The sequence below is a fragment of the Pleurodeles waltl genome, chromosome 8 (genome assembly GCF_031143425.1).
Source record: "Pleurodeles waltl isolate 20211129_DDA chromosome 8, aPleWal1.hap1.20221129, whole genome shotgun sequence".
In the NCBI taxonomy this organism is placed as follows: domain Eukaryota; kingdom Metazoa; phylum Chordata; class Amphibia; order Caudata; family Salamandridae; genus Pleurodeles; species Pleurodeles waltl.
Genome location: NC_090447.1, coordinates 13,143,930 through 13,720,645, shown reverse-complemented (window position 1 = coordinate 13,720,645; position 576,716 = coordinate 13,143,930). Strand labels below are relative to the sequence as shown.

Genomic DNA, 576,716 nt, shown 5'->3' with positions numbered 1-576,716 from the left:
TCTTAAAGTAATAGGAACAAGGTCAGACATGGAAGGGGAGTATGTCTTTTTAAGACTGTTGGGCATATTTATACTTGTTTTATGCAGAATTTGCATCATTTTTTGTATGCAAATTCAGTGCAAAACTAACTCCATATTTATACTTTGGCGCTAGACCCGTCTAGCCCCAAAGTTATGGAGTTAAAGTAACGTTTTTGGACGTGGAAACCTACCTAGCGACAATGTGAAGCAAGGCATTCCAGTGCAAAAAATGACGCTATGGCATTAGCACCATATTTATCCCCCTGTGCTAAAATCACACACGGGGGAGGAGGGGTCAACTATTGGTGTAAAGCTTAGGCCTAGGTCAGGGCAGGTGTTAGGGGAACTGTGGACCTGTTTCCATGGTGGAACACCAAGGAATAAGCCACAGGTGCCCTCCCCAGGCAGCAGGGACACCCACACCCACACCAGAGGGACAGCGGAGGATGGAGGACCCCATCCCAGGTAAGTATAGGTAAGTACAGTTAAGTATTTATTTTTTTAAGTGTTATTGGGGGCCCTGAAATGGGCACCCCTATATGGCACTGGGTGCAATGGCCATGCCCAGGGGGCCCTGGTCCCCTGTGCTGGCCATTGGTGTGGTGAGCATGACTCCTGTCTTTCCTAAGACAGGAGTCATATGGTATGGATGGTTTTGCATCAGAAAATTACGCTAGGCTGGTTAGAGTCATTTGTTTTACTCTAACCTGACTAACATAATTTTTTGGTGCAAAATCCTCTTCTCCCATACCGCCATCCCCACCCGGCTGACATAATTTGGTTTTACGCTAGCCTACCCTTTGCGCCGGCTTGCACCATCCCATAAATATGGTGCCCGGCTGATGCTCAAGAATGGTGGAAGCCAGTGCAAAACATTTTGATGCAAAACTGCGTTAGTGCAGTTTGGCACCAAAAAGTATAAATATTTCCTTATGTATACATGATGGGTACATAATTATGGCCTCCATATATGCCCCCACAGATGACAAATCTAGGTTTCTCCATAATTTAATGTGCCTACTTTCCCCATTTGGTAACACATGTGTTTTTTTAGGCGTAGATTAACAGATTGGGTAAACCTGACACATGCATGTTCTATTAGTTATTGTAAAAGACAATGCCCTTCAAGAACCTTGGAGACTGTTCTATCCTTGAGAGAAGAATTACACTTTTATCTCACAATGTTCATGCAAGAATTGACTACTTACTGATGACACCTGACCTCCTACAGCAAGTGATAACCACTTCAATTATACTACATGGAGTATGAGATTATGACCTTGTTGACATACAAATGGATTTAGATCTAAAAGCACCCCTAAGGAGTCCATTCTAGAAGAGTATTTCTAAATGTAGGGACTCATGCAATGAGTCGTGTTTATGTTCCCAAGTGAAAAAGTTCCTCCAAGAGAATGATCTAGATTTACTACTATTTTGCATCAGGGATGCATCCCTTGTGTGGCACAGCCCCAATTCAAATAATTGTTTTGGCACTTACTGAGCTGCACAAATCGACTTTGCTTGGTTTTGAGCAAGTTAATATTTACAAAATAATGCAACGCAGCGCATAGTGCTGCCTTGAATTAATTTTCATTGGGGAGGAGGTACATGTTCCTATGCATTTGCGCATGTATTATGAGAAAAATACAGATTTACAAAGACTTGTAAACCTGGGTTAGCGCCAAAATGGTGCACCTGCCGGATAGAGGCCTAATGAGGGGAAATATTTATGTTTGTCCTTCCTACTTCCTCTTTCTATGAGTGCTGCTTTTTGTTGTATGCTTCTGATACACAGACACAAGGGTAGATTTTTGTTTTCAAGGGTTTCAGGGGATATAAACTGTTTCCTTTAAAAAATGTACATAGAGGTACATTTTTAATCATCACTTACAATGATAACGTATACATCAATTTGTAATATTGGTCCTTGGAAATTAGATTCCCATCACAAACATTACCATTTAATTGTCCATTTGAAAACTTATATATATATATATATATATATATATATATATACATATATATATATATATTCACACTCGAAGTGGCGTGCTCAGCTGCACCTTCATTTGATTAATCTTCCAAAAATGTTCCAAAAACACAACCGTGGTCATTTCAGCTGCTGTCTGGAAATTTTTGTGGTGATCCGTCAAGGGGGAGCCAAGAAAAAGGGAGGGAAGTCCCAAAACTCATTTTCCCCATTCATTTTTTCATGGGGATTTTGAAAAGAGATTGCACCAAAACCACTGAACGCAATGACACCAAATTTAGCATAAAGGTAGCTTTGTTATTTGGTGTAAATCCATTCAGCAGTTTTCTAGGTATGTAATTAAAAGCAAATTTGTATATATAGTGACGCAGATCCTCTTTGGATCTTCCGTGAATTCTCTGCCGATTCTGATGAAAAGCAAGATCCTGATTGGCTGGACGCAACCTAACAGAAAAGTTGCGGCCGCCATTTTGTTTCTTGCATTGCATGGGGGTGAGGGAACAATGTAAATCATATAAGGGGTCAGGATACATGGAGAGGGGACCCCTAATGAGCAAAACAAAGTGCCCTTTTCTTCGGCCGATCCGCAGATTTGAGGATCCTCTTCAGATTCTTCTTGGATCCTCCACAGATCTTTTTCCGATCCGATAGTTAGGTTGACATTTGTCCCAAACAAAACCATAGAAATGTAGCAGTTATAGTTATACTTATAGTTATACTTATCTGAAGAAACTTTAACTTGTGCCGTAAAGTAACTTTAGGCAATGAGTTAAAGTTTCTTAACATAAGCCTAAGTGTAACTATGAATGCTGAATTTCCATGGTTTTGTATAGGTAAAACGTCAACCTAACTATAACATCCCTGTAACCTTTCATTTTTTTTCAGTGAATATTTATATATATATATATATATATGTATATATATATATATATATACTGAAAAAAGAAAAGGTTACAGGGACGTTATAGCTAGCAGATACAATTTTTAAAAAACACAGACATTCACCCCAAGAATAATTTTACAAGAAATGTTACAGTGATATTATCAATGTTGTTATAAAGGATGTCATGAGCGCTGTAATATATGGGGTAATTAGCAGTGCATGGCGAAGGCGCAAGTTGTAGTTACCTTAGGACACGAGTTATAGTCACTTCAAATAGCTCTAACTGTAACAGGTGCATTTCTGTGGCTTTGTACGGAGATGCCTCTCAGGATTGTATTTGAGCAGGGGCATTCCTGCCCTTCCCCTATCACGCAGCACAGTGCAGCAAGGTGGCGTGTTGCGCTGGGGATACCTTAACAAGTATGCCCCTCCTTTTATATGATGAAAACTCACAAAGAGAAATTGTTCTGGTTTACTATTGAATAAGGTATTTTAAACACTGGGCCCAACCTAACCCTTTGCTATAGGGATCAACCTCGAGCAACCTTCCTTACTAATCCTGTCATATTCATCTTCCAGCACACATAGTGTGAGGCCCATAAGCTACAGAAAGTCTCAGAACACAAACGCTCAAAATCGCCCTTGTGGTGTAATGCAGAATTTACAGCACCAGGGAATGAAATTAACTGGTACATTTGAGAAACACATACAAATAAGATATCTTGATAAAATCTTCAAAAATGGGTCCCTGAAAACTTTTTCTGAGTTATTAGTTTAGCCAAGATTGTGGAATCTCAAGCATACAGAAATGGAGATAGTTCCTGTAGGCCTATACGCATAATGATAAATGTGGTGGTCACTTAGTACTCCTGAAAGACTGTCCATTGGACAATACTTACCCACAACGGAATACTACAGAGGGACAATGTTAGACCTGACTTTTTGCCTGCCTCCCCCCATTTTTCTTACATCATTTTTTCTGGTTTTAGGTATTTGCGCACTTTACCACTGCTGACCAGTGCTTCTGTGCTGCTGCTCTCCCCATAAACAAAGTTTACCGAATTGGCATATTTAATTTAATTGAAAGTCCCTAGTAAAGTGCACTACATGTGCCCAGGGTCTGTAAATTAAGGGCCATATTTATACTTTTTGACGCAAAACTGCGCTAACGCAGTTTTGCGTCAAAAAAATTTGCGCCGGCTAACGCCATTCTGAAGCGCCATGCGGGCGCCGTATTTATTCAATGACGTTAGCCGGCGTTAGCCGGCGGCGCTGCCTGGTGTGCGTGAAAAAAAATGACGTACACCAGGCAGCGCCGGCGTAGGCGAATATGGAGCTTGGGCGTCAAAAAATGGGGCAAGTCAGGCTAAGGCAAATTTTTCGCCTCAACCCGATTTGCGCCATTTTTTTCGACTCCCAACCCCCATTGAAATGACTCCTGTCTTAGCAAAGACAGGAGTCATGCCCCCTTGCCCAATGGCCATGCCCAGGGGACTTATGTCCCCTGGGCATGGTCATTGGGCATAGTGGCATGTAGAGGGGCACAAATCAGGCCCCCCTATGCCACAACATTTTGTAAAAAAAAATACTTACCTGAACTTACCTTAATGTCCCTGGGGTGGGTCCCTCCATCCTTGGGCGTCCTCCTGGGGTGGGCAAGGGTGGCAGGGGGTGTCCCTGGGGGCATGGGAGGGCACCTGTGGGCTCATTCCGAGCCCACAGGTCCCTTAACGCCTGCCTTGACCAGGCGGTAAAAAATGACGCTAACGCGGGTAGACGTCATTTTTTTTGACCCGCCCACTCCCGGGCGCCGTTTTTGCACGGGAGTGTAAATACGGCGCACAGGCCTGGGAGTAATTTTTTTGGACGGGAACGCCTACCTTGCATATAATTAACGCAAGGTAGGTGTCCACGCAAAAAAATGACGCTAACTCCATGAACTTTGGCACTAGACGCGTCTAACGCCAAAGTATAAATATGGAGTTAGTTTTGCGTCGAATTTGCGTCGAAAAAAACGACGCAAATTCGGCACAAACGGAGTATAAATATGCCCCTAAATGCTACTAGTGGGTCTGCAGCAATGATTGTTCCACCCACATAAGTAGCCCCTTAACCATGTCTCAGGCCTGCCATTGCAAGGCCTGTGGGTACAGTTCACTGCCACTTTGACTTAACTACTTGCCAAGCCTTAAACCCTCCTTTTATTACATAAGAGGCACCCCTAATATAGCCCCTAGGTACCCCATAGAGCAGAGTTCTATGCAAGTAAAAGGCAAGACATGTACTTAAGTTTGACCTTTCCTGGACTCCTAAAGTCGTTTTTCACTACTGTGAAGCCTGCTCCCCCAATAGGCCAGTATTGGAAAGTCCTTTATATAATTTTAACTGGTAATTTCTGACCTGAAAGGAGTGACACTGTCATGTTTGGTATGGTTGGAATGGTAGTGAGAAATCCTGCTTACTGGTAAAATTGGATTTAACATTACTATTTTAGAAATGCCACTTTTAGAAAGTAGGTGTTTCTCTACACTTACTGCTCTCAGTGCCTTACGGCCTGTCTCTATCCATGTCTGGTCTGTGCTGGTTGACAGCTTCCCTTGTGCATCCCATCTAGACAGCTAGAAACACAGGACACTCAGCTACATCTGCATTCATCTGCATACTGATGGGTTTTCTTGGGCAGGAAGGGTGCAGGGGTCCTCGCACTTCAAAGGGAAGTAGCTGGACCCCACACAAAAGAATAATGAGCACCCACAGATCTCCTGGCAGACAGGGCTGGGTTGAAAGGAAAACTGGTGCACTTCAAAATCACTCTTTGAAGTCTCCCCAACTTTAAAGGCACATTTGAGGATATATATTCTGGGTCTGTGAACCCCTAAACATCAGACACTTCTGGACCTATAACTGGATTCTGTCAGAATGACTGCAGTGATGCCTAAAGGACTCATCTGGACTGCTTTTCCAGAAGTACTGTTCTACTGCTTGTTGCCCTGCTGCTCCCTGACTGTGCTGGAAGGACTTTGCCTTGTCACCTCAAGTGACCTCCAAGGAATTGTCAGCTTGCCTCCTGTTGAGAAGTCTCATGGCCATCAAAGACTTCACCTAAAACAGAAAGCCCACACCTCAACCCTCCGCAGCAGAAAAAAATCTATGCAACAGCTGTCCTATGGGTAATATATCGATGCTGCGACTGCAAAATCGATGCAGCACCTGTTTCACCGCAGTTCCATAATCACAGCATGTCTGGATTTTCCATGCATCTTGTCATCAAACCCCCACACCACAGTAGGGAACCAAGGGTGCGTGTCTGGAAATCAACACATTGCTCTTCTTGCCACGCTGGACAAATTGACGCATCGTTTTGCTTTCCGGCACCTCACTTCCTCTGGCCCGCAGTGTCTGTATTTTTTACGCATCCCGGGTGCTTTGTGCCAAAGAGATACATCCATTGATTCCTATGGATTAAAACTTACTTAACCCTCTAGAAAGTGATAGCTTGGCTTGTGCATATTGGATTTTTGTTGTTTTGGTCTTGTTGTGTTCAGATAAATATGATCTATTCTTCTAAACTGGTGTGGAATACTTTTTGTGGTGTTTTCACTGTGTTACTGTATGAGTTATTGCACAAATTCTTTACACATTGCTTTCTAAGTTAAGCCTGCCTGTTCTGTGCAAGCTACCGGAGGGTGAGCACAGGATAATTTAGGTTTTGTTGTGACTTACCCTGACTAGGATTGTGGTCCCTACTTGGACAGGTTGGATACCTCTACCAGCTATAGACCAAATTTGTAATAGACAATATTGGGGTTATGTGCTGTAGGAAAGTGCCCCTTTCTGTATGGTCATCTCCCACTTTTGCCCACAACACTGACAGTAATGACCGTGCACTGGAGCCTACTAACTAGGTCCCAGTGCTCATGCTTACTCCCTAAATGGATTTGTTGACATGGTAATTATCTGATTGGCAAACGGTTTATTCCCTCATTATCCCTAGTAAATGGTACACAGGGTACCCAGGACATAGGTTGTAAAGGGGTCCCCACTGCTGCAGCAAGAGGTTATGCCTCCCGAAGTTACACATGCAAACTACTGAAAGCAGACCTGCAATTGCAGATACTAAGAACAATATATGGTCAAAAAAGGGGAAAATGTATGCCTTGACTTACACAGCAAAATTGATTTCTCAAACAAAGGAACCCCATTTACTCAATCCAGTGTCCTTAAATTAATTCATATTTTATTTCTTTACTAAATCATTCACTATAATTCTGGGTTCAATCACAAATTTCTTATGGTTTTTGATAAGTACTAGGTGCTCCTAAAAATAAAATCACAGTGAAAGTGAATATTGTGATGCATAAAAGTGCCATTGTTATATAGAATATATACCGAAATGTGGTTTAAAATGAACAGTGAACTTCCAAAAGGCTCCTTCAGTCCAGGAGTCTTGAAGTCACTAAATTATTTAACATCAATTCACATTAAAAAAAATTTGTCGATTTTCGCCCCCTTGTACATCGGGTCATCATCAGGACTGGAAATCTCTCTATTTTGGTAGCATGTAGAAACAAATAATATTTCTGTTGTAGTTTGTTAAGAAATGTTTTCTTATATATTTGTTTAAAGTAGAATATCACTCACCTATTAATTCAGATTTGTCTAATTTATTCCTTACATTTATTTCTTGGTCGTGATTGCCAAAATTATTGATCGTCTTCCTCATAGGAAAATAAATAGGTTTTATGAATATTTTATTCCTTAATTTTATCGAGCTACCTATGCTGCAATAATCATCAGTCACAGTAGTAAAAGGAATAAATAATGCTGTTAAAAATTATTCTGTGTTTAAAATTACTTACAGCGGTAAGTGACATCAGTCACAATGCCTTACAAGTGCAATCCTGTTAAAGAAGGAGCGCCGCATCTTTAAAGTCTCCACCATGAGTTAGAGACTCCCTGTCAGCTCAGCACTCTGTCTGTTTTGATTTGCAGCAACAGTAGTGACACATTTTTAGTCCTAGACCCTGAAAGAACACATAGGGTGATGATCGTAAAATCTATTCCTAAAAAATATAGTCAGCGAATCATAGCGCTTACTCTGACTTACTTCCTAAATTCTCGTCGCCGGAAGACGCCAAACTGCATTCTTCTGTCTGCGGCCTCGCGACCACTTAAATAGGATATGCTCGGGCGTAACATCTACGCCGAGCGGTGCCCTCTCTGGTCCGCCCGGACGGATGTCACCTTGTTTACTCAAACGCTAAATAAGAGTCCTTTCCTAGCGCCTTGATGTAACGGTGCCCTCTCTGGACCGCCCGGACGGATGTCACCTTGTTTACATCAAACGCTAAATAAGAGTCCTGTACCTAGCGACTTGATGTAGCGGTGCCCTATCTGGCCCGACTGATGGTAAAACCCCGCTCTTTCAGGGCGCTGGTCATGTACTGATGCATCTCACGGGTTATTCTAAGATTTACCATATTTATATTCGACCATAAGCTGGTCTATTGTAAGAGTATTTATACCGCGAGTACTTTCCTACATGATGTTTACAACGAGCTGTACCTCCTCCACCCCCCAAGAGGACTGTTTCTATATTAAGGGGGTCATTCCGACCCTGGCGGTCATAGACCGCCAGGGCCGGGGACGGAGGATGCACCGCCAACAGGCTGGCGGTGCATCCAGGCCAATTCTGACCACGGCGGTAAAGCTGCGTTCAGAAAAGGGAAACCAGCGGTTTCCCGCCGGTTTTCCCCTGGCCTGAAGAATCCTCCATGGCGGCGCTGCAGGCAGCGCCGCCAAGGGGATTCCGACCCCCTTCCCGCCAGCCTGGTTCTGGCGGTTTTGACCGCCAGAACCAGGCTGGCGGGAACAGGTGTCGTGGGGCCCCTAACAGGGCCCCACATTGATTTTCAGTGTCTGCATAGCAGACACTGAAAATCGCGACGGGTGCAACTGCACCCATCGCACAAAAGCAACTCCGCCGGCTCCATTCGGAGCCGGCTTCATCGTTGCTGTGGCTTTCCCGCTGGGCGGGCGGGCGGGCGGCCTTTTGGTGGTCACCCGCCCGCCCAGCGGGAAAGTCATAATGACCGCCGCGGGCGGGTCATTATGACTTTCCCGCTGGGCGGGCGGCCGACCGCCAAAAGGCCGCCCGCCCGCCCGCCCAGTGGGAAAGCCACAGCAACGATGAAGCCGGCTCCGAATGGAGCCGGCGGAGTTGCTTTTGTGCGACGGGTGCAGTTGCACCCGTCGCGATTTTCAGTGTCTGCTATGCAGACACTGAAAATCAATGTGGGGCCCTGTGGGCCCCACGACACCCGTTCCCGCCAGCCTGGTTCTGGCGGTCAAAACCGCCAGAATCAGGCTGGTGGGAAGGGGGTCGGAATCCCCATGGCGGCGCTGCCTGCAGCGCCGCCATGGAGGATTCTTCAGGCCAGGGGAAAACCGGCGGGAAACCGCCGGTTTCCCTTTTCTGACCGCGGCTTTACCGCGGTGGTCAGAATTGGCCTGGATGCACCGCCAGCCTGTTGGCGGTGCATCCTCCGTCCCCGGCCCTGGCGGTCTATGACCGCCAGAGTCGAAATGACCCCCATAATGCCCAAATGATGTAACACGTCAGTCATATGCTTATTACCACTCGGGATCTTATGTTCACAGGTCCTAAGAATCTGATACAGGGAGTACGAAAATTATATATACATATACACATACATACATTTCTGTTGAACATGACACCTATTTTCTTATAGACACAGGTGTGTCAAATAGATAACAATTAGTCAGTAGGAAGATAATACAGTTAAATTGTCGAAGCTTGTCTCCAGTCCTCTAAAGTATTGAGTCCATTGTTTATAGTTTTACATTTTTGCATCCAATACAGTTTACGTTTAGAGAGGAGATTATTTTTATCCCCTCCTCTTGGACCCAAGGTAATTTGTTCAATAATTTGCCTTCTCAACTCATCACTGTTATGTTGGAGCCTTTGATAATGTTCCACTAGGGGCGCCCCTATAGTTTTACATGTCATTCTGCTTTTATGTTGTAAAATCCTACATTTCACTTTCTGTGTCATTTTGCCAATATACATAAGATTACACGGACACCAGATCACATAAATAACATCATGTGTATTACAATTTGTGAATGAAACCAAAGTAAATGTATTGTCCCTATAGCAGAAATCTGTTGTATTGAAACTAAATTTGCATGCCGCACAGTGTAACATTTATAATGTCCCAATACGGCTGGAAGACCCCTTAGTGTGTTGTTTGGCGTTTTTGGTATTTGTGGTAAGAGTGCCCTTGCCAACGTGTCTTTTAGGTTCTTCCCCTTCTTGAAAGAAAAAAGGGGGGGTCTTATATATGAAGGTGTTCCCTAACCAGTTCCCAATGGTGCATGATAATCTTTTTAATGTAATTACTGGCCCAAGGGTAGGTCGCTCCCCCTGCCGCTGCAGCTCCTCCAAGTTCCCGAGTTCCTGTGTTCCTGAGACCCACCTAACTGTAAGTACCCCCCCTCCTCCCAGCCCCTCGCCCTGCCCCGCGCCACTCACCTTCTCTCCTGCTCCTGCTTCTTTTCCTCCTCTCTGTCTCTTCCTCCTCGCTCCCCCTCTGCAATCTTCTTCTGTGTTCTTCTGTTCTTCTCTTCTGTTCTTCTGTTCTTCCCTTCTGTTCTTCTGTGTTCTTCCGGTCTTCTGTGTTCTTCTTCTCTGTTCTTCTCGGTGCTTCTGTGTTCTTCTTCTCGGTTCTTCTGTGTTCTTCTGTGTTCTTCTGTGTTCTTCTCTGTTCTTCTGCTCTTCCGATCTTCTGTTCTTCTGTCTTCTGTTCTTCTGTTCTTCTGTCTTCTGCTCTTCCGGTCTTCTGTTCTTCTGTCTTCTGTTCTTCTGTCTTCTGTTCTTCTGTCTTCTGTTCTCCTGTCTTCGGCTCTTCTACCTCCTCCGTCTTCTTCCCCCGAGCCTGCCCTCCTGCTCCTTCCTCATCCCCCTCCCTCACTCGCCTCCCCCTCTCTCACCCCTAGCTAACCCGTTCGCTATCTACCTCCCTCACTCCTCCTATCTTCCTATCTCTCTAGCTCCCTATCTCACTATCTAACTCCCCCACTCTCCACCTCCTCCTACCTACCTATCTGTCTATCTATGTATTTCCCTATCTATCGACTTCTCTATCTATTTTCTCTATCTATTTCTCTATCTCTCCCCCCTCCCGCCACCCCCTCTACTACCTATCTCCCTATCCTCTCACTCTACCTCTCTCCCTCACCCACCTCTACAACCCCCCCTCCCCTATCTTCACAACCCTCCTCCTATCTCTCTCCCTAATCTCCAAACCTCCTAACACACACCCTCCTCCACCCTAAACCCCCTCCCCCAGCTCCTCTCACTCTACCTGTGCCCCCCTCCCTCGCGCTTTCCCGCCGCGACCTCCTGCACGCCCCCGCCCCCCAGCTCCCATTCGCCCCCAGCTGACCCCTCCCCCCCCCTCCTACCTCTTATGGCGGCCGCTGCGCGACAGTGGTAGCGACCCTTGACCCAAGGGTAGGTCGCTCCCCCTGCCGCTGCAGCTCCTCCAAGTTCCCGAGTTCCTGTGTTCCTGAGACCCACCTAACTGTAAGTACCCCCCTCCTCCCAGCCCCTCACCCTGCCCCGCGCCACTCACCTTCTCTCCTGCTCCTGCTTCTTTTCCTCCTCTCTGTCTCTTCCTCCTCGCTCCCCCTCTGCAATCTTCTTCTGTGTTCTTCTGTTCTTCTCTTCTGTTCTTCTGTTCTTCCCTTCTGTTCTTCTGTGTTCTTCCGGTCTTCTGTGTTCTTCTTCTCTGTTCTTCTCGGTGCTTCTGTGTTCTTCTTCTCGGTTCTTCTGTGTTCTTCTGTGTTCTTCTCTGTTCTTCTCTGTTCTTCTGCTCTTCCGATCTTCTGTTCTTCTGTCTTCTGTTCTTCTGTTCTTCTGTCTTCTGCTCTTCCGGTCTTCTGTTCTTCTGTCTTCTGTTCTTCTGTCTTCTGTTCTTCTGTCTTCTGTTCTCCTGTCTTCGGCTCTTCTACCTCCTCCGTCTTCTTCCCCCGAGCCTGCCCTCCTGCTCCTTCCTCATCCCCCTCCCTCACTCGCCTCCCCCTCTCTCACCCCTAGCTAACCCGTTCGCTATCTACCTCCCTCACTCCTCCTATCTTCCTATCTCTCTAGCTCCCTATCTCACTATCTAACTCCCCCACTCTCCACCTCCTCCTACCTACCTATCTGTCTATCTATCTATTTCCCTATCTATCGACTTCTCTATCTATTTTCTCTATCTATTTCTCTATCTCTCCCCCCCCTCCCGCCACCCCCTCTACTACCTATCTCCCTATCCTCTCACTCTACCTCTCTCCCTCACCCACCTCTACAACCCCCCCTCCCCTATCTTCACAACCCTCCTCCTATCTCTCTCCCTAATCTCCAAACCTCCTAACACTCACCCTCCTCCACCCTAAACCCCCTCCCAGCTCCTCTCACTCTACCTGTCCCCCCCCTCCCTCGCGCTTTCCCGCCGCGACCTCCTGCACGCCCCCGCCCCCCAGCTCCCATTCGCCCCCAGCTGACCCCTCCCCCCCTCCTACCTCTTATGGCGGCCGCTGCGCGACTGCGCAGCGGGCGCGCGCAGCGAGCACGCCGCTGGCGCGCCGGAGGCGCGCCAGAGGCAAGCCCGTCTGCGCCCGTCCGCGCCTGGCCCACGCCCAGCGCCACGACCCCTGGTCCCCAGCTCCCCCAAGCCCCGCTGATCCGCTACGACCCCACCACCCTCCACGCCCTCAACCCAGGGCGCTCCAAAACCTGCTTCCTAGCTCACCCCAAACGCACCCATGGACCCTTCGCCTGCAACTCCTGCAAACGCATCTTCCACCACGCAACTACCACGACCACAAGCCCACGCGCCATCAACCACCTCAAGTGCATCCTGATCAACGCTCGTTCCGTCCACAAGCACGCCGTTGAACTTTGGGACCTCCTGGACTCCACAGCCCCGGACGTCGCCTTCATCACGGAGACATGGATGAACGCCTCCTCTGCTCCAGACATCGCTACCGCCATCCCCGAAGGCTACAAGATCTCCAGAAAAGACCGCACCAACCAAGTAGGAGGAGGTGTCGCCATCATCTTCAAAGACTCCATCAGCGTCACCACCTCCACCGAAGACCCCCCCCTCGCCGCTGAACACCTGCATTTTCAGATTCGCACCGACCCAAGGACCACCCTCAGAGGATCCCTCGTCTACCGTCCTCCCGGACCTCGCGCCTCTTTCAGCGACGCCATCGCCGACTTCATCTCCCCGCACGCCCTCGCCTCACCGGACTACATCCTCCTAGGCGACCTCAACTTCCATCTGGAACAAAACAACGACCCCAACACCACCACCCTGCTCGACAACCTCGCCAACCTCGGCCTCAAACAACTGGTGAACACCGCCACCCACATCGCCGGGCACACGCTCGACCCTATCTTCTCCGCCAGCAAACACGTCTTCTTCAGCCACACCTCTGCCCTACACTGGACCGACCACAGCTGCGTCCACTTCACATTCCGACGCGAGACCTCCCACCTCCGCACTCAACCCATCCCTCATCGACAGTGGAACAAGATCCCTGAAGAGCAACTCTTCTCCGCTCTCGCCGCCAACCAACCCACCCTCACCACCGACCCCAACGACGCAGCTCTCAACCTCACAAACTGGATCTCCAACTGCGCTGACAACCTTGCTCCCCTCAAACGCACGCATCGACAGACCAACACCAAAAAACCTCTCTGGTTCTCTGACACCCTCAAAGAATCAAAGAAAACTTGTCGTGCCCTTGAGAAGGCCTGGCGCAAGGACCACACCGCTGACAACATGACCGCCCTCAAGAACGCTACACGCGAACACCACCACCTGATCCGCACTGCCAAAAGGAACTTTTTCACCGACAGACTAGACAAAAACAGCCACAACAGCAGAGAACTCTTCAGCATCGTCAAAGAGTTCTCCAACCCCAGCGCCAGCGCCAACGCCGTCACGCCCTCACAGGATTTGTGCGAATCCCTCGCCACTTTCTTCCATCGCAAGATCAGCGACCTCCACGACAGCTTCGGACACCAGACCCAACCATACACCACTGAACCCGCTTCCCCGGACACCACCCTCAACAACTGGACCCACATCAACACGGAAGAAACCAAATCCATCATGAACTCTATCCACTCCGGCGCCCCTTCGGACCCCTGCCCGCACTTCATCTTTAACAAAGCCGACGACATCATCGCCCCGCACCTCCAGACCGTCATCAACTCTTCTTTTTCTTCTGCTACCTTCCCCGAATGCTGGAAGCACGCTGAAGTCAACGCCCTACTAAAGAAACCTACGGCTGACCCAAGCGACCTGAAAAACTTCCGCCCCATCTCTCTTCTACCTTTCCCAGCCAAGGTAATAGAAAAGACCGTCAACAAACAGCTGACCACCTTCCTGGAAGACAACAACCTGCTCGACCCTTCACAAACCGGATTCCGAACCAACCACAGCACGGAAACCGCCCTCATCTCAGTCACAGACGACATCAGAACCCTGATGGACAACGGTGAAACAGTCGCCCTCATTCTCCTCGACCTCTCGGCTGCCTTTGACACCGTCTGTCACCGCACCCTAATCACCCGCCTACGCTCCACCGGGATCCAAGGCCAGGCCCTGGACTGGATCGCCTCCTTCCTCGCTAACCGCTCCCAAAGAGTTTACCTCCCTCCGTTTTGCTCAGAACCCACCAAGATCATCTGCGGCGTACCTCAAGGCTCATCGCTCAGCCCGACACTCTTCAATGTCTACATGAGCCCCCTCGCCAACATCGTACGCAAGCACGACATCATCATCACCTCCTACGCCGACGACACCCAACTTGTACTCTCCCTCACCAAGGACCCCGCCAGCGCCAAGACCAACCTACAAGAGGGTATGAAGGACGTCGCAGATTGGATGAGGCTCAGCCGCCTAAAGCTGAACTCTGAAAAAACGGAAGTCCTCATCCTCGGCAACACCCCGTCCGCCTGGGACGACTCCTGGTGGCCCACGGCCCTCGGCACCGCACCGACCCCCGCAGACCACGCCCGCAACCTCGGCTTCATCTTGGACCCTCTTCTCACCATGACCAAGCAAGTCAATGCCGTGTCCTCCGCCTGCTTCCTCACTCTCCGCATGCTCCGCAAGATCTTCCGCTGGATCCCCGCCGACACCAGAAAAACCGTGACCCACGCCCTTGTCACGAGTCGCCTGGACTACGGCAACACCCTCTACGCCGGGACCACCGCCAAACTCCAAAACCACCTGCAACGCATCCAAAACGCCTCGGCCCGCCTCATCCTCGACGTACCCCGCAACAGCCACATCTCCGCACACCTGAGACACCTGCATTGGCTCCCAGTCAGCAAAAGGATCACCTTCCGTCTTCTCACCCACGCACACAAAGCCCTCCACAACAAGGGACCGGAATACCTCAACAGACGCCTCAGCTTCTACGTCCCCACCCGCCCCCTCCGCTCCGCTGGCCTCGCACTTGCTGCCGTCCCTAGCACCCGCCGCTCCACGGCGGGTGGGAGATCTTTCTCCTTCCTGGCGGCCAAGACCTGGAACTCCCTCCCCACCAGCCTCAGGACCACCCAGGACCACTCCGCCTTCCGGAGACTCCTAAAGACTTGGCTGTTCGAGCAGCGATAATCCCCCCTTTCCCCCCTAGCGCCTTGAGACCCGCACGGGTGAGTAGCGCGCTTTATAAATGTTAATGATTTGATTTGATTTGACTGGCCGGGTTGAATGTAGTAACACAAGCTAGTCTGTTGTTACTCTCTTTTATTGGTTTGGTCTCTAGAAGGCATTCTCTATGATTGTACCATGCTCTCTTTCTTGCTCTCTTGACCAATATTTTGGGATAACCCCTCTCAATAAGTCTTTCTATAAGGGTATCAGATTCTTTGAAATAATCTAACTTTTTTGAACAGTTTCTCCGAATCCGGAGAAACTGCCCAAATGGAAGATTGTCCATCAGACTTCTTGGGTGATTGCTGTTATAAGGTAGTAAAGTTTTCCTCTCTGTCGGTTTCCGGTATAGAGAGACAGATAGCTTGTCTTCCTCTACTCCTATTTTTAGATCTAGAAAGGGGATGTTTTCTTTGTTATAGTCCATAGTGAACTGTATGTCAGTTGACCTTTTATTTTGCCAAGTATGAAACTCTTGTAATTCTGTATTTGAACCTCACCAGATCAGAAGAACATCATTGATATCTGGACCATTTCCTTATATTTCATAAAAAAGGATTTGTCTGATAAAAAATATTCCGGGTCTTGTAGTCAGCCATGAAAAGGTGCCATTGTAGACAGCAGTAGCATTGAAAACTGCTTGAGTTTGACTGTTCCATCAACATGAGTTGCACAGCCCAATGCACTGCCTTACATATACGTCAGACACCCCTAAGGAAGGCCTCTTCAGCCAAAGAAACAGTACACATATAAGTATGTGCTTATATTTCTCAAGAAGTGTCTTTTCCATTAAAGTGCACTATAAGTGCGGGCCAGTCCAAAGGATAACATGGGACTTACACCTGGGCAGACCCAGGTTGCTAGCTCCATTATGGTATCGCCTAGATACGTCATGTTTAGTGTCAAACAACATGCCTTCTCTTCCTTGACATGAATAGGGTGTCGAGGGACGACTGGCAAATACCCAGGTGGCAATCTAAAGGGTACCCATCTGTTTGCCCCCACTTCTTTGTGATCTGGATAGTCAGCCCACGCATTTCCTACGTCAGATGCTGCTGGGCAGTGACCTTCAAATGGTTTACTGACCCTGATAGCTATCTGTGCTGTCCCCCAGAAGGGGAAACAGCCCTCCCCCTGCCCCTAGACACATTTGCTCGTGGCCAGGTGAGAAATTAGATATGCATGACAGTGCACACTGCCAACAGGCTGACCACATCTCTAAGGTGAGCAGCCTGGTCTGTGCACTTAATTTTGATTTCTGCCATCTTAGAAGTGGAAAAACAGATGGTCCTGGGTAGCAAAAGGTGACTCATCCCACTAGCAGATTAGATGCAGGAGCTAGCTGCCCATTGGACATTAGCCACCACATCCCTAACTCCCCTTAATTCAGGATTTAAGGGACACCTCTGACACTAGAACCTCAGATCTGATTGACCAACTACGAAAAAGGACCAATAGGAGTCCTGTGTCACTGACAACCGGACTTTGCCACTGCAACAAAGCAAAAGAGGGATAAAGCAAAAGAGGGATACTGTCCCTGAGACAACAGACTAGGAACTGCGTGAATAACCCTCGTTCTTGGTAAAAACTTGGCACTCCAAACCAGAGGGACCCCTGTGGTTGCCGGAAGTACCATTAGTCTCCCTTGGATTAGTGGCACTAGTCCCCTGCAAACTGCAGATAAAAAGGCTTGCAGGATCCGAAGATACACCCCCCATTGGGCCCTCAATGGGATTGCCCAAATCCATGTGGTCCAGTGTCTTCTGGGAGTTGTAGTCTCACCTGATGCAAAGTTTCAGGCTGCTGCATCACTTCCATAGACCCTTTGACGTTCCCAAAGCTTTTCGCACCTTTGCTGCTAAGACTAGTTGAATGCATGTCTGGTGACAGACCCCCACACTCAACCCTGCAACTGCAGGGCACACTTTGCAGCCCAAGGCTGCAACTGCAGGGCACACTGTGCAGCGTGAATCTGACACCGCCAACCCAGCCAAGTTTTTGCATCTTCTTCATTGCATCGTCATGTAAGTGGTAAAATCAGCACCAGCGTGAGTCCCGCTCAGCACCCCGGACAGCCAGAATAACTGTACCCAGACACAATAGGACAGGTAATGTTGAACTGACTACCGTGGCCTGGTCCTAGAACCCGTGCAAACTTAACCCTGCAAGGGTTCCACGTAACTCGACCAAGAAATGGTCTTTTGTCACAAGTGGTTTTTCCCCATTGACTTCAATGCAATGTTTAAATGCCATTTTTGCTGTGATTTAATTTTGCTTCAAAAATCTACAACTCTGGAATCCACCACAAGGCCCTGGACTGGATCACATCCTTCTTCTCTGGAAGAACTCAGAGTCCGCCTCCCTCCGTTCCTGTCAAAAGCCACCAGGACCATCTGCAGAGTACCACAAGGATCCTCTCTCAGCCCCACCCTTTTCAATGTCTACATGGCGCCGCTCGCAAACATCGTCCGATCCCATGGCGGTAACAACGTCTCCTACGCGGATGACACACAACTGATCCTCTCACTCACGAAGAGCCGCACCACCGCCAAGACCAACCTCCACAACGGACTTCACACCATTGCCAACTGGATGGAGGTAAGCCGCCTCAAACTGAACTTGGATGAGAACGAGATGGTATTCTTTGGTTCCAACAAATCAGCATGGGATGACTCCTGGTGGCCTGCTACTCTAGGAGACGCTCCAACTCCCACCACCCACACACGCAACCTTGGCTTCATACTGGACTCATCACTCACTATGACCCAGCAAGTCAAAGCCATCTCATCCTCATGCTTCAGCACCCTCCGCATGCTTCGCAAGACCTTCAGATGGATCCCCATTGAAACCAGAAGAACGGTCGCCCAGGCCCTCGTTAGCAGTAGACTGGACTACGGCAACGCACTCTACGCGGGAACAACGGCCAAGCTCCAGAAAAAACTTCAGTGCATTCAGAACACCTCAGCACAACTCATCCTCAACGTCCCTCGCCACGAACACATCTCAGCCCACCTTAGAGACCTCCACTGGCTCCCCGTCAACAAAGGATCATCTTCAGACTCCTGATCCACACTCACAAGGCTCTCCACCACGCCGGCCCTGCCTACCTCAACAAGCGTCTCAACTTCCATGTCCCGACACGCCAGCTCCTCTCTGCCAACCTCGCCACCATCCCCCGCATCCACCATACCACGACCAGCAGCAGATTGTTCTCCCACTTCGCCGCCAAGACCTGGAACTCCCTCCTCGTCAACCTCGGTCTGACCCAGGACCTTCTGACCTTCAGTAAGCATCTCAAGACCTGGCTATTTGAGCAGTAGCACCCCCACCAGCACCTTGAGACCCTACCGGGTGAGTAGCGCGCTTAACAAATGATTGATTGATTGAACTCCGGTTATACATCTTTGGAGTATTGCCAGAGCATTACATGGTGAAGACTAACCCCAACAGGACATAACACTCCACTTTCCTACATATACCACGCTGTTTGATTAATGTTTTTTTTCACAAGTGATCTCTTCCATATTATGTACATGAGTTAATACCCCACCCCAGGAAGGGGAGTCCTTGCTGACTGGTTTACTATGCTTGGTAAAACTAGGAATGCACATAAAAGCATGGGTGGATACATGGGAACACCCACTCTCCACCCATGTAGCACCTTTACTGTACAGGGTAACAGAACTTTGGGCTGCCGTGCATTTATCCAGATTTACCAAGCAACGCTGGGCAGCACATGGTGATCTTGCGTGGCTTAGTAAATCTGACTTAAGGATTGCGTTGACTTGCACAAAATTCAGCTGTTCTGAAAATGCTAAAGTCCTCATGGGCCAAACCAGTCAAACAAATGAGTAACACATACATTTAGATTGGTAGCAAAAAAGTGTTTTCCGCGTTATAATCAATTTCCCTTACCACTTTACACCAGACCACGGATATTTTAAGGAAAACAAAAATACAAGACATTTAGACTGACAAACATTAAAATGAGGTTCCTTCTAGTATTTTTAAGAAGCCCACTTGTTGAAGGACATGTCAATGCTTACAATGTGAAGCTGACAGGGAAACAGAGAGATTCACATTAGGTAAAGCTATTTGTTAGTTAATACAAACTGATGATGCTTAAAATGATCATTGTGTAGTGTTCTGTGTGGAACAGGAGAGGCTAAATAACCAACATTATTATAAATGCACAGAGCACACAGCTTGAGTTGCTAATTTCAGAATGGATGGAATCAGGTCATCTTTTACAGAAAAGGGGCCATTGTTGGGAAATTGACACTGAAGCATCATTTTTTATTTTCTTATTTCAATATTTTGTGTGGAGGAATTGTCCTAAGGATGCTAAAATAGAGCCTGATACTTGTGTAAAGTACATGCAGTAGATTACTGTTGTGTTGTTTCTTTCTTAAAGGCATAGCGACCTCTGGAGGTGGCATCTGGGGCATTCAAGGAGTGTCTTTCAGAACATGGAGTGGCATCAGGGCACCTTGAGATCAATAAAGAGGGGAGTTATGATAGAGAGGTACAGAACACTTGGAGGGCGCATCTAGGGGAGCAAAGGGGAAGGGGCAGGTCTTAAGTGAAAAGAGGTGCAATACAGCAGCTTAAAGGGCATAATGGCAGTGTCTAAGGGATTCCAGCTAGTGGGAAAGAATACCTGTGACACTTAGCTGGGGAAGGATGACATCAAAGGAACGTTACATTTGTGATAACGGAGGGCCACGGAGAGGAAGAAGTGGGGGCGGTGGGGTACTGAGGCATATGGCAGCTGTAGATAAACAAGACAATTGATCGGGAGAGATTGAGACAGTTGAGCTAAGGCATGAGAATACTGCAAGAGTTGACTGTTGTGTTTAGGGCTGGAAGGCAGGAGAAGTATGCACTGGGACATCAGAGAACACATAGCTGCTGTCTGGTGCACCTATAGATGCAACAAGGTGAATTTGAGATCAGAATTGGTCTAGTTGACATGGATCTGTTGTCATAATGGGTTAAAGCGCCTAGTGAGCAATATCTGGACTATTAACAGGCTGGAGACTTCGTTGACCACTTTCATTTCCAGGAAGTTAACCATTAGACACTTCTAGATAGTTTGGGGTTTAAGTGTATCTTTAGCTGGTGGATCTTGGGATGAGAGTTTTATATTGCTTGTGGCTCCCATGTTGGCCTGTTGTCTACCTCCAGGGCTATACTTGTCAACTGTTCCACTTGAGCACATATTAATCCTGAGAATCAGGTGACGGCCATACTTATCATTGCAAGGTTAGTTACATTGTGTCAGGAATCCCTGCACAAACGACTGAGAGTAGAAAACAGGAGCCTAGAGAAAAAGGATGGTCAAAAACTTAAAGTTGGTCATTTGACTCCAGAAATTGTGTACTGTTCTTACAGAGCAAGCAGAAACATGGATGGGCTCATGAACCAAGTACAGTCTAGTTTTATGTGTATTTTGTATTTCTAACTGCCCTGTTTTGTTTACGAGTAATAAGTAAAGATCTATTTATTTTCCAAGCAATTTCTCCGACGGGTTCTTCTGTTAGTGTGTGGTATTCAAGTGTGTTGCACTATACACAAGTTTCTAACCTCTTCCACCTTTTTTAGATTAACCATATCTGATTATCCTTACTACTTGAGTCTTGTGTGTTAGTGGAGGAAGGTGATTATTGGATTTCAATGGTAGCTACAATGCACCAGTGGTTAAACATGTACCTCTCCAAGGGTATTGATTCATGGCTTTCCCTGGGCCCTCTACCATTTGGGAGTCAACGATCAGTAGACCGCTAGTTATCACCAACCAAGGAGAAAGGCCCACGTCACTCCTTAAATAGGAGACTGACCTGTTCATAGATTTTCAACTGTGCTTACACTAGTACTGTTTCAGACTATATTTTCAGAGCCAGTGTACAACAGTTTCTTCATGTTTAACCGTGTATAGGCCTGCTTGCGCAAATCCACAATATCACTGCTGGAAATCTGCAGTCAACAATTGTGAACATCCTCTTTAAACAAGCTTTGATCTAATGGTCTTTGTGCAACCTTTATACAAGAGGCAAAGATTGTGTAGCAGAAAGTTCCCAAGGAGCAGAAGAATAGCAATGACCTTGCAGCGGCTCCTACCACAAGGAACCACGGGGCATAATTATGAGAGGGTTCCACCTCTGAACCATCACTTTTTTTGATGCTCCTGTGGTGCAAGCCTCTCAACCATATCTATGAGGCCACACAAAGCCACTTTGCAAGGCTTTGAATGACCTCATAGATATGGAGTAAGATAAAGAGCGAAATTTGCGGCTTGGCCTTACTCTGTGCCAGGGAGGTATTCCATCGGTGTTGCAGTGGGTTTTTCCACCCAGCACCCATGGATTTCGATGATGTGCCAGATTTACTTAACCCCTTCGCTGACGGGCCCTTAGGCCCTCATAACTTTATGTTCACATAAGCTATCCACGACAAATTTGCGTCCTTTTTTTCCACAATCCTAGAGATTAGAGAGGTACCCAGACTTTGTGGGTTCTCCAGAAGGAGACCAAGAAATTAGCCAAAATACTGTGAACATTTTTTTTTTTTTTTCAAAAGATAGAAAAAAAGGGCTGCAGAAGGTAGCTCGTGGTTATTTCCCTGAAAATGGCATCAACAAAGGGTTTGCAGTGGTAAGATCTTCCCAGCTTTCAGGAACAGGCAGACTTGAACTGGAAAACCCCATTTATCAATACAAGTTTGACATTTTACTGGGACATACCCCATTTTTACTATTTTTTGTGCTTTCACTCTCCTTCCAGTTAGTGACCAAAATGGATGTGAAACCAATGCTGGATCCCAGAAAGCTAAACATTTCTGAAAAGTAGACAAAATTCTGAATTCAGCAAGGGGTGATTTGTGTAGATCCTACAAGGGTTTTCTACAGAAAATAACACCTGAAATAAAAAAATATTGTAATTGAGGTGAAAAAAACAGCCATTGTTCTCCACGTTTTACTCTGTAACTTTATCCTGCGATGTCAGATCTTTGAAAGCAATATTCCGTTGCGTCAGCTGGACTCTTCTGGTTGCGGGGATATATAGGGCTTGTAGGTTCATCTAGGTACCCAGAGCCAATAAATGAGCTGCACCTTGCAATGGGTTTTTATTCTATACCGGGTATACAGCAATTCATTTGCTGAAATATAAAAAGTAAAAATAGGTATCAAGAAAACCTTTGTATTTCCAAAATGGCCACAAGATAAGGTGGAGAGAAGCAGTGGTTATTTGCACTTATCTGAATTCCGGGGTGCCCATACTAGCATGTGAAATACAGGGCATTTCTCAAATAGACGTCTTTTTTACACACTGCCTGACATTTGGTAGGACAAAATGTAGAGAAAGACAAGGGGCAATAACACTTGTTTTGCTATTCTGTGTTACCCCACGTCTCCTGATAAAAAATGGCACCTCACTTGCGTGGGTAGGCCTAGCGCCCACGAAAGGAACTGGCCCAAAACACAACATGGACACATCACATTTTTTCACAGAAAACAGAGGTGTTTTTTTACAAAGTGCCTACCTGTGGATTTTGGCCTCTAGCTCAGCCGGCACCTGGGGAAACCTAGCAAACCAGTACATTTTTGAAAACTAGACACCTAGGGGAATCCAAGATGGGGTGACTTGTGGGGCTCTGACCAGGTTCTGTTACCCAGAATCCTTTGCAAACCTCATAATTTGGCCAAAAAACACTTTTTTCTCATATTTCGGTGACAGAAACTTATGGAATCTGACAGGAGCCACGAATTTCCTTCCATCTAGCGTTCCCCCAAGTCTCCTGATATAAATGGTGCCTCACTGGTGTGGGTAGGCCTAGCGTCCATGAAAGGAAATGGCCCAAAACACAACGTGGACATATCCCATTTTTTCAAGGGAAAACAGAGGTGTTTTTTACAAAGTGCCTACCTGTGGATTTTGGCCTCTAGATCAGCTGACACCTAGGGAACCTAGCAAACCTGCGCAGTTTTGAAAACTAGACACCTAGGGGAATCCTGGATGTGGTGACTTGTGGGGCTCTGACCAGGTTCTGTTACCAGAATCCTTTGCAAACCTCAAAATTTGGCCAAAAAAACACTTTTTCCTCACATTTCGGTGACAGAAAGTTCTGGAATCTGACAGAAGCCACAAATTTTCTTCCACCCAGCGTTCCCCCAAGTCTCCCGATAAAAATGGTACCTCACTTGTGTGGGTAGGCCTAGCGCCCATGAAAGGAAATGGCCCAAAACACAACGTGGACACATCACATTTTTTCACAGAAAACAGAGGTGTTTTTTGCAAAGTGCCTAGCTGTGGATTTTGGCCTCTAGCTCAGCATGCACCTAGGGAAACCTAGCAAACCTGCACAGTGTTGAAAACTAGACACCTAGGGGAATCCAGGATGGGGTGACTTGTGGGGCTCTGATCAGGTTCTGTTACCCAGAATCCTTTGCAAACCTCAAAATGTGGCCAAAAAAAACACTTTTTCCTCAAATTTCGGTGACAGAAAGTTCTGGAATCTGGGAGGAGCCACAAATTTCCTTCCACCCAGCATTCCCCCAAGTCTGCCGATAACGATGGTACCTCACTTGTGTAGGTAGGCCTAGCGCCCACGTAAGGAAATGGCCCAAAACACAACGTGGAAACATCACATTTTTTTCACAGAAAACAGAGGTGTTTTTTACAAAGTGCCTAGCTGTGGATTTTGGCCTCCAGCTCAGCCGGCACCTGGGGAAACCTGGCAAACCAGCGCATTTTTGAAAACTAGGCACCTAGGGAAATCCAAGATGGGGTGACTTGCATGGTTCTGACCAGGTTCTGTTACCCAGAATCCTTTGCAAACCTCATAATTTGGCCAAAAAACACTTTTTCCTCAAATTTCGGTGACAGAAAGTTCTGGAATCTGAGAGGAGCCACAAATTTCCTTCCACCCAGCGCTCCCCAAGTCTGCCAATAAAAATGGTACCGCACTTGTGTGGGTAGGCCTAGCGCCCACAAAAGGAAATGCCCCAAAACACAACGTGGACACATCACATTTTCACAAAGAAAACAGAGCTGTTTTTTGCAAAGTGCCTAGCTGTGGATTTTGGCCTCTAGATCTGCCGACACCCAGGGAAACCTAGCAAACCTGCACAGTTTCGAAAACTAGACACCTAGGGTAATCCAAAATGGGGTGGCTTGTGGGGCTCTGACCAGGTTCTGTTGCCCAGAATCCTTTCCAAACCTCAAAATGTGTCCAAAAAAACACTTTTTCCTCTTATTCCGGTGACAGAAAGTTCTGGAATCTGAGAGGAGCCACAAATTTCCTTTCACCCAGCGTTCCCCCAAGTCCCCCGATCAAAATGGTACCTCACTTGCGTGGATAGGCCTAGCACCCGTGACAGGAAATGCCCCAAAACACAACGTAGACACATCACATTTTCACAAAGAAAACAGAGCTGTTTTTTGCAAAGTGCCTAGCTGTGGATTTGGGCCTCTAGATCTGCCGACACCTAGGGAAACCTAGCAAACCAGCGCATTTTTGAAAACTAGACACCTAGGGGAATCCAAGATGGGGTGACCTGTGGGGCTCTGATCAGGTTCTGTTACCCAGAGTCCTTTGCAAACCTCAAAATGTGGCCAAAAAACACTTTTTCCTCAAATTTCGGTGACAGAAAGTTCTGGAATCTGAGAGGAGCCACAAATTTCCTTCCACCCAGCGCTCCCCCAAGTCTGCCGATAAAAATGGTATCGCACTTGTGTGGGTAGGCCTAGCGCCCACAAAAGAAAAAGCCTCAAAACACAACGTGGACACATCACATTTTCACAAAGAAAACAGAGCTGTTTTTTGCAAAGTACCTATCTGTGGATTTTGGCCTCTAGATCTGCCGACACCTAGGGAAACCTAGCAAACCTGCACAGTTTCGAAAACTAGATACCTAGGGTAATCCAAGATGGGGTGGCTTGTGGGGCTCTGACCAGGTTCTGTTACCCAGAATCCTTTGCAAACCTCTAAATGTGTCCAAAAAAACACTTTTTCCTCACATTTCGGTGACAGAAAGTTCTGGAATCTGACAGGAGCCACAAATTGTCTTCCACCCAGCGTTCCCCCAAGTCTCCCGATAAAAATGGTACCTCACTTGTGTGGGTAGGCCTAGCGCCCATGAAAGGAAATGCCCCAAAACACAACGTGGACACATCACATTTTCACAGAGAAAACAGAGCGTTTTTTGCAAAGTGCCTAGCTGTGGTTTTTGGCCTCTAGATCAGCTGACACCTAGGGAACCTAGCAAACCTGCGCAGTTTTGAAAACTAGACACCTAGGGGAATCCAAGACGGGGTGACTTGTGGGGCTCTGACCAGGTTCTATTACCCGGAATCCTTTGCAAACCTCAAAATGTGGCCAAAAAACACTTTTTCCTTTCATTCCGGTGACAAAAAGTTCTGGAACCTGAGAGGAGCCACAAATTTCCTTTCACCCAGCATTCCCCTAAGTCTCCCAATCAAAATGGTACCTCATTTGCGTGAATAGGCCTAGCACCTGTGACAGGAACTGCCCCAAAACACAACGTAGACACATCACATTTTCACAAAGAAAACAGAGCTGTTTTTTGCAAAGTGCTTAGCTGTGGATTTTGGCCTCTAGCTCAGCCGGCACCTGGGGAAATCTAGCAAACCAGCGCATTTTTGAAAACTAGACACCTAGGGGAATCCAAGATGGGGTGATTTGTGGGGCTCTGACCAGGTTCTGTTACCCACAATCCTTTGCAAACCTCAAAATGTGGCTAAAAAAACACTTTTTCCTCTCATTCCGGTGACAGAAAGTTCTGGAATCTGTGAGGAGCCATAAATTTCCTTCCACCCAGCGTTTCCCCAAGTCTCCTGATAAAAATGGTACCTCACTTGTGGGGGTAGGCCTAGCACCTGCGAAAGGAAATGCCCCAAAACAGAACGTGGACACATCAAATTTTTCCACAGAAAACAGAGGTGTTTTTTACAAACTGCCTACCTGTAGATTTTGGCCTCTAGCTCAGCCGGCACCTGAGGAAACCTAGCAAACCAGCAAATTTTTTAAAACTAGACACCTAGGGGAATCCAAGATGGGGTGACTTGTGGAGCTCTGACCAGGTTCTGTTACCCAGAATCCTTTGCAAACCTCAAAATTTGGCCAAAAAACACTTTTTCCTCTCATTTCAATGACAGAAAGTTCTGGAATCTGAGAGGAGCCACAAAGTTCCTTACACCCAGCGTTCCCCCAAGTCTGCCGATAACAATGGTACCTCACTTGTGTAGGTAGGCCTAGCGCCCACGTAAGGAAATGGCCCAAAACACAACGTGGACACATCACATTTTTTTCACAGAAAACAGAGGTGTTTTTTACAAAGTGCCTACCTGTGGATTTTGGCCTCTAGCTCAGCCGGCACCTGGGGAAACCTAGCAAACCAGCATATTTTTGAAAACTAGACACCTAGGGGAATCCAAGATGGGGTGACTTGTGGAGATCTGACCAGGTTCTGTTACCCAGAATCCTTTGCAAACCTCAGAATTTGGCCAAAAAAACACTTTTTCCTCTCATTTCAATGACAGAAAGTTCTGGAATCTGGGAGGAGCCACAAATTTCCTTCTACGTTCCCCCATGTCTCCCGATAAAAATGGTACCTCACTTGTGGGGGTAGGCCTAGCGCCCGCGACAGGAAAAGCCCCAAAACACAAGGTTGACACATCACATCTTCACAAAGAAAACAGAGCTGTTTTTTGCAAAGTGCCTAGCTGTGGATTGTGGCCTCTAGCTCAGCCAGCACCTAGGGAAACCTAGCAAACCTGCGCAGTTTTGAAAACTAGACACCTAGGGGAATCCAAGATGGGGTGACTTGCATGGTTCTGACCAGGTTCTGTTACCCAGAATCCTTTGCAAACCTCAAAATCTGGCCAAAAAAACACTTTTTCCTATAATTTCGGTGACTGAAAGTTCTGGAATCAAAGAAGAGCCACAAATGTCCTTCCACTCAGCGCTCCCCCATGTCTCCTGATAAAAACGGTACCTCACTTGTGGGGGTAGGCCTAGCGCCCGCGACAGGAAAAGCCCCAAAATACAACGTGGACACATCAAATTTTCACAAAGAAAACAGAGCTGTTTTTTGCAAAGCACCTAGCTTTGGATTTTGGCCTCTAGCTAAGCTGGCACTTAGGGAAACCTAGCAAACCTGCACAGTTTTGAAAGCTAAACACCTAGGGGAATCCGAGGTGGAGTGACTTGTGGGGCTCTGACCAGGTTCTGTTACCCAGAATTCTTTGCAAACCTCAAAATTTGGCAGAAAAAACACCTTTTCCTTTCATTTCGGTGACAGAAAGTTCTGGAATCACAGAGCAGCCACAAATTTCCTTCTACCCAGCGTTCCCCCAAGTCTCCCGATAAAAATGATACCTCACTTTTGTGGGTGGGCCTACTGCCTGCCAAAGGAAATGCCCCAAAATAATACCTGGACACATCAAAATTATCAATTACAAAGCTACCTGTTTTTGCGGGAGGGTACCTGCGTTTTTGGTCCTGGGCTCAGCAGCCTTCTAGGGAAACCTACCAAACCCAGACATTTCTGAAAACTAGACACCCAAGGGAATCCAGTGAGGTGTGACTTGCATGGATCCCCCAATGTTTTTCTTACCCAGAATCCTCAGCAAACCTCAAATTTAGCTAAAAAATCTAATTTTTCCCACATTTCTGTGTGGGATCACCGCACTGGGACACATTTCATACCACCCAATGTTCCCCTCAGTGTCCCGGTAAAAATGATACCTCATTTGTGTAGGTGGGCCAAGTGCTTGTGAAAGCGAAGCGCCAAAAACATGTCGATATTTAGGGGGAACCAAAGGGGGTCCAAAAGGGCAGTTTGCAAAAAAAACATTTTTAGGCTGACAAGTGCAGCACAATTTTTATCGGTATAGATGAGACAATGCTAGGTGGTAGGAATTGTGTGGATTCCTGCAGATTCCGCAAGGTTCCATCACAAAAACGTGGGAAAATGTGTGATTTCCAGCAAAGTTGAAGGTTTGCAGGGGATTATGGGTACAAAAATGGTGCGGGGTGCATGTGAAACACACCACCCTGGATCACCCAGATGTTTAGTTTTCAGATGTGTCTAGGTCTTGTGGATTTTTCTACATGGCAGCGTCCCAAAGTCCATAAAGTGCAGCCCTCACCATTCCAAGTGGGACGATTTTGAGAGTAAGCCAAGCTCTCATGGCCCAAATGTAAAATTAAAACCCAAAATATTCAAATGTCTTCTTGCTTGCTGTGGGATAAGATGTTTTAGAGTGTGGGGGAGAGCTGAAAGACTGTTACCCCCTTTAGTTGAGGTGGGGGCGTAACCAGGCCCATACTGGTTGGTAGCCACCACCCCAATATTTTTTGTTTTTTTAAAATTCCCTGGCATTTAATAGACTTTCTGCCCCCCAAGGTGTGGATCAGGGGTAATTGCCCCATCTGCCCACTGGTGGGCAGAACAACTTTGGCCCCATTTATTTGGGGTGGGGATGTGGCCATACCCCCAACCTCTTATTTTTTAAAAGAAACTTCCCTGGCCTCCAGTGGGATTTCTGTTTCCCCTTGGGGGCAGATTGGCCTTCCAAAAATAGGCCCATCTGCCCCAAATGGGGGGCAGATATGGCCAAAGGTAATGTGCCCCCATGGGGAGCAACCCTTACTCAAGGGGATGCCCCCCTAAAGAAAACACACGCATACACACACACCAATCCCTGGTACTTAAGTGGGTTATGCCCCCATGGGGGCAGATTGGCCTAACAAAAATCAGCTGATCTGTCCTCAAGGGGGCAGATATGGTCTAAATACAATTAGCCATCCAGGGGAGCGACCCTTGACTAAGGGGTCGCTCCCCACCTATAAAAAAACAAAACAGAAAAAAAACATTTTTTTTTATCCCTGGCGCCTAGAGGTTTCTGCCACACCTGGGGGCAGATCGGCCTAATAACAATAGAAAAGGCCTAAAAATAAATTTGCCCCCGGGTAGCGACCCTTCTCTAAGGGGTCGCTCCCCATCTCTAAAAAACAAAACAAAAAAAAAAAATCCCCAAAAAATGCATCCCTGGCGCCTAGAGGCTTCTGCCCCCCTGGGGGCAGATCGGCCCAATAACAATAGGCTAATCTGCCCCCAGGGGAGCAGAAAAGGCCTAAAATAAATGTCCCCCCCAGCCCCCCGAGGAGCGACCCTTTGCTAAGGGGTCACTCCCCACCTCTAAAAAACAAAAACAAAAACAAATGTGTCCCTGGCGCCTAGAGGCTTCTGTAACCCTAAAAGGAATTTGCCCCCCACACCCCCTGGGGAGCGACCCTTGCCTAGGGGGTCGCTCCTCTTGCGTGACATTGGCGCAAAAAAAAAGATCCCCAGTGCCAAGTGGTTTCTGCCCCTCTTGGGAGCAGATTGACCTAACAAAAATCAGCAGATCTGCCCCCAAGGGGGGCAGAAATAGTCCAAATACAATGTGCCCCCCAGGGGAGCGACCCTTGGCTAAGGGGTCGCTCCCCACCTCTAAAAAACAAAAAAAACTAAATTAGCCCTAGCGCCTAGAGGCTTCTGCCCCCCCGGGGGGCCGATCGGCCTAATAACAATAGGCCGATCTGCCCTCAGGGGACAGAAATAGCCTAAAATACATTTCCCCCCGGGAGCAACCGGTGGCTAAGGGGTCACTCCCCACCTCTAAAAATCAAAACAAAAAAAACATTTATTTTTATCCCTGGCGCCTAGAGGCTTCTGCCCCCCCCCCCCCCCGGGGGCAGATCGGCCTCATAACAATAGGCTGATCTGCCCTCGGGGGAGGCAGAAATGGTCTAAAATAAATTTGCCCCCCCCCGTACCCCCCCATCCTTTTGGGGAGCGACCCTTGCCGAAGGTGTTGCTCCCCTTGCGTGACATTGGTGCAAAAAAAAACATCCCCAGTGCCTAGTGGTTTCTGCCCCCTTGGGGGCAGATTGACCTAAAATCGGCTGATCTGCCCCCATGGGGGGCAGAAATGGTCTAAATACAATTTGCCCCCCAGGGAAGCGACCCTTGCCTAATGGGTCGCTCCCCATCTCTAAAAAAACAAACAAACAAAAAAAAACACAAAAGAAAAATTAGCCCTGGTGCATAGAGGTTTCTGCCCCCCCGGGGGCAGATCAGCCTAATAACAATAGGTCGATCTGCCCCCAGGGGGGGTCAAAAATGGCCTAAATATAATTTGCCCCACTGGGAGCGACCCTTGCCTAAGGGGTAGCGCCCCAACTAAAAAAAAATAAAACTAAAAAAAGCAAACAAAAAAATGATCCCTGGCGCCTACTGGATTCTGCCCCCCGGGGGCAGATCAGCCTAATAATAGGCCGATCAGCCCCCAGGGGGTGCAGAAAAGGCCTTTTAAAATCTTGCCCCCCTGGGGAGCGACCCTTGCCCAAGGGGTCGCTCCCCTCATGCCAGTTTCATCCACAAATAAATCCCTGGTGTCTAATAAATTTGCCCCCCCCTCTAACCCCCCATCCATTTGGGGAGCGACCCTTGCCGAAGGTGTTGCTCCCCTTGCGTGACATTGGTGCAAAAAAAAAAGATCCCCGGTGCCTAGTGGTTTCTGCCCCCTTGGGGGCAGATTGACCTAAAATCAGCTGATCTGCCCCCATGGGGGGCAGAAATGGTCTAAATACAATTTGCCCCCCAGGGAAGCGACCCTTGCCTAATGGATCGCTCCCCATCTCTAAAAAAACAAACAAACAAAAAAAAACACAAAAGAAAAATTAGCCCTGGCGCATAGAGGTTTCTGCCCCCCCCCGGGGGCAGATCGGCCTAATAACAATAGGTCGATCTGCCCCCAGGGGGGGTCAGAAATGGCCAAAATATAATTTGCCCCCTAGGGAGCGACCCTTGCCTAAGGGGTCGCGCCCCAACAAAAAAACAAAAAACAACTAAAAATAACAAACAAAAAAATGATCCCTGGCGCCTACTGGATTCTGCCCCCGGGGGCAGATCAGCCTAATAATAGGCCGATCTGCCCCCAGGGGGTGCAGAAAAGGCCTTTTAAAATATTGCCCCCCTGGGGAGCGACCCTTGCCCAAGGGGTCGCTCCCCTCATGCCAGTGTCATCCACAAATAAATCCCTGGTGTCTAGTGGGCATTTCAAAAGCTGGATTGCTTTACAATCTGGCTTTTGAAATGCTCTGAGAGACTTCAAAGAGAAGGAAATTCCTTTCCTTCCCTTTGAAGCCTCTCAGACCCCCATCACATGATCAGAAGAGAAATGCTTTGCATTTCTCTTCCGATCGCGCGGGAAGCTGAGCTTCCACTACAATGGGGAAGTGGCCTCTGATGAGGTCAGCGCGCAAATGTGCGCTGACGTCATCAGACGTCACTGGGGGGGGTTAGGTGGGGTCTGGGTGGAAGGGGAAGGGTTTCCCCTTCCATCCCTGCCTTTGGGGGGTGGGAGGGAAGACAATAGAGTGAGCGCTAGCGCTCCATCTGAGCTCTCTGCCCAGGAAGTAATGGTTACGTCCTGGGCACACAAGCACTGTGCCGCACGACGTAACCATTACGTGCGCAGCACAGAACCGGTTAAATAAATTATATGATGAAGATAAAACCATATTCAAACATTTCACATCATGAACATTATGTTAAGAAAGAAACAATGTAGTCATTTTTAGTTAACTGGCAGAGACGGAAAGGAGCTAAAACAAGATAAGGGTATTGAAGATATATATCTATAATGGATAAAATCCTTACAACCTATAAACTATAAACATACAATTTCATAAAATAAATAAACAATAAATCAATATATATCCATACTCAATACTGAGGCAAAGGACAGAGAGGCAAAGGTTCATGCTGGTTACAAGAAACCTCATTGGTATTAGCACAAATTAAGGTAGTCAATGGTAAGCATAGAGCAACCCTAATATGCAGATAAATACAAGAAGTTGCATAGGTATTGCACAACTTATAATGATGACAAACAGAGTCCTACCAAGTCTTGTATGAAATTTTGGATGATCATTTCTAATTGATAGCTGTTTGTTGAAACACTACTGCCAAAATATTTCAATTAACTTGGTGTTAGGATAATAGGGGGAAACCTCATTAGTTAAAGTCCCTAAAAAAAATGAGGTATATCAAAAGTTTGAAAGAAATAAAATATATGGGTAATTTGAACCCAAACCCTGTGTCAAAATGATAATGTATTGGGGCACCAAAATAACATATTAATTATATCGCTATCAGGAAAGTCACAAAACCAACATTTTGATGATTTATCTGCAGAGAACTTAGTAAGTCCTGCTCCCAACAGAGTTTAATGTTGCACTTGGTTCCAGCAGATCTAAGAGGTAAAAGAAGCTAATAAATTATGAAAGCTTTGGGACAAAAATGAAAAATACTAGAAAAATCCGAATTGCAAGTAATGGAAGGAGAATTATTCTGTAAGGTAAAAAAAAAACGCATAGGTGAGCATGAATTGGAAAAGCAAGGGATGTGTCAATTCTTTACTCGGAAATGAGGCCATGCGTCGATTCTTGTTCCACAGGGATAGCGATGCATCGATTCCCAGACAAGAAGCCTCGGGTCCGTGCGTGATGTTGAAGATTTTTACACCTCAGGGATGATTCGTGGAAAATCCGGAAGCATGTCAGCGATGAATCTGTGCTGAGCTGGCGATTCGTCGACTTCACTGGCGCTGCATCCTTTTTTTCAGCCGTGGTGCAGGCGCTGCATCAGCTTGTCTGCCACTTAGCTCCGGTGCGTGGATTTCCACTCAGGTTCTGCCTTCTTCTTTGAGGGGCCCAGTGGCTGGATGTGGTACCACTTGGTAAGTTAGGGGATCTCAGCAAGCAAGCCCAGGTGCTGGCACATGAAGTCTTTGATGTCGCTGAGACTTCTTAACAGGAGGCAAGCTCAGTCCAAGCCCTTGGAGAATTTTCACAAATAGGTTACAAGCAAAGTCCAGTCTTTTCACTCCCAGGGCAGAAGTAGCAGCAGCAGCAGGCCAGCACAGCAAGGCAACAGGCAGGGTGGCAGGTCCTCCTCAAGCATTCAGCTCTTCTCCCTGGTGTTCTAAAATTGTGAGGTCGGCAGTCTAATACTTATACTCATGTCTGCCTTTGAAAGAGGCAAACTTCAAAGGAAAGTCTTTGTAGTGCACAAACCCTGTGTCTCCCTTGCCATGCCCCAGACACACTCTAGAAGGTTGGAGACGGTGTTGTGTGAGGGCAGGCACAGCCCTTTCAAGTGCAGGTGTCAGCTCCTCCCTCCCGCTCTAGCCCAGGAAGACTCATCAGAATATGGAGGACACATCTCAGCTCCCTTTGTGTCACTGTCTAGAGGGAATTCACAAACAACCCAACTGTCAGTATGACCCAGACCTGTGTTCCACAGCCAGACAGAGGCACAAAATGGTTAAGCAGGAAAATGCCCACTTTCCAAAAGTGGCCTTTTCAAACTCACAATCTAATAACCAACTTCACAAAAATATGTATTTTTAAATGGAGAGTTCTGAGTCCCCAAACTCCGAATCTCTATCTGCTCCCAATGGAAAACTGAACTTAAAAGATATCCCAAGGCCTTAAAATAATGAAAATCAAATGTGTCAGTATTTCACAATCAAGACATGTAAACACACCAGTACATTTCCTACCTTTTAAATACATTGCACCCTGCCCATGGGGCTGCCTTGGGCCTACCTTCAGGATGACGTATATGTTGTAAAATGGAAGGTTTGGGCCTGGCAAGTGTGTAAACTTGCCAGGTCGAACTGACAGTTTAAAACTGCACACACAGACACTGCGGTGGCAGGTCTGAGCTATGTTTACAGGGCCACTCATGCGGGTGGCTTAATCAGTGCTGCAGGCCCACTAGTAGCATTTGACTTACAGGCCCTGGGCACCTCTAGTGCACTTTACTAGGGACTTACTAGTAAATTGGATATGCCAGTCAGGGATAATCAATCATTATCACAATTTACACATGGAACACTGTCACTTTAGCACTGGTCAGCAGTGTTAAAGTGCCCAGAGTCCTAAAGCCAGCAAAAACAAAGTATAGCACAGGATCATAACAGGAGGTCAGAAGCCAAAAAACAGGGGAAACCACACAAAGAACTGACAGGTCTAACATTTCCTATATTCACCCAAATAGGGAGAGAGAGAGAGACAGAGAGAGAGAGAGCGAGAGAGAGAGAGCGAGAGAGAGAGAGAGAGAGAGAGACTCAGTATTTTTTATTGCCCCATGATAATTTTGACAGCATAGAGTCAATCTTTTTAAAGAAAGATTTAGGAATATTCACTGGCATCATGTAACTGAAAAAGAGGACGTTCAGAGAAAGCATCATTTTAATGGAATCTAAACAAACCCACTATGACAAAAATAATGGGTTCCAAGATGTGATTAATTTGACAAGATGCGTAAGGCAACCCTTGGAGTTTAGAATAACAGAATCCTGAATAGAGGGTGAAAACCAAATTCATACAAATTTTATTTTGGAAGGAGCCCATTGAAAGAAAGAAGTTTTAAAAGATTGTTTAGTCATACATTTATTTAGAGGCAGCATTTCAGTCTTATCTCTATTAACTGTGTATCCTAAGACCTTAGAAAAGAATGTGTTCGTTAGGCAGGAAGCGATACTTCAGGGTGGGATATAAGAAGGAGAATATCATCAGCATATGTTGCTAATTTTAAACATTGGTCACAGTATTGAAAACCTGTTATAGACGAGTTCTGTTGAACGAGAGATAGGAAGGGTTCAAGTGCCAAAACTAATAACAGTTGGAAAAGAGGACAATCCTGGTGAACTCCACGGAAAAGAAGGAAATACGAGGAGGTCAATCCATTACATCATACTGAAGCTTTCAGAGACGATATAAGAGAGAAATTAGGGCAATAATCTTAGGACCAAAGTCATGCCAAGATAAAGTTTTAAGCATAAGCCTTTTAAGCATCAATAGGTATTGCTGCTAGTGGAAAATTAATATGAGCGGCTTTGTTTAAAAAAGAATAAGAAATAATCGGTGGACACTAATCTTCCATTTATAAATCCTGGCTACTCTTTACCAAGTCAGATGTGGAAGAAAAGCCTCAATATGGGAAGCAAGAATTTTTGCAAACATTTTATAATCAACATTTACAAGAGACATAGGTCTATAGTTTTTACAGTAAGCAGGACTTTTATGAATAAAACATGTTGTTTCTCATTGAAAATTCCCTAAAGTATAGCCGACTGTCCTAAAAAACTGTAAATGAGGTATAAGAATGTCCAAAAAGTGAAGAAAAAATATCTGCAGTGAAACCATATGCACCGGGTGGCTTTCCCTTACTTAGGTGCACATGTGCATGAGGGATTTCTAATTTGGCTATGTCTGTTTCTATAGAATTAAATCCGTACGTTGGAGATGGAAGTCAATGTGAACAGAATGTACTTGAGATTTAGGAGCATTGAAAGTTTTATAAAATGTAGTAAATTTCTCCAAAGTATCTTTATGTTTAAAGTAGAGTAGTTCCCTTTGAATTACTCAAGGAGTTTATTTTGAATCATTAGTTATTAGCCTTCAGGTAATTAGCTAATAACTTACCAGCTTTATTTTGGCCACCGTATAATCAGGTACCACATTTTAACAGTATTTAAGAGGTCACCTTAGTTGAAATTTCATTGACATGTTAAGAAGGTTTTGAAGATCACTATTTGTCTAAATGTATCTAAATGAAATGTATTTAAATTATTGAAATAGTATTTTGTTCTAAAGCTTTAATGGAGTTCAATAAGTATTTGAAGGTATTTGAAGTCTTTAGTGAGAGTTTTATTCTTATTTTTTTTGTTATCCATAAACAGTAATAAAACCCAGAGTAGCATCTTTAAAAGTATCCCATCAAACTTGGAGTGAAGTATCCGGAGAATCATTAAGGGAAATGAATTCAGAGGTAAAATCCAAGAAAGATGAGAAAAATATATTCTTGTTTAATTAAGAGGTATTGAATAGTAGGCTAGATAATATTTAGGGCTAAAGATTGGGAAATGAAAATGTGATCTAATCTGTCATGGGATCTGGGTTTATTAGAGTAAAATGTTTAGTCTTTTGTGGTGGGATTACAAAGTCGCCAAGAATTAATTAATGCGCTTTGCGAACAGTGGAATTAAACTGTTTGTGCATCTTGTGTGGGAGAAACCTGACTGAGGATTGCCTGTCCAAAAAAGGGTCCATAATTTGGTTGCAATCACCTCCAAAAATAAAATAAATATCCTTACACTGCAGACATTTATGTAAAATTGTGGGCCACAAATTAAAATCAATTTGGGTTGGGGCATTAACATTAAAAACTGCAATGGAAAGTGTGCAAATTAGTAGTTTAACAATAAGCCATCTACCATCAGTGTCAGTTTCCTGCTATATAACAATTAGGGCCGTATTTATACTCCGTTTGCGCCGAATTTGCGTCGTTTTTTTCGACGCAAATTCGACGCTAAACTAACGCCAACTAACGCCATATTTATACTATGGCGTTAGAGGCGTCTAGCGCCAAAGTTCCCGGAATGTGCGTCATTTTTTAGCGTGAACCCCTTCCTTGCGTTAATGATATGCAAGGGAGGCGTTCCCGTCTAAAAAATGACTCCCAGGCCTTTACGTGGTATTTATACTCCCGGGCAAAAGAGACGCCCGGGAGTGGGCGTGGCTAAAAACGGCGCATTTGCGCCGCTTTTTAACGCCTGGGTCAGGCATGGCGTTAAGGGACAAGTGGGCTCAAAATGAGCCCAGAGTGCCCTCCCCTGCCCCCAGGGACCCCCCCTGCCACCCTTGCCCACCCCAGGAGGACACCCAAGGACGGAGGGACCCATCCCATGGACATTAAGGTAAGTTCAGGTAAGTATTTTTTTTTTTTTTTTTTGTGGCATAGGGGGGCCTGATTTGTGCCCCCCTACATGCCACTATGCCCAATGACCATGCCCAGGGGACAGAAGTCCCCTGGGCATGGCCATTGGGCAAGGGGGCATGACTCCTATCTTTACAATGATAGGAGTCATGTTGATGGGGGATGGGCGTCGTTAAAAAATGGCGCAAGTCGGGTTAAGATGATTTTTTCGACGTAACCTGACTTGCCCCATTTTAAGACGCCCATGCGCCATTTTCCCCCTACGCCGGCGCTGCCTGGTGTACGTTGTTTTTCTCGCGCACACCAGGCAGCGCCGGTCTGCTTGCGCCGGCTAACGCCATTCAATAAATACGGCGCCCGCATGGCGCTTCAGAATGGCGTTAGCCGGCGCAAAACTTTTTGACGCTAAACTGCGTTAGCGCAGTTTAGCGTCAAAAAGTATAAATATGGGCCTTAATATCTAAACTCTTTTTACATAGGATTATAACTACATTATTTTTATTAGAAGTAGGAAACACCCACACAGAGCCCACCCAACCACATTAAAGTTTTAATGCTTCATGGGATATTTTGGTGAGTTTCTTGTAATAAAACCAGATCTGGATTAGCTTCAGCTAAATGAGATAATACTGTTTTTACAGTTTTAGTAAATCCTTTAAAAATTAATCCGTGAAATTATTGTGAATGTGACTTTGTTCAAACAAGTATAAATTAATCAGGAGGACAATCAAGGCTGTAAAATAATTACAGAATCGAAACATCATGAGATAAAGAACAAAAAACATGTTACATAGGGATAAAACTTATGATATTCGAGATAAGGGATCAGAAAAAAAGAGGAAAAGAACAAGAAGAAAGGAAACATGACATAGCTCACTTTCATCCAAATGTTGTATTCTCTTGTTGGCTTCTTCCACAGATGGGGGAAGAGCTCTTATTTCATACAGTAAAATTTCCATTGAAATAGGAGAGGGCATTTTTTCAGGAGATGGAAGATCCTGTTTATGTTGTTTATGAAACCGTGGCCCAGATTTAAGAAAAGTGGCACTTCACATAGTTTTCTTCATATCTTTTCTTGCACCCCCTGCACCCCACTAATGCCACCACGTGTGCCCCATATTAAAGATATGGCACACCATGGCGGTATTAGGAACAATAGCATCAACATTTTTTTACGCTATTGTGATGCTGTGCTCGACTAGAGTAACTAATTCTGAAGCTGGTGGAGCAATGTGCAAGGAGGCCCATTGATCCCAATGAGTGGGTCCTTTCAATGTCTGCTTTCGACGGGTATTACAAATGACACCAAAAATGGCGCAATAAAATCTTGTAGATTTCATTGCACCATTTTTGCAGGCCTCCTTGTGCCAGAATGCATAATGTGGGGCAAAGGGTCGCAAGTGGCGCAATGCATGCACTTTGTAGATATGGTGCCGCGTTTTTGGCAATCTAACGCCACATGAGCGTCAGAAAAATGATGCTAATGTAGTGTTAGATGACAGAAGGCCATCTTTAAAATTGGGCCTGTATGTTTCATGGTGGTATAAGACTCATGTAAGGAATGAGAATACCAGCCTGTGCCATTCCGTCAGAAGGAGCAGGGTTGTCCTCCGAATGCCCTTTGGCAGGAAAATAGAATATCTTTATTCTGCCCACAGAACAGCTGCAAAACAAATTGAGGACAAGCTAGCTGTTAATCACTCGATGCGTATGAGTAAAATGAGCTTCATGCAAGTATTTCTTACAGTCCAAATGAGCGATGAAGTAAGTTGCACCCAGTAAAATTATAAAAGTCACCCAGCACTCCATACCTTAAAAAACATCTGCGTATCAATTGAACAACTATAGTATGATAAGACAGTCTGTGATGCTCTCTTAAACAAGGAAGAGTGTGATATATTGCTTATATTGCAGTAATACAGAAAAGCTGAAAAGGACACTTTTTGAATCAGGAGCCTCACAAAGAAGAAAGCATGGCCTTATCTGCTCCAAATGACTTCAATTGAGAGTAGCAGAATTACATGGAGAGGCAAGGCAGTCTTTAATTTTGTGAGAAGGCAGTGTCCTCAGTAAGCAGGCAAACCACAAAATGGCGACCTCAGTTGAGGTGCAGCATAATTGGCAATAAAAAAGCAAAATAAATATCCCTAGAGTACTTGCCCATAGGCTGCGCTCATCCTGGCAGCTTTAGAAGCACATGGAACCAATTTCCACAACTTGGAGCGTGGTACGGTGGCACTTGAAAAATAAGTTATTCCGCCGAGGTGCGAAGCCCTCCCACTAGACGGCCATTTTCGGGGGTGTCAAAGCCACAAGTCTCAATTTTTTCTTTACTCTTAATACAATTTTTCGGAGTGGATCAGGACTGTCTGAAATCCAGAAGACTCTTGGCAGTCCTACCATTGTACAGATGCACCACTCGACCTGTCACTACAGTATGACCACCATGTTAAGGTCACCCTCTTCAAAGATACCTCTAAATTACCGCTTAGCAGGACAAACCCTCTCTCAGTGATGGCAACTTCCATAACCAAGCTCTTCTTCTAATGCAGCTGATCCCACTGGTGAAGCCTATTGTCATAAGGATTTCAGCAGCATTGTAGACTAGTTACTGCAATGTTAGCTTCAACATTAAAAAAGTAACACCAACGAGCTCATATTACCACTTCATGGCCCTTAACTCCTTCCTTCTAGCTCCAGAAGTTGGAGCAGGATGCAAGACGTGTAGATCAAACTAATGTACAACATCTTGCATTATTTTATTCAACCTGTAAAAAGCTGCTTTCATGTGCTTATCTTGCATCCATATCCTCACTGTTCAAGATATGTACGAGATAGGGAACTCTCAACCCTACATTATGGGGATACTTCAAGTCACCAAATAGTTCCTTGACCATAAATATGTAAGATGCAGCAAGTGACTGCATTTATAAGGTCATGGAAGTCAAAGGGGAATTCATTATCCTTTTCAGGCATGAATGGGGTGCTTTATTCTACATAATGTATGACCTCACTGTTTCAATAGCTCTCCAGTTGTCCTATGTCATATTTTACTCCTTCAGGTAGTCAAAGATTTGATGTCAAGGGCAATTTGCATCCTGAATTATGAAAACCTAAGTTTAAAATTTTCAAATGTAAAGTACCACTCCAGGAATGCCATATGTCAATGGATAAAGAGCATGGCATGGCGAAAATGTCACAATCCAGAAGAATCCACTTGGCAGCTATGGATCGGCGATTTCTAACCCCAACAATAAAACGGCATTGTCAACTGATACAAATAGTTTGTCTTAGTTAGGTCAGCATTTTCACAGGAAATGCCTTTTTGTTCTGAACCTTTTAAAAAGGTTTCTCTTTTTGCCTCGTTTGTGCATGGAACGTTTTGGGGTGATCCTTCTAGGGGGAGCTGTACTTTTTCTATAGTCTTTTTCAAGAAGCCCTACAGCAAAAACTACTGGACAGAATAATGCTATATTTGGCAGGAAGCTAGATGTTAGTGCAGAAGGTGTGCTTTTTGTGATTTGGTGTAAGCTATTCAGTAGTTTTAGAGATATTAAAGATCAAAAATGTTTGTATATCTGGAGGGTTGGAAGAAAGTCCTGCCAACCCAGTTTTACAAATGCACAGGCAAAGCCAATAGGTCTCACCCATACAAGAGCTGTTGGCTTTGTCAATGTGTTTTGCCAAGTTGTAAACCAGTGTGGCTCCTGTTCAGCATGGCCAAAAGTCAGTGGCGTAGAATGTCAGAGTGGAGTGGGGTAGTAGAGTGGATTTGTTTGAATGTCATAGAGTGGAGTAGGAGGATCTCAATGTTGCAGAATTGAGTAGAGGGGAGTAGGGTTCAGTGGCAGACAGTGTCATAGATTAGAGTAGAGTGGGGTGGAATAGGGTGGAGTGGGTTGGAGTGGATTGAGGTAGTGGGATGGATTGGATTGGAGTAGGATGGGGTGGATTGGAATGGGGTGGGTTGAGTGGAGTAGGGTGGATTGGTGTGGGGTGGATTGAATTGGAGTGGGGTGGATTCAAATGGGGTGAGGTGAATGGGATTGGGGTGGATTGGAGTGGGGTGGATTAGATTGGATTGGGTGGGTGGTTTGGATCGGAACGATAGGCGTGGGGTGGATTAGATTGGGTTGGGGTGGATCGGAGTGGGGTGTCCTTGATTATATTGGACTGGAGTGGGGTGGATTAGATTGGACTAAAGTGGGATGCATAAGATTGTATTGGGGTGTATTGGACTGGAGTGGGGTGTATAGGATTAGAGAGGGCGGATTACATTGTAGTAGATGGATGTGGGGTGGGCTAGGTTGGTTTGGAGTATGCTGGATTGATTTGGGGTGGGATGGACTGGATTGGGTTGGGTGGGTTGTGCTCACTTAGATTGTGGGAGATCAGATAGGGGTGGATTTGAGTGCACTGGACTGATCTGGGATGGACAGGGGTTGAGTGGGGTGGATTGGAATGAAGTGAGGTGGATTGAATTGGAGTGGAGTGGATTGAAAAGGGGTGGGGTAGATTGGATTAGGGTGGGCTGGGGTGGACTGGGGAGGTGGATTGGATTAGGTGGGTGGATTAGATTGGGTTGGGGTGGATTGTGGTGGAGTGGATTGTGGTGGATTGGACTACATTGGGGTGGATTGGATTCGGGTGGGTGGATTTGATTGGGTGTGGTGGATTGGAGTGGAGTGGAGTGGATTGTGGTGGATTGGACTAAATGGGATGGATTGGATTGAGGTGGGTGGATTAGGTTGGGGTAGACTGGAGTGGAGTGGATTGTGGTGGATTGGAATGGAGTGGGGTGGATGTGATTGTAGTGGGGAAGGTTTGATGGGAGTGGGGTGGATTGTATTGGTGTGTGGTATATGGGACAGGTGTGCAGTGGAGTAAGGTGGATTTGACTAGAGTGGGATAGATTAATGTGGACAGGATTGGACTGAGTGGAATGGATTAAAGTAGATTGTATTGGAGTGAGATGGACTGGGTAGTGGTGGAATTGATTAGACTGGGGTGGATTGGATTGTAGTGGGGTAAGTTAGAGTGTGGTGTGTTGGGTTGATGTGGGGCAGGGTGATTGGAGTGGGTGGGATGATTGGAGTGGGGTGGGTTAGATTGGAGTGGAATGGGTTGGATTGGATTAGGGTGGGTTGGATTTGAGTAGGGTTGATCAGACTGGAGTGGGTGGATTTGACTGGAGTGGGGTGGACTGGGGTGTGGTGGACTGGACTGGACTGGAGTGGATTAGGGTGTGGTGGATTGGATTGGAATGGGGTAGATTGAACTAGGCTGGATTGTGGTGGATTGGATTGGTGTGAGGTGGATTGGATTGGTGTGGAGTGGGGTGAATTGGGATGGAGTGGGTTGGATAGAGGTGAGGTGGATTGGATTGGAGTTGGACCGATTGTTTTGGACCAGAGTGGGTTGGTTGGGCTTCTAGTGAGGCAAGTTGGAGTGGGACAGACTGCCGTGGGGAAGATTGGAGTGGGGCAGATTAAAACGGATTGTAGTGGGGCAGGTTATTTTGTATTGATGTGGGCCAGAAAGTGGGGCAAATTGAAGTGGGGCAGTTTGTTTCGGATTTCAGTGGAGCAGATTGGAGTGGGGCAGATTGTTTTGGATTTGAAAGTGGGTGGGTTGGAGTGGGGGATATTGTTTTAGACTGCAGTGGGGCTGATTGTTTTGGTTTGCAGAGGGGCAAATTTGAGTGGGGCAAATTGTTTTGGATTGAAGTGCAGCAGATTGCAGTAGGGCAGATTGCTTTGGATTGGGGCAGACTGGAGTCAGGCATATTGCTTTGGGTGGAGTGGGGCAGAATGTTTTGATTGGAGCAGGGCAGATTTTTTGGAGTGGTGCAGATTGTTTTTGTTTAGAGTGGTGCGAATTAGAGTGGGGTCAATTAGATTGAGATGGGCTGGGAGGATTGAAGTCTGGTGGGTTGGAGTAGACTGGATTGGAGTGGGGTGGATTGGCGTGGGGTAAAGTAGTACAAATTGGACTGGGCCCAATTAGACTAGGATGAGCTGGGGGATTGAAGTCTGGTGGGTTGGAGTAGACTGGATTGAAGTGGGATGGATTGGCGTGGGGTAAAGTGAGTGGGTTTGGGGTAGATTGCAGTGGGGCGGATTTCAGTGGGGTGGATTGGGTGTACTGCATGATTATGTGTTAAAGCATCATTTCAGAGATTACACATAATAAAGAAACACTGTTGACTTGCAATATTTTGAACAAGTAAATTGACATATTTTGAGAAGAGTGCCCACAAGCAAAAACGAAAGAAAACATGAGTGGAAAGTGAGAAAAGACTACTTGGCAAAATAAAAGAAAGTAAGCTTTGAAAAATAAAACTTTGCAATTTTGTTTGATCTGCTGGGCACATTCTTACCAGTCACAAGCCTTCTGTTTGCTGTGCACTAGAAGTTAAAAAGAAAAAAACAGTTGCTTGATCCCATTCGGAGCAGGGGACGGGCACTAATTAAGTTGAATCAGTTAGTGTTTGGTCCTTGCTCCAAACAGAGGAAAATAAATGATGCCAGGCATGCCTTGATGAATTACGAAGCTGTAAAGAAGAATGTCACACAACCCAAAAAATGGTGAGCGACAGGCGGGCTCCAAGCCTTTTACTGTACACAACAGAGTTTTGCAAAGCAACTTGCATGTGCGAGCGCATGCACTCACAGGTTCAACCCTAAAAATGGAGTGTTCTCATTGGTCCAGGGGACTTTTTCATTGAACCAATTAACTCCTGTGGGAGAGTGCCTCTGATTGGCTGGCTGCAACATGAAGAAAATATTACAGACAGCCATTACAGGGCTTGGAAACTTATAGCCTCATTTATGAGACCCGTGGCACTGGGCGGCACTGCAAATGCCTTGCTGTGCCGCCCCGTGCCACTGGTACTGCACTGTCCTGTGCTACTGGGAAAGGGCAGACATGTGCTGTATCTACAAGATAAGGTGCATTTCTGTCCTCTCCCCCAGTGTTGGCACTCAAATTGCTGCCATGCGCCAAGACAGGCACCCTTGCACCATGGTGCAAGGGTGCATGCATTGTGAGGATGATTGTTTTTGTGCAGGAAGGGACAACTTCCTGTACTAAAACAATCACAAGAGGTGTGTTCCTCTTTCGGTGTGTGCTGCAGATGCTGCACACATAGAAAGAGGATAAAATATCATTATTTCTCCCCCTTGTATCACTCTTATTTCGCCCCCTGAGGTGTCTTGGAATCTGATGCATTCCCAGACTTGTAAATCTGGGAATGCATCAGATTTCTTCGGGTTCCATGGGTGTTGCTTAGGAAAACCCACAGCAACACCCATGGAATGCTCCTTTCATGCAGTGTTATGCGTGAATGGGGTCCGTATTTACAAGGCCATAAAAAGCCACACAGGGTGGCTTTGCTTGGCCTTGGAAATATGGGCTGGCACACTGTACCACCAGAGCATTAATTAAATGACAGTCCAGTGGCACAGTATACTTGAAAATGAGGCCTTTAGTCCCTTGTCCTATGATTAGATTGAAGAAAACATAAGGGACAAGTGCCTTGTGAGTCTGTTCATGACCAGGTCCACATGCCTTGTGTCAGAACCTTGGTGTGAAAAATACACAAAATTATTTTACTCTCAAGTCAAATAATCTCTGTTGAGTACAAATCAAAGAGATTACACTTGCTTCCCCTCCACCCCACCAAGGGCAATCACAGGTGTCTGTGGTTATGCAAGAGATAGAAGTATGTGAACCTTCCAGCCTTGCAGTCAATCACATCTTAGCTTTTTTTTAAAATCATGTAGTGGGAATATCAACTATTGGTTGACCTTTATATTACCTCAGTCTTGCATATTGTTTTGTGGTTGATTTATACATGTTGGCACTTGTACTATCATGTTTCATATTTCTTCTAGTTTTCCTGGTTCTCTTCAAATGATCTCACAGGACACTTGCAGGATCATAAAAGACCTCATGGTAGGGTCACTACATCTTCATGTGACTCTTGTGAGAGTCTTGTGGGATTGTACGGAGCCCACACAGCAAGCTAACTTGTAGAAGCTTGTAACCCACTCTTGTGAATCTCTTGCAGGGGTGTAGCAGAATTTCAAAACCGTCCAATAGCATACTCCATTAGAAAATTCACACTCTTTAACTAATTACTTTACACCATAGAAAGAACTGTTCTTCACAGCCTAGCATACTTTTTAACTCCACCAATATCATGTGTATTTTTTCCACCCTCCCATTTTTCCATCTTATCTAATGCTATGTTCCTCCTGAAGATAGTCACTCTGCTGCACACTCCTGTTGTGACTGGCATCCCCATATTACATCATGGTTTGCATCTGACTTTGGGGACACAGCTTTAGCCACTGGACTAGAAAATATGTTATGATTTATGAGATTGACAAAGATCTTGCATTTCCCCAGTTAGACGTCACTTGGTTTGGCCAAAACGTTATGAAGTAGCATCAATTGTTGAGAGCATTTTGGATTGTGAGCACCCAGACCTCCTGATGGTGCGCTGTGGTGGAAATGACCTCGACATGATCGCTGGAGTTGGACTTGAAATCCAAATCAATGAGACCTCTTATCAGTTAATGTCTCATACCACATTTGTATATTCCTACATATGTCAAAGGCAAAAATAGCAATGGTCAAAACAATTTTGTACTAAGATAGAGAAAGTGAACTTGGCAATCTAAGTCAATTATGAACACAGTTATTCTTATGGCATAATGTATGATTCAAAAGGGGATACAAAAGTTAATGTGGAATATTGAGAAATTTGGAACAGATGAAGAATAAAGCTCACGTTTTAAAGCATGGATGACATGTGGACTGAATATTTTTTATAAAGGGACTCATTTGTGGAATAAATGAATTGGAATCATATATTGTATGATAAGAACAGGTGTGTTTATAACTGACATATTACTAGTGCACATGTTTTGTGATGCCATTTTGAACGACTGGCTTTTGACAGATAGAGAAGGGGTCTATAGCATCTAATCCACAAATTATTGCACCGGTAACCAACTATTATTTCTGTCTCAATATTTAAACGTTGGGTATGGAAAAGGCATTCAGGTTATGAAAACATTTGCTGATATTACAAATAATTTGAAATCCCGGAGACATGTTAATGAAATAATTTCAACATTTATCCGTGAACGTGGCATGGGCATTCATAATGACAATATACATTTTGACATGCCAGGTCTCTACAGGTGAGAAAAAGCACACTTCACTGCAGAAGGAAACATAATCCTTCTTAATAACATCAAGATATGCATCCAATTGTACATCTGTCTATACACTACAAGACAGCTGAAACACCTACCTCCACCCCTATATTTGCCACATTTCTACAAGTGTTTTGCAAGCACATGCACCACATCTATAAAAACTGTCTCTGAACTGTTAAGTCTACAGTACGCTAAGGCACTGGTCTCTAGGCAGAGACCTCTCTCTTGGGTATCAGGCTTAAATAGCAGAGGCCTGGGGAGGGACTGTCGTCTCCACTGAGACTTTTTCCCAGGGTAAGAGGTTTGTGTAGTAGGGTGTGAAAAGGAATGCCGTCTCCATCCACAGCTCTGTCTTGGTGAAGGGTGTGCATACAAGGGTGAGGACTGGCCTCTCTGCTAAGATCTCTGTCTTGAACAATGCGTGTGCATTCTACTTTGCAGGTAGGGTCTTGCCTCTCCACTAAGACCTGTCTTTTGGAAGATGGATGTGTGTAGGAAGGTGTGGAGAGGGGCTGCCTTCTCTCTGAGATCTCTCTCTTGGACAACAATGTGCATAGAAGAGAATGTTAAGGGACTGGCATCTCCACTGAGACCTCTGTCCTTTGAACAAGGGGTGTGAGGTAGGATGTGGGGAGAGACTGGCCTCTGCACTGAGGACACTGACTGGAAATGCATAGTAGAGTGTATGAACAGACTGATCTTTCCACTCACACCCCTGTCTTGGAAGATGAATGTGCATAAAATGGAGAGGGGAGGGACTGGCCTTTCTGCTGACACTTTTCTCTTGGATGACAGGTGCCCATGCTAGGGTGTGGGGAGTTACTTGCATTTTTGCTGTGACCTCTGTCTCTTGGATGACTGGTGTGGATGGTAGGGTGTGGGGAGGAACTAGCCTCTTCACTGAGACCTCTCTCTTTTGGACAACAGGTGTGCATTGTAGGGTGTGTTGAGAGAATGCCTTATCTGCTGATACCTCTGGATTAGGTTTGCGTATAGTGTCTCTCGGCATTTGGGCTATTTCTAGCCCACATGTAAGCGGCGCGCAACGGACGCGTGCAGCGGGCGTGCCGATGGCGCAAAAGGCAAGCCCGTCTGCACCAGTACGGACACAGGGCCCAGTTTTTCTGCCCAAACTTCAAATAAAATCTGTAGGGATTAAGTATGACTCGAAAGTCCTTCATTCGTTAAGGACCACCACCCATAATATGTGTATTAGTACTATAGACCCCAGGAGCTCGGAACATTTATGTTTATTTTGTCAATGGTCCCCACAACTGACCTTGATTAAAGCAGTCAAGCAAGAAACTAATAAATGTTTAATCTTTTTGTTCAATTGTCGTTCTTTAATAGCTCATAAACTTGATATATATCTATTATTAGAACAGACTAAACCCACGCTGACGGAAACCTGGTTACATGAAGTGTTAGAAGTGGGGTCTTTGGTTGACAGTCAGGTTACCCCCTGTTCAAGCAAGGACCCTCACTCTAGTTAGGATAAAAGAGAATCACCCTCAGCTAACCCCTGCTTACCCCCTTGGTAGCTTGGCAGAGCAGTAGGCTTAACCTCAGAGTGCTGGGCGTAAAGTATCTGTACCAACACACACAGTAACTTAATGAAAACACTACAAAATGACACAACACCAGTTTAGAAAAATAGGAAATATTTATCTAGACAAAACAAGACCAAAACGACAAAAATCCAACATACACAAGTCAAGTTATGATTTTTTAAAGGTTTAAAATAAAAAGAGTCTTTAGGTAGTTGTAACAACACACTAGCGCTGCTAGCGTGAAAATGTACCTGGTTTGCGGCAAAAATAACCCCGCACGGGCGGTGTGCGTCGAAAATAACCCTGCACGGGTATATGCGTCGAAAACAGCTCGGCACGGCGAGGCGCGTCGAAAAAGCCAGCCACGCGACGGTCCGAAAGTCCCGCGGCGCTGGTTGCGATCTCTCAGCCTTCGTCAGCGATGCTGCGTGTCGTTTCTCCTGCTCCGGGCGTCGATTCTCCGGTCGCGTTTCCTGCGGCGTCGTTTCTTAGCTGCGGAGCCGGCGTCGCGTCGTTTTCTCAGCCGCGATCGGATTCGCGTCGATCTTTTCTCCGCACGGTGCTCGGTGCGTGTATTTTTGTCCTTAGGCTGCCAGCCTCTCCTTTCAGGGTCCCAGGAACTGGAAGGGCACCACAGAGCAGAGTAGGGGTCTCTCCAGAGACTCCAGGTGCTGGCAGGAAGAAGTCTTTGCTATCCCTGAGACTTCAACAACAGGAGGCAAGCTCTACATCAAGCCATTGGAGATTTCTTCTTCAAGATGGAAGGCACACAAAGTCCAGTCTTTGCCCTCTTACTCAGGCAGAAGCAGCACTGCAGGAAAGCTCCACAAAGCACAGTCACAGGCAGGGCAGCACTTGTTCCTCAGCGATCAGCTCTTCTCCAGGCAGAGGTTCCTCTTGATTCCAGAAGTGTTTCTAAAGTTTGTAAGTTTGGGTGCCCTTCTTATACCCATTTTAGTCTTTGAAGTCACCTTTCTTCAAAGGGGACTCACACCTTCTTGTGAAATCCTGCCTTGCCCAGGCAAGGCCTCAGACACACACCAGGGGGCTGGAGACAGCATTGTCAGAGGCAGGCACAGTCCTTTCAGATGAGAGTGACCACTCCACCCCTCCCTCCTAGCAGAGATGGCTAATCAGGAAATGCAGATCACACCCCAGCTCCCTTTGTGTCACTGTCTGGTGTGAGGTGAAAAACAACCCAACTGTCAAACTGACCCAGACAGGGAATCCACAAACAAGGCAGAGTCACAGAATGGTTTAAGCAGAAAATGCTCACTTTCTAAAAGTGGCATTTCCAAACGCACAATCTTAAAATCAACTTTACTAAAAGATGTATTTTTAAATTGTGAGTTCAGGGGTCCCAAACTCCACATGTCCATCTACTCTCTAGGCGAATCTACACTTTAATCATATTTAAAGGTAGCCCCCATATTATCCTATGAGAGAGAGACAGACCTTGCAACAGTGAAAACGAAATTGGCAGTATTTCACTGTCAGGACATATAAACCACACTACTATATGTCCTACCTTATCCATACACTGCACCCTGCCCTTGGGGCTACCTAGGGCCTACCTTAGGGGTGCCTTACATGTAAGTAAAGGGAAGGTTTAGGCCTGGCAAGTGGGTACACTTGCCAAGTCGAATTTACAGTGTAAAAATACACATACAGACACTGCAGGGGCAGGTCTGAGACATGATTACAGAGCTACTTATGTGGGTGGCACAACCAGTGCTGCAGGCCCACTAGTAGCATTTGATTTACAGGCCCTGGCACCTCTAGTGCACATTACTAGGGACTTACTAGTAATTCAAATATGCCAATCATGGATGAACCACTTATATACAATTTAAACAGGAGCACTTGCACTTTAGCACTGGTTAGCAGTGGTAAAGTGCCCAGAGCAACAAAAACAGCAAAATCAGAGTCCAGCACACATCAACAACCTGGGGAACAGAGGCAAAAAGTTAAGGGAGACCACGCCAAGGATGAAAAGTCTAACACGTGTCCCCCCCAGCTAAAAGTGGGGAGAAACTACCCAACCTCATGGGAGTTCTCATCACTAAGGCGGAAGAACCTGGACAGACCATCAGCATTGGCGTGCTCTGTACCGGGTCTGGGTCTTGGGAGGCTCCCAAGCCAGAATTGTGTCAATCTTAGGCTGTAGGGGTGCCACCTGGCCACTCCCCACCTGGTGTCCTAAGTACACAACAGAACCCTGCCCTATTTGGCACTTGCTCGCCTTAATAGTGAGGCCTGCCTTCTGCAGGGCCTCTAACACTCTCCAGAGGTGTTGCAGGTGTTCCTCCCATGTGGAACTAAACACAGCAATGTCATCCAGGTAGGCGGCACTGAACTCATCCAGTCCTGCCACCACCTGGTTGACCAACCTCTGAAAGGTGGCAGGGGCATTCTTCATCCCAAAGGGCATCACATTGAAGTGGAAGTGCCCATCGGGGGTAGAGAATGCTGACCTCTCCTTTGCCCCTTCAGTTAAGGCAATCTGCCAGTACCCAGATGTTAAATCAAACGTACTGAGGTACTTGGCAGCTCCTAACCGATCAATGAGCTCATCAGCTCGGGGGATGGGGTGTGCGTCAGTCTTGCTGACCGCATTGAGACCCCGGTAGTCCACACAGAACCTAAGTTCTGGAGTGGCACCAGGAGCAGTAGCCTTTGGGACCAAGACCACTGGGCTGGCCCAAGGACTGCTGGAGTGCTCAATAACCCTTAGGGTTAACATTTTGGAGACTTCCTCCTTAATGCAAGCCCTCACCCTGTCAGTCACCCTGTAAACCTTATGTTTAACAGGTGTACTGTCCCCAGTGTCCACATCATGTGTGCACAGGTGTGTGATTCCTGGGATCAGGGAAAACAGTGAGGCGAACTGTCCCAGCACGTGGCGACAGTCCCTCTGCTGTTCCTCAGTCAGGGAGGGGGAGAGGATCACTCCCTCCACAGACCCATCTTTCTCTCCTGCAGACAGGAGGTCAGGAAGAGGCTCACTCTCTTCCTCCACCCCGTCATCTGTCGCTAGGAGCATGGATAGCTCAGTTCGCTCAAAGTGTGGTTTGAGGCGGTTGACATGTAGGACCCTCAAGGGGTTCCTGGGGGATTGCAAGTCTACCAGATAGGTGACCTCGCTCTTTCTTTCCACCACCTCAAAAGGCCCAGTCCACTTATCTTGGAGAGCCCTAGGCTCCACTGGTGCCATGACCCACACTTTTTGTCCAGGCTGAAACTCAACCAGAGTGGCATTCTGGTCGTACCACCGTTTCATGTCCTCCTGGCTTGCTTCCAGGTTCTCCTGAGCGAGACTCCTGAAGCGGGCAGTCTGGTTTCTTAGTGCCAGCATGTAGCTAAATACATCCTGGGGTGGTTTACTAGGAGCTTTCTCCAAAGCCTCCTTCACCAGACTGAGTGGTCCCCTCACAGGGTGGCCATAGATGAGCTCAAAGGGGCTAAAGCCAAGTCCCTTTTGAGGCACCTCCCTGTAAGCGAACAGAAGGCATGGCAAGAGGACGTCCCACTTACGCCTCAAGGGCTCTGACAGGCCCTGAATCATGCCTTTCAAGGTGCGGTTGAATCTCTCAACCAGACCATTACTTTGGGGGTGGTAAGGGGTGGTGAACTTGTAGGTTACCCCACACACCTTCCACAGAGACTTCATATAAGTGGATATGAAGTTTGTACCCCTATCAGATACTACCTCCTTGGGGAACCCCATGCGGGTAAAAACCCCCATCAAGGCACGTCCCACCACGGGGGCGGTGACCGTCCTTAGAGGAATAGCTTCTGGGTACCGTGTGGCATGGTCCACCAAGACCAGGATGAACCTGTTGCCCATGGCTGTCTTGGGATCCAGAGGCCCCACAATGTCAATTCCTACCCTTTCAAAGGGAGTACTGACTACCGGTAAAGGTTGGAGGGGAGCTTTGCATTTCCCCCCACTCTTGCCACTTGCCTGACAAGTCTGACAAGATCTACAATAAGCAGCTGACTGCTTGTTCATCAAGGGCCAGTAAAAGTGGGAGACAAGCCTCTTATAGGTCTTGTCCTGCCCTAGATGTCCTGCCAAAGGCACATCATGAGCCAAACCCAGTAGGAAGGTCCTGAAGCCCTGGGGTACCACCAGCATACGAGCTGACCCCGGCTCAGGAACCTTAGGCTCACTATACAGGAGGCCATCCTCCCAATAAATCAGGTGAGTACCTGGCGCTCCGCCAGCCGCCTGGGCTGCAGCCTGCTGCCGCAGTCCCTCAAGAGTAGGGCACTCCTTCTGCGCTGTGCAGAATACTTCCCTGGTGGGTCCCCCTTCCTGCTGCCACTGCGACAGCTCAGGGACCTCCCCCAGTTCAGCCACCTGTTCCCCTGTAGGTTCCGGGGCATCACCCTCAGGCTCTGCCTCCTCCCGGACCGTGGGAACTTCTGGGGCGGGTTTCCCGCGCCTCCTGCCTTTCCTCTTCTTGGCGGTCCCCTGGGCCACTGTTTCAGGCTCCAGGGGCTCTTGACTACCCTGATTGGCTGCCATAGACCGGGTGGATACGCATACCCACCCAGGCAGACCCAACATCTCCAAGTGAGACCTGTGTTCCACCTCCTTCCAAGGGGAATCTTCCAGGTCGTTGCCTAGCAAACAATCAACAGGCATGGTTGGACTCACAGCTACTTTCCAGGAACCTGAGACCCCCCCCCATTCAAAGGGAACCTGCGCCACTCTGCAGAGGCGCTCAGAATTGTCTACTGCAACTACTTGGTGAAGTACCCGGGGATCAATCTGCTCTTCAGACACCAGGTGACTCCTCACTGTAGTCACACTGGCTCCTGTGTCTCTTAGAGCCTCCACCCTCTGTCCATTGATGGTCACCCATTGCCTGTACTTCTTAGTGTTATCAGGCACTAGGTTTCTCTGGACCATCTCACTGTCCCCTAGTGAGACAAGGGTCATTTCTGCTGGTTCCCACCCACCTGAAACCAACTCCTCCCCAAGCGCTACACTGGCCAAACCCTGGGACGGTGCACCAGTGGGTGCCGGTGTACTTTTGGGGCATTTGGGGTCCCCCCTCACATGACCCACCTGGTCACATGAATAGCACTTACGTAGGGGACCACCTGCCATTGGCTTCCCTTTGGAGAACCATGGCTTCTTTTTACTGGGGGGTTGGGAATCCTTACCCTGGGAATCAGTTTGGGGCCTTTTAGAGAACTCATCCTGTTTGCCCTTACCCCCCCCTTTCGTCTGAGAGGGACCCTGCCCACCCTTGGCGTGGTCTCCCCCATACCTCTTCTGGACCCTGGTGCTCTCCCAGCGGTCCGCTTCCTGTGCAAGCTTCCTGGGGTCAGTCAGCTTGCTGTCAATGAGGTGCTGGCGCAGCTCTGGAAAACATAAACTGTACAAGTGCTCCCAAGCAATTAAATTGTAAAGCCCCTCATACGTGTTTACCTTACTGCCCTTCACCCAACCATCCAGTGACCTGCAACAAGAATCAACACATTCCAACCATGTTTGGGATTCCTTTCTTTTGTAGGATCTAAACTTCTCCTTGTACTGCTCAGGGGTGAGACCATACCTGGTAAGTAAGGCCTCCTTCATGGCAGGGTAGGTGAGACTCTGAGCATCCCCTAAGGCCGACAGTGTGTCCCTCCCCTCTGCCTCAAAATGCTTCCACAGGGCTGCCCCCCAATGAGCTTCAGGGACCAGGTTCATGTGGAGAGCTGACTCATAACCCTTGAACCACAAGTAGATATCATCCTCCCTCTTATAATCCCTCACAAGGTCTTTTGGGATGTGTACCCTTCTCTCAGGCTGCACTGTAGAATTGCTGCCACCATCCCTACTGGGCTGACTCCTCTGATCTATCTCTTTTAAACTGAGCTCATGAGCCATGTTTATCTTCCTTTCCTCAAGACTGAGCTTTTTCAGCTCCAACTGGTACTCCCTCTCTGCCTGTCTGTCCTGTAACTCTCCAGGTGTCAGACTCTTGGAGGACACACTGCTACCTGCCCTGGAGATTCTCCCCTGAGACATAGCAGGCCCACCCACTACATCAGTGTGAGTGACTTGCAACTCCTCTTCCCCCTCTGGCTCCTCATCTGTGTGCCCCTCAGCTGCTTTGGCTGTCACCCAGGCCCTCAGCGCCTTTTGCAGCTCATCCTTCTTGGATGAGCTCTTAATGGGACAGCCAACATTACTACAAAACTGCTTCAACTGAGCCACTTTGTAGCTCTCCAATTTCTCCAAGTCAAAAGCAGCTTCAGCTAGGGCATCTCCAGACTGAGACATGATGAGAGGTTAAAAAAAAATATGCACAGTTCCAAAAACAGAAAAGCAAGTTCTCAAATGAAGTTTCAGCAAAGTCAATCACGGGATCAGCGAAAAAAAAGAAACTGAATGCAGAGAAAAACAGTCCAAGTAAAAAAACAAAAATCACAAGACTAGTAGTATGTGGTCACGTAGTGGTCTGAGATCAAAACAGTAGTGTACACTTAATTACTGTATGTCAAGTACAAATACAAGTCCAAATCCCGACCGCTGGTCACCAATGTTAGAAATGGGGTCTTTGGTTGACAGTCAGGTTACCCCCTGTTCAAGCAAGGACCCTCACTCTAGTTAGGATAAAAGAGAATCACCCTCAGCTAACCCCTGCTTACCCCCTTGGTAGCTTGGCAGAGCAGTAGGCTTAACCTCAGAGTGCTGGGCGTAAAGTATCTGTACCAACACACACAGTAACTTAATGAAAACACTACAAAATGACACAACACCAGTTTAGAAAAATAGGAAATATTTATCTAGACAAAACAAGACCAAAACGACAAAAATCCAACATACACAAGTCAAGTTATGATTTTTTAAAGGTTTAAAATAAAAAGAGTCTTTAGGTAGTTGTAACAACACACTAGCGCTGCTAGCGTGAAAATGTACCTGGTTTGCGGCAAAAATAACCCCGCACGGGCGGTGTGCGTCGAAAATAACCCTGCACGGGTATATGCGTCGAAAACAGCTCGGCACGGCGAGGCGCGTCGAAAAAGCCAGCCACGCGACGGTCCGAAAGTCCCGCGGCGCTGGTTGCGATCTCTCAGCCTTCGTCAGCGATGCTGCGCGTCGTTTCTCCTGCTCCGGGCGTCGATTCTCCGGTCGCGTTTCCTGCGGCGTCGTTTCTTAGCTGCGGAGCCGGCGTCGCGTCGTTTTCTCAGCCGCGATCGGATTCGCGTCGATCTTTTCTCCGCACGGTGCTCGGTGCGTGTATTTTTGTCCTTAGGCTGCCAGCCTCTCCTTTCAGGGTCCCAGGAACTGGAAGGGCACCACAGAGCAGAGTAGGGGTCTCTCCAGAGACTCCAGGTGCTGGCAGGAAGAAGTCTTTGCTATCCCTGAGACTTCAACAACAGGAGGCAAGCTCTACATCAAGCCCTTGGAGATTTCTTCTTCAAGATGGAAGGCACACAAAGTCCAGTCTTTGCCCTCTTACTCAGGCAGAAGCAGCACTGCAGGAAAGCTCCACAAAGCACAGTCACAGGCAGGGCAGCACTTGTTCCTCAGCGATCAGCTCTTCTCCAGGCAGAGGTTCCTCTTGATTCCAGAAGTGTTTCTAAAGTTTGTAAGTTTGGGTGCCCTTCTTATACCCATTTTAGTCTTTGAAGTCACCTTTCTTCAAAGGGGACTCACACCTTCTTGTGAAATCCTGCCTTGCCCAGGCAAGGCCTCAGACACACACCAGGGGGCTGGAGACAGCATTGTCAGAGGCAGGCACAGTCCTTTCAGATGAGAGTGACCACTCCACCCCTCCCTCCTAGCAGAGATGGCTAATCAGGAAATGCAGATCACACCCCAGCTCCCTTTGTGTCACTGTCTGGTGTGAGGTGAAAAACAACCCAACTGTCAAACTGACCCAGACAGGGAATCCACAAACAAGGCAGAGTCACAGAATGGTTTAAGCAGAAAATGCTCACTTTCTAAAAGTGGCATTTCCAAACGCACAATCTTAAAATCAACTTTACTAAAAGATGTATTTTTAAATTGTGAGTTCAGGGGTCCCAAACTCCACATGTCCATCTACTCTCTAGGGGAATCTACACTTTAATCATATTTAAAGGTAGCCCCCATATTATCCTATGAGAGAGAGACAGACCTTGCAACAGTGAAAACGAAATTGGCAGTATTTCACTGTCAGGACATATAAACCACACTACTATATGTCCTACCTTATCCATACACTGCACCCTGCCCTTGGGGCTACCTAGGGCCTACCTTAGGGGTGCCTTACATGTAAGTAAAGGGAAGGTTTAGGCCTGGCAAGTGGGTACACTTGCCAAGTCGAATTTACAGTGTAAAAATACACATACAGACACTGCAGGGGCAGGTCTGAGACATGATTACAGAGCTACTTATGTGGGTGGCACAACCAGTGCTGCAGGCCCACTAGTAGCATTTGATTTACAGGCCCTGGCACCTCTAGTGCACATTACTAGGGACTTACTAGTAATTCAAATATGCCAATCATGGATGAACCACTTATATACAATTTAAACAGGAGCACTTGCACTTTAGCACTGGTTAGCAGTGGTAAAGTGCCCAGAGCAACAAAAACAGCAAAATCAGAGTCCAGCACACATCAACAACCTGGGGAACAGAGGCAAAAAGTTAAGGGAGACCACGCCAAGGATGAAAAGTCTAACATGAAGGATCAGCCTTTGATGTAGCATTAGCATTACCAAAAGGACACAAAAAATGCAGACTCGTCAGAGTCGCTAACAGACGTGGAGGTATTGCTTTAATCTACAAGGAACCCTGAATCCTCAATTTACCCTTTCAGGTGCCTTGGTTTATCGTCCTCCGGGTTCCATTGAAAATTTCCTGCCATCTCTGGCAGAGAATATAGCAGAGTTGATCTGTACAAAACCTAATTTTATGCTATTAGGTGATTTTAATATCCATGTTGAGGAGACAGACAGTTCGACAACTAAATCTCTGATCGTAGACATGATGGCACTGGGTTTAATGCAATTGATTAAGGGTCCCACACATAATAAGGGGCATACTATTGACTTGGTTTTTTCAAACATTAAAGAGTTAATACCTATGGCTTCATATCCTTTGGCCTGGTCTGACCATTTACTGATAAGATTGGAATTAACTATACCAAGACATAAGAAATTGGTGCATAACATGAGCCTAACCTCTAGGTGCAGGCATAAGCTTAATGCTGATGCCTGGATTCACACCCTTGAAAGGAATCAACCATCTAGCCAAAATAATGTCATGGATCTATCAAAATCCTTTGACACCTGGATTGTGAACAGTTTACATGCACTTTTGCCACTATCCATCAGGGGAAGGGGATGTGATAGAAGGAATTCTCCCTGGTTTACTGCACATTTGCTGCATCTCGAAAGAGAATGCAGGAAATGGGAAAGGAGATGGAGGAAGTCACATACTGAATCCTTAAAGTATGAATTCAAAAAAGCCATTCAGATTTATCACACTGATATTAAATCAGCTCAAACCAGATACTACACAGAAAAGATAGAACAGGCAGCTAATTCACCTAAACAGATCTTTCGCGTTCTCAATGAGATCACTCAGCCCCAAGAGAACAAGATACTTTTGGATGCATCCAAGGAACATGTCAATAATCTTGCATCATATTTCCATCAAAAGTGCTAGATATATACCTAACCTTTCCTGACGTCATAAAGCAAGGACAGAAGGTTTCTAAACAAAAATCAGGGTACACTACTTATTTATCAGTTTTTCCTTCTGTTTTTCTGGAAGCCAGTAACATTCTACATGCCACTCAGATGAGCTTCAGACCATTACATGGGACAGAGACTGCGTTAATTGCTGTTACTGAAGAAGTGAAAAAACGACTAGATAGGGGCATAGAAGCAGCTATTATTCTTCTAGACCTCAGTGCCGCTTTTGATACAGTAGACTTGGATCAATTCATTTGTTAAAGATAGGTCTTTTCAGGTCCTAGATAGGTCATATTTCTCAGATCATATTGAGAGCAGATGCAGAATTCCACAGGGGTCTTCTCTTAGCCCCACTCTATTCAATATTTACATGTTACCATTGGCAGAAATAATCCAGCCCTTTGGACTAACGTTGGTGTCTTATGCAGATGACACACAACTAGTTATATCTCTTTCACGGGATTCCTGTTCTATAGAGTCACAATTTGGTCCATGTCTCCAAGCGGTGGCAGCATGGATGACTGGAAGTAAACTCAAATTGAATGACAATAAAACAGAGGTGAATGATTTTTGGACAACCAGTAAAGCCCATTGTGAATCCCTCCTTGTGTGAAGAAATGGGTTTTTTAACCCCACCTAAAGATTTTATTAAACGTCTGGGGGCCTGGCTCGATCCACAACTGTCAATGGCGCATCAAGCAAATGAAATATCGGCTTCCTCCTTTGGCTTTCTTAGATTATTGAGGAGGGTCTTTATCATCCTACCGCTCATAGCCAGAAGAATAATTGCACAGACATTAATTGGTTCCCGAATTGACTATGGGAATGCGCTGGTTATGGGCTCCCCTGGTTATGTCATTAAAAGATTGCAGAGAGTCAAAAATGCCACAGCATGCCTGGTACTGAATATTCCTAAACAGGAACCCATTAAAGATGGAATTTCATCATCGCACTGGCTGCCAGTAGATAAGAGGATACAGTTTAAAACAGTATGCCATATGCATAGAGCTTTGCATAATCGAGGTCCTGAAATGCTGAGGTCATTAGCAACCTTTTATATCCCCAATAGATCACTTCGATCTTCATCAGCATACCTGGCCGTTATTCCTAAAGTGAAGAAAGCCAGATGGGGGGCGGGGGACTCTCTGGCATATAAGGGGGAAAGGTTGTGGAATACACTGCCGAGTAGTATATGAGCAATGAACCATGAACTGTCTTTCTGCAAGGCCCTCAAGACATGGCTATTCAGGGTCTGAACTTCAATTTATTTTTGCTGTATGCTTTTGCTTCAAGTTTGAGCGCTGCAAAGCCTTTGGGCTGTTCTGCGCTATATAAATCCAAATAACATAACATAATATAACATAACATTAGACAACAGGTATGTATAGTAGGGTGTGGGGAAGGACTGGCCTTTCCGCTGAGGTCTCTGTCTTTTGGATGACGGGTGTGCATAGTAGGGTGTAGGGAGAGACAAGCATCTTCTCTGTGAGCTCTCTACTGGACAACGGGTGTGCTTTATATAGTGTGTGGAGTGACTGCCTTCGCTGACACCTCTCTCTTGGGCAACAGGTGTGCATAGTGAGGTATGGAGAAGGTGTGGGCTTCTACACTGAGCCTTCTGCCTCTTGGACGATGGGTGTGTGTAGCATGCTGTGGCAGGGGAACATCTCTGCTGAGACTTTTATTTGTGGATGACAGGTGTGCATAGGAGGTGTGGTGAGGGACTGGCTTTTCCGCTGAGAATTCTCTCTTGAATGACAGGCGTGAATGCTAGCATGTGAAGTGTGAAGAGGGACTGGCCTGTTCACTGGCACCTCTGTCTGCTGGATGACTGGTATTTGTAGTAGGATGTGGGGAGGGATTGGTCTCTCCACTGAGACCTCTCTCTTGGACAACAAGTGTGCATAGTAGGGTGTGTGGAGGGACTGCCTTCTTCGCGGACACTTCTCTCTTGGACACCGTGTGTGCATAGAAGGGTATGGGGAGAGAGTAGCCTCTCTAGTGAGACCACTCTCTTAGATAGCCCATGTGTATAGTAGGTGTGGGGATTGACTGGTCTTGCTGCTGAGACCTCTCCCTTGGACAATGAGTGTGTGTAGGAGGGTGTGGAGAGGGACTGGCTTCTACACTGAGACCTCTGTCTTGGCTGATGGTTGTGCATAGAAGGGTGCAGGGATGGACAGGACCTCTATGTTGAGATCTCTGTCTCTTCGACAATGGGTGTACATAGTAGGTTGTGTAGAGGGACTGCCTTCCCTACTGACACCTCTCTCTAGGGCAATGATTGTGCATAGTGAGGTGTTGGGAAGAACTGGCTTCTCCACTGAGACTTCTACCTTTTGTTTGACGGGTGTGAGCAGTATTGTGTGGAGACAAACTAGCCTCTCCACTAAGACTTCTTTCTTTTGGATGACAACTGTGCGTAGTAGGGTGTGGTAGGACTAGGCTCTTCACTGACACATCTGTTATGGATGATGGGTGTGTGTAGGTATGTGTGGGGAGGGACTGGCCTCTCCCCTGAGACCGCTCTCTTGGATTATGGGTGTGCATGCTAGAATTTGGAGAGGGACTGCCCTCGTCATTGGGTGTGCGTAGTTGGGTGTGGGGAAGGACTGGCATTTCTGTTAAGACCTCTCTCTTGGACAGAGGGTGTGCATAGTAGGGAATGGAAGGTACTCGCCTCTCCACTGAGAACTCTCTTGGATGACAAGTGTGCATAGTAGGGAGTGTGGAGGGACTGGCCCCTCCACTGAAACCTCTGTCTTTGATGTGAGGATTTACTTGCCTCCCCACTGAGACCTCTCTGTCGGATAAGGGGTGGGCATAGTAGGGTGTGTAGAAGGACCATCTACTCTGCTAAGACCACCCCACAGCATGACAGCTGTGCTTAGTACAATGTGTATAGAGATTGCTACCCCTTCCTCTTACTATTCTGTGAGAGTCCAGCGGGATTGTCATTGTTTGTTTTAAAGTATTTACAGATTTCTTTATCACACTACTTATGCTGTATAGATCCCCTCTCAATTATTACGGGAACAGGATGCCTTTTACCTGCCTCATTATATAGATTTCAATAATCTATATAATGATATATTTCATTTCTGTTTCCCCAACAGTCAGCTAATTACATTGCTGGCTCCTGTGAAACTCGCAGGAGTCTACAGCTCCTACAGGAAAGAGACGAATGACTGGAAAAAATCCCCCTTGACAAATTATATGCCTCTATTTTTTTTTATTGTGCAACCAGCTGGGCTCTTGCGGGTCTCTTGTGAACCCAACTGTCCACATATACAGTTATTTTTGAACCCTGGTTTCTCAAAATCTACTAAACAGAATTACACTAAATCACAAAAGAACACTTTCTGTACTGAGATCTAGCTTCTTACCAAATTTGTTATAGCTCAATTCACCAGTTTCTGTGGTAGAGCTTCTTAAAAAAGTCTATGGAAAAGTTATGGATTGCATTTTGGGAACCTCTTTTTATCAATTCCCTGCTTAATGGATCACTCTGAAACATTCCACGCACAAGCTAGGCAAAATAAAGAAACTTTTTTGAAAAGTTCTAGAAGATTTGTCAAATGGTGCAAAGGTTATTAGCAAAACAAACAAGCATTTGCAATGCAATAGGTCTCACATTTGCTTGGGTTAGAGCTATTAGCATTGTAAATTCATAATTGGACTTTTCTTGCCAATGTTCAACCCTGCCTAATAATTTCATCATTCCAGGCATATAACTGCAGTAACTATGCATATAACTAAAGCACTTCTATTTACCTTTTTTCTCTATCTGCAGCAAAAAATGAACATTGCTTTTTAACTCTCTAATTTAAATTTCCATGCCAATTCTAATAGAATACCACTTTAACCACCCCACCATCAGATATTACAAACAAGGCCCACAAAAACACAACTTCTCCCAGCTACAAAACAAAAGTTCCAACCATAGGAAAACTTAACTAGATAATGAATGATGGTAATGGTTATTATTTTGGAGTCCCCGCTAACATAGTGTGGGGACCCAGAGATTATGTAAACAGAAAGAACACATTGTGGTCAGTGTTTTGAAGGTGGACCCATTGTCCTAGGACCACCACATGCTGAGTTAGGAGCAAAAATGTTTTGTAAAAGTAATGCCCTGCAAAGCATTATGGGACACGTTTCCATGCCACAAATACATTATTATGTTGCTATGACTTTAATGCTTAGAACAGCCCTTAGAGGACATCGCAATGAAAAAAAGCATTTGTAAGAAACATGGTAAAGTAACAATATAGGTAGCCTCGGAGGGCATACTCACACAAAAAGAAAAGGGCATTAGAAAATGCCATGTAACCATATATTTAGCCCCTAGAGGACATGGGCCCTCATTCTGACCCTGGCGGTCGGCGGAGAGGCGGCGGTCGGACCGCGAACAGACCGGCGGTATTAAAAATGGCATTCTGACCCTGGCGGGAACCGCCAACACAGCCCGCCAACTTAACACTCCGACCGCCACAGCGGTACAAACAAACAGCGCGGCGGTTCCCGCCAACAGCCCGGCGGCAGACAAAGTACCGCCCACCCTATTACGACCCACCAATCTGCCACCTTTTCCGGGGCGGGAGCACCGCCGATAAGAACACGGCGGAAACAGACTACGAACGGGAAAACGCTCACCTCTACGCACTCCACGGGAGATTCCGGCAGTATGGAGCCAGAGTTGCAGGTCATCCCCGCACTCCTATTCCTCCTCATATACCAGGAGCACGCCCGGCGGCGCGGAAGACATCGGTGAGTACTGCACCTACGACACAGGGGAGGGAAAAGATTACCGGCACACACCCACCCACCCACACCCACTACAACACACACATCAATGCATTCCCACAGATCACTGTCACAACCCACAAACCACCCCCCTCCGAAATAATGCAAAGACCAAAAGAAGAGATCATAAACGGCCAGATATATTGAAATAAACTATGTACAAAATATATACAGCTACTAAATGTAGTCCAACCACTGTCCGTGGATCACAGGGGTCCTGTGCAAAGGGGCAAGGCCCAGTCCCACGACAAGAACTCCACGGAGAGAACACTGCAGGGGCATCAGAAAGAAAATAGGACAGGCACCTCAGGGGGAAGGGAAGGGGGGGCACCTCAGCCACTTGAGTACACGACGCCAGATCCACGAGGGGACTCCATGACCACTGGGCCATCCTGGGGAGAGCAAAGCCACAGTCCATACAGTCCATACAGTGGGTGGCCTGCCCACTGGGCCATCCTGGGGAGAGCAAAGCCACAGTCCATACAGTCCATACAGTGGGTGGCCTGCCCACTGGGCCATCCTGGGGAGAGCAAAGCCACAGTCCATACAGTCCATACAGTGGGTGGCCTGCCCACTGGGCCATCCTGGGGAGAGCAAAGCCACAGTCCAAACAGTCCATACAGTGGGTGGCCTGCCCACTGGGCCATCCTGGGGAGAGCAAAGCCACAGTCCATACAGTCCATACAGTGGGTGGCCTGCCCACTGGGCCATCCTGGGGAGAGCAAAGCCACAGTCCATACAGTCCATACAGTGGGTGGCCTGCCCACTGGGCCATCCTGGGGAGAGCAAAGCCACAGTCCATACAGTCCATACAGTGGGTGGCCTGCCCACTGGGCCATCCTGGGGAGAGCAAAGCCACAGTCCATACAGTCCATACAGTGGGTGGCCTGCCCACTGGGCCATCCTGGGGAGAGCAAAGCCACAGTCCAAACAGTCCATAACAGACCCCACTGCCACTGGAGGAGGCAAGTTGGCCAGAGGACATCCTGCAGCCCTGCCCGAGATAGATCCTGCCCTGCCACGTCTGCCAAAGGGCCAGCGGTTCTTGCCTTGAAGGGCCCAGTTCAGCGGTTCTTGAGACGGCGGGGCCCAGTTCAGCGGTTCTTGCCTTGAAGGGCCCAGTTCAGCGGTTCTTGAGACGGCGGGGCCCAGTTCAGCGGTTCTTGAGACGGCGGGGCCCAGTTCAGCGGTTCTTGAGACGGCGGGGCCCAGTTCAGCGGTTCTTGCCTTGAAGGGCCCAGTCCAGCGGTTCTTGAGACGGCGGGGCCCAGTTCAGCGGTTCTTGCCTTGAAGGGCCCAGTTCAGCGGTTCTTGAGACGGCGGGGCCCAGTTCAGCGGTTCTTGAGACGGCGGGGCCCAGTTCAGCGGTTCTTGCCTTGAAGGGCCCAGTTCAGCGGTTCTTGAGACGGCGGGGCCCAGTTCAGCGGTTCTTGAGACGGCGGGGCCCAGTTCAGCGGTTCTTGAGACGGCGGGGCCCAGTTCAGCGGTTCTTGCCTTGAAGGGCCCAGTTCAGCGGTTCTTGAGACGGCGGGGCCCAGTTCAGCGGTTCTTGCCTTGAAGGGCCCAGTTCAGCGGTTCTTGAGACGGCGGGGCCCAGTTCAGCGGTTCTTGAGACGGCGGGGCCCAGTTCAGCGGTTCTTGCCTTGAAGGGCCCAGTTCAGCGGTTCTTGAGACGGCGGGGCCCAGTTCAGCGGTTCTTGAGACGGCGGGGCCCAGTTCAGCGGTTCTTGAGACGGCGGGGCCCAGTTCAGCGGTTCTTGCCTTGAAGGGCCCAGTTCAGCGGTTCTTGAGACGGCGGGGCCCAGTTCAGCGGTTCTTGAGACGGCGGGGCCCAGTTCAGCGGTTCTTGAGACGGCGGGGCCCAGTTCAGCGGTTCTTGCCTTGAAGGGCCCAGTTCAGCGGTTCTTGAGACGGCGGGGCCCAGTTCAGCGGTTCTTGCCTTGAATGGCCCAGTTCAGCGGTTCTTGAGACGGCGGGGCCCAGTTCAGCGGTTCTTGAGACGGCGGGGCCCAGTTCAGCGGTTCTTGAGACGGCGGGGCCCAGTTCAGCGGTTCTTGAGACGGCGGGGCCCAGTTCAGCGGTTCTTGAGACGGCGGACGGTCTATGGCCAACTGCTAATTGCATGGTGGTGCCCTCCTGGGCAGCGGGGATGGTGCTCCTTCACTGCCCACCTGGGCTGTGGGTGGTGGGGCCCTCCTGGCCAGCTGGGCTGGGTCCTCCCTGGGCAGCGGCTATGGGGGTGGTGGGCTCTCCCGGGGCAGCGGCTATGGGGGTTGTGGGCTCCTCCTGGGCAGCAGGCCTGCTGCCTGACCTCTCCAACTTGCTGCCCTTGCCCTCCTTAGTCGTCGGCCTGTGGCCCTTGCCTCCCTTTGGAGCTGTGGCTGGTGACTGTCTCTGGGTGGTGTCCGGGGGGGATGTAGAAGGCGGGCTCCTGCGGCGCCCCTTCCGCCTTCTGCTCCTCTTCCCAGGGGGTGGGCTGGCTGTCCCCTTGCTGCTGGGTGAAGATCCAGACATGCGGGCTGGCGGGCTCCAATACCCCTGCACCCTTGTCAAGGGGGCTGCAGGGCTGGTGGTGGCTGAGGTGCTCTTCTTACCCCGACGAGAAGGAGGGGGGGGCTCAGGGTCAGGAAAGAAGTTAGTAGTGGCGAGGAAGAGCTTCTTGGGACAATGGAGAGTGGTAGGTACAGTGGGAATGGGAGTGGAGGGAGAGGATGTGGTTGTAGGTGAGTCACGTTTGCTGTCTTTGGGTGCAGGTGCAGGAGGGATAGGCTGTCGTGAGGTGGATGGCTGTTGGGTGGGTGGGTGGCTGCGTTTGTGTGGTGTGGAAGAGGGGGTGACAGACACAGTGGGAGAGGACACAGGGGACGTGTAAATGGCAGTGGGGGTGGTGACTGCACGTGTGCGGACTGGAGTGGAGGGTGTGCTGGTGATGGAAACACTGGCTGATGGTGAGTTGAATGGAGGTGTGAGTGTAGACGTCACAGGGAGGGAGGAGGGAGACGAGGAGGTGGGGGTCACAGGGGTGGTAGTGACTGTTGGCATGTCTGCATCGGAATGTTGCGTGTGTGAATGTCTGGGTGATCTGTGGTGCTTATGTTTGGATGAGCTTCTCTTGGGTGTTGAGGTGTGTGCAGGCTGGTCTGATGGTGTGGGTGGGACAGGCAGAGGAACAGGAGACTGGGAGGAGGGAGTTAGTAGAGGCAGGCAGGAGACAGGGACAATGGCTGCCGTCAGTGCTGAGGCCAGAGCCTGGAACGATCGCTGATGGGCAGCCTGACCCGAATGAATGCCCTCCAGGTACGCATTGCTGCGATGAACCTCCCTCTCCACCCCCTGGATGGCATTCAAAAGGGTAGTCTGCCCAACAATGAGCGTTCGGAGGAGGTCAATGACCTCCTCACTGAGGGCAGCGGGGGTAACAGGGGCAGGGCCTGAGGTGCCTGGGGCGAAGGAGATGCCCGGCTTCCTGGCAGAGCGGGCACGGGGCGAACGCGGAGGGGCTGCTGGGAGGGCGGAGATGGTGCGCTGGGTGGCGGCTGTACCTGTAATGGCGGGGGGCACGGATGGTGCCACCCCCGCAAGGGAGCCCCCTTCCGAGGACGTGTCCGTGTCGCTGCAGGCTCCAGTCGTCCCCGTCGTGGAGCTCCCCTCGCCCTCCGTCTCACTGGTCCAGTCTGACTCTGTGGCATGGCCCTCCTGGGCCATGTGAGATGCAGCTCCCTCCTGCCCCGATGCCACTTCTCCTCCGCCTGATGATGCTGATGCACACAAGCACAGAAAGACAAACAAAAAGGGGGGGGAGAGAGAAATAAAGGGATATTGAGTACATGGATCTCCGGTACAGTTAGCGGACATGACAGACACAGATGCCCCCTGCACTAAGTTGCGCACTTGGGGTCCGCTACGCATTCCGTGGAACATGCCCTACACGCCTAGAGTTGTCAACTGCACCCATGGATGACACGGCCCAGGGATGGCTGTACTGACACACTACTGAGGGTGGTGGCTGGGGACACAGGGGCTTACGGGGGTGCCCAGCCTACAGATATCGCCCTGGCCTAGGGGGACCCACAGCCCTCCTCCCCCACCCAGACACCTCCACTGCACGACAACAGAGTAGATGATGCTTCTACTCACCCCCTTGTGTCTGCTGTGCTGCCCTCACGCGCCCATCCAAATCAGGGTAGGCCACCGCCAGGATCCGGAACATCAGGGGGCTCAGTTGACGGCAGGCACCCCGCCTACGTTGGGAGGCCATCCCCAGCAGAGACTCGGCGGTCTTCTTGGTCCCGCGGCGGATGTCCTCCCACCTCTTGCGGCAGTGGGTGCCCCGTCGATGGTGGACCCCCAGGCCCCGGACTTCCTTGGCGATGGCACGCCAAATCCCAATCTTCTCATGGGCGCGGACCTATGTGACACGTACAGGGAGGGAGAAATACCACGTTCAAGTTACTCAGCATTTTCCTTTCCAGTGGCCCAACGCCCCCCATCCCCGCCAGGCCCCCCGCCAGGCCCCCCGCCATGCCCAACATGCCCCCCATCCCCGCCAGGCCCCCCGCCAGCCCCAACATGCCCCCCATCCCCGCCAGGCCCCCGCCAGGCCCCCCGCCATGCCCAACATGCACCCCATCCCCGCCAGGCCCCCCGCCAGGCCCCCCGCCATGCCCAACATGCCCCCCATCCCCGCCAGGCCCCCCGCCAGGCCCCCCGCCAGCCCCAACATGCACCCCATCCCCGCCAGGCCCCCCGCCAGCCCCAACATGCCCCCCATCCCCGCCAGGCCCCCGCCAGGCCCCCCGCCATGCCCAACATGCCCCCCATCCCCGCCAGGCCCCCGCCAGGCCCCCCGCCATGCCCAACATGCCCCCCATCCCCGCCAGGCCCCCGCCAGGCCCCCCCGCCATGCCCAACATGCACCCCATCCCCGCCAGGCCCCCCGCCAGGCCCCCCCGCCATGCCCAACATGCCCCCCATCCCCGCCAGGCCCCCCGCCAGGCCCCCCGCCATGCCCAACATGCCCCCCATCCCCGCCAGGCCCCCCGCCAGGCCCCCCGCCATGCCCAACATGCCCCCCATCCCCGCCAGGCCCCCCGCCATGCCCAACATGCCCCCCATCCCCGCCAGGCCCCCGCCAGGCCCCCCCGCCATGCCCAACATGCCCCCCATCCCCGCCAGGCCCCCGCCAGGCCCCCCGCCATGCCCAACATGCACCCCATCCCCGCCAGGCCCCCCGCCAGGCCCCCCGCCATGCCCAACATGCCCCCCATCCCCGCCAGGCCCCCCGCCAGGCCCCCCGCCAGCCCCAACATGCACCCCATCCCCGCCAGGCCCCCCGCCAGCCCCAACATGCCCCCCATCCCCGCCAGGCCCCCGCCAGGCCCCCCGCCATGCCCAACATGCCCCCCATCCCCGCCAGGCCCCCGCCAGGCCCCCCGCCATGCCCAACATGCCCCCCATCCCCGCCAGGCCCCCGCCAGGCCCCCCGCCATGCCCAACATGCACCCCATCCCCGCCAGGCCCCCCGCCAGGCCCCCCGCCATGCCCAACATGCCCCCCATCCCCGCCAGGCCCCCCGCCAGGCCCCCCCGCCAGCCCCAACATGCACCCCATCCCCGCCAGGCCCCCCGCCAGCCCCAACATGCCCCCCATCCCCGCCAGGCCCCCCTCCAGCCCCAACATGCACCCCATCCCCGCCAGGCCCCCCGCCAGCCCCAACATGCACCCCATCCCCGCCAGGCCCCCAAGCCAGCCAGTGGCCCCAAATCCAGATAGAATTAAACTCACTTGTTGGTCTGGAGGACCGTAGAGTTGCGCATACTGGGGGAGGACCCCATCCACAAGTTTCTCCAACTCCTCTCCAGTGAAGGCAGGGGCCCTTTCCCCAGTCGCAGCAGCCATTGTCCCTTCCAGACCGAGGTCACAGCAACACTTGCAGTATAGGTCCTCTCCTGTGAAAGTTCAAGTCGCAAGTGGATAAGTAGATAGAAAATGGCGGTCACGTCCGCGGCGGTGCGTACCGCGGCGGTGCGTCCCGCCACCGCCGGCGCCCTTCGCCATTGGCTCCTGAAACCCATAGGCTTCAATGTTAACCAATGCGGCTTCGCGCCGCGGTCTTCGCCCGCCGCCCGCCGCGGTGTGCCACGCCAGCGCATTGACCTCACATCCCATTGTCACACTTCACAGGTCAGGCAGCCGCCATTTCCAGGGCCCACATGGCTCAATTTCAACTGCGTCACACAGGCCTAGGCCTTGCATAGCCACTCATACACGCCATTCACTGCATAGAGAATCGTATACTGTGCTAGCTGTGAGTACGTACCTGTGGGTTGCCTGACTGTGTGCTCCATGTTGTCCTTCCTAGGCACCGTCCGCTGGGTTGGGCGAGGAGACGGATGAATCCTCCCGTGTACCGACCGCTGGTGGACCTGTCGACAATGGAAGAACGCCACATTATCCTGACCTACCGTCTTAACCGTGCCACTATCCATGAACTGTGTGCCCGGCTGGAGCCCGACCTGATGTCCCCCATCCGCCAACCCACAGGGATTCCCCCTCTGGTGCAGGTCATGTCAGTACTCCATTTCTTGGCAAGTGGGTCATTTCAGACAACCGTGGGAATTGCTTCTGGGATGTCTCAGCCCATGTTTTCAAAGGTGTTATCCAGAGTGTTGTCTGCCCTGATGAAATCCGTGAGGAACTACATCATTTTCCCTGAGGTGGGCGAACTGGCTACAGTGAAGGGTGATTTCTACGCCCTTGGACATATTCCCAACGTAATTGGTGCCATTGATGGGACCCATGTGGCTTTGGTTCCCCCAAGAGACAGGGAGCAGGTGTACAGGAACAGAAAAAGTTACCATTCAATGAACATCCAGGTGGTGTGTTTGGCTGACCAGTACATCTCGCATGTAAATGCCAAATTCCCAGGGTCAGTGCATGACGCCTACATCATGCGGAATAGCAGCATCCCTTACGTGATGGAACAGCTACAGAGACACCGTGTATGGCTAGTGGGGGACTCTGGGTACCCCAACCTGTCGTGGCTACTGACCCCAGTAAGGAATCCCCGGACCAGGGCAGAGGAACGGTACAATGAGGCCCATGGGCGTACTAGGAGGGTGATCGAACGCACCTTTGGCCTCCTAAAGGCCAGGTTTCGCTGCCTGCATATGACCGGTGGATCCCTAATGTACTCACCTAAGAAGGTGTGTCACATCATCGTGGCCTGCTGCATGCTTCACAACCTGGCTTTGCGCCGCCAGGTGCCTTTCCTGCAGGAGGATGGTCGAGACGGTGGTGTTGTGGCAGCGGTGGAACCTGAGGAGAGTGACGAGGAGGAAGACGACGGGGCTGAAACAGACAACAGGGACAGAATCATTGAACAGTACTTCCAATAGGACACAGGTAACATTTCAAAGATAATTTAGTAAAAGTTAACTACTCTGCAGCATCTCTGCTGCCTGTCTATTTGCCCCAGTGTATGATGACTGAGTTTTGGCTTTTCCCTCCCTATTTCAGATCTGGGGTCCCAACTACGAGTCCTGTGCTTCGTTTCCCCATGGACTACAGCTTTGTGGCAGCTGTTTGTTGACTTCACCATGTACAAGGACATATTTGCACTGTCATGTCAATTACAATCTATTGAAATCACAGCCAGACTCCTGATATTTTGGTGCAAAATAGGTGTTTATTGAAGTGCTCAAAATGGGATGGGTGGTTTCAAGTGGGTGGGGGCTATGGTGAAGGAATGTCCATGGCAGAGTCCAGAGTAACAGTCACACAGGTGCATTGTCCAGAGGCCTGTGGAGAGATGGAGCATGGGCAGTTCGAGGATGGACAGGGTGACAATGTGGGACAGTGGGATGACATCAGGTGGTATCCATTGCTGGCGGGGGTCTTGACATCCTACTCTGTCTTGCGAGATCTCAGGGCCCTCTTGCGGGGTGGTTCTTCTCCTGCAGGAGGTGGGGGTCTGGTGGGCTGCTGCTGTGCGGGGGCCTCCTGTCCACTAGCGCCGGCGGAGGTGGATGGCTGTTCTTGGTCCCGGCTAGTGGCAGGGGCCCTTGGGTGTTGTTCAGTGTCCGCCCTGCTGTTTACGAGGTCCTGCAGCAGCCCTACCATGGTAACCAGGGTGGTGTTGATGGCTCGGATGTCCTCCCTGTACCCCCGATAGTGTTCCTCCTGCAGCACCTGGATCTCCTGGAACCGGGCCAGTACCGTCGCCATCGTCTCCTGGGAGCGGTTGTATGCTCCCATGATGGTGGTGAGGACCTCGTGGAGAGTGGGTTCCCTGGGCCTCTCCTCCCCCCCCTGTCGCACAGCTGCCCGCCGAGTTGCCCTGTTTCCCTGGGCCTCTGCCCCCTGGCCGGTGTGCCCACTACCACTGCCCCCAGGTCCCTGTTGTTGTTGGGGTGGTGGGTTATCCTGGGTGCCCTGTAGTGGTAGACACACCGCAGATTGACGCGCCCTGGAGACAGAGGCATGGGCCCGCTGGGTGGGAGCTGTGCTGGTGTTCCCAGAGGGGTTAGGGTCTATAGTGGCCTGTGCCTGTGTGAGGGGAACCGACTGTCCAGAGGTCCCCGATGGTCCGGGCTGGTCATCGGTGTCCAGATCGACAGAGCTGCTGTCATCGCTGACGGCCTCTTGGGTGGGGGGTGTGGATAATTCTGGCCCCTCCGCCGCGGTGTGTTGACGGTCGGGTCCTGCAGGGGTATAGAGGTATGGTTATAGTTTCAATGTGTGGCATATGGGTGTATCTGTGGGTTCCCGTGTCCCCAAGTGCTGGCATTCGTGTGTGGGGGCTTTGGTGAGGGTGGCTTGTGGGGGGGATGTGTATATGCATTGGGCATGCTTTGGTGATGGGTGTCCATGCTTAGTGGACGCATGCAGGCCTAGGTTTTGGGATGTGTGGGTTGTGATGGTGAGACATTGGCGGGGAATAGGTGTGCTGGGGGTGGGGGTGAGGATGGTGGTGGGGGTGAGGATGGTGGTGGGGGTGAGGGTGGGGGTGAGGATGGTGGTGGGGGTGAGGGTGGGGGTGAGGATGGGGGTGGGGGTGAGGGTGGGGTTCGATTTGGCATGCAGGTGGGGGGGAAGCAGTATTGAAGCTTCAACTTACCAGTATCCATTCCTCCGCCGACTCCTGCGAGGCCGTCAGGATGCAGGATGTTCAAGACTTCCTCCTCCCATGATGTGAATTGTGGGGGTTGAGGTGGGGGTCCTCCGCCAGTCTTCTGCACGGCGATGTTGTGCCTGGATACCATGGAACGCACCTTCCCCCGTAGGTCGTTCCATCGCTTCCTGATGTCTTCCCGATTTCTGGGGTGCTGTCCCACTGTGTTCACCCTGTCGACAATCCTCTGCCATAGCTCCGTCCTCCGGGCAATGCTGGTGTATTGGACCTGTGTGCCGAACAGCTGGGGCTCTACACGAACGATTTCCTCCACCATAACCCTGAGTTCTTCGTCTGTGAAGCGGGGTTGTCTTTGGGGTGCCATGGGGTGGTGTGTATGATGTGTGGGGTGGAGTATGTGTATTTAAGTGAGTTGAGTGTGGTGGTGTGTGTTGTTTTGTGTGTGGATAGTGTGTGGGTGATGGTGTTGAGTGGCTGTGGCTGTTATGTTTTGGATGCTGGTGTCTCTCTCTTGCCTTCTTTACGATTTTGTAAGCGTAGGGGTTTGTGGGTGATGTGGGTGGGTGTTTTATATTGTATTGTGTGTGTGGGAGTGGTGTGTGTATGTGTATCAGGTGTGTGGGATTCAAATCGTCCAATGTGGGTGAGTTTTGTTCGTTGGTGGGTATTCTGACCGCGCCGGTGTGTCCCGCCAATGGAATACCGCGTTTGAATGACCGCCGCGTGGATTCGTGGGTCGTAATGGGATGGGCGTATTTCTGTTGGCGTGGCGGTGGAGGTTTGGTCACCTCCACCTTTCCGCCGACCGCTGGTCTGGCGGTCTGTTGTGGCGGTCGGATTTTCGGAGGTTTGCCTTCTGCGGGTCAGAATGACCGTGGCGGGTTTCCGCGACCGCGGCGGGATTATGGAGGATTTCTGACCGGCGGTAGGCGCCTTTTACCGCCGAGGTCAGAATGACCCCCATAGAGTATTATATATATATTCAGGAGTGGCATGCCTATAACAATGTTATTACAAACAAGACCCTTAAAACACAAGCTATTCCCAGCTTTAAAACAAAAGTTCCAGCCATGAGGAAGCTTAAACAGACACTGAATGGTGGGAGGGTTTATTATTTTGGGGTCCCCACTAATCGAGTGTGGGAACCCAAAGATGATGTAGCCAGAAAGAGCACATTGTCGTGAACTTTTTAGTGGTGGTCCCATTATCGTAGGACCACAACAGTCTGGATTATGAGCAAAACATTTTGTAAAAGTAATGCCCTGAAAATCATTATGGGCCGAGTTTTCCCGAGTGCAGTCAATATTGTAGTATTGGCTCTCCTGCTGTGCTGGGAGAGCCGCTTTTGCTTTGAGGATTTCTGTTTTACGTAGAGCATTCACCAATTTCAAGTGTTTTAAGGGGAGAGCCACAAGAAATTACTCTGATTAGGTAACTGTGAACAATGTGGCCTTTGCTCCAATACTGTTGATCGAGTTCATGCTGTTGTGCCTGTTTGCTCTGTGAACACCATAGCACCCATGCAGTACGAAAGGGAGAGACAAAAAAAATAATTCGCCTATGCTGAAGTATGTCAGCAATTGTGCAATAATCCATGTAACAGGGGCGGTCTGCAAGGCGTGACAAAAAAAGCCTCAAGGCAGGACAAACATAAAGCATTACTAATGACATCAAGTGATTTTTGAAAGGTAAGCCCACGAACAGGTAAAAGTAATGGGCATGGTTAAAAGCCCACAGTACTTACGTTTGCATGCTCGACCTAAAAAGTGCTCTGTTTGGCAAATTTGGTGTAATTTCATTCAGAGGTTCAGGCTGCAGTCATGCTCACAATCCCTAGGAATTAAAATGGGAGGCACATTTTTTTTGCCCCCCCTTGATTTTCCTGGCTCCCTCTTGACGAATCACCCCAAAACTTACCATGCACAATAAGACGTAGCAGGGCACTTTTTTTTTGGTACATTTTGTAAAGATTCATCAAACAGCACCAAAGTTATATGCAAGTCGAAACACTATGGGCCTGATTCTAACTTTGGAGGACGGTGTTAAACCGTCCCAAAAGTGGCGGATATACCACCTACCGTATTACGAGTCCATTATATCCTATGGAACTCGTAATACGGTAGGTGGTATATCCGCCACTTTTGGGACGGTTTAACACCGTCCTCCAAAGTTAGAATCAGGCCCCAAATATATATTGCTTCACAAGGAATATGCGTCACACTCTGTGAACTGATGAAAAATCTTTATTCAAAGAAAAGAACACAACTGCACCATTTATTTAATAAAGGGGTTCTAGATCTCAATCGTTTTTTAATCTGCCTTGTATTGCATCCCAAGCGTCGTCAATTTCTTTGATCCCTTTTTATTAGACATAGGAGGTCATTCTGACCTTGGCGGGCGGCGGAGGCCGCCCGCCAAAGTCCCGCCGTCAGGTTACCGTTCCGCGGTCGAAAGACCGCGGCGGTAATTCTGACTTTCCCGCTGGGCTGGCGGGCGGTCGCCTTCAGACCGCCCGCCAGCCCCGCGGGAAAGAGGCTTCCACGATGAAGCCGGCTCGGAATCGAGCCGGCGGAGTGGAAGCTGTGCGACGGGTGCAGTTGCACCCGTCGCGTATTTCACTGTCTGCGCAGCAGACAGTGAAATACATGTAGGGGCCCTCTTACGGGGGCCCCTGCAATGCCCATGCCAGTGGCATGGGCACTGCAGGGGCCCCCAGGGGCCCCGCGACCCCCCCTACCGCCATCCGGATCCCGGCGGTCGGACCGCCGGGATCTGGATGGCGGTAGGGGGGGGTCGGAATCCCCGCGGCGGTGCAGCAAGCTGCGCCGCCGTGGAGGATTCAATGGGGCGGCGGTACACTGGCGGGAGCCCGCCAGTGGTGCCGGTCCGACCGCGGCTTTACCGCCGCGGTCGGAATCCCCATTGGAGAACCGCCGGCCTGTCGGCGGTGCTCCCGCGGTCCTCCGCCCTGGCGGTCTTTGACCGCCAGGGTCAGAATGACCGCCATAGTTGGTCATTCTGACCTCGGCGGTAAAAGGCAGTTACCGCCGGCCAGAAGACCGCCATAACACCGCCGCGGCCGCGGTAAACCGCCACGGTCATTCTGACCCACAACTGCCAAACCGCCAAAAACCCGACCTCCACTGAAGGCCGCCACATCAGCGGTCAGCGATAAACTGGAGATGACCAAACCTCCACCGTCATGCCAACAGAAATACGCCCATGCCATTACAACCCACGAATCCACGCGTCAGTCATTCAAACGCGGTATTCCATTGGCGGTAAACACCGCCGCGGTCAAAATACACACCCAGCACCAAAACACAGCCACATTGGACAATTTGAAATACACACACCTGAAACACATACATACACCACTCCCACACAATCAATACGATATAAAACACACACCCACATCACCCACAAACCCCCACAAATCGAAATTCAGAGACAAGGCGCAATACACAGAGAGAGAGCACAGGGAACGCAAACCACAACACACACAGGAACCCAACATCATCACCCACACCACATCTACGCACAAAACACCACACACCACCACACTCATCACCACAAACACCACCCCACACCTCATCCACACCACCCCATTGCACCCCAAAGACACCCCAGGTTCTCGGACCAAGAACTCAGGGTCATGGTGGAGGAAATAATTAGGGTAGAGCCCCAGCTCTTCGGCACACAGGTGCAGCACACCACAATAGCCAGGAAGGCGGAGCTATGGCAAAGGATCGTCGACAGGGTCAAAGCTGTGGGACAGCATCTCAGAAATCGGGAAGACATCCGAAAGCGCTGGAACGAGCTACGGGGGAAGGTGCGGTCGATGGTGTCAAGACACAACACCGCTGTGCAGAAGACTGGCGGCGGACCCCCACCCACTCCACCCGAATTCACAGCATGGGAGCAAGAGGTCTTGAACATCCTGCATCCTGAGGGCCTCGCTGGAGTAGGCGGAGGAATGGACTCTGGTAAGTCTAATCTCAACTACTTCATCCCCCCCAACCACCAGCATGCCAACCCACACCCCCACCCTCACCCCCAACCCCCCATCACACATCCTCCCTGCTAATGTCTCACCAGCACAACCCACCCAACCCAACCCCAACCCCTGAATGCCAACACAAACCATGGACACCCATCACCTAAGCATGACCACTGCACATACCCATCCCCCCCCCACAAACCACCCTCACAACTCCTCCCACAAGGGAATGCCAGCACTGGGGGACAAGGGCACACACAAATCGCACGCCATGGCACACACAGAAGCAATAACCATACTCTTTTACCCCTGCAGGACCCGAACGCCAACACACCGGCCAGGAGGGTCCAGAAATGTCCATCCCACCCCCAGAACAGGCCCCCAGTGATGACAGCAGCTCTGTCGACCTAGAACCTGATGACCAGCCCGGACCATCGGGGACCTCTGGACAGTCGGTTCCCCTCAGGCAGCCACAGGCCACAGCAGACCTACCCCCCTCTGGAAACACCAGCACAGCACCCACCCAGCGGGCCCATGCCTCTGTCTCCAGGACAGGTCAAGCAGCGGTGTGTCTACAACTATAGGGCACCCAGGGTAACCCACCACCCCAACAACAACAGGGACCTGGGGGCAGTGGTAGTGGGCACACCGTCCAGGGGACAGAGGCCCAGGAACAAAGGGGAACTGGGAGGGCTGCTGTGCGACAGAGGGAGGACAGGCCTAGGGAACCCACTGTCCAAGAGGCCCTCACCACCATCATGGGAGCGTACCGCCACTCCCAAGAGACGATGGCGACGGTCCTGGCCAGGTTCCAGGAGATCCAGGCCATGCAGGAGGAACAGTACATGGGGTTCCGGGAAGAACTGTGCAGCATCAGTTCCGCAATGGGTACAATCGTGGTGGCACTCAACCAGATTGTCACCAGATTGCGGGACCATGTGGCCCCCCAAAGGGCCCCTGCCACTAGCATGGAGGAAGAACAGCCCACCACCTCCGCCGGCGCTAGTGGTCAGGAGGCCCCGACACAACAGCAACGGCCACCCGGACCCCATCCCCTGCAGAACAAGAACCACCCCGCAAGAAAGGCCTGAGATCTAGGAAGAAGACAGAGTAGGATGTCAAGACCCCCGCCATGCACGGATCCCCCCGGATGTCATCCCACTGTCCCACTTGTTCACCCTGTCCAACCTTGAACTGCCCCTGCTCCACCTTCCACAGGCATATGGACAATGCACCTGTGCGAACGAGAGTCTGGACTCTGCCATGGACATGCCTCCACCATCACCCATCACCCTTTTTGAACTATTCACCAATTTTTTCACTTCAATAAACACAATTATTGCACAAAAACCATCTGGAGTCTACTATTTATTTTATTTAAACCAAATGTATTCGATATAACCAACCAAAAATGTCCAATTACATTGTGATGACAACATACTAGTGTCACACAGCGGTAGTCCATGGGGAAATAAACCAGAGGCCACTCCGTGGGGACCAGATCACTGAAATAGGAAGGGAAATTTACAACTAAGTTACCATACATTGAGGGGAAAGGTCAGACAGTAGAGAGCCAGTACTGTTACAGATAAAATAAAATGCTGGAGTAGATTCTTACCTGTGTGTTACTGGAAATACTGCAGTATCACTCTGTCCCTGTTGTCTGTGTCGTCCTATTCGTCTTCCTTCTCTTCACTCTCCGCAGGCTCCACAGCGGCCACAACACCACCATCTGGACCATCCTCCCGCAATAAAGGCACCTGGCGTCGCAAAGCCAGGTTGTGAAGCATGCAGCAGGCCACGATGATATGACACACCTTCTTTGGTGAGTACATTAGGGATCCACCTGTCATATGCAGGCACCTAAACCTGGCCTTCAGGAGGCCGAAGGTCCGCTCGATCACCCTCCTAGTACGCCCATGGGCCTCATTGTACCGTTCCTCTGCCCTTGTCCTGGGATTCCTCACTGGGGTCAATAGCCAAGGCAGGTTGGGGTAACCAGAGTCACCAATTACCACACACGCTGTCTCTGTAGCTGTTCCATCACATAAGGGATGCTGCTATTTCGCATGACGTACGCGTCATGCGCTGACCCTGGGAACTTGGCATTTAAATGGGAGATGTACTGGTCAGCCAAACAGACCACCTGGACATTCATCGAATGATAATTTTTTCGGTTCCTGTACACCTGTTCATTGTCTTTTGGGGGGACCAAAGCCACATGGGTACCATCAATGGCACCAATGATATTGGGAATGTGTCCAAGGGCATAGAATTCACCCTTCACTGTAGGCAAGTCACCCACCTCAGGGAAAATGATGTAGCTCCGCATGTATTTCATCAGTGCAGACAACACTCTGGACAATACCTTTGAAAACATAGGCTGAGACATCCCAGATGATATGGCCACTGTAGTTTGAAATGATCCACTAGCCAAAAAATGGAGTACTGACAGCACCTGCACTAGAGGCGGAATCCCTGTGGGTTGGCGGATGGGTGACATCAGGTCTGGCTCCAGCTGGGCACACAGTTCCTGTATAGTAGCACGGTTGAGTCTGTAGGTGAGTATGACATGTCGTTCTTCCATTGTCGACAGGTCCACCAGCGGTCTGTACACTGGAACATTCCTCCGTCTCCTCGCAAGTCCCAGCGGACGGTGCCTAGGAAGGACAACATGGAGCACAGAGTCAATCAACCCACAGGTAAGTTCCCACAACTTGCACAGTACACGAATATCTCTGGATTGAATGGCTTGTATGAGTGTCGATGCAAGGCCTAGCCATGTGTGACGCAGTAGGAATTAAGCCATGTGGGGCCTTGAAATGGCTACTGCCTGACCTGTGAAGTGTGACAATGTGAAGTGAGGTCATTGCGCTGGCGTGGCACACCGTGGTGGTAGGCGGTCTAAGACCGCGGCGCAAAGCCGCATTGGATAACATTGAACCCTATGGGTTTCAGGAGCCAATGGCGATGTGCGCCGGCGGTCGCGGTACGCACCGCCGCGGTACGCACTGCCGCGGCCGTAACCGCCTTTTTCTCTCTGCTTAATCACTCGAGACCTGAGCATCCACAGGAGAGGACCTATACTGCAAGTGCTGCTGTGACCTCGGTCTGGAAGTGACAATGGCTGCTGCGACTGGGGAAAGGGTCCCCGCCTTCAGTTCTGCAGAGTTGGAGAAGCTCGAGAACGGGGTCCTCCCCCAGTATGCGCTATTCTACGGTCCTCCAGACCAACAGGTGAGTACACGGGGCCAATGCATAGTGGGCAATGCCTGTGATGAGTGGGGTGGATGTACGATGGAGGGGAGGGGAGCGAATGACGAATGCATGGCACAACAGATGAGAGCATGTGCCACATGGCAAGTTTGGGGAGGGGGGCCACTCACATCAAGCATGCAGAAAAGTGATGATGTTTCTTTTCCCCCCCTGTACATGTCACATAGGTCAGCGCCCATCAGAAGATCGAGATTTGGCGTGCCATCGCCAAGGACGTCCGGGCCCTGGGGGTCCACAACAGACGGGGCACCCACTGCCGCAAGAGGTGGGAGGACATCCGCCGCAGGAGCAGGAAGACCGCGAGGCTCTGCTGGGGATGGCCTCCCAACCTAGGAGGGGTGCCAGTCGTACCTTGACCCCCCTGATGTCCCGGATCCTGGCGGTGGCCTACCCCGATTTAGATGGGCGCTTGAGGACATCCCAGCAGACACAAGGGGGTGAGTACCAGCACATTCAGCTATATTTGCGCGCAGTGGAGGTGCCTGGGTGGGGGAGGAGGGCTGTGGGTATCCCTAGGCCAGGGCGATTTCTGTAGGCTAGGCCCCTCCGTGAGCTATGGTCCTGTGCCCCCGCCCCCCACCTCTGTAGGGTGCCTAGTAACGCTATTCATGGACCTGTGTATTCTGTGTGGGCAGTTGTCGCCCATAGGCTTGTAGGGCATGTCCCAGTGAATGAGTAGTATACCCCAAGTGCGCAGCGTAGTGCAGGGGGCTTCTGTGTCTGTCCTCTCCGCCAACGGTGTCCCCAATGCATGCACTCAACTTGTCTTTATTTCTCCACCCCCCCCCCCCCATTTTCTTTGTTTTTCTGTGAATGTGTGCATTAGCATCATCAGGCGGAGGAGAAGTGGCATCGGCGCGAGAGGGAGCTGCATCTCACATGGCCCCGGAGGGCCATGCAACGGACTCCGACTTGACCAGTGAGACGGAGGGCGAGGGGGGCTCCACCACGGGACCCGTGCAGACGTCAGTGACACCGACACGTCCTCGGATGGGAGCTCCCTTGCGGTGGCGGCAACATCCGTGCCCACCGATACTACAGGTACAGCCGCCACCCAGCGCACCAGCACCGCCCTCCCAGCAGCCCCTCGGCCTTCGGCCCGTGCCCGCACGGCCAGGAAGGCGGCCATCTCCTTCGCCCCAGGCACCTCAGGCCCTGCCCCAGTCACCCCTGCTGCCCTCAGTGAGGAGGTCATTGACCTCCTGAGGACCATCATTGTTGGGCAGTCTACCCTTTTGAATGCCATCCAGGGTGTGGAGAGGGAGGTGCATCAAAGCAATGCATACCTGGAGGGCCTTCATTCGGGTCAGGCTGCCCAGCAGCGATCGTTCAACGCTCTGGCCTCAGCACTGACGGCAGCCATTGTCCCTGTCTCCAGCCTCCCTCTTCTAACTCCCTCCACCCAGTCCCACTCCCCTGTTCCTCTGCCTATCCCATCCACACCTACAGACCAGCCTGCACACACCTCAACACCCAAGGGAAGCTCATCCAGACATAAGCACCACAGAACACACAAGCATTCACCCAAGCAACATCCAGATGCAGGCATGCCAACAGCCAATACCTCTTCTGTGTCCCCCACCTCCTCGTCTCCCTCCTCCCTCCCTGTGACGTCTCCACTCACACCTGCATGCACACCACCATCAGCCAGTACACCCATCACCAGCACACCCTCCAGACCAGTCCGCACATGTGCAGTCACCACCCCCACTGCCATGTACACGTCCCCTGTGTCCTCTCCCAGTGTGTCTGTCACCCCCGCTTCCAAACCACACAAACGCAGGCAGGCACCCACTCAACAGCCATCCACCTCACGACAGCCTCCAGCCCAAGCACCTGCACCCAAAGACACCAGACTTGACTCTCCTACAACCACATCCTCTTCCTCCACTCCCATACCCACTCCAGCTACCCTTCCCATTGCTCCTAAAAAACTATTCCTCTCTAAACTGAACCTCTTTTCCTCACCTGACCCACCCCCTCCATCTCGTAAGAGTTCCAAAAACACCTCAGCCACCACCAGCCCAGCAACTCCCAAGAACGTCGAGCCTGGCTTCTGGAGTCCGCCCTTTCCTTGGGCAGGGACATCGGCCAGCAGCAAAGGCACAGCCAGCCCCACCCCCCCCGGGAAGAGGGCCAAAAAACTGAAGGGCAGGCGCGACAGGCCTGATACGCCTGCCCCCAAGGAGAGTAGCCTTGCACCGTCACCTGCCACATCAGGTAAGGGAGCCAAGGGCCACGGAGAGTCTGCCAAGGAGGGCAAGGGCAGCAAAGTGCAAAAGGCAGGGAGCAGCCGACCTGGCCATAAGGGCCCCACCAGCCCCATTCCGGGGGTATCGGAGGAGACCCAGGGCCCCAGGACTCCATCACAGGAGGGCCCCGCAACGGAAAGGTCCGATGCTGACTGAGCGGGAAGTATTGGCCAGGTGTGGTTCACTCAAAACACAAGACAGGCACCGCTGAACAGGGGCCGCCAAGACAAGCACAGCTGAACAGGGCCCTTCAAGACAAGCACCGCTGAACAGGGCCCCGCCGTGAGGAGCACCGCTGAACAGGGGCCGCCAAGGCAAGCACCGCTGAACAGGGCCCTTCAAGACAAGCACCGCTGAACAGGGCCCCGCCGTGAGGAGCACCGCTGAACAGGGCCCCGCCGTGAGGAGCACCGCTGAACAGGGCCCTTCAAGACAAGCACCGCTAAACAGGGCCGCGCCGTGAGGAGCACCGCTGAACAGGGGCCGCCAAGACAAGCACCGCTGAACAGGGCCCCGCCGTGAGGAGCACCTCTGAACAGGGCCCGCCGTGAGGAGCACCGCTGAACAGGGGCCGTCAAGACAAGCACCGCTGAACAGGGCCCTTCAAGACAAGCACCGCTGAACAGGGCCCCGCCGTGAGGAGCACCGCTGAACAGGGGCCGCCAAGACAAGCACCGCTGAACAGGGCCCTTCAAGACAAGCACCGCTGAATAGGGCCCCGCCGTGAGGAGCACCGCTGAACAGGGCCCCTACTGTCAAGCACCGCTCCGCTGGGCCCTCCTGTCAAGCACCGCTCCGCTGGGCCCTCATCTCAAGCACCGCTCCGCTGGGCCCTCCTGTGAAGCACCGCTCCGCTGGGCCCTCCTGTCAAGCACCGCTCCGCTGGGCCCTCATCTCAAGCACCGCTCCGCTGGGCCCTCCTGTCAAGCACCGCTCCGCTGGGCCCTCATCTCAAGCACCGCTCCGCTGGGCCCTCATCTCAAGCACCGCTCCGCTGGGCCCTCCTGTCAAGCACCACTCCGCTGGGCCCTCATCTCAAGCACCGCTCCGCTGGGCCCTCATCTCAAGCACCGCTCCGCTGGGCCCTCCTGTCAAGCACCGCTCCACTGGGCCCTCATCTCAAGCACCGCTCCGCTGGGCCCTCATCTCAAGCACCGCTCTGCTGGGCCCTCCTGTCAAGCACCACTCCGCTGGGCCCTCATCTCAAGCACCGCTCTGCTGGGCCCTCATCTCAGGCACCGCTACGCTGGGCCCTCCTGTCAAGCACCGCTCCGCTGGGCCCTCATCTCAAGCACCGCTCTGCTGGGCCCTCATCTCAAGCACCGCTCCGCTGGGCCCTCATCTCAAGCACCGCTCCGCTGGGCCCTCCTGTCAAGCACCGCTCCGCTGGGCCCTCATCTCAAGCACCGCTCCGCTGGGCCCTCATCTCAAGCACCGCTCCGCTGGGCCCTCCTGTCAAGCACCGCTCCGCTGGGCCCTCCTGTCAAGCACCGCTCCGCTGGGCCCTCATCTCAAGCACCGCTCCGCTGGGCCCTCATCTCAGGCACCGCTCCGCTGGGCCCTCCTGTCAAGCACCGCTCCGCTGGGCCCTCCTGTCAAGCACCGCTGGCCCATTGGCAGGCCCGGATCTGTGTCGGGCAGGGCTTCATGAGGCACTCTGCCCACCATGCCTCCTCCATGACCAGTGGACTCTGTAATCCGCTTGATGGACTGTGGCTTTGCACCCCCCAGGATGGCACAGTGGGCAACCCACCCACTGTTATCCACTTGAGAGACTGTGGCTTTGCACTCCCCAGGATGGCACAGTGGGCAACCCACCCACTGTAGAGACTTGAGAGACTGTGGCTTTGCACTCCCCAGGATGGCACAGTGGGCAACCCACCCACTGTAGAGACTTGAGAGACTGTGGCTTTGCACTCCCCATGATGGCACAGTGGGCAACCCACCCACTGTAGAGACTTGAGAGACTGTGGCTTTGCACTCCCCATGATGGCACAGTGGGCAAGCCACCCACTGTAGAGACTTGAGAGACTGTGGCTTTGCACCCCCCAGGATGGCACAGTGGGCAACCCACCCACTGTAGAGACTTGAGAGACTGTGGCTTTGCACTCCCCAGGATTGCACAGTGGGCATGGAGGCCCTTCGTGGATCTGGCGTCGTGGACTCATGTGGCTGAGGTGCCCCCCCTTCCCTTCCCCCTGAGGTGCCTGTATTTTATTTTTGTGATGCCCCAGCAGTGTTCTCTCCAATGGACTCGATCTCGTGTGTGGGCTTAGCCCATGTGTTGCTGCACATTGGCCCACGGACATTTGAACTTTGCAAAACTGTGCCGGACTTTTGCTACCTGTATATATATAGTTCAAGATGTGTAATAATGTTTTAATATATTGCTAAGTTCACTATACTTAATTATTGCTATAATATAGTTCTATTTTTACAATCATTGCCTTTTGTCTTTGCATTTTTGTTTTGGGGGTTTGGGGGTGTCACTCTGACTTTTTAATCTGCATTGGTGTGTAGGTATTTTGGTGGGGGTGAGGGTGGGGGTGGGTGTGTCGCGTATGTGTGTGCCCGTAATCTTTCCTCCTCCCCCCTCACCTGTGTCATAGGTGCAGTACTCACCGTTGTCGTCTGCGGCGACGTTCGTGATCCTGGTAGAAGAGCAGGAAGGCAATGGCTGGGAGGATGTGGAGTTCCGGTTCCATGCTGTCCCGATTCCGCGTGGAGTGTCTCGAGGTGAGCGTTTTCCATTGGAAATGTCTGTTTCCGCCGTGTTTTTATCGGCGGTGCTCCCGCCACGGAAAAGGTGGCGGATTGGTGAGTCGTGATAGGGTGGGCGGTACATTGTCTGCCGCCTGGCTGTTGGCGGTGACCACCAGGGTCAGAATTCCATTTTTTGGACCGCCAGCCTGTTGGCGGGTTGGCTGCCGCTTTATCACTGACCGCCAGGGTCAGAATGACCCCCATAATGTATTATCAGTAGAAAAGGCACACCAATTCATAATGTCTCCTGCAGATAGAATGTCTTATTGAAAAATGTAAAAATGTTTTAATGTTTTCTGGTAAAGAGTGTTATGTAGTATGAGAGAGAAAAGATGATACAATTTAAAAAGTCTTATCTCAGCAATCTCAAAAATTATAGTGCTGTGCAATGCATTTTCGTCCCCCTCTTTCTCCACTATGCACCTCACTTTCGGTTCAAGGTGCCCAGGAGTCAACCTACATAAGCCACCCAACAGTGTTTTTTGTTGTTTTCTACCTGCCAAAGTAAATTTATTGCAGTGTATCCCAAAGGATACACGAGTCTCATCAGACATCTGATGTATTTCACATCTGGCGAATCATTCCTGCTATTAATATCATGCGCAGAAGAAGTTCTCCCACATTGCAGGAAATAAACATTTGCACACTTGCAAACAATAACTTGTGCGTGCGGACAAACTTTTTACAGAAACAACTCATATTGGGCAGCCGTGGGGTTTACTAAGACTTGGTTAGAGCACTTTGGGAACACCATTCATAGAATAGTCTAAACTAACCATATCAATGTACCCTAAGTCAGCCTTCCAGACAGGCGCTCACACCTTCATCTAATTTATTCTTGTAGCCATATTTGTCGCTGCCGCTGTCTTTGCTGTGAGGGCCGCTGGCAGATGCTAATTAGCATAAACAAGAAGCACTCGGTTGCTGGGGATGTGTGTGTGTGTGCGCCTCTCCCTGTAACTAAGCAGAGCGGAGCTGAATGTTAACATGTGAAAGCTTCGTCAGTCTTGGTCCATAACCTAATTCTGACCTTTAAAAAAAACACGGCTGTGTTGTTTCGAACAGATGGCCGAGTGTAACATAGTAAAGCAGCTGTAATGTCATTTTTTTGTCTCATGCCAGAATGATGGTTTCACCAGCGCAGGGCTCAGAAGAAACTGCAGTAAGCTTTCTGAAAAGTGTTGCACGTGAAATTAATTTTTGCCTCGTGTTTAGTGCTGTAAAAAACAAGGTTGTGTCTTTGTAATGGAAAACAAGCATTTGGAATTGAATAGTCTTGTGTTTGCTCGAGTTAGAGCTCACAGTGTTGTAAATTACTGACTGCACTTTTATTGCCACACAAAGTGAAAATAACAAAAGGAAGAGAGCGAGGGAGAGCTGGCCCTGGAAAAGCCCCCTCTGCTGTTCATTTATGTTTACAGAGGGAGCTGGTGGGAGGAGGGACTGAACAAGCACCCACACTCTTGAGGTGAAACAGGAAAATGCCAAAAAAAAGTCCCTTACAGAAGAGATAAACAGGACACAGATTAATTACACAGTACTTTGTGCTGTTCCCAAAGTGAAAAAGGCAGGACAAAGAGGCAAACTGACCACTAGCAAGGGCACTGCAACTAACATATCAGAACGCTGGAACTCACTCTATTGTATACTTTAGTATACAGCAGGCCGAACGCTACCGCTCGACCTAAAAAAGGCATTTCCTATGGAAACGTTGACCTACCAATAACTATTGGTAATGCTCATATAGAGGGCTTAAACACATGGTTACTCAAGTAGTGGGAGCCTTCAAGATCTTTTGTAAACTGACCCAGAGAACAACCTGTGTACAGTGGGTTGTGTAACCCCTTCCCTCTGGGTCTGTCTCCAGTCCTGAGCTTGTCACTTTCAAACCACTGATTTCAGGTGTGTTAGTGCTTATCCTAATTATAGGAGTCCCAAAGGGAGCAGAAGGCACACACTCTGAACAGTTCCAGACACTGTAATGTGTTTAAGCCCTCAGACCATGATCTCCAGGTCAGATGTTGCATGCTCTGCATATTATTCCTGACAAGCTTGAGGAGGTCTTAGCACAGCAGTGCAATGTTTGTTAAACCACTCCAATCTTAATATCCAAGATAAATCAGATCTTACATCTTTTGTGGACTGTGACTTCTCTGGTGGATATTAAGGCAACTTATTCATTTGTTAAATAATTTGACTGGGTTTAATATTCAGCACTCAGGCAAATCAGTGGAGACAGGGCAAGCATTGCCGACTCCTGATGTGACAGTCCAATGCTACAGGTGATGTTTATTTTGTTGAAGGTAGCAGACAATGTAGACTTTCTCCATAGGTGGTAGGTGCCGCGTGTCTCTTGTTTATGCTCAAGCCAGTCAGAGCTTGACCTTTGAGTGGGCACCAACTGTTTGTTTGTGGCCAGGAAGCTAGTGCCCCAGTCTACCACTGATGAAGAAAAGAGGCACCTTGGCAAGTGGAGCTTTTCTGGAGATCCTAAACATCTGGGTTTTTGGACTTAGTCCTTTTTGCAGAGCCATCCCCAAACCTTTTGCCTTCTTCCTCCTATTTTCTCTGACCAGTTTTCATTGGCTTTAGGACTCTGGGCACTTCACCACTGCTAACTAGTGATAAAGTGCATATGTGTTCTGTCTAAATTGTATTGGTGATTGATTTCTCCATGATTGGCATATTTGATTTACTAGTAAGTCCCTAGTAAAGTGCACTATGTGAGCCCAGGGCCTGTGAATCAACTGCTACTAGTGGGCCTACAGAACTAATTGTGCCACTCACATGAGTAGCCCTGTAAACATGTCTTAGAACTGCCACTGCAGTGTCTGTGTTTGCAGTTTTAAACTGCCATTTTGTCCTGGCAAGTAAGTCACCCCTCCGATAGGCCCAAAGCAGCTCCATGGGCAGGGTGCAGTGAATGTAAAAGGTGGGACATGTGCTGTAGTGTTTTACATTTCCTGATAAGGAAAAACTGCTAAATTTGTTTTTCATTATTGCATTGCCTAGCTTTCCCATAGGGTAAGATGGGGATGGCCTTGAAATATCTTTTAAAGTGTAATTTCCCATTGGGAGCAGATACAGATATGGAGGTTCCGGTCTCCAAACTCACAATTTTAAAATCATCTTTTGATGGTTTTTGAATTGCAAGTTTGAAAATTACACTTTTAGAAAGTGGGGATTTTCTTGCTTAACCATTCTGTGCCTCTGCCTGTCTCCTGAATACATGTTTGGGTCAGGATAATAGTTGGGCTGTTTGTGTCTTAGCTCTAGACAGTCACAGAAAAGGAGTTTAGGTGTGCCCTGCATATCCTGATGGGTCTTCTTGAGCTAGAGTGGTGGGAGGAGCTGAAACATACAGCTGCATAGGGCTGCGCCTATCCTCACACAAAGCAGTCTCCAACTCCCCAGAATGTGTATGGGGCCCAGGCAAGGAAGTGCAGGGTCTTGTGTGCTACAAAGACTTCTCTTGAAAGTTTGCCTACTTCAAAGACAAGAATGGGTATAAGTACTGGACCTCTGAAACCACATAGTTAGAATCCTTCTGGACTGAGGACATTCTGCCAGGAAGAAGAGCAGGATGCTGTAGGAGGGACTGCCACTCTGTCTGTCTCTTTGCTGCACTGGCCTGCTGCTTGCTGCTTCTATCCCGGGAGCGAAAGGACTGGACTTTGCTTTCTAAATCCTGCTTCCAAACGTTTTCCAAGGGCTTGGACTGAGCTTGCCTCTTATTAAGAAGTCTCAGGGACAGCAAAGATGTCACTTGCCAGTGCCCAGGCTCTCTTACTCAGAGTCCTGACTTGCCAACTGGTGCCAAATCTGGTTCCTGGGCCTTTGGAAGTGAGTTCTGGTGTAACCAAGAAGAAACAAGTACATCGACTCCAGAGCGACTTCAGAACTGTTGCCGCAGACCAACTCCACCCAGTTGCCTGCACTGGAGACATGGCCTCCGCTGAGCACAACGACTGCGACTGGCGCCCCAGTCTTGACTCCACTGCACCACCACGATGTCCATGGCACCCAACTCTGACCCCACTGCAGCACCTATGGCACCATAGTTTGATTACGATACTCCAAAGTAGACGCCTCGCATCTTAACCTGCTGGATTCATCGACCGTGCCTTGCCATAAGGAACTGATGCCAGGCCGTCAATGCCGCATCACCTCCACTGTACCTATAAGGAACCAACACCTCACCTCCCCTGCCTAGCAGTAAGGAACTTATGCCTCACCCCCATGGTGGCAGTATGGAACCGATGCTGCACTGGCTCCAGTGATGCTTCACCTCCCCAACTCCGTGCAACATCTTTGTTTCCTTCTCATTTGCAAAGGTACTGTATGTGAAGGTCCGTGTGACTCCGTGTCCGGCCCACACTCTCTTGATTGCGGTGTCGGACTGTTGAAAAGACTCAGTCAAGATGTTCTGATAGCCCCATTCGGAGCTATTGTGTTTCTAAGCACTATACTAAGCTATAATCTTTAAAAATTTGTATCTTTGCTTGTGTATGTTTGATTTGTTGTTTTGGTCTTGTTTTACTCAGATAAATATTGGCTATTGTTCTAAACTAATGTGGAGTCCTATTGTAGTGTTTTCACTGTGTCACTGTGTGTGTGTCTTTGTGTACAAATACTTTACACATTGTGTCTAGGTTAAGCCTAGCTGTTTGAACCAAGCTACTAAGGGGGTGAGCAGGGGTTATCTTAGCTGTGTGACTTCCTTACCCTGACTAGATTGAGGGTCCCCACTTAGAGAGGCTGCAATTCACTGTCAGTTAGAGACCCCATTTCTAACAGTGGTGGTAAATTAGATTTTGTTCTGTAATTGCTTATTATCTTTTTAAGGAAGGTGAGTGTAGATGCACGGTAAGTGGCGAGGTCACTGGAGTCTAGGTTGGATTTTCTCAGTAGATATTTGTCCAGTTTTCAGTGAACTTGGGAAATGCCCCACGCTAAGAAGGCATGTTGTCTCAGAGCATTTTGAGTAAGGCATTTCTCTACGATCAGCTGCGTAGTGCAAAGTGATTGGGTTCCACTACATAATAAGAAGAGAAGCACCGGAATCTACCATATATTACAGATATTTATTTGACTTAGGCTGAATTTAGCCCGCTGATGGATTGGGGGCCTTTGGAGGGTCCTGAGTTGCAAGTGCTGGAGAGGCCTGCATTACAACTCCGACTAAGATATCAAGTCCAAAGTCACCTTGATAAGCAGTGGTTTTGGTCTGAAGTAGATGATGCTCTCGGTGGGATGGGTGTGTATGTGAGTATCATGAAGGAGCCCTTTCAGAGTGCCACAAGGAGGGCTGCAAGGAATATTTTGTTGATGTAGAAGTGATAAATTGTGCGATTCTAGTCTGTTTACGTAGCTGTTGACGTTAAAATAACAAGTTTATATCTGCGTTCATAGAAATGAAAAGGACTGTGCTTCTGTTGGGTGCCTCCTCAATTATTTACCACACTTTGTGGCTGAAGTGATTAAGGAAACATACAAAAAGTAATGGAAGGAACGCTCACAGTAAGTTTAACCACTGACAACTGGTCGAGATAGTATTCCAAACCTTTGTTTTTTTTGCCTGCCATGCCACCTCAGTTTGGACCCAGTCATATGTAAATCACTTGTGACCCTGCTCCAAATACAAGCAGACCCTCATGAACAGCTAGGCAAGGGCCTCCCTAAGCTGGACCACAGTTTGGCTAGGTCCAAACGGCATGGCATGTTGAGAATAACAGCATGAGTTGGATTGCAAGCCTGAGTGATTGCCAATGGGTAGACAAGTTGCAAACACTCCTCTCATCACTTTGTCTGTTTGAAGTCATAAAGCTCCTGCATGCAGGGTGTAGAACACTCAGATTTGCTGAGTCATTGTTTGTTGTATCTTGAACTGTTTTCTTTTTTTGAGAGGACTCACTTCCATTGGCTAGGTAGGCCATGGCTGCCTGATGAAGATTGCACTTAGCTGATGTTGCAGCCATACTTGTAGTGTAATGCACCTCAAGGTGCACCGTAATGGCCAAGAGTTGTCCTGTCAACCATGTGTGAGGTGTGACTGGGTGATGTGTACAAGGTGAGTGAGGTGGCCCAACCTGCTGAGCACATCTCTGTGGTTCTGGCTCTTATGCCTTTCCATGCCTCAATTGGGCTGAACTGAAATTACCTTTGTATTTCTTCACCACTGTACTCTGCAGTGCTGGGTAAGTACCACTTAAAGGTTCTGATTTATTGGAGTAGCATGATGTCAGGTGGAGGATCAGATGTCACATGGCCATTCTAGTGCTGATATCAGTTGTGCTGATGAGTGTGCAAGATGCCTGAGATGGCCCATTTCAACAACCATGGGAGGATGATGGCAAGCATGCATTGGGTCATAGAGTCCTGTAACAAGTTTGCTGCTTGCTAACCCAATGCTACTAGGATGTGGTGGGGGCTAGAAGTGGCCATTTTTAAAGGCCCTAGTTAGCATAAATATTGTGCCTGGTCTTGGTATAAAATCGCTGATCGATCAAGGGGCAGGGGCATGCTACCAGCCTTGTAGTGTTTCTTTGGGGTGTGGACAACAACTGGTTCTCTTCAATGTTCTTCAGTGTTAGGAAGGCTGTTTCTAGGCAGGGCCACAGAAGTGTGTCCTATACATGGCAAAGCACATCACCGGATTACCACATACGTCCTCCATGGTGCTGTTGTAATGCATGCAGAAGCAGAGGTACCTACATATATCCTTTACTATGCATCTAAATACATTTTTAACTATTGAATCACAGTAGTACAAGGTGAAATGAAAAGAAAAATATAAACATGCACCAGCAGCTAATCAGTTCATTCCATTTCAGTTCTATATTTGTACAACAATATTAAGCAACAATAGCTCCTCTTGGATTGTTTATATACAAAATTACCATGGACTCTTTGAGGAGAAAATATCAAAATATATCAAATACTGAGCCTTAAAAATGAACAAAGTTTCAAACAGTTGTTACAATAACAATAAGACAAGGTCCTCAATGAGAATATAAAACACAATAGTATTATTATAATTTTAATCATAAATGACTGTAAGGTGATGCAAACAAAGGTGATATGGCACGGTGCTCAAGCAATAAAACATGGTAGAAAAGTGCCAAATTATAAACACACATAAAAGTAAATAACTCAGTGGCTACACAGTGCTTATAGCGAGAGACACATTGTATAATTTGTCACTAAAGACTGAAATAATAGTCCCATCAAGAGATCAAAAGGCAGCTGTCCATAGAGCATAGAGTGTCGACATTTCAACCCCCAAAGGAGAGGTAAACTACAGAGAGCCTTCATCAGGACAGAGTCAAAAGACATTCAATATCCAGCAGCCTTAAGGCCTTAAGAGAAGAAGAATTTATTCTTGTTCAATAAATGAAGATACCGATTTCAAAGCAATCAAGGCAGGGCACCCCCCATCATGAGAGAAAGCAACCCAAAACAGTCAATTTCAACAACAAAACAGTAGTACACCCAATTTCAGTAGGAAGCTAACACACATCATTGTCCTGTAGAGAAAGTCCACATCTTGGTAATGCATTAAAGGGGGTCATTTTCCATGTTAGTAGCTCTTGAGTCAGTTGAAGTAACACAGAGAGAAACATCACTTTTTTATCCCTAAACGCATGCAGAGCCACAATGCTGCTAGGTGTACTTACATGTAAGAGATAATACTCTATGTTTAGAAAGAAACATATGCAGCCAGGCAAAGGGGGGGTTGCCCTCAGTATGGAAATTTATAGAAATGCTATATTTGTTCCTCTGGTGTTTGACCTCTCTACCAGAGGTTAAAAGCAGAATTTGTCTGTGCGTCTGTCAGCCTGTCCGTCCACCTACCTATCCATCTCTTGTATTTTAACAACAGCTAAATAACATTTAGATCAGAAATGTGCTGGATAGCTTCTGGCACAGGTACAGAAAGATTAGATTTTTTTTGCATACATGGCAATGGCGGACTGCTCATGATAAATTCCACACTTACCTGTGCATGCTGGACAAGGGCACCATGGAGTTCTAGCTAAGGATGGATTGCTGTTCAAAACAGAGTGCTCCAGGCAGGTCTGCAGAAGAGCAGCTGATTGTAAACCTCCTATCACTTGTAATAGGTGGTCTTCCAGCTCAGTTTTAAACTCCATGAGTGAGTCTGCGGGCCAATAACAGATGCCAAGATGTTTGAAAGGCCCACAGGGTGGAAGGCATAAAAAGTGTAAAAGGCACAAATTGGCTCAGGCGTAGTCAGAAGTTTGAGATTAGAAGATCCAAAGGTTACATGACAGTGAGTATTGTAATAGTGTCAGCAGCATATCTAGGCAACAGGTTGTTAATTGCTTTGTATAGTAGTGTTTGTATTTTAAATACTGCTTTCTACTTGGTGGTGTACCTAAGAACGTTGAAAAGGGTTAGAAGCATAGTTAGGGAGACCATCAGGAAGACTATTAGAGGAAATTTATAAGTGAAATTCCTCTGTTAAAATAAATTAGGGAGTCTATTGTAATTATGTTAATTATTGGAATTGTGCTTCTGTTACTGTGTTGGTAATGAATGCCAAATTTAGTAGTTGGTAAAGCAAGTTGCATTGAGTACACTGGGACCACATCCAAGGGTCCATAACCTTGAGGACAGTACTTGGTGGTCAGGACTCACTTCTACAGCAGCCAGCAGAGGGGAGCAGGTTAGGTCTAGTTGGGGAAAGGCTTCAGAAGCTTGTTGAAGCCCTGCAGCTCAGTTAGGAGGTAAGCCAACTGACCCTTGGAGTCACTTCTGGGGTTCTGTGTTCAAGGCAAGTAGGTCCAGTCTTCCTTGTGGTACTTCAAACTGCAGGACAGTCATTCTTCTGATTCTTCTCAGGTCTAGGAGTGCTCTCTAGAGGGTACACATGATGCCACCTTTTTGTCCACACCGAGTCTGTACCCCTAACCAATGGGACAAAAGATACTAGGAGTGACTCTACCCAATTGTGCAGCAGTTCCTTTGCCTTTTATTGTAACCCATCCCACAGTATCCCTCTCTTCATAAATCCAACATGGCAAAACCTTTCTTCCCATGGTCAGAACTCCGTGTGCCCACATAGATGTGTGGCTTTGGAAATGGCAACCCTTTACCTGTGGTTACACCAAACAAGTTCTGGGGCAGCTCCCTCTTCCTCTGGGTATTAGTGCCATCCTGACTGAGAGGATAATAGAGGGGGAAGGCACTGATATAAGCTATATCAACCTGTGACAGGGAAGGACCCATTGAAGCTTATCAAATCACTGGGCAGGGCCCCCAAGCCATCCTGTCAAGGTAAGGACAACACCTCCACATACCTAATGCCCTTTGTTGCTGTCATGAGAGCAGTTCATACCTTACCACAGATGAGCCATTATCTGTCAGGTGACAGTGGGAACACTTACAGGAAGGCCTTTTAAGGCTTTAGGCAGCAAAGTGGCAGCTTTTTAAAAACCCATTTGCTAGACAAAATCCGAATTTACTATTTAAGTGAGTTTTGTTTAACTATAAAACGAGATTCATTTAAATATTTTTTTAGCTGCCACCAACCTCAATCTAGCATTACAGGGTGTAATAATGTGAATACATGTTTTTCTATGGAAGCAGCAGCTCTCCTGCAGTGAAAATAGCTCTTAGGAATTTTCACTCGAAGGACACGTGAAACACTACATTTTTTATATGCTCTACTTCTAAATACCATGGACTCTACCCTATGAGCAATAAGGCCCACCTTAAGGGTGACTTAATACATTTTAAAAGGAACATTTAGGACTGTCAAAAGGTTTTACTTTGACAGGTTGAACTGGCAGTTAAAAGGTTTTACTTTGACAGGTTGAACTGGCAGTTTTAAAGTGCACTGACAGGCTACAGTTGTAGGCCTGGGGTTGGGTTTGCTGTGTCATTGCAGTGAGGGGCACATCTGGGTTCTGCTGCCGAAAAATGACATTTAAATTACAGGCTCTGGGTGCTATATATTAGGGACCTATAGGTATGCTAAAGGTGCAAATCAGGTGGATACTAATTTCACCATGTTTAAAGGGGGAACACAGGCACTTACCAAATATTAGCAGAGATAATGTTTACAGGATTCTAAGGCCAATAGAAACAGTTGAGGCAAAAAATCTCTGGTAATGCTATGCAAAACATGTTCATTTTCAAAATTTGGCCGAATTGAGATGGAGTCAGCTAGCTGACGTAGAACAAATAGAGCTACTGTTTTGGAAGACTACTGCATCAGTGACCGTAGACATAACCAGTGAGTTGAGGCTGTGAGGCAGTCAGAGATGTACTCATGCATGTTAGGTTTGAACTATCAAAACAGAACAAGCTCCACTAACACCAGAATAAACATGATGTGAGAAAGAAAAAGACTAGACGATGTGCAGGCACTGCCCCTTGTGTGACACTCAAAGGGAGAGGAGTGGATATAGACTTCTATTGGGTCCAAGTAGCTGCAAAGGAGTGTTTGAGAGTGATAGAAACTCATCCAGGTGTGCTCTAGCGACTGTAAAGGAGTGGCTCAAGAAATAATGGGTGTTCCACGCATGCACTGAGCAGATGGTGTGAAATGAGTGAAGGGAGGATAGACATGTGAGGCGGTTGACAGCATGAAAACAGAATCTTTAAAGCTAGAGGAAGGTATTTAATATTGCTAGTTCTAACAGACTCATGTAACCTCATTATTTATATGAGAGTTATTATGTGGCATACACCTTTTAGTCAGTTACCTTTCATACATCTCATATATACATCTTATAACTGATATGCATAAGAGGAAATGTATCTTTCTATCTATGGAAGTCTATATTCTGTATTGTCTAATCTAAATGCCCAACTGCAATAAATACTGATATTTCCACAGATCTCAAACATGATTTTAAAAAGAATTGGTTAAATTTCTGCTCTTCATGCTACTTCTTCATAAAACTAAACCTCAAAGACCACAGCAGGATCCGTTGTGGATTTCAACTTATTTGTTTGCTACTCAAAGTTGATTGTTTGCTACTATAACTTGTTTTACCAACTAGATATTCTCTGGTATTCACCTCTGGCCTTAGCAGCATAATATAACACTTGGGTATGAATATACAGCCGAGCAGTCCTGCGCTGGAGCACAGGATGGCAAACACCTCCACGGCCACCATGTACTTCCCGCGTGTGCTCAAGTACGCTGGGATGAAGGAGATCCACACACTGACAAACACCAGCATACTGAAGGTGATCAACTTGGCCTCATTGAAGCTTCCAGGCAGATTTCTTGAGAGAAAGGCCACTATGAAGCTGACTGTGGCCAGGAGGCCCATGTATCCCAGCATGCAGTAGAAGAAGATTGTGTCTCCTTCATTGCACTCAAAAATGATCTTCTGAGTGTATGAAGAAAAATTCAGTTCTGGAAAAGGGGGGGATGTCAACATCCAAACAGCACAAATAAGAACTTGAACCATAGAACCTGAGAAGATTATATAACTTGGTGTCTTTGATCCCAGCCATTTCCTTGCTGAGCTGTTTGGATTTGTTGCCCTGAACGCAATGACAACAACTATTGTTTTTGCTAAAACCGCAGAAATACTAAGGGTAAAAATGACCCCAAATACAGTTTGCTGTAACATGCAGGTGAGTTTTCTAGGACTGCCGATGAATATGAAGGAGCAGAGGAAGCAGAGTATCAGTGCAACGAGGAGCAGGTAACTGAGACCACGGTTGTTGGCTTTGGCGATGGGAGTGCCTCCGAACTTGATGAAAACACAAAGGACAGCAGCAGTGACAAAGGTTAACAAACTAGCAGTGACAGCAAGTGTTAGACCCAGGGGCTCCTCATATGAGAGGAACTCAACTTTCTTTTTAATGCATTGATCGTGTTTCTCATTTGACCACTGGTCAGCAGGGCATTTTATACATTCATCTGCGCCTTAATGAGAAAAGAAAGTTAATTATCTCAATAGATGTACAATCTTTTGAAAATAGAATTAACTCATTCATTGAAATTACTAAGATGCTATTGGTAGAAAACATCAACTAATCTTATTTATAAAGAATTATTAGTATTTTGTTTTTCTTTTCTCCAATGATTTAGGAGTCTTTTATTTATAGTGCAAGTGTCTATCAATTACTCTACAGTTCGTAGGTTCTCCTTCCTTTAACAGGGAAAATTCCTGGGTATATGCTTCTATGCCTAACACTCAAAGCATTGAGGGCCTCAGGAAGAGTACTTGCTATTTTATTTCTCCTCCCTGTTTCCCATTCTTTTCTATTATTAGTTTTGTATAATTATCTCTATAGATCCATTTTTCTTTCTAGGAATTACTGCCTCAAGATTCCCCTTTCAGTCTTGAGCCCTGTGGAAGGAACAACCTTAATGATTGCTCCAGGTAAAGTCACCTTATGATGTTGACAAATTCACTTCTAAATGATTAGAGGAAATGAACTTAGAAGTTGTTCTACATACATCACATTCACTATTTCCTCCATAGCGGAGTTTTCTGGATTTAACTACTCATCAACAAAGTCTCAAAGTCTGTAAAACAGGACCTCGGCTGCTTCTTTCATTAACCTTTTAAATCTAAATTTAATTCTACAATCCTGTGCTGCTTATATGTTCCCTGAGCAATTACAATGATTTCATCTCTCAGGGGGCCAAGCAGCACTTTAAATAATTCTTTCAAGATTTGTGAAGAAGTCATTTGGGTCTTCACCTGGATTCAATCACTCATTCATCGGACTTGTAAAGTGCAGCACTGTCATCCAGACACTGAGGGGGCGGAGTCTCCATCGAAAAAGCCACTTTTTGAGTCTCCTTCTGAAGTCCGCCAGAGAGGGAGCTATTCAGAGGTGGAGGACTGTGATGCGATTTAGATTTAACCATCATTTGATCACGTTGTGTGAGTGACTCCATTTTGTGCCCTGCTGCAGCTGCAGAGCAGCAGAGGAGTTTTTCAATACAAAACATGTTTTTTTCTTCAGGAGCAAAGAGTAAGACAGTGCGGGAACATATAATGTGGGATGCAGACTTGTTAACAGTTGACAAGGCTGAGACTGTTTTTACCAGAGGAATGTGCAAATCTCTTCTCAGAACAAAATTTGGCAGCCTAGTCAGCTTCTATGGCTGTTTTTGACACAGATGAAGTACAGCCAGCGTTTAATTTCATAACAGAGGGCAGGGGTTTGCTAGAACCTTCTGCTTGAGGTGTTTCAAGGTAGAAATGACGGGGAGGCTTGGCGTCAGTTATAAACTCTTCTGTCCATCAAACACTTGTAAACTCCTCTGTCCATCAACAACTTGCAAACTCCTCTGTCCATCAGCCACATGCTGAATTAAGACTTTTAAATCAGAGAAGGTATTCTACTTGGTCAGGCATTTAGTAGGTTAGAAAATGGTGGTTCTAAATTTGGTAATCGCCTTAAAATAGTTTGTTTTTATTATCTTCTATTTTCTCATTTAAAAAAAAATTCTTTATGCATGCACAACTAGAATCCCACATTCCTTTTGCTTTTCCAGTGAGCTGATCTAGTTCAACTGCAGGAGTTCTTCAGCTACGAGGCGTTTGTTCGCAAAAGAGAACAAAGGTGAGTAGAAATGAAAAATAATAAAATGAAAAAAAAGAAGAAATGCAAAAGAAATCTCTATTTTAGAAAACACCATATTGTCATTTACTTTTTTCTTTCTTTTTCAACAAACCTTCCCTCTTATCTTCTTCTCATCCTATTCCAGTTCTTTCCTTAATGCCTCTTTCTTTTTAATGAGGCCTTAGTTAAATTGCTTTTTCAAAACAACCAATGTGATTTTGTTATGAAAACATACATTTATGGGTGTATTTATTGATCACGTTTTAGATATGTCATCATTTATAAACCACCCTGACAACCCTGTACCATTCCTGAAGGCTTGTATGCCCACGGCTCATCTGGCGGCCTCTCCAGCTGGAGGAAAATGGTACCATCAGTTGTCTTTTTCTGGATCCTCCTCAATGTCTGAGTCCTTCAGGATTACTCCCTTTCTTGTCGCAGAATTTGGTCTTCCTTTGAGATTTTTTAGGGCTGGGGTCATGACTCGTTGCTCTGTTGCACCAGTCCTGCTGAACCATACAGGTGACGTCCAGTTCTTCAATAGTTCTTCCATCCTCTCCGGGTTCTCTAGTTTTCCAGGTTGGGGCTGGGACTCTTGGTCTTTGGCTTCATTGGCTTTTCAATGTGAAGTCCTTTGTGGCCAAAGAAAATTCTGCTTTTACTTTCTTCCTTTTCAAAACCATATTAAATTCTACCCCCTTCATCTTTCTAGTCTTTTTTCACTTTTCATACCCTCGGTTTTCCTTTCCAGGTTCTACCCTTGTCATCTGAGCTCATAGTCCTGGTCCTGTCTGCATCACCTGTGTGAGATAATCATCTCAGATGTCTCTCCTCATTACAGAAACCCCAAATTATGGACACATGAACACAACAGATCAACAGCTGGCAGTGCATTTTTCTAAAACGTATAATATCGGCTCCTCAGCTCTTTCCATTAGGAAGAAACCCATAAGTATTCAAATGTGTGTCCCAGAAAAACCTCCATTAAGTTTTTGTCAGATTTTGTGAAATTCCTTGAAAATATCACAAAATTACACTTCTGTGCTAAAACTTGAATTGCTGGTAATTTACATATTTTTTTGGGGGGGGAAAGATGCGTACTGGACAGGGGTTCACATAGAAATAATTCACAAAGGCCCATTTTCTACTCAAGCTAGTATCCTGCTGGCACAAGACTTTTTATTGAAAGTCATGCACTTGGGTAAACAAAGTGACATGAGATACCAACAGTTCACAATACACCACAAAACGTGATCTCATGACACAAAATTGCCATCAAGCCCTAACTTTGGGGGTTGGGGTTGATCCACTTTGGGTGTAAGCAAGTTTGACTGTAATAAATGGAATTTTGTAACTTCGAGCCAAGTCATGAACATTTTGTGCACCTACACCATGATGTACAATGAAGATATGAATCAATTTGTTCCACAATCACACTATTTACAGCGTAGGTACTCACTCAGAAATAAGAAGGCCTGATTTACAAAACTTTAGCGTGGGGCCTTCTCCATGGTAAGTGACACAAATACAAATTTGAATTAACTTTCATGAACAATGGTTTTTTTGTGCTGAAAGTTGACAATATCACAAGACAAAATGCCATTGACCTACATAGTGCCAAACCTCTGATAATCTATATGTTTACAGAAACAGTAAAAACATCTCTAGGATTCCATGCTGAGCCAAATCTGCATGACTTTGGCATGACAGGCCTTTGTACGGAATCTTCACACCGAAAGAAACCAGGTGCAAACAGTGGGCAAGTAGAATATGGCATGAAAGTTTCAGAATTTCATGAAAATCCTATGTTGGTTGAGTAGACGGAGAATGTGTTCATTATCAAGCCGATGATGCTCAGGGGATCCAGAGGATGATGTGATAAAGGTTTGAACTTTTATATCCAGCCTGAAAGCTGGCGCCACCCACCTTCTGTGGTGCCATCCCTGTTTATTATACTGTATTTACTGAGTGGTCCTTTGGCATCACTACTGCTACAGTAGGATATAAGACCTCATTGGAAATTAGATGACGTATATCTGAGCAGTGCTCTGTCATATATCTATTATTTACTACCATGGAATCATTTACGCAACCTTGCTTCACTCAGCTCATGGAAATAACTCTCATTTGAGAAAATGTAGGTGTTGTATATGTATTTACTATGTGGCCTTTTGGGCCACTCACACTTGCATCTTTACCATATGCATGCAGTATGCCACCTTGCCCTCACTCAACTCATTGTCATGCATCTCTGCACCCTGACACTGGGCTGTGCATCACGTCATAAATAAAAGTGGTCTGAGTGCACAGACTCAGACCACAGTGGCACACCATTCTCACCTCTATGCCATCCTTAGTTGTTCCACATGCGTGGAGCACACTGGAGATAAGCACTGCCAGACTGATCTCCTCCCCTATTTCCACATTACTGCTGCTGGGGTAGGTCCTCATCTACAGGCCTTCAGAGTGAGAGACATGAATTTCTCCAACCCTGACAGAGTTCTCCTTGAATCATATGCGGCAACAAGGCAATAAGCAGCAGTTTCCTGCTTGCACCAATAGGATACAGCAATGCCTGTTATGTGCGTAAGAGGCAGTGCTTAAATTTACACATTGTCTGCTGCAAGAACACAATGAATAGGCATGATAGCATTAGCCATAGATTGACCAAGTCTAGCCACAGTGTTTTCTGAGTTAGGGATGCATAAAATAGGTGACACTATCTGAAGACGACTAAATCATATCATCACCAATATGAGCTTGGGAGATAATGACCATGGCAGGGCAGCTAATAACCTTGCCCTGACATCCTCAAACAGTTGCAAAGCAAACACCTTTGCAAAGGTTTGCAGGGATGGAAGTTGATCTAAGATATTCAAAATACAGTCTCTGATCAGCTGCTGGGTACACACTGTGTCAAATGCAAGCGATGATCAAGCACTCTATTCCAGTTTACCTCAGGAGGGCATCTTTTTGATGATGATGTTGAAGAGGAGCTTGTTTCCCCCTTTTTCTTGCAGACAATGCAGCCGATACGAGAAGTTACTAACCTAATGTGCAAGTCAGACACAGGCTGACTATGACAGCACTAATCAACACAGGATTGTTGCTCAACATTATGAGTCTGAGTCAATATGGTAAACTTAAAGCTTGACCCAAACTAATGTCTACCATAACACGATCTGTGGGTACAAGGGTCTTTCACCCCCTCCCTTGACAGGAACATTTACCACACACATAAAACTTGGCAGCATCGCAAAACCAGCAAAGATTGTGTGCTCAAAGCAGGAACTGGCATGCTTATTAGTAGCACTGCAGCTGAAGAGTTGTATCTAATCATCTTCACCCAGAGTGTCACCTAGAGTGCCACTGAATAACTGTTGAATGAATGTAACCACTTGATCTGTTACGTCTGGTGCCTGAAAGCACTGGTGTTGAATATTGATGTTGAAAAGAAGATGAAACCAATATCCCTAAGGCACAGAAGAATACCATTTTACTTAAGACAGTGAGAGGACTTAGGGGTTATAAAGAAGTCTATCTGGCCCGACCTCTTGTTTATCACCAATGTTGTAACAATGAAGAAGAAGCAAACAGGAGTATAAGACTCTGCATTGATATGAAATTCCCAAACAAACTCCTTAAAAAGGAGAAAGACACTTGACAACTATAGCTAACTTTGCCATAGATCTACATGCATCACATGCATCACAGTAGTTCTTGAGCCAAAATCTGGCTACCACCTTCCACAACATGATGAATGAAAAAAATCAATATATATCAAACTTATTGACAGATGTAGGGCTGCAGATGTACAAAATAATAAACCTTGTCAGCTTCTCAATTTCTGAAGTATTTGAGAATGCTTTTAAGGAAGCGTTTTATAAACAGAAGTGTGTTGAAAAGAGATGCGATGCCAGCAATATCACCGAACATCAACCACATCTGAAGGCCACCCTTCAACGAATATCAGACAGTGGCCTCTGTCTGGACTAAAAGAACTGCAGTTTGAGAAAATGTATTGAGAAAGGAAATCCAATTGTATGTGTATGCATGAGTGAGTATCAGTCCACCGAAAGCAGCTGACATCAAGAACATCCCACAAAATGTATCTGAAGTTGGGAGATTTTTGGGAGTGGCAAACTACTCAGCAGACTTACCCCAAACCAAGAAACAATATCTGAGTTCCTAAGAGCAGTAAACAAAGTGGAGGAGGGTGACAGTAAAATGCATTTCAACTCTTAAAGTATGTTTTTTTAAAATTACTATGAAAGTTTTCAACCCTAATCGAAACACTAAAATCATCATATTTAGCAGCCCACTCCTCATATAAGAAAAAGCATGAGCATATGGAGTCCCATTGCATTTTCGAACAGAGCAGAGCCCTATCAGAGGCAGTAAAGACATACATTGAAAAAGAGCCACCCATTCTACATAGACAGTACATCAAGGGGGTTGCGGACCACAAACACCTGATATTCCTCTTAATATGACCTGCTGCACCCCATCACCCCAGGACCAAGAAATGGGTACTCCAGCTAAAACAATGCAGATTCTCCCTGATATACTAACCAGGGGCCCTATTATACACTGGGTACACTTTCTCCGTTTGTGCCATGGCAAACCTTCAAAATGGTATGCCCTGCACAAACAGGGAAAGTTCCCCATACTATGTTGAATGCCCTGCCCTCAGGGCAGCCGAAAACTGCCTGGGGGCAGAACTTTCCATTGAAATACAGAGTGGCTTTCAAGTAACTGCTTGGTGTCTCACTGATGAGGTGGCACCCACCTGCACTTTTAAGAGGGGTGAGAGATCCCCTTGCAGGCAAGTGCAGTGAGTGACTGCACCTGACTGCAAGGGTTGTCTGGAGGTCCATGGGACACCCTCAAAACCCTTCAGAGGGTTGCAATCAGTGGAGGCACTGAAGTGCACCAACTGATTGTGGCGTACTGTGAGTGTGCCTCTTGACTGATTCTTTGCGTCCATAATATATTGTGTGCACAGAGTTAAGAAGATTCCTTCATTTGCATGGGGCTATGCCCCCATGCAAATGAGAGAATGCCCCCCCCCGAGATGGCGCTGGTGCGACATTTGCACCTGTGCTGTCTGTATTACAGAAGGGGCCACACAAGCGCCTGAGTCCCCTTCTGTAATGTCAAAGTGCCCAGGGGACGCACAAAAGCTGCCACAAATGCCTCTTGTACTCCCGGGCACTTCTGTAATACGGCCCAAGGATGCAACAATCCTGCAGATTATTTGTCAAAGCACCTCACTCAGAACAAACTGCCCTGCCTCTTCGCAAGTGATGATGAACAACAGTAAACACAATGATTTCCGCATGCAGACAGCCTACTCCAAGGTCATTCTCCAGAAGGGATTAGAAGCAGCCACAACAAACCCATGGAAGCAATTCCTTGCAGATACACAGAACTGGGAAAATGACATTCAGAACCCACTTCAAGCACTATGGAAGATACTAAAGAAAATGTGCATCACTAAAGGCATTGCTTTATGAAGATGCAAGATCGTCCTCCCCTATCACAGAAGACACCGGATTGTACTTTTGCCACATTAAAGCATTAGGGAATGCATAGGATGAAGGCTAAGGTCAAAGAGAAGATATGTTTCCCTTACATGGATGTCTGGGTAGAGCAGGCTGTGACTAATTGCCAACAGTGCTAAGCTATGGGAGGGGCAGAGTGCCCCCCCCTTCTGCTCACTGAAGGAAAGAGCACCAAACTCAGGAAGGAAGTCATTATGGACTTTCTCCTGTTGCCAGATGGGAAATACTGCCTCATCCTCATTGATGCATGTACCATATTTTCTGTCATAGAAAGAGTGCTATCATCAGCTTTTGAACATCTACATCTGAAGAACTGAAGATCAACAAAGGGCCGAAGGACAGAATTTCAAGAATATTTGGACTCTGTGGAGGCTCGGCACCAGACAACCACTTATCATCAGCTGCATGCTGACAAGGATTTCAATAGGTTTATGAGAACACTAAACAGAACACAATACTACAAACCAAAGGGAAAGATCATAAATTTGAAGATTAGGCCCACTTGGGATTGAGTTACATATGCTAGTACCTCTTGCACCTTAACTCCACTTCTATAGTCATCTCTTGCTCTCCGGATTACAAAACAAAAACCCTAATGAAACAAACTGAGCTGGTGAACAAAAAAAAGAACATGGTCTAGTATCTGTCATAGTTCACAAGGTTGAGGTTAAATGATGGGATACTGCATCTGATATTTGTCTGCAGACAGCTTGTAGTAGAAAAAGACCTGTTGTGTAGTTGTTTCAAGAGACCCCCACTACTTGGTTTCTAAACTTAACAGAATGATATGATTACCTTCTATCTCTCATCGCTATGAATTAGGCCAATATTTCAATTAAAGCAAATTGTAACGACTTGATGTGCTGCAACTTTGTGAATCATTGTCAAGCAATTGGATCTGTCTTGAGAGGGACATCTAGTAGCGAGTAAAATAGGTAACAATGCATCACAAGACTAATGCAAAATTACTGAATTATTCCACTTATACCGGTGTAATTAAAATTAGGCCCATGCCTAGTAATCACTTGAAGTATTGTAACCTTGTGGAGGCCATTTTAGGCTATTGCATCTGTCTTTAGAGGGCCATTTTGTAAGAATTTAGGGACACTCCAACTTTGTGTATGACGTGTCAAACAGCTGGCTCTGACTGCAACGGTGTGGGCTACTTTTGAAGCTTCTCAATTGAGGGGGCTCTCTAGTAATGTCTGCGGGGAATTCAGCCTTGTTATTGACTTCAGGTTGCTGCTTGTGATTCAGGAGCAATAACAAGCTATTTCTTGAAGTATGCAGTCATGCAAGAACCCAGACCTATTGGCTTTGCCACCAATGCTTGTTTCAGAATCTGGCCTATCTTGAGTATCTGCTATAATCTAGCTTACCATTTCTCTCTTTAATGATGGCTCACCACCTGAACAAAGTGAACCATTTATCCTCACCTGGAAAAGAGAGGAGACACGCCACTCCCCCTCTACTACCTTAGATAACTGATCCATTTTCTTTTTTCTTTCTAGTGAAATCACTTACGCTGGTTCTGCACCTGCAGATAGAGGAGGCAGGAGTCACTGCCTCTATTCCACCTTTTATGCCTGCTTGACAGCTCTCTCTCCTTCAGTGATTATATAATATTGCAGGGGGCTACAGGTGGATTTAAATGATTCTCACCTTCCTTATCTATTTTTGCCAGGAGTTCCCCTGATTTCCCAGGATTTCATTTATGTTCCTATAGTTTTATAACCTAGTAATCTATCCCATTAATACCTCCTTTAAACCATAGCCCTGGCCTTCTGTCCTCACGTCCTCAGACCATGAGAAATAAATATTTCTTCTATCTCTGGTAATTTTTCTCACATTCCCGTTTTACTCGCTGAGGTTTTGTCGATAGAGCACCCCCACCCTCCAACCTCTCTACACTCCCCCACTGGCTGCCTTTCCTCTAACTACAGTCAATATCCACCTACGGAAGTCAACCATGAGTCTCCATCTCCCATAAGAAGTGCCATTTGACTCCGACAGTCACCTATTTATTTTCTACTGTGCTAATGAGTTTATTGTGTCTGCCTCTAATTCCCCAGCTTGTTCTTTGACTATCCTTGTCTCTGATATTATTGGACCCTGCTCACAGGATTGGGATAACACCCTGGGTGAGTGTGCATGCGTTAGCAAAGCCCTGTGAAAATCATGCATTACAGTCTCTTTGTTTGTTGGGATGCTGTGACTCTAAGGCAAGGATTTACTAACCTTACTAGCAACGCAATGCAGTAAGGCACTTTGGTGTACTGCTTTGTTTGTAAGGTAGAGCTAAGATATGATGCACTTCTGCTCTCTCTCTGCTCTGGTGCACCTTAGGTAGCCTAGTGCCAAAGCAGGCATCCTTGTGCCATGGTGGAAGGGAAGCTGTGTTGAAGGCAGGATAGTTTTAGAGACAAGGCAATATTACTGCTCCCCTTCCCATCCAAAGTCATTGAGAAGGCCATCCACGCCCAACTCACCAAATTCATTGAAACAAACCACACCCCGGACCCCTCCCAATCAGACTTCAGAAGCAACCACAGCACTGAGACTGCACTTCTTGCTGTAACAGACGACATCCGCACTCTACTTGACCAAGGCAAAACCACAGCCCTCATCCTCCTGGACCGCTCTGCCTCCTTCGACACTGTCCCCCACCACACCCTATGCGCAATACTCCATGATTCCAGCATCCATTACAAAGCCTTATAGTGGAGCCTCTCCATCCTCACTGGCTGAACCCAGAGAGTCAAGCTCCCACGTTCTCCTCAGAACCTATAGAGATCAGCTGCAGAGTTCCTCAGGGCTCCTCTCTGAGACCTACACTCAAACATCTACATGGCCCCGTTTGCATACATCGTCAGATGCCAAAGACTCAAATTGTCTCCTATGACACCCAGCTGATTCTCTCCCTCATCAACCAACCTCCAGCCACTAAGAGCAACTTTCACAACAGGATGAAGGCAGTCGCCACCAGGATGAAGGACAGCTGCCTCAAACTAAACTCCAATTAAATGGAAGACCTCATCCTGGGCACCACCCCATTGTGGTGACTCCTGGTGGCCCGGCAGTGCTCGGAACCCCCCACTTCCACTGACCATGCATGTAACCTCAGCATCATCCTCGATGCCTCAATCTCTATGAACTGCCAAATAAATGCAGTCTCATCCTCCTGCTTATATATGCTCCACCTGCTTAGGAAGATTTTCAAGTGGATCTCCACTGAATCCAAGAGAACGGTCACCCAGGCGCTCATCAGCAGCAAGCTTGAGTATGGCAATTGCACTCTGTGCCAGCACCACCCAAAAACTCCAAAAGAAATTACAGAGAATCCAGAACACCTCGGCCAGACTTATCCTGAACATTCCACCTTGCAGCCTCATCTCCGGTCACCTGGGAGACCTTCACTATCTCCCGATCAACTAAAGAGTCACCTTCAAGCTCCTCATGTGTGCCTACAAGGCCCTCCACAACATCGGACCTGCATACCTCAACTACCGCCTTTCCTTCTGCACCCCCCCCAGACATCTCCGCTCCGCCCACCTTACCCTGGCCACTGTCCCAAAGACCTGCAAGATATCAGCCGGAGGAAGATTCTTCTCCTACCTTTCTTTGCAGACCTGGAGCTCTGTACCGCTACATCTCAGCCAATCACCCTCACTGCCTCAATGCAGGAAGGACCTCAACAAATGGGTCTTTGACTGAACTGTACAACCCCCCTTCAGCACCTTGAGACCCTAACAGGTGATTAGCCATACTTTACAAGAGCCATTGATTGATTGATAGAGGCAGATTCCTCTTTTTATATGTGCTGCAGAATGGAAAGAAGAAGTAATAAGGAGAAAGTAAGATATTTCTCTTTGTCACAACTGTCTCAGGGAGGCTCATTATTCTGGAGCAAAGCCCATGTTTACTGTGTTTAGTAAATCTGGGTTTGCATCAAAATGCATGGGTGGATGCATGTGAATGTCATGCTTAATCATGTAATGCCTACCTGATACAGGGTAATGCAAGGTAGGGCAATGCTTTGGATTTATCACACAGTGAACGATTGTGGGCAAAAGATCCTCTGCCCTTTTTTGTACTTTGTTGGATCTTTGATGTATGATGGGGACAGCACTGACCATGTCAAAGATGACATTTCACAAGTCATGCTTCTAGCCTCCTTCAATGGAGTAGAACATGTGCTCCTTCTCAAACACCCACAGAAGGTAAATCCATAGGTGACAATCTCCATCCACATAGGTGTATTCCTACACCTAGGCATCTCTACCTAATTGTAATTCCGTATTCAAGAGATGTACACCTAGTAGTAGGAATATCTGTCCAGCCACTCCCCTCTGTAAGGAGGTGTGGACAGATGCAATTCAAAATACAACCATATAGTTACTACTAGAAACAGTACAGGCTTTCTATGTTGAACTACACATCTAAAAGAAAGGTGCAATAGACATCATCTGGTAAAAGAATAAAACCTGAAAAACATCACTACTTGAAATATATAAATAGAGGTGAAACCCTATGCTCTGCTGTCTTGCCTTTGAACTATAAGAGGTTGTGGATCCAGGCACCTCCTACAATTGTGTTGTATGCATGTCTTAAAATTAGATGTGAAATGATTATGTTTTTATAGTTTGTGAGCAATTTTCAGTTTTGTAATTATCTACATCTGTGCAACCGTTAAGGTTATGTTTTTAAATGTGATTTGCATTGGTGTCTATACACAAGCCAACATACCATGCAGAGACCATACTCATGGTAGGGACAAGGAAATGTGATCATATAACCCTTTTGCTGACTACAGTAAAGTAGCTACAGTTTGAAGAAAGTAAAATATTCAAGCATACATGTAGCACATTCAAAATTATTTATAAAGGTTACCCAAACTATCTAGCCCACAGACATAAGACATCAGGTGGCCATCACACTCTCAGACACTCAAATACACTGCAACTGGAGACCCCTACTTATTTCTCCATTTGAGACTTTGACCCAGACCAAGAGAAAAAAAGTAGAAAAGGGGGAAACAGGGGGAGGAGAAAGGCAGAGAAAGAGTGACAAAAGGAGAAAGGAGGGTGAAAGAGAACCTACAAGAGTGAGATGAAGAGGCACTGAGTGTCTAGTGGTGGATTTAGGTGGTATGAAGTGGACTTAAGGGAGGAGTGGGCATATGAGAATAGGTTTGGGCCCTGATACTTAGCACTATTTTGTGTACTTTCAAGAAAGGAAACACTATGAAGCAATCATTCTCTGGAAGGTCGCTGAAGATCTGGCACTCATTCTTACCCTTACTCAGTCCTTTGACTTTCTTAAAGCCCTTCAAAAAGTAGTTAAGCTGTTTATGTTCCAATATTACTCTCCTATATAACTGGACCTCACTTCCTATCATTTCCTAATGTTGTGTAGCCATTTTAGTTATAGCTTCATGCACATTATTTTAACATACTAGGCCTGCCGCTGTGCACTTCAACCTCAATATATTTTATTCAGCTTCATTTTATTATGGTTACAATAGCCACTTTAACGGTCTTGTTTTATTTTCTCTATCTAGCTGTTTTTGCCTGGGCCAGCACTCTGTTCTCAAACAAGACATTCTTGCTCACTCTGTGCTTCTTCCAAGGCTGCAGTAAGATAGGTTGCTGAAGAACGTGGTATAAAGTTTTGTTTCCGACATTCATAGAAAACACATCCTTATGTAGGGACAGCTGTTTTGTTATAAAAACACTTCCCTGTCCCTTACACATTAGAGGGAGATTCCAGCCAGAGAACCACGACTGTATGCTGATTGCTGAATGCTACGCTACAGATGCTAAAGGCAAACTTCAGGCCTTTGCTCAGGTATGGGGGATGATGCCTTCCCAGGGGAACCTGAAGGGCAAAATTAGAGTTTAACACGTGCTCTATTATAGTCTAGATAGGAATTAGCCTATTAAAGGCAGTGACAACATGGTAGCGTTATTCTTATCCCTCACTCTCCTTGGCAGAATTTTAATCTTGTCATGCTGTGTCGTCCTGGTTATTGCAGCTCACGCTTTGCTATCTAAGATGCAGTTACTTCATTAAAATCATGATTGAAACATATACTGCCTCTGTTTGTCATTGTATATATGAGACTAATGTAACTGAGAGAAACGGATGAGACCTGAGAGACCACGGCTTCCCTGAGAAACCAATTATGTCATGAGCTCGGCTGCCCAGTCATCCCTGCCCTTGGGTAGAGATGAGGCACTGCTAGTTAGCTGGAGCAAAACCTGGATTGGAGCGACAGGTGTCACCTGCAGTGGGTCAGACTTAGGCCCTCATTACAACCCTGGCGTTCGGTGATAAAGTGACGGTAATACCACTAACAAGCTGGCGGTTAAAAAAATGGAATCACGACCATGGAGGAAACCGCCAACACAGACAGCCACTTTAGCACTCTGACCACCATGGCGGTAGCAACAAATACCGCGGTGGTCACCGCCAACAGACAGGCGGAACACAATGTACCGCCCACACTATTACAAGGCACCAATCTGCCAGCTTTTCCGGGGCAGTACCAACGCCATCAAAAGCACAGCGGAAACAGTACACAGAAGGGAAACCACTCACCTGTCGACACTCAATGAAGAACCAGGACGCCATGGAGCCCTAGTTACAGGTCCTGCCCATGTTGCTGTATCTATCAATACACCACGGAGTGGAAAGAAGGTGGCGGTGGCGATGATGACAGTGAGTACTGCACCTAGCACACAGGGGAGGGGAGGAGAGAAAAGAGAGAAACATGCAGCACCCCCACCCCCCACCAACAACAACACGCACACACACATATGCAAAAACATCACAGATACACCCTGTCACCCCCTGGAAGAACGCAACGACAAAACAAAATGAGTTTAACTAGTGTAATATTCAAACAATCAGATAGACCAACAGAACAGCAAATAATCAGTATACACAAATATACTTTCCCAAAAAGCATGGGCGAAGCCCACACATGACACCAGCCTCAAAGCGGAGAGAACACTGCTGGGGCATCAGGTCGAGAAGAAAAACAGGCACCTCAGGAGGAAGGGGAGGGGGCACCTCAGACGGATGATGGTACGACGCCACTGCTCCTTGAGGGGGCTCCATAACCACTGCTTTCTCCTGGGGAGTGCAAAGCCACAGTCTCTCAACTCTCTCAAGTCGGTGGGTTGCCCACTGCTTGGTCCTGGGGATTTCAAAGCCACAGTCTCTCAAATCTCTCAAGTAGGTAATTTGCCCACTGCTTGGTCCTGGGGAGTGCAAAGCCGCAGTCTCTCAAGTCTCTCAAGTGGGTGGTTTGCCCACTGCTTGCTCCTGGGGAGTGCAAAGCCACAGTCTCTCAAGTCTCTCAAGTCGGTGGGTTGCCCACTGCTTGGTCCTGGGGATTTCAAAGCCACAGTCTCTCAAGTCTCTCAAGTGGGTGATTTGCCCACTGCTTGGTCCTGGGGAGTGCAAAGCCACAGTCTCTCAAGTCTCTCAAGTGGGTGGTTTGCCCACTGCTTGGTCATGGGGAGTACAAAGCCACAGTCTCTCAAGTCTCTCAAGTGGGTGGTTTGCCACTGCTTGGTCCTGGGGAGTGCAAAGCCACAGTCTTTCAAGTCTCTCAAGTGGGTGGTTTGCCCACTGCTTGGTCCTGGGGAATGCAAAGCCACAGTCTCTCAAGTCTCTCAAGTGGGTGGGTTGCCCACTGCTTGGTCCTGGGGAGTGCAAAGCCACAGTCTCTCAAGTCGGTGACATGTTCCACTGGTTCTGGAAGGGGCTTTGTGCCCAGAGTGCTTTAGCCTGTCAAGGGCTGTTAGTGGATGCCTTTCTCCACTGGTTCTGGAGGGGGCTTTGTGCCTAAAGCGCTTCATCCTGCCAAGGACTGTGTTAGTGGATGCTTTTCTCCACTGGTTCTGGAGGGGGCTTTGTGCCCACTGATGCTGCACCTGGGGTGTGGCAGTTGACTTCGTCTCACCTGGGTGTCTCAGCCACACAATGTACCTGGACCAGGTAGCATGATAATCCATGGAGGCAGACCCACACTCCATCCTGCGGCGACTTAGGCTGCCAATTGCTGGTTCGTGTCAGTGCCGGTGGTGATGTCTCAAGCGGCGTGTCCAGGGTCCAGGATGTCACCTGCAGACTCTGAGGGCTGCACACTGGGGATGGGGCTGATGTCCGACAGAGTGACATCGGCTGTGCACTTGCAGGTGCTGATGGTGGTGCAGGCCACGGTGGTTGCGGCGGCGGAGATGCTGCCAGTGCTGGCCGTGGTGCAAGTGACTGTTGCAGTGGATGGAGACACCATGCCGTCTCCGGCAGCCTCGGATGGCTGATCTTTGAGGAGCAAGCTGTAGACTGAAGTTGTGGCAGCGGCGGTGCAGGTGGCCGGGGGAGGTGGCGGTGCGGGTGGCTGTCGGAGCGGCGGTGGTGACTGTGGTACATGTGGCTGCCATCCAAGATGATTACCAGGTAACATCATGCACCGAGGTGATGTGCCCTTTGGCTTGTGACCCTTCCCCATCTTGACAGTCATTGCAGGGACCTTGGCACTGTCCACTCAGTTTTTGTGCGAGGCCTTGCTGGGTGGGTGGTGTAACTTTCCCCTGCTGGAAGCCATCCCTTTTTGAGCTTTGCATGTGGTGGAATAGGGTGGTCCTTCTTTTCTGTCGGTGGCACACTGGTAGCTCTGACGGGTGCCCCTTTGACCGTACTGGAGTAGCAGGGACCACAGTTGATGCAGATTTGGTGGCTAAGGTGCTGGGGTGGGATTTAGACATCCTGGCCCTAGGGGAAGGACGGTGGGGAGAGATGTAGGGAAGAGGTTCAAGTTAGCTAGGAAAAGTTTTTTTGACACACTGGGTCGGGAAGATGGACGGGGTTTGGGAGTGGAGGAGGAGGTAGTGGTTGTAGAAGGTGTACATCTGACGAGTTTGGGTGAAGGTGCATGGGTTGCAGGCTGTTGTGAGGTGGATGGCTGTTGAATGGGTGTGTGCCTGCGTTTGTGTACTTTGGGAGGAGGGCTCACAGATACACTGGAAGAGGACAGAGGGGACGTGTGAATGGTAGTGGGGGTGGTGATTGCACGTGAGCGGTGTGTAGTGATGGGCATGCTGGTGATGGAGGTGGTGGCTGAGGATGTAGTGCATGCAGGTGTGAGTGGAGATGAGACTGGGAGGGAGGTGGAGGACATGGAGGAGGGGGACACAGTGGAGGCAGTGGATGTTGGTGTGTCTGCATGGGTATGGTGCTTGTGTGAGTGCCTGTGAGATGTGTGGTGCTTATGCTTTCCTGAGCCACATTTGTGTGTTGATGTGTGTGCATGCTGGTATGATGGTGTGCTTAGGATAGGCTGAGGTAGAGGGGATTGCGTCTGGGTAGTGGAAGTTGGAAGGGGAGGCTGGAGACAGGGACAATAGCTGCCATCAGTGCTGAGGCCAGACCCTGAAATGCTCTCAGTTGGACCGCCAAGCCACAATGAATGCCCTCCAGGTATGCATTTGTTTGTTGCAAATGCCTCTCGACACCTGGATAGCATTCAGAATTGTTGACTGCCCAACAGTGAGGGATCTCAGGAGGTCAATAGCCTCCTCACTGAGGGCAGCAGGGCTGACTGGGGCAGGGCCTGAGGTGCCTGGGGCGAAGGAGATGCCCACCCTCCTGGGTGAGCGGGCACCGGAAACACGCTGAGGGGCTGCTGGGAGGGTTGTGCTGGTAGGGGGGGTGGCAGCTGGACCTGTTGTTGTGGTGGGCACAGAGGAGCTCCCATCAGAGGAGGAGTCCCTGTCGCTGGTCTCCCCTCCTGTCCCCGTCATGGAGCTTCCCTCGCCCTTCGTCCCACTGGTGCCTTCAGACTCCGTAGATTCACCCTCATGGGCTATGTGGGATGCAGCTCACTCTGTCTCCGGTGCTTCTGCTCCTCTACCAGAAGATGCTAATGCACACAAGGACAGGGTGACCAAACAAGAAGGGGGGAAGACAGAAGAGACACATGGTCAATACCAGCAACACCACTACCGTTGGCGGACACAACACACAGGGAGCAGCCCTATGCAGTAGGCCATGCACTGGCAGTTAGTAGGAAAATCACCTGACCATGGGTGACTATGCCTAACACCATTTGCCGCACACCTGGAACCCACAGGAGCCTGACTAGTTGTAGATGCCCACTAACACTATTGGGGTTGGAGTGTCAGAGCCTGCCTAACAAGGGACCCATCCTACCAAGTTCGCCCTGGCCTAGGGGAACCCACAGCACACATCCCCCACCCAGACACTTAATAAAGCGTGCAGAGTCAGCTGAATGACACTGTACTCACCCCCTTGTGATGTCCTCAATTGCCCAACCAACTCCGGATATGCCACTGCCAGGATCTGGAACATCAGGGGGGGCATAGTGCGACGGGCACCCCTTCCACGTTGGGAGGCCATTCCCAGCTGTGCCTCCGCCGTCTTCTTGCTCCAGGGGCGCAGGTCCTCCCATCTCTTGAGGCAGTGGGTGCTCGTCTATGATAGACCCCCAGGGTCCGCACTTCCTTGGCGATGGCACGCCAAATACCCTTCTTCTGGTGGGCTCTGACCTAGAGGAAAGGTACAGGATGACAGGAAATTACTCTCCCGTCCCGGCCGTCATATTCATTGCCCACCAGTTCCCACCCATGCCCTGATGTACATACACTCACCATCCTCACTTGCAGGCTTCAGCCCCCCCACATGTATCTTCCATCCACACTACTCCAAACAGGCATTGCCCACGCATCATGCTCACAGTGTACTCACCTGTTTGTCTAGAGGACCGTAGAGTAGTGTGTACTGGGGAAGGACCCCATCCACCAGTTTGTTCAGCTCCTCTGCGGTGAAGGCAGGGGCCCGTTCCCCAGACGCATGAGCCATTGTCGCTTCCAGACTGAGGTCAAAGCAGCACTTGCAGTGTAGGTCCTCTCCTGTTGAAGGTCAGGTATCAAGTGAGTGAACAGATAGAAAATGGCGGTCCATCCGCGGCGGTGCATACCGTCACCACCAGCGTACATCGTCATTGGCTCCTGGAACCCAGAGGGCCCAATGATAACCAATGCCAAATTGCGCGGTGGTCTTCGACCACCTACCGCAACGCTGCACAACGCCAGCACAGTTACCTCATTTCCCCTTGTCCCTCCTTAGAGGTCAGGCAGCCGCCATTTCAGGGGGGGCACATGGCATGGCACCTAACTGTGTAACAGCACATTTTGACAGAAATACGGACAAACAACGCCACACACAGATTTACTCACATTGCTGCATAAACACTTGTGCAACCTATGTGGTACATGACCCTCTGCTCACCATTGTCCTCCATAGGGCACATCCGCTGGGGCAGATGATGAGATGGGGTCATCCTCTGGTGTACAGACGCCTGGTGGACCTGTCGACAATGGAAGACAGAAACATCATTATCACCTACAGACTTGATCGTTCCACAATCCAAGAACTGTGTGCCCAATTGGAGCCAGACCTGATGTCAACTATCCGCCATACCACAGGAATACCCCCTCTAGTGCAGGTCCTGTCAGTGCTTAATTTCCTGGCAAGTGGCTCCTTTCAAACTACAGTGGCCATGGCATCAGGGATGTCTCAGCCAATGTTTTTTAATGTGTTGACAAGAGTGTTGTCAGCCCTGCTGAAACACATGCGCAGCTACATCGTTTTCCCCCAGGTGGAGGATTTGCCCACAGTGAAAGCTGACTTTTATGCCCTGGGACATATCCCCAACATAATTGGTGCCATTGATGGTACACATGTGGCATTTGTCCCCCTCCCGCAGAAATGAACAGGTGTACAGAAATCAAAAAAGCAACCATTCGATGAATGTGCAGATGGTGTGTTTGGCAGAGCAGTACATCTCTCATGTGAATGCCAAGTATCCTGGCTCTGTGCATGACTCTTACATTCTGAGGAATAGCAGTATCCTGCATGTGCTGGGCCAACTCCACAGGCACCGGGTGTGGCTAATACGTGAGCCCAAGGTCCCCACACAGTATGAATAGGTGTCTAGGTATGGGGTAGTCACTAAGGATTAGTGTGTGTCTAACAGATATCCCTCCACATTTGCAGGTGACTCTGGTTACCCAGGCCTCCCATGGCTACTGACCCCTGTAAGGAATGCCAGGACAAGGGCAGAGGAACGCTACAATGAGGCACATGGGCGAACTAGGGGTATTATTGTGAGGACACTCGGCCTACTGAAGGCCAGATTCCGGTACCTCCATCTGACAGGTGGCTCCCTATACTACTCACCGAAGAAGGTGTGCCAGATAATCGTGGCATGCTGCATGTTTCATATCCTGGCTTTTTGACGCCAGGTGCCTTTTCTGCAGGAGGATGGGCCTCATGATGGTTTTGTGGCAGCTGTGAAGCCTATGGACAGTGAGGAAGAGGAGGCAGAGGAAGAAGATATTGACAACTGAACCAACATCATCATGCAGTACTTCCAGTGACACACAGGTAAGAGGCTGGCACTGCTTATCTCATATCTGACTACTGAAGGACATTGTATAAGTCAGCCTCTTAACCTCTGTCTATGAACACCGACAGTTCACTTTGGCTTTCCATTTCACAGATCTGGATACTTCATTCTGCCTTCTGCTATATTTACAGCTGCCCAACAACTGTCATACATTGGTATGAGCAAATGAACACTTACATTGAGATTTGTGGATGATGTTTAATTATACATTTGTGAAAGTACAGACTGACTCCAGATTGGCTGTGATTCAAGGGTTTTATTTATGGGCTAATGTGTATAGGGGTGTGTGGAAGGGGCTGGGGTGATGGTGGAGGAAGGTCCATAGTAGAGTCCAGTCTCTTGGTATCACAGGTGCATTGTCCAATGGGGCATTTGGAAGGGGAGTAATGGCAGTTCAAGGTGAACAGGGTGACAGAGTGGGACAGAAGGGTTGACAATCAGAAGAGTCTTATTTCCTGGAGGGGGTATTGGCAATGTTCTCTGTCTTCTGCCTGGATTGCAGGGACCGTTTGCGGGGTGGTTCTCCTTCTGCAGGGGGTGAGGTGCTGGTGGCCTGTTGGTCCTGTGGCGGGATCTCCTGTCCACTAGCGCCAGCAGATGTGGAAGGCTGTTCATCGTTTGGGCTGGTGTCAGGGGCCCGGTGGTATGCCACTGTCTCACTTATGGTCTTGGCCATGTCTGCCAGCACCCCTGCAATGGTGACCAGGGTGGTGTTAATGGACTTCAAGTCCTCCCTGATCCCCAGGTACTGTCTCTCATGCAGCCAGTACCGTGCCCATAGTCTCCTGGCAATGATGGTATGCTCCCATGATGTTTGAGAGTGCCTCGTGGAGAGTGGGTTCCCTGGGCCTGTCCTCTCCCTGTTGCACCACAGTCCTCCCAGCTTCCCTGTTGTCCTGTGCCTCTGTCCCCTGAACCGTGTGCCCACTGCCACCTACCCCAGGTCCCTGATTTGCTTGGGTTAGTGCATTTGCCTGGGGTCCCTGTAGTGGTGGACACACTGCTGATTGACGTGTCCTGGGCACAGTGGCATGGGCCCGCTGGGTGGGTGCTGGGGTGTGTTTCCTGAGGGGGGAGGTTCTGTAGTGGACTGGGACTGTGGCAGGGGAACCGACTGTCCAGAGGTCCCTGATGGGCCGGGCTGGTCATCTTGATCCAGGCGTGCAGAGCTGCTGTTGTCACTGTGGGCCTCTTCTTTTGGGAGACTGGATATGGCTGGCACCTCCTGTCCGGTGATGTTGGTAGGGGTCCTGTTGGGGTGTAAATGCATTGTTATTGTTTCTGTGTGTGCCATCTTGTGCAATGGCTGTGTTTCCCTTGATTACTGTGCTTGCAATATCGCCTTGGCCCTTGTGTGAGTGGTGATTGTGTACCCTGGGTGAGTCTCTCCCTTGGACATGCTTTGGTGATGGGTGTCCATGGAGGTTTGTGATGGGTGTCCATGCATTGGTGTAACATGCAGGGCTTGGTATTGGGATGGGTGGGTTGTAATATTGGGGTATATGTGAGGTGGTGGAGTAATGGGTGTGAGGGTAGGGATAGGAGTTTGTGGTGGCATGCAGGTAGGGTGGGGCATATATTAGTAAAGTTTTGACTTACCAGAGTCCAGTCCTTCTGCTGCTCCTGCAAGGCCCTAAGGATGCATAATTTCCAAGACTTGCTCCTCCCATGTTGTTAATTGTTGGGGAGGAGGTGGGGGTCCACCGCTAGTCCTCTGTATGTCTACCTGGTGTCTGGATACCACAGAACTTACCTTCCCCCGTAGGTCGTTCCACCTCTTCCTGATGTCATCCCATGTTCTTGGATGCTGTCCCACTGTGTTGACCCTGTTGACAATTTTCCGCTATAGCTCCATCTTCCTGGCAATGGATGTCTGCTGCACCTGTGATCTGAATAGCTGTGGCTCTACCTGGACAATTTCCTCCACCATGACCCTGAGCTCCTCCTAGAAAACCTGGGGTGTGTTTAAGGTGCCATGATGTTGTGTGAGTGATGTGTGAGGTGATGTGTGATGTGATATGTGGGGTGATGTTTTGGGGTGTGTGGTGTTTTGTGCATGGATGGTGTATGAATGATGGTGTTGCGTGCCTCTGGATGCTAGTGTCGGCTTTGCTTTTCTGTCTCTCTGCTTCTTCAAAAATGTCCATTGTAAGGGGTTGTGGGTAATGTGGGTGTGTGTTTTATATTGGATTGGGTGTGTGTGTGTGGTGTGTGTATGTGTGTCAGGTGTGTGTATTTTGAATTGTCCAATGTGGTGTAGTTTTGTAAGTGTGTGTGAATTTTGAGTGCAGCGATGTGCACCGCCAATGGTTTACCATGGTTGAATGACTGACACGTTGATTCATGGGTCATGATAGTGTGGGTGTATTCCTGTTTGCGTGGCAGTGTGGGTTTTGGTACCGCCAGTTAATCACTGACCTTTGGTGTAGTGGACTCTTGTGGGTGTCTGTAATGTGGAGGATTTCTCAATGTGGGTCATAATACCCGTAGCGGATTGCCGCCGCAGACACGGCGGTCAGCGGACTTTACCGACAGGGTTGTAATGAGGGCCATAGGCTCCCACACCGCAAGTGATTCTGCCGCTTGAAATCCAGTAGTCTTATTAGAATAATGAGAGCCTACGCGACACTTTGGTATCATCAGTAATTGCATTTTTGTTCCATTATAAATATACCATTTTCTTCTCTCCTCCTCTTCTCTCCACTGGTTTATATGCATATTTTCCTTTCAAGAAACATCTAGTTAGGTCAGTTCACAACATTTGAAACTGCTAAATGAAAGAAACAGTTTTAGTGCCACACATTTAAACAAGAAAGTATTATGACTTAGAACCGTCTTTGTGATAGCATATTACTTATACTTGAAGATTGTTTTCAAAAGTGTAGTGTCTGAGAAGTCTCACCATGGTCAGTGACCTCTCCCTCAGAGCAGAGAAGGCACTCGAAGCAGCACACAGGCTTCCCTTCCTTCACTGCCTTCCTATACCCAGGAAGACACTTCTCACTGCACACAGAACGTGGAACCTGCACAAGGAACACAAAGAGAATGCTGTTGTAGAGGCCCACAATTAAGTTGTGAGATCTGAAGGTGTCACAGGGAGAGCACTAACAGGAAACCTTAGACCTTATGCCTAAGGGACTCAAGGAGAACTGGGGAATTCTTGTGACATATATTTTGTGTCTCTGGAACCACAATTTGCTGCGGTCCATTGAACCGCTGAACATCTACATTTAAGGATGAACGTTCCAAACAAAGTTTACTCTTGGAGAGTGGAGTGGGGTATAAAATCACTCAATTAAATTGCACACAATCAGTGATTTGCTCTGATGGAGCTACTACTTTAGAAAGTGTAAGACATGTATTTTCTGAACTGTAAAACAAGATAATATCACTGCAGTTAAATGTTTTTACATTGAATGCGCACTCTGCATCAGGTTTAAATTATGAGTTTTCTGTATTTGCTCATGCAGAGTTTTCCATTAAGTGCTCTTTTTTCTGCTGCTCAGATGCATCACTTCCTTTGCTGAACCTCGTAGTGGCTTGTATTCAGCTAATGGTTAGCCCACTATGTCTGGTATTGATAGGGAGAGGCATATGAATGATGTTGGACTTGGCCCTTTCTGCAGGTTCATCCCCAAACTTTTTGCCTTCACAGCTCCCATTTTTGCTGAATGTGTTTTTCTTGGCCTTAGGACTCTGTGCACTTTATCACTTCCGACCCATGCTAAAGTGCTTGTGCTCTCTCCTTAAAACATGGTAACATTGGCGTAAACCCAATAGGCATATTTAACCTACTTGTAGGTCCCTAGAAAAGTGGCACTGCATGTGCCCAGGGTGTATAAATTAAGGCCCATATTTATGAAAAATGGCGCACAACTGTGCTATGTTGTGTGTCATTTTATAAAATGACACACAATGGCGCTTAAGAATGGCTAGCATCTAAAAACAAATACTAGGCGTGACGGATGACGTTAGGGGAAATGGTGCTAGTCAGTCAAAAATGACGTTAAGTCTGATCAGCAGGGCAAAATATATGCAGCTAGTCAGCTAAGCATTATATTTTGATGCACACGTAGCCAAAAAATGACCAAGTGTGGATAGGAGTCATTACCACTCCCCTGATGACCACCACAGGGGACCTGTGTCCCCAGGGCAAGCCGAACATACCCAGTAACAGCCAGGGGGCCACATGTAAAGGGCCCACAGTGGCACACCACACACATACACTTACCTGCAATTACCTGGGATGGACTCCCCCATCAGTGGTGTCCCTGTGGTGAGGTGGAGATGATGATAGGATTTGGGGTGGGCATCTTTGTGCCCATTCCATGGTGTTTCCTACCCGCTGTAGGAAAGTACCCTTTTTCTTGGCATGGTTACCCCCTTTTCCTGCCTGATGCCAGTGTGTTTGACTGTGTTCACTGGGATCCTGCTAACCAGGACCCCAGTAATTATGCTTTCTCTCCCAAAAGCTCTGTATTTCACCCACAATTGGCACACTGGTGCCCCATTAAAAGTCCCTAGTATATGGGACCTAGGTATCCAGGGCATTGGGTACCAGGGGGTCCCTATGGGCTGCAGCATATATTTTGCCACCCATAGAAAGCCCAAGCAAAGAGTTCTTCAGGACTGCCATTGAAACCTGCGTGAAAAGGTGCAAGCGCCCTTTCACTGCCACTTTTCACTGCACCAGGTCACTTATAAGTCACCCCTATGGCAGGACTTCCAGCCCAAGGGCAGGGTGCAAAGTACCTGTGTGTGAGGACACCCCTGCACTAGCAGAGGTGCCCCCATGAACTCCAGGACCCTTTTTCCCGGTCTTTGTGAGTGCAGGGACACCATTTTACGCATTTACTGGACTTAGGTCAATACCTATGTCCAGCTACATAATGGTAAGTCTGAACATAGGCATGTTTAATATCAAGCATGTTGGAATCATACCCCAATGCTTTTGCAAGCATTGGTTGTATGATTCCATGCACTCTGGGTGCTCCATAGAGGTTCTCCCAGTATTGTCATTAAAGCCTTCTGAGTGTTTCCAGGCAGCTCAAGCTGCTGCCACCTCCCAGACATGTTTCTGCCCTCCTGTTGCTTGAGAAGCTCAAGTCCAGGAAGGAAGAACCAAGGATTTCCTTTGGGAGAGAGATGTTACACCCTCTCCCTTTGGAAATAGGTGTTACAGGCCTGGGAGGGGTAGCCTCCCCAAGCCACTGGCAATGCTATGAAGGGCACATGTGGTACCCTCCTTGCCAAAACCAGTCTACATCGGTTCAGGCACTGACAGTCCCTGCTCTGGCACGGAACTGGACAAAGGAAAGGGGAGTGACCACTCCCCTCTCCATCCCCACCCCAGAGGTGGTGCTCAGAGCTCCTCCAGAGGGTCCCTAGGTTTTGCCATCTTGGATTCAAGGTTGGCAGGGAACTCTGGGACCGTCTGAGTGGCCAGTGCCAGCAGGTGACGCGAGAGCCTCCTCCTGATAGGTGGTCATCCAGCTAGGTGACCAATCCCCCTTTCAGGGCTATTAAGGGTCTCTCTCTTGGGTGGTTCCTCAGATTAGGATTGGAAGACTCCATCAGGAATCATCTGCAACCTCCAGTTTGACTTCTAACTGAAGAAACTTCATATGGACTCTTCAGGACCCTACAAGGTGCAATAACGAAGCAAGACACCTCCTGCAACATTGAATGTCTGGCTCCTACCAGCAACTGCATCATTTCCCCAGTCGAGCATCTTCTGAGGACAGCTCCTCTTTAGCCTGCATCAGAAGGAAGAAGGATTCTCCCTTGGAGTGAAGGGTTGCAGGCACCAACTGCGATGATGACCGGCTGCTTACCCTTCTCCTGCTGAGCTCTGTGGATCCTGCATCACAGGTGATGGACTAAAGTTGTCCCAACGGTCCTTTCTTCCAGCTGTCCAACTCGGGTGGAGGTAAGTCCTTGCCTGTCTACGCAGGACAGTACCCCCATGTACTGTGTCCTTTGCAGTTGCCAAGGCTTTTTGGCATCCTTTGGAAAAGATCTTCAGGCATCTTGTAGCTCCAGCCCCCAGCACTCCTTCCTGTGACACACAGCTCCCTGAGTCAATCAATCATTCAATCAGAGTATTTGTAAAGCACACTACTCAACCGGGAGGGTCTCAAGGCGCTGGGAAGGTTGCTACTGCTCGAACAGCCATGTCTTGAGATGTCTCCTGAAGGTAAGTAGGTCCTGTGTCTGACACAGGTGGGTGGGAAGAGTGTTCCACATCTTGGCAGCGAGGTGGGAGAACGATCTGCCACCGGTGGTCGTTCTGTGGATTCATGGGACGGTGGCAAGGTCGGCGGAGCGAAGCTGTCGGGTAGGGGTGTAGAAGGAGAGCCATCTGTTGAGGTATTCTAGTCCGGTGTTGTGCAGTGCCTTGTGAGCGTGGGTGAAGAGAACGTGATTCTCTTGTTGACAGGGAGCCAGTGTAGGTCTCTCAGGTGGACTGTGATGTGGCAGTGGCTGAGGATGTCCAGGATGAGGCGTTAAGAGGCGTTCTGTATTCGTTGCAGTCTTTTCTGGTGCTTGGCCATGGTTCCTGCATAGAGGGCATTGCCATAGTCCAATTTGCTGCTTACGAGGGCTTGTGTTACTGGTTTCAGTGGGGATCCATTTGTAGATCTTCCGAAGCATGCGGAGGGTGTTGAAGGAGGAGGAGGAGATGGCGTTGAGTTGTTGGGTCATTGATAGTGATGAGTCCAGGATGAATTCCAGATTGCGTGTGTGGCCCGTGGGTGTCGGTGCAGTTTCCAGTGTGGCAGGCCACCAGGAGTCGTCCCATGCAAAGGGGGTGGAGCTGAAGAGGAGGACCTCAGTCTTGTCGAAATTCAGTTTCAGGCAGCTGTTCTTCATCCATTCGGTGATGGCCTTCATTCCTTTGTAGAAGTTGGTCTTGGCGATGGCGGGGTCCTAAGGTGCTGACTCTTCTTCTTCATTGGTGGTTCATCTCTTGCACCTTCATCCTGGTGGGTAGGGGTTCCTGCGCTCGCTGGACTCTGCTGTGCCACTTGGACTTGGTCACCTTCTTCCACAGATCTTCTTGTCCAGGAATCCACTGTTGGTGTCTTGCAGTCTTTTCTGGGCTTTGCATAATTCTTCTTCTCTTCTCTGTGTGTGATCATGGGATTTTACAGTGATTTACTCCTGCTTTCCTGGTCGCTGTGGTGGTTTGTGGTTCTTACCTTTGGCCTTTGCTAATACTCACAGCTCCCCCCTACACAATACACTTACCTAATGTCAGGGAGACCAGATCCTCGGGGCCTGCGCATGTTCCCAACATGTCCACCACTAGACAGCTCCAAAGCTCCGATAGATATACCACAGAGCCTGAGAGAGTCCAAGTGGGGGAAAAGGGGATTAGGTAGGGAACAGCTGGGAAGGAGACCTGTAGGAAGCAAGAGGTTAAACAACACAATGTCAAGATATAATCACATTGACTTTCAATAGACTATGGTTCTAAGAGTTCTTATACTGTAATCATGGATAACCTAAGAAATGACTATAACTAGACCTCAAGAAATCTAGGTACCTGGAAAAATCAAGAATGGATTAATACAATGTTTCATATAAGCTTTTCAGGAAATATCACATACTGTCTAGAATACAAGAACCTTCATCAATAATATTTCAGAATAAACATTGCATTTTTACATGAGGACAAAGGCTATCTGAACATTCCCTGGAGACAACAGGAACTGTATTAGGAACTTAATATGCAAAAAGAATGTCGCACTTTGAATTAAGCGTTTCAATGAAATCCAAAAGCTCTGGATAAATGTGTGCACCTCAACAAACACGCCACACCAACGTTTTCAATGTCATGAAATGATCACGCACACTGCCGATCTAAAAGCCAAGTGTTTTATGTCAGGGTTGAATCGCGCACTCTGCCGATTCGACCAAGAATATGCAAATGGCATGAAATTATCGTGCACACTGTTGCGGATCTGAATGCCAAGGTTTACATGTTAGAAATGAATTGCTCACTCTGCCGATTCGAACAGGAATATGCAAATGCCATGAAATGATCGCGCACACTGTTGCCGGTCTGAATGCCAAGGTTTACATGTTAGAAATTAATTTACTCACTCTGCCGATTCGAACAAGAATATGCAAATACCATGAAATGATTGCACGCACTGTTGCCGATCCGAATGCCAAGGTTTACATGTTAGAAATGAATCGCGCACTCTGCCGATTCGAACAAGAATATGCAAATGCCATGTAATGACACTCAAGCACACAGAGAGTTTCACAATTAGGCCCAAAACTCGAATGTCTTTGAGAACAGGGGTCGGGGGCCCAGCCCGACCTCCGCCTTACCACCCTGCTTAAGGATCACCAATATAATGAGGGCAGGCCTTGAATATCAAGGTAGGCCTCCGGAACAGGAGCTCAGGAAGTTGCTGCAGCTCTGCTTCGGGACCTCTGAATAGTGAGCAGGTGGAGCTGGGCTGGCTCCCTTATATAGAGTCAAGCCCAGCCCACCACACTCAGTCATGCTGCAGGGAAAGCTTATAGAAGGTCCTAGAAAGGGACCACACCCTAACACACTCAGTAAGCCTGCAGCAATACCTTGCAAATGAACAGTTATTGCAAACATCATTAACTGTGCTGTCAAGGTTAAACTTTGCAATGCAAAAGGTCAACATACTGAATATAAACACAATGCATGAATTATGCTCTTGCAGAAAGACTGGGTTTTTGCATTATTGTCGCCCGTAGAGCACACACTGTCCTAATGTTGACACCTAGGTGGGTGACTGACTTTCGCATTCCATTTTTTTATTATATGGTTTGTGCTCCCCCGAGGCCTATTTCTCCCTATTGCGATTTTCACTAATTGCTAACTGTTTTTTTTACAGTTTGTATGCCTATTTCTGCATACTAGTATATATAATTTTGTGTATTACCTACCTCCTAAGGGAGTATAGCCTCTATGGTATTTTTGGTATTTGTGTCACCAAAATAAAGTACCTTTATTTTTGTAACACTTAGTGTATTCTTTCATGTGTTTGAGTACTAAGTGTGACTACAGTGGTATTGCATGAGCTTAGCATTTCTCCTAGATAAGCCTTGGCTGCTCATCCACAGCTACCTCTAGAGAGCCTGGCATCTAGACACTAACTAAACTACGCTAATAAGGGATACCTGGAGCTTGTATAAGGTGAAGGTACCCACCACACACCAGGCCAGCCTCCTACACCTGCACATTAACGTCTGGTCTGACCAGGCATTACATAATGGCGCTAAGAGTGCTTAGTGCCATTATTTGGATTTTCCTCCTACTTGCGTGTCCTTTCAGAGTCAGGAGTTAAATTTGACACGGGGCTAGGGTCTTTTTTAGGAAGGGAAAGCCTACCTTGCAACTTATTGATGCAGGGTGGGTAGGCACTTCCTAGAAATAGCGCTAACTCCAATATTTTGACGCTAGACGAGTATAGCATAAAAACATAAATATGGAGTTAAGTAAGCGCCGCTTTAACATCAAAATTCATGACGCTAAGGCGACGCTAACCTTCCATAAATATGGGCCTAAATGTTACTAGTGAGCCTGCAGCACTATTTTTGCCACACTCTTAAGGAGTCTCATGCCTGCCATTGGAGAGCCGGTGTGTGCAGATTTGAGCTGCCATTGAGACATGACAGGGAAAACCTTTTGACAAGCCCAAACCTTCTTTTTTAATACATACGAGTCACTCATAGGAAAGGCCCAGGACAGCCTGGTAGTGAAAAACCATCAAATTGTTTTTCACTACTGCGAGGCCTATCTCTTTCATAGGATAACATTGGAGTTGCCTTATTACATTTTGTAAGTGCAATTTTCAAATGACAGAGATGACAAATCCATGTTTGGTATCTCTGAAATCACAATTTAAAATCCTAACTCATAATGAAGTTGAGTTTTAAATTGCAATTCCCAAAAATGCCACTTTTAGAAAGTTTGAAACAAAACCAAACAAGTGCCAATGTTGACACTATTTAATCAAAAACAACATTTCAAATATGATCACACAACATAATTATCATGATCACCATTTTAATTTAATATCTCATGAACAAATTACACTATTAAACTGTTCTGCAAGTGGCTATCAGTGTCAGGGGAACACTGGCTTTACATCACTAATGCATATCTTGGAAAACATCAACATTAACACACATATAACAAACACTCACAAATGCATATCATAGAAAATTCCACATACAATAAACATGACTACATTAAGACAAAGAAAAGATACAGACATATATGCAATTCAGCATAACAGTTCTGAACCTGTCAACAACCAAAGGGGTACGGGGACAAATTCCCTCAATAGGCCCCTGCTTAACGGGTGTGAAACCTAGGAGTGTGTACAATGCCATTTGATTAATGAAAGACTTCTAATAGGAATCAAATTAATTAATTAGTTTAGATTGACTATTCCCCGCAGGTCTATATAAGTCTCTTCAACACTGGCACACTTCATAGGAAGAAAGTTGTTGACATGTTTTGAACCCAATGCTGATTATGGGGTTCTCTTTAGGACCCAGAACTGAAAAATGAAGTTCAAAGACATCCCATGGCAGGAGAAAGTTGAATGGGTAGGTTTTTGTACTTTTAGACAGCTGGCATTTTCCTGCCTTAGCCATTTAGGGGCATATTTATACTTCGTTTGCGCCGAAATTGCGTCAAAAAATTTGACGCACTTTCAGCGCAAACGTTGCCCCATATTTAAACCTTGACGCCCGATCCGGCGCACAAGGAAAATGGCGCTATGTGCGCCAGTTCTTGGAATCGGCACCCCGCCCTGCGTTAATGACATGCAGGGTATGCGCTCCCGTCCAAAAACTGACGCACACAGCGGTGCGTGGGATTTATGCTTCCGGGCAAAAATCACTCCCGCGCGGCAGGCAGCGCAAAAAAATCACGCAAAACACGAATATCGTGAAATTTTAACGCCTGGGTCAGGGCAGGCGTTAAAATGGTGCAAACACACCTATACTTAATCAGAACACACAGAACAAACAGCAGAGCAGCAGAGCAGCAACAGGGAGACATGGAGGTGATTTTTCTTCAGCGTGCACGTAGACGCAGAGCCCTGCAGCAACAACAGCAGCTACAACAACAACAGCAGGGACCCCAAAGACAGCGCAGAAGGCAGGAGAGGATATTCCGCACAAGAACAACCCTGCATGGCCTCAGGGAACGGGACATCATCCAGAGGTACCGGTTGAACTGGCAGGCCATTCAGCAGCTGCTCAGAAATATTGAACAGCAATTGGCCCCCACTTATGTGACTCCACGTACTATCCCAACAGAAACAAAGCTGCTTGCCGTACTTCACATGCTGGCAAGTGGCTCCTTTCAGACAACTGGTGCCCTGGTTGGGGGAATATCACAACCATCTTTTTCCGCATTCCTGCCGAAAGTACTGGATGCCATCATTGGACTGACACCCCGCCACATCTGCTTCCCTAACACACCGCAGAAGCAGCAAGAAACCAAACAGGGGTTCTACGCCATCAGTGGCTTCCCGCATGTCCTTGGTGCAATCGACTGCACACACGTACGCCTTGTGCCACCTGCTGCGACGGAACACCTCTACCGCAACAGGAAGCACACACATTCCATCAACGTGCAGGCCATAGTCGATCACCAAGGATTGATCAGCAACATTGTGGCTAAATATCCTGGAAGTGTACATGACGCATTCATCTTCCGTCACAGCACCATCAACCAACACTTCCAGGATGGACGGTATGGCAATGGACTACTTGTTGGTAAGGACAAAATTCTACTTATATACTCACTGCACAGAAACCCTCTAGGACAAACAACCCATACACCACAATAGCAACAACTAGACAGGAACACACTGAGGTACTCACATCACTAGCCATGTCTCACAAGTCACCATTGAACCTCTCACACATTGGAATGTACTCTACAGCTTAGTGTGAAGACATTAATGACTGTGCTTGCCTAAAAGGCACCTTGCAAATTTGAAGGCTCACAATAACCTGTACACTAATAAAATGCATACTTTTTAAGGGATGGGATGGCCTGGGTATGTACATATGAACGTTTCTAATACACTTACATGTTTCAACTCTGCATGGAACTATCATCACACCCCCAGTGAGGACACACGGACACCTGTGTCACAAGTCACAATGCAAGGGAGGGCACACTGTACTTGAGAAACCAATACATCCTGCTGACAAACAGTTAGCCAACAAACACTTGCTCAGCCAAGGAAAAAAAAAAAAAGCCAAAGTTTTCACCAACAACCATAGGTTGACACATTAGTACACAAAAGAGTCACAGACAACACAACACAACTACTGCCATCCAAGATACGTACAACACTTCTTCCTACATCTAATTGATACCATTCTGTGTTTCTCTTTCAGCTGATCAGGGTTATGGCATCCAGCCTTGGATAATGACACCATATGGGAAACCAAATACTGCTGCCGAGCGGGCATACAATGACGCACACAAGAGGACACGCAGCATTGTGGAGCGGACCTTTGGGATCCTAAAGTCAAGGTTCCGCTGCCTTGACATCACTGGCGGTAGCCTACTCTATTCCCCAGAGATGGTCTGCAAGATCATACTCACTTGTGCCATATTACACAATATTTGTGTGAAAAGGAACATTCCCCTCCTTGAACCGGACCCAGACATGCCTGAGGATGATGATGAGGAGGATGCTGGCCTGCAACAGGAGGGGGAACAACTTAACACGGCAGCAGGAGTGCGTAGGCGCCAACAGCCTGTCAACAATTTTTTTACATAAGTTATAATATTCACTTGTATTCCACATTTGTAAATAAACACAGATAACAAACACCACATCATGCTGTAGCCTATTCATTTCTGACCATCTTTACTTTGAAATTGCTGAAGATGAATGTCGTCTCATTGAGCAAGAATGCTATAACATTCATCACAACAAAAATAAACATTAAAAATGTATGCACAGAGGGCAGGATGTGACATGATACATTACCATACACAGAGCCCGACAAGAGTACACATGTGACAAGTACAGATGCCGGATACAAACAACTGAAACAGTCTCTCATCCAGACCAAAATTGGAGATCTTTGGAAAGTCACATCACACGTGTTCAGAGACAGGGTGGAACCATCCATGTGTACGTGACCATGTCATCAATGGCTTCTCTCAAGTGTGTGATATGACCAATACACAATTGGTACAACATCAGCTGCCAGTAACTCAGGAGGAGACCTTGAAGTTACAGTGACAACATACACCCAGACAGGTGATAGTGGATCCACATTCCCACACACATGTACACATATGTCATACAATCAACCTAATATTTGAAAGTAGACCATCACAGTTGTGTCCCAGTATGAACCTAGCAGGAAAACTGAAACATGACACTAAACCAGTTTATGCAGAAAGGGACACAGACAACAAATAAATAATTCTCATTATCACATTGGGAACGCTGAGAGTCTTGCAAACATAGTCATAGGGAAATGGAATGCAAGTTAGCTCCAATTCATCATTACTGCAAATGTCAAATGGGCTAATGAGATGAATGAATGGTCAACAGTCATTCATACCATATGGCCTTACATTAGCCTGCTGCTGCAGGTTTGCCATGAGATAATAAATATACTCCATGGATACAGTAGCTATTCTGGATGGTCAAATCCTAGGGTGCTGGGGGCCTAAGTCCACCTCTACCGCCCCCAAAACATAAAAGAATCATGTACTTGTGAACTAAACACATGCATAAGGCACATGTGTGGCCTCCATGTCATAAGTCCAACCCAAATCGGAAACACAAAATCATGATGGAACATGGTTAGCCCCATCAAAACTGTAAGTGACTCTTCCACTCCCTGTTAGGACTACAGATAAAAGCATCACCCTCATAAATGTGGACACAATTTGGAGAAGGAATACATCATGATATCCCATCCATCATTTCAAAATAGCCATCCGCAATTACACCAAATAAATAGTCAAATATGGTCAATACATTAATTTACGTATTCCAAACATTACAGTGTGAATGCCTTCCATACATAAAACAACGGACATGTGTCATATCCAAACACAAATGTGTATCACATCGCACCGTTTGACCATGACAAGTCACCTTTCCAAAGGTAAAAACATGAAGACATAAGGATAAATGTGCGCCAAATTCTATGCATACAGCATGGGCGTCTTAATTTGTACACGTACATGAGTGCACACAATGCAGAGTCAAATACAAATGTATCCAAAACTGTGTTAATATTTTGCCTTCAAAGTATAATTTACATCCACAATATTTTAGAGTCCGCATCATGTGCACTACAGTACGTGTCAATAACATGACGCCCATGATGTATGCGTGGTAAAAATGACGCTACATGGACAATATGTTTGTCATGTCATGTACATTTAAAATTATTAATATTCATATCATTTTTTTTCACTCCTCATCATGTGCACTACTGTACGTGTAAAAAAAAACACGCCCATGATGTATGCGTGGTAAAAATGACGCTACATGGACAATATGTTGGTCATGTCATGTACATTTAAAATTATTAATATTCATATCATTTTTTTTCACTCCTCATCATGTGCACTACTGTACGTGTAAAAAAAATGACGCCCATGATGTATGCGTGGTAAAAATGACGCTACATGGACAATATGTTGGTCATGTCATGTACATTTAAAATTATTAATATTCATATCATTTTTTTTCACTCCTCATCATGTGCACTACTGTACGTGTAAAAAAAATGACGCCCATGATGTATGCGTGGTAAAAATGACGCTACATGGACAATATGTTGGTCATCTCATGTACAATTTGAAATATTAATATTCATATCATATTTTTACACTCCGCATCATGTGCACTGTAATACGTCAAAATAATATGACGCACATCTGTGTATGCGTGAAAATATGACGCATTACGCGAAAATAAAAACGGCGGCCATTTTATGCAGGAAGTGATGTAATAGGATATCCTGTTTAACAAATCTGTACTGGGAGTTGACTTTCACTTTCACTTTGCAGTCTCAGAGTTATCTAGACTGTGTGGTTGTGTGAAAGGTGTTGTCCTGTGTTTTACTGCTTTAGTGTCCTGTGTGCCTTGTATTTTGTCTTTGTGTCAATCTTTTATTGTTGTCTAACATTGTCTCAGTCTGTTTAGTGTTATTTTGTCTATACCTGTGATAGTTTGTATTGTCTGTGGGAGTCTGTTGTGGGTAGCATAGTTTGGGGGGTTAGTTGGGCTATTTTTCTCCTTCTTCATTTTCTTTCACACCTCTACCTTTCCCCATTTCCCACTTTTTCTTTCATTTTTCTTTTGTACTTTTTTACACCTCTCATCATGTCAGGTAGGCCTCGCCTGTCCAGGATGGGTGAGGACGAATTGGGGGGCTTCATATGGCTCGTAAGCCATTTCCTCCCACTGATGCTGGAGGCTGGGGGCCATGTGATACAGGGGTATCACACGGAGGCGAGGAAAATCCGTTGGGAGAAGGTGCGCCATCACCTGGTCCGGGTCTACGGGAGTCTGAGGAATATACATCAACTCAAGCACCGCTGGGCAGATCTGATCAGCAGGGAACAGGACATGCTGGACCACCTGGGACTCCGGATTGGTGGCTATGTTGGTGAGTACTAATCAATTACATGGGAATAATAGGAATGTGTGTGTGAACATGTGATGATTGGTAGCCAATCTGCAAAATAAGTAGCTGACTGCGTGTTATGCTAGGGAAACCTAGGCCCATGGGTATACACATAAATCCCCATTTTTGCTACACATGTACACCCAATAACAGCAGTAAAATGCAACATCTATTTGTATTTTGCTAAGTAGCCCCCTCTCTGCGTCACAAAATGATGCAAATGCTGCGCTACAAAGGTATACATATGTGTCCAAATGTGTATTTGTTGCAGGATGTGTATGAAGACCTATGCTACCAGGCCGATGCCTCATTTTTGCAACACATACCAGATGGCTGTAGCTGCATGGAATGTACTGTTGCATTTGTGTCTGAAAAGCAACACGTGAACTGCTCTATTTGTACTCTACTGGTCATAATGGCCAGTGAGTACGTCATGTAGAAACAACATACCTACATATGTAGACGCCATAGCTAGACAGAAAATTGCAAACTCATGATGATGCTACACATGTGTGTTGCCTTCACGTCACATGAAGTTAGTCATGTTGTCCACACATATGTCACATGTGTGTCTGGTTGCTGTGTGTTGAACCTGTCCACATAGCCTGTTTGATTGTGAGTGGTCATGCAGTCCTCATGGAACCAGTTGTGGAATGTTTCTCTCTGGGATGCACATGCTGAGATGTATGGATCACATGATTGTTGGGGCCTACTAATGGAGGATTAACTTGGATGACACATGACTGTCCTGGCCACTGTATGAGTGTAGTAGGGTGTGTCACTGGAGCAGGAGACTCATCCAATGATAATCTTGAATACAAAGTCAGCCAGGCAGGATGAGCATGTGTGAAAGTGTATCATTACCATGTAATATTCACACAGTGTCATTGTAACAGAAATTATTTGTCTGTTCACCCAGTCTGAGTATAATCTTCCTTTCATGCTTTACAGGTGGACCAGCCCCGTACACCGTTGGTGAGGTGGCCCATTTTGACGACCCCGATACCTACAGTGAGTGTTGCCTAAGTGCTATTTTCATTGTTTGGAAATGAAGCATGATGGATTACTGTGTGTTCAGGATAATTCATGATTTGATGTGCTGGCCGTTCATTGGCTTTGTTGTTTTGGTGTGATATCAAATTGGAATAATGTTTCTGTAAAGCAATACCTAGTCATCTCTCAGATTGAGGGGCAGTAGGTCATTCAATTAGTGCGACAATTGGGAATGGCATGACTCATTTTGAATACACTGGTCAATGTTAGATTTGGTCAGGAACTTGCCATTAACTGAGACAGCATATCAGACTGACAGTCTCCCAGATAGCTTAGGCACATGGCTTCGATGACAAGTGCTTCTTCCTAGTTGAGGATGGACTGTGTACACTGTAGGTCGGATCTTCCGGGGGCATGTACTTCCACAAGGTGACCTCGAAGTGTGTGTGACTTGAGTGCAATGGCCTAGGTGTTCTGTTCAATCATGTGAATGGGTGTTCTACCTCCTCTGTGTGTGTTGTAAAACATGCCTCCCTAATAGTATGTTATGTTGGGCTAAGTCATATCATTTTGACATGTGTGGACCTGGGATGTGACAAGGTTGGGGTGACTCCAACGTGTTGCTAGCCCTTCATAGGTGTTGTGTGTGAAGGCACATGCTTGTTGAACTTTCTGTACACTCCTGGTTGTGCATTGATCATGGGATTGTTGGTTGTTCTTCCCACACCACCCACAAAGACTGGGATGTTACTGTGAAACAGGGTACCTAGGACTGTAGCAACCAGTATGTTACACGTACTTAACACCTTTTGTGACTTGAGTTTGTACCTAGGTCCAGATGTAGCAAAATGTCTACACATTGCAAATAGCATAATTTGATGTTAGTGAGTTGCAAACGTCTGTTTCCTAATCCTAAATGTTTTTGGTGGTCATGTACATATTAGCAAAATGCTTTTCTAAATGAAAAAAATAAAGGAGTTTACCAGCCCTACTTGCAAATGACAGTGGTAGGCAATCCCATTTGCTAACGAGTACGTGGTTGCAAAGTGAGTAGCTGTTATCATCCACTTGAAGTGGATGCTAACCAACTTGCTGACTGGAAGGGGTCCTCATTGTGAACCTTCACCTTTGTGAGTGGACCAAAATACTCCTGCACAAAACAGCCAGTGGTCTAAGGGAGCAATAATTATTGTGTAAATTACGAAAAATCAATTGTTGTGAATTTAAACAAATAGCAGCTCATTTTCCTTTCAGATAAAGGGCCTACACTTGGTGAAAAATAACTTGCTTCATTTAAAAGCAGTCACGTCTATGGAGTTCTGCTGTTCCCAGCAGGCCTCCATCCCCGTGAGTGCCCATAGTTGCTAAGGTGGTGCAAGTTGGAACCCACATCATTGATGTTCATGAGGTGGGATTTAGGGACCCCATAGTGACTCGCAGACGGTGTCAGAGACACCGTTCAGCTTTGCAATTTGCTAGTTGATTTCCCATCAATTCCTACATCTGGCCCATAGTGTTGACATATGATTCATGGCCAGGGGTTCAATCTTAGCACACAACTATTTCGAAATGCCATTGAGTGAGGAGTGTGGTTGTTATCACATAGAATGACATATGTAGTGAAGTCAGTATGCGGACGAGCTGGTGCCATAATGTCTAATGCCTTAGGTATGATTTGTATGAGTAGTTTAGGGTGATGTCATCCATCATGTAGAGACATGGATATGCTATATGTGATATGCCCTTCAGTATGCATGATTCACATGTACTTCCTCTGAGCCTTCCCGTGAACTATGTTGTAACAATTGCTGCAACCAATACATTGCTAGTAATGGACAAATTACACATTGTGGTATTCAACCCACTGTAAATTCTATGCTCAATATTTGCCTTTTCTCTTCACAGCTGCAAACCTGAGTGCCGCAGCTCGCAACCAGTTTGAGCGCCGGGCAATGAGGTACAGCCACATCCTGCAGGTGCAGTGTGGGTATCGGAGGATGGCCCGCAGATACAATTCGGAACGGGCCTCCGGGGCGTGGTATGCCACACCACAGGCTCCCCCAACGGTGCCCCCAACAACCCCCGCCACTACATCCACCAGGTCTGGCCAAGTGGACCCAGCAACGGACCAGGCATCCTCATCTAGACCTGGACCCAGCCGTGTGGTGGGAGCAGGGCAGTCCCGTGCCCACACCACTCCACCAACACAATCCACCTCCACCGGCACCCAGACCTGCACTGACCCTCCTATCAACCCAGCGGACTTCCACGCATTGTCAAGGAAATTGGACAGGTTGATTGGTAAAGTTGACACCCTGACGGAGGACATGGCTGAGGTGAAGAAGAAGGTCCGCTCCATCCGGCGAACACTACGGAGGGCAAATCTGTAGACATTTTGCCCTCCAGAACTTTTACCCCTCCCCTCTCACCTCTTTCCTATTTCATACTGTTAATTGGGTTTGGGGGGTTAGTTATAGGATAAGTGTAGGAAATTAGCTTAGTTAGTGTTAGGTAAGAGGGTGGGGGGTCCTTCTTCTTTATATCTTATCTTTTTGTGTGGGTGGGTGGGTGGGGGGCAATGTTGGGATTCCTGTTTTAAAAAAAAAAAATATATATATATATATTTAAAAAAAATATATATATATATATATGTTTGTTTAGGATAGTGTAGTATGTGTGTAGGTTAGTAAGTGTTGTCCTGCATGTGTCTTGTCTCATAATGGTGGGTGGGGGGTTGATGTTTAGATCGTTTCGTTACATGTGTAGAGTAAGTTTAGCTTAGGTTAGTTAGGGACAGTTGTGGGTTAGTAGTAGTCAGGTTAGATTAGTGTAGGTTTATCTTTCCCTTAGTTGCCTCTTTTATTACTACTTGGAAATAAAAATTTGGTTAACCCTTTACCTGATGCGTTAGGTGCTACCTTTTCATGGCCTTGACATCAGTGTAGCAGAAAGTTTTAGTATGACATTTGTGTCCTATGCTCGCTATCCCCAGGCTATTGAGGTTTAACATGCCAGCTACCCGTGTGCTAACTTGGTAAGTATCCACCATGTGGGAGAGCCACCATTGGTAGTGTGCATTGATCATCAAGATTTGGGGTTGGTATGTATCCTACTTCACAAAGAGTGCTTCCAGAGTTGATTTTGTAGGTAAATAGATAGGTCGGACAGCATTGTGAAGTTCAGGGAGAGCTTTGTAGATGAGTATTTGTTCACACTCTTGTCTTGTTGCTGTCATTGCTGACCTACATCATGTGTGTACTGCTTGAGCATGACTTTACAACATGGTAGTATACGCTGTAAGGGTGATTGATGCAGTGTAATTTGGTTATCATTCCTTTCATTTTACAGCTTAATTTCTTGTTTTAGTATTGCAAGGTGCCTACATTTCTCAGCCACCATTAGTTGTCTAGAATAGCTATGGATGGGGCATCATTCTGTCCAACACAGCATGATTGTGTGTGCTTAGTCCCTACATCAGTTATTTTCCTCAGTCTAGTAAAGCTGTGATGCAATCCTGGCCACTGCACAGATGTTTCAGTATACATGAAATCAGGACAGTAGTATAGAGAATCGACATGGTTGCCACACAGCCACTTTGGAGTTATGTACTGCACAGTTGAAGTGTGAAATGACACAGAGACACAATAGGTGTGCAAGTGATATTTATTTTTAGGTGGAGTAGTGCAAAAAGTCCATTAACAATGTTAGGTGAGTCCGTTCTGGTGCATTCTTAAATGGTGATCCTATTTACAGGGTGTGGATGATGCTCCTGACATGGGGTGATGTCACAGACGGTGCAGAGGAACAGGAATTGCCAAATGGTAGGAGAGAAACATTTACAGCCAATGTGGACAAGTTAAACAGTGGATTGCCGAACAGTCATTGAGGGTAGTTGGAGTGAGGCTGGCATGTGTCAAAACGTAGGACCTTGGTCAGAGTAGGCCATGGTGCAGGGACTAGGGCTTCCGGGTACTCTTGCGAGTGAATGTTATCTGTTCCATGTCTTCTTCGTCTGATGTGTGTGTTGCCTGGTGTGTCCTTGTTGTTGTTGGTTGTGAAGGGGCAACACACACCTCAGTGTCAGAAGACATGGAGGCAGACATCCCGGGGGCTGATCCCTGTCCAGTTATGAAGGGCAGTACTGCAGCAAGGAGGGCCTGCTGGTTTTTCAGAATGGCAGCCACATCCCGATGGTAGGCAGCCAGGTCGGCCCTGAGGGGTTCGATGTTGCATTCGTGCACACGCTGACTGGCTTGCTGTTGGAGTTGTTTCGTCAACTGGATGACAGCTGTGCAGATTGCCTTCTGTGTTACTAAAAGTTCCTCCAACAGCGATGTTCTGGCTTGCATTGCAGCTGCCTGATCAGCAGTTGACAACATGCACGAACGCACCCCCTCAAGGCTGGATGCCATAGTTTGCATCCCCACCCGCACCTCCTTGGCCAGCTCCCGCTGGACCCCAACGACTGTTCTTTCGAAGCTGGTGCCAGTGTCGTCAGAGTCCTCAGCTGTGTTGGAGCTGGCAGGTCTTACAATTGGGGTGGCGGGTGGTTCTACTGTGGTGGCTGCTTCTTCTTGGCTCCTCCTTGTTACTGAAGGGGGGGTTTGGAGGCTTTCGAGGACCATGTCAATGGTCTCTTGTGTGAGGTTGATGGTCTCGTCATCCATGTCATCAGGGAACTCATGGACAGGCATATCGGCAGGAGATCCGTGTTCCTCTGCAAAGAAACAGGGTACAATTAGTGTGTCTGTGTTGAGATCATTTTGCACTAAGATACAAGCCTTTGGATGCCTTAACTTTGTACTCTGTTTTTGTCTTGGTATCTGCTGTCCGTCATAGGGCATTGTTGCAGGCCTATGGCCCACCTGTGTGTCACATGTATGATATGGAGCTATCATACATGCCTGCCAGGTCATCTCTAGGTGTTGATTTGTAATTATTTAGGAATATGCATTTTTTTGTCCTACTCCTCCCTCAGTGTTTCACTATTGTTATGGAGGGACATTTGTTTGGGTGGGCTCTCATTATCCTATATGTGATTCTTGGCTTTCTAGGCAGCAGGATAGCTAATGGTGTGGGGGACTAAGTTTGACCCACTTGTAAATAACTCTGTCACCCAGATATTCCATTTAGCTCAGACAGACTAGCAGTGCCTCTGGTCTCCCACAACAGAGGAATGTTTAGAAGTCCAAGCCCATGACATCTTTGGAACTTCTCAGGGAAGTGGTGGTCACTCAGGTCCTACACATTTCTATCTTTTCCGGTATGTTCCCATACACAAATGACACAGACAGTATTTGTTTGATATGAAGTTTCATTGTACAACTGACTTGTAGGAATTTAGGTGTGAGCCCTAATAACCAAAACAATACACACAGTTAGAACAGAAATAGTCCGCAGGAGAGTAATACATTAGTACACAGCTATCATGGTGCCTAACAGTTTCTACTCTCCCTCTGCTTGTTCTATGTATAGCACAGCATGTTAAGTTTGGAGCTTGGCTGTCTGAATCACAGGGGAGACATCATCCTTCATATCAGAGGAATGGGCTGGGATCTGGTTGTGCATCAGCAGCAAGGCAGGCAGCATCTAGTTGTGATTTTCTGTTTGTAAACTCCCCCATGCGTGTCTTGGGACGAGGAAGTGAATTTAAAAGACATATGTCATTGTGATGACAAAGTTTCCCTACGCAGGAATGGCAAACCTTAACTCCTACCACATCTATCATCAACGTACCAGACGGTATCCTTGACTGGGGCACAGAGTGAATATGTTCTGGCAAACTCCAGTGCAGAAGTAGGCTAAACAGTGTGATTTGACTAATTGCCAACACCTTAGGACTGACTATTTGCTACATTAACTGATAGGAAGGGTAATGAGATTCATTTAGTGCAAAGTGCTCTGAGGCACTTAGAAGTGAGCAAATGAGTATAAGTACATTCAGGGTAAGATGCACAAAGGCCTCCAGCCTGAGGCTATTGCGCAAAGTATACGTTTCACTTGCCACGCTACACTTTGACTGACTGTGGGTGTTGTGACTGCCCTGCCAGCACACTTGCCTCTCAGGCCCTGCACCATACACTTTTTATTCACATTGCATGATCTGTACATGTTAGGTGGCATTACCTATGTATGTCAATGTTAGGATGTGGTATGGATGTAAACATTGTTGATGTTTGTATCTGATGGGGTCTCATGTGTGTCTTACTGGATTGGCCTGTTTATCGTATGAATGTCCTATTTTTTGGTTAGACTGTGCAGATGTGTTTCATTGACCAGTTGCCTGTGTCCCCTCGTCAATGTTGTTGTCTGAGCAGTATGACATTTGTGATGTAGCATTGTTAGGCAGGCACGTGAGGGACCCTGACGTATGCAGCATGTGTGTGTCGTTAGTGCTGTGTGGCTCCTATTGCTGTTTACTTAGGCTTATGTATGTGTCAGTTATGGACATTCGGCATTTAAGTGTACTGGTACCTTTGTCTTATTTCTAGGAGTAGTTGCAGATGTCATCCTCACCCCCTAATTTAGGTATGTATGTTCCAGGGTGGGGTTCCTGCCATTTGGTACTATAGCTGCCCAGAGATGAGAGGTGTTATTGTCAACTGTGGTGGCAGTTAAGTTGCAGTTGTTGTATTTGCTACTGCATTACAGGTAGGGACCTAGTTGATGGGGAATAGTTTGTGCAAAACAAGTGCCTGGATGTGGATTCGGGGTAGTGTCCTTCCCACCTGTCACTGGTTTCCCTTGGCTCTCTTGTTGTAATTACAGGATGTCCCTGTGGGACTGTAGTTGTGGCAGTATTTTGTCGTGCCCCGGCTATGGTCAGTACTGGGCATTCCCCCCTGCCGTGCCCCTTTCCCCATGCCACTTCATATATGTGCTAAGTTACATGCATTGTGTAGTAGGTATCCCCCCCCTGCTTACAGTCCCCATTATTGCATTGTAATTCCCCATGCGACTTACCCTGCATGTGCGTAGTGTGGTGGTAGTCTGCGCTGTCCAGTCCTTGTATCCCTGTGACGATCTCCTCCGGGATGACGGCTGCGACCATCTCCTCCATGTGGTCCAGGGCCTCCTGTTGTGCTGGACTCCCCCCTCCAGTCTGCATTGCTGCCTTCCTGTTCCTGGCCATTTTCTCTTTGGTCCTACGTTTACAGTCATGCCAGCATTTCTTACACTCGGTGACTGTCCGGCGTTCTTCAGCCACACTGTTTATCTTGTCCACAATTTCTTTCCAGATGGCCTCTCTCCTACTGAGTGGCAATTTTGAGGATATGAAAAGTTGGTGCTGGTGTTCCGTCACCTCTTTCACCAGGATTTCCTGCTCCTCTGCACTGAAGCGACACTTTCTTTTTTTCTTTAACATGTCCTGGTTCCTGTATGCTTCCTCCTGGCTGGTTCCTGGTCTGCTCTCATCCTCCTGGGGTCTGTTGGGGCATCTAGGATCCATTTTGGGTCTCCTCTCCTGAAAGTGCAGTTTTCGCGCACAAATGTCACGCAATAGCGTGAAAAAAAACGGCGTTTTCACGATTGTGCTGTCGTAAATCGACCCACAGTGATTTGCGTCACTTTTACGTTGGTTTCCCTTCCGACAGACCGACGCTGTGTGCGTCACGAAATAATGACTCCCACCTGTTGGTTGCGCCGCCGTACGTCAAAGTATAAATTTGACGCCCGAATGGCGCATCCAAATGGCGTTAGACGGCGCAAATTTTTTTGACGCTAAACTGCGTTAGCGCAGTTTAGCGTCAAAAAGTATAAATATGGGCCTTGGTACCTTTCGACTGTCTCTGGTCACATGACTGATTGTAGGGCTTTGTGAATTCCTCCTCAACAGTCAATCACACCCCTGCCATGCACAGTTTTATTCTCAATAATTTTACTGAAAATGTTACATTGATATTATCAATGAGGTTATTAAAGTTGTCATGAGTGATATAATATGTAGGGTAATTAGCGGTGGATGGTGCGGGCGCAAGGTATAGTGCCCTCACCATGCACTATAGGCATGAGTTATAGTTACTTGAGCTAACCACAACTATAACTGCTGAATTTCTATGGTTTTGTGTGAGTAAATTCAGATCCTAATTATAACATCCCTGTAACCTTTGGTTTCCTTAAGTGAATTTCTACGTTTTTAAACATTCTATTTCCTAAATATAACATAGCTGTAACCTTTGTTTTTTTCTGTGATTCTATATGGTGATTTTAACGTAAAGTAATTTTAATTACTACACATTAATCCAACCATCACTACACACGGCCTTTGGCTGTGCATGTTGGGGGTTGGCAGCAGGGCCTGGCCTGCATCCAGGCCTTCCCGCCAACCCGTTATAACTAACTAATCCTGTGCCATGCACAACTTTTGGTTGTGCATAGAGGGGGTTGGCCACAGAGCCTAGCCTGCGGCCAACCCACTATAACTACCCAACCCTGTGTCATGCACAGCTTTAGGCTTTGTATGACAGGGGTTGGCTGCAGGGCCTGTCCTGTGGCTAGGCTCTACAACCAACCCCAAATAACCACCAAAATCCATGCCACATATGGCCTTTGCCCGTGCACAGCGGGGTTTTCGACAGGGCCCTGACCACTGCCAGACCCTGCGGCTAACCCCCTATAACCACCCAATCCCACATTTATAAGTCTCTGAGAGTGTCTGTGAGTGTGTCCATGACTGCCTCAGTGGGTTTGTCAGTGGGTGCATGGGTCTTTGAGTGGGTTCAAGAGTCTCTGAGTGAATGTGTGAGTGGATGCATGACTCTTTGGGTAGGTCTAAGAGTGGATGCATGACAGTCTGAGTGAGTCTCTCAGTTGGTACGTGATTGTCAGAGTGAGTCTATGATTGCATGCATGTGTGTCTGAGTGGGTCAGTGAATGGGTGAGTGAGGGTCAGAATGGGTCTGTGAGTGGGTATTGGTGTGTCTGAGTGGGTATATGAGTGGGTGCATGAGTTTATGAATGGGTCTCTGAGCGAGTGCATGAGTCTCTGAGTGGGTCTGTGAGAGGGTACATCCATGAGCCAGAATGGATCTGTGAGGGGGTGCATGAGTGTCTAAGTGGATCTGGGAGTGGGTGCACCAGTGTCTGAGTGGGTATGTGAGCGAGTACATGAGTCTCTGATTGGGTCTGTGAGTGGGTGCATGAGTGTCTGAATGCATCTGTGAGTGGGTGTGAGTGTCTGTGTGGGTGTCAGTAGCTGTGTGAGTAACTTGGCATAAATGAACCTCACCTGCCCTTTTATCTAACAAGAGTGCGCAGCTTTGCACAAAATATCAACAGAAGTGGAGTTATTTCTGTCTCCGTGGGTAAATGTCCAGTATGTATTCTACACTACAGCTGTGTAATGGAGCACAAGGAAATTACACCAGTGATCTTGTGTGAGTTTTGGCAACATGATTGTTCCAGGTGCGTCTTTCTCTAGAATTCTGTGATTACATGAATCCTCCAATAGAGAGGTCAACAAGACTATCAAGACATATATCTCCACCAAACCAGGGTTCTTCCTCTTATCTATATGATGTAAGTGCTTCTTTGTTTTGTGGAGATTTCCTCATATTTCTCAGCATCAAGAACAAGATATCAAAATAGGCAGGAAATGCACTGGCAGATGCCTTTGGTGAGCTGTACATCATCCTGGCAAAAGGACAGAAAGACATATGCATACTACTAAGGTGGACAGTGCGGAGCAAAGCGGGAGCAGCTTCAAAGTAATTTACACATTTGCAATGTCATACCAATTTAAAGGGAGAACCATGAACTCTGCTCCCATCATGAGAGTACAAAAAAGAACCCACTTGTCACTGTCACATAGAGGTTGTGCTCCAATAGATCAGCAATGCATTCATCTCCATAAAGGATTTCAGATTGTTTTTCAATATGGAATCACTGAGTTAAAACAATTAGAGAAGGAGGGCTGAGCAGTTCTCCTCACCGGGCAGATCTTGGCCCCAGGGACCACATCCCCCAGGGCCTGGCTTTCATCAAGTAGGGGAGAGGGCCCACCCTCCCTGCTCCGATTTGGGACCCAGGACTCCACTCCCAGGGCCCAACCTTCATTCCACAGGGAAAGAGGGGCCCACAGCACCACTCCCTGGGCCAGTTTTGGCCCCAGGGACCACATCCCCTGGGGCCCAGCCATGTCTCCTTGGTGTCTCCTAGGGCACCCATTGTGGAATGGAACTGCAGGGCAAGCATTAAGGTCACCACAGTCCCAACTGGCTCCCTGCGTCCTGCAGGGGCGGCATTGCTCTTGCACATAGGGAGCTGCTAAACATGCAGCTCCCTCTGTGTAAGAGCAATCATTTGGTCTCTTCCCCTGCCTCCATCTTTGTGGCAGGGAAAGAGATGACACCTCCACTTCCAGCAGATGAGAACAACAGCCCTCACCCACTGGAAGCTGTCAAAGCTCATGCCAAGGCAAAGCAAACAGCAATGTCCCTCTGGGACATAGTAGGAGCTGGGCCTGGGGGGTAGCAGTCACCAAGGCCATTATTGGCTCCATGATGAGGGCCGCACGGCCCCCCCATTGTTTCTATTCAGCCCCATGGAGGTGGTGGTTCCTGGAGCCAAGGGTCACTGATGGACCCCATATCTTATTTTATTTCAGCCCCAGGGAGGTGGTGGTACCTGGGGATGCGGGTACTCAGGGTTGTGGGGGGCCACATGGACCCGCTTATTTTGAATGAATCGCCCCAGGGAGGTGGTGGCTCCAGGGGTTGTGGGAGGGGCCAGCGGACCCACCTGCTTAAGTATATTAAGTAGCCCGGGGAGGTGGTGGCCCCTGGGGCTGTAGCAAGGGCACTCCTGCATGAATTTACTATAATGTACCCCGGAACGTGGTGTCCCTGGGGCTGTGGGTTGCCATGCAGAGCCATGCAGGCCCACTTGCTACAATAAGACCTGCGGGGGGCCCGTGCACCCCATCCTTCTTTTTTTAGCCCCCGAATGGCCCCAGGACCTTGCCCACCTGGGGCATAAAAGGAAAAGCGCAGGAGACTGCGCTTTAAAAAAATAAAATCTCTGAAAAATCTGCAGATCCAGCCACAGATTTTTCAGAGATTTTCTTTTTTTAAAACATGCCTTTAAGCCCTGCTGAGGCCCCTTGGGAACCCCTGCAACAAGGCTACGGGCTCAGGGTGTCCGTACCCTAGGCCCTTTTCTTTTTTTATCTTTTTGTGGGACTTGGCTGAAACAGAGTCCTAAAATGGCTGCCATCACTTCCTTGCTGAAGTCTTGTCAGTCAATCAGATATTATCCAGGGGAAAGTTAGATCCGCTGAGGATCCACGTCACTAGATATCTATATTTTTTAAACTTTAATATCTCAAAAACGACTAAATGGACTTACACTAAATCACAAAAAGCACTTTCTGAAACAAGCTAGCTTTCTACCAAATTTGATGCAATTCCGTCCAGCGGTTCAGGCTGGAGTTGTGTTCACAATCCCTATGGGAAAATGCATGGGGAAAACGCATTTTGGGACAATCCCCGGTTTTTCAGTCCACGCTTGACAGATCACCCTAAAACTTTCAAGACAGCAGATGACACAACTAATGTATACGTTTTGACATTTTTGTGAAGGTTCATCAAGCGGAGCCAGAGTTTATGGCAAAACAAAAAATGTTCTTCCAATGCAAACAGCCTCTAGTAGGCAATACCTATTCAGAAAGGTTGATATAGGAAGCTATAGTTAGGACCTAGTTTCCATATGAAAAGTGTTTTTTCATTTTGCTAGTACCTTTGACGCTGTTTGACGAACCTTCAAAAAATGTTCAAAATCAGTAGGACAGACAATTCAGCTGCTGTGTTGAGACTTTTGGGGTGATACATCCAGCTGGGGGGGTCCCAAAATGGTTTTTCACCCATGCAATTTCCCTTAGCAGAAAGGTATCTCTTGGTACAGAATGTACCTTTTTTGTGATTTGGTGTAAATTTGTTCCTTAGTTTTTAAATTGTAAATCTAGGGATGCAGAGTCTCCTTAGTTCCCAGAGATCTCATTCTGTGATCTAATTGGCTGCCAATACTTCAACCAGGAACTGTTGACAGCCATTTTGGGACTTGGAATCAGCTGGGTCCCAAAACAAAGCATAAAAAAGAAAGGAGCGCAGAGTAGGAATACCCTGAACCCCCAAGCTCTGGTATTGGGGTCCCACAAACACACCACCAAGGCAATAAAGCATTAAAAAAAATTGCTGAAATTTGCAGTGGATGTGCAAGTCCAGTGAAAAGAAAATAAAGAAACAAGTGCAGTCTCCTGCGCTTGTTCACATCTTAACTCCCGGGTGGGCCAGGTCCTGCAAGCATGCAGCTTTTAAAACAAGAGGAGGGGCATGCATTGGGCCCCCCTCCCAATGCTCTTATGAGGACCACCACCTCCCTGGGGCTTTTTGTAAAATATTAGAAGGGGTCTGCGCTGACCTCCCTCCATTGGGTTCTTTGAGCCCTGGGGGCCACCACCTCTCCTGGACTTGATTACTAAAATGGAGGGGGCCATGTGAACCCCCCTCGTGTGGCTCTTTCAAGCTCCAGGGACCACCACCTCCACTGGGCTAAATTTAAATGTGTGCAGGGGGGCCACATAGACCCCTGGGCCCCAGAGACCACCACCTCCCCAGGCTTTTCATATAATTAAAATTGGGAGGGGTGTATCCTTTGCGGGCCATACACAGCACCAGGGACCACCACCTCCCTGGGGCTGGTCTGAGCAAATTAAAGGAGAGGGACCATACTGCCTGCCTCCTGAAGTCATTAATGGCCCTAGGCCAGCTCCAGTTATCTCCTGCAGTGCCCATCCTTGGGAGATAGCAGTTTGCTTTCACTTGGCAGGAACTGTGAAGGCTCCCACCAAGCAAGAGCAACTCTGCTTCTGCTCACTGGGAATTAAGTTTTCATATGTTTCCCTGCCGGCTCACATGCAGGCAGGGAAACCGATGAAAGGATTGATCTGGCACACAGGGAACTGAATTTCTTGCAGCACTCTGCATGGAGGAGCTATGCTGGCTCCCGCAGGAAGCTGGCACCACGGGGGCATTCAAACCCCCCTTCAACCTCCATCAATTCATACTGGGTGCCCTGGGTGGGGCCAGGGCACTCAGGTACAAGGGTCATGGGGTTCCTAGGGCTAAAATCATTCCAAGGAGGGGGGAGACTTGGCCCCGTCCCCTTTTAATCAATTGCAGGGCACTGGGAAATGCGGTCCCCGGGGCCAAATTCCACCCTGGGGGCACACGTTCCCAGTCTAATAATTAGCTAGACCCAAGGGTATGTTGTCCCCAGACCAAAATTGGCCCTCCGGGTGGCCCCCTCTTCCTTAGAATAATTGGGAATGCCCCAAGGATTGAGATCCCTGGGGCCAAAATCAGCCAGGGAGGGACGGAACCATGTGACCCGCTCCCTCCTTTAATAATTAATAGGGCCCTGGTAGATGAGGCCCTCAGGCCCAAATCAGGCAGGGATGGTGGCCGTATAAGGTGTTGGCCTTAGGGCTTGCCCATAGGCCAGGCCTAGTCCAACTCCCACTACACACAGCCAAAGGCCGTGCATGGCACAGTGTTGGGTACTTGTAGGTGAAGCCCCTATAATCATCCAACCCAATGGATGGCCATGCAGGGTCTGTGGCCGGGGTTGGGTGCAGAGCCTGATCCCTATAAGCACCCATCCCTGCGCCATGGCAGGCTAAAGACCATGCGTGGCTGTGGTTGGATTAATGTCAAGTAATTAAATGTAATTACATTTTACTTAACATTTAAAAAAACATAGAAATTCACTGAAAAAAACAGAGGTTACAGGGATGTTATAGTTGGAAAATAGAATAAAAAAAATAGAAATTCAGTATAAAAAAACAAAGGTTACAAGGATATTATAGTTAGAAAATAGAATTAAAAAATAGAAATTCAGTATAAAAAAACAAAGGTTACAGGGTTGTTATAGTTATAGTTAGGGTCATATTTTATTCCCACAAAACCAAAGAAATTTTACAGCTACATTTATCTCAAGTAACTATAACTCGTGCCCTAAGGTAACTAAAACTTGCACCCTCACCATGCACTGCTAATTACCCCACATATTACATCACTGATAACATGTTCTATGACATAATTGATGATATCACGGCAATATTATGACGAGAAAACTGTACATGGCAGGGGTGTGAGTTATAGTTACCTTAGGGCATGAGTTATAGTTACTTCAGATAACCATAACTATAACTTCTATATATTCTTTTTATATCTATATAAACTCTCTAAATAGGTCAGACAGGGCAGTTACCACTTTTTGCAGATGTCCCACATTCTCAACAAAATTCATTTAGTCTTCCTGTTACTGAAAAGGAACAAGGGCATTGCTTTCTGACATCCCAAGGGAGTGGGAGGAGGAATCGCCATCATCCACAAAGACTCCATCAAAATCTCAACGAACACCGATGACACCCTCACCACCGCCGAGCACATGCACTTCCAGATCCACACCGACCCCAACACCACCCTCAGAGGAACTCTCATCTACGGACCTCTCGGACCCCACCCACAGTTCAGTGACACCGTCGCCGACCTCATCAGCACCCACGCCCTCGCTTCCACGGACTACATCCTCCTCGGGACCTGAACTTCCACCTCGAGAACAACAACAACACCAACTCCACCGCCCTGATCGACAACCTCGCCAACCTCGGACTCAAACAGCTCTTAACGACACCTACTCATGCTGCTGGACACACGCTCAACCCCATCTTCTCCGCAAGCCCCTACGTCTCCTTCAACCACACCACCGAACCACACTGGACCGACCACAGATGCGTCCACTTCACCTTCAGAAAACCCACCACACACCACCGCACCCAACAGCTACCACGCCGCTGCTGGGGCAAGGTCACCGAGGACCAACTGACTACCGCCCTCACCCTGAGACCACCCACCGACCCAGACACCGCCGCGACCAACCTCACACAGTGGATCAACGACTGCGCCAACACCCTCGCCCCTCTCAAGACCCCTACAACCAACCACACCAACAAGAAAGCCGCCTGGTTCACCGAGGACCTCCGGATCTCCAAGCACACCTGTCGGAAGCTGGAGAAGAAATGGCTCCACGACCGAACACCAGACAACCACACAGCCCTCAAGATTGCCACCCGCAGACACCACCAACTCATCAGGACCGCGAAGAAGACCGCCTTCAAGGACTGCCTAGACAACAACGCACACAGCACCAAAGAGCTCTTCAGCATCGTGAAAGAACTTTCCAACCCCAGCTCCAACACCAACGACATCCCACCATCTCAAGACCTGTGCAACTCCCTGGTCACCTTCTTCCACCGCAAGATCACCGACATCCACAACAGCTTCAACTCCGACCCCCCCGCACCCACCACCGAGTCCACCACCCCTGCGACTACCACTCGCACCAGTCGCCTGACCGTCTGGCCCAGCGTCAGCGACGAAGACACCATCAAAACCATGAACTCCATCCACTCCGGATCCCCATCGGACCCCTGCCCTCACCACGTCTTCAACAAAGCCAGCGTAACCATTGCGCCCTTCGAGACAGCAACCTTCCCAGAAAGCTGGAAGCACGCCGAGATCAACGCCCTTCTGAAGAAGCCCAAGGTGGACCCCAAGGACCTCAAGAACTTCCGGCCCATCTCCCTGCTCCCTTTCCCGGCAAAAGTGACCGAGAAGATTGTCAACAAACAGCTGACCCGCTACCTCGAAGTTAACAACATCCTGGACCCTTCCCAATCCGGTTTTCGCAGTAACCACAGCACTGAGACCTCTCTCATCGCCGCCACTGACGACATCCGGACCCTGATGGACAAATCAGAAACAGCCGCCCTCATCCTCCTGGACCTATCAGCAGCCTTTGACACGGTCTGCCACCGCACCCTATCAGCGCGCCTCCATGACGATGGTATCCAAGAGAAGGCCCTCGCCTGGACCACATCCTTCCTCTCCGGCAGAGCCCAGAGGGTCCGCCTCCCACCCTTCTGCTCCAAAACCACCAAGATCATCTGCGGCGTCCCACAGGGATCCTCCTTCAGCCCGACACTGTTCAATATCTAAATTGACCCCCTCACTCACGTCGCACGACAACACAACCTCAACATCATCTCCTACGCCGACGACACCCAGCAGATCATATCCCTCACCGAAGATCCCCACACCGCCAAAGCTAACCTCCACCGAGCAATGAAGGCCATAGAAGACTGGATGAAGGACAGCAGACTGAAGCTGAACTCAGACAAGACGGAGGTCCTCATTCTCGGATCCACCCCATCAGCCTGGGACGACTCTTGGTGGCCCACATCACTAGGCACAGCCCCGGAACCCACAGACCACGCAAGCAACCTGGGGGTCATTCTTGACTCCACTCTCTCCATGACCAGGCAAGTCAACGCCGTCTCCGCGTCCTGCTTCAACACCCTCCGTATGCTCCGCAGGATCTTCAAATGGATCCCCCTCGACACGAGAAAAAACTTTACCCATGCCCTCATCACCAACAGACTCAACTACGGGAACGCCCTCTACTCAGGAACTACAAACAAGCTCCTGAGATGACTCGAATGCATCCAGAACGCCTCGGCCCGACTCATCCTCGATGTCCCCCGCCGCAGCCACATCACACTCCACCTGAGAGGCCTGCACTGGCTCCCCGTCAACAAAAGGATCACCATCAAGCTCCTGATCCATGCACACAAAGCACTGCACAACACCGGACCCACCTACCTCAGCAACCGACTCAGCTTCCACACCCCCACCCGAAGCCTCCGCTCAGCCAACCTCGCCCTCGCCACAGTCCCCTGCATCTGAAAAACCACTGCCGGTGGCAGATCCTTCTCCTACCTCGCCGCCAAGACCTGGAACACTCTCCCCACCATCCTACGACAGACCCAGGACCTGCTGGCCTTCAGAAGACTCCTCAAGGCCTGTCTCTTCGACCAGTAGCACCCCCCCTCCCCAGCGCCTTGAGACCCTTGCGGATATGTAGCGCGCTTTACAAATGCAGTGATTGATTGATTGATAGTTTGATAGCACTTCTACAAGTTGTCCATACTGCACATCTGAGTTGTGAATATTTTATAGGTAAAGATATATACACTAGACTCGACTTTAGTAACATGCTCCCTACTCACCTGAGAATTATCAGCCCATAAAATTAGGTCTGTGTTGATATTGACCTCTTCGCCTTGTTGGGAGTCAAAGCTGCCCACATTTATGAGCCGAATATCGTCATTGTTGAATATCTGAACATTAAAGATGTCATAAGCAAGCAGGGCATCTCCGTTCCTATCAAAGTATAACTCATCACCATTTGGCATTGAGACATTGACAGCTCTCACATAGTGGAGTACCTATGGGACAAACACAGAATTTGTCTTGTTAAAGGTGGTGGTAATATTTGAAAAGTGATGACAATTATAAAAAAATTAGGAGTTTTTTTTTTTAATGCTTTTTCTTGCCAGCAGTAGAGGGTTATCTATTGTCCTCCCATAGTCACAACCAGACAGATGTAGGTCATTACTTCTGTTCTTACAAATATCTTTGTCATTACTGCAACTGTTTCACCTTAACATACTAATAGGTTGAGAACAGAAACTGAAAGTATCAATGTTGGGCACTTCAAAACCATGATCTAACGATAGCTTTATCTTAATGGAAGTTTTAGGAAATAAGACAAAACTGCCCAAACTACCATAAACACCACTCTAAATTGCCTCAAAATACACAGAGAAGCAAAGAAAGAAACACTTCTGAGGCAACAAAACAATAACCCATAGCAGCTACACACAGGTTTAATTTTTGATAGAACTGTAATTTTGAAACTATTTACTTTTTTAGAAGCTGTAGATTTTCATCCAGGTTCTGCATCAGCACATTATTGTGATGGGTTACAGATTGTGGAGAAAAAAACACTTCTATCTGTTTTTTCCCAAATGTGTTATTATGAAGATAATTGTGATCTGTTTTACCTACAGTTTCTTTTGCTGTTTTGGAAATATGTTCCTCCATGGAGTAGCTGGAATTAGTAACTGACAAGGGTTATGTTAATAACTAGGGAAACTACCCGTCTTTGCAGGTTGTGACATTTCAATAGCATAGACATGTCTATCAACTCCCAGATCTACTCCCATCTTTTTCTCTCTTGCTGGTCACTTGGCGCTGGCAAACTCCTACGGAGTAGCTGTGCACTCTATAAATCCTGCAATTCATTCATTAACTCACTCATATGATACATATTTCTTGATCACTGACTCCACCACAGAATGCACCTTTCATCACTCATTATCAAAGAAATATGGGCTGACGACCCATTTCTATTCTGTTTTATGGTGTCTAATGCAGTTTTATATCTTGTTAAAACATGTGCTTTCATTGCATTGTTGTCAACCCTTCAGTCCAATCTGTGCAATAGTTTTATACTGCATCTCTTTGGAGGTGTGCTGACTTCTAAACACCATTCTACATCCCACATGCTCCCCACATTATAGAACTGTAAGTCTGAATGTTAAAATATGAAGCTTTGGAGCTCCATCTGTATGTAAAGAGACCTCAAATAACAAACTTAGGGATGACCATGAATAGATACAGAAGCTCCGGCACTCTGTTACAAATTTCAGTGGGTGCTTCTTGTTGCTAGGACGCATATTCCCAAATGTGTACAAAGGCTATAATTCTTGTTTAATGTTAACATTTTTCATTTTGCAGATCATATCTCTTGTGCTACATTAACTGCTGAGCAGTGTTATTGTGATATCTAGTAAGAGGGATTACAGTTTTTACCTGCCATGGTTGAATGTCATTGGCATCAGCGCAGGCTCCATCAACGAATGGCCCTCGTCCTGGTATACAAGACATCAAAGAAGTCAAAGCATGAGCTATGGCATAGACTGCAAGATATGTGTGGTACGTGTAGCTCAGGTCAAAGAGCTCAAACACAAAGATATCATGTTTGTCAAAGGTTTGGTTCTCTGAGCAAGATGTGGAGATGATATCTGTGGCTACACCACTCTTTGATTCGGTCTTCATGGATTGTGGCCACTTGCAGTTAAACACTTTCTCCCAGAGTAGTTTAATAAATATATCATTGGGATCTTTTAAGGGATGAAGGTGAGCAATAAATTCTTCAAAACCTGGAATCTTGGCATAATGGGGGGCTAGCCCTAGCGATCCGTTAAATAATCTCCAAGTCTGCTTAGGGAAGAGTCCAAGAGTCATTGTGAATGATGCTGTGAAGACAAAGACCTTATCCGTCACATTCTGTGCAGCGAAGAACCCTATGAGATTCTTGAAATGAACCTCACAGCTATGAACCACAATTACTTTCACAGCATGCCTCTGAGCCATGTTAATGATGTGGAGTAGCTTATCTCTGCCATAGCTCAGGTGGACTCTTTCAATAAAAGCCACACAGCCTCCATTTTCTTCAATCACCCTTTTCAAGTCTTGTCCACCCTGCCATCCAACATCATCATCAGAGATGATCATTCCAAGCCATGTCCATCCAAAGTGTCCTGTTAGCCGTGCCAGGGCAATGTTCTGCAAGGTGATGCTCGGTAATGTGCGTAGGAAAGATGGGAACTGAAGCTTGTCACTTAGAGCAGGGAGCACTGATCCATAGCTGATCTGTTTTGGAAGGACTCAAAGAGGAGTTAGCTTGCATATCACATTTTATGTGTGACTATAGTATAAGGCAATACATGAAGATAAATGGCTATTCATGATTTTGAGTCACTGCAATACCAAAATACTGTACTGACTCCATGCTAATGAATACCTATCGGGGTATATCTTTGCCAGAATCTGAAACAAACATGGTCACAAACTCAACACACACATTAATATGTCTTTCTTGTATAGTCCTGGCACTGCAGATTTGAGAGATTTCCTCACGTCCAGTAGATAGGTCAATAACACTGACTGTCACTTTACCCTTTGGTCTGGCCTTTGAGGCAGCAGTGTTTACCCATTGGTTTGTTGGTTCATTTGTCATTCACCCTTTGCCTCCACTCACTACAGCAAAGAGCATACAGCTGTGGGTCGGCCCACTTCGGCCAATGGATCCTCTCACTGTGAGTAACAGCGTTTTGCTTGTGCAGAATGTGAACTTTCACCATAAAAGTAGTCTACTTTTGTGCTAACGCTGGCTGAAAAGTGTATGCTTTTGTATATTTAGTCTGGTGGCCAAAAATAGCCTTACTCTGGCCACAGAACTGTCTTTGTTCTGATGTAGCAGTCAGTCCACAGAAGCATCTGGGATATCTTTCAAATGCTCTGGGTTTTTGTCTTCAGGGACCTTCACAGGGCTCGAAGGCAAGGCAGGCAAGAAAGTCAAGCTGCAAAGAAAGCAGATGTGATGTGAGCCACTCTTTCTATCTCCCCTCACTTTCTCATTCACACACACCATACACATATGTATGCTTGCTCTCTTCATCTTCATCTTTCTCTTCTTCTGCCTCATTTTCTCCTTTCACACTATTTCTCATTTGTCTCTCCTCATTCTCTCTGTCTCCCTGGCACTCTTTCTTGGGCTCTGGCTCTTTCTCCACCTCCACCTACCTCTCTCACACACACCTTCTAGCTATGAATATTTTTTAAATTGTTCTTTATTGACTTTTCCTAAATTCTCAGCCATGACCGATATATCAAAAGCCAACCTATATAAATAACACATGCATATCCTCTCAGAACTGTCAGTTGTTTACCTGGTAATGTATCCAATTTATAAATAACAATAGCAGATGTGATGTTGTGCTGAAACAATGGAGCCTCTAACTATGAAAATCCCTTGTCCCCTCCCCTATACCCCATCCCATATCAGCATGCATCACTTGACCAATTCAATATGTGAATAAGTCTCTGCAAGCGCTATATCTTTAACTACTAGATTAGTAATTCAGTCAAATGTCTGTTTCTTTCTTGGAGACTGTTCTACTATCTTATCCTCCAGGGCTAATGAAAGTATGTCCCAAGAGTCTGCAGGTTGTCCTTTCATATTACTCCTCTGTAGGACCATCAACGTGGCCAGCTCAGCAGGTGACCATTTCAAAACATTGTGCAATCATTTCTGGACATCCATGGCCTTTTCTGCACCTAGCCTACTGATAGTGCCAGTTCATCAAATTTACATACTGCCTTGTCAATTCAGACCATCAAATTATACTCAATAGACACAGCAGTGGCTCTTATCAAATCTCTAAATCAGAAGTCTCTTTTATTATCATGAAAAGTTTTGTCCATCATGTCTGAATATGCCACACTCCCACTCCATATAGTAAAAATGTGCCTGCACCTGTAGGCACCAGGGCACGTGTCCTCTGTTCCGGGTGCATCTTTGCAATCCTGTAAAGCGATAAATAAATTAGGTGTTGTTAGAGTGTTTTTATTAATTTTAATGCCTAATTCAGATAAGCTTAAGTTAGCATGAATAGGCCGATGGCAGCTTCCACCGACATCTATTCCTATTTGCAGAAATTAAAGTGCACTTTTAATTTATGTGAGCTAGCCTTCTCCACGTTTAAGTGTTTTGTCTGTTTGCTTTTCTATTTTAGAAAATAAGCAAAATTGAAGACTATTCCATGGTCTTCACATTAATAAATTACATTGATTTGTGTTCCTCTCGAGGAACCTTCAAGATTCCTTTACATAAGCTTTTCCTACAGAGCATTCATTAGACAAAATGTCTATTGTATTTCTTCATAATACAATTGATGTGTAGTTTCCACATTTTGTATGCTAACCTCATGCATTCATATGTTGTACAAGTAGATATTTCTATATGTGTCTTATTTAATATATCCTGTGTATTAGTATGTGCATCAGCCTACTAGGATGATACATTGATAAATTTGTACTTCATCCCTCTTATGCCAAAACTGAAGTGTGTGGTTTTGCTGCATTAAGCCTTATTAAATATAATATTTTAGGGATATGTGCTAGACTTTATTTGCCTTTGCCTTCTAACAAAGCAGACTCCATTTCAGTCTGTTCATTTGATTTATGATTGATTCCGGCTATCAGCTTGCTTCAGAGATGTACCTTATTTTAGTATTTTCACAGATCATGACTTTTACTATTTCATTTGAACTGATTCAAAATTGATTAACTAACCACGTTCTGCCTTCTGTAATGATCTCAATTTAGAATATGTGTAAGTTTATTTTATTGGCTTGAACTTGAACTCAGGTTTATGAAGACTTCGATAGTCCCAACTTATGCATTTCAACCGTCATAAGTATTTTTATTAAAGCGTCAACAGTGTATATAATTGATCTGAATGAATTTAAAATGGGCATTCTTTGTTAGTCATTTATATATCCTAATATCTTTTTCCAGTTTTCGTCAGTAACCTCCCCTCCCGTGGACCTTTCCCAGGCATGTTTTGCCTGTGTATTGTCTGTTTGGAATGCAGGGGACAGTATGGTGCGTAGAATGATCCCTGCATAAGTGCAGTTACTTAAAGTGAGGACACTTGAGAGTGTATTCAGCTTCACGGGTACATTAATCTCATTAGGCCAGGTTGACTTAGCTGCTTTAAGTAATACATAAAGCACCATTATTTATCCTGCACTCAAGTCAAAATAGTCTCTAATCACCGGAAATGTTCTATAAGTCTCTGCATAAAATAGCTCGCCCATGACGAGAAACTCAGCATCCAACCAGGTCTTCCTATCATAGCATCAGACAAGGGCTCTGAAGTTTGGTAGGCTTCATAGAGAAATCACAGGAGCATACATCGTTTTACCTTCAGTTCTGAGTGTATATCTTTGCCAACAATGCTTAGCAAGCATAAGTCACCTTGGGTGAGCTTTCCTGAGTGCCTTAGGCTTCAAGTCCATCTCATTTGCCAAATGAGTTGAGCCACCAAGAAATATAATCCTGAATTTAGCACCCTCATCCCACATTTACGTAGCAGTAGCATTGCTTTCTTTGTTACTACTCTCTTCTACTTGCCTCCCTATATTAGGTCTGACAGTAGGTCATTCGGATCACTGAAGAAAATGTTTCCCAATTAATTATAGAAATGTATAATTATAGAAATGAATAATTATAGAAATGAATAACCAGCATATAGCGAGATGATAAAGAGTTCCGGGGTTCAATCCACCCATATAATGTCCCTTTTTCATTCAATTGACAGTGGCTAGAATGGGCATCCCTTGTGTGTTCCTCTGTGAATGTATTTCCTCTGGTGAATACACCCCTAGTCCTGACTCTTGGGATAGGGTCTTCAGAAAGTAGTCTGAATCATCTTAAGTTCCTCCCATTAATCACCACCATAAACAAAACCTCAGACAGAAATGGCCAAAGAAAAGTGTTAAGATACTTTGCAATATTTAAACAGATCACCATTAGGTGTTGTCTGTAACCTTGATGTTGTGTCTAAAGAATTAAAGAGTGGGTTCAATGTTATATTCACGTATCTACCTGGCATGAACCTGTTCTCATCTGAGTGACCTAGGTCATGAGCTAATGGCTCCAATCTATGGGCCAGTATCTTGTACTCAGGAGGGGCAATTATCTATATTATCTCGTATCTAATTGGTCCCAACCTCATTTAGGCAGCACTGATATTGTTACAACCCTGGTAGCTTCCAGAATAACCCAACCTTCTACCAACTCATTATACATCGTTAGCAATTCAGGAGTAAATGTAGGCCCAGATTCAGGAGGGCCTAGCACCATTCCAACGACACTTTAGTGTCTTTTTTTACGCTAATGTGGCATTGGAAGGCCAAAAACACTGCGTCATATTTGCAAAGTAGCGCAATGCATGCACTGCACCACTTTATAACCATTTGCCCTACATTATGCCTGTGCCAGGCCTAATGTATGCAAGGATGTATTCAAGGCGCTGGGGGGGTGAAAAAATGGCACAAAGAAATCTAAAAGATTTGTTTGCGCCATTTTTTCCAAGATTGTTAATGTCTGCTCAGAGCAGGTGTTAAAAGGAGGCTCCCATTGGTTTCAAAGTGCCTCTGGGTGCTTTGCAGGACTAACATCAACATTTTTGATGTTAGTCCTGCAAAGTGCCGAGCTAGCATAAAAAATTATACAGCTAGTTCTCTAACTACTGCCATGGTGAGCCGTATTTTAAATACGGCGCACATATGGTGGCAATAGGAGGCGCTAAGGGGCGCAAGAAAAGTGGCGCTGCATAAAGTGCAGTGCCACTTTTCAGAAATCTGCCCCCTAGTCATCTAAATTGTATTTCACTCCATTGGCAAACCATCCGTGCCAGGTGTTTTCCCTTTAGCCATTAGTTCAATGGTCCTGTTAATTTATTGTACGGTTTTCAGTAGCCCTGGGTGAAATTTTAATTACACTGGAGTAATTGCAATAATTTTGGTTTACTCTTTTGACACAAAATTACCAAAAACTATGGGATTATGCCCATTTGCATAATTATAAGCAATCTGACACAAAAATACTATTGCAGGAGCACATGAACTACAAACTTAGCAAGAGGTTGCGGGCTGCTGTTGTTCATGTTCTGTTGCATTTAGTGCTAAATGCAGCATTACACTCCTGGTGTTATTGGGGCCGATTCATGAAGGTAAACTTAGACGTCTGGTCTAAATTTAGACCAAACATGTAAGATTGCGACATTGGGAATTCGCAAAGAGCATTTACGAATAGTATCTTTAGGTCCAGCTTTCTGCCCCAACTGCAGACCTAAAGATACTACTCGTAAATGTCCTGTGTGAATTCCCATAGTCGTAAACGTAGACGTTTGGCCTAAGTTTAGACCAAACGTCTAAGTTTACCTCTGTGAATCGGGCCCATTGAGTGTAATCTCGTATAGTTTTACTGAAATTTCACATAATTACGCTACAGCAAATTATGTGAGTTACTTCCAGCCATAGTTAGTGGCTCATCCAATGCTGTTGATTTCTTAGCATTTGGGGTGGTTAGTGTTATGTTTTGCAGGTAGATTCTTACTCCCTGTCCTTTCTGCTCTATTTGAGCAGAGTGCAATTACTCATAATAAACAACAAGTGTTTAATTTATCTTCTGCTGCATTAGCTCTAGGATTTCCTTTCTGATCAGACATCACATATTTGTTGACAATCCACATTACTGCATACCAGCCATGACAGTATATGTCCAGCCTTTTCTCAGACTAAGGGTTCCTTATAATGGACCCCACTCAATCTACCCACAGGACCAGCATGCTCTTTCATAACTTGTAGTTTGACATTAAAGTTAGTGGGTTATATTGCCTCAAGTTATGCATCTTTCTAGTGACTTAGGTCATGCAGCCAGAGAAACTGGCATTGGAGTTTGGCATTTTGTCAGAGAGGGAGAGTATGAGTTGGATGTCATCAGTGTAGGACATGGCATTGATTCAGTGGAGGGGATGATGCTGCTAGTGGCACCATGAAGGGTTTTAACAGGAATGTAGTAGTGCAGGGATCCTTGTGGAAATCTACAGAAGAGGTTGAGGCATCTGAGGTGAAGGGGGCCAGACAGGCTAGCTTGATGTGGTCTGTCAGGAAGTGGCAAATCCAGGGAAGTTTGGGTCCTTGGGTGCTGGTTTCATGCATGCACAGACATGACATCCATTCCACCCTGCTGTTTCCAAATAGACTGACGGTGATGGCCAAGGGGTAAGACTCAGATTTTTCACTTTTGCGAAGAGGCATGCTAGAGAATGCAGGACTGGTTACAGATAGACTTGTACATAGGAGTGCGCCAACAGCTTCTGGCCAGACAATGCAGGCGGAGAGCAGGAGAGGTTGCAGAGGGACAATCTGCTAAGGAATAAGCTGCTGATGAAATAGCCCGACATGTGGAGGGTGTATGTTCACCGGAACTCAGCAGGCTTTGGCTATGGAGTCACTACACGGTGAGTCATGTGAGGATGTTGATAGAAATAATGCTTCAGTTTTGGATGCTTTGGTTTGGGGCCTGTGACTGGCTCCAGTGACTGCTGACCTTATGCCTTATAAAGGTCTGCTTAGACACAGCTTGGAGGTCATGGCTAGAAAGGAGGGGTCAAATGGCCCAGGTGGCTATGTCTACCTTTACATTCTCAAGTGTAAAGGAGTCGGTTGTAGGCACATAAGGATTTGGGTAACCAGAAATCCTTCCTTGGGGAAGCATGTTGTCTTGCAATAGTTGCCTTCTGCGCTTGGCATTCCCAGTATATTAGCAACAATCAATCAATCAATCAGTTTTCTTAAAGTGTGGCTACATACCAGTGAGAGTCTCAAGTTGCTGGGGGGGAGGGGACTATCTATGGGAATGGGAGTATCTATGAGGTCAAAAGAGATAGAGTCAACATATCCCCTTGTCGTCGCCATCGCAATAGCTACATTTTCCCAACTAATTTTCACCAAGGTTGCTATGGACCCATCAATTAATCTGAGCTCTTCTACTTCCTTTTGTTTCTTATTCAAGGGAATCAGGGTTCGATAATGAAAAACACGATCCATCAAACATGCTGTTGCTCCTCAATCCAGTAGGACCAATAGTTTTGATGGACCTACTGACATTGCCAATCCAATAGAAAGACGAAAATGAGTCTTGTCTCTAGGAAACACTTTGCATTCACAATAGCTCAACCTATGTTTGCTTTAAACATTTGAGCTTTCAGGTTTTCTGTGTATTGTCTGGCAACCTTTCCTGACTTTCCACAATATAAAAAGGCCCTTTGGTTAGCCTTCACAGCTCTATTATTTTGGTAAAGAGCACCTAATGTTGCAACTTTTCTTTGGTTCTAGTCTCTGTTGTTATCATTACCCCATTGCCTGTGATTCTCATTCCAGTTCTTGACCCTTGAGGTGCCCCACCCCTCTGGCTTTACTTACGAAAGAGAAATACAGGGGCGTGGTCTGGCCATGATTGAAGATGGCTGCCTACCGAGGGTGCTCTGCACAGCGGCGGGCCTTGGACCAGGTGGGGAGGCGTTCTGGATACAATGCGCCCCCATACATAGTTGCCCTGGGTCCGCGGAGAGTAGCTGAGGCGGGGGAGCACCTCGGCGAAGAGAATGAGTGCTCTCATCCACGTTGTCCGGGCACTGCAATAGCGGAGGCCTACTCCCTGGCGTCAGACCCCGGCCTCCCGCACGCCATCGGCCCAATGCGACGCACTAGAGCCGAGGGAGTGGCTCAGGCCGAACTGCTATAATGTACGCGCCGGAGCGATACCCCGCCGAGGGATAGCACCCGATATCTGCGAGGTCCCCCCCTCAAATACCTCAAGCACCACAGTGCTCCCTCTATATGCCACCCGCCTCAGACGGAGCCTCTTTGAAGGACGGAGGCGTCCCATACTCTCTGGGATTACAGCCGCGGGGCGGAATACTCAGCTAAGGGGCAACAAGGGGAGAGAAGAAAAAAGAAAAAAATTAAGCACGAACCTCTCACATGAAAAAGGAGCATAAAAAGGAAACTATATAATACCCACAAGGAAGAATGATAGCACAGCTGCCTGATTTCACCATATAGAGGACAGCTTGAAGCCATATGCGGAATACCCTGTGACGACCTGAAGCACTACTTGATCCCACGCCCCCACACCACCACCCCTTTTATGGCAGAGGACTGCACCCTGAAGAGATAAGGGGTACCAGAAGAGGACCACTTTGGACGGCATTGGTGGGGAGCGCGCCTCAACAGAAGCCTTTCTGACATCTAAGGTCAGTCACCGGGACTTTAATATCTGCCCTAGCACCTCCATGTTGGGCAGTTTTATTTAAGAGGGGAACTAGAGGTGTAATTAGGTGATACTGCACACCTCCGTACTCTTGGGGAGGCAGAGTCCAGCGCTCTCGTGGTCCATCCTCCCCTCTCTTGGCTGAGTGCGGTTGTCGGACCACGAAGGAAAGTAGGCTGAGACCTATCACTAGTGAGATGAGCACACAGCAGGTGCCTTGACCCTCAGATCTGCGGGAGGGAGGCTCTCTCTTCCCCCCCTCCTGACGTGCTCACCACCGAGGAGCGGGACAATCAGCTGGTTATACTGAATTGCAAAGAGAGGATCACATCTCGCCTGGAGCCTTTACCACGTGCTACCTAAGCCCAAAACCCTGCGATGCCAGGTGGCAGATCGTCGAATAAGCACTCAGGCAAACCGACAAGACAACTGCTCTTCTCTGAAGGCCTACAGCATTCCCGGACCTCGTCTTCTGCACCTAAAGTGCATCCGCCCGGACAGCCCTGCATTATGACAGGGCACACGCAGGGCGCAAGCATGGACCCCATCCTGCAGGAGATATTGGTGGTGGGCCGCTAACTGGAAGGGATGGACAGCAAGATGGCCTCTCTGACGGAGGAAACAAAGTTGATGCATCTGGATATTGCCGGCTATGAAGCACGGGTGACAAGTCTAGAGCGAGGGTGACGACAGTAGAGGCACAAGCCGTCCTTGCTCCAGACAGGGACCAAGAGCTCCTGTATCTCTGCAGTAAGATTATTGACCTGGAAGACAGGAGTCGCAGGGACAATGTCCGCTTTCTTGGATTCCCGGAGAACATACAAGGAGCAGACATCCAGTCCTTCCTGAAGCTGACCTTACCCAAGCTTACATGTCTGACTTTTGATCGCCTCTTGGAGTTTCAAAGAGTGCATAGACTTGGTCCAAAACGCCGAGACGGAGACAACCACCACGACCAATCATAGCCTGCTTTATACGACACACGCAGGCTTGATAACTCCTGCAGACAGCCCACACACATGGCCCATTCCAGATGAACAACCAAACGGTCCAGATGACCGCTGACTTCTCCAAAGAAACCAGCGAACGTGGGAAACCATTCTTGGCCCTCCGATTCGTCTATGTCAGTTAGAGGTGAAATTTGGTCTATTTGTAACAGCAAGGATGTGGATCACTAAAAACAATGTATCCAAGGACTTCTATGATCCAATGGACCTGCGTCTCTTCCTCGACAGTTTACAAGCCTGTTCCATGGATACGGCCACAACACCCCAACCCCAGAATCTACCTGTGGCAGACAAGACCCAATTGCCACTGGAGCCTACCCCCGAGAGACCGGACTGCTGGCCTCCAGATTTCCTAGCCCCGGGTAGAGACCTAGAAAGACTCTCGCAGAACTATGATATCAGGGGGCAGGTGTTGCACACGGTGGCAATGCACACTCAAGTGACAGACAGAGACAAATCTCGCTCCCCCCTCAAGCCCTCCCTGGCTCCCACCTGAGAACGGGGACGATTGGTGCGTGATGTTAACACTACCGCAGGCAGCACCGGTACCCTACAGGTGGCACAACAAACTATCCACTACGCCACCGGTCAGCTGTGTACTGTTCCTCCCTGTGTTCTGCCTATATTGAATCAGGGTCACGTCATGCTCTCACAGTGCTACAGGTCATGACAAATGGATAATCTTGTGGTCCGCCCCATGGCCTGAGTATGCAACCCGGCGCCCTGTACCCAAGTTGACCCTATGAGCCCTCCATGATTCATCCGCACTATGGACTCAGACAGTTACTACGAGTTGCTGCTGTTTGTTTGATGTTTCTTCAAGCACCACTATTGTAGGATATGAGCGGCTGTTGGAAAATGGGTTATTGGTAAGGGCAGGTAGGTACCTACACCTAGCAACAAGCCACTAACCTCCACTTAGGTCCAGTTAGGTCTCAGTAAATTAATCCCAGCTCAACCCTTGGTAGCTTGGCAACGAGCGTCAAGGCTTAACTTAGGAGACAGTGTGTAAAGCATTCAAATATCACAAAACAGTAATTAAATAAAACACAGGAAACAGTTTAAAAATCCAAAAACAATTTATAAAAATAGTTTATATTTTTATCTTTTACATGACACAAAAACGAATAAAATTGGTTTAGGGGAACCGGAGATATGAATTTTTAAAGTATTATTATTTTTCTAGCGCTTAGAAACAAAAAGCGCCAATCGGGTCATCTGGTTGCACCTCGACCGGGGCAAAGTCAAAGTTTCAGGCCGACCGCGATGGAGCCCTGCTCGGCTATAAGTCGCGGGAGGCCTCGGTTAAAAAGTTACCTTCTGACTTAGTCTTTATTTTGAAGTTTTTCTTCACCGGGACGAACCTGCCAGTTGAATCCGACCTCCTGGAGCCCTTGTCCGGATACGCAAAGTGGGTTTCCTTGGTGGAGATTTTTACCTTCGGACTTAGTAGTTTTTTCGAGATGAAAATCCTTCGACCGGGGTAAACCTGGATCTTGATCCGACGTCCGTGGAGCCCTTCTCGGATACGATGGCTGGGAGGTCCCGGTCAACTTTTTACCTTCGGACTTAGTCTCTTTTTTGGAGGTTTTTCTTTACCGGGACGAACCACGAAGTCAGGCTGGGTCGCGGTTGAGGCAAGCCGGCTAGAATTTCCGCGGCGGGTCGGTCCCTCTCTGGAGCTTTTTAAAAAAAATTCTCAAATCTTTTCCAAACTTCTGGGGCTTCACGCAGATGTTCTTTTAAGGTTCTTTTGGGGTCCACAGCTCACCCCAAGGGTCCAGAAGTTCTGTGATGGTCCTTGGGGGGTGCGGACTTCAACTCCCAGAATGCACCTGGTGCAAACTCCTTTTTGGCCACTGGGCAGTGGTCACTGGTCTCTTTTTTCAGGAGTTGGTGCAGGGGACTCTGGATAGCAATTTTTCACCTGTAGCAAACAGGGAGTCCCTCCTTGATCCAGTTGAAGCCAGGCAAAGTCCTTCTTGTGGTGAAGCCCAAGTGTGCAGCTGGTGCAGTCCTTCTGAGTGCAGGTTCCAGGTGCAGGCCAGGGGTCCAGCAGGGCAGTCCTTCTTCTCCTTTAGTTCCTTCTTCTTGAAATTTGGTGGGGATCTGAGGTGTGGGTGCAGGTCTGCCAGTTTTATCCTTGCTCCTGGGTGAAAAGCAGGGGGGTCCTGGTTCTCCAATCAGGGACAGGGTCGTCCCCCTGTGATGACCACTTCCTGGGAAGTGTGGCAAAAATCCATCCCAGAAGGCAACAGTCTCTAAAAATCCAACATGGATGAATCTGATTTTTGGAGGTTACATCTGGCTGAGCCCACCCACTGGTGTGGCTAAAAATCATAAACACACCCCTCTCCTGCCCTCTCCTAATCTAATCAAGGGGGCACCTAATTGTCTGGGGTTGCAGGATGTGGGGGTGTTGCTGGGTGCTCCAAATGTCCTTCTCTGCCTTTGAAGACCAATTTGGCTGCCCTCCCCCTTCCTGCCTCACCATCTGCTGAGGGGAGATTCTCTCCCCCAAGCACATTCCTTTGTGTGAAGCCTGGCCACTTCACACCTCATCAAGGCAGCCTGGCAGAAGCTGCTGCAGGCTGGCCAATCAGAGCACAGCAGCAAAAACAATGCAGAGCTGAAATTGGCAACTTTTTAGGTAAAGTCTAAACTTTTTACCTGAACAAGTTATATTAAATCCCACAACTGGAAGTTGTAGGATTTATTACAACAATTAATTTGATACCAAATTCTTGGTATGTAACATTTAAGGAGACTTTAAAATTTAAAATAAAGTCTGCCCATTCTAGCCTATGAAGGCCATTTACTTCAATGAGGGAAAAACGAATTTGGCTGTTTTTACCTCACCAGGGCTTATAAATCTATTTTTATAAAGTCCCTGCTTATAGTTACATGGCACCCAGCCCTAGGGGCACATAGGGCACACCTTAGGGGTGACTTATATGTAAAAATAAGGTAGTTTAAGACTTTGGAAGTACCTTTAATTCCAAAGTCGAATTTGCATATAACTTTAATTTAAAAGCAGCCAGCAAGGCAGGCTTGCTTTTAAAATGACACTGGGCACCTCAGCAGTGCACCTAGGTGTGCACCACCTATGCTGTGGTCCCTAAACCTACATGCCCTACCATATACTAGGGACTTATAGGTAGGTTAACTTAGCCAATTATAATTAGCCTAATTTGCATATCCATTTTACACAGAGCACAGGCCCTGGGACTGGTTAGCAGTACCCAGGGCACCATCAGAGTCAGGAAAACACCAGCATAAAGTGGAAAATGGGGGCAAAAAGTTAGGGGGCCTCTGGAATCAGCCCTGTTTTCTCACAGCGGCCCTTCCTTACTCTCTCCCTATTTCCCCCTCCCCATACTTTTGTGCGGCCGCAGCGTACTCCTCTTGGACCCCATTGCCACTTCAGAGTATTGAGACCTCCACCCAGCCCTCAGGACCTGCCAGACCCCTAGGAGAGGGGGACTACGATAGCTGGGATATTTAGGTACACTCCATTCCGCCTCCTCTTCTCCTTGCCAGCGTCTCACCCCCCCACCCTTCATCATATTACTCCGGCGTCACTACATTCATGTGTCCTTCCTAACATTCCTACAGCACTGACCGGCTACCATATGCTCCACATGCAGTAACCGCGCTCTAGCTCGTGCCGTGGGCTCTGTCGCCGGACACTATTACAGATACATCGCTGAATAAAGGGGGCGACGACTCCCCTAGACCGTTCTATGCACCCTCCCCGATCTGGGGAGCCACTGACCAAGGCCAGGGGCTCTGTAGCCTTAGTTTTATACCCGCAGACTACAGTCACTGGAGAGCAGGGCTATTGTGCTCTGCCCAGTACCTCCCTCCCCACCTCCACCACCTTCGTTATTTGTTCTTTCTCCTGACACCTTTCGGCTTCTCCCCCTTAGCTCCTCTCCTCTTCCTCTCTTCCTCTCCCCCCACCTACTTTCCTACTTGTTTCTTCCTCTCTCAGTCTTCCTTTTTGTATTCCCCCCTTTTTTTAAATTCTTTTTTCACCTTCTGACTTCTCCCCCTTTGCTTCACCTTCTCCCTCAAACCGTGGCCCCCTCCTGCCGTCTCACCTTCTGTGTTGGTTCACCCCTTCAGTTATTGACATCCCCCGTCATGCCCCCACACTCTCTCTCTGACCTCCTTGTCCCATATTCCTTGTACCCACGCCTTCCTAATTGCTCTGGTATTGACCATCACCCTTCCTCACATACACTCACCGCCCCCGCTGCCCAGCTTTACTTCCAGCATCTAACCTATCATGGCTGGATCCCTCTGGCCCTGCATGCCCCACTGCGGATCCTATTCTGGAACGTCAACGGACTGACCCACTTTATCAAGTGCAAGAAGATCCTCTCATACCTCCACTCGAAAAGGGCGGACGTAGCTCTGCTGTAAGAGACCCATCTTAACAAAGCAGAATACGCTAAACTACACAGTGATTGGGTAGGAACAGCGCTATACAGCTGCAGCCCCACCCCGGGAACAGGACGGAGGCGTCACAAGGAAGTGTGCCGTTGCAATACTCCTACAGAAAAATATCCCCTTCGCTGCCGGAGAGTCACTATGTGTTTGCCAAACTATGACTCACTGACTCCTCCCTATGCGTGGGATCCATCTATGCCCTTACAGGCTCTAAGCGCCTGTTTTTTTTTGCAAATCATTTGACTCCTATTGGAATAGGGGCCACTCGATACGTCAAATAAGGAGAATGGAACCTGGCTAGAGATGCATATGTTCAGGAAAATTTAGGCTCCTCCGACTCCAAGAGGATCCTGTGGGCAGCAGCCAAAGCAACCATATGTGGATAGATGATGAGAGACGCTGCGCTATCAAAGAAAGATAGGAAAGCAAAGCAAGCAACTCTAGAAGCTGATATACGGTAACTGACGAGGCAATATACAGATCACCCATCCCTCCCCGTGCTTAGGCGATTGGAACGTGCTTGCATGGCCATAAATTACCTATATTCCTCACAGGCTGAGTATGACACTCACGCGCCCTCAGGACATAGTCAATTAATTTGCATCCTATTACCAGCAACTGTAGACTCCAGAGTCGACACCCACGCCCGACCAAATTGATACCGTCCTAGTCGGCATAACGCTAACCTCTCTCTCTGAAGAGGGATGCACCCTCTTGGAAGTAGATATTAGCCGGCTGGAGATAGTGCAGGTCATTTCTGACCTCCTCTACCATAAATCGCCCGATGAGGATGGATTCCCTGCGGAATTTTATAAATGGGCAGGAGACGAGATAGTCATTGTCCTCCACGGTGCATTGGATGAAGCCTGCCGGAAAGGGTCCCTGGGCGCGATCTGTAACTCTGCCACGATCGCAGTTCTACCGAAACGGGACGCGGCCCCCTCCTTTGCAGTAGCTATAGGCCCATCCCCCTTTCATCAAGATATTGGCCAGCGTTTTAGCAAACCGACTGAGCAAAGTTATACCCTCCCAATCCATCATACCCAAGTAGGGTTTGTGCCCGGCCGCACCTCCAGAAACCACTTGCGTACCCTCTGCCACACCCAATGGGAATCTGGAAATACACCGGAAGCTCCTCTGGGCCTGTCTCTGGATGCTGAGAAAGCGTTTGACTGCATAGAGTGGCCCTACTTGTTTGCGACGCTGTGGAAATTTGGCTTGCGGGAGCAGTTCATCTCCAAAGTCCGCCTCCTCTGCGATCATCCCACAGCGCGGGTTAATTGTGAGGGCTTTCTTTCGGACCCCTTCCCTGTTCGCAGGGGGACCGGGCAGGGATGCCCCCTCTCACCCCTTATGTTCTTACTCGCTATAGAACCGCTCGCAGCTTCTATCCGCGCATCCCCCTTGATTAGGGGCCTCACCCTGTCGGCTGGGGTCTCCAAAATCTACCTTTATGCTGACAATATACCCCTCACCATGACTGATCTGGAAGGCTCCCTGACGACTCTACTGGGGATCATTGAGGACTTTGCACCTATATCCGGTTATCGTGTGAACTGGAAGAAAGGTGAGGCCCTCCCTCTCTCGCAGGTAACAACAAAGGTTGATATCCATGGTTTTCCATTCCGATGGACTCCAAAGCACCTTAAATATCTAGGTATACTGGTCAACAGAGGCCTGGACCATATGGTGGCGGACAACCTTACCCCCCTTCTTACACGAATGAGACTGGACTTTGATAAATGGACCCACCTGGGCCTTTCCATGTGGGGCAGGGTGCAGGTGGTGAGAATGGTTACGCTGCCACGTTTCAGCTGTTTTAGGCCTATTGCTCATCCAAGTGCCTCTTTCTATGCTGCGATCCAGAGGTGCAGCAATAAGAACCTTTGTGTGGGGCACAATGTGTCCACGTCTAGCACCTGCTAAACTCATGGCGCGCCGCTCCTACGGGGGGAACGGGACTCCCCTTGGTGGAACATTACGTCCTGGCTTTGCATTTGTCCCAATTGGCCACCCTACTGTCCGAACCGATCGAGCTACCTCAGTGGGTAACAGTGGAGAAAGCACTGCTCTCACATGGTGGAGGCCTCAATGGACTTTACTGCACTACCTCCCCCCCACAACCATGAATCCAATTTTGAAGGCGGCACATGCAGCATGGAGGGGCCACCACCTACTTGGAGTTCTCCCCAACCTGCACGCCCAGGCTTGCGTATAGGAGGGAAGGTTTTTAATTGGCCACATTGGAAAGACGCCAGCATCGTCCATTTGGGCCAGATCATGCACAACGGAGTGATTAGACCCTTTGCCACGTTGCAGGAGGACTTTAATCTACACCCACACCAGGAATGGCATTATTTACAACTTAAAAACTGCTTGCAGCATAATACGGACACCGTTCAACGGGGACTCCAATCTTCACTCGTGGTCTTTTACCTTTGGACATGAGGGGAAGCACAAAGGAGTCCTGGAAGGGCTCTATGAGGTCATCATGCAACATAAGTATTTGCAGTCCCTCCTGGAGAACCTACGCCTGTAATGGCAAAGCTGCTTGAGACGCTCCTTTGATGCAGAGGATGGGATAGACCTAATGGAAGCACTCGACAGGGGTACCCGTGACGCTCACTTGAAATTCTGCCTCTACAATATCATCCACGATTGGTACTGGACTCCGGTGAGGTTACATAGGGCAGGGATTCTCCCACACGTGACATGCTGGCGCTGTCCGGAGACACATTGTGATCTACTCCATCTCCTAGTTGGCTGCCTGTCGGTCTAGCCCCTGTGGGGTGCTGTAGGACTCACTTTGTCTACCTCAATATGCTCCCCACATCGCTGCCTCCCTCCCGTGACATACTGCATGATATGGATACCCTCCCGGCTTTATCACAACCTTTCCAGAGACTGCTGCATACAGTGCTAGCTACTGCAAAAATAAGTATCCTCCGCCACTGGAGATCGGTAGACCTTCCCACCCCGGATGAGTGGATAGCGACAATGACCTGCATAGCCGCACGAGAGGATCATCTATAACTTAGAGGATCAGGCTGCTCTGTTTCATCAGGTGTGGGCTCCCTTTCTCACAGACCCCACTATCACCGTTGGTCCGTTGATAATCCCCGGCTATCTGTCCTCCACGACCTTCTGCCAACGACCTCATAACAGCCTATTCCCTGCCCTCACCCTCCCTTCGCTAACACACACATATCTACTCACTGTGTTCCCCTCCCCTGCCACACGCTCCTTCTGTCTCCCCCTCATAAACACCTTTCCCTCCCCCCCATTAACATGCCCCCTCCTTTTTCCCCCACCTTCTATCCCCTCCCCTTTTTTGTCCATGTCTTCGCTCCCTTGGACACCAGCCTCTAGCTACTGATTTCTAGTTCCTAACTCCTAGTCTCTTGCCGTTATCTTTTCCCACCCCTCTTCCCCTTACCCTTCCCTGCTTATTTTATCATTGTCTCTCTTCTTCTCCCTAGCTGCTCGGTTGCCGAAACATTTAAAAGATTTACCACACACTTCCCCGATACCCTTATTCAGGTACACTGCTGCTCCACTTCTATATTCATTAACATCTGCATTGCCCTACAGACTTGCCACCCAACATGCGTCCCTTACCCCCTTCTACCCTCCCCCCTTTCTCTATACCCACCCCCTCCCCTTCCCCTCTCTATCTTTCTACTCTGTTTCCTTACTGCTCTTCCTTTCCAGCTCTTCCGCTCCTTAGTTATTACCATCCTTTAGGGTGTATGGGACTACGATGGACGGTGTTTGACTCAACCTGTCCACCATACACTGGTGTTCGTTCGTTTTACAAATTGATACGGGGACTCTGTCCTCTCCTCTTGTTAAGTGCCTTTTGCATTTCTGTTAAAAAAAATAATTGCAACACAAAAAAGAAAAAGAAATACATCCTGTAGTTTTTGTACCATTTGCTTGGTAACGCCAGCAGCAGTAGACAGCCATTTTCTTATACTTCCAAGATCGCCATCACATCCAAGAAGATGCAATGTGACAGCCATCTTGAAATGGTATATGTAGAAGGCTGGCCTTGTGTGTGGTGGGTAGCTAAGGTACATACACCTTATACCAGGTCAAGGTATCCTTATTAGTGTAGTGTAGGCAGTGTCTAGAAGCCAAGCTCTCTAGAGGTAGCTGTGGATGAGCAGCCTAGGCTTATCTAGGAGACATGCAAAGCTCATGCAATACCACTGTAGTCATACTTAGTACTCACACACATGAAAGAATACACTCAGTGTTACAAAAATAAAGGTAATTTATTTTGGTGACACAAATACCAAAACTATCGCAGAGGCTATACTCCCTTAGTAGGTATCGAGCTATGTCCAGTACACGTGTAAAATGGCATTATTGACACTCACGAAGTCTGGGAAAATGGGCCTGGAGTTTGTGGGGGCACCTCTGCTAATGGCGGTGTGCCCTCACATACAGGTACTTTGCACGCTGCCCTCGGAGCTGGAAGGCCTGCCATAGGGGTGACTTATAAGTGGCCTGGTGCAGTGTAAAGTGGTAGTGAAAGGGTGCTTGCATCTTTTCACGCAGGCTGCAATAGCAGTCCTGCAGAACCCTTTGCTTGGGCTCCCTATGGGTGGCAAATATATGCTGCAGCCCATAGGGATCCCCTGGAACCTCAATTCCGTGGGTACCAAGGTACCATAAAGTAGGGACTTATAATGGGGCACCAGTGTGCCAATTGTGGGTGAAATACAGAGTTTTGGGAGAGAGAACATAATCACTGGGGTCCTGGTTAGCAGGATCTCAGTGAACACAGTCAAATACATTTACATCAGGCAGAAAAAGGGGGTAACTATGCCAAGAGAGAGGGTAGGTTTCTACGGTAATAACAGTATTTTGTATCCTTATTGTTAATTGTTAGATGTTTCCACAATGACAGTTACATTGTGTTTGATATGTGCAAACTACATGGAGTTGGCCAATTGATTTGAACTACTTACTCTAAAGTAGTAGACTTTATTAACTTGTGGATTAAGGTAGTATTGATTATGAAGTACATAGGAGAATCTAGGTCCTGGGTAATAGTCATCTTTTGGATGATGGAATGGTAGTAAAATGTGTTGCAGGAAGTTCATGGATGATTTACTTAAGTTGTTAGTTATGCATGGTTAAGGAATGGAACATTATGTTGGTTCTTAGGGTATGCTATCTGTTTCACATAATAACCATTCAAGTGAAAAGAAATTCATTGGCATGTTTGTGTGGAAACCTGATTTGAATTGAACAGTACTGATCATTTGTAAAGTGCATTGGCTACCTCCAAAGACTTGTGGCAATGCTCTACAGGAGGAAACTCATAGGATCATGGTTTATAAACATGCTAGAAGTACTGGACTAAAATATAAATGTATTATTACACCTGTGGCATGCCTGCATGCTAACCTGAATCACAGGGCGGTGGCTGAGATATAATGAACAATATTTTGCAGAATTATTGAATTGCTATAGTAAAGTGTCCAAATGTGACCCATCAGTTTGTAAACATCATGGGGATACTTGCTGTGGCTATCCCCATCACATGGTGTATCAAGGTGTATCAAGGAAGATGTATCACTTTTAATTTGCATACTATGTGTATGAATATAGGTGTTTTTACATTATGTGGCTAAGGATGTGCAGCACTATGCTAGGGTTCCTCAGACTATGTAGATCGGGCTGTGTCTTTCAGTGGTCTTAGCTAGTACATGTGGAGTAGCATTACGTTGCCAGCTTTTGTTCAATTTTGAAGAATAGTTTCACAAGACTGGCACACTATAAGTGGTGGGCAACTAATGGGTACTACTGTGCTGCATGTCATCATATACATAGAACTTCCAAGGGCCTTGTGTTGGACCTACATTGTTCTATTCATGTGCAATGCATTGTGTAATATTGTTTACTGTATGGATGGCTTTATGCAATGCATTAGCATTTACCAATGTTTGATGGTTTGTTTTTTAAGCACATTTTGTGTATACTGCTACCGGACTTTACTTTTCCTACTGACCTCCCTCCATAACACTACCAGAGTAGAAGATACAAGTATGTATGACTGGGTTTAAGAACTGGTAGGAGATTGTTTTATTTTTAATCTCATTTTTCATCCTATTTACATTTTATGGCAATTTTGGCCTATCGTACTTGTAAAATTCAAATTTGAGCAGTATTGCTTCTTTTTCATACACCATAAATGGAGGCTTATTGGACCATCTTTCAAAAAGCAAATCTTTGTACAGTATTTGCTGAACTGGTACATTTTGTTCTAGTAGCGTTTTTTGGTACCACAATGGAAGGAAGTTAGCATAATCTTAATTATTTGGTATCACTACCACCTCAAAGTGCTACTGGCATGATTGGTGTTTAACAAGATGTTTTTGCATGCACATGGGTCATTCAACCAATCTTGGTGCAGGTCGTTAGGTGCCAAATGAATAAAAAAGTGATGCACTGGTCACAGTACATATTTAGGTGTGAGAAGGCCATTCACAAGAAGGCATGGTGCAATCCCTCAATCCGCATCCTCCCTGTCCATAGAAGAAATTGCTTTTATCCAGATTGTGTGGTCACAAAATTACACAATGGCTCTTATTCCATCATCTCCGTGTCTTCATGATTGTTTAAGTCAGTTAGCATGCATCCCAGGACATGGCAACACCATGCAGATATTTGTTCTGTTCAGAGACATGCTTGTAGAGCTGATGAGACAGATAATTGGTTGTTTATCAATGTTACTTTGCAAATGCAAATGTATGTATGCTTGTATGTGGGATTAATATAGTCTGAGGCTACCAATAGACAGCAGAATTCTGTATCCGGTCAAAGGTAAAGACACAGTCATTATATAATAGAAGATAAAGCTAGTTTATGAACTCTTTTGATGTATTGTTGTTAAAGAAATTACAAATTGCTTGTTACCCTAATTTGAGAAGGATTGGGGTGGTTGACGTGGATATTGGGACATTGCTCCACATTCTAAGTCCAAAATTGGAGAAGGAGTCTTGGTTTGTTTTGTTCTTATTTGCACTCATTCATCTCCAGTAAGATGACGCCCTGGTTTTAGGTATGATCAGAACCACCAGAGATGGTGAGCGCATAACATGAATTTGCAGATAATGTAGCTGGTTCTGAAGGTGGTACGGGCCTGCAAAGGAGCCAGTGGAGTATAATCAGGGTGGGAGTGATGTGGCCATATTAATTCAGGTTGTTACAAAGGGCCGGATTTAGAGTTTGGCGGATGGGTTACTCTGCTTCAGCGGTGCCGGATATCCAGACCACAGGAATATATATCCCATAGGATATAATGGGATTTATATTTCGGTGGACGGGATATCCGGCACCAATGTGATGGAGTAACACCTCTGCCAAACTCTAAATCAGTCCCTAAGTTTTGAATAAGCATGTAGACCTTAATGTGGCATTTGGAAGGCCATGATATCAGAGCGTTACCACCATATCAACATTTACATGGATTGCTTGTGTCAGGAATTAATGAAAGACTCTGGGGAATTGAACAGTCACTCAACCTAAGAAAAGAAACTAAGGGCTCAATTTATATGTTGGCGGGAAAGGAACTCTATTGTAACAGTAATGTAGTTCCGTCTTCGCCAACATAGTGGTCTGCCTGCCAGATTTATATGTGGGCAGATCTTAAGTTTGGCAACGGCAGACACTACTGTGTCTCCAACATGGCCACACTACTTCGAAGGCCCTACGGGGTAGACGCTGTCAAGCTGACTTGTCATTCCGCCCACCTATTAAAGATGGGAGGAATAACAGGTCAGTTTTCACTGCCCGTCACTGCAAGTAAAATCCCAACAGAAAGGGGCAGTGCAAACTGCTAAATGCCCCCTTCCTCATGGGAGAGGACTCCCCTGGCAAGGAGAGCATCATATTTTTCATACTTTCAAAAAGAGAATCAGTTTTGGGATTTTCTTTTTGAAAATAAAGACAGAAAACTAATTAGTACAGGGCTCTGTCCCACTTACAAAAGCCTGTACTAAACACTAAATGTATTGACAGGAGCCACTGTGACAGTGGCTCCTGCCAGTGCCTTATAAATGAACGCTAGCTTGGTGGTCAATTGTAAATCTGGTGTGTGGTCCTGTTCCCAGGGTGACAGAGTAATTTACTCCACCACCCTGGCAGAACAAGGAGCCATCCTCCCAAATATAAAAGATTCTTAGACCCATATTTATACTTTTTTAGCTCTGCATTTGTGCCACTTTTTGACACAAAAACGGCACAAACTTACAAAATACAATTGTATTTTGGAAGTTTGTGCCGCTTTTGCATCAAAAAATTAAGCAAATGCGGCGCTAAAAAAGTATAAATATGGCCCGTAGTGAGCCAACAATGACTAATCATGCATACAAACATACATCACTGGGGCTCACACACACACACACACACACACACCCACACACACACACACACACACACACACTAGTCTGGAAATATTAGAAAACTAGGAAGTGAATATTAGGGAAGACTTTGCTGCTGGACCTGACGGGCCTTAGTTTCTCTGGATCATAGGACAAAAGTCCTCTCACAGACAGTTACGGATTTTTTGTCAAAGGAGGCAGGATATGTTACAAGGGCATCAGATATAATATTCAGTGGTCAGCAACAACAACTAATGGGCTTCCACCATTTCGATCTAGATACACCCATTTTGGGGTTGCTGCACTTTTACTGTTATGAAAAGGGAGAGTGTACTTTCTCTAATCTTGTGAAACTAGAAGAACTCTTGAGTTCTGACAGGATGCATATTTTCGAGCTTATTCTTGGGGCAAGCCACTCTTTCCCAGATAACTCTACTGTCACACTGAACAAGACTTATTGCAAACACTCTACTCACAAAATACCTTCTGTTTCATTAACTGAGGCATTTCGTGTTCAAAAAAGATAAAATTGAGGATTCAGTCAGCCACATATTTGACAAAATTGCGTAAAAGCGTCTTGCGTGTCCTGAAATCAGAACAAAAATACAATGAGAAACAGATAATCGACTAAAATAGTTTTTTAAAGAAAAAACCTTCAACATGTACCTATTTGTGAATGTACTTTCTAGAAAAATAATGGGTATGTCAATGGGATGTTTTTCACCTACTGTACTGAAAAACACCTGTAAATCAGCTTTTCTGGGAGAACCTTCCAATAGAAATGTTTGTAAATAATTTTAGCAACATTGAAAACAATGTTATTTCACAAATAAGTTGGGGGTCAAATTTGTGATTCTCTCTCCTCTGAATGTTATAACATTTTCAAAGATATCGAAGCTTTCAAACGTTAGAAAACGTTTGAAGATTCCTGGCCAAAAATGTCAGTTTCAGGGACTCTTGTTGGACAAAAATCAGCCAGATCATTTTGGGCTGCAGTACCTTGCCTGGAGGACAAAATTATAGTTCCACCCCCACTGTTGTTATATGGCTACAAAACAATATCTAATCTTCTGATACATTCAGTGTTACTAATATATATGATGTGCAAACTATTCTAAGGATATAAACTATAATAAAGACACTATAAATGCTTGAAAAGTAAGTTTGATCAAACCCAAATGTATATCATTCTTCAAACAATGTATCCATTCCATTTTCAGTTCAATACACACGCTTGTGAGCCCTCAACATAGTTTATGCAAATCATCGCATGTAGTTTGCTTACCTGAGGGAACCGATAGAGGCCTAAAATCCTGGCTTGTGGGACAGATATGGATGACAGAATTTCTCCAACGAGACCTGCAGGCATTGGGCCAGAACGGCATGTGTACCCAGGGACAGAGAACTGTTTCCCTGAGAGCAGTTGCAAGAGTGCTCCAATGGCTTTGATCTGGGAAGTGCAGGAATCATAGATCTGGAAGCCCAAGGTAATGTTTGGCAATAAGTCAGGATTCTGGTTTATTTCTTCTATGGCAAAAACCATGGCCAGCACATCCCGGTAATACCGGACATGGAACCTACAGGTTAATGGAAATGGATGTTGATGTACATATAATGTATGGCTTGATAATACATTAACCCATTCAACTGTTAGGACAAATCAATCACAGCAAAATGAGCAGTGGCATTATGAGAAATAAACATTATATTTTGGTAAAGAATGACAATGACTTCATGCCAGGTTTTATTATAAATAGATGGGACAGTTGTACTGTTTCAACAAATCAGCAGACGCACCAAAGAGTTAACAATATTTCTGTGTGCACAACATAACAAAATATTTTCTTTTTCAACAACCTTTGCTTACGCTTGTCTCCACAGCTCTTCTTTCTTCATTTTTATGTGACAATAACTCTTACTGTGGTTGACTCTCACCCTCATGATAAGTGTGAATCTAGATCTATTTATTGCAAAAGAAGATCAAGATCACCCATCCATTCAAGGCTGTTGGACCAGATCACATACTCATCCCCTTCCCTTTCAACTCCTTGAAAGTCTGCACTACCCCCTCTGGATATCTTCCATTGTGGGGAAACGGCATGAGATATTTGGTCACTCTCAAGTTTTCTCAAAAGTAGCACAAGTGCTACAAAATGTTCCCTTGCTACATGATTTCAATAACCATGTAGTCAAATACAATGAAAGTCTTGAAGGCGGTGACCCCAAAATCACTCAAACAACAGAAAATCAGATATCAGTAACATTAGTTTTCATAAGAACTAAAGAAAAGCAAGAGAACATTTAGATCTTACAGATTAATTTGGTGACAAAGTGACTCACCTTTGAGTAAACAGGAACAAATATTAAAAAACGGTTTCAAAATTAAATCTATCCCCATTATAAAGGAGATATACAAGCTAAAACCGTGGGGAAAGAAAATTCACTTTTCCTAAAACATTATGGTATGTCAACAATTCTACTTTAATATCGGAGTGATTTATCATGTATAGAGAAAGTATACACATATGGACTGTTTCCTTGAGCAAGAGAAAAGTAAGCAGATCACCTGCTCCTTGGAGAAGAGCAAAAAGACTGAATTGTCCTTCTCTATGTTTGTGAAATCACAGTGACCTCACTAAAGGCTACAATCTATTGGTCCAGCTTTGGACCTATTTCTTCAGTAGACCTGTGATGTTATGTTAGAATGTTTGTATAGCGCCATGCTACCCGGAGGCTTCGTAGCGCTAAGCGGACCTAATATTAAAACAAGCTGGAGAAATAATGCAACATCTACAAATATATTAGGCTAAATGCTAAATTAGGAATAAAATAGCCATGTTTTGATGGCCTTCCGTAATTCCAACTCCTGTCTCATCACACGGATATTGAGCGGAAGTGAATTCCACAGTTTGGCTCCCTGATATTTCAAAGATCTGCCTCCCCAACTTGCTCTTTTTACTTTAGAGAGCACAACTAAGGCTTTGGAAGAGGATCTTAAAGCTCTCGTAGGAGCGTAGAATGAAGCTAAAGTTTTTAGTTGATGAGGACCTCTTATATAAAGCTCTTCCCCACTGGAAGCCAATGCAAAGCGATCAGAGCTTTCTTAGCCGATAACCTGGCCTAAATAATTGCTAAAATAAAACATTTCTCCCTCTTTTCTGAACCTACTCATATGGCTCAAGGACATTTGCACCTACACCACTTCATATTTGGATAACTTAATCAGTTCCTTTCTACTCCAAAGAATATTCACCAACTTCCCGAAAATAGGTCACAGCTCTCCTGTGATACAAATCAAGAGCTGACCCACCTGTTACGATCAAGTTGTAACCAGTATCTAACCATTCATCCTGGTCAAAGTCCTAAAGATTGTTTTGAGTCACAACGCAAACACTTTATTAAACATAATAACCTTTTTATGATATCCAGTCAAGCTGTTGGCTAGGATGCAGCATAAAGACAGCAATCATAAAAATAGTTGATGCTTTCCATACACTATATCAAGGTGACTCATGCTTCCGTATTCTCAAACACTAATCAGTCAGCTTTGATACAGTGAATCACAGACCCTTCCTTAAGATTCTCAATGAGAAAATGGGTTTAAATGCTCAGTCCTAAATTGCTTCTTATATATGGACAATTGCAAACTGAGTAAAAAATAAGCTACATTTCCAATCCTGTGATAAATCCTCATGGTATTTTCCAGGGACCCATTTTCTTGGGCAACTCCAAATTTTCAGATGCCACCCATCTTTTTCTCAGCCTATACTTTTTGAAAAACACAGGGCCATTGTTTTTGGTGAGATTCAAACCTGGATGCTTCATCCCCATCTGAAACTGAAGCCTCTGAAAACATAGTTTGCCCTGCTCTCCCAACCAATTCAAACCTGGCTGACCTCACTGTCAATTCTGAACAGAGCACTTTAGTAGTGGAATCTGCTAATTCACTAAGCTATCACTCAGGTAAGACCTCAGTATTCAAGTGAACAAAGGGACACAATTTCAACCTAACCTCCTAGGTTGAACTAAACCTTTTCTCTCTGACTTAGATTTTAATCTAATAATACAATTGCTTCTGCTAATGAGACTTGAATAAAGAAAGACCCTGGTAATGGGAATTCGAAATTAAAACCAGCTCCTCAAGGTAGCCATCCATGACTGCTTGGGTCGCTATTCCTGCCAGAAGGTTTGACCACATCTCACCAAACATTATCTCACTGCAATGGTTACCCTTTAAAGCAAGAAGCATCATTCAGTGTGTATGCATTATACATAAAACAATATTACTGTAAATACCTGACTAACCAAGAGCTAACCATTTTAGGTGGGAAGCAGAGACTATATGCATCTTAAAACACTAGGATTTAAGAAAACAAACACCGTGAGCCAGTCTTTCTGCACCTCTATGCTCTAGAACTCTATTCCATCAGCCATCAGGACAAACCTGTCCTATGACACATTTCCAAATGTTCCTAATTGTAGTAAGTTTAATGTTTGTAAATATCTCCATTACAATTAATAGTGTCTCCTTTTCTACTCAACATATTTATTTTTTAGCTTCTTTTAGATACGCCATTCTATAACCATGCAGTACTCTTCCATTGTGTGCATGCACCCAGTTGTTATTTTCTGCATCACAAGTTACAAACTGTGGTCCTCATTTACAAGAGTCCTGCACAGTCAAAGCGTTACATTTTGCGATGCTTTTTTTGGCACAGGCCTCTTAATCATATCTATGAGGCCACACAAAGCCACCCAGCAGCACACACAGAAAGAGGAAATTGCCTCCATTGATTGTTTTTTGTGAAGAAAGGTGTCCCTTTCTACACAAAAAGAATTATACCAACAACTCAGACACCTTTGCACGGTGCAAAGGTGCCTGCGTTGGCACTAGGCACCAATTTGTGCACCCTCGCAGGCAGAAGGTACAGCAGTGTAACTGCATTCCCTAATTTCTCCCTGTGGAGATGCCCCCATCCTCAACCGCTCCACCGGTTTTGGTGATGCTACCATCACGTTAACACTCTTGAAACAAATGAGTACCGGCCCAGCGGAAATGTATGAATGGCCGCCGCGGTCTTTTGACCGCGGTGCGGTCATTTGTCGGCGGTACCTTGGCGGACGGCCTCCGCCGTCCGCCAAGGTCTGAATGACCACCTATATCTGCTAAAGCTGAGGCATTTATAGTCGTCATACGGCCAAAAACTGAGACATTTTAGTTAAGTCAAAAATGATGTAAAGTTAAAGGAACTGAGTTAAATCCTTTCTTGGCATGGGATGAATTAACTATAAACTTAGACTAAGTAGATCCAGAGTTTGATCTAGGATAAATTGTTGTGTGATATTCACATATTTATTTATTTATTTGTTTTTTATTAGCAATATTTCTATAGTGCTGACCTAATCTCAACGGCAGTGCAGCACCTTACACACAACTAAGCGTGAATAATATATAACTTACACTGTTAGGGTAGTCTGTAAACATGTTGGCTTCAGGCAGATCCCTCCAGGCCAGAAGGAATGGTTGTCAAGGCCACTTGTCAATGCTGCTCATACTTACTACTGCGCTACAAGCATGATTCATTTTTACATACTGGTAATGCACCAAAATCTATGAGTGGGTGCATGGGAACACCAATGCTCCACCCATGGAGCACGGTCCTAAAACAAAGTAATGGAAGGCAGCCAGACATGAAGGAATGGCTTCCTGTTTCCTCTTCTTCTTTAAGTGTTTTATAGTGGTCATTCTTATGATGCACTCCATTGTTCATGTGTCCTTCTCTCAGGACGCAGGATGACCTGTTGGAACTAGCTTTATCCAGACAAAGAAAGGGAAGAGAAATAATTATTGCTGCTCCAGTCAAGTGGATAAGAATTCAGAACCAGACACACAACAGCTGTCTCGCTGGTTGATGCATTGAATAGCTGAGAGTAGAGAGCAGTACAGGGGACATGCAGCAAATGGAGGAGGAGACACAATACTTCCTGACCACTAATACCCTTAAAAAGCACATTTTAAACTAGAGTTTACATCAACACCAGGAGCTCACTAACCTTGTTCAATATTTGCAGAAGGAATGGTGACTCCCAGTGCCCCTGTAGATTTGTAGCCAGCCAGAGACAATTTATGCTCTTCACTAGCTCCACCTCCACGGGGAAAGGGGAAAGGGGAGGGAGGTCTCCAGAGAAATTGATGTATCTGAGTAAAGAGTTTACCCAGAGATGCCCATCTGCTCAACTTTGTGCCCGGCACGTCATCACATACCATAATCTTCGAAAACACATGAGTATTTTTAGTAAGGATTAGACACTTTGATATAGGGGTACAAATGTTTCTATGGCATTCAACTTGACATTGTCACTGTAATGAGCTAGCTCTTTTCTGACCTACCTGGCCAAATAAATATAGAAATATTGGTAAACACACAACTTACTCTTTGACGATTACTCCTAACACCTCTGTAGCACAGAGTTTAGCATAGAACCCAATACTCTCAGATACTCTAGAATCTGTGTTTACTGTATCCAGGGGTTTATTAGTGAGTCTTGCACTTGAACTGTGTCTAGAGGTGGGCCTGTCTTCATTACATCTGTGATATCAGGTGACAACTGGTGTTGTGAAAAGCTACTGGCCTGCCTCCCACTGTCAATGTACTGCTTCATAATGTGTTACTGGTGGGACATCTTGGAACCAGAAGGGTGGGATGGAAGCAGCATTTTTCCATAATCAATGGTAAGAGCTGCAGAGGGGTGCTCTGGGGGGTGAGGGTGTTCAGCCATTATGAGTTACCATGAAGTGAGTATGGAAAGATTACCTAGAGCAGTGTGATTGTAACACATGAAGTCATGCTTCTGGAGACCCTTGGGTGCTTTGAGCATTGTACAGAGAGACAGGCTGGTGAGGAAAGTGTGTGCGGGGATGTTCAGAGAAGAGAGTGGGGTGTAGAGCTCCTGAGCTGCACTTGTAACACCATTACTTTAACCACCCTCTAGAGGAATTGTGAATAGTTTCCCATTGAGGATGCCCTGATTTGTTTGCAAAAGAGCATCACATTTTGCAAAGCTCCTAAGGTTTAAGTTAATTTACATCAGGATCTCTCGGTTATAGCCCTAACTATGTCACTAAGCTTTTTTCAATCTTTCTGCCAAAATGAGTCCCTTGTTTAGTTCCATTATTTGTTTTCTCTTTTTAGTTCCTGAACACCCCAATGAACAAAAGCGATTTTAATGTAAAAAATATAAATTAACTACCTAACTCCTTCTATTATGGATTTAATTTTCCATGAAAATGTTATTAGCGTACCTGATGTTCCCCTTCACAGCTAGAAATACCTCTAAATTTCTGTCCACTCTCCTTAACACAGACTATTAGGGACAACAATGACAAACAGTTTTCAAGGTGAAACTGCCCGCACTGGTGGATCTGAAAGCCTCTCTTCTATGAATGTATGGTACCTAGAAGGCTAACACAGAAAGGGTTTCTCACCCAGAGCATTCTAAGATGCTCAGCCTGCCATTCTGCTGCTAGGAGAAGCAGGGACAAATATGGCAAGGAATCACAGGAGGGAGAGTGTGTTGTGTTTTGATGCTTGACTGTGGGCAGGGCTGGGATGGTCAGTTCTAGAGTTCAGGCTGTGTTTGTGCTAGGTTACAATCTCATGAGAGGAACATATGCTGGATAGCTCTACCCCTGTGTTCTCAAGCTCTCTGTTCACAAACCTCTTACACTAAGGGATTGTAAGCTTCTGATCATGATACTCTACACAGATTTTACCAGGGACTGCTCTATGTCCCAAAAGTAAGCAGCCACCAACCCTTAGTCATGTCTGAGCCTGGTCCATATGACTATTGTTACCCTGGTAAAGCTAGCTCCTGTATAGTTGGGACCCTATTGGTATAGCAGAATTTAGATATCTTCTAGGGGTCAGTGCATACAGCAGGCATAGCATCTGTTGAAGCATCTGTTGGAGGGATCAATAACATGACTATTCAGTGCCTGAAGATATTCAGGGGGTCATTCTGACCCTGACGGGCGGCGGAGGCCGCCCGCCAGAGTTCCCCCCTCCGAAATACCGCTCCGCGGTCGAAAGACCGCAGAGGGTATTCTAAGTTTTTCCCTGGGCTGGCGGGCGGTCGCCAAAAGACCGCCCGCCAGCCCAGGGAAAAACTCCCTTCCCACGAGGATGCCGGCTCGTAATCGAGCCGGCGGAGTGGGAAGGTGCGACGGGTGCTGTTGCACCCGTCGCGTATTTCACTGTCTGCCAAGCAGACAGTGAAATACTCGTAGGGGCCCTCCTACGGGGGCCCCAGACTGCCGGGAACTGGATGGCGGTAGCGGGGGTCGGAATCCCCTCGGCGGCGCAGCTAGCTGCGCCGCCTTGGAGGATTCAAAAGGGCGGCGGTACACTGGCGGGAGACCGCCAGTGTTGCCGGTCTGACCGCGGCTTTACCGCCGCGGTCAGAATGCCCTGCGGGGCACCGCCGGCCTGTCGGCGGTGCTCCCGCCGACCCTGGCCCCGGCGGTCTAAGACCGCCGGGGTCAGAATGACCCCCTCAGTCTTTGTCACAATGATGAAATGATGAGTGTGACAACACATAGCTGGGGGATGCCCAACCAATCTGATTTCTCATTTAATTCTGCCACTGTTGAGGCTAAAACCCCAAAAGTGTTCTTACTACAGCTCCTTATTATAAATATCAAACACTCCACACTTGGGTTTTACTACCTGGATAACCCTGAACAAAAAGCGAAAGATGGGAAAGTTTACAGAGAAGTTATCTCCACTGTTGCTGACTGTAGGTAAATCAGTACTACACTGCATCTTCACCACTGGCAAGTTCTTTTGTGAGAAGATATGTAGGATGTATAATATTCTGAAAGCATATAAGGTCATACAAATCAATAATTGTGTTGAATGTGGCATATGTCTTTGTTAAATGCTCTGTACAAACACACACACATACACACACACACACAGCCACATCAATGAGATTAAGACACAGTTTGAGAGCTATGCCAACAATATATATTTTAATGAGTACAGATAAATGTGATTCCTTGTCCCTATATTTTTGAATTCGTAATTAAAGAAATGTGCAGATAGAGTCAATATCTATCTATCTATATCTATATATATACATAAATATATATATATAGTTGCTACATATATATATGTTGAATAAATGGTGTTTACTTATGTTATTTCTGATGTGCTGGATTTTGAGGTATCGTTCCTTGAATAAGCTTAATGGTGACAAATAGAAACGTTTGAAAGTCTGGACGAAAACTAATCATAAAAGAGATCAATGGGGCCACTGCTATACATAGTGAATTAAATACATGTTAGCTCTCACGGAATAACAACTATTACACTTGTGCATATATTGAAATAAAAGGTTATTTCTTCCTTGTTTCATCGTCAGTGGTGGCTTGCATATACATAGTGTAATCAACTTTCTTACTCCTCATATATCAGCTGTGACAATTCTATACATGCTGTTATACACTGTTCTTGCACTCACAGTACCACAGCTGTGCAATTTCACTGTGTACCGTAATAAACCTGTGTTACCCCTCACAGGATATCAACAATGACTCCTTTGTAATAATAGTTCTTACCAATCACAGGATTTCAGCTGTGACATGGCTATACATACTGCAATAGACTGTCCTTACTCTTCCCAGGACATCACTTTTATGCATAGTGTAGTCTCTCAAGGAATATCAGTGGTCACACTTTCATATATACAGTTATAGCTGATATTACTCCTTAGAGGACTGACTTGTATTCACACCGTAATCAACTGTTCTTTACTTCACAGTAAATGAACTGTGACACTTCTGTAATAAACTATTCTTGCTTCCACAGGACATAAATTGTAAGACTTCTGTACATATTGTAATACTCTGTCTTCATCCTTCACATGATATCAGCTGTAACAATCATTTACATATTGTAGTGATTTGCTCCTATTCCATGCAGGATATATCAGCTGTGACTCTGCCATGCATACATTAATAAACTATTCTTACACTTTACAGGATATCCGCTTTGACTTTTCTCTGTGTACTGAAGTAAACTATTTCTAACCCTTACAGGAAATCACATGTGACACTTCAAGCATACTGTAATAAACTGATTTTATTGTCACAAGATTCCAGATGTGACTTTTCTATACATACTGTAATAAGCTGTTACTATTGATGCAGGACATCTGCTCTGACACTTCTATACGTACTGTAATAAACCGTTCTTGTCACAGGACATACGCAGTTGTACTTCTTTATATACAGTAGTATACTACCCCCCTAGGCGATCATTCGTGCCTAGGCTGCAGGTGCACACACCATTGGCTACTCAGTTTCACAGCCTCTTTTCCATGTACCCCACCCTCACCCTACACTCATGCTACATGACCTAAGTTCTCGACTGTTAAACCAGTGACCAGTCCACCCCTGTTAAAGTCACAGCTGTCCACTATGGCTTACCTTAGCTGGTCTTCCCCTCTACAATCTCTGAGTTTGCTCCGCACTCCGCACTCTCACCTATTCACCACCAGCAACCACAAGGTGAAACAGCAAAACCATCAACCTCCCAAATATCAGAGTGCTTCAGGTGCTGTTGTGCACCATGGGCAAGGATGTATCTTCTGCCAGTAACATGTGGTCTCCTCGCTTTTACGTGGCATGAGTAGAATGCTCCATTAGTAAGGAATAATGCCCCATGCTCCTGCTGCCTCCTTGGAAAGAAAAGGTTTGTGAATGGACAGTATGGAAGCCCAGCCCAGTACAGCCCAGCAATGCTACTGCAAGAGTTGAGTCATGGTGGCTGTTGTCATTACAAAGGGTTCTTGATGATGTGTCCCTTCTGCACTTTCTCCTTAGTGTGAAAGACTCTTGTTGTGCTCCGTAGCCTGTTTTAGACATGTCATTAGGCAAGACCGTAGCAATTTATTAAAATTATATGAATAATATATTTTATAAATAGGGCCAGTCAGACAACCCTCTCCTTCTTCAGCAATGTTATTGTGACATTCACACTTTTCTCACACCCACTAAAGAATGCAGCATGGAGCAGTGGTTTAGTCCACCTCAGCTGCTGGGTACCTGAGCAAATCCACTCAGTAGCAGGCACTACTATGGGAAAGTGTGCTTTTTGATGTCAAGAATATTTTAGCTTCTAACACGTGTTTTTTGTGTTTCCTTTTTCAGTTTCTCAAACAATAAAATTTTTGTAAAAAACAAAACAAAACAAGCATTGTGCATGCTTGTTATTACTAAGTAATGAGAAGTGCTTCAGTGCTTCCAGAAGCTGCAATTATGCTCCTGTTCTATTGAAGGAGTATTTGCAGGTTGTTCTCCTCTTGCTGCATCTGTTCATTGAGATGGGCGTGGCCGCTGGTGCTGGTGGTGACTGTGGTGGTACACTCAGAGACTGGAGAGCCCCCTCTTCACAGCGCCACTCCGGTGAATCAGAGAGCCTACTGGTTGGGGTAAATATTTCAGTAGCCCCAAACCTTTAACCGTGGAACCAACTAAGAAGCAATGCAATAACATTTAGATGGATTTTCATAGGACATGCAATCTTTTATACCACGATGTGTACTCCAACCACCACTTGCACTTTCCAGGGGGCTTAGTGCCTCTTAGAATTCCGTTGATTGTAGGTCTTAGTCCCTCTTCAGAGCTAATCTCCACTTTCTGCAATGCGGCTATTTCCACAGCAGTTGACCACTTCCAACAAATGAGATTCAGCTTTTCCAGCCAGGTTGGGACCAAATCTCCATACCTTGCTCCTTAGTTGAAAGACAGCTGACATAATGATTATAGGAGAAAGGCTTTTTCTCTGCCGGATGCAGTCCACATACTCTTTCTCCATTAGGCGGCTCCTTCTATTCTCCTAGCAGAATATCATGGTTTTTACACAGGCCGCCCCATTCTGGTAGGAGGTAATCACAGAAACTGGCTCTGTGGATTCAACAAAACGTATCTCTTGAGCTGGTTTCAAGGGGTTCCAGCATTTTCGTCTATTCCTCTAAGACTGGTCAAGTCACACTCTTTGTCCTCTCTATTGGCAGCAAGAAAGAGTGGCAGGGCTGGGAGCTCCATGTCAGGGAGACACAAAATAAAGGCACAGAGGGAGAGATTTCCTCACTCAGCTATCTTTCGGCTTGTTAAAGGTAGCTCTTCTGGGAAAGAATGAAGTACAAAGGGGAGAGTCATGACCCCTACACTTCAAAGGGGCATCTTTCTCTCTCCTTCTGTTCCAGACTTCACTAACATGTAGCTTGTGAGCTATTGGTAACTCTCCAGCTACTTGTGCGTAGATCTCCTGTGTGCAGCCCAGTCTTATAAACTTGAAGCTTTTGCTTGGTTGAATTAATATATAGAAACCAAAATCAGAAAGTGTGTATTTGAGGTGAAAATATGTGTAACTCATAAGCTGATATTTAGAGAAAAATGGTTGTTTCCCCATATATATATATATATATATATATATATATATATATATATATATATATATATATATAAAGCTGATATTTGAGTGATAAATCATGTGGTGATTTGGCGACTTATTACTGATTGCATTACCCTAATGCTCTGGCATTGCACCTATGGCTTTTATGTATCATGTGTCACAGAGTCCTTCCATGGGAAAAAGGGGGAGGAACATTGTTCACCTCAGATATGAAAGTATCAGGCCAGTCAGGGAGCTATTGTGAAAGCGGTGCATTATTTATTGATATCTTATTGTATCCGAATGAGTACAGTTTGACTGTTGTTGTCTTCTTCTTTCGTGGTGTTGACTCTTGTGGTGCTTTCCTTTCCTGGAGTTCTCGGCTTCTCTCCACTGTCACCGATCCGCAGGATCTGGGAGCAAAGAAAACAAGAAGAATGGGGTCAGGTATTTGCTTCTTAGCTTTACCGCTATCTTAGTTATTAATATTTGCATGCAGAGTGGAAACAAGGGAAGGGGTGTGAGGTAATAGTGCTTTGGTGTCACCCGGTTTGTGGTGATGCTTCAAAATGGTGACCCACAATACACCACCGTGATATGGTTTGTTTTGTGCTTTGCTGTGGTTCCAGATTGGGTTTACCCCTCGGGCCTAGCCATGTGTGTTTTGCCCTTCTCCATCCTGTTCTCCATTCTCTGTGTTCGCGTCCAAGTCTCTCTCCGTGTTTGAATCCGCGTGCCCCCTTGTCTCTCCGGCAATGTCTTTTCTTCTTCCAGCAACCTCGACACGCCCCCTATGCGACTCAAGTTTGTCCACTGGGGCACTGGAAAGATGGCTCAGGGCTCTTCCACCCACTTCCATTCCCTTTGCCCAGCGACTCCCTGTCACACCATTTAAATGTATTCCAAATTGACGAAGCCTCTTTAACTTTACTGGTGGCAACCTTCCTGAGTCACAGAGGTGCTCACTGTTAGTAATCTTGCAGAGGGTGGCCACTAAGGTAATCCAGTCTGATGTGGGCTGTGCTGCGCAACTCATAATAGCAGATCACAATGATTTTCAGTGAACAATAGTGGCTCTTCGTATAGAAAAGGTTGGAGGCGCCTGTTCTATTCAAAGAAGCCTGGTTCAGTTCAAAGTACTCAGGAATGTTCATACATCACTGCCTGGCAGGCTGCTTCCATCCGCAATCTGGTTTACAGTCTACACAGGGTGGATTTCAAAGTGGCTTACTGTCGCCATACAGTAAAGCATTGCAGAAACACTCCATAATCACATAATCCATGGCAAACAAACAACATGTAAAGCGCACATTCATACTCATAGATGTGCCCTGCACACTATCAAAAGTCCTGTAACCTGGATGTCCACATGAGTTTAGTCTTTAATTAAAAAGTGGGAACCACTGGTTGCAGCCTATCATCCAAACAAAAACAAAGTTTACACTGTCTGAAACTCCATTAGGGAGGCTTGCCAGACAAAATTGGTCCAAATAACAGAGGTCAGAAAGGAAAAAACTGGCCATTTGCACAGATTGAAAATGCTGGCGGAGAACGGTTGTAGGGTACCCTGCACTGCCCATGCACTTGGCATGGGCAGTGCAGGGGCCCTCCTGGCCAGCACCATCGCAATGTTCACGGTCTGCTTTGCAGACCGTGAACATTGAGAGGATGCTGGTGCACTCTACAGAATTGCCACCGGCTCGATTACAAGCCAAAGACAATGCTGCAGGCTGTTTCCCGCTAGGCCAGCGGGCAGAAACTCAGGTTTCCACTCATTGGCCTAGCGGGAAACTCTTAAGGGGCCGGCAGGGAGGTAGTTCGGAAGTTCGGTGGACGGTGTAAACCATCTGCCATACTCATAATCAGCCCTTATATGTTTAGATATTGTTCCCCTCTAACCTCACTTCTCTTTTACCTTTTTTCAGCTTATTTACACTCATAGATTTTATTTTTAAATATACTTATGTATAGTACAATTAACATACCTGGTCATAGTTGTGTGTTTTGAGTAATAAAGTGTGCTAAAAAGAGTGGCATTATCAGGGACCTAAGTTTACCTTTTGTATACATTACTTGGTTTGGTCAGAGAGGGTTCAACTGGCATCAGTCACTGCTTTTGGTTGAAAGCATTGCTGATGGCCATCTCCAGACCTCAAGATCGTGCACTGTGGTTGCAATGACCCAGGCACAATTACTGGGATAGACTAAAAATCCTAATGAAGGACTTTGCTAAATAATATCACTTTTCCTACATACCGCCTTGGTGTTCTCGAACATTTGCCAAGGACAAAAGTGGCAGTGGTCATCCTAATTGTGTCCCCAGACAGAGAAATCCAGGAAACATGTCAGTAAAGCTGTTTTGGCATTTCTCCGAGACCATAACATGGGTTTCATATACCAGAACAATTACGCTTTGCTATGAAGGGAATATATTGAAAAGATGGAGCCCATTTCACAGATGAAGGCAACAGGGTGTTCCTCAACAACTTAAAAGATTGCATCCTGATCTATGTGTAATTATTATCTGCACATCACAAACACAAAGGCCAACCCTTTTCCCAAACACTGTTTCTTTTTCTTTTCAAATCCTTTTTTAATGTCTCTCCCAGATCCGCCACTGATCCCCAGCCAAATAACTTGTCTGATGGTTAGATTGTGGGCAGATCAACTATAGATCTGTGAATCCATTCCCAACCAAAAGCACACATTCAGTACTAAACAACAGCACATTTAATACAAACATATCCTATTGTAATTTATATAACTGTATCACTGCGTGTGTGAGTTTTTTATTAGCTATGTAAGTGACTATGTAGGCACGTGAGGAGCTGTCTAGTGTGTTTATGGGTGTTTGAGTAGTTTAGTTTTCTAGAACTATTTGGGGTGTGTAAGTGGCTCTACAGGTGTGTGAGTGGTTGTGTAAGTGATTCTGTGAGTCTGTGTGTGGGTGTGTTAGCGGCTGTGCGGACCTATATATTACAGGCAGACAAAGATTAATTTGGCCTCTGTTTTCCCAATATGGAATCCTAGTATTGGGCAGACAAGCTTCCATAGCTGGTTGAACTGTGCTTCCATTATATCATACTGCCCCCTCTGGGTTTACCTAGGAAGGGAATTAGTATATATCTTACAGGCATGTGACTTGCCGATTTTTTCAAAATCCATTTATTGTTATGAATTACTAAATTGTCTAGTGTACCCTCAAGGCTTAGAAAACAACCCGAAAAGGGTTTAAATTGGACCCCTTTATACATGATGGTGCTCTCAAATGGTGAAAGGCTCCTGTCTGTTTAGGTGGGATAGGCTTAAATTGGGATGCATGGGAAAAGCTTACTGTAGATATACTTGGGCAGTTATTCACATTTGGCACAAATATTTCTTTTACAGCTTTCAGAGAAGAATGTGGCCTAGATAAAACCATATCTGGGAATACAACCAAATCTGACCCTGCCTCAGAGGGGTGCTATCTAATACTGTCACTGATCTACTGGGGAGTGGTGTTGAGCCTACAAAGTGTTCTTAGAGCTTGCACCTTGTTGAGATCTTTAGAGGACTCACTATGCTAGACAGGTCAGGTTACAATATAACACACATATATGAAGGAAGACTGGTCAGAACTTTTAAAATTCCACAAAATCATGTTTAAGAGAGGCAGATCTAAAATGTAGTTAATTGAAAATGATTAAATACTGGCACAAGATACCAGCTCTTCTTAAAAAGGCAGCTATTGATAAAGATTCCTTATGGTGGCAAAGTTCCCAGACTACAGTGATATTCTGTTTGTACTCAGGTCCTGTCCCAGGATGCACACATGGTGGACTGAGATATGGAGAATGCTATGTTAAAATTGTGATCTTATACTCATCCCTTTCCCCAGCTAGTAATGCTACATGATACAACAGGCCTTCAGGGATCTCCTGTCACCTGAAGAGATGGCAGTCAACCTTTTCAAGCTATTGTGACATGCAGTGTTGTCGTAAGGATTTTGGGAGCCCCAGGCAAGACATACTTTGGGGGCCAGTTTATGACATATATTTGAATTGTATTTCCTGTTAATTCAAGAAAGAATGATGCCAAAGACCTTTGAATTATATGATAAACTTTTAAAGGCTCACAAAAACAGCCGAAATATGTTCTTTAAAATGACATTGAGCAGATAAAGCCTGATATAGCTGGATACAGAAAGGTAGAGAGGTTCAAATAGAAAAATAGAACAGTCAGAAGTAAAATAGAGGGAAAGCTTACTTTCCCAGGGGCCCCTTCGAAGGTGGGAGCTGTAGGCAATTGCCAATTTTGCCCATGCCTTAAAGCATCTCAGCATACATAAACACTGGTAATGTGCCTGTAGCATACTTCACAATAAAAGGTTAACTAAAAAATGTGAATGGCCTCCTATAAAATTATACTTTATAAAAGAAAGAGACAACTAGAAGTGCTCCTACAAAATTGGTTGCCCTTCCTACACAATGATGATCAATGGATTCTTCCCCCTTCTCACACCTCCTTCCTTTGAGTACCAGCCTAAACACTTAACCTGTACACTTGCAGGTGTGGAGTGGACCCTAATTAGGGAACGTTACTCCTTGGATCCTTTCCTAGTACTGGAAAGATGATTATAGCATTCCTCTTCAGAGTTTGGATGCATCAGAAAGATCCTTGAGGGGATGTCTACACAGGACAGTCTAGAGGTGAGTAATGAAGGAATAAAGGGACAGCAAATAGAGTTTGGGCCGATAACTCAAAGGTGCAAATACATTGTGATGGAAACTTCTATACAAATGATCATAAGGAACTTCATGTAGATAAAGTTTACTATTTTGCAATTATAGTTATCTCAACGTACTTTCAGACTTATTGAGGAATAATAGATAATACACTGAATGATATGTGTCAAGAGCTTCTCCTGGGAATATGACATAAACGCCTTTTTAAATAATATCAAATGATATCTAGTGGTCCTCAAAATCTTTGAGGATGATAATACGTATGTTTATTAGGAATATTTTCTTTCTTCTTCCATTTCAATTTTATAGACAAGTCATTGTTATAATTTTGGTACTTGTGAAAGATAATGTTCTGATGTCACTTTCACTCTGCAAAATTTTTCAGAAAGAAGGGCCATATATAAAAAAACATTCACGTCCATAATCATTCGCCAACTGATTACCGGTCATAGAAACAGCAATTTGCTATGTAAGAAATACAGTCGCAGATGTAAATTTAGCATTGTGAATGAATTGCAAATTGTTATTTTACTCACTCTAAATAGGGAAATGGTATTAGGAAATTGCAAGTAGTGATTCTTTGTTCCTATGTTCACCACAATCGCAAATAGAGATTAATTCACCATTTTGCACATGAAGGTGCGGGTTACAGTTACCTTAGGGTGCAAGTTAAAGTTATTTAAAATAACTCTAACTTTACCTGCTGAATTTCAATGGTTTTATACAAGTAAATTCAAAACCTAACTATAACGCCCCTGTAACATTTGTTTTTTTTTCAGTGACTTCCTATGTTTTTTTAAGGTAAAGCAATTTTAATTACTATGGGCCTCATTACAAGTCTGGTGGTCACAAGAACGCCAGACTTGTGGTGGACGTCAGACCGCCAAATTACAACCCTGGCAGTTGGGCCTCCAGGGAATCTCCAGCTCTGCCAGAATCACAGATCTCAGCAGTCTGGAGGTTGGTGGCGGTCGTAATCCACGAGGCAGAGCTGCAAGCAGCACTGCCCTGGGGATTATGTCCTTGTTCTCTGCCAGCCTTTTCATGGCAGTAGCACCCCCATGAAAAGGCTGACAAAGAACGGGTGCAGGGGGCCCCTGCACTACCCATGCACTTGACTTCGAAGTGCCCCCTGACCAGCACTATTGCAATGTTCACTGTCTGCAGACAGTGAACATTGCAAGGCTGTTGATGCACCCTGCAGGCTACAGCATTGCCGTCTTCTCAACTACAAGCCGGAGACAATGCTGTAGTCTGTTTCCCGCTAGGCCAGCGGGCAGAAACTCAGGTTTCCTTCCGCTGACTTACCAGGAAACTCTTAATAACACATTTTGGTACTTGTGAAATGTAATGTTCTGATGTAATTTTTTCATAAAGAAGGACCGTATGTACAAAGAGATGGGGCACTGCTAGTTAGCCGGAGAACCAGTATTAGGCCGACAGGTGTCACCAGGTGTGGAACTGTACTCAGAACACACTACCTAGGCGATCCTACCACCCGAATCAAGTAGCCTCATTACCCTAATGAGAACCTACGTGGTAGCAAATAGCGATTGGTTGCAAAATTACAGTTACCTTAGGGTGCGAGTTATAGTTACTTGAAATAACTTTAACTTTAACTGCTGAATTTCAATGGTTTTATACAAGTAAATTCAGAACCTAACTATAACGCCCCTGTAACTTTTGTTTTATTCAGTGAATTTCTATGTTTTTTTAACGTAAAGCTATTTTAATTACTATGGGCCTCATTACAAGTCTGGCGGTCACAAGACCGCCAGACTTGCAGTGGTGGTCGGACCGCCACATTACAACCCTGGCAGTCGGGCTTCCTCAAGGATCACTGATCCCGGCGGTCTGGAGATTGATGGTGGTCCTAATCCACCAGGGCAGAGCTGTAAGCGGCTCTGCCTTGGGGATTAAGTCCTTGTTCTCTGCCAGCATTTTCATGGAGGTAGCACACCCTGCAGGCTACAGCATTGCCGCTTCCTCAATTACAAGCCGGAGACAATGCTGTAGCCTGTTTCCGCTAGGCCAGTGGGCAGAAACTCAGGTTTCCGTCAGCTGACCTAGCAGGAAACTCTTAACAACACCAGCGGAGAGGTCGCCGCATAGGCGGCGGCCACCCTGTCGGGAGTTTGGTGGATGGGCTTTCCTGTCCGCCAAACTCGAAATAGCAACCTCTATGTTAATCTAACCACGGCAGCGCACAGCTGCATCCTAGCACTTGTAACCACCCAAACCAGTGTCGCTCATGACCTTTGGCCGTACGTAGCGGGGTTGGCCACAGGGCCTGTCTCTGTCAGAGGATCTGTGAGTGGGTGCATGAGTGTCTGAGTGGGTCTGAAAGTGGGTGTGTGAGTCTATGAGTGGGTCGGAGTGGGAGCATGAGTGTCTGAGTGGGGACATGAGTCTCTGAGTACATGCATGAGTGAATGAATTAGTGTATGGATGAGTCTGTAAATGTTTTTTTTATTTTTTTAAATATCCTCCAATATTATCAAATATCCTCAAATATTCGAGGATATTTGAGAATATTTGAGGAAATTCTCAAAGGTTTATGAATATTCATGAATATTATGGAATATTCATGAATATCGAGTGCGGTGAAGAAAAATAATTTCAAACCTATAATTTGACTGTCAAACCCCCCTATATCAAATCCCTGGGGTCAGGATATCGCCACCTTGAACCCTTATGTCACGTTTAATGTTATTTTTCAGCCCCAGGGACTGTGTCCTGTTACTCCAAATGGCAGCCACAAATTTCTGGTCAGATTGTGGGCAGCCAATCACAGCATTTCTGCAGTTACGTGCATTTGTGAATTTGCGGCGATAATTGTGAAAATGTTGTGATGGATCCGCATCGCTAGATGTACAAGTTTATTTCCCCTTAATATCTAAAAAACACTAAAAAGATTTACACCAGATATGCAAAAGCATAATCTGCGTTCCTAAAGCTAGCTTTCTACCAAATTTAGTGTAATTCCATCCAGTGGATCAGGCTGTTGTCATGTTCAAAGGTCCTTTGGGAATTATTATAGAAAGTACATGTATTTTACCCCCCTTTTTTTCAGCTCCAACTTGACGGATCACCCCAAAACTTTTCATGCACAACAACACACTTGTTTTGGAACATTTTGTGAAGATGAGCCAAAGATATAGGCAAGTCAAAAAATTATATATATATATCTATATATATATATATATATAGATATATATATATGTATATATTGCAAAAACAGTCCCTGCATTCCCTCCTGACCTTCGCCTGATGGGATCGCTGCAGGCGCAGGGCCCGCCAATATTCAACACCGTTTCAAACACAGAAAGCTGGCACTCCAAACAGCTGTCATCTCCAAAGTTTATTATGTATCCATTGCTGGCAACATAGTATCGGCTTGTATCGGCTGACACATTTCAACCATTGTTGAACAATCTTATACAATTTAGTTAGAAATAGAGTCTCTAGTTGACAGTCATTTTACACCCTGTCCAAGCAGGGACCTTCATTCAACTCAGGGTAAGGGAGATACACAGCTCAGTTAACCCCTGCTCACCCCCTTGGTAGCTTAGCACAAGCAGTCAGGCTTATCTCAGAGGCAATGTGTAAAGTATTTGTACAAACACACACAGTACCACAGCGCAAAATGCCACAAAAGGACTCCATACTAGTTTAGAAAAAAAGCCAATATTTATCTAAATCAAACAAGACCGAGACCACAAAGATCCAACATGCACAAGCAAACATGACATTTTAAAGTAAAAAGAGTCTTAATCTATAGAAATCAATGGATACGTTTTTTTAGTACAAAGTACCTAGTATGCCTCAAAAATAAAGCTGTACCGGCGAGCGTGCATCGGAAAAACAAGCAATGGATCAATTTCTTGCTCGCAAGTGAGGCCGTGCATTGATTCTTTCGCCACCGGGTAAGCGATGCGTCAGTTTCCAGATGAGCATCCTCAGTTCCGTGCGGTGATGTGGAAGATTTTGATGCCCAGGGATGATGCGTTAAAAATGCAGACACACAGCAGTGTTGAATCCGTGCTGAGCTGATGATGCATCAATTTTACTGGTGCTGTGACGATTTTTCAAGCGCGGTGCAGCTGCGCCTATTTTTCTGCTGCTTGGCTCCGGTGCATGGATTTTCACTTTGGGTTCACCAGCTTCTCCTTTCATGGGGCTTGGGACTGGATGTGGCACCACTTGACAGGGTTGGGATCTCAACAAGAGAGCCCAGGTGCTGACAGATGAAGTCTTTGTTTGCCTTGACACTTCAGGACAGGGGGCAAGCTCAGTCCAAGCCCTTGGAGAATCTTCACAAGCAGGATACACAGCAAGGTCCAGTATTTGTCCTCTTTAAGGCAGAAGCAGCAACTGCAGGCCAACCCAGCAAAGCACACACAGCAAAGGGGCAGTACTCCTCCACCAGCTCTTCAGCTCTTCTCCTTGGCAGACGTGTCTCTTGATCCAGAGGTATTTTCAAAATCTGGGATTTTTGGTCCACTACCTATATTCATGTTTGCCTTTGAAATAGGCAAACTTCAAAGGAAAGTCTCTGTTGTTCACAAGATCCTGCCTTGCCCAGGGCTGGCCCCAGACACACACCAGGGGGTTGGAAACTGCATTGTGTGAGGACAAGCACAGCGAATTCAGGTGCAGGTGATAGTTCCTTCCTCCCACTCTAGCTCAGGAAAATTCATCAGGATGCAAGACACACCTCAGCTCCCTTTGTATCAATGTCTGGAGGGAATTCACAAATAGCCCAACTGTCAGTCTGTCCCAGATGTGGATTTCACAGACAGGAAGAGGCACAGAATGGTTAAGCAAGAACATGTCCACTTTTTAAAAGTGGCATTTTCAACCTGACAAACTTAAAAAATGTATTTTTTTATGTGAGTTCAGAGACCCCAAACTCCATATCTCTTTATGCTCCCAATAGGAACTGCAATGAAAAGGTATTTAGAGGCAGTCCCCAGGTTAACCTATGGGAGAGATAGACCTTGCAATAGTGAAAACTGAATCTGGTAGTATTTTACTGTCAGGATATGTAAAACACATCAGTACATGTCCTACCTTTAACATACACTACAGCCTCCCAATGGGGTTACCTAGGCCCTACCTTAGGGATGACTTACATGTAGTAGAAGGGAAGGTTTGGATCTGGCAAGAGGGTACACTTACCAGGTCAAATTGGCAGTGCACACACAGACACTGCAGTGGCAGGTCTGAGACATGTTTACAGGGCTACTCGAGTGGGTGGCACAATCAGTGCTGCAGCCCATGGGTAGCATTTGATTTACAGCCCTTGGACACCTCTTGTGCACTTTACTAGGGACTTACTAGTAAATCAAATATGCCAATCAAGGATAACCAATCATAATTACAATTTATACAAGGAGCACTTGCACTTTAGTACTGGTCAGGAGTGGTAAAGTGCCCAGAGTACCAAAAATCAGCAGAAACAAAGTCTAGCACACAGTCATAAATACAGGAAGCAGAGGCAAAAAGACTGGGGTAACCACACCAAGTATGCCATATATATATATATATATATATATATATATATATATATATATATATATGTATATATATATATATATATATATATATACACACAATAGCACTGTAGCACTGTTGTCCTGGATCTTAGGAGCTCATAGTTGATTTCAAACCTCAGTTTGACAAAAACAACATGGTCTGAAAGTCCATTCAAACGTATGCTCGGTGTTATGTAGTAGTTTGCATCTGTTAGCCTCTGGTAGCTGCCAAGGTTTCATTGCAGCACCTTGTGATGTGTCACAGAGTTCCCTTTCTCATTTTTGTCTGTGCATTTATAGATGCCCTTTTAATGCGCATGAAGGCCTATAAACATATATATTTACCCAGAAATTCACAGGAATTACACATAACCAAAATAGAATTCTATAGGATGGCCAACCTTCTGCGTGTCTTAGACTGCATAGATAGTACATGTGCCTTTATATGCCCACCATCAGACTTTGAGTTTTTATTCAGGCATCGAAAAAATACTCTTTCTTTGAACATTCTAATGGTATTTGATGCTAAAAACCTCTTAAAATATATGGTATCTCTGTTTCTAGGGAGCACTCATGAATCTTTCATATTCATCATAGTATAATTTACCAAAGCCTACAAAGATGAGATTTTGACGGTAGTAAATATATATAGAATTACATAACATGCAGCTTAAATTAGATTTTGTGTATGTTATGTACGTTTGTAGATGATAATGGGTATGTCTTACAGCCATGGCTACTACCTCCAGTGAATGCCGGTACAATTAGGCACACCATAGAACACCATAGAACCAGAGGTCTCATAGAAAACACATTAACTATTCTGCAGAATAGTTCTACAAATAACTGAATATGACTCAAATGAGGATGGAGATACAATCCTACCACCTCCCACAGGAAAATATACCTGCACTATAGAAGAGAGCTCGAGACATGCCAACCTAATCAATCAATATTTTTCAAGGTAAGCTTGTACATGCATTTAATCTTACAAACAGAATCATAAATATATTTAGTATGACTAAAGATATCTATAGTTTCAGTTAAGAAATGATATATTTCAAAATATGATTCTCTTTCCAGATGGTTTCTGGAGAAACAGTATAAGAAGAGAGTGGAGTGCTAGATTAGGATGTCGGTGCATGCCCTTTCTAAGTTTTGTGTGTGTTGCTAGCGGTTGTTTTAGCTACAACAATGTCAACAGCACCACGGTGACTCCTGGTTCTTTGCAGGTTTAAACTGTCTGTTGCTGAGATACTGCTGGCACTTGATTTAGCCCTCACTTTCCCCTGCTCCAACATGTGTGCCATTTGCAATGCTAGATGCTTGCATTGTCTCCACTGCATTTCAAGCCTGTTTTAGGCTTTTTGCCACATCTGCGCTGTAGTGTCTCATTTTCACCTGTAAACTAACAGTATGACGAGATAAGGTGGTTGTGGCATGTGTCAGGTGATTGATGGCACAATAGCCCATCAATGCAGCATAATGTGTGGCCTCCCTACGCCTTTGCTGGATGCTTTCATGATGAAGTTCCTGACATAAGGACTTCATGGTATCTGTAGGATTAGAGAACTTGTCATTCATTGACATCTGATCGAAAGCTAGGGTAGTTGTGACATTTACAAAACGAGTTAGTATGTTTTATCTAGGGTTACCTGTTTGGATTGATCATTTGATCTGCTTCTGTTGCAGGCGCTGAACCTTGAACATGGAGCTTTCTGAACCCCCAAAGAGTTGTTAATCATGACATTTGGAACAGGAGACTGTGGTTTAGTGTTTTAAGCATGACAAGTGCTAAGATGGTATCTTCCTGCAGTTGTTGTGACCTCGCTGCAGTTTTCTGTGCAACAGTTAGTGTGATGACCTCACTCCCTTCTTCTGCTGCATTTCTATTCTCTATAACTGCATGATTTATGCTTGTAGCATTTGTTGACCTGCCCTAAATACCACTCTCATTAAGATCAGCTACATGCATATCTATACCTTCTGGACATTCCCCTTCATAGTGGCTACTTTCTGAAGGTGGCTTTCTGTGAAGAAAAATGGATTGACAAGACCTTAATCATTTGTTCTTGGTTTCATGTTGTTTACATTCGACAATAATAATTAATGTTTTTGTCCTTCTATTTGTTGTAGTTTGTTTTGTTTGCACTACATATCCTACATTGCACTTTGAAAGTACATTAACTACTACTATTGTATATCTAACATTTGGACTTTAGCCTTTTGATTACAATATATTACTACGGGATAGCAATTTGTTTATTGGTCTTAATGTCACCCTTCAAACATAATATGTAGTATTAAAAGTCAATATTTAACTTAACATGTGAGGTTCTTGGAAGGTCTGAGGTGTCAATTGCATCAAAACTACTGATGTCTTCTGACTCCAGGGTGCTTTGCACAAGCTCCTCAATGGTGGGGGTAAGGTAGGCGAGGGGCTCCTCCTTTTCCTCAGGACTCAGGCAGACAGCTTGCCACCTCTTCCTTTGAATGAGATCTGAGACTGTACCTCTTCCTTCTGTCATCTACTGATCTCTGGATGACTCCAACTACATTGATCCTCCCTCGCAACCATTTTCATATTTATTCTTCTGGGCCTCAGGCACTGTCTGGGATGATTTGCCAAAAATTTGCTCATGATGGCCAATATAAGCCTCTGTGAGGATTTCAAGTTTTTTTGGGAAAACTTAGGCCCTGATTTAAGAAAAGTGGCGCTGCACTAAGTGCAGCGCCACTTTTCTTGCACCGTTTAGCATCCCCCTAATGCCACCATATGTGCGCCATAGCTAAGATGCGGTGCACCAAGGCGGTAGTTAGGGAACTAGCGTCAAAGTTTTTGACACTGGTTCAGAGCTGTGCAGGATTAGCATTAAAAATGTTGATGCTAATCCTGCAAAGCCCATTGAGGCCCATTGTAAACAATGGTGTGCCTCCTTCTAATGCTTGCTCTGAGCAGGTGTTAAAAGTGCCGAACAAAATGACACAAAGAAATGTCTTAGATTTCTGTGTGCCATTTTTTCGGCCCCCCCTAAAGGGCGAAACCTCCCTTGCATACTTTATACCTGGTAAAGGCATAATGTAGCACAAAGGGTTACAAAGTAGCACAATGCATGCATTGTGCCACTTTGATTTTGGCCTCATTGGGCCACATTAGCGTAAACAAATGACACTAATGTGGTGCAAGGAGGCTCTAGGGGCTCTTAAACCGGCCCCTTAAAGGTTTCTCTTCCTGCTGCCATCATTCTTCTCACTCTCCTTAAGTGACATATTGATTGCCTAAACGGCTGGATGGCTAACTCACACTAGGATACAAAGTGGATTCTCCTAAGAAGTTCCCCCCAGCTTTAAACTGAGACCTACTTCCTAGGTTTGCTGTCATCAGTGTGTGCCTAAAAGTCTGGTTGCTATTTGCAAATGCATTAGCTTTTTAGAAAATCGCTAAATTTAATTTCCAAAATACCGAACTGACTGCATAATGAATCACTATTTATTTAGTACTTGGTATATAGCAATTAAAGATCACCACATAGCGATTCACCAGGATTTACTTTTAGGTAATCACTATTTGGTATTTGTATCCATATGACTGAAAAATGCTTCAGAAAAGAAAATGAAAGCCTGCGTGTTTTTGAACATACATGTGTCCCAAGTCTGAAGAAGATCCAAGAATAACATTTTCATAAAATCCTGCCTGGGCTCTCCTTCTGTTACCCACATGGAGGGGACCAGACTCCTGGGCTATTGGCATGAAGTGGTAGAAGCAAGATGTTATACTTCAAATGAACTGGGCAAGACATGGGATTACAGAATCGCAGCTGATTCTTTGGGAGTCAATATGGTACTCATGTAAAATGGATGCCAGTGGTTTGACAGGGCAGTAAACATGATGTAAGATTGATTTGACTGCATGAGAAACATGTAAAGCCATTAAAGTGGCTAAGACACACTTCAGGTACCACGGTCTAGTCTAGAAGGAGTCTGAATGGAGCACTGATAGATTTATTAAATCCTTATGATTAAAGAAAGACTTTTCTAAGAAACCCATCTTCCTGAATGATCTTAAACCCAAACACCATCCTATGTGTTTTTCAACTTCTTTGTAAATCATCTTCATAATTCAGCTCAACATGATGACACAGGTCAACGCAGTATGCTCTGCTTGCTTCCATACCCTAGGAATTCCACAGACAATCTTCAAGTGGTTCCTACAGAACACAAGGCGTACCATCATGCAAGCACTCATCACAAGCCAACTCAACTGCAGAAGTGCACTGAACTCCGGCATCTCCAAACATTTCCTGAACAAACCGTCAAGATCCAACTGCAAGTCTCATACTCAGCCTCTCTCACTGCACCCACATCTTACATCACCTCCAGAAACTTAACTGGCTCCCCATGCAGAAACGCAACCAATTTGAACTCCTGAACACCCACAGAGGATTGTATAACCCATTCACTACACTACACATACATTTTCACCACCCTTTGAGACAGCTACGCTCAGCCTCACATTTGCTCTCACTCCCACCCCAGATTTACCAATGAAGATCAGGAGGGTGCTCAATCTCTTACATAGGACCTAAAACATGGAACGACCTCCAGGAACACATCAGAGCCTGATTCTAACTGCTTGAGTTTTGCAAGAAGCTGAAGACCTTACTATTCAAATAATGCAGCTGGGAAGCATGCCTGCACCCCTGCTCAAGTGCCTGGATACCCTTGTGGGTTATTCGTGCACTATACAAATCAACATAACGTAACATTTACTCCCATTTTTCCAAAGGTTTGCTTTGAGTTAAAGATCCCTAAAGGTGTATGAATTAGCTTGCCTTGCTGTTCCCACTGTCAGTGATTCTTTAGATTGAAATAAAAGATTGTAAATGACCACAGCCGCTATCAGGAGAGACCGTGCTGTATGGATATCGGGAGGGACACTTCTACACATATGATAAATAACTCTTTGTACCTCTCACAGGATGTCAGTTGTGTCCAATACATAAGCTATTCTTAGAAGATATCATTCAAGACCACTGTATACAGACTGTAATAGATATTCCCACCCTCACAGGATGTGATCTGTGACATTTCTACATAGTACAATAGACTGTTCTTCAGCCTCACAGGATATGCGCTATGATACCCCTATAAAGAGTACAATAGAATGTGCTTATCTCTCACAGGTAACACACTCTGATACATGTATACAAACTGCAACAGAAAGTCCTTACCCTTCACAGGATATCAGCTGCGGCTCTTCTCTAAATGTGGCCTCGGTGGATGAATATTCAGAATGAACAATGAACGCTCCTCCTAAAATCATATCTCCTTCTTTGGAATAAGCATTCTGCTTCCAGGCCTGTAGCCTGCAGGCTGGTTGCAGAGCCTTGTTTCTGACAAAGGCAAGAAGAAGGAACATTGAACGCAAGCACAGACCCATTGATGTGATGACCGATTTTGTCCCTGCGATATTCACAAAGGAGAAGCAGATCAGAAGACCAATTCTCTTGAGTAGAAATTGTTAGGAGTGGGGATTGACATGGAACTCTTTTACAGAGTTTTTAAGCACACACTGCTGAAGTAAAAACTCACTAAAGTTGTGGCAGACCTCAGTATCACAGTGACAGTTGCACATGCATTAAACTATCGGTGCTGCATTTCCTGGTAACCAACACTTGGCAATGACTCTGAAAGTCAGGATACCGACTTTTTATAGAAAGTGAACAAGAGGATCTGAACTCCAGTCCCACAGGGAAATGATGAAATCTATCATTTCAATCCTATTATTTGGAAAGCCTCTAGCCTGACAATTATCAATTTTCCATCACAAGGGAATGGTAGCATTTTTAATAATACACAGCTGTATTAAGGTATAATGATACAACTGGCTTACTGAAATTGGTTTCTGGAGGCTGCCGCACATTGTTCCCTGGGCATGCTTGAAAATTTTCTACTCAGATAAACACCTGTCATGCCACATTTCTAAAATATGAGGAAAAGAAAACATTTGATTATGAGCATTTGTCTGCACAATGACCATAGTTACTTTGCTGTGTTGCATGAAAGGGAATCTGCACGCCAGCACCCTAACAGTGCAGCTGTTGACAGACATAATATGGTCAACCTAAATAAAACTTTTATGAGGCACTGCCAGGAGAGGGAATTTACCTCTGTCCACATGTTGGGAGCCGGGGGTACTTGTTTTGATTGGACAGTTGTTGTGTGCTTCCACAAAAAAAGTGCTTGCCATCCAGACAGCTGTGATCATTTTGTTTATTTAGCCAGCTGTCTGCTCCAGCAGCATTATGTCTCAGTTAGAACTGTCAAGGGCATGCACATAACATAGTGACATGGCATGCAAATAAAGCGTCCGAATAACTAGACAATATACTGTTTGCTTGTTTCTGGTGGCAGCACAAATGGGATGAAAATTCCTTAGCTTTGGACTACAGAATGGAGTTTTGTGTTTGAGAGATCAGGGCTCCATAAATGTCCATGGATTTTAGGTGGGGCTTTACAGGACAACTGCCACCTGACCTTATGTGATTAACAAAATATAACTTTTGTAGTCCTAATGACAGAAGGACTCAGGCTACAACCCTATGTTGGATTCCCTGAGTGCAGAATTTCATTGGAGCAAATGTGTGTTCTGCCACTAAAAAGTCTGCTTGTATTGCACTTTTTGACTGTGGAAACGTTTGTACTTGATGCAGTTGGAGTGAGCTAATTATGGTAGAAAGCCAATGATCATGGCTACAGGCCTAATCTGTTTATTATTAGAAATATTATGATAAAGGCAGAAGGCCTGGCTTATTTATTGCGAAAATAATATATTAAAGTCAATAGGCATTTAAGTGTGGATTGTTATTACCCTGTGCTAAAGCCCACAGATATGCATTTTGTTACAAGGGATTTCCTAGGTTATAGTAGTAGGTAATGGTTTAGGAGTTTGTCATCCAATGTGACAAACTCTGGATATTGGTGTTTTGTTCTATAAGAATCCTTGGTAGGCCATTTTAGGAGAGATAGGCCCATATTTATAATTCTTTTACGCAGCAAGCCACTTTTCTGCACTGCATGAAAGGGCAGGAATGTGCCATATTCAAAATTATACAGCGCATTCCAGTTCTTTCCTTATGCTAGCTGCTAGCTGCCCAGTGCCAACACAGGTGCCCTTGTGTCATGGTGCAAGTGTGTCTGCATTGCAGGCAGTATTGTTTTTGTGCAGGAAGGAACACCTTCCTGCACAAAAACAATCCTCAGAGGCATTTAACACTTTCTACATGTGCTGCATTGTGTGTGAGGAAAAAATGAGGTGAAAGGAACATATTTCTCCTCCTTACGCCTGCCTGGCAAGGCACAGCATTTAGATGCATTCCCAGATCTACTACTAATGGTACATCTGGGAGTGTGCCAAAATCCATGAGTAGATGGGTGGGGCACCCACGCTCCACCTATGACACATCTCCTTGGGGAAGAGGAACGTAAGGCAGAGATTTGCGTTATCCTGTGTTACTCTAGATTAATTAACCCATGCAGGGCCACACAAGGTGGCTTTGCATGGTTTGATAAATCTGACTTTAGTGCTGCATTGTTTTTACACCCCCTTGTGTTGTGCAAGGGCGACACAAAACTGTGACAAATGTGGCTCTTAGGCCCTGAACTATACTTTTCTTGCATTGCCTTACCGTCATGTATTGTTGCAAAAGCAGTACAAACTTACAAAGTACAATTGTATTTTGTAAGTTTGGGCCTTTTTTGCGTCAAACAATGACGGTAATGCGGCGCAAAAAAAGTATAAATCAGATCCTTAGTATTTTACTTAGCCAAATGTAATTCTGTATGCCTTTCTAAATTTATGGCTCTGTCTGATGGTTGTTTTGTGGAAAAAACTTAATTTACAACCATTGGTCTAACTTGGTTATGGTGACAAGATATAGGCTAGTTTGGTGGATAGAAAACACTATGGCGGTCATTCTGACCGTGGCGGGCGGCGGTCGCCGCCCGTCATGCGGTCACCGCGAATGACCGCACCCGCGGCTGCTATTCTGGCTTTCCCACTGGGCCGGCGGGCGACCGCCAAAAGGCCGCCCGCTGGCCCAGCGGGAAAGACCCAGCAACGATGAAGCCGGCTCCGAATGGAGCCGGCGGAGTTGCTGGGGTGCGACGGGTGCAGTGGCACCCGTCGCGATTTTCAGTGTCTGCAAAGCAGACACTGAAAATCTTTATGGGGCCTGTTAGGGGGCCCCACGACACCCGTTCCCGCCATCCTGTTCCTGGTCATAAAAACCGCCAGGAACAGGCTGGCGAGAAGGGGGTCGGAATCCCCATGGCGGCGCTGCAAGCAGCCCAGCCATGGAGGATTCCCTGGGCCAGGGGTAAACCGGCGGGAAACCGCCGGTTCCCCTTTTCTGACCGCGGCTTTACCGCCGCGGTCAGAAGAGACCAGGAAGCACCGCCAGCCTGTTGGCGGTGCTTCCGCGTCACTCCCCTATGTATACATTTCCACTTTTTTGACTCTATGCCGCATGGCTCCTTTGTGGAAAGCTTACACTCAGAATAACGGGCTTGAATTAGATTTGATGACAAGCAAATGTTAATGGCTGTATGCCTGATTTTTTATTATAGAAAGTTTTGATAAAGACAGTAGGCCTGACATATTGTTTGGAGCAGCATAATATGATGCCCAACCAATCATATGAAACATATATACTTGTGATTAACTGCATTAATCTGCCAGCACTTTATTAGTAAATTGTAGTAAGTGGCTGCATATTATTTTTCTGAGAGCCACCTGTAAGCTTAGATGAAATAAAATAAATGTATTCATCATAAAAGAAAATATAAACTTAAAATTGCATTTGATATAATCATTCGGACTAACTGTATTTGTGTGGAACCTGTCTGAATCTAGTGTTGGCTTGACATGTAACCAGGCCTTAGTGCATATGTGCGGTTTTATAAAATGTTTTGCAAGGGTCTTGTTTTGCTCTTATTTGCAGGTGTCTTGTTGTATACATAGTTCAGAATAGGTTCATTGTGCTTTTTGTTAGATTACCAGAATACTGAACTTTTTTATTACATTTTGGCCTGGATATAGAGACTGTGGGAGAGACCATCCTGTACCAGGCAGACCAGACAGATGTGACATATAAGGTCTTCTAGATGATTGATTATTTGATGGAAGCTGGGAAATTACGCAAGCTACCTGCTCGTTGAGAACACAATTTCCTAATTGTTTTGTTTGGTAGAAGATGATATATAGAAGTCTTCTAGAAATGTATTTCATGCTTTAATTGTGTATTCTTTCAAATAGTACATCAGAACCTATCCTAACTTTGCTGGAAGAAGGCCTATTCCCACATCTGCTGATTTACCCTGTCCAGAGTGTTAGACGTCATGCTTGAATATTCAGACACTTTCCATTGAACCTTAAATATGATTCATCTAAAGCTGACCCCTTCCTCATAGAATTACCCCCTTTCAACTTTCAATATTTTATTTAGAAAAGAGAAGTTCTTTATGGACAGTTTTTGGGTCATGCTTAGCTCCCTGTATGTTATCTTATCTTGCATATTATTTCTGATAATATACAAATTTAGACTGTGTGAATATTTAAACATAGTTGGTCTTGTCATATTTTTCTATCAGTTTTGCTGACTGATTTAACTTGTAACCTGAACTAAACTTGTTAATAAAACCCTTGTTTGGACATCATACTCTTTGTTGTTCTTTTGGAGCCATGTTGGTTTTTGATGTTAGCTCCTTTCTCACACTTCAGGTTGACAATCAGAGTTCATGAGACCAGTGGGGGATTTTATTTGATGGCTGGCCAAGAACTTCTGATTTTAAGACCCCTGCTCTATCATGATTGGTAACAGCGTATATTGTAGCTAGTACACATTTAAATGTAGATTATCATGACTCTTAATTAAAACCTACAAATAGTTTTCGTTTTTTTGTTACAGTGAATTGAATGGATTATTATGAAAGGCAAGGGGTTGAGTGTAGGCTACCATCTCTGTCAAACTGTTAGACCTGTCAGCCTTAGGGTGGCCTTTACCCAAAATGTTTGCCTTCATGGTCTCATTTTTCTGATCTAATTTTTGTTGGCCTTAGGACTCTGTACACTTTACCACTGCTGACCAGTGTTGAAGTGCGTGTCCACTCTTCTGTGGACAAGGTAAAATTGACTTACACCCAATTGGTGCCTGTATTTCACTTGCAAGTCCTTAGCAAAGTTGTACCACAGGTACCCACGGTCTTGAAATTAAAGGCTACTAGTAAGTCTGCAACAGTCCTTCTGCTGCCCACTTATGTATCCCTTTAAATATGTCTCATGCCTGCATGTGTGTGCAGTTTTAAATGACCATTTCAACCTGCCAAAATTAACCCTTTGCCTGACCAAAACATTCCTTTTTAATACATATATGTGTCCACCCCTGAGTAGGCCCTACAAAGTCCAGAAGGTAGGGTTCGGTGTGTCTAAGAAGTTGGAGATACATTTGTAAGTTTTACATGTCTTGGTAGTGAAAAATCCTACATTCAGGTTTTCACTACTGCAAGGCCTACATCTCCCACAGGTTAACAATGGGCTGCCTTATCACATTTAATAAGTGATCCTTTCCAGTTGGGAGCAGATAGGTGTCTAATTTGGGTGTGTAAAGAATTGTAATTTAAAACTCTCTTTTATGGTAAAGTCAGATTTCAAATCCCGATTCAGAAATGCCATGTTTAAAATTTTTAAAAGTTGCCATTTTCTTGTCCCAACCATTTGGTGCCTGCAACCTGTTCCTAGGTCACACGATTAGGTGTAGTTTGCAGTTGGCCTTTGTGTATTCCTCCCAGACAGCATCACATTAGAGGGTCTGGGAGTTGGCAGAATGGGCCATCTCTGATTTGACAGGAGGGCAGAGCTGTCACCTACCAAATTTGCATTTCAAAGGCACTAGCTTAGGTCACACACAAAGGCCTTCACTCTAGCCAGACAGACTGGGGCCAGGGCAGGAAAGAAAGAAATTCCAGACACCTCTGAGAGGGGAAATCTCTAGACGCATCTCCCACTTTAAAGCTGGCAACAGGTATAAGTAGTGGACTCTCAGACCAACCTCTTTGGGTCACTCCTGGAACCATGGAAGACTCAGAAGAATGACTGCTGTGCTGCAAGAAGAACTGCTCTGATGCTATGCTGCCCACCTACTATGCTGCCGGAGCGAGGAGGACTGGACATGCACCTTGAACCCAGGGCCACCAAAGTGACTTCAAGGGCTAGTTGTCTGACCTTCTGATCAGAGCCTCAGGGACAAAAAAGGCTCCAACCATCCTGTACCTGCACCTTCATCAGGACTCTGCCTACTGTGAGTCCTAATCTCCTCAAGTGGTCACCCTCCAGCCCTGGAGACATGGCAGTGAGTCTAAAGGAGCTCTGCTAGCCCAGCTGTGGAATTCACCAAAACAAATGCAGCACAATGCAAATCTGATGCAGCCTCTCAGCTGCTCATCAGAACCGACACAGAGCGACACAGCCTCAGAGCAAGCCCATATCACAGCCCTCGCAGGTCCTAGACGCGGACCTCACAATGCTCCATGGTAGTTGCCACTGTGCAGTGCAATGCTCTGCATCCCTGAATTAATGTACAATCATCCACGGGTCTAACCTGGTTCTTGTATCTTGCTCGTGCTTCATCGTGGGGTCCCGCGCTTGTGACTTTGCCCTGGTCCAGTGCGACAAGATACCAAAGATGGTGCTTTGTGCTTTTCAGCCCTAATTTTACCTAAACCTTTAAAATTGCATATCACTGGTTCTACTAATTGGTTTTTGTCATTTTGGCGTCAAATAATTTATTAAAATGTACTCTGTTTTTCTAGATTTCTGTGGAGGTGTTCTTATGTTGTGTCTTCACTTCATTGCTGTCTGTGTGCTTTACACATTTCCTCTAAGTTAAGACTACTTTTGTTGCAAACTACTAGAGGCTTAAGCCCAGGTTAATTTAGTTACTTTAGCCGGTCATCTTCACAGGAATTGTGGCTGTTGTCTAAGAAGAACTCACACCCTCCTCAACCAAAATTCCAATTGGTCACACAAACCATGAAAATAGGTTTCCACTGTGAGAATCCATGTCAAACCCTATTAGGAGAGACTCTAACTTGCTTTGCTGACTGTAATTTTGTATACATTTGCAATTCTTTATTTTGTGATTATTTATTTTGTGAAATACATATGGTAAACCATTAGGCCTCTAACAGTGAGCTGCTATTCCATTTTCATGCTACAGGCAGTTGAAAGGAAATTGGTGACATGTAATCTCACATATTACCATAGTAGGCATGGGCTTTGGTGTTAATCACCCTCTCTGACAGAACCTGGGAGAAGAATTTCACTGTGATGATTCTTGTTAGGCCTCAGTGATAAGGGTTGTATATTATTTTGACAAGTGTACATCTGTACATTTTGTAATTTGTGGAAAGCATGCTTGATGTTTCCAGCTAATTGCACTTCAAAAGGCCTGGGTTGTATACAGTGTCAAGTCATTGGTAAAGTCTGGAGCCCTTATCGGTTCCCTGGGAAAAGTTATGTCATATTCAATATGTGAAACCTTCTTATATTGTGATGATAGGCCTTACTTACTGTTGTGAAAAGAACATGTGTTGAAGGAAATATTATTTAACCCATTCGCTACCAGGCCTTTTCCCCGTCAGGTGGCAAGCATTTTTTTGGCTGTTTGGGGCAATTTGCGCTTCGGCCCTCATAACATTTTGTCAACATAAGCTACCCACGCCAAATGTGCGTCCTTTTTTCCAACATCCTAGGGATTCTAGAGGTACCCAGACATCGTGGGTTCCCCTGAAGCAGAACATCATATTAGCCAAAATGCTGCGCAAATTTTGTTTTTTTCAGAAAAATGGGAAAATAGGGCTGCAGAAGAAGGCTTTTTTCCCTGAAAATGGCATCAACAAAGGGTTTACAGGGCTAAAATCACCATCTTCCCAGCTTTCAGGAACAGGCAGACTTGAATCAGAAAACCCAATTTCTCAATACAATTTTGGCAGTTTACTGGGACATACTCCATTTTTACTATTTTTTGTGCTTTCAGTCTCCTTCCACTTAGTGACAGAAATGGGTGTGAAACCAATGCTGGATCCCAGAAAGCTAAACGTTTCTGAAAAGTAGACAGAATTCTGAATTCAGCAAGGGTTAATTTGGGTAGATCCTACAAGTTTTTTCTACACAAAATTACAGCTGAAATAAAAAGATATTGAAATTGAGGTAAAACAAAACATTTTTCTTCACGTTTTACTCTGTAACGCTTTCCTGCGATGTCAGATTTTTTAAAGCAATATACTGTTACGTCTGCTGGACTCTTCTGGTTGCGGGGATATATAGGGCTTGTAGGTTCATCAAGAACCCTAGGTACCCAGAGCCAATAAATGAGCTGCACCTTGCAACGGGTTTTTATTCTATACCGGGTATACAGCAATTCATTTACTGAAATATAAAAAGTGAAAAATGTGTATCAAGAAAACCTTTGTATTTCCAAAATGGGCACAAGATAGGGTGATGAGAAGTGGTGGTTATTTGCACATCTCTGAATTCCGGGGTGCCAATACTAGCATGTGAATTACAGGGCATTTCTCAAATAGACGTCTTTTTTACACACTGTCTTAAATTTGGAAGGAAAAAATGTAGAGAAAGACAAGGGGTAGTAACACTTGTTTTGCTATTGTATGTTCCCCCAAGTCTCCCGATAAAAATGGAACCTCACTTGTGTGGGTAGGCCTGCGCCGCAATAGGAAATGCCCCAAAACACAACGTGGACACATCACATTTTCCCAAAGTAAACAGGCTGTTTTTTGCAAAGTGCCTAGCTGTGGATTTTGGTCTCTATCTCAGCCGGCACCTTGGGAAACCTAGCAAACTTGCACATTTTTGAAAACTAGGCACCTAGGGGAATCCACGATGGGGTGACTTGTGGGGCTCACTCCAGGTTCTGTTACTCAGAATCCTTTGCAAACCTCAACATGTGGCCAAAAACACTTTTTCCTCTCATTTTGGTGACAGAAAGTTCTGGAATCTGGGAGGAGCCACACATTTCCTTCTACCCAGCATTCCCCCAAGTCTCCCGATAAAAATGGTACCTCACTTGTGTGGGTAGGCCTAGCGCCCGCGACAGGAAATACCCCAAAACACAATGTGGACACATCACATTTTCCCAAAGAAAACAGAGCTGTTTTTTGTAAAATGCCTAGCTGTGGATTTTGGCATCTAGCTCAGCCGGCACCTAGGGAAACCTAGCAAACCTGCACATTTTTGTAAGCCAGACACGTAGGGGAATCCAAGATGGGGTGACTTGTGGGGCTCTGACCAGTTTCTGTTAACCAGAATCCTTTGCAAACCTCAAAATTTGGCCAAAAAACACTTTTTCCTTTCATTTCGGTGACAGAAAGTTCTGGAATCTGAGAGGAGCCACAAATTTCCTTCCACCCAGTGTTCCCCCAATCCTCCCAATAAAAAATGGTACCTCACTTGTGTCGATAGGGCTAGCGCCCACGATAGGAGGTGCCCCAAAACACTATCTGGGCACATCAAAATGATCAAATACAAAACTACCTGTTTTTGGGGGGGGGCTGCATTTTTGGTCCTGGGCACAGCAGCCATCTAGGAAAACCTATCAAACCTAGACATTTCTGAAAACTAGACACTTGAGGGAGCCCAGGGAGGTGTGACTTGTGTGGATCCCCCAATGATTTCTTACCCAGAATCCTCAGCAAACCTTAAATTTAGCTAAAAAATCACTTTTTGCCACCTTTTCTGCGTGGGATCACCACACCAGGACAAATTTCCCACCACCCAACGTTCCCCTCAGTCTCCAGGTAAAAATGATACTTCACTTGTGTAGGTGGGCCAAGTGCATGTGACTGAGAAGAGCAATAAACATGTCAAAATTGATGGGGAACTAAAGCAGGTCCAAAAGGGCAGTTTGAAAAAAAACATTTTTAGGCTGACAAATGCAGCAGAGTTTTTATTGGTATAGATGAGACAATGCTGGGTGGTAGGAATTTTGTGGATTTCTGCAGATTCCAGCAGGTTCCATCACAAAAATGTAGGGAAAATGTGTGATTTCCAGCAAAGTTGGAGGTTTGCAGAGCATTGTTGGTAAGAAAATGGTGCGGTGGCATGTGAAGCACACCACCCTGGAATCAACCAGATGTTTAGTTTTCAGATGTGTCTGGGTCTTGTGGATGTTTCTAAATGGCAGAGTCCCAAAGTCAAAAGAGTGCAGCCCTCACCTTTCCAAGTGGGACAATTTTAAGGGTTACCAAGCTCTCAAGGCCCAAATGTAAAACCAAAACCCAAAATAATCAAATGCCTTCCTGCTTGCCGTGGGATAAGATGTTTTAGTGTGTGGGGGTAGAGCTGAAAGACTGTTACCCCCGTCAGTCGGGGTGGGGGCATAACCAGGCCCATACTGGTTGGTAGTCACCACCCCACTTTTTTTTTTATTCCATGCTATCTAGTAGACTTTCTGCCCCCCCTGGGTTGTGGATCGGGGGTAATTGCCCCATCTGCCCACTGGTGAGCAGAACAACTTTGGCCCCATTTATTTGGGTGGGGGTATGGCCATAACCCCACCCTCTTATTTTGAAAAAGTAAAATCTTCCCTGGTCTATGGTGGCCTGGTGGGCTTTCTGCCGCCCTTGAGGGCAGATATGGCCAACAGTAATGTGCCCCCATGGGGCGCGACCCTCGCCCAGGGGGCAGTCCCCCCAAACAAAACACACATTCACACACCAATCCCTGGTGTCTAGTGGTTTCTGCCCCCCTTGGGGGCAGATTGGCCTAGCAAAAGTAGAAATGGCCTAAATACAATTTGCCCCCTAGGGGAGCGACCATTGCCTACAGGGTTGCTCCCCATACATAAAAACATAAAGTAAATACAAATATATATATATCACTGCTGTCTTGAGGTTTCTGCCCCCCCGAGGCAGATCGGCCTAATTATATGAGGCCGATCTGCCTCCTGGGGGGCTGAAAAGGCCTAAAAATATTTTGTCCCCCCCTGGGGAGCTGCCCTTGCCCAAAGGGCCGCTCCCCTTATGGGTTTGTATAAAAAAAAAAATTCTGTGGTGTCTAGTGGCTTCTGTCCCCCTGGGGGGCTGATATGTCCTAAAAACAATTTGGCCCCCAGGGAGCAACCCTTGCCTAGGGGGTCGCTCCCCACACATAAATGGAAAAAATAAACAACAAAAAATATATCCCTGGTGTCTATGGTTTTTCTGCCCCCCTGGGCAGATCGGCCTAAATATCTTAGGCCGATCTGCCCCCAGAGGGGGCAGAAATGTCCTAAAAACTATTTGGCCCCCAGGGAGCAACCCTTGCATAAGGGGTCGTTCCCCACACATAAATGGAAAAAATAAACAAAAAAAAGTTATCCCTGGTGTCTATGGGTTTTCTGCCCCCGGGTGGGCAGAACATGCCTAAAAATGATTTGCCCCCCTGGGGAGCTTCCCTTACCCAAGATGCCGCTCCCCTCATGTCCATTTCACCTAAAAAAAAATCCCTGGTGTCTAGTGGGCATTTCTGCTGCCCAGTCACATCACGATCAGGCAGCAGAAGTGCTTGCAAAGACATGAAAGGAAAAGCCTTTTCTTTCCTTTCATGTCTCTGCTGGCCCCCTCCTCCCGAGCAGAAGAGAAAAATTTCTCTTCTGCGATCCCACTGGAAGCATGCTTCCAGCACGTTGGGAGGTGACCTCTGATGAGGTCAGCACGCTCTTGTGGGCTGACGTCATCAGACGTCACAGGGGGGCCAGGGGGGTCGGGCGTGGAAGTGGAAGCGATTTCTCTTCCAGCCCTGACCTGGGTGGGCGGGATGGCCTTTGGGGGGAGCGCTAGCTCTTCCCCCAAGGGCGGGTAAATGGACGTAATGGTTACGTCCATGGCGCCTGAGAGAAGCAGCCATGGACGTTACCATTACGTCCATGGCCCTCAAGGGGTTAAAGAGTGGATTGTTATTACAATGAGCTGAAGCTTGTAGGCAGCCATTTTGGTACATAGAACCTTGCAGATTAGTGTGGTCAGTAAGGGTTTTGGTGTTGGTGACACACTGGAACAAACCACAAGATTCTCTAAGGATTTTATATTGTTTCAACAACTGTATTTTGTACATATTTATCATTTTATTGCTGCCTACTTAATGGTTGTCTTGTGCGGAGGCTTATGAACCAACACAGTAGGTCTGATGTAGTTATGGACGTAAACCAATTCCAAACATTATAGGCCTGATTGTTTGTAAGGAAAATTTATGATGGCCTGAGCCACAGTTTCTGATAAAGTCAATAGGCTTTTAAGGGTGGTTATTTCCCCATAATAAAGCTTACAGATAGGTATTTTGTTACATGAAATGTCACAGATTAATGTTTTAAAGTATGACAGGGCTCAAGCAGGGCCTCCATTTTAGATGGCATATTTCAACTTAGCCCTTCTTTTGGATGGTGACTTTTACATGTTTTTCACGCAGCAAACAAAAGAGGAAAATGGCTGCTGCTGTGGGACTTTATAGATTGTGTTTTGGTTCTATGTTATTGTTACATCATTTGATTCTAAGGCCCATATTTATACTTTTTGACGCAAACCAGTGCCGCCGCTGGTTTGTGTCAAAAACTTTAACGCCGGCTAACAACATTCCTATGCGCCATGCAGGCGCCTTATTAAGGATTGATGTTAGCCAGCGCTGCCGGCTGGTCAGAGTAAAAAAAAGAAATTACTCAAACCAGGCAGCGCCGGCGTAGGGGAAAATGGGGGTTGTGCATAAAAAAATGGTGCAAGTCAGGTTTGAGTAAAAAATCATGGCGCAAACCGGACTTGCGCCATTTACTGACGCACAACCCCCATTGAAATGACAGCAAAGACAGGAGTCATGCCCCCTTGCCCAATGGCCATGCCCAGGGGACCTCTGTCCCCTGGGCATGGCCACTGGGCACAATGGCATGTAGGGGGGCCCAAATTAGACCCCTCTATGCCACTTTAAAAAATAGAAAAATAATACTTACCTCAACTTACCTGTACTTACCTGGGATGGGTCCTCCAATCCATGGGTGTCCTCCTGGGATGGACGAGGGTGGCAGGTGGTGTCTCTGGGGTCGGGAAGGGCACCTCTGGACTGCTTCCACGGTCTAAGACCATGGAAGTGTGCCCACAGGTCCCTTAATGCCTGCCCTCACCCAGGCGTTAAAAAACGGCACACATCAGGCTGTGCGCCATTTTTTAAGGCCCGCCCCCTCCTGTGCACCAAAATGACGCAGGAGTATGAATAAGGCGCACAGGCCTTAAAGGAATTTTTGGGACGGGAACGCCTACCTTGCATGTTATTAACAAAGGCGGTTTCCCGAATCCAAAAAATGACGCACACAGAGGTTTTTTGACGTCTGCGGGGTCGGGCGTCATAGTTTAAATATGGGGCAAGGTTTGCGCTGAATGTGGGTCAAAATTTTTGACGCACATTCGGTGCAAACAGAGTATAAATATGCCCCTAAGTCTTTAAAGGAGCTGCACAGAAGTGGTGAATAAAAGGCTTATGCATAATGCTAGCCTCTTGTCTTGACATAAAATCACTGTACATGCGACTTATTTCTACTAAGTGTAGCTGCCTTGAATTCTCAACACTCCGTCCAAGACTAAGCACAGAATGTAATGCCCTAGTATTAGATTGTCCATGGAGACAGCTTCTCATCTACAGACATATAATTGAATCGGCTCTGCACCTCTGACAACAGTGTGATACAGTCAATGGTTGTATTATAAAAATGGCCTCTGTATAACATTTGGCAGAGAAGCACTTCTGCTAGGATATCCTGGAAAGCAGTTCACTGTGGAAGACTTTGACCTCTATCCTACAAGGGACGATAACCTATACAATAGAAGACCAGCTGCCTTGCTTCCCAGTATTTCTAACGCAGGTATTGGTGGTGGGGGGGATTAAGATGTCTCAATTGATCCAGCAGAGGGTTCTCCCACTAGGCTTTCTATAGCGAAGGTCCTAAAGGATAGGAGTGTACAAACATAATAACATCATGTTTGAACTGTTTATCTTTCTCACCATTTTCACAATGATTTTTTCACAAGAATACAATCGTTGTAATTGTTTCTTGTGTCTCAACTTGGGTACACAGTGTGACAACAGAAGGGGGGATCTGATTTCATGATTTCCTTGGGAGTAGTCATGTTCTAGGTTTTAAACACCATTCCATACCCTGGTATTTTTAGGGGTGTGGATGGGGCACTAGGAGCTTGCTAGGGTGGTGTAGGCGGACTGAGTCCCTACACACTGATATTTATGTTTACCAGATACACCGACCTACCTAATTCATAGGAACCAAATAACATTACCCTTGTAGGGAGAGGCTTTGGTGTTGGTTACTGCCTCTGACAAGTCCTATTGTGAGAAGATTTTCACTGTAATAATTCTTGCTAGAACTACATCTCTGCTGTCTGTCAGAATCTGCAGATAAAAAAATTAAAAACAATTAAATAATATATACTTCCATATACATGAATATATATAACTGATTAGATACATAAAGGGCTTTTAGTTCAGCTCTGGTCTGCCTTCGGTCCGTCTGAGTGGCATTACTAAATGGCGTTCTTGCCCTGCATTTTCTGATCAAATGTGTAAATCTACCTGAAAATGTCAAGTCCTTTGGTTTTGAATTTTCTCCTTTTGTAATTCCCCTTTCAATACTTTTCTTCTCTTTTTATCTTATTTTAATATTTCTTGAAAAGGTGCTACAGCTTCCCAGACAGAGGTAAAGGGTCACTTGCCACTCATTTCATCTGCAGTGTTCCACATCCACATGGCCACTTCCAGGTAGCCTTTTTAGAATGCTGCTGTCCGCTGTTTGTCATTGTTTTACTGTCACAAGATGGCCAACACTTTGGTTCTAAATGTGTTGAACATGCTTGATCTTTAAAACAGTGTTACATTATTTACAATCCCTTTGTAAGACTGATCCACTCAGCTATGCTTGTGTTGTTATTTCAAGTATATTCCTGTTGTGTTTAGATGACAGAGCATGTTTTCATTTTTGTACATATATTCCTTTACTTTATTTTGCAAATGTTGTTGAGTGTGTTGTTTTATTGTAATAAATATAATATATTATAGTTTGTGACTGAAGCAACACCTAACCACAATCTCCTACTGCTACATGATAACTAAAAAAACACAAAGTAACCATAGAATTTGAAACGAAGTGAACAAGTATGGGAAAACAGTTACTATAAACCCTCTAACGGAAAGTGAATTCCAGTTTATCAAAATCAATAAAAATGACTTCTACCCAACACTCAACTCAATCACAGGGCTGTACGTCTGTATAGCTGATTAGAGTCCATTCAATGTCATATCACAGACAACATCAAGTCCTTATTTGTGAAGAGAGCAAGGCAGTCCAAATAATGAAACATGATCCATTATTTATTTTTCAATCTTCCCATCAATGTTGAAATCCAATTGTAGCCAAAACCAATGTGTATTGTCCAGCAGGGGCTTCTTCAGTGCTCATATGTGTGTAACATCATATATTGTAAGTGAGAAAATTGTCATGTTTCTTGGGTTATTGAATACTTTATCTTTATAGCTGAGCCTCCTCCACTCAGTCTGTTATTTTCTGTGATACACAATCCATCCAGTGAAACAGTGAAGTAGAGAAAACGTTGCATCAAAATCCCGTGGTGGTTGCAGTGAAACACAAATGAACCACCCAAAAGATGCCCCATGACACAAAGTAGTGAAAAGCAGTGTGTTACTTCAGTGCTACGTTTCAATGCAAATCAGGATTTGAGCTGAAAAGTAAATCCTAACTAAAGACTTTGAACTTTTTTTTTAAATGATTAGTTTCACTACTACTTTCCTTTGACAAACCCTAAAACCTCGATGATTTGGTAAATCGACTTTTCACATTTTGTCAAAACTGGTAGGTTAGGTTTATCTATGGGCAGAAGTGTGATTGTGGAGTGTAGACATGGACCAAGGGGTCCTTTTGAAATATAGAGTTTGAGGTTTTGAGACAGACACCAGAACAATATTTCTTAATGATTTCTCAAACAGCATTAGGTAATCCCTAGGGACATTTCTACACTAGCATTCATATAGGACAGGCTTAAGGTACTCGTGAAAAAAAATTGCTTTACAAAGGTAGCAAAGCCTATCTGACAGCACACTTGCCCTTTGGCATCAGTCTTCAGTGTAGTAAACTCTCTGATTACAGGTCTGAAGGGACCTGAACTACTTTAACCATAAGAGAGTTGCAGAAGCTTCACTGTCAGTGATCCATCCCTTTTAAGGTTTGCTGCATCATCTTCATGGCAGCTACTCTCAAGAAGCAAAGCCACAGGGTCAATAAACACATCATTGCAGAACCACCAAATGCCCGATCATGTCTTTTAAACTAGAAATGTAAATAAAATACTTCAAATAAGCCTGCAAAGTGTTACACCCCAAACTCCCTTTTTATGGAATTCTAATCTCGGTATTCCCTTCTTAGTTACAGGGTAGACCTTCACCTCAAAAGTAATTAATGGGATTAAGGAGAAGCTTGTAGAAGTAATCCAATACCTATCACAGTCAGAAATTATTATTATTTTTTGAAGCCTACATAACATTTTGTTGAAAAATATAGTTGATCAACATTTAGGGCCTGATTACGACCTTGGCGGATGGGACACTCCGTCACCAACATGACGGATTTCCTATCCGCTGTATTACAAGTTTCATTATATCCTATGGAACTTGTAAAAAGGCAGGTGGGATATCGGTCACGTTTGTGACATAGTATCCCATCCACCAAGGTCGTAATCAAGCCATTAATGTCAGGTATCCTAGTGATTCAGGCTAACAGCAGTTTCTCGGCCCATGTTTTCAATCCCTTAATAGCAGAGGAACATTTTATGCCACATTACATATCACTTTATTTAAATGTCTCTCACTTTGAATTGGAATCCTAATCATTTCCAGACACCTATTCAGAGTCCACCATTCCAAGTGGACAGCTATCCACAGATCTTGGGTGGGTTTCTTCTCAAATATGCATAGACATTTTTTTAAACTGTAGGTAAACAAATAAAAGCATTTACCACTGTAAGAATGTAAATTAATAATTGGGATGAATGATAGTCCACCACAAGGAATAAAGACACTAACCTGTTAGATCGATATATGAATTTTGAAAGAATTTTAGGAAAAATATTACAAATAGCGCTAAGCACAAGTAATAGTCATGATAGACCAGGGCCTAAGTGTGATTTCAGGCCACTGTGATGGAGCATCTGTAGCTTATACCACCTAGGTTTGTCCCAGTCACAGATTTGATCTTGGGGTTTAGTCCCTATCTCGGAACTCAGTATCCTCCAATGAGGCAAGGTTACAGGCAGTATGCAACCATAATTTCCACAAACCTAAATACCTTTTAGCTGAGATCCTGCAGAAATAGATTTGCTGCTGTGGAGAACCACCAAGAAGGGGAAAACTATTTCTTCAGCCCAGCAACATTGCACCTTGGGTGGATTGGCTTGGGTGGTTGGTCATGGTCCATTACATATGAGGAAGTCCAATCATTTTCTAAGGCCCAACATTTTGGAGTTGTTACGAAAAGTCCAGTTAGACACAGACAAAGGTTGCAGGACACCAGAGTCCATTCCAGGTCATGTTGCTATGAGTCAGCTGGGAACTTCAAGGAAAAGGTATTTTGCACGTTTTTCTGTCCCAGTACCCATACAGAAAGTTGATCAACTGAACCTTAGAGCTGGTGAAGAGATGGATGTGCCAACCCAGAGATGTTCCTGGGCCCAACCTTACATGGTCTTCCTACAAGGGGAAGAATATTACCACTCAGTCAATTGTTTGCTCACTGAGAGTCGCTTTCATACCTCATTATGGTCAAGTATTGGTAGAGCAGGGGATGGAAAGCTAGCAGCATTTAGCCTCCAAGGTGTTCAGGCAGGGAAAACGTAACCTTCTAAAAGATACTCTTCCTAAATGTTTATTAAGAATCCAACTTCACCAATAACTTGGGTGTTTAATACATTTTAAAAATAGTGTTCAACTATTTTTCTAGCTGGGCATTATCCTGTGAGATCAAAATTAATATTTTTACCTGTATTCTAGTTTTCATCATAGCCAGTCAGAGCCTTCTACAGTGAGCATAGCTTTTGATGGATCTTGTCCCTGTGTGACAGGGTAACATTCAATTTCCCACTATTATAGGCCAAGCATGCTAGCTTATCGGTGGCAAGACCTACCTAGGAGTGACATTCATTTTTAAAAGTGAGGTTTTTTTTCTTTCAAAATGGTTATTTCGACAGGTTGGATTGCTGCTTTAGCTCCATCTCACTTTTTGTGAGTTTTCCTCATGTTTATGGATTGTTTTGAAGTTTTCATCTAATGCCCTGGATAAAATGTTTTTCTGGTCTACGGGGCTGAGTTGGGACATCTCACCCTCAAGAGGGCTGGGACCCCACCGGGGTGAAACTAACATCTTTCCCTCGAAAATAAGGCTGCATTTAGCAACAATGATCTTTATTACCTTTCAAAGCAAATTTAGGGTAACATGATAGTAATTTTATGCCTCTATACAACCCAAACTCTAACCTTAATGCAAACTCTGCAATGCTACCAGAGGGTACAGGAAATGTACAGTGCTTAATTTGTGAAAGAATGAGTGCCGGTGCCCAAAGCTCAGCTCAGAAGGGGCAGCAGTGCAGTTACAGCTGAGCAGTCCTAGATGCACTTCATGCCACTTTCATCAATACCAGACACTCGCTGCCCCTTTCCTTCACTCCTGCTAATTCCTGATGTATCTCTTTTCAACAGTTTTCCAGCCTTTCTATTACTTTGTTCGACTTTGTGAGTTTTTCTGCCATTGCACTCAATAGATATCAAATGCAGAAAAATAAATGCAATCACAGGCTCAAATTAACCACTGGCTACATGACCCTACACTGGCTGCTGTACTAGGTTAGTACTGATGCATTCTGGTATTGAGCGCACTGAATGAAGAAGTCTGTCTTGTGGTCAGAATGGTTTTTGCGCAGGAAAGGATAGCTTACTGCACAAACATTATTCCTAGGGGCTTATTCCTCCATGTATGTGTGCAGCAACAAGGAGAAATAGGCTAGCTGTGGGTAGGAACACCATTTTGGCCTTACTAAATATGAGTTTTATCAAAATAAATGCCTGTAGGCTCAGGAAAGTCCATGGTTCAGCCATGCAAGACCACCCCAACACAAGGTAATGCAAGGCAGAGTTATTTCCGGCCTTGTGTTACTTCTAAGATAAAATCCCATGCAAAGCAACACAAATCTTGTGTGGATTGGTAAATCTCAATATTGGATTTTGCGTCATGGCTGTGTCACAAAAGTGGTGCAATCCGACACAAAACCTTTGTAAAACTGGGCCTGTTTGTGTTTGCCCCTGTTATTCATTAATATTGCTATTAGGACTAAAGTCACAACTCCATCTCTCAGCGTCCCCCTCCAGCATCTGCTCCATGGGTCATATTTATAAGAAAGTGGTGCATCAGCTTTGGTGCGCCACTTTTCTAGCGCCCCCCCCTGTGCCCATCCTAACAACACCTTCTGTGCATCCTATTCATATTACGGTGATCCATGGCACACGTTAGGACAATAAGGTCATAATTATGATGCTGAAGTGGTATTTTGCAAGATTAGCACCATAAATTGTGGCGCTAATCCTGCAAAGTAAAGGGAGGCCCTTTGAAAGTAATGGGCATGTAATTTTAATCCCTGACTTGGGCAGGCGATACAAGTGACACAAAAATTAGCACAGTGAATTGTTGTAAATTTCACTGTGCCATTTTTACTGGCCTCCTTGCGTGTGAACGCACCCCTTGTCTACATTATGCCCGGTGCAGGCATTATGTGGCACAAGGGGTTACAAAGTGGCACACTGCATGTACTGCACCACTATGTAAATTTAGCGAAGGAGAGTGGCCTCCGTAACGCCACATGAGTGCCATAAAAATTACACTAGTGTGGCACTAAGAGGCGCTAGGGCCTTGTAAATCTGGCCCTATATGTCTTACTACGTCTTGCACGGGTACCTCGTGTATGGAGTGAGGTGGAGTCAACTCATGCTGCCCTCCTGCATTTGTAAAGTAGAACAATAGTACACTGCTTTAACTGCACAAGTAGAGTTTAGGGGCTTCTTCTATTTCCCCCCTTCCTTCCCTAGATGGACCTCTGTAAGGTCATCTCTTCTTGCAGGCTACTATATCCCTCAGAGAGCCTGCTCCAGAGAATAAACATTTTCCTTCTCTGTGTTGCTAGTGAGATTGGTTCCAACAGTTCAAACCATGGAATTAAAAAAATAAAGCATCATGGTGACAAAGTCCATGTTCTGAACATAACTATAGAAGTGATACTCCTGTTCTCTGGGTTCTATATGTAACATACTCTCTCTGGTGTGTTAAGAGCACAGAAACAGTAGTAGTGTTAACGGACTATCAGAGATGTCCTTTATTTAAAATTCAAATTATTTATTACACAAAATCCCAGTCACACATGGCAGAATGATAGACACTGGGAAGGGCTTTCACAGTCAGTCCTGGGAATGAACTATGTGGTGCTGAGTGTGTCTGAAGACCACATCTACATCTCATCTTAAGTATTTTGTAGATAATACCTTGATGGTTATAATTTACTGGCACCATACAGAAGGTGGATAATTTATCCAGTGCCAGACTGTGGGCTGGATTAGAGTTTGGCAGATAGTTTACACAGTCGCAATCATGAAGGATACCCCTTCTTATTACGTACTACAGGTGTCATGGGCTACAATGCACTTGTGATGAAGTAAACGGGATATTTTCAAAACTAGCAACGGGTGTTATCATACTTTCTGTTCCTTAAACTACCTTAGAACTTAGAAAGTGATTTATAAAACATGCAAAAAGGTTTTTGTACCCTTTGCTTTCAAAGTGCTGACCAAATATGACTTAACGTATAGGTGTGTATTACTTTCTAGAATCCTCATAGTTTCTAGCAGCTAATGAATCATGCACAATTGCATCATCACGAACAGTATGGTTTCACCGATATCTCAATTTATGATTCCAGAATTCAATTTTGCATTTTGAGAACAAGTCAATGTGTAATTTTGTAAGATCACAATGTTTGTATACGATGAATACCGCTTTATATAGTCTGAATGAATTAAATGTTCTTGGGTCTTAACCAGCCCTTACAAGATTTTGCAAAAAAAATAACAAAAAATAAAGTCTAACACTACCAACCCCAAATCTGCTTAATCTTATGTAATAAAACTCTGGCTGGTGGGGAGGTTTGTGTTGCATTAAGCGGCTTCTTAATCCACATATAAATAATACATAGGCCCATGCTATGAGGTTCGCATACCCAATAAGGGATCAAATTAAGGGAATTTAAGGTCCCGTAATAGCAAAGACTGTTCCTGAGGTGGTGCACTCCTGCTACCGCCACCCTGCGACCACGGGTGAGTAGTAGTTCCTGGAGAAACGTCTTGTCTTGATTGTCATCTATATTCAAAGTAATGTGAGTTTTCTGTGCATACCATGAAAATGTTTTGTAGGCAAAACACATGTCGGGTGCTGTTTCGTAGATGTGATGTACATAATAGGAAGACTTGGAGACAAACACCGTGAAGAACAAAAGCACTCCTTTACTGCTGATACATCTTTGGACTACGTGATGTGTGCTTCTGTACCTTTGCTCTTGAGCTCCCTAATACATGTAGCAGCAATCACATCAAACGTATCATTCAGAAAATTGAAGAAGGCAGCTTATTCATATCCTAATAATGGACAGATCTTACTTTTTCATTACTGATAGAGCTTTACTCATTAATGTCTTCACATTAGGCTGTACAGTAAATTCCAATGTGTGACAGGTTCAATGGTGACTTATGAAACATGGCTAGTGATGTCAGGACCTCAGTATGTTCCTGTTCACATGTTGCTGTTGTGGTGTATGTGTTGTGTGTCCTAGAGGGTTGCTGTGCAGTGTGTATATAAGTAGGTTTTTGTACTTACCAACAAGTAGTCCATTGCCATACCGTCCATCCTGGAAGTGTTGGTTGATGGTGCAGTGACGGAAGATGAATGAGTCATGTACACTCCCAGGATATTTAGCCACGATGTTGCTAATCAATCCCTGGTGATCGACTATGGCCTGCACGTTGATTGAATCTGTGTGTTTCCTGTTGCGGTAGAGGTGTTCTTTTGCAGCAGGTGGCACAAGGCGTACGTGTGTGCAGTCGATTGCACCAAGGACGTGTGGGAAGCCACTGATGGCGTAGAACCCCTGTTTTGTTTCCTGCTGCTTCTGCAGTGTGTTAGGGAAGCAGATGTGGAGGGGTGTCAGGCGAATGATGGCATCCAGTACTTTTGGCAGAAATGCGGAGAATGATGGTTGTGATATTCCGCCAACCAGGGCACCAGTTGTTTGAAACGAGCCACTTGCCAGCAGGTGAAGTACGGCAAGCAGCTTTGTTTCTGTTGGGATGGTGCGGGGTGTCACTAAAGTGGGGGCCAACTGCGGTTCAATGTTGCGCAGCAGCTGCTGAATGGCCTGCCAGTTCAACCGGTACCTCTGTATGATGTTGTGTTCCCGTAGGCTATGCAGGGTTGTTCTGGTGCGGAATATCCTCTCCTCCTTCTGCGCTGCCTTTGGGGCCCCTGCTGGTGTTGTTGTAGCTGCTGTTGTTGCTGCAGGGCTCTGCGTCGACGTGCACGCTGTTGCTGCTCTGCTGCTCTGCTGTTTGTTCTGTGTGTTCTGATTAAATAAAGGTGTGTTTGCCCCATTTTAACGCCTACCCTGACCCAGGCGTAAATTTTTTACGCAAATCGGGCTGTGCGTCATTTTTTTGCTCCGCCTCCCGGCGAGAGTCATTTTTGCCCGGAAGCATAAATACGACGCACGGCCTTTTGCGTTGTTTTTTGGACGGGAACGCCTACCCTGCATATCATTAACGCAGGGTGGGTTGCCGCATCCAAGAAATGACGCACACGGCGGATTTTTGTCGTCCGCGGGCTCGGGCGTCAGAGTTTAAATATGGGGCAACTTTTGCACTGATTGTGCGTCAAACTTTTTGACGCACAATCGGTGCAAACGGAGTATAAATATGCCCCTAAGTGTTCTACGTAGAAATTCAACTATGAAAAACTTCTTGGGTCTAGAGTTAGGAAATGTGAGACTGCAACCTACAAATCTGAAACATTGTCTCTACAATCACGTTTCCGCCTCCAATACAATCTCCATCCAGAGCTTTGAAAGGATTGAACACCAGCAATGTGCTGGGCTTTGCATTGAAGATGAAACTGGGCACTCCCCATGGATGGTGCTCTGCCACTTGTTTCAGGCAAATTATCCCTCCTCCAAATACATTGAGCATGATAAATGAAGCGAACTATTGGCTTCTTTCCGAACTCCATCTCCATAGGAAGATTGTGTAATGTACATGAAGAGCCAAACACAATAGCATATGAAAGTTAACTACCTCCTCAACAACAATCAGTGTGAATTAAGGCCAGCAAAAGATACAAGGAAAAGCTTTGAGGTGAGGACAGGAAAACAGCACACTTCCTCCTCAACCTGTCCACTGCTTATGAATCTGGTGACCACCCAATACTGCAGAAAAATCCAAAGAAAATGTGCTGGTGTCTTCAGACTGCTCGCTGATGGATTCTATAATTTGTCACAACTGACCGCAGACTAAAAAGTAAGAATAGGACCAGTCCTCATCACACCCAGGAGTTTTGGCTTTCCCAAAAGTTCATTACTCTCATGTTTATTGCTAAAATGTAGAATTGTCCCAAGGCCCATCTCCTACACTACCATTCTAACGTACAAATGTATGCAGGAGAGACAAAAATCTACCTCCTTTCGAACAATAGACCCGATTGACCCATCGGCATCGCATGACTGAACCTTGTATTCCACTAGCTGATGGATAACTTCCTCACAATGAATGGTACAAAATAGTATTTGGAGAAACGGTTCCTGCAGTTCTACCTTTGAACTGCCCTTCTTAACTTGGGACCCCCTACCTCTGTGATGAGGGTACTGAGACCCCCATTTAAAAGAGCTTTGTGCCACCGGAACGCCACTTTTACCAAGTTTCCAGTGGTGGAATGCCCTGCCCATATTTACAAAGTGGCGTTAAGCCACGTTTTGTGGCTTAATGCTGCTTTGTAAACACAGCGCCTTTACATGTTTCGCTTTGAATGAAAGGAACGTGCAATGGGGTTTGCTGTGGATGTTCCACTGCAGCACCTATTGCATTTTGACGCTCCCAAGATTTACGAGGATTCATAAACCTGAGGCAGCGCCACAAACGAATGCCAACTCAGGGGTGGCGTTAGCATGGTGTAATCGGGAGAAATACTTTTCTGCAGCACACATAGGAAGAGCAAAAGGCCATTATTGAGTGTTTATGTGCAGGAATGGACACCTCCCTGCACATAAACAATCATTCCCTCCAATGCAGGCACCGCTGCTCTATGGTGGAAGGGTGTCTGCGTTCATGCTAGGCAGCTGATTTTAGCCCCAGTGCTAGGGGAAACACAGGGGTGCACTGTATTTTCACACAAATCGCCAATTTTTAGTGCAGCACTACTTTCTTGCAAATGAGGCCCTGAGTTTGTAAATAATGTTTTCCTCAAATATCTGACTTCCTGTAAGATCAACACAGTTAGAAAAGATGTCAATCTTCTTGTCTATCTATTATGAAAAAAACAACCCCTATCTATTAGCTCTAAAAGGTACTTTATGCCTTGACTATTGGACCATTGTGTAAAAGGCCTTCCTAAGAAACTCAGCACTAGCCACGACGACTACAGACACAGGCAGTCAGAGTGTGGTCAAATGTCCACAAGTGGATCCACCGCATGCCTCCCCTAAGTGCCCTGCACTGTTTCCCCGATTCAAGGCTCTGAGGACATTTCATAAAGCACAGTCAGGTCACAGTCCTCACAAAATTGTCTCCTCATTACACACCCACTGAAAACCTCAAGGGGTGTCTGCCCAAAGGGTCAGCAACATTCCTGCAGGAGGCTTGAATGCAGAGGAAGGTTCCTGGGAGTGTAAGGCAGCATTCTACCATTATTCCATAACACTGTCATAAGGTCTCAACATGATCCTTTGTTTCTGACTCATAAAACTGCTCAAACAGAATCTGTTGAGACTCATCTTCAAATTAACCTATTTCCGTTCATACTTGACTTCCGATAAACCTATATGCATATATATATATATATATATATATATATATATATATATATATATATATATATTTTTACATACACAAGAACTTGGTCATTTCCAGCGACGTGCCTTCCTGCCGGTGCAAGCGTTAGGGTATAATGACCAAAACCCTCAAAATGAACCATCAAAATAAGCGACGCTGCACTCCCGGAGGCTGTAAATTATTTCATCATTTATTCACTTAATGAAAGCTTTCAAACAGACACCACAACGCGTTTCGACAGTATGTCTTCTTCCAGGTGGTTTAGTCTGCTCTCTCAATTCCTCTTCTGCCATCCAGTTTTAAACTCAGCACTCTGAGATGGTAAGTCCCCGTATTTCTCACACCTGGAAACACTTGTAGCGCTCCTCCTCCCTTTATGCACAGCGTTTGTTTCAATTAGTAATGCATGTTTGTGCTTCCTGGTATCCCGAATAATTTACAGCCTCCGGGAGTGCAGCATCACTTATCTTTGATGGTTCATATACTGTATATTTACATATATATATATATATATATATATATATATATATATATATATATATATATATATATTTATATATATATATATATATATATATATATATATATATATATATATATTTATATATATATATATATATATATTTATATATATATATATATATATATTTATATATATATATATAGAGAGAGAGAGAGAAACAAAGACAGAGAGAGAGAAATGGATGGATAGATAGATAGATAGATAGATAGATAGATAGATAGATAGATAGATAGATAGATAGATAGATAGATAGATAGATAGATAGATATTAACTGAAAAAAGGTTACAGGGACGTTATAGAGTTAAAGTAAGGTTTACATTTCACTCGTACAAAACCAGAGAAATTCAGCAGTTATAGTTACCTGAGTTAAGTATAACTTATGCCCCAGCATTACACTGCTTATGACCTCACATATTACATCACTCATGATATGGTATAATCTACAGAACCACTCACACACCATATCATACCTCCATATAGCCTCTCACACACCCACTCACATGACCTTTCACTGACCCATAGAACTACTCACACACCCACTCACTCATCCATAGTACATCACTCTTGATATGGCCAGTAACATGACTAATGACATGACTGATGACGTCTCAGATGACATCACTTATGACATCACAAATGACATAATATTAGAACCACCCACACCCCCATACAGCATTCATACACCCACTGACACATCCACACAATCACTCACATACCCATTTACAGACCCATACAACTAGTCACACACCAACTCACTCATCCATAGAACCACTCACTCACCCACTCACTGTTGTACAGCCACTCAAATAACCCCTTTCTCATCCATGCAGCTACTCGCACAGTCACTCACACACCCACACAGCCATTCACACAGACACTCGCTCTCCAGTACAGCCACTCACACACCCAAACAATTAAACAAACACCTACTCATACAGCCTATCAACAGAGCTGCTCACTTACTCATACAGCCACTCACCCACCCATACCGCCACTCATACAGCCACTTACTCACCAATAAAGCAAATCCCATAGCCATTCACACACCCAATTATTCACCCATACTCCTACTCACGCACCCACTCATTTAGCCATACAGCCCCTCACACACCCACTCACACATACACACAGCCACTCACACACCTACTGACACACAGATACATCCATATACACACAAACTCATATAATATATGTTAGAAATAGTATCACTCATTAGTGGTTCACAAAGTAAACTATTTTAACTTTCTTATTACCTTAGTATATATGTTTAACACTCATAATCTATTAGAAAACACTCACAATGACTGGATGATGTAATCAATGATGTCCATCAGTGATGCCATTTGAGATGTCATCAGTGATGTCACTGACCATATCATGAGTGATGTAATATGTCATAAGCAGTGTAATGCTGAGGCATACGTTATAGTTAGCTAAGGTAACTATAAATGCTGAATTTCTCTGGTTTTGTACGAGTGAAATGTGAACCTTACTTTAACTCTATGTATAACATCCCTGTAACCTTTGGATTTTTCAGTTAAATTCTAAGGTTTAAAAAAAAAGTTTTTTCCTAACTTTAACCACTAAACCTTGAGAGTGGGTGGTTGATTGGGTGTATAAGTCGTGATTAGGTATATGAGCAGCTGTATGGGTGTATGAGTGGGTGTGTGGGTGGTTTTGTGGGTGTGTGAGTGGCTGTATGGGTCTCGGAGTGGGTGCATGAGTGTCTGTTTGGGTCTGTGAGTGGGTGGGTGTGTGAGTGGCTGTCTGGGCTTGAGAGTGGGTGTGTGGGTGTCGGTATGGGTGTATGAGTGGGTGTGTTAGTGGTTTTGTGGGTGTATGAGTGGCTGTATGGGTCTCTGAGTGGGTGAGTGGCTGTGTGGGTCTGTGAGTGGGTGTTAGCTCTATGGGCCTATGAGTGGGTGAGTGAGTGGTTCTATTGGTCAGTGAGGGCTATATGCATCTCTAAGTGGTGTGTTATCGTCTGTATGGGTATATGGGTTGGTGTTTGAGTAGTTTTGAGGGTGTATGAGTGAGTGGATTTGTGAGTTGGTGAGTCACTATGACCAATGCACAAAACTGCTGAATGATGCTGCTGTCTATTGCCCATACAAAACATCCTATATACATTACTCCCGTGTTATACCTATGTACCATACCAATGCATAATACCCTGTGCACAACAGCTATATAAATTACCCATACATGTCAAACTTGTATAGTGCCATTCTGCATAACACAGCCCTGTACGATACCCGGCACATCAATCCTCCCTGCAATGGTTTTATACAGATTTGCATCAACAAAATCCCTTGTACAGTGCCTCAGCAATGCCCATATGCAGAAACCATGCAGCATGCCCTCTCACGAAAAGTGCTCTCACATTACCCCCTGCAAGAATTCCTTTCCACCGCCTCTACAGAGAGCTTTCTGCATGGATCTCCAGTTTGGGAATACTTAGGGGCATATTTTAGTAAGGTGGCATGGCACAAATGTGATGTGTCCACGTTGCATTTTGGGGCGTTTCCTGTCGCGGGCGCTAGGTCTACCCACACAAGTTAGGTATCATTTTTATCAGGAGACTTGGGGGAACGCTGGGTAGAAGGAAATTTGTGGCTCCTTTCTGATTCCAGAACTTTCTGTCACCAAAATGTGAGGAAAATGTGTTTTTTTAGCCAAATTTTGAGGTTGGCAAAGGATTCTGGGTAACAGAACCTGGTCAGAGCCCCACAAGTCACCCCATCTTGGATTCCCCTAGGTCTCTTGTTTTCAGAAATGCATAAGTTTGGTACGTTTCCCTAGGTGCCGGCTGAGCTAGAGGCCAAAACCTACAGGTAGGCACTTTGCAAAAAACACCTCTGTTTTCTTTCAAAAAATGTGATGTGTCCACATTGCGTTTTGGGGCATTTCCTGTCGCGGGCACTAGGCCTACCCACACAAGTGAGGTATCATTTTTATCGGGAGACTTTGGGGAATGCTGGGTGGAAGGAAATTTGTGGCTCCTCTCTGATTCCAGAACTTTCTGTCACCAAAATGTGAGGACAATGTGTTTTTTAGCCAAATTCTGAGGTTTGCAAAGGATTCTGGGTAACAGAACATGGTCAGAGCCCCACAAGTCACCCCATCTTGGATTCCCCTAGGTCTCTAGTTTTCAGAAATGCACAGGTTTTGGTAGGTTTCCCTAGGTGCCGGCTGAGCTAGAGGCCAAAATCTACAGGTAGGCACTTTGCCAAAAACACCTCTGTTTTCTTTGAAAAAATGTGATGTGTCCACGTTGCGTTTTGGGGCATTTCCTGTCGCAGGTGCTAGGCCTACCCCCACAACTGAGGTATCATTTTTATCGGGAGACTTGGGGGAACGCTGGGTGGAAGGAAATTTGTGGCTCCTCTCTGATTCCAGAACTTATTTCACCAAAATGTGAGGAAACTGTGTTTTTTTAGCCAAATTGTGAGGTTTGCAAAGGATTCTGGGTAACAGAACCTGGTCAGAGCCCCACAAGTCACCCGATCTTGGATTCCCCTAGCTCTCTAGTTTTTAAAAATGCACAGGTTTGGTAGGTTTCCCTAGGTGCCGGCTGAGCTAGAGGCCAAAATCTACAGGTAGGCACTTTGCAAAAAACACCTCAGTTTTCTTTCAAAAAATGTGATGTGTGCACGTTGCGTTTTGGGGCATTTCCTGTCACGGGCGCTAGGCCTACCCACACAAGTGAGGTATCATTTTAATTGGGAGACTTGGGGGAACGCTGGGTGGAAGGAAATTTGTGGCTCCTCTCTGATTCCAGAACTTTCGTTCACCAAAATGTGAGGAAAATTTGTTTTTTTAGCCAAATTTTAGGTTTGCAAAGGATTCTGGTTAACAAAACCTGGTCAGAGCCCCACAAGTCACCCCATCCTGGATTCCCCTAGGTCTCTAGTTTACAAAAATGCACAGGTTTGGTAGGTTTCCCTAGGTGCCGGCTGAGCTAGAGGTCAAAATCTAAAGGTAGGCACTTTGCAAAAAACCCATCTGTTTTCTTTCAAAAAATTTGATGGTTCCACGTTGCGTTTTGGGGCGTTTCCTGTCGCGGGCGCTAGGCCTACCCACACAAGTAAGGTATCATTTTTATCGGGAGATTTGGGGGAACATAGATTAGTAAAACAAGTGTTATTGCCTCTTGTCTTTCTCTACATCTTTTCCTTCCAAATATAAGAGAGTGTGTAAAAAAGACATCTATTTGAGAAATGCTCTGTAATTCACATGCTAGTATGTTCACCCCGGAATTCAGAGATGTGCAAATAACCACTGCTCCTGAACACCTTATCTTGTGCCCATTTTGGAAGTACAAAGGTTTTCTTGATAGCTATTTTTCACTCTTTATATTTCAGCAAATGAATTGCTGTATACCCGGTATAGTATGAAAACGCACTGCAGGGTGCAGCTCGTTTATTGGCTCTGGGTACCTAGGGTTCTTGATGAACCTACAAGCCCGATATATACCCGCAACCAGAGGAGTCCAGCAGACGTAACAGTATATTGCTTTCGAAAATATGACATTGCAGGAAAAAGTTACAGAGTAAAACGTAGAGAAAAATTGCTGTTTTTTTCATCTCAATTTCAATATTTTTCTTTTTCAGTTGTTATTTTCTGTAGGAAACCCTTGTAGGATCTACACAAATGACCCCTTGCTAAATTCAGAATTTTGTCTACTTTTTAGAAATGTTTAGGTTTCTGGGATCCAGCATTGGTTTCACGCCCATTTCTGTCACTGACTGGAAGGAGGCTGAAAGCACTAAAAATTGTAAAAAATGGGGTATGGCCCAGTAAAATGCCAAATTTGTGTTGAAAAATTGGGTTTTCTGATTCAAGTCTGCCTGTTCCTGAAAGCTGGGAAGCTGGTGATTTTAGCACCTCAAACCCTTTGTTGATGCCATTTTCAGGGAAAAAAACACAAGCCTTCTTCTGCAGCCACTTTTTCCAATTTTTTTGAAAAAAACAAAATTTTCACTGTATTTTGGCTAATTTCTTGGCCTCCTTCAGGGGAACCCACAAAGTCTGGGTACCTCTAGAATCCCTAGGATGTTGGAAAAAAAGGACGCGAATTTGGCTTGGCTAGCTTATGTGGACAAAAAGTTATGAGGGCCTAAACGCGAACTGCCCCAAATAGCCAAAAAAAGGCCTGGTACAGGAGGGGGAAAAGGCCTGGCAGCGAAGGGGTTAAATCCCTTTGATTGCACCGGCTTAAGTTCCGACCACAGACTGCAGGGCCCTGTTTGATGTGACAAGACAAGGCCGGTTCCTCCTCCCCACCCCAATCAATAAACTAAGTGTTTCCTAAAAACCACAGCTTGTGGACGACCTCCATGAGGGATGGAAGAGATCTGGGAGTATCACCCGACCCCACCTCTATCCACACTGCTCTCGTCAGAATGCAATAAAACCAGGGGACTCTAGGAGTAGGGGTGCTAAGGCCTATGCATGTCCCCCCGGTTTAGGGTCGTAGCTACAATCAGTGTGGAGCACCAAGGGTAGGAAGGCTCCTTCCAGACAACTGGAGACATTTTTCCGACGTCATGGTAACTATGTTGGCTTTTAACCACGCCAATCTCACGCCCATGACATTCACTCGTTCGGGGGCTTGCCTTTCAAAAATCCTTTGTAATCATTGGTAAATGCTTTATGTTTGTCCCTCCTCGGGGCGGTTTTGTTACCTCCTTGGGGATCGACTCTGTTAAATGTTTACCGATATCTTTGACTGCAAGCAAACTTCTTTTTCCTTTTGTGTGTCTCCTTCGCGCTCATTGCGGCGGTGGCACTTTGAATAAGCTCGCTTATGGGGGGGACCGTGGAGAGAGAGACTCGTTCTAGTCTCTCTGCTGGCCTGTTCGGGAGGACAGGAAGTGGCTCGGGCACGGCGGATTGGTTTTCAGCTAAGTGGGGGTGGGATTAGGAGAAGGGTTATAAGGGGGTAGAAGGGTGGGGTCGGCCTCTTTTCTGAGCCGACCTAGAGGGGAAAGGGTGATTTGAGGCAGGAGTTTTCCGGAGGAGAGGCAAGTGCGAGCGTTGCAGGCAGGTAGAGCCAGGGCCAGGGGAGACCTGAGTACACTTAGCTGCAGGGCCCAGGGCGGGCAGGCAGGCCGAGTTGCGTGCAGGAGGGCGGGTGGGCGTGGCGGGACCCGAGAGGCCCGGAGGCCTCACCGTGCCCCTGGGGAGCGGCCCCGGCGGCTTTCAAAGGCGTGCAGGGTTTTTCCAGCCCCGGCGCGCATGGTGCCACAAACCATACAGGCGCGCGGAGGCTTCAAAGCCCCCGGCGCCCAGCGACAACACGGAGGCTAGCGTGAGGCCGAGCGGCCTAACCGCAAAAGATACAACAGGGGCAGGGCGCCCCCAGGAAAACAATATAGCACGTTAAGTGGGACAGGCAGAGCATTTCAAGCGCCAGTACCGCGATCCAAGTTAGTCATTAAGAGGCTAGGCCTCGGGGGCCCCATAGAGCACGGCGCCTGGGCGGTCCCTGCATTCTGGGGTGCAGCCACTGCAAACAGCGAGGGGTCACTGCAAAGGGGTGGGCTACAATCAAGTGGCACATCACACCGGGGCACACTGCGGCAGAGAGGCACGCCCATAAGGGGCGGGCCAGGAGACACGGGCAGGCACAGACAACCCAAGATTTAAGGGGGGCAATATATTGAGACAGGCCACACGGGGGAGCCGGTTGAGGTCAGGGCAGCGCCATGTCAGCAGGCCATGACGCAGAGTCTGTCAGAGCCGCGCTCCACTTTTTAGGTGAGGCCGGCCGGGCAGATTTGCTCCGGCCCGGGGTTCTGGAACAGGCCTGGATTGGAATGACCAGGCCAACAAGGGCTGCATCAAGCGGGATGGCGGCGGCATGCGAGTCACAGGATTCAGAGGGGGACAAGGATGAAATCCCGGCCAGGCAGGAACAGTTACCAGAAGGGCGGAGTGGGACCCCAAACGCGCTCAGTCCTTTAATTTTCAGTGGGGAAACGTGGGCACACAGGACCCGGGCCCAGGGAACAGAGGAGCAGGAGGCGCAGGCACCCCACTGGGTAGTTCCCACGGCGGTGCAGATGACAGGACATCAGGGCAGGCCCCCGGGTTGCAAGGGAACGGGAACGACAACCCCGCGCTGGGGCCCAGTGGTGTGCAGACCCCGCTGGACCTGTCCTGCCCCAGGGATGGGTTTAACCAACCAAGAGGTCACGAGGCCCCAGCCAGAAAGCAAGGAAAATACGCAGGGAAAACCAGGGGGGGGGCAGGCAGACCCAAGCCCCCGCCGAGACAGGCGAGACTAGCAAAACTCAAGACAACGGAGGAGGCCGTTCCCAGACCCAGCCGCGCAAGGAACATGGGACCAGACAGATGTATGGGACTTGGAAGCTAGAATTCGCGAGCAACGCAGGGCGGTGGCAGAAACCGAGGCCAGGTGGGCCCAGTTGTGTAAGGACAGGGAGGAAGTGGGCACCCGGCGTGATGACAACAAAAGGGGTAGGGAAGCCGCAGATATGACGGGTACCCAGCCGGAAGGGTCAGGTGCAGGAAGCTGGGTTCGGACACCGCAGACGGACGGGGGTAGGGGACAGGAGGCTCATGCGGCCGAAAGGGCAGGTCGGCACGGGAAGCCCCAGTGGCGCATACGGCCACATGGGGAGAGGCTACGCGATGCAAGCATTGGAGGTTGGCAAGAGAAGGGGGATGCCAAGTGGGCGCAACACGGCCCAAACACGTTGGTCCGAAGCACTAGAGGGGTCTGCGGCGGCCTTCTCTACTTCGTGGGAACGTGGGTACCACAAAGATGGTGTGCGCCATGCGGGTCAAGGGTCAACAGAAACACTGGCAACAAAATCACAGGGACATGTTGAAAATAAGGGTGAGTGGGTAGGTGAGGAGGAATTGATTCTGGACTATGAGGAAGATGGGGACGACCCGCCGCTGTCTTTGTTTTTCAGGACAATGTCATGGCTGAAGGGCCAGCAGGATTGCGGCAAACAAGGACACGTGGCAGAGCCATGAGGAGAACACCGCGTAACTTGGGGGAGACGGTCGGAGGTAAGGGGAGATGGTGGTCAGTGTGGGGTGATGGGGGGGAGGTTCCAAAGGCTGCATGCACCAGTAAATCCATAGGCGTAGGCGAGGGGTCAGTGTGGGAGACTCCAAGTGTGGTTCCAGTACAGAAGGGGGACGTGACCACGGGCAAGGAAGCGGCATCCATCACGGTCACAACGTTAAGTAGTCAGGCGGCGGGGGGAGAAGCGAACACGGAAGATAAGGAAGGGGGAGCCCAGAAGAAGCATCTCCCGTATATGGGTTTGGCTATGCCCCTGGGGTCCCACGTCGCGAAAAAGACTAAGATAAGGATATGGAAACATGAATACGTAGATGTTTTTAGGCTACTGCACAGGGACATACAGGCCAAAGAGGGATCTAAAGAGGAAGAATGGGAGTTAGCGCGCAGGCCCAGGGTTCCTATCACTATGGACAATTGGACGTCCGCATTCCTGATTTTTGTCAGTATATATTGTGAAAAATATCCAGACAGGGCCATTGCCCTTTTCAAATATATGGACATCATTAGGAAGGCCCAGATGCACTTTGGGGGTTTCGCATGGCTGAGCTATGACGAGGAGTTTAGGGCACGGGTGAGCGTAAATCCTGAAATGCCATGGGGAGACGTAGACCCGGAGTTATGGTTGCAATGGATGGCATCAGCACAGGCATCGGCGTCCACTCATACGGCGAGTGGCCTGCCAGTAACATATAAGCCTTTTCAGGCACGCCCCGCCTCGGGGGGGCGGGCATTGCTACAAAGACGCCAGTGTCCAACACAGGGGCTGGTCGGAATTTCAACAAAGGTTTTTGCTCACGGGCACAGTGCAGGTTTAAACATGATTGCTCCAAGTGCGGGGGCCGTCATCCAGTCATTCAGTGTTTCTCCCTTAACAGTCCTGCAGAACAATGGAGGGCGGCAGGAGGTAGAGGCTCACAAGGAGCTCCTGCTCCGAAAGGGGTCTACACCAGTTAGATTAGAAGCCTTGCTATCTTGGTTACACAGGTACCCAGATGCGGATAAGGCTCGACAATTGGAATGGGGTTTTAAGGAAGGTTTTAGGGTAGGTTACCAAGGTCCTTGGCAGAGGAGGTGGGCAGACAATTTATGGTCTGCAAAAGAACAGCCCCAGGTAGTGCGGGACAAGTTGGAGAAGGAGGTAGCACTCGGGAGAATAGTGGGTCCATTTCTCGATTGGCCAACTGATCAATTGATGATATCTCCTTTAGGGGTGGTACCCAAAAAAGCGCTGGGCGAGTTTCGTTTGATACATCATCTGTCATGGCCTGAAGGGGCGTCAGGAAACGATTTTATTGCACAAGAGGACACTAAGGTAATTTACCCCTCGGTGGATGATGCAGTGAAGTTAGTTTTGAGGTGCAGGATAAAAGCGGAAATGGCTAAATGTGACATACAATCAGCCTTTCGGTTGTTACCCATTCATCCAGCAGATTTTGACCTCTTAGGCATGCAGTTGGATGGTGCTTTATACGTGGACAGAGTTCTACCCATGGTTTGCGCGATATCATGTGCATTATTCGAAACGTTTAGCACCTTTTTACAATGGGTTTTTGTTAAGATGAGTGGCCACAGGACGGTGACGCACTATCTAGATGATTTCCTATTTGTAGGAGCAGCCGCAACCGGAGCATGTGGGCGGGCTCTGGCAGCCTTTCAGAGGCTAGCGATCCAGGCGGGAGTACCATTGGCCCTTTATCAATTTTGACATTTTTGGGCATCGAATTGGATGCGGAAACAATGGTGGCTAGATTGCCAGCGTCAAAAGTGACGGAAATATTGGAATGTCTAGCGTTTGTGCGGACACTACACAAAATGGACTTACGGACTTCACAAAAACTCCTATGTTACCTCAATTTTGCGTGTAGGGTAGTGAGAGGAGGCCGGACATTCTGTAGACGATTGGGCCTGTCCATGTCGGGGGCAGTTTTGCCGCATCATAGAATAAGAGTTTCCTTGTCTCTGAGAGAGGACATCAAAGTATGGGAGATTTTCCTGAAACAATGTAATGGGGTACCAATGTCTTGGGGTGACGCGGACACGGTCTGGTAGGTTCAAATATTTTTGGATGCGGCAGGGGCGTCTGGCTTCGGCATCTACTGGGACGGGAGGTGGTGTGTTGAACCATGGCCCTGTCAATGGCTACAGCAGGGGAGGAGCATTGCCTTCCTCGAATTCTTTCCACTACTAGTGGCACTGACGGTCTGGGGACGGGAACTAGCTAACAGGACGGTTGTTTTTCAGGTAGACAACATGACAGTAGTGGAACTGGTTAACAGACAGAGGGCTAGGGATCTCAGAGTTTTGCGTTTATTGCGTCAGTTTATGTTACAATGTTTATCTCTCAATGTTATCTTTAAAGCTGCTCACATACTGGGGGTTTACAACGAGATTGCAGACTCCCTATCTTGTTTACAGTGGCGGAGTTTTCGCGAGTTAATGCCAGGAGCGGAACGGAACAAGACTACGGTCCCGGCAGATATTTGATGATCTCGGGGCTGGTGGAGATGTCTTTAGCGGTATCTACGCGGCGAAGTTACAGGCTGGCATGGTTGGAGTTTCAATCTTTTGAGGTTTTTGGGGGCAATTTTTGGGCACAAGGATCGCAGGCTTTGGAGGCACGGGCTTTACGCTTTGTGCTGTTTTTGATCAATGGGGGCCTATCCCCGGCCACAATAGGAGGGAAGTTAGCAGGTGTATCATTCTATGGGAAACTTTTTTTTGGCACGGACCCGGCTTGCAACGATTTATTAGGTAGAATGTTGAAAGGTTGGGGCAGGGTCAGAGCCCAGACGACAAGTAGGGCGAGGGAACCTATTACTTTTGAGATACTGCGAGAGCTTTTGCACATTTTGCCGGTATGTTGTGTAGACGAGTATGAAGTAGGCCTTTTTAGGGGCTGTGCATGGTTTGGATGTTTTTCGGCGCTTTTAGGGTATCAGAATTGTTGGGCGTAGGAAACCAAGTTGGAGTGAAAATGAAGGAGTTTTGCATGCACCAGGAAAGGTTGGGGATATGGCTCAGGCGGTCCAAGATGGACCAGTTAGGTAAAGGGAAATGGGTATGGTTGGAACTAGGTGGAGACGATCTAGCATGCCCGGTGAAAGAGTGGTTGGTTTTCAAGCAGAAGTTGAGAGTGGCCGGGGAAAAAGGGGTTTTCGTGCATGCTTCAGGCAAGAAACTTACTAGCTACCAGTTGCTGCAAGTTCTGAGGATGACACTCGGACGAACGGGGAGGCCGAGCAGGGGATTTCGGTACGCATACCTTCAGGATTGGGGCAGCTACAGCAGCAACTCATTTGGGTTGGGACTGGGCCAAGATCAAAGCGATAGGTAGATGGAAATCTAGATGCTGTGAACGTTACGTTAGGCCTTGAAGAAATATAGGTGGGGGGGGTTAGTAGTCCACCACGGTTGTTACAGTGTTTTTTCTTTGCAGGGTGTGTGGCCGGGCCGCAGAAGGATAAGACGGTGACATGGCTGGTCGGTCACTCATTTGTTCACTGGGCGGCAAAATTTGCAGAAAAGCAAATTTATGGCAGATCATTGGGACTGCCCAGCAGACACCACGAAGTGCGTTGGTGTGGAAAGAGTGGCATGAGGTAGGGGAGTTTACTTCCATTTGTCACGGCGAACTTACCGCAGTGGGGATGTCCGGACTTACTACTTATACATTTGGAGGAAAATGATTTAGTGAAGCAATCGGGGCTTACATTGATGCAATTCATGCAGAAGGATTTGGAGCTACTAAAGCAAAAGTTATGCGGGACATGCATGGTATGAACAGAATTTGTACCCAGACGGGTATGGAGAGGGGCAATGAATCACGCGGCCATTGAGCGGGCTTGGAAAAAGCTGAACAGAGCAATGAGGGTATTCTGCTGGGCACAGGGGATCAAGGTATTGACTTGAATATAGGTACACTGTTCCAATAAAAATAATTAAGCCAGGAGACCTGCGATCTCAGGAGCTAGAACCCTCAAGCATCACATTGGACGGCTGGTTTCATCATTGGGAAAAGCTCCTCACCAGGCTGGCGCTGCAATGCCTAGTGGGCGCCCCAGTAAGGGGGGCTCTCAGCCAAATTGACGTGGTAGCGACTGGTACGTTCAGCTATCCGATCGTGATGCTCAAAGTCACCACCAAAAAAGTGATCGAAAAGATTAAAATTGGTTATTCATCAACTAAACACCATCATTTAATCAGTCTGAAATTAGGATGAAGACCAAGGTTAAAAAATAGGAAGGTTTGAAAGAGGAAATGAGGATTATGCTCAAGTCTTTCAAAGGTGAAAAATCTAGTGGAGAGTCCTTAACAATGAAAGGGCCTCTCTTCACTGGTCGACATGTTTCGCGTCTGTTGGTCCAGCCGGATCCATTGACGCTTCATCAGGACCTATACAATTCAATAGTGGGAATAAGTATCGCACACAGGGATACATAAATATCCGTCACTTACATTAAAGTTAACTGGTTAACACAGGTAACCTGGAAAACAAAAGAACATAGAACATATGTCGAAATTTCAAATGTGTTATATTGAAAAACGAGGCATGGGACACCACACATCAAATCATGCTTACCGACCCCCAGTCGAGATCAGGTTCCTTGGGTGGTGCGTTTCAGTGACACAAGGGGACACTAAATATAGTTAATGACAGCGAAATACATAGTTAATAAAGTGAACCCTAGTATTCTTAAAAATGACAATCAGATAAAAAACATAGTCGCTGTAGGGTTAACGCTACATATTACAAAAATGGTTAGTAACGTGACTGGTTGAATATGCTGGTTAAGTACCAGGGTTTGACCCGTATACGTAGTCATTGATACTATTCTGAAAGAATTTTAAAAAATATATATTATTTCTATTCTTTTTATCTTGCAAGAACAACGATCGTATGACAGCAAACATTAAGGAGAGTCTAATCGCTCAAAGGGAATCAGTTAATCATGCTCGAGATCGTCGGTATAATAGGAAGGGGTTCGTGCAAATGGAATATGGCGAGTGACTAATTCCGTTCTGCAATAAACAATCCCCTTCGATATGTCTGTGCAAAAGTCAGTACTTACAATTTCATCCTTGGTCCAAATTGTTGGACCTATCCTCGGAAACGTGCGACCCGGAAACAACCGGATCGTACTTTGTCTGAGCTATAAATAGACGCTGCGGAGCCCTTGCCCGAGCGCGTCTCTTCATGGAAACAAACGACGGACTGAACGGAGTCTCAATCGTCTCAGAGATAGACGATGGGCTCCGGGTTCGGAATCACACTAATGATTCCCGTTGTTCTTAAAAGAATGAATCAAGCTCCAAATCAACTTGTTTGAGGGCAACCAGACCAGAATGTGGATAGTACATTCCACAAAAATGTAATAGGTGAAGCAAATGCCGGTAAAAAGTATAAAAAGGGGTGTGCCATGGGAAAAAAAAGATATATATATAGATACAAATAGTCTCCAGATCCAGGACAGTGGTGCATCTAAAAAATAATAAGAGTGCTGTGCCATCTTGGACAGGATATCTTATTGACAAATGTGGATGATATCTAAAAAGAAAACTGGAATGTCATCAGAATGGTGAGAGGGGTAGGAAATTGAGTAAGATTATATTCATGGATAATGAATAATCTGTGACGTATATTCATGGTGATAGGGAGGTCCAGGGGATATCATCATTCAGTCCCCGTAGATGGGTCCCTAATTTGAATACCCATTTCTGTTCAATCTTAAACAATGTCCTAAAATCATCAGGGCGGATTGTGGGTGCTTCAATGACAACCCACCACAGGTCGTTGGGGGAGTGTTGGACCTCCAAAAAATGAGCACTAAGTTTAGTAGTGATCTTTTTACATCTGATGTTGCTCCTGTGCTCATTAATACGTATTTTAGCCGGTCTAGACGTCATCCCGATATAACGTAGATCACAAGGGGACGATATCATGTAGATGCAGTTCTTGGTATTACAGTTGGTATGTTTTTTAAGGTACCAAGAACCAATAGTATCAAAATCCAGTTTTGTAAGGTGCTTAGTCAAGCCACATACGTTACAGTTCCCGCAGGGATGGTGGCCCACCACTGGGGGTAGACCCCAAAGTGTCTTCTGATCGGCAGGGTGAGTTTGAATACGTGGACGAGTATGAACCACTAGATCTTTTATATTGGCTGTCCTTTTGAAAGCAAAGTGAGGTTTAGATAAGTTGTAACCACTACTCGTTGGGAGATTGTACACTGGACCAGAACACTCCCGGTCCCTCTTTCCTTTGTTGTGTGGATCAAGGTATTGAGACATGAAGACATTAAGGAACAGAAGGGGTCATTGTTCAGAGAGGATGGCGTGCACTTATCGCAATTGGGAAATGCGTATTACCTGACAGAGTTGAGGTTGTTGCTAGAGAATTTATGGGGAGAGAATCTGTGGATCAGGAAATAAAGGAAAAGACGTTACATAAACAAGAGGTTTACGGGGTGGGGCAGCAAAACACCACGTGGGTTTTGCTGGTTGGCAGGAAATGGGGGAGGGGGGAGAGCCAGATGCGGGCTTGTCCCCCTTCCAGGGGGAAAAACAAGGTGAAGGATCAGAATGGGGGGGGGGTGGGATGTTACAAACAAGGAGGCCATGAAAGGAATAGGGGAGTGCCTAGGGGAGGAGATCTGAAGAGAGCCATAGGAAGAGAGAGTGAAGGGCATAGGGAAGCTCTAAGGTTAAAGTTGGGCAAAAGGGAGTTATACAGTTAAAAGTTATTTGATGTTTATGTTTAAATCCTGTGCTAAATAAATGACCTTTTACACCAGCTACGAGTGTTGCTGTATGTGTGTCCCGATGTCAAATGTTTTACTTTTTATTTTTCCTTTTGTGTGTCTCCTTCACACTCATGCTATCAATCAGCTCGATTCTCTTTTGCATTGTCACCCCAGAAATATTTTTGGCCCAGTCAAGTAAATAACCACTATCAAGTCTTTGTGATTCCAGCTCATTTGTCCGATCTGAAAAGGTTGAACTTCTGTGCACGAAAATCTCTGAGCCTGGTCCTGGAAACTCCCCAGAGTCGCCCATGTAGCAACGTCTGAGAGTCCCCAACAAGCAGCCAGGGTTGCGTTGATGTGTGTGAGTGGGCAGGGACACTGGAGGGCTGAGGTGTGCATGCTTTGTCAGGGAGGGGCGGGGAGGACTTTGGTCTCAGAAGCCATGACAAAAAAATGGGAGCTGAAAAGAGGTGGGACAGAGAACATGTGTATTCCAATATCTTTCAGGGCTCTTTACTGTTCCCTTATAATTTATGACGGTTCCTTGGGTTCTCTTTACAGATGCCACCTTGCTCTCCGATATCTTTGGGCAGCACAGATTTTCAAATAATTTTACAAAGATGAGCGCTGCCTCTTCCTATGAGACGTTTGGTGCAATGTCGCAAGGGTTGTTTTCTCAAGCGGCCCTTGCTCTCCAGAGGTCACGCAACAGGATGCGACAGATCTTGAGGTTAATGCGTTCGAATCAGAGCTCACGTGTTGGGGTTAAATTCGTGGTCGACTAGCTGGGTATGGATGTACCACGTGTTTGTGCTGATGTTACAATACACATATATGGTTAAAAAAACTCATGATGGCAAATAAGTAACAGGAATGCCTGACCGGTGGAACTGGAAGGGCTGCTTAAATTGAAGGACTACAAAATTACAGCAAACATGAAGCCATTATTTTGCTCTATGTACAGCTTTGACATTTTCAAATCAAATTAATATGATTTAGTAAAAAAAATGTTATTATGCAAAGTTAATAAAAGCCATAGGATGCGTTAAAATATTTTTACATATATAATAGTTTTACATATATTATTGTCTCCACGTGTTACATAAATCCCACTAAAACCAGAGCATATATTTAAATGGCATTGCCTATGTAGCTGGCACAGCGGATTATATAAGAAACATAAAAACCAAGGCCCGTATTTATACTCCGTTTGCGCCGAATTAGCGTCGTTTTTTTCGACGCAAATTTGGCGCAAAACTAACGCCATATTTATACTTTGGCGTTAGACGCGTCTAGCGCCAAAGTATGGGCAAATAGCGTCATTTTTTTGCGTGAACGCCTTCCTTGCGTTAATGAGATGCAAGGAAGGCGTTCCCGTCTAAAAAAATGACGGCGACGCAAATGCGTCGTATTTATACTCCCGGGCAAAAGTCACGCCCGGGAGGTGGCGGGTCAAAAAACCCCGCATTTGCGCCACTATTTAACGCCTGGGTCAGGGTAGGCGTTAAGGGGCCTGTGGCTCAAAATGAGCCCACAGGTGCCCTCCCCTGCCCCCAGGGACCCCCCCTGCCACCCCTGCCCACCCCAGGAGGACACCCAAGGATGGAGGGACCCACCCCAGGGACATTCAGGTAAGTTCAGGTAAGTATAATTTTTTATATTTTTTAATTTTTTTTGGGTGGCATAGGGGGGCCTTATTTGTGCCCCCCTACATGCCACTATGCCCAATGACCATGCCCAGGGGACATAAGTCCCCTGGGCATGGCCATTGGGCAAGGGGGCATGACTCCTGTCTTTACTAAGACAGGAGTCATTTAAATGGCGTCTGGGCGTCGAAAATAATGGCGCAAATCGGGTTGAGGCGATTTTTTTGCCTCAACCTGACTTGCCCCATTTTAAGACGCCCTAACGCCATTTTCCCCCTACGCCGGCGCTGCCTGGTCTACGTGGTTTTTTTCCACGCACACCAGGCAGCGCCGGTCTGCTAGCGCCGGCTAACGCCATTCCATAAATACGGCGCCCGCATGGCGCTTCAGAATGGCGTTAGACGGCGCTAAATTTTTTGACGCTAAACTGCGTTAGTGCAGTTTAGCGTCAAAAAGTATAAATATGGGCCCAAGTGTTATTTCTATATTCAGTGTATGTGACCACAGCTCGTACTTCTTCAGTTTTTGTGCATCTTGAATTAAAAGTGTAGTAAAACGACAATTGAGTATAGTGTCCGTTGGATTAAAACTACAATAACAGCCCGTCCGCCGGATTGAACACTGTCGATTCCAGAGCGCGCCCACTGCATGGAGGACCCTCTTTCCTTCAGTCCAGGCAGATACAGAGTACATGGGCAGCACTCAGGGGCGTAGGAGATAATACATTTCTGGGGGGGACAGGGACAGCCTTGGGGTCTTTCAAACAACCCTATACAAATCGCTCGTTGTTTACGAACTGCAGGCTCCGATAAATATACACAATCATATATATTGGAAGTGAACTAGGGAGAAAGGAAGGCATGTTTTCACAGTCTGAAAGTATCTTTAATTGTTATTTACATTCACAAAGTAATTAGCTCAAATGTCAAAATAACATGTTGATTAACCTTGCATCTTCATGCACCAAGCAAATCAAGGTAGGAGGGGAAAAAGGAAGAACATACCCTTTGCGCCCCACACCCACCATGCCCTTCACCTCATGCCAATTGGAACAGCACTGGAGAGATCAAAAGCGATCAGGTACAAGAGTTGTAAACTGTGCTCGGAAACCATAGTTTTAATAACACTTCTACTCCTGTGTGTGATCTTGGGCAGCTCAGCTCCACATCAGTCATAACTAGAAGCATTTCAACTGAAGAAGCTCTTGCAGTTACAGGCTATATAAACATGGATTCTCTAATCTCTGTATAAACTGCAGTCACTAATTTCTTTAGAAACGGCTGTTTGTGATGCACCAAGTCACTGCGTATAAAGAAAAGGCATTCACTGATTATAAAGAAAAGACATCAGAAAATGACTATGATAGGGTTATTACAGTCGAGTTCTGACATTACAATGCCTTCTGCCAGAGTTAGCATAGCAGCCAAGGTGAAAGGCAGATCAGGTCACAGAGCATAATTAATGCAGCTGTTTAAAGAAAAAATTGAATGTTGCTTTTCTTCCTTCTGCTCTACTTTAATAGCTTGGAATGACAGAAGCTATGCACTAAGGTTTTAAGTGGTTTGTGGGAAAGTTGGTGGTGTGACCATGTATTATATGGGGTAAAATACCCCTGGTGTACATGACGATATTGAAAGTCACCTTGAAGTTCATACCTTATAAACAAGCATTGGCAAAGCCAATAGGTCTCGCCTATGCAAGTTCTATTGCCTTTGCCAATCTGTTTTAGCCATGCTGTACACTAGTGAGACTACTATTCAGCATGGCTCAAAGTTAATGGCATAAATAAGAATGATGTGCCATCGACTGGTGTGGCGTAGTGTCATGGAGTAAGTAGAGTGTCCTAGAGTGGAGCAGTAAACTAACTTTAAAGGAAGAGGGGTCCCTTGAATAAAATGCAACACCACTCCCATAAACAATTATATTAAAGTAGTATGCAAATAGAATGTTTCATGCATTTATTCAATCAAAATATAAAAGATCAAATGTAGTGGGAAAACATCAACATGGAAAATCGAGAAAGACTGGTATTCGGGCATTACACAAGTTATCTGGATGAACCAATGTCACCAATTACAAGAAAAATGTAAAAAGTAACCTATATAGTACAGTGGTTTGGAGGAGGCTGCCCTGGTTTGTAGTGGGCACCTATGGTAGTTACACCTTATACCAGGTCCAGTTATCCTGTATTAGTGAAATGTAGGCAGTGTCTAGAAGCCAGGCTCTCTAGGGGTAGTGTGGATGAGCGGCCAAGGCCTAACTAGGAGACATGCAAAGCTCATACAATACCACTGTAGTCACACAGTACTCACACACATGAAAGAAAATACTCAGTGTTACAAAAATAAAGCTACTTTATTTTAGTGACACAAATGCCAAAAATACCATAGAGACTATACTCCCTTAGGAGGCAAGTAATACACAAATTATATACACTAGTATGCGAAAATAGGCATAAAAACAGTTAGAAAACAGTGCAATTAGTGAAAATCACAATAGTTGGAAATGGGTCTAGGGGGAAACACAAACTATATACTAAGAAAGTGGAATGCGAATGTCGGTTTCCCACCTAGGCAAATGTGGTGTGTAGAGGGGCTCTGGGAGTATTAGAAAACGCCAAAGGTAAGCAATAGAACCCACCTCAGAGCCCAGGAAAGCAGGAGTAAATCACAGTAACTTTCCCAGAACACGAGAAAGAAGATAATGAAAGAACCCGAAGACACAAGAAGACACAAGACACAAAGGGTGGATTCCTAGACCTAAAGACCTGTGGAAGAATGGGACTAAGTCCAAGAGGTACAGAAGAGTACAGGGAGGACAGGAGCCCCTGCTAACCCAAATCAAGGTGCAAAAGAAGAACCACTGGTAAAGAACAACAGTCGGTACTGCACCCAAGAAAATGGATGTGGATTCCTGTTTGGTGCAGATGATATCCCACACCGGATGGATGATTGCCATCTGGTTTGCATCGCTGGATTCTGCCAACAAGCCTTGGCACATGGAAAGCTCACGGTTAGCGGAAAATGACACTGCCCGGGACCAGGAGGGACCTGGTGGACTCTACCCAGAAGGAGGAGTCAGAGGGGGCTCTCAGCAACTCAGACAGCCCACAGAAGACCAGCCAGTGCACACAGGAGTCCCCCAGCACGGGGACAAAGGAGTTGCAAAAGAAGGCCCACGCAGCACAAAAACAAAGGATCCCACGCCGCCAGAGAACCACTAAGGAAGCTGTGCATCACAGGAAGGAGTGCTGGGGGCCGGAGCTACATTGTACACAAAGAATTTCATAGAAGGATGCCAACAAGCCTTGGCAACTGAAAAATCTGTGGTACAGTGGGGTACTGTCTTATGTGGGAAGGCAAGCTCTTACCTCCACCAAAGTTGGACAGTAAGACGTCAGGACCATAGGGACCACTTCAGTCCACCACCCGTGATGCAGGATCCATGCAACTCGTCAGGAGAGGAGACCCACGCAGATGGCAGTCGTTGCAGAGAGGTGCCTGCTGAAGCAGGGGTGTGACTCCTTCAATCCAAGGGAGATTCGTTCATTCTTCTGGTGCAGGCTGAAGAGAGGCTGTCCTCTGAGGATGCACAACCGGGAAACAGTTGCATTTGCTGGCAAGAGCTGAAGATACAATGTTGCAGAAGTCGTCTTTGCTTTGTTGTTGCAGTTTGTGGAGTTCCTGGAGGGTCTAGATGCAGTTTCTTCAGTGAGAAGGTGAAGTAAAGGATGTAGAGGATTCCTGCTGGAGTCTTGCAATCTGAATCTGAGGAACCTCCCAAAGGAGAGACCCTAAATAGCCATGAAAGGGGTTTTGGTCAGCTAAACAGGTATGCACCTATCAGGGGACGGCTCTGACACCACCTGCTGGCACTGGCCACTCAGATGCTCCCAGAGTCCACTGCCAACTTGGAATCCAAGATGGCAAAACCCAGGGACCCTCTGGAGGAGCTCTGAGCACCACACCTAGGGTGGTAATGGACAGGGGAGTGGTCACTCCTCTTTCCTTTGTCCAGTTTCATGCCAGAGCAGGGACTGGGGGTACCTGAACCGGCGTAGACTGGATTATGCAAGAAGGGCACAAAATGTGCCCTTCAAAGCATTTCCAGTGGCCTGGGAAAGGAAGCTACCCCTCCCAAGCCTGTAACACCTATTTCCAAAGGGGGAGGGTGTAACACCCCTCTCCCAAAGGAAATCCTTTGTTCTGCCTTCCTGGGCTTGAGTTGCTCAAACAACAGGAGGGCAGAAACCTGTCTGAGAGGTGGCAGCAGCTGGGGCTGCCTGGAAAACCTCAGAAGGCTAGAATGGCAATACTGGGGGTCCTCTAAAGAGCCCCCAGAGTGCATGAAATCATACAACCATTGCTTGCAAAAGCCTTGGGGTATGATTCCAACATGTTTAATACCAAACATACCTATGTTTGTAGTTACCATTATGTAGCTGGGAATTGGGAGTGACCTATTTCCAGTACACGTGTAAAATGGCATCCCCGTACTCATGAAGTCTGGAAAAATGGTTGTGGAGGTCGTCGGGGCACCTCTGCTAGTGCAGGGGTGCCCTCACACACTGGTACTCTGTACCCTGCCCTCAGGGCAGGGTGGCCTGCCATGGGGGTGACTTATAAGTGACCTAGTGCAGTGTAACTGGCGGTGAAAGGGTGCATGCACCTTTCCACACAGGCTGCAATGGCAGTCTTGCAGAAGCGTTTGCATGGACTCCCTATGGGTGGCAAAAGAAATGCTCCAGTTGAGCGGTGCAGAGTAGAGTGTTGTGGTACAGAGTAGAGAGGAGTATAGTTCAGTTGCAGAGTGCAGTGTTGCAGAGTAGAGTGTCATAAAGGGCAGTGGTGTAGAGTAGAGTGTCAAAGAATGCATTGGTGTAGAGTGCAGTGATGTAGAGTGATGCAGAATAGAGAAGAGTGGCTTAGAGTACAGTAGTGCAGAGTAGATTAGAGTTGCATAGAATGCTGTGGCATAGAGTAGATTGCTGCAGAGTACAGTATAGTGGTGAAGAGTAGATTGTTGCAGAGTGGAACATAGTGATGTAGAGTGCAGTAGCATAGAGCGGTGCAGAACAGATTGGAGTGGCGCAGGGTACATTGGAGTGGTGCAGGGTAGATTAGACTGTCATAGCATAGAGTGGAGTTGGGTAGATTGCAGTGGCATAGAGGAGATGATTTCAAAGTAGAGTGAAGTGTCCTACAGTAGAGTGGTGTAGAGTAGATTAGAGTGCAGTAATGCAGAAGAGAGTGCAGTGGGACAGAGTACAGTGGCATTGAGTGCTGTAGTGCAGAGTAGAGTGGCGTGGAGTTCAGTGGCAGAGAGTGCAATGTTGCAGATTAGAGGGTCGCAGATTACAGTGGTGTAATGAAGAGTGGCATAGAGTGCAGTGGCATAGAGTGCTGTGGCGCAGAGTACAGTGGCATTGAAGGCAGTGGAATAGTGCTGTGGTGCAGAGTAGATTGGCATAGAGTGCAGTGGCATAGAGTGCATTGGTTTTGAGTAAAGTGGTGAAGAGTGCAGTGGCAGAGTGCAGCTGTGTAGTGTACAATTGTTAGAGTAGAAAAGCATAGATTGCAGTGGCGTAGTGTAGAGTGCTGCAGAGTAGAGTGGTGTAGAGTGGAGTGGTACAGCATAGATTGCAGAGGCGTAGAGTAGCACAGAGTGGAGAAAAGTGGTATAGGGTGCAGTGGCATAGGGTAGATTGTTTCAGAGTAGAGTGAAGAAAAGATAGAGAAAAGATAATATACTTCAATATGCTTAAGTATGTAACAATAACAACAACATAAATAATAACGCTAGGCATAACAGCCCAAAATGAAATATGGCTTCTCCCTGTTAGCCACGCTGTAATCAAGCCCTTCATTACCTAAATAACAAAACATTAAACATAAATGTTAGAAAAATATAGCCTTCTAATAGCTAAATTGTTGTGTGAAAAGGTAAAATCAGGGCTCAATCTCGACTTCACTGTTTCACCAACTGGTGTGATCTTAGGCAAATACAAATATTGTGTTTCACAGAGTCTCCTTTCTAGCCTGCAGGCATCAGGGTGAGTGGGACTCAGTTTCCTCTTTAGATCTTCCTCATTGTCTTGCAGCTCCTCTTGAAGGCGGCAGGTGATGCAGACAGTAATCATCCAAAACTCTTTTCTCCTCCTCGTGCCTTTTGTTCTTATGAGCACCCTTAATGCCCACAGCTATGAACAGGACAAACAAAAGGGCAGAGGAAAGGTCGCAGGGGGCCTCTGGACTCACCTTCATTCTGTTCCCATCAGATTGGAGGATGGTCCGTACAAGGCTATTATAAGTAGCGCTTTTGTGCGCTAATGGCCCTCTGAATAATAGATGTGAGAGGGGAAATTATTTTGTCCCCTTGTCCCCCTCACCTTCGTCCCCCGTGTCGCCCACCCTCCAACATCTGGGGGGGATACATTCCCTCCGTCCCCCACACTTTCTATGCCCATGGCAGCACTCTCCCCTGATGCATGACACCGTCTGCACATGAGTGGTTCTTCACCCCGTAGCCAGGGCACGACGTGGGCGTATCCAGAGGGGAGGCCTAAGCCGTACCTGATACAGGACTCCTTTGGCCGCTTGAACCATCCAACGTCTAGATATGGTTGAGGTTTAAGGGCTTTATATTCATGTATTACTGTCCAGGCACGTGAGCTGGTGTATAGGGATTCTTTGTCATTGACCACCGAGAACTTCTAATTTATCTCATTTAGGGGGTTATTACAACTTTGGAGGAGGTGTTAATCCGTCCCAAAAGTGACGGTAAAGTGACGGATATACCACCAGCCGTATTACGAGTCCATTATATCCTATGGAACTCGTAATACGGCTGGTGGTATATCCGTCACTTTTGGGACAGATTAACACCTCCTCCAAAGTTGTAATAACCCCCTTAGTCTTTTTCAGGTCAAGCGAGCAAGCTCTCTGACATGTTGTAATCTGTCTGTGGGCTTTTAACCACGCCCACCGCATGCCCATCACTATCACACGTTCAGGGGCTCGCCTTTCAAAAATCCTTTGTTATCATTGGTAAATGCTTTATGTTTGTCCCTCGTACGGGTTACCACGCTGGACATCGACCCTGTCACATGGATAATTGCACGATTGCCAAGATGTTTGACTGCAAGCAAACTTCTTTTTCCTTTTGTGTCTCTCCTTCGTGCTCATGGCTGCTGTGACGCTTTGAATCGGCTCGAATATGTCAACAGTTTTACTTTTAATCTTCAATTTATGTGGCAAGAAAAGTCCAGTGAGGAATTTACAATGCTAATAGCTCTAACTCGAGCAAACACAAGACCCATTGCATTGCAAATGCTCGTTTTCACTTTTGGTTTATTAATGAGTGGCCTTGTTTAGAGGTACGGTCCAACCAATTTTTGCATTGATTATTAACACTATGCCGATTACCAGTTGAATGTTAATTGCATTCCTTAGGATTTGTGCATGATTTCACCATCTTTTCAGGTTGAGCACACCAGCGCTTTGACCTGTTGTAAGTATTGTGGGCTTTTAGCCACGCCCACCACATGCCTATCGTTTTTACATTATATGCACTCTGGTCTGCTAAGTAAACGTTCTTTGCAGCTGGCAGATTCACCCTGTGTACTACCTTAAAATGACCCCAAGCTTCCACTAGACAAAAGTCAGTTTTCTTGGTTGCCATGGCGCTCACAGCGGTCAGAGCGCAAACCCGATCAACTGTATCGTTTTTACATTATATGCACTCTCATCTGCTTAGTACACATTCTTTGCAGCAGGCATATTACCCTGTGTACTACCTTAAAATGACCTCAAGCTTCCACTAGACAAAAGTATGTTCCCTCTTCAGAAAGAACATATATTGTCAAAGATATATTGACATTGTTTAATTACATGCACTTTGTGATTTGCCTGGTACACGTTCTATGCTGCAGGCACATTAACTCTGTGCTATCTTATGATGACTTCAAGCTTCCACTAGACAAAAGTATGTTCTCGTGGCTGCCAGGCACTCACAGTGCTCACTAGATCGGCGGTATCGTTTTTACATTATATGCACTTTGATCTGCTTAGTACATGTTCTTTGCAGCAGCCATATTAACCCTGTGCGCCACCTTATGATGACTCCAAGCTTCCACTAGACAAAAGTACGTTCTCTCCAGAAAGAACATAAATCAGCAGTTATTTTGACATTTGTACATGACATGCACTTTGTGATTTGCCTAGTACATGTTCTTTGCCGCAAGCACATTAACCCTGTGTGCCACCTTATGATGACTCCAAGTTTCCATTAGACAAAAGTATTTTCTCCCTTCAGATAGAAAATAAATCGCCAGAGTTATTTTGACATTACAAGCACTGGATGAGAGGCAGCCGGCTGAAACTGAACTCGGACAAAACGGAGGTCCTCCTCCTTGGGCCCACCCCTTCTGTCTGGGACGACTCGTGGTGGCCAGCCTCTCTGGGAACCCCACCAACACCAACTGACCACGCACGCAACCATGGCTTCATCCTCGACTCATCCCTCTCCATGTCAAAGCAGGTCAACGCCATCTCCTCCTCCTGCTACAACACGCTCCGCATGCTTCACAGGATCTACAAATGGATCCCAACCGAAACAAGAAAAACGGTAACACAGGCCCTCGTCAGCAGCAGGCTTGACTACGGCAACGTACTCTATGCAGGCATCCCGTCCACACACATGCAACGCCTCCTACGCATCCAAAACACCTCCGCCCGACTCATCCTCAACATTCCCTGCCGCAGCAACATCACCCCACACCTGAGAGACCTGCACTGGCTCCCCGTCGACAAGAGGATCACCTTCAAACTCCTCACCCACGCACACAAAGCACTCCACAACACCAGACCAGCCTACCTTAACAACAGACTCAGCTTCTACACCCCCACCCGACAACTCCGCTCTTCCAACCTCGCCCTCGCCTCCATCCCCCGGATCTGACGCAAATCCTCCTGCGGCAGATCTTTTTCCTACCTCGCCCCCAAGACCTGGAATACCCTCCCGTCTGACCTAAGACAGATCCAGGACCTGCTCACCTTCAGAAGACACCTCAAGACCTGGCTCTTCGAGCAGTAGCAGCACCCCCCCTTTTTTTCCCCAGCGCCTTGAGACCTTCACAGTATGTAGTGCGCTTTATAAATGTATTGATTGATTGATTAATTGTGAGTTGCCTAGTACACGTTCTTTGCAGCAGGCACATTAACCTTGTGCGCTACCTTATGTTGACTCCAAGCTTCCACTAGACAAAAGTACATTCTCTTGGCTGTCATGGTGCTCACAGTGCTCACAGCGTGAACTCGATTGGCGGTATTGTTTTTACATTATATGCACTCCGATCTGCTTAGCACACGTTCTTTGCAGCAAGCATATTAACCCTGTACGCCACCTTATGTTGACTCCAAGCTTCCACTAGACAAAAGTATGTTCTGTCTCCAAAAGGAACATTAATTGCTAGAGTTATTTTGACACGTTTACATTATATGCACTCTGTGATCTGCCTAGGACACGTTCTTTGCAGCACACATATTCATATCTGCTGCTCGTAGTTATATTTTAATAATGTGATACAAGCTGGAAACCAGCCCTTGGAGTAGTATTTGTAGAGTTGTCCAGCTCCCTAGTTCGATGGATGATTCCCTCATTAAGTTTATGTTTGAGCTTTGCATTATGAGATGTGTAGTTAATTTTCATAACGTGATACAAGCTGTGAATATAAAGCAGAAACTTGAATAGATGAACTACACACGTTTGAATCTGTAAAACTTGTCCTGTGTGTGCTTGTATTTATAAAACTAACCTCGAGGAGAGCTTACAGTTGATTATGCTGCACAGTGGTCAATATTTTATAACTAATATTTCAGTTCGAGACTGACTGAGGATCATTATTATCATGTGAGATGGCTCTCTTCAAGCGTGTGAAAAATCAAGGGTGTTTTGTTCCACTCCCCAGACTGCTGTAAAGGTATAGTGCTCCAATAAGCAGGCATTCTGGAAGTACAATTATTTATTCATTGACCCACAGGCAATGTTGCCTGTACCAACTGCCAAGTAAATATGACTTGCAACTGGGAGTAGTTTGTGTTTTAAGGGCCTGGGTTAGAAAATATTCTAGTAGGCCTACTAGCCCTTTAGTTCCATGCATTGCCACTGGAATTATTTGGCAGAAAGGACCAAAATATGCAAGAGTTGACCAATTAATGTGGCAAAAAAGTCCAGTTATGCATTTACAATGCCAATAGCTCCAACTCAAGTGTAGTGAGACATTTTGCATTGCAAACTTTTTTTTTTTAGTACCAAGCAGGGTATTTTTTTTGGGGGGTGGGCATAGTTTATTTCCTTACATTTGTCCCTTGGTAATCTTCCCATGGCACTGCCTGCTGTGCAATGTTAGAGTTAAACAGTTGTGTATGTACTGCGCTGCCACAATTACTGTTCTCTAATGTGTGTAGAGATAGATTTCCTAAGTCCAGGTTGTCAAGTGTTTCCACCATGAACTTATGGGACAACAGAGGAGCTAGGAGGCTGAAATAGAGGCCAGTTTTTCAATGGTGCAGTGTGCAGGCTGCGGAAATCCCTTTGTGAATATGGGGGTTAAGGGGTGCCCCAGCCCAGCACCTTAAGGTCACAGCCAGGTCTGGTCCCTTGCTGCATTCTATGAACATGCAACAGTGTAGGTGTTCTCTGCACAATCCATTCTGCACAGCCTGTGGAGCACTGCTCTCCAATACACTCTTTTAACAAAGTGCTACATACAGCAAGGACAGATCCCTTGCTGCCTTCTATGAACACAGAACAGTGCAGGTTTTCTCCCACAATCCATTTGGCAGAGCCTGAGGTACAGGGCTCCCCACTGCACCCTTTTAACAAAATGCTATGTACTGCCTGGATCCTAGGAAGGCATGCCCATCCCAGTGGACTTCCCCGTCTGGTGCAGGACAACCATTTAATGAGGTGCCTTCAGAATCACGACCATCCTGGCTTACATTCAGACGCCAGTGCTCTGCTGCACCCTTGCGGTGGCTCCCCACCCCTGGGACACACTACTGCACGAACACCATACACTTGAATGGTGGTCCTTCGTGCTCTCGGATATCACACAAAAATGGGAGTAGGGGCTTTGAAGAAACTGAAGAAATCTGAAAATGCATGCCTTGCATTGAGGGAGACAATCAAAGCGGTTATCCTGAATACTGTCCAGTAGGAATGAGATGCTAGTGTAGTGTTTACTGAAGTCATACACTAAAGAACCCCGCACCCCTTCTTCCTGGGGGCTGTATGCTCATATGTCAAACATATACAAGAGACTGTGACTGTAAAAATTTATTTTTGAATAGCATGCAAAAAAGCATTACTTTTTTGTGTTGTCTGTACCATCTGGGGTTTATTTAATGTTACATGGGTCCACAGCTAGAAACCGTGAACCCAGGTGCTTCCTCACTCACCTCCCAGGTTCGGGGGGCCCTTGTTGTGTGGGGGTCACAGGGCTATGTACATTTCATGCTTGTGGAGTACTCTCCTCCTCTAGCCTGCTGTTTCCGCTGCTCATGCTGCTACTCCATGCTTCCTTCACAGTCCGCAGTGTAGCGAGAGGTGCAGTAGTGGAGAGGGCGGCATGCGCACCCTACTGAGGGATGTGTGCGTGCTCCACTCTTTTGGGAGTATGTACCATAGAGTAGCTGTCTCTATCCCCTTAAGAGCTGACCAAAGCTACAGTGACATCACACTAGTGACTAGAAATATCCAAGTGCGTTAGAGGGGCTCGGCCTCTATGCTTGAGAGAGATAGTAAGGTGTCCTTGATCTAAAACTAGCACCAACATCTATGCTTCGGCAATACGGGCTAGGGTTGAACTATAGGGCAGTACCTGAGGGCTTCTCTGACAACCAGGGTCTCGAACCGTTTCTAGAGTGTTTGTGGACGGTTTTACGGTCCGTTAAGCCGGATTCTACTCTTAGGCCCAGATTTAAGAGGGCCTGGCGCCTCTTTCCACTACATTAGCGTCATTTTTTATGACGCTAATGTGGCCCAACGAGGTCAAAATCGCAGCTCTAGATTTACAAAGTGAAAAATTCACAAACTTACCAGACAGCACCTCATCTGAGTCGCACATTTATTTGGAAAATGTTGTTAAGATTTGTCAACCGCCGCCAAAGATATAGGCAAGTAAAAAAAAGCTTTTTCCATAGAAATTAGGTCCTAACTATAATTATCTAGTTGCGAGTGCCACTAGGTCATATATATAATGAACATAGTGTCTGACCTGCCTCTACTGCTAATTTTCCATGTGCTTCTTCACAATAGCACTCTGAAGTAACCAAAAGGCGACATGTAGCATTGTACAAAGACCCTAAAGAATTAAGGGCTGATTATGAGTTTGGCGGACAGTAATATCCGTCCTTCAAACTCCCAACAGGGAGGTCGCAAGCACCGCCAGCCCCATTACGGCTTTCCCACTCGGATGACCAGCGGAAACCAAGGTTTCCACTGGTCAGCCCAGTGGGAAAGGTGTGGCAGCATTGCCGCACGCAGGGGGCATGAACATAACAGACAGTGTGCATGTCAAGGGTGCTGGGCATGGGGACCCTACACTTCCCATGCCATTAGCATGGGCAGTGCAGTGGTCCCTCGGTGCCCCCCTGCACTTGTTCTCCACTAGCTTTTTCATGATGGTGGAACCACCATCAAAAGACTGGAGGAGAACAAGGTTTTTAATCAGCAGGGCAGCACTGAGTTCAGCAACAAACTGGCTGATTACAGCCAGCTCCGCCATCAGCCGTTGGGATCTAGGATCTGGGCGGGGATGGCGGTAGGCTGGCGAGTCTGCCTGCCAAACTTGTAATGTGGTGGTCGACCGCCACAGTGGTCTGACCGCCACTGCGAGTCTGGTGATCCTCGGACCGCCACAGTCATAATTGTGGCCTAAGTGAATAAAACAATTATACTAATTTCTATCACCATCCTCCTCCTATGTCACACTTCTTCTGTTGCATATGTTTTCATTGTTTATTTATACAGCCTATGGGGCTGATTAAGAGGATGGAAACACCAAACTGCCGACGTGGAGGTCGCCGCCATGTGGTTGACCTCCCCGCTGGCCTCATTACAATTTTCCCACTGGGCTGACCAAGCCAGCCCAGTGGGAAAGGGGCAGCAACATTGTCACGGGCTCATAATATAGCTGGCAGCACTACTGCCACACTCATGGGGTACCAGCACCCTCAAAATGCACACTGTCTGCACAGCAGACAGTGTGCATTTCAAAGGTGCTGGGCAGGGGGACCCCTGCACTTGTTCTTCGCCACCCTTCTCATGGCAGTTCAACTACCATGAAAAGGCTGGTGGGGAACAAGGTTGTAATCAGTAGGGTGGTGCTGAGTTCAGCGCCGCCTGAGCTGATTGCAACTTGCACCTCCATCAGCCTGTTGAGATCTGAGAACCTGGTGAGGATGGCGGGAAATTGGCGGGTCTGCCCACCAATCTTGTAATGTGGTAGACGGATGCCACAGCGGTGGCGGTCAGACAGCCACCGCAAAACTGGCGGTCTTCAGTCCGCCAGCCTCATAATCTGGCCCTATATACTTACCTGCCATTTGTCATCCCAGACTATCTTGAAATGGCTTTTGGGCGAATAAGCATCAGAAAAAAATGATCCATAAAACTTTAAAATATTTAATAGTTAAAAACATCTAATTGAATTAGTTGAATTTGGATGCGGTGTCTGTTACTGAAAGCATTTCAGGTTATTTTTATGCATAATAGTTATTATAGGTTTTATTGTATCTGTGTTAGTATTAAAACACAGCTATGGGTCAGTATGTAAGTTAACTTCCTTACTCAGATGTAAAGGAGAGTCATTATATAACGTATTGGTAAAAATCAATAATCTTTGTTTCCGAACCATAATTTATTAATATGATTTCTCAGTATGTGCCATGTAAACTTGATGTTTATGAACAATTCCTATTAATAAATGCTGAATCAATAAGGTGGACTCCCAAAATGTCCACAAAAAGAGTGAAGAAAACTTTGCTGCCATGATCTTTCAACAGTCCTGCAAAGAGGGAGTATTCTCAAAGACCGGAGGGGGCTTGGCATTGTCGGACAGATACATCTGGTCTGCCTCCTCAATCTTCTTTAGCAGACTCATAGTGTCTTTATTCATGTTTCAATGAGGAGTGAAGTCATTAGTTCAGAAAGGCTGATGTATCTGTGCAGGGTTTACTTTCTCCCAGGCAAACTCACTGGTAAATGGTGTTTAATGCTTTCTATCAATCTTGTCAGGACTTCTATATTTTTGACTACTCTAGAGATAGCAGTTCCACATTGTATAACAGTCTTGAACAGTTTGCGTTAAAAAGTCTCTGCTAACCATGACAAATGGTGGTCTACAACCCATATATCTTTTATATTTGTATAATAAAAGGTAGCTCAACTTCACCTCTTAATTTTAACACCTTCATTTCAGCCTCTATGTGTCTCTCAGTGACAAGGCTTGCTTTCATTCCTTAGTACAGCTTTTTTTCAATTATACATGCTAATTTCTAACTAGATGTTTTCTGGTGTTCCTCTCAGGCTTTATGAGAATAATATAACATTTGGGAAAGAATATACACCCCAGCAGTCCAGCACTGGAGCACAAGATGGCAAACACCTCCACGGCCACCATGTACTTCCCGCGTGTGCTCAGGTGCGCTGGGATGAAGGAGATCCACACACTGACAAACACCAGCATACTGAAGGTGATCAGCTTGGCCTCATTGAAGCTTCCAGGCAGATTCCTTGAGAGAAAGGCCACTATAAAGCTGACCATGGCCAGGACAGCCATGTATCCCAGCATGCAGTAGAAGAAAGTGGTGTCCCCTTCATTGCATTCAAAGGTAATTTTCTCATTATAAGACTTCAGGTTGAGCTCTGGAAATGGAGGTGAGTCTACCAGCCAAACAACACAGATGATGACCTGAATCATAGAACAGAAGAAAACTATACAATTTGGCATCTTTGACCCCAGCCACTTCCTGGCAGAGCTCGTTGGATTGGTTGCCTTGAAGGCAATGACAACAATTATAGTTTTTGCCAAAACAGCAGAGACACTGATTGAAAAAATGACCCCGAAGACAGTCTGTCGAAGCATGCAGGTGAGTTTCCCAGGACGGCCAATGAATATGAATGAGCAGAGGAAGCAACACATGAGGGCAACGAGGAGCAGGTAGCTTAGACCACGGTTGTTGGCTTTTACAATGGGAGTGTCTCGATATTTGATAAAAAGGAACAGCACACATGCAGTGATGAAAAACAGGAAGGCTCCGCAGGTAAGAAGAATTGTACCCAGGGGCTCTTCAAATGAAAGGAACTCAGTCACTTTTTGTATGCACTGATCTTGTTTTAGATTGGACCATTGATCATCAGGGCATTTCTTGCAATCATCAGTATCTGCAAAAGAATGTACATGAAGCTATATTTTGTGTTAAACTGTAAATCATAACACACTGCTGCATAACTGAAATTAGTTTAATCCAACCAAGTTATGTTTAATTCCAAAGTCACTTAGAAGTTCAATCCATTGGTAACACATTCATGTATTCTGTAATTCAGGAGACAGCATGTTAAAGTGGAAGTCTCAGTTTTACAGGGGAAAGGATGTCCTTCATATTAAATAAAATGAACAGATGAGTACACATTTGGGGCTTGTAGGAAGCTGGCCTGGGATGTGATGTGTATGTACCTAAAGTACTTACACCTTTTACCAGGTCCAGGTATTCCCTCCTAGTGAAGTGTAGGCAGTGTCTAGAAGCCAGCCTTCTAGAGATAGCTGTGGATGCGTAGCCACGGCTTATCTAGGAGACATGCAAAGCTCATGCAATAACACTGTAGTCACACAGCACTAATACATATGTAAGACAACTCTCAGTTGTATTACACAATACCACAAAATACTAGAAAGGCAACCCTCCTCTAGGAGTTAAGTAATACGCCAATTATATACACTAGTAAACAGTAATAGGCATAGAAAAGGTTAGAAAACAGTGTAAATACCAATAAGCAATAGCGACCCTAGGGGGAGCCCAAACCATATACTAATAAAATGGAATGCGAACACAGGACCCCCACCTAGATAAGTGGAATGTGTAGAGGGGAACTGGAAGTACTAGAAAACCACAGAGGTAAGTAGCACAGTACCTCCCAGCGACCAGGAAAGCAGGAGTAAATCACTGTAATTTCCCCAAACAATCCAAAAGGAAGAAAAGAAAAGAAGACACCCAGACAAGACTGCAAGAAACCAGCAGTGGATTCCTGGAGAGGAAGACCTGTGGAGGGAGGGGACCAAGTCCAGGCTTCACAGTGGAGTCCAGGAGGAGTGGGAGCTACTACCCATCCAGCTGTACTTGCAGGAGTTGGTCGACGGTGATTAAGTTTAGGTCAGTACTGCAGCCCTGGAGCAGGAGGAGAGTTCCTATAGGATGCAGAAGATGTGCCATGCTGGAGTGAGGATTGCAGGCGGGTGTCGGTGCAGGAATTCTACCAACAAGCCTTGGCAAAGGAAAACTTGCGGATAGTAGAAAAGTGGTGCTGCCGGGGAACAGCAAGGCCCAGGGGGACTCAATCCAGGAGGGGGAGTCAGAGGGGACCCTCAGCAACACAGAGAACCCACAGAAGAAGAGGCAGCACCCACAGGAGTCCCGCAGGACAGGGACACAGAAGTCGCACAAGGAGCCCCTGCAGCACTACAGAAAGGGATCCCACACTGCAGGAGAACCACGCAGAGGGCTGTGCATCACAAAAAGGAGTGCTGGGGGCTGGAGCTACACGTCGTCTGAAGATCCCTTGGAGGAGATGCAAACAAGCTTTGGCGGCTGCAAGAGATGCTGTGCAAGGGGGATGTCCTGCATGGGAAGGCAAGGGCTTACCTCCACCAAAGTTGGACAGCTGGCAGAAAAGACCAAGAGGACTACTCTGGACCACCACCCATGATGCAAAATCTCCGCAGCTCAAGATGAGGGGAGATCCACGCAGCTGGTCATCATTGCAGCAGGTGCCTGCAGATTTAGGGGAGTGACTACTTCACTTCAAGGGAGATTTCTTCTTTCTTCTAGTGCAGACTGAAGACATATCACCCTTAGTGGATGCACAGCTACTGGAAATGTTGCAGTTGCTGGAAGGAGCCCTGGAAACAATGTTGCAGAAGAGTTCTTCATGTTGGAGGGAGATTGTTGGGTTTTGGAGGGTCCAGTCGCAGTTCCGGAGGTCAGAAGTCAAAATGAAGGTTGCAGAGGCATCCTGCTGGACTCTTGCAAGCTAAATCTGGAAATCCACCCTGACAGAGACCCTAAATAGCCCTGAAAGGGGGATTGGTCACCTAGCCAGGTAAGTACCTATCAGGAGGGGGTCTGACATCACCTGCCTGGCCTCTCAGATGCTCCCACATACTTGCAACAGTATTGAGGTATGATTCCGACATGTTTGATGCCAAACATGCCTAGGTTCGGAGTTACCATTATGTAGCTGGACATAGGTAGTGACCTATGTCCAGTACACACGTAAAATTGCATTCCTGCACTCACAAAGTCCAGGTAAATGGACCTGGAGTTTGTTCAGGCACCTCTGCTACTGCAGGGGTGCCCTCACACACAGGTACCTGCACCCTGCCCTCTGGGCTAGGAGGGCCTGCCATAGGTTTGACTTATAGTGACCTGGTGCAGTGATCTATGGTGAAAAAGGGTGCATGCACCCTTTCACGCAAGCTGCGATGGCAGGCTTGCATAACAATTTGCATGGGCTCCCCATGGGTGGCATAATACATGCTGCAGCCCATTGTGATCCCCTGGTACCCCAATGCCCTGGGTACCTGTGTACCATGTACTAGGGACTTACATGGGAGCACCAGTATGCCAAATGTAGTGTGAAAATGGTACAAGCTACCAAGTTAGAAGAGAGAGAGCATTATCACTGTTGTCCTGGTTAGCAGTATCCCAGTGAACACAGTCAAACACACTGACAAACCGGCAAAAAATGGTGGTAACCATGGTAGAAAGAGGCTAGTTTCCTACAGGGCCACAATAGCTGGCACAAAAATCTTGAATCCCCAGTAGTGCCAATTAGATAGGACCACTAAACCTTTTTCTTCCTGGAGTTACAGCTACAGAAAGAAAGCTAGGGGCATATTTATACTCTGGTTAAGCTGAAATAGCGTATTTTTTTTACGCTATTTCAGCGCAAACTTAACTCCATATTTATATTTTGACGCTAGTCCAGTCTAGCGTCAAAATATTGGAGTTAAAGTCATTTTTTGCTAGTAGGAAACTACCTTGCATCAATGAGATACAAAGTAGGCGTTCCCGGGCAAACAATTACTCTAAGGCCCAGGCGCCTTATTTATCCTCCCATGCAAAAATGGTGCATGGGAGGGAGGCGGGCCTAAATAATGGCGTTAAGCCTGCTTAGTGCATTCTTTAACACCTTGGTCAGGGCAGGCATTAGGGGACCTGTGGGTCTATTTCCATGGTGGTACACCATGGAAAGAGCCCACAGGTGCCCTCCTCAAGGCCCAGTGACACCCCACCCCCACCAGAGGGACAGCGGAGGATGTGGAACCCCATCCCAGGTAAGTATAGGTAACTACAGGTAAGTATTTTGTTAATTTTTTTAAAGTGCCATTTGGGGTCCTGATATGGCCTCCCCTTCATGGCTCTGGGTGCAATGGCCATGCCAGGGGACCCTTGTCCCCTGTGCTGGCAATTGGGGTGGTGGGCCTGACCTCTGTCTTTTATAAGACAGGAGTCATGTGGTATGGTAGGTTTAGCGCCAAGAAATGACGCTAATCTGGTTAGAGTCATCTTTTTTTACTTTTTTCAGTCTAACGTCATTTTCTAGTGCTAAACCTCTTTCTCCTATACAGCAACCCCCACCCGGCTAACGTCATTTTCTTTGAAGTTAGCCCACACTTTGAACCGGATTGTGGCATTCCATAAATAAAACACCCGGCCGATGTCTTGGAATGGCGCTAGCCAGTGGTAAACTTTTTCATGCAAAACTGCGCTAGCTCAGTTTTTGCGTGAAAAAGTATAAATATGGGCCACAGTGTGCACTCTGATGGTGCTGGGCAGGAGGGGCCCTTCACTGCCCATGCCATGTGCATAGGCAGTACAGGGGCTTCCATCTGGCCCCCGGCACTGGCAAGGCTGGCAGAAAGTTGGGTTCTATTAAGCCACGCAGTGCTGAGTTCAGTGCCACCATGGCTGATTACAAGACTGACCGCCGTCACCCCATGAGGATCTGTGACACTGGTGGGGATGGCTTTCTTTAGGTGGGTCCCCCTGCCTAAGTCGTTATTGGGCAGTCGGACCACCCAGAGAACGATGGACCGACTGTTAACACGAGTGTGGCGGTCCTTGGACTGCCGCACTCATAAAGAGTTTCAAAGTTATTTTCCACCTCAGTAGTAACAAAATACAATATTTATATTAAAAATAAAAAGGGCCGATGGTCCAGATGATCCCCCAGTAATTGTGAGTTTAAAACTAAGATAGGGCCTCATTATGAGTTTGGCAGTCGTAAGAGCCAACCGTAAAACTTGCGGGATGAGACCGCCGTCAACCCAGCGGCCTCACCCCATTCATTTTATGATGTTTCTAATGGGCTGCCCGGCGGGAACATCTTATTACGGGTTCCTGCACATCTGCCCTCTGGGAACAGGCCAATACCATAGCACAACAGCAAAGCAGACAGTGCACATTCTGAGGGTGCTGTGCAAGGGGTTCCCTGCACTGCCAACAACATGGTCATGGTCGTGGGCAGTGCACTTTCTTTCCACCAGCCTTTTCATGGTAGTTAAACCGCCATGAAAAGGCTGGAGGAAAGGGGACTCATGATCAGGGGGCAACGCTGAACTCAGCGAAACCGTGGCTGAGCATGACTCCGACCACTGTCAGCCGATTCGGGAACCATGTTCCTGGCGGGGATGGTGGTCCCCTGGTGGTCCGACCGTCACCATGAGACTAGCAGTCTCAAGATCGCCAGCCTCATAATGAGGCACATAGATTGCTGGGCTAGGCTACTGGGGACAATAATCCAACAGATACTTGTGACAGGAAATTTCTCGAACTGCAGGAAGGGAGGCATTATGGGCCAGATGTAGGAAGGCATTAGCGCCTCGTAAACGGTGAAAAATGCCATTTGCAAGGCGCAAATGCCCTCACGCGATGCAGAAACACATATTGCGAGTCGGTACCGACTCGCAAAATGTGTTTCAGACTCGCAAGTAGGAAGGGGTGTTCCCTTCCTATTTGCGAGTCACACCGTGATGTAGAGTTAATTTGTGACCGCGAAAGTGGTCGCAAATCAACTCGCAGTTACCATCCACTTGAAGTGGAGGGTAACTCATTCGCAAACGGGAAGGGGTCCCCATGGGACCCCTTCCCCTTTGTGAATGCTCACAATAATATTTTTTCAGAGCAGGCAGTGGTCCTATGGACTACTGCCTACTCTGAAAAAAAAAATGAAAAAAAGGTTTCGGTATTTTTTCTATTTGCAGCTCGTTTTCCTTTAAGGAAAACGGGCTGCAAAGAGAAAAAAAAAAAACTGCTTTATTTCAAACCAGTCTCGGACATGGTGGTCTGCTGTCCCCAGCAGGCCACCATCCCCGTGAGTGCCTAGACTCGCTATGGGGTCGCAAACTGCGACCCACCTCATTAATATTCATGAGGTGGGTCTTTGCGACCCCATAGCGAGTCGCAGAAAGTGTCGGAGACACCTTTCTGCATAACATTTTGCGAGGTGCAAATTGCGAGTCGCTAGTACTCGCAATTTGCACCTCACAAAATGTTTTCTTCCTACATCTGGCCCATAGTTACGGATCCTCAAAATGGAAGACCCCTTACAAACAAAAAAACTACAGTTTAAAAAATCTCAAAGGTGTAGGTGCCAACGGCCACCATAATGAATTTGACAGAGTGGAAAGCCCGTCCGTCAAACTCCTGACAGGGTGGCTACTGCCATTGTGGCAACCACCCCATCGGACCTATTAGGGGTTTCCCACTATCCTGGCAGGCAGAAACCTCAGTTTCCCGCCGTAAACAAGGCGTGTCTCCAGCTCGTAATTGAGCGAGTGCCAATGCTGTCCTCTGCAGGGTGCACCAGCACCCTCGCAATGTTCTCTGTCTGAACAGTAGCCAGTGAACATTGTGATGGTGTTGGGCAAGGGGACCCCTGCACTGCTCATGCCAAGTGCATGGGCAGTGCAGGGGCCCCCCTGTTGCCCCCTCCACCTGTTTTCTGCCAGCATTTTCATAGTGGTGAAACTGCCAGGAAAAGGCTGGTGGAGAACGAGGTCATATATAAGCAGCGCTGCCCTGGTGGATTACAACCTCTTTCTGCCATCACCGTCGGGGGTCACCATTCGTGGCGTAGAAGGCGGAACCCTGGTGGTCTGACCGCCAGGGGCTTTATGTGGAGGTCGGACCGCCAAAGCAGCAGCGGTCCTGACTGCCAGAGTGGGGCTGGCGGTCTGAAAACCGACAACCTTGTAATTAGGCCCAAAGTGTTTTCGAAAATACTGCTCTGTAAATTGAAGTAATGATTGGAAGAGACCAATTTATTACTGAGGGAGCAAGAAGGGTTTAGAGAGCGAGATTTGACTCCCAACCACTGTTTTAGCTTATGGTTACTTGCTTGGAAGTCAAGAGAGATAAGAGGTCATTTGTTATGTTGTTTTATTGTCTTCTGAGCAAAGTTTGACCTGGTAAATTGTAATACGTTGTGGGGGATGCTGGTTATATCATAAATCTCTATAGGGCTGGTCTCCATGTTTCAAAAACAACACAGAGATAATTGAGCAAGAGTAGAACTCAGTAAAGAAAGGACGCATTCAAGGAATGTTTTTATTAGAAATGACCTGAAGCAGGACTGTTTGTTAGCACCACTGCCAATAACTCTTTTTCTAACACCTACCTGGAGCCCTTATCAATACCTCCCTCAAACTGACAATGGTCAGAATCCAAATTTTATTCCTGTTGAATGCATTAATAGATATGAACCAGGTTCATCTACAAGGACACTTGTCAAGTTTTTTAATCATTGCAGAGATAAGGAAATTATAGTTTTACTGGTTTATGTGCCCTACCAAATTAGAAGGGAAGTGGACTCGGACAAATACTTTGGCATGTGGTTCCATAAAGGTTTAAGTTGGTCTTATCATATTACATCATTAAAGAAAAACGTATCAATTGCAATGACAGGATTAAAGAAGTTTAACAAACATTATGCTGGCCTGTCAAGGAGCACAATATTAAAAAGCATATTCAGCGATGATCCAACCCAGATTTTATATGGAGTCGAGATTAAGGGGGCCATTAGGAGTTTGGCGGATGGGAACATCCATCCACCAAACTCTGGATAAAGAGACCGCCTCAGTGCTAGTGGTTTTCCCACCAGCCCACACTGGGCTGACGGGCTAGCCCAGTGGGAAAGGTTCAGCAGCATTGTTCCTGGCTCATAACTGAGCTGGAGGAAATGCTGCTGCATGCAGGGTGCACCAGGACCCTTGAAATGCACTCTGTCTATATAGTAGACAGTGCACATTTCAAGGGTGCTGGGCAGGGGGACCCCTGCATTGCCTTCCTGACTTATTCTCCGCTAGCCTTTTCATGGTGGTGAAACCGCAATGAAAGGGCTGGCGGAGAACATGGTTTTAATAAGCAGGGTGGCACTGAGTTCAGTGCCTCCCTGGATGATCACAACCTTGACCACAATTAGCCCATCAGTATCTTGGATCCTGGTGAGAATGGCAGTAGGTTGGTGGGTCTGCCCGTCAACCTCGTAATGTGGCAGTGGGACTGCCACAGCCGCATCAGTGCGACTGGCAGACTTGTAATCCCCTATATGTCTAGATTCTGGGGAGAATTAGGATAATATATAGAGTTTATGTTTGAACAATTATTTAGCTTGCCAAAGAATTGTACAGTGTAAGCAAAAAGAAGTGAAGCAAATTTAACAAAGTAGGGTTACTTATCAGAATCACATATGGACTCATTACAAGTTTGGTGGTCCGACTTTCAGGCCGCCAAACCTCCAGGGGGGAGGTTGTCATCACACCAGCAGCCTCACCACCATCAGGTTATGACGTTTCCACCAGGCTGACCGACTGAAACATCATATTATGACCTTAAGGGAGCCGAATCCAATGCCATTGGAAAACAGCACCCTTGGAATGCGCACTGTCTACAGAGCAGCCTCGGAATGCGCACTGTCCGCACAGCAGACTGTGCACATTCCGAGGGTGTCGGCAGAGGGGGTCCCTGCACTGCCCTTGCCATGGGCAGTGCAGTGGCTCCCCCTGTGGCCCCCAATACTGGCTTACCGCCAGCCTTTCCATGGCAGTAAAACCACCATGGAAAGGCTGTAGGAAAGTGGACACGTGATCAGCCATGGCAGTGCTGTCGTGGGCACGGCTGTGGCTGGCCACGACTCCGACCGCGCCACCCAGTCCTGATCCGTGATCCTTGCAATGATTGAGGTCCGACCGCTGGAGTTGACTGCCACGTCGAGTTTGGCGGTCTTAAGACCGCCAAACTTGGATTGAGGCCCATGGAATGTTCGTTTGGTAAAAACGGAAAGATGAACAACTTGGATACAAAGGGCTCAAAGGGTAAAGGAGTACATTTTACAGAAAAATGGTTAGCTTGGATTGGAGTTGTCTATACCAGTCTTCCCTGTGTTTCTAACATAAAAATAGTTACAACTCAAAACAACCTTCGAGGCAACAAGAAGTGATTTATGTAACTTGAGTCATAAAACATTAGTTGAATGTCTTAAGAACTCAAGACCAATAGATTTGTGAATTCTATAAATTAATCAATGTATGAATTTTTAGATTGCTTCCCAAGTATGAAAATGAGACAATTGCTTTTAAGTTTAAATCCCCTTTTCATTCATGATAATGTAGTAAAATGCTTATGTGGGATTGGTTTTAAATGCAATATTTCCTGTGTCTTACTGAATTGTTTATGAAAACAATGAATACAGTTTTTAAAACTTATTTATTTAAGCATGAAATAGGAGACCAAAAAGATGGCGGTAAATTATTGCTTAAGATGCAATTGCTGGATATCTGTACAGTGGGAAGGTTTTTAAATTGCCAATAATGAAATAAAGTTTTTAATATTTATGTGTAGACTGCTTACACACTTGCACATTTTAAATCATAACTTTTTCTCACACAGTACAAGTACTATCCTGTTTAGTGGGCCACAGTTTAAATAAACTAATTAATGATGATGATGAAACACCTACTGAAAATTTGAAATAAACTTAAAGAAAAACGAAATCGTGCATAATGTCAATTCCATGAATATAACAATATTCCATGAATATAAACAATTTGGTCCACCTTCACAAAAGTTGAAATTTGGGTTAAAAGAATTTAGTCATCTCTTCACTTGATCTTTCATCATGTCATACACCATGATTGGCAGGGAAAAGTAACTGGGCGGATGTCAAAGGAAGCACAGGGAAGCAGCAAGTTCCGGATGTGGCAAGCGATGCAGCAACACTTGGAGACTCAGCGGGGAGCAGATTAGCTTTGTGATGTCATCACTGATCACATCACTGATGATATCTTAAATGACATCACTAATGACATCACTGATGACATTATCCAGTTAACATAAGTGGTTGTATGGATGTGTGAGTAGGAGTGTTAGTAGCTGTACAAGTGAGTGTGTGTGTCTGTGGTTGTATGTGTGAGTGACAGAGTGTGTTTTTGACTGTTTCTGTGAGTGTACAGGTAAGTGAGTAGAGGTATCATTTGGTTCATGCATAAGTGTTTGATGTGTCAGTGACTTTATTGGAGAATGAGTGGATGTGTGAGTAACTGTATAGGTTAGTCAATTGGTATGTCAGTGTCTGCATTGATGAGTGAGTAGGTGTTTGAGTTGCTGCATGGGTAACTGAATGGGTGAGTGAGTGTCCAAAAAAAGCCTGAAAAACTCTTTATATCTCATCCTATGACTCTCTTTCCCTCCCTCTCTCTCAATTTCTCTCTTTCAAACTTTTTCTCCCACTCACACACTCACTCAGACCCTTGTGCACCCACTCACAGACCCACTCACACCCTTGTGCACCCACCCACAGACACACTCAGACTCTGACACACCCACTCACAGACTTACTCAGACGCTGATACACCTACTCACAGACCCACTCAGACACTAACATACTCACAGACCCATTAAGACATCACACATCCAGTCTCAGACCCACTCAGACCCTCATGCACCCATTCAAAGACCCACTCAGACACTCATGCACCCACTCACAGACCCACGCAGACTCTCAAGCACCCAGTCACAGACTCACTCAGACACTGACACACCCCATCACAGACCGACTCAGGCCCTGATGCATCCACTTACAGACCCATTCAGACATCACACATGCACTCAAAGACCCTCACATACTCTCATGCACCCACTCACAGCCCAACTCAGACACTCATGCACCCATTCACAGACCCTCTCAGACCCTCAAACACTCTGGCCCTCATTACAACATTGGCGGTAAAAGCTGCTTACCGCCGTGCAGAAGACCGCCAACACACCACCGTGGCCGTGGAATACCGCCACAGCTATTATGACCCACAGTTCGGAATCCGCCAAAATCTAGACACCGACACAAGTCGCCACACAAAAAGATCAATGATAAACTGGCAAAAACAAAACCTCCACCGTCACGCCAACAGAAATACGCCCAAACTATAACGACAAACGAATCCACGCGGCGGTCTCTCAACCGCGGTATTCCATTGGCGGTAAACAACACTGCGCTCAAAATACACACACTTTTACAAAACACAGCCACATTGGAAAATTCGAAATACACACACCTGATACACATACACACACCACTCCCACATACCCATTAGAATATAAAACACACACCCACATCACCCACAAACCCCTACTACCAAAAATTCCGGAAGAAGGCCAGAGGGAGACAGCACCAGCAAGAACAACAGCATCCACAGGCACACAACACCATCACCCACAGAACTTCCACGCACCTCACACAACACCCCACTACATATCAGCACACTTATCACCACACACTCCACCCCACACATCACCTACACCACCCCATGGCACGGCAAAGACACCCCAGGTTCTCGGAGGAGGAGCTCAGGGTCATGGTGGAGGAAATTGTCCGGGTAGAGCCACAGCTATTCGGATCACAGTTGCAGCACACCTCCATTGCAAGGAAGATGGAGCTATGGCTAAGAATAGTGGACAGGGTCAACGCAGTGGGACAGCACCCAAGAAATCGGGAGGACATCAGGAAGAGGTGGAACGACCTACGGGGGAAGGTGTGTTCCGTGGTCTCAAGACACCACCTGGCGGTTCAGCGGACTGGCGGCGGACCCCCACCTCCTCACCCACAACTAACAACATGGGAGGAGCAGGTCTTGGCGATTCTGCATCCTGAGGGCCTCGCAGGAGTAGGTGGAGGAATGGACTCTAGTAAGTCAAATCTTAACTATTACATCCCCCACCCTACCTGTATGCCAGCACATACCCCTACCCTCACCCTCACCCGAGCACTCCAACTCCTCACATATGTCCCAACATCACAAACTACCCATCCCAAAACCAAGCACTGAATGCAACAACAAAGCATGGACACCCATCACTAAAGAATGCCCACTGCACATACCCATACAACCCCCTAAACCATCCTCAAACAAGGTCCCACACAGGAATGCAAGCACTGGGGTACACGGTCACCCACCCATTGCACACCATGACACACACAGATGTAATAACCATCCTTTTATACCCCTGCAGGATCCCTACCCAACGTCACCGGACAGGAGGGTCCACACATGTCCACACCACCAACAGAAGAGGCCCACAGTGATGACAGCAGCTCTGTCCAACTGGATCTAGATGACCAGCCCAGCCCATCGGGTACCTCTGGACAGTCGGTTCCCCTCACGCAGTCACAGGCCACCACAGACCTTCCCCCCTCTGGAAAAACCAGCACAGCACCCACCCAGCGGGCCCATACCTCCGTCCCCAGGACACCTCAATCAGCTGTGTATCCACCACTACAGGGTACCCAGGCTAACCCACCACCCCAACAACAGCAGGGACCTTGGGGCAGTGGCAGGGGGCACACGGTCCAGGGGACGGAGGCCCAAGAACACAGGGGAACTGGGAGGGCTGCTGTGCGACAGGGGGCAGACAGGCCAAGGGAACCCCCTCTCCACGAGGCCCTCTCCTCCATCATGGGAGCCTACCACCTACCACTCCCAGGAGACGATGGCAACGGTACTGGCTAGTTTCAGGAGACCCAGCACCTGCAGGAGGAACAGTATATGGGCTTCAGGGAGGAACTCAGAACCATCAGCTCCACCCTGGGCACCATCGTAGGGGTGCTGAAGGAACTTGTGAACACCAGGAGGGACACTGTGGCACTACAAGGGGCCCCTGACACTAGCATGGACGATGAACTGCCCACCACCTCCGCCGGCGCTAGTGGACAGGACGCCCTGCCACAGGACCACCACACCAGCACCCCACCCCCTGCAGAGGGAGAACCACCCCGCAAACGGTCCCTGAGAACAAGACAGAGCACGATGCCAAGACCCCTGCCAAGAAATTAGACCACCCTGATGGTCATCCTACTGTCCCACTTTGTCACCTTGTCCATACTTAAACTGCCCCAGCTCCACTTCCTATGCCCATATAGGCAATGCACCTGTGAGACTAATAGACTGGACTCTGCCATGGACATTCCTCCGCCATCACCCCTCACCATTTCACTACCCCCTCCAATATTGAGCACTTAAATAAACACACTTAAAGCACAAAACAATCTGGAGTCTGTCTGTGATTTCGAAATAGTGTATTAGCAATTACAGTGACAAAATGCTCTTTCAATTGTAATGTCAGCATACCTATGTCACACAGCTCTAGTCCATGAGGAATTTAAGCAGATGTCACACAGTGGGACCCACATCTGGGAAATTGTAAGGGAAAGTGACAACTCAGTGACCATACACTGGGTAAAAACGAAAGACAGTAGAGAGATAGTAGTGTTAAAGTACATGTACTAGGCAGGTCTGTACTCTTACCTGTGTCTCACTGGAAATATTGCTGGATCACTGAGTCCCTGCTGTTCATGTCTTCTTCCTCTGCTTCCTCATCTTCACTGTCCACAGGTTCCACAGCTGCCACAACACCACCATCTGGACCATCCTCCTGCAGAAAAGGCACCTGTTGTCGCAAAGCCAAGTTGTGAAGCATACAGCAGGCCACGATGATCTGGCACACCTTCTTTGGTGAGAAGAATAGGTATCCACCTGTCATATGGAGGCACCGGAACCTGGCCTTCAGGAGGCCGAAGGTCCGCTCGATCACCCTCCTAGCTCGCCCATGGGCCTCATTGTAGCATTCCTCTGCCCTTGTCCTGGGATTCCTCAATGGGGTCAGTAGCCATGACAGGTTGGGGTAACCAGAGTCACCTGCAAATGGCGAGGGACAACTGTTAGACACGCACTAACCTGCAGAGATATCCCCAGACCCAGACAACCATTCCCACTGTCTTGCTTCCAGGTGCTCACCTAATAGCCACACACGGTGCCTCTGGAGCTTACCCATCACATAAGGGATGCTGCTATTCCGCAGGATGTAGGCGTCATGCACTGAGCCAGGGAACATGGCATTCACATGGGAGATGTACTGGTCTGCCAAACATACCATCTGTACATTCATTGAATGATAACTCTTCCAGTTTCTGTACACCTGTTCACTCCTGTGGGGGGGGGACCAAAGCCACATGGGCCCCATCAATGGCACCTATGATGTTGGGGATGTGTCCAAGGGCATAGAAATCCCCTTTCACTGTTGGCAAATCCTCCACCTGAGGAAAAACGATGTAGCTCCGCATGTGTTTCAGAAGGGCAGACAACACTCTGGACAATACATTGGAAAACATAGGCTGAGACATCCCTGATGCTATGGCCACAGTTGTTTGAAAAGACCCACTTGCAAGGAAATGGAGCACTGACAGCACCTGCACTTGAGGGGGGATTCCTGTGGGATGGCGGATTGCTGACATCAGGTCTGGCTCCAACTGGGTACACAGTTCCTGGATTGTGGCACGGTCAAGCCTGTATGTGATAATCACATGTCGCTCCTCCATTGTCGACAGGTCCACCAACGGTCGGTACACCGGAGGATGCCGCCATCTCTTCACATATCCCAGCGGACGGTGCCTATGAAGGACAACAGCGAGCACAGAGTCAAACAACTCAGGGGTACGTACCCACAGTTTACCCAGAACACCATTCATACACAAAAGGTGGCCTGTATGTGTGTTGAGTCTAGGCCTAGGCCTAGTTGAAAATGAAGCCATGGCCTAGTTGAAAATGAAGCCATGTGGGCCCCTGAAATGGCAGCTGCCTGACCTTTAAAGTGGGACAACGGGATGTGAGGTAACTGCGCTGGCGTTGTACACTGTTGCGGTAGGCGGTCGAAGACCATGGCGCAATGCTGCATTGGTTAACATTGGACCCTATGGGTCCCAGGAGCCAATGAAGATGTACGCTGGCGGTGACGGTACGCACCGCCGTGAACGTGACCACCATTTTCTATCTGTTCAATCACTCGATACCTGATCTTCGACAGGAGAGGACCTACACTGCAAGTGTTGCTGTGACCTCGGTCTGGAAGAGACAATGGCTCGAGTGCCAGGGGAAAGGGCCCCTGCCTTCACATCGGAGGAGTTGGAGAAACTCTTGGATGGGGTCCTCCCCCAGTACACGCTACTCTACGGTCCTCCAGACAAACAGGTAAGTACACAGGGAGCATGTTGTATGGGCTATGCCTGTGTGGAGAGGGCTGGATGTGAGAAGGAAGGGGGGAGAGTGCTGCGTGCATGAAAGACGGTGAATGCATGTGCCACATGGCAAGGGTAGGGATGGGGGCCAATCAGCTTGACGGTGCAGTTGATAATTACTTACTCTTCCCCCTGTACATTTCATGTAGGTGAGCGCCCAGTAGAAAAAAGATATTTGCCGTGCCATTGCCAAGGACGTCCGGACCCTGGGGGTCTACCACAGACAGAGCACCCACTGCCGGAAAAGATGGGAGGACATTCACTGCTGGAGCAAGAAGACGGCGGAGGCTCAGCTGGGGATGGCCTCCCAACGTGGGAGGGGTGCCCGTCGCACCATGACCCCCCTGATATTCAGGATCCTGGCGGGGGCCTACCCGGAGTCTGATGTGCGCTTGAGGGCATCACAGCAGCCACAAGCCTCTGTAGAGTGCCAAGTACACCTAGTCATGCCCCTGTGTCATCTATGTGTGCAGATGTCATCCATAGCTTTGTAGGCCATTTCCCAGGAATTGAACAGTGGAGCCCAAGAGCGCGATGTAGTGCAGGGGGCTTCTGTGTCTATCGTGTCCGCCAACGGTAGCGGTAATGCATGCACTCAACATGACTTTCTTCTGTCGTCGTCCCCCTTTTTGTGGTCTCCCTGTTCTTGTGTGCATTAGCATCATCAGGCGGAAGAGCAGTGGCACCTGAGCACCAGGGGGCTGCATCCCACATGGCCATGGACGGTCACACCACGGACTCGGACTTCACCAGTGGGACGGAGGGCGAGGGGAGCTTCACGGCGGGGACAGGAGCTGACACCAGTGACATGGACTCGTCCTCTGATGGGAGCTTCCTTGTGGTGGCGGCAACATCTGTGCCTCCCCCATCTACAGGTACAGCCGCCACCCCCACTTCCAGCACCGCCCTCCCAGCAGCCCCTCAGCCTTTGCCCTGTGCCCGCTCACCCGGGAGGGTGGGCATTCACCTTCGCCCCGGGCACCTCAGGCTCTGCCCCAGTCACCCCTGCTGCCCTCAGTGAGGAGGCCATTGACCTCCTGAGGTCCCTCACGGTTGGGCAGTCTACCATTTTGAATGCCATCCAGGGTGTAGAAAGGCAGTTGCAACAAACAAATGCATTCCTGGAGGGCATTCATTCTGGTCAGGCGGCCCTTCAGCGAGCTTTTCAGACTCTAGCCTCAGCACTGCTGGCAGCCATTGTCCCTGTGTCTAGCCTCCCCCTCCAACTTCCTCCACCCCGACCCAATCCCCTGTACCTCAGCCTATCCCAAGCACACCTACAGACCAGCATGCACACACGTCAACACACAAGGGAAGCTCAGGCAAACATAAGCACCACACATCCCACAGGCACTCACGCAAGCATCAGACACATGCAGACACACCAACATCCACTGCCTTCACTGTGTCCCCCTCCTCCTCGTCTCCCTCCTCCCTCCCAGTCTAGTCTACACTCACACCTGCATGCGCTACCTTTACAGCCACTACATCCCTTTCCAGCACACCTACCACCACACCCCGCTCACGTTAAGTCACCAACTCCACTACCATTCACACGTCCCCTGTGTCCTCTCCCAGTGTGTCTGTGACGCCCCCTCCCAAGATACACAAACGCAGGCACACACCCACCCAGCAGCCATCCACCTCACGACAGCCTCCAGCGCATGCACCTTCACCCAAAGTCAGCAAACGAACACCTCCTACAACCACCACCTCTTCCTCCACTCCCAAACCCCCTCCAGCTACCCGTCCCAGGGTGTCCAAAAAACTTTTCCTGTCCAACCTTGACCTCTTTCCCACACCTCCCCCACCCCGTCCGTTTCCTAGGTCCCGAACTAGCACCTCAGCCACAACATCTCTGGGACCTGTGGTGCCTGTAGTCACCGGAATCTGGAGTGCACTGGCCACCAGGGCAGCCAGTGTGGCACGGAGCCACAGCGCAGACAGTCCCCCACCTGTGAAGCATCAGAAGTTGGCCAGTGCCCGGCGGGAGAGGGGGAAGACTCCAGCCACCAAAGCCGCTCCCAGGGGTCCCAGTGGGAGTTTGGAGTCAGCTGTGACACCATCCAAGGTGGGGAAGGGCCACAAGAAACCTGGCAAGTCTGGGAAAAGCAGCACAGCAGAGAAGACTGCCATCATCCCCGCTGCCCAGGAGGCCACCTCCAGCACCAGCCCAGCTGCCCAGGACAGACCCGCCAGCACAAGCCCAGCTGCCCAGGACAGGACCGCCAGCACAAGCCCCGCTGCCCAGGACAGGCCCGCCAGCACAAGCCCAGCTGCCCAGGACATGCCAGCCAGCACAAGCCCAGCTGCCCAGGACAAGCCCGCCAGCACAAGCCCACCTGCCCAGGAGGGGCCCGCCAACACAAGCCCAGATGCACAGGACAGGCCCGCCAGCACAATCCCACCTGCCCAGGAGGTGCCTACCAGCACAAGCCCAGCTTCCCAGGACAGGCCCGCCAGCACCAGCCCAGCTGCCCAGGACAGGCCTGCCAGCACAAGCCCAGCTCCCAGGAAAGGCCCGCCAGCACAAGCCAACCTGCCCAGGAGGGGCCCACCAACACAAGCCCAGCTGCCCAGGACAGGCCCGCCAGCACCAGCCTACCTGCCCAGGAGGCTACCGCCAGCACATGCCCCGCTGGGCCATGAAGGACCGCCAGCAAAAGCCCCACTGGGCCATGAAGGACCACCAGCAGCTGAGTCCCTGCAATGGAGACTGCCGCCTCAAGCACCGCTGAACAGGGCACCGCCATCTCAAGCACCACTGAACAGGGCACCGCCATCTCAAGCACTGCTGCACAGGGCACCGCCGTCTCAAGCACCGCTGAACAGGGGGCCGCCGTCTCAAGCACTGCTGAACAGGGCACCGCCATCTCAAGCACCGCTGCACAGGGCACCGCCATCTCAAGCACCGCTGAACAGGGCACTGCCATCTCAAACACCGCTGAACAGGGCACCACCGTCTCAAGCACCGCTGCACAGGGCACCGCCGTCTCAAGCACCGCTGAATGATGCACTCTGGGCACCATGCCCCTTCCAGAACCAGTGGGGACTGTCATCCACTACCTCTGTCCTCAGCAGGATGAAGCACTCTGGGCACCATGCCCCCTTCAGAACCAGTGGAGAGATCCTTCCACTACCTCTGTCCTTGGCAGGATGAAGCACTCTGGGCACCATGCCCCCTCCAGAACCAGTGGAGAGATCCATCCACTACCTCTGTCCTTGGCAGGATGAAGCACTCTGGGCACCATGCCCCCTCCAGAACCAGTGGAGACTGTTATCCACTTGAGAGACTGTGGCTTTGCCCTCCCCATGGTTGCACAGTAGGCAAACCACCCACTTGGGAGACTTGAGAGACTGTGGCTTTGCACTCCCCAGGATTGAACAGTGGGCAAACCACCCACTTGGGAGACTTGAGAGACTGTGGCTTTGCACTCCCAGGATTGAACAGTGGGCAAACCACCCACTTGGGAGACTTGAGAGACTGTGGCTTTGCACTCCCCAGGATTAAACAGTGGGCAACCCACCAACTGTGGAGACTTGTGAGACTGTGGATTTGCACTCCCCAGGATTGAACAGTGGGCAAACCACCCACTTGGGAGATTGAGAGACTGTGGCTTTGCACTCCCCAGGATTGAACAGTGGGCAAACCACCCACTTGGGAGACTTGAGAGACTGTGACTTTGCACTCCCCAGGATTGAACAGTGGGCAACCCACCCACTGTAGAGACTTGATAGACTGTGGCTTTGCACTCCCCAGGATTGAACAGTGGGCAACCCACCCACTGTAGAGACTTGAGAGACTGTTGCTTTGCACTCCCCAGGATGGAACAGTGGGCATGTGGCCCCCTCGTGGATTTGGCGTTGTGCACTCAACCGGCTGAGGTGCCCCCCCTTTCCCTCCCCCTGAGGTGCCTGTTTAGTTGCTCTCTGATGCCCCTGCAGTGTTCTCTCCGTCATGGTCGGGGATCTTGTGTGGGCCTCACCCATACCGTGTGGTCCCAGTGTTCCACGGACTTTATTAGAGCACTATCTGAACTACTATGCTTGGTATATATTTTGTACATGGTATATATATATACAGTATATATATATATTTCTGCCTACTTGCTTTTAATATATTACAATGGTTACACTCATTTTCTATTGTCTTTGCATTCTTCCAGGGGGCTTGGGGGGTGTAACTGTGATGTATTGATATGCATTAGTGTGTGTGTTGTAGTGGGTGACAGTGGGGGTGTTGTGTGTTGCGTGTCCCTGTCTTTTCCCTCCCCCCTCCCATGTGTCGTAGGTGCAATACTCACCGTGGTCTTCGCCGACGGCGTTCGTGCTCCTGGTAGAGGAGCAGGAAGACTAATGCAGGGAGAAATTGGAGTTCCGGATCCATGGCGTCCTCATCTTCGTGGGGTGTGTAGAGGTGAGCGTTTTTCCTTCGGGATTCCTGTTTCCGCTGTGTTTTCATCCGCGGTGAATCCGCCCCGGAAAAGGTGGCGGATTGGCCTGTCATAATAGTGTGGGCGGTACATTGTCTCCAGCCTGACTGTTGGCGCTGACCGCTGTGAGAAAGTAGCCTCTTTCTAGCCTTGTTACCCCCACTTTTGGCCTATTTGTGAGTGTATGTCAGGGTGTTTTCACTGTCTCACTGGGATCCTGTCAGCTAGGGCCCAGTGCTCATAGTGAAAACCCTATGTTTTCAGTATGTTTGTTATGTGTCACTGGGACCATGCTAGTCAGGACCCCAGTGCTCATAAGTTTGTGACCTATATGTATGTGTTCCCTGTGTGATGCCTAACTGTCTCACTGAGGCTCTGCTAACCAGAACCTCAGTGGTTATGCTCTCTCTTTACAAATTGTCACTAACAGGCTAGTGACCAATTTCACCAATTCACATTGGCATACTGGAACACCCTTATAATTCCCTAGTATATGGTACTGAGGTACCCAGGGTATTGGGGTTCCAGGAGATCCCTATGGGCTGCAGCATTTCTTTTGCCACCCATAGGGAACTCTGACAATTCTTACACAGGCCTGCCACTGCAGCCTGAGTGAAATAATGCATACATTATTTCACAGCCATTTTCACTGCACTTAAGTAACTTATAAGTCACCTATATGTCTAACCTTTACTTAGTAAAGGTTGGGTGCTAAGTTACTTAGTGTGTGGGCACCCTGGCACTAGCCAGAGTGCTCCCACATCGTTCAGGGCAAATTCCCCGGACTTTGTGAGTGCGGGGACACCATTACACGCGTGCACTACACATAGGTCACTACCTATGTGAAGCTTCACAATGGTAACTCCGAATATGGCCATGTAACATGTCTAAGATCATGGAATTGCCCCCTCTATGCCATCCTGGCATTGTTGGCACAATCCCATGATCCCACGGGTCTGTAGCTCAGACCCAGGTACTGCCAAACTGCCTTTTCAGGGGTTTCACTGCAGCTGCTGCTGCTGCCAACCCCTCAGACAGGTTTCTGCCCTCCTGGGGTCCAGCCAGGCTTTGCCCAGGAAGGCAGAACAAAGGACTTCCTCAGAGAGAGGGTGTTACACCCTCTCCCTTTAGAAAAAGGTGTGAAGGCAGGGGAGGAGTAGCCTCCCCCAGCCTCCGGAAATGCTTTCATTGGCATAGATGGTGCCCATTTCTGCATAAGCCAGTCTACACCGGTTCAGGGACCCCTTAGCCCTGCTCTGGCGCGAAACTGGATAAAGGAAAGGGGAGTGACCACTCCCCTGACCTGCACCTCCCCTGGGAGGTGCCCAGAGCTCCTCCAGTGTGCTCCAGACCTCTGCCATCTTGGAAACAGAGGTGCTGCTGGCACACTGGACTGCTCTGAGTGGCCAGTGCCAGCAGGTGACGTCAGAGACTCCTTCTGATAGGCTCCTTCAGGTGTTGCTAGCCTATCCTCTCTCCTAAGTAGCCAAACCCTCTTTTCTGGCTATTTAGGGTCTCTGCTTTGGGGAATTCCTTAGATAACGAATGCAAGAGCTCATCAGAGTTCCTCTGCATCTCTCTCTTCACCTTCTGCCAAGGAAACGACTGCTGACCGCGCTGGAAGCCTGCAAAACTGCAACAAAGTAGCAAAGACGACTACTGCAACTCTGTAACGCTGATCCTGCCGCCTTCTCGACTGTTTTCCTGGTGGTGCATGCTTTGGGGGTAGTCTGCCTCCTCTCTGCACTAGAAGCTCCGAAGAAATCTCCCGTGGGTCGACGGAATCTTCCCCCTGCAACCGCAGGCAACAGAGAACTGCATTACTGGTACTCTGGGTCTCCTCTCAGCACGACGAGCGAGGTCCCTTGATTCCAGCAACTCTGTCCAAATGACTCCCACAGTCCAGTGACTCTTCAGTCCAAGTTTGGTGGAGGTAAGTCCTTGCCTCCCCACGCCAGACTGCATTGCTGGGAACCGCGTCTTTTGCAGCTACTCCGGCCTCTGTACACTTCCGGCAGAAATCTTTTGTGCACAGCCAAGCCTGGGTCCACGGCACTCTAACCTGCATTGCACAACTTTCTAAGTTGTCGTCCGGTGGCGTGGGACTCCTTTGTGCAACTTTGGGTGAACACCATTTCACTCCTCTTCGTAGTGCCTGTTCCAGCACTTTTGCGGGTGCTGCCTGCTTTTGAGTGGGCTCTTTGTCTTGCTGGATGCCCCCTCTCTCTCCTCATGCAATTGGTGACATCCTGGTCCCTCCTGGGCCACAGCAGCATCCAAAAACCCTAACCACAAGCTTTGCAGCTAGCAAGGTTTGTTTGCAGTCTTTCTGCTGGAAAACACTTCTATACGGCTCTTCACAACGTGAGACATCCATCCTCCAAAGGGGAAGTTTCTAGCCCTTGTCGTTCTTGCAGAATCCTCAGCTTCTACTGCCTAGTAGCAGCTTCTTTGCACCCACAGCTGGCATTTCCTGGGCATCTGCCCATCTCCGACTTGCTTGTGACTTTTGGACTTGGTCCCCTTGTCCCACAGGTACCCTCGACTGGAAATCCATCGTTGTTGCATTGCTGGTTTGTGTCTTTCTTGCAGAATTCCCCTTTCACAACTTCTGTGCTCTTTGGGGAACTTTAGTGCACTTTGCACTCACTTTTCAGGGTCTTGGGGTGGGCTATTTTTAAAACCCTCACTGTTTTCTTACAGTCCCAGTGACCCTCTACAAGGTCACATAGGTTTGGGGTCCATTCGTGGTTTGCATTCCACTTTTGGAGTATATGGTTTGTGTTGCCCCTATCCCTATGTGTCCCCATTGCATCCTGTTGTAACTATACATTGTTTGCACTGTTTTCTAAGACTATATTGCATAGTTTTGGTATTGTGTACATATATCTTGTGTATATTTGCTATGCTCATACTGAGGGTACTCACTGAGATACTTTGGCATATTGTCATAAAAATAAAGTACCTTTATTTTTAGTATATCTGTGTATTGTGTTTTCTTATGATATTGTGCAAGTGACACTAGTGGTACTGTAGGAGCTTCACTCATCTCCCAGTTCAGCCTAAGATGCTCTGATAAGCTACCATTATCTATCAGCCTAAGCTGCTAGACACCCTATACACTAATAAGGGATACCTGGGCCTGGTGCAAGGTGTAAGTACCCCTCGGTACTCACTACAAGCCAGTCCAGCCTCCTACATTGGTTGTGCAGCGGTGGGATAAGTACTTTGCGACTACTTACCACTTTTGTCACTGTACTTTTCATAAGAGAAAAATATACAAAACAAGTTCAGTGTATGTACACCTAACCAAAAAGTTTTGCATTTCCTCTTTTCACTTCTTTTCTAAAGTGCTGAAAAGTACCTCTAAACTTTCTAAAAGTTTCTAAAAAGTTTTAAAAGTTTTTTTCTGTCTTTCCAAAAGTTCTGAAAAACATTTTCTCACTTTTTCTATCACTTAAACACTGTCTAAAATGTCTGGCACAGGCCAAACTGTTGATCTGTCCAAACTTGCTTATGATAACCTTAGCTGGAAAGAAGCAAGGAGTCTCTGCATAGATAGAGGTTTAAGTGTAAGGAAGAATCCCTCTAGAGAACTGTTAGTGAATATGCTTGTTGAACAGGATAAGGCCAGAGCTGGCACTTCTGTTGAAAAGTTAGCTGATGGTTCCCAATCTGACCCTGGGGCACCCCTAGCAAAAGATTTAGAAAGGAAACTGTTAGACCTGACAGCCTTAGGGTAGTCACCCCTAACTTTTTGCCTGCCTCCCTCCACTTTTTGGACACTGTTTTTGCTGGTTTATAGACTCTGCGCACTTTACCCCTGCTAACCAGGGCTAAAGTGCATATGCTCTCTCCCCTAAAACATGGTAACCTGGAATCATACCTGATTGGACTATTAATTTACTTATAAGTCCCTAGTAAGGTGCACTTTATGTGCATAGGGCTGGTAAATTAAATGCTACTAGTGGGCCAGCAGCACTGGTTGTGCCACCCACTTAAGTAGCCCCTTTTCCTTGTCTCAGGCCTGCCATTGCAAGGCCTGTGTGTGCAGTTTCACTGCCACATCGACTTGTCATTTAAAAGTTCTTGCCAAGCCTAGAACTCCCCTTTTTTTACATATAAGTCACCCTTAATGTGTGCCCTAGGTAACCCCTAGGGCAGGGTGCTGTGTAGGTAAAAGGCAGGACATGTACCTGTGTAGTTATATGTCCTGGTAGTGTAAAACTCCTAAATTCGTTTTCACACTACTGTGAGGCCTGCTCCCTTCATAGGCTAACATTGGGGCTGCCCTCATACACTGTTGAAGTGGCAGCTGCTGATCTGCAAGGAGCAGGAAGGTCATTTAGTATGGCCAGAATGATAATACAAAATCCTGCTGACTGGTGAAGTCGGATTTAATATTACTATTCTAGAAATGCCACTTTTTTGAAAGTGAGCATTTCTTTGCACTTAAATCCTTCTGTGCCTTACAATCCACGTCTGGCTGGGCTTGGTTGACAGCTCCTTGTGCATTCACTCAGACACACCCCAAACACAGGGTACTCAGCCTCACTTGCATACATCTGCATTTTGAATGGGTCTTCCTGGGCTGGGAGGGTGGAGGGCCTGCTCTCACACAAAGGACTGCCACACCCCCTACTGGGACCCTGGCAGACAGGATTGAACTGAAAGGGGACCTGGTGCACTTCTTAGCCACTCTTTGAAGTCTCCCCCACTTCAAAGGCACATTTGGGTATAAAACAGGGCCTCTGCCCTACCTCATCAGACACTTGCTGGAGAAGAAACCTGAACCAGAAACTACATCCTGCCAAGAAGAACTGCCTGACTGCTCAAAGGACTCACCTGTCTGCTTTCTACAAAGGACTGCTGCCTTGCTGTTGCCCTGCTGCCTTGCTGAACTCTTGTCTGGCTGTGAAAGTGCTCTCCAAGGGCTTGGATAGAGCTTGCCTCCTGTTCCCTGAAGTCTCAGGACCAAAAAGACTTCTCTCTTTTACTTGGACGCTCCGTGCGCCGAAAATTTCAACGCACAGCTTGTTCCGCGGCGAGAAAAACGCTGCACACCGACCCTGATCGACGCAACGCTCTTGGGATGGTCGAAAATCCGACGCACGGTTTCGCAAGGACAACGCCGCCCGACCTCTAGAGGAGAAATCGACGCGACGCCTGCCGTGAGATCGTAATTTCAACGCGCAGCCCCGCAGACCGACGTCTAGAGGAGAAATCGACGCGACGCCTGCCGTGAGATCGTAATTTTGACACGCAGCCCCGCAGATCGACACGCAGCCGGAGAACAAGCAGGAAAATCCATGCACAGACCCGGGACATCTGGTAATCCCCGCGATCCACAGAAAGAGACTGTCCGCGCGCCGGAAAACGACGCACGACTTCCCCGCCTGGAAAATAACGACGCAAGTCCGGGTGTGCTGGGGAGAAATCGACGCACACACCCTTTTTCCACGCACCTCTTCCTTTGTGGCCCTCTGAGGAGATTTTTCCACTCCAAACCAGGTACTTGTGCTTGAAAGAGACTTTGGGCCTGATTCATACCTTGGCGGACGGCGGAGGCCGTCCGCCAAGGTACCGCCGACAAATGACCGCACTGCGGTCAAAAGACCGCGGCGGCCATTCAAACATTTCCGCTGGGCCGGCGGGCGCTCTCCAAAAGAGCGCCCGCCGGCCCAGCGGAAATGCCCCTGCAACGAGGACGCCGGCTCAGAATTGAGCCGGCGGAGTTGCAGGGGTGCGACGGGTGCAGTTGCACCCGTTGCGTATTTCAGTGTCTGCTTTGCAGACACTGAAATACTTTGTGGGGCCCTCTTACGGGGGCCCCTGCAGTGCCCATGCCATTGGCATGGGCACTGCAGGGGCCCCCAGGGGCCCCGCGGCACCCCCTACCGCCATCCTGTTCCTGGCGGGAGACCCGCCAGGAACAGGATGGCGGTAGGGGGTGTCAGAATCCCCATGGCGGCGGAGCGCGCTCTGCCGCCATGGAGGATTCTCCCGAGCAGCGGAAAGTCGGCGGGAGACCGCCGACTTTCCGTTTCTGACCGCGGCGGAACCGCCGCGGTCAGAATGCTCGAGGGAGCACCGCTAGCCTGTTGGCGGTGCTCCCGTGGTCGGTGACCCTGGCGGTCACCGGCCCCCAGGGTCAGAATGACCCCCTTTGTTTCAATTCTGAAGACTTGAGACACTTTATATCACTTTTCAGTGATATCTCTACAATTTCCCATTGCAACTTTATTCTTTTTGACCTACAATTATCCTGATAAATATTATATATATTTTTCTAAACACTGTGTGGTGTATTTTTGTGGTGCTATATGGTGGTATTGTATGATTTATTGCACAAATACTTTACACATTGCCTTCTAAGTTAAGCCTGACTGCTCGTGCCAAGCTACCAGAGGGTGGGCACAGGATAATCTTGGATTTTGTGTGACTTACCCTGACTAGAGTGAGGGCTTTTGCTTGGACAGGGGGTAACCTGACTGCCAACCAAAAACCCCATTTCTAACAGAAACTTCCTAGCCTGTCCCCTAGCAGACAACCTAGCATAGCTGGCACTGATGTTGAGTCACATCATACTGATAGTGTGGTCCCACATCACAGTAAGAGTATTCATTCTCACCATAGTAGAAGTGCTGTTTCTGTTAGCCAGGTTGTTAAGGTACCATCTGTTAGGGCCAGGTCTCCTTCTGTTCAATCTCATCATACCTCTGTTTCTAGAAATGCCTCTCCCACCCACCCTGATGACAGAATGTTAGAAAGGGAGCTCAATAGATTGAGAGTGGAACAATCCAGACTGAAGCTCAAGAAGCAACAGCTGGATTTAGATAGGCAGTCCTTAGAGATAGAGAGAGAAATACAGAAAATTGGGTTGGAAACCCATGGTGGCAGCAGAAGTATTCCCCATAGGCATCCTGCAAGAGAGCATGATTCCAGGAATCTGCATAAGATAGTTCCCCCTTATAAGGAGGGGGATGACATTAACAAGTGGTTTGCTGCACTTGAGAGGGCCTGTGTTGTACAGGATGTCCCTCAAAGGCAGTGGGCTGCTATCCTATGGCTATCATTTAGTGGAAAGGGTAGGGATAGGCTCCTTACTGTGAAAGAAAGTGATGCCAATAATTTCACTATTCTTAAGAATGCACTCCTGGATGGTTATGGCTTAACCACTGAACAGTACAGGATGAAGTTCAGAGAGACCAAAAAGGAGTTTTCACAAGACTGGTAGACTTTGTTGACCATTCAGTGAAGGCCTTGGAGGGGTGGTTACATGGCAGTAAAGTTACTGATTATGAAAGCCTGTATAACTTAATCCTGAGAGAGCATATTCTTAATAATTGTGTGTCTGATTTGTTGCACCAGTACCTGGTAGACTCTGATCTGACCTCTCCCCAAGAATTGGGAAAGAAGGCAGACAAATGGGTCAGAACAAGGATGAACAGAAAAGTTCATACAGGGGGTGACAAAGATGGCAAGAAGAAAGATGGTGAAAAGTCTCAAGATAAGCATGGGGATAAGGGTAAAACCAAGGATCCTTCTTCAAATCTTAAACACTCTTCAGGGGGTGGGGATAAAACAAATTCTTCCTCTTCTTCTCAACCCACACACATTAAAAAGCCTTGGTGCTTTGTGTGTAAAAACAGAGGCCATAGGCCAGGGGATAAGTCCTGTCCAGGTAAACCCCCTGAGCCTACCACCACTAATACATCAAGCTCTAGTGCCCCTAGCAGTAGTGGTACTAGTGGTGGGACTGCTGGCAACAGTCAAGCAAAGGGTGTAGTTGGGTTCACTTATGGGTCCATCATTGAAACTGGGGTAGTCAGTCCCAAGACAGAAACTGTCACACCTAGTGGCATTGGCCTTGCCACACTGGCTGCTTGTCCCCTTACAATGGATAAGTACAGGCAGACAGTTTCAATAAATGGTGTTGAGGCCTTGGCCTCCAGGGACACAGGTGCCAGTATCACCTTGGTGACTGAAAACCTAGTGCACCCTGATCAACACATCATTGGACAAAAGTATAAGATTATTGATGTCCATAACTCCACTAAGTTTCTTCCCTTAGCTATAATTCAGTTTAGTTGGGGTGGAGTTACTGGCCCTAAGCAGGTGGTAGTATCACCTAGCTTACCTGTAGACTGTCTCTTAGGTAATGACCTAGAGGCCTCAGGTTGGGCTGATGTAGAGTTTTATGCCCATGCAGCCATGCTGGGCATCCCAGAGGAATTGTTCCCTCTCATTTCTACTGAAATGAAAAAGCAAAGGAGAGAAGGCCTGAAAACTCAGGATCCCTCTCCATCAACAGGTAAAAAGGGTATCACAGTATCCCCTAACCACCCTACCATTCAGGATACCATTCCTGTGGTGGTAGAAACCTCTCCTGGGGTGGCACCTGTTCCAAGGGAATCATCAGTTGGCAAAACTGTACTCCCTGAGGTGGAAATACCTCTCTGTGGGATAACTAACATTGGTGAGAAAAAGAGCACCATTTTAGTTAACATGGAGCATCCCTCCAACCCTCCCAGAGAAACGTTAGTGCAGAAACCATGCACTACCTCACAACACTTAGGACAGCATCCCTGCCCTAGTGTGGAGCTCATAGGACAGCATCCCTGCCCTGCTCCAACTAAAGAGAAACAGCATCCCTGTTCTCTCTTCCAGCCATATGGACAAAGTTTTTGCCCAGCTATGGCTTTACTGAGACAGCATCCCTGTCTGGCATTTCCATCATTAAAAATAGGTTCAGTGGACAATTCCCACTGCTTCAAACTAAAACTTACTGATAGAAACTCTGAAAATACATCTTCACATTGTTGCTTAGCTAAAAAACTTCAAACAGGGTGGTTTACATCCCCACAGGGAAGTAACCATATAGTGGATGATAAAGGGAGTAACCAATCTATTGCAGAGCTACACTCTACTTATCACCACTTAGACAATAAAGTCTCAACTGGCCAAGGTTAGCCTTATTATCCTTCGTTTGGGGGGGTTGTGTGAGAAAGTAGCCTCTTTCTAGCCCTGTTACCCCCCACTTTTGGCCTATTTGTGAGTGTATGTCAGGGTGTTTTCACTGTCTCACTGGGATCCTGCCAGCCAGGGCCCAGTGCTCATAGTGAAAACCCTATGTTTTCAGTATGTTTGTTATGTGTCACTGGGACCCTGCTAGTCAGGACCCCAGTGCTCATAAGTTTGTGACCTATATGTATGTGTTCCCTGTGTGATGCCTAACTGTCTCACTGAGGCTCTGCTAACCAGAACCTCAGTGGTTATGCTCTCTCTTTACAAATTGTCACTAACAGGCTAGTGACCAATTTCACCAATTCACATTGGCATACTGGAACACCCTTATAATTCCCTAGTATATGGTACTGAGGTACCCAGGGTATTGGGGTTCCAGGAGATCCCTATGGGCTGCAGCATTTCTTTTGCCACCCGTAGGGAACTCTGACAATTCTTACATAGGCCTGCCACTGCAGCCTGAGTGAAATAATGCACACATTATTTCACAGCCATTTTCACTGCACTTAAGTAACTTATAAGTCACCTATATGTGGTAAAGGTTGGGTGCTAAGTTACTTAGTGTGTGGGCACCCTGGCACTAGCCAGAGTGTTCCCACATCGTTCAGGGCAAAATCTCGGACTTTGTGAGTGCGGGGACACCATTACACGCGTGCACTACACATAGGTCACTACCTATGTGTAGCTTCACAATGGTAACTCCGAATATGGCCATGTAACATGTCTAAGATCATGGAATTGCCCCCTCTATGCCATCCTGGCATTGTTGGCACAATCCCATGATCCCACGTGTCTGTAGCTCATACCCGGGTACTGACAAACTGCCTTTTCAGGGGTTTCACTGCAGCTGCTGCCAACCCCTCAGACAGGTTTCTGCCCTCCTGGGGTCCAGCCAGGCTTGGCCCAGGAAGGCAGAACAAAGGACTTCCTCAGAGAGAGGGTGTTACACCCTCTCCCTTTGGAAAAAGGTGTGAAGGCAGGGGAGGAGTAGCCTCCCCCAGCCTCTGGAAATGCTTTCATGGGCACAGAGAGTGCCCATTTCTGCATAAGCCAGTCTACACCGGTTCAGGGACCCCTTAGCCCTGCTCTGGCACGAAACTGGACAAAGGAAAGGGGAGTGACCACTCCCCTGACCTGGACCTCCCCTGGGAGGTGCCCAGAGCTCCTCCAGTGTGCTCCAGACCTCTGCCATCTTGGAAACAGAGGTGCTGCTGGCACACTGGACTGCTCTGAGTGGCCAGTGCCAGCAGGTGACGTCAGAGACTCCTTCTGATAGGCTCCTTCAGGTGTTGCTAGCCTACCCTCTATCCTAAGTAGCCAAACCCTCTTTTCTGGCTATTTAGGGTCTAAGCTTTGGGGAATTCCTTAGATAACGAATGCAAGAGCTCATCAGAGTTCCTCTGCATCTCTCTCTTCATCTTCTGCCAAGGAAACGACTGCTGACCGCGCTGGAAGCCTGCAAAACTGCAACAAAGTAGCAAAGACGACTACTGCAACTCTGCAACGCTGATCCTGCCGCCTTCTCGACTGTTTTCCTGGTGGTGCATGATGTGGGGGTAGTCTGCCTCCTCTCTGCACTAGAAGCTCCGAAGAAATCTCCCGTGGGTCGACGGAATCTTCCCCCTGCAACCGCAGGCACCAAAGAACTGCATTACTGGTACTCTGGGTCTCCTCTCAGCACGACGAACGAGGTCCCTTGATTCCAGCAACTCTGTCCAAGTGACTCCCACAGTCCAGTGACTCTTCAGTCCAAGTTTGGTGGAGGTAAGTCCTTGCCTCCCCACGCCAGACTGCATTGCTGGGAACCGCATCTTTTGCAGCTACTCCGGCCTCTGTGCACTTCTGGTGGAAATCCTTTCTGCACAGCCAAGCCTGGGTCCACGGCACCCTAACCTGCATTGCACGACTTTCTAAGTTGTCCTCCGGCGGCGTGTGACTCTTTTGTGCAACTTTGGGTGAGCACCATTTCACTCCTCTTCGTTGTGCCTGTTCTGGCACTTCTGTGGGTGCTGCCTGCTTCTGAGAGAACTCCTGGTCTTCCTCGACGCCCCCTCTGTTCCCAGACGCAATTGGCAACATCCTGGTCCCTCCTGGGCCACAGCAGCATCCAAAAACCCTTACTGCACGATTTGCAGCTAGCAAGCCTTGTTTGCAGTCTTTCTTCAGGAAAACACTTCTGCACGACTCTTCACGACGTGGGACATCCATCCTCCAAAGGGGAAGTTTCTAGCCCTTGTCGCTCTTGCAGAATCCTCAGCTTCTACTGCCTAGTAGCAGCTTCTTTGCACCCACAGCTGGCATTTCCTGGGCATCTGCCCATCTCCGACTTGCTTGTGACTTTTGGACTTGGTCCACTTGTCCCACAGGTACCCTCGACTGGAAATCCATCGTTGTTGCATTGCTGGTTTGTGTCTTTCCTGCAGAATTCCCCTATCACGACTTCTGTGCTCTTTGGGGAACTTTAGTGCACTTTGCACTCACTTTTCTGGGTCTTGGGGTGGGCTATTTTTCTAACCCTAACTGTTTTCTTACAGTCCCAGCGACCCTCTACAAGGTCCCATAGGTTTGGGGTCCATTCGTGGTTCGCATTCCACTTTTGGAGTATATGGTTTGTGTTGCCCCTATCCCTATGTGTCCCCATTGCATCCTATTGTAACTATACATTGTTTGCACTGTTTTCTAAGACTATACTGCATATTTTTGATATTGTGTACATATATCTTGTGTATATTTGCTATCCTCATACTGAGGGTACTCACTGAGATACTTTGGCATATTATCATAAAAATAAAGTACCTTTATTTTTAGTATATCTGTGTATTGTGTTTTCTTATGATATTGTGCAAGTGACACTAGTGGTACTGTAGGAGCTTCACTCGTCTCCTAGTTCAGCCTAAGCTGCTCTGCTAAGCTACCATTATCTATCAGCCTAAGCTGCTAGACACCCTATACACTAATAAGGGATACCTGGGCCTGGTGCAAGGTGTAAGTACCCCTTGGTACTCACTACAAGCCAGTCCAGCCTCCTACAACCGCCGCGCTGTTTGTTTGTACCACCTTGCCATTCGGAGTTAAAGTGGCTGTCTTTGTTGGCGGTTTCCGCCACTGTCGTAATTGCAATTTTTTTACCGCTGGCCTGTTGGCGGTCTTACCGCCGCTTTAACACTGTCCGCCAGGGTTGTAATGACCACCTCTGTCACAGGCCACTCAGACACTGATGCTCACACTCACAGACCTACTCAGAATGTCGCACATCCACCCACAGAACCAATCAGACCCTCACACATCCACTCTCACACCGAGACGGACACTTTCACACCCAGAGACACACTCTCACACCTAATCTCGCACCCAGAGAGTAAGACCCTTCAACTGTGAACTGCACAGAGTTGGGTAGTTATAAGTGGTTGTCTGCAGGACCTGGCCACAGGCCACGGAAGGATGTGCGTTGCAGCAGTTGGATTAAAATATAGGCCCACATTACAACTTTGGCAGTAAGTACCACCTACCACCGCAGCGATGGCCACCAACAGACCATTGCCCCGGCGAACATCCGTCTGCCATAATATGACCACAGCCGGATTTCCGCCACAAGAAGGGCGGAAATTGGGCTGTGGCCATGCTGACGTTAAGGTGGTGCTGCTACCACCAGCAGCGCCACACCAGTAGACCGCCACCAGCCGTATTATGAATAAAGATACGGCCTGGCGGTGTTCTGCTGGTAGGGTGCTGCTGGCGATAGCAGCGCCCTGTCCCGTCCCCTGCTGGAAGACCCCCAGGATTCAGGTAAGTCGGGTTTCCGACAGCAGAGGGAGTGGGGGGTGTTGTGTGTTTGTGGGCGGGTGTGTACTTGAATGTGTGATTGTGTGCATGCATGCGCATGAGTGTGTAGTGTTGCTTGCATGTGTTTGCATGTTTGAGACTGCGGGCGTCATTATGGTAAATCCCACTTACTGCCACGCTGATGGCCACCAACTTACTGCTGCGGTGACGGATATCCGTTGACCATATTATGACACACACTCACCAATCCGACAGAATACAGCCACATACACAAATCTGACAGACCAAAGGTCAGTGATAAACTGGTGGTCTCAAAACCTACACCGTTACGTCGACAGAACAACGCCCATCACATTATGACCCACGAATCCCCACAGCGGACATTCAACGGCGGTAAACCATTGGCGATGCAAAACGCCGTGCTCACAATGGACATCCACAGACAAAACAACACCACATTGGCCAATTCAAACACACTCCTGACCCCCATACACACACCACACCCACACACCAACACCACTATAAAACACACACCCATAGTACCCACAACCCCTTACGAATACAAATCATTGGCACGAGACTAACACCAAGCCCACTGCAACAACTAGAGCCACACACCACTCACACCAGTACACCCCTCACTCACTCCACATCACACACCCCAACACATTACCCAACACACCCTCACCAACACACATCACATAACACCTGTGGCACCACAAAGGCACCCCCGTTTCACTGAGGAGGAGTTAAGGATCATGGTGGAGGAAATCGTCAGGGTGGAGCCACAGCTGTTTGGCACACCGGTGCAGCAAACATCAATAGCAAGGAAGATGGAGCTATGGCGGAGAATTGTGGACAGGGTCAATGCCGTGGGACAGCACCCCAGAACAAGGGACGACATCAGGAGGAGGTGGAATGAACTACGGGGGAAGGAACGTTCCATTGCAGCAAGACACCAGCTCGCTATACAGAGGACTGGCAGTTGACTCCTACTTCCTCCCCGACAACTCACAGCATGGGAGGAGTTTGTCTTGACAATACTGCATCCTGAGTGCCTGGATGGATTTGAAGGAGGACTGGACTCTGGTAAGTCAACTTTCAACAACTATCACCCCTGCATGCCAACACACACCCTCACCCTCACTCCCATCACTCCACTCCATCCCACACACTTCACCATCTCATCGCACTGATCCCAGTACCAAACCCTGCATGCTGCACCAATGCATGGACACCCCTTACAGCCCTGCATGGACACTCATCACTAAAGCATGCACAGCATAGGGAAATGAACAATCCCACCATACACCACAGGGGTGTGGAATTTATTAAAATATCTACTTGTCCAGTGGACAGGTTGCTTCTCAAATCTACTTGTCCTGTAAAAATATCTACTTGTCCCTTTGGTGCCATGTAGTGTGGCGACAAATTATGGCAGCAATCTCATTATGTAAGTGCTCTGATAATAGCCTCTCTGATTATGTCAGGGCTACTACCATAGTAGGGCTTAAATACTTGCAGTTTCAATCCCTACTGTAACAATTTCCTTATTTTGCCACCTTTCTGCAGATCTGCATACTGGGGCTGGAGGAAGCAGTAAGCAATAGTTCTAGGGCTGGAATGCCTTTGAGTCTGCAAACCTACTAACCTGCATGTTTTAAAGATTTTTACCAGCTTCTCTCTAATATTTTCCCATAATAAGAAAGGTTGGACATTTACTCCTGACAATGGCAGAATTAGAACTTCTTCCAGGGTTGGGAAGAAAGTGGCTGGAGGGAAAATTAACTTGCAAATGCTCAATAGATTTTTACATGAGCAAATCTACACATCGTATTTACCCATGCTAAAATACAGTTCACAAATATTTTACAGGGTACAACATATACCATGGGTGCACTTTTGTGACTTTCTTTAAGAATTTGGGGCCACATGTAGGTAGGTTCAGATTTGCGACCTGCAAATTGCGAGTCGCAAATCCGAATGTAGGATGGTGTCCCTGACACCATCTGTGATTCGCAAGGGCTTCGCAAATGCCCACCTCATGAATAATCATGAGGTGGGTCGCAATTTGCGACCCCCTCGCGAATGGCGGCCCTCACAGGGATGGTGGCCTGCTGGAGACAGCAGACCACCATGTCTGTGACTGCTTTTCAATAAAGCAGTTTTTTTTTTTGTAATGCAGCCCGTTTTCCTTAAAGGAAAACGAGATGCATAACAAAAATGAAAAATGAAACGTTTTCGTTTCATTTTTTCAGAGCAGGCAGTGGTCCACAGGACCACTGCCTGCTCTGAAAAAATGTTTACAGTGACATTCACAATGGGGAAGGGGTCCCATGTGGATCCCTTCCCTTTTGCGAAAGTGTTAGCACCCATTTGAAATGGGTGCAAACTGCGATTGGTTTGCACCCGCGTTCGCGGTCACAAAACAATCCTACATTGCACTGCGAGTCGTAATTAGGAAGGGAACACCCATTACTAATTGCGAGTCGCAAACCCGTTTTGCGATTCGGTAACCAGGTTACCGAATCGCAAAACTGGGTTTGTGCATCGCAGTGTGCTTTTTGCATGTCGCAAACAGCGAAAGTCGCTGTTTGCGACATGCAAAAAGCTACCTACATGTGGGTCTTGGTCCCTAATTAGGTCTGGTGTTAACAAAGACATTTTGTTTTTATTAAACTTCTATTTCTCTCTCTTTCGGCCGGCTTTACTGTGAGTGATCGCATTCTGCTCTTCCACAAGGAGCATATTGCCACACAAAGTAGTTTTGTTCAGTGTCAGGAACTACAGTGGCAATCAGTGACGTAACTAAACTGGAGGGTGCCCCTTTGTAAAGAACATGGAGGAGCCCCCTCTCCAGACTCACTCAGGGCAGGTGCTGTGCTGAAGGGGCCCCCTGGAGGGCGGCTGCGGGGCCTTTGTTATGCCACTGGTGTGCTTTTAGAGAGTTCAAAAACGTTTTTGGGGGGGTTTGCCAGTGTTTGTTACAATGTTGAGGGCCTGGTAGCTCCCACAACAATAAAGTGTTACAAAAGCCATGTCAAAACAAGACACGCATTGATGAAACTAAAAGACTTATAAAAATATGTCAGATCAGTTGGCTTTGTCAGTGTTTGTTTATTTTCATGCTTCCCATAATCGTGTTGAAAATGGTTACACTGATTTTCCATTAGAAATATTTTTGGGAAATACTAGCATGCATCAACACATTTTACTAAATGACACTTCATTTGCATATAATCAGAGAGCATTCTGGCAGCATTAAACTTAGCCTCATAGCCTAAACTTTTCAAACATGTGTATACACGTTATTTTTTTTTTGTACTGGAACCAACATCAGTAGTGAAGTGTGACCTTAAAACATTTATTTACAGCACTCACCCTAATAATGAAGACTTTCAAATAATGAACCATAAATACAAGTTCGAACAGCATTAACTTTTGGAAACACATTAACTCAACTGCAGAGAGTTCCACTCTCTGTAATCAGGCAGCCAAAGGGTTTGTGCTGCAGGGGGTTGGGCCTACTTGTCCCAAGGACAAAGTAAACATAAAAACTTGTAGCCCTTGACCCCAAACAAGATGTCCCGGGCGTCGGGCGATAGGAATTCCACATCCCTGCACCAACATACACAAGTAAAAGCTGGCAGGGCAACACCAACCATAGAGGTGAAGCCAGGGATGTCCAATATGTCATACACATGAAGCATAATATATCATTTACATCCCCACAGGTACCCCAGCCAATGTCACTGGAGAGGAGGTGCCGTCACTATCCAGCCCCCCAACAGAAGAGGCCCACAGTGATGACAGTAACTCTGGTCTTCAGGATCTGGACGATCTACCTGGCCCATCAGGGACCACTGGACAGCGGGTCACCCAAGCCCAGTCACAGACCACCGCAAAGCCTCCCTCATCAGGAACCAACATCACAGCACCCAACCAGCATCCCCAAACCTCTGTCTTCAGGACACATCAATCAGCAGTGTGCCCACCTGTACTGGGACCCCAGGCCACACCTCACACACAAGACAATCAGGGACCTGGGGTTAGTGGCAGTGGGCACACGATTCAGGAGACAGTGACACAGGCCAACAGGGAGACCGGGAGGACTGCTGTGCGCCAGTGGGAGGACAGGACCAGGGAACTGACTCTCCGAGATCCTGGGAGCCTATCAACATTCCCAGGATACGATCGGCCGGATCCTAGGCAATGTGCAGGAGAACAGGCGGCTTCAGGAGAGACAGTATCAGGGGAGCAGAGAAGAATTGCAGGCCATCAACAACACCCTGATCTCCATAGCAGGGGTGCTGGCAGACATGGCCATCATTATGAGGGAGGCAGTGTCAAACCAGTGGGCCCCTGCCACTAGCCAATCATCTGAACAGCCCTCCACTTCCGCTGCCGCTAGTGGCTAGGAGGCTCCGCCACAGGACCAATAGGCCACCAGCACCCCTCCCCCTGCTGAAAGTGAACCACCCCACAAATGTTCCTTGCGAACCAGACTGAAGCCAGACACACTTGCCAAGATCACCGCAAATGAGACTCTCCTGATTGTCCCCCTTGTGTTCCACTCAGTCACCTTGTCCACCTTGAACTGCCATTGTTCCCCTTCCTATCTCCCCATGGACAATGCACTTGTGCTACGAACAGACTGGAACAATACCCTGGACTTTCCGCCATCATCACCCCATCCCATTGCACTTTCCCCTCTATATATTAGCACTACAATGAACACCCTTGGATAAAAATCGACTTCGAGTATGCCACGTATTTCAAATATGTATTGATTGAAACTGCTACAACCATTGTAAATGAACTGTACATGGAATGAGCATAGCTGGCTGGCTGTAGCTGGCTGTTGTGATCACACCAGGAGTATTTGTCAAATCACCAACATCTGCAAAATGAATATCTAGAGGTAACAGTAAGCGGGCAAAGAAGTGTGAAATACCAGCATGCCAATGCCACATAGAATACAACCAAATTCATAGAAATGTAAAGTTGCACTGTCTCACCTGTGTGTGATTGGAAGTACTGACGTATCATAAATGTTCTGTTGTCCACATCCTCTGCTCATCCTCATTATCCACTGCTGCCACAGTGGCATCTCCAGTCTCCTCCTCCTGCAAAAATTGTACATGGCGTCTGAGGGTCAGGTTGTGCACCATGCAGCATGCCACTACTACCTGGCAGACCTTCTTGCGTGAGTAGCACAGGAATCCACCTGTCAGATGGAGGCACCGGAACCTGGCCTTCAGGAGTCCAAAGGTCATTTCAATGATTCTTCTGGTTCTTCCATGTGTCTTATTATAACGTTCTTCTGCCCTTGTCCTGGCATTCCTCACAGGGCTCAGCAGCCATGATAGGTTTGGGTAACCCGAGTCACCTGCAAATATTGAGGGACAACATTTAGCCACACACTATCCTGTATGGCCAACACCATAGGCATACTGGGTGGGAACCAGGGCTCACCTATTAGCCACACCCTGTGCCTCTGTAGTTGGGACATCACATTTGGGATGCTGCTATTCCTCAGGACAAAGGCATCATGCACTGACCCAGGATACTTAGCATTGACGTGGGAGGTGTACTGCTCTGCCAAGCACACTATCTGCACATTCATGGAGAGGAAACTCATACAATTTCTGAACACCTGTTCATTCTGCCGGGGGGTACAAATGCAATATGTGTTCCATCAATTGCCCCAATAATATTGGGGATATGTCCCATTGCATAGAATCCGGCCTTCACAGTGGCCAAATCCTCAACCTGGGGGAATGCAATGTAGCTGCACATGTGTTTTATCAGGGCAGACAACACTCTTGTCAGCACTATTGAGAACATTTGCTGTCTCATTCCTGCTGCCAAGCCCACTATCACTTGGAAATAACCTGTTGCCTGGAAATGGAGAACTGATAGCATTTGCACAAGAGGGGGGATCCCAGTGGGGTGACGGATAGCAGATATCAGGTCAGGCTCCGATTGGGGACATAGCTCTGTGGTTGTGGCCCTGTCCAGTCTATAGGTGAATATAATGTGACTGTCCTCCAGTGTAGCCAGGGTATGTCTCCATGTCCTATTCATCCGCAGCGGTAGGTATCTAAGGGACAAAAGAGTAAGGAGGCTATCACAAACTGAACAATGGAGCCACAACAGCAGTCCGCAATCTGCAAACATGTTATGGGACAGTGTTATTTGTGAAGTATGTGCCTATTTATCCTGGGACGCAGCATTAATCCATAGGCCTGTTTCCCCCCGAAATGGTGTCAGCCTGTCCTGTGTGGAGGGACAGGTGGAAGTGGGGTAATGTTGCTGACGTTGTGCGCTGTGGCGGTAGGCAGTTGTAAACCGCCGTGCAATTCCTCATTGGTTATAATGGGGCCCTATGGGGTACAGTGGCCAATGGTGATCTACGTCAACGGTGACGGTATGCACCGCTGCCAATGTGACCGCCATTTTCTATCAGATTTCTCACTTGCTTCCTGACCTTCCATAGGAGAGGACCATGTGCTGCTGTGACCTATGTCTGGAACCTACCATTGCCCGTGTGACCGGGGAAAGGGCCCAAGCCTTCCCTTCTGAGGAGTTGGAGCGACTGGTGGATGGGGTCCTACCCCAGTATGTACTGCTGTATGGGTCTCCAGACCAACAGGTGAGTACACTGTGGGCACAATGCATGTGGCATGAATGCATTGAGTTGTGTGTGTGAAGGCCTCGTGTAAGGAGGGTGGGTGAATGTCCTCTTTGTGGTGTACATGTTGTGTGCTGGGCTATGTACCACATACCACTCAAAACCCGAATATTAGTCACAGTTACATCCAATTCGTTAGTCCATGATTTTATTCATCATATCTCTACATATGAGTTTTGTTTTTCCCGCACTTCTCATCAATTCCAAGTTATATATCCATTTGATTATTATTAGTCCATCATTTCCAAGTTGACTTCATAGTCATGTTGAATTCCCAGTCTTTAGTTATTAGTCCATCTTTTCCATGATGACCTCACAGTCTTATTTATTAGTCCATCATTTCCATAACGACCTCTCAGCCAAGACGTGTTTCACCAATATTACTTCATCAGGGATGAAATTTAGTCGCTTTCGTCATGTGAAAAAAAACACCTGTTTATCCAAATCGAGAGTAATTCATGAAAATCATCCCTTCCATGGAATTTGCCCGCTCCTGAAAACAGGACGCGTCCGTTCGAATGGAGAGACACCAGTAGCCACCATTTGAGACACAGGGAAGAACCATGCCGCAATGGAACCAGAACTGCAACTCTTTCCAATTATCTTCTACGTTATGCTCCACCACGAACACCAATGCCGGCGAAGACGACTACGGTGAGTACAGCCACCTAGCACACAAGCGAGGGTGGGAGGAAAACGAGAGTGGCACACACATGCACAACACGCACCCCACACACACACACCATACACACAACCAGCTGCACAAGAAAACAATGTATTACCAAATATTGGCTGAATAATGCAAGGACAACAGGAATTGACTAAAATGATTGTAAAAAGATCAACATCAAAAATAATAAGTAAATGTGGCAATGCAACAGATATGTACAAATGTACAAAAAAGGGACACTGCTCAGTCCACAGTTCACAGGGGCCACATGGCCACAGAGCAAAGTCCAAGGCCCCACTCGATCCCTGCACCAATACGGAGAGAACACTGCAGGGGCATCAGTTGGCAAATAGGCAGGCACCTCAGGGGGAGGGGGGGCCCCTCAGCCGGATGCGGAAACAAGACCACTGGTTCTGGAGGGGGCAACATGCCCTGTGCTTGGTCCTGGGGAGTGCAAGGCCACAGTCTATCAGATGAGTGACTTGCCCACTGGTTTTGGAGGGGGCAACATGCCCTGTGCTTGGTCCTGGGGAGTGCAAGGACACAGTCTCTTGAGAGGGTGACTTACCCACTGGTTCTGGTGGTGGCAGGCCGTAAAGCAGCCCATGGCGTCTGGATCATATGGCGCCGGCCGGCGGTGATGGCTGCACTGTGGTGGTGGTTGTGGGAATCTCCTGCTCAGCCCCTGCACCCTCCGGGGGCTGCACTTTTGGTGGGGGTTGTGGGAGGCTCCTGCTCAGCCCCTGCACCCTCTGATGGCTGCACTGCAGTGGTGGTTGTGGAAGGCTCCTGCTCTGCCCCTGCACCCTCCGATGGTTGCCCTGTGGTGGTGGTTGTGAGAGGCCCCTGCTCAGCCCCTTCTTGCTGGCTGGTGCGGGCACCTTCCCCTTCTTGCTGGCTGATGCAGGCTCCTTCCCCGTCTTGCTGGCTGGTGCAGGCTCCTTCCCCTTCTTGCTGGCTTTTGCAGGATCCTTCCTCTTCTTGCTGGCTGGTGCAGGCTCCTTCTCCTTCAGTATTTGTGGCCTGGAATCCTTTCCACCACAAGTAGGTGCTGCTGAAACTGGGCCTGTGGACTGTTTGGCTGAGGTGCTTGGCTGAGTCCTTGATACCCTGGCCATAAGTGCAGGACGGGGGAGAGGGATAGGGAAGAGGTCAATCTGGGAAAGGAAAAGCTTTTTAGGGACATTGGGGTGGGAAGAGGGAGACGTAATGGGAGTGGAGGGTGAGGGAGTGGTTGTTAGAGGTATTTGTGTGCTGGATTTCGGTGCAGGTGCATGGGTTCTATGCTGTTGTGAGGTGGTTGGCTGTTGGGTGTCTGAGTGCTTGCGTTTGTGTACTTTAGCAGGGGGAGACAGACACAGTGTGTGAGGACACAGGAGACGTGTGCATGGATGTTGTGGAGGTGTCTGCCAGTGAGGTGTTTGTTCTGCTTGGTGTGGTGATGATACAGGTAGTGGATGGTGATGTAGTGCATGCAGGTGTGAGTGTGTACGTAACTGGGCGGGATGTGGAGGAGGAGGAGGGGGAGACAGTGGAAATAGTGGATGTTGTAGTGTCTGCAACTGAATGGTGTTTGTGTGAGTGCCTGTGGGATGAAGTGTGGTGCTTTTGTTTGCCTGTGACACTCTTGGGTGTTGTCCTGTGTGCATGCTCGTCTTGGTGTGTGCTTGGGATGGTTGGGGTTGAGAAGAATGGGACGGGGAATTGGAAGTTGAAGGGGGACTGTTGAAACAGGGACAATGGCTGCCATCAGAGAGGAGGGCAGAGCCTGGATCGATCTCTGTTGGGCCGCCAATCCACTGTGAATGCCCTCCAGGAGTGCATTAGATTGCTGAATCTGGGCTGCCAGGCCCTGGATGGCATTCACAATGGTTGATTTCCCTACAGAGATGGATCTCAGGAGGTCAATAGCCTCCTCACGAGGGCAGCATGGCTCGCTGGGGCAGGGCCTCAGGTGCCTGGGGCGATAGAGATGCCCACTCTCCTGGGTGAGCGGGCACGGGCAACTCACTGAGGGGCTGCTGGGAGGGCAGTGTTGGTACGGGAGTAGTGTGAGAAAGTAGCCTCTTTCTAGCCTTGTTACCCCCAATTATGGCCTGTTTGTGAGTATATGTCACGGTGTTTTCACTGTCTCACTGGGATCCTGCTAACCAGGGCCCAGTGCTCATAGTGAAAACCCTATGCTCTGCTAACCAGAACCTCAGTGGTTATGGTCTCTCTGCTTTCCAAATTGTCACTAACAGGCTAGTGACCAATTTCAACAATTCACATTGGCATACTGGAACACCCTTATAATTCCCTAGTATATGGTAATGAGGTACCCAGGGTATTGGGGTTCCAGGAGATCCCTATGGGCTGCAGCATTTCTTTTGCCACCCATAGGGAGATCTGACAATTCTTACACAGGCCTGCCAGTGCAGCCAGAGTGAAATAACGTCTACGTTATTTCGCAGCCATTTACCACTGAACTTAAGTAACTTATAAGTCACCTATATTTCTAACCTTCACCTGGTGAAGGTTGGGTGCAAAGTTACTTAGTGTGTGGGCACCCTGGCACTAGCCAAGGTGCCCCCACATTGCTCAGGGCAAAGTCCCCGGACTTTGTGAGTGCGGGGACACCATTACACGCGTGCACTATACATAGGTCACTACCTATGTATGGCGTCAAAATGGTAACTCCGAACATGGCCATGTAACATGTCTAAGATCATGGAATTGTCACCCCAATGCCATTTTGGCATTGGGGAGACAATTCCATGATCCCCCGGGTCTCTAGCACAGAACCCGGGTACTGCCAAACTGCCTTTCCGGGGTCTCCACTGCAGCTGCTGCTGCTGCCAACCCCTCAGACAGGTTTATGCCCTCCTGGGGTCCAGGCAGCCCTGGCCCAGGAAGGCAGAACAAAGGATTTCCTCTGAGAGAGGGTGTAACACCCTCTCCCTTTGGAAATAGGTGTGAAGGCTGGGGAGGAGTAGCCTCCCCCAGCCTCTGGAAATGCTTTGATGGGCACAGATGCTGCCCATCTCTGCATAAGCCAGTCTACACCGTTTTAGGGATCCCCCATCCCTGCTTTGGCGCGAGACTGGACAAAGGAAAGGGGAGTGACCACTCCCCTGACCTGGACCTCCCTGGGGAGGTGCCCAGAGCTCCTCCAGTGTGCCCCAGACCTCTGCCATCTTGGAAACAGAGGTGTTGCTGGCACACTGGACTGCTCTGAGTGGCCAGTGCCATCAGGTGACGTCAGAGACTCCTTCTGATAGGCTCTTACCTTTCTTACTAGCCTATCCTCCTAGGTAGCCAAACCTCCTTTTCTGGCTATTTAGGGTCTCTGCTTTGAGGAATTCTTCAGATACCGAATGCAAGAGCTCACCAGAGTTCCTCTCCATTTCCCTCTTCACCTTCTGCCAAAGGATCGACCGCTGACTGCTCAGAACGCCTTCAAAACCGCAACAAAGTAGCAAAGATGACTACTGCAACCTTGTATCGCTTCATCCTGCCGGCTTTCTCGCCTGTTTCCTGGTGATGCATGCTCTGGGGGTAGCCTGCCTCCTTCTTGCACCAGGAGCTCTGAAAAAATCTCCAGTGGGTCGACGGAATCTTCCCCCTGCAACCGCAGGCAACAAAAGACTGCATCACCGGTCCTCTGGATCCCCTCTCAGCATGACGAGCGTGGTCCCTGGAACTCAGCAACTCTGTCCAAGTGACTCCCACAGTCCAGTGACTCTTCAGTCCAAGTTTGGTGGAGGTAAGTCCTTGCCTCCTTACCATAGACTGCATTGCTGGGTACCGCGTGATTTGCAGCTGCTCCGGCTCCTGTGCACTCTTCCAGGATTTCCTTCATGCACAGCCAAGCCTGGGTCCCCAACACTCTAACCTGCAGTGCACAACCTTCTGAGTTGTCCTCCGGCGTTGTGGGAATCCCTTTTCTGACTTCGGGTGGACGCGGTTCACTCCTCTTCTAAGTGCCTGATCTGGTACTTCTGTGGGTGCTGCCTGCTTCTGTGTGGGCTCTCTGACTTGCTGGGTGCCCCCTCTGTCGCCTCATCCAAGTGGCGACATCCTGGTCCCTCCTGGGCCACAGCAGCATCCAAAAACCCTAACCGCGACCCTTGCAGCTAGCAAGGCTTGTTTGTGGTCTTTCTGCGTGGGAACACCTCTGTAAGCTTCTTCCCGACGTGGGACATCCATCGTCCAAAGGGGAAGTTCCTAGTCCTCTTCGTTCTTGCAAAACACCAAGCTTCTTCCATCCGGTGGCAGCTCCTTTGCACCCTCAGCTGGCATTTCCTGGGCATCTGCCCACTCTCGACACTGTCGCGACTCTTGGCCTTGCTCCCCTTGTTTCACAGGTACTCAGGTCCGGAAATCCACTGTTGTTGCTTTGCTGTTGTCGGTTTTCCTTGCAGAATCCCCCTATCACGACTTCTGTGCTCTCTGGGGGTTGTAGGTGCACTTTACACCTACCTTACAGGGTCTTGGGGTGGGCTATTTTTCTAACCCTCACTGTTTTCTTACAGTCCCAGCGACCCTATACAAGCTCACATAGGTTTGGGGTCCATTTGTGGTTCGCATTCCACTTTTGGAGTATATGGTTTGTGTTGCCCCTATACCTATGTGCTCCTATTGCAATCTATTGTAACTTTACACTGCTTGCATTACTTCCTTTTGCTATTACTGCATATTTTTGGTATTGTGTACATATATCTTGTGTATATTTGGCATCCTCATACTGAGGGTACTCATTGAGATACTTTTGGCATATTGTCATAAAAATAAAGTACCTTTATTTTTAGTATATCTGTGTATTGTGTTTTCTTATGATATTGTGCACGTGACACCAGTGGTATAGTAGGAGCTTTGCATGTCTCCTAGTTTAGCCTAAGCTGCTCTGCTATAGCTACCTTCTATCAGCCTAAGCTGCTAGAAACACCTCTTCTACACTAATAAGGGATAACTGGACCTGGTACAGAGTGTAAGTACCCCTTGGCACCCACTACAAGCCAGGCCAGCCTCCTACAGGTGGCGGCTGTACCTGTAGCTGAGCTGGTCACAGAGGTGTCCACCACCACCAGGGAGCTGCCATCGGAGGAGGTATCAGAGTCTGTATTGTCCCCTCCAGTCTCCACCGTGGTGCTCCCCTCGCCCTCTCTCACACTGGTGCCCTCAGCGTCGGTGGTCTCTGCGTCCTGGGTCCTGTGGGATGCAGCTCCCTCCTTCGCTAGTGCCTCTACTCCTCCACCGGATGATGCTAATGCACATGAAGACAGGATGACAAAACAAGAAAGGGGGGGAGAGACAAAGGGTACACAGGGTCAATGACTGCACCAACACCAACATTGGCGTTCACAGCACCCTCACACATAGGGGACAGGCCTACGCACTATGCATTGCTCTACCTTTGATATTGCTAACCACCAAGGCATGAGGAGGAGCACGCACGCAGCCCTGACCAGTAGTGGATGCTAACAACCTAGGTAGGCAGTATTTCCCCTTCAGACCCTTAACCACCAGAGGACCTGCCCTGCTGTCTGTCCTGGCCTAGGGGCACCCACTGACACACAATCACCACCCGGATACCACCCCTCCTGTCATTTTCTTCAATGATGGCCAATGTACTCACCCCCTTGTGGCTTCTGTGATGCCCTCAAGTGCCCATCCAGCTTTGGATAGGTCACCACCAGTATGCAGGCCATCAGGGTGTCAGGATTCAATGGGCGCCCCTTCTTCATTGGGAGGCCACTCACAGCTGGGCCTCCGTGGTCTTCCGTGCCCAGTATCTCAGATCCACCCACTGTTTGCGACAGTGGGTGCTCCACCTGCCATAGAACCCCAGGGTCCGCACCTCTTTTTCGATGGCACACCATACACCCTTCTTTTGATGGGCGCTTACCTGCAGAGGCAATAAAGACAGTAGAACACCATTAGACAAACAGTCCAGCCTGTAACACAAATGACCCACCATACCCGTTGTTATCATTGTTGGCACACACATAGCCCAGCACTCAAAGTGTACCCAGCCAAGAGGACATCCCTCCACCCTTATAAGATGCCTTCACACACTCCTCCATACATTCATGCCACATGCAACGTGCCCACAGTGTACTCACCTGTTGGTCTGGAGGCCCATACAGCAGTCCGTACTGGAGTAGGACCCCATTCACCAGTCTCTCCAATTCCTCTGAAGTGAAGGATGGGGCCCTTTTCCCGGTCACACAGGCCATGGTAGGTTCCAGACACAGGTCACAGCAGCACATGCAGTGTAGATCCTCTCCTGTGGAAAGTCAGGAAACAAGTGAGGGTTCAGATGGAAAATGGCAGTCACGTCCACGGTGGTGCATACCGTCACCACCAGCGTAGATCACCATTGGCCACTGTACCCCATAGGGCCCAATATTAACCAATGATGAATTGCACAGCAGTTCCCCGACCGCCTCCCGCCACGGTGAACAACATCATCGGCATTACCTCTCTTCCACCTGTCCCTCCACACAGGACAGGCAGACGCCATTTCAAGGGAAGGGCAGCCCTATGGAATAATGCTGCGTCACAGGATAAATAGGCACATACTTGACAAATCACACTGTTCCATAACATATTTACAGATTGCGGACTACTGTTGTGGCTCCATTGTTCAGTTTGTGACAGCCTCCTCACTATTTTGTCCCTTAGATACCTACCGCTGCGGATGAATAGGAGATGGAGACATACCCCCGTGTACAGACCCCTGGTCGACTTGGCTACACTGGAGGACAGGCACATTTTATTCACCTATAGACTGGACAGGGCCACAATCACAGAGCTGTGTGCCCAGTTGGAGCCTAAACTGATATCTGATATCCGTCATCCCACTGGGATCCCCCTCTTTGCAAATGCTATCAGTTCTCCATTTCCAGGCAACTGGTTCTTTCCAAGTGACAATGGGCTTGGCAGCAGGAATGTCACAGCCAATGTTCTCAATAGTGTCTGCCCTGATAAAACACATGTGCAGCTACATTGCATTCCCTCAGGTTGAGGATTTGGCTACTGTGAAGGCCGGGTTTTATGCAATGGGACATATCCCCAATGTAATAGGGGCGATTGACGGAACACATATTGCATTTGTCCCCCCCAGCCAGAATGAACAGCTGTTCAGGAATCATAAGAGTTTCCACTCTATGAATGTGTAGATGGTGTGCTTGGTGGACCAGTACATCTCCCACGTCAATGCTAAGTATCCTGGGTTGGTGCTTGATGCCTTTGTCCTAACGAATAGCAGCATCCCAAATATGATGGCCCAACTACATAGGCACAGGGTGTGGCTAATAAGTGAGCCCTTGTTCCCACCCAGTATAAGTTGTTGTATGCCGGTGTTGTTAGCCATATGGGATAGTGTGTGGCTAAATGTTGTCCTCAATATTTGTAGGTGATTCGGGTTACCCAAACCTATCATGGCTGCTGACCCCTGTGAAGAATGCCAGGACAAGGGCAGAAAAATGTTATAAGGAGGCACATGGGCAAACCAGAAGGAAAATTGAAAGGACCTTTGGCCTCCTTAAGGCCAGGTTCCGGTGCCTTTAGCAAGACAAACTGATGATGGACAGAGTGTTCAAAAATCTCACCCCCAGTCACGGATCTGGGTTTAATCTATCGTTCTGTTGCTCACCATGCGACCCCAGTTTGGACCTAGCCATATGCAAATCAGTCTTGGACCTGCTCCTAATGGGAGTAGTCCAGCTCAAACTGCCAAGCCACGTCCTCCTTGGACAAGATTGAAGCATCCTGGGACTGGTTTCAGGGTATCACCCTTCATCAGCCACGCTAGTTTGAATCCAGTGGCACAGTGAGCAAGGGACCTACGTCTGGGCATACCCTTCCCACTTAGGGCAATTTTAGCACCACAAAAAGGGGACCCATCTAACAGGCGGATTCCTGTGCTACTCACCCAAGAAGGTCTTCCAGATTGTGGTGGCATGCTACATGTTGCACAACCTGGCCCTCAGATGCCATACCCCTTTTCTGCAGGAGGAGGTGACTGGAGATGCCCCTGTAGCAGCAGTTGTCCCTGTGGACAGTGAGGATGAGGAGGCAGAGGATGAGGATGTGGACAACAGAACATCTGTAATCCGTCAGTACTTCCAATGACACACAGGTGAGACAGTGCAACTTTACATTTTAATGACTTTGGTTATTTTCTGCTGGTATTTCCCCCTTCTATGCCCACTTACTGTTACATGTGGCTATTCATTTTGCAGATGTTGGTGATTTGACAAATACTCCTGGTGTGATCACAACAGCCAGCTACAGGTTATTGATTCTATGCTCACTCTATGTACAGTTAATTTGCAATGGTTGTGCCTGATTCAAGCAATACATATTTGAAATACATGACATACACAAAATCGATTTACATCAAAAGTGTTTACTGTAGTGCTAATATATAAAGGGGTAAGTGCAATGGAATGGGGTGATGATGGAGGAAAGTCCAGGGTATTGTTCCAGTCTGTTCGTAGCACAGGTGCATTGTCCAAGGGGACATAGGAAGGGGAGCAATGGCAGTTCAAGGTGGACAGGGTGACTGAGTAGGACACAAGGGGGAGAATCAGGAGAGTCTCATTTCCTGGCGGGGGTCTTGGCAAGTGTCTCTGGCTTCTGTCTGGTTCACAGGGAACGTTTGCAGGGTGGTTCACCTTCTGCAAGTGGACGGGTGCTGGTGGCCTGTGGGTCCTGTGGCAGGGCCTAATGGCCACTAGCTGCAGCGGAATTGGAAGGCTGTTCAGATAACTGGCTGGTGGCAGGGGCCCGCTGATGTGACACTGCCTCCCTCATAATGTTGGCCATGTTTGCCAGCACCCCTGCTATGGAGATCAGGGTGTTGCTGATGGCCTGCAAGTCCTCCCTGATCCCCTGATAGTGTGCCTCCTGCAGACGCCTGTTCTCCTGTACGTTGTCTAGGATTTGGCCCATGGTGTCCTAGGAATGTTGATATGCTCCCAGGATCTCACAGAGCACCTCCTGGAGAGTCGGTTCCCTGGTCCTGTCCTCCCCCTGGTGCACAGCAGTCCTCCCAGTGTCCCTGTTGGCCAGGTGCCTCAGCCCCTGAACCGTGTGCCCACTGCCACTGACCCCAGGTCCCTGACTGTCTGTGTGTGAGGTGTGGCCTGGGGTCCCTGTACAGGTGGGCACACTGCTGATTGACGTGTCCTGGGGACAGAGGTTTGGGGACGATGGGTGAGTGCTGTGGTTTTGTTTCCTGATGGGGGAGGCTCTCTGGTGGTCTTTGACTGGGCTTGGGTAACCGGCTGTCCAGTGGTCCCTGATGGGCCAGGTAGATCGTCCAGATCCTGAAGACCAGAGTTACTGTCATCACTGTGGGCCTCTTCAGTTGGGGGACTGGATAGTGCTGGCATCTCCTTTCCGGTTACATTGGCTAGGGTACCTGTGGGGATGTAAATGATGTGTTATGGTTCATGTGCATGACATATTGTACATCCCTGGCTTCCCCTCTATGGTTGGTGTTGCCCTGACAGTTTTTACTTGGGAATATTGGTGTATGGTGGTATTGATAGTTTCCCTATGCTGTGCATGCTTTAGTGATGAGTGTCCATGCAGGGCTGTGAGGGGTGTCCATGCATTGGTACAGCATGCAGGGATTGGCATTGGGATTAGAGAGATGTGATGGTGGAGTGTGTGGGATGGAGTGGAGTGATGGAAGTGAGGGTATGTGATGGCATGCAGGTATGTGGGTGATAATAGTAGAGAGTTGACTTACCAGAGTCCAGTCCTCCTCCGATTGCAGCCAGGCCCTCTGGATGCAGTATTGCCAAGACTTGCTCCTCACATGCTGTGAGTTGTGGGGGGGGTCCACCGCCAGTCCTCTGGATAGCAAGCTGATGCCTTACTGCTATGGAACGTACCTTCCCCGTAGGTCATTCCACCTCTTCCTGATGTCGTCCCTTGTTCTGGGGTGCTGTCCCGCGGCGTTGAACCTGTCCACGATTGTCCGCCATAGCTCCATTTTCCTGGCTATTGATATTTGCTGTACTTGTTCTCCAAAGAGCTGTGGCTCTACCCTGACGTTTTCCTCCACCATGACCCTTAACTCCTCCTCAGTAAAACGGGGGTGCCTTTGTGGTGCCATGGGTGATATGTGATGTGTGTTGGTGAGGGTGTGTTGGGTAATTTGTTGGGGTGTGAAGTGGGTGTGTGGGGGATATGTGGGTGTATGTGGTGTGTGTATGCAGTTGTGTCAGTGGTCTTGGTGTTAGTCTCGTGCCAATGATTTGTAATCGTAAAGGGTTGTGGGTAATGTGGGTGTGTGTTTTATAGTGGGATGGGTGTGTGGGTGTGGTGTGTGTATGGGTCTCAGGTCTGTGTTGTTTGAATTGTCCAATGTGGTGTTGTTTTGTATGTGGGTGTCCATTGTGACCACGGCGGCATATACCGCCAATGGTTTACCTCCGTTGAATGTCCGCCATGGTGATTTGTGGATCATAATGTGGTCGGTGTTGTTCTCTTTGACGTAATGGTGTAGATTTTGATGCCGCCACTTTATCACTGAACTTTTGTCTGCTGGATTTGTTTATGTGGCTGTATTCTGTCAGATTGGTGTGTGTGTCATAATATGGTAAAAGGATATCTGCCGCCACTGTAAGTTGGCGGCTGTCAGGGTGGCAATAAGCGGGATTTACTGCCAGGGTCATAATGAGGGCCATAGTCTACGTGTGACAGTGACTAAAAGATGCATATATGTTTTCTGGGTGAGAAACTGCTTTTGGGACTGTGGGCCTCATTACGAAGCTGGTGACTTCAGACCGCCAGCCTTGTGATGGCGGTCAGAACTGTCGCTGTTGTGGTGCTCAGACCACCCATTCAGACCGCCAAGGTTCTGCCAGCACTGCCAGGATTCATGATCCTGGTGGCCTGGTGGTGGCTTGAATCATAATCCACCAGGGCAGCCCTGCATGCAGCTCTGCTCTAAGGATTCTCCGCCAGCATTTTCATGGCAGTAACACCGCCATGAAAAGGCTGGCAGAGAACAGGTGTAGGGGCCACAGGGGAGCCCCTGCACTGCACATGCATTTGGCATGGACAGTGGAGGGGCCCACCTACCCAGCACCATAGCAATATTCACTGTCTGCTTTGCAGACAGTGAACATTGCGACGGTGCTGGTGTACCCTGCCGGCTATAGTATTTCCGCTGGCTCGATAATGAGACGGAGACAATGCTGTAGCCTGTTTCCAACTAGGCCAGTTGGTGGAAACCTCGATTTCCGACCACTGACCTCGCAGGAAAATCTTAATAGCTCCGGCAGGGTGGTCGCAACGAAGGCGGAGGCCACCCTGTCGGGAGTTCGACGGATAGACTTTCCCATCCGTCAAACTGAGTGAATGTGAGTGTCTCTCTCTGAGTGTGTGTGTGTGTGTGAAGTGGTATTTCTGGATGTGAGTGTGGATGTTACAGTGTACCAGTGGGTGCGACACTTGATATGTCAATCTATTTAGCCTTTTCATAATAGGTATACCATTAGTACAATAGCCTGCACACTGCATTTATAAGTGAGCACAGAACTCTGCATGTGCATCTGTAACTCATTCAGGCTTAGAACGATATCATCTTTTAAACAGAAACCACCCTGCTGTATCATCTATGTACATAGTAGCTGAGTGTTCAGGTTGGATAGTTTCAGGATTGCCAAGCAGCCTTTTTAATAGACAGTCTACCTCACAGTAAAAGTGCACATTGACATTCTGTATTAGTAGTCCTGATCCACGTTTTAAGCAGTGCTTATTTGTATAGGAAAGTAGAATCAGTCAGTATTTCTCTACATATCTGAGAGAGTGTAGCAGTTTATATATCAGTGTTCCATGATATATTCAAGTAAACCTGATATATATCTGAGTGAGTGTATGATTCCCTTTATAGGTATGCCATCAGATATTTAAGTAAATATGCTGCCCACAGGGATACGTAACTGTGTGTGATATCGGCCCCAATACTATTGAGAACATAAGTGGGGACTGTGTGTGTGTATGCATGTATGAGCAGTTCTCTCAATGTATGACTGGATTTGTCTTCAGCTCTATTTAGCTATAAGAGTTGGAGTACGACTTACATACTACATATTTAAGTGAAGTAAAAACTCTGAAACTACATATCTATCTCAGTGATATTTAGAAGGACATGTTACAAATATGAAGATCCCTGGTCTATGTCCTAATTACAACCTACCTGAGAAGTGAACTTTGACCACTAAAATGACGATATAAGCACTGACAAGTAACCCTTTGTAATGGGTACCCCAGCTGACAGTAAAACTCTGTACTCAGTAGTTATAGTGCCAGGCCTCAGTCATATGTTCAGTAATAATTGTGTGGATAGCTAACTAGGTTATGTTAGTTTTTAGTACATATCTGACTGAGTGTAAATATCCCTTCATATATATAAGTATATATATATATTGAATGAAGGGGTATTTAAATGTGTGTTCAACTGTTCCCAATACTGCTGGATACATAACTACTATCTTGGTGTATACATGAACAATATTTTAATGATTAACAAGCAGCCTCTATAATGGCAGTAAAACTGCTTACTCAGGGACTATACTTCTAAGCCTGAGGCATGTCTAAAGTAGTATTTCTATGGGTGAATTGGCATATGATGTCAGTATTTGATACATACACAAGAGAGTGAGTGTATCAGTAGCTCTATCAGTGTCCCACCAAATGTCTCAATAGATACAGCAAGTATCTGTGTGTGCAACTGACTCACTGTGTATTGTAAACATAACCGCTATCTCCATGTGTGCATAAATCTAAACTTTTTCCTTCTCACAGTCTGCATTGCTGTGGCAGTGGCTATATCATTTTCTTAATCGATGTATGAGTTGAACTATGGGTGGGACATTGATTACACAAGTGAAAATAGGAGTGTGGAAGTGCATGTTTGACTTACTAAAACTTAGAGGTACATGTTCAATGTTTTAACCATAAAGCACTGTCCTCTGCCACCTACCTACAGACTGAGTACTCAATTTACTGTAGAACAACTACAGTTCAAAAATTCCCAATCACCCTTTACAATGGCTACTGAAGCTGACAATAAAAGTGCACATTTAGAGTCTCCAGCAGCAGGCCTCGAGTGTAATTTAGCCTAGTACTTGTCTGGGTAGGTGAGTAGGCTGTGTCATTATTTACCTACATATCTGTCTGACAGTTTCAGTATGTCTATGAATATCCCATGAGATGTTAAAATAAATATGCTGAGTACAGGGGTATCTAACTATCTGTGCAACGGACTCCAATACTGCTGGAAACATAACTACTGTCTGGTTGTACACATGAATACCTAGGCACCCCTATATGTATGTAAGTGTTATGGCACTGGCTCTATTTGTCTGTTAATAGTAATATGAGTTGTAGTTTTCACGTCAGAATTAATACATATGTGAGCATAATGTTCTGCAAGACCACATATAACTCAGTTAAACTTAGAACAACATGATTCATCTCTTAATAACAAACAACCCTGCTATATAGGCAACCTATATTCTATACGAGGGGTGATGCTTCTGTGGTAAAAAGGAACTGTAATCTTTCTTTCCTGATTACTATACCTTTCTTTATTGTTATTATATTGATATTATTTAAATTCCTTTTAGTGCTTATGAACATACTGCTCATTCTCATCTAATATACAATTATCCCTGTAGTAACACATTTTAATTCAAAAGATTTTATACACCACATACCTCTTAAGTATCTTCCTTGCTTGGTACATTCCTCTCTCAGAATTAGTTTGAATTTCTGCTCACTTAAAATATGCAAATACCAAGCAGAAGAATGGCACACCACTCTCAAATTAGTGACCCATTAACGGCAACCTTTTCAACTTTGCATTCTAGGTTACTCAACCCCAAAGCCAATCAGAATCTCCTTTCACATGTATGTTATGCTACACATCTTCTCACTGCTTATCAAAGTTAACCCTTTACCAGGCTCCTCAAAAGATAGCCCAGTTCCATACCAGTTTTTACCAGATCCGTGGATCCACTGCGGAGCTCAACACGGCCTGTGTGAATCTATGGGTAGATCCACAGATCCTTGTGGGAGGACGAAATTTATTTTTAGTATTTAATGTAAAATTATGCTATATATAGTCTTGTTTCAATAAACAAATGTATTGTCACCTCAACATAATTTTGAAAATGTTTTTCCCAGTGCTACTGTAACTACTAAAACACAGACTAGTTTTTTTCATACATCCCCCCCATGCTCCTCTAGCTTTGCTACCATGTTAATGAAGTATGTAACATTCTCTTGCAGCACTAGGTCACAAGTTCATAACAGATTCTGCAAGCACCATCCTCACTTTTAAACGAAAAATAGCAAGCATGTTTGAGTTTTTCAAATAATACACATACTACAAACAGCAACATATTTTCTGCTTTCTCAAAAGCCAATCCCACATCTATTTTCTTTTCTCACAATATCACTAAATACCTGTATGTACCTTCATATTGATGATAGCAAATAAAAACGTTTTGTTTCAAGTTTTAACTAGAACCCACCATTTTCAACTGTGGTTGTAGGAGAGTGTCTCAGTGTGTGAACATGGCTGTGAAAGTGTGTCTCTGGGTGAGAGTGTGTCTGCATGTGAGTGTGGGTGTGAAAGTGTCTCAGTGTGAGAGTGGGCATATGAGTGTCTGAGTATGAGAGTATGTGTGAGAGGGTGTATCTTGCTAAGAAAGTGGGTGGAACAGTGTGTCTGTTGATGTGAGACTGGGTGTGAAAAGTGTATGTCTGGATGTGAGACTGGGTGTCAGGTGTATCTCTTGGTGTGAGAGAGGGTGTGAAACTTTGTGTAGATATGAAAGTGGGTGCGAGAGGATGTGTCTGGGTATAAGAGTGAGTTTGAGAGTGCCTGTCTGGGTGTGCAAGTGGGTGTGAGAGTGTCTCTGCGGATATCACTGGGTGTGACAGTGTCTATCTTAATGTGAGAGTGGGTGTAAGAGTGTCTGTCTGGGTGTGAGAATGGTTGTGAGAGTGTCCGATTAGGTGTAAGAGTGGGTGTGAGAGTGTCACTTTTAGTGTGAGAGTGGGTGTGAGGGCATCTCTCTGGGTATAACACTGGGTTTCAGAGTGTCTGTCTTGCAGTGAGAATGGATGGGATAGTGAGTGTGAAGTGTCTCTCTAGATGTGAGAGTGGGTGTGAGAGTGCCTGTCTTGGTGTGAAAGATGGTGTGAGAGTGTATGTGTGTAAGAGTGACTGTGAAGGTGTCTGGGTGTGAGAGTAAATATGAGAGGGTATATCTTGCGAAGAAAGTGAGTACAACAGTGTCTCTGTTGATGTGAGACTGGGTGTGAGAGTGTATATCTGGATGTGAAACTGGTTGTCAGGGTGTATCACTTTGTGTGAGAGGGTTCATGACTGTCTGTATAGATATGAAAGTGGGTGTGAGAGTGTCTGTCTGGGTGTGCAAGCGGGTGTGAGGGTGTCTCCGTGGATGTCAATGGGTGTGATAATGTCTATTTTAATTTGAGAATGGGTGTAAGAGAGTCTTTCTGGATGTGAGACTCAGTGTGAGAGTGTCTGATTAGGTGTAAGAGTGGTTGTGCCAGTCTCTTTTAGTGTGAGAGTGGGTGTGAGAGCATCTCTCTGGGTATGCTAGTGGGTGTGAGAGTGTCTGTCTTGCTGTGAGAGAGGATATGAGAATATCTCTGTTGATGTGCAAGTGGGTTTGAGAGTGTCTTACTGGTTGTGAAAGTGGGTATGACAGTGTCTGTCTTCATGTGAGAGAAGGTGTGAGAGTGTGTGAGAGTGAGTGTGAAAGTGTCTCTGTGTGTGTGAAAGTGAATATGAGAATGGATATCTTGCTAAGTGAGTGGGTGTGACAGAATCTCTGTTGATGTCAGACTGGGTGTGAGAGTGTAAGTCTGGATGTGAGAGTGGGTATCTGTAGGAGGCTGGCCTGGCTTGTAGTGGGTACCAGAGGCACTTACACCTTGTGCTAGGTCCAGTTATCCCTTATTAGTGTAGAAGAGGTGTTTCTAGCAGCTTAGGCTGATAGAAGGTAGTTATGGCAAAGCAGCTTAGGCTGAACTAGGAGACATGTAAATCTCCTACTATACCACTGGTGTCATATGCACAATATCATAAGAAAACACAATACACAGAAGTACTAAAAATAAAGGTACTTTATTTTTATGACAATATGCCAAAAGTATCTCAGTGAGTACCCTCAGTATGAGGATAAGATATATGCACAAGATATATGTAGACAAACCAAAATTATGCAGGTAATAGCAAGAAAAGTAATGCAAGCAGTGTAAAGTTACAATAGAAGCACATAGGTTTAGGGGCAACACAAACCATATACTCCAAAAGTGGAATGCGAACCACGAATGGGCACCAAACCTATGTGAGCTTGTAGAGGGTCGCTGGGACTGTAAGAAAACAGTGAGGGTTAGAAAAATAGCCACCCCAAGACCATGAAAGGTAGGAGTAAAGTGCACTTACTACCCCCAGAGAGCACAGAAGTCGTGATAGGGGGATTCTGCAGGAAGAACAAACACCAGCAATGCAACAACAGTAGATTTCCGGACCTGAGTACCTGCAAGACAAGGGGACCAAGTCCAATAGTCGCGACAGTGTCAAGAGTGGGCAGGAGCCCAGGAAATGCCAGCTGAGGGTGCAAGGAAGCTGCCACCTGTTGGAAGAAGCTTGGAGTTCTGCAAAAAAGAAGAGGACTAGGAACTTCTCCTTTGGAGGATGGATGTCTCACGTCGCGATGAAGCTTGCAGAGGTGTTCCCATGCAGAAAGACCACAAACAAGCCTTGCTAGCTGCAAGGGTTGCGGTAGAGGTTTTTGGGTGCTGCTGTGGCCCAGGAGGGACCAGGATGTCGCCATTTGGAGGAGGAGACAGAGGGGGCATCCAGCAATGTAGGGAGCCCTCACAAAAGCAGGCAGCACCCACAGAAGTACCTGAACAGGCACTTAGAAGAAAAGTGAACTTGAGTCCACCCAAGGTCACAAAAGGGAGTCACAAAATGCCGGAGGACAACTCAGAAGGTTGTGCACTGCAGGAAGGAGTGTCGGGGACCCAGGCTTGGCTGTGCACAAAGGAAATCCTGGAAGAGTGCACATGAGCTGGAGCAGCTGCAAATCACGCGGTACCCAGCAATGCAGTCTAGCGTAGGCAGGCAAGGATTTACCTCCGCCAAACTTGGACTGAAGAGTCACTGGACTGTGGGAGTCACTTGGGCAGAGTTGCTGAGTTCCAGGGACCACGCTCGTCGTGCTGAGAGAGGAACCAGAGGACCAGTGATGTAGTCTTTTGGTGCCTGCGGTTGCAGGGGGAAGATTCCGTCGACCCACAGGAGATTTCTTCAGAGCTCCTGGTGCAGAGAGGAGGAAGGCTACCCCAGAGCATGCACCACCTGGAAACAGTCGAGAAAGCCGGCAGGATAAAGCGATACAAGGTTGCGAGTAGTCGTCTTGCTACTTTGTTGCGGTTTTTCAGGTGTCCTGAGCAGTCAGCGGTCGATCCTTTGGCAGAAGGTGAAGAGGGAGATGCAGAGGAACTCTGGTGAGCTCTTGCATTCGTTATCTGGTGAGATTCCCAAAGCAGAGACCCTAAATAGCCAGAAAAGGAGGTTTGGCTACCTAGGAAGGAGGATTGGCTACCAAGAGAGGTAAGAGCCTATCAAAAGGAGCCTCTGACATCACCTGCTGGCACTGGCCACTCAGAGCAGTCCTGTATGCCACAGACACCTCTGTTTCCAAGATGGCAGAGGTCTGGGACACACTGGAGGAGCTCTGGGCACCTCCCCTGGGAGGTGCAGGTCAGGGGAGTGGTCACTCCCCTTTCCTTTGTCCAGTTTCATGCCAGAGCAGGGCTGGGGGATCCCTAAACTGGTGTAGACTGGCTTATGCAGAGATGGGCACCATCTGTGCCCATCAAAGCATTTCCAGAGGCTGGGGGAGGCTACTCCTCTCCAGCCTTCACATTTATTTCCAAAGGGAGAGGGTGTTACACCCTCTCTCAGAGGAAATCCTTTGTTCTGCCTTTCTGGGCCAGGGCTGCCTCGACCCCAGGAGGGCAGAAAGCTGTCTGAGGGGTTGGCAGCAGCTGCAGTGGAGACCCCGGAAAGGCAGTTTGGCAGTACCTGGGTTCTGTGCTAGAGACCCGGGGGATCATGGAATTGTCCCCCCAATGCCAGAATGACATTGGGGTGACAATTCCATGATCTTAGACATGTTACATGGCCATGTTCGGAGTTGCCATTGTGACGCTGTACATAGGTAGTGACCTATATAGAGTGCACGCGTGTAATGGTGTCCCCGCACTCACAAAGTCCGGGGAATTTGCCCTGAACGATGTGGGGGCACTATGGCTAGTGCCAGGGTGCCCACACACTAAGTAACTTTGCACCCAACCTTCACCAGGTGAAGGTTAGACATATAGGTGACTTATAAGTTACTTAAGTGCAGTGGTAAATGGCTGTAAAATAACGTTGATGTTATTTCACTCAGGCTGCAGTGGCAGGCCTGTGTAAGAATTGTCAGAGCTCCCTATGGGTGGCAAAAGAAATGCTGCAGCCCATAGGGATCTTCTGGAACCCCAATACCCTGGGTACCTTAGTACCATATACTAGAGAATTATATGGGTGTACCAGTGTGCCAATGTGAATTGGTAACTGTAGTCACTAGCCTGTTAGTGACAAATTTCGAAAGCAGAGAGAGCATAACCACTGAGTTTCTGGTTAGCAGAGCCTCAGTGAGACAGTTAGGCATCACACAGGGAACACATACATATAGGCCACAATCTTATGAGCACTGAGGTCCTGGCTAGCAGGATCCTAGTGACACATAACAACCACACTTACAACATAGGGTTTTCACTATGAGCACTGGGCCCTGGCTAGCAGGATCCCAGTGAGACAGTGAAAACACCCTGACAAATACTCACAAACAGGCCAAAAGTGGGGGTAACAAGGCTAGAAAGAGGCTATTTTCTCACAGTATCTGGGTGTCTCTCTTGGCGTGAGAAAGGGAGGGATACAGTCTGTCTGGATATGAGAGTGTTTATAAGAGTGTCTGTCTGGGTGTGCAAGTGATTGTGAGGCTAACTCTGGCTTTGAAAGAGGGTGTAAGAGTGTCGGTCTGGGAGTGAGGGTGTCTGGCTGGGTGTGAGAGTGGGTGCGAGAGTGTTAGTCTGGCTGTGAGAGTGCATGTGAGAATGTGTGTCTGGGTTTGACAGTGTTTGTTTGGGAGTGAGTGGGTGTGTAAGTGGATGTGAGAGTGTCTCTCTGGGTGTGAGAGTGAGTGTGACAGAGTCTCATTGGGTGTGTGAGTGAATGTGACAGTGTCTGCCTAGGTGTGAGAGTGTCTGCCTGGTTTCAACAGTAGATGAGAGAATGTGTGTCCGGGTGTGACAGTATCTGTTGGGGTGTGAGACTAGGTGTTAGCCTGTCTTTCTAGGTGTGAGATTGGCGGTGAAAGAGTTTGGCCCTCATTATGAACATGGCGGTCCAAACCGCCATGCCGGCGGTGGCGGAAATTACCGCCACCGGCATGACGGTCTGGACCGCCATATTACGAACACTGGGGGACCGCCACAGGCAGCCCTCCGCCACCGCCAGGCGACCGCCGCCATGCAGCCTGACGGTGACGGAGTTCTCTATCCAACAGGGCAACGCTGCAAGCAGCGCTGCCCTCGGATAAAGAACCCATGTTCAGCCAGCCTTTCTCTGGGAGTTTCCCCCACCAGGGAAAGGCTAGCCGAAGGGGTGCTCAGGGGAACCCGTGCACAGCCCCGTCACGCAGGGCACTGCCCGATTAACGGGCAGTGATAAGAGCGACGGATTCTGCTGCACCCGCTGCACTGCGGCATTGACGACGGCTCCATGTGGAGCCGTCGGCAATGTCCAGGCCCAGCATTCCGCTGGGCCGGCTGGCGGAACACTGTTTCCACCCGCCAGCCCAGTGGAATGTTTATTATTGGTCCAGGTGGTCTGTGTTTAGACCGCCAGCATGAACACGGTGGGGAATCCTGCCGTGTTCATAATGACCCCCTTTGTCTGTGAGTGAGAATGAATGTGAGAGTGTTTGAGAGTGGGTATGACAGTGTCTGGGTGTGCGAGTGAGTGTGAGTGTGAGAGTGTCTCTCTCGGTGTGAGAGTGGTTGTGATAGTGTGTGCCTGGGTTTGAGAGCGAGTGTGATAGTGTCTCTCTGGGTGTGTGAGTGGGTATGAGAGTGTCTGTACGAATGCCTAAGCATGCACACTAATATTTTATATTTTTTAATTGATGTGTTCTGAAATCTGCAGATCAATCCACAGGGCTCAGTGCAGCCCCCCATGTGAATCCACAAGTGGATCAGTGGATTTCAGAAAACATCCCAAAAAATACTTTTAACACTTAGGCCCTCATTACAACATTGGCGGCAAAAGCCGCTTACCACCGTGCAGAAGACCGCCAACACACCGCTGCGGCCGCGGAATCCCGCCACAGCTATTATGACCCACAGCTCGGAATCTGCCAAAATTCAGACACCCACACAAGTCCGCCACAACAAAGGTCAGGGATAAACTGGCGTAAACAAAACAGACACCGTCACGCCAACAGAAATACGCCCACACTATCACGACCCACGAATCCATGTGGAGGTCTTTCAACCGCGTTATTCCATTGGCGGTACACACCGCCGCGCTCAAAATACACACTTTGTACAAAACACAACCACATTGGACAATTACAAATACAAACACCTGATACACATACACACACCACTCCCACACACCCAACACAATATAAAACACACACCCACGTCACCCACAAACCCCTACGAACACAAGTACCGAGAGAAGCCCAGAGAGAGACACCACAAACAACTACCAAGCATCCACAGGCACACAATACCATCACCCACAGAACTTCAACGCAGCTCACACAACACACCACTAAATATCACCCCACACATCACAACACACACCACCCCACACATCACCCACACCACCCCATGGCACCTCAAAGACACCCCAGGTTCTCTGAGGGGGAGCTTAGGGTCATGGTGGAGGAAATTGTCCGGGTAGAGCCACAGCTATTCGAAGCACAGGTGCAGCACACCTCCATTGCAAGGAAGATGGAGCTATGGCGAAGAATAGCGGACAAGATCAACACAGTGGGACAGCACCCAAGAAATAGGGATGACATCACGAAGAGGTGGAACGACCTACGGGGGAAGGTGCGTTCAGTGGTCTGAAGACACCAGGTAGCAGTACAGAGGACTGGCGGCGGACCCCCACCTCCTCCCCCACAACTAACAACATGGGAGGAGCTGGTCTTGGCGATTCTGCACCCTGAGGGCCTCCCAGGAGTAGATGGAGGAATGGACTCTGGTAAGTCATATCTTAACTACTTTATCCCCCCCACCCCACCTGCATGCCATCACATACCCCCACCCTCACCCTCACCCCATCACTCCTACTCCTCACAAATGTCCCACTATCACAACCCACCCATCCCAACACCAAGCCCTGCATGCAACAACAAAGCATCGACACCTATCACCAAAGCATGGCCACTGCACATACCCATACACCCCCCAAACCACCATCACACAAGGTCCAACACAGGAATGCAAGCACTGGGGTACACGGTCACCCCCCTATGGCACACCATGGCACACACAGATGTAATAAACATCCTTTTATACCCCTGCAGGGCCCCTACCCAACATCACCAGACAGGAGGGTCCACACATGTCCACACCACCAACAGAAGAGGCCCACAGTGATGACAGCAGCTCTGTCCAACTGGATCTAGATAACCAGCCCGGCCCATCGGGGACCTCGGGACAGTCGGTTCCCCTCACACTGGCACAGGCCACTACAGACCTTCCCCCCTCTGGAAACAAAAGCACAGCACCCACCCAGCGGGCCCATACCTCTGTCCCCAGGACACGTCAAGCAGCAGTGCGTCCACCACTACAGGGAACCCAGGCTAACCCACCACCCCAACAACAACAGGGACCTGGGGGCAGTGGAAGTGGGCATATGGTCCAGGGGACAGTGTCCCAGGAACACAGGGGAACTGGGAGGGCTGCTGTGCGACAGGGGGAGGACAGGCCAAGGGAACCCACTCTACACGAGGCCATCTCCTCCATCATGGGAGCCTACCACCACTCCCAGGAGACAATGGCAATGGTACTGGCCAAGTTTCAGGAGACCCAGCGCCTGCAGGAGGAACAGTATTTGGGCTTCAGGGAGAAAGTCAGAGCCATCAATTCCACCCTGGGCACCATTGTAGGGGTACTGAAGGAAGTACTCAACACCAGGAGGGACACTGTGGCACTACGAAGGGCCCCTGACACTAGCATGGATGATGAACTGCCCACCACCTCCGCAGGCGGTAGTGGACAGGAGGCACCACCACAGGACCACCACACCAGCACCCAACCCCCTGCAGATGAAGAACCACCCCGCAAATGGTCCCTGAGATCCAGGACAAAGACAGAGAACAATGCCAAGACCCCGCCAAGAAATGAGACCACCCTGAATGTCATCCTTCTGTCCCACTTTGTCACCCTGTCATTCCTCCAACCAGATGCACTTTGGGGGTTTCGCATGGCTGAGCTATGACGAGGAGTTTAGGGCACGGGTGAGCGTAAATCCTGAAATGCCATGGGGAGACGTAGACCCGGAGTTATGGTTGCAATGGATGGCATCAGCACAGGCATCGGCGTCCACTCATACGGCGAGTGGCCTGCCAGTAACATATAAGCCTTTTCAGGCACGCCCCGCCTCGGGGGGGCGGGCATTGCTACAAAGACGCCAGTGTCCAACACAGGGGCTGGTCGGAATTTCAACAAAGGTTTTTGCTCACGGGCACAGTGCAGGTTTAAACATGATTGCTCCAAGTGCGGGGGCCGTCATCCAGTCATTCAGTGTTTCTCCCTTAACAGTCCTGCAGAACAATGGAGGGCGGCAGGAGGTAGAGGCTCACAAGGAGCTCCTGCTCCGAAAGGGGTCTACACCAGTTAGATTAGAAGCCTTGCTATCTTGGTTACACAGGTACCCAGATGCGGATAAGGCTCGACAATTGGAATGGGGTTTTAAGGAAGGTTTTAGGGTAGGTTACCAAGGTCCTTGGCAGAGGAGGTGGGCAGACAATTTATGGTCTGCAAAAGAACAGCCCCAGGTAGTGCGGGACAAGTTGGAGAAGGAGGTAGCACTCGGGAGAATAGTGGGTCCATTTCTCGATTGGCCAACTGATCAATTGATGATATCTCCTTTAGGGGTGGTACCCAAAAAAGCGCTGGGCGAGTTTCGTTTGATACATCATCTGTCATGGCCTGAAGGGGCGTCAGGAAACGATTTTATTGCACAAGAGGACACTAAGGTAATTTACCCCTCGGTGGATGATGCAGTGAAGTTAGTTTTGAGGTGCAGGATAAAAGCGGAAATGGCTAAATGTGACATACAATCAGCCTTTCGGTTGTTACCCATTCATCCAGCAGATTTTGACCTCTTAGGCATGCAGTTGGATGGTGCTTTATACGTGGACAGAGTTCTACCCATGGTTTGCGCGATATCATGTGCATTATTCGAAACGTTTAGCACCTTTTTACAATGGGTTTTTGTTAAGATGAGTGGCCACAGGACGGTGACGCACTATCTAGATGATTTCCTATTTGTAGGAGCAGCCGCAACCGGAGCATGTGGGCGGGCTCTGGCAGCCTTTCAGAGGCTAGCGATCCAGGCGGGAGTACCATTGGCCCTTTATCAATTTTGACATTTTTGGGCATCGAATTGGATGCGGAAACAATGGTGGCTAGATTGCCAGCGTCAAAAGTGACGGAAATATTGGAATGTCTAGCGTTTGTGCGGACACTACACAAAATGGACTTACGGACTTCACAAAAACTCCTATGTTACCTCAATTTTGCGTGTAGGGTAGTGAGAGGAGGCCGGACATTCTGTAGACGATTGGGCCTGTCCATGTCGGGGGCAGTTTTGCCGCATCATAGAATAAGAGTTTCCTTGTCTCTGAGAGAGGACATCAAAGTATGGGAGATTTTCCTGAAACAATGTAATGGGGTACCAATGTCTTGGGGTGACGCGGACACGGTCTGGTAGGTTCAAATATTTTTGGATGCGGCAGGGGCGTCTGGCTTCGGCATCTACTGGGACGGGAGGTGGTGTGTTGAACCATGGCCCTGTCAATGGCTACAGCAGGGGAGGAGCATTGCCTTCCTCAAATTCTTTCCACTACTAGTGGCACTGACGGTCTGGGGACGGGAACTAGCTAACAGGACGGTTGTTTTTCAGGTAGACAACATGACAGTAGTGGAACTGGTTAACAGACAGAGGGCTAGGGATCTCAGAGTTTTGCGTTTATTGCGTCAGTTTATGTTACAATGTTTATCTCTCAATGTTATCTTTAAAGCTGCTCACATACTGGGGGTTTACAACGAGATTGCAGACTCCCTATCTTGTTTACAGTGGCGGAGTTTTCGCGAGTTAATGCCAGGAGCGGAACGGAACAAGACTACGGTCCCGGCAGATATTTGATGATCTCGGGGCTGGTGGAGATGTCTTTAGCGGTATCTACGCGGCGAAGTTACAGGCTGGCATGGTTGGAGTTTCAATCTTTTGAGGTTTTTGGGGGCAATTTTTGGGCACAAGGATCGCAGGCTTTGGAGGCACGGGCTTTACGCTTTGTGCTGTTTTTGATCAATGGGGGCCTATCCCCGGCCACAATAGGAGGGAAGTTAGCAGGTGTATCATTCTATGGGAAACTTTTCTTTGGCACGGACCCGGCTTGCAACGATTTATTAGGTAGAATGTTGAAAGGTTGGGGCAGGGTCAGAGCCCAGACGACAAGTAGGGCGAGGGAACCTATTACTTTTGAGATACTGCGAGAGCTTTTGCACATTTTGCCGGTATGTTGTGTAGACGAGTATGAAGTAGGCCTTTTTAGGGGCTGTGCATGGTTTGGATGTTTTTCGGCGCTTTTAGGGTATCAGAATTGTTGGGCGTAGGAAACCAAGTTGGAGTGAAAATGAAGGAGTTTTGCATGCACCAGGAAAGGTTGGGGATATGGCTCAGGCGGTCCAAGATGGACCAGTTAGGTAAAGGGAAATGGGTATGGTTGGAACTAGGTGGAGACGATCTAGCATGCCCGGTGAAAGAGTGGTTGGTTTTCAAGCAGAAGTTGAGAGTGGCCGGGGAAAAAGGGGTTTTCGTGCATGCTTCAGGCAAGAAACTTACTAGCTACCAGTTGCTGCAAGTTCTGAGGATGACACTCGGACGAACGGGGAGGCCGAGCAGGGGATTTCGGTACGCATACCTTCAGGATTGGGGCAGCTACAGCAGCAACTCATTTGGGTTGGGACTGGGCCAAGATCAAAGCGATAGGTAGATGGAAATCTAGATGCTGTGAACGTTACGTTAGGCCTTGAAGAAATATAGGTGGGGGGGGTTAGTAGTCCACCACGGTTGTTACAGTGTTTTTTCTTTGCAGGGTGTGTGGCCGGGCCGCAGAAGGATAAGACGGTGACATGGCTGGTCGGTCACTCATTTGTTCACTGGGCGGCAAAATTTGCAGAAAAGCAAATTTATGGCAGATCATTGGGACTGCCCAGCAGACACCACGAAGTGCGTTGGTGTGGAAAGAGTGGCATGAGGTAGGGGAGTTTACTTCCATTTGTCACGGCGAACTTACCGCAGTGGGGATGTCCGGACTTACTACTTATACATTTGGAGGAAAATGATTTAGTGAAGCAATCGGGGCTTACATTGATGCAATTCATGCAGAAGGATTTGGAGCTACTAAAGCAAAAGTTATGCGGGACATGCATGGTATGAACAGAATTTGTACCCAGACGGGTATGGAGAGGGGCAATGAATCACGCGGCCATTGAGCGGGCTTGGAAAAAGCTGAACAGAGCAATGAGGGTATTCTGCTGGGCACAGGGGATCAAGGTATTGACTTGAATATAGGTACACTGTTCCAATAAAAATAATTAAGCCAGGAGACCTGCGATCTCAGGAGCTAGAACCCTCAAGCATCACATTGGACGGCTGGTTTCATCATTGGGAAAAGCTCCTCACCAGGCTGGCGCTGCAATGCCTAGTGGGCGCCCCAGTAAGGGGGGCTCTCAGCCAAATTGACGTGGTAGCGACTGGTACGTTCAGCTATCCGATCGTGATGCTCAAAGTCACCACCAAAAAAGTGATCGAAAAGATTAAAATTGGTTATTCATCAACTAAACACCATCATTTAATCAGTCTGAAATTAGGATGAAGACCAAGGTTAAAAAATAGGAAGGTTTGAAAGAGGAAATGAGGATTATGCTCAAGTCTTTCAAAGGTGAAAAATCTAGTGGAGAGTCCTTAACAATGAAAGGGCCTCTATTCACTGGTCGACATGTTTCGCGTCTGTTGGTCCAGCCGGATCCATTGACGCTTCATCAGGACCTATACAATTCAATAGTGGGAATAAGTATCGCACACAGGGATACATAAATATCCGTCACTTACATTAAAGTTAACTGGTTAACACAGGTAACCTGGAAAACAAAAGAACATAGAACATATGTCGAAATTTCAAATGTGTTATATTGAAAAACGAGGCATGGGACACCACACATCAAATCATGCTTACCGACCCCCAGTCGAGATCAGGTTCCTTGGGTGGTGCGTTTCAGTGACACAAGGGGACACTAAATATAGTTAATGACAGCGAAATACATAGTTAATAAAGTGAACCCTAGTATTCTTAAAAATGACAATCAGATAAAAAACATAGTCGCTGTAGGGTTAACGCTACATATTACAAAAATGGTTAGTAACGTGACTGGTTGAATATGCTGGTTAAGTACCAGGGTTTGACCCGTATACGTAGTCATTGATACTATTCTGAAAGAATTTTAAAAAATATATATTATTTCTATTCTTTTTATCTTGCAAGAACAACGATCGTATGACAGCAAACATTAAGGAGAGTCTAATCGCTCAAAGGGAATCAGTTAATCATGCTCGAGATCGTCGGTATAATAGGAAGGGGTTCGTGCAAATGGAATATGGCGAGTGACTAATTCCGTTCTGCAATAAACAATCCCCTTCGATATGTCTGTGCAAAAGTCAGTACTTACAATTTCATCCTTGGTCCAAATTGTTGGACCTATCCTCGGAAACGTGCGACCCGGAAACAACCGGATCGTACTTTGTCTGAGCTATAAATAGACGCTGCGGAGCCCTTGCCCGAGCGCGTCTCTTCATGGAAACAAACGACGGACTGAACGGAGTCTCAATCGTCTCAGAGATAGACGATGGGCTCCGGGTTCGGAATCACACTAATGATTCCCGTTGTTCTTAAAAGAATGAATCAAGCTCCAAATCAACTTGTTTGAGGGCAACCAGACCAGAATGTGGATAGTACATTCCACAAAAATGTAATAGGTGAAGCAAATGCCGGTAAAAAGTATAAAAAGGGGTGTGCCATGGGAAAAAAAAGATATATATATAGATACAAATAGTCTCCAGATCCAGGACAGTGGTGCATCTAAAAAATAATAAGAGTGCTGTGCCATCTTGGACAGGATATCTTATTGACAAATGTGGATGATATCTAAAAAGAAAACTGGAATGTCATCAGAATGGTGAGAGGGGTAGGAAATTGAGTAAGATTATATTCATGGATAATGAATAATCTGTGACGTATATTCATGGTGATAGGGAGGTCCAGGGGATATCATCATTCAGTCCCCGTAGATGGGTCCCTAATTTGAATACCCATTTCTGTTCAATCTTAAACAATGTCCTAAAATCATCAGGGCGGATTGTGGGTGCTTCAATGACAACCCACCACAGGTCGTTGGGGGAGTGTTGGACCTCCAAAAAATGAGCACTAAGTTTAGTAGTGATCTTTTTACATCTGATGTTGCTCCTGTGCTCATTAATACGTATTTTAGCCGGTCTAGACGTCATCCCGATATAACGTAGATCACAAGGGGACGATATCATGTAGATGCAGTTCTTGGTATTACAGTTGGTATGTTTTTTAAGGTACCAAGAACCAATAGTATCAAAATCCAGTTTTGTAAGGTGCTTAGTCAAGCCACATACGTTACAGTTCCCGCAGGGATGGTGGCCCACCACTGGGGGTAGACCCCAAAGTGTCTTCTGATCGGCAGGGTGAGTTTGAATACGTGGACGAGTATGAACCACTAGATCTTTTATATTGGCTGTCCTTTTGAAAGCAAAGTGAGGTTTAGATAAGTTGTAACCACTACTCGTTGGGAGATTGTACACTGGACCAGAACACTCCCGGTCCCTCTTTCCTTTGTTGTGTGGATCAAGGTATTGAGACATGAAGACATTAAGGAACAGAAGGGGTCATTGTTCAGAGAGGATGGCGTGCACTTATCGCAATTGGGAAATGCGTATTACCTGACAGAGTTGAGGTTGTTGCTAGAGAATTTATGGGGAGAGAATCTGTGGATCAGGAAATAAAGGAAAAGACGTTACATAAACAAGAGGTTTACGGGGTGGGGCAGCAAAACACCACGTGGGTTTTGCTGGTTGGCAGGAAATGGGGGAGGGGGGAGAGCCAGATGCGGGCTTGTCCCCCTTCCAGGGGGAAAAACAAGGTGAAGGATCAGAATGGGGGGGGGGTGGGATGTTACAAACAAGGAGGCCATGAAAGGAATAGGGGAGTGCCTAGGGGAGGAGATCTGAAGAGAGCCATAGGAAGAGAGAGTGAAGGGCATAGGGAAGCTCTAAGGTTAAAGTTGGGCAAAAGGGAGTTATACAGTTAAAAGTTATTTGATGTTTATGTTTAAATCCTGTGCTAAATAAATGACCTTTTACACCAGCTACGAGTGTTGCTGTATGTGTGTCCCGATGTCAAATGTTTTACTTTTTATTTTTCCTTTTGTGTGTCTCCTTCACACTCATGCTATCAATCAGCTCGATTCTCTTTTGCATTGTCACCCCAGAAATATTTTTGGCCCAGTCAAGTAAATAACCACTATCAAGTCTTTGTGATTCCAGCTCATTTGTCCGATCTGAAAAGGTTGGACTTCTGTGCACGAAAATCTCTGAGCCTGGTCCTGGAAACTCCCCAGAGTCGCCCATGTAGCAACGTCCGAGAGTCCCCAACAAGCAGCCAGGGTTGCGTTGATGTGTGTGAGTGGGCAGGGACACTGGAGGGCTGAGGTGTGCATGCTTTGTCAGGGAGGGGCGGGGAGGACTTTGGTCTCAGAAGCCATGACAAAAAAATGGGAGCTGAAAAGAGGTGGGACAGAGAACATGTGTATTCCAATATCTTTCAGGGCTCTTTACTGTTCCCTTATAATTTATGACGGTTCCTTGGGTTCTCTTTACAGATGCCACCTTGCTCTCCGAGATCTTTGGGCAGCACAGATTTTCAAATAATTTTACAAAGATGAGCGCTGCCTCTTCCTATGAGACGTTTGGTGCAATGTCGCAAGGGTTGTTTTCTCAAGCGGCCCTTGCTCTCCAGAGGTCACGCAACAGGATGCGACAGATCTTGAGGTTAATGCGTTCGAATCAGAGCTCACGTGTTGGGGTTAAATTCGTGGTCGACTAGCTGGGTATGGATGTACCACGTGTTTGTGCTGATGTTACAATACACATATATGGTTAAAAAAACTCATGATGGCAAATAAGTAACAGGAATGCCTGACCGGTGGAACTGGAAGGGCTGCTTAAATTGAAGGACTACAAAATTACAGCAAACATGAAGCCATTATTTTGCTCTATGTACAGCTTTGACATTTTCAAATCAAATTAATATGATTTAGTAAAAAAACTGTTATTATGCAAAGTTAATAAAAGCCATAGGATGCGTTAAAATATTTTTACATACATAATAGTTTTACATATATTATTGTCTCCACGTGTTACATAAATCCCACTAAAACCAGAGCATATATTTAAATGGCATTGCCTATGTAGCTGGCACAGCGGATTATATAAGAAACATAAAAACCAAGTGTTATTTCTATATTCAGTGTATGTGACCACAGCTCGTACTTCTTCAGTTTTTGTGCATCTTGAATTAAAAGTGTAGTAAAACGACAATTCAGTATAGTGTCCGTTGGATTAAAACTACAATAACAGCCCGTCCGCCGGATTGAACACTGTCGATTCCAGAGCGCGCCCACTGCATGGAGGACCCTCTTTCCTTCAGTCCAGGCAGATACAGAGTACATGGGCAGCACTCAGGGGCGTAGGAGATAATACATTTCTGGGGGGGACAGGGACAGCCTTGGGGTCTTTCAAACAACCCTATACAAATCGCTCGTTGTTTACGAACTGCAGGCTCCGATAAATATACACAATCATATATATTGGAAGTGAACTAGGGAGAAAGGAAGGCATGTTTTCACAGTCTGAAAGTATCTTTAATTGTTATTTACATTCACAAAGTAATTAGCTCAAATGTCAAAATAACATGTTGATTAACCTTGCATCTTCATGCACCAAGCAAATCAAGGTAGGAGGGGAAAAAGGAAGAACATACCCTTTGCGCCCCACACCCACCATGCCCTTCACCTCATGCCAATTGGAACAGCACTGGAGAGATCAAAAGCGATCAGGTACAAGAGTTGTAAACTGTGCTCGGAAACCATAGTTTTAATAACACTTCTACTCCTGTGTGTGATCTTGGGCAGCTCAGCTCCACATCAGTCATAACTAGAAGCATTTCAACTGAAGAAGCTCTTGCAGTTACAGGCTATATAAACATGGATTCTCTAATCTCTGTATAAACTGCAGTCACTAATTTCTTTAGAAACGGCTGTTTGTGATGCACCAAGTCACTGCGTATAAAGAAAAGGCATTCACTGATTATAAAGAAAAGACATCAGAAAATGACTATGATAGGGTTATTACAGTCGAGTTCTGACATTACAATGCCTTCTGCCAGAGTTAGCATAGCAGCCAAGGTGAAAGGCAGATCAGGTCACAGAGCATAATTAATGCAGCTGTTTAAAGAAAAAATTGAATGTTGCTTTTCTTCCTTCTGCTCTACTTTAATAGCTTGGAATGACAGAAGCTATGCACTAAGGTTTTAAGTGGTTTGTGGGAAAGTTGGTGGTGTGACCATGTATTATATGGGGTAAAATACCCCTGGTGTACATGACGATATTGAAAGTCACCTTGAAGTTCATACCTTATAAACAAGCATTGGCAAAGCCAATAGGTCTCGCCTATGCAAGTTCTATTGCCTTTGCCAATCTGTTTTAGCCATGCTGTACACTAGTGAGACTACTATTCAGCATGGCTCAAAGTTAATGGCATAAATAAGAATGATGTGCCATCGACTGGTGTGGCGTAGTGTCATGGAGTAAGTAGAGTGTCCTAGAGTGGAGCAGTAAACTAACTTTAAAGGAAGAGGGGTCCCTTGAATAAAATGCAACACCACTCCCATAAACAATTATATTAAAGTAGTATGCAAATAGAATGTTTCATGCATTTATTCAATCAAAATATAAAAGATCAAATGTAGTGGGAAAACATCAACATGGAAAATCGAGAAAGACTGGTATTCGGGCATTACACAAGTTATCTGGATGAACCAATGTCACCAATTACAAGAAAAATGTAAAAAGTAACCTATATAGTACAGTGGTTTGGAGGAGGCTGCCCTGGTTTGTAGTGGGCACCTATGGTAGTTACACCTTATACCAGGTCCAGTTATCCTGTATTAGTGAAATGTAGGCAGTGTCTAGAAGCCAGGCTCTCTAGGGGTAGTGTGGATGAGCGGCCAAGGCCTAACTAGGAGACATGCAAAGCTCATACAATACCACTGTAGTCACACAGTACTCACACACATGAAAGAAAATACTCAGTGTTACAAAAATAAAGCTACTTTATTTTAGTGACACAAATGCCAAAAATACCATAGAGACTATACTCCCTTAGGAGGCAAGTAATACACAAATTATATACACTAGTATGCGAAAATAGGCATAAAAACAGTTAGAAAACAGTGCAATTAGTGAAAATCACAATAGTTGGAAATGGGTCTAGGGGGAAACACAAACTATATACTAAGAAAGTGGAATGCGAATGTCGGTTTCCCACCTAGGCAAATGTGGTGTGTAGAGGGGCTCTGGGAGTATTAGAAAACGCCAAAGGTAAGCAATAGAACCCACCTCAGAGCCCAGGAAAGCAGGAGTAAATCACAGTAACTTTCCCAGAACACGAGAAAGAAGATAATGAAAGAACCCGAAGACACAAGAAGACACAAGACACAAAGGGTGGATTCCTAGACCTAAAGACCTGTGGAAGAATGGGACTAAGTCCAAGAGGTACAGAAGAGTACAGGGAGGACAGGAGCCCCTGCTAACCCAAATCAAGGTGCAAAAGAAGAACCACTGGTAAAGAACAACAGTCGGTACTGCACCCAAGAAAATTAATGTGGATTCCTGTTTGGTGCAGATGATATCCCACACCGGATGGATGATTGCCATCTGGTTTGCATCGCTGGATTCTGCCAACAAGCCTTGGCACATGGAAAGCTCACGGTTAGCGGAAAATGACACTGCCCGGGACCAGGAGGGACCTGGTGGACTCTACCCAGAAGGAGGAGTCAGAGGGGGCTCTCAGCAACTCAGACAGCCCACAGAAGACCAGCCAGTGCACACAGGAGTCCCCCAGCACGGGGACAAAGGAGTTGCAAAAGAAGGCCCACGCAGCACAAAAACAAAGGATCCCACGCCGCCAGAGAACCACTAAGGAAGCTGTGCATCACAGGAAGGAGTGCTGGGGGCCGGAGCTACATTGTACACAAAGAATTTCATAGAAGGATGCCAACAAGCCTTGGCAACTGAAAAATCTGTGGTACAGTGGGGTACTGTCTTATGTGGGAAGGCAAGCTCTTACCTCCACCAAAGTTGGACAGTAAGACGTCAGGACCATAGGGACCACTTCAGTCCACCACCCGTGATGCAGGATCCATGCAACTCGTCAGGAGAGGAGACCCACGCAGATGGCAGTCGTTGCAGAGAGGTGCCTGCTGAAGCAGGGGTGTGACTCCTTCAATCCAAGGGAGATTCGTTCATTCTTCTGGTGCAGGCTGAAGAGAGGCTGTCCTCTGAGGATGCACAACCGGGAAACAGTTGCATTTGCTGGCAAGAGCTGAAGATACAATGTTGCAGAAGTCGTCTTTGCTTTGTTGTTGCAGTTTGTGGAGTTCCTGGAGGGTCTAGATGCAGTTTCTTCAGTGAGAAGGTGAAGTAAAGGATGTAGAGGATTCCTGCTGGAGTCTTGCAATCTGAATCTGAGGAACCTCCCAAAGGAGAGACCCTAAATAGCCATGAAAGGGGTTTTGGTCAGCTAAACAGGTAAGCACCTATCAGGGGACGGCTCTGACACCACCTGCTGGCACTGGCCACTCAGATGCTCCCAGAGTCCACTGCCAACTTGGAATCCAAGATGGCAAAACCCAGGGACCCTCTGGAGGAGCTCTGAGCACCACACCTAGGGTGGTGATGGACAGGGGAGTGGTCACTCCTCTTTCCTTTGTCCAGTTTCATGCCAGAGCAGGGACTGGGGGTACCTGAACCGGCGTAGACTGGATTATGCAAGAAGGGCACAAAATGTGCCCTTCAAAGCATTTCCAGTGGCCTGGGAAAGGAAGCTACCCCTCCCAAGCCTGTAACACCTATTTCCAAAGGGGGAGGGTGTAACACCCCTCTCCCAAAGGAAATCCTTTGTTCTGCCTTCCTGGGCTTGAGTTGCTCAAACAACAGGAGGGCAGAAACCTGTCTGAGAGGTGGCAGCAGCTGGGGCTGCCTGGAAAACCTCAGAAGGCTAGAATGGCAATACTGGGGGTCCTCTAAAGAGCCCCCAGAGTGCATGAAATCATACAACCATTGCTTGCAAAAGCCTTGGGGTATGATTCCAACATGTTTAATACCAAACATACCTATGTTTGTAGTTACCATTATGTAGCTGGGAATTGGGAGTGACCTATTTCCAGTACACGTGTAAAATGGCATCCCCGTACTCATGAAGTCTGGAAAAATGGTTGTGGAGGTCGTCGGGGCACCTCTGCTAGTGCAGGGGTGCCCTCACACACTGGTACTCTGTACCCTGCCCTCAGGGCAGGGTGGCCTGCCATGGGGGTGACTTATAAGTGACCTAGTGCAGTGTAACTGGCGGTGAAAGGGTGCATGCACCTTTCCACACAGGCTGCAATGGCAGTCTTGCAGAAGCGTTTGCATGGACTCCCTATGGGTGGCAAAAGAAATGCTCCAGTTGAGCGGTGCAGAGTAGAGTGTTGTGGTACAGAGTAGAGAGGAGTATAGTTCAGTTGCAGAGTGCAGTGTTGCAGAGTAGAGTGTCATAAAGGGCAGTGGTGTAGAGTAGAGTGTCAAAGAATGCATTGGTGTAGAGTGCAGTGATGTAGAGTGATGCAGAATAGAGAAGAGTGGCTTAGAGTACAGTAGTGCAGAGTAGATTAGAGTTGCATAGAATGCTGTGGCATAGAGTAGATTGCTGCAGAGTACAGTATAGTGGTGAAGAGTAGATTGTTGCAGAGTGGAACATAGTGATGTAGAGTGCAGTAGCATAGAGCGGTGCAGAGCAGATTGGAGTGGCGCAGGGTACATTGGAGTGGTGCAGGGTAGATTAGACTGTCATAGCATAGAGTGGAGTTGGGTAGATTGCAGTGGCATAGAGGAGATGATTTCAAAGTAGAGTGAAGTGTCCTACAGTAGAGTGGTGTAGAGTAGATTAGAGTGCAGTAATGCAGAAGAGAGTGCAGTGGGACAGAGTACAGTGGCATTGAGTGCTGTAGTGCAGAGTAGAGTGGCGTGGAGTTCAGTGGCAGAGAGTGCAATGTTGCAGATTAGAGGGTCGCAGATTACAGTGGTGTAATGAAGAGTGGCATAGAGTGCAGTGGCATAGAGTGCTGTGGCGCAGAGTACAGTGGCATTGAAGGCAGTGGAATAGTGCTGTGGTGCAGAGTAGATTGGCATAGAGTGCAGTGGCATAGAGTGCATTGGTTTTGAGTAAAGTGGTGAAGAGTGCAGTGGCAGAGTGCAGCTGTGTAGTGTACAATTGTTAGAGTAGAAAAGCATAGATTGCAGTGGCGTAGTGTAGAGTGCTGCAGAGTAGAGTGGTGTAGAGTGGAGTGGTACAGCATAGATTGCAGAGGCGTAGAGTAGCACAGAGTGGAGAAAAGTGGTATAGGGTGCAGTGGCATAGGGTAGATTGTTTCAGAGTAGAGTGAAGAAAAGATAGAGAAAAGATAATATACTTCAATATGCTTAAGTATGTAACAATAACAACAACATAAATAATAACGCTAGGCATAACAGCCCAAAATGAAATATGGCTTCTCCCTGTTAGCCACGCTGTAATCAAGCCCTTCATTACCTAAATAACAAAACATTAAACATAAATGTTAGAAAAATATAGCCTTCTAATAGCTAAATTGTTGTGTGAAAAGGTAAAATCAGGGCTCAATCTCGACTTCACTGTTTCACCAACTGGTGTGATCTTAGGCAAATACAAATATTGTGTTTCACAGAGTCTCCTTTCTAGCCTGCAGGCATCAGGGTGAGTGGGACTCAGTTTCCTCTTTAGATCTTCCTCATTGTCTTGCAGCTCCTCTTGAAGGCGGCAGGTGATGCAGACAGTAATCATCCAAAACTCTTTTCTCCTCCTCGTGCCTTTTGTTCTTATGAGCACCCTTAATGCCCACAGCTATGAACAGGACAAACAAAAGGGCAGAGGAAAGGTCGCAGGGGGCCTCTGGACTCACCTTCATTCTGTTCCCATCAGATTGGAGGATGGTCCGTACAAGGCTATTATAAGTAGCGCTTTTGTGCGCTAATGGCCCTCTGAATAATAGATGTGAGAGGGGAAATTATTTTGTCCCCTTGTCCCCCTCACCTTCGTCCCCCGTGTCGCCCACCCTCCAACATCTGGGGGGGATACATTCCCTCCGTCCCCCACACTTTCTATGCCGATGGCAGCACTCTCCCCTGATGCATGACACCGTCTGCACATGAGTGGTTCTTCACCCCGTAGCCAGGGCACGACGTGGGCGTATCCAGAGGGGAGGCCTAAGCCGTACCTGATACAGGACTCCTTTGGCCGCTTGAACCATCCAACGTCTAGATATGGTTGAGGTTTAAGGGCTTTATATTCATGTATTACTGTCCAGGCACGTGAGCTGGTGTATAGGGATTCTTTGTCATTGACCACCGAGAACTTCTAATTTATCTCATTTAGGGGGTTATTACAACTTTGGAGGAGGTGTTAATCCGTCCCAAAAGTGACGGTAAAGTGACGGATATACCACCAGCCGTATTACGAGTCCATTATATCCTATGGAACTCGTAATACGGCTGGTGGTATATCCGTCACTTTTGGGACAGATTAACACCTCCTCCAAAGTTGTAATAACCCCCTTAGTCTTTTTCAGGTCAAGCGAGCAAGCTCTCTGACATGTTGTAATCTGTCTGTGGGCTTTTAACCACGCCCACCGCATGCCCATCACTATCACACGTTCAGGGGCTTGCCTTTCAAAAATCCTTTGTTATCATTGGTAAATGCTTTATGTTTGTCCCTCGTACGGGTTACCACGCTGGACATCGACCCTGTCACATGGATAATTGCACGATTGCCAAGATGTTTGACTGCAAGCAAACTTCTTTTTCCTTTTGTGTCTCTCCTTCGTGCTCATGGCTGCTGTGACGCTTTGAATCGGCTCGAATATGTCAACAGTTTTACTTTTAATCTTCAATTTATGTGGCAAGAAAAGTCCAGTGAGGAATTTACAATGCTAATAGCTCTAACTCGAGCAAACACAAGACCCATTGCATTGCAAATGCTCGTTTTCACTTTTGGTTTATTAATGAGTGGCCTTGTTTAGAGGTACGGTCCAACCAATTTTTGCATTGATTATTAACACTATGCCGATTACCAGTTGAATGTTAATTGCATTCCTTAGGATTTGTGCATGATTTCACCATCTTTTCAGGTTGAGCACACCAGCGCTTTGACCTGTTGTAAGTATTGTGGGCTTTTAGCCACGCCCACCACATGCCTATCGTTTTTACATTATATGCACTCTGGTCTGCTAAGTAAACGTTCTTTGTAGCTGGCAGATTCACCCTGTGTACTACCTTAAAATGACCCCAAGCTTCCACTAGACAAAAGTCAGTTTTCTTGGTTGCCATGGCGCTCACAGCGGTCAGAGCGCAAACCCGATCAACGGTATCGTTTTTACATTATATGCACTCTCATCTGCTTAGTACACATTCTTTGCAGCAGGCATATTACCCTGTGTACTACCTTAAAATGACCTCAAGCTTCCACTAGACAAAAGTATGTTCCCTCTTCAGAAAGAACATATATTGTCAAAGATATATTGACATTGTTTAATTACATGCACTTTGTGATTTGCCTGGTACACGTTCTATGCTGCAGGCACATTAACTCTGTGCTATCTTATGATGACTTCAAGCTTCCACTAGACAAAAGTATGTTCTCGTGGCTGCCAGGCACTCACAGTGCTCACTAGATCGGCGGTATCGTTTTTACATTATATGCACTTTGATCTGCTTAGTACATGTTCTTTGCAGCAGCCATATTAACCCTGTGCGCCACCTTATGATGACTCCAAGCTTCCACTAGACAAAAGTACGTTCTCTCCAGAAAGAACATAAATCAGCAGTTATTTTGACATTTGTACATGACATGCACTTTGTGATTTGCCTAGTACATGTTCTTTGCCGCAAGCACATTAACCCTGTGTGCCACCTTATGATGACTCCAAGTTTCCATTAGACAAAAGTATTTTCTCCCTTCAGATAGAAAATAAATCGCCAGAGTTATTTTGACATTACAAGCACTGGATGAGAGGCAGCCGGCTGAAACTGAACTCGGACAAAACGGAGGTCCTCCTCCTTGGGCCCACCCCTTCTGTCTGGGACGACTCGTGGTGGCCAGCCTCTCTGGGAACCCCACCAACACCAACTGACCACGCACGCAACCATGGCTTCATCCTCGACTCATCCCTCTCCATGTCAAAGCAGGTCAACGCCATCTCCTCCTCCTGCTACAACACGCTCCGCATGCTTCACAGGATCTACAAATGGATCCCAACCGAAACAAGAAAAACGGTAACACAGGCCCTCGTCAGCAGCAGGCTTGACTACGGCAACGTACTCTATGCAGGCATCCCGTCCACACACATGCAACGCCTCCTACGCATCCAAAACACCTCCGCCCGACTCATCCTCAACATTCCCTGCCGCAGCAACATCACCCCACACCTGAGAGACCTGCACTGGCTCCCCGTCGACAAGAGGATCACCTTCAAACTCCTCACCCACGCACACAAAGCACTCCACAACACCAGACCAGCCTACCTTAACAACAGACTCAGCTTCTACACCCCCACCCGACAACTCCGCTCTTCCAACCTCGCCCTCGCCTCCATCCCCCGGATCTGACGCAAATCCTCCGGCGGCAGATCTTTTTCCTACCTCGCCCCCAAGACCTGGAATACCCTCCCGTCTGACCTAAGACAGATCCAGGACCTGCTCACCTTCAGAAGACACTGGCTCTTCGAGCAGTAGCAGCACCCCCCCTTTTTTTCCCCAGCGCCTTGAGACCTTCACAGTATGTAGTGCGCTTTATAAATGTATTGATTGATTGATTAATTGTGAGTTGCCTAGTACACGTTCTTTGCAGCAGGCACATTAACCTTGTGCGCTACCTTATGTTGACTCCAAGCTTCCACTAGACAAAAGTACATTCTCTTGGCTGTCATGGTGCTCACAGTGCTCACAGCGTGAACTCGATTGGCGGTATTGTTTTTACATTATATGCACTCCGATCTGCTTAGCACACGTTCTTTGCAGCAAGCATATTAACCCTGTACGCCACCTTATGTTGACTCCAAGCTTCCACTAGACAAAAGTATGTTCTGTCTCCAAAAGGAACATTAATTGCTAGAGTTATTTTGACACGTTTACATTATATGCACTCTGTGATCTGCCTAGGACACGTTCTTTGCAGCACACATATTCATATCTGCTGCTCGTAGTTATATTTTAATAATGTGATACAAGCTGGAAACCAGCCCTTGGAGTAGTATTTGTAGAGTTGTCCAGCTCCCTAGTTCGATGGATGATTCCCTCATTAAGTTTATGTTTGAGCTTTGCATTATGAGATGTGTAGTTAATTTTCATAACGTGATACAAGCTGTGAATATAAAGCAGAAACTTGAATAGATGAACTACACACGTTTGAATCTGTAAAACTTGTGCTGTGTGTGCTTGTATTTATAAAACTAACCTCGAGGAGAGCTTACAGTTGATTATGCTGCACAGTGGTCAATATTTTATAACTAATATTTCAGTTCGAGACTGACTGAGGATCATTATTATCATGTGAGATGGCTCTCTTCAAGCGTGTGAAAAATCAAGGGTGTTTTGTTCCACTCCCCAGACTGCTGTAAAGGTATAGTGCTCCAATAAGCAGGCATTCTGGAAGTACAATTATTTATTCATTGACCCACAGGCAATGTTGCCTGTACCAACTGCCAAGTAAATATGACTTGCAACTGGGAGTAGTTTGTGTTTTAAGGGCCTGGGTTAGAAAATATTCTAGTAGGCCTACTAGCCCTTTAGTTCCATGCATTGCCACTGGAATTATTTGGCAGAAAGGACCAAAATATGCAAGAGTTGACCAATTAATGTGGCAAAAAAGTCCAGTTATGCATTTACAATGCCAATAGCTCCAACTCAAGTGTAGTGAGACATTTTGCATTGCAAACTTTTTTTTTTTAGTACCAAGCAGGGTATTTTTTTTGGGGGGTGGGCATAGTTTATTTCCTTACATTTGTCCCTTGGTAATCTTCCCATGGCACTGCCTGCTGTGCAATGTTAGAGTTAAACAGTTGTGTATGTACTGCGCTGCCACAATTACTGTTCTCTAATGTGTGTAGAGATAGATTTCCTAAGTCCAGGTTGTCAAGTGTTTCCACCATGAACTTATGGGACAACAGAGGAGCTAGGAGGCTGAAATAGAGGCCAGTTTTTCAATGGTGCAGTGTGCAGGCTGCGGAAATCCCTTTGTGAATATGGGGGTTAAGGGGTGCCCCAGCCCAGCACCTTAAGGTCACAGCCAGGTCTGGTCCCTTGCTGCATTCTATGAACATGCAACAGTGTAGGTGTTCTCTGCACAATCCATTCTGCACAGCCTGTGGAGCACTGCTCTCCAATACACTCTTTTAACAAAGTGCTACATACAGCAAGGACAGATCCCTTGCTGCCTTCTATGAACACAGAACAGTGCAGGTTTTCTCCCACAATCCATTTGGCAGAGCCTGAGGTACAGGGCTCCCCACTGCACCCTTTTAACAAAATGCTATGTACTGCCTGGATCCTAGGAAGGCATGCCCATCCCAGTGGACTTCCCCGTCTGGTGCAGGACAACCATTTAATGAGGTGCCTTCAGAATCACGACCATCCTGGCTTACATTCAGACGCCAGTGCTCTGCTGCACCCTTGCGGGGGCTCCCCACCCCTGGGACACACTACTGCACGAACACCATACACTTGAATGGTGGTCCTTCGTGCTCTCGGATATCACACAAAAATGGGAGTAGGGGCTTTGAAGAAACTGAAGAAATCTGAAAATGCATGCCTTGCATTGAGGGAGACAATCAAAGCGGTTATCCTGAATACTGTCCAGTAGGAATGAGATGCTAGTGTAGTGTTTACTGAAGTCATACACTAAAGAACCCCGCACCCCTTCTTCCTGGGGGCTGTATGCTCATATGTCAAACATATACAAGAGACTGTGACTGTAAAAATTTATTTTTGAATAGCATGCAAAAAAGCATTACTTTTTTGTGTTGTCTGTACCATCTGGGGTTTATTTAATGTTACATGGGTCCACAGCTAGAAACCGTGAACCCAGGTGCTTCCTCACTCACCTCCCAGGTTCGGGGGGCCCTTGTTGTGTGGGGGTCACAGGGCTATGTACATTTCATGCTTGTGGAGTACTCTCCTCCTCTAGCCTGCTGTTTCCGCTGCTCATGCTGCTACTCCATGCTTCCTTCACAGTCCGCAGTGTAGCGAGAGGTGCAGTAGTGGAGAGGGCGGCATGCGCACCCTACTGAGGGATGTGTGCGTGCTCCACTCTTTTGGGAGTATGTACCATAGAGTAGCTGTCTCTATCCCCTTAAGAGCTGACCAAAGCTACAGTGACATCACACTAGTGACTAGAAATATCCAAGTGCGTTAGAGGGGCTCGGCCTCTATGCTTGAGAGAGATAGTAAGGTGTCCTTGATCTAAAACTAGCACCAACATCTATGCTTCGGCAATACGGGCTAGGGTTGAACTATAGGGCAGTACCTGAGGGCTTCTCTGACAACCAGGGTCTCGAACCGTTTCTAGAGTGTTTGTGGACGGTTTTACGGTCCGTTAAGCCGGATTCTACTCTTAGGCCCAGATTTAAGAGGGCCTGGCGCCTCTTTCCACTACATTAGCGTCATTTTTTATGACGCTAATGTGGCCCAACGAGGTCAAAATCGCAGCTCTAGATTTACAAAGTGAAAAATTCACAAACTTACCAGACAGCACCTCATCTGAGTCGCACATTTATTTGGAAAATGTTGTTAAGATTTGTCAACCGCCGCCAAAGATATAGGCAAGTAAAAAAAAGCTTTTTCCATAGAAATTAGGTCCTAACTATAATTATCTAGTTGCGAGTGCCACTAGGTCATATATATAATGAACATAGTGTCTGACCTGCCTCTACTGCTAATTTTCCATGTGCTTCTTCACAATAGCACTCTGAAGTAACCAAAAGGCGACATGTAGCATTGTACAAAGACCCTAAAGAATTAAGGGCTGATTATGAGTTTGGCGGACAGTAATATCCGTCCTTCAAACTCCCAACAGGGAGGTCGCAAGCACCGCCAGCCCCATTACGGCTTTCCCACTCGGATGACCAGCGGAAACCAAGGTTTCCACTGGTCAGCCCAGTGGGAAAGGTGTGGCAGCATTGCCGCACGCAGGGGGCATGAACATAACAGACAGTGTGCATGTCAAGGGTGCTGGGCATGGGGACCCTACACTTCCCATGCCATTAGCATGGGCAGTGCAGTGGTCCCTCGGTGCCCCCCTGCACTTGTTCTCCACTAGCTTTTTCATGATGGTGGAACCACCATCAAAAGACTGGAGGAGAACAAGGTTTTTAATCAGCAGGGCAGCACTGAGTTCAGCAACAAACTGGCTGATTACAGCCAGCTCCGCCATCAGCCGTTGGGATCTAGGATCTGGGCGGGGATGGCGGTAGGCTGGCGAGTCTGCCTGCCAAACTTGTAATGTGGTGGTCGACCGCCACAGTGGTCTGACCGCCACTGCGAGTCTGGTGATCCTCGGACCGCCACAGTCATAATTGTGGCCTAAGTGAATAAAACAATTATACTAATTTCTATCACCATCCTCCTCCTATGTCACACTTCTTCTGTTGCATATGTTTTCATTGTTTATTTATACAGCCTATGGGGCTGATTAAGAGGATGGAAACACCAAACTGCCGACGTGGAGGTCGCCGCCATGTGGTTGACCTCCCCGCTGGCCTCATTACAATTTTCCCACTGGGCTGACCAAGCCAGCCCAGTGGGAAAGGGGCAGCAACATTGTCACGGGCTCATAATATAGCTGGCAGCACTACTGCCACACTCATGGGGTACCAGCACCCTCAAAATGCACACTGTCTGCACAGCAGACAGTGTGCATTTCAAAGGTGCTGGGCAGGGGGACCCCTGCACTTGTTCTTCGCCACCCTTCTCATGGCAGTTCAACTACCATGAAAAGGCTGGTGGGGAACAAGGTTGTAATCAGTAGGGTGGTGCTGAGTTCAGCGCCGCCTGAGCTGATTGCAACTTGCACCTCCATCAGCCTGTTGAGATCTGAGAACCTGGTGAGGATGGCGGGAAATTGGCGGGTCTGCCCACCAATCTTGTAATGTGGTAGACGGATGCCACAGCGGTGGCGGTCAGACAGCCACCGCAAAACTGGCGGTCTTCAGTCCGCCAGCCTCATAATCTGGCCCTATATACTTACCTGCCATTTGTCATCCCAGACTATCTTGAAATGGCTTTTGGGCGAATAAGCATCAGAAAAAAATGATCCATAAAACTTTAAAATATTTAATAGTTAAAAACATCTAATTGAATTAGTTGAATTTGGATGCGGTGTCTGTTACTGAAAGCATTTCAGGTTATTTTTATGCATAATAGTTATTATAGGTTTTATTGTATCTGTGTTAGTATTAAAACACAGCTATGGGTCAGTATGTAAGTTAACTTCCTTACTCAGATGTAAAGGAGAGTCATTATATAACGTATTGGTAAAAATCAATAATCTTTGTTTCCGAACCATAATTTATTAATATGATTTCTCAGTATGTGCCATGTAAACTTGATGTTTATGAACAATTCCTATTAATAAATGCTGAATCAATAAGGTGGACTCCCAAAATGTCCACAAAAAGAGTGAAGAAAACTTTGCTGCCATGATCTTTCAACAGTCCTGCAAAGAGGGAGTATTCTCAAAGACCGGAGGGGGCTTGGCATCGTCGGACAGATACATCTGGTCTGCCTCCTCAATCTTCTTTAGCAGACTCATAGTGTCTTTATTCATGTTTCAATGAGGAGTGAAGTCATTAGTTCAGAAAGGCTGATGTATCTGTGCAGGGTTTACTTTCTCCCAGGCAAACTCACTGGTAAATGGTGTTTAATGCTTTCTATCAATCTTGTCAGGACTTCTATATTTTTGACTACTCTAGAGATAGCAGTTCCACATTGTATAACAGTCTTGAACAGTTTGCGTTCAAAAGTCTCTGCTAACCATGACAAATGGTGGTCTACAACCCATATATCTTTTATATTTGTATAATAAAAGGTAGCTCAACTTCACCTCTTAATTTTAACACCTTCATTTCAGCCTCTATGTGTCTCTCAGTGACAAGGCTTGCTTTCATTCCTTAGTACAGCTTTTTTTCAATTATACATGCTAATTTCTAACTAGATGTTTTCTGGTGTTCCTCTCAGGCTTTATGAGAATAATATAACATTTGGGAAAGAATATACACCCCAGCAGTCCAGCACTGGAGCACAAGATGGCAAACACCTCCACGGCCACCATGTACTTCCCGCGTGTGCTCAGGTGCGCTGGGATGAAGGAGATCCACACACTGACAAACACCAGCATACTGAAGGTGATCAGCTTGGCCTCATTGAAGCTTCCAGGCAGATTCCTTGAGAGAAAGGCCACTATAAAGCTGACCATGGCCAGGACAGCCATGTATCCCAGCATGCAGTAGAAGAAAGTGGTGTCCCCTTCATTGCATTCAAAGGTAATTTTCTCATTATAAGACTTCAGGTTGAGCTCTGGAAATGGAGGTGAGTCTACCAGCCAAACAACACAGATGATGACCTGAATCATAGAACAGAAGAAAACTATACAATTTGGCATCTTTGACCCCAGCCACTTCCTGGCAGAGCTCGTTGGATTGGTTGCCTTGAAGGCAATGACAACAATTATAGTTTTTGCCAAAACAGCAGAGACACTGATTGAAAAAATGACCCCGAAGACAGTCTGTCGAAGCATGCAGGTGAGTTTCCCAGGACGGCCAATGAATATGAATGAGCAGAGGAAGCAACACATGAGGGCAACGAGGAGCAGGTAGCTTAGACCACGGTTGTTGGCTTTTACAATGGGAGTGTCTCGATATTTGATAAAAAGGAACAGCACACATGCAGTGATGAAAAACAGGAAGGCTCCGCAGGTAAGAAGAATTGTACCCAGGGGCTCTTCAAATGAAAGGAACTCAGTCACTTTTTGTATGCACTGATCTTGTTTTAGATTGGACCATTGATCATCAGGGCATTTCTTGCAATCATCAGTATCTGCAAAAGAATGTACATGAAGCTATATTTTGTGTTAAACTGTAAATCATAACACACTGCTGCATAACTGAAATTAGTTTAATCCAACCAAGTTATGTTTAATTCCAAAGTCACTTAGAAGTTCAATCCATTGGTAACACATTCATGTATTCTGTAATTCAGGAGACAGCATGTTAAAGTGGAAGTCTCAGTTTTACAGGGGAAAGGATGTCCTTCATATTAAATAAAATGAACAGATGAGTACACATTTGGGGCTTGTAGGAAGCTGGCCTGGGATGTGATGTGTATGTACCTAAAGTACTTACACCTTTTACCAGGTCCAGGTATTCCCTCCTAGTGAAGTGTAGGCAGTGTCTAGAAGCCAGGCTTTCTAGAGGTAGCTGTGGATGCGTAGCCACGGCTTATCTAGGAGACATGCAAAGCTCATGCAATAACACTGTAGTCACACAGCACTAATACATATGTAAGACAACTCTCAGTTGTATTACACAATACCACAAAATACTAGAAAGGCAACCCTCCTCTAGGAGTTAAGTAATACGCCAATTATATACACTAGTAAACAGTAATAGGCATAGAAAAGGTTAGAAAACAGTGTAAATACCAATAAGCAATAGCGACCCTAGGGGGAGCCCAAACCATATACTAATAAAATGGAATGCGAACACAGGACCCCCACCTAGATAAGTGGAATGTGTAGAGGGGAACTGGAAGTACTAGAAAACCACAGAGGTAAGTAGCACAGTACCTCCCAGCGACCAGGAAAGCAGGAGTAAATCACTGTAATTTCCCCAAACAATCCAAAAGGAAGAAAAGAAAAGAAGACACCCAGACAAGACTGCAAGAAACCAGCAGTGGATTCCTGGAGAGGAAGACCTGTGGAGGGAGGGGACCAAGTCCAGGCTTCACAGTGGAGTCCAGGAGGAGTGGGAGCTACTACCCATCCAGCTGTACTTGCAGGAGTTGGTCGACGGTGATTAAGTTTAGGTCAGTACTGCAGCCCTGGAGCAGGAGGAGAGTTCCTATAGGATGCAGAAGATGTGCCATGCTGGAGTGAGGATTGCAGGCGGGTGTCGGTGCAGGAATTCTACCAACAAGCCTTCGCAAAGGAAAACTTGCGGATAGTAGAAAAGTGGTGCTGCCGGGGAACAGCAAGGCCCAGGGGGACTCAATCCAGGAGGGGGAGTCAGAGGGGACCCTCAGCAACACAGAGAACCCACAGAAGAAGAGGCAGCACCCACAGGAGTCCCGCAGGACAGGGACACAGAAGTCGCACAAGGAGCCCCTGCAGCACTACAGAAAGGGATCCCACACTGCAGGAGAACCACGCAGAGGGCTGTGCATCACAAAAAGGAGTGCTGGGGGCTGGAGCTACACGTCGTCTGAAGATCCCTTGGAGGAGATGCAAACAAGCTTTGGCGGCTGCAAGAGATGCTGTGCAAGGGGGATGTCCTGCATGGGAAGGCAAGGGCTTACCTCCACCAAAGTTGGACAGCTGGCAGAAAAGACCAAGAGGACTACTCTGGACCACCACCCATGATGCAAAATCTCCGCAGCTCAAGATGAGGGGAGATCCACGCAGCTGGTCATCATTGCAGCAGGTGCCTGCAGATTTAGGGGAGTGACTACTTCACTTCAAGGGAGATTTCTTCTTTCTTCTAGTGCAGACTGAAGACATATCACCCTTAGTGGATGCACAGCTACTGGAAATGTTGCAGTTGCTGGAAGGAGCCCTGGAAACAATGTTGCAGAAGAGTTCTTCATGTTGGAGGGAGATTGTTGGGTTTTGGAGGGTCCAGTCGCAGTTCCGGAGGCCAGAAGTCAAAATGAAGGTTGCAGAGGCATCCTGCTGGACTCTTGCAAGCTAAATCTGGAAATCCACCCTGACAGAGACCCTAAATAGCCCTGAAAGGGGGATTGGTCACCTAGCCAGGTAAGTACCTATCAGGAGGGGGTCTGACATCACCTGCCTGGCCTCTCAGATGCTCCCACATACTTGCAACAGTATTGAGGTATGATTCCGACATGTTTGATGCCAAACATGCCTAGGTTCGGAGTTACCATTATGTAGCTGGACATAGGTAGTGACCTATGTCCAGTACACACGTAAAATTGCATTCCTGCACTCACAAAGTCCAGGTAAATGGACCTGGAGTTTGTTCAGGCACCTCTGCTACTGCAGGGGTGCCCTCACACACAGGTACCTGCACCCTGCCCTCTGGGCTAGGAGGGCCTGCCATAGGTTTGACTTATAGTGACCTGGTGCAGTGATCTATGGTGAAAAAGGGTGCATGCACCCTTTCACGCAAGCTGCGATGGCAGGCTTGCATAACAATTTGCATGGGCTCCCCATGGGTGGCATAATACATGCTGCCGCCCATTGTGATCCCCTGGTACCCCAATGCCCTGGGTACCTGTGTACCATGTACTAGGGACTTACATGGGAGCACCAGTATGCCAAATGTAGTGTGAAAATGGTACAAGCTACCAAGTTAGAAGAGAGAGAGCATTATCACTGTTGTCCTGGTTAGCAGTATCCCAGTGAACACAGTCAAACACACTGACAAACCGGCAAAAAATGGTGGTAACCATGGTAGAAAGAGGCTAGTTTCCTACAGGGCCACAATAGCTGGCACAAAAATCTTGAATCCCCAGTAGTGCCAATTAGATAGGACCACTAAACCTTTTTCTTCCTGGAGTTACAGCTACAGAAAGAAAGCTAGGGGCATATTTATACTCTGGTTGAGCTGAAATAGCGTATTTTTTTTACGCTATTTCAGCGCAAACTTAACTCCATATTTATATTTTGACGCTAGTCCAGTCTAGCGTCAAAATATTGGAGTTAAAGTCATTTTTTGCTAGTAGGAAACTACCTTGCATCAATGAGATACAAAGTAGGCGTTCCCGGGCAAACAATTACTCTAAGGCCCAGGCGCCTTATTTATCCTCCCATGCAAAAATGGTGCATGGGAGGGAGGCGGGCCTAAATAATGGCGTTAAGCCTGCTTAGTGCATTCTTTAACACCTTGGTCAGGGCAGGCATTAGGGGACCTGTGGGTCTATTTCCATGGTGGTACACCATGGAAAGAGCCCACAGGTGCCCTCCTCAAGGCCCAGTGACACCCCACCCCCACCAGAGGGACAGCGGAGGATGTGGAACCCCATCCCAGGTAAGTATAGGTAACTACAGGTAAGTATTTTGTTAATTTTTTTAAAGTGCCATTTGGGGTCCTGATATGGCCTCCCCTTCATGGCTCTGGGTGCAATGGCCATGCCAGGGGACCCTTGTCCCCTGTGCTGGCAATTGGGGTGGTGGGCCTGACCTCTGTCTTTTATAAGACAGGAGTCATGTGGTATGGTAGGTTTAGCGCCAAGAAATGACGCTAATCTGGTTAGAGTCATCTTTTTTTACTTTTTTCAGTCTAACGTCATTTTCTAGTGCTAAACCTCTTTCTCCTATACAGCAACCCCCACCCGGCTAACGTCATTTTCTTTGAAGTTAGCCCACACTTTGAACCGGATTGTGGCATTCCATAAATAAAACACCCGGCCGATGTCTTGGAATGGCGCTAGCCAGTGGTAAACTTTTTCATGCAAAACTGCGCTAGCTCAGTTTTTGCGTGAAAAAGTATAAATATGGGCCACAGTGTGCACTCTGATGGTGCTGGGCAGGAGGGGCCCTTCACTGCCCATGCCATGTGCATAGGCAGTACAGGGGCTTCCATCTGGCCCCCGGCACTGGCAAGGCTGGCAGAAAGTTGGGTTCTATTAAGCCAGGCAGTGCTGAGTTCAGTGCCACCATGGCTGATTACAAGACTGACCGCCGTCACCCCATGAGGATCTGTGACACTGGTGGGGATGGCTTTCTTTAGGTGGGTCCCCCTGCCTAAGTCGTTATTGGGCAGTCGGACCACCCAGAGAACGATGGACCGACTGTTAACACGAGTGTGGCGGTCCTTGGACTGCCGCACTCATAAAGAGTTTCAAAGTTATTTTCCACCTCAGTAGTAACAAAATACAATATTTATATTAAAAATAAAAAGGGCCGATGGTCCAGATGATCCCCCAGTAATTGTGAGTTTAAAACTAAGATAGGGCCTCATTATGAGTTTGGCAGTCGTAAGAGCCAACCGTAAAACTTGCGGGATGAGACCGCCGTCAACCCAGCGGCCTCACCCCATTCATTTTATGATGTTTCTAATGGGCTGCCCGGCGGGAACATCTTATTACGGGTTCCTGCACATCTGCCCTCTGGGAACAGGCCAATACCATAGCACAACAGCAAAGCAGACAGTGCACATTCTGAGGGTGCTGTGCAAGGGGTTCCCTGCACTGCCAACAACATGGTCATGGTCGTGGGCAGTGCACTTTCTTTCCACCAGCCTTTTCATGGTAGTTAAACCGCCATGAAAAGGCTGGAGGAAAGGGGACTCATGATCAGGGGGCAACGCTGAACTCAGCGAAACCGTGGCTGAGCATGACTCCGACCACTGTCAGCCGATTCGGGAACCATGTTCCTGGCGGGGATGGTGGTCCCCTGGTGGTCCGACCGTCACCATGAGACTAGCAGTCTCAAGATCGCCAGCCTCATAATGAGGCACATAGATTGCTGGGCTAGGCTACTGGGGACAATAATCCAACAGATACTTGTGACAGGAAATTTCTCGAACTGCAGGAAGGGAGGCATTATGGGCCAGATGTAGGAAGGCATTAGCGCCTCGTAAACGGTGAAAAATGCCATTTGCAAAGCGCAAATGCCCTCACGCGATGCAGAAACACATATTGCGAGTCGGTACCGACTCGCAAAATGTGTTTCAGACTCGCAAGTAGGAAGGGGTGTTCCCTTCCTATTTGCGAGTCACACCGTGATGTAGAGTTAATTTGTGACCGCGAAAGTGGTCGCAAATCAACTCGCAGTTACCATCCACTTGAAGTGGAGGGTAACTCATTCGCAAACGGGAAGGGGTCCCCATGGGACCCCTTCCCCTTTGTGAATGCTCACAATAATATTTTTTCAGAGCAGGCAGTGGTCCTATGGACTACTGCCTACTCTGAAAAAAAAAATGAAAAAAAGGTTTCGGTATTTTTTCTATTTGCAGCTCGTTTTCCTTTAAGGAAAACGGGCTGCAAAGAGAAAAAAAAAAACTGCTTTATTTCAAACCAGTCTCGGACATGGTGGTCTGCTGTCCCCAGCAGGCCACCATCCCCGTGAGTGCCTAGACTCGCTATGGGGTCGCAAACTGCGACCCACCTCATTAATATTCATGAGGTGGGTCTTTGCGACCCCATAGCGAGTCGCAGAAAGTGTCGGAGACACCTTTCTGCATAACATTTTGCGAGGTGCAAATTGCGAGTCGCTAGTACTCGCAATTTGCACCTCACAAAATGTTTTCTTCCTACATCTGGCCCATAGTTACGGATCCTCAAAATGGAAGACCCCTTACAAACAAAAAAACTACAGTTTAAAAAATCTCAAAGGTGTAGGTGCCAACGGCCACCATAATGAATTTGACAGAGTGGAAAGCCCGTCCGTCAAACTCCTGACAGGGTGGCTACTGCCATTGTGGCAACCACCCCATCGGACCTATTAGGGGTTTCCCACTATCCTGGCAGGCAGAAACCTCAGTTTCCCGCCGTAAACAAGGCGTGTCTCCAGCTCGTAATTGAGCGAGCGCCAATGCTGTCCTCTGCAGGGTGCACCAGCACCCTCGCAATGTTCTCTGTCTGAACAGTAGCCAGTGAACATTGTGATGGTGTTGGGCAAGGGGACCCCTGCACTGCTCATGCCAAGTGCATGGGCAGTGCAGGGGCCCCCCTGTTGCCCCCTCCACCTGTTTTCTGCCAGCATTTTCATAGTGGTGAAACTGCCAGGAAAAGGCTGGTGGAGAACGAGGTCATATATAAGCAGCGCTGCCCTGGTGGATTACAACCTCTTTCTGCCATCACCGTCGGGGGTCACCATTCGTGGCGTAGAAGGCGGAACCCTGGTGGTCTGACCGCCAGGGGCTTTATGTGGAGGTCGGACCGCCAAAGCAGCAGCGGTCCTGACTGCCAGAGTGGGGCTGGCGGTCTGAAAACCGACAACCTTGTAATTAGGCCCAAAGTGTTTTCGAAAATACTGCTCTGTAAATTGAAGGAATGATTGGAAGAGACCAATTTATTACTGAGGGAGCAAGAAGGGTTTAGAGAGCGAGATTTGACTCCCAACCACTGTTTTAGCTTATGGTTACTTGCTTGGAAGTCAAGAGAGATAAGAGGTCATTTGTTATGTTGTTTTATTGTCTTCTGAGCAAAGTTTGACCTGGTAAATTGTAATACGTTGTGGGGGATGCTGGTTATATCATAAATCTCTATAGGGCTGGTCTCCATGTTTCAAAAACAACACAGAGATAATTGAGCAAGAGTAGAACTCAGTAAAGAAAGGACGAATTCAAGGAATGTTTTTATTAGAAATGACCTGAAGCAGGACTGTTTGTTAGCACCACTGCCAATAACTCTTTTTCTAACACCTACCTGGAGCCCTTATCAATACCTCCCTCAAACTGACAATGGTCAGAATCCAAATTTTATTCCTGTTGAATGCATTAATAGATATGAACCAGGTTCATCTACAAGGACACTTGTCAAGTTTTTTAATCATTGCAGAGATAAGCAAATTATAGTTTTACTGGTTTATGTGCCCTACCAAATTAGAAGGGAAGTGGACTCGGACAAATACTTTGGCATGTGGTTCCATAAAGGTTTAAGTTGGTCTTATCATATTACATCATTAAAGAAAAACGTATCAATTGCAATGACAGGATTAAAGAAGTTTAACAAACATTATGCTGGCCTGTCAAGGAGCACAATATTAAAAAGCATATTCAGCGATGATCCAACCCAGATTTTATATGGAGTCGAGATTAAGGGGGCCATTAGGAGTTTGGCGGATGGGAACATCCATCCACCAAACTCTGGATAAAGAGACCGCCCACACTGGGCTGACGGGCTAGCCCAGTGGGAAAGGTTCAGCAGCATTGTTCCTGGCTCATAACTGAGCTGGAGGAAATGCTGCTGCATGCAGGGTGCACCAGGACCCTTGAAATGCACTCTGTCTATATAGTAGACAGTGCACATTTCAAGGGTGCTGGGCAGGGGGACCCCTGCATTGCCTTCCTGACTTATTCTCCGCTAGCCTTTTCATGGTGGTGAAACCGCAATGAAAGGGCTGGCGGAGAACATGGTTTTAATAAGCAGGGTGGCACTGAGTTCAGTGCCTCCCTGGATGATCACAACCTTGACCACAATTAGCCCATCAGGATCTTGGATCCTGGTGAGAATGGCAGTAGGTTGGTGGGTCTGCCCGTCAACCTCGTAATGTGGCAGTGGGACTGCCACAGCCGCATCAGTGCGACTGGCAGACTTGTAATCCCCTATATGTCTAGATTCTGGGGAGAATTAGGATAATATATAGAGTTTATGTTTGAACAATTATTTAGCTTGCCAAAGAATTGTACAGTGTAAGCAAAAAGAAGTGAAGCAAATTTAACAAAGTAGGGTTACTTATCAGAATCACATATGGACTCATTACAAGTTTGGTGGTCCGACTTTCAGGCCGCCAAACCTCCAGGGGGGAGGTTGTCATCACACCAGCAGCCTCACCACCATCAGGTTATGACGTTTCCACCAGGCTGACCGACTGAAACATCATATTATGACCTTAAGGGAGCCGAATCCAATGCCATTGGAAAACAGCACCCTTGGAATGCGCACTGTCTACAGAGCAGCCTCGGAATGCGCACTGTCCGCACAGCAGACTGTGCACATTCCGAGGGTGTCGGCAGAGGGGGTCCCTGCACTGCCCTTGCCATGGGCAGTGCAGTGGCTCCCCCTGTGGCCCCCAATACTGGCTTACCGCCAGCCTTTCCATGGCAGTAAAACCACCATGGAAAGGCTGTAGGAAAGTGGACACGTGATCAGCCATGGCAGTGCTGTCGTGGGCACGGCTGTGGCTGGCCACGACTCCGACCGCGCCACCCAGTCCTGATCCGTGATCCTTGCAATGATTGAGGTCCGACCGCTGGAGTTGACTGCCACGTCGAGTTTGGCGGTCTTAAGACCGCCAAACTTGGATTGAGGCCCATGGAATGTTCGTTTGGTAAAAACGGAAAGATGAACAACTTGGATACAAAGGGCTCAAAGGGTAAAGAAGTACATTTTACAGAAAAATGGTTAGCTTGGATTGGAGTTGTCTATACCAGTCTTCCCTGTGTTTCTAACATAAAAATAGTTACAACTCAAAACAACCTTCGAGGCAACGAGAAGTGATTTATGTAACTTGAGTCATAAAACATTAGTTGAATGTCTTAAGAACTCAAGACCAATAGATTTGTGAATTCTATAAATTAATCAATGTATGAATTTTTAGATTGCTTCCCAAGTATGAAAATGAGACAATTGCTTTTAAGTTTAAATCCCCTTTTCATTCATGATAATGTAGTAAAATGCTTATGTGGGATTGGTTTTAAATGCAATATTTCCTGTGTCTTACTGAATTGTTTATGAAAACAATGAATACAGTTTTTAAAACTTATTTATTTAAGCATGAAATAGGAGACCAAAAAGATGGCGGTAAATTATTGCTTAAGATGCAATTGCTGGATATCTGTACAGTGGGAAGGTTTTTAAATTGCCAATAATGAAATAAAGTTTTTAATATTTATGTGTAGACTGCTTACACACTTGCACATTTTAAATCATAACTTTTTCTCACACAGTACAAGTACTATCCTGTTTAGTGGGCCACAGTTTAAATAAACTAATTAATGATGATGATGAAACACCTACTGAAAATTTGAAATAAACTTAAAGAAAAACGAAATCGTGCATAATGTCAATTCCATGAATATAACAATATTCCATGAATATAAACAATTTGGTCCACCTTCACAAAAGTTGAAATTTGGGTTAAAAGAATTTAGTCATCTCTTCACTTGATCTTTCATCATGTCATACACCATGATTGGCAGGGAAAAGTAACTGGGCGGATGTCAAAGGAAGCACAGGGAAGCAGCAAGTTCCGGATGTGGCAAGCGATGCAGCAACACTTGGAGACTCAGCGGGGAGCAGATTAGCTTTGTGATGTCATCACTGATCACATCACTGATGATATCTTAAATGACATCACTAATGACATCACTGATGACATTATCCAGTTAACATAAGTGGTTGTATGGATGTGTGAGTAGGAGTGTTAGTAGCTGTACAAGTGAGTGTGTGTGTCTGTGGTTGTATGTGTGAGTGACAGAGTGTGTTTTTGACTGTTTCTGTGAGTGTACAGGTAAGTGAGTAGAGGTATCATTTGGTTCATGCATAAGTGTTTGATGTGTCAGTGACTTTATTGGAGAATGAGTGGATGTGTGAGTAACTGTATAGGTTAGTCAATTGGTATGTCAGTGTCTGCATTGATGAGTGAGTAGGTGTTTGAGTTGCTGCATGGGTAACTGAATGGGTGAGTGAGTGTCCAAAAAAAGCCTGAAAAACTCTTTATATCTCATCCTATGACTCTCTTTCCCTCCCTCTCTCTCAATTTCTCTCTTTCAAACTTTTTCTCCCACTCACACACTCACTCAGACCCTTGTGCACCCACTCACAGACCCACTCACACCCTTGTGCACCCACCCACAGACACACTCAGACTCTGACACACCCACTCACAGACTTACTCAGACGCTGATACACCTACTCACAGACCCACTCAGACACTAACATACTCACAGACCCATTAAGACATCACACATCCAGTCTCAGACCCACTCAGACCCTCATGCACCCATTCAAAGACCCACTCAGACACTCATGCACCCACTCACAGACCCACGCAGACTCTCAAGCACCCAGTCACAGACTCACTCAGACACTGACACACCCCATCACAGACCGACTCAGGCCCTGATGCATCCACTTACAGACCCATTCAGACATCACACATGCACTCAAAGACCCTCACATACTCTCATGCACCCACTCACAGCCCAACTCAGACACTCATGCACCCATTCACAGACCCTCTCAGACCCTCAAACACTCTGGCCCTCATTACAACATTGGCGGTAAAAGCTGCTTACCGCCGTGCAGAAGACCGCCAACACACCACCGTGGCCGTGGAATACCGCCACAGCTATTATGACCCACAGTTCGGAATCCGCCAAAATCTAGACACCGACACAAGTCGCCACACAAAAAGATCAATGATAAACTGGCAAAAACAAAACCTCCACCGTCACGCCAACAGAAATACGCCCAAACTATAACGACAAACGAATCCACGCGGCGGTCTCTCAACCGCGGTATTCCATTGGCGGTAAACAACACTGCGCTCAAAATACACACACTTTTACAAAACACAGCCACATTGGAAAATTCGAAATACACACACCTGATACACATACACACACCACTCCCACATACCCATTAGAATATAAAACACACACCCACATCACCCACAAACCCCTACTACCAAAAATTCCGGAAGAAGGCCAGAGGGAGACAGCACCAGCAAGAACAACAGCATCCACAGGCACACAACACCATCACCCACAGAACTTCCACGCACCTCACACAACACCCCACTACATATCAGCACACTTATCACCACACACTCCACCCCACACATCACCTACACCACCCCATGGCACGGCAAAGACACCCCAGGTTCTCGGAGGAGGAGCTCAGGGTCATGGTGGAGGAAATTGTCCGGGTAGAGCCACAGCTATTCGGATCACAGTTGCAGCACACCTCCATTGCAAGGAAGATGGAGCTATGGCTAAGAATAGTGGACAGGGTCAACGCAGTGGGACAGCACCCAAGAAATCGGGAGGACATCAGGAAGAGGTGGAACGACCTACGGGGGAAGGTGTGTTCCGTGGTCTCAAGACACCACCTGGCGGTTCAGCGGACTGGCGGCGGACCCCCACCTCCTCACCCACAACTAACAACATGGGAGGAGCAGGTCTTGGCGATTCTGCATCCTGAGGGCCTCGCAGGAGTAGGTGGAGGAATGGACTCTAGTAAGTCAAATCTTAACTATTACATCCCCCACCCTACCTGTATGCCAGCACATACCCCTACCCTCACCCTCACCCGAGCACTCCAACTTCTCACATATGTCCCAACATCACAAACTACCCATCCCAAAACCAAGCACTGAATGCAACAACAAAGCATGGACACCCATCACTAAAGAATGCCCACTGCACATACCCATACAACCCCCTAAACCATCCTCAAACAAGGTCCCACACAGGAATGCAAGCACTGGGGTACACGGTCACCCACCCATTGCACACCATGACACACACAGATGTAATAACCATCCTTTTATACCCCTGCAGGATCCCTACCCAACGTCACCGGACAGGAGGGTCCACACATGTCCACACCACCAACAGAAGAGGCCCACAGTGATGACAGCAGCTCTGTCCAACTGGATCTAGATGACCAGCCCAGCCCATCGGGTACCTCTGGACAGTCGGTTCCCCTCACGCAGTCACAGGCCACCACAGACCTTCCCCCCTCTGGAAAAACCAGCACAGCACCCACCCAGCGGGCCCATACCTCCGTCCCCAGGACACCTCAATCAGCTGTGTATCCACCACTACAGGGTACCCAGGCTAACCCACCACCCCAACAACAGCAGGGACCTTGGGGCAGTGGCAGGGGGCACACGGTCCAGGGGACGGAGGCCCAAGAACACAGGGGAACTGGGAGGGCTGCTGTGCGACAGGGGGCAGACAGGCCAAGGGAACCCCCTCTCCACGAGGCCCTCTCCTCCATCATGGGAGCCTACCACCTACCACTCCCAGGAGACGATGGCAACGGTACTGGCTAGTTTCAGGAGACCCAGCACCTGCAGGAGGAACAGTATATGGGCTTCAGGGAGGAACTCAGAACCATCAGCTCCACCCTGGGCACCATCGTAGGGGTGCTGAAGGAACTTGTGAACACCAGGAGGGACACTGTGGCACTACAAGGGGCCCCTGACACTAGCATGGACGATGAACTGCCCACCACCTCCGCCGGTGCTAGTGGACAGGACGCCCTGCCACAGGACCACCACACCAGCACCCCACCCCCTGCAGAGGGAGAACCACCCCGCAAACGGTCCCTGAGAACAAGACAGAGCACGATGCCAAGACCCCTGCCAAGAAATTAGACCACCCTGATGGTCATCCTACTGTCCCACTTTGTCACCTTGTCCATACTTAAACTGCCCCAGCTCCACTTCCTATGCCCATATAGGCAATGCACCTGTGAGACTAATAGACTGGACTCTGCCATGGACATTCCTCCGCCATCACCCCTCACCATTTCACTACCCCCTCCAATATTGAGCACTTAAATAAACACACTTAAAGCACAAAACAATCTGGAGTCTGTCTGTGATTTCGAAATAGTGTATTAGCAATTACAGTGACAAAATGCTCTTTCAATTGTAATGTCAGCATACCTATGTCACACAGCTCTAGTCCATGAGGAATTTAAGCAGATGTCACACAGTGGGACCCACATCTGGGAAATTGTAAGGGAAAGTGACAACTCAGTGACCATACACTGGGTAAAAACGAAAGACAGTAGAGAGATAGTAGTGTTAAAGTACATGTACTAGGCAGGTCTGTACTCTTACCTGTGTCTCACTGGAAATATTGCTGGATCACTGAGTCCCTGCTGTTCATGTCTTCTTCCTCTGCTTCCTCATCTTCACTGTCCACAGGTTCCACAGCTGCCACAACACCACCATCTGGACCATCCTCCTGCAGAAAAGGCACCTGTTGTCGCAAAGCCAAGTTGTGAAGCATACAGCAGGCCACGATGATCTGGCACACCTTCTTTGGTGAGAAGAATAGGTATCCACCTGTCATATGGAGGCACCGGAACCTGGCCTTCAGGAGGCCGAAGGTCCGCTCGATCACCCTCCTAGCTCGCCCATGGGCCTCATTGTAGCATTCCTCTGCCCTTGTCCTGGGATTCCTCAATGGGGTCAGTAGCCATGACAGGTTGGGGTAACCAGAGTCACCTGCAAATGGCGAGGGACAACTGTTAGACACGCACTAACCTGCAGAGATATCCCCAGACCCAGACAACCATTCCCACTGTCTTGCTTCCAGGTGCTCACCTAATAGCCACACACGGTGCCTCTGGAGCTTACCCATCACATAAGGGATGCTGCTATTCCGCAGGATGTAGGCGTCATGCACTGAGCCAGGGAACATGGCATTCACATGGGAGATGTACTGGTCTGCCAAACATACCATCTGTACATTCATTGAATGATAACTCTTCCAGTTTCTGTACACCTGTTCACTCCTGTGGGGGGGGGACCAAAGCCACATGGGCCCCATCAATGGCACCTATGATGTTGGGGATGTGTCCAAGGGCATAGAAATCCCCTTTCACTGTTGGCAAATCCTCCACCTGAGGAAAAACGATGTAGCTCCGCATGTGTTTCAGAAGGGCAGACAACACTCTGGACAATACATTGGAAAACATAGGCTGAGACATCCCTGATGCTATGGCCACAGTTGTTTGAAAAGACCCACTTGCAAGGAAATGGAGCACTGACAGCACCTGCACTTGAGGGGGGATTCCTGTGGGATGGCGGATTGCTGACATCAGGTCTGGCTCCAACTGGGTACACAGTTCCTGGATTGTGGCACGGTCAAGCCTGTATGTGATAATCACATGTCGCTCCTCCATTGTCGACAGGTCCACCAACGGTCGGTACACCGGAGGATGCCGCCATCTCTTCACATATCCCAGCGGACGGTGCCTATGAAGGACAACAGCGAGCACAGAGTCAAACAACTCAGGGGTACGTACCCACAGTTTACCCAGAACACCATTCATACACAAAAGGTGGCCTGTATGTGTGTTGAGTCTAGGCCTAGGCCTAGTTGAAAATGAAGCCATGGCCTAGTTGAAAATGAAGCCATGTGGGCCCCTGAAATGGCAGCTGCCTGACCTTTAAAGTGGGACAACGGGATGTGAGGTAACTGCGCTGGCGTTGTACACTGTTGCGGTAGGCGGTCGAAGACCATGGCGCAATGCTGCATTGGTTAACATTGGACCCTATGGGTCCCAGGAGCCAATGAAGATGTACGCTGGCGGTGACGGTACGCACCGCCGTGAACGTGACCACCATTTTCTATCTGTTCAATCACTCGATACCTGATCTTCGACAGGAGAGGACCTACACTGCAAGTGTTGCTGTGACCTCGGTCTGGAAGAGACAATGGCTCGAGTGCCAGGGGAAAGGGCCCCTGCCTTCACATCGGAGGAGTTGGAGAAACTCTTGGATGGGGTCCTCCCCCAGTACACGCTACTCTACGGTCCTCCAGACAAACAGGTAAGTACACAGGGAGCATGTTGTATGGGCTATGCCTGTGTGGAGAGGGCTGGATGTGAGAAGGAAGGGGGGAGAGTGCTGCGTGCATGAAAGACGGTGAATGCATGTGCCACATGGCAAGGGTAGGGATGGGGGCCAATCAGCTTGACGGTGCAGTTGATAATTACTTACTCTTCCCCCTGTACATTTCATGTAGGTGAGCGCCCAGTAGAAAAAAGATATTTGCCGTGCCATTGCCAAGGACGTCCGGACCCTGGGGGTCTACCACAGACAGAGCACCCACTGCCGGAAAAGATGGGAGGACATTCACTGCTGGAGCAAGAAGACGGCGGAGGCTCAGCTGGGGATGGCCTCCCAACGTGGGAGGGGTGCCCGTCGCACCATGACCCCCCTGATATTCAGGATCCTGGCGGGGGCCTACCCGGAGTCTGATGTGCGCTTGAGGGCATCACAGCAGCCACAAGCCTCTGTAGAGTGCCAAGTACACCTAGTCATGCCCCTGTGTCATCTATGTGTGCAGATGTCATCCATAGCTTTGTAGGCCATTTCCCAGGAATTGAACAGTGGAGCCCAAGAGCGCGATGTAGTGCAGGGGGCTTCTGTGTCTATCGTGTCCGCCAACGGTAGCGGTAATGCATGCACTCAACATGACTTTCTTCTGTCGTCGTCCCCCTTTTTGTGGTCTCCCTGTTCTTGTGTGCATTAGCATCATCAGGCGGAAGAGCAGTGGCACCTGAGCACCAGGGGGCTGCATCCCACATGGCCATGGACGGTCACACCACGGACTCGGACTTCACCAGTGGGACGGAGGGCGAGGGGAGCTTCACGGCGGGGACAGGAGCTGACACCAGTGACATGGACTCGTCCTCTGATGGGAGCTTCCTTGTGGTGGCGGCAACATCTGTGCCTCCCCCATCTACAGGTACAGCCGCCACCCCCACTTCCAGCACCGCCCTCCCAGCAGCCCCTCAGCCTTTGCCCTGTGCCCGCTCACCCGGGAGGGTGGGCATTCACCTTCGCCCCGGGCACCTCAGGCTCTGCCCCAGTCACCCCTGCTGCCCTCAGTGAGGAGGCCATTGACCTCCTGAGGTCCCTCACGGTTGGGCAGTCTACCATTTTGAATGCCATCCAGGGTGTAGAAAGGCAGTTGCAACAAACAAATGCATTCCTGGAGGGCATTCATTCTGGTCAGGCGGCCCTTCAGCGAGCTTTTCAGACTCTAGCCTCAGCACTGCTGGCAGCCATTGTCCCTGTGTCTAGCCTCCCCCTCCAACTTCCTCCACCCCGACCCAATCCCCTGTACCTCAGCCTATCCCAAGCACACCTACAGACCAGCATGCACACACGTCAACACACAAGGGAAGCTCAGGCAAACATAAGCACCACACATCCCACAGGCACTCACGCAAGCATCAGACACATGCAGACACACCAACATCCACTGCCTTCACTGTGTCCCCCTCCTCCTCGTCTCCCTCCTCCCTCCCAGTCTAGTCTACACTCACACCTGCATGCGCTACCTTTACAGCCACTACATCCCTTTCCAGCACACCTACCACCACACCCCGCTCACGTTAAGTCACCAACTCCACTACCATTCACACGTCCCCTGTGTCCTCTCCCAGTGTGTCTGTGACGCCCCCTCCCAAGATACACAAACGCAGGCACACACCCACCCAGCAGCCATCCACCTCACGACAGCCTCCAGCGCATGCACCTTCACCCAAAGTCAGCAAACGAACACCTCCTACAACCACCACCTCTTCCTCCACTCCCAAACCCCCTCCAGCTACCCGTCCCAGGGTGTCCAAAAAACTTTTCCTGTCCAACCTTGACCTCTTTCCCACACCTCCCCCACCCCGTCCGTTTCCTAGGTCCCGAACTAGCACCTCAGCCACAACATCTCTGGGACCTGTGGTGCCTGTAGTCACCGGAATCTGGAGTGCACTGGCCACCAGGGCAGCCAGTGTGGCACGGAGCCACAGCGCAGACAGTCCCCCACCTGTGAAGCATCAGAAGTTGGCCAGTGCCCGGCGGGAGAGGGGGAAGACTCCAGCCACCAAAGCCGCTCCCAGGGGTCCCAGTGGGAGTTTGGAGTCAGCTGTGACACCATCCAAGGTGGGGAAGGGCCACAAGAAACCTGGCAAGTCTGGGAAAAGCAGCACAGCAGAGAAGACTGCCATCATCCCCGCTGCCCAGGAGGCCACCTCCAGCACCAGCCCAGCTGCCCAGGACAGACCCGCCAGCACAAGCCCAGCTGCCCAGGACAGGACCGCCAGCACAAGCCCCGCTGCCCAGGACAGGCCCGCCAGCACAAGCCCAGCTGCCCAGGACATGCCAGCCAGCACAAGCCCAGCTGCCCAGGACAAGCCCGCCAGCACAAGCCCACCTGCCCAGGAGGGGCCCGCCAACACAAGCCCAGATGCACAGGACAGGCCCGCCAGCACAATCCCACCTGCCCAGGAGGTGCCTACCAGCACAAGCCCAGCTTCCCAGGACAGGCCCGCCAGCACCAGCCCAGCTGCCCAGGACAGGCCTGCCAGCACAAGCCCAGCTCCCAGGAAAGGCCCGCCAGCACAAGCCAACCTGCCCAGGAGGGGCCCACCAACACAAGCCCAGCTGCCCAGGACAGGCCCGCCAGCACCAGCCTACCTGCCCAGGAGGCTACCGCCAGCACATGCCCCGCTGGGCCATGAAGGACCGCCAGCAAAAGCCCCACTGGGCCATGAAGGACCACCAGCAGCTGAGTCCCTGCAATGGAGACTGCCGCCTCAAGCACCGCTGAACAGGGCACCGCCATCTCAAGCACCACTGAACAGGGCACCGCCATCTCAAGCACTGCTGCACAGGGCACCGCCGTCTCAAGCACCGCTGAACAGGGCGCCGCCGTCTCAAGCACTGCTGAACAGGGCACCGCCATCTCAAGCACCGCTGCACAGGGCACCGCCATCTCAAGCACCGCTGAACAGGGCACTGCCATCTCAAACACCGCTGAACAGGGCACCACCGTCTCAAGCACCGCTGCACAGGGCACCGCCGTCTCAAGCACCGCTGAATGATGCACTCTGGGCACCATGCCCCTTCCAGAACCAGTGGGGACTGTCATCCACTACCTCTGTCCTCAGCAGGATGAAGCACTCTGGGCACCATGCCCCCTTCAGAACCAGTGGAGAGATCCTTCCACTACCTCTGTCCTTGGCAGGATGAAGCACTCTGGGCACCATGCCCCCTCCAGAACCAGTGGAGAGATCCATCCACTACCTCTGTCCTTGGCAGGATGAAGCACTCTGGGCACCATGCCCCCTCCAGAACCAGTGGAGACTGTTATCCACTTGAGAGACTGTGGCTTTGCCCTCCCCATGGTTGCACAGTAGGCAAACCACCCACTTGGGAGACTTGAGAGACTGTGGCTTTGCACTCCCCAGGATTGAACAGTGGGCAAACCACCCACTTGGGAGACTTGAGAGACTGTGGCTTTGCACTCCCAGGATTGAACAGTGGGCAAACCACCCACTTGGGAGACTTGAGAGACTGTGGCTTTGCACTCCCCAGGATTAAACAGTGGGCAACCCACCAACTGTGGAGACTTGTGAGACTGTGGATTTGCACTCCCCAGGATTGAACAGTGGGCAAACCACCCACTTGGGAGATTGAGAGACTGTGGCTTTGCACTCCCCAGGATTGAACAGTGGGCAAACCACCCACTTGGGAGACTTGAGAGACTGTGACTTTGCACTCCCCAGGATTGAACAGTGGGCAACCCACCCACTGTAGAGACTTGATAGACTGTGGCTTTGCACTCCCCAGGATTGAACAGTGGGCAACCCACCCACTGTAGAGACTTGAGAGACTGTTGCTTTGCACTCCCCAGGATGGAACAGTGGGCATGTGGCCCCCTCGTGGATTTGGCGTTGTGCACTCAACCGGCTGAGGTGCCCCCCCTTTCCCTCCCCCTGAGGTGCCTGTTTAGTTGCTCTCTGATGCCCCTGCAGTGTTCTCTCCGTCATGGTCGGGGATCTTGTGTGGGCCTCACCCATACCGTGTGGTCCCAGTGTTCCACGGACTTTATTAGAGCACTATCTGAACTACTATGCTTGGTATATATTTTGTACATGGTATATATATATACAGTATATATATATATTTCTGCCTACTTGCTTTTAATATATTACAATGGTTACACTCATTTTCTATTGTCTTTGCATTCTTCCAGGGGGCTTGGGGGGTGTAACTGTGATGTATTGATATGCATTAGTGTGTGTGTTGTAGTGGGTGACAGTGGGGGTGTTGTGTGTTGCGTGTCCCTGTCTTTTCCCTCCCCCCTCCCATGTGTCGTAGGTGCAATACTCACCGTGGTCTTCGCCGACGGCGTTCGTGCTCCTGGTAGAGGAGCAGGAAGACTAATGCAGGGAGAAATTGGAGTTCCGGATCCATGGCGTCCTCATCTTCGTGGGGTGTGTAGAGGTGAGCGTTTTTCCTTCGGGATTCCTGTTTCCGCCGTGTTTTCATCCGCGGTGAATCCGCCCCGGAAAAGGTGGCGGATTGGCCTGTCATAATAGTGTTGGGCGGTACATTGTCTCCAGCCTGACTGTTGGCGCTGACCGCTGTGAGAAAGTAGCCTCTTTCTAGCCTTGTTACCCCCACTTTTGGCCTATTTGTGAGTGTATGTCAGGGTGTTTTCACTGTCTCACTGGGATCCTGTCAGCTAGGGCCCAGTGCTCATAGTGAAAACCCTATGTTTTCAGTATGTTTGTTATGTGTCACTGGGACCATGCTAGTCAGGACCCCAGTGCTCATAAGTTTGTGACCTATATGTATGTGTTCCCTGTGTGATGCCTAACTGTCTCACTGAGGCTCTGCTAACCAGAACCTCAGTGGTTATGCTCTCTCTTTACAAATTGTCACTAACAGGCTAGTGACCAATTTCACCAATTCACATTGGCATACTGGAACACCCTTATAATTCCCTAGTATATGGTACTGAGGTACCCAGGGTATTGGGGTTCCAGGAGATCCCTATGGGCTGCAGCATTTCTTTTGCCACCCATAGGGAACTCTGACAATTCTTACACAGGCCTGCCACTGCAGCCTGAGTGAAATAATGCATACATTATTTCACAGCCATTTTCACTGCACTTAAGTAACTTATAAGTCACCTATATGTCTAACCTTTACTTAGTAAAGGTTGGGTGCTAAGTTACTTAGTGTGTGGGCACCCTGGCACTAGCCAGAGTGCTCCCACATCGTTCAGGGCAAATTCCCCGGACTTTGTGAGTGCGGGGACACCATTACACGCGTGCACTACACATAGGTCACTACCTATGTGAAGCTTCACAATGGTAACTCCGAATATGGCCATGTAACATGTCTAAGATCATGGAATTGCCCCCTCTATGCCATCCTGGCATTGTTGGCACAATCCCATGATCCCACGGGTCTGTAGCTCAGACCCAGGTACTGCCAAACTGCCTTTTCAGGGGTTTCACTGCAGCTGCTGCTGCTGCCAACCCCTCAGACAGGTTTCTGCCCTCCTGGGGTCCAGCCAGGCTTTGCCCAGGAAGGCAGAACAAAGGACTTCCTCAGAGAGAGGGTGTTACACCCTCTCCCTTTAGAAAAAGGTGTGAAGGCAGGGGAGGAGTAGCCTCCCCCAGCCTCCGGAAATGCTTTCATTGGCATAGATGGTGCCCATTTCTGCATAAGCCAGTCTACACCGGTTCAGGGACCCCTTAGCCCTGCTCTGGCGCGAAACTGGATAAAGGAAAGGGGAGTGACCACTCCCCTGACCTGCACCTCCCCTGGGAGGTGCCCAGAGCTCCTCCAGTGTGCTCCAGACCTCTGCCATCTTGGAAACAGAGGTGCTGCTGGCACACTGGACTGCTCTGAGTGGCCAGTGCCAGCAGGTGACGTCAGAGACTCCTTCTGATAGGCTCCTTCAGGTGTTGCTAGCCTATCCTCTCTCCTAAGTAGCCAAACCCTCTTTTCTGGCTATTTAGGGTCTCTGCTTTGGGGAATTCCTTAGATAACGAATGCAAGAGCTCATCAGAGTTCCTCTGCATCTCTCTCTTCACCTTCTGCCAAGGAAACGACTGCTGACCGCGCTGGAAGCCTGCAAAACTGCAACAAAGTAGCAAAGACGACTACTGCAACTCTGTAACGCTGATCCTGCCGCCTTCTCGACTGTTTTCCTGGTGGTGCATGCTTTGGGGGTAGTCTGCCTCCTCTCTGCACTAGAAGCTCCGAAGAAATCTCCCGTGGGTCGACGGAATCTTCCCCCTGCAACCGCAGGCAACAGAGAACTGCATTACTGGTACTCTGGGTCTCCTCTCAGCACGACGAGCGAGGTCCCTTGATTCCAGCAACTCTGTCCAAATGACTCCCACAGTCCAGTGACTCTTCAGTCCAAGTTTGGTGGAGGTAAGTCCTTGCCTCCCCACGCCAGACTGCATTGCTGGGAACCGCGTCTTTTGCAGCTACTCCGGCCTCTGTACACTTCCGGCAGAAATCTTTTGTGCACAGCCAAGCCTGGGTCCACGGCACTCTAACCTGCATTGCACAACTTTCTAAGTTGTCGTCCGGTGGCGTGGGACTCCTTTGTGCAACTTTGGGTGAACACCATTTCACTCCTCTTCGTAGTGCCTGTTCCAGCACTTTTGCGGGTGCTGCCTGCTTTTGAGTGGGCTCTTTGTCTTGCTGGATGCCCCCTCTCTCTCCTCATGCAATTGGTGACATCCTGGTCCCTCCTGGGCCACAGCAGCATCCAAAAACCCTAACCACAAGCTTTGCAGCTAGCAAGGTTTGTTTGCAGTCTTTCTGCTGGAAAACACTTCTATACGGCTCTTCACAACGTGAGACATCCATCCTCCAAAGGGGAAGTTTCTAGCCCTTGTCGTTCTTGCAGAATCCTCAGCTTCTACTGCCTAGTAGCAGCTTCTTTGCACCCACAGCTGGCATTTCCTGGGCATCTGCCCATCTCCGACTTGCTTGTGACTTTTGGACTTGGTCCCCTTGTCCCACAGGTACCCTCGACTGGAAATCCATCGTTGTTGCATTGCTGGTTTGTGTCTTTCTTGCAGAATTCCCCTTTCACAACTTCTGTGCTCTTTGGGGAACTTTAGTGCACTTTGCACTCACTTTTCAGGGTCTTGGGGTGGGCTATTTTTAAAACCCTCACTGTTTTCTTACAGTCCCAGTGACCCTCTACAAGGTCACATAGGTTTGGGGTCCATTCGTGGTTTGCATTCCACTTTTGGAGTATATGGTTTGTGTTGCCCCTATCCCTATGTGTCCCCATTGCATCCTGTTGTAACTATACATTGTTTGCACTGTTTTCTAAGACTATATTGCATAGTTTTGGTATTGTGTACATATATCTTGTGTATATTTGCTATGCTCATACTGAGGGTACTCACTGAGATACTTTGGCATATTGTCATAAAAATAAAGTACCTTTATTTTTAGTATATCTGTGTATTGTGTTTTCTTATGATATTGTGCAAGTGACACTAGTGGTACTGTAGGAGCTTCACTCATCTCCCAGTTCAGCCTAAGATGCTCTGATAAGCTACCATTATCTATCAGCCTAAGCTGCTAGACACCCTATACACTAATAAGGGATACCTGGGCCTGGTGCAAGGTGTAAGTACCCCTCGGTACTCACTACAAGCCAGTCCAGCCTCCTACATTGGTTGTGCAGCGGTGGGATAAGTACTTTGCGACTACTTACCACTTTTGTCACTGTACTTTTCATAAGAGAAAAATATACAAAACAAGTTCAGTGTATGTACACCTAACCAAAAAGTTTTGCATTTCCTCTTTTCACTTCTTTTCTAAAGTGCTGAAAAGTACCTCTAAACTTTCTAAAAGTTTCTAAAAAGTTTTAAAAGTTTTTTTCTGTCTTTCCAAAAGTTCTGAAAAACATTTTCTCACTTTTTCTATCACTTAAACACTGTCTAAAATGTCTGGCACAGGCCAAACTGTTGATCTGTCCAAACTTGCTTATGATAACCTTAGCTGGAAAGAAGCAAGGAGTCTCTGCATAGATAGAGGTTTAAGTGTAAGGAAGAATCCCTCTAGAGAACTGTTAGTGAATATGCTTGTTGAACAGGATAAGGCCAGAGCTGGCACTTCTGTTGAAAAGTTAGCTGATGGTTCCCAATCTGACCCTGGGGCACCCCTAGCAAAAGATTTAGAAAGGAAACTGTTAGACCTGACAGCCTTAGGGTAGTCACCCCTAACTTTTTGCCTGCCTCCCTCCACTTTTTGGACACTGTTTTTGCTGGTTTATAGACTCTGCGCACTTTACCCCTGCTAACCAGGGCTAAAGTGCATATGCTCTCTCCCCTAAAACATGGTAACCTGGAATCATACCTGATTGGACTATTAATTTACTTATAAGTCCCTAGTAAGGTGCACTTTATGTGCATAGGGCTGGTAAATTAAATGCTACTAGTGGGCCAGCAGCACTGGTTGTGCCACCCACTTAAGTAGCCCCTTTTCCTTGTCTCAGGCCTGCCATTGCAAGGCCTGTGTGTGCAGTTTCACTGCCACATCGACTTGTCATTTAAAAGTTCTTGCCAAGCCTAGAACTCCCCTTTTTTTACATATAAGTCACCCTTAATGTGTGCCCTAGGTAACCCCTAGGGCAGGGTGCTGTGTAGGTAAAAGGCAGGACATGTACCTGTGTAGTTATATGTCCTGGTAGTGTAAAACTCCTAAATTCGTTTTCACACTACTGTGAGGCCTGCTCCCTTCATAGGCTAACATTGGGGCTGCCCTCATACACTGTTGAAGTGGCAGCTGCTGATCTGCAAGGAGCAGGAAGGTCATTTAGTATGGCCAGAATGATAATACAAAATCCTGCTGACTGGTGAAGTCGGATTTAATATTACTATTCTAGAAATGCCACTTTTTTGAAAGTGAGCATTTCTTTGCACTTAAATCCTTCTGTGCCTTACAATCCACGTCTGGCTGGGCTTGGTTGACAGCTCCTTGTGCATTCACTCAGACACACCCCAAACACAGGGTACTCAGCCTCACTTGCATACATCTGCATTTTGAATGGGTCTTCCTGGGCTGGGAGGGTGGAGGGCCTGCTCTCACACAAAGGACTGCCACACCCCCTACTGGGACCCTGGCAGACAGGATTGAACTGAAAGGGGACCTGGTGCACTTCTTAGCCACTCTTTGAAGTCTCCCCCACTTCAAAGGCACATTTGGGTATAAAACAGGGCCTCTGCCCTACCTCATCAGACACTTGCTGGAGAAGAAACCTGAACCAGAAACTACATCCTGCCAAGAAGAACTGCCTGACTGCTCAAAGGACTCACCTGTCTGCTTTCTACAAAGGACTGCTGCCTTGCTGTTGCCCTGCTGCCTTGCTGAACTCTTGTCTGGCTGTGAAAGTGCTCTCCAAGGGCTTGGATAGAGCTTGCCTCCTGTTCCCTGAAGTCTCAGGACCAAAAAGACTTCTCTCTTTTACTTGGACGCTCCGTGCGCCGAAAATTTCAACGCACAGCTTGTTCCGCGGCGAGAAAAACGCTGCACACCGACCCTGATCGACGCAACGCTCTTGGGATGGTCGAAAATCCGACGCACGGTTTCGCAAGGACAACGCCGCCCGACCTCTAGAGGAGAAATCGACGCGACGCCTGCCGTGAGATCGTAATTTCAACGCGCAGCCCCGCAGACCGACGTCTAGAGGAGAAATCGACGCGACGCCTGCCGTGAGATCGTAATTTTGACACGCAGCCCCGCAGATCGACACGCAGCCGGAGAACAAGCAGGAAAATCCATGCACAGACCCGGGACATCTGGTAATCCCCGCGATCCACAGAAAGAGACTGTCCGCGCGCCGGAAAACGACGCACGACTTCCCCGCCTGGAAAATAACGACGCAAGTCCGGGTGTGCTGGGGAGAAATCGACGCACACACCCTTTTTCCACGCACCTCTTCCTTTGTGGCCCTCTGAGGAGATTTTTCCACTCCAAACCAGGTACTTGTGCTTGAAAGAGACTTTGGGCCTGATTCATACCTTGGCGGACGGCGGAGGCCGTCCGCCAAGGTACCGCCGACAAATGACCGCACTGCGGTCAAAAGACCGCGGCGGCCATTCAAACATTTCCGCTGGGCCGGCGGGCGCTCTCCAAAAGAGCGCCCGCCGGCCCAGCGGAAATGCCCCTGCAACGAGGACGCCGGCTCAGAATTGAGCCGGCGGAGTTGCAGGGGTGCGACGGGTGCAGTTGCACCCGTTGCGTATTTCAGTGTCTGCTTTGCAGACACTGAAATACTTTGTGGGGCCCTCTTACGGGGGCCCCTGCAGTGCCCATGCCATTGGCATGGGCACTGCAGGGGCCCCCAGGGGCCCCGCGGCACCCCCTACCGCCATCCTGTTCCTGGCGGGAGACCCGCCAGGAACAGGATGGCGGTAGGGGGTGTCAGAATCCCCATGGCGGCGGAGCGCGCTCTGCCGCCATGGAGGATTCTCCCGAGCAGCGGAAAGTCGGCGGGAGACCGCCGACTTTCCGTTTCTGACCGCGGCGGAACCGCCGCGGTCAGAATGCTCGAGGGAGCACCGCTAGCCTGTTGGCGGTGCTCCCGTGGTCGGTGACCCTGGCGGTCACCGGCCCCCAGGGTCAGAATGACCCCCTTTGTTTCAATTCTGAAGACTTGAGACACTTTATATCACTTTTCAGTGATATCTCTACAATTTCCCATTGCAACTTTATTCTTTTTGACCTACAATTATCCTGATAAATATTATATATATTTTTCTAAACACTGTGTGGTGTATTTTTGTGGTGCTATATGGTGGTATTGTATGATTTATTGCACAAATACTTTACACATTGCCTTCTAAGTTAAGCCTGACTGCTCGTGCCAAGCTACCAGAGGGTGGGCACAGGATAATCTTGGATTGTGTGTGACTTACCCTGACTAGAGTGAGGGCTTTTGCTTGGACAGGGGGTAACCTGACTGCCAACCAAAAACCCCATTTCTAACAGAAACTTCCTAGCCTGTCCCCTAGCAGACAACCTAGCATAGCTGGCACTGATGTTGAGTCACATCATACTGATAGTGTGGTCCCACATCACAGTAAGAGTATTCATTCTCACCATAGTAGAAGTGCTGTTTCTGTTAGCCAGGTTGTTAAGGTACCATCTGTTAGGGCCAGGTCTCCTTCTGTTCAATCTCATCATACCTCTGTTTCTAGAAATGCCTCTCCCACCCACCCTGATGACAGAATGTTAGAAAGGGAGCTCAATAGATTGAGAGTGGAACAATCCAGACTGAAGCTCAAGAAGCAACAGCTGGATTTAGATAGGCAGTCCTTAGAGATAGAGAGAGAAATACAGAAAATTGGGTTGGAAACCCATGGTGGCAGCAGAAGTATTCCCCATAGGCATCCTGCAAGAGAGCATGATTCCAGGAATCTGCATAAGATAGTTCCCCCTTATAAGGAGGGGGATGACATTAACAAGTGGTTTGCTGCACTTGAGAGGGCCTGTGTTGTACAGGATGTCCCTCAAAGGCAGTGGGCTGCTATCCTATGGCTATCATTTAGTGGAAAGGGTAGGGATAGGCTCCTTACTGTGAAAGAAAGTGATGCCAATAATTTCACTATTCTTAAGAATGCACTCCTGGATGGTTATGGCTTAACCACTGAACAGTACAGGATGAAGTTCAGAGAGACCAAAAAGGAGTCTTCACAAGACTGGTAGACTTTGTTGACCATTCAGTGAAGGCCTTGGAGGGGTGGTTACATGGCAGTAAAGTTACTGATTATGAAAGCCTGTATAACTTAATCCTGAGAGAGCATATTCTTAATAATTGTGTGTCTGATTTGTTGCACCAGTACCTGGTAGACTCTGATCTGACCTCTCCCCAAGAATTGGGAAAGAAGGCAGACAAATGGGTCAGAACAAGGATGAACAGAAAAGTTCATACAGGGGGTGACAAAGATGGCAAGAAGAAAGATGGTGAAAAGTCTCAAGATAAGCATGGGGATAAGGGTAAAACCAAGGATCCTTCTTCAAATCTTAAACACTCTTCAGGGGGTGGGGATAAAACAAATTCTTCCTCTTCTTCTCAACCCACACACATTAAAAAGCCTTGGTGCTTTGTGTGTAAAAACAGAGGCCATAGGCCAGGGGATAAGTCCTGTCCAGGTAAACCCCCTGAGCCTACCACCACTAATACATCAAGCTCTAGTGCCCCTAGCAGTAGTGGTACTAGTGGTGGGACTGCTGGCAACAGTCAAGCAAAGGGTGTAGTTGGGTTCACTTATGGGTCCATCATTGAAACTGGGGTAGTCAGTCCCAAGACAGAAACTGTCACACCTAGTGGCATTGGCCTTGCCACACTGGCTGCTTGTCCCCTTACAATGGATAAGTACAGGCAGACAGTTTCAATAAATGGTGTTGAGGCCTTGGCCTCCAGGGACACAGGTGCCAGTATCACCTTGGTGACTGAAAACCTAGTGCACCCTGATCAACACATCATTGGACAAAAGTATAAGATTATTGATGTCCATAACTCCACTAAGTTTCTTCCCTTAGCTATAATTCAGTTTAGTTGGGGTGGAGTTACTGGCCCTAAGCAGGTGGTAGTATCACCTAGCTTACCTGTAGACTGTCTCTTAGGTAATGACCTAGAGGCCTCAGGTTGGGCTGATGTAGAGTTTTATGCCCATGCAGCCATGCTGGGCATCCCAGAGGAATTGTTCCCTCTCATTTCTACTGAAATGAAAAAGCAAAGGAGAGAAGGCCTGAAAACTCAGGATCCCTCTCCATCAACAGGTAAAAAGGGTATCACAGTATCCCCTAACCACCCTACCATTCAGGATACCATTCCTGTGGTGGGAGAAACCTCTCCTGGGGTGGCACCTGTTCCAAGGGAATCATCAGTTGGCAAAACTGTACTCCCTGAGGTGGAAGTACCTCTCTGTGGGATAACTAACATTGGTGAGAAAAAGAGCACCATTTTAGTTAACATGGAGCATCCCTCCAACCCTCCCAGAGAAACGTTAGTGCAGAAACCATGCACTACCTCACAACACTTAGGACAGCATCCCTGCCCTAGTGTGGAGCTCATAGGACAGCATCCCTGCCCTGCTCCAACTAAAGAGAAACAGCATCCCTGTTCTCTCTTCCAGCCATATGGACAAAGTTTTTGCCCAGCTATGGCTTTACTGAGACAGCATCCCTGTCTGGCATTTCCATCATTAAAAATAGGTTCAGTGGACAATTCCCACTGCTTCAAACTAAAACTTACTGATAGAAACTCTGAAAATACATCTTCACATTGTTGCTTAGCTAAAAAACTTCAAACAGGGTGGTTTACATCCCCACAGGGAAGTAACCATATAGTGGATGATAAAGGGAGTAACCAATCTATTGCAGAGCTACACTCTACTTATCACCACTTAGACAATAAAGTCTCAACTGGCCAAGGTTAGCCTTATTATCCTTCGTTTGGGGGGGTTGTGTGAGAAAGTAGCCTCTTTCTAGCCCTGTTACCCCCCACTTTTGGCCTATTTGTGAGTGTATGTCAGGGTGTTTTCACTGTCTCACTGGGATCCTGCCAGCCAGGGCCCAGTGCTCATAGTGAAAATCCTATGTTTTCAGTATGTTTGTTATGTGTCACTGGGACCCTGCTAGTCAGGACCCCAGTGCTCATAAGTTTGTGACCTATATGTATGTGTTCCCTGTGTGATGCCTAACTGTCTCACTGAGGCTCTGCTAACCAGAACCTCAGTGGTTATGCTCTCTCTTTACAAATTGTCACTAACAGGCTAGTGACCAATTTCACCAATTCACATTGGCATACTGGAACACCCTTATAATTCCCTAGTATATGGTACTGAGGTACCCAGGGTATTGGGGTTCCAGGAGATCCCTATGGGCTGCAGCATTTCTTTTGCCACCCGTAGGGAACTCTGACAATTCTTACATAGGCCTGCCACTGCAGCCTGAGTGAAATAATGCACACATTATTTCACAGCCATTTTCACTGCACTTAAGTAACTTATAAGTCACCTATATGTGGTAAAGGTTGGGTGCTAAGTTACTTAGTGTGTGGGCACCCTGGCACTAGCCAGAGTGTTCCCACATCGTTCAGGGCAAAATCTCGGACTTTGTGAGTGCGGGGACACCATTACACGCGTGCACTACACATAGGTCACTACCTATGTGTAGCTTCACAATGGTAACTCCGAATATGGCCATGTAACATGTCTAAGATCATGGAATTGCCCCCTCTATGCCATCCTGGCATTGTTGGCACAATCCCATGATCCCACGTGTCTGTAGCTCATACCCGGGTACTGACAAACTGCCTTTTCAGGGGTTTCACTGCAGCTGCTGCCAACCCCTCAGACAGGTTTCTGCCCTCCTGGGGTCCAGCCAGGCTTGGCCCAGGAAGGCAGAACAAAGGACTTCCTCAGAGAGAGGGTGTTACACCCTCTCCCTTTGGAAAAAGGTGTGAAGGCAGGGGAGGAGTAGCCTCCCCCAGCCTCTGGAAATGCTTTCATGGGCACAGAGAGTGCCCATTTCTGCATAAGCCAGTCTACACCGGTTCAGGGACCCCTTAGCCCTGCTCTGGCACGAAACTGGACAAAGGAAAGGGGAGTGACCACTCCCCTGACCTGCACCTCCCCTGGGAGGTGCCCAGAGCTCCTCCAGTGTGCTCCAGACCTCTGCCATCTTGGAAACAGAGGTGCTGCTGGCACACTGGACTGCTCTGAGTGGCCAGTGCCAGCAGGTGACGTCAGAGACTCCTTCTGATAGGCTCCTTCAGGTGTTGCTAGCCTACCCTCTATCCTAAGTAGCCAAACCCTCTTTTCTGGCTATTTAGGGTCTAAGCTTTGGGGAATTCCTTAGATAACGAATGCAAGAGCTCATCAGAGTTCCTCTGCATCTCTCTCTTCATCTTCTGCCAAGGAAACGACTGCTGACCGCGCTGGAAGCCTGCAAAACTGCAACAAAGTAGCAAAGACGACTACTGCAACTCTGCAACGCTGATCCTGCCGCCTTCTCGACTGTTTTCCTGGTGGTGCATGATGTGGGGGTAGTCTGCCTCCTCTCTGCACTAGAAGCTCCGAAGAAATCTCCCGTGGGTCGACGGAATCTTCCCCCTGCAACCGCAGGCACCAAAGAACTGCATTACTGGTACTCTGGGTCTCCTCTCAGCACGACGAACGAGGTCCCTTGATTCCAGCAACTCTGTCCAAGTGACTCCCACAGTCCAGTGACTCTTCAGTCCAAGTTTGGTGGAGGTAAGTCCTTGCCTCCCCACGCCAGACTGCATTGCTGGGAACCGCATCTTTTGCAGCTACTCCGGCCTCTGTGCACTTCTGGTGGAAATCCTTTCTGCACAGCCAAGCCTGGGTACACGGCACCCTAACCTGCATTGCACGACTTTCTAAGTTGTCCTCCGGCGGCGTGTGACTCCTTTGTGCAACTTTGGGTGAGCACCATTTCACTCCTCTTCGTTGTGCCTGTTCTGGCACTTCTGTGGGTGCTGCCTGCTTCTGAGAGAGCTCCTGGTCTTCCTCGACGCCCCCTCTGTTCCCAGACGCAATTGGCAACATCCTGGTCCCTCCTGGGCCACAGCAGCATCCAAAAACCCTTACTGCACGATTTGCAGCTAGCAAGCCTTGTTTGCAGTCTTTCTTCAGGAAAACACTTCTGCACGACTCTTCACGACGTGGGACATCCATCCTCCAAAGGGGAAGTTTCTAGCCCTTGTCGCTCTTGCAGAATCCTCAGCTTCTACTGCCTAGTAGCAGCTTCTTTGCACCCACAGCTGGCATTTCCTGGGCATCTGCCCATCTCCGACTTGCTTGTGACTTTTGGACTTGGTCCACTTGTCCCACAGGTACCCTCGACTGGAAATCCATCGTTGTTGCATTGCTGGTTTGTGTCTTTCCTGCAGAATTCCCCTATCACGACTTCTGTGCTCTTTGGGGAACTTTAGTGCACTTTGCACTCACTTTTCTGGGTCTTGGGGTGGGCTATTTTTCTAACCCTAACTGTTTTCTTACAGTCCCAGCGACCCTCTACAAGGTCCCATAGGTTTGGGGTCCATTCGTGGTTCGCATTCCACTTTTGGAGTATATGGTTTGTGTTGCCCCTATCCCTATGTGTCCCCATTGCATCCTATTGTAACTATACATTGTTTGCACTGTTTTCTAAGACTATACTGCATATTTTTGATATTGTGTACATATATCTTGTGTATATTTGCTATCCTCATACTGAGGGTACTCACTGAGATACTTTGGCATATTATCATAAAAATAAAGTACCTTTATTTTTAGTATATCTGTGTATTGTGTTTTCTTATGATATTGTGCAAGTGACACTAGTGGTACTGTAGGAGCTTCACTCGTCTCCTAGTTCAGCCTAAGCTGCTCTGCTAAGCTACCATTATCTATCAGCCTAAGCTGCTAGACACCCTATACACTAATAAGGGATACCTGGGCCTGGTGCAAGGTGTAAGTACCCCTTGGTACTCACTACAAGCCAGTCCAGCCTCCTACAACCGCCGCGCTGTTTGTTTGTACCACCTTGCCATTCGGAGTTAAAGTGGCTGTCTTTGTTGGCGGTTTCCGCCACTGTCGTAATTGCAATTTTTTTACCGCTGGCCTGTTGGCGGTCTTACCGCCGCTTTAACACTGTCCGCCAGGGTTGTAATGACCACCTCTGTCACAGGCCACTCAGACACTGATGCTCACACTCACAGACCTACTCAGAATGTCGCACATCCACCCACAGAACCAATCAGACCCTCACACATCCACTCTCACACCGAGACGGACACTTTCACACCCAGAGACACACTCTCACACCTAATCTCGCACCCAGAGAGTAAGACCCTTCAACTGTGAACTGCACAGAGTTGGGTAGTTATAAGTGGTTGTCTGCAGGACCTGGCCACAGGCCACGGAAGGATGTGCGTTGCAGCAGTTGGATTAAAATATAGGCCCACATTACAACTTTGGCAGTAAGTACCACCTACCACCGCAGCGATGGCCACCAACAGACCATTGCCCCGGCGAACATCCGTCTGCCATAATATGACCACAGCCGGATTTCCGCCACAAGAAGGGCGGAAATTGGGCTGTGGCCATGCTGACGTTAAGGTGGTGCTGCTACCACCAGCAGCGCCACACCAGTAGACCGCCACCAGCCGTATTATGAATAAAGATACGGCCTGGCGGTGTTCTGCTGGTAGGGTGCTGCTGGCGATAGCAGCGCCCTGTCCCGTCCCCTGCTGGAAGACCCCCAGGATTCAGGTAAGTCGGGTTTCCGACAGCAGAGGGAGTGGGGGGTGTTGTGTGTTTGTGGGCGGGTGTGTACTTGAATGTGTGATTGTGTGCATGCATGCGCATGAGTGTGTAGTGTTGCTTGCATGTGTTTGCATGTTTGAGACTGCGGGCGTCATTATGGTAAATCCCACTTACTGCCACGCTGATGGCCACCAACTTACTGCTGCGGTGACGGATATCCGTTGACCATATTATGACACACACTCACCAATCCGACAGAATACAGCCACATACACAAATCTGACAGACCAAAGGTCAGTGATAAACTGGTGGTCTCAAAACCTACACCGTTACGTCGACAGAACAACGCCCATCACATTATGACCCACGAATCCCCACAGCGGACATTCAACGGCGGTAAACCATTGGCGATGCAAAACGCCGTGCTCACAATGGACATCCACAGACAAAACAACACCACATTGGCCAATTCAAACACACTCCTGACCCCCATACACACACCACACCCACACACCAACACCACTATAAAACACACACCCATAGTACCCACAACCCCTTACGAATACAAATCATTGGCACGAGACTAACACCAAGCCCACTGCAACAACTAGAGCCACACACCACTCACACCAGTACACCCCTCACTCACTCCACATCACACACCCCAACACATTACCCAACACACCCTCACCAACACACATCACATAACACCTGTGGCACCACAAAGGCACCCCCGTTTCACTGAGGAGGAGTTAAGGATCATGGTGGAGGAAATCGTCAGGGTGGAGCCACAGCTGTTTGGCACACCGGTGCAGCAAACATCAATAGCAAGGAAGATGGAGCTATGGCGGAGAATTGTGGACAGGGTCAATGCCGTGGGACAGCACCCCAGAACAAGGGACGACATCAGGAGGAGGTGGAATGAACTACGGGGGAAGGAACGTTCCATTGCAGCAAGACACCAGCTCGCTATACAGAGGACTGGCAGTTGACTCCTACTTCCTCCCCGACAACTCACAGCATGGGAGGAGTTTGTCTTGACAATACTGCATCCTGAGTGCCTGGATGGATTTGAAGGAGGACTGGACTCTGGTAAGTCAACTTTCAACAACTATCACCCCTGCATGCCAACACACACCCTCACCCTCACTCCCATCACTCCACTCCATCCCACACACTTCACCATCTCATCGCACTGATCCCAGTACCAAACCCTGCATGCTGCACCAATGCATGGACACCCCTTACAGCCCTGCATGGACACTCATCACTAAAGCATGCACAGCATAGGGAAATGAACAATCCCACCATACACCACAGGGGTGTGGAATTTATTAAAATATCTACTTGTCCAGTGGACAGGTTGCTTCTCAAATCTACTTGTCCTGTAAAAATATCTACTTGTCCCTTTGGTGCCATGTAGTGTGGCGACAAATTATGGCAGCAATCTCATTATGTAAGTGCTCTGATAATAGCCTCTCTGATTATGTCAGGGCTACTACCATAGTAGGGCTTAAATACTTGCAGTTTCAATCCCTACTGTAACAATTTCCTTATTTTGCCACCTTTCTGCAGATCTGCATACTGGGGCTGGAGGAAGCAGTAAGCAATAGTTCTAGGGCTGGAATGCCTTTGAGTCTGCAAACCTACTAACCTGCATGTTTTAAAGATTTTTACCAGCTTCTCTCTAATATTTTCCCATAATAAGAAAGGTTGGACATTTACTCCTGACAATGGCAGAATTAGAACTTCTTCCAGGGTTGGGAAGAAAGTGGCTGGAGGGAAAATTAACTTGCAAATGCTCAATAGATTTTTACATGAGCAAATCTACACATCGTATTTACCCATGCTAAAATACAGTTCACAAATATTTTACAGGGTACAACATATACCATGGGTGCACTTTTGTGACTTTCTTTAAGAATTTGGGGCCACATGTAGGTAGGTTCAGATTTGCGACCTGCAAATTGCGAGTCGCAAATCCGAATGTAGGATGGTGTCCCTGACACCATCTGTGATTCGCAAGGGCTTCGCAAATGCCCACCTCATGAATAATCATGAGGTGGGTCGCAATTTGCGACCCCCTCGCGAATGGCGGCCCTCACAGGGATGGTGGCCTGCTGGAGACAGCAGACCACCATGTCTGTGACTGCTTTTCAATAAAGCAGTTTTTTTTTTTGTAATGCAGCCCGTTTTCCTTAAAGGAAAACGAGATGCATAACAAAAATGAAAAATGAAACGTTTTCGTTTCATTTTTTCAGAGCAGGCAGTGGTCCACAGGACCACTGCCTGCTCTGAAAAAATGTTTACAGTGACATTCACAATGGGGAAGGGGTCCCATGTGGATCCCTTCCCTTTTGCGAAAGTGTTAGCACCCATTTGAAATGGGTGCAAACTGCGATTGGTTTGCACCCGCGTTCGCGGTCACAAAACAATCCTACATTGCACTGCGAGTCGTAATTAGGAAGGGAACACCCATTACTAATTGCGAGTCGCAAACCCGTTTTGCGATTCGGTAACCAGGTTACCGAATCGCAAAACTGGGTTTGTGCATCGCAGTGTGCTTTTTGCATGTCGCAAACAGCGAAAGTCGCTGTTTGCGACATGCAAAAAGCTACCTACATGTGGGTCTTGGTCCCTAATTAGGTCTGGTGTTAACAAAGACATTTTGTTTTTATTAAACTTCTATTTCTCTCTCTTTCGGCCGGCTTTACTGTGAGTGATCGCATTCTGCTCTTCCACAAGGAGCATATTGCCACACAAAGTAGTTTTGTTCAGTGTCAGGAACTACAGTGGCAATCAGTGACGTAACTAAACTGGAGGGTGCCCCTTTGTAAAGAACATGGAGGAGCCCCCTCTCCAGACTCACTCAGGGCAGGTGCTGTGCTGAAGGGGCCCCCTGGAGGGCGGCTGCGGGGCCTTTGTTATGCCACTGGTGTGCTTTTAGAGAGTTCAAAAACGTTTTTGGGGGGGTTTGCCAGTGTTTGTTACAATGTTGAGGGCCTGGTAGCTCCCACAACAATAAAGTGTTACAAAAGCCATGTCAAAACAAGACACGCATTGATGAAACTAAAAGACTTATAAAAATATGTCAGATCAGTTGGCTTTGTCAGTGTTTGTTTATTTTCATGCTTCCCATAATCGTGTTGAAAATGGTTACACTGATTTTCCATTAGAAATATTTTTGGGAAATACTAGCATGCATCAACACATTTTACTAAATGACACTTCATTTGCATATAATCAGAGAGCATTCTGGCAGCATTAAACTTAGCCTCATAGCCTAAACTTTTCAAACATGTGTATACACGTTATTTTTTTTTTGTACTGGAACCAACATCAGTAGTGAAGTGTGACCTTAAAACATTTATTTACAGCACTCACCCTAATAATGAAGACTTTCAAATAATGAACCATAAATACAAGTTCGAACAGCATTAACTTTTGGAAACACATTAACTCAACTGCAGAGAGTTCCACTCTCTGTAATCAGGCAGCCAAAGGGTTTGTGCTGCAGGGGGTTGGGCCTACTTGTCCCAAGGACAAAGTAAACATAAAAACTTGTAGCCCTTGACCCCAAACAAGATGTCCCGGGCGTCGGGCGATAGGAATTCCACATCCCTGCACCAACATACACAAGTAAAAGCTGGCAGGGCAACACCAACCATAGAGGTGAAGCCAGGGATGTCCAATATGTCATACACATGAAGCATAATATATCATTTACATCCCCACAGGTACCCCAGCCAATGTCACTGGAGAGGAGGTGCCGTCACTATCCAGCCCCCCAACAGAAGAGGCCCACAGTGATGACAGTAACTCTGGTCTTCAGGATCTGGACGATCTACCTGGCCCATCAGGGACCACTGGACAGCGGGTCACCCAAGCCCAGTCACAGACCACCGCAAAGCCTCCCTCATCAGGAACCAACATCACAGCACCCAACCAGCATCCCCAAACCTCTGTCTTCAGGACACATCAATCAGCAGTGTGCCCACCTGTACTGGGACCCCAGGCCACACCTCACACACAAGACAATCAGGGACCTGGGGTTAGTGGCAGTGGGCACACGATTCAGGAGACAGTGACACAGGCCAACAGGGAGACCGGGAGGACTGCTGTGCGCCAGTGGGAGGACAGGACCAGGGAACTGACTCTCCGAGATCCTGGGAGCCTATCAACATTCCCAGGATACGATCGGCCGGATCCTAGGCAATGTGCAGGAGAACAGGCGGCTTCAGGAGAGACAGTATCAGGGGAGCAGAGAAGAATTGCAGGCCATCAACAACACCCTGATCTCCATAGCAGGGGTGCTGGCAGACATGGCCATCATTATGAGGGAGGCAGTGTCAAACCAGTGGGCCCCTGCCACTAGCCAATCATCTGAACAGCCCTCCACTTCCGCTGCCGCTAGTGGCTAGGAGGCTCCGCCACAGGACCAATAGGCCACCAGCACCCCTCCCCCTGCTGAAAGTGAACCACCCCACAAATGTTCCTTGCGAACCAGACTGAAGCCAGACACACTTGCCAAGATCACCGCAAATGAGACTCTCCTGATTGTCCCCCTTGTGTTCCACTCAGTCACCTTGTCCACCTTGAACTGCCATTGTTCCCCTTCCTATCTCCCCATGGACAATGCACTTGTGCTACGAACAGACTGGAACAATACCCTGGACTTTCCGCCATCATCACCCCATCCCATTGCACTTTCCCCTCTATATATTAGCACTACAATGAACACCCTTGGATAAAAATCGACTTCGAGTATGCCACGTATTTCAAATATGTATTGATTGAAACTGCTACAACCATTGTAAATGAACTGTACATGGAATGAGCATAGCTGGCTGGCTGTAGCTGGCTGTTGTGATCACACCAGGAGTATTTGTCAAATCACCAACATCTGCAAAATGAATATCTAGAGGTAACAGTAAGCGGGCAAAGAAGTGTGAAATACCAGCATGCCAATGCCACATAGAATACAACCAAATTCATAGAAATGTAAAGTTGCACTGTCTCACCTGTGTGTGATTGGAAGTACTGACGTATCATAAATGTTCTGTTGTCCACATCCTCTGCTCATCCTCATTATCCACTGCTGCCACAGTGGCATCTCCAGTCTCCTCCTCCTGCAAAAATTGTACATGGCGTCTGAGGGTCAGGTTGTGCACCATGCAGCATGCCACTACTACCTGGCAGACCTTCTTGCGTGAGTAGCACAGGAATCCACCTGTCAGATGGAGGCACCGGAACCTGGCCTTCAGGAGTCCAAAGGTCATTTCAATGATTCTTCTGGTTCTTCCATGTGTCTTATTATAACGTTCTTCTGCCCTTGTCCTGGCATTCCTCACAGGGCTCAGCAGCCATGATAGGTTTGGGTAACCCGAGTCACCTGCAAATATTGAGGGACAACATTTAGCCACACACTATCCTGTATGGCCAACACCATAGGCATACTGGGTGGGAACCAGGGCTCACCTATTAGCCACACCCTGTGCCTCTGTAGTTGGGACATCACATTTGGGATGCTGCTATTCCTCAGGACAAAGGCATCATGCACTGACCCAGGATACTTAGCATTGACGTGGGAGGTGTACTGCTCTGCCAAGCACACTATCTGCACATTCATGGAGAGGAAACTCATACAATTTCTGAACACCTGTTCATTCTGCCGGGGGGTACAAATGCAATATGTGTTCCATCAATTGCCCCAATAATATTGGGGATATGTCCCATTGCATAGAATCCGGCCTTCACAGTGGCCAAATCCTCAACCTGGGGGAATGCAATGTAGCTGCACATGTGTTTTATCAGGGCAGACAACACTCTTGTCAGCACTATTGAGAACATTTGCTGTCTCATTCCTGCTGCCAAGCCCACTATCACTTGGAAATAACCTGTTGCCTGGAAATGGAGAACTGATAGCATTTGCACAAGAGGGGGGATCCCAGTGGGGTGACGGATAGCAGATATCAGGTCAGGCTCCGATTGGGGACATAGCTCTGTGGTTGTGGCCCTGTCCAGTCTATAGGTGAATATAATGTGACTGTCCTCCAGTGTAGCCAGGGTATGTCTCCATGTCCTATTCATCCGCAGCGGTAGGTATCTAAGGGACAAAAGAGTAAGGAGGCTATCACAAACTGAACAATGGAGCCACAACAGCAGTCCGCAATCTGCAAACATGTTATGGGACAGTGTTATTTGTGAAGTATGTGCCTATTTATCCTGGGACGCAGCATTAATCCATAGGCCTGTTTCCCCCCGAAATGGTGTCAGCCTGTCCTGTGTGGAGGGACAGGTGGAAGTGGGGTAATGTTGCTGACGTTGTGCGCTGTGGCGGTAGGCAGTTGTAAACCGCCGTGCAATTCCTCATTGGTTATAATGGGGCCCTATGGGGTACAGTGGCCAATGGTGATCTACGTCAACGGTGACGGTATGCACCGCTGCCAATGTGACCGCCATTTTCTATCAGATTTCTCACTTGCTTCCTGACCTTCCATAGGAGAGGACCATGTGCTGCTGTGACCTATGTCTGGAACCTACCATTGCCCGTGTGACCGGGGAAAGGGCCCAAGCCTTCCCTTCTGAGGAGTTGGAGCGACTGGTGGATGGGGTCCTACCCCAGTATGTACTGCTGTATGGGTCTCCAGACCAACAGGTGAGTACACTGTGGGCACAATGCATGTGGCATGAATGCATTGAGTTGTGTGTGTGAAGGCCTCGTGTAAGGAGGGTGGGTGAATGTCCTCTTTGTGGTGTACATGTTGTGTGCTGGGCTATGTACCACATACCACTCAAAACCCGAATATTAGTCACAGTTACATCCAATTCGTTAGTCCATGATTTTATTCATCATATCTCTACATATGAGTTTTGTTTTTCCCGCACTTCTCATCAATTCCAAGTTATATATCCATTTGATTATTATTAGTCCATCATTTCCAAGTTGACTTCATAGTCATGTTGAATTCCCAGTCTTTAGTTATTAGTCCATCTTTTCCATGATGACCTCACAGTCTTATTTATTAGTCCATCATTTCCATAACGACCTCTCAGCCAAGACGTGTTTCACCAATATTACTTCATCAGGGATGAAATTAAGTCGCTTTCGTCATGTGAAAAAAAACACCTGTTTATCCAAATCGAGAGTAATTCATGAAAATCATCCCTTCCATGGAATTTGCCCGCTCCTGAAAACAGGACGCGTCCGTTCGAATGGAGAGACACCAGTAGCCACCATTGGAGACACAGGGAAGAACCATGCCGCAATGGAACCAGAACTGCAACTCTTTCCAATTATCTTCTACGTTATGCTCCACCACGAACACCAATGCCGGCGAAGACGACTACGGTGAGTACAGCCACCTAGCACACAAGCGAGGGTGGGAGGAAAACGAGAGTGGCACACACATGCACAACACGCACCCCACACACACACACCATACACACAACCAGCTGCACAAGAAAACAATGTATTACCAAATATTGGCTGAATAATGCAAGGACAACAGGAATTGACTAAAATGATTGTAAAAAGATCAACATCAAAAATAATAAGTAAATGTGGCAATGCAACAGATATGTACAAATGTACAAAAAAGGGACACTGCTCAGTCCACAGTTCACAGGGGCCACATGGCCACAGAGCAAAGTCCAAGGCCCCACTCGATCCCTGCACCAATACGGAGAGAACACTGCAGGGGCATCAGTTGGCAAATAGGCAGGCACCTCAGGGGGAGGGGGGGCCCCTCAGCCGGATGCGGAAACAAGACCACTGGTTCTGGAGGGGGCAACATGCCCTATGCTTGGTCCTGGGGAGTGCAAGGCCACAGTCTATCAGATGAGTGACTTGCCCACTGGTTTTGGAGGGGGCAACATGCCCTGTGCTTGGTCCTGGGGAGTGCAAGGACACAGTCTCTTGAGAGGGTGACTTACCCACTGGTTCTGGTGGTGGCAGGCCGTAAAGCAGCCCATGGCGTCTGGATCATATGGCGCCGGCCGGCGGTGATGGCTGCACTGTGGTGGTGGTTGTGGGAATCTCCTGCTCAGCCCCTGCACCCTCCGGGGGCTGCACTTTTGGTGGGGGTTGTGGGAGGCTCCTGCTCAGCCCCTGCACCCTCTGATGGCTGCACTGCAGTGGTGGTTGTGGAAGGCTCCTGCTCTGCCCCTGCACCCTCCGATGGTTGCCCTGTGGTGGTGGTTGTGGGAGGCCCCTGCTCAGCCCCTTCTTGCTGGCTGGTGCAGGCACCTTCCCCTTCTTGCTGGCTGATGCAGGCTCCTTCCCCGTCTTGCTGGCTGGTGCAGGCTCCTTCCCCTTCTTGCTGGCTTTTGCAGGATCCTTCCTCTTCTTGCTGGCTGGTGCAGGCTCCTTCTCCTTCAGTATTTGTGGCCTGGAATCCTTTCCACCACAAGTAGGTGCTGCTGAAACTGGGCCTGTGGACTGTTTGGCTGAGGTGCTTGGCTGAGTCCTTGATACCCTGGCCATAAGTGCAGGACGGGGGAGAGGGATAGGGAAGAGGTCAATCTGGGAAAGGAAAAGCTTTTTAGGGACATTGGGGTGGGAAGAGGGAGACGTAATGGGAGTGGAGGGTGAGGGAGTGGTTGTTAGAGGTATTTGTGTGCTGGATTTCGGTGCAGGTGCATGGGTTCTATGCTGTTGTGAGGTGGTTGGCTGTTGGGTGTCTGAGTGCTTGCGTTTGTGTACTTTAGCAGGGGGAGACAGACACAGTGTGTGAGGACACAGGAGACGTGTGCATGGATGTTGTGGAGGTGTCTGCCAGTGAGGTGTTTGTTCTGCTTGGTGTGGTGATGATACAGGTAGTGGATGGTGATGTAGTGCATGCAGGTGTGAGTGTGTACGTAACTGGGCGGGATGTGGAGGAGGAGGAGGGGGAGACAGTGGAAATAGTGGAAATAGTGGATGTTGTAGTGTCTGCAACTGAATGGTGTTTGTGTGAGTGCCTGTGGGATGAAGTGTGGTGCTTTTGTTTGCCTGTGACACTCTTGGGTGTTGTCCTGTGTGCATGCTCGTCTTGGTGTGTGCTTGGGATGGTTGGGGTTGAGAAGAATGGGACGGGGAATTGGAAGTTGAAGGGGGACTGTTGAAACAGGGACAATGGCTGCCATCAGAGAGGAGGGCAGAGCCTGGATCGATCTCTGTTGGGCCGCCAATCCACTGTGAATGCCCTCCAGGAGTGCATTAGATTGCTGAATCTGGGCTGCCAGGCCCTGGAAGGCATTCACAATGGTTGATTTCCCTACAGAGATGGATCTCAGGAGGTCAATAGCCTCCTCACGAGGGCAGCATGGCTCGCTGGGGCAGGGCCTCAGGTGCCTGGGGCGATAGAGATGCCCACTCTCCTGGGTGAGCGGGCACGGGCAACTCGCTGAGGGGCTGCTGGGAGGGCAGTGTTGGTACGGGAGTAGTGTGAGAAAGTAGCCTCTTTCTAGCCTTGTTACCCCCAATTATGGCCTGTTTGTGAGTATATGTCACGGTGTTTTCACTGTCTCACTGGGATCCTGCTAACCAGGGCCCAGTGCTCATAGTGAAAACCCTATGCTCTGCTAACCAGAACCTCAGTGGTTATGGTCTCTCTGCTTTCCAAATTGTCACTAACAGGCTAGTGACCAATTTCAACAATTCACATTGGCATACTGGAACACCCTTATAATTCCCTAGTATATGGTAATGAGGTACCCAGGGTATTGGGGTTCCAGGAGATCCCTATGGGCTGCAGCATTTCTTTTGCCACCCATAGGGAGATCTGACAATTCTTACACAGGCCTGCCAGTGCAGCCAGAGTGAAATAACGTCTACGTTATTTCGCAGCCATTTACCACTGAACTTAAGTAACTTATAAGTCACCTATATTTCTAACCTTCACCTGGTGAAGGTTGGGTGCAAAGTTACTTAGTGTGTGGGCACCCTGGCACTAGCCAAGGTGCCCCCACATTGCTCAGGGCAAAGTCCCCGGACTTTGTGAGTGCGGGGACACCATTACACGCGTGCACTATACATAGGTCACTACCTATGTATGGCGTCAAAATGGTAACTCCGAACATGGCCATGTAACATGTCTAAGATCATGGAATTGTCACCCCAATGCCATTTTGGCATTGGGGAGACAATTCCATGATCCCCCGGGTCTCTAGCACAGAACCCGGGTACTGCCAAACTGCCTTTCCGGGGTCTCCACTGCAGCTGCTGCTGCTGCCAACCCCTCAGACAGGTTTATGCCCTCCTGGGGTCCAGGCAGCCCTGGCCCAGGAAGGCAGAACAAAGGATTTCCTCTGAGAGAGGGTGTAACACCCTCACCCTTTGGAAATAGGTGTGAAGGCTGGGGAGGAGTAGCCTCCCCCAGCCTCTGGAAATGCTTTGATGGGCACAGATGCTGCCCATCTCTGCATAAGCCAGTCTACACCGTTTTAGGGATCCCCCATCCCTGCTTTGGCGCGAGACTGGACAAAGGAAAGGGGAGTGACCACTCCCCTGACCTGGACCTCCCTGGGGAGGTGCCCAGAGCTCCTCCAGTGTGCCCCAGACCTCTGCCATCTTGGAAACAGAGGTGTTGCTGGCACACTGGACTGCTCTGAGTGGCCAGTGCCATCAGGTGACGTCAGAGACTCCTTCTGATAGGCTCTTACCTTTCTTACTAGCCTATCCTCCTAGGTAGCCAAACCTCCTTTTCTGGCTATTTAGGGTCTCTGCTTTGAGGAATTCTTCAGATACCGAATGCAAGAGCTCACCAGAGTTCCTCTCCATTTCCCTCTTCACCTTCTGCCAAAGGATCGACCGCTGACTGCTCAGAACGCCTTCAAAACCGCAACAAAGTAGCAAAGATGACTACTGCAACCTTGTATCGCTTCATCCTGCCGGCTTTCTCGCCTGTTTCCTGGTGATGCATGCTCTGGTGGTAGCCTGCCTCCTTCTTGCACCAGGAGCTCTGAAAAAATCTCCAGTGGGTCGACGGAATCTTCCCCCTGCAACCGCAGGCAACAAAAGACTGCATCACCGGTCCTCTGGATCCCCTCTCAGCATGACGAGCGTGGTCCCTGGAACTCAGCAACTCTGTCCAAGTGACTCCCACAGTCCAGTGACTCTTCAGTCCAAGTTTGGTGGAGGTAAGTCCTTGCCTCCTTACCATAGACTGCATTGCTGGGTACCGCGTGATTTGCAGCTGCTCCGGCTCCTGTGCACTCTTCCAGGATTTCCTTCGTGCACAGCCAAGCCTGGGTCCCCAACACTCTAACCTGCAGTGCACAACCTTCTGAGTTGTCCTCCGGCGTTGTGGGAATCCCTTTTCTGACTTCGGGTGGACGCGGTTCACTCCTCTTCTAAGTGCCTGATCTGGTACTTCTTTGGGTGCTGCCTGCTTCTGTGTGGGCTCTCTGACTTGCTGGGTGCCCCCTCTGTCGCCTCATCCAAGTGGCGACATCCTGGTCCCTCCTGGGCCACAGCAGCATCCAAAAACCCTAACCGCGACCCTTGCAGCTAGCAAGGCTTGTTTGTGGTCTTTCTGCGTGGGAACACCTCTGTAAGCTTCTTCCCGACGTGGGACATCCATCGTCCAAAGGGGAAGTTCCTAGTCCTCTTCGTTCTTGCAAAACACCAAGCTTCTTCCATCCGGTGGCAGCTCCTTTGCACCCTCAGCTGGCATTTCCTGGGCATCTGCCCACTCTCGACACTGTCGCGACTCTTGGCCTTGCTCCCCTTGTTTCACAGGTACTCAGGTCCGGAAATCCACTGTTGTTGCTTTGCTGTTGTCGGTTTTCCTTGCAGAATCCCCCTATCACAACTTCTGTGCTCTCTGGGGGTTGTAGGTGCACTTTACACCTACCTTACAGGGTCTTGGGGTGGGCTATTTTTCTAACCCTCACTGTTTTCTTACAGTCCCAGCGACCCTATACAAGCTCACATAGGTTTGGGGTCCATTTGTGGTTCGCATTCCACTTTTGGAGTATATGGTTTGTGTTGCCCCTATACCTATGTGCTCCTATTGCAATCTATTGTAACTTTACACTGCTTGCATTACTTCCTTTTGCTATTACTGCATATTTTTGGTATTGTGTACATATATCTTGTGTATATTTGGCATCCTCATACTGAGGGTACTCATTGAGATACTTTTGGCATATTGTCATAAAAATAAAGTACCTTTATTTTTAGTATATCTGTGTATTGTGTTTTCTTATGATATTGTGCACGTGACACCAGTGGTATAGTAGGAGCTTTGCATGTCTCCTAGTTTAGCCTAAGCTGCTCTGCTATAGCTACCTTCTATCAGCCTAAGCTGCTAGAAACACCTCTTCTACACTAATAAGGGATAACTGGACCTGGTACAGAGTGTAAGTACCCCTTGGCACCCACTACAAGCCAGGCCAGCCTCCTACAGGTGGCGGCTGTACCTGTAGCTGAGCTGGTCACAGAGGTGTCCACCACCACCAGGGAGCTGCCATCGGAGGAGGTATCAGAGTCTGTATTGTCCCCTCCAGTCTCCACCGTGGTGCTCCCCTCGCCCTCTCTCACACTGGTGCCCTCAGCGTCGGTGGTCTCTGCGTCCTGGGTCCTGTGGGATGCAGCTCCCTCCTTCGCTAGTGCCTCTACTCCTCCACCGGATGATGCTAATGCACATGAAGACAGGATGACAAAACAAGAAAGGGGGGGAGAGACAAAGGGTACACAGGGTCAATGACTGCACCAACACCAACATTGGCGTTCACAGCACCCTCACACATAGGGGACAGGCCTACGCACTATGCATTGCTCTACCTTTGATATTGCTAACCACCAAGGCATGAGGAGGAGCACGCACGCAGCCCTGACCAGTAGTGGATGCTAACAACCTAGGTAGGCAGTATTTCCCCTTCAGACCCTTAACCACCAGAGGACCTGCCCTGCTGTCTGTCCTGGCCTAGGGGCACCCACTGACACACAATCACCACCCGGATACCACCCCTCCTGTCATTTTCTTCAATGATGGCCAATGTACTCACCCCCTTGTGGCTTCTGTGATGCCCTCAAGTGCCCATCCAGCTTTGGATAGGTCACCACCAGTATGCAGGCCATCAGGGTGTCAGGATTCAATGGGCGCCCCTTCTTCATTGGGAGGCCACTCACAGCTGGGTCTCCGTGGTCTTCCGTGCCCAGTATCTCAGATCCACCCACTGTTTGCGACAGTGGGTGCTCCACCTGCCATAGAACCCCAGGGTCCGCACCTCTTTTTCGATGGCACACCATACACCCTTCTTTTGATGGGCGCTTACCTGCAGAGGCAATAAAGACAGTAGAACACCATTAGACAAACAGTCCAGCCTGTAACACAAATGACCCACCATACCCATTGTAATCATTGTTGGCACACACATAGCCCAGCACTCAAAGTGTACCCAGCCAAGAGGACATCCCTCCACCCTTATAAGATGCCTTCACACACTCCTCCATACATTCATGCCACATGCAACGTGCCCACAGTGTACTCACCTGTTGGTCTGGAGGCCCATACAGCAGTCCGTACTGGAGTAGGACCCCATTCACCAGTCTCTCCAATTCCTCTGAAGTGAAGGATGGGGCCCTTTTCCCGGTCACACAGGCCATGGTAGGTTCCAGACACAGGTCACAGCAGCACATGCAGTGTAGATCCTCTCCTGTGGAAAGTCAGGAAACAAGTGAGGGTTCAGATGGAAAATGGCAGTCACGTCCACGGTGGTGCATACCGTCACCACCAGCGTAGATCACCATTGGCCACTGTACCCCATAGGGCCCAATATTAACCAATGATGAATTGCACAGCAGTTCCCCGACCGCCTCCCGCCACGGTGAACAACATCATCGGCATTACCTCTCTTCCACCTGTCCCTCCACACAGGACAGGCAGACGCCATTTCAAGGGAAGGGCAGCCCTATGGAATAATGCTGCGTCACAGGATAAATAGGCACATACTTGACAAATCACACTGTTCCATAACATATTTACAGATTGCGGACTACTGTTGTGGCTCCATTGTTCAGTTTGTGACAGCCTCCTCACTATTTTGTCCCTTAGATACCTACCGCTGCGGATGAATAGGAGATGGAGACATACCCCCGTGTACAGACCCCTGGTCGACTTGGCTACACTGGAGGACAGGCACATTTTATTCACCTATAGACTGGACAGGGCCACAATCACAGAGCTGTGTGCCCAGTTGGAGCCTAAACTGATATCTGCTATCCGTCATCCCACTGGGATCCCCCTCTTTGCAAATGCTATCAGTTCTCCATTTCCAGGCAACTGGTTCTTTCCAAGTGACAATGGGCTTGGCAGCAGGAATGTCACAGCCAATGTTCTCAATAGTGTCTGCCCTGATAAAACACATGTGCAGCTACATTGCATTCCCTCAGGTTGAGGATTTGGCTACTGTGAAGGCCGGGTTTTATGCAATGGGACATATCCCCAATGTAATAGGGGCGATTGACGGAACACATATTGCATTTGTCCCCCCAGCCAGAATGAACAGCTGTTCAGGAATCATAAGAGTTTCCACTCTATGAATGTGTAGATGGTGTGCTTGGTGGACCAGTACATCTCCCACGTCAATGCTAAGTATCCTGGGTTGGTGCTTGATGCCTTTGTCCTAACGAATAGCAGCATCCCAAATATGATGGCCCAACTACATAGGCACAGGGTGTGGCTAATAAGTGAGCCCTTGTTCCCACCCAGTATAAGTTGTTGTATGCCGGTGTTGTTAGCCATATGGGATAGTGTGTGGCTAAATGTTGTCCTCAATATTTGTAGGTGATTCGGGTTACCCAAACCTATCATGGCTGCTGACCCCTGTGAAGAATGCCAGGACAAGGGCAGAAAAATGTTATAAGGAGGCACATGGGCAAACCAGAAGGAAAATTGAAAGGACCTTTGGCCTCCTTAAGGCCAGGTTCCGGTGCCTTTAGCAAGACAAACTGATGATGGACAGAGTGTTCAAAAATCTCACCCCCAGTCACGGATCTGGGTTTAATCTATCGTTCTGTTGCTCACCATGCGACCCCAGTTTGGACCTAGCCATATGCAAATCAGTCTTGGACCTGCTCCTAATGGGAGTAGTCCAGCTCAAACTGCCAAGCCACGTCCTCCTTGGACAAGATTGAAGCATCCTGGGACTGGTTTCAGGGTATCACCCTTCATCAGCCACGCTAGTTTGAATCCAGTGGCACAGTGAGCAAGGGACCTACGTCTGGGCATACCCTTCCCACTTAGGGCAATTTTAGCACCACAAAAAGGGGACCCATCTAACAGGCGGATTCCTGTGCTACTCACCCAAGAAGGTCTTCCAGATTGTGGTGGCATGCTACATGTTGCACAACCTGGCCCTCAGATGCCATACCCCTTTTCTGCAGGAGGAGGTGACTGGAGATGCCCCTGTAGCAGCAGTTGTCCCTGTGGACAGTGAGGATGAGGAGGCAGAGGATGAGGATGTGGACAACAGAACATCTGTAATCCGTCAGTACTTCCAATGACACACAGGTGAGACAGTGCAACTTTACATTTTAATGACTTTGGTTATTTTCTGCTGGTATTTCCCCCTTCTATGCCCACTTACTGTTACATGTGGCTATTCATTTTGCAGATGTTGGTGATTTGACAAATACTCCTGGTGTGATCACAACAGCCAGCTACAGGTTATTGATTCTATGCTCACTCTATGTACAGTTAATTTGCAATGGTTGTGCCTGATTCAAGCAATACATATTTGAAATACATGACATACACGAAATCGATTTACATCAAAAGTGTTTACTGTAGTGCTAATATATAAAGGGGTAAGTGCAATGGAATGGGGTGATGATGGAGGAAAGTCCAGGGTATTGTTCCAGTCTGTTCGTAGCACAGGTGCATTGTCCAAGGGGACATAGGAAGGGGAGCAATGGCAGTTCAAGGTGGACAGGGTGACTGAGTAGGACACAAGGGGGAGAATCAGGAGAGTCTCATTTCCTGGCGGGGGTCTTGGCAAGTGTCTCTGGCTTCTGTCTGGTTCACAGGGAACGTTTGCAGGGTGGTTCGCCTTCTGCAAGTGGACGGGTGCTGGTGGCCTGTGGGTCCTGTGGCAGGGCCTAATGGCCACTAGCTGCAGCGGAATTGGAAGGCTGTTCAGATAACTGGCTGGTGGCAGGGGCCCGCTGATGTGACACTGCCTCCCTCATAATGTTGGCCATGTTTGCCAGCACCCCTGCTATGGAGATCAGGGTGTTGCTGATGGCCTGCAAGTCCTCCCTGATCCCCTGATAGTGTGCCTCCTGCAGACGCCTGTTCTCCTGTACGTTGTCTAGGATTTGGCCCATGGTGTCCTAGGAATGTTGATATGCTCCCAGGATCTCACAGAGCACCTCCTGGAGAGTCGGTTCCCTGGTCCTGTCCTCCCCCTGGTGCACAGCAGTCCTCCCAGTGTCCCTGTTGGCCAGGTGCCTCAGCCCCTGAACCGTGTGCCCACTGCCACTGACCCCAGGTCCCTGACTGTCTGTGTGTGAGGTGTGGCCTGGGGTCCCTGTACAGGTGGGCACACTGCTGATTGACGTGTCCTGGGGACAGAGGTTTGGGGACGATGGGTGAGTGCTGTGATTTTGTTTCCTGATGGGGGAGGCTCTCTGGTGGTCTTTGACTGGGCTTGGGTAACCGGCTGTCCAGTGGTCCCTGATGGGCCAGGTAGATCGTCCAGATCCTGAAGACCAGAGTTACTGTCATCACTGTGGGCCTCTTCAGTTGGGGGACTGGATAGTGCTGGCATCTCCTTTCCGGTTACATTGGCTAGGGTACCTGTGGGGATGTAAATGATGTGTTATGGTTCATGTGCATGACATATTGTACATCCCTGGCTTCCCCTCTATGGTTGGTGTTGCCCTGACAGTTTTTACTTGGGAATATTGGTGTATGGTGGTATTGATAGTTTCCCTATGCTGTGCATGCTTTAGTGATGAGTGTCCATGCAGGGCTGTGAGGGGTGTCCATGCATTGGTACAGCATGCAGGGATTGGCATTGGGATTAGAGAGATGTGATGGTGGAGTGTGTGGGATGGAGTGGAGTGATGGAAGTGAGGGTATGTGATGGCATGCAGGTATGTGGGTGATAATAGTAGAGAGTTGACTTACCAGAGTCCAGTCCTCCTCCGATTGCAGCCAGGCCCTCTGGATGCAGTATTGCCAAGACTTGCTCCTCACATGCTGTGAGTTGTGGGGGGGGTCCACCGCCAGTCCTCTAGATAGCAAGCTGATGCCTTACTGCTATGGAACGTACCTTCCCCGTAGGTCATTCCACCTCTTCCTGATGTCGTCCCTTGTTCTGGGGTGCTGTCCCGCGGCGTTGAACCTGTCCACGATTGTCCGCCATAGCTCCATTTTCCTGGCTATTGATATTTGCTGTACTTGTTCTCCAAAGAGCTGTGGCTCTACCCTGACGTTTTCCTCCACCATGACCCTTAACTCCTCCTCAGTAAAACGGGGGTGCCTTTGTGGTGCCATGGGTGATATGTGATGTGTGTTGGTGAGGGTGTGTTGGGTAATTTGTTGGGGTGTGAAGTGGGTGTGTGGGGGATATGTGGGTGTATGTGGTGTGTGTATGCAGTTGTGTCAGTGGTCTTGGTGTTAGTCTCGTGCCAATGATTTGTAATCGTAAAGGGTTGTGGGTAATGTGGGTGTGTGTTTTATAGTGGGATGGGTGTGTGGGTGTGGTGTGTGTATGGGTCTCAGGTCTGTGTTGTTTGAATTGTCCAATGTGGTGTTGTTTTGTATGTGGGTGTCCATTGTGACCACGGCGGCATATACCGCCAATGGTTTACCTCCGTTGAATGTCCGCCATGGTGATTTGTGGATCATAATGTGGTCGGTGTTGTTCTCTTTGACGTAATGGTGTAGATTTTGATGCCGCCACTTTATCACTGAACTTTTGTCTGCTGGATTTGTTTATGTGGCTGTATTCTGTCAGATTGGTGTGTGTGTCATAATATGGTAAAAGGATATCTGCCGCCACTGTAAGTTGGCGGCTGTCAGGGTGGCAATAAGCGGGATTTACTGCCAGGGTCATAATGAGGGCCATAGTCTACGTGTGACAGTGACTAAAAGATGCATATATGTTTTCTGGGTGAGAAACTGCTTTTGGGACTGTGGGCCTCATTACGAAGCTGGTGACTTCAGACCGCCAGCCTTGTGATGGCGGTCAGAACTGTCGCTGTTGTGGTGCTCAGACCACCCATTCAGACCGCCAAGGTTCTGCCAGCACTGCCAGGATTCATGATCCTGGTGGCCTGGTGGTGGCTTGAATCATAATCCACCAGGGCAGCCCTGCATGCAGCTCTGCTCTAAGGATTCTCCGCCAGCATTTTCATGGCAGTAACACCGCCATGAAAAGGCTGGCAGAGAACAGGTGTAGGGGCCACAGGGGAGCCCCTGCACTGCACATGCATTTGGCATGGACAGTGGAGGGGCCCACCTACCCAGCACCATAGCAATATTCACTGTCTGCTTTGCAGACAGTGAACATTGCGACGGTGCTGGTGTACCCTGCCGGCTATAGTATTTCCGCTGGCTCGATAATGAGACGGAGACAATGCTGTAGCCTGTTTCCAACTAGGCCAGTTGGTGGAAACCTCGATTTCCGACCACTGACCTCGCAGGAAAATCTTAATAGCTCCGGCAGGGTGGTCGCAACGAAGGCGGAGGCCACCCTGTCGGGAGTTCGACGGATAGACTTTCCCATCCGTCAAACTGAGTGAATGTGAGTGTCTCTCTCTGAGTGTGTGTGTGTGTGTGTGTGTGTGAAGTGGTATTTCTGGATGTGAGTGTGGATGTTACAGTGTACCAGTGGGTGCGACACTTGATATGTCAATCTATTTAGCCTTTTCATAATAGGTATACCATTAGTACAAAAGCCTGCACACTGCATTTATAAGTGAGCACAGAACTCTGCATGTGCATCTGTAACTCATTCAGGCTTAGAACGATATCATCTTTTAAACAGAAACCACCCTGCTGTATCATCTATGTACATAGTAGCTGAGTGTTCAGGTTGGATAGTTTCAGGATTGCCAAGCAGCCTTTTTAATAGACAGTCTACCTCACAGTAAAAGTGCACATTGACATTCTGTATTAGTAGTCCTGATCCACGTTTTAAGCAGTGCTTATTTGTATAGGAAAGTAGAATCAGTCAGTATTTCTCTACATATCTGAGAGAGTGTAGCAGTTTATATATCAGTGTTCCATGATATATTCAAGTAAACCTGATATATATCTGAGTGAGTGTATGATTCCCTTTATAGGTATGCCATCAGATATTTAAGTAAATATGCTGCCCACAGGGATACGTAACTGTGTGTGATATCGGCCCCAATACTATTGAGAACATAAGTGGGGACTGTGTGTGTATATGCATGTATGAGCAGTTCTCTCAATGTATGACTGGATTTGTCTTCAGCTCTATTTAGCTATAAGAGTTGGAGTACGACTTACATACTACATATTTAAGTGAAGTAAAAACTCTGAAACTACATATCTATCTCAGTGATATTTAGAAGGACATGTTACAAATATGAAGATCCCTGGTCTATGTCCTAATTACAACCTACCTGAGAAGTGAACTTTGACCACTAAAATGACGATATAAGCACTGACAAGTAACCCTTTGTAATGGGTACCCCAGCTGACAGTAAAACTCTGTACTCAGTAGTTATAGTGCCAGGCCTCAGTCATATGTTCAGTAATAATTGTGTGGATAGCTAACTAGGTTATGTTAGTTTTTAGTACATATCTGACTGAGTGTAAATATCCCTTCATATATATAAGTATATATATATATTGAATGAAGGGGTATTTAAATGTGTGTTCAACTGTTCCCAATACTGCTGGATACATAACTACTATCTTGGTGTATACATGAACAATATTTTAATGATTAACAAGCAGCCTCTATAATGGCAGTAAAACTGCTTACTCAGGGACTATACTTCTAAGCCTGAGGCATGTCTAAAGTAGTATTTCTATGGGTGAATTGGCATATGATGTCAGTATTTGATACATACACAAGAGAGTGAGTGTATCAGTAGCTCTATCAGTGTCCCACCAAATGTATCAATAGATACAGCAAGTATCTGTGTGTGCAACTGACTCACTGTGTATTGTAAACATAACCGCTATCTCCATGTGTGCATAAATCTAAACTTTTTCCTTCTCACAGTCTGCATTGCTGTGGCAGTGGCTATATCATTTTCTTAATCGATGTATGAGTTGAACTATGGGTGGGACATTGATTACACAAGTGAAAATAGGAGTGTGGAAGTGCATGTTTGACTTACTAAAACTTAGAGGTACATGTTCAATGTTTTAACCATAAAGCACTGTCCTCTGCCACCTACCTACAGACTGAGTACTCAATTTACTGTAGAACAACTACAGTTCAAAAATTCCCAATCACCCTTTACAATGGCTACTGAAGCTGACAATAAAAGTGCACATTTAGAGTCTCCAGCAGCAGGCCTCGAGTGTAATTTAGCCTAGTACTTGTCTGGGTAGGTGAGTAGGCTGTGTCATTATTTACCTACATATCTGTCTGACAGTTTCAGTATGTCTATGAATATCCCATGAGATGTTAAAATAAATATGCTGAGTACAGGGGTATCTAACTATCTGTGCAACGGACTCCAATACTGCTGGAAACATAACTACTGTCTGGTTGTACACATGAATACCTAGGCACCCCTATATGTATGTAAGTGTTATGGCACTGGCTCTATTTGTCTGTTAATAGTAATATGAGTTGTAGTTTTCACGTCAGAATTAATACATATGTGAGCATAATGTTCTGCAAGACCACATATAACTCAGTTAAACTTAGAACAACATGATTCATCTCTTAATAACAAACAACCCTGCTATATAGGCAACCTATATTCTATACGAGGGGTGATGCTTCTGTGGTAAAAAGGAACTGTAATCTTTCTTTCCTGATTACTATACCTTTCTTTATTGTTATTATATTGATATTATTTAAATTCCTTTTAGTGCTTATGAACATACTGCTCATTCTCATCTAATATACAATTATCCCTGTAGTAACACATTTTAATTCAAAAGATTTTATACACCACATACCTCTTAAGTATCTTCCTTGCTTGGTACATTCCTCTCTCAGAATTAGTTTGAATTTCTGCTCACTTAAAATATGCAAATACCAAGCAGAAGAATGGCACACCACTCTCAAATTAGTGACCCATTAACGGCAACCTTTTCAACTTTGCATTCTAGGTTACTCAACCCCAAAGCCAATCAGAATCTCCTTTCACATGTATGTTATGCTACACATCTTCTCACTGCTTATCAAAGTTAACCCTTTACCAGGCTCCTCAAAAGATAGCCCAGTTCCATACCAGTTTTTACCAGATCCGTGGATCCACTGCGGAGCTCAACACGGCCTGTGTGAATCTATGGGTAGATCCACAGATCCTTGTGGGAGGACGAAATTTATTTTTAGTATTTAATGTAAAATTATGCTATATATAGTCTTGTTTCAATAAACAAATGTATTGTCACCTCAACATAATTTTGAAAATGTTTTTCCCAGTGCTACTGTAACTACTAAAACACAGACTAGTTTTTTTCATACATCCCCCCCATGCTCCTCTAGCTTTGCTACCATGTTAATGAAGTATGTAACATTCTCTTGCAGCACTAGGTCACAAGTTCATAACAGATTCTGCAAGCACCATCCTCACTTTTAAACGAAAAATAGCAAGCATGTTTGAGTTTTTCAAATAATACACATACTACAAACAGCAACATATTTTCTGCTTTCTCAAAAGCCAATCCCACATCTATTTTCTTTTCTCACAATATCACTAAATACCTGTATGTACCTTCATATTGATGATAGCAAATAAAAACGTTTTGTTTCAAGTTTTAACTAGAACCCACCATTTTCAACTGTGGTTGTAGGAGAGTGTCTCAGTGTGTGAACATGGCTGTGAAAGTGTGTCTCTGGGTGAGAGTGTGTCTGCATGTGAGTGTGGGTGTGAAAGTGTCTCAGTGTGAGAGTGGGCATATGAGTGTCTGAGTATGAGAGTATGTGTGAGAGGGTGTATCTTGCTAAGAAAGTGGGTGGAACAGTGTGTCTGTTGATGTGAGACTGGGTGTGAAAAGTGTATGTCTGGATGTGAGACTGGGTGTCAGGTGTATCTCTTGGTGTGAGAGAGGGTGTGAAACTTTGTGTAGATATGAAAGTGGGTGCGAGAGGATGTGTCTGGGTATAAGAGTGAGTTTGAGAGTGCCTGTCTGGGTGTGCAAGTGGGTGTGAGAGTGTCTCTGCGGATATCACTGGGTGTGACAGTGTCTATCTTAATGTGAGAGTGGGTGTAAGAGTGTCTGTCTGGGTGTGAGAATGGTTGTGAGAGTGTCCGATTAGGTGTAAGAGTGGGTGTGAGAGTGTCACTTTTAGTGTGAGAGTGGGTGTGAGGGCATCTCTCTGGGTATAACACTGGGTTTCAGAGTGTCTGTCTTGCAGTGAGAATGGATGGGATAGTGAGTGTGAAGTGTCTCTCTAGATGTGAGAGTGGGTGTGAGAGTGCCTGTCTTGGTGTGAAAGATGGTGTGAGAGTGTATGTGTGTAAGAGTGACTGTGAAGGTGTCTGGGTGTGAGAGTAAATATGAGAGGGTATATCTTGCGAAGAAAGTGAGTACAACAGTGTCTCTGTTGATGTGAGACTGGGTGTGAGAGTGTATATCTGGATGTGAAACTGGTTGTCAGGGTGTATCACTTTGTGTGAGAGGGTTCATGACTGTCTGTATAGATATGAAAGTGGGTGTGAGAGTGTCTGTCTGGGTGTGCAAGCGGGTGTGAGGGTGTCTCCGTGGATGTCAATGGGTGTGATAATGTCTATTTTAATTTGAGAATGGGTGTAAGAGAGTCTTTCTGGATGTGAGACTCAGTGTGAGAGTGTCTGATTAGGTGTAAGAGTGGTTGTGCCAGTCTCTTTTAGTGTGAGAGTGGGTGTGAGAGCATCTCTCTGGGTATGCTAGTGGGTGTGAGAGTGTCTGTCTTGCTGTGAGAGAGGATATGAGAATATCTCTGTTGATGTGCAAGTGGGTTTGAGAGTGTCTTACTGGTTGTGAAAGTGGGTATGACAGTGTCTGTCTTCATGTGAGAGAAGGTGTGAGAGTGTGTGAGAGTGAGTGTGAAAGTGTCTCTGTGTGTGTGAAAGTGAATATGAGAATGGATATCTTGCTAAGTGAGTGGGTGTGACAGAATCTCTGTTGATGTCAGACTGGGTGTGAGAGTGTAAGTCTGGATGTGAGAGTGGGTATCTGTAGGAGGCTGGCCTGGCTTGTAGTGGGTACCAGAGGCACTTACACCTTGTGCTAGGTCCAGTTATCCCTTATTAGTGTAGAAGAGGTGTTTCTAGCAGCTTAGGCTGATAGAAGGTAGTTATGGCAAAGCAGCTTAGGCTGAACTAGGAGACATGTAAATCTCCTACTATACCACTGGTGTCATATGCACAATATCATAAGAAAACACAATACACAGAAGTACTAAAAATAAAGGTACTTTATTTTTATGACAATATGCCAAAAGTATCTCAGTGAGTACCCTCAGTATGAGGATAAGATATATGCACAAGATATATGTAGACAAACCAAAATTATGCAGGTAATAGCAAGAAAAGTAATGCAAGCAGTGTAAAGTTACAATAGATTGCAATAGAAGCACATAGGTTTAGGGGCAACACAAACCATATACTCCAAAAGTGGAATGCGAACCACGAATGGGCACCAAACCTATGTGAGCTTGTAGAGGGTCGCTGGGACTGTAAGAAAACAGTGAGGGTTAGAAAAATAGCCACCCCAAGACCATGAAAGGTAGGAGTAAAGTGCACTTACTACCCCCAGAGAGCACAGAAGTCGTGATAGGGGGATTCTGCAGGAAGAACAAACACCAGCAATGCAACAACAGTAGATTTCCGGACCTGAGTACCTGCAAGACAAGGGGACCAAGTCCAATAGTCGCGACAGTGTCAAGAGTGGGCAGGAGCCCAGGAAATGCCAGCTGAGGGTGCAAGGAAGCTGCCACCTGTTGGAAGAAGCTTGGAGTTCTGCAAAAAAGAAGAGGACTAGGAACTTCTCCTTTGGAGGATGGATGTCTCACGTCGCGATGAAGCTTGCAGAGGTGTTCCCATGCAGAAAGACCACAAACAAGCCTTGCTAACTGCAAGGGTTGCGGTAGAGGTTTTTGGGTGCTGCTGTGGCCCAGGAGGGACCAGGATGTCGCCATTTGGAGGAGGAGACAGAGGGGGCATCCAGCAATGTAGGGAGCCCTCACAAAAGCAGGCAGCACCCACAGAAGTACCTGAACAGGCACTTAGAAGAAAAGTGAACTTGAGTCCACCCAAGGTCACAAAAGGGAGTCACAAAATGCCGGAGGACAACTCAGAAGGTTGTGCACTGCAGGAAGGAGTGTCGGGGACCCAGGCTTGGCTGTGCACAAAGGAAATCCTGGAAGAGTGCACATGAGCTGGAGCAGCTGCAAATCACGCGGTACCCAGCAATGCAGTCTAGCGTAGGCAGGCAAGGATTTACCTCCGCCAAACTTGGACTGAAGAGTCACTGGACTGTGGGAGTCACTTGGGCAGAGTTGCTGAGTTCCAGGGACCACGCTCGTCGTGCTGAGAGAGGAACCAGAGGACCAGTGATGTAGTCTTTTGGTGCCTGCGGTTGCAGGGGGAAGATTCCGTCGACCCACAGGAGATTTCTTCAGAGCTCCTGGTGCAGAGAGGAGGAAGGCTACCCCAGAGCATGCACCACCTGGAAACAGTCGAGAAAGCCGGCAGGATAAAGCGATACAAGGTTGCGAGTAGTCGTCTTGCTACTTTGTTGCGGTTTTTCAGGTGTCCTGAGCAGTCAGCGGTCGATCCTTTGGCAGAAGGTGAAGAGGGAGATGCAGAGGAACTCTGGTGAGCTCTTGCATTCGTTATCTGGTGAGATTCCCAAAGCAGAGACCCTAAATAGCCAGAAAAGGAGGTTTGGCTACCTAGGAAGGAGGATTGGCTACCAAGAGAGGTAAGAGCCTATCAAAAGGAGCCTCTGACATCACCTGCTGGCACTGGCCACTCAGAGCAGTCCTGTATGCCACAGACACCTCTGTTTCCAAGATGGCAGAGGTCTGGGACACACTGGAGGAGCTCTGGGCACCTCCCCTGGGAGGTGCAGGTCAGGGGAGTGGTCACTCCCCTTTCCTTTGTCCAGTTTCATGCCAGAGCAGGGCTGGGGGATCCCTAAACTGGTGTAGACTGGCTTATGCAGAGATGGGCACCACCTGTGCCCATCAAAGCATTTCCAGAGGCTGGGGGAGGCTACTCCTCTCCAGCCTTCACTTTTATTTCCAAAGGGAGAGGGTGTTACACCCTCTCTCAGAGGAAATCCTTTGTTCTGCCTTTCTGGGCCAGGGCTGCCTCGACCCCAGGAGGGCAGAAAGCTGTCTGAGGGGTTGGCAGCAGCTGCAGTGGAGACCCCGGAAAGGCAGTTTGGCAGTACCTGGGTTCTGTGCTAGAGACCCGGGGGATCATGGAATTGTCCCCCCAATGCCAGAATGACATTGGGGTGACAATTCCATGATCTTAGACATGTTACATGGCCATGTTCGGAGTTGCCATTGTGACGCTGTACATAGGTAGTGACCTATATAGAGTGCACGCGTGTAATGGTGTCCCCGCACTCACAAAGTCCGGGGAATTTGCCCTGAACGATGTGGGGGCACTATGGCTAGTGCCAGGGTGCCCACACACTAAGTAACTTTGCACCCAACCTTCACCAGGTGAAGGTTAGACATATAGGTGACTTATAAGTTACTTAAGTGCAGTGGTAAATGGCTGTAAAATAACGTTGATGTTATTTCACTCAGGCTGCAGTGGCAGGCCTGTGTAAGAATTGTCAGAGCTCCCTATGGGTGGCAAAAGAAATGCTGCAGCCCATAGGGATCTTCTGGAACCCCAATACCCTGGGTACCTTAGTACCATATACTAGAGAATTATATGGGTGTACCAGTGTGCCAATGTGAATTGGTAACTGTAGTCACTAGCCTGTTAGTGACAAATTTCGAAAGCAGAGAGAGCATAACCACTGAGTTTCTGGTTAGCAGAGCCTCAGTGAGACAGTTAGGCATCACACAGGGAACACATACATATAGGCCACAATCTTATGAGCACTGAGGTCCTGGCTAGCAGGATCCTAGTGACACATAACAACCACACTTACAACATAGGGTTTTCACTATGAGCACTGGGCCCTGGCTGGCAGGATCCCAGTGAGACAGTGAAAACACCCTGACAAATACTCACAAACAGGCCAAAAGTGGGGGTAACAAGGCTAGAAAGAGGCTATTTTCTCACAGTATCTGGGTGTCTCTCTTGGCGTGAGAAAGGGAGGGATACAGTCTGTCTGGATATGAGAGTGTTTATAAGAGTGTCTGTCTGGGTGTGCAAGTGATTGTGAGGCTAACTCTGGCTTTGAAAGAGGGTGTAAGAGTGTCGGTCTGGGAGTGAGGGTGTCTGGCTGGGTGTGAGAGTGGGTGCGAGAGTGTTAGTCTGGCTGTGAGAGTGCATGTGAGAATGTGTGTCTGGGTTTGACAGTGTTTGTTTGGGAGTGAGTGGGTGTGTAAGTGGATGTGAGAGTGTCTCTCTGGGTGTGAGAGTGAGTGTGACAGAGTCTCATTGGGTGTGTGAGTGAATGTGACAGTGTCTGCCTAGGTGTGAGAGTGTCTGCCTGGTTTCAACAGTAGATGAGAGAATGTGTGTCCGGGTGTGACAGTATCTGTTGGGGTGTGAGACTAGGTGTTAGCCTGTCTTTCTAGGTGTGAGATTGGCGGTGAAAGAGTTTGGCCCTCATTATGAACATGGCGGTCCAAACCGCCATGCCGGCGGTGGCGGAAATTACCGCCACCGGCATGACGGTCTGGACCGCCATATTACGAACACTGGGGGACCGCCACAGGCAGCCCTCCGCCACCGCCAGGCGACCGCCGCCATGCAGCCTGACGGTGACGGAGTTCTCTATCCAACAGGGCAACGCTGCAAGCAGCGCTGCCCTCGGATAAAGAACCCATGTTCAGCCAGCCTTTCTCTGGGAGTTTCCCCCACCAGGGAAAGGCTAGCCGAAGGGGTGCTCAGGGGAACCCGTGCACAGCCCCGTCACGCAGGGCACTGCCCGATTAACGGGCAGTGATAAGAGCGACGGATTCTGCTGCACCCGCTGCACTGCGGCATTGACGACGGCTCCATGTGGAGCCGTCGGCAATGTCCAGGCCCAGCATTCCGCTGGGCCGGCTGGCGGAACACTGTTTCCACCCGCCAGCCCAGTGGAATGTTTATTATTGGTCCAGGTGGTCTGTGTTTAGACCGCCAGCATGAACACGGTGGGGAATCCTGCCGTGTTCATAATGACCCCCTTTGTCTGTGAGTGAGAATGAATGTGAGAGTGTTTGAGAGTGGGTATGACAGTGTCTGGGTGTGCGAGTGAGTGTGAGTGTGAGAGTGTCTCTCTCGGTGTGAGAGTGGTTGTGATAGTGTGTGCCTGGGTTTGAGAGCGAGTGTGATAGTGTCTCTCTGGGTGTGTGAGTGGGTATGAGAGTGTCTGTACGAATGCCTAAGCATGCACACTAATATTTTATATTTTTTAATTGATGTGTTCTGAAATCTGCAGATCAATCCACAGGGCTCAGTGCAGCCCCCCATGTGAATCCACAAGTGGATCAGTGGATTTCAGAAAACATCCCAAAAAATACTTTTAACACTTAGGCCCTCATTACAACATTGGCGGCAAAAGCCGCTTACCACCGTGCAGAAGACCGCCAACACACCGCTGCGGCCGCGGAATCCCGCCACAGCTATTATGACCCACAGCTCGGAATCTGCCAAAATTCAGACACCCACACAAGTCCGCCACAACAAAGGTCAGGGATAAACTGGCGTAAACAAAACAGACACCGTCACGCCAACAGAAATACGCCCACACTATCACGACCCACGAATCCATGTGGAGGTCTTTCAACCGCGTTATTCCATTGGCGGTACACACCGCCGCGCTCAAAATACACACTTTGTACAAAACACAACCACATTGGACAATTACAAATACAAACACCTGATACACATACACACACCACTCCCACACACCCAACACAATATAAAACACACACCCACGTCACCCACAAACCCCTACGAACACAAGTACCGAGAGAAGCCCAGAGAGAGACACCACAAACAACTACCAAGCATCCACAGGCACACAATACCATCACCCACAGAACTTCAACGCAGCTCACACAACACACCACTAAATATCACCCCACACATCACAACACACACCACCCCACACATCACCCACACCACCCCATGGCACCTCAAAGACACCCCAGGTTCTCTGAGGGGGAGCTTAGGGTCATGGTGGAGGAAATTGTCCGGGTAGAGCCACAGCTATTCGAAGCACAGGTGCAGCACACCTCCATTGCAAGGAAGATGGAGCTATGGCGAAGAATAGCGGACAAGATCAACACAGTGGGACAGCACCCAAGAAATAGGGATGACATCACGAAGAGGTGGAACGACCTACGGGGGAAGGTGCGTTCAGTGGTCTGAAGACACCAGGTAGCAGTACAGAGGACTGGCGGCGGACCCCCACCTCCTCCCCCACAACTAACAACATGGGAGGAGCTGGTCTTGGCGATTCTGCACCCTGAGGGCCTCCCAGGAGTAGATGGAGGAATGGACTCTGGTAAGTCATATCTTAACTACTTTATCCCCCCCACCCCACCTGCATGCCATCACATACCCCCACCCTCACCCTCACCCCATCACTCCTACTCCTCACAAATGTCCCACTATCACAACCCACCCATCCCAACACCAAGCCCTGCATGCAACAACAAAGCATCGACACCTATCACCAAAGCATGGCCACTGCACATACCCATACACCCCCCAAACCACCATCACACAAGGTCCAACACAGGAATGCAAGCACTGGGGTACACGGTCACCCCCCTATGGCACACCATGGCACACACAGATGTAATAAACATCCTTTTATACCCCTGCAGGGCCCCTACCCAACATCACCAGACAGGAGGGTCCACACATGTCCACACCACCAACAGAAGAGGCCCACAGTGATGACAGCAGCTCTGTCCAACTGGATCTAGATAACCAGCCCGGCCCATCGGGGACCTCGGGACAGTCGGTTCCCCTCACACTGGCACAGGCCACTACAGACCTTCCCCCCTCTGGAAACAAAAGCACAGCACCCACCCAGCGGGCCCATACCTCTGTCCCCAGGACACGTCAAGCAGCAGTGCGTCCACCACTACAGGGAACCCAGGCTAACCCACCACCCCAACAACAACAGGGACCTGGGGGCAGTGGAAGTGGGCATATGGTCCAGGGGACAGTGTCCCAGGAACACAGGGGAACTGGGAGGGCTGCTGTGCGACAGGGGGAGGACAGGCCAAGGGAACCCACTCTACACGAGGCCATCTCCTCCATCATGGGAGCCTACCACCACTCCCAGGAGACAATGGCAATGGTACTGGCCAAGTTTCAGGAGACCCAGCGCCTGCAGGAGGAACAGTATTTGGGCTTCAGGGAGAAAGTCAGAGCCATCAATTCCACCCTGGGCACCATTGTAGGGGTACTGAAGGAAGTACTCAACACCAGGAGGGACACTGTGGCACTACGAAGGGCCCCTGACACTAGCATGGATGATGAACTGCCCACCACCTCCGCAGGCGGTAGTGGACAGGAGGCACCACCACAGGACCACCACACCAGCACCCAACCCCCTGCAGATGAAGAACCACCCCGCAAATGGTCCCTGAGATCCAGGACAAAGACAGAGAACAATGCCAAGACCCCGCCAAGAAATGAGACCACCCTGAATGTCATCCTTCTGTCCCACTTTGTCACCCTGTCATTCCTCCAACTGCCCCAGCTCCACTTCCTATACCCATTTGGGCAATGCACCTGTGAGACTAATAGACTGGATTCTGCCATGGACATTCCTCCACCATCACCCCTCACCAATTTACAACCCCCTCCAATATTGAGCACATAAATAAACACCCTTAAAGCACAAAACAATCAGGAGTCTGTCTGTGATTTTGAAATACTGTTTAGTAATTACAGTGGCAAAATGCTTTTTCAATTGTAATGTCAACATACCTATGTCACACAGCTCTAGTCCATGAGGAAATAAAGCAGATGTCACACTGTGGGACACATATCTGTGAAATCGTAAGGGAAAGTGACCACTCAGTTACCATACACTGGGTGAAAAGGACAGACAGTAGAGAGGTAGTAGTGATAAAGTACATGTAGTAGGCAGGTTTGTATTCTCACCTGTGTCTCACTGGAAATATTGCAGGATCACCGAGTTCCTGTTGTCGATGTCCTCTTCTTCTGCTTCCTCGTCTTCACTGTCCACAGGCTCCACAGCTGCAACAACACCACCATCTGGACCATCCTCCTGCAGAAAAGGCACCTGTCGTCGCAAAGCCAAGTTGTGAAGCATACAGCAGGCCACGATGATCTGGCACACCTTCTTTGGTGAGTAGAATAGGAAACCACCTGTCATATGGATGCACCGGAACCGGGCCTTCAGGAGGCCGAAGGTCCGCTCAATTATCCGCCGAGTTCGCCCATGGGCCTCATTGTAGCGTTCCTCTGCCCTTGTCCTGGGATTCCAAACTGGGGTCAGTAGCCATGACAGGTTGGGGTAACCAGACTCACCTGCAAATGGCGAGGGACAACTGTTAGACACACACTAACCTCTAGGGATATCCCCAGACCCAGACAACCATTCCTACTGACTTGCTTCCAGGTGCTCACCACTTAGCCACACATGGTGCCTCTGGAGTTGACCCATCACATAAAGGATGCTGCTATTCCGCAGGATGTAGGCGTCATGCCCTGAGCCAGGGAACTAGGCATTAACATGGGAGATGTACTGGCGGCCAAACACACCATCTGCACATTCATAGAATGGTAATTCTTCTGGTTTCTGTACACCTGTTCACTCCTGCGGGAGGGTACCAAGGCCACATGGGTCCCATCAATGGCACCTATGAAGTTGGGGATATGTCCCAGGGCATAGAAGTCTCCTTTCACTGTAGGCAAATCCTCCACCTGAGGGAAAACGATGTAGCTCTGCATGTGTTTCAGCAGGGCGGACAACACTCTGGACAACACGTTGGAAAACATAGGCTGGGACATCCCTGATGATATGGCCACTGTAGTTTGAAAAGACCCACTTGCTAGGAAATGGAGTACTGACAGCACCTGCACTTGAGGGGGGATTCCTGTGGGATGGCGGATAGCTGACATCAGGTCTGGCTCCAGCTGGGCAAACAGTTCCTGGATTGTGGCACGGTCAAGCCTGTAGGTGATGATCACATGTCTTTCCTCCATTGTCGACAGGTCCACCAGCGGTCTGTACACCAGAGGATGCCGCCATCTCCTCACATGTCCCAGCGGACGGTGCCTATGAAGGACAACAGCGAGCACAGAGTCAAACAACTCAGAGGTACGTAGCCACAGCTTGCACAGAACACGAATCATAATCCAAATAATGGCCTGCATGAGTGTTGAGGCAAGGTCTAGGTATGTGTGACGCAGTTAAAAATTAAGCCATGTGGGCCCCTGAAATGGCGGCTGCCTGACCTGTAAAGTGGGACAATGGGATGTGAGGTAACTGCGCTAGCGTTGTACACCGTCGCGGTAGACGGTCGAAGACTGCAGCGCAATGCTGCATTGGTTAACATTGGACCCTATGAGTCCCAGGAGCCAATGATGATGTACGCCGGCGGTGACAGTACGCACCGCCACGGACGTGACTGCCATTTTCCATCTGTTCAATCACTCGATACCTGATCTTCGACAGGAGAGGACCTACACTGCAAGTGCTGCTATGACCTCAGTCTGGAAGAGACAATGGCTTGTGAGTCTGGGGAAAGGGCCCCTGCCTTCACATCCGAGGAGTTGGATAAACTCGTGGATGGGGTCCTCCCCCAGCACACACTACTCTATGGTCCTCCAGACAAGCAGGTAAATACACTGAGAGCATCCTGAATGAGCTATGCCTGTGTGAAGTGAGGTGGATGAAAGATGGGGGGGGGCGGAGATTGAGGCATGCATGAAACGACAGTGAGTGCATGTGCATCATGGCAAGGGTAGGAATGGGGGCCAATGACTGTGATGGTGCATTTGGTAATAACTTTTCTTTTCCCCCTGTACAATTCATGTAGGTCAGCGCCCACCAGAAAAAAGATATTTGGCGTGTCATCGCCAAGGGCGTCCGGACCCTGGGGGTCTACCACAGACGGAGCACCCACTGCCGTAAGAGATGTGAGGACATTTGCCGCTGGAGCAAGAAGACAGCGGAGGCCCAGCTGGGGATGGCCTCCCAACGTGGGAGGGGTGCCCATTGCACATTGACACCCCTGATGTTCAGGATCCTGGCAGTGGCGTACCCGGATTTGGATGGGTGCTTGAGGGCATCACTGCAGCTACAAGGGCGTGAGTACACTCTCATTCTGCTGATTTTGCACGCAGTGGAGGTGTCTGGGTGGGTGAGGTGGGCTGTGGGTTTCCCTAGGCCAGGGCGAGTTTAGTAGGCAAGGTCCCCTTGTTCTGGCAGACCCTGTGGCACCCCACCCCACCTGTGTACAGTGGCAAGTACACCTAGTCAGGCTCCTGTGGTATCCATGTGTGCAGATGTCGTCCATAGCCTTGTAGGCCATGTCCCAGGGATTGAACAATGGAGGCCAAGTGCGCAGAATAGTGCAGGGGCCTTCTGTGTCGGTCATGTCCGCCAACGGTAGCGGTAATGCATACACTCAACATGTCTTTCTTCTGTCCCCCCCCCTTTTTGTGGTCTCCCTGTTCTTGTGTGCATTAGCATCATCAGGTGGAGGAGCAGTGGCACCGGAGCACGAGGGAGCTGCATCCCACATGGCCCTGGAGGGCGAGACAACAGACTCGGAGTTCACCAGTGGGACGGAGGGCTAGGGGAGCTCCACAGCGGGGACAGGAGCGGACACCAGTGACACGGACTCGTCCTCTGATGGGAGCTCCCTTCTGGTGGTGGCAACATCTGTGCCCCCGCATCTACAGGTACAGCCGCCACCCCCCCTGGGGTGAGGGTGGGCATCACCTTCACCCCAGGCACCTCAGGCCCTGCCCCAGTCACCCCTGCTGCCCTCAGTGAGGAAGCCATTGACCTCCTCAGGTCCCTCACTGTTGGGCAGTCTACCATTTTGAATGTCATCCAGGGTGTAGAGAGGCAGTTGCAACAAACCAATGCATTCTGGAGGGCATTCATTCTGGTTAGGCGGCCCTTCAGCGAGCTTTTCAAACTCTGCCCTCAGCACTGATGGCAGCCATTGTCCCTGTGCCTAGTCTCCCCCCTCCAACTTCCTCCACCCAGACCCAATCCCCTGTACCTCAGCCTATCCCAAGCACACCTTCAGACCAGCATGCACACATGTCAACACACAAGGGAAGCTAAGAGACTTGAGAGACTGTGGCTTTGCACTCCCCAGGATTGAACAGTGGGCAACCCACCTACTGTAGAGACTTAAGAGACTGTGGCTTTGCACACCCCAGGATTGAACAGTGGGCAACCCACCCACTTGGGAGACTTGAGAGACTGTGGCTTTGCACTCCCCAGGATTGAACAGTGGGCAACCCACCCACTTGGGAGACTTGAGAGACTGTGGCTTTGCACTCCCCAGGATTGAACAGTGGGCAACCCACCCACTTGTGAGACTTGAGAGACTGTGGCGTTGCACTCCCCTGGATTGAACAGTGGGCAACCCACCCACTGTAGAGACTTGAGAGATTGTGGCTTTGCACTCCCCAGCATTGAACAGTGGGCATGTGGCCCCCTCGTGGATTTGGTGTTGTGTACTCAATCGGCTGAGGTGCCCCCCCTTTCCCTCCCCCTGAGGTGCCTGTTTTATCGTTATCTGATACCCCTGCAGTGTTCTCTCTGTCATGGTCGGGGATCTTGTGTGGGCCTCGCCCATACCGCGTGGGCCCAGAGTTCCAGGGACTTCAATGGAGCACTACCTGGACTACTATTTTTGGTGTATATTTTGTGTATAGTGAATATATGTATATTTTTGCGTTCTGCATTTTAATCTATTACAATAGTTACGCTCATTTTCTTTGGTCTTTGCATTATTCCGTGGGGTTGGGGGTTGTAACTATAATGTATCATGATGTATTAGTGTGTGTGTTGTCGTAGGTGAGCGTGGGGGTGTTGCCTGTTGTGTGTGTGTGTTACTGTTTTTTCCCTCCCCCCTCCCCTGTGTCGTAGGTGCAATACTCACTGTGGTCTTCTGCGCCGGCATTCGTGCTCCTGGTAGAGGAGCAAGGAGACAAGGGCTGGCAGGATCTGCAGCTCTGGTTCCATTGCGTCCTAGTTCCTCGTGGGGTGTGTAGAGGTGAGCGTTTTCCCTTCGAAGTCCTGTATCCGCCGTGTTTTTGTCCGCGGCGAAACCGCCCCGGAAAAGGTGGCAGATTGGTAGGTTGTGATACTGTGGGCGGTACTTTGTCTTCCGCCTGTCTGTTGGCGGTGACCACCGTGCTGTTTGTTTGTACTGCCGTGGCGGTCGGAGTGTTAAAGTGGCTGTCTTTGTTGGCGGTTTCCGCCACGGTCGTAATTCCTATTTTTTTACCGCCGGCCTGTTGGCGGTCTTACCGCTGCTTTAACACTGTCCGCCAGGGTTGTAATGACCACCGTATTTTCTTCAAATGATCTACTCATTAGCCACATTTACATTAACCCTTTGGGGTCAGGGAAGTTCTATCCTGACCCCTTCTTGTCAATTCCAGCCCACATTTCAGCCCGGGAGACCATTCCCCAATAAAACAAAATGGTGGCCACAACTTCCCTGTTAGGTTGTGGCCAGCCAATCAGAAGCTTCCTATGGCTTGTGGATCCACGGATTGATCCAAGATAGATTTGCGAATAATCTGCAGCCCTATACATTTAAATTCTTTGCCCCTAAATGTCTTTAAATCGACTGAATGGATTTACACCAAATCACAAATAGTGTATGTTCGGGACCAAGGTCTTGCTTCCTGCCAAATCTGGTGTAATTCCGTTCAGTTATCCCATTGACATAGAATGGGAAAAAAGTGTTTTGGGACCCCCCACTTTTGGAAAAATTTGTGAAGATTCATCAAGCAGTGCCAAAATTATTGGCAAAACAAAAAATGCTCTGTCCATGGTAAAAAAATGTCCTCTCCTAACTAGTGGCGACTGCCACTAGATAATACACACACACAAACACACATATATATATGTATACGTGTGAATATATATATATATATATATATTCACTGAAAAAAAAGAGGTTACAGGGACGTTATAGTTAGGAAATAGAATAAAAAATAACTTAAAAATTCACTGAACAAAAACAAAGGTTAGATTGATCTTATAGTTAGGTTCTGAATTTATTCGTTCAAAACTGTAGAAATTCAGCAGTTATAGTTACCTGAGCTAACTATAACTGGCGCTCCCGTAATGCACTGCTTATGACCTCACATATTACATCACTCATGACATGGTCAGTGACATCACTGATGACATCATCCACACTATCAGTCATACACCCACTCATTTGGTGATACAAACTCTTCTATACCAAAAAAACACATCTACTCACATACTTATTCAGAGATACAGAAAAGTAGTGATATACAGACATTCATTCAGTCAAACAGCCACTGACACAACCACTTATTCACCCATATACTACTAACTGATATATTCACAGACTCATACAGTTACTAACACACCCACCCATACACCCACCGGGTTACATGGACGTTATAGTTACATTCTGAATTTATTCATACAAACCAATGAAATTCAGCAGTTATGGCTACATTAGCGAACTATAACTTGCGCTCCCGTAATGTACTGCTTATGACCTCACATATTACATCACTCATGACATGGTCAATGACATCACTGACGACATCTCAAATGATATCACTGATGACATCATCCAGTGAGTGTTATTGTTTGTATCGATGTGCGAGTGGGTTTGTGTGTGGTCTATGGGTGAATGAGTGGTTGAATTATTAGCTGTATGGGACAGTGAGTGGATGTCTTAGTAGCTATATGGGTGAGCAAGTGACTGTGGGAGTGGCTGCACTTCATTGAGTGAGTGGGTGTGTGAGTGGCTGTACAGGTGAGTGAGTGGGTGTGAGTGGTTCTTTGGGTAAATGAATAGGTGTCACTGTATTGGTGAGTGAGCTGTTGTTGAGTCAGTTACTGTATGGGTGAGTCGGTGGGTGTATGAATGGCTGTAAGTTTAACTGAGCTGCTGTCTCAGTGACTGTATGGAAGTGTAAGTGGGTGTATGCGTGGCTGTATCCTAAAGTGAGTGGGTGTGTCAGTTTTTATATGGGAGAGTGAATGGAAGTCTGAGTACTTGTGTTGTTGATTTAGTGGGTGTGTGAGTATCTACATATGTGACTGACTGGGTGTATGAGTGCCTGTACTTGTGAGAGACTGGGTGTGTGAATGTTTGTATAGTTGAGTGATTGGGTGTTTAAGTGACAGTATTAATGAGTGATTGGCTGTGTCAGTGACTATATGAGTGAGTATGTGGGTGTGTGAGTGCTTGTACAGCTGATTGACTGGATGTGTCAGTAAATGAGTGATCGATTAGTGGGTTTTGTGAGTGATTGTATGGGTGTATGAGTGGGTGTGTCAGTGGGTGTATGGGTCCTCCCTGTAACTTTTCATTTCTTTCACTAAATGTATTTGCTGTGGACATGAAAAGTATGGTGACTCCTTATTTACTTATTTTTTTAAAGTATATGATTATCGTGTACTGATATGACATAATGTATTATGTACCATTTGGTTGTTTGAAAACAGTAACTAAGCAAAGGTATTGCAAACAATATGTTAAAGCAATGAAGCTTATCTGGGTGTGAGAGTACTTGTGAGAGTCTCAGTCTTGATGTGAGAGAGAGTTTGACAGTGTCTACCTCAATGAGAGAAGGGGTGTAAGAGTATTTCTCTCTCAGTGTGAGGGTGTCTGCATGGGTGTGAGAGTGGGCGTGAGAGGAAGCGTGACAGTGCTTGCCTGGATGTAGAAGTAGGCGTAAGACTGTTTCTCTAGATGTAAGAGTGAGCTTGAGAGTGTCTGCATGGGTGTGAGAGTGTCAGAGTGTGTCACTGGGTGTGAGAATATGTGTGACAGTGTCTGAATGGGTGTGAGAGTGAGTGTGAAAGTCTCAGTCTGGGTGCGAGAGGAAGTGTGACAGTGTTTGCCATAATGTGAGAGTAGGTGTAAGAGTGTGTCTCTAAGTGTGAGAGTGAGAGTGTCTGTGTGTGTGTGAGAATGAGTGTCAGAGTGTATCTCTGGGTGTGAGACTACATGTGGCAATGTCTGACTGGATGTGAGAGTGAGTGTGAGAGTCTCTATCTGGGTATGAGAGGGAGTGTGACAGTGTGTGCCTGGATGTGAAAGTAGGTGTAACAGTGTCTCTATGTTTGTGAGAGTGAACATGGGAGTGTCTGTGAAAGTGAGTGTCAGAATGTGTCTCTGTGTATGAGACCACTAATGATAATGGCTGACTAAGTGTGAGAGTAAGTTTGAGTGTAGGAAGCTGGCCTGGTGTGTGGTGGGTACCTGAGGTACTTACACCTGATACCAGGTCCAGGTATCCCCTATTAGTGTAGTGTAGGCAGTGTCTAGAAGCCAGTGTCTCTAGAGATAGCTGTGGATGAGCAGCCAAGGCTTATCTAGGAGACATGCAAATTTCATGCAATACCACTGTAGTCACTCAGCCGATGCCACAGGCGCCAGAAGACCACCAATACTGGCGGTCTTCCGTCCACCACCATATGGACACTGCCGGATTTCTGCCACCATTAGGGCGGATATCCGACAGTAGCCATACTGGCGGTTGAGGCACCTGGGTGGTGCTACTACCTGCACCGCCCCACCAGAAGGATGCTGCCAGCCGTATTAGGCCATTAATATTGCCTGGTGGTATCCTGCTGGTGGGGCTCTGCCGGCGGTAGCAGCACCCCTTCCCGTTCCCTGACGGATGACCTCCTCGCCGGATAAGGTAAGTCGGCCGTCCAAAAGGGGACAGAGGTGTTGTGTTTGGTGTCTGCCTGTGAGTATGAATGTATGTGTGCGTCTGTGAGTATTGTGGTGTATGCATGCTTGTATGCATGTGAGTGAATGTGTGTATGAATGTTCCAGTGAGTGTGTGTCTCCATGTCAGTGTGTATTCGTGTGAGCATGTAAGTATGGATGTGTGCCTGAATGAGTGTGAATATGTGTGAGTGAATACATGTATGGATGAATGTGAGTGAATGGGTGTATGGAAGTGGAGTTGAATGGGTGTATGCGTTTTGCGTGTGGATGTGTATGTGCATTTATGCGGGGAGGGGGTTAGGGGTGCAGGGACTTTAGGGGTTTGGGTGGTGCAGTGACTGTGGGGGGCTGGGGTGGGGGTGCAGTGACTGTAGGGAGGGTGGGGCGCTATGTGTGTAGGGGAGTGGGTGGGTCAAGTGCTTGCTGGGAGGGGAGCCGTCTACGGGTGACAGGGAAGGAATTCCCGGTCACCGGTAGCCCTACCGCCATGGTTTTCATGGCGGTGTTACTGCCGCGGAATCCATAGTGGTAGGCCTGCTCCTAATGCCGCCGGCAGTCTTCTGTGGACCACTGGGTCAGAGATGAACATCTCTAACCCAGCACTGCATACCGCCATGGTGGTATGAGTGGAGATGTGGCTGGTTGTCAGAGGCCAACCTGCCACACTAATAATGTGGCGGTATTCACCACCAGCCTGTTGGCTTACAGAATATTTTGGGACTTATTTATTAGAGGCTTGCATCCCCCAGAGAATCACTCTTTTTGACGCTCCGGCAGCACATGCCTCTCAATCATACCTATGAGGCGACACAAAGCCACCTTGCATGGTTTTGCATGGCCTCATAGATATAGAGTAAGGCAAAGCAGCGCAAGCCACTGTGATGCCTTACTTTGTGTCAAAGAGGCGTTTCATGTGCGTTGTGGTAGGTGTTCCCACACAACACCCAGGGGTTTTGATGCTGCCCCAGATTGACAAAATCATGTAAACTGGAACAGTGCCAAATGTTTCAACCTCCCCAGAGCAGACATAATTAGAATTTTTTTTTTATTTCTCCTAGTTTTTTCCTCTTTCCATGTGTGTTGCATTCTGCCACACATATAGAAAGAGAAAAATGCCTCTCGGGATTGTACCCCTTCCTGCACAAAAACAATCCTCCCTTTGTTGGCGCTAGGCAGCAATTTGGTGCACCAGCACAAGGGGAAAGGACAGGAATGCATTGTATTTCATAAATATGGTCCATTCCTGCACTTTTATATTGGCACAGGGCAGTGTAGAAAGAAGACTTGTGGCACTGCCCTACGCCAATTCCTCATAAATTAGGACCTTTGTTGTTAGCCACACCTTTGACCACCCCCCCACACTCACTGACCTTTAGCTTGCTAAACACTGTTTAATATTATTTCCTCACCATAAAAATGATTTTCTGTGGGAACTGGGTACGTTTATGATTGTCGTTGATGAAGAGTACCAGGTTCTAGAACTTTTTGTCAGGAGGGTGGTCCTTACACCTAAACATATTTGAGAGGGGGTCCTGGAATCAAAAAGTTCTAAGACCTCTGCACTAGATGGACAACCCTCCAATAGGAGGTAAGTAAACATACTAAATATGTACACTCAGAAATAGGCATAAAAAGTGTTAGAAAACAGTGCAAATGTAGATAGACAATAGTGACCCTAGGGGGAGCCAAAACCATATACTAAAAAAATGGAATGTGAACACACGACCCCCACTTGGTGGGTGGAAGGTGTAGAGAGGAGCTGGGGGTACTAGGAAACCCCAAAGGTAAGTACCACAGTGCCCCATAGCGACCAGGAACAAAGGGGTAAGTTACTGGATTTTCCCCCAAACCACCCAAAAGGAAGAAAATGCAATACCCAGATAAGACTGGGAGAAACCAGCAGTGGAATCATGAACAGGAAGACCTGTGGAAGAAGGGAGTCAAGTCCAGAAGTCACAGAAGAGTCCAGGAGGAGTAGGGCTACTACCCAACCAGCTGTGGATGCAAGAGTTGGTCGACAGTAGGAATAAGACGATCAGGAATGCAGCCCTGGAGCAGGTGAAGAGTTCCTGGAGGATGCAGTCGACGTCCCATGCCGGATGGATGATTGCAGTTGTTGAGTGGCCTTAGAAAAGCCACCAAAAAGCCTTGGCAGAGGCAGAAGCCAAGGTGAAGCAAAAGTGGAGCTGCCGGGTACCAGCAAAGTCCAGGATGACTCAACCCACAGGGGGAGATCATAGGGGGTCCCTCGGCAAGACAAAGAGTCCATAGAAGAAGAGGCAGCCCCCACAGGAGATCCACTGGATGAGGAACCAGGAATCACAGAGGAGCCTAAGCACCACAACTGGAGAAGGGTCCCATGCCGCAGGAGAAGCACGCAGAGGGCTGTGCATCACAGGAAGGAGTGCTGAGGACTGTTGTGAAAGTTGGAAGGAGCGTGGAAACAATGTTGCAAAAAGAGTGTTAGTCGTGCATGCAGATTGTCAGTTCCTGGAGGGTCCAGTGGTGGTTTCAGTGGCAAGAAGTCAAAGAAGAGGTTGCAGAGGAGTCCTACTGGAATCTTGCAAGCCGAATCTGAGGACCAATTCAAAAGAGAGACCCTGATTAGCCCTGAAAGGTGGATTGGTCACCTAGCCAGGTGACCACCTATCAGGAGGAGCCTCTGATGTCACCAGTCTGCCCTGGCCACTCATCTGCACGCAGAGGTCCCTGTCAGCTTTGGAGTGAAGACGGCAGAACCCAGAGACCCTCTGTAGGATGTCTGGGCACCACCGCTGGGGTGGTGATGGACAGGAGAGTGTTCACTCTCCTTTCCATTGTCCATTTTCGTGCCAGAGCAGGGACTGGGGGTCCCTGAACTGGTGAAGATTGTTTTTTGCACAGAGGGCACCAAATGTGCCCTTCATAGCATACCAGTGGCTTCGGGCGGCTACCTCTCCCAAGCCATGTAACAACTATTTCCAAAGGGAGAAGGTGTTGCCCCCTCTCCCAAAGGAAATCCTTTGTTCTGCCTTCCTGGGCTTGAGCTGTTTAAGCAGCACGAGGGCAGAAACCTGTCTTAGGGGTGCAGCAGCTTGGGTTGTCCAGAAAACCTCAGATGGCTGGTGGGAGCAATGCTGGGAGTCCTTTAAGGGGCCCCCAGAGTGCATGGAATCATACTTCCAATACTGTGAACAGTATTGGGGGTATGATTCCGACATGTTTGGTATCAAACATGCCTAGGTTCGGAGTTACCATTATGTAGCTGGACATAAGTAGTGACCTATGTCCAGTACACGCATAAAATGGCATCCGCGCACTCATGAAGTCCAAGAAAATGGAACTGGAGTTTATGGGGCCACCTCTGCTAGTGCAGAGGTACCCTCACACACAGGTACTTGCACCCTGCCCCCTGGGCTAGGAAGGCCTGCCTGCCATAGGGGCGACTTGGTGGAGTGACCTGTACTGAAAAAGAGTGCAGGCTTTCATGCAGGCTGCAATGGCAGGCCTGCAGAACATGTTGCATAGGCTCCCCATGGGTGGCATAATACATGCTGCAGCCCATTGGGATCCCCTGGCACCCCAAAGCCCTGGGTACCTGGGTGCCATATACTAGGGACTTACATAGGGGCACAAGTATGCCAAATGTGGAGTGAGGGTGGAACAAGTAACCAAGTTGTAAGGAAGAGGGCATAATCACTGGGGTCCTGGTTAGTAGGGGTAACCATGCAAAAAAAAGGCTATTTTCCTACAGAGAGTCTCAGGGGGTCATTCTGACTTTGACGGGCGGCGGAGTCCGCCCGCCAAAGTCCCGCCGGCAGAATACCGCTACGCAGTCAGAAGACCGCCGCGGTAAATTCTGAGTTTCCCGCTGGGCTGGCGGGCGACCGCCAGAAGGCCGCCCGCCAGCCCAGCGGGAAACCCCCTTCCATGAGGATGCCGGCTCCGAATGGAGCCGGCGGAGTGGAAGGGGTGCGACGGGTGCAGTTGCACCCGTCGCTATTTTCAGTGTCTGCATGGCAGACACTGAAAATCTTGGTGGGGCCCTGTTACGGGGGCCCCTGCAGTGCCCATGCCAGTGGCATGAGCACTGCAGGGGCCCCCAAGGGCCCCACGACACCCGTTACCGCCATCCTGTTCCTGGCGGCGAAAGCCGCCAGGAACAGGATGGCGGTAAGGGGGTCGGAATCCCCATGGCGGCGCTGCTAGCAGCACCGCCGTGGAGGATTCCCCAGGGCAGCGGGAAACCGGCGGTACACCGCCGGTTTCCCGTTTCTGACCGCGGCTGTACCGCCGCGGTCAGAATGCCCATGGGAGCACCGCCAGCCTGTTGGCGGTGCTCCAGCAGTCCCCGGCCCTTGCGGATTTTACCGCCCGGGTCGGAATGACCCCCTCAGTCTTGGTATGACAGGGAGTTTGACAGTGTCTACCTCAACGTGAGAGTGGGTGTAAGAGTATCTCTCTCTGAGTGTGTGAGTGTCTGCATGAGTGTGAGAGTGGGTGTGAGAGTGTCGGTGTGGGTGTGAGAATAGATTGGACAGTGTCTCTCAAGGTGTGAGAGCGGATGTTAGGGTGTTTATCTGGGTGTTTGAATAGGTGCATGAATTTATATCTATTTGTTTTACATTCAGCGAAATCCACGGATTGACCCGTGGATTTATAGCGGTGGCCGGTCTGAGCATCATGGATTCATCCAGGGATCTGAGAAACCATTGAAAAATATGTTTTAAGTCATTTGAAGACCATTTTTACTTTTCTATCACAATTATATAACACCCATGGGGCCAGGGAACCTCTACCCTGAACCCATCATCTACATTCAGCCACGATTTTAGCCCCGGACTGTTTCCAGATGAAACAAAATGGCAGCCGCAAAGTTCCTGTCAGGTTGTGGCCAGCCAATCAGATTATCCCCATGGCACGTGGGTTTGCGGATTGATCCACGAGGAATCCATGGAGGTTCTGTGGCACTAGATATCTATATTTTTTAGCCTTCAATTACTCCAAAACTACTGAACGAATATACACCAAACCACAAGAAGCGTAATCTGCAGAAATTATTCTAGCTTTGTTCTAAATTTGGTGTAATTCCATTCAACAGCTCTGGCTGTAGGCGTGTCTAAAAAATGCAATATCCCCATCGACCCAGAATGGAAAAAAGTGTTTTGGAACCCCCCCCCTTTATTTTGGCCGCGCTTAAGGGACTACCCTGAACTTTCAACACAGAAGCTGAACTGACCAAAGTACACGTTTTGAACATTTCATGAAGATTCATCAAGTGGCGCCAAAGTTAATGGCAAAACACGACTGCCACTAGGTGTAATATATATATATATATATATATATATATATATATATATATATTTTTATTACCTATGTAGTTATAGTTAGGACCATGGTTCCCTAAAAAAAGTGTTTTTGTGACTTGCCTATATCTTTGGCACCGTTTGACAAATCTTCACAATTATTATTTTTTTAAAGTCTCACTGTGATTCTTGTTGCGCATGGGATGATCCGTCAAGCGGGGTCTGAGAAAAAGGGGTCTCCAAAAATGCTGCATTTCCCATGTTAATTCCCATAGGATTCTTTAGACACAACTACAGGCCAAACCACATGACGAAATGACACGAAGGCCCTCATTAAAACACTGGCGGTCAGTGGTAGATTGGCGGTAACACCACCAATAGGCCGGTGGTAAGAAAAATTGAATCATGACCACGGCGGAAATCGCCAACAGCCAGGCTGAAGACAATGTACCGCCCACTGTATTATGAGAGGCCAATCCGCCACCTTTTCCGGGGCGATTTGAACGCCATCAAAAGCACGGGGGAACCAGTGTTCTGAGGGGAATTGGCTCACCTCTCTACACTCAAGGAAGAACCAGGACGCCATGGAGCCTGAGCTGCACGTCTTTCCCATGCTGGTGTATCTGCTTATATACCAGGAGCACCAACACCGGAGACGACGACCATGGTGAGTACTGCACCTAGCACACAGGGGAGGGGGGGAGGAAAAAGAGAATGACACACAGACGCAACACCCCTACCCCCACCCTCACCCCCAACACCATACACACAAACAGATGCAATAATTTTACATATGCACCCCGTAACCCTCAGGAATAAAGCAAGGACAAAAGCAATTGAGTCAAATAAGCGTTGTATTTGAAATAGTTATAAATACGTTTAGAACTCAAAAACAGTATTTAGAAAATATACAATATTTAGAAAAGGCGGGACAATGTCCACTCGAAATGTCCGTGGCCCACTGGGCCAAAACACACAGGCCAAGCCCACACTTGATTCCTGCCTCAATACGGAGAGAACACTGCAGGGGCATCAGGTCGAAAACACGCAGGCACCTCAGGGGGACGAGGAAGGGGGGGGCTCCTCTGCCGGAAGATGGGACAACACCACTGCTCCTGGCGGGTCTCCATGCCCACTGCTTGGTCATGGGGAGTGCAAAGCCACTGTCTCTCAAGTGGGTGGTTTGCCCTCTGCTTGGTCCTGGGGAGTGCAAAGCTACAGTCTCTCAAGTGGATGGTTTTCCCACTGCTTGGTCCTGGGAAGTGCAAAGCCACAGTCGTTCAAGTGGGTGGTTTGCCCACTGCTTGGTCCTGGGGAGTACAAAGCCACAGTCTCTCTAGTGGGTGTTTTACCCTGCCAAGGATAGGGTGAGTGGATGCCTTCTTCCACTGGTTCTGGAGGGGGCTTTGTGCCCAGTGTGCTTCATCCTGCCAAGGATAGGGTGAGTGGATGCCTTCTTTCACTGGCTCTGGAGGGGGCTTTGTGTCCAGTGATGCAACACTTGGGGGGTGCCAGAGCACAGTCCCTCACCTTGGTGTCAAAGCCACGAGATTTGCAGTGGCCAGGATGCATGATACTCCATGGAGGCAGAACTACACTCCATCAGCCGGCGGCTATGGCTGCACAGTGGTGGTAGTGCTGGTGCTGGTGGGGGTGCTGGCAGTGGTGGGGGGAGGCTCCAGCCCTTCCCCTGCAGCCTCGGACTGCTGCCCACTGGGGCTGCTGCTGACAGTAGTGGTGCTTGCGTTGGTGCAGGTGTTTGCGGGGGTGGTTGCGGGGGTGCTTGCGGCGGTTCTGGTGGCAGTGCTGCCCGCGGTGCATGTGCTGGTGCTGCCAGTGGTGAGGGGAGGCTCCAGCCCTTCCCCTGCAGCCTCGGACAGCTGCCCACTGGGGCTGCTGCTGCTGACAGTAGTGGTGCTTGTGGCGGTGCAGGTGGAGGTGCTTGCGGCGGTGCTTGTGGTGGTGCAGGTGGTGGTGCTGGCCATGGTGCAGGTGGCAGTGCTGGTGGTTGTGCTGGTAGCCACCAGGCCTTCACCTGCAGGCTCGGACGGCTGAAGTGCCTTGGCTGGTGTTCTGTGCCCCTTCCTGCCCTTAGCAGATGGTGGTGCCTCCTTGGGTCTGCCAGCTGGAGTCTTTGATGTGGCCTTGCTGGGTGGTTGTTGCTCCTTCTCCTTGTTGGATGCTGTCCCCTTCTTGACCTTGCCAGGTGGTGGAATCTTCTTGGCCTTGGCAGGGGTTGGTGGCACACTGGCTGGCATGACGGGTGCCCCTGTACAGCCTCTGACAGCTGCAAAAACCACAGCGGACATGGACTTGGTGACTGAGGTGCTGGGCTGGGTTCTAGCCACCCTGGCCCGAGGTGAAGGACAGGGCGAGGGGTAGGGAACAGGTCAGTGTTGGCTAGGAAAAGCTTCTTAGGGACATTGGGGCAGGAAGAGGGTGAAGGTTTGGGAGTGGAGGAAGAGGGAGTGGTTGTAGGAGGTGTCAGTCTGCTGTGTTTGGGTACAGGTGCATGAGCTGGATGCTGTTGTGAGGTGGATGGCTGTTGGGTGGTGTGTGCTTGCGTTTGTGTACTTTGGGAGGAAGGGTCACAGACACAGTGGGAGAGGACACAGGGGACGTGTGCATGGATGTGGGTTGGTGACTGCCAGTGAGGGGTGTGTGGTGATGGGCGTGCTGGTAATGGAGGTAGTGGATGAGGATGTAGTGCATGCAGGTGTGAGTGGAGACGCTACTGGGAGGGAGGTGGACAATGAGGAGGAGGGGGACACAGTGGAGGCAGTGGATGTTGGTGTGTCTGCATGGGGATGGTGCTTGTGTGAGTGCCTGTGAGATGAAGTGTGGTGCTTGTGTTTGCCTGAGCCACTTCTGTGTGATGATTTGGGTGATTGCTGGTCTGAAGGTGTGCTTGGGATAGGCTGGGGTTGAGAGGATTGGGACTGGGTAGAGGAAGTTGGAGGGGGGAGGCTGGAGACAGGGACAATGGCTGCCAACAGTGCGGAGGCCAGAGCCTGAAATGCTCTCTGTTGGGCCACCACGCCAGAGTGAATGCCCTCCAGGTATATATTTGTTTGTTGCAAATGCCTCTCGACACCCTGGATGACATTCAGTATGGTTGACTGCCCAACAGTGAGGGATCTCAGGAGGTCAATAGCCTCCTCACTGAGGGCAGCAGGGCTGACTGGGGCAGGGCCTGAGGTACCTGGGGCAAAGGAGATGCCCATCCTCCTGGGTGAGCAGGCACGGGAAACACGCTAAGGGCCTGCTGGGAGGGCGGTGCTGGTATGGGGGGGTGGCTGCACCTGTTTTTGGGGTGGGCACAGAGGTGTCCGCGACCGCCAGGGAGCTTCCATCGGAGGAGGGGTTACTGTCTGTAGTGTCCCCTCTTGTCTCCGTCGTGGTGCTCCCCTCGCCCTCCGGCCCACCGGTGCCCTCACCATCAATGGATTCGACCTCCAGTCCCATGTGGGATGCAATTCCCTCCGTCACTGGTGCCTCTGCTCCTCCGCCAGATGATGCTAATGCACACAAGGACAGGGTGACAAAACAAAAAAGTGGGGGAGAGACAGAGGATACACTTGGTCAATGCCAGCAACACCACTACCATTAGTGTACACAACACACAGGGAGCAGACCTATGCACTAGGCCATACACTACCAGTTGCACAGCTAGTCACCAGCCCATGGGGTACAATGCCTAGCACCATTAGCTGCACACCTGAAACCCACAGGACCCTGCCCAGTAGTAGATGCCCACTAACACTATTGGGGGTGGAGTGCTTCAGAGCCTGCCCAACAAAGGACCTACCCTGCCATGTTCGCTCCTGGCCTAGGGGCACCCACAGCCCACATCCCCCACCCAGGTAAAACCTTAACACGCGAAAAGTCAGGAATCTGAATCTGTACTCACCACCCTTGTGGCTGCTGTGATGCCTTCAAGCGCCCATCCAACTCCGGATAGGCCACCACCAGGATGCGGAACATCAGGGGGGTTATCGTACGACAGACACCCCTTCCTCGTTGGGAGGCCAGCATCAGCTGGGCCACCGCTATCTTCCTTGCCCAGCGGCGCAGGTCCTCCCACCGTTAGCGGTAGTGGGTGCTCCACCTGTCAAAGACCCCCATGGTCCGCAGCTCCTTGGCGATGGCACGCCAAATACCATTTTTATAATGGGCGCTGACCTGCAGGGAAAAGACAGCAGAAAAAGGATTAGTCTCCTGTTGAAGGTCAGGTATCAAGTGAGTAAATAGATCAAAAATAGTGGTCACGTCCGCGGCTGTGCGTACCGTCACCGCCGGTGTATATCGCCATTGGCTCCTGGAACCCATAGGGCCCAATGTTAACCAATGCAAAGTTGCGCGGCGGTCATCGACCGCCGACCACTACGGCGCACAATGCCAGCGGAATTACCTCATTTCCACTTGTCTCTCCAGAGAGTGCAGGCAGCCGCCATTTCAGGGGGGCACAGGGCATGGCACCTAACCTCGTCACAGCAGACATTGGCACATCAACTGACTCTCAAATTCACATACTGTTTCTGTAAAGGAAGAGATGCATCATTAATTCAATAGATGTGTGAATATGTCCCACTGCTCACCGTTTTTCTCCCTAGATTTCAACCGCTAAGGAGGAATATGAGATGGAGACATCCTCCCGTGTACAGACCCCTGGTGGACCTGGCGACAATGGAGGACAGACACATTATCCTAACCTACAGTCTTGATAGGGCCACAATCCAAGAACTGTGTGCCCAATTGGAGCCAGACCTGATTTCAGCTATCCGCCAGCCCACAGGTATCCCCCCTCTAGTGCAGGTCCTGTCAGTGCTCGATTTCCTGGCAAGTAGTTCCTTCCAAGCGACAGTGGCCATGGCATTAGGGATGTCACAGCCTATGTTCTCAAACGTGTTGACCAGAGTGTTGTCTGCCCTGCTGAAACACATGCGTAGATACATCGTATTCCCCCAGGTGGAGGATTTGGCCACAGTGAAAGCTGACTTCTATGCTCTGGGACATATCCCCAACATCATTGGTGCCATTGATGGTACACATATAGCATTTGCCCCCCCCCCCCGGAGGAATGAACAAGTGTTCATGAATAGAAAAAGCTTTCACTCTCTGAATGTGCAGATGGTGTGTTTGGCAGACCAGTACATCTCCCATGTGAATGCAAAGTATCCTGGCTCTCTGCATGATGCCTTTATCTTGAGGAATAGCAGCATTCCATATGTGATGTCTCAACTCCAGAGGCACCGGGTGTGGCTAATAGGTGAGCCCATGGTCCCCAACCAGTTGATGTAGGTATATGGGTGTGGGGCTGTCCCTAAGGGTGAGTGTATGTCTAACAGGTATCCCTCGAATATTTGCAGGTGACTCTGGTTACCCCAACCTCTCATGGCTACTGACCCCAGTGAGGAATCCCAGGGCAAGGGCAGAGGAACATTACAATGAGGCACATGGGCGAACAAGGAGGATCATTGAAAGAACCTTTGGCCTCCTGAAGACCAGGTTCCGGTGCCTCCATCTGACAGGTGGATCCCTGTACTACTCACCCAAGAAGGTGTGCCAGATCATCGTTGCATGTTGCATGTTGCACAACCTGGCCTTGAGATGCCAGGTGCCATTTCTGCAGGAAGATGAGCCTGGAGATGGTCTTGTGTCAGCGGTGGAGCCTGTGGATAGTGAGGAAGAGGAGTCAGAGGAAGAAGATGTGGAGAGCAGAAGCTCACTCATACAACAGTACTTCCAGTGACACACGGGTAAGACACTCTAACTTCACTTTACATTGCAGTTTTGTGTTAGACATTGGACATGGCAGCCTGATTTCCTTATGTCTATGGCCACTTACTGTACCCTTTGGCATCTCTATTTTCAAATCTCTGTTGCCCACTCTGGCTCCTGGTGTGTATAGTGCTGCCCACTACAGGTCATACCAATGTATATATTACTGTACATATGATTTGAAATGTTTACAGCTTGTTAAACTAATACAGAATTCAATCAATTGACAGACTCCATAGTTGTAGTTGTTCCAAGGGTGTTTATTTAAGTGCTGAGAGGTGGAGGGGGATGTACAATGGGCTGGGGTGATGGTGGAGGAATGTCCAGATAGAGTCTAGTCTCTTTGTATCACAGGTGCATTGTCCAAGGGGGCATAGGAAGTGGAGCAATGGCAGTTTAAGGTGGACAGGGTGACAGAGTGGGACACAAGGGTGACATTCAGGGGAGTCTTATTTCTTGGTGGCGGTCTTGGCAATGTTGTCTGGCTTTTGCCTGGATCGCAGGGACCTTTTCCGTGGTGGTTCTCCTGCAGGGGGTGGGGTGCTGGTGGCCTGTTAGCCCTTAGGCAGGGCTTCCTGTCCACTAGCGCCGGCAGAGGTGGAGGGCTGTACTTCGATGTGGCTAGTGTCAGGGGCCCGTTGGTGTGCCACTGCCTCCCTCATGGTGTTGGCCTTGTCAGCCAGCACCCCTGCATTGGTGACCAGGATGGTGTGGATGTGTTTGAGGTCCTCCCTGATCACCAGGTACTGTCCCTCCTGCAGCCGCTGGGTCTACTGCAACTTGTCCAGTATCTGTCTCAAGGTCTCCTGGGAATGGTGGTATGCTCCCAGGATCCCTGCAAGTGCCTCGTGGAGAGTGGGTTCCCGGTGTCTGTCCTCCCCCTGGAGTACAGCAGTCCTCCCAGTTTCCCTATTGTCCTGTGCCTCTGACCCCTGAACCGTGTGCCCACTGCCACTGACCCCAGGTACCTGATTGTCTTGGGTTTGTGGGGTTGCCTGGAGTCCCTGTAGTGGTGGACACACTGCTGATTGGCGTGTCCTGGGGATAGAGGTATGGGCACGCTGGGTGGGTGCCGTGGTGGTGTTTCCTGAGGGGGGAGGCTCTGTGGTGGTTTGGGACTGCGGCAGGGTGCCCGACTGTCCAGAGGTCCCTGATGGGTCAGGTTGGTCATCATGATCCAGGCGTGCAGATCTGCTGTCATCACTGTGGGCCTCTTCTGGGGGGGCTGGATGTTGGTGTCACCTCCTCCCCGGTGACCGTGAGTGGGGGTCCTGTGGGGATGTGAATGTAGTGTTATTGTATCTGCATGTGCCATCTTGTGCATGGGTGTGTTTTCCTGTATGTTTGTGATTGCCCTGTCAGCTTTGCCTTGTGTGAGTTGTGATTTTGTGGGCTAGGTGATTGTCTCTAATGTGCATGCTTTAGTGATGGGTGTCCATGCAGGTCTGTGATGGGTGTCCAAGCATTGGTGTGGCATGCAGGACTTGGTTGAATGATTGGTGGACTGTGATAGTGGGGTATATGTGAGGTGGTGGAGTGATGGGGTGATTGTAAGGGTAGGAGTTTGTGATAGCATGCAGGTAGGGCGGGGGATATAATAGTAAAGATTTGACTTACCAGAGTCCAGTCCTCCTGCTACTCCTGCGAGGCCCTCAGGATGCATGATCGACAAGACTTGCTCCTCCTATGTTGTTAGTTGTGGGGGAGGAGGTGGGGGTCCACCGCCAGTCCTCGGTATAGCTGCCTGGTGTCTTGCAACCACGGAACGCACCTTCCCCCGTAGGTCGTTCCACCTCTTCCTGATGTCATCCTTTGTTCTGGGGTGCTGTCCCATGGTGTTGACCCTGTCCACGACTCTCCACCATAGCTCCATCTTCCTTGCAATGGACATCTGCTGCACCTGTGATACGTATAGCTGTGGCTCTACCCAAATTATTTCCTCCACTATGACCCTTAGCTCCTCTTCTGAAAACCTGGGGTGTCTTTGGGGTGCCATGGATGTGGTGTTAGTGGTATGTGTGAGGGTGTTTGGGGTGCTGTGTTGGGGTGTGTGCTGTGAGGTGCCATTGATGGTGTATGGGTGATAGTGTTCTGTTGCTAAGATTGCGTGGGTGCTCCTGGTTTGTCTCTCTCTCAGTTGGCAATCTTTTTTTTTTGTTGAAAGGGTTGTGGGTAATATGGGTGTGTGTTTTATAGTGGGGTTGATGTGTGGGTGTGGTGTGTGTATGTGTGTCAGGTGTGTATAGTTTGAATTGTCCAATGTGGTGTAGTTTTGTTAGTGTGTGTGTATTTTGAGCGTGGCGGTGTGTACCGCCAATGGTTTACCGCAGTTGAAAGGCCACCGCAGTGATTCGTGGGCCCTGATACAGTGGGCGTATTTCTGTTGGCGTAACGGTGTGGGTTTTGGTATCACCAATTTATCACTGACCTTCGGTCTGGCGGACTTGTGTGTGTGTCTGTATAGTGGCGGATTTCTGTGTGTGGGTCATAATACCTGTAGTGGTATACCGCTGTGGTCACAGTATGTTGGCGGCCGTCAGTAGGGCGGTGGGTGGCATTTACCGCCAATGTTGTAATGAGGGCCTAAATTTGGCAGAAAGCTAGCTGTCAGTATGCAGATTACGTTTTCCCTTTTTTTATGTGAATCTGTTCAGTCATTTTTGAGATATTAAAAGGAAAATAAATTTGCACATCTCTGGCCGTGAATATTTTGCAAATAATTTGCAAAATTCATGAATTTTTCCCGAATACACATGCGAAAAGAAGCGCTGCAACTGGCTGACTGCAACCTGATCACAAAGTTCCAGCTTCCATTTTATTTCAGAGGACACTGTCCCCGGGAGTGAAAATCCAAGGGGTGTGTTATAGGTGAGTTTTAGGTGCATATTATGGGTTTAAAATAATTTTGCATCACCAAGCATGAATTTTTGCTAATTATTTGCAAATATGGTAAAATTTGAAAGCAAAACCACAGCCTCATTCATACACTATGTCATTCACTTATACATGCACTCAGAGACTAATGCATCTACTGACACCCACTCAGACACTTATGCACTCCCTCACACCCACTCAGACTCACACACCCACTTTCAGACCCACTCACACACTCACACATCACAGATCCACTGACAGAGACAGGCCCTGTGGCCAACCTGTGGCCAACCTGCACTGCCCACAGCGAAAGGACGTGCATGGCGTGCTGTTGGGTGGTTATAAGGGGTTGGCTGCATGGCTTGGATGCAGGCCAGGCCTTGCAACCAACCCCAGCTGCGCACTGCCGAAGGCCGTGTGACATAACAGGGTCCGGCTGTGGGAGGTGTCGGTCCCCATGGTCATGCTAGGCTGGCCAAGGGTGGCCCCCTCCCAACTCTACAATTTAGTCCCCAAGAAGGGGTGGTCCCTCGGGTTGCAGGGGTCCATGGGCCCCCTTAATTTAAATGAATAGCCCCAGGGAGGTGCTGGTCGCTGGGGCTGTAGGAGGGGGACCGCGCGGTGCCCCTGCATCCGTTTACTTATTATGCTCCAGGGAGGTGATAGTCCCTGAGGCTGCAGGGAGGGCCAGGTGTCCCCCTCCCGGTCACGTGACCAAGACCGGGAAGGTCGAAACGCGTTGGTGTTAATTTGTTTGCGGTCCTGTTATGTAATAAAAGCAATCTGCTGTAATCCTGTGAGTGCCGCATTTTTGACTTAATTGTCAAACTGGTGTGAAGATTATTGATGGGAATAGGTCCTTCCCATGCAGGCACCGACATAAGAGCGCGCCTCTTGGGATCTGTTGGAGCTGAGATATATATATATATATATATATAAATGTATATATACACATGTGTGTGTATATATATATATATATATATATATATATATACATATATATATATATATATATATATATACACAAACACACATATACATTTATGAATCTATTTTAAAATATCTAAAAATATGTATTTGTGCATATTACCTACTGGCGGTAGGAAGAGGATTTTTTGATTTTGCCAATAACTTTTGTGCAGCTTGACAAATCTTCACAGAATTAAAAAAAATGAAATTCTAGTTGGTCCAGCTGCTGTCTTGAAAGTTTTGGTGTGGTCCATCAAGCAGGGGCCGAGAAAATGGGGGGTCTCAAAATGCATTTTCCCCATTCATTTTTCAATAGGGTCTTTAGGCACTCGTACAGCCCACGTTGCTGAACGGAATTACACCAAATTTGGCAGGAAGCTAGATCCGGCTCCACAGATTGACCTTTGTGTGATTTGTTGTAAATCCTTCAGGTAGTTATGAAGATATTAAAGGTTAAAAAATATAAATATCTAGGGATGCAAATCCTCTTTGGGTCCAACTGTGCTGTGTTGATATCTGATTGGCTGCCAACACTTCAACAAGGAAGTGTGGCAGCAATCTTGGGACACGGCTTAGTCTCACAGAAAAAAGATTTAAAAAAAGAAAAGGAGCTAGGGTAGGGATTTGAGGATTTTTCCAAGATTTATTTTTAAAAAGGGGTGGTCCCCTTCCCTTCTCCTTCTCTTTGCCCCTGGGTGGTCCAGGTCCTATGGGAATTGGGGGCTTATAAAAGGAGGGGAGCATTGGGGGCTTAAAAAAGAAGGGGGGGCACAGAGGGGTCCCCTTCTAGGGCCTATATTAGCCCCGGGGACCACCACCTCCCCAGGGTGTTGATGCAAATGCACGTGGGGGGTGTGCTGCCCCCCCATGCCCCGGGGACCACCACCTCCCCGGGGCAAGATACATTTATATTAGTAGGGGGGTATGGAGACTACCCCCGGGTCCCAGGGACCACCACCTCCCCGGAGTTAAGTTTCTAGTATATGCATGAGGTCCATGCAGCTCCCTAAGCTCCAGGGACCACCACCTCCCTGGGGCAATTCATTCAAATTGAGGGGGGCACCCAACCCACCCACAGCCCTAAGGACCGCCACCTCCCCGGGGCTGCAATAAAATTATGAAGTGGGTCCTTTGTGAGCCCACAGCCCCGGGGGCCACCACTTCCCCAGGGCTAAATTAAACACTGTAGGGAGATTGCATTGTCCCCATCATGGAGTCATACATGGCCCCCCACACCCCCAGGGCCAGCTCCTGCTATGTCCTGGAGTGCCCACCACATAGCTGTTTGCTGTGACTTGGCTGGAGCTTAGACAGCTCCCACCAATTCAGAGCAAACACTCCAGTTCCAGTGGGCAACCGCTATCAAAGTGCTCTCGCCATTTGGAAGTGGAGGTTTAATCTCTTTCCCTGCACCCAGACATGTGGGCAGGGAAAGAGATGAAACTATTGCTTCTGCACAGAGGGAGCTGCATGTTTAGCAGCTCCCTTTGTGCAAGAGGAATGCCTGCTCCCGCAGGGAGCTGGCTGGAACTGTGAGGGTTGTGAGGCCCCCGCAGCCCCACTGCACACTGGGTACCCTGGGGGGCACCCAGAAGACATGGCCAGCCCCAGGGGGATAGTGTCCCCAGGGCCAGAATTGGCCAGGGGATTGGAGCTGTATGGGCCCCCTCCCCCACCGAATTGTGTTGGACCCTGGTGGATGAGGTCCTTCCTGGACCAAAATCAGGCAGGGGAGGGGGGCTGCATATTCCTACTCCCCTAATAAATTGTGGTGGACCCAGGCATAGGGTGCCCAGGGCTGAAATCAGCCCAGGGAGGGGGGCTGTACAGCCTTCCTCTCCCATTGAATTGCCTCACACTCCCCACCTTAGTAGTATGCAAAATGTTTGTGACTTTTGCCAGGATGATGCACAGCTTACCAAAAGAATCCCTAGTACATTTCCCACCAGTTTTGGTGGTGATTTCTTGATGCCGAGGAATATGAGGACATCCCCACCAAATAAAAAGCACTTATGTTATTTAACTAAGAGGAAGGACCCTGGATTGGTAGAGATTTATGACTGTGTAGTGTCGTCCTCTCAATAGGAGGATTTATGTTATCCCAGAACTCTGAAGAAAGATGCACAAGGAACAATCACATTGCCAAACACGCACAAGGTCACTGGAGACATTTCCTTGAGGTCCTTTAGGCAGCTATTGTGTAGAATACACACTGGACATTTACCCAAGGAGGTAGCGGTTACTCACTAACCAGTAGAAAGTACCACAGTTGGGTAGATTACTTTGTGCAAAACTGTGGACTCTTGTTGGATAAACAAGCAAGTGAGTTTCTGTTCTGGCCATGATGCTTATTTCACAGAAATTAAACCTCAACAGTAAGCACTTGCAAATATAAATGTAGCAGGTGCCCGATTTAAAGCTCCACTTCTGGAAAAGACAAATGATCCTAACTACTGGGCGTGGCCAAGGCAAGGCAAGTGTGTTTACTTATTCCATATTGAAAAATTATCCGAAATCTTTTGTGAAGGTTGATGCATCTTTGATCTATTGGAGCGCAATCTGTATGTGACTGTGATGATTGGGTTCATTTGTGTCCTCTCCTGGTGAGTGCAGATTCCCATGGTTTTCCCTTTAAATTGATACGAGTATGCAAATGTTTATATCACCTGAAAGCTCCACCTGCTTGGCCCTGCAATGTCCACCTTAGTAGTATGCAAAGGTTTTCACGCCTTTTACCAGGATGATGGACAGCTTACCAAAGGGACACCCAGTGAAATTGTTGCCAATTTTGGTGGTGCGTTCTTGATGCCAAGTGATATGAGGATATTTCCACAAAACAAAGAACCACTCAAATCATAGAAATAACAGGAATGACCCTGGTTTGGTGGAGATTTATCTCTTTGTAGTCTTGTTGGACTCTATAAAGGAGAATTCATGTTATCACATATTTCTAGAGAAAGACGACCAGGAACAGTATTATTGCCACAATGCACACAAGGTCACTAGTGACATTTTCTTGTGCTCCATTACACAGCTGTATTTTGGAATACGCAATGGACATTTACCCAAAGAGGCAGAAAGAACTCCACTTGGGTAGAAATTTTATGCAAAACTGTGGCCTCTTGTTGGATAAAAGGGCATGTGAGATTCCTTTGAGACCGAATCAATCAAACAGCTAATGACACCCTCACACAGACACTCACACATCTACTCAGAGACACACTCAGACACTTACTCACTCATGCAACTGTTCAAATAGCCACTCAGGCATTCACACACCTACTCAGAGACCCACTCAGAGACTCACGCACCCACTCACAGACCGACTCAGATACTCACGTACCCACTGACCGACCCACTTAGACACTCATGCACCCACTCACAGAATCTCTCAGACATCCATACACCCAGTCACAGACCCACTCAGAGACTCATGCACTCACTCAAAGACACACTCAGAGACCCATGTACATACTTACAGACCTACCCAGACACCCAAACAACCACTCAGAGATGCACTTAGGCACTCACTCATTCATGCAACCATTCAAAGACATACTTAGGCATTCATGGACCCACTCACAGACCCACTCAGAGACTCACATACCCACTCACAGACCCTCTCACACATCCACACACCCAGTCACAGACATATTCAGAGACTCATGCACTCACTCACAGACCCACTCAGAACTCACTCAAAGACACAATGTACCTACTCACAGATGCACTCACTCATGCTACCATTTAAAGACCCACTCAGGGATTTACACACCCACTCACAGACCCACTCAAACGCGTACGCATCCACTCACAGACCCAATCAGACACTCACGCACCCACTCACAGACCCACTTCAAGACTCATGCGCCAACTTACAGACCCCCTCAGACATCCGCACACCCAGTCAGAGACCCAATCAATATAATACAATATTTTATTATCATGGTTTGGAACTCCTAAGAGATCCACATGAGTAATGATACAAAGTCATATTAATTCATCATAAAAAAATTATACACTTTTCTAGGAAGGGAAAGACATCTAAATACATAATAAAATAATACACTTTTAAAACACAAAAAAATCAAAATAGCTGCAAAAAAGATTGAAGAAATGTCAAAATCCTCTAACAAAATCTTTCATTGGGGGTGCGGGGGTGTAACATAAATCTTGGGCCTCTCTATAAGATCTACTATTGAGCTGCAGAAAAGGGGTTTCAACCAAATTTTCCTTTGTACGGCTATTCTATTAAGACTAATCAGAATACAAAATCACCTCACCCCATGTGCTAGATTCCATGTCAAATAGGGTTACACCACTTTCATACTTATGGAGTTGGTTAACATCTCAAGAGCTTTTCTATGGTGACACGACCTGGTCCCTCAAAAAACCTTTGGATCATGTCGCTCCTTTCAGCGGTTATTTTAGAAATACATAGGATATCGAAGGACAGAAGTTTGAGTCCATCTCTAAGAGCCCAATAGCCTTGAAGTAGTTTCTGAAAAACCCAGATTTGTCTCTCAAGTTGTTAAAGATGTCATTATAGGCCAGGTTTCTCAGTGTAAATTCCTCGCTATGCATAAGCCTATGCGCCCTTATCACTGCCGCAAGACCTTGTACAAAGATATTCTTAATGCCATATTCAAGTCGTAATGCTGCTCCTGGGACTGCATGATTACAGGAGGCCATGTGTCATAGAATACGGCCTATCTTGTCAAGAAAATCCCATTTGTTTATGTCTATGCATTCAATTGCGTATAAGAGAGTCGCTGGAATCTTGATCTGGTAGGCAGATAATAAGTGAAAGAAGTGACGTTTATCATTTGCATTATAAAAGGCCGCCAGACCTTGGGCATATGAAATAGCCTTGTTAGTGTATGGCGAATGTGCTCTTGCTCATTTATTGAAGCCGAAAAGATCTTACCTAAAAACTGGTATGAATCTTGCTGGTCCAGCTTGTATTGAACCAGAACCCAAAGGGAAGAATATTTCCCTCTTCTTTTTTCCCAGAGAAGCATACCACCTAAGACTTTGATGTATTGATTTTTAGGTAGTGTTTTTGCGAATAAATATTTAGGGCGGCCAAGCGTCAATTTAGGCCTTTTGGGTAAGATCGTACACCACTATGCCATCAGCATATAACAAGCACACGATTGGCCGGCCCCCCCACCACAGGGGCATTGCCAAAAGTGCTCCTAAGACTTATGGGAAGGTCATGAATAAAAGGGAGAAAAGCAATGGGGCCAGTAAACAGCCCAGTTTGAGGCCATTTTTGGTTGAAACCTTTGAAGACAATCCCTGATCTCCACCCATTAGGATTTTACACCAGGTCAATAAGTGCAGGACACTCACCAATCGCAGGAGACAAGGAGGGACCCCTAAATCTTTGAGTTTCTTCCACACTATTCCCCTATCCACTCTGTCAAATGGGGTGGAATAATCGATAAGTGCCGCATACAGTACACCTCCCCTAGTCTGGACGTATATATCAATTATAGTTTGCATTATAAGGATGTTATCTAAGGTATTATGGGCCTTTCTAAAGCCTGCCTGTTCCAATGGTAGAATACAATTTTCCTCAACCCAATCAGTTAATTGCAGTAAGATGCTTTTCGCAAATATCTTTCCAGTTGCATCTAATAGAGCTATTTGTCTGTAATTTGACGGTACTGTTCTGTCTCCATTTTTATGTAGAGGAAGTATTATACTACCCGTCCATGATTCCGGGATATTGCCTTGGGCATAACAGGAGCCAAATACAGGTTGAAGTAGTTTTCCCCAAATCAAAGGCTCCCTGTTAATTAGAGTCATCGGAACCTCGTTGGGGCCTATAGAGCCCGAAGATAGCATTGAAGTTATATCCTCTCTATTTCTGCCACAGTTGGAGCACCAGTATTATCCACTTCTCCTCCTGCGTTTGAAACTATCACTTTTCTCCCAGGGTCAGTGCCCTGGTTTTCAGCGTAAAAGTCTTGAATATACAACTTCCAATCTTCCTCTGCTATCGGGGGTGGCTAAGGTTTTACAGTTCTGCACCCCTCTGAGATTATAGCCCAATATCTTCGGGGGTTTCTCTTTATGGCTGCTTCCCTCAATGCAATCCACTTATGGTCCTCTTCTTTTCTTCGAATAGCCAGTTTCAGCCACGATCTTCTTCTCTTGAGTTTTGTTATTATCCTATTAATTTCCTTGGTCTTGAGCTCCATTTGTCACCTTACTAGCTTATTCATTACTCTGTTCAAATTCAAAATAGGAAGCTGAGTTTTATTCAATCTAATTATATCACTCTCAAACTGCTTACACAAAGTAATGTATTTTATTAAGTTGGAAAAATGAGTGAAAATGTCTTTCCCCCAAACCTCCATATTTCCCACTATATTTTCCAGCAATAGCTTGATCGAAATTATTTTAGCTGTCGTCCAAGACATTCTCCTATTTTCTTTGTTAATTCTAAGGTTTGCACCTTTTATAGTCCATGAATCTGTGGCCCAAGCTTCAAATTCAAAATAAGCCTTAAGATCTTGTGGTCAATATATAGGGAGTCTGATATTACCATATCCTCATAGTTTATAATGGGGTTATTCTTGGTGGACTTATGTGTGGAGGCTGCTGGTGAATCCGAACTAAAGCGCCCATTTAGAATAATACAACTGCAGGACCTCAAACCTTTCAAAAAGATTAAGCCTCTTTTATCTGTCCTAATTCTAAGAGGGAACATGATAGATGGAATATTCAGTGTTTTTTCCCTATCTGAATCACTGAAGGAATAAAGTGTAGTATTAGAAACTTTACAATTTATGTCCCCCATTATAATTAGGTTGGCAGAATTTCTTATACCATGAACTTGTATAAACAGTTGTGGTAAAAGATTGTCAAATTTCTTTTCGCAGGTGATATATGCGTTTACAATAGTCAGGGGCAGGTTCCCACCCTTCTCCCCCCTAACTTGTACTTGTACTATTTGAAAGAAGTTTGTAGTTTCGGAGGCACTGTCAAATTCCCAGGTATATCTGTCACTTAAAAGCATGTTATACCCCCTTTAGCGCACCCTTTTTTTGAAGGGAGAGCTTTTTTTACTTAAAACCGTGTAACCCGGGCATGAGAAATCCTTTAAACACCAGGTTTCTTGAATGCAGATCAAGTCGATCTTCATTGCACACAAAACATAAAATTTACATTGGTTTTTCCCTAATCCTGTAGCATTCAAAGAGACCAAGGAAAGGCCAGTGCTAGAAACATGACTGTGTCAGCTTTTCCTTGGGATTAGATCTATTCAGTGCCCCTGCTAACCAATTCCAGTTGTCTTGTTTGGGGCCAGAGTCCTGATATTTGGGACCTTCCAAGACATTCACTACCCTTGTGCCTTGAGATAGGGAGACTTGCACAGTTTCTCCTGAGGTGAGAGAATGTTTTCCCCCCCAGATTCACGATTGAGTTTGTAGAATCTAAACCATGAGTAGTAGGCTGCCCACCAAGGTACGTTGACCTCTCCCGGACTGTGATAACATCTATATCCCTACGTTGTAATTGGGCACAGTTAACCAAAATTAATTTCACAATAATTTTTTAAGAAAACCAAACCTTCGCCTTTCGCCTCCCTAAACTGTGTTCAAGAAAAACCCTCACAATATCAGTACTCTCAATTAATTTGAGTTTGTCTATTTCCAGAAAGCATGACAGTAGGAAAGAATGATTTAAGCATACGTTTGAATCAAATATAGTCAAGAACTCCAGGCAGTTCAGTAACTCCGTATGCCCAGCAAGGGCATTATCCCCTCTGAATTTTTCTCCCACTTTCTGAGTACTTGATCTGGGGTAAATTTCCTTGGCTATAAGAGGGACCGGATCGGGTGGGACTACGATGATGGAGTCGGCTCTGGCACATGGAATCACTGGTTGGTCCATCTCATCATGATCTGGTGGCGTTACCAGCGAACACTTCCTATTCTGTGAGTTCTTAAGTGAAGAGGCCTGTTCCAAGATGTCCATAGATTCCACCAGCTCTCTCTCCTCAAACTTAACCTTCCTTTCTTTTTTTTTTTTTTTAAATAAATCGTCGGTTCCTTTTTTTCCCGGTCTTATTCCCTCTTGTTTTAGATGTTTTAATAGCCTGTACCATGTCGTTTTCATGTTGTTCCATCTGCTATATGGATGGTTGATCTTTGGGAAAAAAGATTAAGAATGGTACTGCTCTGGGATTTAAAGCGTGTTCCTTTTTCTGGGCAACATGAGCCAGTGGGGTAATATTGTGCAGTGAGTTCGTACTAGAGAAGAGATTGTCCAGAGAATATATCTCATTTTCGTCAGAGGCCTGAATTGCTGTTGTAATGGCTACTACATCAAAATGTGGTTTTCCTGCTTGAGTTCCTTTATCGGAGTGGGAGAGCTTATCACCTGAGGTAGGCAAATCTTCAGCAATTGGGGACTGCAGGCTAGTACTATTTGTATTTAGACCGAACTCTTCCGCGCCTCTTCTTTAATTGTATTAGTCAGCTCAATAGCAGAAAGGCTTATGTTTTGATTTGGTAATAGAACTTTTAGAATGGAGATGAGAATGTCTCGAGTGTGGTCTGAATTTTTTATAGATTTTTCTAGAAGTTCTAAAATGGACAATAAAATTCTTTTGAGGCACTTGAAAGATTCAGAAAGAACTAGGGCCCTCATTCTGACCTTGGCGGTCTTTTCGCAAGACCGCTGAGTTACCGCCGCGGTGAAGACCGCCGACCGCGGCGGTGTGCCGCTGTGCGCATTCTGACCGCTGGGAGCGTTCCGCCGGAAAACCGCCAGCAGCCACACTGGCGGTCGGCGGGAAAGTGGAGACTGGTCAACCTCCACCGCCACGCCAGCAGAACACCGCCCACAGAATTACGACCCACATTTCTGTGTGGCGGTCTTCTGTTGGCGGTCTTCTGTTGGCGGTCACGTCCCTATGGCTTCCGTCGCCTCCCGGAGGACCAACGCACAAGGTAAGTTGATCGTCCGTGAGGGGAGGGGGTGGGGGGGTGTTGTGTGATGTGTGCGTGCATGGGGGTGTGCGTGTGAGTGTGTAGAGGGGGTGTGTGAGTGCGTGTATGCGGGCGGGGGGTGCTGCTGTGTCTATGGGTAATGTGTGCTGTTCGGCAGGTGCGCATGTCGGCATGTATGTGTGCGGGTATGTGTCCCCGTTGTGTATGTGTGTGTAGGGGGTGTGTATATGTGCATGTTGGGGGTGTGTGCATGTCGGGGTGCATGTATGTGCATGTCGGGGTGGGGGTGGGGAGGGGGTTCGTACCACCTCTGGGGGGTGGCAGGGGGGTGGAGGGTGTGGGGGGAGGACTCGGGTGGGTAGTGGGGGGTGGGGGAGACCCCTATCAGTGCCAGGGAAGGAATTCCCTGGCCCCGATAGTGCTTACCGCCATGGTTCGCACGGCGGTTCCCGCTCGCAAGAAACCGCGGCGGTAGGCAGGGTCATAATACCCTTGTCGGTCTTGGGACGACCGCCGGGCCGGAGTGCGCAAACTCCAGCCCCGCGGTCATGACCGCCGTGGCGGTCGGAGTGGAGAAGTAGCGGTCGGTCGCGGCGGGGACCGCCGCGGTCAGAATGCCATTTTTAATACCGCCGGTCTGTTCGCGGTCCGACCGCCGTCTCTCCGCCGACCGCCAGGGTCAGAATGAGGGCCTAGGTGTTGATCCGGCGGACACGCTAGGTCCGGGGTTTCTGAAGGGCTTATATCAGAGAGAAAGTGGTCCGAAGGAGTGCTACTAAATAACTTTAACATAGTGGAGTTGATATTAGATTGTGTCACTACAGGCGATGTCAGTATTGTCAAGGGACCTATTCTGCTGCCGAACGCCTCATCTGAGTATATATCAGGGATGGTAAATTCTATAACTCCAACTTGTTTGGAACCCCTCAGGAGGGGGGAGTTAGGAGATACAGCAGGCCCCTCCCTATCAGTAGTGCCATCACCTGTCGTGATATTCAAGTCATTACCCTGAACGGGACCTTGAAGAGAATTATTATTGACACCAGATGTATTTCCTGCCTTGACCATTATTTTCTCACAAGGATCGTTCAAAGGAAATGGGAGAATAGAGTTCAAACGTTTTACGTTTAGTTGCTGCATCCCCTTGTTTCTTAGGGAGTTTGATTTCGTTTTTTTGCAGGCCCGGCTAAGGAATGACCTACTCCTTCTCGTACGTTTAGAAGTCATTCTGATTACTCCTGATTTTTATTCACTTTCTACTAAGATCTTAGATCTTAGATCCTAGCTCCTCTTCCTTCAACCTTATAGCCATATAAATACAGACAGGCTGGAGGCCAGCAAAACAAGACGAAGCGGCCTAAGTCAGGGCAAGGGCGGATCGGGACAGGCCATAGAGTGCGAATAATAAAAGTAGGGCCAGCAATAGTCACAGTACCTTAATGTCAGATGACGGAGTAACAGGCCCCCTTTCCCCTCACAACTCAAATCACTTTCAGCCAGACCCGCAGCTCTTCGCCTCTTGTCGGCATTATGCCTCTATTCCTCTGTACCTCTGAACAGCTGGCCTTTAAGTGCTTCTAAGTGCTTCGAAGTGCTCCCCAGTGCTCAGCGCTCAGTAGATCAAGTAGTTCAAATAGATCAAGCGTTTACTTAGATCTTTTGGAGGGAGACTTTTCTTCCTCTACCCCTTTTCCTGGCATCTCGAACACACTGCTGCCACACTGCTTCCAGGGTGGAAACATCACTTTCTCCCTTCAGAAGCGAAGAGTGGACTCCTCGGGCACCTTGTGCCTGTGCTCCTCTCTTCCTTATTTTACTTAAGATTTCCCTATCACAACAGAACAAGGAACAGCAGAGGCGGAAGACAGGAACGAGGGGCTCACATTACTTCCTGCCCTCCTGGCTCCAGAAAGCTCCCGAAAACTCCAGAGCCGCTTGGCTCACGACGGACTTTTCCCGCAACTTCTCTCGCGATGAACTTCAAGCTTCAGACTCACAGCTCGCAGCAGCCTTGTAGCAGCCCTTGCCGGTGAGTGGGCCACCTAGCAGCCTGGCGACAACCGCGCCTTAGCCGCGTCCTAGTTGGAGGGTAAACGGAGGCTAAACAGAGGCTGGAGGACAGTGGCAGAAGTCAGGCATCAAGAGGGGTGAAAAGGGGGATGAAACAAAGAGAAGCCCCCCTTGCCCTTTGTCCGAAACTGGGTACCTGCCTGCCTGCCCGCACTCCGCTCACGCTCTCCTCTCTGCTCCTTCAGCACCCGGCGTCACAGCATCTCACAGCATCAGAGGGTCAAAAGGTTAAAAAGACGACGCAATACTTCTGACGCTTCTGGCTGCCCCCTGCTGTTTCCCACCACTGCGTGCCACCAGGACACCAGGCTCCTATTACAGCTGTTGGGGATCGTGGCAATCGTACTCCACGTCGTCCGCATCTTCCTGCTCTCGCGTCTTGCAGAGAGCCTCCTGATGCAGCTATCAGGGGGCACAACGATCGCACCCCGCGTCCTCCTGCTCTCACTTCTTGCTGAGAGCCACCCGGCATGGGCGTATGTTGCGTCTACGTCGGGAACTTTGGAATCTAGGCAGTGAGTAGGCAGCAACCCCATGAACTATTCAGGATTGAAGTATGTAGTTCAGTTCACTTACCCTCCTCCACCTGACAAACATACAGACTAACAAATCACCCACTCAGAAACTTATGCACTCACTCACAGACCCACTCAGAACTCATGCATCCACTCAAAGACACACTCAGAGACTCATGTACCCACTCACAGACATACCCAGACACCCATGCACACACTCACAGACTCACTTAGACACTTATGCACCCACTTACAGATTCACTCAGACATCCGCACATCCAGTCAGACACCCACCCAGAAACTTTTGCACTAACTCACAGACCCACTCAGAACTCATGAACTCACTCAAATACACATGCAGAAACTCATGTATCCACTCACAGATGTACTCAGACACTCACTCACTCATGCAACCGTTCAAAGATCCACTTATGCATTCACAAACCCAATCACAGACCCACTCAGATGGTCACACACCCACTCACAGATACACTCAGACACTCATGCACCCAATCACAGACCCATTTAGAGACTCATGCACCTACTCACAGACCCTCTCAGATATCCACACACCCAGTCAGGGACCCACTCAGAAATGTATGCACTCACTCACAGATCCATTCAAAACTCATGCACTCACTCAGAAACACTTAGAGACTCATGTACCCACTCACAGACATACTCAGACACCCACACACACACTCACAGACTCACTTAGAAACTCATCCACCCACTTACAGACTTATGCACCCCCTCACAACACCCACTCAGAGACTCATGCACCCACTTACAGACCCAATCAGAGTCACTCATTCACTGACAGACCGACTCAGAGACTTACGCACTCACTCACTGTTGGAAAATGGGTTATTGGTAAGGGCAGGTAGGTACCTACACTTAACAATAGGCCACTAACCTCCACTTAGGTCCAGTTAGGTCTCAGTAAATTAAACCCAGCTCAACCCTTGGTAGCTTGGCAACAAGCGACAAGGCTTAACTTGGGAGACAGAGTGTAAAGCATTCAAATATCACAAAACAGTAATTAAATAAAACACAGGAAACAGTTTAAAAATCCAAAACCATTTTATAACAATAGATTATATTTTTATCTTTAAAATGACACAAAAACAAATGAAAGCGGATAAGGGGAACCGGAGATATGAATTTGTAAAGAATTTTTGTTTTCTAGCGCCTAGAAACAAAAAGCGCCAATCTGGTCATCTGGTCGCACCTCGACCAGTGCAAAGTCAAAGTTTAATGCCGACCGCGATGGAGCCCGGCTTGGCTACAGCCCGCGAGAGGCCTCAGTCAAAAGTTTACCTTCGCACCAAAAAATAGCCACATTGGACAATTTGAAATACACACACCTGATACACATACATGCACCACTCCCACACATCCAATCAACTATAAAACACACACCCACATCACCCCCAAACCCCCACAACTAGAAAATCGGAGACAAGGCGCGATACACAGAGAGAGAGCACAGCGAACGCAAACCACAACACACAGAGGAACCCAACATCATCACCCACACTACATCCACGCACAAAACACCACACACCACCACACTCATCACCACAAACACCACCCCACACCTCATCCACACCACCCCATGGCACCCCAAAGACACCCCAGGTTCTCGGGCCAAGAACTCAGGGTCATGGTGGAGGAAATAATTAGGGTAGAGCCCCAGCTCTTCGGTCACACAGGTGCAGCACACCACAATAGCCAGGAAGGCGGAGCTATGGCAAAGGATCGTCGACAGGGTCAACGCTGTGGGACAGCATCCCAGAAATCAGGAAGACATCCGAAAGCGCTGGAACGACCTACGGGGGAAGGTGCGGTCGATGGTGTCGCGAAGACTGACGGCGGACCCCCACCTACTCCACCCGAATTCACAGCATGGGAGCAAGAGGTCTTGAACATCCTGCATCCTGAGGGCCTTGCAGGAGTAGGCGGAGGAATGGACTCTGGTAAGTCTAATCTCAACTACTTAATCCCCCCCAACCACCAGCATGCCAACCCACACCCCCACCCTCATCCCCAACCCCCCATCACACATCCTCCTTGCTAATGTCTCACCAGCACAACCCACCCAACCCAACCCCAAGCCCTGAATGCCAACACAAACCATGGACACCCATCACCTAAGCATGACCACTGTACATACCCATCCCCCCCACAAACCACCATCACAACACCTCCCCCAAGGGAATGCCAGCACTGGGGGACAAGGGCACCCACAAATCGCACGCTATGGCACACACAGAAGCAATAACCATACTCTTTTACCCCTGCAGGACCCGAACGCCAACACACCGGCCAGGAGGGTCCAGAAATGTCATCCCACCCCCAGAACAGGCCCCCAGTGATGACAGCAGCTCTGTCGACCTGGAACCAGATGACAAGCCCGGACCATCGGGGACCTCTGGACAGTCGGTTCCCCTCAGGCAGCCACAGGCCACAGCAGACCTACCCCCCTCTGGGAACACCAGCACAGCACCCACCCAGCGTGCCCATGCCTCTGTCTCCAGGACAGGTCAAGCAGCGGTGTGTCTACCACTACAGGGCACCCAGGGTAACCCACCACCCCAACAACAACAGGGACCTGGGGGCAGTGGTAGTGGGCACACCGTCCAGGGGACAGAGGCCCAGGAACAAAGGGGAACTGGGAGGGCTGCTGTGCGACAGAGGGAGGACAGGCCTAGGGAACCCACTGTCCAAGAGGCCCTCACCACCATCATGGGAGCGTACCACCACTCCCAAGAGACGATGGCGACGGTCCTGGCCAGGTTTCAGGAGATCCAGGCCATGCAGGAGGAACAGTACATGGGGTTCCGGGAAGAACTGCGCAGCATCAGTTCCGCAATGGGTACAATCGTGGTGGCACTCAACCTGATTGTCACCACATTGCGGGACCATGTGGCCCCCCAAAGGGCCCCTGCCACTAGCCTGGCGGAAGAACAGCCGACCACCTCCGCCGGCGCTAGTGGTCAGGAGGCCCCTACACAACAGCAATGGGCCACCCGGACCCCACCCCTGCAGAACAAGAACCACCCCGCAAGAAAGGCCTGAGATCTAGGAAGAAGACAGAGTAGGATGTCAAGACCCCGCCATGCACGGATACCCCCGGATGTCATCCCACTGTCCCACTTGTTCACCATGTCCAACCGTGAACTGCCCCTGCTCCACCTTCCACAGGCATATGGACAATGCACCTGTGCGACTGAGAGTCTGGACTCTGCCATGGACAGTCCTCCACCATCACCCATCACCATTTTAGAACTATTCCAAAATATTTGCACTTCAATAAACGCATTTTTTGCACAAAAACCATCTGGAGTCTGCTATTTAATTTTTTTTAACCAAATGTATTAGACAAAACCAACCAAAAATGTTCAGTTACATTGTGATGACAACATACCAGTATCACACAGTGGTAGTCCATGGGGAAATAAACCAGAGGTCACTCCGTGGGGACCAGAACTCTGAAATTGGAAGGGAAAATCACAACTCAGTTACCATACATTGGGGGGAAAGGTCAGACAGTAGAGAGCCAGTACTGTAAAAGATATTTTAAAATGCTGGAGTTGATTCTTACCTGTCTGTTACTGGAAATACTGCAGTATCACTGTGTCCCTGTTGTCTGTGTCGTCCTCTTCGTCTTCCTCCTCTTCACTCTCCGCAGGCTCCACAGCTGCCACAACACCACCATCTGGACCATCCTCCTGCAGGAAAGGCACCTGGCGTCGCAAAGCCAGGTTGTGAAGCATGCAGCAGGCCACGATGATATGACACACCTTCTTTGGTGAGTACATTAGGGATCCACCTATCATATGCAGGCACCTAAACCTGGCCTTCAGGAGCCCGAAGGTCCGCTCGATCACCCTCCTAGTATGCCCATGGGCCTCATTGTACCGTTCCTCTGCCCTTGTCCTGGGATTCCTCACTGGGGTCAATAGCCAAGGCAGGTTGGGGTAACCAGAGTCACCAATTAGCCACACACGGTGTCTCTGTAGCTGTTCCATCACATAAGGGATGCTGCTATTTCGCATGAAGTACGCGTCATGCACTGACCCTGGGAACTTGGCATTTAAATGGGAGATGTACTGGTCAGCCAAACAGACCACCTGGACATTCATCGAATGATAATTTTTTCGGTTCCTGTACACCTGTTCACTGTCTTTTGGGGGGACCAAAGCCACATGGGTCCCATCAATGGCACCAATGATGTTGGGAATGTGTCCAAGGGCATAGAAATCACCCTTCACTGTAGCCAAGTCCCCCACCTCAGGAAAAATGATGTAGCTCCGCATGTATTTCATCAGGGCAGACAACACTCTGGACAATACCTTGGAAAACATAGGCTGAGACATCCCAGATGAAATGGCCACTGTAGTTTGAAATGATCCACTAGCCAAAACATGGAGTACTTTCAGCACCTGCACTAGAGGCGGAATCCCTGTGGGTTGGCGGATGGGTGATATCAGGTCTGGCTCCATCTGGGCACACAGTTCCTGTATAGTGGCACGGTTAAGTCTGTAGGTGAGTATGATATGTCGTTCTTCCATTGTCGACAGGTCCACCAGCGGTCTGTACACGGGAACATTCCTCCGTCTCCTCGCAAGTCCCAGCGGACGGTGCCTAGGAAGGACAACATGGAGCACAGAGTCAATCAACCCACAGGTACGTTCCCACAGCTTGCACAGTACACGATTCTCTATGCATTGAATGGGTTGTATGAGTGTCGATGCAAGGCCTAGGCATGTGTTACGCAGTAGGAATTAAGCCATGTGAGCCCTTGAAATGGCAGCTGTGTGACAATGTGATGTGAGGTCATTGCGCTGGCTTGGCATACCGTGGCGGTAGGCGGTCAAAGACCGCGACGCAAAGCCGCATTGGATAACATTGAACCCTATGGGTTTCAGGAGCCAATGGCGGTGTGCGCCGGCGGTCGCGATACGCACCGCCGCGGTACGCACCGCCGCGGCTGTAACCGCCATTTTCTCTCTGCTTAATCACTCGAGACCTGAGCATCCACAGGAGAGAACCTATACTGCAAGTGCTGCTGTGACCTCGGTCTGGAAGTGATAATGGCTGCTGCGACTGGGGAAAGGGCCCCCGCCTTCAGTTCCGAAGAGTTGGAGAAGCTCGTGGACGGGGTCCTCCCCCAGTATGCGCTACTCTACCGTCCTCCAGACCAACAGGTGAGTACACGGGGGCCAATGCTTAGTGGGCAATGGCTGGGATGAGTGGGGTGGATGTACGATGGAGGGGAGGGGAGTGAATGAGGAATGCATGGCACGACAGATGAGAGCATGTGCCACATGGCAAAGTTGGGGAGGGGGGGCCACTCACACCATGCAGAAAAGTGATGATGTTTCTTTTCCCCCGCTCTACATGTCACATAGGTCAGCGCCCATCAGAAGATCGAGATTTGGCGTGCCATCGACAAGGACGTCCGGGCCCTGGGGGTCCACAACAGACGGGGCACCCAGTGCCGCAAGAGGTGGGAGGACATCCGCCGCGGGAGCAGGAAGACTGCCGAGGCTCTGCTGGGGATGGCCTCCCAACCTAGGAGGGGCGCCAGTCGTACCTTGACCCCCCCTGATGTCCCGGATCCTGGCGGTGGCCTACCCCGATTTGGATGGGCGCTTGAGGACGTCACAGCAGACACAAGGGGGTGAGTACCAGCACATTCAACTATACTTGCGCACAGTGGAGGTGCGTGGGTGGGGGAGGAGGGCTGTGGATATCCCTAGGCCAGGGCAATTTCTGTAGGCTAGGCCCCTCCATGAGGCATGGTCCTGTGCCCCCGCCCCCCACCTCTGTAGGGTGCCTAGTAACGCTATTCATGGACCTGTGTATTCTATGTGGGCAGTTGTCGCCCATAGGCTTGTAGGGCATGTCCCAGTGAATGAGTAGTGTAACCCAAGTCCGCAGCGTAGTGCAGGGGGCTTCTGTGTCTGTCCTCTCCGCCAACGGTGTCCCCAATGCATGCACTCAACTTGTCTTTATTTCTCCACCCCCCCACCCCCCATTTTCTTTGTCATTCTGTTAATGTGTGCATTAGCATCATCAGGCGGAGGAGAAGTGGCATCGGCGCAAGAGGGAGCTGCATCTCACATGGCCCCGGAGGGCCATGCAACGGACTCTGAGTTGACCAGTGAGACGGAGGGCGAGGGGGGCTCCACCACGGGGACTGGTGCAGACGTCAGCGACACCGACACGTCCTCGGATGGGAGCTCCCTTGTGGTGGCGGCAACATCCGTGCCCACCGCTACTACAGGTACAGCCGCCACCCAGCGCACCAGCTCCGCCCTCCCAGCAGCCCCTCAGCGTTCGGCCCGTGCCCGCACGGCCAGGAAGCCGGCCATCTCCTTTGCCCCAGGCACCTCAGGCCCTGCCCCAGTCACCCCTGCTGCCCTCAGTGAGGAGGTCATTGACCTCCTGGAAACCATCATTGTTGGGCAGTCTACCCTTTTGAATGCCATCCAGGGTGTGGAGAGGGAGGTGTATCAAAGCAATGCATACCTGGAGGGCCTTCATTCGGGTCAGGCTGCCCAGCAGCGATCGTTCAACGCTCTGGCCTCAGCACTGACGGCAGCCATTGTCCCTGTCTCCAGCCTCCCTCTTCCACCTCCCTCCACCCAGTCCCACTCCCCTGTTCCTCTGCCTATCCCATCCACACCTACAGACCAGCCTGCACACACCTCAACACCCAAGGGCAGCTCATCCAGACATAAGCACCACAGAACACACAAGCATTCACCCAAGCAACATCCAGATGCAGACATGCCAACAGCCACTACCTCCTCTGTGTCCCCCACCTCCTCGTCTCCCTCCTCCCTGCCTGTGACGTCTCCACTCACACCTGCATGCACACCACCATCAGCCAGTACACCCATCACCAGCACACCCTCCAGACCAGTCCGCACACGTGCAGTCACCACCCCCACTGCCATGTACACGTCCCCTGTGTCCTCTTCCAGTGTGTCTGTCACCCCCGCTTCCAAACCACACAAACGCAGGCAGGCACCCACCCAACAGCCATCCACCTCACGACAGCCTCCAGCCCAAGCACCTACACCCAAAGACACCAGACGTGACTCTCCTACAACCACATCCTCTTCCTCCACTCCCATACCCACTACAACTACCCTTCCCACTGCTCCTAAAAAACGTTTCCTCTCTAAATTGAACCTCTTTTCATCACCTGACCCACCCCCTCCATCTCGTAAGAGTTCCAAAAACACCTCAGCCACCACCAGCCCAGCAACTCCGAAGAACATCGTGCCTGGCTTTTGGAGTCCGCCCTTTCCTTGGGCAGGAACATCGGCCAGCAGCAAGGGGACAGCCAGCCCCCCCCCTGCGAAGAGGAGCAAAAAATTGAAGGGCCGGCGCGACAGGCCTGAGACGGCTGCCCCCAAGGAGAGTAGCCTTGCCCCGTCACCTGCCACATCCAGTAAGGGAGGCAAGGGCCACGGAGATTCTGCCAAGGAGGGCAAGGGCAGCAGGCCGCAAAAGTCAGGAAGCAGCCGACCTGGCCATGAGGGCTCCACCAGCCCCATTCCGGGTGTATCAGAGGACACCCAGGGCCCCAGGACTCCATCACAGGAGGGCCCCGCAACGGAAAGGTCCGATGCTGACTGAGCGGGAAGTATTGGCCAGGTGTGGTTCCCTCGAAACACCGCTGAACAGGGCCCCGCCGTGAGGAGCACCGCTGAACAGAGGCCGCCGTGGCAAGCACCGCTGAACAGGGCCCCGCCAAGACAAGCACCGCTGAACAGGGCCCCGCCAAGACAAGCACCGCTGAACAGGGCCCTTCAAGTCAAGCACCGCTGAACAGGGCCCTTCAAGACAAGCACCGCTGAACAGGGCCCCGCCAAGACAAGCACCGCTGAACAGGGCCCTTCAAGTCAAGCACCGCTGAACAGGGCCCTTCAAGACAAGCACTGCTGAACAGGGCCCTGCCAAGACAAGCACCGCTGAACAGGGCCCCGCTGTGGCAAGCACCGCTCCGCTGGGCCCTTCCTGTCAAGCACCGCTCCCCTGGGCCCTTCCTGTCAAGCACCGCTCCGCTGGGCCCTTCATCTCAAGCACCGCTCCGCTGGGCCCTTCCTGTCAAGCACTGCTGCGCTGGGCACCGCCGTCTCAAGCACCGCTCCGCTGGGCCCTTCCTGTCAAGCACCGCTCCGCTGGGCCCTCATCTCAAGCACCGCTCCGCTGAGCCCTCAGCTAAAGCACCGCTCCGCTGGGCACCGCCGTCTCAAGCACCGCTCCGCTGGGCCCTTCCTGTCAAGCACCGCTGGCCCATTGGCAGGCCCGGATCTGTGTCGGGCGGGGCTTCACGTGGCACTCTGCCCACCATGCCTCCTCCATGACCAGTGGACTCTGTAATCCACCTGATGGACTGTGGCTTTGCACTCCCCAGGATGGTCCAGTGGGCAAACCACCCACTGTAGAGACTTGAGAGACTGTGGCTTTGCACTCCCCAGGATGGTCCAGTGGGCAAGCCACCCACTGTAGAGACTTGAGAGACTGTGGCTTTGCACTCCCCAGGATTGAACAGTGGGCAAGCCACCCACTGTAGAGACTTGAGAGACTGTGGCTTTGCACTCCCCAGGATGGTCCAGTGGGCAACCCACCCACTGTAGAGACTTGAGAGACTGTGGCTTTGCACTCCCCAGGATTGAACAGTGGGCAAGCCACCCACTGTAGAGACTTGAGAGACTGTGGCTTTGCACTCCCCAGGATGGTCCAGTGGGCAACCCACCCACTGTAGAGACTTGAGAGACTGTGGCTTTGGACTCCCCAGGATTGAACAGTGGGCATGGAGACCCTTCGTGGATCTGGCGTCGTGGACTCATGTAGCTGAGGTGCCCCCCCTTCCCTTCCCCCTGAGGTGCCTGTAGTTTCTTTTTGTGATGCCCCAGCAGTGTTCTCTCCAATGGACTCGGTCTCGTGTGTGGGCTTTGCCCATGTGTTGAGGCACATTGGCCCCCGAACATTTGAAGTTTGCCAAACTGTGCCGGACTTTTGCTACGTGTATATATAGTTCATGATGTAAAATAATTTTTAATATATTTCATAGTTCACTATACTTAATTATTCCTATAATATAGTTATATTTTTACAATCATTTCCTTTTGTCTTAGCATTATTTTTTTGGGGTTTGGGGGTGTCACTCTGACTTGTTAATCTGCATTGGTGTGTAGGTATTTGGGTGGGGGGGTGGGTGTGTCGCGTATGTGTGTGCCCGTAACCTTTCCTCCTCCCCCCTCCCCTGTGTCGTAGGTGCAGTACTCACCGTTGTCGTCTGCGGCGACGTTCGTGCTCCTGGTAGAAGAGCAGGAAGGCAATGGCTGGGAGGATGTGGAGTTCCGGTTCCCTGCTGTCCCGATTCCGCGTGGAGTGTCTCGAGGTGAGCGTTTTCCATTCGAAATGTCTGTTTCAGCTGTGTTTTTATTGGCGGGGCTCCCACCCCGGAAAAGGTGGCGGATTGGTGAGTCGTGATAGGGTGGGCGGTACATTGTCTGCCGCCTGGCTGTTGGCGGTGACCGCTGCGCTGTTTGTATGTGCCGCCGTGGCGGTCGGAGTGTTAAAGCGGCGGGCTGTGTTGGCGGTTCCCGCCAGAGTCAGAATTCAATTTTTTGGACTGCTAGCCTGTTGGCGGGTTGGCCGCCGCTTTAACACTGACCACCAGGGTCAGAATGACCCCCAGAGTGTAAAGCATTCAAATATCACAAAACAGTAATTAAATAAAACACAGGAAACAGTGTAAAAATCCAAAACCAATTTATAAAAATATATTATATTTTTATCTTTAAAATGACACAAAAACGAATAACATCGGATAATGGGAGCCAGATATATACATTTTTAAAGAATTATGTTTTTTCTAGCGCCTAGAAATAAAAAGTGCCAATCTGGTCATCTGGTCGCACCTCGACCGGTGCAAAGTCAAAGTTTAAGGCCAACTGTGATGGAGCCCGGCTCGGCTACACCCTGCGGGAGGCCTCGGTCAAAGTTTACCTTCGCACTTTGTCATTTTTCTGAAGATTTTCTTCAGCGGGACGAACCTGCCAGTCCAATCCGACCTCCTGGAACTCTTCTCCAGATACGCGTCGCAGGAGACCTCGGTGGAGATTTTTACCTTCGGACTTAGTCGTTTTTTTGAGGTGAAAATCCTTCGCCCGGGGTAAACCTGGATCTTGATCCGACATCCTTGGAGCCCTCCTCGGATACGCTGGCTGGGAGCTCCCGGTCAACTTTCTACGTTCTGACTTAGTCTCTTTTTTGGAGATTTTCTTCACCTGGACAAACCTGCAAATCAGGCCGAGTCGCGGTTGAGGCAAGCCGGCTAGAGTTGCTGCAGCGGGTCGGTCCCTCTATGGAGCTTTTTTTCAAAAGTTCTGCAAACTCCTCCAAACTTCTGGATCTTCTCCCAGATGTTCCTTTAAGGTTCTTTTGGGGTCCACAGCTCACCCCAAGGTTCCAGAAGCTCTGAGATGATCCTTGGGGGTGTGGACTACAACTCCCAGAATGCACCTGGCGCAAACTCCTTTTTGGCCTCTGGACAGTGGTCAGCTGGTTGATTTCTTCAGGAGTTGTAGGGGGGGCTCTGGTTAGCAATGTTTTACTGTAGCAAACAGGGAGTCCCTCCTTGAACCAGTTGAAGCCAGGCAAAGTCCTTCTTGTGGTGAAGCCCAAGTGTGCAGGTGGTGCAGTCCTTCAAAGTGCAGGGTCCAGGTGCAGGCCAGGGGTCCAGCAGGGTAGTCCTTCTTCTTCTGTGGTTCTTCCTTGTTGGAATCTGATGGGGATCTGAGGTGTGGGTGCAGGTCTGCCAGTTGTATCCTTGCTCCTGGGTGAAAAACAGGGGGGTCCTGGTTCTCCAATCAGGTGCAGGGTCCTTTCCCCTGTGATGACCACTTCCTGGGAAGTGTGGCAAAATCAATCCCAGGAGGCAACATTCCTCAAAAATCCATGATGGCTGAAAGTGATTTTTGGAGGTTACATCTGGCTGAGCCCACCCACTGGTGTGGCTAAAAATCCTAAACACACCCATCTCCTGCCCTCTCCTAATCTAATCTAGAGAGCACCTAATTGTCTGGGTTTGTAGGATATGTGGGTGTTTCTGGGTTTCTCCAAATGACCTTTTCTGCCTTTGAAGACCAGTTTGGCAGCCCTCCCCCTTCCTGCCTCACCATCTGCTGAGGGGAGATCTCCTCCCACAGGCACATCTCTTTGTGTGAAGCCAGGCCACTTCACACCTCATCAAGGCAGCCTGGCCAGGCTGCCAGAGGCTAGCGAATCAGAGCACAGCAGCAAAAAGACTGCAGGGCTGAAGTTGGCAACTTTTCAGGTAAAGTTTAAAACTTTTTACCTGAACAAGTTATATTAAATCCAACAACTGGAAGTTGTGGGATTTATTATAACAATTAATTTGATACCAAACGCTTGGTATCTGTTACTTAAGGGGTCGTTTAAAATTAAAATAAAGTCTCCCCATTCTAGCCTATGGAGGCCATTCACTACAATGAGGGAAACACGAATTTGGCTGTTTTACCTCACCAGGGCTTATAAAACTATTTTTATAAGGTCCCTGCTTATAGTTACATGGCACCCAGTCCTAGGGGCACATAGGGCATACCTTAGGGGTGACTTATATGTAAAAATAAGGTAGTTTAAGACTTTGGAACTACTTTTAATTCCAAAGACAAATTTGCACATAACTTTAATTTAAAAGCATCCAGCAATGCAGGCCTGCCTTTAAAATGACACTGGGTACCTCAGCAGTGCACCTATGGGGGCATTACCTATGCTGGGGTCCCTGAACCGCCATGCCTTACCATATACTAGGGACTTATAGGTAGGTTGACTTAGCCAATTATAATTAGCCTAATTTGCATACTGATTTTACACCGAGCACAGGCTCTGGGACTGGTTAGCAGTACTCAGGGCACCATTAGAGTCAGTAAAAAGTGGAAAATGGGGGCAAAAAATTATGGGGCCTCTGCAATCAGCCCTGTTTTCTCACACTCACAAACCCACTCAGACACTCATGCACCTACACACAGAAGCACTCAGTCTCACATACTCACTCACATACCCACTTAGACACTCATGTGCCCACTCAGAGACCCACTCAGACATACCTGCACCCACGCACAGACCCACTCAGACACTCTCACACCCACTTTCACTCCCAAAGACACCTTCTCACACCTATTCTCACACCCAGACAGACACTCTCACATCCACATAGAACCTCTCATACTTACTCTTGCAATCAGACACTCACAGACCCACTCTCTCACCCAGAGAGACCCTCTCACACCTATTCTCACACCCAGTGGGACAGGCCCTATGGCCAACCCCTGCTGTGCACAGCAGTGGTTGAATTAACGTATAGTGATTATAATTACCTTACGTTAAAAAATATAGAAATTCACTGAAAAAACAAAGGTTACAGGGACATTAAAGTTAGGAAATAGAATTTAAAAAACATAGAAATTCACTTAAACAACCAAAGGTTACGGGGGCGTTATAGTTAGGATCTCAATTTACTCACACAAAACCGTAGAAATTCAGCAGTTATAGTTAGAGCTATTTCAAGTAACTATAACTTGCGCCCAAGGTAACTATAACTTCCTCCCTCCCCATACACTACTAATTACCTAAGATATGACAGCACTCATAACAACTTCTATAACGTTCTTAAGAATATAAATGAAACATTAGGAGTTAAATTATTGAAGAAAAAACTGTGCACAGCTGGGAGTTATAGTTACACTAGGCTGCAATTTATAGTTACTTGAAATATCTATAACTATAACTGCTGAATTTCTCTGTAGGCATTTGATCTCGAACACCTACTTTGGCCCAGCACATAATATCTCACTTTAGGCTGCATACTAACACTTTATAAACTATTCTTTTTCTTCAGCACTTTGGTACAACAACACCTTATCCTTGGGGCGACTCCAAATACAGCACTTCTGCCACCGTTGCCTAAGTCCAATTTTGAGGAAACACAACAGGTAGGCAGTTAGACACAACTCCACATTACTCTGGGGGTCTTCCCAATTGCAAAATTTTGGCTCCTACCTGCCACAATCACTGCAGTGTCGGCCCTTTTATATAGGAAGGTACCAAAACTTAGGACATGATTTAGATATTGGCAGACGGGTTACTCTGGCAGGACGGTGACTGTTATCCCATTTGCCAAAATCTAAGTCCCATAGTAGATAATGGGATTTAGATTTCTGCGGACGGGATATCCATTACCGTCATGATGGAGTAAACCATCTGCCAACATCCAAATCAGGCCCTAAGTCATTTTTTGGTATGACTAGTCTGCTTATGTTATTTTATCCATAGCTGATTGACTGTTTATGCTGTTCTAGAGCATTTCTTAATAGGGAAAAGTCCGGCCATTCGCTATTTTAATGTGTGAATTTAATTTGTTCAGTTTTAGCCCTGCAAAGCACACGTGCACTGTAATGGTTTGTAACAAGGCAAACGGTGGGCCATGAGCAGTTGTAATGTTTTGTATCTGATCTGTTCAGTGTAGTTTAGGTGCAGCAAGGTAGATATGTATTGCAATGGTTTTAACTAATCAAGCAATAAAAATTAAAATTGTATGCAACACCATGAATGCTGTAAGTTTACCTGCACGTTCTTCCAGCCCTTAATCTTTGTTAATAGTGTCAGGAGTGTTGCAACCTCAATACTGGAGTGCTTCTGCAGCAGAAGTGGGTTTTAAACTGAGAACCTTGGGTTGGGAGGGTGCTGGTACTTACAGAGGATCCTCCATTCTGTGTGTATCTACACCCGGCATACCTCAAGCTTTCTACAGAAAGAGGAGTTGTCACCATTCTTTCCACAATACCCCCATAGTACCTCGGATGCCTCCCTCACCTCTTGTCTTGACTGTGGGACAGCGGACTTGTACAGTGCTGCACCTCCAAGCCCCTCCCTGCTGCTGTCCTATTCTGATTAATGTGAACAAGAGATGTCTCACATCTCTTAATGAATGCAAGTGGGATGCTCTTAGGTGCAGTTCAGGAGGAAGGACTAGGGAGTTCCAGATTTTAGAGCTACAGCCTGAGAAAGAGTTCATACATGGTTCACATAAGAAAGAGCCCCAAAGCTTAGTACTCCCCCAGAAATTGTTGGTGTTTTTGTCAGATAGTGAGAATATCTTTTTTAGAAGTGTTCAAACTCAAAACTGGTGTGACAAGATATAGTAGTACATAAGACATAATAGATTGTCCGGACAGAGCAATCTACTCCATCTCCCTGGTGGAACAACAGTCATCCACGTAAATAGAAAATTGGGCTCTCAGTGAGCAGCTACATGCACAACTATTTTTGGTGGCGCTAGCTGGACAGTAGGACGGTTGACCGCAAGAGATTTACTGTGGCGGTGTCTGAGTAGGATCAGAGATTATGCTGAGAACTTCAGTTCATGTTCAGTGAGGTCATTTGCATTACATTTAGAAGCCTAAGCTGATATTAAGATTTTTTGCAAAAAATTGTAGGGGCTGTTGTAAGTATAGTACTTGGTTGAGTTAAACACCTAGACTTACTTTTTCCCATGATGGGCTGTAATACTTGAGCAGTCAACAATGCTTGCATATGGAGAGCAAAGGCCGTTGGTCAGAAAGGAGGCAGCTCACTCTTTGGAGTCCTCTTCCATTGCCTGTGTCAGATAAAGTATTTCTAGTTCTGGAAGTAGATCTAGATGTCATCAGCAAGTAGGTATCTTAGAAAAGCCTCAACAGGTTTGATATGTAGATTGAACAGAGTAAGAACAAGGATCAAACACCTGTGGGGCTTCATTTTGTACAGGAACATGGTTGCAAGATAGATTTCAGATGTGAATGCATTTTATGCAGAACTGTGGTAAGTGAGAAGTAAACATACTAAGCTCTGGGAAGGAAAAACAAATGAAGGGTGATCCTGGGGTAAGGTACCTTATATCAAAGCATAAATTATATAAACAATGCTCCTAAATTGTTGAATGGAACAGGAACAATGTGATTTGGAAGAACGGACAGGGCTGACAGTCACAGGTGTCTCATGGGGAAAACTGCTGATGCTCCACCTGACACTTTCCGCCTCTGAATAGGTGAACCAATATTCTGGTGTTTGGGGTACATGGCATGTTGTTTGATGGATTCCCCTCTGGATTTGTCAAACTCTAAGTGACCCTCTAGATTTGTGAATTGATGATGTATTGAATATCATGACAGTTTTTTGAATTTTCTATATATTATTCTGAAGATCTCTTTCTAATATATATTGTGCTCCATTATGAAATAAACAAACATATAAACAGAGGTAAGTTTACCATTGATTCAACTGCATTTTAATTGGAAGCCATGCCAATGGTGATTTTAGTTTGAGAACTGTTCTCTAAAGAGTTTTACATGTCAAAACTTACAAGGGTCAGTGACCTCCCCAGCTGAACACGCAACACACTCAAAGCAGCATACGGGTTTCCCATCTTTGGCAGCCTTTCTGTACCCCTGGAGACAATTTGCATTGCAGACAGAGATTGGAACCTGTAGAGGAACATAGGGAGCATAAGGTTGTAAAGAATCATAAGAAACTTTTGAAATCAGAAAGAGATACAGGGGGAATCCGGAAGTAAATGGTACTTGACAGAGAATGGGATCTTCAGAAGGAACAGAGAGAGAATTAAAGACACAGCTAGCAGTTTGTCTAACAGAGAGATTGAGGGAGAGAGGACTTTCATAAACTAATTATTGGCACAGTTTCCAGTTGTTAGGTGAAAATAAAGTAGAATTTTTAAGACAGACATTATGGTATTAGACAGGTGATAATAAACAGCTTTCTAAGTATTGCCTCTGTTTAGCCCACATCCCCATCTTTACTGGTATCTGGGAACTGAAAACCCAGGGTGATTTCATTAATAGGGGTTACAGGTGGAACTATGAGGTTTCACTGAGAAGTAAGGAGTTGTGAGGTAACTCACAAGTTTATTTGCAACTAATGTATAGCTCTGATGAATGATTACTCATTGTTTTTGTTTTCTGACAAGAGCCACTTTGCAAGTGCAGGCTAGAACTATTGGAAGAAAGAGCTCCACCAATGTGTCTTCAAAAATGCCACAAGGGCGGGGTGTGGCTTGGGTGGTAAATATGATGGAAACAACTCCTTGATGCTGCACTTCATGAGTGGACCTGCCCCAGACAGTGTAAATTAATCTTTCTGCCAAATCCTAGACAGCTGACTGTTGTATCCAACAGGAGTATCAACTGAGGAGAAGCAGAAGCTGCAGAAAGTGATGAGAACTGATCATGGGTCGCAGAAATCCCTCCCTGCAGTATGGGCCTCAGGAAAGACCTTTAAAGGAGCTTCTAGGGTAGGCCTGAAGACATTGCTGAGGCCCAGCTGGCCAGATTGAGGGATGACCACCCGAGGCCCACTGCCTGCAATCCGAAAGGATGGCCAGTGCAGTCATGGAGTTCTGCTAGCTGTGAATGTGCTCTAAACCCTTAAACCAGTTTATGGCCTGAGTATGGGGTTGCATTCAGGTGGCGGATGACAACACATGGGACTCTGTGGCAATAACACTCTTCCCCCATTGTGGGCAGAAGGCTTGACAGAACTGAATTGTCAAAGATGAAAACCTAGCTAGTGCTGTGACTTTGCCCAGGACAAAGGAAACAGGCTCTATGGACAGATGAGAGCTGAATTCAATGGGAGTGGTTGTGGGGGATTGATTGATCTCACAGGTGCACAGTGCTCTGCTACTGCTCTCTAGAAGGGTGAAAATGCAATAAAGGGACCCTTGAGATTAAGTATGGCCACTGACAGACCCACAACATGTGGCTGCTCATGCCTTTTTAGTTACACCGTACATTGATGAAAGGCGACCTCTCTGAATTTTATTATTCAGGACTGCAGGCAAGAACAAAACATGCATGCATTCCAGGAACAATTGAAGACAAACTAGCTGGATAGAGAACTGCTATGGCTCTGTGAGTCCAGAGCAGGCAACATGTGCTGCACTCCTAACAAGAATACTTGCAAAAGTCTACCAGTGACATAATAAAACTTGAGGTGCCCCCCCTACAAAGTACATTCGGGATATCTCAGGCCAGGGACCTGTGGTGAGAGCGCCCCTGGAATTCCCCCCTGCACTGTGGGGCTATAGGACCTTTGCTATGCCTCTGAAGCCTATACTCCTTTAGTGCTGGTGTGCCTTCTAAGAAAGACAATGCTTGCGTAAGGAGTGAGTAAAAGCATGGCTGAAGGGATGACCATACTTTGACAGGATAGCATTCAACTGGGGACCAGAGTGGTTGAAACTGAAAGGACAACGCAGAGCATAACCGCCAAGTCTAAACAGATGGATGTTAAGCTTAGCATTCTAGTGGCACACGGAAAGCCCATGAACCAAAAAATATAAGGACTTGGAAAATATGTCAAGTAGAGACAATATTATATTATTTAAATAAGGAGCATGTCTGAAAATATGAAGGGCAAGGACATTCACAAGCATATATATTCTATTCTTCTGCACCCTTACAAACAGGGACACGCTTCTAAGGATTGTTTTTATGCAGAAAGGGACATAAACCTCACGGCAAGGCAGACAACCTTGCACCATGACGCAAGGGTGCCTGTATTGGTGCTTAGCTCTACTGAGTGTACCAGCACAAGGAGCGATTAGGCATGTGCCATATCTCTATAGATATAGCACATTCCTGCCCATTCCCTTTGACATAATGCAATACAGCAAATTGTCTTTCTGTGTTGTGCTGCATCAAAGTTTGATAAATCTGGGCCCGAGTCATCTGACTGTTGTGTGAGAACTGATATTGTAAGGAGGATTATTATCAAGATGTTTTTTCTCTTCCTCCTTTCTCTGTGTAGCTAACCGTCAAATGATGTAATTTCATGTTCGTGATAGACAATCGCTTGATTCTGCTATCCACTTTTGATAGTTTAGCTGCATAGTTGCAGGTCAAAATGTTGGTACTTTTAGATGCTGAGGACCCCCTTGTTGCACATTGGCTCAATATTTAAATCAAACCCTTACCATGGTGATGGGTTTTGTGCAGTTCATAAACTGTAGCTAAGTGCTATTAAAAATTGTGATCATATGCTGCATATTATTGAATAGTTTGCAAAGTGAATACTTAGTATGCAGTTCTGTGTTAATTTTATGGATACCTTCATACCAACCAAACTAAATCCATTTCTGACTTTACACGTTTGCACCTCAGAGAAAGAACAGTTCCTCTCAAATAGAAAAGTAGAGTGAGGCAGACCAGATAGGAAGAACAGTTGATAAAGAGGCCCACTGGATGGTCAGAGGGCTACATGGGAAGGGTCACTTGGTGTGACTGCTCTGAACAGGACGACTGTATAAGAGATATGACTAGGGATGACCACTCAGAGGAGGAGGGCTAGATGAGAGGAATCACTGGTTGATCACTCAGAGTAGAAGGGTTAGGTGAGAGGGATCATGAGATGAAAGCACTCAAAGCAGGATGTCTAGATAAGAGTGATCACTCACTGTGGCCACTCAAGGTGATACAGCTCAGGGCAGGTGGACTAGATAAGTTCTAGCACGGCATGTGACCACTTAGAAAGAGCAAGAGGTCTAGATGATAGAGATCATGGATTGTGAATTCTCAGAGCAGTAGTGCTACAATGAAGGGATCGCAGAGTATGACCAATCTTTGCAGGAGGGCTAGATGAGAGGGATCACAGGGCATGGCCACTAAGAGCAGGAGCACTACATGGGAGAGATTACTAGTTGCTACCACTCAGGACAAGAGGGCTAGATGATAACGGTTATGAAAAGTGTCCACTCAGGGCAGGAGGGCTTGGGTGAAGGGTTGCTGGATGTGATGACTCAGAGAAGGAGGATAGAAGGATCACAGGGTGACAATGCCCAGAGTAAGACGACTGGATAAGAGGGAGCATAGGGTGTGACCAATACGGGCAGGAGGATTAGATGGGAAGGATCATAGGGTGTGACTGCCCAGGGCAGGCTAGCCAGTTGGGAAGGATCACAGGGTGTGATCACTCGGGGAAGGAGGGCTAGATCGGAGGGAGCACTGAGCGTGACTACTCAGAACTGGAAGGCTAAGTGTGAAGCCTCGGAGAAGGGCTAGATGTGAGGAATTGAGAGATGTGACCTCTCAGGGCAGGAATTAATACCAGTAGTGATCTGATAGGGATAGACAGAGTCGGATAATAGAGGTCATTTCAAAGAAGACATGCTTTAGAGAAGAATTAGGCAGAATGGCGTATGAGTCCAGAGGAAGGTGTTGGGTCTAGAAGTATTGCTGTATTTATTCTTCATTTGTGAAAGTTGGCAAAACTTAACGTGTTATATTGTGTAAAGTGCTTAACCCAAGGAGTAAAGACAGATGGACAGTAATATGTGAGCCCTAACTCAGTTCATAGGCATGCAGGCACATGTTTCATCTTCTTCCAGAAGATTTGATTATTCTGCAGCTAGTTTAATGTTGAGTGAGAGGATTATGTCTACTTGATCCATTAGGGGCTGATGCACATAGGCTCTCATGAAAGATTTCCTTCTTACCTGGCAGGTTTTAGCCCATATTATGGCTTTCGTATTGATATAGACATAATCGCTTTCTTGGGGATCAAAACTGCCCACATTCATCAATTTAATGTCATCGGGATCAAATATCTGCACATTGAAGATGTCATAAGCACGCGGTGCATCACCATTCACATCAAAGTAAATCTGGTCACCATTTTGAAGGGATATATTGACTTTCTTCACATAGTGGAGCACCTGTAGGATGTAAGCACAAGCATAGTTCAATGTGTGATTTTCATACAGCACCTTGTGAATAAGTGTGTAAAACGAACTAATTTCATCATCTCATCTCTGGTTACTCAAATCTTACAATGTGCTAGGTACACTGTAGGCGCGGTCCTCCTCATACTGCTGACATCCCATAGCATCTTGGGGCATATTTATACTCCGTTTGCGCCGAATTTGCGTCGTTTTTTTCGACGCAAATTCGACGCAAAACTAACTCCATATTTATACTTTGGCGTTAGACGCGTCTAGCGCCAAAGTTCATGGAGTTAGCGTAATTTTTTTGCGTGAACACCTTCCTTGCGAAAATGAGATGCAAGGTAGGCGTTCCCGTCTAAAAAAAATTATTTATACTCCCGGGCAAAATTCACGCCCGGGAGTGGGCAGGTCAAAAAAACCCGCATTTGCGCCTCTTTTTAACGCCTGGGTCAGGGCAGGCGTTAAGGGACCTGTGGGCTCAGAATGAGCCCAGAGGTGCCCTCCCCTGCCCCCAGGGACACCCCCTGCCACCCTTGCCCACCCCAGGAGGACACCCAAGGCTGGAGGAAGCCACCCCAGGGACATTAAGGTAAGTTCAGGTAAGTATATATATATATTTTTTTTTGGCATAGGGGGGCCTGATTTGTGCCCCCCTACATGCCACTATGCCCAATGACCATGGCCAGGGGACAGAAGTCCCCTGGGCATGGCCATTGGGCAAGGGGGCATGACTCCTGTCTTTACTAAGACAGGAGTCATGTTAATGGCGCCTGGGCGTCGTAAAAAAATGGCGCAAATCGGGTAGAGGCGATTTTTTTGCCTCAACCTGACTTGCCCCATTTTAGGACGCCCTAACGCCATTTTCCCCTACGCCGGCGCTGCCTGGTGTTCGTTGTTTTTTTTAACGCACAACAGGCTGCGCCGGTCAGCTAACGCCGGCTAACGTCATTCTATAAATACGGCGCCCGCATGGCGCATCAGAATGGCGTTAGCCGGCGCTAACTTTTTTTACGCTAAACTGCGTTAGCGCAGTTTAGCGTCAAAAAGTATAAATACGGGCCCTTGTGTTACAGAACCATGCACTCAGATGATGAGGTCTGGGAGGCTACCCTGAACACATAGCCAGATACGCTGGTGAAAGAATGTAAAGGGAATGCTGGAAAAGACTGAAGTTGCATGCACACAAAATTCTCCCAACAAATGGGATGACAAATGTTGGCCTTCCTCCACAAGAGAAGCTCACTAAGCAGCATCTGAATTTAGTAATCTTGGAGTCAGTAGTTTGTAGAAGCTTTAGTGATAAGCTGAAGCTATTTCTCAAGAGGCCAATGTAACTTAAACCACTCCCTGCCCCTGCCAGCTTAGCCAAATGCCAGTGCCAAAATCAATGACTAACCATCACTCTCCTACAGGATTAACAGTTTAGACCAGTGGTTTCCACCCTATGGTCTGGGGACCCCTGGGGGTCCGCAAAGGCTCCTCAGGGAGTCCGTAACTAATATTAACAGATTAATAAAGTGTATATATATAAATATATATATATATATATATATAGTGGCTGAATGTAAACTTGAAAATTTTAAATTGTACTGTAATTGTCAAGGAATTTGAAATTGGAAGTTCTAAATTAAATAAGTATCCTCAGACTGATTTGTGGGAACACTGCAAGTGCATCAAAAAGAATACAGTATGGATGATGTGTGACTTCAATTGAATTTAGAGAAGCTCCAACCTTCCTATTAAAATATATTTCTTTTTTGTTTGTTTTTTGTTTGCAAATTAAATAAAAAATATTGTGTATGTGTTTGATGTAATGCTTGTTTCAGTATTTTTTGTGCATTGTTTTGTAGTTCAAATCATTAACCCCTTCGCTGCCAGGCCTTTTCCCCCCAGGTGCCAAACCTTTTTTTGGCTATTTGGGGCAGTTCGTGCTTAGGCCCTCATAATTTTTTGACCACATAAGCTACCCACACCAAATTTGCGTCCTTTTTTTCCAACATACTAGGGATTTTAGAGGTACCCAGACTTTGTATGTTCCCCTGAAGGAGACCAAGAAATTAGCAGAAATGCAGCAAAAATGTCGGTTTTCATTCTATACCAGGTATACAGCAATTTATTTGCTGATATATAAAGAGTAAAAAATAGGTATCAAGAAAACCTTTCTATTTCCAAAATGGCCACAAGATAAGGTGATGAGAAGCAGTGGTTATTTGCACATCTCTGAATTCTGGGGTGCCCATACTAGCATGTGAATTACAGGGCATTTCTCAAATAGACGTATTTTTTACACACTGTCTTACATTTGGAAGGAAAAAATGTAGAGAAAGACAAGGGTCAATAACACTTGTTTTGCTAGTCTGTGTTCCCCCAAGTTTCTGATACAAATGGTAACTCACTTGCGTGAGTAGTCCTAATGCTCGCAACAGGAAACACAACATGGACACATCACACTTTTACATTGAAATCTGACATGTTTTATGCAAATTGTCTAGTGTTACACCCCCTCCCTTTGGAAATATGTGTTACAGGACTTGGGAGGGGTAGCCTCCCCTGCCCACTGGTATGCTTTGAAGGGCACATTTGGTGCTCTCTGTGCATAACCCAGTCTACACCGGTTCAGGGATCCCCAGTCCCTGCTCTGGTGTGAAACTGAACAATGGAAAGGGGAGTGATCACTCCCCTGTCCATCACTACCCCAGAGGTGGTTCCCAGAGCTACTCCAGAGGGTCCCTCGGTTTTGACATCTTGGATCCAAGGTTGGCAGGGTGCACTAGGAGCATCTGAGTGGCCAGGCCAGGCAGGTAACCTCAGAGCTCCCTCCTGATAGGTGGTCACCCAGCTAGGTGACCAATCCCCCTTTCAGGGTTATTTAGGGTCTCTCCTTTGAGTGGTTCCTCAGATTCGGCTTGCAAGATTCCAGCAGGATTCCTCTGCATCCCTTCCTTTGACTTCTGGCCAAGGAAACTCCATCTGGACTCTCCAGGACCCGACAATCTGCAACAAAGACGAAGACTTTGCCTGCAAAATTGTTTCTCCGGCTCCTTTCAGCTTCTGCAACATTTCCCCAGCCCATCTTCAGTCCGAACAAAAAAGAAAAAGGAATCTCCCTTGGAGTGAAGGAGTCACTCCCCTGCATCTGCAGGCACCAACAGCAATGACATTAACAATTGTGGCTGTGTGTAAGTGGTGCGCACTTCCAAAATTTCCACTGCTTATAATACAAAGTTCATGATGAGAGAGTCTTATTTGAGGAAGGGAGTGCTCGAGTGGTTGTACACCCAGCCACAGGGTTTATAAGCTATCACCTGAGAAAGATCACAGTCCATGTATGAAAAGAAGAAAAACCACAGCACATCGCAGGATCGTAGTGAAATCCATTTATTCCTTTGTGATGTCTCAGGAAACAAGTCCCCTGATCCAATAAGCCACACTAGGTAAGTTGTTTGAAAGCCAATACGTGTATCATCAACATTGACTTTTTCAAGGCTCCTAATATATAGAAGTAATAGAGGTATTAACAGGCTCCAATTCTCAAGAATGTTAAAAAATATACATATTTTGGCACGAATGATAGGAGAGTCCAAAGACCATAGTAAGTCTACAACCGGCCTGGCGTCTATTCCATCTGTGTGCGGACTCTCCTATCATTCTTACATTATTCCTGGCGCAGGCTAGGGATGTGTGGGAAGCTCTGCTTGAAGTGCAGAGTTTGTCCAAAAACTCCACTAGCCCCGCCAGTGGAGCTGAGCTCACCCGGTGCACACTGCAGCCCAGTAAAGGCTACACAGCGCAAGCGCAGACAGTCTGAAATGTTTCAACATTCCACCCATCATTTGATTTTGTTGTACTGCTATGTTTGCCCTATGGAAAATTGTATTGGGGCCTTGACCCGTTGAGGGATGCGATCCTGGGGTAATTTTTTAAGAGGTGGGTTAGTGAGAAGGGGACAGAGGGGTCTTTACTATGGGAAGCTATTACTTTTGGATTATTTCAGGGACTACTTATGATGTTTTGAATGATTTAGATGCATTTAGGGGTGTTGTGAGTATCTGAGCTTTTAGGGTCAGCCAGGGACACATGGATGCTACATAGTGAGATACATTTGGACCAGCTGCGGATAGGGATTTGGCTGAGGCAGGTTAAGATGGATCAGGCGGGGGGGTAAGTTGGTGTGGTTGCAGAAAGGTGGCAGTCCGGAGCCGTGACAGGTGAATGAGTGATGTAGATTTCAGACTTGGCCTGGACGCAAGCAGGAGGCTATATTTTGCCATGAGACAGGAGGTAGAGTTACTGCTTTTTATTTGCTACTGCTGTTGCGCATGGCATTGTGTAAGCAAGAGAGGAATCCAGCCAGTTTCATGATTCACTTTTAGAATTGGGGCAGCTACTGCCATGTTGCGCTTGGGATGGGATGGAGACAGATTTGATAAATAGGCCTATGGATGTCAAGGTGCTGAGAGCGCTACTTGAGAAAGTAGGGAGTTTCTGCAGGATGGCTAGGGGATGGTAACTGTGGTCACCACTAATTCCTTTCTTTTACTGCTTGATGTGTGAGAGGTCCTGGGAGCAATCTGGTGACATGGATAGTTGGATACTCTTTCATGGACTGGGCAGCAAAAAATGCAGACCAGCAGAATTATGCATAAACCCTGAGACTGCCCAGCAGCAGGGATGAGGTGCAATTGTGGCAAAAGGAGGGGTTGTGATGGGTCAATTTATTGCTGTGGTTGGCAAAGCTGGTCTTGCAGAGGGGTTGCCCGGATATGCTCTTGTTGCACATGGGGGAGAATGATTTGATCCAGCTGTAGGGGTTGACGCTGCTGCAACACATGCAGCAGAATTTGGAGACAATCAAAAATAACTTCTCATGGATATAGCCAGTATGGACAGAGTTTGTGCGGCTCGGTGAGCGGTGCTTGAGATGAAGGGCCCAGCGGAGCGGTGCTTGAGATGAAGGGCCCAGCGGAGCGGTGCTTGACAGGAGGGCCCAGCGGAGCGGTGCTTGAGAGGAAGGGCCCAGCGGAGCGGTGCTTGAGATGAAGGGCCCAGCGGAGCGGTGCTTGACAGGAGGGCCCAGTGGAGCGGTGCTTGAGAGGACGGGCCCAGCGGAGCGGTGCTTGAGATGAAGGGCCCAGCGGAGCGGTGCTTGTTTTGAAGGGCCCTGTTCAGCGGTGCTTGTCACGGCGGGCCCTGTTCAGCGATGCTTCTCACGGCGGCCCCTGTTCAGCGGTGCTTCTCACGGGGGGCCCTGTTCAGCGGTGCTTCTCACGGCGGCCCCTGTTCAGCAGTGCCTGTCTTGTGTTTCGAGGGAACCACACCTGGCTAATACTTCCCGCTCAGTCAGCATCGGACCTTTCCGTTGCGGGGCCCTCCTGTGATGGAGTCCTGGGACCCTGGGTGTCCTCCGACACACCCGGAATGGGGCTGGTGGGGCCCTCCTGGCCAGGTCGGCTGCTTCCTGACTTGTCTGCCCTGCTGCCCTTGCCCTCCTTGGCAGAATCTCCGTGGCCCTTGCCTCCCTTACTGGATGTGGCAGGTGACGGGGCAAGGCTACTGTCCTTGGGGGCAGCCGTCTCAGGCCTGTCGCGCCGGCCCTTCACTTTCTTGGTCCTCTTCCCAGGGGGGGGGGCTGGCTGTCCCCTTGCTGCTGGCCGATGTTCCTGCCCTAGGAGCTGGCGGACTCCAAAAGCCAGGCACGATGGTCTTCGGAGTTGCAGGGCTGGTGGTGGCTGAGGTGTTTTTGGAACTCTTACGAGATGGAGGGGGTGGGTCAGGTGATGGAAAGAGGTTCAATTTTGACAGGAAAAGCTTTTTGGGAGCAATGGGAAGGGTACCTGGAGTGGGTATGGGTGTGGAGGAAGAGGATGTGGTTGTAGGAGAGTCAAGTGTGCTGTCTTTGGGTGCAGGTGCTTGTGACGGAGGCTGTCGTGAGGTGGATGGCTGTTGGGTGGGTGGCTGCCTGTGTTTGTGTGGTTTGGAAGAGGGGGTGACAGACACACTGGGAGAGGACACAGGGGACGTGTACATGGCAGTGGGGGTGGTGACTGCACGTGTGCGGACTGGTCTGGAGGGTGTGCTGGTGATGGGCGTACTGGCTGATGGTGGTGTGCATGCAGGTGTGAGTGGCGACGTCACAGGGAGGGAGGAGGGAGACGAGGAGGTGGGGGACACAGAGGAGGTAGTGGCTGTTGGCATGTCTGCATCTGGATGTTGCTTGGGTGAATGTTTGTGTGATCTGTGGTGCTTATGTCTGGATGAGCTGCCCTTGGGTGTTGAGGTGTGTGCAGGCTGGTCTGTAGGTGTGGATGAGATAGGCAGAGGAACAGGGGAGTGGGACTGGGTGGAGGTAGTTGGAAGAGGGAGGCTGGAGACAGGGACAATGGCTGCCGTCAGTGCTGAGGCCAGAGCGTTGAACGATCGCTGCTGGGCAGCCTGACCCGAATGAAGGCCCTCCAGGTATGCATTGCTTTGATGCACCTCCCTCTCCACACCCTGGATGGCATTCAAAAGGGTAGGCTGCCCAACAATTATGGTCCTCAGGAGGTCAATGACCTCCTCACTGAGGGCAGCAGGGGTGACTGGGGCAGGGCCTGAGGTGCCTGGGGCGAAGGAGATGCCCGGCTTCCTGGCCGTGTGGGGACGGGCCAAACGCTGAGGGGCTGCTGGGAGGGCGGAGCTGGTGCGCTGGGTGGCGGCTGTACCTGTAGTAGCGGTGGGCACGGATGTTGCCGCCACCACAAGGGAGCTCCCATCCGAGGACATGTCGGTGTCGCTGACGTCTGCACCGGTCCCCGTGGTGGAGCCCCCCTCGCCCTCCGTCTCACTGGTCAACTCGGAGTCGGTTGCATGGCCCTCCAGGGCCATGTGAGATGCAGCTCCCTCTTGCGCAGATGCCACTTCTCCTCCGCCTGATGATGCTAATGCACACATTAACAGAATGACAAAGAAAATGGGGGGGGGTGGAGAAATAAAGACAAGTTGAGTGCATGCATTGGGGACACCGTTGGCGGAGAGGACAGACACAGAAGCCCCCTGCACTACTCTGCGCACTTGGGGTACACTACTCAATCACTGGGACATGCCCTACAAGCCTATGGGCGACAATTGCCCACATAGAAAAGACAGGTCCATGACTAGCTTTACTAGGCACCCTACAGAGGTGGGGTGCGGGGGCACAGGGCCATGCCTCACGGAGGGGCCTAGACTACGGAAATCGCCCTGGCCTAGGGATACCCACAGCCCTCCTCCCCCAACCAGGCACCTCCACTGCGCGCAAATATAGCTGAATGTGCTGGTACTCACCCCCTTGTGTCTGCTGTGATGTCCTCAAGCGCCCATCCAAATCGGGGTAGGCCACCGCCAGGATCCGGGACATCAGGTGGGTCAAGGTACGACTGGCACCCCTCCTAGGTTGGGAGGCCATCCCCAGCAGAGCCTCGGCGGTATTCCTGCTCCCGCGGCAGATGTCCTCCCACCTCTTGCGGCAGTGGGTGCCCCGTCTGTTGTGGACTCCCAGGGCCCGGAGGTCCTTGGCGATGGCACGCCAAATCTCGATCTTCTGATGGGCGCTGACCTATGTGACATGTACAGGGGGGGAAAGAAACATCATCACTTTTCTGCATGGTCGATGTGAGTGGCCCCCCCTCCCCAAACTTGCCATGTGGCACATGCTCTCATCTGTCGTGCGATGCATTCCTCATTCGCTCCCCTCCCCTCCATCGTACATCCACCCCACTCATCCCAGGCATTGGCCACTAAGCATTGGCCCCCGTGTACTCACCTGTTGGTCTGGAGGACCGTAGAGTAGCGCATACTGGGGGAGGACCCCGTCCACGAGCTTCTCCAACTCTTCGGAACTGAAGGCGGGGGCCCTTTCCCCAGTCGCAGCAGCCATTATCACTTCCAGACCGAGTTCACAGCAGCACTTGCAGTATAGGTCCCCTACTGTGGATGATCAGGTCTCGAGTGATTAAGCAGATAGAAAATGGCGGTTACGGCTGCGGCGGTGCGTACCGCGGCGGTGCGTACCGCGACCGCCGGCGCACATCGCCATTGGCTCCTGAAACCCATAGGGTTCAATGTTATCCAATGCGGCTTTGCGCCGCGGTCTTCGACCGCCTACCGCCACGGTGTGCCACACCAGCGCAATGAGCTCACATCACATTGTCACACTTCACAGGTCAGGCAGCCGCCATTTCAAGGGCCCACATGGCTTAATTCCTACTGCGTCACACATGCCTAGGCCTTGCATCGACACTCATACAAGCCATTCACTGCATAGAGATTCGTGTACTGTGCAATCTGTGGAAACGTACCTGTGGGTTGATTGACTCTGTGCTCCATGTTGTCCTTCCTAGGCACCGTCCGCTGGGACTTGCGAGGAGACGGAGGAATGTTCCTGTGTACAGACCGCTGGTGGACCTGTCGACAATGGAAGAACAACATATCATACTCACCTACAGACTCAACCGTGCCACTATACAGGAACTGTGTGCCCCGCTGGAGCCAGACCTGATGTCACCCATCCGCCAACCCACAGGGATTCCGCCTCTAGTGCAGGTGCTGTCAGTACTCCATTTTTTGGCGAGTGGATCATTTCAAACTACAGTGGCCATTTCATCTGGGATGTCTCAGCCTATGTTTTCCAAGGTATTGTCCGGAGTGTTGTCTGCCCTGATGAAATACATGTGGAGCTACATCATTTTCCCTGAGGTGGGGGAATTGGCTACAGTGAAGGGTGATTTCTATGCCCTTGGACATATTCCCAACATCATTGGTGCCATTGATGGGACCCATGTGGCTTTGGTCCCCCCAAAAGACAGTGAACAGGTGTTCAGGAACCGAAAAAGTTTTCATTCCATGAATGTCCAGGTGGTCTGTTTGGCTGACCAGTACATCTCCCATGTAAATGCCAAGTTCCCTGGGTCAGTGCATGACACGTACGTCATGCGAAATAGCAGCATCCCTTATGTGATGGAACAGCTACAGAGACACCGTGTGTGGCTAATTGGTGACTCTGGTTACCCCAACCTGCCATGGCTACTGACCCCAGTGAGGAATCAGAGGACAAGGGCAGAGGAACGGTACAATGATGCCCATGGGCGTACTAGGAGGGTGATCGAGCGGACTTTCGGCCTCCTGAAGGCCAGGTTTAGGTGCCTGCATATGACAGGTGGATCCCTAATGTACTCACCAAAGAAGGTGTGTCATATCATCGTGGCCTGCTGCATGCTTCACAACCTGGCTTTGCGACGCCAGGTGCCTTTCCTGCAGGAGGATGGTCCAGATGGTGGTGTTGTGGCAGCTGTGAAGCCTGTGGAGCCTGTGGAGCCTGCGGAGAGTGAAGAGGAGGAAGACGAAGAGGACGACACAGACAACAGGGACACAGTGATACTGCAGTATTTTCAATAACACACAGGTAAGACTCCACACCAGCATTTTAAATTAACTTTTACAGTACTGGCTCTCTACTGTCTGACCTTTCCCCCCAGTGTATGGTAACTGAGTTGTGATTTTCCCTTCCAATTTCAGAGTTGTGGGCCCCTCGGCGTGACCTCTGCTTTGTTTCCCCATGGACTACAGCTGTGTGACAGTGGTATGTTGTCATCACAATGTCACTGGACAATTTTGGTTGGTTTTGTCTAATACATTTGGTTTAAAAAAAGAAGGCAGACTCCAGATGGATTTTGTGCAATAATTATGTTTATTGAAGTGCAAATATTGTGGAATAGTTTGAAAAGGGGATGGGTGATGGTGGAGGACTGTCCATGGCAGAGTCCAGACTCTCAGTCTCACAGGTGCATTGTCCATATGGCTGTGGAAGATGGAGCAGAGGCAATCTAAGGTTGGACAGGGTGAACAAGTGGGACAGTGGGATGACATCCCGGGGTATCCTTGCATGGCGGGGGTCTTGACATCCTACTCTGTCTTCTTCCTAGATCTCAGGCCTTTCTTGCGGGGTGGTTCTTGTTCTGCAGGGGGTGGGGTTCGGGTGGCCTGTTGCTGTTGTGTAGGGGCCTCCTGTCCACTAGCGCCGGCGGAGGTGGTCGGCTGTTCTTCCTCCATGCTAGTGGCAGGGGCCCTTTGGGGGGCCACATGGTCCTGCAATGTGGTGACAATCAGGTTGAGTGCCACCACGATTGTACCCATTGCGGAACTGATGCTGCGCAGTTCTTCCCGGAACCCCATGTACTGTTCCTCCTGCATGGCCTGGATCTCCTGGAACCTGGCCAGGACCGTCGCCATCGTCTCTTGGGAGTGGTGGTACGCTCCCATGATGGTGGTGAGGGCCTCTTGGACAGTGGGTTCCCTAGGCCTGTCCTCCCTCTGTCGCACAGCAGCCCTCCCAGTTCCCCTTTGTTCCTGGGCCTCTGTCCCCTGGACGGTGTGCCCACTACCACTGCCCCCAGGTCCCTGTTGTTGTTGGGGTGGTGGGTTACCCTGGGTGCCCTGTAGTGGTAGACACACCGCTGCTTGACCTGTCCTGGAGACAGAGGCGTGGGCCCGCTGGGTGGTTGCTGTGCTGGTGTTCCCAGAGGGGGGTAGGTCTGCTGTGGCCTGTGCTTGTCTGAGGGGAACCGACTGTCCAGAGGTCCCCGATGGTCCGGGCTGGTCATCTGGTTCCAGGTCGACAGAGCTGCTGTCATCACTGGGGGCCTGTTCTGGGGGTGGGATGGACATTTCTGGACCCTCCTGGTCGGTGTGTTGGCGTTCGGGTCCTGCAGGGGTAAAAGAGTATGGTTATTGGTTCTGTGTGTGCTATAGCGTGCGATTTGGGGGTGCCCTTGTACCCCAGTGCTGGCATTCCCTTGGGGGAGGTGTTGTGAGGGTGGTTTGTGGGGGGGATGGGTATGTGCAGTGGTCATGCTCAGGTGATGGGTGTCCATGGTTTGTGGTGGCATGCAGGGCTTGGCGTTGGGATGGGTGGGTTGTGCTGGTGAGACATTAGCAAGGAGGATGTGTGATGGGGGTTGGGGGTGAGGGTGGGGGTGTGGGTTGGCATGCTGGTGGGTGGGGGGGATGAAGTAGTTGAGATTAGACTTACCAGAGTCCATTCCTCCGCCTACTCCTGCGAGGCCCTCAGGATGCAGGATGTTCAAGACCTGTTCCTCCCATGCTGTGAATTCGGGGGGAGTGGGTGGGGGTCCGCCGGCAGTCTTCTGCACGACGATGTTGTGGCGCGACACCATCGACCGCAACTTCCCTCGTAGGTCGTTCCAGCGCTTTCGAATGTCTTCCCGATTTCTGGGATGCTGTCCCACAGTGTTGACCCTGTCGAAGATCCTTTGCCATAGCTCCATCTTCCTGGCTATTGTGGTGTGCTGCACCTGTGTGGCGAAGAGCTGGGGCTCTACCCTGATGATTTCCTCCACCATGACCCTGAGTTCTTGGTCCGAGAACCTGGTGTGTGTTTGGGGTGCCATGGGGTGGTGTGGATGAGGTGTGGGGTGGTGTTTGTGGTGATGAGTGTGGTGGTGTGTGGTGTTTTGTGCGTGGATGTCGTGTGGGTGATGATGTTGAGTTCCTCTGTGTGTTGTGGTTTGCGTTCGCTGTGCTCTCTCTCTGTGTATCTCGCCTTCTCTCCGATTTTCTAGTAGTGGGGGTTTGTGGGTGATGTGGGTGTGTTTTTTATAGTTGATTGGATGTGTGTGAGTGGTACATGTATGTGTATCAGGTGTGTGTATTTCAAATTGTCCTATGTGGCTATTTTTTGGAGCTGGGTGTGTATTTTGACCGCGGCGGGGTGTACCGCCAGTGGAATACCGCGTTTGAAAGACCGCCGCGTGGATTCGTGGGTCGTAATGGCATGGGCGTATTTCTGTTGGCGTGACGGTGGAGGTTTGGTCATCTCCAGTTTATCGCTGACCGTTGGTGTGGCCGCCTTCAGTGGAGGTCGGGTTTTTGGCGGTTTGGCAGTTGCGGGTCAGAATGACCGTGGCGGTTTACCGCGGCCGCGGCGGTGTTATGGCGGTCTTCTGACCGATGGTAAGCGCCTTTTACCGCCGAGGTCAGAATGACCACCAAAATGTTTGGACTCTTGAGACCAAGCTACCTTTTTAGTACGCAACACTTTGGGGGTCATTCCAACCCTGGCGGTCGGTGTTAAAGCGGCGGCCAACCCGCCAACAGGCAGGCGGTCAAAAAATTGGAATTCTGACTCTGGCGGGAACCGCCAACAGAGCCCGCCACTTTAACACTCCGACCTCCACGGCGGGACAAACAAACATCGCGGCGGTCACCGCCAACAGACAGGCGGGAGAAAATGTACCGCCCACCCTATCACGACCCACCAATCCGCCACCTTTTCCGGGGCGGTAGCCCCGCCGATAAAAACACGGCGGAAACAGACATTTCGAACGGAAAACGCTCACCTCTACACACTCTACGAGGAATCTGGACAGCATGGAACCCGAACTACACATCCTACCTGCTATTGTCTTCCTGCTCTTCTACCAGGAACACGAACACCGGTGCAGAAGACAACGGTGAGTACTGCACCTACGACAGAGGGGAGGGGGGAGGGAAAAAATTACGGGGACACACATACGCGACACACCCACCCTTACCCTCACCCACAACTACATACACATCAATGCAGAGCAACAACTCAGAGTGACACCCCCCAAACCCCCCGGAAGGATGCAAAGACAAAATAAAATGATTATGAAAATTGAAGTATATTGTACCGCTAAGTAACAATATATACATATGTAAATTGTCCTGTCCAAATTGGGTATCTGCCATTGTTCGTGGGCCAATGGACCTAAACACATGGGCAAAGCCCACACAGGAGACCCGAATCCATTGGAGAGAACACTGCAGGGGCATCAGATAGCAAAACTACAGGCACCTCAGGGGGAAGGGAAGGGGGGGCACCTCAGCCAGATGAGTCCACGACGCCAGATCCACGAGGGGCCTCCATGGCCACTGTTCAATCCTGGGGAGTGCAAAGCCACAGTCTCACAAGTCTCTACAGTGGGTGGTTGCCCACTGTACCATCCTGGGGAGTGCAAAGCCACAGTCTCACAAGTCTCTACAGTGGGTGGATTGCCCACTGTACCATCCTGGGGAGTGCAAAGCCACAGTCTCTCAAGTCTCTACAGTGGGTGGATTGCCCACTGTACCATCCTGGGGAGTGCAAAGCCACAGTCTCACAAGTCTCTACAGTGGGTGGATTGCCCACTGTGCCATCCTGGGGAGTGCAAAGCCACAGTCTATCAAGTGGATTACAGACTCCACTGGTTCTGGAGGAGGTATGGTGCCCAGAGTGCTTCGTGCTGCCCTGCCCGACACAGATCCGGGCCTGCCCCTTCTGCTAATGGGCCAGCGGTGCTTGAGACGGCGGTGCCCAGCGGAGCGGTGCTTGACTTGAAGGACCCAGCGGAGCGGTGCTTGAGATGAAGGGCCCATCGGAGCGGTGCTTAAGATGAAGGGTCCAGCGGAGCGGTGTATGAGATGAAGGGCCCAGCGGAGCAGTGCTTGAGATGAAGGGCCCAGCGGAGCAGTGCTTGAGATGAAGGGCCCAGCGGAGCGGTGCAGAGACGGCGGTGCCCAGCGGAGCGGTGCTTGAGATGAAGGGCCCAGCGGATCGGTGCTTGAGATGAAGGGCCCAGCGGAGCGGTGCAGAGACGGCGGTGCCCAGCGGAGCGGTGCTTGAGATGAAGGGCCCAGCGGAGCGGTGCTTGACATGAAGGGCCCAGCGGAGCGGTGCTTGAGAGGAAGGGCCCAGCGGAGCGGTGCTTGAGATGAAGGGCCCAGCGGAGCGGTGCTTGACAGGAGGGCCCAGTGGAGCGGTGCTTGAGAGGAAGGGCCCAGCGGAGCGGTGCTTGAGATGAAGGGCCCAGCGGAGCGGTGCTTGAGATGAAGGGCCCAGCGCAGCGGTGCTTGAGATGAAGGGCCCAGCGGAGCGGTGCTTGAGATGAAGGGCCCAGCGGAGCGGTGCTTGAGATGAAGGGCCCAGCAGAGCGGTGCTTGAGATGAGGGGCCCAGCGGAGCGGTGCTTGAGATGAAGGGCCCAGCGGAGCAGGGCAGAGACGGCGGTGCCCAGCGGAGCGGAGCTTGAGATGAAGGGACCAGCGTAGCGGTGCTTGAGATGAAGGGCCCAGCGGAGCAGTGCTTGAGATGAAGGGCCCAGCGGAGCGGTGCAGAGACGGCGGTGCCCAGCGGAGCGGTACTTGAGATGAAGGGCCCAGCGGAGCAGTGCTTGAGATGAAGGGCCCAGCGGAGCGGTGCAGAGACGGCGGTGCCCAGCGGAGCGGTGCTTGAGATGAAGGGCCCAGCGGAGCTGTGCTTGAGATGAAGGGCCCAGCGCAGCGGTGCTTGAGATGAAGGGCCCAGCAGGAGCGGAGCTTGAGATGAAGGGACCAGCGAAGCGGTGCTTGAGATGAAGGGCCCAGCGAAGCGGTGCTTGAGATGAAGGGACCAGCGGAGCCCTGTTCAGCGGTGCTTGAGACGGCGGGGCCCTGTTCAGCGGTGCTTGAGACGGCGGTGCCCTGTTCAGCGGTGCTTGAGACGGCGGTGCCCTGTTCAGCGGTGCTTGAGACGGCGGTGCCCTGTTCAGCGGTGCTTGAGACGGCGGGGCCCTGTTCAGTGGTGCTTGACTTGAAGGGCCCTGTTCAGCGGTGCTTGACTTGAAGGGCCCTGTTCAGCGGTGCTTGAGACGGCGGAGCCCTGTTCAGCGGTGCTTGAGACGGCGGGGCCCTGTTCAGCGGTGCTTGACATGTGTCTCCAGGGCACCAGATCCGCCCATGATATGGATTTTACTCGCCACCCGACATGTGGCTGCAGGGCCCTTCTTGCCCAACAGTCTACTCGTTTGTGGGGCCCTCCTGTGCTGGCGTCCCGGGCCCGTGTGTGTCCTCCTTCACCCCTGGAATGGGGCCCTCCTGGGCAGCTTGCCTGCTGCCGGACTTGTCGGGGGTGGTGCCCTTGCCACCCTTCCCTGCTCCTCTGTGGCCCTTTCCTCCCTTTGGTGGTGTGCCAGGTGGCACGCCACTTCCTGACGGTGCCAGGGTAGTGGCTATGGAGCCTGCTGTCTCTGCCTTATCGCGCCGGGCCTTGGCTTTTTTGGATTTTTTTCCAGGGGGTGGGCTGGCTGTCCCTTTACTGCTAGCCGAAGTAGCTGCCCTTGAAGGTGGTGGACTCCAAAATCCTTGGACTATTGTCCTGGTAGGTCCAGGGTGTGTGGTGGCTGAGGTGCTGATTGCACTCTTCTGAGATGGAGGGGGTGGGTCAGGTGATGGAAAGAGGTTAATTCTGGACAGGAAAAGCTTTTTAGGAGCAGTGGGAAGGGTAGGTGCAGTGGGTGTGGGAGTGGAGGAAGAGGATGTGGTTGTAGGTGAGTCAAGTCTGGTGTCTTTGGGTGCAGGTGCTTGTGCTGGAGGCTGTCGTGAGGTGGATGGCTGTTGGGTGGGTGGCTGCCTGCGTTTGTGTGGTGTGGAAGAGGGGGTGACAGACACACTGGGAGAGGACACAGGGGATGTGTAAATGGTAGTGGGGGTGGTGACTGCACGTGTGCGGACTGTTCTGGTGGGTGTGCTGGTGATGGACGTAGTGGCTGGTGATGTTGTGCATGCAAGTGTGAGTGGAGACATCACAGGGAGGGAGGAGGGAGACGAGGAGGAGGGGGACACAGAGGAGGCAGTGGCTATTGGCATGTCTGCATGTGGCTGTTGCTTGTGTGAATGCTTGTGTGATCTGTGGTGCTTATGTCTGGATGAGCTTCCCTTGGGTGTTGAGGTGTGAGCAGGCTGGTCTGTAGGTGTGTCTGGGATAGGCAGAGGTACAGGGGAGTGGGACTGGGTTGAGGAAGTTGGAGGAGGGAGGCAGGAGACAGGGACAATGGCTGCCGTCAGTGCTGAGGCCAGAGCTTTGAACGATCGCTGATGGGCAGCCTGACCCGAATGAATGCCCTCCAGGTATGCGTTACTCCGGTGCACCTCCCTTTCTACACCCTGGATGGCATTCAAAAGGGTAGACTGCCCAACAATGAGCGTCCTGAGGAGGTCAATATCCTCCTCACTGAGGGCATCAAGAGAGAGAAAATGACAGGTAGGGACAAATTTAATCCTAAGTTATACGAACAGCCCTTTCTTGATGCTGTATTTACCCTGGGCAGGGTAGGGTTATAGGGTTCCCCCTGTTTTCTCGCCTCCTCACTGAGGGTAGCAGGGGTAACTGGGGCAGGGCCTGAGGTGCCTGGGGCGAAGGAGATGCCCGCCTTCCTGTCTGAGCGGGCACGGGGCAAACGATGAGGGGCTGCTGGGAGGGCAGAGCTGGTGCGCTGGGTGGCGGCTGTACCTGTTGTTGCGGTGGGCACGGATGTTGCCGCTACCACAAGGGAGCGCCCTTCCGAGGACGTGTCTGTGTCGCTGGTGTCACCACGTGTCCCCGCTGTGGAGCTCCCCTCGCCCTCCGTCTCACTGGTGAACTCCGAGTCGGTTGCATGGCCCTCCAGGGCCATGTGAGATGCAGCTCCCTCGTGCTCCGATGCCACTTCTCCTCCGCCTGATGATGCTAATGCACACATGAACAGGTAGACCAACAAAAAAGGGGGGGGGAGAAATAAAGACATGTTGAGTGCATGCATTGGTGACACAGTTGGCCGAGAGGACAGACACAGAAGCCCCCTGCACTACGCCGCGCACTTGGGGTACACTACTCAATCCGTGGGACATGGCCTACAAGCCTATGGCCGACAAATCCACACATAGGTGACACAGGGCCATGATTAGCTGTACAAGGCAACCTACAGAGGTGGGGGGCGGGGGCACAGGGACATGCCTAACGGAGGTGCCTAGCCTACGGAAATCGCCCTGGCCTAGGGATACCCACAGCCCTCCTCCCCCACCCAGACACCTCCAATGTGCTCAAAATCACCAGAATGTGCTTGTACTCACCCCCTTGTGTCTGCTGTGATGTCCTCACGCGCCCATCCAAATCGGGGTAGGCCACCGCCAGGATCCGGGACATCAAGGGGGTCAATTGACGAGTGCCACCCCTCCTACGTTGGGAGGCCATCCCCAGCAGAGCCTCCGCGGTCTTCCTGCTCCCGCGGCGGATGTCCTCCCACCTCTTGCGGCAGTGGGTGCCCCGTCTGTTGTGGACCCCCAGGGTCCGGACGTCCTTGGCGATGGCACGCCAAATGTCGATCTTCTGATGGGCGCTGACCTATGTGACATGTACAGGGGGAGAAAAGAAAATATCATCATTATCTGCATGCTCGATGTGAGTGGCCCCCCATCCCCACCCTTGCCATGTGGCACATGCTCTCATCTGTCGTTTGATGCATGCCTCAATCGCTCCCCTCCCCAACATCTTTCATCCACCCCACTCAACACAGGCATTGCCCACAAAGCATGCTCCCAGTGTACTTACCTGTTGGTCTGGAGGACCGTAGAGTAGCGCATACTGGGGGAGGACAACATACACGAGTTTCTCCAATTCTTCAGAAGTGAAGGCAGGGGCCCTTTCCCCAGTCGCAGCAGCCATTGTCTCTTCCAGACTGAGGTCACAGCAGCACTTGCAGTATAGGTCCTCTCCTGTGGATGATCAGGTATTGAGTGATTAGGCAGATAGAAAATGACGGTCACGCCCGCGGCGGTGCGTACCGTGGCGGTGCGTACCGCGACCGCCGGCGCACTTCGTCATTGGCTCCTGAAACCCATAGGGTTCAATGTTAACCAATGCGGCTTTGTGCCGCGGTCTTCGACCGCCTACCGCCACGGTGTGCCACACCAGCGCATCTACCTCACATCCCATTGTCGCACTTCACAGGTCAGGCAGCCGCCATTTCAAGGGCCCACATGGCTTATTTTCTACTGCTTCACACATACCTAGGCCTTGCATCAACACTCATACAAGCCATTCAATGCATTGAGAATGGTGTACTGTGTAAGCTGTGGGAACGTACCTGTGGGTTGATTGACTCTGTGCTCGCTGTTGTCCTTCCTAGGCACCGTCCGCTGGGACTTGCGAGGAGATGGAGGAATGTTCCCGTGTACAGACCGCTGGTGGACCTGTCGACAATGGAAGAAAGACATGTCATACTGACATACAGGCTTGACCGAGCCACTATACGGGAATTGTGTGCCCAGCTGGAGCCAGACCTGATGTCACCCATCAGCCAACCCACAGGGATCCCCCCTCTAGTGCAGGTTCTGTCAGTACTCCATTTTTTGGCAAGTGGGTCATTTCAAACAACAGTGGCCATTTCTTCTGGGATGTCTCAGCCTATGTTTTCAAAGGTGTTGTCCAGAGTGTTGTCTGCCCTGATGAAATACATGCGGAGCCACATCGTTTTCCCTGAGGTGGGGGATTTGCCTACAGTGAAGGATGATTTCTATGCCCTTGGACATATTCCCATCATCATTGGTGCCATTGATGGGACCCATGTGGCTTTGGTCCCCCCCAGCAGGAGTGAACAGGTGCACAGGAACAGAAAAAGTTATCATTCCATGAATGTCCAGGTGGTCTGTTTGGCTGACCAGTACATCTCCCATGTAAATGCCAAGTTCCCTGGGTCAGTGCATGACGCGTACATCATGCCAAATTGCAGCATCCCTTACGTGATGGAACTACTTCAGAGACACCGTGTGTGGCTAATTGGTGACTCTGGTTACCCCAACCTGCCGTGGCTACTGACCCCAGTGAGGAATCCCACGACAAGGGCAGAGGAACGGTAAAATGAGGCCCATGGGCGTACTAGGAGGGTGATCGAGCGGACCTTCGGCCTCCTGATAGCCAGGTTTAGGTGCCTGCATATGACAGGTGGATCCCTAATGTACTCACCAAAGAAGGTGTGTCATATCATCGTGGCCTGCTGTATGCTTCACAACCTGGCTTTGCAACGCCAGGTGCCTTTCCTGCAGGAGGATGGTCCAGATGGTGGTGTTGTGGCAGCTGTGGAGCCTGCGGAGAGTGAAGAGGAGGAAGACGAAGAGGACGACACAGACAACAGGAACACAGTAATACTGCAGTATTTTCAATAACACACAGGTAAGAATCAACACCGGCATATTACATTTACTTGAAGACTACTGCCTCTCTACTGTCTGACCTTTTTCCCCAGTGTATGGTAACTGAGTTTGACTTTCCCTTCCAATTTCAGAGATATGGGCCCCACTGCGTGACCTCTGCTTTGTTTCCCCATGGACTACAGCTGTGTGACAGTGGTATGTTGTCATCACAATGTAACTGGACATTTTGGAACGGTTATGTCTAATACATTTGTTTAAAAATACAGGCAGACTCCAGATGAATTTTGTGCAATAAGTGTGTTTATTAAAGTGCTCAATTTTGGGAAATGGTAGAAAATCGGTGATGGGTGATGGTGGATGAATGTCCATGGCAGAGTCCAGATTCTCAGTCTCACAGGTGCATTGTCCATATGCCTGTGGAAGGTGGAGCAGGGGCAGTTTAAGGTTGGACAGGGTGACAATGTGGGACAGTGGGATGACATCAGGGGGTATCCTTTCCTGGCGGGGGTCTTGGCATCCTACTCTGTCTTCTTACGAGATCTCAGGCCCCGCTTGCGGGGTGGTTCTCCTTCTGCAGGGGGTGGGGTTCGGGTGGCCCGTTGTTCTTGTGTCGGGGCCTCCTGTCCACTAGCGCCGGCGGAGGTGGTAGCCTGTTCTTGGTCCATGCTAGTGACAGGGGCCCTTTGTGGTGCCACATGGTCCCGCAATGTGGTGACAATCTGGTTGAGTGCCACAACGATGGTGCCCATTGCGGAACTAATTTTTCTGAGTTCTTCCCTGAACCCCATGTACTGTTCCTCCTGCAGAACCTGGATCTCCTGGAACCTGGCCAGGACCGTCGCCATCGTCTCCTGGGAGTGGTGGTATGCTCCCATTATGGAGGAGAGGGCCTCGTGGAGAGTGGGTTCCCTGGGCCTGTCCCCCCCCTGTCGCACATCAGCCCTCCCAGTTCCCCTGTTTCCCTGGGCCTCTGTCCCCTGGACCATGTGCCCACTACCACTGCCCCCAGGTCCCTGTTGTTGTTGGGGTGGTGGGTTAACCTGGGTGCCCTGTAGTGGTGGACACACCGCTGATTGACCTGTCCTGGAGACAGAGGCATGGGCCCGCTGGGTGGGTGCTGTGCTGGTGTTCCCAGAGGGGGGTAGGTCTGCTGTGGCCTGTGGCTGTCTGAGGGGAACCGACTGTCCCGAGGTCCCCGATGGGCCGGGCTGGTCATCTGGGTCCAGGGAGACAGAGCTGCTGTCATCACTGGGGGCCTCTTCTGGGGGTGGAATGGACATTTCTGGATCCTCCTGGGCGGTGTGGTGGCGTTCGGGTCCTGCAGGGGTATAAGAGTATAGTTATTGCTTCTGGGTGTGCCAGAGCGTGCAATGGGTGGGTGCCCTTGTACCCCAGTGCTGGCATTCCCTTGTGGGAGCAGTTGTGACGGTGGTTTGTGGGGGGGATAGGTATGTGCAGTGGGCATGCTTAGGTGATGGGTGTCCATGGTTTGTGGTGGCATGCAGGGCTTGGTGTTGGGTTGGGTGGGTTGTGCTGGTGAGACATTAGCAAGGAGGATGTGTGATGGGGTGGGGGGAGGGTGGGGGTATGAGTTGGCATGCTGGTGGGTGGGGGGGATGAAGTAGTTGAGATTAGACTTACCAGAGTCCATTCCTCCGCCTACTCCTGCGAGGCCCTCAGGATGCAGGATGGCCAAGACCTGTTCCTCCCATGCTGTAAATTCTGGGGGTTGAGGTGGGGGTCCGCCGCCAGTCTTCTGCACCGCGATGTTGTGTCGGGATACCATGGAACGCACCTTCCCCCGTAGGTCGTTCCACCGCTTCCTGATGTCGGCCCGATTTCTGGGATGCTGTCCCACAGCGTTGACCCTGTCCACTAGTCTTTGCCATAGCTCCATCTTCCTGGCAATGGTGGTGTGCTGCACCTGTGTCCCGAAGAGCTGGGGCTCTACCCGAAGTATTTCCTCCACCATGACCCTGAGTTCTGCGTCTGAAAATCTGGGGTGTCTTTGGGGTGCCATGGGGTGGTGTGGATGAGGTGTGGGGTGGTGTTTGTGGTATGAGTGTGGTGAGTGTGGTGGTGTGTGGTGTTTTGTGCGTGGATGTTGTGTAGATGATGGTGTAGTGTGCCTCTGTGTGATTGTGTTCTCTAATCTGTGCTGTCTCTCTCTGTCCTTCGTCTCTGATTTGTGGTCGTAGGGGTTTGTGGGTGATGTGGGGGGGTGTTTTATAGTTAATTGGGCGTGTGGGAGTGTTGTTTGTATGTGTATCAGGTGTGTGTATTTCAAATTGTCCAATGTGGCTGTGTTTTGGAGCTGTGTGTGTATTTTGACCGCAGGGGTGTGTACCGCCAATGGAATACCGCGGTTGAAAGACCGACGCGTGGATTCGTGGGTCGGAATGGCATGGGGGTATTTCTGTTGGCGTGACAGTGGAGGTTTGGTCATCGCCAGTTTTTCGCTGCCCGTTGGTGTGGCGGACTTCTGTGGATGTCGGTTTTTTGGCGGTTTGCCTGTTGCGGGTCAGAATGACCGTGGCGGTTTACCGCGACCGCTGCAGTGTTATGGCGGTCTTCTGACCGGCGGTAAGCGCCTTTTACCGCCGAGGTCAGAATGACCCCCTTTGTCTCCCCCATGTGATCAGGTTGTCCTTTCCTTGTGTGCTTCTTTTCCCACATTGCTTTCTCACCCCTTTGCTTTCTCCCTGTTCCATGTTTCTCTTTCTCACCTGTGTTATGTACTTCTCTTGCCTCTCATCCATGTATCTTGAGTCTCAGACTTCCACGATGTTCCTCTCACCTGTGCTCACTGTGTTTCTTCTACCCCTGCTCTTTTTGTTGCTTTCCCACCCACATTTAAAAAAATGCTTTTTTAAATACAAAACCAACTTGAATCCACAATCAAAAAGAAAAAAAGCACCTGTGCATGTTGTTGGCACATGCATGAGTGGTGGAAACGCCTAAAATGACACGGCTGCAGATGCCACATCATAACTTCTTTGTTTTGTTTTTCTCTTTAACCATTCTGCACAGCATCACTTTAAACATTGATAGATTCAATAGGTCTCAGAGGCATGACCTTATGGTTTTGCCAGTGCTTGTCTTCTTTTCCATCCTCCTCCCCTTCCCTTCTCTCTCTCTCTATCTCTAACTCTCTGTTTTGTATGTGTTAAATTATATCAATCCCTAAATAATCCTCTGAAACTCAAGCATTACTGATGTGATTGTAAATGCATTTATTACATCTTAGGGGCCTGATCTGGAAAGGGTGGTGATGGAATACCCACTGATTTCAAAAGGAAGTGCTACATCTAGAGGAGTATCCACACATGGGATTTTCCCCACCATAAGGATGTGGAGGAAATTCCCTCAGATCAAGATTTATCATTCCCTGAAGAAAAGATTTTCTGTTATCTCATAATTGTAAATAAGGCGACAAAAATGTATCATGTTTTGTAAACGTTTGATTGGAGATTTCATGATCTGTGCAATCTGTGAAAAACATAAGGGTTTACCACTTTTTTCACCTGCCAGGGTTGAAGGTTATTGATGTCAGCACATGTTCCTTTAATGAAAGGTCCTTGTCCTTGTTTGCATGTCATGAGAGCATTCAAAGAGTGAGCCAACGCGTACACTGCAAGGTAGCTGTGGTATGTGTAACTCAGATCGTACAGTTCAAAGAATCGGGAGTCCTTCTTTTCCAGAGTTTGGTTGACTGAGCAGAATATTGACCGAGAGCCATTCTCCATGGTAGTCGTTATGTTGGTCTCCTTAGATTCCGGCCACTTGCAGCTAAACACTTTCTCCCAGAACTGTTTGATAAAAATATCATTGGGAACTCTTAAAGGATGACGATGAATAAGAAACTCTTCGAAGTTTTCCATCTTCCTGTTGTGGGGGGAAAGGCCTAAGGATCCATTGAATATTTTCCAGCCCTGCTCGTTGTAGAGTCCACGAGTTAATTTAAATGTTGCAGAGAAGACAAACACTTTATCTGTTACATTCTGTGCAGCAAAGGTCTCTATAATACCCTTGAGATGGACATCTGGACAGTGGACAATGATCACTTTCACACCATGCTTCTGTGCTACTTGAACCACATGAACAAGCTTCTCTCTAGTGTAGCTGTTGTGAACCTTTTCCATAAAGGCTACGCAGCCCCCATTCGCCTCTATAATCCTTTTAGTGTCAAGCCCTCCTTGTAATCCAACTTCATCATCGGAAATTATCATCCCCGTCCAGGTCCTTCCAAAGTGACCTATGATCCTTGCCAGGGCAACATTCTGGAAGGAGCTGCTTGGCACCGTGCGGAGAAAAGATGGGAACTGGAGCTTGTCACTTAGCGCGGAGAGTACTGATCCATAGCTGATCTGCAGTGAAATAGATCAAGGATGGCTTAATTTTCCATTATTTCTGGCATACATATGGTCATACATATTGTCAACTAAGTATCCTCAGTGTTAACTTCCTACAGCGTAATAATTGACAGGTGAACAACAGAACATTCTACACCAATTAAAGTGATATTATACCAAGGACCATCAAAAAGGAAAAAGTAAAACAGAACCATACATTCTAACCTGTATATTAGCTTGAGATAGATATTGGCCAATTCGGAGTACCATTAGGAGGGGTACCTTTGGCTACCTTTATCACCTTAAATGAATGCCCTTCCTAATTTCTTACAACCATATACTGTAGATGGAAGGTAGGAAGCCCAATCTACAAAATATTAGATAAAGCGTATTTGTTTGCCAAAATAAGCAATTCTTTGTTTGCTACACATGCTTCCACTTACTTAGACAAGCCAGAGTAAGATATTGGTACAATTGAGCCATATGTTTTCACAATAACAATTGTAATCACATGCATTCTGGATGACATAGGCACTCATTACAACCTTGGCGGGCGGCAGAGGCCGCCCGCTAAGGTTGGACCGCCGAGCGGCCGCTAATGAAGCCGCACTCCTCCGGGGTCTATTTTGAGATCCCCGCGGGGCCGGCGGACAGAAACCTGGTTTCTGCCCGCCGGCCCAGCGGGGATCTCGGTTGCAACACGGGAGCCAGCTCCAAATGGAGCCGGCGGTGTTGTGGCTGTGCAACGGGTGCAGTTGCACCCGTCGCGCTTTTCACTGTCTGCTATGCAGACAGTGAAAAGCTGCATGAGGTCGTGGCAGGGGGCCCCTGCACTGCCCATGCCAGTGGCATGGGCAGTGTAGGGGAACCCAGGGGCCCCGCAACTCCCCTTTCTGCCAGCCTTTTCATGGCGGTTAAACCGCCATAAAAGGGCTGGCGGGAGGGGGACTCGTAATCCCCTGGGCAGCGCTGCAAGCAGCGCTGCCCTGGGGGATTTAAATGGCCGGGACTAAAGTGGCGGGAAACCGCCGATCCCGGCAGTGCAACACCGCGGTCGTAATTCACCAGGAAGCACCGCCAGCATGTTGGCGGTGCTTCCATCAAAACAGCCCTGGCGGTAAAAGACCGCCAGTGTTGTAATGACCCCCATAGTGTTTTTATTCAGAATGACAGACTGCCCATTACCCACCTGCACAATTCATTCCTGGCCTTCTGATATTTTCTGTAATTTTGGGTCTGATTTAGACCTTGACTGAAGTTCTGCCGTCCCTCTGTGACAGCGGTTTCAAGTACTCCATCAAGCTGACAGATTTCGACCACTGTATTTAGATGTAGTGTGGATGAGTCACCGACCACCTCGACGGAGTGTTTTCCGTCGCATAAGAGCTGCCCAGCCAACGGTGTGGAGAAGTCCTATGCTAGCTAACATTAGTCTTTCGCCATCAGGCTGTCGGGTTACCACCAACCATATTTAGGTTTCACAGTCATCCTGTCATTGGTCTAGTGGTGGTGTCCTGAAAGAGGTGGTCCGTCACAGGAGGTGTTTAACATTGTGCTATGCCTTTGGCTATGGAATGGATGCTAAGGCATATGTCTGAGGTCCTGTGGCTATATGTGTCCATCTGCATGCCACACTACACAACACACTATATTCACGCTATGTTCCTTTGCCATTCAACCACAACATAACATTTTACTGCAGGAAACACATAATGTAATACATCCAAAAAGGACACTACACCCACATACCATGCAACCTCACCAACCCCCACAATAACTCAATCATCTGAACCAACCCTCACACAAAAGCACAGGTACACACATCACAACACCAACCAGAACCAAGCAACCACACTCACCTGAATATTACACACCAGTAAAACATTACACAACCAAACATACACAGCAAACACCATACCCACATGCACCTGCCAACTTTTTAGAAATGGGGTCTTTAGTTGGCAGTCAGTGTATACTCTGTCCAAGCAGGGACCCCCACTCTAGTCAGGGTAAAGGAGTCACACACTGAGGATAACCCCTGCTCACCCCCTTGGTAGCTTGGCACAAGTAGTCAGGCTTACCTCAGAGGCAAGGTGTAAAGTATTTGTACATGCACACACATTAACACAGTGAAAACACCACAAACTCCATGCCAGTTTAGAAATAATAGCCAATATTTATCTAAATCAAGCCAGACCAAAACAACAAGAATACAACATTCACAACAAAAGATATAACTTTTTAAAGTTAAAAGAATGTTAATCCATGATAGACAATGGTTACATTGTTTTAGTACAAAGCACCTGGAAAGCATAAAAAATAAAGCTGCAGGGGAGTGGGTGCGCCAGAAAAGGAAGCGATGCATTGATTCCTTACTCACAAGTGAGGCCGTGCGTCGCTTCTTTCCCCACCAGGATGGCGATGTGTCAATTCTTTCCCCGCAGGAGAACGATAAGTCAATATCCAGACACGCAGTCTCGGGTCCGTGCGTTAATGTTGAAGATTTGATGCCCAGGGCCGATGCATTGAAAATCCAGACACACAGCAATGATGGATCAGTGCTGAAGCTGGCGATGTGTTGATTTTGCAGTCACGAGACCGGTGCTGCACCGATTTTTTAGCTGGGGTACAGATGCTGAGTCAACTTTTCTGCTGCAATGGATGGGTTTTCACTGAGGTTACCAGCTTCCATTTCCAATGGCCGAGGGACTGGATTTGGCACCACTTGGCAAGTCAGGACTCTCAGCAGAAGAGCCCAAGCACTGGCAAATGAAGCCTTTGATGTCTCTGAGAAGTCACAACAGGAGGCAAGCTCAGTTCAAGCCCCTGGAGACCTTTGGAAAGTAGGATGTATAAGCAAAGTCCAGTCCTTTTAATGCCAGGGCAGAAGCAGCAGGCCAGCACAGCAACATGCAGAGTGGCACGTCCTCCTCGAGCACCCAGCTCTTCTCCCTGGTAGAATGTCTTCAATCCAGGAGTGTTCTGAAGCTGTGGGGTCAGCAGTCCAATAACTCATTTCTGCCTTTGAAGTAGGCAAACTTCAAAGGAAAGTCTTTGTAGTGTACATGACCCTGCCTTTTCCTGTCCTGGCCCCAGACACACTCTAGGGGTTTGGAGACTGCTTTGTGTAAGGACAGGCACAGCTCTATTCAGGCACAAGTGTCAGCTCCTCACTCCACTCTAGCCCAGAAAGGCTTATCAGGATATGCAGGACACGCCTCAGCCCCCTTTGTGACTTCACAAGCAGACCAACTGTGTATTCCACAACCAGACAGAGGCACAAAATGGTTAAACAAGAAAATCCCCACTTTCTAAAAGTGGCATTTTCAAATTTACCACCTAAAAAACAACTTCACAAAAATATGTATTTTAAAACTGTGAGTTCAGGGACACCAAACTCTCTGCCTCCATCTGCTCCCAATGGGATACTGCACTTAAAAGCTATTTCAAGGCAATCCCCAAGTAAGTCTATGGGAGAGATAGGTCATGCAATGGTGAAAAACAAGCTGAGCTGTATTTCACTATCAGGACATGTAAAACACACTAGTACATGTCCTAACTTTTACATACAATGTGCCCTGCCCATGGAGCTGCCTTGTACCTACCTTTGGCGTGATTTTCATGTAGTAAAAGGGAAGGTTTGGGTCTGGCAAGTGGGTGCACTTGCCAGGTCGAACTGAAAGTTTGAAACTCCACACACAGTCACTGCAGTGGCAGGTCTGAGACATGTTTACAAGGCTACTCATGTGGGCGGCACAATCTGTACTGAAGGCCCACTAGTAACATTTGATTTACAGGCCCTGGGCACCTCTGGTGCACTTTACTAGGGGCTTAGTAGTAAATCAAATATGCCAATCATGGGGGAAACCAAATACTAATCAAAGAATACATGCACTTTAGCACTGATCAGCAGTGGCGAAGTACCCAGAGTAGTAAAACCAGCAAAAACAGATCACAAAAAATAGGAGGGAGAGTCAAAAAGTTTGGGGATAACCCTGCAAAAAGGCCCATTTCTAACACAAACATACAGACATAATCATATCACCCACTCCATCTCCCTCTATCTCAACAAGTCAATCCACTCCCACCCCTCCTCCCCTTATTTCTTTCTCCCAATTATTAATTTTCCTTGCCTTGACCCCGAACACACCTACTCCCACGCCTCACAAGTAAAAGCCTTGAGGAGCCTGATATGTGCCCAATAGATGTCCCTTCCTGAGGAGGCTACCCCTGGACTATATGCAGGAGACAAGTTAAAACCAACGAAGCCAGGAGAAATAATATCTTCCAACCATTGTTCACTGTCACGTAGGTGTTACATTGCCAACATAACTTACATGAGAGAAGTATTACATGAATGATTACTTGACGTTTACTTTCACAAAGTTTATCCACGTTAATTATCGCTATACAATTTCTTGTGTTGATGGAATGGAATGGGTGTAAGAGTGGGATACATGTTCTGACTCACAATCACAACATTTCACTAACACGTCACATTGCAAAGTTCAGACATTGACATTGCTTACAATTGTGATGGATTTTGGTTGGTTCAAGTATTCATTTTTGTAATGAATACTTACACAAAAAAATAGAAAAAAATGTGTGTTTCATTTAATTCCTGACACAACTAGTGCAAACACCTATGCAATACACAAGTATTGTACACATTTTTTTTTAGGACGTCCTGAGCTAATGTTAAGTGACAATTCCACATTAAAAAGTAATATGGACTGCTAACCTTCAAGTCTGGTGACGACGGGGTTGTTTTCCTTCGTGGTGAATTGGGAGCTGCAATGGCAGGACTTGTCCGGTCAGGTTCCATTGGAAAACGGAAGTGGTAAAGGGAAAAATAGTAGGTTTTATCTAATTTTATTTCCAATCTTCCAACTCAGGTGTGAAGGTTTTCCGGCCAAAGTTGCCTTGGCAGGAAGCCACATCGCGATTGGCTCAGTGGAAATACTGACTTTGGTTCTACCACCAGCTGCTTTTTCCTATGACACAGTCAATGCAGGTGTAAAGTTCTGGCAGAGTCGGCAGGACTCGGGCGTTCTACAGTATAGTATTCCTCCAGTATCTAAACAAAGCGGACAGATCATCAAGATGGTGGATGGATTATCTGACTGAAAACGGATGGCGGAACAAATTCCACCAAGATCTAAATCAGGCCCTTTATTTTGTCTGTTTTGTCATTGCACTGCATCTTCTTATATGTAAATAACACCAATAAGCAAATTATTCTGCCTTTTTATTCTAAAATTTTTATTCACTTGATGATTCAGTCAATATATATAGTAATGTTAACTTTACAAAATATTTCCCTCCTAAAACATAGTCAGGTTTCCAAAAGTATGCTTGCATAGAAAGCATATGCATAGAACTGTACCTAACCTGAGTTTAACCATATCATATTAAATTATATTATCTTTTCAGTACATCAGTGCCTGCATTTCACTTTTTAAAATATAGGGTCATATTTATGAAAAGTGGCGCATCATGTCATGATGAACCACTTTTCTTGTGCCCCATTGCAGCCCCCCTAAAGGCACCATGTCTGCGCCGTATTTATGATACAGTGCACCATTGCGCACGTTAGGGAACTAGCGTCAAACATTTTGTCACAAGTTTTTTGCCTTACAGGATTAGCACCAAAAATGTTGACACTGAGGGGCATATGTATACTCTGTTTGCGCCGGATTTGCATTGTTTTTTTTTACGCAAATCCGATGCAAAGCTCAAAAATCATGGAGTTTGCGTCATTTTATAGCGTGGACACCTACCTTGCGTTAATGAGATGCAGGGTAGGCGTTTTCACGCATAAAATGACTCTAAGGCAATTGCGCCTTATTTAAACTCCCGTGCAAAAATGGCGCACGGGAGGGGGCGGACCTTAAAAAATGACACGCATCCGCATTTGTGTAATTTTTTAACGCCTGGTCAGGGCAGGCGTTAAGGGTTCTGTGGGCTCGGAAGGAACCCAGAGATGCCCTCCCCTGCCCCCAGGGACACCCCCTGCCACCCTCGCCCACCCCTGTAGGACACCCATGGATGGGGGGACCCATCCCAGGTAAGTACAGGTAAGTAGAGGTAATTTTTTTATATCATTTTAAGTGGCATAGGGGGGCTTAACTTGGGCCCCCCTACATGCCACTGTGCCCAATGGCCATGCCCAGGGGACAGAAGTCCACTGGGCATGGCCATTGGGCAGTGGGGCATGACTCCTGTCTTTGCTAAGACAGACTAGAGAGCCAAACTTTCCCTGTCACTCAATAGAGTGGCATTACACAGAATGCCTTTTACTTCAAGAGGAGAGGAAAATCTTCTTCCTCACCAAATCACACTTCTTCACCCTAACTCGATCACCTACTTGTAGATATACTGCTTTAACACCACTGATTTAATCATATATTTTCTTTTACACCATTTGTACCATTATGATTCTCTTCCTAACCTCCTATCTTTGCTCTAGACAACCATCCTAAATTATCCTTTGTCAATGTGTCCTGCTTCTCATTAACACAAATGGACACTTTCTAGTACGTTCAAAAGGTGCTATTCGGTATGCCCAAACCATTCCTTTCACTTCATTCTCTCAGCTGAGTTTATTTTGTTCTGCTAACTAAATAACTCATTTTAACACCCTCTTAAAGTGTCGAACACTGCCATTTCCTGTAGGATGATATATAGATGTATTTTTGTGATATACTGTTGAAACATTTCTGGCATGAATTGCCTCCATTATCGCTCACAATTGATTTATACAATCATACCCTTTGAAACATATAGGTGGTCATTCCAACCCTGGCGGTCGGTGTTAAAGCGGTGGCAAAACCGCCAACAGGCTGGGGAAAAAAAAATGGAATTCTGACCCTAGCGGAAACCGCCAACAGAGACCGCCACATTAACACACCGACCGCCACAGCGGTACAAACAAACAGCGCGGCGGTCCCCGCCAACAGACAGGCGGGAGTCAATGTACCACCCACAGTATCACAACCTACCAATCCGCCACCTTTTCCGGGGCGGTAGCCCCGCCGATAAAAACACGGTGGAAACAGCTATTTCGAAGGTAAAACGCTCACCTCCATACACCCCACGAGGAATCCGGACAGCATGGAACCCGAACTCCACATACTCCTAGCGATAGTCTTCCTGCTCCTCTAACAGGAGCACGAACGCCGGCGCAGAAGACAACGGTGAGTACTGCACCTACGACACAGGGGAGGGGGGAGGGAAAAAATTACGGGGACACACATACGCGACACATCTACCCCCACTCTCACCCACTATAACACACACATCAATGCATAGCAATACATCACAGTTACACCCCCCAAACCCTCCGGAAGAATGAAAAGACAAAAGGAAATGATTCTAAACTATGAAATATATTGCAAAACTGGCAAAAAATGTTATATACACATCCAAAACTCTTATATACAGAAATGTACAAGTCCGAGCATTGTAGCAGGCATTGTCCGTGGACCACTGGGCCCAAATCACATGGGCAAGGCCCACACAGGATACCTGACTCCAACGGAGAGAACACTGCAGGGGCATCAGATAGCAAAACTACAGGCACCTCAGGGGGAAGGGAAGGGGGGCACCTCAGCCAGATGAGTGCACAACGCCAGATCCACGAGGGGCCTCCATGGCCACTGTTCAATCCTGGGGAGTGCAAAGCCACAGTCTCACAAGTCCAGACAGTGGGTGGGCTGCCCACTGCTCAATCCTGGGGAGTGCAAAGCCACAGTCTCACAAGTCCAGACAGTGGGTGGGCTGCCCACTGCTCAATCCTGGGGAGTGCAAAGCCACAGTCTCACAAGTGGATAACAGTCTTCACTGGTTCTGGAGGGGGCCTGGTGCCCAGAGTGCCTCGTGCAGCCCTGCCCGACACAGTTGCAGGCCAGCCCCTGCCGCTCATGGGCCAGCGGTGCCTGCGATGGAGTGGCCAGTGCAGCGGTGCTTGAGACGGCGGTGCCCAGTGTAGCGGTGCTTGAGACGGCGGTGCCCAGTGTAGCGGTGCTTGAGATGAAGGGCCCAGTGCAGCGTGCTTGAGATGAAGGTCCCAGTTCAGCGGTGCTTGAGATGAAGGGCCCAGTTCAGCGGTGCTTGAGATGAAGGGCCCAGTGCAGCGGTGCTTGAGACGGCGGTGCCCAGTGCAGCGGTGCTTGGGACGGCAGTGCCCAGTGTAGCGATGCTTGAGACGGCGGTGCCCAGTGTAGCGGTGCTTGAGATGAAGGGCCCAGTGCAGCGGTGCTTGAGACGCCGGTGCCCAGTGCAGCGGTGCTTGAGACGACGGTGCCCAGTGTAGCGGTGCTTGAGGCGGCGGTGCCCAGTGTAGTGATGCTTGAGATGAAGGGCCCAGTGCAGCAGTGCTTGAGACGGCGGTGCCCAGTGCAGAGGTGCTTGAGACGGCGGTGCCCAGTGCAGCAGTGCTTGAGACGGCGGTGCCCAGTGTAGCGGTGCTTGAGACGGCGGTGCCCAGTGTAGCGGTGCTTGAGATGAAGGGCCCAGTGCAGCGGTGCTTGAGATGAAGGTCCCAGTTCAGCGGTGCTTGAGATGAAGGGCCCAGTTCAGCGGTGCTTGAGATGAAGGACCCAGTGCAGCGGTGCAAAAGACGGCGGTGCCCAGTGCAGCGGTGCTTGGGACGGCGGTGCCCAGTGTAGCGGTGCTTGAGACGGCGGTGCCCAGTGTAGCGGTGCTTGAGATGAAGGGCCCAGTGCAGCGGTGCTTGAGACGCCGGTGCCCAGTGCAGCGGTGCTTGAGACGGCGGTGCAAAGTGTAGCAGTGCTTGAGATGGCGGTGCCCAGTGTAGCGATGCTTGAGATGAAGGGCCCAGTGCAGCAGTGCTTGAGACGGCGGTGCCCAGTGCAGAGGTGCTTGAGACGGCGGTGCCCAGTGTAGCGGTGCTTGAGATGAAGGGCCCAGTGCAGCGGTGCTTGAGGCGGCGGTGCCCAGTGCAGCGGTGCTTGAGACGGCGGTGCCCAGTGCAGCGGTGCTTGAGACGGCGGTGCCCAGTGCAGCGGTGCTTGAGACGGCGGTGCCCAGTGTAGCGGTGCTTGAGACGGCGGTGCCCAGTGTAGCGGTGCTTGAGATGAAAGGCCCAGTGCAGCGGTGCTTGAGACAGCGGTGCCCAGTGCAGCGGTGCTTGAGACGGCGGTGCCCAGTGCAGCGGTGCTTGAGACGGCGGTGCCCAGTGTAGCGGTGCTTGAGACGGCGGTGCCCAGTGTATCGGTGCTTGAGATGAAGGGCCCAGTGCAGCAGTGCTTGAGACGGCGGTGCCCAGTGCAGCGGTGCTTGAGACGGCGGTGCCCAGTGCAGCGGTGCTTGAGACGGCGGTGCCCAGTGTAGCAGTGCTTGAGACGGCGGTGCCCAGTTTAGCGGTGCTTGAGACGGCGGTGCCCAGTGTAGCGGTGCTTGAGATGAAGGGCCCAGTGCAGCGGTGCTTGAGACGGCGGTGCCCAGTGCAGCGGTGCTTGAGACGGTGGTGCCCAGTGCAGCGGTGCTTGAGACGGCAGTGCCCAGTGTAGCGGTGCTTGAGACGGCGGTGCCCAGTGCAGAGGTGCTTGAGACGGCGGTGCCCAGTGCAGCAGTGCTTGAGACGGCGGTGCCCAGTGTAGCGGTGCTTGAGACGGCGGTGCCCAGTGTAGCGGTGCTTGAGATGAAGTGCCCAGTGCAGCGGTGCTTGAGATGAAGGTCCCAGTTCAGCGGTGCTTGAGATGAAGGGCCCAGTTCAGCGGTGCTTGAGATGAAGGACCCAGTGCAGCGGTGCTTGAGACGGCGGTGCCCAGTGCAGCGGTGCTTGGGACGGCGGTGCCCAGTGTAGCGGTGCTTGAGACGGCGGTGCCCAGTGTAGCGGTGCTTGAGATGAAGGGCCCAGTGCAGCGGTGCTTGAGACGCCGGTGCCCAGTGCAGCGGTGCTTGAGACGGCGGTGCCCAGTGTAGCGGTGCTTGAGACGGCGGTGCCCAGTGTAGCGATGCTTGAGATGAAGGGCCCAGTGCAGCAGTGCTTGAGACGGCGGTGCCCAGTGCAGAGGTGCTTGAGACGGCGGTGCCCAGTGTAGCGGTGCTTGAGATGAAGGGCCCAGTGCAGCAGTGCTTGAGGCGGCGGTGCCCAGTGCAGCGGTGCTTGAGACGGCGGTGCCCAGTGCAGCGGTGCTTGAGACGGCGGTGCCCAGTGCAGCGGTGCTTGAGACGCCGGTGCCCAGTGTAGCGGTGCTTGAGACGGCGGTGCCCAGTGTAGCTGTGCTTGAGATGAAAGGCCCAGTGCAGCGGTGCTTGAGACAGCGGTGCCCAGTGCAGCGGTGCTTGAGACGGCGGTGCCCAGTGCAGCGGTGCTTGAGATGAAGGGCCCAGTGCAGCAGTGCTTGAGACGGCGGTGCCCAGTGCAGCGGTGCTTGAGACGGCGGTGCCCAGTGCAGCGGTGCTTGAGACGGCGGTGCCCAGTGTAGCGGTGCTTGAGACGGCGGTGCCCAGTGTAGCGGTGCTTGAGACGGCGGTGCCCAGTGTAGCGGTGCTTGAGATGAAGGGCCCAGTGCAGCGGTGCTTGAGACGGCGGTGCCCAGTGCAGCGGTGCTTGAGACGGCGGTGCCCAGTGCAGCGGTGCTTGAGACGGCAGTGCCCAGTGTAGCGGTGCTTGAGACAGCGGTGCCCAGTGTAGCGGTGCTTGAGATGAAGGGCCCAGTGCAGTGGTGCTTGAGACGGCGGTGCCAAGTGCAGCGGTGCTTGAGATGAAGGGCCCAGTGCAGCGGTGCTTGAGACGGCGGTGCCCAGTGCAGAGGTGCTTGAGACGGCGGTGCCCAGTGCAGCGGTGCTTGAGACGGCGGTGCCCAGTGTAGCGGTGCTTGAGACGGCGGTGCCCAGTGTAGCGGTGCTTGTGATGAAGGGTCCAGTTCAGCTATGGTTGAGATGAAGGGCCCAGTGCAGCGGTGCTTGAGACGGCGGTGCTCAGTGCAGCGGTGCTTGAGACGGCGGTGCCCAGTGCAGCGGTGCTTGAGACGGCGGTGCCCCGTGTAGCGGTGCTTGAGACGGCGGTGCCCAGTGTAGCGTTGCTTGAGATGAAGGGCCCAGTGCAGCGGTGCTTGAGATGAAGGGCCCAGTTCAGTGGTGCTTGAGATGAAGGGCCCAGTGCAGCGGTGCTTGAGATGAAGGGCCCAGTTCAGCGGTGCTTGAGATGAAGGGACCAGTTCAGCGGTTACAGCCATGGCGGGGAGGTCATTTGCCACCTGTCCTGTGGCTGGCGGGGCCCTCCTGGGCAGCTGTGCCGGGGCTGTTGGTGGCCTCCTGCCCACCTGGGATGGGGCTGGGGGGCCCTCCTGGCCAGCTGGGCTGATAGCGGTGTTGTCGGGCATGCTGCCCTTCCCAGCCTTCCCTGATCGCCTGTGGCCCTTCCCCACCTTGGGCGGTGTGCCAGCTGTCTCTACACTCCCTGGAGGAGCCCTGGTAGGGGTTTTAGTCCCTGGTGTTTTCACCCTCTCGCGCCGGCCACTGCCTATCTTGGGATGTTTCTCCGGGGGTGGGCTGCCCATGCCTTGGCTTCGCACCAAACTGGCTGCCCTGGAGGGTGGGGCACTCCACTGTCCATGGCAGACTGTGATGACAGGGGCCGGTTTTGTCGTGGCTGAAGTGCTGACTGTAGTCCTATGACATGGACGGGGTGGGGGAGCTGATGGAAAGAGGTTGAGTTTAGACAGGAAAAGCTTTTTTGAAGCAGTGGGATGGGTAGGTGTAGTGGGTATGGGAGTGGAGGAAGAGGTTGTGGTTGTAGGAGTTGTAAGTCTGGTGGCTTTGGGTGCAGGTGCTTGGGCTGGAGGCTGTCGTGAGGTGGATGTCTGTTGGGTGGGTGGCTGCCTGCGTTTGTGTATCTTGGAAGAGGGGGTCACATCACACTGGGAGAGGACACAGGGAACGTGTAAATGGCAGTGGGGGTGGTGACTGCACGTGTGCGGGGGGTCTGGTGTGTGTGCTGCTGAGGGACGTAGTGGCCGAAGATGTTGTGCATGCAGGTGTGAGTGGAGACGTGACAGGGAGGGAGGAGGGAGACGAGGAGGAGGGGGACACAGTGGAGGCAGTGGGTGTTGGTATGTCTGTATGTTGCTTGTTTGAGTGCCTGTGTGATGTGTGGTGCTCATGTCTGGCTGAGCTTCCCTTGGGTGTTGAGGTTTGTGCAGGCTGGTCTGATGGTGTGTCTGGGATAGGCAGAGGTACAGGTGAAAGGGTATGGGTGGAGGAAGTTGGAGGGGGGAGGCTAGAGACAGGGACAATGGCTGCCATCAGTGCCGAGGCCAGAGTCTGGAATGATCCCTGAAGGGCCGCCTGACCAGAATGAATGCCCTCCACGTATGCATTACTCTGGTGCACCTCCCTTTCTACACCCTGGATGACATTCAAAATGGTAGACTGCCCAACAGTGAGCGTCCTCAGGAGGTCAATGACCTCCTCAAGGAGGGCAGCAGGGGTGACTGGGGTGGGGCCTGAGGTGCCTGGGGCGAAGGAGATGCCCACCTTCCTGGGTGAGCGGGCACAGGCCAAACGCTGAGGGGCTGCTGGGAGGGGCGGTGCTGGTGCGATGGGTGGCGGCTGTACCTGTTGTTGCGGGGGGCACAGATGTTGGCGCCACCACAAGGGAGCTCCCTTCAGAGGACGAGTCGGTGTCACTGATGTCTGCCTGAGTCCCCGCTGTGGAGCTCGCCTCGCCCTCCGTCCCACTGGTGAATTCGGAGTCCGTTGCGTGGCCCTCCATGGCTATGTGGGATGCAGCTCCCTCGTGCTCCGATGCCACTTCTCCTCCGCCTGATTATGCTAATGCACACATGAACAGGAAGACCACAAAAAAGGGGGGGGGAGAATAAAGACATGTTGAGTGCATGCATTGGCGACACCGTTTGCGGACAGGACAGACACTGAAGCCACCTGCACTACGCCGCGCACTTGGGGTCGACTACTCAATCCGTGGGACATGGCCTACAAGCCTATGGACGACATCTGCACACATAGATGACACAGGGCCATGAATAGCTGTACTTGGCACCCTACAGAGGTGGGGGGCGGGGGCACAGGGCCATGCCTTACGGAGGGGCCTAGCCTACAGAAATCGCCCTGGCCTAGGGATACCCACAGCCCTCCTCCCCCACCCAGACACCTCCACTGCGCGCAAAGTCAGCAGAATGAGAGTGTACTCACCCCCTTGTGTCTGCTGTGATGTCCTCACGCGCCCATGCAAATCGGGGTAGGCCACCGCCAGGATCCGGGACATCAGGGGGGTCAAAGTTCGACTGGTACCCCTCCCACGTTGGGAGGCCATCCCCAGCTGAGCCTCCGCCGTCTTCTTGCTCCAGCGGCGGATGTCCTCCCATCTCTTCCGGCAGTGGGTTCCCCGTCTGTGGTGGACCCCCAGGGTCCGGACGTCCTTGGCGATGGCACGCCAAATATCGATCTTCTGGTGGGCGCTGACCTATATGAAATGTACAGGGGGAGAAGAATAGTCATCACCTTCTGCACCCTCAATGTGAGTGGCCCCCCATACCTACCCTTGCCATGTGGCACATGCTCTCACCATTGTTTGATGCGTGCCTCAATCGCTCCCCTCCCCCATCTTTAATCCACCCCACTCAACACAGGCATAGCCCATAAAGCATGCTCCCAGTGTTATACCTGTTTGTCTGGAGGACCGTAGAGTAGCGCGTACTGGGGGAGGACCCCATCCACAAGTTTCTCCAACTCCTCCGCAGTGAAGGCAGGGGCCCTTTCCCCAGTCGCATGAGCCATTGTCTCTTCCAGACCGAGGTCACAGCAGCACTTGCAGTGTAGGTCCTCTCCTGTCGAAGATCAGGTATCGAGTGATTAAGCAGATAGAAAATGGCGGTCACGCCCGCGGCGGTGTGTACCGCGACCGCCGGCGCACATCGTCATTGGCTCCTGAGACCCATAGGGTTCAATGTTAACCAATGCTGCTTTGCGCCGCGGTCTTCGACCGCCTACCGCCACGGTGTGCAACGCCAGCGCATTTACCTCACATCCCATTGTCACACTTTACAGGTCAGGCAGCCGCCATTTCAGGGGCCCACATGGCTTACTTTTTACTGTGTCACACATACCTAGGCCTTGCATCAACACTCATACAAGCCATTCAATGGATTGAGAATCGTGTTCTGTGCAAGCTGTGGTTACTTACCTGTGGGTTGATTGACTCTGTGCTCGCTGTTATCCTTCATAGGCACCGTCCGCTGGGACATGCGAGGAGATGGAGACATCCTCCGGTGTACAGACCGCTGGTGGACCTGTCGACAATGGAGGAGAGACATGTCATACTGACATACAGGCTTGACCGTGCCACTATTCAGGAACTGTGTGCCCAGCTGGAGCCAGACCTGATGTCACCAATCCGCCAACCCACAGGGATCCCCCCTCAAGTGCAGGTGCTGTCAGTGCTCCATTTCCTAGCAAGTGGGTCATTTCAAACAACAGTGGCCATATCATCAGGGATGTCCCAGCCTATGTTTTCCAAGGTGTTGTCCAGAGTGTTGTCTGCCCTGCTGAAACACATGCAGAACTACATCGTTTTCCCTGAGGTGGGGGATTTGCCTACAGTGAAGGTTGATTTCTATGCCCTTGGACATATCCCCAACATCATAGGTGCCATTGATGGGACCCATGTGGCTTTGGTCCCCCCCCCACAGGAGTGAACAGGTGTACAGAAACAGGAAGAGTTATCATTCGATGAATGTGCAGATGGTGTGTTTGGCAGACCAGTACATCTCCCATGTTAATGCCAAGTTCCCTGGCTCAGTGCATGACGCGTACATCATGCGGAATAGCAGCATCCCTTACGTGATGGGTCAACTCCAGAGGCACTGTGTGTGGCTAATTGGTGACTCTGGTTACCCCAACCTGTCATGGCTACTGACCCCAGTGAGGAATCCCAGGACAAGGGCAGAGGAACGCTACAATGAGGCCCATGGGCGAACTAGGAGGGTGATCAAGCGGACCTTCGGCCTCCTGAAGGCCAGGTTCCGCTGCCTCCATATGACAGGTGGATCCCTATTCTACTCACCAAAGAAGGTGTGCCAGATCATCGTGGCCTGCTGTATGCTTCACAACCTGGCTTTGCGGCGACAGGTGCCTTTTCTGCAGGAGGATGGTCCAGATGGTGGTGTTGTAGCAGCTGTGGAGCCTGTGGAGAGTGAAGACGAGGAAGCCGAAGAAGACTACATAGACAACAGGAACACAGTAATACAGCAGTATTTCCAATGACACACAGGTAAGAATACACACCGGCATATTACATATACTTAAACACTACTACCTCTCTACTGTCTGTCCTTTTCACCCAGTGTATGGTAACTGAGTTGTGACTTTCCCTTCCGATTTCAGAGATGTGGGCCCCACTGTGTGACATTTGCTTTGTTTCCCCATGGACTACAGCTGTGTGACATTGGTATGTTGGCATCACAATGTAAATAAGCATTTTGGCACGGTAATGTCTAATACATTTGTTCACAATCACAGCCAGACTCCTGATTGTTTTGTGCAATAACTGTGTTTATTACAGTGCTCTATATTGGTGGGTGGTTGCAAATCGGAGAGGGGTGATGGTGGAGGAATGTCCATGGCAGAGTCCAGACTATTAGTATCACAGGTGCATTGTCCAAATGCCTGTGGAAAGTGGAGCAGGGGCAGTTTAAGGATGGACAGCGTGACAATGTGGGACAGTGGGATGACACTCAGGGAGGTATCCTTTCCTGGCGGGGGTCTTGGCATCTTACTCTGTCTTCTTCCTGGATCTCAGGGACCGCTTGCGGGGTGGTTCTCCTTCTGCAGGGGGTGAGGTGCTGGTGGCCTGTTGGTCCTGTGGCGGGGACTCTTGTCCACTAGCACCGGCAGAGGTGGTGGGCAGTTCTTGGTCCATGCTAGTGTCAGGGGCCCTTTGTGGTGCCACAGTGTCCCGCAATGTGGTGACTACCAGATTCAGAACCACTACAATGGTGCCCAGGGCGGAACTGATGGTTCGTAGTTCCTCCCTGAACCCCAAATACTGTTCCTCCTGCAGGAGCTGGGTCTCCTGAAACCTGGCCAGTACCGTCGCCATCGTCTCCTGGGAAGAGGGCCTCGTGGAGAGTGGGCTCCCTGGGCCTGTCCCCCCCCTGTCGCACAGCAGCCCTCCCAGTTCCCCTGTTTCCCTGGGCCTCTGTCCCCTGGACCGTGTGCCCACTACCACTGCCCCCAGGTCCCTGTTGTTGTTGGGGTAGTGGGTTAACCTGGGTGCCCTGTAGTGGTGGACACACCGCTGATTGACGTCTCTTGGGGACAGAGGTATGGGCCCGCTGGGTGGGTGCTGTGCTGGTGTTCCCAGAGGGGGGAAGGTCTGAGGGGAACCGACTGTCCCGAGGTCCCCGATGGGCCGGGCTGGTCATCTAGATCCAGGTCGACAGAGCTGCTGTCATCACTGTGGGCCTCTTCTGGGGGTGGAGTGGAAATTTGTGGACCCTCCTGCGCGGTGACGTTGCGTTCGGGTCCTGCAGGGGTTTAAAACCATGATTATTGCATCTGTGTGTGCCATGGTGTGCTATGGGTGGGTGCCCGTGTACCCCAGTGCTTGCATTCCTGTGTGGGGGCTTTTGTGACGGTGGTTTGGGGGGGGGATGGGTATGTGCAGTGGGTATGCTTTGGTGATGGGTGTCCATGCTTTGTGGTCGCATGCAGGGCTTGGTGTTGGGATGGGTGGGTTGTGATGGTGAGACATTTGCAAGGAGTAGGTGTGATGGGGGTGAGGGTGAGGGTGGGGGTATGAGTTGGCATGCTGGTGGGGTGGGGGGGATGAAGTAGTGAAGATGAGACTTACCAGAGTCCATTCCTCCAGATACTCCTGCGAGGCCCTCAGGATGCAGGATCGCGAAGACCTGCTCCTCCCATGTTGTAAATTCTGGGGGAGGAGGTGGCGGTCCGCCGCCAGTCCGCTGAACCGTGATGTTGTGTCTAGAGACCGTTGAACGCACCTTCCCCCGTAGGTCGTTCCACCGCTTCCTGATGTCATCCCTATTTCTTGGGTGCTGTCCCACAGCGTTGACCCTGTCGACTATTCTGCTCCATAGCTCCATCTTCCTGGCAATGGAAGTCTGCTGCACCTGTGTTCCAAATAGCTGTGGCTCTACCCGTACGATTTCCTCCACCATGACCCTGAGTTCATCCTCAGAAAACCTGGGGTGTCTTTGCGGTGCCATGGGGTGGTGTAGGTGATGTGTGGGGTGGATTGTGTGGTGCTAAGTGTGGTGATGTGTATTGGTGTGTTGTGTGAAGTGCGTGGTAATATTGCTGAGTGATGGTAATATGCGCGTCTGGGTGCTCAGTTCTCTATTTCTCTGTGCGTGGTCCCGATTCTATAGGAGTGGGGGTTTGTGGGTGATGTGGGTGTGTGTTTTATATTTAATTGGGTGTGTGGGAGTGGTGTTTGTATGTGTATCAGGTGTGTGTATTTTGAATTGTCCAATGTGGCGGTGTTTTGTAGATGTGTGTGTATTTTGAGCGCGGCGGTGTGTACCGCCAATGGAATACCGCGTTTGAAAGACCGCTGCGTGGATTCGTGTGTCGTGATAGTGTGGGTGTATTTCTGTTGGCGTGACGGTGTTGGTTTGGTTATCGCCAGTTTCTCGCTGGCCTTTGGTGTGGCGGACTTTTGTGGGTGTCTGTATTTTGGCGGATTGCGTGTTTTGGGTCAGAATGACCGTGGCGGTTTACCGCGGCCGCGGCGGTATGTTGGCGGTCTTCTGACAGCGGTATGCGCCTTTTACCGCAAATGTTGGAATGACCCCCATAATGTCCACAAACTTCACCGAAGTGTTGGCATCTGCCTTCTGTCCCACTTCTACTTCTGGCCATTTGGTAAAATGACCCACCATGACCAAAACATACTTGACATTCTTCTCCTCGTTCTGGACCAGTCCCATCACATCAATCTTAAGCCTCTCCAATGGCATACTTGGGCTCACAATAGGATGTAGAGGAAAGCTAAACCTGATTTGTAATTTATCAGAATGTTTCCATTCTGTACAATCAAATACACTTATTTTCACTTCCCGGTCCAATCCTGGACACCAATATAATTCATTCATCTGGATGACCTTCATGACATAAATTCATTATTTTGCCCTGTAACGTGCTAGGAGGTACCAATTTTCTACTTCTCATCAATGAACCATTTTCCAGTGATGCCTCATCTTTAACATCCCAAAATGCTATTAATTTCCTATGGGCTATATTTTTCCTTAGCTATCCTTTTACAACATATTCTAATAATTCCATAAATATTCCATCCTTCCCAACTTCTTCTTCCATTCCTGCTCTGTAATATCATACCCATCCTCTTTCTCTTTTAACATTATGATGAAACACTCATCCCATTCATCTTCCACTATTTCTTTGATAGGTAAGGGCATCCCGCTCAAGAAATCAGCTACTTTATTTTAAACTCTAGACATATACTGTATCCTATAGCTAAAATCTAGAAGTTTCATAGACAAGTGGACAATTCCAGGAGAAGCAGTATAAAATCCCTTTGTGGTCAAAATCTTTGTGAGAGCCTTGTGGTCACAGTGTAACCAAATAAGAAATCACCATATAAACTACCTAAAGTAATTGAACCCCCATACTCATTCCAGAATCTCTCTCTATTACAGAATTCTTTTCCTCAAGAGAAATTAGAGCATGTGAAGCAAATGCAATTACTTGTTCTTTACCCGTGCAATGCAGCTGGGCAAACACAGCACCTAACCCCTTACCTATAGAATCAGTTGTCACAATATGTTTAACTTTTGGATCAAATCTTTGTAGTGGGGGGGCTTTTATTCACTGGAATGCTGCTTGACAGTCATTAGACCACTCAAACTTGGAAGTATATTTAATCAATTGTCTAATTTGTTAAACTTTGACAGAAAAGTTATCCACAACTTTCACCTCAATAAAATCTTTCTCTGGTGTAATTGCTTCAGACCTCACTTCAGGACCCAAAGATGTAACACAACACCTTACAACTGTACAGTTTGTCAATTCTACCATCAACACTTTCTTTCCAAGAATCCCAGAATTTCTTTCAATTGTTTTTTATCATGGTCAAGTTTCTTCTTTCCCATAATTAAAATATCATCCTGAAAAAAACAGTGTTTTTTCGTATTCTTAAACAAGGTGTGTATTAGTCTCTGGAACCAAAGCTAAATCACAATGAACTCTAGGAAACCTAAAACAGCCGTTAGTAGTAAAGAAGGTGGTTAACATCTTGCTATCAGGATGTAAAGGTAACTGATGATCAGCTGCTGTAAGGTTTATTGCACAAAACCATTAGATTCCCTTTTTATGTGACACACAGTCATAAATATGTGGTAACGGGGCTCTATCAAAATATTCTTATTGAAATTCCTCGATTCCATGCAAAGCCTCACCCACTCATTAGAAGTGCATGCCACTACCAGCAGAGCCACCCATTCAGCGATTCCCCCTATTCTATAACCAGATCACTCTCTAGTTTCTTTAATACAGTAATTATTTTATCTTATACTGCTATGGATACCTTCTGCACTTTGTGCATACACGGCTAAGCATCTCCTTTTAAGATGATTTATTTATTTCAAATCCTCCCTGTAAACACCCTAGATTATTTTTGTTAACCAAGGCTTTCACTGAGTATTCATTGCTATCAATAAATAACACAAGTTCCAGAAAATGTGGGTCTAATGATATTTGTAATTCCCCTTTATTCCACTATCCAAGGATTGAGGATCCCTTGTCAGCAATGTACAGTTTGCATGGTGCTGCCTTGCCCTTGAAATCAAACAGTAATTTGTAGAAACTTAGTAAATCAATAGGTTCTCCTGAGAAACTGATGATTAAAATATACTTCTGTATTGTTCTCATAAGCAATGTTTTCCTGACAACATTATTGACAATAGAATATGTAGAACCAGAATAAACTACCAGCTTCACTTCCACACCTCTCAATATTATATCACATACCGTTTTTTCCTCCTTACTTTATCACTTGTAAAACCTCTTCCTCAATGTGGAATACTAAATTGTCATCTTTCACTTCCTCACACTTATCACAATCATCCTCCACTACACGTTAACAGTATGGTACCTTTTATTGCGGCACAGTCTGGGGAGATGTCCACTAACCCTGCACCCTGGCCCTAGTTGATTGTTTGCAGGACTATTTTTTATCATATGGTTGGTCCTCTCACATTCATTTTATGTCCCTTTCAAATCATCTCTTATGTGTATATTATCTCCTTAGGTCTGCACTTTTTTCTATTTAGTCTTTTCCTTCCTTTCAGTAAGTCGGTACTGTTTGCCAGTACTGACATTCACTTTGCTTACTCCATCTTTACTCATTCAATTGTTCAAAACTACTTTGGCTTCAACTTCCCCTTTCACCCATAGTCTATCTTTAATATTCAGATTATTACTGTGCTTAATGGTTTGATCTTAATCAATTCATCATGCAACCCTCCAAAGCTATATGGCAGTGCCAACCTTTTGAGTGCTGAGGCATAATCCTCAATTATTTTAGCCAGACCCTGTTTTTGGTTATAAGATTTGAAAAAATCAATTACTACAAATACAGTGAGTGAACAATAAATATCCAAATCTTCAATAGAAAATGCAAAAGCATCCCACTGACCATCAGTTCTAGTTTTCCTTTTCAGTTTGATTGTACACTTTCAATGCCTCTGGTTCTAAACAATGCAGCAAAATAGATTTTTTTCTTTTGAGGAGAGAATTCCTCATCTTCAGACGTTGTTAAATAATTAATAAAGTACTCCTTCCACTCTTCTCACTTCATGGTTGGGTCTCCTTCTGTTACCATGCAAGGTTGTGGTGACAGTAGCAAACATTTTAAAAATGTAATTTGGTATAAATTTAATGGGAGGCAAGTTCAGATACACAGTTACACCAGTTCAAAATGCATGAGAACTAACAATTGAATTGAAATATTCACAGTATAAGTGAATACTGCAATATCAAATTAATTTCACCTTGTCTCTATTGACTGTGATAGCATATTATTCTGCTTTGAATGATGCCACGCAGGTAATTCTGAATACCTGATCATGTCCCACAGGAGCTGCTGTACACAATATGGAGGTACATGGAAAACGCTGTGGGCAGATTGCATGATGATGCATGCTTGTGTCACTCAATACGTATAGAACAACCTAATATATGCTGGTGAATGCACTACAATGGAGCTTGTGTCTGGACCTCAGGCTGTGGCGATGGTGAACAACACTTGTCACACAAGGAAGGCCGCAATTAAAAATCAACCGATGCTGCACTGTTAAAATCCACACATTCACAAATTTATGCTTCAGTACCAATTATTCTTTTGTATTTCTGTCCCTTGATGTTCATAGTACTCAGGAGACCCCAATATAGATACTTTATGATTATATATGGCACCCACGGATTCTCAGGGCCTGAAACCCATCAACAATCATGTTGAATAAAAGGCTCCAACTCTACTTCAATGTAAAGATGATGGATTGATTAATAATTCAAGCTCCACTGCCAAATACACACATATAGGGGGGTCATTACAACCCTGGCAGTCGGTGTTATAGTGGCGGTAGTACCGCCAACAGGCTGGCGGTACATACCGCCATATTATGATATGGCAAAAGCCAAACCGCCAATGTACCACACCGACCGCCACAGTGGTAACGACCGCCGGGCTGCAGACTACAGTCTCCAGCCCAGCGGCTGTCACTGAGCTGCCCACGGTAATATGACCCCGCCCACCGCCATGGTTTCCCATGGCTTTTTTACCACCACGAAAACCATGACGGTAGGCAGTATCAGTGCCAGGGAGCTCCTTCCCTGGCACTGATAGGGGTCTCCATGCCCTCCTCTCACTCCCCAAAATCCTCCCCCCTCCCACTTCTGACCGCAAGCATACACACGTACAGACATATACACACGCATACCTACATTCACCCACGCATGCATACATCCATGCACACACACATCCACACACACTGACATACATACAAGCACGCATGCATTCACACATTACAACATACATGCACACTCACATCCATTCATGCACACACGCATTACAAACGCCCCACACCCACCCGCACACACGCTCACAGAAACATAGACACACACCCCCATGCACACACAACACCTGCCCACCCCCTGCCCCTGTCGGAGCACCCGACTTACCTGCTTGCAGGGGGTCCTCCGGCAGGAGACGGGACGCAGCGCTGCTGCCAGCAGCAGCGTCTGCCACCAGAACACCGCCAGGCCGTATCATGGATCATGATACCGCCGTCCGCCGCCATGATCGTAGCCGGAATTCCGCCATCCTTCTGGCAGAATTCCGGCTATGGTCATAATATGGCTGTTGGCTGGTAGCCACGGCGATGGTCTTTTGGCGGCCGTTGCCGTGGCAGTAGGCGGCATCTACCGCCTATGTCAGAATAACGGCTTTAGTTCCTCTAACTTCTCAGCTCCTTTTAAACTGTCCAAGCATCCTGTCACCTTACTCCAAGGATTTTTCATAAAATGTATTGGCATAGAATACTACGGATGATTCTGAGTTTAGGTGCGTGCCTACACAAGCACCTCACAATTTTCTTAATGTGTTTGTGACCTCTTCTTATATCTAAGGTACTATTGTACAAGACATGATGAAATTTGTTAGCTGCCCAGGGAGCAGACATCATCTCCTTTTCCATTACAAGTAACGAAGGCCTAACCCTCGCACCACACAATTGTCTCCTTTCCAAGGTCATTCAAATTCCATATGTATTCAATGTTTCTATGAGTGATATAAAAACACCAGGGGTTATTTCTGATGATTGGGATGTAAAAAAAAAATGATTCTATGCTTTCTGAGCTTGGATATTACACTTTGTTTGAAAGTGAAGATGTTTACCAAACATCAGCAAATTATGGGGAAATGTTCTGTTGCCATCATTACGGACATCATTTTATACATAAAGCCAGCACCCCAATAACTGTTTATGACTATACACAATGGAAACATTGTCCAACTCCGCCAGTGGGAAGTTCCAAAACATATTTAGAAAAGTTAGCATACTGGGCTTGATGTAAAAAATGCTGAGTCTTATTATTTGAAATTGCCACCAATGAAATTGCAGAACATTCTGTTAACAGACACCAAATTAATTTATTCTGATTCCTTTGTTTCCCAGTTTGGTATGGAAAGCTATGAATATTAGTTGAAGATGATTGACTTAAAGAGTGTATAGGGAACTAGAGATTAGCAAATACAGGGAAGGGAAGCTTTGTTTAGAGCATGCCTTATTTTTTTGCAAATTACAATTTTAAATTAAACTGTATCGCAAACAAGTTGTTTAGGCTTGGAGACAATTAAGGAATTGAATGCACCCAGTATTCCATCACCAGCTGAATCTGACAAATGGCAAAATAATCTAAATGTCACTGAAGAACAGGTCTATAGGTGGGTCCAAATGGAACATGAATTTTCCTTAGTACCTGACCTGGTCAGTGCACTGCTCTGCCTCCCATGGCTCCACCTGGTAAGTAGAGCCCCTACCCCCTCGTTCCTCTGAACTCCTGACTCCTGTCAGGAGTTCGAGGCCCTCCTCTACCCGCAGGCTTCTGCCTTCACATCATCCGTGGTGTCTAGTGGGAGAGCTGTGCTTTCCCAATAGGCTGCCCTCTGCCTCTCTCCTCCTTTTTTCTGCTTGCCGTCTGCTCTGCTGCACTTCTGGGTCTATCCCTGCTGTGCTCCTTTTGCCCTCTGCCTATCTCCATCTTTTTTCTGCTTGCCCTCCGTTCTGCTGCAGGTCTGTCCCTACTGTGCTCCTTTTGGCCCTCTGCCTCTCTCCTCTCATTTCCTGGTTTGCCATCCGTTCCGCTCTCACCTCTGTCTGTCCCTTTTTGAGCTCCTTTTCTTCGCGCTTAGTCTTCCCTGTTTTTCTCTCACTCCACTCTCTCTCTCTCTCACTTCGCTCTCCACCCTCTCTTCCCCGCCACTGCTGCCCCCACAGCCTGCCCCCTTTCTTGCACCATTTTGAAACCCTTGCCTCCCAGTTGTCCTCTCCTCCCCCAAACCATAACTAATGGCGGCCGCGCACAGCTGGCGTGCCAAAGGCAAGCCCATCTGCACCTGTTCGTGCCTGAACGATGCCCAGTGTCAGAACCCCTGGCTCTCGTCCCACCCACTGCCGCCACGCACATCTCCACTACGACACCACCACCCTCCGCACCCTCAACACCGGCTGCTCTCCTGCCTGCCTTCAAGCCTCCCCGCTGACCACCCGAGGACCCTTCTACTGCCGGAACTGAACCTTCACCAACTTTCACGCCAACAACCCACCCACCAAGGCAGGACACAAACATCTTAGAAGATTACTCCTCCACACCTGCTCCGTTCACAAGCACGCAGTTGGGCTATGGGATCTACTCGACTCAGCCTCTCCAGACGTCGCCATCCTGACACCTGACATTAGCATAGCCAGGTGCTACAAGGATGGCTACAAGCTCACCTGCAGGGACTGCCCCAACAAACCAAGAGGAGGCATCGCCATCATCCACAAGAACACCCTCATGATCACGACCAGTACCGAAGACACCCTCAGCACCGCCAAACACCTGCAGTTCTAGATCCACACTGACCCAAACACCACCCTCTGTGGGACCCTTGTCTACAGGCCGGCGGCCCCCTGACAGCAGTTCAGCGACCCCATCACCGACGTCATAAGCACGCACGCTCTCTCATCCACTGACTACATACTTCTCGGGGACTTAAACTTCCACCTTGAGAACACCAACGACAACAACACCACCACCCTGCTCGACAATCTCTCCAACCTCTGCTTCAAACAACTCGTCATGAAACCAACCCACTCCGCAGGACACACACTTGACCCTATTTTTTCCATCAGCAATCACGTTTCAGTTTTAGTTAGCCACACCACCAAACTCGACTGGACAGATCACTGCTGCATCCACTTCTCCTTCAAGAAACCCACAACACATCACCATCCACAATGGATCCCCCACCGCAATTGGAACAAGGTCACCAAAGACCAACTCATTGCGACTCTCTTCCGGAACCCACCTATCAGCACCACTGACACTGACGCAGCTGCCCGCAACTTCAGGCAATGGATCGACCTGTGCCAACTCTCTCGCCCCGCTCAAGAATCCCTCCAACAGACTCACCATCAAAAGGGCCTTCTGGTTACCACCGACCTCCTCGAATCTAAGCAAACCTGCCGCAGACTTGAAAGAAAGTGGCGCCAAGAGCAGACTCTGGACAACCACACAGCCTTCAAAACACCAGCCGCACACACCACCAACTCATCCGAACCGCTAAGAGAACCGCCTTCAAAGACCGAATCAACAACAATGCACACAGCCACAAGGAGCTCTTCAACATCGTGAAGGAACTCTCCAACCCCAGCTCCAAAGCCAACGACATAACACTATCTCAAGACCTCTGCGACTCCCCAGGCTCCTACTTCCACCGCACGATTACAGAGATCCATGACAGCTTCAGCACCCAGACCCCTCCCCCCGGCAACCACCAATACCACAGATTCACCTCCGACCAACCTTCTGCTCTCCTGGACCCCCATCAATGACAATGACACCATTGAAATCATGAACACCATCCACTCCGGCTCACCATCTGACCCCTGCCCTCACCACATCCTCAACAAAGCAAGCTCTGTCATCGCACCCCAACTATGGAAGATAATCAACAGCTCCTTTGAGTTCCCCACCTTGCCGGACAGCTGGAAACACAGCAAGATCAACTCCCTCCTCAAAAAACCCAAGGCGGACCCAAAGGTCCTCAAGAACTTCCGGCCTATCTCCCTGCTCCCCTTCCCAGCAAAAGTCATTGAGAAGGCTGTCAACAGACAACTAACCTAGTTCCTCGAAGAGAACTGCACCCTGGACCATTCCCAATACAGATTCTGCAGCAACCACAGTACTGAAACTGCCCTCATCGCCTCCACCGACGACATCAGAACCATACTGAACAATGGCGAAACCGTGGCCCTCATCCTCCTGGATCTCTCGGCCGTGTTCGACACTGTCTGCCACCATAGCTTACTCTCACGCCTCAGCAATGCAGGAATCAGTGACAGAGCCCTGGACTCGGTCACCTCCTTTCTCACCCGCAGGACCCAGAGAGTCTGTCTCCCCCCATTCCACTCGGAGGCCACTGAAATCATCTGCGGCGTACCCTAAGGTTCGTCCCTCAGCCCGACCCTCTTCAACGTCTACATGGCCCTGCTCACTAACACCGCCCGATCCCACAACCTCAACATCATCTCATACGCTGACAACACCCAGCTGATCCTCTCCCACACCAAGGACTCTGCCAAGACCAACCTCCACGAAGGAATGAAGGCCATCGGCTGCCTCAAACTAATTTCCGACAAGAAGGAAGTCCTCATCTTCGGCTCCAACCCCTCCGCATGGGATGACTCCTGGTGGCCTGCCTTTCTCTGAGCCACTCCGACTCCCACCGTCCACGCATGCAACCTAGGATTTATCTTGGATTCCTCATTATCCATGACCCGGTAAGTCAACGCAATCTCCTCCTCCTGCTTCAAAACCCTCTGCATGCTCCGAATGATCTACAAATGGTTCCCCACCAAAACCAGAAGAACAGTCACCCAAGCCCTCGTAAGCAGCAAACTGGACTACGGCAATGCCCTCTAAGCAGGAACCACGGCCAAACTCCAGAAGAGGCTGCAACGCATTCAGACGCCTCTGCACACCTCATCCTGGACATCCCCTGCCACTGCTACATCACAGGCCATCTGAGAGGCCTGCACTGGCCTCCATTCAACAAGATAATCATCTTCAAACTCCTCACCCAGGTTCACAAAGCACTGTACAACATCAGACTAGAATACCTCAACAGACGGCTCTCCTTCTACACCCCTACCCGGCATCTCTGCTCCACTGACATCGCCCTCGCAACTGTCCCATGCGTCCGTGGAACTACAACCGGTGGCAGATCATTCTCGCACCTCGCCGCCAAGACGTGGAACACTCTTCCCACCCACCTGCGTCAGACAAAAGACCTCCTTACCTTCAGGAAACTTCTCAAGACCTGGCCGTTTGAGCAGTAGCAGCACCGCACCCCCTCTCCCCCAGCACCTTGATGGGTGAGTAGCGCGCTTTACAAATTTCAGATTGATTGATTGAAATGTAATTCAATATTTTCAGGTCCCAACGGGTGGTTATTGTGGTCAGTGGACACAAATGGTTGTCATGCTCCTTTTGTAAACTCAACACAGGGTTTGGGAATGAGTCAATCTGACCCTCATTACATCTTACAACAACACACTGACATCATCACCACATATAGCATGGTCAAACTATCAAATCAAATCAAATCATTAACATTTATAAAGCGCGCTACTCACCCGTGCAGGTCTCAAGGCGCTAGGGGGAAGGGGTTACTGGGTGGTCCTGAGGATGGTGGGGAGGGTGTTCCAAGTCTTGGCCGCCAGATAGGAGAAGGACCTCCCACCCGTCGTGGAGCGGCGGATGCGAGGGACGGCGGCGAGAGCGAGGCTGCTGGAGCAGAGAAGAAGGGTGGGAGCGTAGAAGCTGAGGAGACGGTTGAGGTATTCTGGTCCCTTGTTGTGGAGGGCTTTGTGTGCGTGGGTGAGGAGACGGAAAGTGATCCTTTTGCTGACGGCAAGCCAGTGCAGGTGTCTCAGGTGGGCGGAGATGTGGCTGTTGCGGGGTATGTCGAGGATGAGGCAGGCGGATGCGTTTTGTATTAGTTGCAGACGTTTCTGGAGTTTTGCGGTGGTGCCAGCGTAATGGGTGTTGCCGTAGTCTAGGCGGCTTGTGACGAGGGCGTGGGTCACGGTCTTTTTGGTGTCGGCGGGGATCCAGCGGAAGACCTTCCGGAGCATGCGGAGGGTGAGGAAGCAGGAGGAAGATACGCGTTGACTTGTTTGGTCATGGTGAGAAGTGGGTCCAAGATGAAGCCGAGGTTGCGTGCGTGGACTGAGGGGGTAGGTGCGGTGGCAAGGGCCGTGGGCCACCAGGAGTCATCCCAGGCGGTCGGGGTGTTACCGAGGATGAGGACTTCTGTTTTGTCTGAGTTCAGTTTCAGACGGCTGAGTTTCATCCAATCTGCAATGTCCTTCATTCCATTTTGCAGGTTGGACTTGGCGCTGGTGGGGTCCTTGGTGAGGGAAAGTATCAGTTGAGTGTCATCGGCGTAGGAGGTGATGATGATGCTGTGTTTGCGTACGATGTCGGCGAGGGGGCTCATGTAGACATTGAAGAGTGTCGGGCTGAGCGAGGAGCCTTGTGGTACGCCGCAAATTATCTCGGTGGGGTCTGAGTGAAAAGGAGGGAGGTAGACTCTTTGAGAGCGGTTGGAGAGGAAGGAGGCGATCCAGTCCAGGGCCTGGCCTTGGATCCCGGTGGAGCGGAGGCGGGTTATTAGGGTGCGGTGACAGACGGTGTCGAAGGCAGCCGAGAGGTCGAGGAGGATGAGGGTGACTGTTTCTCCGTTGTCCATCAGGGTTCTGATGTCGTCTGTGACTGAGATCAGGGCGGTTTCAGTGCTGTGGTTGGCACGGAATCCGGATTGAGAGGGGGCGAGAAGGTTGTTGTCTTCAAGGAAGTTGGTAAGCTGCTTGTTGACGGTCTTCTCTATGACTTTGGCAGGGAAGGGGAGGAGCGAGATGGAGCGGAAGTTCTTCAGGTCGCTTGGGTCAGCCGTAGGTTTCTTCAGTTGACTTCAGCGTGTTTCTAGCTCTCGGGGAAGGTAGCAGACGAAAACGAGGAGTTGATGATGGTCTGGAGGTGCGGGGCGATGATGTCGTCGGCTTTATTGAAGATGAAGTGTGGGCAGGGGTCCGAGGTGGCACCGGAGTGGATTGAGTTCATGGTAGTTTTGGTCTCTTCTGTGTTGATGTGGGTCCAGGCGTTGAGGGTGATGGCTGGGGGTGTGGGTTCGGAGGTGGTTGGCTGGGTCTGGTGTCCGAAGCTGTCGTGTAGGTCGGTAATCTTACGTTGGAAGAAGGTGGCGAGGGAGTTGCACAGGTCTTGTGAGGGCGTGATGGCGTTGGCTTTGGGGTTGGAGAGCTCTTTTACGATGTTGAAGAGTTCTCTGCTGTTGTGGCTGTTTTTGTCCAGTCTGTCTGTGAAGAAATTCCTTTTGGCTGCGCGGATCAGGTGATGGTGTTCGCGGGTAGCGTTCTTGAGGGCAGTCATGTTGTCTGCGGTGTGGTCCTTACGCCAGGCTTTCTCAAGGGTGCGACAGGTTTTCTTTGATTTCTTGAGGGTGTCCGAGAACCAGAGAGGTTTTTGGTGTTGGACTGTCTTGGAAGGCGTCTGAGGGGAGCGAGGTTGTCTGCGCAGTTGGTGATCCAGTTCGTGAGGCTGAGGGCTGCGTCATTGGGGTCGGTGGAGAAGGTGGGTTGGTTGTCGATGACAGTGGAGAAAAGCTGTTCTTCGGGGATTTTGTTCCACTGTCGACGAGGGATGGGTTGAGTGCGGAGGTGGCGAGTCTCGCGTCAGAAGGTGAAGTGGACACAACTGTGGTCAGTCCAGTGTAGAGCGGAGGCGTGGCTGAAGGAAACGTGTTTGCTGGCGGAGAAGATGGGGTCGAGCGTGTGTCCGGCGGTGTGGGTGGGGGTGTTCACCAGTTGCTTGAGGCCGAGGTTGGCGAGGTTGTCGAGCAGGGCGGTGGTGTTGTGGTCGTTGTTCTGTTCCAGATGGAAGTTGAGGTTGCCGAGGAGGATGTAGTCTGGCGAGGCGAGGGCGTGCAGGGAGATGAAGTCGGTGATGGAGTCGCTGAAGAGGGCGCGCGGTCCGGGGGGCGGTAGATGAGGGATCCTCTGAGGGTGGTCCTGGGGTCCGTGCGGATCTGGAAGTGCAGGTGTTCGGTGGCGAGGGGGGTGTCTTCGGTGGAGGTGGTGACGCTGATGGAGTCTTTGAAGACGATGGCGATTCCTCCTCCTACTTGGTTGGTGCGGTCTTTCCTGGAAATCTTGTAGCCTTCGGGGATGGCTATGGCGATGTCGGGGGCCGAAGAGGCGTTCATCCAGGTCTCAGTGATGAAGGCGACGTCTGGTGCGATGGAGTCCAGGAGGTCCCAGAGTTCAACGGCGTGCTTGTGGACGGATCGAGCGTTGATCAGGATGCATTTGAGGTGGTTGATGGCGCGTGGACGTGGTTGTTTCGTTGTGGAAGGTAAGTTTGCAGTTGTGACATGCAAAGGGTTCGTGGGTACGTTTCGGGTTAGCTTGGAAGCAGGTGCTGGAGCGCCCTGGGTTGAGGGCGTGGTGGGTGATGGGGTCGTAGCGGTGCAGCAGGGTTTGGGAGTGCTGAGGGCCAGGGGTCGTGGCGCTGGGTGCGGGCCAGGCGCAGACGGGCACAGACGGGCACAGACGGGCTTGCCGTTGGCGCGCCTTTGGCACGCCAGCGGCGCGCCCGCTGTGCGGGCGCACAGTGGCCGCCATAAGAGGGAGGAGGGGGGGAGGGGTCGGCGGGGTCGGCGGGGACGGGAGTGGGGCGACGAATGGGAGCTGGGGGGACAGGGGTGTGCAGGAGGTGGCGGCGGGAAAGCAGAGGGAGGGGGGACAGGTAGAGGGGAGAAAAGATGGGGGTGGTTAAGGGTGGCGGGAGTTTTAGGAAGAAAGTTAGGAGGAAAGTTAGGAAGATAGGGGAGGGGGGTTACAGAGGTGGAGGTGGAGGTGAAAGAGGGTGAGAGATTGTAGAGTGAAAGGATAGGAAGATAGGGGGGGTTACAGAGGAGGTGGCGAGTGAGGGGGAAAGATAGAGAGATAGGTAGATAGGGGCGTTACAGAGGGGGTGGCGAGTGAGGGAGGTCAGAGAGACGAGACAGGAGCTGGAGGGCAGACGCGGGAAGAACCAAGAAGAAGGTAAAAGAAGAAGAGGAGCGGAAGAGCAGAAGACAGAAGAACACAGATGAAGGTAAAGAAGAAGAGGAGCGGAAGAGCAGAACACTGAAGAAGGTAAAGAAGAAGGGGAGCGGAAGATCAGAAGACAGAAGAACACAGAAGAAGGTAAAGAAGAAGAGGAGCAGAAGAGCAGAACACTGAAGAAGGTAAAGAAGAAGGGGAGCGGAAGATCAGAAGACAGAAGAACACAGAAGAAGGTAAAGAAGAAGAGGAGCGACGAGCAGCAGAGGGAAGAGCCAAGAAGAGGGACACCGAAGAAGAAAGCACACGCAGGTCGCGGTGCAAAGGAGAGAAAAAGAAGCACACAGAAGAAGAACACAGTTGAAGATAGAAGACGGGGAGCAGGGAAGAAAGAAGAGTACAGATGAAGAATACAGAAGAAGAGCACAGAGGAAGAACAGAGATGAAGAAAAGAAGCAGAAGAGGAGGTGAGTAGCGTGGGGCAGGGCGAGTGGGGGGGGGTACTTACTGTGAATTCGCTGGGCTTGCTAGGAGGTCTCAGGAGCCTGGGCTGGTGGAGCTGCAGCGGCAGGGGGAGCGACCTACCCTTGGGTCAAGGGTCGCTACCTCTGTCGCGCAGCAGCCACCATAAGAGGGAGGAGGGGGGAGGGGTCAGCTGGGGGCGGGGGACGTGAGTGGGGCGACGAATGGGAGCTGGGGGGGCGGGGCGTGCAGGAGGTGGCGGCGGGAAAGCGGAGGGAGGGGGGACAGGTAGAGGGGAGAAAAGATGGGGGAGGGGGGTTAAGGGTGGCGGGGAGTTTTAGGAAGAAAGTTAGGAGGAAAGTTAGGAAGATAGGAGAGGGGGGTTACAGAGGTGGAGGTGGGTGAGGGTGAGAGATAGAAGATAGGGGGTTACAGAGGTGGAGGTGGAGGTGAGTGAGGGTGAGAGATAGTAGAGTGAAAGGATAGGAAGATGGGGCGGTTACAGAGGAGGTGGCGAGTGAGGGGGAAAGATAGAGAGATAGGTAGATAGGGGCGTTACAGAGGGGGTGGCGAGTGAGGGAGGTCAGAGAGACGAGACAGGAGCAGGAGGGCAGACGTGGGAAGAACCAAGAAGAAGGTAAAAGAAGAAGAGGAGCAGAAGAGGGAAGAGCAGAAGACAGAAGATCACAGAAGAATGTAAAGAAGAAGGGGAGCGGAAGATCAGAAGACAGAAGAACAGAGAAGAAGGTAAAGAAGAAGAGGAGCGGAAGAGCAGAACACTGAAGAAGGTAAAGAAGAAGGGGAGCGGAAGATCAGAAGACAGAAGAACACAGAAGAAGGTAAAGAAGAAGAGGAGCGACGAGCAGCAGAGGGAAGAGCCAAGAAGAGGGACCCCGAAGAAGAAAGCACACGCAGGTCGCGGTGCAAAGGAGAGAGAAAGAAGCACACAGAAGAAGAACACAGATGAAAATAGAAGACGAGGAGCGGGGAAGAAAGAAGAGTACAGATGAAGAATACAGAAGAAGAGCACAGAGGAAGAACAGAGATGAAGAAAAGAAGCAGGAGAGGAGGTGAGTAGCGTGGGGCAGGGCGAGGGGCTGGGCGGTGGGGGGGTGCTTACTGTGAATTCGCTGGGCTTGCTAGGAGGTCTCATGAGCCTAGGCTGGTGGAGCTGCAGCGGCAGGGGGAGCGACCTACCCTTGGGTCAAGGGTATGTCAACAATGGTTGAAATCTTCCACATTAATAGCTGTTAACAAACACATTATCTCCTATCAGAAAACACTGACTTACAAGAATTTCTTTTGGGCCCTAGAAAACCACACACAAAGCAATTTTTATATGCAGTATAAAATGAAATTTGGAAACTTTCACAAATGGAAGCTGTTGTAAAAAATGGAATGAACACTTTGTCCAACCACATATACACACTTAATAACATTGTTAATCTGCAAATTATATCATACAAAACAATATGTCATTCTTCCACCACGGACAAAGTCAACTTAGTTCCATTATGCAGTTAAGTTGTGCGTTACAATTTCTGAAAAGTGGCTGCGTGCCCTGGCAACATGTCAGCTCCAGGGACCTATTTGCCTCATTTATCTTGACGTGAAAGCAACAGATAATCGCCAAGAAAGAAGCAACTTAAATTATGCTCAACCTTGAAAAGTTAGAAAAGTTGCCTTTCACTGGAAATACCATCTGCAGTTTGGTTAATACACAGGGTTATTAACCTGCCCATTTCAACAATTCAATTGACCTCATGTTTGAAGCACATTACTGTGGGCAGATTTGAGAAGCTAGGAGACAGTTACATCCATGAGGTGTGGGAATTACCCTTTACGCTCAAGTGCTTCAATGGCATGAAAGAGGTCTTTCCTAGCAGTAGTGAATGCAAGACTTTTGTGAGCCATTCAATGATTTGCAAGCAGCTGTCCTTGCACAGAGCATGTAATATTTCAGAAGCAAATGTGGCTTGTTATCTGAAGGGTGTACCTGTCCCTTTGAATCCTCCCGTGTTCCAGGTGCTGTCAAATGGGAGTTATGTTTTGCTGAACAAAGAAAGCTGTTGTGGGATGCGAGCCAGAATTGCCTATGTAGTTTTGGTCTTCCAAATTGTGACTTGTTGAGGGAACATGCCCTCCCCACAAGAGATAAAAGAGGAAGAAATATGGCCTTATATTGCTACTTCAAATGTAAATTTGGACAAGCTAAGCATACTGAAAACTCTTTTGTTTAAAAAATATGTGGTGCTCACAAATGCCCGTGAGACCTATGCTCTCCAAGCGGTGAGGTCAACCACAGAGTTACAGTCCATTTTAAATACCAACTTTCCAAAACGTTTAGGTAAATTTATAAGTTGCATTTTTAACTCATCTAACACCGCTGGGATTGTATACTTCTTTAAAGCTGTTGATTCTGTTTTTTGGCATAATACCTTTAGCCATTTTTTTCAAGTGTTTTTTGGGAAATTCCATGTTACTTTGCCAATAATTGGTGGCATTTTGCTGTTGCTACTTTTCCTTTGCAGTGTCTGCCCTATCTCAACAAGGAGGACTGATGAAACATCCACCAGCCCAACTGTGTCCCGAATGCATGATGCATTATTTTGGAGCATCGCTCCTGAAAGAACTGGAGTCCAGCTCGGCCAGTTCTGAATTGTGTGCAGCCCATCTTTTGATGCTTGTGGTGCCCATTCAAACATGCATGTGTGTCTTGACATGTAACACACTGACAAAGGCAATTTTTGTCATCTTGAAATTAAATTTGTAGCTTAATACAGCAAATACCAAAACAATGTGATCCACCCATCTTAGGTATGTGACCAGGTCATCATCTGTTAGGTAGATATCATCTATGTAGGACAATGCCTCAGTGTCAATATTGTATAATATTGATGTTACATGTGATTGAGTACAGCCCAGGACTTTTCTTATTCCCTTGTGGGAGTCGGCAAAATGTTCTTTGAGAGCACATAAGGGGCATAGATCCCTACTTTCAGGTGCTAGATTTTGGCAGAAAAAAACAGTTGGAAATATCCGAGGTTGTTTTGTATTTTTTGTGCACTAAATTGTCGATATGTGCTTTGCTGTGTGCATTTTGTATCACAAATATGCATGTGTGACTGTTCAAATGTCTGTAATCTAAAACTATTTTATATAAATGGTCTGGCTTAGCTACAAGGAGCAAGCCATTGGTAATACGTAGGGTTCATTACACTGTGGTACTGAAGTTGTGTGAGTATTTCTTTCACTGGTGCTTTAGCCTCATGTTTAATGAGATATTGTGGTTGAGGCTGTGGTGTGGATCTAATTGGAATGATATGGAAGGGGGAGTCTTTATCCCAAACTACAGTACTGGGGCTTGTGCCAATGCCCAATCTACAGGGTAAGCCCTTCTTAATTCTTCAGGACAAGGACCGAGAAACATGGAAACAGGACATCTTCCCCTAGTGGGAGGTTCCGGACAAATTCTGGTGGCCAATCTTTTTCTACCAAAATGATATCATAACTAAAGGTTGATCTTTCCCCAAAAGTTACTTTCATTTTGCGCTCTATGTCTCCCTCTATTTGAAGGTTCACTGTGTAAACCCTGTGCGGGAGGAAGATGTGCCTGTCCGCAGTTTCGACTTCTAAAAAGCCATCAGTTGCTGTAATATTCAGACACTCTTGAAGATTCCAGCGTACTATTGTCAATCAATCAATCAATCATCATTTATATAGCACAACGTATCGCGCAGGGGGTCTCAAGGTGCTAGCAGAGGGACGAGGGTCAGTCGAAGAGCAAGGTTTTGAAGTCCTTCCTGAACTGAGACAGCAATGTAGACTGTCTGTGGAGGAGCGACATTGTGTTTCAAGTCTGAGAGGTAGGAGAAGACTTTTCCTCCAGCCATGTTCTTCTGGATCCTGGAGATGGTGGCAAAGAGGTGTAGAAGGAGAGGCAATTGTTGAGGTAGGCAGGTCCGATGTTGTGGAGGGCCTTGTATGTGTGGGTCAGAAGTTTGAACATGACGCGTTTGTTCACGGGGAACCAGTGTAGTTCCCTCAGGTGGGCAGAGATATGGCTGTGGCGGGGGATGCCCAGGATCAGACTGGCCAAGGCGTTCTGTATCGTCTGGAGTCTTGATTGGAGTTTCTTGTTGATTCCAGCATAGAGGGCCTTGCTGTAGTCGAGTTTGCTGCTGACGAATGCCTGGGTGACTGTTCTTCTTGCATCGGTGGGGATCCACTTAAAGATCTTCCGAGCGGGCGAAGAGTGTGGAAGCATGAAGAGGAGACGGCGTTGACTTGGTGGGCCATGGACAGTGATGAGTCAAGAATAATGCTTAGACTGCGTGCCTGGTCATTCGGAGGTGGGGCAGTTCTGAGGGCACTAGGCCACCAGGAGTCATCCCATGCAGTAGTGATGTGGCCCAGTATGAGGATCTCCATCTTGTCAAAGTTGAACTTGAGAAAACTGTCCCTCATTCAGTCAGCGGCTGCCTTTCTTCCATTGTGAACGCTCTTTTTGGCCGTTGATGGTTTGTCGGTGAGGGAGATAATGAGCTGTGTGTCGTCGGCATATGAGACAATGTTGAGCCCATGGTGTTGGATGACCTTGGCGAGTGGGGGACATGTAGACATTGAAGAGGGTGGGGCTCAGGGAGGAGCTCTGGGGGACTCCGCTTCTGATTTCCATTGACTTTTAGGTGAAAGGTGGGAGTCTGACTCTCTGGGTTTGGCTGGTAAGGAAGGAGCGATCCACTCCAGGGCTTTGCCGCGGATGCTGGCATTTTGTAGTCTGGTGCACAAGGTAGTGTGGGGAATGGGGTCAAAGATGGAGGAGAGGTCGAGGAGGATGAGGGCAGCATCTTGCTGTGGACCAATAGGGTGGGGATGTCAACCGTGGCTGCTAGGAGTGTGGTTTTGGTGCAGTGGTTGCTCCAGAATCTGGTATGGGATGGGTCAAGGATGTGGTTGGCTTTGATGAACTCGGTGGGCTTTGCGTTGAATGTTTTTTGGAGCAGTGAGAGAGGTCTGTAGTGATTTATCTCTGCATGTTTCCAGGCAACTGGACTGTCTTGATGGAGCAGTTGATGGTGCTGCATAGTTTATGTGCAGTGATGGTGCTGGCTTGATGAAAGATGCGGTGGGGGCATGGGTCTGAGGGTGCCCCAGAATGTGTGGTATACATGAACTTCAGGGTGTCTTCTGGAGGAGGAGGGTCCAGTGCTTCATGCTCAGTTGTTGACTTTCATACTTGGTGGTGCTGGTGAGCAGGGGGTAGGCATTTGCTCGTGAATCCTTCGTAGATGTCTTGAAGTTTCCGGTGTAAAAAGGTGGTGAGGCTGTCACAGAGGACTTGGGAGAGTGGGATGTCTGTGGTGTCCGTGCCTGGTTGTGTGAATTCCTTAAATATGGTGAAAAGTTCCTTGCTGCTGTGCACGTTAGTATTGATTCCCTCCTAAATGGCTTATTTTCTAGTCAAGTTGATGAGCCAGTGATGTGATGTGAGGGTGTTTGAAGACTTTGTAGTCTTTTGAGCTCTTACTGCTTTTCCAATTTCTCTTGAGTTGTCTACATGTGCTCTTAGATTCTTGAAGGGGGAGAAACAGCTGGGTCTCCTGTGGTGTTGATTGCTGGTGGGTTTCCTTAGGAGAGCTAGGGTGTTGGCACAGTCGGTGATCCATTGTTGAAGTTTGAGGGCTGAGGCGTCCGCAGTGTCTGGTTGTGGGGCGTGGCGGAGTGCAGCAGTTAGCTGGGCTTCGGTGACCTTGGTCCAGTTCCTGCGAGGGGGTGGTGGTGTGGTTCAACAGTTTTGGTGAAAGAAAAATGGACGTAGTGGTGATCGGTCCAGTGGAGTTCGGAGTTGTGAGAGAAGGAGATGTGGTTTCCGGCAGGGAAGACTGGGTTGAGGGTGTGTCCTGCTGAGTGCGTGGGTAGGTTGACCAGTTGCCTGAGTCTGAGGGAGGCAAAGTTCTTCAAAAGGGTAGAGGTGTTTGGGTCACTGTGGTTGACAAGGTGAAAGTTGAAGGTGCTGAGGAGTATGTAGTCCGTTTAGGCGAGGGCATGGAGAGTGATGAAATCAGCCAGTGCTTCGTTAAAGGGTGGGCAGGGTCCGGGGGTATGTAGATGAGGGTGCCATAGAGGGTGGTGTTTGGATTAGTCTGGATCTGAAAATGCAGGTGTTCAGAGATGGGGGACTGGGCATCAACACTGGTCTTGAAGTGGAGTGACTTTTTGTGAATGATGGTGATACCTTCTCCTGGTCGGTTGGCGCGGTCTTGATGTATGATCTTGTAGCTGTCAGGCATGCCAGTGACAAGGTCTTGTGTTGAAAAAGTGGTGATACAGGTCTCGTTGAAGAAGGCATTGTTGGGGGCGATGGAGTCAGGGAGGTCCAAAATTTATATTGCATGCTTGATGAGGGAGCAAGTGTTGAGTAGTATACATCTGGCTTGTCTGGGAGGCCCAGCAGAGGGGGGTTTAGGGTGCAAGGACAGGTGAAGGTGCAGTTGCGGCAGGAGAATGGGCCTTGGGTGTTCATGGACGGGTGCGGTGGAAGGCGGTGGATCCTCCAGTGTTGAGGGCAAGCAAGGTGCTGGTGTCGTATTGGTGGATGGTGCAAGAACCAGGGTCCGTGGCGCTAGGTGTGGACCAGGTGCAGACGAGCTGGAGTGTGGCACGCCTTTGGTGTGCCGGCAACGTGCACATTTCGAGCAACCGCACATCTGCCTCCATTAAGAAGGGGGGGATGATGGGGGGTCTCTCAGTTGGGAAACGGGAGGGTGGGAAAACACAGCGCTAGGAGAGGGTGGAGCCACAGAGGCAGCAGGGGAGGTGTGGCGATTGGAGGAAGGGTGAAAATGAGGAAAAAAGGCAAAAAGAGTAAAAAGTCAGAAAGAAAAGAAAAAAGACAGGAAAAGGGCACAGAAAAGGCAGAAGGGAGCGGAGAGAGAGACAGAACACAACCACTAGACCACCAGGGATGAGGTGCAGGTGGGAGCCTGCAGGTGGAGGAGTGCCTCAAACATGCTGAGCCAGGCAGGCTCAGAGGGCGAAGGGCAGCAGCAGCAACAGCAACAGGTGGAGCTGCGCAGGGGAAGCAATGCTCATGCTGACCAGAGGTCAGTGAAGTCACTCCTTCACCGTGCAGCAAACCCCATTAAAAAGGGGAGGGAGGCGTCGCTCAGCTCGGAGGCGGGAGGGTGGGAGAACTCGGTATTGGAAGGAGAGCAGGCCATAGGGGCAGCAGCGGCAGGGGAGGCGCAGGGATCATGGGAAGGGGAAAAATGAGGAAAAAAAGGAAAAAAGAGTAAAAAGACAGAAACAAAGGCAAAAGAGCAAAAAGTCAGAAAAAGAGGCAACCACTAAGCCACCAGGGATGAGGAGCTGGTAAGAGCCTGTAGGGGGAGGAGGGCCTTGAACACACCAAGCCAGGCAGGCTTAGAGGGCGAAGGGCAGAAGCAGCAACAGGTGGAGCTGCTCGAGGGGAGTGATGATCACACTGACCATCTGTCTGCCGTGCTGTCTAGCTGGGTCACTGTTCACTTTCTGTGCTTCGATCAAGTTCTCATTATGTGTGGCATTTTATGCTAAAATTGCTGCTACTTTTTTTCTTTTTGAATTGTGCTTTTTGTTGGGGTAGTTTATGTTCCTTTTTTATGGAAACTTCAGATGAGCATTGTGAATCTTTTCTAGGTTTCATGGACTCGTTTCATTGTTCTGAACGTCCTCCGCTTTCACTGCATTTATCCAGTGAGTCCTGGAAGGAACAAGATTGACATGTATCGGTGTATTGATATTTACCAGGAGTTCTTAAAGTGTCCCTATCTCTAAAATTATAGCGTTTCTCAGAGGTCTCCATACACAGAGATTCTTGTTTTACACTATCTTTATTTGTTTTTGTTTATCACAGCATGTTTTTTAGACCCCTATGCTGCTTGCTTGGTAGAATTTATAGTAAATTAGCCCTTTTTTAGACTTGTTACCCCCACTTTTTGCCTATATGTCAGTGTGTTTAACTGCTTGTCAGTATGTTTTTACTGTATCGACTGGGATCCTGCTAACCAGGACCCCAATAGTCATGCTCTCTGCTTGTAAATTTGTTTTTTGGATACTGTTAACACAGTATTCCCCTCATAATTGGAATACAGGTACCCCCTTACAAGTCCCTAGTATATGGTACCTAGGGCGTTGGGGTTCCAGGGAATCTCTATGGACTGCAGCATTTATTTTGCCCATCATAGGGAGCCCGTGCAAAGGCTTCTACAGGACTACCATTGCAGCCTGTGTGAAATGGTGCATGCAGCCTTTCACTGCCATTTACACTGCACCAGGTCACTTATAAGTCACCTAAATGTCAGGCCTTCCAGTCCTGACGGCTAAGTGCAGAGTACCTGTGTGTGAAGACACCCCTGCACTAGCAGAGGTGCCCCCATGATGTCCGGGACCATTTTCCCAGACTTTGTGACTGCAAGGATGCCATTTTATATGTGTATTAGACATAGGTCACTACCTATGTCTAGATACATAATGGTAACCCCGGATATGGTCATGTGAGGTGTCTAACATATTGGAATTATACCCCAATGCTGATTCTAGTACTTTGGGGACTCCACAGTGGACCCCCAGTACTGCCATTCCAGCCTTGTGAGGTTTTGAAGGCAGCCCAGCTGCTGCCACCTCTCAGACAGGTTTCTGCCCTCCTGTTGCTCGAGCAGCTCGAGCCCAGGAAAGCAGAACAAAGCATTTCCTTTGGGACAGTGGTGCTACACCCTCTCCCTTTGGAAATAGGTGTTACATGCTGGGGAAAGGTAGCCTCCCCAAGCCACTGGAAAGGCTTTGAAGGGCACATTTGGTGCCCTCCCTGCATAAGCCAGTGTACACCGGTTCAGGGTCCACCAACCCCTACTCTGGTGTGAAACTGGACAACGGAAAGAGGAGTGACCACTCCACTGTCCATCACTACACCAGGGGTGGTGCTCAGAGCTCCTCCAGAGGGTCTCTGGGTTTTGCCATCTTGAATTCAAGGTTGGCAGGGAGTTCTGAGAGCATCTGAGTGGCCAGTGCCAGCAGGTGACTTCAGAGCCCTCCTCTGATAGGGGCTTACCTGTGTAGCTGACCAATCCCCCTTTCAGGGCTATTTAGGGTCTCTCTATTGGGTGGTTCTTCAGATTCAGATTGCAAGACTCCATCAGGAATCCTCTGCATACTCCACTTCACCTTCTTACTGCAGAAACTGCATCTGGACCCTCCAGGAACTCTACAACTGCAAAAAAGAAGCAAGACGCCTTCTGCAACACTGTAACTCCAGCTCCTGCCAGCAACTGCAAACTGTTTCCCAGTTGTGCATCCTCTAAGGACAGCTCATCTTAAGTCTGCATCAGAAGAGCGAAAGAATCCCCCTTGGGGTGAAGGAGTCACTCACCTGCTTCTGCAGGCACCTAATGCGATGACAACTGGTGACGTGGATCCCATCTCCTGATGAGCTGCTTGTATCCTGCATCATGGGTGTTAGATGGAAGTGGTCCCGATGGTCCTGTCGTCCTACTGTTCATCTTTGGTGGAGGTAAGAGCTTGCCTTCCCACGCAAGACAGTACCCCGTGCACCACATGTTGTGCAGTTGCCAATGCTAGGTGTTGCTTCTCCACAAAATCCTTCATGCACTGTGCAGCTCCAGCCCCCAGCACTCTATCCTACGACGCACAGCTTCCTGTGTGGTTCTCTGGTGACATGGGACCCTTTGTCGTAATGCTGCATGGGCCTCTTTTGCACCTTCTTTGTCCCTGTGCATGCGGCCTGGTCGTCTTAGGGCTCTCTGAGTTGCTGAGAACCCCCTCTGGCTCCCCCTCCTGCGTAGAGGCCACCAGGTCCCCCCGGGTCCCGGGCAGCACCATTTTCTGCTAACCCCAAGTTTCGCATCTGCCAAGGCTTCTTGGCGGAGTCCTGTGACGCAAACCAGACTGAAATCTTCCATCCGGCATGGGACTTCATCTGCACCAACCAGGAACCCGACTCCGTCTTCTTGGGTGCAACCCTGACTGTTCTTCTGCACCGGTGGTTCTTCTTTTGCACCTTCATCCGGGTTAGCAGGGGCTCCTGTTATCCCTGAACTCTTCATTGCTTCTTAGACTTGGTCCCCTTCTTCCATAGGTCTTCAGTTCCAGGAATCCGTTGTTGGTGTCTTGCAGTCTCTTCTGATTCTTGCTATATCTTCTTTTTCGTGTTTCTGTGTACTTTAGGAAAGTTACTGTACTTTACTCCTACTTTCCTGGGCTCTGGGGTGGGTTCTATTACTTACCTTTGGTGTTTTCTGATACTCCCAGCGCCCCTCTACACACTACACTTGCCTAGGCAGGAAACGGACATTTGCATTCCACTTTCTTAATATATGGTTTTTGTTCCCCCAGGCCCATTTCTAACTATTGTGATTTGTACTAATTGCACTGTTTTCTAACTGTTTCTATACCTGTTTTTGGATACTAGCGTATATATTGTGTATATTACTTACCTCCTAAGGGAGTATAGTCTCTAAGGTATATTTGGCAAGTGTGACACCAAAATAAAGTACCTTTATTTTTGTACCACTGAGTATTTTCTTTCATGTGTGTAAGTACTACATGACTGTAGTGATATTGCATGAGCTATGCATGTCTCCTAGTTAGGCCTTGGCGGCTCATCCACACTACCCCTAGAGAGCAGGGCTTCTAGACACTGACTACATTTCACTAATAAGGGATAACTGGACCTGGTATAATGTGTAAGTACCTTTGGTACCCACTACAAACCAGGCCAGTTTCATACCGAATCTTTATTGGATTCACTTTGTAGTTGTGATTTACCTGGTCTGGCTCCCGGGGTATCCCGACCTACACTAGAATCGGTCTCAGCGGAAATCTTTGGCAGCTCATTTCTTGATCATTTGCAGAAACATCCTGGGGCTTCCCCTTTAAGATTACAGAATATAATTGAGGATATAGTGGCAAAATTGCCCATTAATTGGATCCCCAAGTCTAGGGCCAGGGCAGCCCAGTATTCGTCTTGGATAAGCTTCAACACTTCTGGAAGATTCACAAGTGTTGGTGTACCATGTGTGGAAGGGTAGAGTGAAGCAAATGCTGCACCCCAAGTTGCACAGTTGTCCACTGAGGGAACCATCGCAAATGGCAAGCACATTGTGAGTATTGCAATTGCTAAGGGTTAACTGAATAAAGAATCAAGGTTTTATTAAAGACAATGATTGTAGCAGTATGCATAAATCTTGTATTTACTCCTTCTGAGCAGCCCTTTTAAGGAATGTAACATAGAACTTTGAAACATCACAATGAATAGATTTCTCCGTCCCACAAATGTAGCCTCTCCTCCATTTTCTTCCTCTTTTGTTTGCTGCTTCTAAGCAGATAAGTATTACTTTGGTTGTGTTATTATTAGAAGTGTTGTGCATGTGGATATTTTGGTATATGGCCCACCTAAACCCAATTTATGGGTTCTAGGATAGTTTGTAAATATTATTGTGTGTTTTGATTGTTTATATTCAATGTATTTAACCTTATGTAGGAAACAAGCCTCATAGTAGTGTTTTGTTTAAAATGGTAGACCTTGTTTTAGGAAATTCTATATTAATATAAATATTTATTTAAAAGGTTATGTAGGTTTTAAAGACATAAACGCTTGGTTACAGTTGAAACCCCAAGCAGTAGATTCTACATAACCTGCCTTATTCGTTTGGATAGACGAAGTCTGCTTGATTTGAAAGTAAAAGAAAAAGTTTCACCGCTCAGGAGGAATTCAGACTGAGGGGACATCATTTATTATACAATGTCAGCACGTTTGATTCGAGTCGGACCATTTGTCAAACATTGTGCTTAACTGCTCAGAAGGAGTAAATAAAAGATTTATGCATAATGCTAGCCTTCTGTCTTTAAATAAAAGTTCTATTTTTATCTTGGGGTCCCGAATGGGGAAACACTTCCTCCAACGCACTTATTTTTTTTTCTTACCAAAATGGAATTTCTTCACGTTTGGTAGGTACCTTCTCCATAGTTGAATGTACAGTAGCAGGATTAATGCCTGCTGTGGTCACATGTGGGTGCACTAGGGCAGTCCTTGCTGGGGCGGTTTTTAACATCTGCATTACGAATTGTATTAAGCGTCTATATATTTCTACTAAATTAGTATTGAGGCAAGCACTTCTGCTACTGCCATTGTACCTGCATTTAGGTGTGGTGTACAGGTTGCCAATTCTGGTCATGTAGGACCATCATTACTTAGAGGACCTAACCTAACATTCTTTGGAATGTGCGGTCGGGCGCCACCAAGCCAATTTTGATGTTCTTGATAAGATAGTGGTATTTCTAACTGCACATATGCTCAACATTTTCGAAGTGCAGTTGCTGGAGTGTAGTGGTGAAATGTGTGTGTTCCCATCTGCTTCTGGAAAGGTGATCCAAGAACAGGACATTTCCTGCTTGAGCCTCAACAACAATTCTCCTTCCTCATCTGTAAGGCCATTATGTTTTAAATGAGTTGTGAGGGGGTGTCTCATATTTGCTACAATTAAGACCCTGTTTTAGTCCGATATATTTCCAGATGATATTGTTCAGAGATAGAAAGGCCAATTGGGGGAATCCTTTTAAGAGTTCAAGATTGAACAACCTACTGCATCAAATAAATGGTATCTACCTAGTTGAAGACGGTATTCCCTAATACCACGGATGTCTCGGTATAAGGTAATTAGGGTGCCTTTAAGCACATAATGAGACAGAGATACTTGGGAGATCCATAGAGTTAGTGCCTAACCAAAATTGGTGGCACCATGTCATAGGCCTCTTGTTGTAGGAATGAGACTGTTGGAGTTTGGGGAGCAGTAGCACCACCACACATGGGGGACTGAGTTGAATCCCACATTTCATGATAGCTCTCAGCCTAACCCTTTCAGCTAGCTAGCAGAACCTCACCAGTACTCAGGAGTAAAGGTAGTTTGTAGCAGCCTATCATGTGACATTCTAAGATTCCTCAGGGACGTTGTGGTGGAACAGATCTTTCCCCTTTCCCTCAGTTATACATGTCTCATACATGCAAAGGCAAACAGAAGCAGGATTTGATTCAATACATTTATTGAAGCAACTGCAATCCCCATACCTGTTCTATAGGTAAAGAAGATGTATGTTGGTCTGCTGAGTCCTTCCACATGGATGAAGAGAAGACGCATAGTTTCAGAAGAAGCTGCGATGACAATGTGCAGCAAGAGATGGCAGGCTGGCTTGAATGTCCCCTCTAACATAGTGGGGGCAGTGTGATATGTTATAATAAAACATCTGATGTTCTAAGAACTGCCCAGATGTGATAGCACATATGTTTCTGTGTAGGGTAGACATTGTACTCTTTTTACCTGCAATACGCAGTCAACTATTGTGTGCAGTCTTGGACTGAGCACAGGATGAAAATGTTGTGCAAAGAAATTAATAACACATTCTGCATGGAATGGCAACTGATAAAAAATAATGAAACAACTCCACTTAAAAAAAACTTTTGCTAAAATAATAAGAGTAATAAAATTGAAATGGAATTAGGCGAAAGGGCACAGGCCTAAGGCCCAGTGCTAAAATAATGTGCCCCTATAAATGTTGAAACAACTTCATGACAAAGGGCTGCCTCAAAAAAAACTCAGTCATCACCTGCTGCCCAGAGAATTACAGGGTTCCTGGCATGTACTGTGGGGGTTGACTGAAAAGAGAATGAACTTTAGGAGCGATGCCTGTCTTTATCAGAGGATAGTCTCTGTCCCCGGAATTCAAACTTAATTCTCTCTTTGGGTGATCTCTCCTCACATCGTGTGCAGCCCGATCTTGAGCCTCCTATTCTGCCAACTGTGTCCACCCCCGAGTCGGGCCTACATACTTTTCCTGAGCCAGCTTTAACAACTAGGCTGGTGTGGGGACCAGGTAGGTCTCAGTGTTTGAGCCTGGCAAACAAAGGTAGGAGGACTGTCACTTCTGAACCCACCCTGACTAGTTCAGAGTCACAAACACAGGAGACACTGCTTCTGGTTCTGAACTCAGTGGTGATTTAGTTGACTTACTCAGGGCAGAGCTCAATGCCATACTCAGTGTCAAACTTGACTCCATCATTTCTAGACTAGTGACTATTGAAGCCAGACTGAATAGGATTGTGGAGTGCGAGGGAAAAAGGCCTGGAATGTCTGCTGCATCTGATGTATCTGGTCTGGTCAGCCATGGAAGTCAAGCTTACTCTATCTCTGCTTCTGGCTGCTTTGTTAAACTCACAGCTAGTGGTCATGATTCTGGTGCTAGAACTCTCAATCGAATCACAGCCTCAGATACTTACCCCCAAAGGACTGAGAAACCTGTCCCTCCAGGCAGCACTCATCCACAGGAATCTAGGACAAAGCCATGACTAATCAGGGAGTTGGACTCTGCATTACATCTGCTGCCTGCATCAACCCCATATCTGATTGTTTTAACAAATGTCCCTGTGCCTATCATGCACTCACCTGGTTTCAACCGCAGGGATGATGCTGGAACTCTTATTCCACCTGAGGCAATGAACGAAACAAGTAACCACAACCTTCATTTGTGCACTGCACCCAGGGGAGAAGTGGGGTTGGGATAAAACAAGAAAAGATAGACTTGCATCACTGAGTCTGCTCTGCGGCTTACAACACTACATAGGATGATCTGTACTCCCTTGACCTTTTAGTGTGGATGCGGTTCACCACAAACAACAAATAATTAACCAACAGTTCTCAGCATATAGGCCCTCATTATGACATCAGCGGTCTTTTCCCTAGTCTGCCGGCGCCAGGAGACCGCCATAATATGGACACTGCCGGATATCTGCCACTATTAGGGTGGAAATCGGGCAGTAGTTTTGCTGGCGGGCGAGGCGCCTGGGCGGTGCTACAACCTGTACCGCCCTGCCAGAAGAACGCCACCCGCCGTATCATGGCCATTAATATGGCCTGGCGTATCCTGCTGGCGAGGAGCTGTCGGCGGTAGCAGCGCCAGTTCCCTGCCGGACGACCTACTTGCCGGACAAATTAAGTCCGGCGTCCAACAGGGGAAAGGGTTGTTGTGAGTGGTGTCTGCCTGTATGTTCATATGTGTGTGTGCGTGTGTGAATGTGTCTGTGAGTTTTTATGGTGTATGGGTGCCTGTATGCATGTGAGTGAATGCGTGTACGAATGTTGCAGTGAGTACGTGCCTGCATGTCAGTGTGTATGCGTGTGAGCATGTAAGTATAGATACATGCCTGAATGCGTGTGAGTGAATGCGTGTATGGATGAGTGTGAGTGAATGGGTGTATGGAAGTGCAGTTGAATGGGTGTATGCGTGTGGGGGTGTGTGTGCATGCATGTGGGAAGGGGGTGCAGTGACTGTAGGGGGAGTGGGTTTGGAGGGTGCAGTGACTGTAATGGGGTGGGGGTTGCTATGTGTGCAAGGGGTAAGAGGGTTAGGTACTTGCTGGAGTTTGGTTGGGAGAGCAGTCTACCGGTGACAGGAAAGGAATTCCCTCTCAAAGGTAGCCCTACCTCCATGGCTTTCCTGGCAGTGCTACCATCGCAGAAACCATGGCGGTAGGCCTGCTCATAATGCCGCCGGCGGTACTCTGTGACCCGCTGGGTCGGAGATGAACATCTCTGGCCCAGCGGTTAGTGGAGATGTGGCGGGTTGCCAGAGGCAAACTCACCACACTCATTATCTGGCAGTAAACAACTCCAGCCCGTCGGCGGTGATACCGCCATCTTTGCCCTGGTGTTCAGGAGACCGCTAGGGTCATAATGACCACCATAGTTTTTAAGCAGTCATTTACAGTAATATACACTTACATACTTCATCAAAAATACTGTATGAAAGGAGGTAGAATTCAAAAGGAAGCTGGACTTTCTGGCACTCCCAAGAATGTTCTAACATACACTGTTCAGTTCAAACTTGAATGCACATATTGTGCCCTCTCAAGTATTTCCTTGCTCTGGTTTCAACACTTGTCAAAAAATACTGATGTGAGGACCTTCAGTTCTGATGCAATTAAAGTTCAGTGCGCCCACTTGTCAAAGTGTCCAGAGCGCTAGGACTTTTAGAAAGGTTGAGAACAAAATAATGGGTAATTTCCAAGGACAGGTTTTCACTTCCAATGAACTCAGTCTTGGCCTAATCTTAACTTATCTAAGGATTGGTATACACTAACCTGAGGATCACATACTTAGCCTTGTCTTGTATTCTTCAACTGGACTCTGGAGGAAGACTGAAGGCTGTGGTGCAAGGAGTCCAAGAGGGGGTGGAATCGTAGCACTGGATATGAAGACCCTGGAAACGTTGATGGAGTCAGGATCACAGAATCTGCAGGAAGGCTTGGAAGACTAGAGCACTGGAGGTTTCCAGGCAACACAGAAGGTGAGTGCAAGGTAGATGCTTGTGTGAACGCTGAATTTTTACTAATAACATATTCATGTATTTGGACTATGAATCTGCATAGAATTTGACTTAACACAGAAAATAATGTGCGATTTAGAATAAGTGCCCACTTGAGTGGCCTTCTTTAATTACGAAGTGTCTTTATGAAAAGGCTTATTAATATTAATTGAAGTATTTACGCTAAGAAAATGCAGTAGTAGGATGTATTCGTAAATCTGCAGTATGTATTCACTTTATAAAAATGTAGACCTTAAGTAAGCAAGATTTGGGCCTAGTTTGCACTGCCTCATGTTAAACTTGTACTGTTCTAATAAAATGTGAGAAATGTATGTATAAAGAAATTATTGTTGTATTGTTTCCCACTGTGTTGACCAAACATTAGCAGATGTCTTTAACTTTCTCATGAGAACTGCTTGCTAAAAGGTCATGTACTAGGTATTGCAAAAAATGTATAAGTTGAGGCGTGAGACAGCGATGTTCCCAGGAGCTAATAATGGATGCACTAACCAGAGTACAAATGGATACTAAAATGTTACCTGACAAGCCTGACAATGGGAACAGGAGAAGACGAGCCAATCATTGACAATGTGAAAGACAGTTTAGTTACAGTTTAGTTACATCTTAGATTTAAACTTTTCCTTCTATTGGGCTAATTGCAAACGTACAATTCTTTGACCAATGGCAACGTGGAAACTTCTTTATACAAATTTAACTTAACCCGACTGTACAGCAAGTAGGCTCAATCAATCATTCTAATCCGTTAGAGGAGCCGGACAGTTCCTGATGATTTATTTTTTACTTAACTTAGACTTTTGATGCTGAATGCTGATCCCTTGGATATTGCTTTCTGATGGTTTGGAGAACTCAGAGTTCCCCATTTCCAAACCATTCCCTTTCATGGCCTGTTGCTAATGCTGACCTAACTGATGTCCAAATGACAAAGATAATCGCAGCTTGCTGATCCATATGAGGAGAGGTAGAATAAATGCTAATGTTCTTGTTGCAGATATGGTTGTTTGTTTTCCTCATACCTACCGCTGCTTTGACCGAGCCATAGCTAGATGTTTTCCAAATTTATGTTGACTAAATTGTTTTGCATGAAGTCCAAACACGCTATTCTAATTTGAGGTTAGTGAGGGAAACCCTAACGAGCTAATAGCTGCTATTGACAATTGCTTGATGTTATTCAGTTGCTGAACCAAGATGTATGCTATTTCTATTGTGCAGTTACTTTTATTGCTAATTTTACTGTGACTCTAGAAGGGTTAGTTATCAATGCATTAATTAAATTGATATTTTTTAGAAGATTTGGTCAACCATTGTTGTTTTGTTATGTGTATCTGATGATTTTGAGACATATTTACGTGATATTAGCATTGTTAATCTAGCAAAAGAAACTTTTTAACTTTTATTAAAAGGTGTGGCTATTCATGGCCAAATGGGTCATGGTGCGTGACGAGTTACTGACTCCAAAGGTATTTACTGCTGTTTATTGATAAGTTGTGTTGTATTGGGATTTATGTTGGGAATTTCTCTAAGCATAGTCAAAAGGTCCATCGAACCTCTAGCATGTCCCCTTATAAGTTAAAAATAAGAACCCAAATAGGGTCAGACGTGCTAACACTTTCGCAGGACCGGAACTAGGCCAAGCCCGACTCACATTCGGTCACAGTATGAGAGTGATGAGAGAGACTGTTCAAGGCACGTGGCTTACATGGCAGACCAGAAAGTTCCAAACGAAACATGGGAGAGAGCACATGTTAACATAACAGATATAACCTTTGCTGATAACAGGTGAAAGTGGAGGTTGGAACCAACTAAGTATGGCAGGTGGAGCCAAAGAGGATTAGCAGTCAGAGTCAAATGGTCACTGCAGTCAGAGCCAATAAACCATGGCAGGTGGAACGAATAAACAATAACAGTTAGAGTCAAAGTCATGGTGGATGGAGCTAATTAACCAGAAAGCATGTCGCTCTCTAACAAGAGAACAAACTGAGTGAACAACTGTAGGAAAGTACCATCTTGTGTGGCATGTTACCCCCATTTATACATGTATGTCAGTTTGTTTTTGCCTGCTACCCAGGACCCCAGTGCTCATAGTTTGTGGCCTGAATGTGTGTACCTGTGTAGTGACTAACTGTGCCACTGAGGCTCTGCTAACCAGAAACTCAGTGCTTATGCTCTGTCTGCCTTTAAATTTGTCACTATAGGCTAGTGACCACTTTTACCAATTTCAATTGACACACTGGAACACCCTTATAATTCCCTTGTATATGGTACCTAGGTACCCAGGGTATTGGGGTTCCAGGAGATCCCTATGGGCTGCAGCATTTCTTTTGCCACCAATAGGGAGCTCAGACAAACCTCTACACAGGACTGCCACTGCAGCCTGAGTGAAATAACGCACATGTTATTTCACAGCCATTTTCACTGAACTTAAGTAATTTATCAGTCACCTATATGTCTAACCTTCACTTGCTAAAGGTTGGGTGCAAAGTTACTAAGTGTGAGGGCACCCTTGCACTAGCAAAGGTGCCCCCACATTGTTCAGGGCCATTTCCCCAGACTTTGTGAGTGCGGGGACACCATTACACGCGTGCTCTACATATAGGTCAATGCCTATATGTAGCTTCACAATGGCAACTCCGAACATGGCCATGTAAAATGTCTAAGATCATGGAATTGTCCCTCCATGCCAAATCTGGTATTGGGGAGCCAATTCCATGCATCCCGAGGCTCCACTGTGGACCACGGGTACTGCCAAACCAGCTCTCCGGGGTTTTCTCTGCAGCTACTGGTGCTGCTACCTCACAGACAGTGTTCTGCCCTCCTGGGGTCTGGGCAGCCCAGTCCCAGGAAGGCAGAACAAATAATTTTCTCTGAGAGAGATAGGTGTTAAAGGATGGGGAGGGGTAGCCTCTCCCAGCCTCCGGAAATGCTTTGAAGGGCACAGATGGTGCCCTCCTTGCATAAGCCAGTCTACATCGGTTTAGGGAACCCCTAGTCCCTGCTCTGGTGCGAAACTGGACAAAGGAAAGGGGAGTGACCACTCACCTGTCCATCACCACCCCAGGGGTGGTGCCCAGAGCTCCACCAGTGTGTCCCAGACCTCTGCCATCTTGGATCCAGAGGTGTGAGGGCACTCTGGAGGCCAGAGCCAGCAGGTGACGTCAGAGACCCCTCCTAATAAGTGCTTACCTGACTAGGTGGCCAGTCCTCCTCTGAGGGCTATTTAGGGTCTCTCCAGTGGGCTTTCCTCAGATAACGACTTGCAAGAATTCACCAGAGTTCCTCTGCACCTCTCTCTTCGACTTCTGCCAAGGGTCGACAGCTGACTACTCCAGGACACCTGCAAAACTGCAACAAAGTAGCAAAAAGACTACCAGCGACATTGTGTCATTTAATCCTGCTGGCTTTCTCGACTGTTTCCTGGTGGTGCATGCTTTGGGGGCTGCCTGCCTTCAACCTGCACTGGTGTCACAAAGAAATCTCCCGTGGGTCGACGGAATCTTCCCCCTGCTTCAGCAGGCACCAAACTTCAGCCTCACTGGTACTCTGGGACCCCTCTCATCCTGACGAGCGTGGCCCCTGGAACACAGGTGGTGGACACACGTGACCAAGACTGTCCAGTGGTCCAACTGTCCAAATTTGGAGGAGGTAAGTCATTGCCTCCCCTCTCCAGACAGTAATCCTATGCACCACGTGAACTGCAACTACAAGGGCTTCTCTGCACATTTCCACTACATCCTGCATGTACAGCCAAGCCTAGGTCCCCAGCACTCTGTCCTGTGATGCTCAGCTCCCTCAGTTGATCTCCGGTGTCGTGGGACCCTCTTTTGCAGTGTTGAGACGACCGCCAGGTTCAGACTTCTTGAACCGGTGTTCAAGGACTTCTCTGGGTGCTATCTTCTTGTGCATGGGCTCTCTACATTGCTGAGGGTCCCTTCTGTCTCCTCTCCCAAGTGGTGACATCCTGGTCCTTCCTGGGCCCGGGCAACACCCTTTTTCTTTAACCATGACTCTTGCAGCTAGCAAGGCTTGTTTGCAGTATTTTGCCCAGGAAACAAATCTGCATCCTCCAACACTCCATGAGACATCGTCTGCACAAAGGAAACATTCCTAGCACCTTTCGTTGTTACAGAATCTTCAGCTTCTTCCATCCAGATCAAATCAAATCACAAACATTTATAAAGCGCGCTACTCACCCGTGCGGGTCTCAAGGCGCTAGGGGGATGGGGTTACTGCTGCTCGAAGAGCCAGGTCTTGAGTTGCCTCCGGAATGCGAGGTGGTCCTGGGTGGTCCTGATGTTGGTGGGGAGGGAATTCCATGTCTTGGCCGCCAGGTAGGAGAAGGATTTCCCACCTGCCGTGGTGCGGCGGATGCGAGGGACGGAGGCGAGAGCAAGGTTGGCGGAGCGTAGTTGACGGGTGGGCGTGTAGAAACTGAGGCGACGGTTGAGGTATTCGGGTCCCTTGTTGTGGAGGGCTTTGTGTGCCTGGGTGAGGAGTCGGAAGGTGATCCTTTTGTTGACGGGAAGCCAGTGCAGGTGTCTCAGGTGGGCGTAGATGTGGCTGTTGCGGGGTATGTCGAGGACGAGGCGGGCGGAGGCGTTTTGAATTTGCTGCAGATGTTTCTGGAGTTTAGCAGTGGTTCCTGCGTATAGGGTGTTGCCGTAGTCCAGGCGGCTTGTGACGAGGGCGTGGGTCACGGTCTTTCTGGTGTCGGCGGGGATCCAACGGAAGATCTTTCGGAGCATGCGGAGGGTGAGGAAGCAGGAGGATGATACGGCGTTGACTTGTTTGGTCATGGTGAAAGTGGGTCCAGGATGAATCCGAGGTTGCGTGCGTGGTCTGAGGGGGTTGCTGCGGTGCCAAGGGCCGTGGGCCACCAGGAGTCGTCCCAGGCAGACGGGGTGTTTCCGAGGATGAGGACTTCTGTTTTGTCTGAGTTCAGTTTCAGACGGCTGAGTTTAATCCATTCTGCAACGTCTTTCATTCCATCTTGCAGGTTGGTCTTGGCGCTGGTGGGGTCCTTGTTGAGGGAAAGTATCAGCTGAGTGTCGTCGGCGTAGGAGGTGATGTTGATGTTGTGTTTGCATACGATGTCGGCGAGGGGGCTCATGTAGACATTGAAGACAGTCGGGCTGAGCGAGGAGCCTTGCGGGACGCCGCAGATGATCTCGGTGGGGTCTGAGCGGAAAGGAGGGAGGTAGACTCTTTGGGAGCGGTTTGGAGAGGAAGGGGGTGATCCAGTCCAGGGCCTGTCCTTGGATCCCGGTGGAGCGGAGGCGGGATATTAGGGTTCGGTGGCAGACAGTGTCAAAGGCAGCCAAGAGGTCGAGGAGGATGAGGGCGACTGTTTCTCCGTTGTCCATCAGAGTTCTGATGTCGTCTGTGACTGAGGGCGGTTTCTGTGCTGTGATTGGCTCGGAATCCGGACTGAGAGGGGTCAAGTAGGTTGTTGTCTTCAAGGAAGTTGGTAAGTTGCTTGTTGACGGTCTTCTCTATGACTTTGGCAGGGAAGGGGAGGAGCGAGATGGGGCAGAAGTTCTTCAGGTCTCTGGGGTCCGCCGTAGGTTTCTTCAGTAGGGCGTTGACTTCTGCGTGTTTCCAGCTCTCGGGGAAGGTGGCAGAAGCAAATGAGCTGTTGATGATGGTCTGGAGATGCGGGGCGATGATGGCGTCGGCTTTGTTGAAGATGAAGAGGGTCATTCAATGACCGCGAGAGCACCGCCAACAGGCTGGCGGTGCTCTCAAGGGCATTCTGACCGCGGCGGTTTGGCCGCGGTCAGAAAGGGAAAACCGGCGGTCTCCCGCCGGTTTTCCGCTGCCCTAAGGAATCCTCCATGGCGGCGCAGCTTGCTGCGCCGCCATGGGGATTCCGACACCCCATACCGCCATCCTGTTCCTGGCGGTTCGGCCGCCAGGAACAGGATGGCGGTATGGGGTGTCGTGGGGCCCAATGGCATGGGCACTGCAGGGGCCCCCGTAAGAGGGCCCCACAAAGAATTTCAGTGTCTGCTTAGCAGACACTGAAATTCGCGACGGGTGCTACTGCACCCGTCGCACATCCTCCACCCCGCCGGCTCCATTCGGAGCCGGCATCCTCATGGAGGGGTGTTTCCCACTGGGCTGGCGGGCGGCCTTTTGGCGGTCGCCCGCCAGCCCAGTGGGAAACCCAGAATACCCGCAGCGGTCTTTTGACGTTGCAGCGGTATTCTGGCTGTTCCCTCCAGGCGGGCGGCTCCCGCCGCCCGCCGGGGTCAGAATGACCCCCGAAGTGTGGGCAGGGGTCCGAGGGGGCACCGGAGTGGATGGAGTTCATGGTGGCTTTGGTCTCTTCCGTGTTGATGTGAGTCCAGGCGTTGAGGGTGATGGCTGGGGTTGCAGGTTCCGTGGTAGTTGGCTGGGTCTGGTGTCTGAAGCCGTAGTGTAGGTCGGTGATCTTACGATGGAAGAAGGTGGCGAGGGAATTGCAGAGGTCTTGTGAGGGCGTGAGGGCGTTGGCCTTGGCGTTAGGGTTGGAGAGCTCTTTGACAATTTTGAAGAGTTCTTTGCTGTTGTGAGTGTTCTTGTCCAGTCTGTCTGTGAAGGAATTTCTTTTGGTGGCGCGGATCAGTTGGTGGTGTTCGCGTGTAGCGTTCTTGAGGGCAGACATGTTCTCTGCGGTGTGGTCCTTGCGCCAGGCTTTTTCGAGGGTGCGGCAGGTTTTTTTAGATTCCTTGAGGGTGTCTGTGAACCAGAGAGGTTTTTTGGTGTTGGTCTGTCTTGGGAGGCGTCAGAGGGGAGCGAGGTTGTCTGCGCAGTTGGTGATCCAATGCGTGAGGCTGAGGGCTGCGTGGTTGGGGTCAGTGGAGAAGGTGGGTTGGTTGTCGCTGAGAGTGGAGAGAAGCTGTTCTGCGGGGATTTTGTTCCAATGTCGGCGTGGGATGGATTGTGTGCAGAGGTGGCAAATCTCGCGTCGGAAGGTGAAGTGGACACATCTGTGGTCGGTCCAGTGTATTACGGAGGAGTGGCTGAAGGATACGTGGTTGCTGGCGGAGAAGATGGGGTCAAGCGTGTGTCCGGCGATGTGGGTGGGGGTGTTCACCAGTTGCTTGAGACCAAGGTTGGCGAGGTTGTCGAGCAGGGCAGTGGTGTTGGGGTCGTTGTTCTGTTCCAGGTGGAAGTTGAGGTCACCAAGGAGGATGTAGTCCGGCGAGGCAAGGGCGTGCGGGAAGATGAAGTCAGTGATAGAGTCGCTGAAGAGGGCGCGTGGTCCAGGGGGTCTGTAGATTAGAGTTCCTCTGAGGGTGGTCCTGGGGTCTGTGTGGATCTGGAAGTGCAGGTGTTCGGCGGCGAGGGGGGTGTCTTCGGTGGAGGTGGTGACGTTGATGGAGTCCTTGAAGATGATGGCGATTCCTCCACCGACTTGGTTGGTGCGGTCTCTCCTGGAGATCTTGTAGCCTTCGGGGATGGCTATGGCGATGTCGGGGCTGAAGAGGCGTTCATCCAGGTCTCAGTGATGAAGGCGACGTCCGGTGCGGTGCAGTCCAAAAGGTCCCATAGTTCAACGGCGTGCTTATGGACGGAGCGTGCGTTGATCAGGATGCATTTGAGGTGGTTGTTGGCGCGTGGGCTTGCGGCCGGGGTGGTTCCGTGGTGGAAGATGAGTTTGCAGGTGAGGCATGCGAAGGGTCCAGGGGTGCGTTTAGGGTTGGCTTGGAAGGAGGTACTGGAGCGCCCCGGGTTGAGGGCGTGGAGGGTGTTGGGGTCGTAGCGGTGCTGTTGGGTTTGGGAGTGCTGGGGGCCAGGGGTCGTGGCGCTGGGCGCAGTCCAGGCGTGGACGGGCGCAGACAGGCTTGCATTTGGCACGCCTTTGGCGTGCCAGAGGCGCGGCCGCCATAAGAGGGAGGAGGGGGGAGGAGGGGTCAGCTGGGGGCGGGGGCAGGAGGGGGGGCGACAAATGGGAGCAGGGGGGGGCGGGGCCGAGCAGGAGGTGGCGGCGGGAAAGTGGAGGGTGGGGGGGTCAGGTAGAGGGGAGGGAAGAAAAGATAGGGGAGGGGGGGTTACAGAGGTGGAGTGGAGTAAGGAAGAACAGAAGAGGAGAAGAGTCAAGAAGAAGAGTAAAGAAGAATAGAAGAGTCAAGAACCGAAGAGAGAAGAGTCAAGAAGAAGAGTAAAGAAGAAGAGAAGAGTCAAGAACCGAAGAGAGAAGAGTCAAGAAGAAGAGTAAAGAAGAAGAGAAGAGTCAAGAACCCAAGAGAGAAGAGTCAAGAGAGAAGAGAGAAGAGTGAAGAGGAAGAGGAGAAGAGTCCGGAGAGAAGAAAGAAGGGTCAAGAAGAAGAAGAGTCAGGCAGAAGAGGAGAGACCTGAGAGGCAGAGGGGAAGCGTCCAGAAGATGAGGAGAGGCCACAGAGGAAGAGAAAGGACACACAGAGAAAAGTACAGAGGAGGAGAAAGAACACGCAGGTCGGGGTGCAGGGGAGGAAGAAGAACACAGATGAAGAACACAGAGGAAGAACACAGAAGAAGAACACAGAAGAACACAGAAGAAGAACACAGAATAAGAAAGAACACGCAGGATGGTGTAGAGGTGAGAGAAGAACACAGATGAAGAACAAAGCAGGAAGAGAGCGTGGTGAGCAAGAGGAGAAATGAAGAACACAGATGAAGAAAGAAGAAAGAACACGTAGGTCGGGGTGCAGGGCAGGAAGCAGAACATAGAACAATCAATCAATCAATCATAGTATTTATAAAGCGCGCTATGTACCCGTCAGAGTTTCGAGGCGCTGAGGGGGGGGGGAGCGCTGCTGATTTAGAGGTCGAAGAGCCAGGTCTTGAGGAGCCTTCTGAATGCGAGGAGGTCCTGGGTCTGGCGAAGAGATGTGGGGAGAGAGTTCCAGGTCTTGGCGGCGAGGAAGGAGAAGGATCTGCCGCCGGATGTCTTGCGCTGGATTCGGGGTACGATGGCGAGGGCGAGGTTGGCGGATCGGAGTTGACGTGTTGGAGTGTAGAAGTTAAGTCTGGTGTTGAGGTAGGAGGGTCCGGTGTTGTGAAGTGCCTTGTGAGCGTGGGTCAGGAGTTTAAAGGTGATCCTCTTGTCTACCGGGAGCCAGTGGAGTTCCTTTAGGTGAGGGGAGATGTGACTTCGGCGGGGTATGTCGAGGATCAGTCGGGCGGAGGCATTTTGGATACGTTGGAGTCGTTTGATGTCTTTGGTTGGGATGCCTGTGTAGAGTGCGTTGCCGTAGTCAAGTCTGCTGCTGACGAGGGCCTGGGTCACCGTCTTTCTGGTTTCTGTTGGAATCCACTTGAAGATTCTGCGGAGCATTCGAAGGGTGTTGAAACAGGAGGAGGAGACGGCGCTGACCTGTTTGGACATGGTGAGGGCGGAGTCCAGGATGAAGCCGAGGTTTCTTGCGTGGCTGGCAGGGGTGGGCGGGGGTCCGAGGACAGAGGGCCACCATGAGTCGTTCCAGGCCGAGGGAGTGCGCCCGAGGATGAGGACTTCCGTCTTGTCGGAGTTGAGTTTCAGGCGACTGTTGTTCATCCAATCGGCGATGGATTTTAGTCCCTCGTGGAGGTTTGTTTTGGCGGTGAGCGGGTCTTTGGTCAGGGAGAGGACGAGCTGGGTGTCGTCGGCGTAGGAGATGATGCTGAGATGATGTTGGCGGGCCAGTTGAGCGAGGGGGGCCATGTAGACGTTGAACAACGTAGGGCTGAGGGAGGATCCTTGGGGGACGCCGCAGATGAGGTTGGTGGCTTTGGAGCGGAAAGGGGAGAGACGGACTCTCTGCGTTCTGTCGGAGAGGAAGGATGAGATCCAGTGGAGGGCTTTATCTTGGATGCCGGCTTCCTGGAGGCGGGTCAGTAAGGTGCGGTGGCAGACGGTGTCAAAGGCGGCTGATAGGTCGAGGAGGATGAGGGCTGAGGTTTCGCCGTTGTCCATTTGATGTCTGATGTCATCTGTGGCGGCGAGGAGAGCAGTCTCAGTGCTGTGGTTTCGTCTGAATCCGGATTGTGAGGGGTCCAGGATGGAATTGTCTTCGAGGAAGTGGGTGAGCTGAGTGTTGACGATCTTCTCGATGACTTTCGCTGGAAAAGGGAGGAGAGAGATCGGACGGAAGTTTTTGAGATCGTTGGGGTCGGCCTTGGGTTTTTTGAGGAGGGGTTGGATTTCTGCGTGTTTCCAGCTGTCCGGGAAGGTGGCAGAAGTGAAGGAGAGGTTGATGATCTTGCGGAGTTCGGGGGCGATGGTGGCGTTGGCTGAGTTGAAAACATGATGGGGGCAGGGGTCCGTGGGGGAGCCTGAGTGGATGGTGTTCATGGTTGTTATGGTTTCTGCCTCGTCCACGTGGGTCCAGGCGGTGAGGCGGCAGTCGCGGGAGGAGACGTCGGGGGTGGGGTCTGGCGGTGGACCGGTGTTGAAGCTGTCGTGGATGGTAGCGATTTTCTGGTGGAAGAAGGTGGAGAGGTCGTCGCAGAGTTTCTGGGAGGGCGGGATGTCGTTGGAGTTGGCTTTTGGATTGGAGAGTTCCTTCACGATGCCGAAGAGTTCTTTGCAGTCGTGGGCGTTGTTGTTGATGCGTTCGGTGAAGTGGGCGCGCTTGGCGATGCGGATCCGTTGGTGGTGTTCGCGGTTGGCGTTTTTGAGGGCGGCGAGGTTGTCGGGTGTGCGTTCTTGGATCCATTTCTTTTTGAGCTTCTGGCAGATGCTTTTGGAGGTGCTTAGATCGTCTGTGAACCAGGCTGGTTTTTTCTTTCCTTGGATGGCGGTGGGTTTCTTGAGAGGGGCAAGGGTGTTGGCGCAGTCGAGGATCCATTGATGGAGGTTGATGGCGGCTGTGCTCGGGTCGGTTGCGTCGGGTGGAAGGTTGTTGATGAGGGTGCTGGTCAGTTGGTCTTGGGTGACTTTGCCCCAGCGGCGGTGGGGAGGTAGCTGGATGCGGTGTTGCTCTGTGGTTTTATTATAGGTGAAATGGACGCAGTGATGGTCGGTCCAGTGGAGTTCGGAGGTGTGGCTGAAGGAAATGTGGTTGCTTGAGGTGAAGAGGGGGTCAAGGGTGTGTCCGGCGATGAGGGTGGGCGTGTTGACTAGCTGGCGGAGTCCGAGGTTGAGGAGGTTGGAGGTCAGTGATGCGGTGTTGACGTCGTTGGCATTTTCCAGATGGTAGTTCAGATCTCCCAGGAGGATGTAATCCGGGGAAGCGAGGGCGTGGGTGCTTGCAAGGTCGGCGATGGTGTCGCTGAAGGGGGCTCTTGGTCCTGGAGGGCGGTATATGAGGGTTCCTCTGAGGGTCGTGTTGGGGTCCGTGTGGATCTGGAAGTGGAGGTGTTCGGCTGTCCTGAGGGTGTCGTCCGAGTGGGTGTGGATTTTGAGGGTAGCTTTGTGAGCGATGGCTATTCCGCCGCCGATTCCGTTGGTTCGATCTCTTCTGGTGATTTTGTAGCCGTCCGGTATGGCGATGGCGATGTCCGGAGACGAGGAGTCGTTCCACCAGGTTTCGGTCAGGAAAGCCACGTCAGGAGCAGTGGTGTCGAGCAAATCCCAGAGCTCAATGGCGTGTTTTCGTGCGGAGCGGGTGTTGATGAGGATGCAGTTCAGGTGGTTGGGGTTGAATGTTTCAGTAGTTGGATTGGTCGTTCTGATGCAGGAGAAGTTGCAGGTACGGCAGGAAAAAGGTCCTTTAGTGTGCTTCGGGGATGCCCAGCAGCATTCAGTGGAGGGGGCGGGGTTGAAGGCGCGGAGTTCGTTGATCGAGTAGCGGATGCGGGGGGCGCGAGGGCCAGGGGGTGTGGCGCTGGGCGCGGTCCAGGCGCGGACGGGCGCAGACGGGCTTGCCTCTGGCGGGCCAGAGGCGCGCCAGAGGCGCGCCAGCGGCGCAGACGCGCAGCGCCAGCCATTAAGAAGGGAGGGGGGAGGGAGGAGCAGCTGGGAGGCGGGAGGCGGGAGGGAGCGGCAAATGGGGGCGCGAGGGGGGCGGGGCCGCAGGGAGGCAGCGGCAGGGAACGGGGAGCGCACAAGGGGCAAAAAACACTGAAAAACGAGCAAAACTACAAGCAGTTACAATGAGAAAATACAATCAGAAATACAATCAGAAATACAATAATGGCACAATACACGATCGGGGAGACAGCAATCAGGGGGGCACAAAGGGGGCAGAAGCGCCGGCGGCGAGGCGCTGAAAAAACGAAAAAGCCAAAAAACACTTACAGGACGGCGGAAGCGGCACACGGGTCAAGTGAGCCCACTAGCCACCAGGGATGAGGCGCAGGAGGATGCCTGCGGGTGGAGGAGGGCCTCGAACACGCAAACGGCAGCGTGCTCGTGGGACAGAGGCAGAAGGCAGCAGGTTGGTGCTGCGGTCGTGGGGGGCGAGCTCAGGACCTGAAACAGGTCAGAGTTCGCTCACTCGCGACGCGCAGCGCCAGCCATTAAGAAGGGAGGGGGGAGGGAGGAGCAGCTGGGAGGCGAGAGGCGGGAGGGAGCGGCAAATGGGGGCGTGAGGGGGGCGGGGCCGCAGGGAGGCAGCGGCAGGGAACGGGGAGCGCACAAGGGGCAAAAAACACTGAAAAACGAGCAAAACTACAAGCAGTAACAATGAGAAAATACAATCAGAAATACAATCAGAAATACAATAATGGCACAATACACGATCGGGGAGACAGCAATCAGGGGGGCACAAAGGGGGCAGAAGCGCCGGCGGCGAGGCGCTGAAAAAACGAAAAAGCCAAAAAACACTTACAGGACGGCGGAAGCGGCACACGGGTCAAGTGAGCCCACTAGCCACCAGGGATGAGGCGCAGGAGGATGCCTGCGGGTGGAGGAGGGCCTCGAACACGCAAACGGCAGCGTGCTCATGGGACAGAGGCAGAAGGCAGCAGGTTGGTGCTGCGGTCGTGGGGGGCGAGCTCAGGACCTGAAACAGGTCAGAGTTCGCTCACTCGCGACGCGCAGCGCCAGCCATTAAGAAGGGAGGGGGGAGGGAGGAGCAGCTGGGAGGCGGGATGCGGGAGGGAGCGGCAAATGGGGGCGCGAGGGGGGCGGGCCGCAGGGAGGCAGCGGCAGGGAACGGGGAGCGCACAAGGGGCAAAAAACACTGAAAAACGAGCAAAACTACAAGCAGTTACAATGAGAAAATACAATCAGAAATACAATCAGAAATACAATAATGGCACAATACACGATCGGGGAGACAGCAATCAGGGGGGCACAAAGGGGGCAGAAGCGCCGGCGGCGAGGCGCTGAAAAAACGAAAAAGCCAAAAAACACTTACAGGACGGCGGAAGCGGCACACGGGTCAAGTGAGCCCACTAGCCACCAGGAATGAGGCGCAGGAGGATGCCTGCGGGTGGAGGAGGGCCTCGAACACGCAAACGGCAGCGTGCTCGTGGGACAGAGGCAGAAGGCAGCAGGTTGGTGCTGCGGTCGTGGGGGGCGAGCTCAGGACCTGAAACATTAGATGAAGAGCACAGATGAGGAAAGAACACTCAGGTTGGGGTGCAGAGGAGAAAGAAGAACACAGATGAAGAACACAGGTGAAGAACACCGAAGAAGAACACAGAGGAAGAAAGAACACGCAGGACGGGGTGCAGAGAAGAACACAGATGAAGAAAGAAGAAAGAACACGCAGGTCGGGGTGCAGAGGAGAGAGAAGAACACAGATGAAGAAAGAAGCAGGAAGAGAACGCGGTGAGGAAGAGGAGCGGGGCCGAGGAAGAGCAGAGCACGCAGCAAGCGGGCTGCAGAAGATGGCAGAGAGCGAACGGAAGAAGGACAGCAGAGGTGCGGTGAGAGGTTGGAGGAGAGAGCGGAAGGCAGAAGACAGAGGTACAGGAGCAGAGAGGTGAGTAGCGCGGGGCTGGGCAAGGGGCTGGGTGGGGGGAGTACTTACTGTTTTTAGCAGGTCTTGCTGGGAGGTGTCAGGAGCCTGGGCTGGTGGAGCTGCAGCGGCAGTGGGAGCGACCTACCCTCGGATCAAGGGTCGCTAACTCTGCCGCGCAGCGGCCGCCATAAGAGGGAGGAGGGGGGTGGGAGGGGTCAGCTGAGGGCGGGAGGGGGGGCGATGAATGGGATCGGGGGGCAGGGCCGAGCAGGAGGTGGCGGCGGGAAAGTGGAGGGTGGGGGGGTCAGGTAGAGGGGAGGGGGGTTACAGAGGTGGAGGGGTGTAAGGAAGAACAGAAGAGGAGAAGAGTCAAGAAGAAGAGTAAAGAAGAATAGAAGAGTCAAGAACCAAAGAGAGAAGAGTCAAGAAGAAGAGTAAAGAAGAAGAGAAGAGTCAAGAACCGAAGAGAGAAGAGTCAAGAAGAAGAGTAAAGAAGAAGAGAAGAGTCAAGAACCGAAGAGAGAAGAGTCAAGAGAGAAGAGAGAAGAGTGAAGAGGAAGAGGAGAAGAGTCCGGAGAGAAGAAAGAAGGGTCAAGAAGAAGAAGAGTCAGGCAGAAGAGGAGAGACCTGAGAGGCAGAGGGGAAGCGTCCAGAAGATGAGGAGAGGCCACGGAGGAAGAGAAGGGACATGCAGAGAAAAGTACAGAGGAGGAGAAAGAACACGCAGGTCGGGTGCAGGGGAGGAAGAAGAACACAGATGAAGAACACAGAGGAAGAACACAGAAGAAGAACACAGAAGAAGAACACAGAAGAAGAAAGAACACGCAGGACGGTGCAGAGGTGAGAGAAGAACACAGATGAAGAACAAAGCAGGAAGAGAGCGTGGTGAAGAAGAGGAGAAATGAAGAACACAGATGAAGAAAGAAGAAAGAACACGTAGTCGGGGTTTAGGGGAGGAAGCAGAACACAGATGAAGAGCACAGATGAAGAACACAGAAGAGGAAAGAACACGCAGGTCGGGGTGCAGAGGAGAAAGAAGAACACAGATGAAGAACACAGGTGAAGAACACCGAAGAAGAACACAGAGGAAGAAAGAACACGCAGGACGGGGTGCAGAGAAGAACACAGATGAAGAAAGAAGAAAGAACACGCAGGTCGGGTGCAGAGGAGAGAGAAGAACACAGATGAAGAAAGAAGCAGGAAGAGAACGCGGTGAGAAAGAGGAGCGGGGCCGAGGAAGAGCAGAGCACTCAGCAAGAGGGCTGCAGAAGATGGCAGAGAGCAAAGGGAAGAAGGACAGCAGAGATGCAGTGAGAGGTTGGAGGAGAGAGCGGAAGGTAGAAGACAGAGGTAGAGGAGAAGAGAGGTGAGTAGCACGGGGCTGGGTGAGGGGCTGGGCGGGGGGAGTACTTACTGTTTTTAGCAGGTCTTGCTGGGAGGTGTCAGGAGCCTGGGCTGGTGGAGCTGCAGCGGCAGGGGGAGCGACCTACCCTCGGGTCAAGAGGGTAGGTCCAGAGGCCGACATTTTGCACCTTCATCCGGGGTTTAGTGGGCTCCTGCCCCCCACGGACACTTTTGTGACTCTTGGACTTGCTCCCCTTCCTTCGCAGGTCCTCGGGTCCAGGAATCCATCTTCAGTGCTTTACAGTCTGTTGTGGTCTTTGCAAAATCCTCTATCACGACTTTAGTGTGTTTCTGGGGAAATAGTAGTACTTTATTCCTACTTTCCAGGGTCTGGGGGTGGGGTATCTTGGACACCCTTAGTATTTTCTTACACTCGCAGCGACCCTCTACACACTACACTAGCCTAGGGGTCCATTTGTGGTTCGCATTTCATTTTCTTAGTATATGGTTTGTGTTGCCCCTAAGCCTATTGCATCTATTGTATTCTACAGTGTTTGCACTACTTTCTGACTGTTTTACCTACCTGATTTTGGTTTGTGTGTTTATTTTGTCTATTTTACTTACCTCCTAAGGGAGTATATCCTCTGAGATATTTTGGGACATTGTCACTAAAATAAAGTACCTTTATTTTTAGTAACTCTGAGTATTGTCTTTCTTATGATATAGTACCTATATGATATAAGTGGTATAGTAGGAGCTTTGCATGTCTCCTAGTTCAGCCTAAGCTGCTCTGCTATAGCTCTCCTTTATCAGCCTAAGCTGCTAGAACACTACTAATCTACTAATAAGGGATAACTGGACCTGGTAGAAGGTGTAAGTACCATTGGTACCCACTATAAGCCAGTCCAGCCTCCTACAACAACGGTACAAGAAGTACAAGGGTTCGAGAGCTCCACGAGGAGAGCATGGGCTGAAAGGAGCCGTGAATTACCACAGTGGAATTGCAGCATGAACCCTGTGTGCCAAACCATAGCACAGAGGGCACAAGAGGGGGTCATAACAGTGCCAACCCCGGGGTCTGTTGAATCTATTATATAACTAAAAAACTAGGACACCTACTGGCTAAGCTCCAAATCCAGCTCCCCTGTGTTTTTGATGTTTATGTCACAATGGTGTTTATCGTTGGGCGTGTGGGCTTACGATCTAAGTAGAATATTTACAAGGAGCATGTACAGCGATTGCGTCATTATTTTTGGCACCCCGCAGCGCATTCAGTACTCTATAAGGCAATGCATTTGGACCAATGCGTCAGTTTTTGTAGGCCTGCATCAAAAAATACCTGCGCTAGAACCGGCTGTGCCATGCAGTTTTAAATGAATGCAGGGTAGGCATTCCTCGTAAAATCTTACTTACAAGTGACGCAGTGATATGTATGAGTTTGCCAATGTGTGATGCATCTTTTAGATGCTTCCCACTAACACTGTAATGCATCACAATTACTATGCCTTGGTCACCAAGGCTTAGGAAGTGACGCAGTGGCTGTGCAATAGGAATCTGACCAGCTGAAGTCGCTTAACACACTTTAATAATAAATAACTCCCATCTTCTCAACTAGTAATAGGATCACACATGTAACAATCATGCTGTAGGACCCCTTGACCAACGTGGGACCATGGCACCTATGATATCATCATCCACTGCAGCAATGAAATGTGACCATGTTTACTCCGTGTAAGGCATAGGCCAGGATTGTTACATATCCATATAAAGGAATGGGTCCCAAGTCAAGCCAAGCCTTCTCCTAACCACAAAGGGTAAGTACACACATAAGGTAGGTAACCCACTTTTCATTACAGCATTTACTTTATTCACTCACATTAAAGTGTCACTCAATATGTCACACATACTTAGGTATCTTTGTACACATAGGTAGACTATGCCCACTGTAATGTGACACATAGCCATACTTTATGCTTGCATGCTTTACATCCATGGCCAATGTAATAGAGTCCAAGGTGAGTTTTCCACCTTTTCACACTCAATTACATTGGTACCCACAAATTAGACTGCGTGCGTCAATCATTGGTGGCCCACAACTGAAATTTAGCCAAGACCTGTTAACATAACGCCTTCCGTAAGATGTCAATAAGGCTGATATGCCTGTAACTACTTCAATCAGATCTGGCGCTCTTTTTAAAAATTGTAATATTCACCTCTCCTCTCCATGAATCTGGCAGATGAACACCTGACATGATGGAATCAGACAGAATATTGATGTTCAAGGCCCAAATCTTGATCTTAGAGCAGAACAAGCAGTGATGTTTTAAGGCATGGGCTGAGTGGGCTCTGGCCCAGGGACCCCACTTTTCTAGGGGCCCCATCATTAAGCTTTCAGGGCAGTCCCAGACAGTAGCATAACGCAAAAATGATGGGCCCACCCGCACATTATGAAAAGGGTCTCCCAGATAGCCAAATATCTCATAAATCTTTAAAGGCTTTGCACTGAATTGAGGTCCCTTGAAAAAATAGAGTCCCCTTAAGGGTTTTGGGGGCAATGAAGAGGATTGGCAGTGATCAGATAATAGTTGCTGAGGGCTTGAATGAGCTGAAAATTGATAGTAAATTCAGAGTTCTTCCGAGCAGGAGGTCCCTAATTATTTGTGGTCTTGGGCCCCCTAAACCCTTAAAATGTACCCTGGGATAAGATCTAGTCTGATTGCCTTCCTGGGATTCAGGAAAAAAATGCTTCCTTGCTATCATCTAAAGAAAAGGTGATAGGATCAGATCGAACAGAATCTACACCAGCCTGCAAATGCAAATCAGTACTGGGGCAGCCTGGGCTGGGGGGTGTTGAACTCAGGTCTGCGGATTACTATGATGAACTGTTGGAGTTTGGGCTTCCGAGCTGCCATTGACAATTATATGCCAGCAGGACGAAGCATACTTCCTTTTGGAGGCTTCTAACAAATCCCATGGATTTTTCTCATCCCAGCTCTTTTTACTGCCCATTAACACCTTTTTGTACAGCTCCTTTCCTCAGGATTCTGCAGAGAGCATAAGGATTTGATAGCAGTCAGCAAACATGTTTTGTCCTGCTTTTATTTGTTAGGGAACCAGGCGGTAGACTCAGAGAGATAGCTGTTTTTGATATACTTGCACTCACCTCCGCCTCAAAAAGGCAACTTAAAGAGCCAAAAAAGTGGCCATTGATGGTAAAATTGAGAATGTAGTCTAGGTCCACATTCTCAGATGGTGAAAAAACTGTGTCGAAGAGGTTATAAACAGACTCAAGCCGCTTAGGACAGGAGTTGATTTTTGGCCACTTTAGAGCCCTCCTGGAATTTCCAACAATAACATCCCAAGGTAACCTGATCTAGTCCAAAATCTCAAGCAGACCTTCTTTAAGGATAAGGCGAAGAGGGTTAAGACATTATTGGTGACACAAAAGTCCACCTTCCAGTTCGATAGGTCGAGAGATAACAATATGTAATCAATTCTGCTTTTTTACTGGGTCCCCATGTTCCCGAGATAATTTTCTGCAACATGTAACTAAAGTAAAACAGGTTTGGTGTAGGGCTTAATTTGAGCTGGTGGTGTCTGGTGTTCGGCACAAGCACTTAATTGTAAACACAGGCACTGATGAAAGTCTTCCAGGTGGTGCCAATTTTTGTGTAATGTATACAAAAGCACAACAGTTGTCTTTTAATACAATATATCCTAAAAATTACTACTACCAGCATGCCAAGCTATTGCAAACTCTGGAGGCCAGGGATATTCTAAATTGTCACACTTCTGGAAGTATGATGGACAGTAGTTTTGATGGTACTGTCATTGGCAGCCGCCATGGGCAATGAGTGGTGCAAGCTGCAGGGACCTCCTCCTGAAAAGGGAGTGGGCACTTATTATTTTTTTGTTTTTTTTTACAAATTAAGCAGTGGTTTGGTGCCAGGATGCAACATTGCCTCAATCCCTGATTGGAACATATAGTGGGTGAACACTCCCCCCAGGTCCGTATAGTACTTTTACCATAGTATCCTTGTATAAACGTCTGAGCAGGTCCACTAAGCAACTTCCATCTTTTCCAGCATTAACCACAGCTCCGTGCAATTTACAATGTCAAAGGTGCAGGACAGGTCCATAACTGCCAGAACCTCTCCTGGCTTTGACATGTTTTCCCAACACCAATGTTACATTTAAAGACTGTTCCACAGGCCCAGGCAGAGGAGAAAGACATATTGCAAGTCTGATAGTAAATTATTTTGTTCTGCCCAGTCCTGAAGTCTTGATAAAAAGGACAAGACCCATTATTTTGATTTTAGAATAAATCAGTGAAATTGGTCAATAGCAGCTCGTCTGATTTCTGTCGCCCTTTATAAATATCAGGACTATTATTGTTCCACTCCAGGATAACTAGTTGATGCTTGCAATACATTTGTCAGTAATTGGATCAAAAACACCACATCCTTCTTGAATACTTCCACAGGAAAGCCTTTGTGTTCCGTAGCCTTACCCACTATACTCTTGTTAACAACATTTACAACTTCAGATATTTAATTGGAATTGTATAACTTTTGCACCTTTTCCGGAGTAACTAAAGATTGGGAATTATAATCATCTATGTCATCAATTTCTTTATCTGGGGCAAAAACCTGTTTCAAAAAGGGCTACCCCAGAGTCAACACTAATTTGGTATTTGACTTTTGAGTTGATTCCTTCTGAGAAGGTGGGGCAGTTTATAACTTCTCAGAACTTTCTAGTGCACATCGGACTGGCTGCTGCTTCTAGATCTCACCTGGGCCGATCTTCCAATTCCCTGTTACCTTTGCACTAAGGCTACCTTGTATGTCTGTCTGGTTTGTCTTATAGCTGTAACATTATGGGGAGTAGCATTAAGAGCAGCTTCAAGTTGCTTTAGTAAATATGAACAAGATGCATCAAACCATCAATCTAAGGGAGAATTAGTCATTGGTTACCTAGATATGAGCATGTCAAGTAATCATTCTTCAACCAATGTCCCCATCCAATAGTTACTTCCCTAGACAGACTTGTGGACCCTGACATATTATGTAAACCATTGCATGCAGCTTACTCACCTGAGGGAACCGATAGAGACCTAAAATCCTGGCCAGTGGGACTGATGTTGATGACAGAATTTCCCCAACAAGACCTGCGGGCATTGGGCCAGAATGGCATGTGTACCCAGGGACAGAGGACTGTCTTCCTGAGAGTAGTTCCAAGAGTGCTCCAATGGCCCTGATCTGGGAAGTGCAGGAATCATAGATCTGGAAGCCAAGGGTAATGTTTGGCAAAAGGTCAGGACTCTTGTTTATTTCCTCTATTGCAAAAACCATGGCCAGCACATCCCGGTAATACCGGACTTGAAACCTTCAGGTAAATGGAAATGGATTTTGGTTTTTATAGTGTATGGCATGATAATACTATACAACACTCAACTGCTAGGACAATTCATGTACATGCAATCAACAAAAGATTATCACTGTTTCTATGTAATATACATAACCAAATATTCTAATTTTCAGCAGCCTTTGCTTCCTCATTTCTCCCCATCTCTTCTTTCTTAATTGCTATGTAACAATAATCTGCAACAACTGTGGTTAACTGCCACCCACACGAACAGTGCCACACTAGATATACTTATTGCAAAAGAAGGTAGATTCAAGATCACTGATTGAATCAAGGTTGTCTGACCAGATTACAAACTCATCCCCTTCTCCCCACTTCTTGAAAATATGCAGCTCTCACTACTGGACAACCTCCAATTGTGGGGAAAGGATCTGAGGAACTTGAAAACTCTCAAGCTTCCCGCAGATGCTACACAATATTCCCCCAGAAAAAGATTTGATTGTCCATATAGTCCAATACAATAAAAGCCTTCAACACGTTGGCCCAAAACACTAAAAAGATAGAAAGTCAGAAAATAGTCACATTGGTTTTCAAAGAACTGAACAACGACAGGAGAACACTCAGGGCCTAATAAACTATGGTTACTTACACTTTGGAGGAAGTTTACTACTTTCAGTATTCACAAGCTTGGAGTGCAGATTCACCACAAAAATATAAGTAAACCTGTGCGCATCCCCAGAGTATAGCATTTGACTTACTTTTGTGTGGGTAAGAAACATGTCTTCCTAAACCCCTCTTACCTCTACCTAGTGTCATCCCCTATTGGAGTAAGTCTGCCCCTTTTCCCACCCACTCCCTTCAGTCCCACCCATATGTACTACTAAAACATATGCATACATGTGTAGACACTCCACAGTTGGGGGGGTACTCAGATCACATAAGTATAGGTAATCGTAGAGGCATAAACTCTTCACATAGTTTATGAATGGTGCTTTGTAGAATGCTTTGTTATACCACAAAGTGCAGTTTGTGAAAAAGACCCTTAGTTCCTAGGTAAAATTTGGTGACAAAGCTAAATCTACCCTCACAGAAAATGATCAGTGCACCTAGATGTTTGTGTCTATGTTATCTTCACTGCTGGCATTGCCTGCATTCAGCTTTTTGTTTTCTGTTGATCAGTGCACCTAGATGTTTGTGTCTATGTCATCTTCACTACTGACCTTGTCTAGATTCTGCTTTTTGTTTTCTGTTGATCAGTGCACCTAGCTGTTTGTGTCTGTCATCTTCACTACTGGCATTGTCTGGATTCAGCTTTTGTGTAGATTCACTGTTTCATTTAATTGTGGGCACAGCATCTCCTTTGGATGTGCTTGGAAATGAAAGCAAAGCACTATTGCTATTTATATACAAATGTATTGGTTTGCCAGCTTTGCCAGCTTTGTTCGTAATTTTGGAATCTACTAAAGATTTCACCCTTGAGAATGTCCAAGTCACAAAACATGTGTCAGCTGCTGTTCCGTAGACATACTGTCACATGTACAAAAATCTTTCAGGGAACTTGAGGAATAAACAAGCAATTTGAAGACAAGCTTCCACCTGACTTCCGGGCTTGTTACTGACATCAGTGTGCTTCGGTACCTCTTGCAGTACTTCTCACAGGATGTCAGCCATGTTCACTTCATGCTGTGATCAACTATTCTTACAGGATATCATTCAGGACAGCTGTATACAGACTGTGATAGACTGCTCTTGGAGGATATCATCTGCAGCACTTTTAGCTATGGAATGCACTGTTTTGACCCCTCACACAATATCATTTGTGACACTTCTAAATCCTGTAATAATCCGTTCTCATCATTCACAGAATATGCGCTGTGATAGCACAATAAAAACTGCAATAGACGTCCTTAATCCTCGCATGATAGACCTCTTGAAACCTATATACAAACTGCAACAAGCCTTCCTTACCTCTCACATGATATCCACTTTGACACCTGAATACAAACTGCAATAGACCGTCCTTACCCTTCACAAGATATTGGCTGTGGCTTTTCTTTAAATGTTGCTTTGATGGATGAATATTCAGGGTGAACGATGAACTCGCCTCCTAGAATTAGATCTCCTTCTTTGGTATATGCGTCCTGCTTCCAGGCCTGCAGGCTGCAGGTTGATTGCAGACCCTTAATTCTGAGAAAGGCTAGCAGCAAAAACACTGAACATAAACATAGACCCATTGACGAGATGACAGCTTCCTTCTGGCTGAAATTCACATTAGGGGATCAGAAAACCAAGCCTCTTGAGTATCAATTGTCATGATTGACATGGAACTCTTTCACAAAGTCTTAGTCAGAGTAGCAGACCTTAGTATCACAGTGATAGCTGCACAGACATTACATTATTTGTATTTGTGCTACCTTTCCTGATGAACAGTCTTCTTAGTGAGGACTCTGAAAATCAGGATTCCCAATATTTATAAGAAGTGCACAGGAGGATCTGACCTTAAGTCCCACAGAGAAATGCTGAAATCTGTAATTTAAACCTTGTTATTTAGAAAGACTCCAGCCTCACAATTATCAAGTTTCCATCATAGCGGAATGGTAGCATTTCTAATAATACACAGCTGTATGTAATTATAATGATAAAACTGTTTTGTTGTGATAGACTTTTGGAGGCTGTAGTACATTATTCCCCTGGCGGGCATGGCCATTTTCCACTTAGATACATATCTGTCCTCCGACAGTTTTACAAAATGGGAAAAAAGCAAACATTTTTATGAACAGCGTCTAAAGTTGCTGAGATGTATTGCATGAAAGGGAGTCTACAGGCCAGTGCAATATCTGAAAATATAAGGTGCTGCTGCTTTCATCACCTGCACAGGAGCACTTTAGGCTACCTTGCACCTTCTGATTGCTGGCATGGGTCTTGTACTAGAAGAGTACCATCCCAGTACAACATACTGTGCTGAGACATAGGTTAAAACTGTTCGGTGGAAAAGCCCTTGTATGGTGACACACATGCACCTTACTCTGCAAGCACCAGCTACTTTAGTGCCTGACTCCTTGGTACTGGGTCATGGATGAGCATGAATCATGAGTGTGTGCCATGACCTAGCTGTGCCTCATGGTAGTGTCTGCAACAACTGTAATTTTGTGTAAGAAGATGGCTACTGCCCTTATCTGGAGTTAAATGACCTAAACACAGTGGTGACAGCATATCCTTTTTGTGTTCAGTAGAATCAGTAATATTAAGGGGGTGGGTGTGTGCGGTAGGTGCATGTGTCTGGTGTCTGCATGTATGTGTGCGAGCATGTGTGTGTCAGAATGGGTGTGCGTGCATGTGTGTGTGTGTGACTGTATGCATTCATGGTGATGGGGATGTGAATGTATGCGGAGGGTGTGGGTGTGTCTGTGTGACTGTATGTGTGCCTGGTGGCGGGGTGTGAATGTATGCGGAGGGTAGGTGTGTGTGTGTGACTGTATGCGTGTGTGGTGGTGTAAATGTATGCGGAGGGTGGGGGTGTGTGTGACTTTGCGTGCATGGTGGTGGGGTGTGAATGTATGCACGCATGGTGGTTGGGTGTGAATGTATGCGGAAGGGGGTGTGCGTGACTGTATGCGTGCGTGGTGGTGAGGGTGTGAATGTATATGGAGGGTGGGTGTGTGTGTGACTGTATGCATGGTGGTGGGGGTGTGAATGTATGTGGAGGGTTGGTGTGTGTGTGTGCATGAATGCAGAGGGTAGGGGTGGGGGAGTGTATAAATGCGAGGGGGTGCATGTGCGTGCAAGAGAGTTGGGGTGCATGTCTGTGTGCAGTTGGGTGGGGGTCTTTGTATGTCTACATGTGGTTGGGTGAAGGTGCAGTGTTTGGGTGCATGTATGCAGAGGGTGGGTGTGTTTGCATGAATGTGGAGGGTGGGGGTGTGTTTGAATGCGGAGTGGGTTGTGTATGTGTGCGTGCGTGTCTGTGTATAGTTGGGTGGGGGTGTTTGTATGTATGCATGCGGTTGGGTGGGGGTGTTTGTATGTATTCATGTGGTTGGGTGGGGGTGTTTGTATGTATGCGTGTGATTGGGTGGGGGGGTGTTAGGAAATGTGTGGGCAAGTGAGGGTTTGTGTCAGGAAGTGTGTGGGCGAGTGGGGGTGTGCGTCTGCAAGTGTGTAGACATGTGGGGATGTGTGTGCCATTGATAGGAATGGGGATTTTTGTTGCTGGGTGCATTACTGCCAGGGTTATGGTGGCAAACCAGTGATCATGGCTGTGGGTCTGATTTGTTTACTGTGAAATGTTATGATAAGGGCTGTAGGCCTGCCGTATTTATTGGGAAAAAACATATGTTACATGTGATAGGCATTTAAGTGTGATTTAATACTACCCTTTAATAAAGGCTACATGGAATCTCACAGATTACTGTAAATTACTGCAATAGGAAATGGTTTAGGGGTTCGTTAGCCATTGTGATAAACTGGATATAGGTTTGCACAGTAAGAATCCCTGATAGGCTGGCTTAGGAAAGATAGTATTTTGCGTAGACAACTGTAATCTTTTGTATACCTTTCTAACTTTATGGTGGGGTGTCTGATGGTTACCTTGTTGAACAAAAGCTTAAGTTCTAAACTGGTGGCCTAAATTTGTAATGGTGACAATCTGTAGACTAGTTTGGGGGTCAGGAAACGTGGCGCGCAGGAAATATTATGTCCAATGCCATGGGTCTTGTCTGCTTTTTATGAAACATTACAACAAAGGCAGTTGCTGTACCTTATTAATTGCAAAAATAATGTTATTGAAACAACTGGAACTATATCTACTAGGCCTAGTGTAGAGCTGCTGCTAACAGATGAGTAAATTCCTTTTTAGACCATGAGCATTTACTCCCCGATCCAATGAAAGAGTCCCCAATGGTGCTTACAGTTGTTGGCAGAAACTATTCACACCACCAGTAGTCAATTTACTGTGCGGATTCTTTCCGACATCCCAGCAAAAGCATCACATTATGGTGGTCATTATAAACTAGCAGTCACTGTGAAAGTGGCGGTAATACCGCCAAAAGGCTGGTGATAATTACCCCCAAATTATGACCATGGCGGTGGTACCTCTCATAGACAGCCAATGTACCACACCAACCGCCAGGGGTTAACACCACTGACCATGGCGGTAGCCATAAACAGCCAGGTGGAAGCCAAGGTACCGCCCACCACATTATGACGACATAGCAAACCACCAGGATTACCTGAGCAGTACCAACGCCATCAAAAGTCTGGCAGAAACACTGCACAGACAACAAAAGACTCACCAACAGGGACACAGAGGATTCCGCCGCCGCCATGGAACTGGAACTTCAATTCTTCCCAATGTTCTACTAGGTCATGGCTGTCCTGGAACACCAACGAAGACGTCGACAGTGAGTACAGCCTCCTAGCACACAAGGGAGGGAGCGAGGAAAAGGAGAGTGACACATACGTACAACACACACCATTCACACACACAACAAACACAGAAACAGCTGCAGAGAAAAACGAATGTCACCGGACTCACATTAAATACAAGGACAACAATTAGAGTGAACAAACACTGTGATTTGCTGCCAACAGCCACCATAATGTTAAATCAAATGGAAATGCAGGTGTCAATGTCCAGATTGGGCCAATGGCCAGTCCAAAGTACAAAAGGGCTACATGGCCACAGGGCATAGTCCAAGGCCTAACTTGACCCCTGACAACTTCCAAACTCCACTGTTCAAGGGCATCATGTAGGAAATGGGCAGGCACCTCAGGGGGAAAGGGGGTGGGGGAGCACCTCAGCTGAAGTCGGTAACATGCCCACTGGTTCTGGAGGGGGCTCCTTGTCCAATTATCTCTCGTTGGGAGTGCAAGGCCACAGTCTCTGAAGTGGGTAACATGTCCATGGTCCTTGGTTGCCTCTGCTGTAGGTGAGGGCTCCCTGCCCTCTGCTGGTGGAGGTGTCTCCTTGGCTGTCTCTGCTGGAGGTGCGGTTTCCTTGTCCTCTGCTGGTGGAGGGGGCCCCTTGCCTTTATTAGGTGTGCTCTTACTAGGAGTGGCTACCATCACACTCCGGGGCCTCTTTGTGCCAGCAGCTGATTTTTTGGGTGGGAGCAGTGGCAGGCTGTTTGGATGAGGTGCTGGGCTGGGTCATTGGGACCCTGCTCCTATGGGCAGGACGTTGGGGTGGGATGTGGGAGGAAGGATGGGAGTGGAGGTAGAGGGAGTGGTTGTCAGAGGTATACGTCTGCTGGACTTGGGTGCAGATGCATGGACAGTGTACGTGTGTGAGGTGGATGGCTGTTTGGTGTCTGAGTGTGAGAATTTGTGTCGCATAGGAGGGGGGAAGACAGGGTGGGAGAGGACAAACAGGACGCGTGGATGGATGTTGTGGAGGTGTCTGCAAGTCAGATGTGTATGCTGCATGATGTGGTGATGGTGGTGGTGGCTGTTGATGCTGTGTATGCAGGTTTGAGTGCGGATGCGACTGTGAGGAGTAGGAGGAGTGGGAGACAGTGGAGGCAGTGGATGTTGTTGTGTGTGCAACTGTCTGTTGTTGTGTGCATGTTTGTAGCCTGAAGTGTGCTGCCTGTGTTTGTCTGTGCAACTCTTGTGTAATGTTTTGTGTGCATGCTTGTCTGTATGTGTGCATGGGATGGGTTGAGGAAAAAGGGGCTGGGAAGTGGTAGTTGGAGGGTGGACGGTAGGAACAGGGACACTGGCTGCCATCAGAGAGGAGGCCAGAGCCTGAAACGATCTCTGTAGGGCCGCCATTCCACCGTGGATGTCCTCCAGGTAGGCATTACATTGCTGCACCTGGGATGCCAGCCCCTGGATGGCATTCACTATGGTTGACTGCCCTACAAAGGTGGATCTCAGGAGGTCAATAGTCTCCTCGATGAGGGCAGCAGGGCTTACTGGGGCAGGGCCTGAGGTGCCTGGGGCGAAGGAGATGCGAAGGAGATGCCCACCCTCCTGGGTGAGCAGGCACGGGCAACTCGGGGGGGGGCTACTGGGAGGGCGGTGCTGGTACAAGGGATGGCGGCTGTACCTGTAGCTGGCGTGATTCCAGAGGTGTCTGCCACCACCAGGGAGCTTCCATCAGAGGAAGAATCAGAGTCAGTGTTGTCACCTCCTGTCTCTGCTGTGGTGCTCCCCTCGCCCCACTGGTCACCTCAGCGTCGGTGGACTCTGCCTCCTGGGTCCTGTGGGATGCAGCTCCCTCACTCGGTGGTACCCCTACCCATCCCCCACTAATACACACATGGACAGGATGACAGACAAAAATAGGGGGAGAGAAATGGAGCACTGGGTCAATTACAGCACCAACACCACAGATGGCATACACATTACCATCACACAGAGGGATCAAGATAGAGCACTATGCACCACACTGGCATTCCATGAGCTAGGTACCACAGCAAGATGAGAGCCAACCACTGCCATCTGCAACCCTCCTGGGACCCACTAAGCCCTGTCTGACATGGAATGCCACCTAGCTAGTTAACAAGATTTTGCTATACACCCAGTTACCTTGAGCTGGATCATGCGGCAATGTCTGAGCTGGCATTAAGAGGCACCCACTAACTAAATCCCACCACTAGGATCCCATTCCAGGCAACAAAAATGGTTGTTACACACACTTTACTCACCCCGTTGTGGGTGCTGTGCTGTCCTCAAGTGCCTATCCAGCTCTGGGTAGGCCACTGCCAGTATGCAGGCCATCAGAAAGGTCAGGTTCCGACGGGCACCCCTCCATCATTAATAAGCCATCCCCAGCAGGGCCTATGCGGTCTTCCAGGCCTAGCGCCCCTGGTCCTCCCACCTTTTCCTGCAATGGATGCTCAGCCTACTATAGACCCCGTGGGTCCGCACGGCCTTGGCAATGGCATGCCACAATCTCTTCTTCTGCTGGGCTCTGACCTGCAGAGGTAACACAGACAGGAGGACACCATTAACCATACAATCCAGCCATTCACACATATGGCCCACAAATACCATTTCCCCTCAATTGGCACACACATCACTCTGAGCCCTGCATCTACACTACCACCAGACATACCCTCCACCCAAATGACACACTGCCAACACACACATCTCCATGCAACCTTGTCACATGCATCGTCCCCATGGTGTACTCACCTGTCGGTCTGGAGACCCATACAGCTGTCCATACAGAGGTAGGAGCCATTCCACCAGGCACTCCAACTCCTTTGAAGTGAAGGCAGGGGCCCTCTCTCCTGTCACACGGGCCATGGTAGGTTCCAGACACAGGTCACAGCAGCACACGCAGTGGAGGTGTTGTCCTGTAAAAAGGCAAGAATCAAGTGAGGTTATCGACAGAAAATGTCAGTCACGTCTGCGGTGGTTTACACCCTCACTGCCGCCAGTGACCCTCATTGGACACTTTACTCCATATAGCCCCATGTAAGCCAATGAGGAATAGCACAGCGGTACAAGACCGTCTTTCGCCATGACACCCAACTCTGGCAAAGTTACATCACTTCCACCTGTCCCTGCATACAGGACAGGCGGTCACCATTTTATGGTGGTGGTCAACAAACTGAAATTGGAAACTGCATCACTGTCAGTTTTACATACATTGCCATTTACATTGTCCAATTGCATACATACTCAGTTACACTGAGGTGGTGTTTGCATTGTTCAGTTTGTGACACCCTTCTCACTCTTGTGTCCTTTAGATACCTACCACTGCGGAGGAAAAGGAGGAGGAGGCAAGACCCCGTGTACAGATCCCTTGTGGATTTGGCTACACTGGCGGACAGGCACATAATACTCACCTATAGACTGGACAGGGCCACAATCACAGAGCTGTGTACTCAATTGGAGCCTGATCTGATATCAGCTATCCGTCATCCCACTGGGATCCCCTCTCTTGTGCAAGTTCTATCTGTGCTCCCTTTCCTAGCAACTGGTTCTTTCCAAGTAACAGTGGGCTTGGCAGCAGGAATGTCACAGCCAATGTTCTCAATAGTGCTGGCAAGGGTTTTGTCTGCCTTGCTCAAACACATGTGCAGCTACATCGCTTTCCCCCAAGTGGAAGATTTGGCCACTGTGAAGGCTGTATTCTATGCAATGGGACATATTCCAAATATTATTGCGGCCGTTGACGGAACACATATTGCATTTGTACCTCCCAGCACAATGAACAGGTGTACAGAAATCAGTAGAGTTTCCAATCACTCAATGTGCACATAGTGTGCCTGGCTGACCAGTACATCTCCCACGTCATTGCCAAGTATCCTGGGTTGGTGCATAACGCCTTCGTTTTGAGGAATAGCACCATCCCAAGTGTGATGGCACAACTACAGAGGCACAGGGTGTGGCTAATAGGTGAGCCTGTGTCCCCACCCAATGCATGCCAGTGTATGCCTTCTGGAGTCATCCCCACACCATTGTGAAAGGCAAATGTTTGCACCTCAATTCTTGCAGGTGACTCTGGCTACCCAAACCTGTCCTGGCTCTTGACCGCTGTGATGAATGCCAGGACAGGGGCTGAAAATCGGTATAATGATGCTCATGTGTGAACCAGGCGGATAATTGAGTGAACCTTCGGCCTCCTGCAGGCCAGGTTCAGATGCCTCCATCTGAAAGGTTGATCCCTGCACTGCTCCCCTGAGAAGGTCTGCCAGATAGTTGTTGTATGCTGCATGTTGCACAACCTGGCCCTCAGACAACACGTGCCCTATCTGCAGGAGGAGGAGGGTGAAAATGCTCCTGTGGCAGCAGTGGACCCTGAGGACAGTGAGGATGAGGAGGCAGGGGATGAGGATGTGGGCAACAGGACATCAGTAATACAGCAGTACTTCGAAGGACACACAGGTAAGACAGTGGAACTGACCATTCCTCTGAATATTTATCTTCTCAGTGTGGCTGCAGCATGATGGCAGTCACTTCCTTTGCATCTCTACTGACTGTCAACTATGCCTTCTCATTTTGCAGATGTTGGAGTTATTACAACTGTGTACTGATGTGATGACTACAGACAACTACAGGCCATTATTTGTATGCAATCACAAGGTTCAGGACAATTACACAAGATGTAACTGTTGATATTATTGCACATTTTCATCACATAAAGCACGATCTTTCAAGTTGTGTTCAAGGGTGTTTATTGAAGTGAAACATACAGGAGGAATAGTGCAATGGAATGGGGGATGGTACAGGAAAGTCCAGGGTATTGGTCCAGTCTGTTTGTATCACAGGTCCAGTGTCCAAGGGGCCACAGGGAGGGGAGCAATGGCAGTTCAGAGTGGACAAGGTGACAGAGTAGAAAACAAGGGGTACATTCATGAGGGTCTCATTTCCTGGCGATAGGCTTGGTCTTGGCAAGTGTCTCTGTCAGCTGTATGGGACGCAAGGAAAGCTTGTGGGGTGGTTCACATTCTGCAGGGGAGGGGCGCTTGTGGCCTGTGGGTCCTGTGGCAGGCTCTCCTGTCCACTAGCTGCAGCAGATGTGGAGGGCTGTTCAGTTGAATGGCTTGTGGAAGGGACCCGCTGGTGTGCTGTGTAGTCCCTCATGATATTGGCCATATCAGCCACCACCCCTGCTATGGAGACCATGGTGGTGTTGAGGGCCTGCAAATCTTTCCTGATCTCCTGATGGTGTACCTCCTACAGCCACTGGTTCTCCTGCATGATGTTTAGAATCTGATCCATCTTGTCCTGGGATTGTTGGTAAACCCCCAGGACATTGGTGAGTGCCTCCTGGCCTGTCAATTCCCTGGGTCTGTCCTCCCCCTGGCGCACAGCTATCCTCTGATTGTCCCTGCCCCCCTGTGCCTGTGTCCCTGAACTGTGTGCCCACTGCCATTGACCCCAGGACCCTGATTGTCTTGGCTGTGAGGTGTGGACTGGGGTCCCTGTACAGGTCGGCACACTGCTGATTGACGTGGGGACAGAGGTCTGGGGACGTTGGGTGGCTGCTGTGGTGTTGGGTGGGGAGGCTCTGTGGTAGAGTGAGTGTAGGCGGGGGTTGCCGACTGACCAGTGGTCCTTGATGGGCCAGGTAGTTCATCCAGTTCCAGAAGTCCAGAATTACTGTCATCACTGGGGACTTCTGTTGGGGGACTGGGTAGCCGTGGCACCTCCTTGCCACTGAGATTGGCTTGGGCACCTGTGGGGATGTAAGTGGTGTAGTATGCTACATGTCTGTGACATTTTCTACATCCCTAGCTTCCCCTATATCATTGCCCTGCCACCTTTGTTTGTGTATGGTGATGCATTGTGGGGTTGTTAGTTCTCCATGCTGTGCATGCATTGGTGGTGGGTGTACTTGCAGGGCTGGGAGGGATGTTCATGCAGGAGGTATGGCATGCAGGGCTTGGCATTGTGGTTAGTCAACTGTGGTGGTGCACTGTGTGGGATGGAATGGAGTGATGGGTGTCAGGGTGAGGGGTGGTGGTGGCATGCAGGTATGTGGAGGGATAGGTAGTAAATTTTGACTCACCAGTGTCCATTCCTCCGGCTACTCCAGTGAGTCCCTCAGGATGCAGTATTGCCAAGACTTGCTCCTCCCATGCTGCAAGCTGTGGGGAGGAGGTGGGGGTCTGTCTCCATGGAACGTACCTTCCCCCATAGGTCGTTCCACCTCTTCCTGATGACGTCCCTTGTTCTTGGATGCTGTCCCACGGTGTTTTATAGTGCTGTGGGTGGGTGTTGTGTGTGTATCAGTGTCAGAAGTGTGGTTTTAGTTTTGGCCAATGTTGTGTTGTTTTGTATTTGGGTGGCCATTCTGACCGCGCCGGTGTGTACCCCCGTTGAATGTCTGCAGTGGTGATTCGTGGGTCATAATGTAGAGGGTGTTGTTTTGTTGGAGTAACAGTATGGGTGTTCGTACCAACACTTTAAAACTAACCTTTGGTAACTCCCCGCTTTGTCCCACCCAATTGGTTCTTTTTAAATCATAAACAGAAAAAAGAGTGATATTCTCCCTCAGAAATGAATTGGGGGTTATCCAAAATGCTAAATTTGAGACAACAGGCGAGAAGGAGGAGGCTCCAAGATTTAATTTAAAAAAAGAAGTCCCATTTAACAAGGCTCTATGAAAACTGAAACACCCTTGGCAGCAACTTGGCACTCCTGACTGTAGGCTTAGGGATCATTGATGAATGGCCCAATATCCTGTTAATTTTTTTAATCACTTCCCGGTACAGTATCAGAGCTGATGAGGTGGCTACAAGTCTAACACCTAGTACACAAAAGAATTGGGTACTGTGCAGAGGTAAAAAACACATTTAGGAGTATTTCACTACTAGGACATATAAAACTTTAAAATACATCCTACTTTTTAAACACACTGCACCCTGCCCATGGGTTGACAAGGGCCTACCTTAGGGGTGACCTATATGTACTAAAAAGGATGTTTGGGGCCTGGAAAGTAGGTTAGCTTGCCAGGTGGACAAAACAGTGTTACACTGCACCCATGCTCTGCAGTGGCAGGCCTGAGACAGAATTAAAGGGCTACCTATGTGAGAGGCACAATCAGTGCTGCAGACCTAGTACCAATTTATAGACACTGGGCACATGTAGTGCACTTTACTAGGGACTAAAATGTAAATAAATCATGCCAATTGTAGCTAAGCCGGTGTTACCATGTTTTGACCACATGTACTTTAGCACTGGTTAGCAGTGGTAAAGTGAGCAGATTCCTAAGACTATCAATATGAAGTCAGTAAAAACAGTAAAATATGATGTCTGAAGGCAAAACATCAGGGGAAACCACTCCAAGCATGCCAGGTCTAACACGCACCCTGAAAAAACAATTAGCATGCTTGAGAAGGAGATATGCAAGACTGGAAATAAAGCGTACATGCATGAGCTGAAGAGACCTAACGATAAAATACAAGCGTTATTGTTGGAACAAGAAAAATAATTTCAAGCTGAAAAGATGGCATAATATCAAAGAATGGATGGCTCGGCATGATTACCAAAAATCTTGAGCTTTAGGCTGTGCATTAGAACATGCTAAGGTTGAGACTAAAAATATTGATGCAGTCGTTTGGATGAGGTTTGTCTCCCACACTTACCATGAGGAACATCCCTATTTATGCACCAACAACAATACAGGAGTAACATTCAAGAAAGGCACTGTGTGTGCTGCTCTGCAACCATGTGAAAGGGCAGGAATGTGCTGTATCTGTAGCATACAGAGCTTTCCTTTCCATTCCCCTTGCACTGGTGCACAATGTGCTGCCTAGCGCCAACGCAGGCTCCCTTGCACCAAGACTGCCTGCGTTGCATGCAGGATTGTTTTTGTGCAAGAAGAGGTGCCTTCCTGCACGAAAACAACCTTGGGGGCGTTTTCCTCTTTCTATGTGTGCTGCAGAATGCGCCAGCATAGACATGGTAAGGCATGGGCAAAGTGGGCTCTGACCCAGGCCCCAGCATTTCAGGGGGCCCCTGATAGAGCCGGCTCTGTGCTGCAGTGTCTTGCCCTGGTGACCTTGAATAATCTTAAACAGATTGTTTGAAAGAATGTTTTTCTTTGATTTATTTTTAATGTGGATGATGAGTGAGCGTGTATTACAGACATTTTGCAGAGAAATGTTGTGTTTATGTTGAATGCACCATCGCTAGAAAAGTTTCTTCTAGATCAAAACAGAACTTCATATATGAGAAATGGGGGGGGGGGTCACAGTAGTGAAAACACACATTTGGAGTATGGGCCGGGTTAATCACCTGGACAAAGAGGGCTTGAAAGAGCCGAAATTAGATCATTAATTCAAAGCTGTTCTGAACAGGGGTCCCCGAAATAAGTGTGGCCCATGGCCCCCAAAATTCTTAAGATGTCCCTGTACACCAGTTCTCAACTCCAACAAGGAAATACCCAAAGAGTCCAAACAGTGAGTATCATTCAAAGAGAATATGGAAGAGCTATGAAGGCTAACGTAATCAAGAATCAGAGCTCTGTGGCAATAAATCTGAAAACAGAGACAACATGGAAATGTATGGGACTGATATTCACAGTCTTAGCACTGGGTGATATAGGAGCATATTGAAGTTCACACAGGTGCAAAGCCAGACAAATTCTGCCATGGACACAGCCATAAGACAGAATCACTATTTCATTTCCTCTGTGTGTGCCCCAGGATGTACAACTGACTTGCAAAGAGCTCACTTTCCTTGATGTGGCATAGGAAGTACTGGAAAAGGTAATGGTTGAAACTCCTGCCAGAGGCTGTAGGGAAGCAAGTAAGACATTTCAAGCAATCTGATGCCTCCTGACGCTCTTGAGCAGAACATTTGACTCAATATGACTCAGTATGACTTGACTCCCAGGGCTGCACATTGAGGGCCCAATTCACAAAAGTAAACTTAGACCGAAAGCCTAAGTGTACAACTTTTGGTATTCATTAAGGTAAGTTACAAGTAGTATCTTGCCGTCTGCAATAGGAGCAAAAGCTCTGCATGCGGAGTGGAATCTCTGCACTCGGGCCGAATCTCTGAACCCATGGTGGATCTCTGTCCCAAGTGCAAATGCAGAGATACTACTCATAACTTTGTGAATACCGAAAAGTAGTGAGGTAAACTTTTGGTCTAAAGTTAGAAAAAAGTGTAACTTTGCCTCTGTGAATCAGGCCATGGTTGTGATTGTGTATACAAAATGTCTTTAAATGCAATTTCACGCAGTAGCTTTGCAGATTTTAGCCCCCACCAGCCAGTCCTAATATCAATAGATTAATATTACAGAATTTGTAGGCTCTATGAGTACATTTACTTAGGAAATAATGAATTAGTTTTAGTCATGTACATGATTATCACCTTGTATTTAGCTCAATGTAGTCCCGTCACAAGGTTTTAAAAATATGTCTTTGCAAATGTTTATTGCTCAGTATCACATGATATTATTTTAAATTGACTTAGATGCTGTATCATGTATTTTTGATGATCTTAATTCATCTAAACAATAAATTAGTTATATATATATAATATTTTGAAGCCAGGAAGCCTCTTCCAGTTGGTTGTTATCACATTGTGTCACAGGCCATATTCAGATACTTAGGGACGTGGAATCCCACACATTGCCACTATAGGCTGGGGATGGCATTGACCACCCACTCTGACAAACCCTGGGGGGTTTCACTGTGATGAATCTTGTTTGACCCTGTACCGAATGTATATATATTGTTTATCAAACTGCATTTCTCTAAATATATGTAATTCTGTGCCTGCACACATGACAGTTGTGAGTTTATGTGCACTTGATAAGGCTGGTATTGTGTAAAGTCGAAGCAAATTTTAAAGGGTAACGGTTTCATTTGTTCATTGGTAAAAGCCATGCCAGACTTCATAGGTTTGAGCTATCTAGTAGTAAACTTTATGACAAAGCCAGTAGGACTCACCTACTTATTGTGAAAAGCATGTGATGAAGACAAGAGGCTTTTAAGGGTGTATTGTCATTAGTCTCTGATAAAGCCTATATTCAGATATTTCAGTAAAAAGAATTTCATAGATCATCATACTAGGGAAGGGTTTTGATGCTGTGATCCACCCAAACAAATTGTGAGGATAGAATGTATGTACTACAATACTCATTGTTAGGCTCTAGAGGATTGAGAATATTTTGCTTTATCAGATGTGATTTTGTCTACATTTCTACTTTTCTGTGCAAAGCATCCACTCAGAACAATGAATGGGCTTGAGTTGGTTATGGTGACAAGCGAATGATAAGGGCCATAAGCCTGATTTTTTATTATGAAAAGTTATGATAAAGGCAGTAGGTCTGACAAGGTGATTGTGAACAGCATATTATAAACTCAAGAGGCATTTAAGGGTGGATTGCTATTACTCTAAAGTAAAGCCGAGAGATAGGTTTTTGTTCCACGGAATGTCAGGGAATGTTGGTGACCCGCTGATGAACCATGAATGAAGAATATTTGTACTGTGAGAAACCTGTTGTGCAGAGAAAAGTATATCTGATGTCGTAGGTCTGGCTTTTTTATTATGAGAAGTTATTACAAAGGCAGAAGATCGGGCTTATTTATTGTGAAAAGCATATGCTAAACCAACACGTCTCTAACAATAGATCGCTATCACTCTTCTATGGCCACAAGAAGGTATTGTCATAAGAACGTCAAAGACAGACTCAATTTTGAACACAATAAGCTAGCCTGTGTGCTCTTGGCCCATATGCCGCATGTCATCGTTTGCAGATCTCATTAAAATGTGTCAAATCATCTAAACAATGACTTTGCAAACACATAAGGCAACATAAACTTCCTACACGTTCCTCCCTGGTATCTACACATCAAGGTCGCAGAGTGAATGTGTAAAATAAACATGTAGTCTGAACTGACATATTTTCAGCATACTGATTCATAACGATTACGTTTTGGAGTAATTGGAATGCCCCCTAATGAAGGGTAGAAATCAGTGGTCAGCCCTGCAAACCCCCTGTAGTAACCACCAAATCAGATCTTTGCCCCCAGGTTATTGCAAGAGGTAAAGAGTGGAAGTGAGCCCAGCTGATGTATGTTTTCCTTTTGATGGACACTCTCTCCAGGCCAAAGCTGATACCCACAGCTTCTCTGCTCTGAATAGGTACACAGTGTGCTAAATCCCAAGAAAATCTAGAAGCCTTTAAAGTATTAGGTTGCCATGGTAGAAATGTTCATAATGTTCTCGCTTTTAGTGACATGCATCAGTGCTTGTCTAATTATATGTTGTGTGGTCATTACAGATGTAGTAAGCAACAGGATGAGACTGTTGAAATAAACACCTTTACATATATAGGGTCTTTTCTTAGTGCAGTTCTTATGCGTGATATTTTTAAGAACAAAGCTGGGTTTGAATTACCCCTGCGTACCAGCTCTCTTATGGGACTGTTTGTAACCAGAACCCTATAAAGTGTATTAAGTGGGGGGGGGGGGTGCAGCTACACTAACCTCACCGTTCACGCTCAAGCCTCGGTGGGCTGAACTATGTTCAGTTGGACGTGGGTGGGTAAGCCAAACTTTGTAGTACTAGGCAAGAGCCCTATTTTACACAACTGTATTTGGTTACACGTAATCTTCAGGTTGCCATAGTAAGCAAGGGTTTGGTGTTGGTCACTCACACTGAAAAAAAGGGAGTAGAATTTCACTGTTAGGCCCTGTTGAGAGAGGTGTGTATTGTTTTTTCAGCTCCAAGTTTGTACATATTTTCAATGTTATAAATGTATACCTGATGGTTTCCAGTTTATGTGCACTTAAGTATGCCTGGTTGTACAGAGTGCCAGTTCATTGGTAAAGGCTACACACCTTATTGGTACACTAGGAAAAGTTATGCCAAATTCCTTAGGTGTGGTCAGTTTATAATGAAACATTATGATAGGCCTTACTTATTGTGTGAAGCATGTGTTAAAAGGCATTACGATTTTAAGAGTGTGTTGTTATGATAATTTTCTAAATCTTGTAGGCAGGAGTTTTGCTGCACTAAATCTCACTGATTCCTATAGTCAGCATGGGTTTTGGAGTTATTGGCCCTCCTGAACAAAACATAAGGATTGATGGTCTGCACTATGATAATCCTTATAAGGCTCAATTGGTATAGATTTTATATTAGTTTGGCAACCGTATTTTGCACGTATTTGTAAATGTATCATGGCATACCTGATGGTTGTCTTGTGAGAAGGCAATAAACCAACACCATAGGTTTGAGTTGGTTACAGTAGCAAGTCAATGATAAACATTAAATGTTTGATTGTTTATAATGAAGTCTTAGGATAAAGGCAGTAGGCCTGAGCCATTCATTGTAAAAAGCATATGTCAAACTCAACAGGCATTTATGGATGAATTGGTGTTTCTTTGGGTTAAAGCTTACAGATAGGTATGTTTGTTATGTACAATGTCACAGATTACCCTTGTAGGGAATGAATTTATTGTTGGTTACTGCATCTGTCAAACACTATGAGGAGAAGATTTGCACTGTAATAATTATTGCTATAATCTCTTCTTAGGAGCCAGGATCTTGTAATAAAAACAATAAATAATGCACACATCCATTTCTAGAAATATACATCCAAACAGTTACATAGAGGGCCTTTGGGTCGACCGCAAACAGCATGGGGTACTGGTTCAGTCTGCATCAGTCATTGTCTCTCTTGCGCTGTGAATGACGGCATTTTCTGGTCACATGTGTACATCCTCTTGCAAATGAACGTGCTTAGTGTGAGTGCTGGTTGGCAAGTCGTTTAGTTTTGAATTCTTTCTACTTATAGTTACCCTTTCATATCGTTGCTTCTCTTTTTCATATGTTTGTGTTCCTTGATAGGATACAACAGCTCTCCAGGCAGTGGCAACGGGCTACTTGCTTGCTGCTCATTTCATCTGCAGTGCTCCATATCCCATGTGGCCACTTCCGTTAAACCAGGAGGCCAATATGGAATGATGTTTCCATAGAGCATCATTGTTTTACCATTCCAAGATGGCCAACACTTTGGTTTTGAATGTGTCGACCATGCTCAAACTTTAAAACAAAGTTATACTGTTTACAATATCTTTGCAAGACTCACTCCTGCTGCTATGTTTAATGTTGTTATCGCACACATAAGCCAGGCATGTTTAGATAGAAGAGCATGTTTTCTTTTTTCTACATGTATCCCTCTACTTTAGCTTGCTAATTTTGTTGAATTTGTCTGTGTTTGATTGAGGTTGTGTCAGTGGATAAATGCAAGAATAAGTCAGCGGATGAATGACAAGATGAGTTCAAAGATAAGGAACAGAGTGCATGTATGATGACTTATTGAGTACCTAAACTCAATGGCACAAAATGCACTTTTATTCATAGGCCAAACCTAATGGCATAGCCAATGTTTGTCATAACGGCTAGTATTTGACTGGACAGTCATCTTATTGCTATATGTTGTGTTATGAGTCTGTGTATGCCTAAGACGTAACTCTCCTGAAGAACCTTTGACTGCTCGACCCGCACAACTGCTGAAAGTCAGGTACTAGATAAGGTAGTACTTAGCTCAGTTACTCAGGACCCATAGTAAGTCGGGCCCTGGAACATGAGGAATAAAGGACGCCAATCCCCACGGTTGGGCCTAGTAGCTCCTTCTGGCCCCTTGGCCCCCCATAAGTGGTTCTAACAAAAACATTTCTAACTTTGTAAGTGAACAGAAAATTAGAGCACAGTTCGAAATACTTTGAGAAAAGAAAAAGTGCTTACGCAATTTCAAAGAGACATACATTTTTTGTAGCAAAGACCTGGCTACCTTTTTTAAGTAAATAAACTTTGCATCACAAATTCATGGCTTGCTGCATGGAAACACCAATGTACCACCCAAGGGACGTCTCCCTGATTCAAAGTAGTGGAAAGTAGCTCTTTACTCTAGGGTTACTTTCCAATGCAAATTACGATTTGAGCTAGAAAATAAATCCTACTTTAAGACGTTGAGCTATTTACATCACTATCACATTATGTGACATTGCACCGGAGCAAGGCCTTGATCAGTCTATTCCTTTTTTTAATTTTGGGGGTTGGAGAGTTCAACTGGAAATACAGAAGCTTGCATGTGTTGATCCAATATGCAATGCTTTGTTATTCAGCTGGTAACAAAGTGCCTGAATGCAGTCAAATAGAAGAACATATTTTGGCTTAAACAATGTATAGTGTTTTTTCAGTGATTGCATTCACTCCCAATTGAATAGTCAGGTTTAGCTCTATTGATTAAATTACTTATTTGCATACATGAATACTCAAAAACAGTTCAAGTAAAATCTTTGAATACTAATTTTCCAGTATTGCATACAACATACGATGGAGCAGCACTGCTTAAACAGTGTTCGGGAAGGTGGGAACTTGGAAAGAAAAGATGACAGGTGTGTGGGCACATCCAAAAAACAAACTTTAAGGTTTGTGACTTACCCATGGCAAATTCTATGAGCTTGTTCTTTGATGTTTCAACATTTCACATTTTGTTTTATCGAAATAGGTAGTATAGATTGGTAGCACAGATTTGATTATGGGATCAAGTGATATTGTGGAGTTTAGACATAGATTAAGGTGTTCTTCTGCAATATACAGTTTGAGTTTGTGAGACAAAAATCAAAACAATATTTCCAGAATGATTTATAAGTGTTTTAACAAAATTAGGTAATCCCTAGGTAAGGACACTTCTACACCAGGATTCTTGTAGAACAGGTTTATAGGCTTTTTGTCTGCCTTGACAGCAGTCATCCATGTGACAAACTCTCTAAATTTAGGCCAGAGATATTTGACCACATTGTTTCCACCATTAGGGATCCTGTCAACATCTGGGCAGTGCGCGCTCTACTGGCGACTGAAATGCAAAAACCCAGCACTTATGAGATAACGTAATTCATGCATTATGTTGATATGCTGTTGTTTTATATTTTGCATTGCAAAGTTTAATCCTGAAGACTTATATTCAAGGTGCTTGTAAATACTGTTCATTTTCAATGTATTGCTGCAGGCTTTCAGAGAGGGTCAGGGCCTTTCCAGGGCCTTCTAGAAGCTTTCCCTGCAGCATGCCTTGGGTGTGGTTTGTGGGCTGGGCCAAGACTCTATATAAGGGAGCCAGCCCAGCTCCATGTGCTCACTATTCAGAGGTCCCGGTGCAGAGCAGCAGCAACTTCCTGAGCTCCTGTTCCGGAGGCCTACTTTGATCTTCCAGGCCTTGCCCTTTCACTTTGTTGATGATTCCTGATCAGGGCGGTAAGACCGAGGTCGGGCTGGGCCCCCGATTCCGTTCTCGAAGGCTTTCGAGTTCTTGGGCCTAATTTGCATGCTAAACAATTTTACTCTTGTGCGTGTGAATGTGCGCTTGTTTTTTTTCATGACATTTACATGCTGATATTCGAATCGGCAAGACGCGCGATTCATTGTTTGTGTGCAATATATGTTATTTATTGTGCGCTACCATTTTCTAGCATTTACAGGGTAGCATTCGAATCGGCAAGACGCGCGATTCGTTTATTGTGCTTAATTCATGTTATTCATTGTGCGCTGCCATTTCCTAGCATTTACAGGGTAGCATTTGAATCGGCAAGACGGGCGATTCGTTTCTTGTGCTTAATTCATGTTATTCATTGTACGCTACCATTTCATGGCATTCACATGGCGGCATTCGAATCGGCACGACCCGCAATTCATTGCTTGTGCTTAATTCATGTTATTCATTTTACGCTACCAATTCATGGCATTCACATGATGGCCTTCGAATCGTCAAGACGCGCAATTCATTCCTTGTGCTTAATTCATGATATTCATTGTGTGTTACCATTTCATGGCATTTACGTGGTGACACTCGAATTGGCAAGACGCACGATTCATTTCTTGTGCTGAACTCATGTTACTCATTGTGCGCAACCATTTCATGGCATTTACATATTCTTGTGGAAATCAGCAATGTGCGCAATTCATGTTTATGCATTTTAAAAACGAAGTGTTAAATTCAAGATGTCACATTCTATGTGCATGTTAAGTCGTTAGTACTATTCCTATTGTTTTCCAGGGGATGTTTTGGATGGCCTTTTATCCTCATGTAATGAGGCAGTGTTTGTTCTGGGACATTGTTCTAGAAGGTTCTTGTATTCCTAGAACAGTATGTTACAATTCATGAAAATTCCATATGAAACATTGTACTAACTATTCTTGATTCTTTTCCAGGTACCTAGATTTCTTGAGGCATAGTTAGAGTCTAGTTCTAGGCCATTCATGTTTCCTCAGTCTAAGTGTTATTTCATGTTCCGAGTATCACAGAATTCTAGACTCAACAGAGTGTTATTTCATGTTCCGAGTATCACAGAACTCTAGACAAAACAGAGTGTTTTTTCATGTTCGGAGTATCACAGAACTCCAGACTCAACGGAGTGTTATTTCATGTTCCGAGTATCACAGAACTCTAGACTCAATAGAGTGTTATTTCATGTTGCGAGTATCACTGAACTCTAGACTCAATAGAGTGTTATTTCATGGTCCAGATATCATTGAACCCTAGATTCAACTGAGAGTTTTAATGAATCTAAATGTGGTTTATTTCTGATGTTGTGTTGTTTAACCTTTTGCTTCCTATAGGTCTCCTTCCCAGCTGTTCCCTACCTAATCCACTTTTCCCCACTTGGACTCTCTTAGACTCTGTGACATTCTAATCAGAGTATTGGAGCTGTCTTGTGGTGGACGTGTTGGGAACGTGCGCTGACCCCGAGGATCTGGTGACTCTGACAGATCCACAGTAACTCCACTCTCAGTGTCCCTTTCAAGGTTTATTGCATCATCTTCATGACAGCTACTCAGAAGACCAATGCACAGGGCCTTGAAAACTACATTTATGACAAAAACATGTGCATAGGCCTTGTAGGTTTACACTCCATTCTCCCTTTTTATGTCATTCTGGTCCCTGTATTTTCCTCCTAGCTCCAGGGTGAACCTTTACCTCAAGAATGGTAAGAGGCCGAAGAGCATTGAGGTAATGCAGTACCTATCATAGCCAGAAAATAATATTTTTGAAGCCCATATTGCACTTAATTGGAAAATATAATTGATCATACTTTAAGGTCAGATATCCTAGTAGCTCAAGTTAACAGCTGTTTCTAGGTTGCTTTGTACAATAACTTAATACTAGAGAAATATATTATGGCACATTACATATTATTTAATTGACATTCCTCTCAGTGTGGCTTGTGGATGTAAAAATCTTCAGACACCCATACAGATTGCACAATTCCAAGGTGACAGATGTATACAAACTTTGGATGGTTTTCTGCCAAAATAAACATAGGCATTTGTTTTAAAATTAATGGTAAACCACTTAATATATTTACAGGTGTGAGAGACTGATTTATCAGTTGGAGTAAATGGAAGTCCACCACAAATAATAAAATCACTAACCTGTTAGGACAAGATATGAATGTTGCCTTTTGCACCAATAATAATCTTTGGTCACGATATATCAGGTGCTTGGCCCAGTTGCAGAACAATGCGATGGACTGTGGGTCAGATACACAAACCAGATTTACCTATTCTTGCTGCAGCTCCAATTAAATACCCTCAAGCTGGGAAACCATCTTTTGGGATGCCCCTACAACTTTGCCCTCTACTTCCATTTAGCCCTTTGGCATTGTTTTTTAAGAATCACACCAAATGATGTGTTCTTGTATATATTTGTCAAAAGCTGTCAAAGTTATCAGCAAAACAACCTTTTGGGCGATTTGACAAATCCACAGCATTTAACAGGTATGCCCAAGCATCACAAAGCAATTTATTTCCCTTTTATTTTTCATTAAAAATGCTCCTGCAGATTGACTAAGAAAAAGTTGTAAAAGGACTCCTAAATCATGTCTGTATTTTAATTCTCATAGATGCAAGATGAGCTACAGGAAAATAACAATTGTTGAAATAGCGTAAACTTGAACCAGTTTCTACATTGTGCAATTTTACTTTAAGGTTAAATGCTTTCAGTTATTTTTTCTGTAGATTCATAGAGAATGTGTAGATGGGAAAGCTCCCTGAGGAACATGGATATTAACCAACTTCATGCTTTTATGACTGGAGATTCAATCTGATTGGATATTTGAAGGTGCTCTTCATTCCAACTCACATATTGAGTGTTCCTGATGTCAGTGGTTTGATTTGAAATTTTCAGATAATGCTTTGGAAGAAAATTTTCTGCTACATCTGCATCACCCCTTCAGGAGGGGTAGAGCAATCTACACAGGGGATAATAATTACACAATTTACATAATTAATAATCAAAAATATTTAGTAATACATTCATAAATAATTGTAACTTAATTGTCATTTAATCAACTTCCCACACTATATTCCTACAAACCCAACAACCTACACCTAAACAATAATTTACAAAATATAATTATTACACAATTTACATAATTAGCAATCAATTAAATAACTAATAATAAAGTAATAAATAACCATAAATCGATTATCCTTGAATTAACTTCCCACCCTCTACTCCTACAAACCCAGCAACCCACATTGAATCTATAACAAAAAAAACCTATAGAATTTGCATAATTAATAACCAATTAAAGAAGTAATAATAAAATAATAATTAAACCCTTGACACCGGCAAACTTCACAACTTGCTACAACACTATAAATTACTATGTCAATTAAAATTGAAAACTAGATTTAAAAATATTGTTAACAATTAAACAAACAGTATTTAATATATGAAATTAATATATGAACTAAAACACATTTTAAAAATTACATTTTGTACAACTGTATTATTGAAAACGATATTAACAGCACAGATATTCTTGAAAACGATATTGCTTACTTAAAAAATCTACCTTCTTGTCAACGATATTTCTGCATCATGATATTTTTGTATCACAATATTATTTTTACGACATTTCTGTATCTCAATATTTACAACACAATTTTACCCAATCACCACAGCAAAGAATGGAAATGTTCCTTCTTGACATTTGTTTACACTGTTCTAACTATGGAATTTCAATGAAGATAGAATCTTGGTTAATCCCACATTTATGGACATTACTATTTACGTTGTTGGCTTGCTTTCTGGGCTTTGTATGGAACACACTCTCCCTGATGTTTTAAAGGCACACAGTAGTCATGTTTGAATACCATCAGGCTATCTTGTAAGTAACATTCAAATTCTCAGTCGTATATGGCATGACAGGTAGGAATTGCTTAAGGAACAGGGGCCCACATTTATGGAAGGTTAGCGTCGCATTAGCATGATTAATTTTGATGCTAATGCGGCAGCGCTAACTTAACTCCATATTTATATTTTGAAGCTAGACCCGCCTAGCTTCAAAATATTGGAGTCAGCGCCATTTCGAGGAAGCGCCAACCCACATCAATGAGATGCAAGGTAGTTGGTCCCTTCCTAAAAATTATCTAGCCCCCCCAGGGCCATATTTAACAGCTGACACTGAAACAAAGCACAAGTAGGAGGAGGACCCAAACAAAGGTGTTACGCCCGCTTAGCGCCATTATTTAATGCCTGGTCAGACCAGGCGTTAATGTGCAGGTAGCCCCATTTCCATGGGGAAACACCATGGAATGGGCACATAGATGCCCACCCCAACTCCCAGCAACACCAGCTGCTTTTAAGTCAAAAAATGATGCTAGGCTGACTAGCGTCAGACATTTTGCTGCTAACCAGCCTAATGTCATTTCTGATCCACTAGCGCCATGTACCCTAATGCCATCCCTCATCGGCTAGCATCTTTTTTTTGAGACGCTAGCCATTCCTTAGTGCCATCATGCATCATTTACTAACTATGTTGCACAGATGGTGTAGGAGGCTGGCCTGGTTTGTAGTGGGTACCACAGATACTTACACCTTATACCAGGTCCAGTTATCCCTCATAAGTGAAATGTAGTCAGTGTCTAGACGCCAAGGTGTCTAGAGGTAGCTCTAGGCAGGGCAGCCAAGGCTAAACTAGGAGACATG

At 48.0% G+C, this 576,716-nt stretch overlaps 3 protein-coding genes across 3 annotated transcripts; all 3 read right to left on the bottom strand.

Annotated features, from left to right (window-relative positions):
- Window positions 1-95,127: 95,127 nt before the first annotated feature.
- LOC138249019 (extracellular calcium-sensing receptor-like) lies at window positions 95,128-256,810 on the bottom strand. Its single transcript, XM_069203077.1, has 6 exons — window positions 256,683-256,810; window positions 175,317-175,608; window positions 151,294-152,136; window positions 149,646-149,864; window positions 118,734-118,854; window positions 95,128-96,113 (listed from the first exon to the last, which is right to left on the bottom strand). The coding sequence occupies exons 1-6, from the start codon at window positions 256,808-256,810 to the stop codon at window positions 95,170-95,172; spliced, it is 2,547 nt and encodes an 848-aa protein (XP_069059178.1). The 3' UTR covers window positions 95,128-95,169.
- A 1,764-nt stretch (window positions 256,811-258,574) lies between these two features.
- LOC138249018 (vomeronasal type-2 receptor 26-like) lies at window positions 258,575-341,661 on the bottom strand. Its single transcript, XM_069203076.1, has 2 exons — window positions 341,655-341,661; window positions 258,575-259,470 (listed from the first exon to the last, which is right to left on the bottom strand). Exons 1-2 carry the CDS (start codon window positions 341,659-341,661, stop codon window positions 258,575-258,577), a joined length of 903 nt encoding a protein of 300 aa, XP_069059177.1.
- A 944-nt stretch (window positions 341,662-342,605) lies between these two features.
- On the bottom strand, window positions 342,606-559,552 carry LOC138249017 (extracellular calcium-sensing receptor-like). Its single transcript, XM_069203075.1, has 8 exons — window positions 559,439-559,552; window positions 559,122-559,219; window positions 553,325-553,459; window positions 551,029-551,320; window positions 482,143-482,997; window positions 459,426-459,644; window positions 455,280-455,400; window positions 342,606-343,501 (listed from the first exon to the last, which is right to left on the bottom strand). Exons 1-8 carry the CDS (start codon window positions 559,550-559,552, stop codon window positions 342,606-342,608), a joined length of 2,730 nt encoding a protein of 909 aa, XP_069059176.1.
- Between the last annotated feature and the right edge of the window lie 17,164 nt (window positions 559,553-576,716).

Coding starts and splice junctions, on each gene's coding strand:
- LOC138249019 (XM_069203077.1), bottom strand. CDS start 256,810: ATGGCGGAGCTGGCTGTAATCAGCCAGTTTGTTGCTGAACTCAGTGCT. Junction 175,609..256,682: donor AAAAAGCTAGTGGAGAACAA/GTGCAGGGGGGC, acceptor ATTAACCTGTAG/GTTCCATGTCCGGTATTACC. Junction 149,865..151,293: donor ATGACATTCAACCATGGCAG/GTAAAAACTGTA, acceptor TTTGTCCCATAG/GTACTCCACTATGTGAGAGC.
- LOC138249017 (XM_069203075.1), bottom strand. CDS start 559,552: ATGGCCCGTGTGACAGGAGAGAGGGCCCCTGCCTTCACTTCAAAGGAG. Junction 559,220..559,438: donor ATGGGTCTCCAGACCGACAG/GTGAGTACACCA, acceptor TTACCTCTGCAG/GTCAGAGCCCAGCAGAAGAA. Junction 455,401..459,425: donor TATGGGCTAAAACCTGCCAG/GTAAGAAGGAAA, acceptor GTTCCTCTACAG/GTTCCAATCTCTGTCTGCAA.